The sequence below is a fragment of the Schistocerca piceifrons genome, chromosome 2 (assembly GCF_021461385.2).
Source record: "Schistocerca piceifrons isolate TAMUIC-IGC-003096 chromosome 2, iqSchPice1.1, whole genome shotgun sequence".
In the NCBI taxonomy this organism is placed as follows: Eukaryota; Metazoa; Arthropoda; class Insecta; order Orthoptera; family Acrididae; genus Schistocerca; species Schistocerca piceifrons.
Window position 1 is genome coordinate 839,207,870 of NC_060139.1, and position 576,716 is coordinate 839,784,585.

Genomic DNA, 576,716 nt, shown 5'->3' on the forward strand with positions numbered 1-576,716 from the left:
CCGGCACAGAGAAAGAGTTGTTGGAATGCTTACCAGAATAGCATTCCTAACAGGACACCCAGTCCGGCATCGAATTTACCTGTCAAACTTCAAACTGCTGCCTATGTGGGATGATCCTATTAAATATACAGCTTTTGATCCACTGCAGAGGTCAGTTTAATGTTTCATCATCCGTACTGTAGGATGATGACCCTATCCCACAGACTATACTATGACTCACAAGAGACACTCCCTGTGACCCTGTGTCGTTGTTTGAAACATTGTTTTCTAACATGCTTTGTACACTGCCATACATTTTCTTTTTCTGCCACGACTTCGAGGTCTGTCTCAGGTCCTAAACTGACATTAAGACGCTGTAATCCATGGCCTCTCACAGAAAACTAGACATCACATGGTGTAAATCATTTTGTTACTACAACTACCATAACAAGCGACACACAGTGGATAATTTTAAATAAAAGACAGTTACAACATAAGGAAACTAGAAGAGTTTGGCTGCGTTGTGGAGAGTTTCCAAACTGATGTCCAAAAGTGATTGACAAACTCTACATTTAAACTCATCTGTCACAGTGATGGAATAGATGATGGCTCTGAGTTCCCTTTCGACTGATTCCTCATACTGCACTCATGTACACGATCACTGTTTCGCTGCTAGCAACCCCCAGAAGTTGTCACCCATCGACAAAACTCATTCCCCAACTCAAACAAGCGTTGTCAGTCAATCATTATGTGGTCACCAACAGCGCACCAATGCACAAACGGGATGGAAAAGAAACCGCCCGTGTACTGTAATAATAAGCAACACAGTTGATAGTGCGATCAATTTTAGCAGTTTTACACTAGCTTCAACACCGGCCAATGATGTGGCAGCACGTTTCCCCAGTTTCAGTATCATAGCTAAACCGTCCCTTCTCCACTTTGCGAGTATCAAAATGGTTCAAATGGCTCTGAGCACTATGGGACTTAACATCTATGGTCATCAGTCCCCTAGAACTTAGAACTACTTAAACCTAACTAACCTAAGGACAGCACACAACACTCAGCCATCACGAGGCAGAGAAAATCCCTGACCCCGCCGGGAATCGAACCCGGGAACCCAGGCGTGGGAAGCGAGAACGCTACCGCACGACCACGAGATGCGGGCTGCGAGTATCATTGCGAATGTAGATAGATGACTGCTCAGTACGTCCATTCCGTTTTAATTCTCGAACACATAAATCATCAAAGTATACCAGACGGTGCTCAACATATTTCTGACACCTCGAGCATAGTGCTTAATTTACAATCTATCTCTCTGCGTATGAGAGTCACAGAGGATTCTCGCTGTCTTAGGGTAAAATTAGAGTCTAGGATCGATACCTGGAAGGTATTGGTAGGAGAGAACATAAACACACACACACCTAAGGCTACAACATTCTGCACTTAAAATGGGCTATAATGTTAGATCGCATTTCCAACCTATCAGACGTATGGAATGTAGCACTGTTAATATTCCACTGAGAGAAATATATTTCAAGTGCATGACATACATCCTTCTTCCCTGTTTCTCTACGATAAACTATGTTAGCGAACTGTAAAACGAAAAAACGACTTCCATAAAACATTTGCTCTGCATGATACGAGCACAATATAGCTTTCTGGGGATGTATAGTGTCCACCGTTCACATCCGATCACGGTTCAGAAATTATACGATGCCTGCATCAGGCCTATATAAAATGATCGTTGGTAGGAAACAGATAAACGCTTAGCAGCAGCGTCCGACATGTGAAAATTGCAAGTTATTCCGTCACTAACTCTGTAAACAGCACATCTGTCAGGCAAATGAGTACACGGAGACTGCAGTGCCTCACAATCACCTATCGCTAACTTAGTTATGACGCTGAAGTCTCGATTTTACGCCCAAGATGCGACAGGGGGGATTGAGTACACCGCACAAATCAAAGTTCGTTTAGAGGAATGTGTCAAGTTTCATCAAACATGAGATGTAAGTCCTCTGATTACCGACGGTTTACCATTAACGATCGCAAGTGGACAGTGCTTTAAACCACATACAAAACATATGGCTGTATACGAGCAGAGCGCAGGCTGTGTCACGCTACTGATGCATCCGGACAGAACAGTGGAAAAACTGACCTGCAGCAACTCCTCCTTATCTAGAATGCATCAGTCAAAAATTAAATCGTACCTCATTACAGCTCCATCTCAATCGATCACCCCGTCCATTCTCTGTTATCCTTTAACCCAGATGCAATTAAGTTTAGAGGTGAATGGTTCAAATGGCTCTGAGCACTATGGGACTTAACTGCTGTGGTCATCAGTCCCCTAGACTTAGAATTACTTAAACCTAACTAACCTAAGGACATCACACACATCCATGCCTGAGGCAGGATTCGAACCTGCGACCGTAGCGGTCGCGCGGTTCCGGACTGTAGCGCCTAGAACCGCTCGGCTACTCCGGCCGGCCTTAGAGGTGAATGGTTCTCTGTCTTCCTGAAAAGCATAAAACACAGTAATCAACTCTCGTGTATCACTGGTACCTCAGTAGACAATAGTATAATGCTGCCCTGACGGAAAAAAATTGACTGCCTCCCTCATTCCCTTCGTTTCGATGTCTACGTTTTTTCGGACTCCTCTTGTTGCCACGTACTTGTTCGCATGTACAAATTGTTCGGCGCAAACAAGAAGATACGCAAGTACTTGATCAATTACCTGCATTTCGATGTATATTCGCACAATTTATACCTATTCCCTCGTCATTTTTAGCAATTCTATCGATTTTATGTCAGATCTATCCATGCGATCATGACAGCAGAAAGGGTAACACGTGTTGAACGGGCTATAATGTTAGGTCCAAGTGGAAGACTGCATTCGATATTATTCTGCGCTATTTTCGTAAACAGATTCTGTTACGGCAAGAATTTCCATGCATACAAGCTGAGACATCAAGAAAGCGAGCGTTAACTATTTCTGGGACACTATACAATTTTCGTGAGGTCACTCGGTTCTTAATTTAACATAGTCATGTGCCATCAATATAAGATTGAGAACCTTGTTAGATGTGCTTGCGATGGTTTGTAGCTATGCGCCCACACTTTGTGGCGTTGTGTCAGTCACGCTGGGCAGTTAAGCACTGTTAGATGCATCTCTCATGTCGCGCTAGGAACAACGCACCCTGATCTACTCTGTCAGCAACGGTAAAGACACGTGCTGCCCGGAGGTGTCTCGCATATGGGAACTGCGTGAGCGCGCCTTGGAGTTCTGTGATGTCAACAGAACACTGACTGTATACCCAAAAATAGAAACAACTTTCACCTGCATCCAGCGTCGGCTAGCGGCTGTGATGGTGGACGCGCCCCTGGGGCATCTGTGCTTCCACCTGGTCGCGTCAGCGACGGTGCCCGGGTGAACACTTATATCGAGAGGAATTTCTCAGGTATCAAGTATGAAAGGGATAACGTTGCCTCATGCTTGAGGGCACCTGTGTGTAGTTTGACAGCTGACGGCTGCGTCACTTCACGGGGCTGCCTGTAGCCTCCTGTGCGGTCTACTGGACAGGGGGTGGTGGAGGGTGCTTGTGTGTGTTGACTGCGTGTCTGTTGGATTATTTTGTGAGCAGGTCTGTAGGCTGTCTATGCACTATTTTGACAGTTTACGAGTTGATTTCGTGTCTGCACATCTGTGTACTGCATTATTTAGGAGGAGTCTGCATGTCTGTACTGAACTTATTTGGGTAAGTTAGGATTTGTTCACGTGTCTGCAGAGCGGTATTTAGGGGTAGTTTACAGGTCTACAGACTGTGTATGTGACCCACAAGCATGTGTTTCGTATCAGTGTGATAAATATGCTGCACCCGTAAATAAATTGTTCCAAAATAAACAAAGTACACTCCTTCTTCTCTCCAGCAGCCCAGTGCAGGCTGAGTCCTTTTCTCACCAATCCCTAGGAAGAGGTGGCGGTTGGGTGACTTAGGTTAGTCCAAATGCCCTTTCTTTCCCACCATTTTCTTAGATTAGTAGGGAGAGCCCAAGTGACCTATCTTTAGCAAAAAAATTCAAACTTGGCGCCAGTTCCTAGGAAGAGGTGGTGGTCAGATGACTTAGGTTAGTGGAGGTAGCCAGAGTGAGGTATTTTTCCTCGATTTTCTTAACTTAGTAGAGGTAACCTTGGTGTGATGCCTTATCCTGTTGGTATTTGAACTTCCTGTCATTTTTCTGGGGGAGTGGGGGTTAGGTTAGTGGAGGTAGCCCAATTGACCTATCTTCCCGCCAAAATTCAAACGTTCCGCCAAAAGCCGCTATCTTGGATGACGTCACAGCCGCCATCTTGGATGACGTCATCGGCTCCATCTTGAATGACGTCATCGCCGCCATATTGGATAGTAGTACTTTGGCGTAGAATTACCCTTGCCCCAATACTGACGAGTACCAATGCTTCCCTGGCCTGCCCGTTCGCTTCTTGTGTCGCCTATCGAACATGTCTGGGATGTAGTTCGTCAGCCGGCCGGTGTGGCCGTGCGGTTCTAGGCGCTTCAGTCTGGAACGGCGCGACCGCTACGGTCGCTGGTTCGAATCCTGCCTCGGGCATGGATGTGTGTGATGTCCTTAGGTTACTTAGGTTTAAGTAGTTCTAAATTCTAGGGCACTGATGACCACAGATGTTAAGTCCCACAGTGCTCAGAGCCATTTGAACCATTTTTTTTTGTAGTTCGTCGACAACTTGTTCGTTCAGACCTTCCTGCATGACAGAGCGAGGTGGCGCAGTGGTTAGCAGACTGGACGCGCATTCAGGAGGACGACGGTTCAAACCCGTATCCGGCCATCTTGATTTATGTTTTCTGTGACTTCCCTAAATCGCTTCAGGCAAACGCCGGAATGATACCTTCGAAAGGACACGGCCGACTTGCTTCCCAATCCTTCCCTCATCTGATGGGACCAATGATCTCGCTGTTTGGTCCCCTCCCCCCCAGCCAATCAACAAAACTCCTGCAGCCACACTTGATGCTTAGTGGACGCGCCTACAAACCACGTGGCAGGGCATTCCCCCGGTAGCATATTCAGGCTCTCTTTGATTCCATGCCACGACGTCTAGCGGCTCTGATCGCACAACATGGTGGCGCCATTCAGCACTGAATTTCCACAGTCACAGTGCATGTACAGGCCTGCAGTGCTAATCACTTATGTAGTGTCATGTCCCAAACCAGTGGAACAAATGCCACTGAGGCCACATTTCTGGGTCTTGGTGTTTCGCTTTTCCAAACAATAGTGTATGTGAGAAGGTAATGATAGGCTGACCAGACGTCCCGGTTTTGCTGGGACAGTACCTGTTTTCACATAAACGTCTTAGTGTTCCGAGAAAATCATTCAGGATACCTAATTGTCCCGGTTTTAATCGAGAAAAAGAGCGCTTTCAATAACATTTTTCATGTAATTAAATATTTGTGAAAACAAGTTTCCTTAAAGTAGAACATTATAGAAATACGAGGATTGGAACTTAAATAGTGGCAACTATTTATTCACAACCGATACAGAGGAGTTACATGTTTGCACCTGTTAATGTCCTTCAAAGTAGTCACCAGCGTTGTGTAGAATCCGTTGCCAGCGTCGCGGAAGGCGTAGTATACCGTTAGCTGAACCTATTCTGTTGATAGTGCGAATGGAGCGGTCTACTGCCTGTAGAATCTCTGGAACAGTTCTGAAGCGAATGCCACGAAGTGGTTCCTTCATCTTCGGAATAAAATCAAGGTCACGAGGACTTAAGTCGGGGGAGTATAGTGGATGGTACAGTACTTTACAGTCCTATCGACCGAACAGAGCAGCCACAGCTTGCTCTGTATGTGCCCGCGCATTGTCGTGCAAAATCATGGGTGGGTTGCGCAGAAAGTGTCTCCGCTTCTTTCGCAAAGCTGGTCACAGATGATGTTCCAAAAACAAGCAGTATTACTGTGCATTGACGATCTGCCGTGAAGGAACGTAATGCGTTAGTATAACACAATCACAGTCGTACATGAGAATCTCCATAACTTTAGAGCGCTCCATTCGCACCATCAACAGAACAGACTCTGCTAAGTGTATACTACGCCTTCCACATCGCTGGCAACGAGTTCTACACAACGTTCGACACTACTTTGAAGGACAGTAACAGGTGCAAATATTTAACTCTTTTGTCTCGGCTGTGAATAAATAATTGCCGCTATTTAAGTTCCAACCTTCATATACAGAGTGGTCAATTGATCGTGATCGGGCCAAATATCTTACGAAATAAGCGTCAAACGAAAAAACTACAAAGTACGAAACTTGTCTAGCTCGAAGGGGGAAACCAGATGGCGCTATGGCTGGCCCGCTAGATGGCGCTGCCATAGGTCAAACGGATATCAACTGCGTTTTTTTAAAATAGAAACTCCCAGTTTTTATTACATATTGGTGTAGTACATAAATAAACATGAATGTTTTAGTTGGACAACTTTTTTCGGTTTGTGATAGATGGCGCTGTAATAGTCGCAAACGTATAAGTACGTGGTATCACGTAACATGGATGCACAGTTGCCCTAACAGTTTGAAATCTTACATTTTAGTACTAAATGCACTATTTGCATCCGATTACTGATTATTAATATTACATAGTTTTTAGGGTTCAAAAATTGTGTCTAAGTACCTAGTAAATGACTAAACATTCCAGAAAAATATATCCAGGCTAGATAAAAGTTTTCTGGGTATGGTAGCGCGTCATAATGTAAAAAAAAACTACTGCTGCTGGAGAAAAACCAACGTTACGGTCACGGTTGCAACGGCCTTCTGGGTCTGGGTCAACCTGTGGCAGTAACGTTGGTTTTTCTCCAGCAGCAGTAGTTCTTTTACATTATGACGCGGTACCATACCCAGAAAACTTTTATGTCGACTGACTCTGGCCGCGGAAGCCTACGCGTTTATATATCCGGGTTGTTGCAATAGAAAAGCAAAACTCGGTATTTTTTATTTCTCAAGAAAAGAATTTTATTTGCGTGTAATGTACCTACATTTTCCTTTCTAATTTACAAAATGGAGATGCGCTCTTGTTATCGGTTTTCTGCTGGGGCATCGTTTTAGGGCTATTGTCGATTTCAAAATATCACGGTAACTAACGTGAAAGCTAAGCGTAAGTGTAGTAATAAATAATGATGGCGTGTGACTAGGGCCTCCCGTCGGGTAGACCGCTCGCCTGGTGCAAGTCTTTCGATTTGACGCCACTTCGGCGAGTTGCGCGTCGATGGGGATGAATTGATGATGATTGGGACAACACAACACCCAGTCCCTGAGCGGAGTAAATCTCCGACCCAGCCGGGAATCGAACCCGGGGCCCTTAGGATTGACAGTCCGTCACTTTGACCACTTTTTTTTCTTATTTTGTTCGATATAGTTCGTTGAGTTTAGTCTGAGGGGACGTCACAAGACATCTGTTCAAGTTGATCGTTGATTCTTTGACTCAGTTTTTTTATCACAGAGAGCACGCAGCCCTCTGACCGAACAAGCTGAGCTACCGTGCCGGCGACCACTCAGCTACCGGTGGCGGACAGCGTAAGTGTAATGACGAAGTCAGGTATAGAGTACAAACACAAGTGTCTCGGTTTTTTACTCTCTGAAATCTGGTCAGCCGAGGTAATGTGACCAGAATGAGTATGAAAATAAATGAAACATCTTAATCTTAGCACGTAATTTTATTGCAATATTTTATTGAAATCAACAGTAATCTGCAAATTTTTGGTACATAGAGATCTCGATCTAACAAAATGGAAACATACGAATGGAAATAGGTGGTTGGGCAGTCCTGCTGTGAAGATGGCTGTCAGATGAGTGGCTGCGACGGCACGGATGACGTTTAGTGGTGGTAACCCCCGAAGCCACCGAAGCTGGAGTACCCGCCTCCGAATCCCCCGTAGCCTCCGCCGAAGCCGACGTCCTTGACGACGACGGGCACGGGCTGCTTGACGAGCACGGGGTGAGGTACGGCCACGGGCACGGCCTCGGGCACGCTCACGGGGAACGGCACCGGCTTCTCCACGGGCACGGGGTACGGCTGCGGCACGTGCACGGGGTACGGCCTGTCCACGGGCACCTTCACGGGCACGCTGACCGGGTACGGCACGCTCCTCTCCACCGGCACCGGGTACGGCTGCGGTACCGGCACCGGCACCTCCTTGGTGATGGTGACGGCCTTGACCTCCCCATAGCCGCCCCCAAAGCCGTACCCGCCACCGTAGCCGTACCCGCCCCCGTAGCCGCCTCCGTAGCCGTACCCGCCCCCGTAGCCGCCGCCGAAGCCACCATAGCCGAGCCCCAGCAGGCCTCGCTTCTCCGTCTTGGCACGCGCTTTCTCTTCCGCGGCAGAAAGGCAGCACACCGCCAGCAAAACTGCGCACACCTGCGAACAACGGCAAACGCTCAACGAGCTACTGTGTAATCGAGGTTCAAAGCACAGTGAAAGTAAGAATGGAAGACTAAGAACAAAGCCTAGGGTTTCAGACACGAAACTTCTCACTTCGCCTTGAAAGATGTGAATTTCTGCTGTGTATGTGTGGAAGTACGATCAGTCACAAATACACAACTGGCCATTAAAATTGCTACACCAAGAAGAAATGCAGATGATTCATTGGACAAATATATTATACTAGAACTGACTTGTGATTACATTTTCATCCAATTTGGGTGCATAGATCCTTAGAAATCAGTACCCAGAACAACCACCTCTCGCCATAATAACGGCCTTAATACGCCTGGTCATTGAATCAGAGCGTGGATGGCGTGTACAGGTACAGCTGCCCATGCAGCTTCAACACGATACCACAGTTCATCAAGAGTAGTGACTGGCCTGTTGTGACGAGCCAGTTGCTCGGCCACCATTGGCAAGACGTTTTCAATTGGTGACAGATCTGGAGAATGTGCTGGCCAGGGCAGCAGTCGAACATTTTCTGTATCCAGAAAGGCCCGTACAAGATCTGCAACATGCGGTCGAGCATTATTCTGCTGAAATGTAGGGTTTCGCAGGGATCGAATGAAGGGTAGAGCCGCGGGTCGTAACACGTCTGAAATGTAGCGTCCACTGTTCAACGTGCCGTCAATGCGAACAAGAAGTGACCGAGACGTGTAACCAATAGCACCCCATTCCATCACGCCGGGTGAGACGCCAGTATGGCGATGACGAATACACGATTCCATCTGCGTTCACCGTGACGTCGCCAAACACGGATGCGACCATCATGATGCTGTAAACAGAACCTGCATTCATCCGAAAAACTGACGTTTTGCCATTCGTGCACCCAGGTTCATCGTTGTGTGCACCATCGCAGGCGCTCCTGTCTGTGATGCAGCGTCAAGGGTAACCGCAGCCATGGTCTCCGAGCTGATACTCCACGCTGCTGCAAACGTCGTCGAACTGTTCGTGCAGATGGTTGTTGTCTTGCAAACGTCCCCATCTCTTGACTCAGAGATTGAGACGTGGCTGCACGATCCGTTACAGCCATGCAGATAAGATGCCTGTCATCTCGACTGCTAGTGATACGAGGTCGTTCCGTATTACGCTCCTGAACCCACCGATTCCATATTCTGCTAACAGTCATTGGATCTCGACCAACGCGAGCAGCAATGTCGCGATACGATAAACCGCAATTGCGATAGGCTCGAATCCGACCTTTATCAAAGTCGGAAACGTGATGGTACGCATTTCTTCTCCTTACACGAGGCATCACAACGTTTCACCAGGCAACGCCGGTCAACTGCTGTTTGTGTACGAGAAATCGGTTGGAAACTTTCCTCATGTCAGCACTTTGTAGGTGTCGCCACCGGCGCCAACCTTGTGTGAATGCTCTGAAAAGCTAATCATTTGCATATCACAGCATCTTCTTCCTGTCGGTTAAATTTCGCGTCTGTAGCACGTCATCTTCGTGGTGCAGCAATTTTAATGGCCAGTAGTGTATGAATTCGTTTGTTTCATAGAAGAAACATTGTCCATTCTTGACTCGGGCTCGGGTATAAACTAACTGATGATAGCAACGGAACCGTCGCTGGAGCGACAATCAGGCTTCCATGCGGCGTCGTTAATTGAAGGCGGTACGCTGCGCCCAGCTTAAAACTGTATAAAAGATTTCATCAGACCGCAAGTAATGAACTACAAAGACACTTAGCAAGTACTTGTATGTGTTACATACAGTACATTATTATTAGTGTACTTAGAAACAGTGGCTAATTGTCAAAGGAAGCAAGGACGACTGTGTGTAGTAATAATAGGAAAATTCTGTAACAGACTGGCACTCCCTAATTCCACACGATTTCAATAGCTAAGCTAGGTTAACTACAAAACTGTTATGAGAAGAGCATTCCGCTGCCTCCCCATTTGACAGTTAATCATTCTCTTGTTTTTCTTCCCCAGGAAATTTTTTTTCAGTTGTTACCATCTGATGCCTAACGGCGAGTGTACAAGCTGTATCTTCCATATTGCTGATGGCCGTGAGATGCAACAACCCATTACACGCTTCGCTAACACGTCTGACAGCTGCTCCAACCTTTTACAACAGACGGCATCCGCACTGTCAGTCAAGAAAGGTAAAACGAAATACCTTTAAAAGAATCTTTCGTCGAAGCATGAACCGAGCAACAGGCAATGCCTGTAGAAATTGATAAGAAACAACTCTATATAACTCAGATTCTCCACTCAAAAAAACAAGCCAACGAAATAATAGAGAACTTATCGAAATTTCTGGATATTCTGTAATTGCTACATATGAAAAGCAAAACATTTTCAGAAATCTGTTCCTTATGCCAAAGAACTTTCTGTAAACAAAACCAACCGATTTTCTACAGAAATCATTATGTATAACTGTTTGGAGTTTAGTAAAGAAAAAACTTCTTCGATGTACCTCAGTAACTGTGTCGTGAGGTTCAAGCCCTCTTCCGCGGTTTTTCCCTGGTTTCCCGTGAAACTCGACTAATTGGTGAGGCGTAATTAGTAATCTACGAAGAATACATCTACAGCTACGTAATTACAATATAGCTAGGTGACAATCCCTGCATTGCCCAGGCATTCGTTTTGCTAATTTTCTATGAGAAACGAAAACAAAAAACCGAACTTTGTTTATAGCATACTATCAAAAAATATCATTGACATGTATCCGTGAAAACACCCTTGAAATTACGAGGCAGTCAAACAAAGAAACGTGCATAAAGTAAAAATCTGTAAGTACAGTACCCAAACTAAGAAACGTACGAAGGTAATCCCAAAAGTAAGGTCTCCTATTTTTTTATAAGTACATACACCTGTTTATTTCTACAATGGTTTTCATCAGTTTACAGCTTGAACATTTACCTATTTTTCGACGTAATCACTATTTCTGTCGATGCATTTTTGTAGACGCTGTGGCAGTTTTTGTATGCCCGTGTCATATCTGCTCGCCGCCATGCTGTTCAGGAAGTTATGAACCTCTTCTTTCACCTCGTCGTCGGAGCTGAATCGCTGGGACCACAATTAACTACCGGAAGGTGTGCGCAAGATAAGTGCCACGCATGCTGACTGAGGACCACATGCGGCAACGAGTTGATGCTTCCCGCGTATTTCTTCACCGCCTTGCAGCCGAACAGAACAACTTTCTGGACTCAATTGTCACGTGTGACGAAACCTGGGCATACCAGTTTACGCCTGAGACCAAGCAACGATCACGCCAGTGGCGGAATCCTTCTTCGCCAAAGCCACGGAAATTCAAACAAACACAGTGTGCCGGTAAAGTCATGACAACCGTTTTTTGGGATCGGAAAGGAGTATTGTTGGTCGACTTTATGCCCACTGGGACCACAATTAACGCTGACAGGTACTGTGCGACTCTGAAAAAACTCAACGGGCAATTCAGAACCAGAGAACAGGAATGTTGAGCAAGGGCGTACACATTCTCCATGATAACGCTCGCCCACACATCGCTCGGCAAACCGTTGCTCTCCTGCAACAGTTTCAGTGGAACATAGTCACCCACCCACCCTATAGTCCTGACTTGGCGCCCAGTGACTATCACCTATTCCCTAGGTTAAAAGAACATTTGGCCGGAAAGCGATTCAGCTACGACGACGAGGTGAAAGAAGAGGTTGATAACTTTCTGAACAGCATGGCGGCGAGCTGGTATGACATGGGCATACAAAAACTGCCACAGCGTCTACAAAAATGCATCGTCAGAAATAGTGATTATGTCGAAAAATAGGTAAATGTTCAAGCTGTAAACTGATGTAAACCATTGTAGAAATAAACTGGTCTATGTACTTATAAAAAAATAGGAGAACTTACTTTTGGGATTACCCTCGTAGTGTCTGCGTACGTTACGCGCAGCTGTCTCGCGTGTCTACAACGCGATTTTGTAAACGCCTCTATAACAACAGCGCTTCATAGCTCTATAGGCGGCTACAGTTTTGCCCTACAGCCGTTTGCCCTTCGCAGTTGACAGCTGTAAAACCGCTCCCAGGTGTCACGGATTTTCTTGCGTTGACTGGGAGACAGTCATACCAGTGAAGAATAGATGTATAAAACTTCGCACATGACACAGCATTTTTCACGCATCTCGGTGTTTGTGACTTGGTAGGCAATAAAAACCCCCTAACTCCACCAGTCTGTGAAAACATGTAATTCCAGTAACTATTAACTCCATAGTCAAAGGGAGATTTGAAAGTGCATGGATTTCTCTAATCTGTCGAACTAGGTTTCAACTATACAGTTACACATGTAGCAAACTTTCTGTATTACTTTATGTTATTCTTTAAGAGACCGTTTTTGCATCACCTACAAAATTTAACAAAATAGTGTTATGAGGTTTTCATCGCCTATCATCGAATTATAATTCTGTAGCTGCATTTAGCCACATATTTGAATACTGTCAGAGAAATTTATTTCGAATGCAGTTAGTAGTACAGAAGTAATACATTTAAATTTCATGCATGAATCTGTAGTTCTTACGCATCCCATTGTTTACGACATCACATCTCCTGAAACTATGACAAGTAGGTGGTAGTTACGCCCCACAGCGATAGTGTATTTGGTTCAAATCTGTCGAGTGGTTTAGGAGGAGCTGTGGAACAAAGACACACACATATACATCCATTTTTATAATATGTATGGATTATAAAGTCCATGTAACATTTACAAACATCAGTATAGCTAAATGGTCAAACATAACATAGCAAATGATGCAGTACGTAAAAGACAAGCTCGCAGAATCTTTTTCATTTATTTTTAATTGGTACTAGCCACTAGCATCTGTAGTTGCTGAAAATCTACATCTACATTTATACTCTGCGAACCACTGTGAAGTGGATTGTAGAGATTACGCCCCACTGTACCAGTTATTAGGGCTACTTCCCGTACCACTCACATACAGAGCGCGGGAAGAATGATGGTTTGAATGCTTCTGTGCATGCTGTAATCAGTGTAACCTTGTCCTCACGTTCCTTATGAGAGCGATATATAGGGGGTTGTAGTATATTTCTAAAATTATCATTTAAAGCCGGTTGTCGAAACTCTATAAGTAGGATTCCTCGGGATAGTTTTCGTCTATCTTCAAGAGTCTGCCAATTCAGTTCTTTCAACATCTCTGTCTCACTCTCCCGCAGGTCAAACAGAACTGTGACCATTCGTGCTGCCCTTCTCTGTATACGTTCAATATCCCCTGTGAGTCCTATCTGATATTGGTCCCACACAATTGAACAATATTCTAGAATAGATCGCACGAGTTATTTGTAAACAATTTCCGTTGTAGATTAACTGCACTTCCCCAGTATTATACCAATGAACTGGACAAAGCCTGTTGCCTGCTTTGCCCGCAACTGAGCCTATGTGATCATTCTATTTCATGTCCCTATTAATGTTACACCCAGGTATTTGGATAAGTTTGCCGATTGAAGTTGTGACTCACTGACGTTATATTCATACGACGCTATGTTTATCGTTTTGTGAAGTCCTCAATTTTATATTATTGAACTTTTAAAGCAAGTTACCAATCTTTGCACCACTTTGAAATCTTATCAGGGTCTGATTGGATGTCTGTGAAGCTTCGTTAATTGTAGTTAACTGCATCACCAACTAAAATTCTGATGTTACTATTAGTATTGTCTGCAAGATCAATAACATACTACAAGAACAGCAAGGGACCCAGTATAACTCCTGCGTACAGCCGAGTTACTTCTACATCTGTCGATGACTCTGCATCCAAATTAACATGTTTTATCCTCCCTAGAAATAAATCCTTACTGTAGTCACAAGTTTCGCCAGATACCCCATACGATCGTACTTTTGATAATAAGCATAAGTGTGGTACTCAGTCAAATTCTTTTCGGAAACAGAGAAATTCTGCATCTATCCGACTGCCTTGATCCATGGCTTTCAGGATATCATGCGAGAAAAGTGCGAGCTGGGTTTCACGTGAACTATGTTTCCGCAATCCATGTTGGTTGGCGTGGAGAAGGTCGTTCTGTTCGAGATACTTTATTATGTATACGCTCAGAATATGTTCTAAGATTCTGTAACGAATGGGTGTCAAGGGTACTGGACGGTAGTTTTGTGGATCACTTCTGGTGGCCGTCTTATAGACAGGTGTAACCTGTGCTTTCTTCCAGCAACTCGGTACGGTTTTTTGTTCGGGGGATCTACGATAGATAGTAATTAATAGAGGAGCTAACTCAACCGCAGATTGGGTATAGAATGTTACAGGGATTCCGTCAGGTCTTATGGCTTCGTTCAATTTTAACGATTTCAACTTTTTTGTCAACGTCACTAACACTCATACCTTATCAGTGATGAAAGTTTCTTTGAATTGGGAACGTACTCCTGGGTTTTCCTTTGTAAAGGAACATTCGAAAACAGAGTTAACCATTCCTGGTTTTTCTTTGTTACTCTCAATTTCAGTGCTGTTTTGTCCACGAGTAAGTGGACACTAGCTTTGATGCCACAGATAGCCTCTACAAATGACAATATTTTGCAACGGTAGTTATTCAAGGTTTCATGCGTTTCTCTCTCAACAGCCAAACGCCTTTCGTTCAGCATCTCTCTATCTACAGCTCTATGCTTTGTTTTACAGCTAATTTGCTGTAGTCTCTTTTCTTTAAAAGTTTCTTTGCAGTGATTGTATACCACGGAGGATCTCTCCCGTCATGAACTGTTCTGCTGGATGCTTATCTATCCATTGCATGGTCAACTATTCCTTCGAGGTTTAGTCATTGTTCCTTTACATGGTCCTGTCTTGAACTAAAAGTTTCAGCTTCCCCACTGGCAATGACATTAGGGCTTCTTTGTCTATGGCGGCAAACCATGCAGGAAAAGCGTTTGGTGTGCTAGAATTTGATTGTTGTCAATAGGCAGTGAGTGTGCAACGATATTTCCAGACACAAGGTCAACAGTTTACAACAGCATGAAATGAAATGATCGTATTGTACTGAGACCCTGGAGACCCCACCTCGGGTAGTTCGGCCAGCGAGTTGCAAGTCTTTTCAGGTGACACTGCACTGGGCGACTTGCGTGTCGATGATGATGAGGACAACACAACACCCAGTCCCCGAGTGGAGATTCAAATGATTCAAATGGCTCTGAGCACTATGGGACTTAACATCTGAGGTCATCAGTCCCCTAGAACGTAGAACTACTTAAACCTAACTAACCTGAGGACATCACACACACCCATGCCCGACGCTGGATTCGAATCTGCGACAGTAGCGGTCGCGCGGCTCCAGACTGAAACGCCTAGAACCGCTCGGCTACAAAGGCCGGCTCCGAGTGGAGAAAATCTCCGATCCACTCGGAAATCGAATCAGGGCCCGCTGCATGGCAATCAGACGTACTTAAAACTCAACTGAGGAGGCGAACTACAAGAGCGTAGCGAGGTGGAGCAAGAAATCTGAGGACGACGTTCGGGCATACCGGGAGCGTCAGAACAGACAGTGAACCGTGTAAGGGACGTGATGTTGCGAACTCATACAAAGTCTACCTCTCGAGACCTTGTGCAGAATTGAACATTACTCAGCCAACATCGTGGAAAATCGTTCGTAAGCGATTAAGAATGAAGCCGTCCAAATTGTATTTCTTGCAAGCCACAAACCAGGACGCGAAACTGTGCCATCTGCAGATCTGCATTCATAAGCAGAACCATACTGAAAAAGACGACTTCACTACAATTCACTCTTCAATAACAAACCTACTTTTCGTATTTCGGGAAATATTATTTGACACAACATAGGCATATGGGGTAGAGAACCTACATGTAACGATCGAACAAGTCCAGGACTGTGATAAAGTAAACGTGTTCTATGTCGTATCTCATAAGGTAGTCAATGGACCCTTCTTCTTCATTAACAGAACTGTGAATGGTATCAACCATCTTGACAAGCTGCAATTGCGGCCAATTGTACAACTTCATACTGAAGACAGGGATTTCCATCTGTCAACAAGATGGCACTCCTCCACATTTCCACAACTGTGTACAACATTACTTGAAAAGACATCGCCACGTCTCTGAATGGGCCGTGTTACGGCTGCTGACCTGGCGCCACTCGAGCGGCCAGCACAGTCGCCGGACTTGACGCCTTGTGGTTTTGTCTTGTGGATTTAAATCAAGCATAGCGTTTGTGTTCCACCTCTACCACAGAACCTGGAAGACATATGACATCGCGTCGTGGAAGCTGTTCTTAGGGTCGCTCCTGACATGCTGGATCGGGCATGGACAGAGTTGGGCTATCGATCAGATATGTGTCGTGTGACAAAGGGTATACACATACAAAATTGTAAAAAAATTTGATTGTTTGTGTTTCATATGATGTATCATTTTTTACGTTATTCTTGGCCATTTATCTGTAACATTTTTTGTTGAAATGTTTCGCGTTCTTTATAATTACCATGTATAGCGAAGAAAGAATACAAACACACTATAAAAATGGAGGTACGTACACTATGATATCAAAGGTATCCGGACACCCCCCAAAACATACGGTTTTCATGTTAGGTACATAGTGCTGCCACCTACTGCCAGGTACTCCACATCAGCGACCTCAGCAGTCATTAGACATCGTGAGAGAGCAGAATGGGCCCTCTGCAGAACCCACGGACTTCGAACGTGGTCAGGTGATTGGATGTCACTTGCGTCATACGTCTGTACGCGAGATTTCCACAATCCTAAACATCCCTAGGTCCAATGTTTCCGATAGGATAGTGAAGTGGAAACGTGAAAGGTCACGTACAGCGCAAAAGCGTACAGGCCGACCTCGTCTGTTGACTGACAGAGACCACTGACAGTTGAAGAGCGTCGTAATGTGTCACAGGCAGACATCTGTCCAGACCATCACACAGGAATTACAAACTGCATGCATCAGGATCCACTGCAAGTACTATGACGGTTAGGCGGGAGGTGAGAAAACTTAGATTTCATGGTCGAGCGGCTGTTCATAAGCCACGCATCACGCCGGTAAATGCCAAACGACCTCTCACTTGGTGTAAGGAGCGTAAATATTGGACAACTGAACAGTGGAAAAACGTTGTTTGGATTGACGAATCACGGTACGCAATGTGGCGATCCGATGTCAGTGTGTGGGTTTGGCGAATTCCCGGTGAACGTCATCTGCCAGCGTGTGTAGTGCCAATAGCAAAATTCGAAGGCGGTGGTGTTATCGTGTGGTCGTGATTTTCATGGAGGGGGCTTCCACTCCTTGTTGTTTTGCGTGGCACTATCACAGCACAGGCCTTCATTGATGTTTCAAGCACCTTCTCGGTTCCCACTGTTGAAAAGCAATTCGCAGATGGCAATTGCATCTTTCAACACGATCGAGCACCTGTCCATAACGCACGGCCTGTGGCGGAGTGGTTACACGACAATAACATCATTCCTGTAATGGACTGGCCTGCACAGACTCCTGACCTGAATCCTACAGAACACCTTTGGGATGTTTTGGAACGCCGACCTCGTGCCAGGCCTGACAGACCTCTCCTCGGAGCAGTACTCCGTGAAGCATGGGCTGCCATTCCCGAAGAAACCTTCCAGCATCTGATAGAACGTATGCCTGCGAGATTGGAAGCTGACATCAAGGCTAAGGGTGGGCCAAGACCATACTGAATTCCAGCATTACCGATAGAGGGCGCCACGAACTTGTAAGTCATTTTCAGCCAGGTGTCCGGATACTTTTGATCACTTAGTGTATACATGTGTGTACGCATGTATGTTCCACATCTCTTCCTAAGTCACTGTACCAATTTCAACCAATTTTGGTACACATATTAGTTAAAATGTGGAAAGAAATACTGAGGGAGTTAAAACCACCAGCCTCCATGTGGAGTGAACGGGATAAAGTCGAGAGAAAAAAGGAAGGAGGAGATGGACAGACAGTGAGAGGAAGAAGGATATGGGGACAGATAGAGGGGGGGGGGAGCAAGAGAAGGACGCGGAAAGTGGGAGGGGTAATTGACTGAGAGAAAGAAAAGGTGAAGAAAATGTGGACAGAAAAGATGGACAGAAAAGGCAAAGAGGAGAAGATGGACACAGTCAGGTGGAGGAAGCATAGGGAGTAAAGGGGGAGCAGGAGATGAGCAGATGGAGAGGATAGCGGAAATGGGCAATGAATGGGAAGAGGAGGAGATGGACAGAGGAGAGGAGGAGATGGACAGAGGATGGAAAGAGGAGGAGATGAGCAGGAAGATGGGTAGGAGAAGAACAGAGAGATGGGGTGGGGAGTAGGAAGTGGACAGAGAGAGAGAGGCAAGAGGAGATGGACAGAGAGGAGGTGGAGGGAGAGATGGACAGAGAGAGTGGGAATGAGGAGATGGACTATTAGAAGACTGGAACAAATACATACCCGGGTAACGTCGGGTATTCATCTAGTGACAGAAATAAAATAAAGGTTTAACAGTGGGATTAAAATTCAGAGAGAAAAGCTTTCAGTTATAGTATCATGTTTTACATTGCTATCCTCAGTGAAAGGAGAAAGAAATAGAGGACTTGTCGAATGGCATGAACTGTCTAATGAACACACACTTGCATTGAGAGCAAACTGAATAAAGACGGGAGGAGTGAGGAGTATCAGAAATGAATTTAGCGATAAACTCAACATAAAAATTGGGAACCGGGAAGTTAAGGAATTCTGCTGCCTTGGAAACAAGATCGTGCATGACGTACGAAGCAAGGAGGACATAAAAAGCAGATTAGCACAGACAAAGAGAAGTCTGCTAGTATCAAACATCGGCTTTAATCTGTGAAACAATTTTTTGAGAAGGTACGTCTGGAGCATAGCATTGTATGACAGTGCGTCATGGACTGTGGAACAACCGGAAAGGAAGAAAATCGAAGCGTTTGAGACGTGGTGCTATGGAAGGAAGATAAAAAGTAGATGGACTGATAAGATAATGAATGAGGAGGTTTTCTGAAGAATCGACGAGGAGAGGAACATGTGGAATACACTGACAAGAAGAAGGGACAGGATGTTGGGACATGGATTAAGACATCAAGGAATAACTTCCATGGCACTTGAAGGTACTGTAGAGGGTAAAAACTGTGGAGATAGACAGCGATTGAAAAATATCCAACAAATAATTGAGAACGTAGGTTGCAAGTGCTATTCTGAGATGAAGAGGTTGGCACAGGAGAGGAATTTGTGGCGGGCCGCATCAATGACGATAGAGAAAATTACAGTGTCTAGCATTTGACTGAGTGCATCTCAGTGTAGCGTAAGCGTATGTGGTCGCACGACAGCATAGTATAGCTTTACCCATACTATTGCCTTCCATCAGAATTCGAATCATTTGTCTCTAGGTCTAGGACCAACGGTATAGCACGCGTCAGCGCTTTCGGCTATTGATGTGTGGAACGATAAATTAATGAAGTAATATGAGAGTGGTTGACGAGCTGATTTCAGGCTTAGAGGGTTGAAGATGACCTAAGACAATGGCGCTTCATTGAACGATCACTGGCGTCCACGCCGCGTTCACGCCCTTACAGCGTTATTGCGATATTAACAGATTGACAACACACTGTAGCCTTAGTTTCGCAGTACGCCTAACTTCTTGTGTAGTAATCATCGAACTCTTAAAAATAGAAAGTTATAGTTTATGACGATGTGGCGCCGGGTCTCCCATAAATTGTAGCGCGTGATGTTCTACATGTGCCGTTGTTATTGTTAGTTTAAAACACATCTATTGGCCATTAAATACGTTGACAGAGTCAGTAAATGTTAAGATCGGTATGACACATAAAAGATATAATTATGATGCAGCAAGGAGAAAATAGGATGGATATTCAAATGGTTCAAATGGCTCTAAGCACTATGGGACTTAACATCTGAGGTCATCAGACCCCTACACTTAGAACTACTTATACCTAACTAACCTAAGGACATCACACATACCCATGCCCGAGGCAAGATTCGAACCTGCGACCGTAGCAGCCGCGTGGTTCCGGACTGAAGCGCCTAGAACCGCTCGACCACAGCGGCCGGCGGATGGATATTACGCAGTTTAATTTACACAAATTTTTAGAGAAGTTGTGATTTTAAGAGTAGTCGTGTCGTGCACTGTTACAACTAAATGGAAAACCGACATAATATTGTTTTCAACTGCTTATCGGCAACACGTATTTATCTAGAATTGCTGAAAGTTTGGAAAGAGACTGCTTCATTTACTAAATTTAAGAAATAAGCACTGAATTCAAATGTGGTAACACTTCTCATGAGGATGAATAATGTAAAGGACATTCCAACACTCTACTCACAGATGAAAACATCGAGAGAGTGCAAAATGTGGTTTTAAACGATCGGTTATTAATGGTGTATGTAATAGCTAAATTCGTAAATATGTCAGAAGGAAGCTTTCGGTACATTTAGCATGAAGATTTAGCTACGAGGAAGCCTTATATAGAGCGAATGTCACAGTTATTGAATGCTGCCCGAAATGAAAGGCGAAAACGAATCCACTAATATTGCTTGGACCTATTTTTTTAAGTCCGGTTGATTTTGTACATCATTCTGTTACTGTAGCTGAAACAGCAATGAAAGCAACTGGATTAAATCCAATATCCCTGCACTAAAAGCGGCGCAGTCACCTGTCGGTCAGATTATGACCAGTGTTTTGTGAAGTTACAAAAGGAACCCGTGGTATTGATTATCCTCAAAAACGTGAAAATGTACAATTAAATGATAGACGGCTAAATGTCATACAGAAGAGCACTGCCGCTGTAAGAGGCTGAGTTCAGACGCATTTTAAAATAGCTGCATCTCTTTTCTGCTGTAAGGGAGTCATTCCACATCTCTTCATACGGGATTTTCGTTTATTATTCTGACGGATTTTGCACAATTAATTTAAATATAAATTTGATCTTCGGAATAATTTAATTTATACATATTTTTAATGTAGTCGTGTGGATATTTGTTGAGCTAAGACATATATTCGATGTGATCTTCATTACAGTATCCTCTGGTGAAATTCTTACTGTTTCACAACTATCCTTTAAGTGACACGGAGTTTTGTGAGTTAAACTGCTCCGTTCTCCTCCATTTTTTACTTGCAGGTAACAGGCAGGGTATTTTCACGTAGTTTCTGCCGAGCAAATCCTTGGAAGATTCTAATCCCCAAGCTAGTACAGTTTACTGCATTCCGTTTTCTTTGATCTATTGTAAGTGTATCGTTGCTTCTTTTCTAAACAAAGACTGTGGCCAGTCGTGCCTCCAAATCTTATCTTGTCCACACAGAGGCTCTCGCTGTAGCAATCTCGCGGTTATGTAAATAAATCAGCAAGGGAACGCCACCAGATTATCTCCACGAAGAAGCAACAACACTGTCTGTGAACACATCAACTCAGTACTGCTACAAAAACTTCAGATCCAACCGACAGCGGAAGTAGGAAAAAACAGACTCAGACAACCCAACGGAACTAGTAACTGTAACCACGATCACTCTAAATTCCCCAGTCGAATACCCTAAACCAGTACATATTGTCAAAGAATGCATGGAGCCTGAAAAGCAAGACAATAATCAAATGCAGCCCAACAATACTGTATGGCATCTGCATCATTTACTATTGAACTCAGATGATGAAACGGGATAAGAACAGAACTAACTAATAGGACTAAAAGAACGTAGAATAAAACATGTACCTGACTGCGGTTTAAGAGAGGTTTCCCTCAATACATAGGCTAATGACTGGGCCGATTATCGCCCTTCCCGCGTAGAGATAATTTAACAATAGAAATAGAGTACAAGGTAGAAAAAGAAGAGGACCTTTGTCTTAGACGCAAGTAAATGGAATCCAGACAGCAATAAATAAAGTAGAGCAAGGCATTAAAGGGCGCTATGCTCTTCATGCGAAAAGAAACTTCACATGTCGAGAAATCAACTGCTTTACTCGGTATTCGCATAAACCAGTACATATTCACATTCATTAGGCTTCATATTTTTTTCACCTGAGAATATTTTCTCCTAGAATTAAATGAACAATAGTTCCAGTTCTCTGGCTTCGACCAAAGTTTTCGGCAAGTTTCTCTTGGTTGTAAAGCAAAAGTCATAACTGCTAATCTCATCACAAATGTTTCTAATTGGGACTCCTTTTGCCCCACTGTCCGTTAGCTTGGTATACAGCTGAGAAGTCCCTAACCATCAAGTAGGTCATTACTCGAACCCTGAGGCGTAAGGAGCGTAAAATATTTTTAAAAATGTCCTCAAACATACTTTCCGATATTAAAAGACCGCATGGATGATGAAGCACATCCATGCACCTACCTAAGTGTACCGCTCATGGTTAGCGTGAACGAGGTGGCGTACTGGTACGTTACTGAGCTCATATTACGGAGAACGGCCTGTCAAATCCCCGACCACCCGTCCAGTTTTGTTTTTTGTCGTCGTTTCTGCAAACAGGTCAACCCACACACCGGGGAGCCCGATTGCGAGATTGTGCTAGGTCTCCAATGACCTGCTCCTCAACAGGATGTTGAGCACGAAGCTTGCTTCTATTTTTCTTCAAGCTGTAAATATGAGTGGTGAACATACAGGGTGATTCTGATTCACGAATATATGAAAATTTTGTAATATTCTATTCTACAAGTAAAACTAAAGAAAAAAGTTCATATAAACAAAGGTCCGCAAATGTTTAGTTACGGAGTTACGGCTAATAAAAGATTTTGCCTGAAATTTAGCAACTTGTCTAATATGAAGCCATCACAAAACAGTACGGGGTTAAAGTAGGCACGTTTTCCATTTGTTTTGTTGTTACTGATCTGGTGAATCTAATAAAACATGTCCCAGATGTGTATATGCAGTAGTTTTCCAGAACATCCAGAGAACCAAAGAAGAAATTTCGTAAAATTTTTAATTTATTAAACACTTGGACCAATTTGTTTTTTTAAATTCCAGACCACTGCACAAAGTTTTCAACAGAAGTTGTAGAGAATTTAATGTTAGTAAAATGACGGCAATAACGTTGATTAAAACTATATAATGTGTCAGCTAATCTGCTTCTATTAATACCACAGCACACGTGAATTCATGTTAAACCGAAAAAAAACAAAGCTCAGAAAGTTGTACAGTGTACATACAATTTGACAATACATTCATAATAAATTTTCAAAAATGTCTCCATCGACTTCAATGCATTTAGCCGCACGTGTATGAACAGATTTTGCTGCTCGTCTCATTTTCACAGGGTTGTTCGTAATTTCGTCTATTGCATTAATAATGCGAGCAAGTAATGCCTCACGTGTATTGACATTGTCCTCATAAACTATGTCTTTCATCCATCCCCATACACAAAAATTTGTTTGTGTAAAATCGGGCGATCTGGGTGGTCACGGACGTGTAGCATCACGACCAATCGATTTCTGGGGAAAATGTCCATTTAAATGTGTAGTAACGGCGTTGTTGAAATGTAGAGGCGCGCCGTCATGTTGAATATACATTTGCAATCGCGTGCAAGTGAAACATCTTCGAGCAAGCGGGGCAGTTCTTCTTGAAGGAATTGCAAGTACGTCTCGCCAGTTAGACGTCTTGGGAAAATGAATGGTCCAATAAAGTGTGTGTTGATTATACCACACCACACATTTACGCTAAATCGATGTTGGGAATTGCGTTGCACTGTTGCATGTGGGTTTGCTTCAGACCATACGTGCTCGTAATGTAAATTGTTTATACCATCTCGAGTAAACAGTGCCTTAGCGGTAGATAAAATGTATTTGTGGAACTGACGAGTAGCGTTTAACCAGTTGCACAGCTCCAAGCGAAGGGCAGGATCTCCCGGATGTAAATAATACACTTTTTGTTTATGGTAAGAATACAGATTATTGTACTTTACGCCATACCTTAGATTTTGAAATGCCTAATCGTTGAAATGCCTAATCGTTGTACTGGTACCCGGGCTAAACAGCATCCATAATATCCCCAACATCGTCTTCACGAATCGAGCGCTCGTACTGATTATGAACGCTAAGTAGAAAAACTGCCTCCTCAAGGACTACCACCTTAACTTTGGTGAGAAGATTTGTGTGTATCAGTGATCCACTGAGCTATTCTGGAGGGAGCTATGCTCCCTGAAGTGTCACCTATGCCAGACAGGTCAATTGGTGAGATTCCAGACAAAGAGTAGTCCCCCAAGGGGGCTCCTGTCTTGAGAATATGTGGGTGGCAACCACATGGGCCCTTAGCTAAATCTGACATTACTTACGCTTACTTGTGCCAGGCTTCTTCTGTTTTCTTTCCTATCGACCTCCCTTGACCAACTCTTACTCTTTCGACCCCAATGATATTAGGTTTCGAGGCCTGAGGGTGTCTTTTATTTCTCTTTTCTATTCTCCAACAATCAAAGGTTGGCAAAGGACCCTGGAGTCCGCTCAGGCTGCCGAAACTTGTTTGCAGAAACAAAACTCTGGGAAATGTCCACTGAAATTTGAGAAATCAACCAGTCCTCAAGGATTTCAATGCTGTAATTACTTTTGAATACATTATGGGAGAGGCAGTGATCAATGCCTTACAAATATTTACTATTAAAAACAGTCTTGATCACGGTTTATTTATCAAGGTGACCGGTTTCGACCACTACAATGGTCATCTTCAGACCATTGAGTAGGAACCTCTTTCTGTTGGAGGATCACTAGTGATTCTTCAACAGAAAGAGGTTCCTACTCAATGGTCTGAAGATGACCACAGTAGTGGTCGGAACCGGTCACCTTGATAAATAAATCGTGATCAAGACTGTTTTTAATAGTAAAGTTTTCAATGCAGCTCTACCAACAAACTCTACTCCCACATACTAGAAGGCATGAGCCGTGACACCCCTAGACAATGTATGACACAATGTGGATACAAGCTACAAAACCGATGGGAGAGGATGAAAGGCGAACTTATTTCCGGCGCCTTTAAATAACAGGAACATATCGGCTGAGGGAGATAACCCAGAACGAAAATCCTGGTCCTCCTAGAACGGGGTTGAGCGGATGGCTGGTAACCAACTCCCAGAATATATACACTACTCCCAGTACCCAAACAAGCCTCGGAATCAGGATGGTCTCAAAGGTAAATCAAGGCTTTGAAAAAGGACAAACGAAAATGGATAAATGGACATATCAAAGTAGCAACCTGGAATGTGAGAGGAATTTCCCAAAAGGAAGTAGAATTAGTAAATATACTAAGCGACATGAATATCGATGCTAGCAGGCCAAGTAAGGGATACAAGAATTTATAGAGGGCAAGATTTAGGATCAGATCATTTCTTACTAATCTCCAGAATAGATCTTTTTACAAAATGGAAGAAAATAACTAAACAAATAACAAACCAACAAGATCAAAGCGTTTATAAGGTAGGCCTAAACTTGCTTGAAGAGGACAACATCAGGCACCTGTACCAATGGAGATTAAATGAAGAACTAGCAAACTTACAAACTAAAGACAATATAGAAGAAGAATCACAAACTCTGAAGAATACTGTATGTAGAGTAGCAGAAAAAACTCTCGGTAAAAAGAAAAGAATACAGAAAACAAAAGGCCTAAAAATTTTGAATGAGGGTATAATGAAAGCTGTCAAAGAAAAACGGGATGCACATATAAAACACTTCAGCATCCCCACTACTGAGAACAAACAATACTATAAGGAGAAAGAAATAACGCTAAACGCGTAGTAGGGAGAGCGCATCAGGAGCACTGGGATAGGTTTATTTCTAATATCGAACATGATATCCACGGAAGACAACAAATGGCATATAAGGTTTTAAAAAGCCTTTAACACAACAGAAAGAGAGAAGATACAAATAAATAGTACTGAAGAAGAACAGTGGATAAATCATTAAAGCTATTTGCGGTATGATCATACAGCACAAGAAACTGAAATTGAACAACTAGAAGAGAAAGGATTAGACGAAATACAGTCTGACGAATTAACATCTGCACTAACATCACTTGAGAACCGAAAAGCAACAGGAAAAGACGGCATTAATGCTGAATTAATAAAATATGGTGGAATGATGCTACGCCAACAACTGCTACATTTCTTCAACGAATGTTGGAAGAAGAAGAGTGTTCCCAAAGACTGGAAAACAGCTAGAGTGATATTAATTTTTAAAAAAAGGAGATATAAGCCTGTGCAGTAATTACAGAGGAGTTCAAAAAATGGTTCAAATGGCTCTGAGCACTATGCGACTTAACTTCTGAGGTCATCAGTCGCCTAGAACTTAGAACTACTTAAACCTAACTAACCTAAGGACATCACACACATCCATGCCCGAGGCAGGATTCGAACGTGCGACCGTAGCGGACGCTCGGTTCCAGACTGTAGCGCCCAGAACGGCACGGCCACTCTGGCCGGCCAAAGAGAGGAGTAAGTTTACTGAACTCAGCCTACAAGGTGTATGCTAAGATTTTAAATGGAAGACTTGAAAACACAGCAGAAGCAGTACTGCATTAGGAACAAATGGTTTTTAGGGAAAGGCGCTCCAGAATAGATGCAGTTTTTATTCTACAGCAAATAATAGACGGAGAGATTATGATAAAGAAACGCACATTGCTTTTATTGACGTTAAAAAAAGTTTTTTGACAAGGTCAATAGACAAACACTTTGGGGAATAATGACGAATCGCGGATATCCAAAGCATCTAGTAAATGCGATAAAATGTTTATATCAAGACACAAACGTCACTCTAAATATCAATGGTAAAACAACTAATGAGGCACCAACTAACAAAGGGGTACGACAAGGCTGCTGCATGTCTCCAACTTAGTTCAACATCTACATTAATGAAATAATACGTATATGGAAACCAGAATTTCAGGAAGGTATCAACCTAGACAGGAACATACTTTTAAATAATTTACTATATGCCGATGATGCAGAGATCCTAGAGATAAGGAAGACAGCCTTCAGAAAGGAATCTACTTGCTAAAACAAATAAGTGCAAAATTTAACATGCAAATTTCAAAAGAAAAAACTATTACAATGGCGTTCATGGGGAAAGAACCAATCAGAACCAAATTAGTGATAGATCAGAAGATTTTAGAGCAGGTAAGCGATTTCAGTTACTTCGGGTGTGAAATGACATATGGCTACAGCAGAGATATTGAAATTAAGCTTAGTAAATTCAGTCGGGTATGTGGAACAAAAACAAAACCAGGAAAGACGCTCAAATTAAATTTTACAAAACTGTTGGAGTTCTCACATTGCTCTATGGAAGTGAGACATGGGTGATTACCATGAAGCAAGAAAGCCGGATTCAGGCACAAGAAATGAAATTCCTTAGAGGTGTTAAAGGTTACACACGAGAAGGCATGCTACGAAATCAAAATATTAGAAAAGAACTGCAAGTCTTTAGCCTCAATGATAAAATTCGAGATTTCAGAAGAAAATAGAATGAACATCTACAAAGAATGGAGAGTGAGAGACTTCCCTTAAAGGTAAGAAATTATAAGTGCCACGGGAGAAGAGACATAGGAAGACAGCGACAGAGATTGGTACCGTAACAGGCAATTGCTGTCTAATACCTGAAGAGAAGATGAAGGTAAAGAAACTATCTCCCGTATCATTCGAAATACTCTGCTAATGGTTCCTGCGTTTGGAAGCCTCCGAGTTGGATAAAGTACGCGATATTCGTTAATTGCAGCCGTAGCTTTACCATCACATTTGTCATAAATAAACATCATATTGATGTATTCCTCTGTCGTAAATTTGAAAGGCATCCCTATTTCATAAATAATCTACAAACTACAATAATTATTATGTGGTTTCACTTAAATACACTGTTATTATTATGTTCTTTCATTGGACAATACAGAAAACTAACGCGTTTCAAGGTTAGGAAACGACCGAAACAACTCACTAACAGCTTCCGACAATGACATAGCGTTTCTACATCCTTAATGAAAAGTAAACAAATTTACTTGCATAATAATCTTTGCTTCTTGTATGTTCTGGAAAACTACTGCAGATACACGTCTGGGACATGATTTATTAGAGTCACCAGACCAACACCAACAAAATAAATGGAAATCGTGCTTTACTTTAACCTCGTACAGTTTTGCGATGGCTTCACATTAGCGAAGTTGCTAAATTTCAGGCAAAATCTTTTATTAGCCGTAACTCCGCAACTAAACATTTACAGACCTTTGTTTATATGAACTTTTTTCTTTAGTTTTACTTGTAGAATAACATACTAAAATATTTTCATATTTTCTTGAATCACCCTGTATATTGCCGGCCGGAGTGGCCGAGCGGTTCTAGGCGCTACAGTCTGGAATCGCGCGACCGCTACGGTCGCAGGTTGGAATCCTGACTCGGGCATGGATGTGTGTGATACCCTTAGGTTAGTTAGGCTTAAGTAGTTCTAAGTTCTAGGGGACTGATGACCTCAGAAGTTAAGTCCCATAGTGCTCAGAGCCATTTGAGCCACCCTGTATATTCGGTAATGCTGATATCGATATACGTCGTAAGATTCATGAGTGAATAATGGACTCCGGAGCGATTTCAAGCCAAGCGTAGCAATGTGGATTTGCAGTCCACAACCAGTTGGCCTGTAGGAAAAGCAGATACATGAGGAGATTCATCCCAAGACTCTTAAGGAAATGTAATTCATCCACGAAAGAATAGCATACAAAATATTTGAAAGACTCATTCTTAAGTATTGCTCTTTAGGTCTGCGACCCGTACCGGATTGGCTTAATAGAGGTAAAGAAGATTCAACGAAAAGTGGAACATTTCTACACGGCGTCGTTTAGTAAGCAAGAAGCTTAATGCAGTCCCTCAATAAACTCCAGCAGCATGCGCTGCAAAAGAGATGTTGAGTTTCATGGTTAGGTTTGCTGTTGAATTTCCGCGAGAGTGGTTTTCAAGAAGAGTCGGGCAATAGATTAGTTCCTGGATCATATGTCTTGCGAAATGACCGCCACGATAAAATCTGAAAAAAAGTAGAGTTCATGCAAAAGTTTGTCGACAGTCGTTATTCTCACACATAATTCGCGAGAGGAACAGGGAAAGAGAGAGATGATATTGCTACCAGAATTACCCTCAGCCTCGCACAATAAGGTGGCTTGCAGTGTACACACGGATGTGGATATGGAACTGACTGAATGAAACTGTTGGAACGCGAATCTTCACGATCGGCGAAGATAACGGTGACGACATAATCAAGTGTATCAGTCGGAGAAAGAGACGTTTGAATTCGTCAGCGCAGAAGAGTTCAAAGTAACTGAATGAGTTGACATAGTAGGAAAACAACGGACAGTATTCGAGAGAGTCGTAATTTGACCACCTCATTCCATTTCTGTTTCTTCAAATACGTTTCTTAATTGCAACGCCACAATGAGATGTCGAGTGGATAACGACTATTTTAGTTTCGGACTGCTAGATCACTTGATAATTAAGTTCAAGGCTGAGTCATCATTTCGTCTTAGAATTTTTATTCTGGCACCTGACCTAGACTCCATCTCAGGTAACGCGTTACATTTATGAAACAAGAAGTGACTGGATGGCGCAGTTCTTATCGCTAAGTAAAATCTTAAATTGGTTATATAAAAATATGAAACAATTAATGTTTTAGGCTTCTGATTGGTTTGATGCGGCCCGCCACAAATTCCTCTCCTGTGGCAATCTCTTCATCACAGAGTAGTACTTGCAGCCCACGTCCTCAGTTATTAGCTGGATGTATTGCAGTCTCTGTTTTCCTGCACAGTTTTTATCCTCTATAAATCTCTCTGCCCCATGGAAGACTTAACAGATGTCCTACCATCCTGTCCCTTCCCCTTTCAATGATTTCCATATATTCCTTTCCTCGCCAATGCTCTGGAGAACCACCACATTCTTTACCTTATCAGTCCACCTAATTTTCAACATTTTTCTGTAGCACCACATCTCAAATGTTTCGACTCCCTTTTTTCCACAGTCCATGTTTCACTAGTATACGACGCTGTTCTTGCTCAAATTAAGGCTCATGTTTGATACTAGTAGACTTCTCTTGGCAAGGAATGCCCTTTTTGTCAGTGCTAATCTGCTTTTTATATCTTCCTTACTTACGGGAGTCAAGAAATACATGTACGATATCTACCTGATTGCCATGATCCACGGATTTCTAGATCTCACGTGAGAAAAGCGCGAGTTGGGTTTCACAAGACTGCTTGGTGGTTGATCCCTCCTAGAGGTCGCCCCCTATACGGTAAGCATGGCATAGGTTCAGGTAATGGAATGAAATGTCTGCAAGTTACAAAGAAATCATGCTCCCAGATTTGTGAGCGGAATCTGAGGAAACATTTTAATTTATGTGCCTTAGCTGGGAGTGTACACCATGGAAAGGACAAGACTCGTAACGTTCTACTGAAGTGTGCACGAAACTCTGGTCATAAGGTTTCAGAGCTAATCCTTCAGCACATGTTGCTACAAATGGGTCTGATCAGAAGACCATCCGTGTAAGGCGCTTTTTTGAGCCAACGACACCGTCATTTATCGTTCCATTGGACGTTGAAACATTTTGATTGTGACACTGTACAGTAAAATGAGTTGCTACACCAACCGAATCACGCTTCCTGACGATAGGTCACGATGCCTCCCCTTTCTAGAGTAAAAAGTTCCTGTTATAAGGGGGTGCTATGAAATCTATGCTGCAGGTTTGTATTAGGTTAATGTATAAGTTCGTAGAGTTTTTGTTTTGCATCTTGGTACTCTGGTTGATATGGATTGATTTACCGATTGTCTTTTTTTATTTGTAGTTCACTGTTGCTATTTGAGATTACATATTATCATTTTGTCATTTGAAGACAGTAAGTGGAGCTAAGGATGCTAGAAAATGCAGTGCATAGTGGAGAAATCGGTACATTTTCGTTGCGCCGTGTACGAGGATAATACCATTGGACACAGCACGACAAGAAAATGGATTTCTCGTTTTAAGGAGGATCGTTTCATCATTAGTGAATCTCCAAGTCCAGGAAGACCTTCAGAGTTTGATAAAGATCGTTTAAACGCATTAACCAATAATGATCCACGTCAGTGTACTCGAGAACTGGCAAATGTGGTGAACTGTGATCATCCCACCACCGTGCGACTTTCCGTCGAATGAGGAAGGTTCAAAAATCAGGCGTCTGGGTGCCACATACTCTAAACCAAGATCACAAAAATCAACGGGTGACCATATGTGCATCTCTACTTGCTCGTCGGCAGTTGGCCCGTGAAGAAAAACCAACCTTTACTACCATCTACCGTTACTAATGACGAGAAATGATGAGTCTCTGCTAACATAAGGAAAAGAAAGAAATGGTTGAGCCAAAACAAGCAGAAACCCCCCATACAAAGACATGCGCGCGTCGACAAAAGATAATGTTATGCATCTCCTGGAACAGCGACGGTGTGTTATACTATGAATTGCTTCCTTCAGGTGTAACCATCACTGCTGACGTTTATTGACAACAACTGAGACGTCTTGCAGACGCAATCCGAGGATAACTAGGAAGACAGCATGATGTGATCCTACTCCACGATAACGCCAGTCAGCGCTCTGCTAGAATGACAAAAAACACTTTACAGAAGTTGGGTTGGGAAGTCATTCCGCACCAACCTTATTCACCTGCTCTTGCGCCCTCAGATTTTCACTTTTTCCGCTCTCTATCGAACAGCTTTCAAGGGATATTGTAAGGTGCCTCTTACGTGAGGAAGACATTTATATCAGTTTTAATAAATTATTGTCTCTTATTGATGTATTCACGATAGTTAGGAAATGCTGTAGTCCTTAGCCGGCCATGAGTCGGAGAGCATTTCCCACGCTGGCTGGCTAGGTGACGAAGTGACCATATGTCGCGCGTAGTGGGGTGGGATCGGCGCTGGACCGTAGCAACAAGCGTCAGCCTGGGAAATATATATGACGGGAAGTACCGCCACCTTAGCACCAAAGTCACAGATTTTGTTTATTTATATTTAATTATTAAAGTCATTTATGACAACATGAATACTAGGAGGAGCCTCTGGATGTTTAAAACTATTTACCATAATTTTGCCTCGTTAAAATTCACACCCGTTCATTAACAAATGCATATCTTAGTAAGTACTAACTTGATCGGAAATCCACGAACTGTGGCGAAACTAGAAGAGATACGGACTGCGCGCCTCAGTCGGCAGTCGGCGTTAAGAGCTCTTCCTGTCTTGTTCGATGGTAGCCATGCTCTCGGCTACGAGTAGTTTGTGACATGAGTGTTTCATTATTGATCTAATAGGAATAAAAGTGACATTACGGCATTCTGAAAGTTAATTTCGAGTAAATACACTCCTGGAAATTGAAATAAGAACACCGTGAATTCATTGTCCCAGGAAGGGGAAACTTTATTGGCACATTCCTGGGGTCAGATACATCACATGATCACACGGACAGAACCACAGGCACATAGACACAGGCAACAGAGCATGCACAATGTCGGCACTAGTACAGTGTATATCCACCTTTCGCAGCAATGCAGGCTGCTATTCTCCCATGGAGACGATCGTAGAGGTGCTGGATGTAGTCCTGTGGAACGGCTTGCCATGCCATTTCCACCTGGCGCCTCAGTTGGACCAGCGTTCGTGCTGGACGTGCAGACCGCGTGAGACGACGCTTCATCCAGTCCCAAACATTCTCAATGGGGGACAGATCCGGAGATCTTGCTGGCCAGGGTAGTTGACTTACACCTTCTAGAGCACGTTGGGCAGCACGGGATACATGCGGACGTGCATTGTCCTGTTGGAACAGCAAGTTCCCTTGTCGGTCTAGGAATGGTAGAACGATGGGTTCGATGACGGTTTGGATGTACCGTGCACTATTCAGTGTCCCCTCGACGATCACCAGTGGTGTACGGCCAGTGTAGGAGATCGCTCCCCACACCATGATGCCGGGTGTTGGCCCTGTGTGCCTTGGTCGTATGCAGTCCTGATTGTGGCGCTCACCTGCACGGCGCCAAACACGCATACGACCATCATTGGCACCAAGGCAGAAGTGACTCTCATCGCTGAAGACGACACGTCTCCATTCGTCCCTCCATTCACGCCTGTCGCGACACCACTGGAGGCGGGCTGCACGATGTTGGGGCGTGAGCGGAAGACGGCCTAACGGTGTGCGGGACCGTAGCCCAGCTTCATGGAGACGGTTGCGAATGGTCCTCGCCGATACCCCAGGAGCAACAGTGTCCCTAATTTGCTGGGAAGTGGCGGTGCGGTCCCCTACGGCACTGCGTAGGATCCTACGGTCTTGGCGTGCATCCGTGCGTCGCTGCGGTCCGGTCCCAGGTCGACGGGCACGTGCACCTTCCGCCGACCACTGGCGACAACATCGATGTACTGTGGAGACCTCACGCCCCACGTGTTGAGCAATTCGGCGGTACGTCCACCCGGCCTCCCGCATGCCCACTATACGCCCTCGCTCAAAGTCCGTCAACTGCACATACGGTTCACGTCCACGCTGTCGCGGCATGCTACCAGTGTTAAAGACTGCGATAGAGCTCCGTATGCCACGGCAAACTGGCTGACACTGACGGCGGTGGTGCACAAATGCTGCGCAGCTAGCGCCATTCGACGGCTAACACCGCGGTTCCTGGTGTGTCCGCTGTGCCGTGCGTGTGATCATTGCTTGTACAGCCCTCTCGCAGTGTCCGGAGCAAGTATGGTGGGTCTGACACACCGGTGTCAATGTGTTCTTTTTTCCATTTCCAGGAGTGTAGATACCCCAAAGTTGATCGACAGCAATTTCAGATAATTAGCTCCCACCGACAGAGACATCCAATGCGCCAATGAAAAATCTGCACGGGGCGACATTTACGAGAGCTGCACCGTCCACAGGTAGGAGGAAATCCGACGACACGACCCACCAAGGCGGATCAAGAAGGTCCGACTTACACTCGCAAATTCCGGGTGGAAATGCTGACCAGTTATACTGTACGTCACATATACCACCCTCTACGGACTCGCGGCTAAGCTGAGTAATAACAGTATCAGTTTGGAAGCGAAGGGATCTTGCAATATCCTTCCCGGATGAAAATACAATCCAACAGGGCTCCACACAAAAAATGGCTCTGAGCACTATGCGACTTAACTTCTGAGGTCATCAGTCACCTAGAACTCAGAACTAATTAAACCTAACTAACCTAAGGACATCACACACATCCATGCCCGAGGCAAGATTCGAACCGGCGACCGTAGCGGTCGGTCGGCTCCAGACTGTAGCGCCTAGAACCGCACAACCACTCAGGCCGGCTGGCTCCACACATTCTTCGCCCCAAAACCACGTGATTTCTACAGTCGCGAAGTCAAGAAGTTAACACAGAATTGGTATACTGTTGTAAACGCTGAAGGAGAATATATTATTGATGACTCATGTATCTGTTATGTGTAAAAAGACGCACTGATACTTCATTCGGCGAAAGGTCACTATGTAATGCTTACTAACTTCTCCAGATTTTTCGCGTCATGGTTTAGTATTTCTGGAAGCTAAGCATAAGCTCTTTTGTTACCTGGCGTGAGAGCGATTATACATTTGTTTGAACTCATGAGGCAATTGACTTGTTCGACGCCTTCGTCTGTCTCTTCCTATATGTATGAGTCTTTCCATCTCTGCACTTCTACCAAATCGCAATCTCAATAATATTTTGTACGTTCTACTGTACCTTGGGTCATCCCCCTCTACTGTTTCTTCTAGCTCTCAGTTAACTATCCCTGAACGTCTCAGCAACAGCTTCACTCTTCTTGTGGAATTTTCCACAGACTTCTTCTGTTTTATCTTTTCCGTCTATCTTTCCAACTATTATATTATCAGTGTGGTTATCTTTTATCATCTTCCTGCTGCACATCATCTCAAATGCTTCCAGTAACATACTGTCCATTTCATATAGCAGATTACGACTAAAGGCGTTTCCAGTCGAAAACAGAGACTTCCATGAATTTCAGGTGTAACAGTTATCTTCCTTTTTCGTCATCTCCATCGAGGTGTGAACCAAATACAAGGATGGGATTTTAAAAAATACCGTTATCTCTTCTTACAATTAGGTTAACAAATCGAGCAATTTATGTTCGAGGAGTGAAGATTGTTTTACAATGCTTTACGCACGCTGGAAATGCCTTCAGAAAAGATTTCAGATCATACGTTTGTACTTAGAGGCTGCTGCTGCTAGAGGGTTTTGAGTCGGAGGGAACGCAACAGTAATTCTGGAACAAGCCTGTCGATACTTGTACAATCTGACACGGTCAAGATTCTGTCTCACATGTAAGCGGCACCCACTGCGGTGGATTCCGGCGACGAGAGCAGCATTGGCCGAAGGCGGTCAGGCGTTTCAAATCAATGTGCCAGGACGTACGCAGTCACAATGCGGCCAATCTCATCGTCCGAAAGCACAGACTGCGGACGACATTCGGTGAAACTAAAGTCAGTTTGTTTCCTCCGATAGAATCGGTTGACACACGAAATATGGACTCTGAAAAACAGATAAGTGTAGTTCAAGAAAGGAGCTCGTGGAATCCTGAGGATAAAAAATATCGTAATCGAGATATAGCTAGGAATTTACGGACTGAAATTGCAGTTTTGCTGAAAAATACAAGTAGGCAAAATCTTCATGAGAAATTTTAGGCATAAATTATAAGTTCAAAAAAATAATTTGTTGAAGTAAGAAGTGTGTCGTATTTTACCCGTAAAGTTCCTATAGTGATCCGTTTTTGGGTTGTGAAAGGTGACCAGTTCAGCTGTTACAAGATGCCACTGCTGAATCCAGAAATTGTAGTCCTAAATTCCAGCCTCAAAAAATAATCAGTTCAAGTTATGTACATGTCTAAAGTTAATGTAGTGAATATTTTTCGGTTTTATTGTAAGTGGACATTAGATGTCTACGAATTACTGTATTATTACTGCTTACTGGGATTTTTATGGCAGTAGGGTGGCGATTTTGTTATACGAGGTGATTATCAAATGTGATGTCTGGTTCTCCACTATTCAGTATTTTAGGTGTTAAGAGTACCTCATTCTAAAATTTATATTTGTACTTCAAACGCGCGCTGAATGACAGTAATTGTATATTAACTGACTTACCTCAGTTTGCTGAAGTTATTTGAAGTTGTTGCTTTCCAGTGTCCTCACGAATCATTTCGAAAATGTATATACCGGGTGATCAAAAAGTCAGTATAAATTTGAAAACTTAATAAACCATGGAATAATGTAGATAGAGAGGTACAAATTGACACACACACTTGGAATGACATGGGGTTTTATTAGAACCAAAAAAATTGCTAGACGCGTGAAAGATCTCTTGCGCGCGTCGTTTGGTGATGATCGTGCGCTCAGCCGCCACTTTCGTCATGCTTGGCCTCCCAGGTTCCCAGACCTCTGTCCGTGCGATTATTGGCTTTGGGGTTACCTGAAGTCGCAAGTGTATCGTGATCGACCGACATCTCTGAGGATGCTGAAAGACAACATCCGACGCCAATGCCTCACCATAACTCCGGACATGCTTTACAGTGCTGTTCACAACATTATTCCTCGACTACAGCTATTGTTGAGGAATGGTGGTGGACATATGGAGCATTTCCTGTAAAGAACATCATCTTGGCTTTGTCTTACTTTGTTATGATAATTATTGCTATTCTGATCAGATGAAGCGCCATCCTTCGGACATTTTGTGAACTTTTGTATTTTTTTGGTTCTAATAAAACCCCATGTCATTCCAAGCATGTGTCAATTTGTACCTCTCTATCTACATTATTCCGTGATTTATTCAGTTTTCAAATTTATACTGACTTTTTGATCACCCGGTATAACAGAACGTTTCTCCCTTTACCTTATATGCTCGCAAAACATTTCTGGTTATTTCAGTATCTAAGGAAAGCGTTTACAGTACTCGCCACGTTTGTTTCGAGACAGCTATAGCTCATTCACACGCATTCGGCGGCTTTTTAATAGCATAAGCCACAACGCAACACACGCCTCCAAGCATAGAGGCGTCGTGGTAGTCATCCCATCCTAGGAGGTCAAAACCTAACTTATTTTATACGTAGAATGGATTCTAACCTAATCTCCCTGATCCCGTCAAAAACTGACGAAGGAGATCGCACGCACTGTCATCAAACTCACGTTGACTGGCGACCGTTGTCGGTGCCGCTTGGAACGCAGCCTAAGAAGTGAACGACTTTTAAACTGAAACTGGTACTCACCGTGATCCTCATTGTTGCTCTTGCGATGGTGGTAGATGGGCAACGAATGACTGACAGAGTTCTTAGCGCAGCCGTTTCCTTATATACCATCCAGATTCTCACCAAGCGAAACGCCGCTTTTCCTCTTCCTGTCTGCTTCTGCTCTGCGGAGGAACTCGAGCACGCAGGCACGCGAACGTTTACACACATACACACCGTATCCGCCAGAGACCAATTAACAAGCAGTCTGAGAACATTGCCACTACTACGCAATTCGTTAGTCTCGAACGGGCGGCCAGCCCAAGATGGGATCGAGGACGCTGACGAGCGGAATTGCTTCCGTTGGCAGCTTGATCTCGCTACGACACAACTGGGCAACTAGCACTTGGTCCCTGCGGCGAAGCATCAATAGAAACAGCCAGCCATCTCCATGTTTTACCTTTCGCAACACAATAAAGCTGATCTAGCTTGGAAAAACACGATCACAGGTTGTTTAACCATAATCTAACAATGGTAGAGAAGAAACTAATTTTAAAATTGCGTGTATCACGACGGACAACCTGCTCAAGGATTTATTGCGTTTGAAATCGAATATACCCGTATATTATACAGGGTGAAACACAAAAACTTGGCCGGCCAGTGTGGCCGAGCGGTTCTAGGCGCTACAGTCTGGAACCGCGCGGCCTCTGCGGTCACAGGTTCGAATCCTGCCTCGGGCATGGATGTGTGTGATGTCCTTAGGTTAGTTAGGTTTAAGTAGTTCTAAGTTCTGGGGGACTGATGACCTCAGATGTTGAGTCCCATAGTGCTCAGAGCCATTTGAACCATTTTTGAACGAAAACTTGCACAGGAAATTTTGCAGTAATGGAAAGTACTGTTGATGTGAGGTTTTTACAGGATGGATTTGTTGTGTCTAGACAAGACAGCCTAGACACAATGAGAGGAAGCCGAAAGGCACGCGCTTAAACTCACGCAGGCTGGCGTGAGGTCTGAAACAGGATACGTAATGAATGCTATAAAGAAAAGTACGTAGCTTCTGGAATACTTAACTTTAATCCATAATTGTATAACATCGCTCTTGATGATACATGCTTCATATAATAAATATCAATTGAATACGGCGCCTTGCTAGGTCGTAGCAATTGACTTAGCTGAAGGCTATGCTAACTATCTTCTCGGCAAATGAGAGAATCTTCGTCAGAGTAGCATCGCTAGCAAAGTCGGCTGTACAACAGGGGCGAGTGCCAGTACGCCTCTCTAGACCTGCCGTGTGGTGGCGCTCGGTCTGCTATCACTGACAGTGGCGACACGCGGGTCCGACGTATACTAATGGACCGCGGCCGATTTAAAGGCTACCACCTAGCAAGTGTGGTGTCTGGCGGTGACACCACATTCCTCCCCCGCAAATCGGCGAACTCCTCCAACTCGGGAAAATCCCCCAGCCCTCCCTCTCCCATCACCCACCTGGAAATTGGCGGGAAAAAGACTCAGTTGATTGACTATTTGGCGGGAAATCGATTGCAGTGTATGGAATATAGTTTAAATAATTCAGGCAATGTGTGGATTATTGTTTATTTCAAAAATTTATGGAATACAAAGCTGTGCTAGGAATATAGATTATTTATTTAGTTAAAGACTTTGTCGGGAAGCTTACTGTAGTGTGTGGAATAGTGTTCATTTAAACAATTTGGGGGTGGCTAGGCAGTATGGAATATTTAAACAATTGTGCCCATTTTTATTCTGATCGTTCATGGAAACACTGAGTGGGCTTAGTTTATATTTGCTGCTGGAGTCAGGAATGTTAAGGTTCTTGTTTTTTATTTTTCTCACTTTTTGGAGCACATTGGTGTCTAAACACAAATGGGAAAACCAGAACAATTACATATCTAAAAGTTCATGACATATTTTGAAACCCACCACCATTTTCTGCAGATGGACAAATTACTAGAATCTCAGCAGCAAACCATTTTGTACAGATCGAGAAACATACAGCAGTCATATTGCACTAACAGTTAAACCCTGCAAAAATGGTCTACACATCATGAATGGAATGAAGTGCAGTACGTTAGCCACCATTTGGGCTTTTATGCACTTGTATCTATCGTTAGGGCGCCGCCATGGAGGTCAAAATCGCCCGATGTCCTAATTACAGGTTACTGAATACCACAGACCGTACATCAGCGACGTTTGAGAGCACAAACACCCTCCTCCACCACACCGTTTTCTAGCGTTAAAAGGTTTTTTGCGTTTCACATTTAACCAAATATAACATTGATGATGATAATTTATGGCAATGTTTACCGACAAGATAAAGAATGCAACCTTTAACACTAGATTGCGTACTCACGGCAGTTCTCCTCGGCCGTTTTTTGGTACGACTTGGAAAGAGAGAAAAATTAATGAATGATCGCCGATGCGTCGGTCCTCGATTGTGTTCAGGAGACGTACAGATTGATTGCGCGAAAATAGTTTCTCAAATGACCTCTTACCCGGATTGCTTTCACGCAATCAGACTCTTCAACGAAATTACCCAATGGACCTATTTGAATAATAAAAAAAAAAATTGGAAATGAATGCAAAACAGTGAAAGTTGTCGGATCGGAAATTGAACACATTAATGGTCTCCCAAATACAATCGAGACACCGTGATAAAGAGCGAACCTGTAACAAAGTTCATTTAAACATAAACATTATTTGTGGTTAATTCAAAGAAAAGAATAAGCATAGATTTTCTGTACAGTGAAGCATCAATATATTCTCAAAGAACAAAGGCGTTAAACTATAAACATTAACAAATTTACAATGAATACAAAACTTACATTTTTATGTTTTTCTCATACATGCAGCAGTCCAACAATCGCTGCTTTTGTATGTGTGATATTTTGTAAAAATTGTGTCCTGGCGTGCGCGTAAGTATTTTTTATCGTCACAAGGTTTACAAAAGCGTTTTTTTTCTCTTGGTGATAACGTGGTTTTTCACACTAAATGAAATATAACTTGTAGCGGTGCTACATAACACGTCTTAACAAGTCGGCGACCAAACATCAAAGGTAATGAAGCACATGTTAACATATCGGCGACCAGAAGTACAACTAACTGTAAAGACTCTAGAATTTTCCTAATAAATGATAAATTGTTCTTTCTTCTGTTTCACAGCTTCTTGCTGTCAAGCGCTGCGGCAATGATTTTAAATATCTGCGCCCAGCGAGTCATAGTGTTTAAAAGTACATTTTAAACGCTGGCCGCGCGTCTTGGTATAGGCGCACGTTATAAACAGATTTCGTTTCTTTACTCTCGCGTTGTCATGCTTAGTATCATTACAAACTACAGCTCGATGGCTGTCCTTTCTCATATGCAAAATGTCAGAAATCCAATAATATCACAGTTTCCACTAACCATATCTGGTGAAAAAAAAATCCTACCGATCACACAAGCTAGCGATCGTGAGGTGTGCTCCATTCACATAAGCACTTCACATAATATTCAAAAAACTGGTGATTTCTGAAACTGGGGAAAAATCCAGAATGGGGTGCCAGAAGGTTCGGTCTTGGATCCTCTGCTATTCTTAATATATATTAATGACTTGCCATTCTGTATTCACGAAGATGTAAAGCTGGTACTTTTTGCTGATGATACAAGTATAGCTATCACACCCAACAGACAAGAATTAACTGGTGAAATTGTAAACGATGTTTTTCAGAAAATCATTAAGTGGTTCTCTGAAAATTGGCTCTAATTAAACTTTGACAAAACACAGTATATACCGTTCCACACAGTAAATGGAATGACACCATTAATAAATATAGACTTCGATCAGAAATCGGTAGCTAAGGTAGAATATTCAAAATTTCTAGGTGTATGCGTTGATGAGGGATTGAACTGGAAAAAACACACTGAGGATCTGCTGAAACGTTTGAGTTCAGCTACTTATGCTATTAGGGTCATTGCAAATTTTGGCGATATACATCTCAGTAAGTTAGCTTACCACGTCTATTTTCATTCTCTGCTTTCGTATGGCATCATATTCTGGGGTAACTCATCACTGAGTAAAAGAGTGTTCATTGCACAAAAGCGCGTAATCAGGATAATTGCTGGAGCTCATCCAAGATTTTCGTGCAGACACTTATTTAAAGAGCTAGAGATCTTCACTGTAGCCTCACACACACACACACACACACACACACACACACACACACACATATATATATATATATATATATATATATACACTCCTGGAAATTGAAATAAGAACACCGTGCATTCATTGTCCCAGGAAGGGGAAACTTTATTGACACATTCCTGGGGTCAGATACATCACATGATCACACTGACAGAACCACAGGCACATAGACACAGGCAACAGAGCATGCACAATGTTGGCACTAGTACAATGTATATCCACCTTTCGCAGTAATGCAGGCTGCTATTCTCCCATGGAGACGATCGTAGAGGTGCTGGATGTAGTCCTGTGGAACGGCTCGCCATGCCATTTCCACCTGGCGCCTCAGTTGGACCAGCGTTCGTGCTGGACGTGCAGACCACGTGAGACGACGCTTCATCCAGTCCCAAACAAGCTCAATGGGGGACAGATCCGGAGATCTTGCTGGCCAGGGTAGTTGACTTACACCTTCTAGAGCACGTTGGGCAGCACGGGATACATGCGGACGTGCATTGTCCTGTTGGAACAGCAACTTCCCTTGCCGGTCTAGGAATGGTAGAACGATGGGTTCGATGACGGTTTGGATGTACCGTGCACTATTCAGTGTCCCCTCGACGACCACCAGTGGTGTACGGCCAGTGTAGGAGATCGCTCCCCACACCATGATGCCGGGTGTTGGCCCTGTGTGCCTCGGTCGTATGCAGTCCTGATTGTGGCGCTCACCTGCACGGCGCCAAACACGCATACGACCATCATTGGCACCAAGGCAGAAGCGACTCTCATCGCTGAAGACGACACGTCTCCATTCGTCCCTCCATTCACGCCTGTCGCGACACCACTGGAGGCGGGCTGCACGATGTTGGGGCGTGAGCGGAAGACGGCCTAACGGTGTGCGGGACCGTAGCCCAGCTTCATGGAGACGGTTGCGAATGGTCCTCGCCGATACCCCAGGAGCAACAGTGTCCCTAATTTGCTGGGAAGTGGCGGTGCGGTCCCCTACGGCACTGCGTAGGATCCTACGGTCTTGGCGTGCATCCGTGCGTCGCTGCGGTCCGGTCCCAGGTCGACGGGCACGTGCACCTTCCGCCGACCACTGGCGACAACATCGATGTACTGTGGAGACCTCACGCCCCACGTGTTGAGCAATTCGGCGGTACGTCCACCCGGCCTCCCGCATGCCCACTATACGCCCTCGCTCAAAGTCCGTCAACTGCACATACGGTTCACGTCCACGCTGTCGCGGCCTTCTACCAGTGTTAAAGACTGCGATGGAGCTCCGTATGCCACGGCAAACTGGCTGACACTGACGGCGGCGGTGCACAAATGCTGTGCAGCTAGTGCCATTCGACGGCCAACACCGCGGTTCCTGGTGTGTCCGCTGTGCCGTGCGTGTGATCATTGCTTGTACAGCCCTCTCGCAGTGTCCGGAGCAAGTATGGTGGGTCTGACACACCGGTGTCAATGTGTTCTTTTTTCCATTTCCAGGAGTATATATATATATATATGTGTGTGTGTATATATATATATATATATATTCACTTATGAAATTTATTATTAACAATCCAAACGAATTCGAAAGTAATAGCAGTGTACACGGCTACAACACTAGGAGAAAGGATGATCTTCACTACTCAAGGTTAAATCTAACTTTGGCTCAGAAGGGGGTAAATTATGCTGCCACAAAAGTCCTTGGTCACTTACCAAATAGCATCAAAAATCTGAGAGTATGCCACATAGTATTTAAAAGGAAATTAAAAGAATTTCTTAATGGCAACTCCTTCTACTCATTAGATGAGTTTTTGGATATAGTAAGTGGCTAATTTCCCCAACCCCCACAAAAAATATTAAGTATCATGTAATATTTGGTGTAATGTAATATCTTGTGTAGAGACCTTTTACTAACCTGGCACGTTCCATATCATTACGAAGTGTCGTATTCATGATCTATGGAACAAGTACTAATCTAATCTCTAATCACTGACTTCAGGGTAACCCCCAGCGCATCGGCCAGGAGAGACAGTCTTACGCGCGCAGGCCGTGTCTGTCCAGACCGAATGCATGCATGCTTGCAGCACAACTATCGGGCACAATAAATTGATCAGCCGCAAATTTTACGTCGCGATTGGGTTTTTAAAGCACTATAGAATTCCTAAACTGATCTTCTCCTCCACACCCGGAAGGAAGGGGAAGGGGCTACCACGTGATGGGATAGTAATAACAACAAATACCTCCGCAAGACAGAGTTTGCTGCGGTGTGTTGAGACGCACTAAACACGACACGCTGAAAACACAATCCAGTGGCAGTCATTGTCGTGGCTAGATGTTAGAGATCTCAATTAGTCGGGAATTTGACGTTATTAAGGCACTATAGAATTCCTAATTTGGTTCTCTCCACTACATTCGGAAGGAGGAAGAGTCTACGTCGTGACAGAATAGAGACAACAGCAAATACCACTGTAAGAGTCCAGTGCGTTGCATTGAGAAGCACTAAACGCGACGCACTTAAACTGCGATCGAACCCATAGCAGTAGTTGTCTTGGCTAGATATCGGAGATCACTGAAACACTCGTACATCCCACACACTCAAGTCCTGACGTGCACACGAACCACAGCTTCCGCAGCCGCAGTGGGCGCGCGTGTATGCCAGAGTGCATCACCCCTAGCCAATGAGGGTATCCATGGATGATTGGAGTGGGAGGAATTCAGATGTTATCAATAAACCCAGCGCAAACGCCTGTCATTTTGAATTTTCTCATACGCAACATGCATGTCTGCTTCCATCCCCGCCAACCCAGCACAATGGTCACTCAGCTAGCCCCCGCTGCCGTGGGCAAGATCAGACAGGTCGGCGCATTCTTTGTACCTAATCGCCCATCACAGGCTGAGCTAATCCGCAACTTCCGGTCGCCGAAGTCTAGTGACCACTGCTGCCGACAGCCGCGGTGCACGGTGAAACAACCATCGTCCACCGCCTTGCACTGCGAAACAAACAGCTGCGGCTCGGATGTATACAGTAGTTCTAATCAATTCCGTCCCGACGCAGACTTTCCAGTTCACAAAATTCTCTTTACCCAATCAGAGACAGCGATGTTCTTGGCGACATATCCCGAAATTCTCACGCAAAATGTAGATTTCTCGTTTTTATGCAAGTTATTTTCGGTCACAGAAGAAACCAGGGCATACACGCTTTTCACATCGATAAAGTATCGTTACTCGTTATGAAAATCCTATGACAATATGGCAAAGGCTACCTTTCCTCTAAGTATTCTCTCACCACATATAAAAAAATCAGTCCTAATCAGCTTAATACGAGGGTAATCCCAAAAGTTAGGTCTCCTATTTTTTTATAAGTGCAGAACTCTGTTTGTGTGGCAGTTGGTGACACTGTTATGAAGAGTACTGCACGCGCTGTGTGTAAACATGCGCACGCCGCGCTGAGGCGCTCAGTCTTGGCTTGGCAACCGTTGAGAATGGAGCTACCGTTCGATGTTACCGCCAAGTGCGAATTGCGCGCAGTTATTCGGTTTTTGAACGCAAAGGGCACTGCGCCGATTGAAATCCATCGCCAATGGACGGAAGGGTATGGTGGGTCGTGCATGGATGTCAAAAATGTCCGTAAGTGGTGTAGAGAGTTTGCAGCTGGTCGGACCGAAATTCACGTTGAACAAAGGAGCGGGAGACCGTCAATTTCTGAGGAGACAATGTTGAAGGTTGAGCAAAGCATGGGTAGAGATCGGCGGATCACCCTGGACGATCTCTGCACGTTGGTTCCTGAGGTTTCCCGATGCACCGCTCACAGAATTTTAACGGAAACATTGAACTACCGGAAGGTGTGCGCAAGTTAGGTGCCACGCATGCTGACTGAGGACCACATGCGGCAACGGGTTGATGCTTCCCGCTTATTTCTTCACCGCCTTGCAGCCGAACAGGACAACTTTCTGGACTCAATTGTCACGTGTGATGAAACCTGGCCATACCACTTTACACCTGAGACCAAGCAACGATCACGCCAGTGGCGGCATCCTTCTTCGCCAAAGCCGCGGAAATCCAAACAAAGACAGTGTGCCGGTAAAGTCATAACAACCGTTTTTTGGGATCGGAAAGGAGTATTGTTGGTCGACTTTATGCCCACTGGGACCTCAATTAACGCTGACAGGTACTGTGCGACTCTGAAAAAACTCAAACGGGCAATTCAGAACCGGAGAAGAGGAATGCTGAGCAAGGGCGTACACATTCTCCATGACAACGCACGCCCACACATCGCTGGGCAAACCGTTGTTCTCCTGCAACAGTTTCAGTGGAACATAGTCACCCACCCACCCTATACTCGGCGCCCAGTATCACCTGTTCCCTAGGTTAAAAGAACATTTGGCCGGAAAGCGATTCAGCTCCGACGACGAGGTGAAAGAAGAGGTTGATAACTTTCTGAACAGCATGGCGGCGAGCTGGTATTACATGGGCATACAAAAACTGCCACAGCGTCTACAAAAACACATCGACAGAAATGGTGATTATGTCGGAAAATTGCTAAATGTTCAAGCTGTAAAGTGATGTAAACCATTGTAGAAAAAAAAGAGGTGTATGTACTTATTAAAAAAATAGGAGACCTTACCTTTGGGATTACCCTCGTATTTGTTACGTCCTGCATCACAGGACTATAGCATTAAACTCATTTTCGCCTCATGACGGAGTGCTAAGGTCTATCCCTGTCACAGAATACCTCCTCACTTTCGAACTCCCTTGAAGTAAGTAGACGCTTCGCCACATACCGAGTCTCTTAAGGTAACAGCACAGAGAAGTTCTATATGTCAGGTTTATACTACAAATTCGGTAAGAAATCTGATTTTATTGCGATGGGCTTCTCTCCCTGTATGACCGAAAATTGAAATTTCGTTAACAGATATCGTCGTAACGAAAAAATGCTTGATTACTGCTCCCACTCCCGAATCATGTCTATGGTACCTTAGCCATTGCCTCCAGCCGCCAGGCTGTAGTCATTGATATCAAATTGATAGGCTAATTAATTAAATTGGTCATGAGAGTCACTTTGCATGGCGAATAATTTTTTTCCAGCAATCGGAGTACACTCACCACGTAGCTGAAATGGGAATCACTGGAGGGAGGACGAAATTATTTTCAGGGAACGCTATTGAGAACCGACATTTTAAACTGACCGCAGAAGGATTCTACCGCCGTCAATATATATTTCGCGTAAGGACCGCGCTGTTAAAAACACGATCACCACAATTACGTTACTGTCACCCTCTGTAAAAAGCGGTCTTGGTTGTACAGGCACTCACAAGAGTTGCTGATAGTGTTACGCTTTATGGTGGTAATGCTGCCTGCGATTTGGAATCAGATCTATCTATTGAACGACACTCTTGCGTTGGATCCTATGGGGACGTCTTTTAATGATTACAGCCAGTGGTGAATCATACGAGTGCCACTCTCCTACCGCGAAATGAGTCACCTTTTTTTTTCGAAACTCTCCGTTAACGATCCCATACGGCAAAAGTCCAGCACGGTTTTTTGGGTAGTCCCTCTGCATCTTGTAACTGTTCCTCAGTCTCTGCCCCGCCCTCCCAAAGGCTTTGACCACATGATCGTTCAAATTTAATTCGGAACCGAAGTCGGAGGCCGCTTATCTGAGACCTTCTGCATCCTGGGGAGAAACAGGATGAACTGAGTTAGTGCGACAGAACTTTTGTATGACCACGCGGTGGACATGGGAACACTTTGCCGTATTTGCACAGACCTTGTACGATTTGTAAGACCAGCGCCAAACGAAGCTTTCTTCTGCAATACGAGATAGCAGAATGACAGTACGAGCAGTTACGGCTGTGTTTCTTATCGGGAAAATGAGGAAGACTCCATATCATACAGGAAATGGAAGAAGGACGAGAATTTTGCTACTGCATTGTGGTGTGTCTCCAAACTACATACAGATACTGCTCTGCGAAGGAGATATGCATGCGTCTCCCAGGGTACATTCATGTCTGTCACCTAAACATTCTCTCTATCATCGTTATTTCGTACCAACCACAACGTTTTTTTTTCCTTTTTTTCTGTAACACATTGAAGAGGTGTATGTTGTAGCTGTGTATACTGTCATACATTTTGTTTTTCTACCATGACTTCGAGGTCTGTGTCAGCTGCTAAACTGACATTAACACGTTTCGATCCATTGGCTCTCATAGAAAAGTAGCGTTGCATGGTGTAAATTAATATGCTGTTGCTCTAACAAGACACAGGATGATTGAAATGAAAACAGAGGCTGTACTTCTTATTGACAAAAATGCGGAAAACATCACAACATATGGAAACTGGAAGAGTTTTCGGCATTGTGGAGAGATTCCAAACAACTGCCGGATAGTGATTGACGATCTCTACATTTAATCTCATCTTTCACAGCAACGGTGTAGCAGATGTCTCGGTGATCCATTTCAATTGATTCCTCATACTGCAATCATGTGCATGATCTGTTTCGGTGCTGGCCATCACCTCGAGAAGTGCTGCTTCCACCAAGATTGCCTTTCCATCTCAAGCAAGTGATGTCAGTCAATCGTTATATGATAATCAACAGCCTACCAATGGACAGGTGTGATGAAAAAGACAGCGTCGATTTGGGGCGATGTACTGTAATAAGCACCACAGTTGATAGTGCGATCAATTTTAGCGATTTTACCAGTTTTTCTGTAATTTAATTGCCGACCAATAACACGGCAGCGTGTTTCTCAGTTTCTGTATCACCGCTAAATCAGCCCTCCACTACTCTGCGAGTACCATATACTAGATTGTGAACGTTGGTAGCTAGATGCCTGTGCAGTACGTCCATTCATTGTTAATTCGAGAAAGCGTCCTATACCGATCTACATATTTCTAGCCCTTCGATCATAGCGCGTAATTTACGATTGCGGCAGCCCATCTTTCCCTAATGGATGGGAGTCACAGAGGATTCTCACATTCTTAGAATAAAGTGGAAGATTGAAAGATCTCCCCGCATTGTCTTTGACCAACGCTCCCTGCAACAGTATCACCGACTAAATTTGCAGTTGATCAGAAGTAGGAGTGTACTATATCCGCACCAATATTACTCATGGCGACCATCCAAATGCCCTAGAAGTCTCCAGATGCGCGCATGTCGAGGAGGTTAGCACCAGACGGACGTAGTTTGAAACATTTTACGTAAATCAACCGTGCTATCAGTTCTGAAGTATTGTTCTACCGTCTGGGGTCAGTACCACTGTACCATGATGGTATTGGTAAGAGAGAAATACCTGTGGAACATAAACACATGTACTCCTAAGGCTAAACGGTTTTTCACTTAAAACACGCTATAATTCTAGAGCGGTGCAGTTTCCGATCTATTAGTCGTGTGGAATGCAACGCTGTTAATATTCCAATATAAGAAATATATTTCCACCGCATGACATTCATTCTCCCTGCAAGATTCGCTAAATAAGCTATGCTGCCAAAATGTAAAGTAATATAACTACTACCTTTCACACCAAAGAATACATACAATCTTTGTAACACAAAGTTGAAACCCGATTACGGTTAGGAAATTATGATATGTTCACAACAGTCCTATGGAATGATCGTCGATAGCCGCAAATGCATACGAAGAAACAGAGACATCTTAGGAGGAAATAAACACCACGATCAGTAGCCAGAGGAGACGCAACAGTCTTACCGCAGTTTGCCACCACCTCTGGTAACCTTCCTCTCGCACACAGAAGTCATAGTTCGATGTTAGGGTATGATGCTCATTGCAGGACAGTACTGCCGGTTTGCCTTGAGACCACATCTCTAGAATGCCTCCTCTCTCCACTATTAAGGTGTGTATGTAGCATCAGTCTACTCTCCTCCTCCAGAGCATGCAGTTTCATTGATTTTGCTCAGTTCTCATTTCATGGTATTTTTCTCTAATTTTATGTATTCTCAATCAGTTTTCATAATTTTACTATGTTTTCACAATTTTACATATTTCATCGCATTTCCCTCAATTTTTACGTATCCGGCATCTTTTTTTCTGATTATACCCGGTTTCCTCAAATTTTACCGATTTCATGTCTTTTCCCCGATTTTCTCCACAGTTTTCCACATGTATATGGTCATATTGCTGGCATACTCATGTGCTGTTTGATTTTCTTCTAGAATATTTGCTCATCTTATACACTAACCTACTAAAAAATCCTAAGCCTCGCCCTCTCCCCGATAATCCACGTACATGTATTTTGGATGCGACGAACATGAAAAGTGTAGTAACAGTCGATTTGTACCTGTATAAAACTGAAGACTCGATTTTATGTCCGAGATGGGACAGAGAAACGGAGTATTTCGCATACATCTTCGTTACTCTAGAGGAGGGTGCCGAAACGGGTTTCTCATTGATGGACACGTTTCATCATCACACATGAGTTGAAAGTCTTCTGATAACTGCGGCCTGGAGAGGCTTGCTGTTAACGATCGCAGGTAAATAGTGCTCTAAGTCAAACACAGAACACGCAGTTGTATAAGAATTGATCGCAGGTTATACCACACAACTGATACACCCCGAGGGAACAACGGAAAAAATGGTTAATTGCGTGATAAAAGACCTGCACCAACGCCTCCCTCTCTCTAGAAAGCACCATAGGTCTACCATTAAATCATACCTCATTACAACCCCTCTCAATCGATCACTCCATCTACTTTCTGTCATCTTTTAACGTAGATCCATGTCAATTTAGAGGCAGATGACTCACTTTTTCAGGAAAGCATCAGAGACGGCAATCAACTTGCATGTATCACTATTACCACAATAGACATACAGTATAATGTTATTAAAAAACTATACAAGAACTGTTAGTAAGGTATTTGTGATTGGTGGAGAGTACAGAGAAGCACACTGTAAATACTGATTGTTAAGGTTTAAAACGTCTAAACAGTACCGCACACGGTCAAACACACGATCCATTCTGCAGCTGCATATTGCAGTCCTACCAGCCGGTAATACCACGCTCGTTAGCTAAGGACACTTTATAAACATGTTTAAGGCGGTTGCCAATCACTTTGGTGTCACACCAGCGCTTTTGATCCGATATATATAAATTTATTACTCTACCTTTGGTGGTCCTCGCGTTAAACATTCTATTCCAACCGTCTTATTGCTGTCGACGAAAAATGACTGTTTCCCTGGTTCTCGGTGCTTCTGTCAACTTTTTCTCGTATTGCTCTTGCTGTCTCATACTCGTCATCACATACAAGAATTTTCATGCATCAAGCAGAAAACATGCAAGTACTCTCTTAATTGCCCCGTGTTTTGGTGTATTTTCCCTCAATTTATACGTTTTTTCCGTTATTATTGGTAATTGTGTTGGTTGTGTATCACTTCTTTTCACACAATCATGACATCACTTCTCACCACGTGTTCTAGGATTGCTTTTAAATGTAGTTCAGTTGTCAACACCTACAGCAAATGCGATGTCTGTACATGTGTCGCAGATGGCCCCCATGACACAAAGCAGACCCGAGTTAGTGTTCGAGTGTGGATCCGCAACCCATCATATCCAGAGCAATGTTTGGATGCAGATCCACAATATCCCATATCCAGGATAGGGTTGGAACGTAGATCAACCACACGTTATATCCACAGTGATGTTCAGAGACAGATCAACAACACGTCTCGTCCGAGATAGGGTTCGAAGGTTCATCCACCACGCGTTACATCAGGAGATGTACGTCCAAAAGTTGGATCCACCAGCGGGAGGACTAGGTCATGGGAGTTATCTGCAACACAAGTATAGACACAGACACGCAGAACCAGAGCAAACGCTTTGTAACTGTAGAATGTGTGGAGTGACTGAATGCATTTGAGTACAGTGTTGTAGTATGCAGTCTGACCAGAAAAACTGTGCATTTGCGCTAGGTGTTGACGACTGTACTACATTTACATCTACATCTACATGATTACTCTGCAGTTCACATTTAAGGCTTGACAGAGGGTTCATCGAACCTCAGTCATAGTATCTCCCTACCATTCCACTCCCGAACAGCGCGCGGGAAAACGAACACCTAAACCTTTCTGTTCGAGCTCTGATTTCTCTTATTTTATTTTGATGATCATTCCTACCTATGTAGGTTGGGCTCAACAAAATATTTTCGCATTCGGAAGAGAAAGTTGGTAACTGAAATTTCGTAAATAGATCTCGCCGCGACGAAAAACGTCTTTGCTTTAATGACTTCCATCCCAACTCGCCTAACATATCTGCCACACTCTCTCCCCTATTACGTGATAATACAAAACGAGCTGCCCCTTTTTGCACCCTTTCGATGTCCTCCGTCAATCCCACCTGGCAAGGATCCCACACCGCGCAGCAATATTCTGAGGACGAACGAGTGTAGTGTAAGCTGTCTCTTTAGTGGACTTGTTGCATCTTCTAAGTGTCCTGCCACTGAAACGCAACATTTGGCTCGCCTTCCCCAGAATATTACCTATGTGGTCTTTCCAACTGAAGTTGTTCGTAATTTTTACACCCAGATAATTAGTTGAATTGACAGCCTTGAGAATTGTACTATTTATCGAGTAATCGAATTCCAACGTGTTTCTTTTGGAACTCATGTGGATCACCTCACACTTTTCGTTATTTAACGTCAACTGCCACCTGCCACACCATACAGCAATCTTTTCTAAATCGCTTTGCAACTGATACTGGTCTTCGGATGACCTTACTAGACGGTAAATTACAGCATCATCTGCGAACAACCTAAGAGAACTGCTCAGATTGTCACCCAGGTCATTTATATGGATCAGGAACAGCAGAGGTCCCAGAACGCTTCCCTGGGGAACACCTGATATCACTTCAAATTTACTCGATGATTTGCCGTCTATTACTACGAGCTGCGACCTTCCTGACAGGAAATCACGAATCCAGTAGCACAACTGAGACGATACACCATAGGCCCACAGCTTGATTAGAAGTCGCTTGTGAGGAACGGTGTCAAAAGCTTTCCGGAAATCTAGAAATACGGAATCAACTTGAGATCCCCTGTCGATAGCGGCCATTACTTCGTGCGAATAAAGAGCTAGCTGCGTTGCACAAGAACGATGTTTTCTGAAACCATGCTGATTACGTATCAATAGATCGTTCCCTTCGAGGTGATTCATAATGTTTGAATACAGTATATGCTCCAAAACCCTACTGCAAGCCGACGTCAATGATATAGGTCTGTAGTTCTATGGATTACTCCTACTACCCTTCTTAAACACTGTTGCGACCTGCGCAATTTTCCAGTCTGCAGGTACAGATCTATCTGTGAGCGAGCGGTTGTAAGTGATTGCTAAGTAGGGAGCTATTGTTTGCCCGTATCAAGCGATTTGAGTTGCTTCGCAACCCCTAAAGGTATCTACTTCTAAGAAACTCACGCTAGCAGCTGTTTGTGTTTCAAATTCTGGAATATTCCATTCGTCTTCCCTGGTGAAGGAATTTCGGAAAACTGCGTTCAATAACTCCGCTTTAGCGGCACAGCAATTTTCGAATACGTGACGAGAAGTGATGTGATCGTATGCGCAAATGCGACCTAAAATCGATAAACTTAAAAAAATGACGGAAAATCGTATAAACTGAAGGAAAATACGGTGAAATTGAGGGGGAATGTGGGAGTACTTGCATATCATCTGCTTGGTTGTAGGAAAATTCTTGTACGTGGGAATGAGTGCAATTTTAGAATACATGGTGGCAGAAGTGGTCACTAGACTTTGGCGACCGGAAGTTGTGGATTAGCGCAGCCCCATGACAGGTGGTTAGGAAAAAGAATGTGCCAGACTGTCTGATCCCGTCCATGGCAGTGGGAGCTAGCGGAATGACCAGTGTGCTGGGTGAACAGGGATAGAAGCAGACATGTTTGCTGAGTGAGCGAAGATTCAAAATGACGGGTGTTTGTGATGGATATATTGATAATCGCAATTTCTACCACTCCAGTTATCCCCAGAGGCTGTCCATGGCTGGGGTTGGTGCACTCTGGCACACACACATGTCTACGACTTCAGCTGCGGCCACTGCAGTCCTTTTCTCCGACTTCTGAACGTTGGCGCCGGCAGCATGCTTCGTATGGACATCAGCACATGAGTTTGTGGGATGTGCAAGTATTTCAGCTATCTCTGACATCTAACTATGACAACTACTGCTACAGACTGGATTGTGGTCTAAGTGTGTTGTGTTTAGTGTTTCTCAATAGATCGCAGTAGACTCTGTCTTGTAGAAGTATTTGTTGTCGTTACTATCCCATCATGTGGTAGACCCTTCCTCCTTTTTCCGAATGCAGCGGAAAAGGCAAGTTTAGTAATTCTATAGTCCTTTAAAAAGCCAATCACAACGTAAAATTCTCGAATGATCAATTTATTATTTCTGATAGTTATATTGCAAGCACGCATGCATCTCATCTGGGCAGGGATGGCCTGCATGGGTGTGAGTCCCTCTCCCAGGCAATGCAGATGGGGCTACCCTGTAGTTGGTGGATGGCGCGCACCTCGCGATCACTAATTTGTGTGCTCGGTAGGTCTGTTTCTTCACCAGATACGTTTAATAGAAACATTGTGGTGGCAGAGGATGTTTGTGCTCTTTAATGTCGGTGCATACAAAACCTCACATATATTGAGTGCTACGAATTATTTGTGGTGGAAATTTTGTTACATGATTTTCATAGTGTTTGCATGTGATACTCAAACATTGAAAATATGCTTTATCACAAAGACGGATCATCATAAGGTGGAGGTGAATGTTTAAGCAATCTGTTTGACTCCTGTAACTTGTTAAACAATGAATTTGATAGGATAGTGCAAATGGATTATTTCACTCTATTTTTGAATTCGAAATTGCGTCAACTCTACCTTTGTCTCCAGCATTAGCCAATAGGAACACTGTATTCTGAGGTGAGATGAAAAACTCTGTCTGCATGTTTCAAGACGTTGGTTCACATAAATAGGGAGTGATAAAGACAGACAGAGGAAGCGAGCCTGGAATTTTCCGATCAACAAATTGCCGCCACTTGATGCCTGTTTGGGTGCTGCGACATCAAAGGAGGCCGATATGTGGTCGTTGGCCGCTGGTATTTAGTATCGTGGTCTGTAATTAGGACGTCTGGTGGTTTTGGGCTTCATGGCAGCTCCCTGACAATAGACACAGGTACAGGAGAATCCCAAACAGTGGCTACTTTACCGCACTTCATTCCATTCATTATTTGTAGATCACTTTTGCAGGATTAAACAGTTAGTGCAATATGACTGCTGTATGGTTTTCAATCTGTACAAAATAGTTTGACGCTGAGATTCTAGTAATTTGACCTTCTGCGGAAAATGGTGTTCGGTTTCCAAACATGTCATGAACCTTTACATATTTAATTGTTCCGATTTTCCCATCTGTGTTTAGACACCAGTGTGCTACAAAAAGTGAGGAAGATAAAAAAATAAAAACCTTAATGTTCCTGACTCTAGCAGCAAATGTAAACTAAGCCCACACAGTGTTACCATGCATGATCGGAATAAAAATACGCCACAATTGTTTAAATAGTCCAGACTGCTTTGTCACCCACAAATTGTTTTAGTAAACAGTATCCCATACACTGCAGTCAGTTTTCCTACAAATTCTTCAACTAAATAAATAATCGAAATTTCCAACACTACCATGTATCCCATAAATTGTTTATATAAACATTAATCCACATACTGCCTAAATTGGTTAAACAATATTCTACACAATGCAATAGATTTTCCACCAAATGGCCAACTGAGTTGTTTTCCCGCCAATTTCCAGATGGGGAGGGGAGGGGGAAGGCAGTGGTTTCCATGGGGAGGAGGGCTTAATTAATTGATCGATTTAATTAATTAGTCAGTCAAATTGATATGAAAAGTATGATTGTATTGGCATCGGGAGTTCCCAGAGAGATGGGGAGGAGGCGGGGAGAGGGAGGAAGAGGGAGAGGGGGAAGGGTGTGGGTTTCTTTGAAAACCATTTATCCAAACAGTAGGTTAAGGAACTGTGAATCAAAAGGGGGTCTAAATCCTCTTAGGAGAACGATAGGTTAAGGACCTGTAAATGAAAGGAGAACAATAGCTTTGCCCCTGAATGAATACTTGCCCCTGATGTGCGCAACCTACAATGTGCACTGATGCTGTCTTTGTTCTACTACTTACACATTCTCCATCAACATATGTTCCAATCATTGTCACATCTCTCTCCATTAAGAGCTGCATGGAAACGAATATGAGAATCGTGTTGTACATGGACATTAAGACAGGATACTCCAGATGTATCACATATCTTGTTTAGTGGTGAAACCACACTTAGCAGATCTGGCCACGTAAACCGCCGAAACAAGCACTATTGGTCTGTTTACAATCCCCATTGGCTTCGTCAGGTGGAACATCAGTGTCCATGGAGTGTAAACATGTGGTGCGGGATTGTGAAGCTTGAGCTCATAGTCCCTTATTTCATAGATGGAACACTAAACATCTACGAGTATCGCAGCCTCCTAACAGACCATCTTCCACGGATGCTGGAAGACGTCCTCTGCGGACTAGGAGGAACCTGTGATTCCAGCATGATGGCTGTCCAGCCCATAGTGCACGAAGTACTGCAGTATGTCTTCATGAATTGTTTTCAAATCGTTGGATTGGACACAGAGGATCTGTAGCTTCCCAGCATGTTCCCTAGATTTGACAGCTGTAGACTTTCTTCTGTGGAGAAAGCTTGAAGACACTGTCTACAAGGACATACCAACTACGCCCGATGATATGTAACAGCATATTACTACAGCCTGCTTGGTCATCTCTACTGAAATGCAAGCACATGGTCAGCAGTTGTTCCATGCTGTACTTCAAGCTTGTGTTGCCGTTGCCAATGGTCATTTTCATCACAATCTGTGAATGTCAATTGTATCATTACTGGTCGGAATCCACATAACTAGTGTATACACTTATGTTTTTCTTTAGTGTATGCTATCACAGGTAGTGTACAAGTGCCAGTGTGGGGACTTTTCAAAATAGGATATCTCGTAAACAGCTCGTACTTGAATCCTGCAACAAATGTTTACTCAAAAAACACTAAGTATTACTACAGTCTATTGATTGGCTAACAATACGAGCCTCTCATTCTGTGAAAAACGCACATCAACAGTACTTTCCATTTTCGCAATATTTGCGGTTCACGTTTTAGGTGATTCACGCTTTACACATTAAGGATACATATCCAGTAACATCACACGAAGAAAGCGCAGATGTAGAACTGAAAACGGAAAGAGTGACAATTAAATTTCACACATGCTACTTTCAGCAGTCCTCGACAGGGATTCAAATCAATGAACTGAAACTAAGAACGTTATTCAATAGGTGTCAATAGAAACACAGTCGACTTGTATATTTCCCGACAAAAGAGTGACCTACAGAAGGAGAGAAGGCAACGATATTTCACGGGTTCAGAAGGTATGTGACGTTATTTCAGTGATTACAAATTCGAGTCAAATTTACAAAAATCTTTGCAGTATGAGAACAATTATCAGTAAGACATTGCACCCTCTCTGGCCTGTATGCATGCTGTGATTCGTTTGGGAAGGATTTCATAAAGCCATTGTATCCTTTCCTGAGGCAAGCTGTTGTAGACTTGATAGCCTGCGACGGAGTTGATGACCAAGCTGGTCCCATTCACATTATATCAGGAACAGATCTAGGAATCCTGCCCCCCATGTAAGTAATTCAACATCAAGCAGGATCTCTGTGACGTATTCTTGTTTCTTTAGAGTTCCCTCAATCACTGCCAGGCGAGAGACGAAATCAAACCCAATGGTTCCCTTGACCATGACGCAAGGAGGAACTCCGCTGTGCCACCCCAAAACTGGACGAATAAGACATCGTCCGGGACAGTTCAGTGCCTCGATTCTTTGCTGAACACAGTGCGACGCCATTTATCAGCAGTCTATATTCCTGTCATGGCTCCACTTCAAACGCATCCGTTTGTGTTAGGGTGTTAATGGCAGCCCGCACATGAGACGGTAATTTCCTAGTCCAGCTATAGTGCGTTTAAAATTAGTTGCGACTTTTGACGTTTGGCTCACCGCTGGGATCGTGATACCGTTGCCCAGGTAACACCAATGGCGAGCCGGCTTTCCCTACCACGCCGCCAACAGTTCGGTTGGTAAAGCGCCCCTGTTGTCACGCCGTGGGTAAACAGTACGACGTGGTGTCGCGCATCAGAGTCACTTACGTTCATTAGCTCTTGTTGTAAAGGATATTTTCTGGCGTTGGAGTGTTCTACATGGCGTTGGAGTGTTCTACAGTCGTCAGGTATTGTGAACGAGTGTTTCGTGGTGGTGCTGTATTAATAGTAACAGTGCTGTACATCTGAAAACACAAAGTTCACAATAAAAGTGGACGTTCAGGAAAATATTACCCCGATTTCGACAATACTGGACATTGCATCACACCACTCTGTGGTGATGGATAAAACTACAACGATGCACTGGATGAAAGTGGATATTTGGTTCTGGGTACAAAGAAATGTTCCACTGGATAAAGTTGAATGTAGCATGTGTAAGGCGAAGTTAATGGAACTTGAAGTGCTGTACAAGCCAAAAACCCCACAGTAATAGGTCAACAAACTAGCTGACGCTAAAGGACATAGTTTAATCAGCCTTCGTCCGTATCACGCTAATTTAAATGTCTGAGAATACACTCAGTGAAGCTATAATGCTGAAAGAAGAAGCTATTGGAAATGTTACACCACAGGACAGGTCTAGAGTTGTCAGCCATACCAAGAAGGTAGCTGGGGAGAGATGGATTTACAAAGGACTATAACAAGTTTTGAGTAACATGTAACTTCTCTTGTTGCCATGTTAAAATCGGTTTCTATTGCCAGAACACAGCATAGTTTACAAATACCCATCTCACTAACATTCTAATGCAGTTAAAATTGCAGCAGAATCATGAAACAGTGTTTTATTAAACTAGTTACTGAGGTCAGGTCAGATCAACAGTTTAGGAATTCTCATTTCACCACCTAGGGATGTTTCCCAAAAATCACGTTATCGCACTAAAAGAAAACTGTATTTGGTTGATTATCGCGACGGATATGAAAATTTCGCATATTAATCATATGGCAAAAGACTCTGTTCTTTGTGTGCTATCATTTGCCAAAATCTTGTTTCGGAACGGTTTATGAGATACGTTGGATTTATGACTATTTAGTTCTGGCTTTTTCGCTGGCGCGTGCTTTCATGCTGGAGTGGTTTACATACGGTACATTCCATTTTCTCGAGACAGCAGACAGATCCCTTCAAGTTCAAAGAATAATTCAGTATGTTTTCTCCATTTCATATGAAGCAACATATGACGTAACATGGTCGAAACTCAAATTCATAGTGGCTCTTATTTTTCACTGCAAACATTAAGAATTTCTTGCAGTAGTTTACTTAATATTGAAATATCACTATAACAACGAATATTAAAGAAATGCTACGCAGTTCATCATGAGACTGACGAATTAACCCATAGGATGCGCTTGAATCAGCTGATAGCTTCTTTACAATCGTTTGAGAAGGATTGCAGATCGGCCAGCTTACGCGGCATGCTGTTTCTGCAGTCGCCTGTGACTCTGGCAACTACACTTCCCTCTACTCGTTCAGCACTGAACTGTCAAAAGTCGCAACAAATTTTAAACGCACTATAATGTTTGTCACCGACCAATGGTGCGGGATGACACAGGCAGCTGTAGGGAGTCCATTACTTATTCTCGGATATGCTGTCTGACAATGAAAGTGAAGCACCCAGAAGACATGATGGGATGCCTATTAAAACGTAACCAGGTCCAGAAGCCCAGCTCCAACGTCAAATCTAACGTAACTTTTGGTAGAAGCTCCATTCACCAAATCTAAAGCAGCAATCCCATCAATTCAGATTTAACATATTGCAGCTGATCGTACCAGGTGTCACATTTTTGGGGGTGATAACTTCGCTGCAGAATGTCTTGGGTCACTACCAGACGTACACCAATTAATCTGTTCACAACACTTGTTCATTTGTCACCGGAACACAACCAGATAGTACTCCAACCGCACTCCCTCCAAGGCTGTGGACAAGGTATATTTATACATTTTTTAGCAATTACGTTCTTTGACATTATTATGTCATTTCATGTTTCAATTGCAATAAGTTAATCCAGCAAAAACTGACATTACGGAGTTTTAGTAGAAAATAAAACGAGTACAATGATAATGCATATTTCCGAAATTAACGATCTTTTACAAGTGCAATTTTGAAACATACATACAGTTAAGTTCTTATTATTCAGTCCAGAACCCTCGAATATCTTTACGTAATTTAATTAATTACGCGATTTTATGAAATAACTCTGAGCTGGTAATATTTCTACAACATCAAAATTACAGTTCAAAAGTTCAAAATGACTTCTTACAACATTTGAAGACTAAAATGCGGAATAATAACGTACATCACAAAATCTTTAAATTGTGTTACAAAAAATTAATGAATCGTTTTTCTAACATTATTTGTGATAGAAACTGTCTTTCTGAATATGGTTATGTCTCCAGTTTAAACGAATATTCTCTAGTTTTCATAATATGTGGAACATTGCACTCAACTTCCAGAAACATTAATTATATGCAATATTAATTATATGCTAAAATGCGGAATAATTACGTACATCACAAAATCTTTAAATCGTGTTACAAAAAATTAATGAATCGTTTTTCTAACATTATTTGTGATAGAAACTGTCTTTCTGAATAAGTTTACGTCTCTAGTTTAAACGAATATTCTCTAGTTTTCATAATATGTGGAACATTGCACTGAACTTCCAGAAACATTAATTATAAGTTTAATTACAGATTTTTTGTTGGTGATTTCCGTAAGAATATGTTGTTCTGACTTGCAAATATACATAAATGTTCAGCTTTTCCAAAATTAGTGGTTTACGCAGTTAATTTGCGTTATGCTAAACAACGAATTTTACAGAGTTACAGTTACAAAACTGAATGAAAAAGTTACTAACATTTATACACTGTTAACACTGATTCAAGAACTTGTTGTTTCTATTCAAAACATCCCGAAATTTATATCAAATTGATAGTGACTTATCCTAACTGTACGTTACTTTACGTGATTAAGAACATACATTAATTGGTCTGTTACAACTATTTCACACTGTTGCACTAAGTGACCTTATTCTGTAAGTGTCCTTATGCACTACCCACATCTGTTTTAGCGCGTATCGCATACAACGAAACCTGCTGTATCGGGTACTCCACATGACTCAATACAGCCTCTTTCGTTACACTAAGTAACCTAGTGCACGTACGCACCGCCCTGATTAGAAGACTAGGGAATTACCGTACCATGAGTAGGCAGCCGATAACATCACGACGAAAACGTTTGTGTTTGGAGTTGTGCCGTGAACTCGAATTGCTGTTGACTGGCGTGGCATTCTCTATGACAGACAGAACAGCCACTGGAGTTTTTCGTATTTAGTGATGTTCATAGTTGGTGTTGTTCGTATCTAGTGCCGTTATCAGAGCTGGTAGGATAATAAGGGTCGTGAATAGCGTCACATGTTGAGTGATCACTGTGAAGGACATGGAAATGTTGCGCATTCGTGTGACGCAGGGTTATCAGGACATGGTAGAGCTTGAAAGAGGCCTCATTGTGGGCCTGCATTTGATGGCTGGTCTAATCGTGTAATATCCAGATTTCTGGAGAATTTGGATGTGATAGTGGCCAAATGTTGAACCTGATGGGAACGTGAGGGTAAGGTCCGCCTAGTCAAGGTTCCGGTTGGCCAAAGCCGCCACGAGGGAAGATCGCTCTATTGTGCATCGAGCACATCTCGACTCCTTCAAACCTGCTCCTGCCATTCAGGAATCAATAACGGACTCCCTGCAAAATTCTGTTTCATTATGCAGTACCGGTCGGAAACTACACTACTGGCCATTAAAATTGCTACACCAAGAAGAAATGCAGATCATAAACGGGTATTCATTGGACAAATATATTATACAAGAACTGACATGTGATTACATTTTCACGCAGTTTGGGTGCATAGATTCTGAGAAATCACTACCCAGAACAACCATCTCTGGCCGTAATAACGGCGTTGATACGCCTGGGCATTGAGTCAAAGAGAGCTTGGATGGTGTGTACAGGTACAGCTGCCCATGCAGCTTCAACACGATACCACAGTTCATCAAGAGTAGTGACTGGCGTATTGTGACGAGCCAGTTGCTCGGCCACCACTGACCAGACGTTTTCAATTGGCCAGAGATCTGGAGAATGTGTTGGCTAGGGCAGCAGTCGAACATTTTCTGTATCCAGAAAGGCCCGTACAGGACCTGCAACATGCGGTCGTGCATCATCCTGCTGAAATGTAGGGTTTCGCAGGGATCGAATGAAGGGTAGAGCCACGGGTCGTAACAACTCTGAACTGTAACGTCCACTGTTCAACGTGCCGTCAATGCGAACAAGAGGTGACTGAGACGTGTAACCAATGGCACCCCGTACCACGACACCGGGTGATACGCCAGTATGGCGATGACGAATACACGATTCCAATGTGCATTCACCGCGATGTCGCCAAACACGGATGCGACCATCATGATGCTGTAAACAGAACCTGCATTCATCCGAAAAAATGACGTTTTGTCATTCGTGCACCCAGGTTCGTCGTTGAGTACACCATCGCAGGCGCTCCTGTCTGTGATGCAGCGTCAAGTGTAACTGCAGCCATGGTCTCCGAGCTGATAGTCCATGCTGCTGCAAACGTCGTCGAACTGTTCGTGCAGATGGTTGTTGTCTTGCAAACGTCCTCATCTGTTGACTCAGGGATCGAGACGTGGCTGCACGATCCGTTACAGCTATGCGGATAAGATGCCTGTCATCCCGACTGCTAGTGATACGAGGCCGTTGGGATCCAGCACGGCGTTCCGTATTACCCTCCTGAACCCGTCGAGTCCATATTCTGCTAAGTCATTGGATGTCGACCAACGCGAGCAGCAATGTCGCGATACGATAAACCGCAATCGCGATAGGCTACAATCCGACATTTATCAAAGTCGGAAACGCGATGGTACGCATTTTTCCTCCTTACACGAGGCATCACAACAACGTTTCACCAGGCAACGCCGGTCAACTGCTGTTTGTGTACGAGAAATCGGTTGGAAACTTTCCTCATGTCAATACGTTGTAGGTTTCGCCACCGGCGCCAACCTTGTGTGAATGGTCTGAAAAACTAATCATTTGCATATCGTAGCATCTTCTTCCTGTCGGTTAAATTTCGCGTTTGTAGCACGTCATCTTCATGGTGTAGCAATTTTAATGACCAGTAGTATAACAGCAGGCGGGATAGGGAATTACCGTCCCACGAGTAGGCTGCTGATAATATCATAACACAAACGATTGTGTTTGGAGCTGTGCAGTGACTGGAAAACAAGGACTGCTAATGATTGGCGTCGCATTGTGTTGAGCAAAGAATTGTTGCACTCCACTACCCTTGATGAGCGAGTATGGTAGCGACCTGGGGAGTGATCCCATACTTACAATGTTCTGTGGAGGCACAGCAGTGTTGCTCCCTGCGTCATGATGTGCGGAGCTATCTGATATGGTTTCAGATCACAGGTGGTAGTGATTCAGGGAACTCTGAGACACAATGGTACAATACGGTCATCCTACAGCCTCATGTTTACTTCTCATGCGACAGAAGCAAATATTGGTGGGAATCTGTCCTCTATTTTATCTGATGATGAGACGAGTTTGTTTACGGTTTTAAAGTTTTATGATGTGTCTGGACTCTGTCCTAAACTTTTAGGCTGGCGGTTTTAGTGTGTTGCAGAATGGCTGGCTCCTCCCTTTTTTTCTTGCGGTCAGCCAGCCACATATATCTGCCACGTTGTTTTAGCTCCTTATACCTCTTATAACAGTATAACTGTATATATGTGGGTGGGTGTGCAATTATCACTGTATAATTGTATATTTTTATTTTTATAATTATGTATTTCATGATTTTGGTTGGGGTGGATTTAAATATCGTGGGCTAACATGAGACATTCAATTAATTTCTACCGCGACAACACTCTTACGGACATCGGCTGCCCCGAAGTACATACGATATAATATTTTTAAACACAACGCTTCCCTCATGAACCATGGACCTTGCCGTTGGTGGGGAGGCTTGCGTGCCTCAGCGATACAGATGGCCGTACCGTAGGTGCAACCACAACGGAGGGGTATCTGTTGAGAGTCCAGACAAACATGTGGTTCCTGAAGAGGGGCAGCAGCCTTTTCAGTAGTTACAGGGGCAACAGTCTGGATGATTGACTGATCTGGCCTTGTAACATTAACCAAAACGGCCTTGCTGTGCTGGTACTGCGAACGGCTGAAAGCAAGGGGAAACTACAGCCGTAATTTTTCCCGAGGACAAGCAGCTTTACTGTATGATTAAATGATGATGGCGTCCTCTTTGGTAAAATATTCCGGAGGTAAAATAGTCCCCCATCCGGATCTCCGGGCGGGGACTACTCAAGAGGACGTCGTTATCAGGAGAAAGAAAACTGGCGTTCTACGGATCGGAGCGTGGAATGTCAGATCACTTAATCGGGCAGGTAGGTTAGAAAATTTAAAAAGGGAAATGGGTAGGTTAAAGTTAGATATAGTGGGAATTAGTGAAGTTCGGTGGCAATAAGAACAAGACTTTTGGTCAGGTGATTACAGGGTTATAAATACAAAATCAAATAGGGGTAATGCAGGAGTAGGTTTAATAATGAATAAAAAAATAGGAGTGCGGGTTAGCTACTACAAACAGCATAGTGAACGCATTATTGTGGCCAAGATAGACACAAAGCCCATGCCTACTACAGTAGTACAAGTTTATATGCCAACTAGCTCTGCAGATGATGAAGAAATAGATGAAATGTATGACGAGATAAAAGAAATTATTCAGGTAGTGAAGGGAGACGAAAATTTAATAGTCATGGGTGACTGGAATTCGTCAGTAGGAAAAGGGAGAGAAGGAAACATAGTAGGTGAATATGGATTGGGGGGAAGAAATGAAAGAGGAAGCCGTCTGGTAGAATTTTGTACAGAGCATAACTTAATCATAGCTAACACTTGGTTCAAGAATCATGAAAGAAGGTTGTATACATGGAAGAATCCTGGAGATACTAGAAGGTATCAGATAGATTATATAATGGTAAGACAGAGATTTAGGAACGAGGTTTTAAATTGTAGGACATTTCCAGGGGCAGATGTGGATTCTGACCACAATCTGTTGGTTATGTTCTAAGCAAAGAAGGGAACGCAGAAAGGTGGAAGGAGTATATAGAGGGTTTATACAAGGGCGATGTACTTGAGGACAATATTATGGAAATGGAAGAGCATGTAGATGAAGACGAAATCGGAGATAAGATACTGCGTGAAGAGTTTGACAGAGCACTGAAAGACCTGAGTCGAAACAAGGCCCCAGGAGTAGACAACATTCCATTAGAACTACTGATGGCCTTTGGAGAGCCAGTCATGACAAAACTATGCCATCTGGTGAGCAAGATGTATGAGACAGGCGAAATACCCTCAGACTTCAAGAAGAATATAATAATTCCAATCCCAAAGAAAGCAGGTGTTGACAGATGTGAAAATTACCGAACTATCAGTTTAATAAGTCACAGCTGCAAAATACTAACGCGAATTCTTTACAGACGAATGGAAAAACTGGTAGAAGCGGACCTCGGGGAAGATCAGTTTGGATCCCGTAGAAATGTTGGAACACGTGAGGCAATACTAACCTTACGACTTATCTTAGAAGAAAGATTAAGAAAAGGCAAACCTACGTTCCTAGCATTTGTAGACTTAGAGAAAGCTTTTGACAGTGTTAACTGGAATACACTCTTTCAAATTCTGAAGGTGGCAAGGGTAAAATACAGGGAGCGAAAGGCTATTTACAATTTGTACAGAAACCAGATGGCAGTTATAAGAGTCGAGGGGCATGAAAGGGAAGCAGTGGTTGGGAAAGGAGTGAGACAGGGATGTAGCCTCTCCCCGATGTTATTCAATATTCAATCTGTATATTGAGCAAGCAGTAAAGGAAACAAAAGAAAAATTCGGAGTAGGTATTAAAATTCATGGAGAAGAAGTAAAAACTTTGAGGTTCGCCGATGACATTGTAATTCTGTCAGAGACAGCAAAGGACTTGAAAGAGCAGTTGAACGGAATGGACAGTGTCTTGAAAGGAGGATATAAGATGAACATCAACAAAAGCAAAACGAGGATAATGGAATGTAGTCAAATTAAATCGGGTGATGCTGAGGGAATTAGATTAGGAAATGAGACACTTAAAGTAGTAAAGGAGTTTTGCTATTTAGGGAGTAAAATAACTGATGATGGTCGAAGTAGAGAGGATATAAAATGTAGACTGGCAATGGCAAGGAAATCGTTTCTGAAGAAGAGAAATTTGTTAACAACGGGTATAGATTTAAGTGTCAGGAAGTCGTTTCTGAAAGTATTTGTATGGAGTGTAGCCATGTATGGAAGTGAAACATGGACGATAACTAGTTTGGACAAGAAGAGAATAGAAGCCTTCGAAATGTGGTGCTACAGAAGAATGCTGAAGATAAGGTGGGTAGATCACGTAACTAATGAGGAGGTATTGAATAGGATTGGGGAGAAGAGAAGTTTGTGGCACAGCTTGACTAGAAGAAGGGATCGGTTGGTAGGACACGTTTTGAGGCATCAAGGGATCACAAATTTAGCATTGGAGGGCAGCGTGGAGGGTAAAAATCGTAGAGGGAGACCAAGAGATGAATACACTAAGCAGATTCAGAAGGATGTAGGTTGCAGTAGGTACTGGGAGATGAAGAAGCTTGCACAGGATAGAGTAGCATGGAGAGCTGCATCAAACCAGTCTCAGGACTGAAGACGACAACAACAACAACAACAACAAACACAACGCGCGACTCACCGACTTCTAATAAATAGTTTGCTTGAGCGCTGCTATTGAGAAAAGAAAATATGCGTATTTTTACGCAACTGTAATTATTAATTTGGGTCTCAGGGGCTACTGGTTATTTATGTCCAAACTACATAAAGATTAACTGAGATATAGCGGAGCTTATTGAATGTAATGATTTTCAATATTTCTTGTTCATTATTTGCAAGGCAAAACTGTAGAGAATCTCAGTTGCCTTTAAGTGGCCAAAATGAAACATACTGAACTCACTCAGTCCTGTGAATTTTGGTAAATGAAATCTATCACTACTCTCTTTAACTTTGAAATTAATGAAAGATCAAAACTGAGAAGTCTCTCGCATTTACATTTGATATCATGAAATGAAATTTTAATTAAATAATACAGACAGCGTAATGGCCGGCTACATCCTGCTAGGGGAGATGAGCTCCCTGAACTACGAAGTTCGGTAAAAATTTGGTTTATTATAATTAATGGTTGCGATCATGACAGCTAAGTCAATAATGCACACTTTCTAATAACAATTACATGTATATTTTACTAAATTACAACCAAACTTACATTAAATATTATCCAACGCTACAATGGCGGCCTACTTCTAGACGAAAAAAAAACCAGGAGAGCTGGTTTCTATCAAAGCATTGTCTCTGATCTTCATGGCTTATGTTACAAAGAGATTATACACAAAAAACTGTGTTTTGTTAATTAATCGATATCTGTGTTTTGATAATAATAACTTACGTTCTTTACTATTTGTTATACATCGCGCAGACGTACTTAGTCTTTAGAAAATTTATGTTTTACACGTCTCATAGCAAAAGCTTCTTTTCCCTTTCTCCAGACCTCCATTTATGTGACGTACCGGCACACACTTTCTTCCTGTGTCGTTAATGTTTTACTGCTGACGCAAAACTTCGTTCCGTGCGTCTGTGCGGGAACGCACGTAGTTTTCCAACTTTTGTTACCTGCATTTTACGTCGTATTTTATCTTCCTGTTTTGTGTATTATACTGACACTCGTTTCAATCTGTTTCCACGCGGCTGCTAAAGACCATGCTGTCGTGCGCCCATACAAACATTGCCATCCATCCATCCATCCATCCAGTAGTTCAAATGGCTCTGAGCACTATGGTACTTAACATCTGAGGTCATCAGTCCCCTATAACTTAGAGCTACTTAAACCTAACTAACCTAAGGACATCATACATATCCATGCCCGAGGCAGAATTTGGGCCTGCGACCGTAGTAGTCGCGCGGTTCCGGACTGAAGCGCCTAAAACCGCTCGACCACACCGGCCGGCCATCCAGTAGCGGTGCTATTTTCAACAGAAAATGCTCATCTGCAAATGGCACGTGTCTCTCTGTTATGTCTGCGTGATGTCGAGGCCTGTGGCCAGCTAAACCCCACATCTGTCCCCAGTAGAACAAATGTGGGACCAACTCGGACGTCAACTCCATCTTAGTACCAGTGTCCACGATATCAATGACCAGATTCAACGGTTGTCGTCCAGCTTTCCTCAGAAGAGAATACAACTGCCTAATGACCCTTCCCATCCACACCAGTCATGCTTCCAGTCCAGAGGAAATGCAACAGGTAAGTGGGCTCATACTGCCAAGTTCTTTGTAAATCTGACTCTATTTTGCAATCACGGAAATTACTTCACATGCCCAGTCAACAAATGAAGTTTCATTTCGTTTCTCCTTCTAATCCGTAGTAGAGTAGAGTTCGTTTTGGAGCACTTTTGATGTCAAGTTGGTGGCATATTAGTTATGAAAATTAATTAAATTGATCAATTGTTGACATCATGGATCTTCAACAGTCGGCGTGTGGGTCCCTTCCCCCATCACCCCAACCAACCCTGCCCTCCTCTCCCCTCAAAATAGCGGGAAATTTAAATTTTGGCAGGAAATTCAAAAGTTGTGGGAAATTCAAATTTATTGGCAGGAATATTAAAATTTTGTGTGTTCATCTTGAGGTTTGTAGACCAAATGATCTAGCTGACAACACTACCACCAGAGGGCACTACTAGCCCTCCCTACTCTCCTCTCCACCAATCCCCTCTCCCCCCTCTCCTCCTTCACTTGTGAGGGAGCTTCAGTCTGTGCTGAGCCGTCAGACAGACTGACGTAAGTCTTTCCTCTGTATTATGTGTTCAATGGACGAGATGTCTGTGTCACTCAAAGAGGAGTTTAACGGTTATATTAGCTGTAATTATGTAATTGAGGACTGCTTCCGTAGCTCACTACATGCTGCTTGGAAAGCAATGATACTGAATACGAGTACGCATGAAGATGTAGCAGGGAAGGGTTAAGTTACTTTTCGCAATTAATGCAGATAAATGTCTGTGCTGGAACTGTAGACCATTCGAGAAAAGCCTGGTCAGTCTTCCAAAATGCAAGAAGCAAGACTTTCACCCACTCTGGCAAACCACGCATGTGTGTCATGTGTGTGCAAAGTGTTAAATTGAGGAGATGTTGGTTGCCAACAAGAGGAATTTAATAAGTGCACTACATGCAAGCATGCATCTGAGGACTGCTCCCAAAGCCTCCTATATGAAGACTAGAAAGAAAAGATAATGGATGAGTACAGGGTGAATACTTTCTGACAAATAAAGGCGATGCTGTGGGATGGGGTGAAGATGAATTTCACAGCTCACAAAGACAGATGCCTAAGCTGGAACTGGCTACCTTTTTTGAAATTGCCAGAGGTGGTCCGGTCTCGAGTGAGTTAGTTCATAATATTACCACCAGAGGGCACCTTTGTCCACCCCCACCACATCCCTCAGGTGCCAATAGGAGTGCAGGAATGGTCGCGTGATAGTGACGTAGATGATATGAAGTAAACGCAACAGCTCGCCAGTCTCTAGAAGAAGAAGAACCATGAAGTGTCGCCAGCAGAAGTCGAGATCGTGCAGGACACTGCAGCTTCAGAATAGGAAGAACCGTAAAAGTAAGTGTACATAGATATATTTAGCTTCACTGCAATTCCTCTCTTTTTTCCTTTGTTCAACTCCAATTTCTCTGTCTGTGTGTGTGCTTATAGCTTCTTCTTCTTGGTCAGCTATGACCTCTGACGTGTACAGACCAGCAGCACCAACGACCACCGACTTATCAGGGCCTGCAGTGACCTCCAATGTGTCAGGACAAGCGTCAGCATTGGCATCATGCAGTTGCGCACCTGGTCAGGATGCTGGAGCAGGGCAATGATTTCCTGCAGGGCAATGATTTCCTGTTGTCTACACCACTCAGTGATGAATACACCCAGCCTGTCCCTGACTCGCAGAAGTGTACAGGTGGTCTTATCCTATATGGTACAGGTCAGTACTGGCTGCCATCTCAGAAGATTCTGATGCCACTGCAAGAAGAACTAGATGTAGATGTTGTAGACGAGAAGCTAGCGGTTCTACCTTGCGCTCTAATGCTTTTTGCTTCAACATACAATTTAACATCTACAGCTTCAAAACGTTTAAATATCGGTATACCGGCAGCTGTAGAAGCCAATGACTAGTGTGTGTTTTTAGAAGTTGAAAATGTATCAAAGATGGTAATGTGCAGTTTACTGAGCACAAATGGGATGAAATGAAATGTGCTAAAGCCTTTATTAGTCAGGAGATAACCACCGAGTATCCCATCAGACATTAACTGTAGTGAAACTTCCTGGCAGATTAAAACTGTGTGCCTGACCGAGACTCGAACTCGAGACCTTTGCCTTTCGCGGGCAAGTGCTCTACCATCTGAGCTACCGAAGCACGACTCACGCCCGGTACTCACAGCTTTACTTCTGCCAGTATCCCGTCTCCTACCTTCCAAACTTTACAGAAGCTCTGCTGCGAACCTGGAAACATCCCCCAGGCTGTGGCTAAGCCATGTCTCCGCTATATCCTTTCTTTCAGGAGTGCTAATTCTGCAAGGTTCGCAGGAGAGCTTCTGTAAAGTTTGGAAGGTAGGAGACGAGATACTGGCAGAAGTAAAGCTGTGAGTATGGGGCGTGAGTCGTGCTTCGGTAGCTCAGATGGTAGAGCACTTGGCCGCGAAAGGCAAAGGTCCCGAGTTCAAGTCTCGGTCGGGCACACAGTTTTAATCTGCCAGGAAGTTTCATATCAGCGCGCACTCCGCTGCAGAGTGAAAATCTCGTTCTGGATTAACTGTAGTGGTCGAACTCTCTTAATTAGAACAATGTATGGTGACCCAGCAATCCATGTGAAGTTAGGGAACACACTCATTTATTTGTGACACTCCACTGCTACAAACATATTTGGTCCAGGGATGGAATTATCCTTTGTGTTGGAAAGGCTGAACAGATGACTCCATTGTGTTACAAAGGTGTGTAAAGAGATTATAGACTATCTCTGAACAGTGTGCATGCTGATGATTTACACCTGCATATCAATACAGTGCCAAAACTAAACGACAATGGGTAACTTTGAGAGAAATTCAAGCTGAATTCCACCTATACAAGAAACCATTATATGGTAAATTCTTACTTCATAACCACCTCATTATATTGCAGCAGCTGTAGTTCAGTTGATAAGTGCTATAGTTCCTACATATATTATTATTATTATTATAAGTGTTCATTTTTTCTATAAAAGTCTATTGCACATCATGACCTGATGTAGTTGGTATCATGGCAGGGTGCGTGAAGTCAGGATTTAGTTGTAAATGACTGGTACCATGATGGCATGGAAGAAAAGTAGAATGGGATACTCCTTCCTGATAACGTAAGAGCTATAATTTAGGTGCATCCAACTGTGGCAAGACAAATGTTCCCATGTCACTACTAACACACCCAGATGGAGTCCACTTTGAGTATGTATCTGTATTTTCAAAAACACTTAAATCTAAAACAAAGATAACAAGTGCAACTATTGACTTGGACCAGAAAGGACCAATAGGATGGCTACTGGGTTCCACAAAAGGACAGGTTTTGAAGAAGGATCCTAATAAATTCTATAGATCTGACCAGTCAGTAGATATAGTCCCTGTCAGAATAAACTGTGTGGAGTGTAACGTTACAACAAACTCTTATCTCAACAACAGATTGATTCATACAATTTACGGATTCTTCCCATCAATGAGAAAGGTATAATATCATTGAGACCCCTACAAATGCTATGTAGCTCCCAGCGACAGTTCGGTCTTTGGACTATCTGGAGCTGTATATTGTGGACCAGGATAATCAATTTGTCGATTTTCTTGGCGAGGTAATCATTGTACAGCTACATCTTAAGCACAACCAGCAGTGACCCTGAACATGCTGAGACCCAGAAGTGTTGGTGACATTCAACCAGCCGGGGCCTGATGGAGGCAGAAGTGTCGACCCTGCTGGACCAGACGCGTCAGCGGCGAGCTTCAACCAGTCAGGGATCGCAGCAGTCCCAGATCGTCAAAGAAGACAGGATAGGTACAAGGTACAAAACCAAAGCGTACAATGCGTAGCAGCTACTGCAAAACTGTTCGCATTTGACGATATTGCTGTGGAAAACCAAGATCAAATTCTACGATATATATGTTTTGGCTGTCATATGGGTGTTGACATATTTTATTTCAGTCAGACATATTCCAGAATCACGAAACAGTTGGTGATGGATAATCCAAATCTCATTACAGCTTTCAAACAGGACAGTTAGAACCTAAAACACATTTACCAGGCGCATGTAGGAACCAACATGTCATTCAGTGATTTTGTAGAGATATGCGCAAATTGCTGGAATCACACACAGTACGGGTTTCTCGTTATTGATAAATCAAGAAAACTGAATGACGGAAGGTACAGATGGAATTCCCAGATGTTTCTTTATATATAGCTATGAAAAAGTAACGAGTGACTAGTATGTTAGTATACATCACATTATGGACAAATTTGCGCATTTGTCAGGCACTTAGCCCGAGAGGATAGGTGTGTATAGACAGAGAATGTGTCTGTAAATAGATGGAGAATTTCAGTCTCTCTGAGGTAAAGTTAAGGAGCTAGATACGTGTTCCCAGAGCCTTCTGAGACTGATCAGTGAATTAGATACTAGGGTTAAGGAAATAGAGATATGCAACCACATCATTCTGGGAAAGAAAATAGATGGCTTAGCTGTAAAAATTGATGGAATTGAAAAGAAAGTATGTGACTTAGTGTAAAGTTTGGGTTAAATGTATATAAGGTGAAGCCTGTGAAACAGCCCGCTTAACATGTAGCAAGATGTTGATTAAGCATAAGCCATTGCTGCATGGAAGGCTGTTCGAGAGTAGTTAAGGTTGCTAACGTTAGGACATTTGGATCGAGAAGAGGTACTGAGAGAAACATTTAAATCAGTTACTGAATCTCTTGATGAACTCTCAGCGAAATTACACAACGACGACGATGATGCTATTGCCGGTTTCATTAACCATCACAGCGATGCTAGGATGACAAAACATTTTGGTGTCAATGGTGAAAAACCACACATGTTGGGCATGCAGCCCGTAACTTTAAATGAAAAAACAATAGAGACAGGGGATAGGGAATGTCAAAGAACATCAGGTCTATTGAACCTCATTTTCCTAAAACCCTCAAAAAAGTAACGCTTTCACCAAAAAAGTGGCGCTGTATGGTAAATACTACAACTGACCAGTGTACACAGGAAAGCAGGAAACCAACGCAGTGCGAAATACAGTCATTAGAAAACCATTATTATTAGACGGTCGGTATAGCAGTGGTGATGGTATTGAAATTCAGCATTAAAGAGTCAGCAATCAGCACCCCCTCAGTATATACACTCCTGGAAATGGAAAAAAGAACACATTGACACCGGTGTGTCAGACCCACCATACTTGCCCCGGACACTGCGAGAGGGCTGTACAAGCAATGATCACACGCACGGCACAGCGGACACACCAGGAACCGCGGTGTTGGCCGTCGAATGGCGCTAGCTGCGCAGCATTTGTGCACCGCCGCCGTCAGTGTCAGCCAGTTTGCCGTGGCATACGGAGCTCCATCGCAGTCTTTAACACTGGTAGCATGCCGCGACAGCGTGGACGTGAACCGTATGTGCAGTTGACGGACTTTGAGCGAGGGCGTATAGTGGGCATGCGGGAGGCCGGGTGGACGTACCGCCGAATTGCTCAACACGTGGGGCGTGAGGTCTCCACAGTACATCGATGTTGTCGCCAGTGGTCGGCGGAAGGTGCACGTGCCCGTCGACCTGGGACCGGACCGCAGCGACGCACGGATGCACGCCAAGACCGTAGGATCCTACGCAGTGCCGTAGGGGACCGCACCGCCACTTCCCAGCAAATTAGGGACACTGTTGCTCCTGGGGTGTCGGCGAGGACCATTCGCAACCGTCTCCATGAAGCTGGGCTACGGTCCCGCACACCGTTAGGCCGTCTTCCGCTCACGCCCCAACATCGTGCAGCCCGCCTCCAGTGGTGTCGCGACAGGCGTGAATGGAGGGACGAATGGAGACGTGTCGTCTTCAGCGATGAGAGTCGCTTCTGCCTTGGTGCCAATGATGATCGTATGCGTGTTTGGCGCCGTGCAGGTGAGCGCCACAATCAGGACTGCATACGATCGAGGCACACAGGGCCAACACCCGGCATCATGGTGTGGGGAGCGATCTCCTACACTGGCCGTACACCACCGGTGATCGTCGAGGGGACACTGAATAGTGCACGGTACATCCAAACCGTCATCGAACCCATCGTTCTACCATTCCTAGACCGGCAAGGGAACTTGCTGTTCCAACAGGACAATGCACGTCCGCATGTATCCCGTGCCACCCAACGTGCTCTAGAAGGTGTAAGTCAACTATCCTGGCCAGCAAGATCTCCGGATCTGTCCCCCATTGAGCATGTTTGGGACTGGATGAAGCGTCGTCTCACGTGGTCTGCACGTCCAGCACGAACGCTGGTCCAACTGAGGCGCCAGGTGGAAATGGCATGGCAAGCCGTTCCACAGGACTACATCCAGCATCTCTACGATCGTCTCCATGGGAGAATAGCAGCCTGCATTACTGCGAAAGGTGGATATACACTGTACTAGTGCCGACATTGTGCATGCTCTGTAGCCTGTGTCTATGTGCCTGTGGTTCTGTCAGTGTGATCATGTGATGTATCTGACCCCAGGAATGTGTCAATAAAGTTTCCCCTTCCTGGGACAATGAATTCACGGTGTTCTTATTTCAATTTCCAGGAGTGTATACTATGACGAGCCCAATGAGATAATAGATGGACTACCACTGCTCATGACATCATCTTCTGCAGGCAATACTACTCATTCGAATGAAGTTGTCTCAATAATTTCAGATCTTAGAGAGAGGGGTATAATCGAATGAGTATGGAGACAGTAGTTCGATAACTGCACAAGCCAGCACGCGAAACACCCCCTCACAGGTATGTTATAATTAAAGGTTTGGAGGACTTGTGGCAGGCTGATATTGTAGATATGAGGGAATATTCACATGAGAACAATGGATTCAAATATATTTTAATCGTTATTGGTGCATACTCCAAATTTGCCTGGACGTTATCTGTTAAAACAAAAATGGATAGAAATGTCGTGGAGGTGTTTGAGAGTTTGCTGCAGACAGGGACCAATCGATGACCAGACAATCTTCAAACTGATTATGGTGGAGACTTTTACAATAGGCATTTCAAGACCGTAATGCAGCGTTATGGAATACATCATCCCACCTGAAGACGAGTATTATGGAACATTCGAACAGAATAATGAAAGGTCAAATGTGGATGTGTTTTAATCTTTATGGTTCATACAAATTGACAGTACCCTCTCAGATATAACTGTACAGTATAATTGAACCCAAATAGCACAATAAAAATGAGACCAATCGATGTTCATGATAACGGACTCATGGATACGGTGTTCTATCATATTAAAATTCTAAGTACACGTAAATGGAAATTTAACGTGGGTGATTTGGTACATATCTCGAAACAGAAGACAGCATTTGAGAAGTCATACCTCCCAAAGTGGTCGACTGAGATATTCACAGTTTCCAGAGTGCAGAGAACAAATCCCAGAACTTACATCGTGAAGTATAGCAGCGGCACCAAAATTTCGGGATGGTTTTACATCAAGGAAATGCAGAAGAGTTCAGAAACACACATGTTTCTAATACGAGGGGGGTTTGAATAGTCCGAGAGATGGCACCAATGGCGCGTGTCGAGGTCATGTTTAGTTAGTAGCCTCTTTGGAAAGAACGCACAACAAGTTTCAGCCATGTTGGTCTATTTCTATCTGTTTGGCATTCGTGTGAATCAAGGATGTCGAGTGATTGTCAAAAAATGGACGAAAAAGAATTTCGTGTGGTGGTTAAACATTACTTTACGAAAGGCAACACGTCCCAGGAGACTAAAGAGAAGATTGATAAACTTTACGGTGACTCTGCACCTTCGATCAGAACAGTTTATAAGTGGTTTCAAAATTATCGGAGTGGCCATATAAGCACAAGTGATGCTGAACGTTCTGGACGCCCTGTGGAGGTAACGGCTCCAGAAACCATTGGTACAATCCATAATATGGTGATGGATGACAGAAGAGCTAAGCTGTGTGAAACTGCTAGTGCTGTGGGCATCTCAAATGAATTGGTACATAATATTTTGTATAAACATTTGGACATGAGAAAGCTATCCGCAAGATGGGTTCCGCTATTGTTCACGCTTAACCAAAAACGGAATCGTGTGAAGTGTTGCAAGGATGGTTTGCAGCTGTTCAGGAAGAATCCGCAGGACTTTAAGCATCGTTTCGTCATTGTGAATGAAACATGGATACATTACTATACTCCTGAGACCAAACAACAATCTAAACAATGGGTTACCAAGGGAGAATCTGCACCAAAAAATGCGAAGACCATTCCTTCGGCCGGAAAGGCTGTGGCGACTGTCTTTTGGGATTCGCAAGGGATAATCCTCATAGACTATCTGAAAAAGTGTAAAACTATTACGGGTGAATATTATTCATCGTTATTGGACCGTTTGAAAACCGAGCTTCAAGAAAAAAGCCGGTGATTAGACCGCAAAAAAGTCCTTTTCAACACGATAGTGCACAAACACACCTCAGCCGTTGTGGTCGCAAAATTATTGGAAATAGGATTCCAACTCGCTTCACATCGCCCCTATTCCCCAGACTTGGCTCCCTTGGACTACTAATTGTTCCCCAATATGAAGAAATGGCTGTCGGGACAAAGATTTTATTCAAACGAGGAGGTGATTGCAGCAACTAATAGCTATTTTGTAGACTTGGACAATTCCTATTATTCGGAAGGGATCAACAAATAAGAACAGCATTAGACGAAGTGTGTAAGTCTACAAGAAGACTATGTCGAAAAATAAAAAAGATTCACCCCAAACACGTAAGTAGTTTTTATTTTTGCACGGACTTTTAAAACGCCCCTCGTAGAGCGAGTCATAAGACGCTGAGAGAATAGAGTACTAGTTAAGTGGCTTGGTTTTCCTGCAACACAAAACAGCTGGATCGACGCTGACGAATTGCTATACAGGGTGGTCCACTGATCGTGACCGAGCCAAATATCTCACGAAATAAGCGTCAAACGAAAAAACTACAAAGAAAGGAACTTGTCTAGCTAGAAGGGGGAAACCAGTCGACGCTATGGTTGGCCTGCTAGATGGCGCTGCCATAGGTCAAACGGATATCTGCTGCGCTTGTTAAAATAGGAACCTCCATTTTTTATTACGTATTCGTGTAGTACGTTAAGAAATATGAATGTTTTAGCTCCAATGTTAGGCGCGTAATGGGGCCCCTTAGGGATATGGCGGCTAAGGGGGGGGGGGGGGGGGGGGGAAGAAATCCAGTGTGCACTCCGCGTGCATTCCGGGTGGAGTCATTCCTGATGTGAAAAGGGTCCTTCCGGATGCCATAAAGAGCACAGGGTGCAGCCAGCTGCAGGTGGTGGCACATGTCGGCACTAATGACGTGTGTCGCTTTGGATGTGAGGAAATTCTCTCTGGATTCCAGCGGCTATCTGATTTGGTGAAGGCTGCCGGTCTTGCTTACGAGATGAAGGCAGAGCTCACCATCTGCAGCATCGTTGACAGAACCGACTGCGGACCTTTGGTGCAGAGTCGGGTGGAGGGTCTGAATCAGAGGCTCAGACGGTTTTGCGACCGTGTTGGCTGCAGATTCCTTGACTTGCGCCATAGAGTGGTGGGGTTTTGGGTTGCGCTGAATAGGTCAGGAGTTCACTACGCTCAGCTGGCGGCTACACGGGTAGCGGAGGCTGTGTGGCGTGGACTGGGCGGTTTTTTTAGGTTAGAAGGCCTCGGGAATGTACGGGGTGGGCTGCAATCTCAAAGGATGCATGGCAAATACAGGACGTGCTTGGATCAAGGAACAGTCGGAATTGTAGTTGTAAATTGTTGTAGTTGTGCTGGGAAAGTCCCTGAGCTACAAGCGCTAATAGAAACCACGGAAGCTGAAATCGTTATAAGTACAGAAAGCTGGCTAAGGCATGAAATAAGTTCTGCAGAAATGTTTACGAAGTCTCAGACGGTGTTCAGGAAAGATAGATTAAGCAGAATTGGTGGTGGAGTGTTTGTGTCTGTCAGTAGTGGTTTATCTTGTAGTGAAGTCGAAGTAGATACTACGTGCGAATTGGTATGGGTGGAGGTTATACTTAACAGCCGAACTATGTTAATAATTGGCTCCTTCTACCGACCCCCAGACTCCAATGATATAGTTGCTGAACAGTTCAGAGAAAATTTGAGTCTCGTAACAAATAAATGCCCCACCCATACGGTTATAGTTGGTGGGGACTTCAACCTTCCCTCAATATGTTGGCAAAAATACTTGTTCAAAACCGGTGGTAGGCAGAAAACATCTTCCGAGATTGTCCTAAATGCTTCCTCCGAAAATTATTTCGAGCAGTTAGTCCACGAACCCACGCGAATTGTAAATGGTTGCGAAAACACACTTGACCTCTTAGCCACAAACAATCCAGAGCTAATAGAGAGCATCATGACTGATACAGGGATTAGTGATCACAAGGTCGTTGTAGCTAGGCTCAATACCGTTTCTTCCAAATCCACCAGAAACAAACGCAAAATAATTTTATTTAAAAAAGCGGATGAAGTGTCACTAGAAGCCTTCCTAGGAGACAATCTCCATTCCTTCCGAACTGACTATGCAAATGTAGACGAGATGTGGCTCAAATTCAAAGATATAGTAGTAACAGCAATTGAGAGATTCATAACTCATAAATTGGTAAGAGATGGAACTGATCCCCCATGGTACACAAAACAGGTCCGAACGCTGTTGCAGAGGCAACGGAAAAAGCATGCGAAGTTCAGAAGAACGCGAAATCCCGAAGATTGGCTAAAATTTACAGATGCGCGAAATTTGGCACCAACTTCAATGCGAGATGCCTGTAATAGGTTCCACAACGAAACATTGTCTCGAAATTTGGTAGAAAATCCGAAGAAATTCTGGTCGTATGTAAAGTACACAAGCGGCAAGACGCAGTCAGTACCTTCGCTGCGCAGTGCCGACGACTGTGCCGCTAAAGTGGAGTTATTGAACGCAATTTTCCGAAATTCCTTCACCATGGAAGACGAATGGAATATTCCAGAATTTGAAACACGAACAGCTGCTAGCATGAGTTTCTTAGAAGTAGATAACTTAGGGGTTGCGAAGCAACTCAAATCGCTTGATACGGGCAAGTCTTCAGGTCCAGATTGTATACCGATTAGGTTCCTTTCAGATTACGCAGATACAATAGCTCCCTACTTAGCAATCATATACAACCGCTCGATCACCGATAGATCTGTACCTACAGATTGGAAAATTGCGCAGGTCTCACCAGTGTTTAAGAAGGGTAGTAGGAGTAATCCATCGAACTACAGACCTATATCATTGACGTCGGTTTGCAGTAGGGTTTTGGAGCATATACTGTATTCAAACATTATGAACCATCTCGAAGGGAACGATCTATTGATACGTAATCAGCATGGTTTCAGAAAACATCGTTCTTGTGCAACGCAGCTAGCTCTTTATTCGCACGAAGTAATGGCCGCTATCGACAGGGGATCTCAGGTTGATTCCGTATTTCTGGATTTCCGGAAAGCTTTTGACACCGTTCCTCACAAGCGACTTCTAATCAAGCTGCGGGCCTATGGGGCATCGTCTCAGTTGTGCTACTGGATTCGTGATTTCCTGTCAGGAAGGTCGCAGTTCGTAGTAATAGACGGCAAATCATCGAGTAAAACTGAAGTGATATCAGGTGTTCCCCAGGGAAGCGTTCTGGGACCTCTGCTGTTCCTGATCTATATAAATGACCTGGGTGACAATCTGAGCAGTTCTCTTAGGTTGTTCGCAGATGATGCTGTAATTTACCGTCTAGTAAGGTCATCCGAAGACCAGTATCAGTTGCAAAGCGATTTAGAAAAGATTGGTGTATGGTGTGGCAGGTGGCAGTTGACGCTAAATAACGGAAAGTGTGAGGTGATCCACATGAGTTCCAAAAGAAACACGTTGGAATTCGATTACTCGATAAATAGTACAATTCTGAAGGCTGTCAATTCAACTAAGTACCTGGGTGTAAAAATTACGAACAACTTCAGGCCGGCCGCGGTGGTCTAGCGGTTCTGGCGCTCAGTCCGGAACCGCGAGGCTGCTACGGTCGCAGGTTCGAATCCTGCCTCGGGCATGGATGTGTGTGATGTCCTTAGGTTAGTTAGGTTTAAGTAGTTCTAAGTTCTAGGGGACTGATGACCACAGATGTTAAGTCCCATAGTGCTCAGAGCCATTTGAACCAACAACTTCAGTTGGAAAGACCACATAGATAATATTCTGGCGAAGGCGAGCCAAATGTTGCGTTTCAGTGGCAGGACACTTAGAAGATGCAACAAGTCCACTAAAGAGACAGCTTACACTACACTCGTTCGTCCTCTGTTAGAATATTGCTGCGCGGTGTGGGATCCTTGCCAGGTGGGATTGACGGAGGACATCGAAAGGGTGCAAAAAAGGGCAGCTCGTTTTGTATTATCACGTAATAGGGGAGAGAGTGTGACAGATATGATACGCGAGTTGGGATGGAAGTCATTAAAGCAAAGACGTTTTTCGTCGCGGCGAGATCTATTTACGAAATTTCAGTCGCCAACTATCTCTTCCGAATGCGAAAATATTTTGTTGAGCCCAACCTACATAGATAGGAATGATCATCAAAATAAAATAAGAGAAATCAGAGCTCGAACAGAAAGGTTTAGGTGTTCGTTTTTCCCGCGCGCTGTTCGGGAGTGGAATGGTAGGGAGATAGTATGATTGTGGTTCGATGAACCCTCTGCCAAGCACTTAAATGTGAATTGCAGAGTAGTCATGTAGATGTAGATGTAGACCACTTTCTTCGCTTTGTGATAGATGGCGCTGTAATAGTCAGAAACATAGGGCTTACAATTTTAGACAAGCAGTTGGTAACAGGTAGGTTTTTTAAATTAAAATACAGAACGTAGGTACGTCTGAACATTTTATTTCGGTTGTTCTAATGTGATACATGTACCTTTGTGAACGTATTATTTCTGAGAACGCATGCTGTTACAGCGTGATTACCTGTAAATACGACATTAATGCAATAAATGCTCAAAATGATGTCCGTCAACCTCAATGCATTTGGCAATACGTGTAACGACATTTCTCTCAACAGCGAGTACTTCGCCTTCCGCTATGTTCGCACATACATTGACAATGCTCTGACGCATCTTGTCATAGTGCACATTATGCCGGTTTACGTTGCCGCTGTTGGTGAACGACGCTTCGTCGCTAAATAGAACGCGTGCAAAAAATCTGTCATCGTCCCGTAATTTCCCTTGTGCCCAGTGGCAGAACTGTACACGACGTTCAAAGTCGTCGCCATGCAATTCGTGGTGCATAGGAATATGGTACGGGTGCAATCGATGTTGATGTAGCATTCTCAACACCGACGTTTTTGAGATTCCCGACTCTCGCGCAATTTGTCTGCTACTGATGTGCGGATTAGCCGCGAGAGCAGCTAAAACACCTACTTGGGCATCATCATTTGTTGCAGGTCGTGGTTGACGTTTCACATGTGACTGAACACTTCCTGTTTCCTTAAATAACATAACTATCCGGCGAACGGTCCGGACACTTGGATGATGTCGTCCAGGATGCCGAACATTACACATAGCACACGCCCGTTGGGCATTTTGATCATAATAGCCATACATCAACACGATTTCGACCTTTTCCGCAATTGGTAAACGTTCCATTTCAACCCGGGTAATATATCACGAAGCAAATACCGTCCGCACTGGTGGAATGTTACGTGATACCACGTACTTATACGTTTGTGACTATTACAGCGAGTTTCGTTCTTTGTAGTTTTTTCGTTTGATGCTTATTTCGTGAGATACTTGCCCCGGTCACTATGAATGGAAAACGCTGTATAATGTGATGCACAGAGCACAACCAGCACAGTAGCATAACATGCATACTAGGAGACGCATTATAGGAGGCAGTGGTATTCTCAACAAACTTTCTGTCGAATTGCACATTCCGGGGTATAATTGCAGTGGGCCTGGTACAATGCTTCAAAATTGTTTGGCTTGTGGTGATAGGGGGTTAACCTGCTTCACGAGGCGTGTTTGGAACATGACATCGCATACGTAAAACAGAAAGATCTCCCAGGACGTCATACTACAAATAGAATTTTAGCTGACGAAGTCATGACAATATGTGCAAGAAAGGATATTGGTATAGAACAGCATTTGTATTTCATAAAACCGTGTACAGTAAAATTAAGTTTTGCTTGGGTGTGAGTTTCAAGCACATCATGTACTGAAGAAGAAGAAGAAAACGATGACGAAGAAGAAGGGGTGTATAAAAAACTGAATCCTGAGAGCAATGTATGCAGAACCGGTTAAAGCACCGAGGATTCTGCTGATACCCAAGACATCAGGTGGAATTATCAACTTCCTTATTCTTTTCCTCCGGTCGCAGGTTCGAATCCTGCCTCGGGCATGGATGTTTGTGATGTCCTTAGGTTAGTTAGGTTTAACTAGTTCTAAGTTCTAGGGGACTAATGACCTCAGCAGTTGAGTCCCATAGTGCTCAGAGCCATTTGAACCATTCTTTTCCTCGCAGGTCTCTCAGCGATGGGTTCACTGGCTGGTGGTGCTGCATCTATTGCCAGAACAGCGAAGAATGCACAGAACTTCCAGAAGCAGCCAGGAAGCAAGAAGAAAAACCACATCATGGAAGCAGCAGGCACCGGATGAGAAGTGTAGCTGAAATCGTAAAAGGTGTTTTTATGTATAAACGAAAACTATATGGGAATTCGGAGAATGTGGAATTGTGAATTTAGATGTTGCTGGGGGTCCAAGAACCCATTGGATGGCGTACTTTAAGAAAAATATAAATAGCGTCTACTATCTTGACTCATTTGGAGAGGTGCAGCCGGCCGGTGTGGCCGACCGGTTCTAGGCGCTTCATTCTGGAACCGCGCTACCGCTACGGTCGCAGGTTCGAATCCTGCCTCGGGCATGGATGTGTGTGATGTCCTTAGGTTAGCAGGTTTGAGTAGTTCTAAGTTCTAGGGGACTGATGACCTCAGATGTAAGTCCCATGGTGCTCAGAGCCACTTTGGAGACGTGCAGCCGCCAGAAGAGTTACAACGATGCTTCACCGACAGAAGACGCGTGCTCTAAAATTTTCATTGTTACCAAGACTTCTGTACTTGCTTATGCAGGCATCTGTCCATCATCTTCCTCCTAACGTTCATGAAGAAGCATACATATAAGGAGATGCATTAAGCATCCACTTGTCAGATGAGGTTCAGATGCAATGTCGTATATTCTCACTGTAAACGATCGACCATCAGTATCACCCGCGAATTATTTCTATCAACTGATTTAAGCAATGGGGACCGTTGTGTTGCGCTGACTGGACTGGAGACTTACAACAGCATTCCGAATATCACAGAGGCTAACAATAAACTTCATATGGAAATTAATCGTGGAAAAGAAATTGTGGAAATCGACCCAGATTCGTACGATATTGACGTTTTAAACGAAATTTTTAAACTGCCTGGAAAAGGATTGCGCTACATGCAAATATCAATACACTTAAATCTGAAATAAAGACAACTAGTCCAACGATTGGCTTTAACCAAAAAGGTTCAATAGGATGGCTACTGGGTTTCCTAAAGGGACAGGTTTTGAATAAGGGTCCTAATAAATTCTACAGATCCGACCATTTAGTGGATATACTTCCTGTCAGTACAATCCGTGACGAGTGTAACATTGCAACAAGCTCTTATCTCAAAACAGATTGATTCGTACAATTTAGGGATTCTTCGCATCAGTGGAAACAAGGTATAAGATCGTTAAGAACTCTACCAATGCTGTTCACTTGCCAGTAACAGTTCAGGCTTTGGATAATCTGGAACTGCGAATTGTGAACCAGGATAATCAACTTGCGGACTTTCATGGAGAGGAGATCGTTGTACAGCTACATCTGGAGCACAGCCAGCAGTGACCTCGAATGTCCAAAGACCCAGAAGCGACAATGGCCCTCAGCCATCTGGGGCCTGTTGGATGCAGAAGCGTCAATCTTTAACTTGCTGGACCGGAAGCGTCAGCAGCGAGCTTCAACCAGTCAGGGATCGCAGCACCCCCATTTTGTCAACGAAGAGAAAATGGCCGTTAGATATAACACGAAACTGCTCACCGCACAGTGCGGCAGTCCGTAAGAAAACGGCAAGCCGATAACACATGCAAACTATGAGATTCTTAAATCAGTACGTCTGAAGCCGCGCAATGACGTCGTTCGATATAACCAGCCCGGTGGAATATGAGGAGTGTATTACAGGCCAGGAATACTTCTTGCATAAACATTACGCATCAACCACATTTAACAAGATCGATGAAATTAGGATTGTCATCCAACAGTAAAATGGTTTAGCCCTCCCATGCCAGAGTTTCATATGTTTTGATGGATCATTTACGAAATGAGATGGTACTGCTATAGGAGCATAGAACCTTACACGAAATCCTTTAGCATTTCTGTTTCATGAGGTACGATATGAACTTAATGGGACGGAGATTGACAGTCCATGCAGTGTAGGCATAACATCAACTTTTAAAAAGTACATGCCGTGCGGGGTAGCTGCATGGTTCTCGGGCACCTTTCCACAGTTCACACGGCTTCCCCTGTCAGTGGTTCGAGTCCTCCCTCGGGCATAGGTGTGTGTGTTGTCCTTAGCGTAAGTTAGTTTAAGTTAGATTAAGTAGTGTGTAAGACTGGGGACCGATGACCTCAGCAGTTTGGTCCCATAGGAACTTATTTCAAATTTCCAATTTTTTAAAACGTATGTCTCTGCTTCCACTAGAATTTGAACGACTTAGAAAATGCTGGATGGTCCATAGACGAGCCAGGGGATAGAACAGTGGAAGAGTACAAGATATTTATTGCATGTCTACCTTTAACGTGAATGTGGACTGGGGGAAAGGAATGAAAGAGGAAACCACCTGGTAGAGTCTTGCACAGAGCATAATTTAGTCATTGCTGACACTTGGTTTAGAGTCATAAAAGAAGGCTGTATATGTAGAAGAGACCTGGAGACACCAGAAGATTTCATATTGGTTATATGATGGTTAGACAGGGATTTAGGAATCACATTTTAAACATTTCCTGATGCAGATGTGGACCCTGACCATAATTTATTGGTCATGAACTGTAGATTAAAACTGAAGAAATTGGAAAAAGGTAGAAGGTTAAGGAGATGGGACCTGCATAATTTGAAAGAACAAGAAATCGTTGACAACTTCAGAAGGTGCATCAGGTAACGGTTGACTAGAACAGGGGAAAATAGTACAGTAGAAGACCAATTGGTAGCATTAAAAGATAAAATAATGAAGCCAGGCAAAAAGGTAAGCCCTAGTACGAAACCTTGGATAACGCAAGAGATATTGAATTTAACTGATGAAAGTAGAAAATTTAAAATTCAGATAATGAAGCAGGCGAAAGAGAATACAAACGTCTAAAAAATGAGACTGACAGGAAGTGTCAAACTGCCAAGCAGGAATGGCTGGAGGACAAATGTAAGGATTTAGAAGCGTGTTTCATCAGGGGAAACTGCCTATAGGAAACTTAAAGAGGCCTTTGGGGAAAAAGATGCAGCTGTATGAATATCAAGAGCTCAGATGGTAAACCAGTCCTAAGCAAGGAAGGGAAAGCTGAAAGGTGAAAGAAATATATGGAGGGTCTATAAAGGGGGATGAAACTGAAAGCAATATTACAGAGAAGGAAGATGATGTAGGCCGGCCGAAGTGGCCGTGCGGTTAAAGGCGCTGCAGTCCGGAACCGCAAGACCGCTACGGTCGCAGGTTCGAATCCTGCCTCGGGCATGGATGTTTGTGATGTCCTTAGGTTAGTTAGGTTTAACTAGTTCTAAGTTCTAGGGGACTAATGACCTCAGCAGTCCCATAGTGCTCAGAGCCATTTGAACCATTTTTTTGAAGATGATGTAGATAAACAATCTGACAAAACTCTGAAGGAACTAAGTCGCTAGAAGGCTCCAGGAGTAGACGACATTCTGTCAGAACTACTGGCAGCTATAGCAAAACTCTTCCATATGGTGTGTAAGATGTATGAGACAGCCGAAATACCCTCACACTTCAAGAAGAATGTTGCAATTCCAATTCCAAAGAAAGCAGTTGCTGACAGACGTGAAAATTACCGAACTGTCAATTTAATAAGTCATGGTTCAAAGATACTAACGCAAATTCTTTCCAGAAGAACAGATAAACTGGTAGAAGCAGACCTCGGATAAGATCAGTTTTGATTTTGGAGAGATTTAGGATCACGCGAAGCAATACTGAGCCTACAGCTCATCTTAGAAGATAGGTTAAAGAAAGGCAAATATACATTTATAGCATTTGTAGACTTAGAGAAAGCTTTTGACAATGTTGGCTGGAATACACTCTTGGAAATCCTGAAGATTTCAGGGGAATATGATAGTGTCATGTATAATTTTCGTATCTGAATTTTTGGCAACTGAATCGATTGTGAGCGAGCAGCAATGTTGTAAGCTGTATCGCAGAAGTTAAGTGAGTACCTTTGAGCTGCGCAGGGGCGGAGTGGAGCAATGTTTAGCTTTGGTGGAGACAGAGTCGAAGTTCAGCTGTGTTAGTGTTACGCTGACGGTCTTAAGGAGTGTTAGTCAGGAAGCTATGGCAATGTTATGATTCAAATTTAATGTCTCAGTTTATCATTTTGTTCAATCAACATTATTATGAAACTGATTTCTGAAGGAAGAGATCCATGGAATATCAGGTAAATACAATAATGGTGTGAATTTTCTTCACTATTGGTGCGCAATCAAACCAACTTGGTTACTGTACTGAAAGTTGTTAGATATGAGAGATAGGAAAGTGTACTGTTTGGATGCTGAGAATTTCATTAAATTTAAAATCGGCCCTGAGCATTTTTTCTCAATATACAAAAAACATAGTCTTGTCATTTTTGCGCATATTCCATTTTCTTACCAACCTTTTTCTTACGATTCTTTTTAATGGCTCATCCAACGAAGTATGTTCGATAAACTGTTCGATTTGCAATTAGCAGAGAACTCATTGCATCTCTTGAGTGTCTCTGTGTAGATACAGTAATTTGCAGCTTTAGCATAGCTGCACGCAAGACAGAGCAGTACTGCAACGCGTTAATCAGATTTGCGCAGAATAGAGGTAAGGAGAAAATACTATAATTTTTTTATTTATTCAATCAGGGCCAACTTACATTATTCAGAGACATTTTTTGTGATCAAATGTAGCAAAGCCAATTACTCTAGGTTTCATGTCCAAGTTATTCAGACAGTTTATACTGTTCAAAATTCTTTCAGCCAGATTGCTAACTTCTAAAGTATGAAATACTTCCCTTTTTATTGTGACATATAATTATGATTACAGTGCAGCTTTGCTTTTGCATTACGACAGTACAAGTTTCGTTACGACAGTTCATTTATGATCCAGCTCAGGCTCACAACCAGAAACAGTACTTCAGACATATTTTTATTTATTTAGATAACTTTCACTATATTTTTATTTATTTAGGTAACTTTCACTTGGCGATGTCCTTGTACAGTACGGGCGACGTAGGAATATTTTGAGAAACAGTCAGAACTTTAATTATTATTATACTTCAGCGCAACGCTTGTTTTGCTAATACTGTCTTTTGCCTTTCAGCTCTGACATTGTTGTTCTCGACGTTGTCATTTACATCTGTGACTTGTTTTTATATTTCTCTATTACCATGCCGCGTAGTACGTCAGCAAATCACGCACTACGATGATTTGCAAAATGCGACCGACGGCAAGAATACCTTTGCTGATCATGCTGTTGCTGCTAGTACTAACCATATTTGTGACACAATAATGCAAGATGCTGTGTCTTTGCAACCGGATAGAAAAGTCATGAACATTGTAGACACTCTTGATACTGACATGACTCCGCATTCAGATAATAATGTTTGTGGTAACACTGATATTTTATTTTTTGAGAAAAGTAATATCACACATGTAAGTATGGAAGATTCACTACCTTTGCCAAAATCCGAAACCCAGCCTTTACGGAATTTTTCCGACTGAACTGTCACGCAACAGCTTCAATTGACTACAAACAATATGAATTTCTCGCAGCAAGATAAGTTCAATCGTTTGTTTCAGTTCTTAGGTGAAATGAAAAAAAAAAAGAACAGAATAATGAACTTTTGAGGAACAATCCAGTCGTTTTGCTGAACAACTTAAAGAAAACAACACACTTACGAAACGTTTTGATGAACAATCCACTCGTTTTGACGACCTTAAGAACAGTATCGAGTTCCTTACAAAGTAATTTCAAGAACTTAATGATAAATGTGCTAAAAATCATGATTCGTTTACAGAACGTTTTGAAGCACAGGCTACTAATCTGGAAGAGCTTAATTACAAATTCGAAGAGCAAAAAAAATTCTTTGGATGCGCTCCCCGACTTTTCGCACAGTATTGCGCTTGAAATGTTATTTGTTTCAGGCATGTCTTTTCACGACGTGTCGTCGTTCACAGTTCCATACGATAACATTATAAAGGTGAGCATTGTTTATTGCAGTTAAATGTTGCGTAAATGCCATTGGTGTTATGTTGTCACAGTTCTCAGTTTTCATACAGACGCGTATGCGCGACCACTCGTAGCACAGTTTATATTTTTTCGCTGGTTACACTGTTTATTTAGGCTGAGGTCTGTTTTTTTGCCCTAGGTCGTACATTGGCTGATAGAAGGCTGGTGGATTTCCATTCAACAGCATAAGTTCGTGAAGGCATGGAATCAGGACCTCGGACGGCACGTACCTCGTTTGCACCAGGTAAGACTGTCCGTCGTTTCCGAGAACATTTTGCTCTCTAAGGACCCGTCCAAAATTCCTCCGCCCGTCGAGTGGCCTTCATCGTTTTGGAGCAAAGCAACCGTAGGTCCAGTAGTGAACCAGTTCTTGCTATTCAGTGTTGCAGATATACAGAGATGCAGGGCAGTAAATGTCAATTTGCGATGTACTCAAAACTGTCAGTGCACTGCAATATGACAGTTTTTTTTCACATACTCAGTTTGTCAGGCGATATACAAATATTCGTACACAAGTCATTGTGATGTAGAACAAATGTCCGTTGACAAGTTTTTACGCAAACAATTCGTAACAAGACTTTACTTCAACAGTTTGAAAAAAAATTTCAAACATAAATAGTTCATCACGTCTATACACGTAGGAGTATATCGTGAATAGTCATTCTCAATTATGCGGCTTTGCACACTAGTTTCCTCGTAGTTATAAGTTCAGTATAGTATAGTAAACGTTTACAGATAGTTTCAGGCTATGAAATTCTCGTAACTTTTCATATATGGGCACATGCAGCAAGTACAGATAACATATACTAGTGAGCATATATTGTTTAGCTTTACCTAATTACAGATATATACATAAAAACACGTTACATATAGGTTTTTACCTAGGTACAAATACATACAAACATATTACATATTGGCTTTACATAAACATATTTACAATCATTACAAGTTTAGATCCATGTTTTGCTTTTGCAAATGATGTCACCTGAAATAGAGGAGAAGTAAGACACCAAATCCCCCACCAGCAATAAGACCAAGCGCACAACTACAAAGAAGAAAATAACAAAAGCAATGAACTAACATCAGACACAAAAAATACTCATGATACGAGTGTCAGGGTGCAGTGTAAGCATGGCCTTAGCTACGCGTAAGTGTGTTTGTGTTGGCGATAGTAGTGGGACAACCTATGTGTCACCCCACATTCCAGTGTTCCCAGATGTATCCAAGACGGCGGCGATGACGTTATCCAAGATGGTGTCATGTAGACTTGGCAACAGCACATGACGTCATCCAAATTGCACCCAAATAAATAAAGTACATTCCTTCCTCTCTCCATGAGCCTAGGGTGGGCTGAGTCCTTTTACCAGCAACCCCTGTGATGAGGTTGCGCCCTGGAGGCTTAGGTTAGTGGTGGTGAGCTTCGTTTGCAACAATTTTCTTAGGTTGGTAGCGAAGCCCAAGTGACCTTTCTTTACTGCCAGAATTCAACTCGGCGGCGGTTCCTAGGAACAGGTGACTGTCTGGACCTTGAAAAGTAGTTGAAACTAGGTAGTTGAAAGCATAGTGAACACCTTTTCTTACCTATATGAAGTCGAATGGCGTGACTAATGTAGTAGCCAATACGAGTGCAGCATTCTAGGGGTGGGGGGTGCTAAGTCATGAATGAACACCACGCTGATGTGAGAAAATGTGGAACTTCTCATTTGTTCATTGAATATCGAAGTGGTACATTAAAATTGAAATGGAATTAAGTACTTGGATAATTCAAATGATAGATGTGGGATGTGAGTGTTAGAATATTTACGAAGGGCTATGTCCAGAGCGTGTATGAAGGGAGCGCTCGGTCGCTCGCGGGTCTGTGACGTCAGGAGATGACTGAGGATCGTCAGCTTTCTCTCTTGCGCCGCGTCACGGTGGCGTCCGCTGATGGTACGGATATGAACTAAGCCAGTTGGAGTCCAGACCCAGTGGCGAACACACATGCTTGAAACTGGTTAAATAGTAAAGACAAGTCCATTTTTCCCGCCATTTTCATAGGTGTGATGCATTATCATGTTGGAATTTGAACTTCCCACCATTTTTCTGGGGGCGGGGGGCGTGGCACTTTCCCGCCAAAATCCGCCATCTTGATTGACATCACTGAGGGTGTGTCTGTGACATCATAGTAGCCATCTTGGATGACGTCACAGTAGCGCTCTCTGGTGGCAGCGATATGAAGTAGACTCTAGAACTCGTGGTAGTGAACACAGTGGGTGCAGCCACCTTGAATAACTGTACTTGCGTCATAAGCTGACGTCTCGGTGGCATCCTCTGGTGACAGCGATACGAACTAAGCCAGTTGGGCTCTGGACCTCTTGGTGAACACACTGTTTGCCGCCGACATCTTGAATAACTGTACTTGCGTCATGATCTGACATCACGGTGGCGCTCTCTCTGGTTGCAGTGATATGAACCTCCAGTTGGAGTCCAGACCAAGTGGCGAACACAGCCGCTTGAAATTAGTTAAATAATAAAGACAAGTCCTTTTTTCCCGCCATTTTCTTAGGTGTGACGCATTATCCTGTTGGAATTTGAACTTCGCGCCCATTTTTGTGGAGGGTTGGGTTAGTTGAGGTAGCCCAATTGACCTATCTTCTCGCCAAAATCCACCATCTTGAATGACGTCATCGCCGCCATCTTGGATACATCCAGCAACAATGGAATGTGGGGTTCAAAATGTACAAATGTGTGTGAAATCTTGTGGGACTTAACTGCTAAGGTCATCAGTCCCTAAGCTTACACACTACTTAACCTAAATTATCCTAAGGACAAACACACACAGCCATGCCCAAAGGAGGCCTCGAACCTCTTTAAGAAGAAATTAAAAGAATTTCTGAATGACAACTCCTTCTACTCCATAGAGGAATTTTTAGATATAAATTAAGAAAAAGAAGAAAAAAAAAACAAAAATATTAAAAAAAAATTAAAAAAAATAAAAAAATAAAAAATAAAGAAAAACAAAAAACACAAAAAATAAAGTTGTTATATTAACTTAAGTATGTTGTTAAATTAACCTAAATATGTCATGTATTGGAAAATTCGACTCGTTCCACATCATTACGAAATATCGTATTCATGATCCATGGAACTAGAATTAATCTAATCTAATCTAATCTAATCTCTAATCTTCCAGGACCAGCTGCACAGTCCATGACTGCAGCACTTCAGACCGCTCGGCTAATCCCGCGAGGCGGAATGTGGGGTGACACATAGGTTGTTCCACTACTGGGGACACGTGAACAAACATTTCCCAGGTACCGCAAATAGAGCTGCTTGTAGGACGCGAAAATTACGCGACCTGGAAATTTGCCATTGACGCTTGGATGACTTATGGGGCGTCGTAAACGGTAAATTGAGACCTACGGAATCAACTTTTGCTACTAAGGATCGGAAGGCGAAATCAAAACTAATCCTTTTGATTGATCCAGTGAATTATGTTCACATAAAAAAGACTACATCTGCAAAGGAGGTATGGACAAACTGAAAAACGCATTTGAAGGATTACTTCGTGAGCTGATAACCACAAGATTGCATAAGTATAAAAGCGTTGAAGAATATGTGAATAAAATAATTTCAATCTCCAATTGCCTGAGGAAAAATGCGGATGAATGGATTGGAACTTTATTGTTAGCTGGACTACCAGAGAAATATTCGCCAATGATTATGGGTTGGGAAAGTTCGGGAATACCCATTACAGGGGATAGTGTTAAAGTAAAGATTCTAAAGGACGTGAAGAATGAACCAGATTCTAATGCTTCAGAAAATGAAACAGCGTCGGCTTTATACTCTAGGTACGAGAAGAAGAAGCCAATAACATATTTCAGATGCCAGAAAATTGGACGTACTACTTGAAAGTGTAACGAAAAATTAAGTATAAAAGAAAAGAGGCATGTTAATTCCAGTAGTCCTGAGAGTAAGGCTACCGATAAAGGTAAGGCATTTTCTGTTTTTTACCCTTTTAATGAAGCGAGTGACGCTAATGCAGAATGGTTCCTAGATTCAGGAGCATCTGTACACATTACCAAAGGTCCGTCAGGTTTGTACGATGTTCAGTCAAGGACTGACATTGGAATTTCCATTACCAAAGCTCCGTCAGGTTTGTACGATGTTCAGTCAAGGACTGACATAGGAATTTCCACAGTTGACGGATCTAAGTTAAGGTGTGTACTCACAGGAAAAGTGGATCTTAATTTGCTTGTGAATGGGGAAAAGGAAATTGTTACTGATCATGATATACATTGTTGTTGTTGTGGTCTTCAGTCCTGAGACTGGTTTGATGCAGCTCTCCATGTTACTCTATCCTGTGCAAGCTTCTTCATCTCCCAGTACCTACTGCAACCTACATCCTTCTGAATCTGTTTAGTGTATTCATCTCTTGGTCTCCCTCTGCGATTTTTACCCTCCACGCTGCCCTCCAATGCTAAATTGGTGATCCCTTGATGCCTCAGAACATGTCCTACCAACCGATCCCTTCTTCTAATTAAGTTGTGCCTCAAACTTCTCTTAGTTGTATGATCTACCCATCTGATCTTCAGCATTCTTCTGTAGCATCACATTTTGAAAGCTTCTATTCTCTTCTTGTCCAAACTAGCTATCGTCCATGTTTCACTTCCATCAATGGCTTCCATACATTATGTAAAGAATATTGCAACTAATTTGTTGTCAGTAAGCGAAACAGTAAAGAAAGGTAATAAAGTTATCTTCGAAGTGATAGACCCTTCTGGTAATATTGTAGCTACTGCAAGTAATGTAAGAGGTATTTACAAAATGATACAGTAATACAACCAAGAATAATGTGTGACAGTGCTGAAACAGAGATGGAAACTGAAACAGAGGAAGACGATAATGAAGAGGAAGCTGACGTGCTGCCCAAGAATCAAATTGAGGAAGAAGATTCAACAGAGGAAGTCAGTTTAAGGCGGTCTTCACGTATAGCAAAACCAAAAGAATATCCAGATTATGAAATGTATGCTGCCCAAACAATCAACAATGAGCCAATTACAGTTGATGAAGCTTTAGCAAATTCAAATACTCAAGATTGGAAAAAGGTTATTGAAAAGGAGTTGCAATCTTTTGTGGATAACGATACACATGAATGGGTTGACATGCCTGAGAATAAAAAGACACTATGAAAAAGATGGGTGTTTAGTATTAAAAATCCTGAGAGTACAATACCAAAATTCAAAGCCAGACAGGTAGTTAAAGGATATTCCCAGAAAGAAGGAATAGATTACAATGGAACTTTCTCACCAGTGGTCAAGTATTCATCATTAAGATACCTTTTAGCTCTTGCAGTACAGGAAGACTTATTAATTCATCAGATGGATGTGAAAACAGCCTACCTGAATGGAAGACTGGAAGAGGAAATATATGTGATTCCACCTGATGAAGTTAAGCGACCTTATCAAGGGAAAAGGAGAATTTGGCGTTTGAAGAAAGGCACTTATGGATTAAAGCAAAGTGGGCATTGCTGGAATAAATGTTTGCATAAAATTTTGATAAAACTAGGCATGTTACAGTCAAAGGCAGATCCTAGTATATATCATAAAAGGAGCAATGAAGAAATTGCAATCATGGCCATATGGGTAGATTTTTTTTTTAATTTTAACCAATAGTGAAAGCCAGATGGACTTTTTTAAAGAACAGTTACGGTCAGAATTTAATATGCATGATTTAGAGGAAATTAATCAATACTTAGGCATTAAGATTCTACGAAGTGCCAACACACAAGAATTATGGATTGATCAATCTCTGTACACAAGGAAGATCTTAGAAAAGTTCAATATGGAAAATTGTCAACATATTTCTACTCCTATTGAAAACAATGCCAAACTGCTAATAACTGATGATGACAAGAAATGTAAGGAAAGTGTACCCTATTTGGAAGCTGTAGGAAGTCTACTGTAGTTAGCACAGACTTCCAGATCAGAGAATGCATTTGCCACAAATACAGTAAGCAAGTCTTGCAGTGATCCGAGAGAAAAGTACTGGATGGCAGTCAAGAGATTATTCAGATATTTAAATGGGACTGCTGATTACAAGTTAAAATATTCTAAAACTGGAAATGTAAATTTGTAAGGATACAGTGATGTAGACTGGGGAAATGAGCTGGAAAGTAGACACTCTATCACTGGAAGTTGTTTTATACTAATGGGAGGGTTGATATCATGGTCATGTAAGAGACAAAGAACTGTTGCTTTGAGTACTGTAGAAGATGAATATATGGCCTTGTTCTCCAGTATCCAAGAAACTCTTAGGATCCGTACCCTGATGAATGAAACAGAATCTGCTCAAACATTAAAGCCAACTCGAATTTTGTGACAATATGGGAGCTATCAAACTTGCAAAAAATAATGTCACCAGTGTAACCAAACATATTGACATAAGCCATCACTTTATAAGACATCATGTGGAAGAGGGAGATATAATCCTCAGTTATCTATGCACAGAAGAAATGTTATCTGATCTCCTAACCAAGCATCTCAATAAGGACAAATTTCAGAAGCTGGTGAAACATTATGGTTAAACCTCGGAGGTATAGTGCTGAGTATCTGAAAAATATTTGTTCAAGGGGAAAGTGTTGGGGATACGTGAACATACATTTTCCAGCGTGCGTAGTGGCGCACGAGATATGATATGCAGAGCGCATTAGACTCTGTGGAATATACATGTTCCGTGTTTGTTGATCGGGCAACATAATATAATTTGGTATTCAAATGTATTAATATGTGTTGTGCGAATAAAGCATAAGTTTATTTTGTCCCTTAAATAGTTGTTACCTGTCATTTAGCTGCGTTAATCTGCATAAACTACAACAGTTTGTTCAGTGGTGAGATGCGTATCCAATCGATTTCAAGGTGAAAGTGTAAGAGTGCAGGGAAGCCGTGAATCGAAAAATTCCGCACTTGGCTTCAATACCATGAGTTTAGGGATATTAGATGCAATGATTAAGTATTCTCGTCAATCAGTCATTAATAAAAGACTGATGGTGCAGACAGTCAATCTCGTAGGCTGAAAATATATCTCCTTCACGCCTGTATAAAAGTTAATATAAAATTTGCTTTAAAATTTTAAGTGGCCGCTGTAAGTATTCGGCGAAGACGAATCTCTTCTTTCTCCTTCTGTCACTGACAAGAACAGCTGAAATAAAACTCTTATACTACATAGCTTCTCTGTAGAAGTACTGAGGTAAGTGTATTTAAGAGTTGTGCAACTTACGCATGATCCATAGATGTGTTTACTGTTGAGCATGGTATACTCCTTCTGTTACTGACAAGAACAGCTGAAATAAAACTCTTATACTACATAGCTTCTCTGTAGAAGTACTGAGGTAAGTGTATTTAAGAGTTGTGCAACTTAAGCATGATCCATAGATGTGTTTACTGTTGAGCATGGTATACTCTAGGATCACGGTGAGCATATAGACCAATAATTCTGTTCGTTTTAGGATGTTGCAGCGTGAGTACGCAAAAGCACTAACATACCAACTTTAAATTTCTGCTTTCTCTTGACAGTGGGCGCATAAGTTTTGTTCCTAATTCTGGCTTCCACAGACAGCTTCGCACGGGCTTCCGTTACCTTTTCATCGTTTGTTGTTCGCTGAAATGAAAGTTTTGGTAACGGCGTTGTCCAATCGTTATCTTCTTTGCGATCTAACATGAGCGCATTAGGAGTGTACAGAGTTTCACAAACACTGAGGTTGTTGTGTACCTCTTCAAATAAAGACAAATAAGTTACCCAATTGGTATGTTTGGTAGAAATGTAGGTTCTCATAAATCTCACGGAAAACACGTACAGTGGGATTACACTGGGGACTATACCTCGCGATAAAAATATTCTTAATACTATTGTCTTTGAGAAATTTACGCCACTTGTACCCAGTACAGCATTGTCGGATAAAATAGCTTTTGGTTTTCCCATGTGAGGAATGTACAGTGGATGAGGCGTCACATGTTATACAAAAATGTAAATTAAAATCAGAGTGATCCAAGATGTTTGCGTTAACCAAAGCATGCTTAATACTATCAAAGTCTTTGACACTGGTCAGATCATATCAATATCTGATTCTTTTTGAGTAGGTTCCATAGATGCTGGCTGTTTAAAGGGTGGTATGGTAAAAATTGTCGAAAGAAAGAACAAAGTCCAAGGAAAGATTTCAATTGCTTTCTAGTCCGTGAACTAGGAAAATTCCTGATTGCGTCTAACTAACTGGGTCAGGTTGTATACCTTGAGCATTAATAATATGTCTAAGATACTTCATTTCACTGCAAGAGCAAATTTTGACTTCTTGAGATTTGCTGTCACTCCAGCTTGTGCGAATTTATGCAGGATCTTTTGCAAAGTATCATAGTGTTCAGTTTTACTAGCTATGAGCAGGTCGTCAATGTAGTGAGTAACTGATTCAACCAATTCATCACCAAGCACAGTACCCAATGCGGAGATAAACATGCCTGAACCGACGTTCAGACTGAAGGGAAGGACACTCTCCGAATATAAATGCAGTATACTTTCTAGAACCTGGCGTGATTGCGACCTGCCAGAACGAATTGCTCAGATCTGTCATACGAAAATACTTAGAATCTAAAAATTTCTGGAGCTGATCCTCTAAATTCTCAGGTTTCGTGTGAACAGGTAAAATAATCTCATTAATTGCACGAGCATCCAAAACAACTCTGATATTTCCGTTTGGTTTCTTTACAAGTAAACGGCTGCAGTAAGATGACGTGGAAGGTTCGATGATTTTCAACTCTTAACATTTGTTTCAACTCCCACACAGCAGGTCGTTTATATGCCAATTAGCTCCGCAGATGACGAAGAGATTGATGAAATGTGTGATGGGTTCTGTGGAAGAAAATCTAGTGAGGCTTAACTTCTATTTTATTCACAGATGTGTTGATTACACCTGGTCATTTGTTAAATACTTGTATATACTTGGACAAAACATCATAAAGTTCATCATGTGTGACATCTGTGGTTTCTGATAACTTATTACTAGTTAAAGTTCTCGTGTCCTCAAACTCGGCATCAGGTGCTTGTGGTAGTGTGTCAACATCATCGGTGTCCTGTATTAACTGAATCTTGCACCCTGTACAATATTTATCGTGAAACTTCCTGGCAGATTAAAACTGTGTGCCCGACCGAGACTCGAACTCGGGACCTTTGCCTTTCGCGGGCAAGTGCTCTACCATCTGAGCTACCGAAGCACGACTCACGCCCGGTACTCACAGCTTTACTTCTGCCAGTACCTCGTCTCCTTTCTCATTCTGGAAACATCCCCCAGGCTGTGGCTAAGCCATGTCTCCGCAATATCCTTTCTTTCAGGAGTGCTAGTTCTGCAAGGTTCGCAGGAGAGCTTCTGTAAAGTTTGGAAGGTAGGAGACGAGGTACTGGCAGAAGTAAAGCTGTGAGTACCGGGCGTGAGTCGTGCTTCGGTAGCTCAGATGATAGAGCACTTGCCCGCGAAAGGCAAAGGTCCCGAGTTCGAGTCTCGGTCGGGCACACAGTTTTAATCTGCCAGGAAGTTTCATATCAGCGCACACTCCGCTGCAGAGTGAATATCTCATTCTGGAATATTTATCGTGCTTCAGAGTCCTGGTATCCAGGTCAATTGAAATTTCTCTGTCCTTATCTCTAAATATACATTTAGGTTAGGAGAAGCCAATAGTGCTGTCCTTCTCGCACAATATGTCTAAACATAAAATACAATTAGTGACCAGGTTTTGGACGACGAGGAATGGCCACTGTGCGATTCCATTACCTACCTTGACTGTCACAAATACCTGTTTCTTGACCCTAGAAGCCTTATTTGCCTAAGGCAGATAAAATTTTGCAGTTCTGGACAGAATACTCTGGTGCGGGTTCGAACTCACACATTTTCTTGTAAAAATCATAGGACAAGTCATTAACAGCCGTTCCTGTATCCAGAATAATAGTAGTGGGAATACCACCCACAGCACCAGTAGCTGAGGCTAAAACAATTTCATTGGATGATGAACAACATTGTGTGCTCTCTTGTAACAGTTCATTAGACAAGTTTTCGTCATGATTATACCTTATGAATAATAATGGTTTGCTGTATACAACTGTCAGGTACCTGATCATTGTGCTGTTACACAGTGGATGAGTCAAATAATAAATTTAAATTGAAGTCGCTACCCCCCCCCCCCCCCCAAATCTTCTACAGCCACAGCCACAGTAGGTGCAGGCACAGACGGAGGTGGAGTACCACTAGTTACTTCGATAATATTTTCATCTGGGTATTGTTTATTCCAGTCCCCGAACTGTGGCGGTCGTTGCATTTTCATATTTTGACTCACCTACGGGTTCGTAGATGCATTCCAGCTTTGAGTCTGCATTTGTGGCGGCGGCAATTGCCACTGGCCTGTGTTATTGTTTTGCTGCGGTGGTGCCGCAGTGTTTTGATACTTAGCAGCATAGTTGTTGTTACACCACGTCTTCTGTTGCTGGTTTGGGGTGATAGATAGTTATTTTTGTTTCTCTTAACATTTTTGTTACCGTTCTGATAATTATTATTACTGTTGTAGTTGTTGGTGCACTGTCTCTTATTTGAATTGTCACCAGTAGAATAAGAAGTGTTACAATTGCTGTTTGTGCTGTGTTGAGCATGTTGGTTGTTTTGTGTATATACATTTGCTATTTGAAGCGAGTGATTCTGTTGGCTTGCGTGTCCGACAGCAGCCGGCGCACAGGAATTGGGTTGGCTACCCTGCGCATTATGCATGGCGCTGGTGTAAACATTGTAGCAATGGTTTTGGCGTAAGGAACGCTGGTCCTCGTAAAGCATATTAACAGAATCGAACACTGAGAAAATACTCTGCGTCGTTGTCTCGGATGTGCATAAGATTTTCTTTGATAATAAACGGCAGCCTTCCCTTCAATGCGCGGAGGATGTCGCGCGTTGCAACCGGCTCGCCATGGAAATTTCCCATATTAAATATTTCTCAAAATACCAGCGCAAATTGCCGTGCTTAGGATTGAATGGCTCAGGATCCACAATCTGCCTACGAAGTCGTTGCTGTACAGATTGTGACCAAAATTTAGATAAAAAGGCTATCTCAAATTGTTCGTATGTGACGCATCTGCCGGCTTCATTTACGCCCATACAGCTGCGTCGCCTTGGATACAGCCGACAACATAAAATATCCTCTTACGGTCACTCCACGTACGAGGAAATGCATATCTGAAGGCTTTAAGAAAGATGACAGGATGTACGATTCTTTTTTCAGGTATAAATGGCTGAAATTGTCTGTGTTTTATGAGGCTCTCCTCTTCCTTGGCATTAAAGTAATGTTTAGTTTCAGAATGATTGATGTAAGGTTCAACTGGCGAATGGCAAGGAAAATGTTGTTGATAATTATCACGACTGCAATGCAGTGTGTCATGCAGATGTGCGTACTGTTGTTGTAAGCAGCGTGCGGTGTGTATGCGTCATCAATGTACTTGCATTCATTGCCAAACTGTATGTTTAGGTCCCCCACATGAACCATGGACCTTGCCGTTGGTGGGAGGCTTGCGTGCCGCAGCGATACAGACAGCCGTACCGTTGGTACAACTGTGTCGGCAGTGCCGTAGTTCAGCCCTTCGTGCGTTGAACGATGACAGCAGGCTGCAGCTGTGCGTCACCGGCGGCTCCGGCTGCGCGTTTCGTCTGGCCCGGGCTTCGGAAGGACTGTCGCGAATGGGCGCGCACTTGCACCGCATGTCAGCGCGCCAAAGTCGGGAGGCACACCCACGCTCCCGTGGGCACCTTCCCGGACGCGACACGCCGATTTGCGCACGTCCACGTGGACCTCGTCGGCCCGCTTCCTCTCTCACAAGGCAAGCGGTACCTCCTAACTATGGTGGACCGCTTCACTCACTGGCCGGAAGCAACGCCCGTCGCGGACGTCACAGCCGAGACCGTCGCCACCGCATTCGTCGACACCTGGGTGGCACGCTTCGGATGTCCCAGTCACGTGACAACTGATCGCGGCCGCCAGTTTGACTGCGCGTTGTTCACGCACGTCGCCAGACTGTGTGGCACCCGGTTACACAGGACAACCAGCTACCATCCGGCGTCGAATGGCATGGTCGAACGGTTCCACAGGACTCTCAAAGCCGCTCTAACCTGCCACGACACCTCATGGCCAGAGGCGCTCCCACTGGTGCTGCTCGGCCTGCGAGTCACGCCGAAGGAGGAGATCGGCGCGTCACCTGCCGACCTCGTTTACGGGCAATCCCTGACAATCCCGGGCGATTTTGTCGAAGATGTAAGACTCCCACGCGACGCCGTGGCACCCACTCTGGCGGAACGTCTGCGCAGTCACATGGCCGGCCTCCGAGCGCACGCACCAACGCGGCACGGCACCGGGAAGATATTCGTCCACGCCGACCTGCAGCGCTGCACGCACGTCATGTTGCGTACCGACGCAGTACGGCCACCTCTCCGACCGCCCTACAGTGGACCGCACCGCGTGATTGCCCGAGGAGACAAAACGCTGGTCCTCGAGTGCAACGGAAAGCCGTCGACAGTGTCAGTCGACCGCGTCAAACCAGCCTACTTCTTGCCCGCTCCATCAGCCACGCATTTCTTCGACCCAGCAGAAGATCTGTTCACGGACGACACTCCTCTGCCAGCGGTCAGACGGAACCCGCACCCGGAGCCGCCGGTGACGCACAGCTGCAGCCTGCTGTCATCGCGCCGCCACGTGCGCCTCCCTCCACCACGCCCAGGCAGCTGGTACGGCCGCCCGGACCGCGCCCACCACAGGCGCACCGGTCGCCCCCACCACAGCCGCCAGCGGACTACAGGCCGGTTCCCACTAGAGCGCGTCGTGCGGCAACGGCAGCGGCCTGCGTTTTCCGCTTTGACGCGGCGCCTCGCGGAATTGGCGTTCCCACCTGGAAGCGGCAGACGCTAGCGGTAGCCAATGACGGACAGCCACTGAGGTACGGGGCGAGACCCACCGAAACGCGCGGTGCGTTTGATTAACTATGTCTTACACCTACCTGAAGGAAAGACGAAGTTGGGTGAAGACATACCATGTTTTCACTTTCTGTACAATGTACTCTTTCACATATTTCATTATTCATGTTTTCTCATGTCACCATAAACAGATTTGATGACTACCGTTCATGATTATTCACTATCTCCTAACACGTTGAAACAATGTACGACAAAAGAGATTATTCAGATAGTTAAGTGAGACAAAAATTTAAAATGTGACACGGTAGCAGGTACAGGAAAACAGTAAGAACACAAAGGCTTGGGGGGAAGGGATGAAAGTGGAAGCCACCAGATAGAATTTCGCACAGAGCATAATGTAATCATCGCCAGCACCTTGCTTAAGAATCATGAAAGAATAATACATATTTGGAACAAAGTTTTCGAAACCAGATTTTAAATTATAAGACATTTCCTGGTGCAGACGCAAACCTACAATAATTTATTGGTTACGAGCTGCGGTTTACAACTAAAGAAACAGTAAACGGTGGCAAATTAAGGAAATGGAACTTGAATAAGTCAAGACCCACAGTTATTCGATAATCTTAAAGTTACCGTAATGCAACGACTGACTGAAACAGAGGAAGGAATCCGCTAGAATACGAATGGATATCTTTGAGAGAAGAAGTGGTCAGTGCAGCAGAGTATGTGAACGGGAAGAAGGTACAGTAGAAATCGTTAGATAAAACGTGATATATTAAATTTGATACGAGGGAAAAATATAAAAATGCAGCAAATAAAGTAGGCCATAGGAAATAGAAATGTCTAAACATGACATTGACAGAAAGTCCAAAATTGCAACGCGATTTTGCACTTGGAAAACATAAGGGAATGAAAATGAGAAAGAACAAAGTAAACTTTGCTCAAAGGAGAAGCAACTGTCAAGAACTCATTTGGCAAGTCAGAACTAAGCAAATAAGACAAGGCTAGAAAGTGGAAGGAATATGTAGAGAGGAGAGGGGGAGGGGTTGTACAAACTAACATAAGCACGATGTTAGATTCCTGTGAGATGTCTGAACACGCAAGGCAATACTGATCCTACCACTTAGCTAAGTAGACACACTGAAGAACTGCGAAACTGTGTTTATAGCATTTGCATGTTAAGAGAAAGGTTTTGACAATCTTAATTAAAACATTCCTTGAACCTCTCGAGATGTCATCGATAAAACACAGGGCCACAAGATTATCTACAACTTGTACAGAAACCAAATTGCATTCCTAAAACTTGAGTGACTTGAAAGGGAAGCAGTAATTGAGAAGGCAGAAGTAGAGAGGATACAAAATGAAGACTGTGAATAGCAACAAAAGCGTTCTGAAAAAGAAAATTTGTTCACATCGAATATAAATTCTAATGACTGGGTACTATTTTACAAAGGTATTTATGTGGAGTGCGGTATTTGTGTGGAGTGCAGCCTTGAATGTAAGTGAAACGTGGGCGATGAACAGTTCTGTCAAGAAGACAATGGACGCTTTCAAAACGTGGTGATCAATAAGAATGCTGAAGATTAGATATGAGGATCATGTAACTAAAGAAGAGGTACGGAATTAAATAGAGGAGGAAGAGGGGTAAGTTGACAAGACATATTATGAGGCATCAAAGATTGAGGACAAAAGGGGTTGGGTGATAGTATTCTGATAATAATCATCTGTTGAAATGCTAATCTACTATTTTATCTATTAATGTAAGCAGTGAATTTACTCTTCCATGCACTACTCCACAAAACATTTAAACCAAAACTGAAATCAGCTGAACACCAAATCTTTCAACCACTGTCTGACAACTACTGCATTCACTTTCAACTTTCTATAACTATCACTGGCTAGCCACACACACATACAGATATAAGGAGAACAGAAATAAACAAACATTAGTTTTCAGCATATAATTCTTTAGGTTGGCAACATGTATATAAACAAGCCAAACAGGAAGGGACATGAAGTGAACACACTGTAGTTACGACTTCAAATCAGTGTTTTCGGTAAAATGTCTACAGCTAGTCACAGAAGAAAAAAAAAGAACATGAAAATGTGCTTATGTTCCATAATCTAAGTTTTAGTTCAACCTCCAGCATGTGACCAGGTGAGGGGAAACGCAGATGTCCGCCAAAAACTCGATTCACTGTAAGTAATCAATTATTCACGTAAAAAAAATGTGAACTGTTTTATGATCTGCAAGTATCACATATCAAAACAAAACTGAATCATTCTAGATTCCACCGAAGATGCCTTAAAATAAAAGGCGAAACGCGTCTTGAACCAATAAAGTAGACTGGATAAAGAAAAAAACGTTTGTTACTTCCAAAGGAAATAATCAATAGCTGTAGATAATTAGCAAATTACATCTTATGACATACCAGCAAATTAGTCTCGGTGTAAGTTCTCATTACACATGCTATTAAATGCTGTTTAAAAAAATCATCTATCCCTTCCGAAAAAACTGTAGTTTCTTTCATATCTTGGTAGTTAAACAGATTTTGGATATTTATCATGCAACGAAATACATGAGTTTTTACAAGTTATCGTTTGCAAAAAAACACGTTTCGATTTCTTGAACCGTTTACGAAATTTGCAGTTGATACAACCGCATGGTTTACGACGAGCAGGACGAAAGTATCGGTCGCGTAGCGAGCGACCCGCGCGCGGTCACCGCACAGCCCGTCCGCCGACATATCATCCAATATCTCGAGAACGGTGATAGCTATCGTTCTGCTCTCAGCTTTAAAAACAATTTCGATATGTTGACTAAATTTCATACGCAATAATGTGTTACCTAAAATGAACTGTACGCAAATTCCACCCAAAAAGAGGTCATCATTTAACCCTACATTTGAGCTGCATTCTTGCGGGAAAAATTACCGGTTTAGCTCACCTTGCTGTCATCTGTTCACAGTACCAGCACAGCACGTATGCTGATGTTACAAAGTCAGATCCCTCATCTAGACTGCTTCCCCTGCTGCCCTTCATCAGGAACCATATTTGTCTGGCCTCGCCACACATACTCCTCTGTTGTGGTTGCACCTATGGTATAGCTATCTGTATCATTCTTCTTACTCCTTTTAGTGTTACAAGACCCCACTGCCATTTTGAACGATGTACTTCACAAACCACCAAGCACAGGAAACAAAACTAGTTGCACGAACTATTCCCGGAGACTATGTTGCTTGTATAAAGACATGTCCACAACTAGATTGTGGTTACATAAGCTTATAAATGAGTGCCACACTCCTTTGTTGGTCGTGGAAAAGCTTTTAAGTATTAGCAGTACTAGGCTAATGGCTTGTGTTGACTCTTTTAGTGTCAGCAACAGCAAACATTTTAATCAGAATGTTTTACTCAGTATCTAACATTCCTGAGTTAAAAGCCAAAGATGGAGCCCTACTATGGACAGTGGCCCCATTTCAGCAGCAGGGAGAGTAACATCTCCCTGACGAAAGAGGTATGTATTGTGCAGTCCGAAGGCACGCGTACCTACACATTCAGGTATAAAAGCCTAGGCACTGGCGAACATAGCAAAGTAAACCTTACATGGCAGTGTCTGATACAAAGCCTATGCAATATCCAGAGTACTTATGTAAATCCAGTGGCTCGGACACTTTTTTCGAATGCCAGACATATGCGAGTTCTCAGCTGTAAAGAGTTGCTTTCCTTTTGTAAAGTAATATCTGTGATTTCTAGACAAAAACTACACTGGAAATTCATTTGGAAGGAATAATCATGACAGCAAGAAGTGGCATGGGAACTGAGTGACGAAAGGCAGTTTTCCACATGTAACAAAAGTGATGCTGCACCAAGTGGCATGACAGCTGATGCAGCACGGGCACCATGTGTATGCTCCTGTCAATACTCTAGTGACACCGTTTCCAGCACGGCATCTGCGAGTATTAATAATATGGACACTGGTGCTGTCATTCAGGTTAAGTCATTAGAAATGAGCAGTGAATACAATAAGACAAAATGAAAGAATAAATGTATTTGGGAGTGGATTTTAGGCAGAAATAACACAGTGGCATCAAACTAACTTATGAAGGAAGTAACACTCGTAAACAAAGAGCCCTTCTTGAACCACTTTTTAATAATAAATGCCAATTTCAAGTACTTGTACAGCTGACTTGAGCTCTATTAAAAAACCCTTTATGTCATAATAGGAGTATTGGTTCAAGTGAAATTAGAAGTGAAACTTCAATATTTGATATCTGGCGAGCACCTGCCATCTTTCCAATATGTACTCCGGTCCCCCACACATACAATTTCAATGTTCTTGTGTGATGGCATTTGACAGCATCCCCCCTGTCGTTTAATGACAAAAATATGAAGTTGAAGAATATTAGATCAGACTTGTGACTGCAGTTGCAACTCAGCATTTTAATCTTGAATGAACAGAATCTTCAATCTTAAATGAACAAAATTGAAAAGTCTCAAGGTAATTTCAGGAGGATCCAAAGTAAGTGTGACAGGATGGTGCTTGTTTACAATATATATAAATGATGCAGTAAAACAATGTCAAAAGCTCCATAATGATGCTTTCAGATGATGCAGTTGTCTATAAGATGAGAGCCAGAAGCCTGAAGTAAGGAGGACATGTAGAGAACTGATGAATGGTACAGGGAATGGCAGTTGACCTTGGACATAAGTAACTAACATACTGCACATGCAGAGGAGAAGAAATCCACAACTGTACAACTACACTACTGATGACTAGTTGCTCAAAACATTATCAACCATAAAATATCTAAGAGTAACCGTCCACAGCAACCTAAAATGGAATGACAACATAAAACAAATACTAGGAAAAGCAGATGCCAGACTGAGATTCATAGGAAGAACCTTATGGAAATTTAACTCATCTACAAAACAAATGATTTACAAAATACTTATTCAATTCTTGAATACTGCTATCAGTATGGTACCCTTACCAAATAGCATTAATAGAAGACCTAGATAAGATACAACAAAAGGTTTTGTCAAGGGATCGTTTAGTCAGTGCGAGACCATTATAGAGATGCTCATCACAAGCTCCAGTGGCTGATGCTACAAAAGATGTTTTGAATAGGAGAGATATTTACTACTGAATTCCAAAGAGTACATTCTGGGAAGACTCGTAGTTCCTCCCACGTATACCATGCAAAATGACAACAGTGAGAAACTTCAAGAAATTACAGTTAATGCAGTTGTTTACAATCACAAGAAATTACAGTTAATGCAGTTGTTTACAATCATTCTTCCCACGTGTCATTCATTAATGCAGGGAAAGGGGGGAGCAATTCATGATACCAGAAGTACCCTCTGCTACACATCGTTGGGTGGTTTGTGGAGTACTGATGTACATGCTATTTACGATGTGCTTAAGACTCATTTAAAAGCAAATATTTTCATTCTTGAACTTCACATCAGTTACATAAGACGATATATTAACAGTTATTCTATACGAAATTTTGGACTAATGCTTTGTGTCATTTCACAAATAGACACTGTAATTAAGTGGTTATTTCCTTTATTAAAAGCTACAGTGAAGATGAGACTATACTGCCAACAGAAACCTGATTACTTTCTTTCTCAAATCCACTGGGCAGGTGTTAACAGCTTTCATGCTGCCAGAACTACAGTCTCAATATATTGCCAGTATTGCATTAATTTTCACAATTTGTAGAAGTGAGCTGTTTAAAATTACAAGTCACCCTTCCCCAATTACTCAACAATACTTATTTACAGAAAAATCTTGTCCATGCATTGTATACTTTCGGCATGTAAATCAACCATCTCGTGTAAACCCATTAGCTACCAGCAAGCTCAAATGCAAACAGTTAATATGTTCTTCCTCTTAGAATCCACACCATATTGTCCTGGGTCAAGGCAAAAACCATTTAGAATAAGCACACACACTGTTGCTAGGGTTGCTTGGTTCTCATCATACAGAATGAAAGCATACTCCACATTCTGTTGTCATGATAGCTGTGCAGTTACCATAACAGGATAAAATGACAAAATTTTTTGTACTGGCTGAAGTACAGTAAAGGCATTATTTTTATCCAACTTTCACAACTATCTCATTTGTATCTTCAAGAAACCATGCAATTTTTTAAGACACACAAAAGGAAGTAACAAGTTTTATACTTTATTGATTTAAAACTATAGAGTTGCCACATAATTTTCAGAAATCAACCTTTTTGGCACCAGAAGGATCTGCAAATGATACACTCTTATAACTTTTCAGCATCGTTGTGTCTGTTGATGTAGGGATAGCAGATGCTTCTTGTTTGAGCTTGTGCAGTATGTACATCATAACCATGGATATTTTAATACTATGATGGTGCTTCGAAAATCAGTCATGAGACAGCAGTAGAACAGCAGTAGTGTCACTCGAGTGATGCCACAGGAATCTGAGTATTTCTACAAGCAACTTTGGTGATGCGTATCAGGTGTTGATATTGGTGACAACCAGTTGAAAGAATAAAAAGGGAAAAAGTGTGTGGGTGCCTGTGAGGAGTGTGAGAAGTAGGAGAGGAGTGTGAGAAGTAGGAGTTAGTTTGGTGTGGATTGCCCCCAAGTATCGACTGTAGTGACAAGGAAGTGTAAATGAGAAAAGAGTATGACGGCATAGGTTGGGATGTTTTCACAGTTTAAGGAAAAGTGCTAAAGAAACAGTAGTTAATTCATGGACGGGCCAAAGGCATTTTTTGTCCATATGAATTCATGAATTTTTGCGTTTCTGTAACTATCTTCCAGGATGGACCAAAGTTTCTACGGAAGTCTTAAATAACGGAGCTCCACTGAATCAACACATTCATCTTAGAAGTCAGTCTTTTTTTCCATTACATGTTTACAGATATTGTAATAATGTTCCTGTATTTCCAGTGTTCGTTGTAATCTTTATGTGGTAGATGTACATGAACGGAAAAGGGGTTCATCTAATTTTATTTGTCAAGCTTCCATCATTGAAAACATAACTTGGGTTTAGAAAATTACCACTGTCTGGTAGGGTGTACCTTCTATAGTGCAGCTGTCAACTCAGTTTCAGTTAAGAGACATTGGTGAGTTGTGTTACAGGCAGCTGAACATGAATATCAGTGTTTACGTGCCCAAATAAAGTAGTAATACATCAAAAGCAAGGAACATAGAAGGTCGGGGAGGCCAAGGCTCAAATACAATCAGCAGATTCAAATGGATGTAAGTTTAATAGTTAGATGGAGAGACTTGCACATGCTAGATTAACATGGAAAGCTGCATCAAACCCATCTTTGGACTGAAAATCACATCAAGAACAAGACCAACACAACAACAGTAGAGGATACAATATGTAACTGTTTGGCACAACAGTAGTGATTTATCCCCAGTCAGAAGCCATTTCCTTATCTATACTGACTGAACTGCTTCAAAGGCATACTTATTTGTATTAATAGAAATGAAGGAAAGCAGTTGTTACTTGCACTTTCAATTTCGTACTAAACACAGACAAGAAAAGGTTATTTGTGCAAACAAATGTCTAAGAGTGTATTTACAAAGGCCGTAATTTACAGCAATATTTCGCCGCAACTGTGCTGCAATCAATACCACCATGTCATACTGGAAGGCTATATCTATCTCTATCAATGTGTGTAAATGTTTCCTCTCACTCTCACCTTTTGTTTTCTACTTCTCTCAATATAATCTCACTTTTGTCCGAAAGTTTATGCTCATAAATACAGCCACTTCTTCAGGGAATTTCAAAAATGTGGCTTGTCTATGACCAGAACTGTGGTATGTCAAAAGTAATGTACACAAAGATTGCAGTTTCAAAAAGTACATTTGGCAAGGCGAAGCCAATGAGTCTGGAATCATGCTTGATTTTGTTGTGAGCTTTATCAAGTATGTTTCTGTGCGCTTGTGGAAAAAAAGAAAACATAAATGAATATTACAGTGATATCCCAAACTTACCTTAACAAAATCTTTCAGCAGTTCTACCAAGGCAGTGCATACTTCTGGTACTGAGAGGCTTATTTATGAACAGTTCACTTAAAAGAGGTACATAACATTTCTCTCCTAATCACCAGCAGGTAAAAGCTGAAGGGTGGTCACCAATCAGGTTGCAACTGGTATACACTTTCATATTTGTATCACTTTTATAACAACAAAAATAATCAATTACTAACAGTATAATGTAAACGGATAGATAGAAAAATCTACTCTCCAAGTGGCGGCAGGGGAACACACACATACAGAAGGGTTAACTTTCACAAACTTTCAGAGCCAGTGGTTTCTTCTTCTGGCAAAAGGGTTGAAGGGGAAGAAAGAGAGGTTATGGAAAAGGACAGGAGAGGTTTAGGGAAATGGATACGGCTCATAAAAGTCACTTAGAACCCCAGGTCAGGTGAGACTTACCAACCGGGATGTTTTTGTGTGTGTGTTTCCCGCCGCCGCTCAATGAATACATTCTTTATCTATCCACTTACACTGTATCACTTATAGCAGTTCTCGAACCAACTGTGTGTATGAGATATTCGAAATAATGATTCAACATTACGGGAAAGATGTGTAGCCAGTGACAGTTCACAGCTTGAATTTTATGCTGCATTCTGCTCACTTAAGGGACCTGCTCGTGAAGAGGTAACATTTTCACCCTATACTTTCAGAGTGCACTTCTCTTCATATATGCCAGAACTGAATGACTATGGATTAAGTAGCAATATCAATTACATATATTTATCTATAATAGTATTAATTACAACAACAATTTGTTTATATGCTGAATTTGGAAGCCAAATTTAGATTTCAGTACCATTATGGGACATCATTTGTCTAATATCAATTAACTGTGTCAGGCCTCTCTAAACATTCATAGAATTATTTTACGCCTCGAATTTTCTATTATGAAGCATGTCTGAGGAATTTCATTAATTTTTTAAAGAATGACCATCAACAATTATATGTAGTATACTCCAAACCATAAAATTCTATAGATATTGAAGAAGCCTGACACGGTCCGAGCAATATTAAACACACAAACCAGATAATGGTACCAAAAACAAAATGTGTCTTCAAAGTTCATCACATAAACAAATTATTGTAGAAACTGAACTATTATAGACAGATAAATACAATTTATACTGGTAGTTAACCTAATGTCATTCTGTGCTGGCATAAAACAACATCCTGTTTGTTACACACTCAAACTGTTGGATGTAAATGCTATCTGTTATCAAGCAGATTCCCTTAAAAAGCAACACATCCACCAAGCCCAACTTCTCTTGTTCTTTCTAACTTTACTCCCTGTAAATGTGAAGGCAATAGATTTGCACCCACTTTCAGTTCTTCATGTTCATGCATTTTGTGGCAATAATGTGGTTGTGTGAACACTTCTGGCCCAGAAATGTACTGCCATAAGTATTGCCAGACAATAGTGGCTGCTAATGCTGTATACATGTGGCTAAAATTAATGTGGCTGTAATGTTGCTGGACAACACTGTTGGATAAATAGTGGAGAAATATGGAATTTTTATGGCTCATGTAAACATACCTCTAGGCAGACAACAAAACATACTAGTTAATAGTTCATTATCTTTAAACATGGCATTTTAAGTGGAGAGATTCCTCAAATATTGCAATTTACTCAGACTGATACTAACGTAGTGGTATTCAACCATTTTTATGCTAATTACCTTACATTTAAACTGTAGAGAAGGCTCTCATACTGCCTTACTGCAACATTTTGCATAGGCTGGAGGGAGGGGTTTGTTCCACAATATCCATAGTGAATACTAGAATGGTGGGCAAAATCAGAACACTCTGTGGTAATTACTGTGGCTGGCACAACAATTTGGTTATAGAACATTATTAAAGTAATATCAACATAAACACACAACTTCATACATTTGTCTTTATTTAGCTGAATGTTTGATACAAACACTTTTAAGCAACTGAACATCACACAGATATTTCACTAAATACTTAAGATGTTCACTTTTGGAACACACAATTTCATAATCTTAACAAATATGACAATAGTTGTACACAAGGAAAAACTCACAACCAATTAGGATTTCAGCTTCATGCATTCCACAAACAACAAAATAGCATACACAAATCCTGGTTGGTGTTTTTGAGCCTATTTAAAGCTGTGATACACTATTTAACATGTATTATCACATTGAGATCTCTTAGCATTATATGCCTCTTAGCTGCCACTTACAGTACCCTATTGCAATAAAATATGTACACATAGTATCTCATCATTGCAGATCTTGTTCTATAGTCCCTAAAACATAAAATGAAACTCTACAAGTCAAGGTTACCAGTTAACACAGTACCAAGGAAGTACACATTTGTCAATCACTATTCAAACAAAACCTATAAAAATCTGTGGTCTATCACAGATAACTCATTTATATTGTGCCAACATGCCCAAGTTCCAGTATTCCTATGTACAGAAAGCATTATGTTAATCAAATATAATAATGCCAGTGCAGAGTAGTACTGCCTTACCAATTTATTTATGCAGACATGCTATCATAATTGTCAATCACGATCAACTGCCTTACTAATTCATTTATGCAGCTATGCTATCATAATTGGTAGTCACAACCCTACACATTACAGTGTACTGATTTCTATCTGCTGTATTTTACATAAGAATAAATCCAGCAAATGACAGTTCTGATGTAAAGGACTTTCACTACATTCCTATTCCAGCACCTGCAATGAAATAAATATAAGATGTATATAAAAATGGAAAAGAGATTCATTAATTAAATTTCCGAAAAAACACCAATAATAACAAATACACATGCGTGGTTGGTAATGAACATTTGTATGGAATGTATTCTTTAATTTTGCAACATCCTATCCTTTGACAAATGCAAAAACAGAACTAAAAATGCTGAACTAAACTGAATGAAAAAAATTATTAATGAGAATCAACTTTATGAGAAAGAAAGTTGCTACTCACCACATAGCGGAGATGCTGAATCGCAGATAGGCACAACAAAAAGATCTATTAATTGTGAGACACTTTTTGTTGAGCCTATTTGTGACTCAGCATTTCCACTATATGGCGAGTAGCAACTTTGCTTCTCATAATATTGTTACATTCCATCCTGGATTTTCCATTGTTTGATATTAACAAGAATTAACATCATTACTAGTTAGCATTACCGCAGTAGCAATTATGAAAGACAGGATTTTTTTTTCTAGAGAACATTAATTATTTTATATGCTTTCAGAGGTGTGATGGCCAAGTTCATTAGACAGGCTGGCCTCCATAATTGAACTAGTTAGGGGCTAGCAATATAATTTCTGCAGAAACAGGTTCACATTAAATAATTTATTCACTCTGGACACTTAACTAAGAAGGCATGGGAATTCAGTGTAGATGTCCATGTATTACAGCTAGATTTCAAACTGGTTTATCATACCTCAGTGAGTTAAAATGCACACAGACGGAACTTTATGTAGTAAAGACACTTGTAAGAGAAACAGAATATTTTAAGGTGTACGTAGGACTGAGACAAGAGGATGCCATTTCACTTACATTATTTAACCTTGTATTAGGGATTATTGATAACATAATTTAGTAAAACTAATACACAAGGGATCCAACTGAAGGGGGGTGAGCATTACTGGACTGGACTTCAAGTATTAGTAAGTGATTGAAAAACAGAATTAACCAGAATTATGCAAAATTATTACAACAGCTGTAAAAACACAGCAACACTGTCAAAATGCTAAAGAAGATAAGGCTGAACTAGGCTAGGCTGGCCATATAACAAAAGTCATGGAGAGTAGGCAACCTAGTATGGCTTTCTGCAGACTAATACAATTAGAGGAAGAGAAAGACCCAGAATTGAGAAGTGAGATAACAATGGTGAGTACACAGCTTGACTGAATATCAACATCAAACAGTGCACTTGACAGAAAGAAATGATAGAGGCTCATACAGCAAGTCTGTTGTCAATAAGGCCCTTGCCACATGTAAAGTACTACAAAATTTTTGCTTTATACACTGAAGTATGAAATTAGAAACTCGCACAAAGGCATAGCACTTCTATTTTAAATAAAAGTATCGAGTCGTTTATTAAGTTTCACACACAACTTAAGGCATGTAGTAAAGCAACAATCACACAAAACATGGAATATTGTGATACACTTACCAACTAAAAGTTTGTTTCCTTTTCTTTTGATTTCATTTGTTCTCGAACAAAGAAATGAAGTGTAAAACAAACCTAGTTCATGTCATACTCTGAAACTTTAAGCATTCTGCTAAGTCAGAGCAGTCTCCAATATTTTAAGAAACATTGCAACTGCACTCTTCCTGTATCCTCGTCCTGAAGAGGAATTAAATTTACTGTATATTCTACTAATTCGTGATTTTAACAAATATAGATGAAAATTATACTGGTCATCATTATGTAGAGGAAAAACAAATGTATGCCAAATCGATTTACTTATGTGATAAATACATAGTAGCAGGTTCTTATTTCTACTAAAGATTCAATGTTACTCTAAGTGCCATCACAGAAAATTATCAGAGTTGTAATTGTTTGTGATCATTTTTTAATTTCAATGTTATTGATACAATGTCCAACAAACCCGAAAATAGCAACTGCATGTCACACAAAACATACAGGCAAGCAAACCCTCCCAAGTGCAAATTCACACAAAAACTTGTGAGAAAAATTTCATTTCACCCATTGCTATAGAATTAGGATAATTTATCTACTTATGGGATGTCAACTAGTTTGTGGCCAGTGAAAAAACTGGTATGTAGAGACAACATGATTTTAAACTATTACCATGTTTGCACAGATATACTAAAATTAGTTTTTTGATGCTACCAGCCAAGCCTGAGTGAAACACGAGGTTAATAGTTTACTTTGGTGTGGTATGTGTATGTAGATTACACGAACAGCTTATTATAATCTAGGCATACAAACAGATTAACTTACTGATGCTGTGTAAGAAATCTACACAAAGAAGAATAAAAATGCATGTAATTCTGGCACAAAATAATAAACTGGCATATATGAATTCATCAAACTCTTCAGTTAATTCCTTCCTGTTCAGATAAGCCATACTGTTGCAGTATGCAAATGTAAAAATGGAAAATACCCACAGCAAATAATCAGGATGCATAATTAAAAACAATAAGTTGGGCAGTACTGTAGTAGTTGGCCAATGCAAATAACCACTCATAACACAAACAACTGCACCTTAAAAACTTTGAAATAACCTCACAGACACTACCCACAGCATGATCGCATATCTGTAGTAAGGAGAAAGAGCCTGCAAAACATTTATCCTTTTAAAGCAATAGATTCAAAATGATAACTGATAATTCCCAAGTAGGGTCAGACTGATTTTCAGAACCAACTCCACACCAAAAAGATGGCAATGTGTGTGCCTTATCTCACAGAATTACTGTCTTTAGTATGATAAATTACTTTTTAACTGACATCACATCCATCACAGTGTTAGAAAAACAGCTGCCAGTTGTCCATCAGTTAAGGGGTGGTCTGGCAAGGAGTTAGCTGCTTGCACATACAAAAGAGATTGTTGGTTTCTGCATTATCCACCACAGTAGCAGCCATCAGTCTTTCAAACAAGGGGATAGCCAGTTCAAATTGTAGTGGCATCAGAAATTTTCACAGTCAGTATTTTGGGCGGCAATGGGAGGACAGGTGATAGCAAAAACATTCTGACAATCAGACTTTTGTACCAAAGCCCTAGATTCAATTTTGAAACTCTCTGCTGGGTTTTAGGAAGGAAAGCATAGGACATTGTAGATGGTAATTTGCATGTTGCATAAGTACCTTTAGCACTACAGTCCCACTGGTAATAGTCGATTGGAGAAGGCTGTGCATTACTACTCTGTTATACCTTTTCCCTTCTCTTTCAGTACCTTTCATTCATTTTCATAATTATGATCATGATCACAACCACACTAAACACACACTCATCACAGTCAATTATACTCAACAATCACACTCCAGACACAACACTACTCTTGTAAAAGATAGGTGCTCAATAGGTGTGAACACAGGGAAAGCATTTTGGAATTAAACGGCTGATCCTCCAAGAGATCGTAGCCAACAATGCCATAAAAACTTTACATTTGCCTGCTGCAATTACTGGTGGTTGAATACACTGCGGAGGCAGGGCTCAATTGTCCAACAGTTACAGTTGCTTGGCCTGTCAGCTGCTGTGCATTTCCCAAACACCACAAGAAAATGCACTGCCAATGGCTGACAGTTGGTACATGGTAATGAGAATTCTAACTGGAGGAATTCAATTTCAAGATGTGAAGTATCAACCATTATCTGGCAAAGCAAATGAGAGACCCAGCCATGCAACAGGAAGGGTAAAGTAGTAACAGAATTCTTTCAAGTGGAGTGCTGCCCACTTGTGACTGTGTGCTCCTGAAATAAATGCTCACTTAGAACAAGAACAAACATAGGATGAATAGTATACCCCAAGAGTTTGACTTTCCTTCGATCTGGATCCATGTATTGTCACAAATCTTGACCTTGTCAGAGGTAAAAAAGTAAAAACCTCAGAAATTATTCTGAAACCACAACTATGAGCAGTCTGACAGAACTAGCCAGAACATTGCAAGATCCTTTGAACAATTACATTCAAACATCTGATCTCCCAGTACTAAGCAACAAAAAAGCTTCTACATACAAATAGAGGGAGGTGTGTGGTGTACATGACTACAGCCACACCAAACGCAAACAGGTGTCACAGGAGATGTTCTAGATCAGGGATTCCCAAAGTGGTCGATATCGACCCCAAGGGGTCGATATCGGTTTCCTGGGGTTCGACATAAACGAAAACTGATTTTGGGGGTCGACGAGGTCTAAAAATCGACCCCTATTAAATTAACACAAGTTCTTATTTAAAACTTTCAAGATAGGTAGGTACTGTATTGTTTATGCTGTGTTACTCCTTATTCATAATAGTCTGCTAACTTAAAGCATTGCTAATTCTCACTCTGTCTTCTTCTATTGAAGAATGGAAAATAACGCTCTGTAGCAGCTGTTTTAAGTTAGCGGACAATTATGAATAAGGGGGTTGATCTTATAAGTAGGTAATTTGGCCATGGGGGTCTGAGGTAACAGTTCATTTTGGAAAAGGGGTCACTTGTCGAAAATAGTTTGGGGATCCCTGTTTTAGATGCTTCCAAATATGGTATGCTCCAAGAAATTAACATTTGTGGACAACACAAATATGGGTCCACTCATGAGCTGACAGAAAACAGGTCTAAAGTAGTAAAGAGACAATACCCTTGTGTCACTTGTTGCCCGGTCTTGGACTGAAAACAGTATTAGCCTTGCCTTGGCATGCCACCATTGCTGACAAGATAAATTCCGAGGAATAGTGAGCCAACTTATATTAGCACGCATTCAATTAGCTGAGAGGACTTAGCCTTGATGTACAGTCTGGTGTGGTTCCATTATCATGAGTTCATTCTGACTGATTTCTACACTGCTTCCTTGAGACTGACACTAAGTTCCGTACTTTGAAATACCTTCAGTTTGCAGCCTGTAGCTGATTCTGTCCTCACTACACAGTGGAGTCTACCAATGCAACATTGCACGCTTGGCACATGTGTGGATGTGCTGTCCTGCACTGTGTGGGCTATCGATGGCCACCACTGTCTTCCTGTTAGCTGCGGCCACTACACCACTGGCAGCAAGGCCCTGTTCATTGTTTGCTACCCGTTGCTGCCATCTGTTCTTGTCTTCACTGTGAGAGCCCAGATGTCAACGCTAAAGTCATTGCTACTTAACCACAGCCATTTCCAAGCCGCCACCTAACCAAGGGTCATGCTGTCCACACTACCACAACATCCTGCCACTGTCTCCTCATGACGCTACTAATACCAGTGTAGCTAGCCACTGCTTTAGCATCCTGTCACCAATCTGACAGTGAATGTACATGCCCGCCTAGTGTAATGTAGTGTAACATATCACTTTGATGAAGATATGTGTTGCACAAGCATTTTTCAAACCAACGAATGATGATCGCCAATATAAGAAGTTTATTTTTGTAATATACAAGGTTATCCGAAAACAAGGAACACTTTAAACATTTATTGCCGCATTTAATGTCGGCAACATGTGTTACACGACAAATAGCAAAATGGCTCATTTTCTGCCACACGCGAAGCAGCTGGTCTTCCGTTACTGAAATCACAGCATCAACAATGATATGTCACAGACTCTCAAGACTGTTAGTCATACAGGGGATAAAGATGTATTCTTTTACTTAACCTCACAGTTAAGTCGCGAGGTGTGGAGACATGGGAGGTCAACGGCGATGAAGTTTCATCTTCTACTCCTCCAGAGGAGAAGCAGAAGATGAACTTCATTGCTGGTGGTCTCCCAGGTCTCCAGACGTCATGCTTTGTGACTTATCTGTGGGGGTTACATAAAAGACTGTGTTTTTATTCCCTTATGCCTGACAGCCTTGAAAGTCTGCGACATCCCATTGTTGAAGCTGTGAAATCAATTGCAAGAGACCAGCTACTTTTTTTTTATTCATGCCGTGTAACATGAGACGGATGGACACAGCTTATCTGGAAGGAAGCTGGGACAATAATGAACATAGCACCACATTTACTTTACCTGCAGGTCAAGCTGCTTTTTCTGTGTTGCCAGTTCCTGCCATGGAGGAATGATGCATGCCATAGAGGAAGAGAAGTCATGATAGTGCTTATGGTGTCATGAGGACAGGAGTAAAATCTGGATTTTTTTTTAAAAAAAAAAAAAAAAAAAAAAAAAAAAAAAAAAAAAAAAAAAAAAAAGTTTTTGCAATGTTTCACACAATGCAACAACAATGTAAAGCAAAGATATTGTAAACAAGAATACAATATGCAAATCATTGTTAATGATAAAACCACACATTTATTTTGAGGTTTGGATGCTAGATTTGTATTCTTAACCTACAGAGGTAGCTAAGATTAAGTCGCAGTGCAAAATCAATAGCTAGCACTGTGAATCAAGAAGTTTGAAGAGGTTTAATTAGTCTATGAACTATTATTAAAGCCTTCAACTGCAATTACAACAGAAGAAATTAACTAGTTCACAAGCCAGAAGATTTCGACTACAGTGGTGGCAGTAGAGTCCGTGCAGGATAAAGTGACTGATTTGTAGTGACCAATTTTCATCCAAAGCCCTGGGAGAGCATTTTTTTTTGTGTGGAAGGGGAGGTTGACAGTGTTTGCAATCTTTTGGCCAGTCGGCGATGACAGAATCAAGGCGCACGCCCAGCAATTTTTCTCAAATGATTTTACAAAAACTATTTGGTAAAAAAAAATTCATTTTTTCTTACTTATTGCTTTATATGTCAGGTTTATGATGATGTGCCCATCATTTCATTAATCGCCACAGTTATTGTAATATTTACATGAAAGTAACACACTGCATAAAATTTGAAAAAGAATGCAATGAAAAATACTGGTAGGTATGATTTTGCATTTGGTGTAAATTATTTAATATGATGCTGCATATTACATTTAGCTGACATATGGAAAATTTCTTTAGATTTGATGTAGCACGCTTATTTGCAAATGCACCATGCCAGCAATAAAGTCGGAATGAAATATCCATGACATTCCTCATATTTCATAAACGGTTTGAGATATCGAAATGAGATTTCGGCAAATGATAGGATACAAAGATGAGAAGATTTTACCACGTGGTTATTATGCAAAACTTCATTATCAACTGTATTACACCACTAAAAACAGACTTTTTCGATGAAAGAATGTAATTTCTACATACTGGTGAAATGAGAAATGCTATGGGTTTTAAAAACATGCAAATGAAGACATTACACATTTATTTTGTGCTGAGGATGTGGATTTTAATAAGCTACTGACAAATTTAATAAAGCACTGTTTCAGGATTCTCTCGCAACTGCGTCTGCACATGTTAGAGAGATGACACTGTGTAAATTACACTGTGTTTTGGCAACAGAAGCAAATTTTAACATAGCAACATGTGTAGGTTTTACTTAAAATTTGCCACTCATGATGCTTCTCTGAAAACTACAAATGGTTAACAGGCCAAGCGAAAATAAATTGCTGCACTTTCAGCAGAATTCTTTTTAGATACTAATCAAAGTGGAGGTGATAGATCTTTTGGATGGTCACCATGCACATGTGGGCATGGAGGGGCTCCACTTAATACTTACAAAAATACGAATGTAAGGCTTCAGTTCAAAGCGACACTTCCCTTCCAGCACTGGGCATTTCCCCTACAGCACCTGCCCCCCACCACTACCATTTTCTCCACATATGCCCCGCTGACTGCGCATCAACTCGTCATGGCCTATCTATGGCGCATTCACAGTCAGCTACCTACTCGCCGATCCAGCTTCCCATGCAGTGAGATCTTGGTGAGCCGTATACAACAGGAATCGACTGACTAGTTTCCTCTCTCTCTCTCTTCATAAACCGCAAGTGATTTTCAAACCAGAGTTTGTCGGTGCACTACAGCGATGTACCTAGCCTTGTTATAATATTAAGCTGAGACCAATTAGACGTGTTATCATAGACATTGCACGCCATGAATTTAGATGTCCTGGTATGGTTTAAAGCGTTTAGTGAACAAGTGGTCAATGATATAAAACCGAAATAAAAACACTACAGCAGAATTAAGAACTGAAACATGCCACTAAAAAAGCGTTTATTTTAGTCACAAAGGAAAATGCGGGAGATAGAGAATAGCACCCCCAGTTAGTTATAGACGAAACTTTCTACCTTACCGGATGAATTAAATTTGGTAATATTGAAACAGCATAATTTATTTCGAAAGGAAATAAATGAGCAGTTTAAGGAGGTGACCAAGGATTTCAAAAAATTAAAAGATTCTAATGAGCAGGAATTTAAAACAATACATGATCAAATCTCAGGCACTCAACTGAGGTCGAGAGTTGGAACAAAGCAAAGACTGAGATGTAGCCGCTATTTCAAGCTATACACTTGCTGCTTCGGAACAGTGTGTAGCTGACCTAGTCAATAATAAAGTATGAGAAAAGATTGCTTTGTCTGTAGATATACCTCATTCTAATGCAGAATCAGATGTAAAAGAGAGAGAACTACAACAAATTTGGGACTAGTTAACTAAGACTAAACAGGAATTAAATGAAAGGAAGTTGAGTGCAAACAGTGGACTGTGAGCTGAGATGATCGAGGGATGGCAGCTAGGAAATGGAACTAGCTTGTCCAAACAATTCCCTAAATTTAAGCCATATGGGGAAGTTCACCACATGTATTTTTTCATGATTGCTTACTAAATCTTTAATTGAGTTATGGAATGATTCGAGGAGGATTCATTTCGCCTTAAGTTATTCAGAGGATGAATCGGCAGTGTGGTGAACTGGTCATGCTGAAAATTTTTTGTATTGGAACAATTTTCAGGAATAATATAAAAAGGAAAAATGATCTCCTAGTATTCAAGAAAAGTTAACACTTCAGCTTCTTGATCCACTATCTTAAAATTAAAAATATATATATATATATATATATTTGTGGCTCTTAACAAGGTCTAAATATTTAGACTGTACGCAAGAAGAGTGTCATTAAGGTTACGGTGCACAGGTTACAGTGTCATATAAGGAAAAAGTTTTGTATGTGGGGGGGTTTCAACTGTTAATGAGTTGTCGGCATCTATTGACGGTTCGGATATGTTAAATAAAGAACGTGGAGATTAAACATAAGGAGAAATTCATCAAACATGAATGTAACTCGTATCCACCATGGTTCCAAAGAGAGTGAAAGCAAATACTGTAAAGTAAGGATGCAAAATACCAATACGCAAAGTAATCTTGGGAGTAACCATCTTGGGAGTCACCCCTCCACTGGAGTCAGACAACTGTCATCTCAAACAGAAGAATATGTCCGAACGTCAAGTGCAGAAATCTGAACATTTCCATTTTGTAGTATCCACAGCTTACCCATTATCTACAAACGACACTATGTAAACTCAAATAGCAACAGTGAAGTAGAAATAAAAAATGAAGCAACAGTTAACTACAAATAAAAAATGAAAATAAGTAAATAAACCCATAGCAATCGGAATACAAACATGCAAAGCAAAAACACTATGAACTTATGCACCAGCCCAATAACAATGAACTGACCTCTATCAATTATGACACATCGTTTTTGTATTTTGTCCTTACCGATGTTCATGCAATGTTCCACATGATGTAACAACTTTGTAATGCACTGTTATTGTAAACGGGAATAGAATTACGAGAAGTTGTTGACGAGAAGCCTTGCATTTATTTTGAGAGATGGATGTTGGATTTGTACTCTTAACTTCAGCACTTTGAGAAAAGGAGTTTGAGCAGAAGACGTTGGCAAATGCATTGAAATAATAATGTGAGTGAGATTAAATAACAGGAAGTCTTAGCTTCTGATCAGATTTTACTTTGCCACCTGTTATCATGGTGAACAGCATTGCACTATCAGCCAGATAGAGTAGGAATTCTCTCCTGTAGGACTTGTTTTTATTTTCTGTTTTCCTTTGATCCATTATTGCTAACTATTAGGTCCCCTTCTGCTGTAACCATGCCTCCAAAGATGCTTCCTAAGGCAGACAATGCCTCAGAGAATAACAACCATGAAATGGTTGGACCCTTGCAGCAGCAAATTCACAAACTTATTATGGGCAAAAATACTGAGTTGGAAGATCAGTATAATAAACTGCAAAACCAAGAATCCACACAGAAAGTAGATTTCAATGTTCAAGCTACGCTCATGAAGTTAAAGGAACTGAAACCAGCTCACCTGCTACACCATCTACCTTTCCAAGTAACTTTCCTGCAGTTAATTTTACCCCTTTGTTCTCGGGAAACCTTAAGAAAATGTAGATACATTTTTGCAAAATGCCCATGATGTTGTTGTTGTTGTGGTCTTCAGTCCTGAGACTGGTTTGATGCAGCTCTCCATGCTACTCTATCCTGTGCAAGCTTTTTCATCTCCCAGTACCTACTGCAACCTACATCCTTCTGAATCTGCTTAGTGTATTGATCTCTTGGTCTCCCCCTACGATTTTTACCCTCCACGCTGCCCTCCAATACTAAATTCGTGATCCCTTGATGCCTCAGAATGTGTCCTACCAACCGATCCCTTCTTCTGGTCAAGTTGTGCCACAAACTTCTCTTCTCCCCAATCCTATTCAATACTTCCTCATTAGTTATGTGATCTACCCATCTAATCTTCAGCATTCTTCTGTAGCACCACATTTCGAAAGCTTCTATTCTCTTCTTGTCCAAACTATTTATCGTCCATGTTTCACTTCCATACATGGCTACACTCCATACGAATACTTTCAGAAATGACTTCCTGACACTTAAATCAATACTGGATGTTAACAAATTTCTCTTCTTCAGAAACGATTTCCTTGCCATTGCCAGCCTACATTTTATATCCTCTCTACTTCGACCATCATCAGTTATTTTGCTCCCCAAACAGCAAAACTCCTTTACTACTTTAAGTGCCTCATTTCCTAATCTAATTCCCTCAGCATCACCCGACTTAATTAGACTACATTCCATTATCCTATGCCCATGATGTGGACCACAAATGTGCATGCCAGAAAATTTTTAGACAAACGTGGCATGTTTGAAGTTGCCTGGGGATGCACCTGCCGATGTAGTCAACTGACATTTTGAAAAATGCTGAAAGATTTTAATCGCTGACAAAAGGTTTAACGTGAGGTTTTAGTTACTACAGTGAAAAACTGTCCACCTTTAGACAGAGATCGAGGGAAGAGTTTGAATAATTTGTGGACCACATGAGAACTATGTCATACAAGACATATACCCCTGGTCAGGATATTACACAAAACTACATGCTTCTAGAAGAAGGGATGCATGTACAACTGATCTTTTATATTCACTTCATGAGGCAGTTCATTTGGCATTATTACGTGAAAGACAAATTTGTTGCAGCCCAGGCATGCAACAGTAAGTTGCACTGTGTATTTACTAGTGAGTCAGTTTGCTGCTGATGTAGGCAAGCCTGTCAGACGGCCAATAAAGCATGGCTCCTTACTGCCCTAACAGCTGGGATTTTTGGCATTTGGGATTGCACTGCCCACAGCATCATATAGGTAAACCTGTGACCACAGTGGTCAATCCTGAGCCTGGGAAAATGCACGCTTTCATCACAGAGATGTCAGGCACAGCCACCCAACGTAGCCCCTGGTAAGGAGATGGTGAATGTGAATGGAGAAATGAAAGAAAAACTGTTCCGGATTTTTAGTACATATGGGTGCCCAAGCAAGTTTATTTTTTCTTTCTCCTGGAGACAAGCGTCCATGAAGACTGCTCCACTTTCTTATTAGTGGTTTATGTAGTGAAGTGACAAATCCCACAGTTAGCTAACATCTGATGCAACTTTTTATGAGTTTGAGATGGAAGCTATAATGCAGAGAAGGGTTGAATTTAACGTCATATAGGAAATGATTTCCTGCGCTGGTTTCACGGCACAACTGATTTCCGGTCCCCCCAATGTCAAATTCGGTGAAGCAATTCATCATTTTCGCAGCAACAGAACCTCACAGGTGCGAGGAAATCTGGGGAAGGGGACACTGTGTATCTTGCCGTTAAAGGCAGCCTCTCTTGTGAAAGTAAATAGTGGCACTGGAAGAATTCTCTGGTTGACAGTCAAAATGAAGGAGTCTAAAAGGATCATATTTTTGGTTGATCCATTCTGCCAAAATGATAATACTGACAGAGTACAGGTGCACATGAGATGAGGCCTGTGTAGAGCAGAAACGTTGGGAGAAAATGTGAGAATTCTGGCATATCTAGACAATTCTGAAGTACAAAGCATAGTAGTGATACACATACTGGCCAGTATGCAAAAAGTAACCAAGTGTGAAGATTGCTTATCGGAAGAGAGAATTAAGAAAGGAGAGAAATTATAAGCAATTCGAAAACTGTACATAATCACACCACCACTTAAGCAGCAATAGCAAAACTCATCACATTTGACCAATTCCATGAAGAGTTTGCTATATCCCGTTTTAGAGGAGTATTTGTGGTTATTTGAAGAGAGGCAATACTTGCTGGCTACTGATCATGTATACCATGAAATTTTCCTACTGGAAATGCAACGTCAACTGTCCAGATATTGTATTGAATTTTGTATAAGTTACGATCTGTTGTGGAAGAAAGAATCCAACAACAACTTGATGCAGGAATTATTCAGCCATCAGCTAGCCCCTGGCTGAGACCAAATGGAATTGCACTTAAATCAATTCACAGCGAGAAGACCTATCGCCTTTATGTAGACATGGTTGCAGTAAATTCGCTTAACCCTTTGTTTCCTGACATAAGAAAAAATTCGCTTTTTAACATTATCTTTGCAGAATTTATCCTATTGTGGTCTCAAATGACGGTAGGATTTTTTGTAAAATTTTATTTTATTTTGCACAACTTTTTTCTCTCCTGGTACTCAGAAGTACCGTCAGACTCCATGGACAGAATCACAACATGCGCAGAAAAATGCTCCAATTTTTATAACTTGTACTTTATTCCACATAAATATTAAATATTTTTACATTAGAAAATTAATTAACAGAAATATGATATTTCTGAATTTTTTTTAAAATTTCGCATAAATTTATTCTAGAGCAACTTCACAATGCATAGTAACTTAGCTATACATTTTTGACAGTGTATACATATCACATATTTAGTGATACCTCATGAAATTGTAGGAAACATTTTTTTTTTTTTCATTGCAGCACAAATACACTTTACATGTACTACATTGTGAATGTGGTCTCGACTGAATTTTATTTTTCGCACACATTTCGCATCGTCCTCTTTTACAACTGAACACTACAAAATGGTTTCCTCGGTTGCCAAGACGTACATCCTTCGGAACAGAAAAGTTATCCTTCGTTCTCTTTGGGAGAGTTATTTCATCTTTACCAGAGTTTCTCTTTTTGAGATTTGGCACTTGCTGTTCATTCATTAGCCCTAGTGCCACAGCACGCCTGAATTTCAGCAGTGGCAGTGCCCCATGTAGATCACTGAAAATGACGTAAGCATTGACAAAAGCAATTTCTATTGCTTCACAGAAGAGACGGTGACACCATTTCTTTCATCGCTTGTCAAGACCATAAGTTGAACGTAATCTGTCTGCATGATCCACACCACCCATTTTTTTTATTGTAATCACATACAATAACTGGACATGGTAGAGTCATCTTAGTTCCATCTTTCTGATTTTTTGTGACTACGCTCTGTTCAGTGCCATGGAAGTTTGACGCAAAATACACTACTTTATTTTCCTTCCATTGAAATACTGTTAGGTCTAAAGATGACTCTCTGTGATTTGATTTAGACATTTTTCTTTAGGTAAATTCCCTGGCAAACCTTTCCTGTTTGTTCTAATTGTTCCACAGACAAATGTATTTACCGATTTCTGTGTGAGAAAAAGTGGACAGAACAACTAGTGAGAGGTAATGCATTGTTGCTACAATGAAGTGTTCACACAACCTGACGGTACTAATAAGTCCGCCTTATATTTTCCACTTTATCTCATTCACATGTAACGTAATTCTTCAAATTATTATAAAAAAACAAAGAAGGTAAGTACGTACAATGGAAAACTCAATGGAATTTTCAATAAATTGCGCACAAATTCAGGCAACACCATGGAAACAAGCACATACAATCTTCTGCTTTCACAGCAGCGCGCGAAAAACAATTTCAAGCTCTGACCGCCAGAGAGGTCTATGTATTGCACAATAACATCTATGAAACAGTATAGCAGAGTCACTGTTACGTACCGACAGGCTCTCAGATCACGAAACTGCACCACGAGAAAATAATGAAAGTCAAAACTTACTGGTACTTTTAAGTACCGTCAGGCAACAAAGGGTTAAGACCAGTGGCAACTATTCCTTGACAAGTACTAACGAAACATTGGACAGATTAGGCAACTGTAAGTTTTCCACTACTCTTAAGATGCGTTTGGGCTATTTTAATGTTCCAATAGCCCCTCAGGTCTAGCCAAAAACAAGCTTTCATTGTGCCATCTGGCTTGTACGAGTTTTTGCAGATGCCTTTTGGCCCTAGAAACACACTCGCCAATTTAAGAGATTTGCTGATTTACTGTTACAAGGCTTGAAACCCACAATCTGTTCGGGTTATTTAGATGACTAAGTGTTCTCCTGAATCATCAAAGGAGCACGCAGAACAACTGAAAAATGTATTGACTAGGCTATACAATGTGCAGTTAAGTTTGAAATAGGAAAAAATGCTCCTTTGCAGAGTTGCAAGTTCATTACTTGGGACACTATTATCTCCGACAGGGTAAAGCTTGACCCACAACTGACAGATGCCATAGATAATTTCCCCGCTCCTACAAACGTAAAGGAATTGCAAAGCTTCCTCAGGTAGGAAATTATTACTATTAATTTGTTAAGGATTATGTTACTGTGACTAAATCCTTACTCAGATTGTTGAAGAAAGGAGTGACTAAATCCTTACTCAGATTGTTGAAGAAAGGAGTAACTTCTAATGGTCTGCAGAAAGTGAAAATTCTATATAAAAATGTAAGTGTAGGCTTCTGCAGCCGTTGTCACTATCAATAAAATTCTTCTGGGTCTGTAATTGCATTGGTAATGTGCAAAACTTCTGACTTTTCAGCCACTGTTAGAAGTGGCCTTCCTCGAAGAAGGCCACTTTGCAATAGTGGCCAAAACATTGGAAGTTTTACACACTGACAATTCTGTGTAAAAATTAAGAGGCAATGAAAAGTTCACCATTACTTATATATCCTCACTCTGATAAGCTGTTTCTAATCTCCTGTGATGCCATGGACTTTGCCATAGGTGTCATCCTAAACCAAGAGCCCCATAGTCATGGAAGACCTAGTGGTTATGCTTCTCACCAGCTCAACAAGCTGAAATTAACTGTGGTACTACAGAAAGAGAGTTGTTGGTTTTAATGTTTGTGTCAACTACTTCAAAAGTTATTCATACGGCAAGAAATTTGCCACGGTACCAAGCCATCCTCCAGTAGCCACCTGACACAGTCGGCTTTAAAGTTAGCAAAATATGATTACAAAGTATGCCAAAAGCCTGGAAAACTGCACTAGAATGCCAATGCCCTCTAATGCTGCAAGCAGATTAAGTGTTAACATCAGAATTAAAAGACATACAGAGAGAGGACCCAGATTGCCAACAGTATGCCACGCTGCCTGAATGTGTGTCTCAAGATGGTATCTTGTACTGAAAAACTGCTTTTTGGAAATCTGTTAGAAATATCAAAGTAGCTCCAAACTCGAATCATTGCTTAATGATGCCATGGCATACAAGTTTATCATTGCACCAAACGGATTACAAATGCCCGCATTGCTATCTGCTATTGGTGGCAGGGCCAGGTCCATGACGTCAATAAGTACATATGCCCATGCTTGCCGTGCACCCAGATGTCACACCCAATGCGGTTGCAAATTCCTTTGGAGAGTTTATTGGAAGTTTCCAGAGCATTTGAACATAATGGGAGCCTTCTCCCAAACCCAGCAGAAGAATAGGTATATTCTGTCAATAACTGATCACTTTCCCGATACCTAATACAATGCCAATTGCTGATGTGAAGCAAATAATGTGTCTAAGGCATTTGTAAACCACCAGGTACTACCATTTGGCAGTCCTGATGTCATTTTAACTGATCAGAGAGAACAACTTTAATGTCATTATTTGCCAAGTGTGTAAACTGCTTGGAATTAAAAGTGGACGACTACCCCCTTCAGTCCAAACACTAATGACCGTATTGAGCGAGTTCATAAAACCATCTATCAAACACTGTATTATGTGAACAGAACACATTCTCTTCAGCCTGGCATGTCCCATTCATCCTACCTGCTGGCAATAGCAGAATTCACACATCCACTGGACAGACTCCTTGCAAGATAGTTTACAGCCTTCCCATGAGCTCCCCCTTTGAAACAAACACACTACCACTGGGCATAGACCCAAAGGAGATGCAGAGCTTGGCATACAGACTTAAAACAATCTGGTCCCAAGTACGACATAATAACATTAAAGCTACAGCCAAACAGTTGCAGAGAAGGAATAAAGAAGCAGTACTACCCCCGTATCAGCCAGGTGACTGTCTATTACTGTGCAATCTTGCAATCGAGAAGGGAAAGACAATTAAGTTTACTCCCCCTTTTTAAGGTGCTTACCAGATCATATGTTTAATCTGTCAATCAATGCAGAGTTACAACTAATCAAATACCCTGTGAGTGTTCACTTTGACAGCCTAAAATCTTATCAGGGAATGCCTCAGCCTGCTGCTCTGATAAGAGCCACCCAGAAACAAGCCATATGCTGTTACAACACAACTTAGTTTCTGTCATAGTCAAGATGTCCTCTCCATTCTCGGTACCTACAAACACTATGGTCAGAGTGGTGCCGATGGACTATTCTTAAACAGTTACAACAGTTCTTTCTATTTCACTCCCCTGTTGTAATCTATTCTACTCTCTGTCATAATCCACAGGACATTGTTTTATCAGAGGTCTCCATTGAAGTGACACAATTTCCTAATTGCTGGGGATGTAGGATAAAGCAATTTCTCTTCTTTCCTAGTAGCAATTGTTTCATCATCAGCTGCAGGTACAGGGTTATAGTTCTGATAGCCAATCTGGAGCATTTTATGCAATGTTTACTCGAACTGATCATCCTTACATAGATAAAACAAAGTCACTAGAATAATGCACACAACATTGTATACACTTTTATTTCCATTTGTCTCTTCCTTTATATTCAGTGGTGAACTGTCATTAAGAGCTTAGTCTGTAGACTCACCTACAGCCAAGAAAGCCATACTAGACAAACCTTGTGACGAGGACTGGAAACCGCGGATTCAGCTGTTGAGGTCCACTCAGATGGGTGCATTGTTGCCTACTCACTATGCTGCTACCACCATTCTACATCTGTAGCTTAGAAAAATTACTACCCTTTGCCCCACAGTAGTCATTATCCCTAGGTGTTGATCTGACAAGGTTTTTCCGCAAATGGTCGAATGAGAAACAACCATCAATAAAGTTAATAACCAGGTGCCATCCCGACTCTCCCATTTTTGAGCTGCCAATTCTAGTGACCCTACAAAATCACCCCACTGACGACCTTCTGTTGGCGCAAACTGCTGTCTATTACTTTGACAGGAATGTTTAGTTATAGTGCTGATTGATGAAGTTTCGGGATCGCAGCCGAATCATCTTGAGTTCTTGCTACTACTGTTTGGCTGGCCAAACGGAAACGCATGCATATTGGCGGCAATCACAGGAGCATCCTCTACTGAAATCCGCAACCTCTGGAAATACTGTTCTATCTGTGGCGTGCAAGAGCAAGCAAAACAGTGAAAACTACATGTCCGCCCTCTGCCTGAATGTGGGCTTGTGTCGCTAAAAACAAATGTCAGATTATGAATAAACACTCTTACAGAAATCACCGGGTCCCAAGCCTTGTCCAGTTGACCTCCACAGATTCTTCAATTACTGAATCCCAAAAAGTTCTCGCTGGGACTAAGATTTTCGTGGCAGAAAAATCCATAGTGCGTCCTGTGGTAACACAATGCTCAGCTACGTCTGACTTACTGGGCTGCAAAAGGCAAGTGTGGCGTTCATGTTCAACACACCTTTCATGCACTGTGTGTGTGTCGTCTGACACACTGGCAAGGAGTTTTGTAGATCCCAGCCTTCCACAGACCCAGATCTGTGAGAAGGGCACTTATCTTCGCCGGTGGCCAAAGATTACTTTAACTTGATGTTTTCTTAGGATCCTTCCTACTTTAGATGAAAGGTTGCCGACATATGGAAGGAACGCTCTAGACTTGAACACTCCTTATCTTCTTGATGTTGTGGATGGTCACGTTTCTTCCTTCTTAGCACTGTGCAATCTGATGAGGAGAGTAACCATTACCTCTGAACACTGACTGTAGATATTCCAACTCTTTGTAAGGCTGTCTCCATCAGAAACAACATGAGCTCAGTGCACCAAAGTTCTAAGGATGCTGGTAGTTTGTGAAGGGTGATGGCAACTCAATGCTTGCAGGTAAAGAATGCCCTAATGACCCATCCACCCTCCTTGTAACCAAGACGTCCATAAACGGCAAGCAACCATTCTTCTCTATTGCCATCGTAAACTGAATGTTCTTGTGGATTGCATTCAGATGTCGTAATAAAAGTGACAAGTTGTTCTTCACCATGGGGCCACACTACAAAAGTGTCATCTACATATCACCAGAAGACTCTCGGTTTAAGTTCTGCCGAACCAAGTGCCCTTTCTTTTTTATGGAAGACTTTGAAGAAAGTGCTTTGAACATGGAACGCCAAACTCATCTTTTGTAGCCCAGCAAGTCGGCTGTAGCTGAGCATTGTGTTACCACAGGTCATGCTATGGATTTTTCTGCCACAAAAATCTTGGTCCCAATGAGAACTTTTTGGGATTCAGTAACTGAAGAATCTGTGGGGATACGCCTAGCACAAAATCTTACAAATCGTGACGGCGGTTTTCAACTGGACAAGGCTTGGGATTCAGTGATCTCTAATTTCTTCTGAGAGAAGACAGTTCCTTCATAACGACACGTCTGGCGACATCTGACGTAAGGCCCACATGTAGTTTTCACCATTACGCATGCGCCTGCACACCACAGACAGAACAGTATTTCCAGAGGGCACGGATTTTGATAGAGGGCACTCCTGTGATTGCTGCCAGTGCGCAAGCATTCCACGCCAATTTTTTGCTATAAAGCTGACACCAGGAACTTGCAGTCTCCAGTGATGGACACTCACCTGAAGATGGCTGGATGATTGCCAGCCAAAATATTGTGGCAAGAAGTCAAAGATGATGCAGCTGATATCCCGAAACCTCATCGAACATTCAGTACACCAGGAAAGCTTCAAGAATTACATAATGCAGATTGTTTTATGCTGGTGTTATTATTGCCTTGGTTACAGATTCGGGTACAATTTACATGAATTTTCATACAGCTGAAATTCTGGATGGTGTGCCAATAAGAACTTTTACTCTCCACCCTTGAATTTCTTTTAGAGATGCACTGGCTTACATCAGCCAGCCATTTAGAGTAGCAAAAAGGGACCCGTACTTGAACTTCCTCTAAAGCATATGTAATGATGGCAGCATAATATACTATTACTTTGGACAATATAGTAACTAGTGTGATAATTATTATATGATGCATTAGGTGTTTTAATATTTTGTATGTACTGTATGATCATTCTAACGTGTGCTGTGTAACTCCCTTCCCTGTGTAACTCCCTTCCGAATACCCCATGCTACTAACTATGCTGTTCCATTAAGCCCACCCAGATATTGCCTATTCTTCTTAACCTTCTCATAAAAGAGTTGCCTGCCATTTGCAACTATGGGTTCATGCACCTGATTTTCCCATTCTGCATTTTTAGCAGTGCAAGAATTCAGCCCAGTTCACACTTCAGTGAGCATCCCCCTTGGAAGTGGATGTGTGACTCCAACTCTACTACAGGCTTAAGGAGGCTTTTTTGCTACACCGTTTTTATAACTTGACAAGGTGTTCAGACTTAATGTATATTCGCGACTCAAAGGCTAGTTTGTGGGATATATACACTTCAAATCCCCCCGCCCCCCCACTGAACTGAGTGTCAGTGTAAAAGGCTAGCACCCCTGACAACTGCCTCACACTACACACACCCCTTGCCAATGGGTGAACGAAAGGTTTGTTGACGTAATTCCGAGGGATTGGCAGAGTTGCTTAGCATTGTATACAATTATTGTTCACGTCATGTAAGAAGGTGGCCTAATTTTCAGCTGTTCAGCGCATCCCCCTCCACTAGCCACTGGTGACCAATAATATTCATTCTCTTTCCACGCGGCTAGCAGAGAGTTACAGCTAGAGCGCGAGAATCTCGCTCCTACATGCTGCACTGTTGCCGCACTTCGCAACAACCAAATAATTCATCCAACTTTCAGTTTTTTTGTTTCCCTTTTTTTTTTCTCGCCGCTGTATAGTTGTGAATGCGTATCTTGTAAATGTTTAAATGCGATTAAAAAAAAAGTCAGGTGATGGCAATAAACGTAAAGTGCTTCACAAGCAGGTGAGGCGGACTATTTACCGCATTTACAACTTTTTCAAATGTGAATTTAAAAGCAGGTCTCCTACTGTTGACATTGGAAAACACAAGAACAGACTCCAGAACCATGAGGTGTCGGCCAAGAGAACTGTAAAGAGAATTGTAGAGGAAAGTGTCAGAGCAGTAGCAACCGTAGAAACAGTTGGTTTCGTGTGGCCTGGAAAGCATTGAAATTGCAAGGAACTTGTAACACAAATGGATAGTTTTAACAACAATGTTTTAAAGTGCTCCACATGAATGATGAATACCCGACATAACAAAAATGTGTTACAGTTATGCAGGCTTCAATGGTAAGTGCTCCGCTAACGTAAAGAATTTTAAGACGTTGGTTCCAGATGTGTTAAGAAGAGATTTTTTAGTTCAAACAGGTGAGCTAGGTGCAGCATGAACTATATCCCATATAAAGATTCATGAGACAAGAGAAGGAGGTAGTTCAACAGTGTATTACCTTGATGAAACATGGGTCAATTAGAATCATTCCAAGAAGACCTGTTGCAAAATGAGTGATGATACTGGCAGTTTTAAAGTTCTCATAGGGATAGGTTCTCAGATAATTATTCTGCATGCTGACTCTTGAGAATAAACTTATATTTATGTGCAAGAAAAACAGCAGTGATTACCATTCGGCAATGAATGCTGCCATTTTCGTGACGTGATTCACAATTCTTGTCATACCTTGCTTCAAAGTCGGTCATTGCCAGTTATAATTCAGTTCTTACAGAAAAAAAAAGAAAAAAAAATTATAAACACCAGAAAAGCAGATCTCCTGCAGCTCGTTAATTTATACTGTACAAGTCACATGACAGAACGTACAAACCAGACTTCCTTGCACCTGAATGGGATCACCCAGTTTTGCACCCCCACGTGTCACTGTGATTGTAGCCTCATGAAATTAACTTGGGCAAAGGGTTTTAAAGCTACGTGGGAGAAAAAAACAAGACATTCAAGATAACATACAGTGAATCGCTTGTGCATGAGGCAATAGACAATGGGGCAACAGACAACATCCCACCTGTAGCATGGGCACAGACTGTGTGGCATGGTGAAAAGCTTCAGAGAGAAGAATTTGACAGGGAAGTGATGATGGATATAAGCCTTGAACCCATCATCGCAAATTTAAAATCATATCATTCAGAAGCAGACTCAAATAGAAATGACGATGGTATTATGATGTAGACTTTGGAACAAAGTAATAATATTTCTCAGTTTCAAAGACTGATGGTTTAAAAAATGTGCCTGTCAACATATCAGTTGCATACACAATAATGAGAACTTCCTAGCTTTTTTGATTAGGACTTTGTATCCTTTTAATTATGCAGATTATAATGTTCAGCATATTGTCCACCGAGAAGTTAAGCTTCTCCCACGATGTTGTAAACCTCTGTCATTTTCAAGGCATGAACTGGAGAAGGCCCTAAAATGACAGTAACTGTTACTTTTCGATGTTATCGGTCAGATTCCCTGGAGTTATTCCCAGATGACGGATAATTGTTTGCTGGTTCAATGGGTTAATTGTTTGCTTGTTCAATGGATTTCAAATGCAGTCTCTCACTGTAATATCGAATGTGTTAGTTTACACTCCTAATGCCCGTTAACAATGAAAAATATGACAACTTACTGACCATTTTTATGGTAGTCTTTTGCATTAATCTTTTCTACCACTAATTCTTTTTTACATGCAGTGATTAACCGGAACTATCGTCTCACACACACACACACACACACACACACGCACACACACACACACACACACACACAAATTGCAAGCAGTTTCGATGTCGTTTTGAGAAAAATTGTACTTCTCGTCTTCACAAAGCTGTGTCAACTGTTCTAGCCTCCCGACGTCACGCAGAGTAAAGCAGTGGACATGAATTAATGACATGAGTTAATATTTCTCTCACGACGATTGATCGAAATTGGTTTTAATACTTATTATTCTCCTCATAGATTTGAATGCATAATACAATGTACCGTATGCAAATGAGCCTGACTGTTATCTGCAGCAATGCAGTTTGGCAATGTGGACTTTGTTTGCTTACTCTCTGCTGCCGCGCATTCGCAGTTCTCATCCCCACACGCTTCCTTTCCACGCCACCTCTATGCGCGGAAGCACTGTCCTAGGTGACACGAGCTTTAACACTTTATCCATCCAGTCTCGTGTTTGTAATCTTCATTATTATTGTATATTACTTATATTGCTTGGTCCCTATACTGAAGACCATATCTTAAGAAATCAAAAGTGAGAAACAGTGGAACTTTTCCAACGGGTATTTGTATTAAGCATTTAGTGAATGGGCAATCATATGCCATGAATTAACTTCGGTTGGTTACTGTCATCGGCTACTACTTGGTTTTGTTTAGCATACCCATGTCTAATTCTTATTTTCCTGCTGAGCTACCCACACCATTCTCTGGCTAAAATCTTCCAGCAATACAGCTTTGCTATCTCATCCTTCCTATCCAAAATCACTGAGACATTGCATCTCCCTACCATATCCACTAGCTCCTCTCTTCCAAATTCTGTCATGAGGAGTGAATTTTCCAAATGCACCAATCCAGTATGAAGCTTACGGTATTAACCGTATTGCCAATGTTGTACCCAAGCCCTCGTTGATCTCATCTGTGTTCACGCTCACTGTCACTCAAAGAGTATCTTTTCCGAAATGATTGCATGGATAAACTACTGAACACCCTCTGACATCTGACTGAAACATGTCCACTGAATCTTCATAATGACTAAAGCTATCTCGCTTTCAGTGATGCATTATGTTGCTGCCTTGTTACTGAAGAATTGTATGCCTGCATAACAGTTCCCACAGGAACAGAATATTCTGATTCTAGTTTCACTACACACACTTGTGTCATCATAATAAGTTTTTGTTTTTAAAACTGCATTTTCAGCTACCAATCCATGCGCTTATCCCTGAGAAAATATTGAGGACTACCACTGTCACTTCCAATTTACAGTGCAGAAGTAACCACCCACTGGGTATCAAACCTTTATTCCAGTCAAAATATATAATCTGGCATTGACATAAGCATAGAGCCAAATTGGTTACCTTACTCCCCAGTCAAGTATGTGGTAGTCGTCATTCTGTAATGTACTGCCTTCCAAAACCAGTCAGTAATACTATTAATCGAACTCTACCCCATAAGCATCTGAGATTACAAATGCTGATTCTAGTTTTCTTTGAGAGCCATAGTTTGGTGCCAACACTTAAACTTTTGAGAATCCTGTGCCAGTGGTTGTTAAGCTACGACACATTTCATAAGAGCAAACAATATGAAACTTTCTGGCAGATTAAAACTGTGTGCCAGACCGTGACTCGAACTTGGGACCTTTGTCTTTCGCAGGCGAGTGCTCTAGGTGTGGCGCACAGTTTTAATCTGCCAGGAAGTTTCAATCAGTGCACACTCCGCTGCAGAGTGAAAATTGCATTCTGGAAACACTTGCCCGCAAAAGGTAAAGGTCCCAAGTTTGAGTCTCGGTCCGGCACACAGTTTTAATCTGCCATGAAGTTTCAAATCAGTGCACACTCTGCTGCGGAGTGAAAATTTCATTTCCAGATGATATGCATTTTCAACTCGTTTGTAGGATTGTAAATTTGGGTCTTCCAAGTAGTTGAGTCTACCATCATTGTTGTGATTGAACAATCTGCTTGTGGGCTTATAACCAAAATAACTGCAGACTCACCACCAAGGTGTGATCCTTGCAGAAATGAAACTGTTACTGTTTCACAATGACATAGCCAAACTGCAATGTATAACTAGAAAGCTGACGGAGTGTGAGCATGCTATAGTGAACTTCAAGCCCTGCGTTCTGTGCGAGATGTAATCAAAGTGATTAATAATGTCCGTGAACAGTTATGTGGCATCACTGATGCCATCCCACCACACCACGTAAACAAAAGCATGGTTCAATGCAGCAGTATCCACACTCAAAACTGTTTTCGGAGTACCTGACCAAGCAGATGCCCCAACCAATGGAATGCAGCTATTCAACATGCCACTTGCTTGGCAGGTAGCTATCGTGGCATTCTTGTCTGCCAACATGTGCGGCTTATGCGCTTGGAAGACAATCTGCTTTCTACTACCCAACAAAACCAAACAGTCACAACTGAATGGATACAACAATGTGAGGAATTCAAAATCGCTGTTGTCCAAGACTTACAGTCAGCGAATGGGAAATTAGCAAACCTCACTACTGCTTTGGAGGTAACCCGAACTATACAAACTATTCTCTGTAACACCCATGCAGTTCACCTGTATTTGAACACCTTATGTATTACTCTCCAGTTTGGTTTATAGCATAAGCTTGGTCCTGCCCCATGGATGTGTTAACTTCTCACCTTATGGCACCCTTACAAAAGATTTATTCAGTAATGGAATTTTACTATTAAATCACTGCTCATTTTGAGATAACTAAACTATATGTCAGTCTCATGATTCAAGTAACACTACCAATCATATGACATATATCATATGACTTCTCCTGTTGCATAGAAACCCCTGTGAAAGTACATCACTTGCCAGTCCCACAATTTTCTATCTGTTAATAAAAACACTTGCTGCTCTAACGGTTGCCAAGTCAGAATGCTGCATCTGAACAAAGAATTATTTATGCTCAGGCAACAGTTCGAACAAACGAGCCTGAATGTGAGATAACCCTTATGCTAGCTGAGTTCATTGAACTCCATGTCCATGAATTGAAACTGCATTACACTTACCTATATTCATTCCTGTTGGAAACTCTCCATACAACTGTACTCTATGCCTACACCATCAACTATTACCCTACTCTGGTATGACCATAACTGGTCCCCCAAATCTATGTATATCTTCGGCTAGTAGGGGATTGTTGTTTGATAGCTCCCAATGCAATATTACCACTCCTCCTTTCAAGCTGTCTGCGCAGCTGAAATATCATTTCAACAGAGTTTGAAACCATTTCTGCTGTATTTCTCTGACTTTACCTCTTGGAGGTGTGCTCCCATAACAGTTGCTCGCTGCTGCTTGACTTTATCAACAGTCATTTACGACAGTCATTGGATACACTCATTACTCACGAAAGGACAGACTGGTGTGGATCGCGCTATAGCGCATTGGGAATTGGCACAAGCAGAAATATATGTTAACTATGACATTGCCTAGCACCATTTCTACTTCTCTAACTCTAGTTCTGCTTGGCATTACAACATGATTTTTAAACAGAAAAGGTAACTGTATTTGCTTTTGCAAACACCTCAGTCATACCCGAGTCCAGCTAACAGGCAAAGCAGAAAAAGGAGTACCAAAAGGTATGGCATTTACTTGACATATTTCACACAGGAATGAAGGAACCAATTGAAGTAATTTTATAGCCACCTTGAGGCAGTAAAATCTTCTCACAATGAAACAGTAGTGGAAAATGTAATTACCAAAATTAGAGAATAAAATAGCAGTAACAATGGATTCCAGGGCTCATGTAGTTACACGAATAATCACTGCTGATAGGTCCATATAATGTTTTCATAAATGTGCAGAAAAGGCAGTTTAACCTCACATGTGAAAGCATTTGTCAAAATGAAGAGAGATCCAAGTACAGAACTGACTATGCAAAATTTCAGGAACCAGTTCAGCCACTGTGCTACTTAATCTTTATGAGTTGATTATATGTACTTTTAGGCTTTTACAAAATATTTTACAAATTTTTCAATAGAATGCCTATGAAATGAGTAGGCAAATGAATTTAGGGTAATAATGACCAAAACAAATTAAAATGTAATGTAGTGTTTATATTACCTGGATGTTTAAAGAAGTTGAGTCCCATTATTCCCAACATTTTTACTTGATTTTGATCTTGTGCAACTTAAGTTTGAATCCAAGCATTTCAGAAAGAACTCCTGAGAGGGCCGAAAGTATTACTACCTTTGTAATGGTATAGAGATATGGATTAGCTGATAGTCCCGATATCTTGAAAGGACTCTCCAACTCCTGTCATAATCAATACAAAATGTTTTACTATTTTTGTCTCAGTGTAAAAATTAAAGGATATACTTTATTGACTAAGTGGTACTACAAATAAGAACCTATACTATATTTAAGAAAACAGTATAATCCAATAATGTATACTATTATATCTACCTTGAGAAGATCAGCTGCTAACTTGAGAACACTGTTTGCCACCATCAGTTCTTCTTTTTTGTGTGGTTTTTGCTCTATCTGAAGATACAGATTTATCTAAGGAGGGAAAAAATAGTCTGAAAACATGCCACAGACAGAAAAAAACACTATAATCCAAAGACAGTGAATTTACATGACACAACTAGCACATGGAAAGGATGTCCACAATAATGTCAGGAAACTGTGAACACCCTATTGTTCAATAAGCAGTATGGACAATTCTGTAACTCTGCTGTGTTTCTGATATGGTCAACAGTGTGGCAGCAATCTGTATAAAAAGTGTGTACGGTATCTGATCTCTCCACTATATGCAAACTGTTTCCAATGCTAGACTGAAATGGAATTTTAACTTTGATATCCAGGCACTACTATTAGTATGTTTACATGGACTTCAAAATCCAGTTTTTGGCGAAGCAGTTTATCATTCTCTCTTCTGATTAGGCATGTAAACATTCCAGGATTGATTCTGAAAACATGTGTTTAGCTGCTGAATTTTACTTTCTACAATTGACATTCAGCCAAAAATGCTCTGCTGCATCTGATTCATGATGGGATTGTCAGGTTGCTATTTTTTTTTTTTTTTTTAAGTCGGTTAAAGTGGACAAAGTAATTGGTTTAGTGTGAATGAAAAAGGGGGGGGGGGGAGGCAACAGCCTTGCTGCATTAGTAACTACGATTTCGGTCAGATCACCGAAGTTAAGTGTTGTTGGGATAGGCTAGCATTTGGAAGGTGACCACCTGGTCTGCTGAGTGCTACTGGCAAGCGGGGTGCACTCAGCGCTTACACAGCAAACTGAGGAGCTACTTGACTGAGGAGTACCAGCTCTGATCTCATAAACTGACATACAGCCAGGAGATTAGTGTGCTGACCACATGCCCCTCCATGTCTGCATCCAGTGACACCTGTGGGCTGAGGATGACACGGCAATCAGTTGGTGCTGCTGGACCTTCACGGCCCGCTCGGGTAGAGTTTAATATAGTAGTGAAGGAAAGGGGTTTTGTACAAATCAGGAGGTTTTTAATTTTCTTTTTTTAACTGAAAAACAACTCATATATACTAAACAGATAAATATACAGAAATGCTGATATAACTGCCAAATTAGCGAATTCTATAGAGCTTCCTAGGGACAGGAAAACTTTGCGAAAACAGTCATGCAAAATTAGTGGGTTTTAGGAAAACAACACGAAATCGGCACTTTCACCATGTATTGCAACGTCTGTAACTTTGCAATATATAAAAATCTTATAAAAATAAGGATGGCAGTTTTTTTTAATGTGCATAACTCATAGTTACTGAATGTTAAAACTTCATTTTGGCTTCTAACCTCCCCCAGGCTGGGGATTTGTGTGCAATCATAAAACAACAGTTTATTTTCTGCATAACACATTTCGATTTGATAACATAAATAGCTCAGTCATTGGCAAAAAAAGCACAACTAAATTTTGCAAGAACACTACTTAATTTAGCAAAAAAACAACTCTGAATTTGGTAAAAAAGGACACCAAATTTGGGGGAAAAAAAAGACCAAATGTGGAAAAAACAACACATTTTGGACAAAAACACCACCAAAATTGGCAAAAATAACACCACCGAACTTGGCAAAAAACACAGATTCTGTCAAGAAACACAGGGCATAACAAAAAACATCAACAAATGTGGCAGAAAAACGACACCAAATTTAAAGCAAAAAATAAAACAAAATTTAGCAAAAAACACAAAATTTGCCAAAAAACCACTGAATTAGACAAAAAATAACAAAGAAGTCTGACAAAATAACAATGAAGTTTGGCAAAAAGTAACAGTCGATTTGTTCATGTAATAAAATGATTTTTTCCTGTCCCTATACATTGTTTTGCACTCAAAGCTCTTGTACACCATCAACAGCTGGTGGCAGCATGTAGGAGAATTATACTCAGATGAACAGAAATGTCTGTTCCTCATTGAGTTTCCAAAATATTTGAGTGCATTTATCCTTCAACAGTAAGCAGTCTGCAGCCCCCGTCTCCTCTTGAAAATGGGTGTCACCTGGATGGGAGTGATAAAACTATCCTGCATGCTTTAAGTGGAGATGTTTTAAACATGTGTTACAGAACCAATCTTGAACACTCTCCTCCTCCTAATTAGAAATTCACTGATATGTATAAGACACATGTACCCTTAGTCTTAATTTGGCATGGATTGGAAATCAGAACAACTGATATTCAAGACACCATTTGTGGGAAGAACCAACACAAAAATTCAATATATTCAGGCCCAATATATAAAAATGAAAGTAAAAATGGGGTTTTTCATAATCTGTTTTTGCCTTAAATGTAGTACATTATGTTGAAGTCCTATTTATATAACTGCTGCAATCAAATCCCTCATAAAAGAAGTTTGCTCTGCACTAACATTTGTTCCTAGCATGAATATTTGGCATAGCACATGTACAAACCACTCCTCCTCCCCCAACATCAGTGTGTGTGTGTGTGTAGCTAGACTGAAGAATGGTATATTGATGTTTCTTACAGTAAAACCCATAAGATGACATTTATGCAGTTACTTAGAGAGAACTTTCAGTGAATAGCATTTAACTTTCAAACATACTGGTCATAACTGGAGAAAAAGATTTTCTTTATAAGATAATACAAGGAATCTCACAAAATAAGTAGTTTTTATCCAGTATACAAAGGGAATCTTCAGTAAAATTTTGCATTTTACTTTTTTTCGAGCAAACAATACCAATAATTTACGGACAGCAATTGAATAATATTGGCATGATGCTTTTCGCCATGTAACGATATTGCACTATGCTTTCAACTATGCTTTAGTATCTTATGTCTGCATAGCCTTATTTATATTTGTTTAGCTACCTTAAACCTGGTCATATTATGGGTGAGACTGAACTGTAGTTAACACATGATAATCTGTTAGCACAAATAGTTTCAGTTCACCCATGTTCCTTGAAGAAAATAAAAACATTTAGCCAATAATGGAAAGTAGCAGCGGAAAAGTAACACTGAAATCAACAGAAGTATTAATACCAAAATAGTTCATAAAATAAAATGATTTCTCCTGTTCCTACTTATACTGAAAATTTCAGTTGGTGGAATTGCAGTATGTTTATAGTGGAGAGGTCTTTGGAATCTTGTCAGTATGTGTAGAAATGCCATGGTCTCAGTTATAATTGATAGTTATTTGCAGTCCATCATCAACTAATACTATAAAGCAGGCTACATGCATATCGCTATGAAAGAAAAACACTGTAATATTTTCAGAATGAATTTTTCACTCTGCACCAAAATGTGATTCCATTCTTATTTGCTCAACTGCAATCAATAATACTGATCGAAGAAATATAAAATGACTATCTATTAAAGTAATCCAAATAAGTAATGATCACATTGCTTATAATGAAGGCAGAAAAACTTTATACATACAAAAACTAGAAATATTACCTGCTCTGTAAGCAGAACAGAAAGATTCCGATATTTTCTGTTTGTCTTTGTCCCCAAAGTCATAAATCGTAGAAGAAAAACACCCAAAACCAGGCACCAGATTAGAGCTTCAAGGTTGTACTGTGAATGGAGCTTTGATGAATCCTAAAATTTGAAGAACAAAAAAAGTGACAATGCCAAAATCATGTTTATAATTCTGAAACTTGTGTAATTAATTACAAATTTTATTAAATATTAGTGTTGGCACCATTTCCTACTAACACACACACACAACTTTGCTTTAATTGCCATTCAGCTTTGACACATATAGCAACAAACAAAGGAAAAAGAAATGTCTTTCTAATTTATTTCAAGAATTGCACAGACCATCCAGAGATCAATAAGTTGAAACTAAGGAGATTGGAAGAACGAGGTAAGGGATGGGAGGACATAGAAGAAACATTACAGAAATTAGAAACACAGAATGCAGAAAAAGTCACAGATATAAAAGTACACAAATAAAAAATATAAAACCTGCACCTAAGCCCTAGCCAATCAGTTCTGCTAATAAACCATTGAAATTTCTGGCCTACCTCTGAGTCACAGGTGTTTTCATCCACACTGACCTTAAGAAACTCAACACTCAGGAAGGACAGCAGTAGCAGTGTTATGAGAAAAGCAGCTGATACAATCATATCAACTGATCTCTGTGGCCCTCGTTTCTGCAAAAATGAAAATACAACTGGATGTATATATTTTTGCTTTTGTGTGCCAGAAAAAGCATACACAAAACTGGCATTAATGAAGATGAAATGTTTTACTTCTTTCAAATTTTTCACCCTAACTGAAGATGACACTCCCTTTAGATTCCCGCTACTTTCTTGGGTGCAGCTTTCCAACCTAGTCTATCTTACACAAATCTTTTCATATCTGTATAACTACTGCAACCTACATCCATTTGAGCTTGCTTACTGTATTGACGTCCCCCCTTCCCTGGCCCTCTATTCCTTCCAGGATTTGAGAGGACTTTTCCTTAACATTGTATGTTTACTATTTGATAACAATTCAGAATACCAGCAGAGACTGCTTAGCAACAGTGACAGGGCATCACATATACTTGGTTTACCTAGTCAAGCAAAACTGCATTTGCACTTTTGTTTCCTATGAAGGCAGAATTATTGCACTGTGAGGATGGGAGTACAACCTTTCTTGTTTATGGTTCTCAATTTGGATTACTCTCTCAACAGATTTATAAAGCTTTACAATAACCTTTCCCAAATTCTGGACTGTTTGTGACGGACTGTTCACTTTGTAACGCATGCCACATGGAAGTGCTTGTCTGTTACACCAGTCTCCATATCAGAGTCAAGAAACTTGTAATACTCAATTTCAATACATTTTAATGCCTCCATTCACATATTCAAGTGCCTCTCTTATTAAACCAGCATTCTCTACAACTATCACAGTACCGGTTTGTTGCATGTTGTATTGTCAACACCATTAACTTTCTGTGATTCATCATACAGAGTGTCTTTCCCATATCACTTCACAGTATTCTTTCAGTCTAAAAAATATCTTTTTTAACTACTCGTGAAAAGAATGCACAGACTGTATAAATGATTGAAAAGAGATCATGTTTTGCTTATGTCTGACAATATAACAAACTATAGACAGCTGTAAGTGAAATATTACGTGTTTCAATGACTCATTTGATCTACACCATGCACTTTGACACATTTATATAACATTACACCTTTAATTGTGCACATACTGTTCTCATGATTTATCTCCTTAATGAATACATGACTGTGTTTGAAAATCAAAACACGAGAAAACAATTCCTCCATATAAACACCTTAAGTCTATGTACCACTTGGTGCAACAGCTACACATGTTACTACTGCAGCTCAATTTAAATATTTCATCTGAAAGGTCTACTAGTAGCAATATGGATAGCTCAAACATACTTCACTGTAATCATCATAACTACTATCAAACAACACTGATTCCCTTTCCTATATGGAGATGGTAAAAAGAACAAGTACCATCTCCATATAGTTAAGGTTAACGGGCCATTGACCTCCTCCTCCTGTGCGGATACACACACATTGCCTGAACTCTTACGGGATTCAGTAAGATTGCCTGCCGCGAGTAATGAGCGTAGTGGGCAGGGGCACTACAAATGTAGTGTGTGGACATTAAGTTGGGAATGTGGGTCTCACGGGAAGTGTGCAAGGGATAAATCCCTGCAGTCGCACAGTCCTCTGTGCCCTCGGTGGCTCAGATGGGTAGTGTGAGCAGCAGATCCCGGGTTCGAGTCCCAGTCAGGGCACATATTTTCAACTGTCCCCGTTCATGTATATCAACCAACACCTGTCAGCTGCTTAGGGTGTTGATTTAATTATGATTTCCTTTCCTGTGGAGGCAATGGACCTTCCATCTTTTCCATCTAGCACAGGAATGTAACAGTTGTGATTTTCACCTCATAATTTCAAATAATGAAAACTCATTTCTCGTCATCTGAGAGTCTTTGTTTTACTAATTAAACAGCAGAAGCATGAAATGTAATCTTTTAATTCATCCACTCTCCTCAAAATTCACTTGATTGCCTTTACTTTAAAATACATTTCAGCTACAAAATTTATGATTACCTATGAATGTGGTATTCTAGTACTATTAATCATCCCTAATTTACTTGGTCTAAATCTCTTTCCACTGTTAACTAACATCAGGTATTTGTGGAGGAAATGAACAGCCTGGGTTCACTTACGGGAAGTATTGTTCTTATTTCCAAAAATACTCTGAGGTTTGTTCACGAGTGGTTACATAATGTGCAAACCACTAATGATTTTCTCTCTGAATCTCAAAACTGAGCAATTCAGAAGTACTGAAGTTTCATAAGCTGAAATTCCCAAATTTGCTGTGGAAAGATACAGCCCACCTTGGACTTACAAAGTGAAGTTTCTAAAAATAAACACATGAAAACAAAAGAGTGAGCTGCATAAAAATGTTTCTTAAAACTTCAACAAATATGCAAGGAACTCATTCCAGGTGTTTCCAGTGAAAAGGAGCACCAGTGCAAAAGAATTTTTCACTGTGTTTTAATACTAAGATGATGGCAGCGATGAAGTTGATGGGGTGAGTTTTAATCAAGTTGTAGGTGAAATGAACACATACTGCTGACAAATACTTCACTCACTAATTTTCCAAAGACGCTGCATGGATATTAAAATATTTTATATGGATACTTGTGATTACATACGATTAATATCATTATTACATGAGCTCATGGCTTTCTTGGCTGTTACATCTAATAATGAAATGAAGTTGGTGCAAACGTTTCTTTACGAGAAAAAATGAAATCTGCCAACATATTAAAATAAAATTCCAGACAAGCTGAATTTGATTTGTGAAACCCTTACCTTGAGGTATGAACGCACAGATAACCATGTCTTAATATTGCGCACTTTGTTGAGACGAAAATGTGGCAACTCTGATTTCTTTGCTCTTCGGAATGACGTCAGGTGCGAGAACAATTTAGCGTACAAAAAACGTTGCTTAAATGTACGTTCTGCCACAGCCAATAAAAAGAAAAACAAGACAGAGAGCACAAATCGTTCGAAAACTGCTATCCATATAAGTATCCTCTCACTGCAAAAAAGAAAAAAAGAAAAGCTTATGGTACTACTCTGGAAACAACACTTTCATATGTAAAACAGTTGCTTTACTTTTGTAAAATTGTATAAAAACATTCTTTATACTTTAAGAGCAAATGTAATCTTACAGTACACGCAACTTCAGCATATTGCAAACTATAAAAATTTATAATGGAAAATGATCTCCAACACCTGTTGAGAACTGTACTGATAGGTCATTGAAGGATGGGTAAGTCTTCAAGGAACCACCAAGTGCTAAAATAATAATATAATTACTACATCAAAACTGAGGATGACTAATTGCTGCTACATATCAAGCTGAATGATTTTCAAAATGTTATATTTGCTTACCAAACAGGAAAGGAAAGTTCTCTTGAGAGAAATATTAAAATATAAGACATACGGCCACTACTTGCCTACAGAAATATTTAGTACACACAAAAGTTCACGGCACTACCTCAGCTTTTGGAACTATTAATTCCCTCATCAAGGAGGAAAGAGGGATAAGTTCGGGAAGGTTAAAGAGAGAGGGTAAAACACCTTGGAAAGACAAAGAGAGACAAAGATAAAAGAAGGCATAAAGTGTTGCTCCTACTTCAGTATTGTCTTCCCTGGTACAACCACAGTTGGATCCTTTTCAACCTGTCATCCGAGTGACTTTCTCCTATTTCCCAAATACCTCTCCCTTCTTTCCTCATGAAAGAAGTAAAAGTTCCAAATCCTGCGAACAATTTTTTTCTGCTTTCAATGTGTCTTATTGTAGTACTGCAATTTCGCTGGCTAGCAGTCATGTTACTTTGATGCACCCTATTGATAATGTCCACTGCACCAATTTGTACCACAGCAAGGAGCCCCCTGCACAATGGGAATCCTGAATGAATAACATAAAACCTGACTGTTCATTATCATAATACGAATAGATGTAACATACTGTTACAGAGATGAACTTACAAAGACCTGCTCCCAAATTGTAAATACGGTCAATGCCTTTTTTCTGCATTTCCATGTCTCTAAAGTCACAGATGCATTCTGTGTACTTATTCTGTAACTGCAGTAAAACTACCTGAAAAATTGTTCTTTCCTGTCATCACATGGCCTAAAACCGTACACTATTCACAAAAAATGCAGAACTTCCCAGAACAAAACAAAGACAATTTGGATTATTATGCAGGAAATGAATAATGATATTAAACTTCCTGATGACAGCAGTGCCCAAAAAGATGAATTTCAAAATAGCTGGTAAGAGGCACTGCAAGTATTTTGCAAAAAATGTTGAAGTTACACATTTTTGATGCACCGAGAACAGCTTATAACAGCTGTTTGTACAGCCCTGCCTACCTCAGCGAATTACTCACGCATCGCCGCATAGCGGAATTATCCGGAGTTCACAGACCCCAATTTTAAGTACCTAAGGCCCGGTTTACAGTGGAGTAACTGGAGGCGAACACGTGCAAATGAGCATTTGCAGAAAATTCACTACCATTTGCTTGTATATGGGTAGAATCATCTGCGCTAGAGGGAACGGAAGAGAACACGAGGTAGCAAGCATTGCCTATGAATGCTGTGTTGTTAGTTTTTGGAGCTAATATTCGGCATACTTGTTAGAGGCACAATGTGAAACTTTGCTATTCAGTGAGGATTATTATGCATGGCGAGCGCTCTGATCTTGAAAGAGTATGCAAAATGGCACAGGGGAGTAAGAATTTAAGTGTCTCAATTTGTATGGAAGTGTGACATGAATGGGGATCCTGCACTTTACACTGAATTGCATCACCATCTCTCCTTAGCACTGGTCCAAAATTTTCCTTGTGTGTCGGCTGCCATTTTACCCTGGCTTCCCATAGCCACTTAGGGGAAATTTATAAACCGAACTCTTATTACCGAAATCGAGCATCATTTCAAGAGGTGACACAGCTAGTGTTTCATCTATGCGTGTAAGGTCTAATGTTCATATCCCCCCCCCCCCCAAAAAAACAAAAATGGTCTAGCGGCAAAGCACGCGCTTCATTGAGAGCTCAGGATCAAATCCCGTTCAGACCACAAACTTTTCAATATGATTTTTAACCAAGCATTCACTTCTCACAGATGTTGGAGTGGCTACAGTAGACATGTGGTTCGGATGCCACGCTGCAGGTCTCAGTTTTCCAATTAGGTAACTGGGGAAGGTTAGGGACACACAAGTAGCTGCAGTGCTGTCCAGTTGAAAGACCTGCAAGAGGCCTACTAGGTACACCAGACAGAATTCTCTTTTGCTCATGCTTTGCTCCGGTGAAAACTTGACTTAAACTATACAAACATTTTTTTTAATAACTTCATATCGACAGTTCAATTCTTGCACTTTCAATTACAATAAAAAAGGTAGCAGAGAAAATAAAATTATGGCAGTGTTTGATGTCACAAATGACTTCTATCAATGAGGACTTGTCTTCCTCTTCTTTTCCTTCAGCATTTGTCCTGCATGCCTGCGGTGTCCATTACATGGGTCCATTGTCTCCATTTCGTTCTGTCACGGGCTGCATCTGGTTGGGTGTTCACACATTTAAGTTCTTTATGAATCGTATCAGCCCAACATTGCTTAGCTCGTCCTTCTGATCTTCTGCCGACGACTTCAAGAACGTAACCCACCTTGGCAATAGAGTCATCACCAGCTTGGCCAGTTTGTGGAGTTTAGGCACTGAAAAAGTGGATTTTTCTGCCATCTGTGATGTACACAATCTTCATCAGGCGATCATCATATCTTTGCACTTCAGTCGTATTGCCGTCAAACTTGGATGATACTATGATGCCAATCCCACTAGCTGGTCTGCGTGTGCCCTTATACATCAGCTTGTAACCGCATCCAATATTGTACGATTTGCTCCAACTACACCATCTTTCTTGAACTGCACATATGTCTATGCATATTTCTCACGCTGACCGGGCCATGCCAATGTGCGTCACCTATGGGAGACGCCCTAGCCTTTGTTCAAAAATGTTCAAATGTGTGTGGAATCTTATGGGACTAAACTGCTAAGGTCATCAGTTCCTAAGCTTACACACTACTTAACCTAAGTTATCCTGAGGAAAAACACACACAACCAAGCCCGAGGGAGGACTCGAACCTCTGCCGGGACCAGCCACATAGTCCTTGACTGCGGCACCTTAGACCGCTCGGCTGATGCCGTGCGGCCTAGCCTTTGTACCAGATTTCATTTCAACAAATTATAATCATCAATGAGCATTTGTAACTTGTTGAAATGAAACTGTCTTGTAGTACTACATTTTATAACAATTCCTGTAGGCCATTCCTTATAATAATGTTTGAATGATGTACATTTGACTATCAGTGAAACACTTGTTTGTGTATTACCTGTAGACATCACAAAAGTGAGAAGTGTCTATTGAATAACAAAAACAAACATTTTTCTTGCACCAGGCGCACTGGAGAAAGGAAAAATCGATGCAATCAGGCACTTTGTAGTAACCACTAGTTTTATTTAGACAGGTCTGGGATGGAGTCAGAAATGGTCCTGGCCATTGTTCTGCATAATGTGCTGCATACCAGGCATACTTGATCAACTTCGTAAAGCATGGCAAAGGAAACTGGTAATACACAAATGACTGCAGCTTAAGAATACTGTTCCGCTGATAAACCTGAAATGAGAGAGAGGTATCGGAAATTATGTTGCCTGATGATTTCCCGAACAATGCTTTCCACTGTCGAATAAATTCTTTATCGACAGGTTGAATCGCACTGGTAGTTCCAGGCAGACTCCACATTACATCTACATCTTTACTGATTTTGATACGTCGATTACAAGACTTTTGCAATTAAACAGTCCATTTTTTATTTTTGGTCATAATTTGCCTTGCTGTTCTTGAAGACAGATATACAGCTGCATAAACAGCAAACCAATCATACTTATCACTGGCATTATCATATATGAATATGTCATTGCACTCATTGATTGGGCAATGATGAAGTGCAGTGTGCATGCAGTTCTTTTACGAAACCTGACTGATCAGCATTATAAACAGCAGTTACAGCAATAATAGCAAGTTTAGCCTTTATGTCAGCTATGAATTTCTGTATAGCACAGTCTATCACTGGCAGCTGCTCTACATTTTTATGTGACATAAACTTGGTAACTTTATGACTTCCTACTCTGTATTTCTTGAACCTGTGTAGCCAGGTCGATGAAGCCTGGAAATCGTTATGTTCATGTCAGACGCAATTTGGAGGGCCCAGCCTTGTAGATCTCTCTTGGTAACAGTGCATAGCCTCTCACAAGCAGGCCTACATCTTCCACACAGTTTTCAGGTTTCTGTTTGGTGCATATTTCTTACTTCATGTAATTCATTCTTCTTCTTTGTCACTGAAAGCTGTTACAGTACGTGTCCTTTTTAGGCTTGGAAGGTTTTCTTCTTCAGAACTGTTACTGGCACAACTGATATCACCCAAACCACAATTCATGGAATTGTCACATTTATTTCCTATTTCTTCTAACATATCCACGATTTCAAACGAAATGTCCATATCATATGAACCAATGTCAAGGAAATCAACCAACAAATGACACATATGTACATCCTAAGGAGAAGTAGGTGATGTTGGCTGGATACCACATTCTTCATATTTCACCATTGCTAAATTGAGAACATTAACTGGATTCCACATTACTGTGAAACTGGATAAAAAAAAAAGAAGGTACTATTAGCAAGCATGCCTTACGAAAGCACAATAAATATTAATTCAGCTTTATCTGTATTGTCAATACTTACCAATACTGCAAAAAGCAACTGACAATTTGTAATAGATGTTACTTGAGTGGCTAATTCGAGAGATGGCTTTTACAAATTACGGGTTGTGTCATGTTTCCTGTCTACAAATGTACAGCCAACCTCAGCTGTGTACGTTCCTAGTTGTGCATGCGCAGTTGCTACAGCGCCAGTAGGTGTGTACATTTCTACTACTGCCTGGAGCATTACGAATTTGGGAATTTTCAGCTATTTTCTTTTTAATACTTACAATGCTTTTTATCAGCTAAAATTCTGACAGTGCATTTCTTTCGTTGTCTTCTTCCTATCTAACAAAATGTCAGGATAGGTTTCGACGAGTCTTATTGGACAATTCCCTTGTGAGTGGAAATCTGGAGTGCGGCAGGGAGATAGCAAGGTACGGGTGGAGAAAGTTAGGAGTGCTGACAGAGCATACAGAAACTAATGGAGGCATGAGAAGACTGCCAAGATGCCACATTGGGAGGCTGTGAGGTGGGGGAGGAGGGGGGAGCAGAAAAAGAGAGGAGCATGGAAGCAGAAAGGCAGATGGATGGGTTGGCAGATGGCAGCAAACAAATATAGTGAGGTGGTGATAGGACAGTAGGTTACTGCAGGTTGAGGCCAGAATGATTTCAGAAGTGGAAAATGTATTTTAAGGATAATGCCCATCTGTTCATAATAGCTGGTGATAGATTGGAGGATCCAGATGGTCTGGGTTGTACAGCAGCTACTCAAATCAAGCATGTCATGTACAGCTGCATGTTGCGCCACAGGATGGTCAACCATGTTCTTGGCCACAACTTGTCAGTGGCCATTCATCCTGGTGGACAGGTGATTGGTCGTCATGAGCTGGTATATGACATGGCTGTTTTCACAGGTGGCCTAGTCTCTGATGGGGTATGATAAACTTTTAACAGGACTGGAACAGGAAGTGCTGGGTGGGAAAGCATCACACCTGGCTGGTTGGTATTGGGACTGGCATGGGAATGTAATGGGATGTTGTGGAGGTTGGGTTGGTGATGACATATCACTTTAGGAGGGGGGGTGGGAAGGATCTTGCATATGCATATCACTTTAGTAGGGGGGTGAGGGGTTGGGAAGGATCTTTTCAACTTCACACATGGCCCAAAACCTCCCTACCAAGACTCCACTAATTCAGAGCCACAACATTCCTGAAGCACTGTTAGTAACCTTTCCACCAAACCAACCCAACAAAAGTTTCAGTTCTATCCAAAGGCTTCACTTTTAGCCCACACCCAAATTTAGCATATTGGACTTGTCAGTCACCTAAACCCATCTCCTGATCACTGCAATGGAAACACCTCTTTGCCACCAATCCTTCCAACCAAAGCCACCCTAATCCCAATGCTGACCCCTGCCTCTCATAGTTCATACCACTATTCAACCGTAACCTTCCTCCCATCCCACCTAATCACCCTCTGGTCACTTTCCAGGAAGTCCCGACCTCTAACTTTGCCTGACCATCCTTCCCTACGTCCTTCCTTAAGAACATCAAGCTTACACCAGAAGGAAGAATAGCCATACACGAGCTCAAAACAAATCCTAAACTAATCACTCTACCTGAACACAATGGTTCCATCACTATCATTATGAACTGTACTGACTACCTGGCGGAAGGCTTCTGCAATTATCTGACTATTCCACCTACAAACTCTGTGAGAGTAATCCCATCTCAGAAGTCTAACATAACCTCTGATCTCTGTTTTAACCCTTAGGCCTTCACAAAACCTCTCCCCTGAATCCAATTCTCTCCTCACCCCTGTGACAACACTCACCTTCACATGCTCCCAAAAATCCACAAACCCAACAATCCTGGATACCCCTCTGTAGCTGGTTATTGTGCCCCCACTGAAAGAATTTTGGCTGTCATTGACCAACACCTCTAATAAACTGTCCAAACTCTAGCCTCCCACATAAAAGATACCAACCACTAGCTTCACTGACTCTCAACCATCCCCATCCCATTACCTCTTGAATCCCTACTTGTCACTGATGAGGCATCTTCCTTATACACCAACATCCCTCATCCCAGTCTTGCTGCTCTTAACACTACGTTTCACAATGTTCTTCAGACTCCAAACCCACTCTCTCATATACCTTATCAAAACGTACAACTACTTATTGTTTGAAGGGAAGTTATACAAACAAATCTGCAGAGCAGCCATGGGCACCCTCATATGCCAACCTGTTTATGGGCCATCTAGAGGAAACCTTCGTAACCTCCCAAAACCCCAACCTCTGGTCTGGTTTAGGTTTACTGATAATATTTTCATGATACGGACTCTGGTCCAAGACACCCTTTGCATTCCTTCACAAACTCCACACCTTCTCTCCTATCCGCTTTGCCTGGTCCTCCTCAACCCAGCATTAACCACCTCCTCTCTGATGGCTCCATCCACTCCTCTGTCCACATTAAACCAACCAACTGACAATAGATGCCGTCCCTTCCACATCAAAAAATCCCTCCCACACAGCCTGGCTACCCAGGGACAGTGTATCTGCAGTGACAAAAACTCCCTTGCTCTGTATACTGAAGGTATCAACAAGGCCTTCACAGAGAGACACTATCTCCTAGCCTAGTCCATAAACAGATGTTCCATGCCATATCCCCCAATCCTCTCACCAATCCCAAAATTAGACCACAAAGGAGCACACTCTTCACCACCCATTACCACCACAGACTGGAAAAACTAAACCACGTCCTTTGTCAGGGCTTTGATTATCTATGATTATACCCTAAAATGAGGGACATCCTACCCAAGATACTTCCCACCCCACCGAAAGTGGTATGCCATCACCCACCTTACCTCCCAACATCCTAGTCCACCCCACACCACACCCTCTCCCAACCCCTTACTACAGGGATCACATCCCTGTGGAACACCCAAGTGCAAGATCTACCCAATTCACCCATCCAGCACTTCCTATTCCAGCCCTGTCACATGCTTACCCTGACTCATCTGAGCCCATACCACCTGTGAAAGCAGCCACATTATGTACCAGCTCTGCTGCAGTCATTGCACAGCTTTTTATACTGGCCCAGAGGTCAACCAGCTGTCCCGCAGGATGAAATGCCACTGGCAAACTGTAGCCAAGAGCATGTGGACCACCCTGTGACACAAATATGCAGCTGAACATGGCACAACATGCAGCTAAAAATAACATTTAAATGCAAACATTTTAGATTAGGCTTTACTGTGACTGTTATTGACATTAAATGAAACAACAAGTTTACTGTTACCAGTCACCGTACAAAACCACTGCTCCAGACACTTGTTGTCTTATATAGGTGTTGCCGACTACACCGCCTATTCTGCCTGCTTACGTATCTCTGTATTTGAATATGCAACCCTATACCAGTTTCTTTGGTGCTTCAGTATATTTTAAATCTCCAGTGCCAACATGTCCCTGTGAATTCAAAAAACCTCCATGGGGAAGTGCCAGAATGCTGTTCTGACCTAAATCAAGCCTGCTTCCTTAGATGGTGTCTAATTGCAACAACATGAACCACAGCCTCTTCTATAAACATTAACACAATAAAACAAACTTTGGAGTGGGCAAACACTACAAATGGCATCACTCAAAGTCTGCTCCCCTTCTTGACCTACGAAAACGAGATACCTGGACACTGGAGGACTGTTCATAAACTGTGATGATCGCTGATGACGGGAATATATTTGTAAAGAACCCAAACACAGCAGGAGAATAATGGAACAGGCTTACAATTGGTTAACATCTAAAGCCTTACCACTTAATCTTACAAACAGACTTATTCATGGAAAATGCACTTTAGGAAATTAAAAAAAATTATAAAGAAATTGAATGGCTGGCCAGTGCTCACCTTCAGGTGGTGATATTCCGAACACTGCTTATATATATATATATATATATATATATATATATATATATATATATATATATATATATATATATATATATATATATATATAAAAAAAATAGAGGGAAACATTCCACGTGGGAAAAATATATCTAAAAAGAAAGATGATGAAACTTACCAAACAAAAGCGCTGGCAGGTCGATAGACACACAAACAAACACAAACATACACACAAAATTCTAGCTTTCGCAACCAATGGTTGCCTCGTCAGGAAAGAGGGAAGGAGAAGGAAAGACAAAAGGATATGGGTTTTAAGGGAGAGGGTAAGGAGTCATTCCAATCCCGGGAGCGGAAAGACTTACCTTAGGGGGAAAAAAGGACAGGTATACACTCGCGCACACACACACATATCCATCCACACATACACAGACACAAGCAGACATTTGTAAAGGCCTAAGGTAAGTCTTTCCGCTCCCGGGATTGGAATGACTCCTTACCCTCTCCCTTAAAACCCATATCCTTTTGTCTTTCCTTCTCCTTCCCTCTTTCCTGACGAGGCAACCATTGGTTGCGAAAGCTAGAATTTTGTGTGTATGTTTGTGTGTCTATCGACCTGCCAGCGCTTTTGTTTGGTAAGTTTCATCATCTTTCTTTTTATATATATATATATATATATATATATATATATATATATATATATATATATATATATATATATATATATATATATATATGAAAGAGGTGGTTAAAAATTGTGCACTGGTAAGCACTAGGCCACCTTCAGTCCCAAGATGATAGGATGATTGTGTGGGACTTAAAAATGAATTAAGAGGGAGAGAAATCAGTAGTCCGAGGAGTGCTAAGAAGTCGAGAATGAGGCAGAGACAAACTAGAGATTGAGGGAGGTGGAGTGGGGGAGACAAGGATAAAAAAGAAAATAGGAATAAAGAAAATAACTGAGTAAATAAATAATAAAAAGAGTGTACTTCGAATTGTAAGTTAGTGGAGGATAAGTTGAGGAGGGTGGCAGAATGCAAAGATATGCTGGAAAGCGAGTTCTCATTTCTGGAGTTCAAGGAAACTAATGTTGGACGGGAGGATATAAAAAGCCCATGCAGTGTAGAAGTCATCCAGATCCCTTGAGTCATGATGTACAGTACGCTCAGCAATTCTGAAGCAGTATTTCCAAAGCACACAATTCTACTATCTTCATTCAAGAGTTCAGCCATTTTCATAGGGCTTATTTCTATACACAACACCATGCAATGGATGTGTTTTAGTTGGTAAACAATGTATATGGTTTTGCACATCAATCTGCCTTTGATGTGCCAGTGGTGGCACTGAAGAAATTGTAGCAGGTAGGTGCGCTGAATTGTTAGGGATAGTAACCTAGACATGTGACGGAGTTTTGAAAGGATGTTTTAAAGGTAAACGTGTGTGTGTGTGTGTGTGTGTGTGTGTGTGTGTGTGTGTGTGTGTGTGTGTGTGTGGGCACGTGCGCGCGTTTGTGTGTGGGTGTGCACGCTGTACTTCCGAGTGTGTTCGAAGTGGAAGCTGTATTAGTCAGAAGGTGAGATGAGCATATTGACCGGAAGATTTGTTTATGGACAAGATCTGTCAGGTAGAGGTGGCTGATGCACTTACTGAGTGATGAAGCATACACACCTGCCACAAATGTCTAGGCTGTAGGAAATGGAGAGTTTGATTTGGAAAATGTAGCAGCTGTTAAAGCATAAGTACTGCTGGTTATTGGTTATTTTACATGAATTACAGTTTGTATGTGGGTTTCAGTGATGTGCAAGTCAATGTCAAGGCAGGTGATTTTGGATAGGTCCACGTGAATTTAAATGGGAAAAGGAGGTAAGCTGTTACAGGAGATGGAAGAATTCTTCTTCACCTTGATTCCAGACCACAAAAATGCCATTGATAAATCTGTAAAAGTCAGTGACCCAGCATCTGGATCAAGAGGAATGCCTCTTCCATGTGAACTATGTAAAGGTGAGCATTCAATGGGGCCATGCTTGTTTCCATAGTGGGCCCCTCTGTGTAGATATGTTCCTCAAATCTAGAGAACTTGTGATTGAGATGAAGTCTGCTACAGTGACAACTAGGCTTTAGGGAGCCTTTCATGTTGCCTTAGTAGAGGTAGCGAGAGGCTGTATGTATGGCAATTGCTCGTGTAGAGCTAGACTGCACCAATAATGACAGCAAAGATCTCAGGTGGGAGACTGCTGGGAATGGATTTAAGACATTCCAGGAAGTGACTGGTGTCTTTTATGTAGGTAGGGTACTGTGTGATGGGATGGAGGTGCTGACATGCCAGAGCTGAGATGAGTTCAGTTAGCACTTTGAAGCCATTTATAATGGGATGGCAAAAAAAAAGTTGTTTTTGTGTAGCTTGGATAATACGTAGAAGGCATGTGTTTGGGGGGAGGGGGGGGGGGGGGGGGGGGTTGCTCACGCCCCTTGGCGGATGAGGTGTTAGAAGGCAGTTGCAAGTCCTGTAGAGAAGCCTACGACTCAGAACTTTTTGCACTTTGGTCTGCTTCAAAGAAATGAGGTCATTATGGAACAGAAACTCTTAAGGAATTTCTTACTTCCAACGTAGCCTACCAAGCCTTCATGAAAAATAACACAGAAACTCCAACCCTTAGCCAAGCTGAGTCCTCTGATCTGAAGGTAGACAGGTCCAGCATCATCTGATGTGGAGACAAAGGCTCCACTACTGTGGTACTTCAGTGTGAGGAATACACAACACTGGAAGGGCTTTTCAGCTAGTTGACATCTCAACAAACAAAAATCTTGTTTCGGAACTAGCGTCTTCAGACTAGTCCAAACAGATACATGAAACAGATTTCCATTTAGTGTACAAGCAAAGCATTAAAATTACTCACCATAATGTTCCCCCAACAGCAGCCTCAGAAATATAAATAAGAGAGTCTGAAAAATGCGACAGTAGTCCTCCAATATTCAGGGTGCTGGATGATGACGCATTGGCAAGCATAACTGTGTTGATAGGAGTTGTTGGTTGCGTCTCTGATAAAACATCAACAAAACGGCATATTGAAGGCAGCAGGGAAATCACCACGGAAACTACTACACCTGTAAAAATGAAGCAAGTACAAAATCACTTAATGAAAATATGAATCATTAGAATTTTTTTTATAATTTGAGGGCAGAAATGTAAAATGAACATAAGACACATTGACAGCCTTTCTTGAAAGGTACTGAATTATGTTGCTGTTAACACACAGTCAATTCATCACTTTTCATGCATTAAGCATTCATTATTTCAGAATCTATACAATCAATATTCTGTACAAATGTTAAATGGCCTTACTTTAAATTGGATGTATCAGCTGGAAGTGCATGTTAATATATCACTTTGTCATACAGCAGTTGTCATCATATACAGTCCAATAACAAATTTTCCGGAAGAGGAAAGGCCGTTTTAAGGAGACATTAACTTAGTTCAAAACGCATTTTAGCAGAAAAAGAACAATTTTTTAAGAAGAATCACATCTAATAGAGTAACGATGAAGCAGAAAATTAGTAGTTATATGGACAAGTTCTTGTCATTCGTTTTGGTGGTGCAGAATATCATTTATGGAGACTAACAGCCTTTTTCATCTCTAAAAGTCTATCATGTAAAAATCACATAAAACTTCTAGAAATTTAATATGTTCAGTAACTATTATCCAAAATTTCATATGTTTAATGTGTTTGACTGTTTGCACAAGAATACTTTGCTGAATAATAAATAAAACAGATAGCAAGAGGAGAGATAAAAAGACAATGTGGTAAAACAAAATATATGAAATAAAAGTGACTGTCAGATGAAAGAAGACAATGTAAATGGCAACTGATAAATATGGATAAACCAATTTCTATTACACATTGACATTTCCCATTTAATAGTTTAGGGAGGTCTGACTTGATGCAAAACGTTACATCACTCTGGCTGTAGAAATTTACTAAGCCAGTGAAAAGAAAAAAATAAATAAATTGTAAAATACTTTCTTTCAAATCTCTGTTTATATCATCCGAGGATGCGCCTAATTTGGTGTGAAACCAGTCGTGGTTTAAATAAAAACTTTCTACAGCCAGAGAAGTGTGTTTTGTCTTCTTACAAAAGGTGCACATGCCCGTAACTTTCCACTTGTGCAACTACACATGCGCATTTGTGCAAGTATAATTTCCAGGAAATGGAGGCCAAGCATAAAGTTTACTGCTACCTGCCTTTGCTGGGAATCTATGGGTGTTTTAGCAGATGACGGACAGCTTGGGTCGGTATCTGCTTGATTGTGTAGTGTGCTGTGGTTATGCTTAAAGCGATTTAAGTGCAATAATGTCTGTTGACTCCAAAGGAAGCACACTGAAGTTTATAGATAATTATAGACAAAGAAAGAAATCATATCTAACACTTGCTTCTGAAGATTATTTGAATAAAAATTCGAGATGTGTTGCCCCGATTATCAAATATTAGATGAAGTCTTCGATCATATTTCTGTGAATAATGAGATATCGTAAGTTCTGAAGTGGGAAAACTGAGAATAACAATCTAGTGAAAAGTTATATATAAAAACAAAGATGAGGTGACTTACCGAACAAAAGCGCTGGCAGGTCGATAGACACACAAACAAACACAAACATACACACGAAATTCAAGCTTTCGCAACAAACTGTTGCCTCATCAGGAAAGAGGGAAGGAGAGGGAAAGACGAAAGGAAGTGGGTTTTAAAGGAGAGGGTAAGGAGTCATTCCAATCCCGGGAGCAGAAAGACTTACCTTAGGGGGAAAAAAGGACAGGTATACACTCACACACACGCACATATCCATCCACACATACAGACACAAGCAGACATATTTAAAGACCAAACATACACACAAAATTCAAGCTTTCGCAACAAACTGTTGCCTCATCAGGAAAGAGGGAAATATGTCTGCTTGTGTCTGTATGTGTGGATGGATATGTGCGTGTGTGTGAGTGTATACCTGTCCTTTTTTCCCCCTAAGGTAAGTCTTTCCGCTCCCGATCCCCTCTCCTTCCCTCTTTCCTGATGAGGCAACAGTTTGTTGCGAAAGCTTGAATTTTGTGTGTATGTTTGTGTTTGTTTGTGTGTCTATCGACCTGCCAGCGCTTTTGTTCGGTAAGTCACCTCATCTTTGTTTTTATATATAATTTTTCCCACGTGGAATGTTTCCTTCCATTATATTGATATCATTAATCTAGTGAAAAGTGTATATGAAAACTGTGGACAAATATTCATTGTCTGGCAACTCAAAAGCACAACAACTGAACAGCCTTATATCTGGTTGGTTGGTTGGTTTGGGGAAGGAGACCAGACAGCGTGGTCATCGGTCTCATCGGAATAGGGAAGGATGGGGAGGGAAGTCGGCCGTGCCCTTTCAGAGGAACCATCCCGGCATTTGCCTGGGATGATTTAGGGAAATCACGGAAAACCTAAATCAGGATGGCCGGACGCGGGATTGAACCGTCGTCCTTCCGAATGCGAGTCCAGTGTCTAACCACTGCGCCACCTCGCTTGGTGCTTATATCTGAACAAAAGAAATGATGCGGTATGTGTAGCTCCTCAACAAACTACTAAAAATAGAAATGAAGCACACTGATGATGCAAAAAATATTCCCACAAAACCTCCATTCTAGTGGATTCTGGCTTTCACGAAATTCCCAAATTTGCCAACTCTGAGGATGTTAATCTACGAATCATATTTCATGACTAGAATATAATAGAGGCAAACATTCCACGTGGGAAAAATATATCTAAAAACACAGATGATGTGACTTACCGAACGAAAGTGCTGGCAGGTCGATAGACACACAAACAAACAAAAACATACACACGAAATTCAAGCTTTCGCAACAAACTGTTGCCTCATCAGGAAAGAGGGAAGGAGAGGGAAACACGAAAGGATGTGGGTTTTAAGGGAGAGTGTAAGGAGTCATTCCAATCCCGGGAGCAGAAAGACTTACCTTAGGGGGAAAAGAGGACAGGTATACACTCGCACACACACACATATTCATCCGCACATACACAGACACAAGCAGACATTTGTTAAGGCAAAGAGTTTGGGTAGAGATGTCAATCGAGGCGGAAGTACAGAGGCAAAGATGTTGTTGAAAGACAGTTGAGGTATGAGCGGCGGCAAATTGAAATTAGCGGAGATTGAGGCCTGGCGGATAATGATAAGAGAGGATATACTGAAGGGCAAGTTCCCATCTCCGGAGTTCTGACAGGTTGGTGTTAGTGGGAAGTATCCAGATAAACCGGACGGTGTAACACTGTGCCAAGATGTGCTGGCCGCACACCAAGGCATGTTTAGCCACAGGGTGATCCTCATTACCAACAAACACTGTCTGCCTGTGTCCATTCATGCGAATGGACAGTTTGTTGCTGGTCATTCCCACATAGAAAGCTTCACAGTGTAGGCAGGTCAGTTGGTAAATCACGTGGGTGCTTTCACACGTGGCTCAGCCTTTGATCGTGTACACCTTCCGGGTTACAGGACTGGAGTAGGTGGTGGTGGGAGGGTGCATGGGACAGGTTTTACATCAGGGGTGGTTACATCAGTCCCTATACCAGTTCCGAACTGAACAATCCATTGGCCTCACCCACCTAATCCTTCACCTACACATCAACTCAGCCAATGAACACACCCGTCAACTCCTATCCTTAATAAAAGTCCTCAATCTTTCCTCTCCCACATCCACACCGGCTGTTCAGAGCATCCTCCTACAGGCCAATCGCAAATTAGAACAGCATGCCACCCTCCACCTCAAAAACTATCCAATCTCCTGGTTTCCCACCTCCGGAAAGGCAACTCACTCACCCTTCACAACCTTTCCAGCAAACCTCAACCTCCTCTAATTGCACACAGACCCAGTCTCTCCCATCTACTCAATCTCCCGCTTCCAGCTCCACTCCCCCCCCAAAACTCAAAATTCCAATCAACACAATCTGGAACCACAACACCCTAATTCAGTAGTTAACCTTTCCTCCAAAGCTCTCTCCCAATCCGAAACCTCTGTCCTATCCAAAGGCCTCACCTTCAGCCCCACTCCCAGATTCAACCAAACAGCCCTTGTCAAAGATTTACTGTCCTACACCCGTACTCTCTGCTGGAAATATCACTTTGCCACGAAGAAAAATGATCCTAATCCTACTCCTAATGGTCCAACTCCCCAAGACACTATCCAAATTGAACCCTGCCTGGAACAGTTCCATCCTCCGTCACAGCGGGACCCACCTCCTCTTCCTCAAAATCACCCTCTCCAAACTTTCCAGGAATTTCTGACTTCCCGCCTTGCCTCTCAATCCTTCTTAAAAAAACCTTAATCCTACTCCCAACATCACCACTGCTGAAGCTCAGGCTATCCGTGATCTGAAGGCTGACTGATCCATCGTCATTCTTCCGGCGGACAAGGGTTCCACAACCGTGGTACTTGATCGTTGGGAGTATGTGGCTGAGGGATTGCGTCAGTTTTCAGACAACACTACATACAAAGTTTGCCAAGGTAATCCCATTCCTGATGTCCAGGTGGAGCTTCAAGGAATCCTCAGAACCTTAGGCCCCCTACAAAACCTTTCACCTGACTCCATCAACCTCCTGACCCCACCAACACCCCGCACCCCTACCTTCTTCCTAAAATTCACAAACCCAATTATCCTGGCCGTCCCATTGTAGCTGGCTACCAAGCCCCCACAGAACGTATCTCTGCCTATGTAGATCAACACCTTCAACCCATCACATGCAGTCTCCCATCCTTCATCAAAGACACCAACCACTTTCTCGAACGCCTGGAATCCCTACCCAGTCTGTTACCCCCCAGAAACCATCCTTGTAACCATTGATGCCACTTCCTTATACACAAATATTCCACACGTCCAGGGCCTCGCTGCGATGGAGCACTTCCTTTCACGCCGATCACCTGCCACCCTACCAAAAACCTCTTTCCTCATTACCTTAGCCAGCTTCATCCTGACCCACAACTTCTTCACTCTCGAAGGCCAGACATACCAACAATTAAAGGGAACAGCCATGGGCACCAGGACGGCCCTCTCGTACGCCAACCTATTCATGGGTCGCTTAGAGGAAGCCTTCTTGGTTACCCAGGCCTGCCAACCCAAAGTTTGGTACAAATTTATTGATGACACCTTCATGATCTGGACTCACAGTGAAGAAGAACTCCAGAATATCCTCTCCAACCTCAACTCCTTTGGTTCCATCAGATTCACCTGGTTCTACTCCAAATCCCATGCCACTTTACTTGACGTTGACCTCCACCTGTCCAATGGCCAGCTTCACACGTCCGTCCACATCAAACCCACCAACAAGCAACAGTACCTCCATTATGACAGCTGCCACCCATTCCACATCAAACGGTCCCTTCCCTACAGCCTAGGTCTTCGTGGCAAACAAATCTGCTCCAGTCCGGAATCCCTGAACCATTACACCAACAACCTGAAAACAGCTTTTGCATCCCGCAACTACCCTCCCGACCTGGTACAGAAGCAAATAACCAGAGCCACTTCCTCATCTCCTCGAACCCCGAACCTCCCACAGAAGAACCCCAAAAGTGCCCCACTTGTGACAGGATACTTTCCGGGACTGGATCAGACTCTGAATGTGGCTCTCCAGCAGGGATACGACTTCCTCAAATCCCGCCCTGAAATGAGATGCATCCTTCATGAAATCCTCCCCACTCCACCAAGAGTGTCTTTCCGCTGTCCACCTAACCTTCGTAACCTCTTAGTTCATCCCTATGAAATCCCCAAACCACCTTCCCTACCCTCTGGCTCCTACCCTTGTAACCGCCCCCGATGTAAAACCTGTCCCATGCACCCTCCCACCACCACCTACTCCAGTCCTGTAACCCGGAAGGTGTACACGATCAAAGGCTGAGCCACGTGTGAAAGCACCCACGTGATTTACCAACTGACCTGCCTACACTGTGAAGCTTTCTATGTGGGAATGACCAGCAACAAACTGTCCATTCGCATGAATGGACACAGGCAGGACAGTGTTTGTTGGTAATGAGGATCACCCTGTGGCTAAACATGCCTTGGTGCGCGGCCAGCACATCTTGGCACAGTGTTACACCGTCCGGGTTATCTGGATACTTCCCACTAACACCAACCTGTCAAAACTCCGGAGATGGGAACTTGCCCTTCAGTATATCCTCTCTTATCGTTATCCGCCAGGCCTCAATCTCCGCTAATTTCAATTTGCCGCCGCTCATACCTCACCTGTCTTTCAACAACATCTTTGCATCTGTACTTCCACCTCGACTGACATCTCTACCCAAACTCTTTGCCTTGACAAATGTCTGCTTGTGTCTGTGTATGTGCGGATGGATGTGTGTGTGTGTGTGTGTGCGCGAGAGTGTATACCTGTCCTTTTTTCCCCCTAAGGTAAGTCTTTCCGCTCCCGGGATTGGAATGACTCCTTACCCTCTCCCTTAAAACCCACATCCTTTCGTCTTTCCCTCTCCTTCCCTCTTTCCTGATGAGGCAACAGTTTGTTGCGAAAGCTTGAATTTCGTGTGTCTATCGACCTGCCAGCACTTTCGTTCGGTAAGTCACATCATCTGTGTTTTTAGATATATTTCATGACTAAATAAAAATGACACACTGAAAGTCAACTAACCTTCACATAACAGAAAAGGACCTCCCACAAGTATCTATCAGTTTCAGGAATAATCACTTTTATTTTTATTTATTTGTATTCTGTAAATAACTATGTATATGGAATGAATCATAATTATACATGAAAACAGTCCTTATAGATGCTAATAGATACGAATTGTAATACTGTGACGGCCGGAGTGGCCGAGCGGTTCTAGGCGCTACAGTCTGGAACCGCGCGACCGCTACGGTTGCAGGTTCGAATCTTGCCTTGGGCATGGATGCGTGCGATGTCCTTAGGTTAGTTAGGTTTAAGTAGTTCTAAGTTCTATGGGACTGATGACCTCAGATGTTAAGTCCCATAGTGCGCAGAGCCATTTGAACCATTTGTAATACTGTACAGAAACAAAATATGCTAACAAGCACAAGCTTAGGCATTTCCTATAGTGAAAAGAGGTATAGAACGATTAAATAATAAATGCAATTATTCCATATCACAAGTTACATTTTTGATAGCATTATTTTGAAATGAGAAATAAATAATTCAAACAAGTATATAAGTCGCCAGTTAATAGATAACGAAATTTTATTGTCAGCATTATCACTGTAGTTTCCCAAGCTGAAAATCTAAAATCTCGCGATGACCTCATCTTGAAAATTTGCAGACAAAACGTAATCACTTTGTACTTCTCATACCTCTATTGTTTAATATTTACTTATCTACAGTCGCTTTTGCGTTTTCTTTTCCTGTCACCTTTTCACTGAAATAAGCGCAACTCAAGCCCCCAAGCAAAGAAGGAGATTCAAAGCAGACTGATACTGCATTGAGGCAACTTGTGGATACGAGAATGCCCATGCATACATGCGGTCTTTCCACAGATTTTTGTCCATGCCCTTTTATTCTGCTGCGTCTGTGATTGCATACAATGAAAGGCTCATTGTGTGGACATACCTTTATCACATACCCTGTGTATCTGAGGACTGACTTTTTATCAGTGAAAAGTGCACATTTTGTTAAATCATCCCATACAGATGGATCCTCTTATTTGGAAAGCACGTGTCGCGAGGCAATTGCATATTCAGTCTAATCAGAATTTCTTCTTCCCATCTTTGAATTTAGAAAGATGGGCAACATTGCCAAATGATTGGCTTTACTGGTCACAGCTTGTTCTCATTTGCAATGACTCTTCCTCCCACAAAAAACTATTTTTCTTTTTCACTTTAGAGTGGAGAATATGCACAGAGATGGCATAATCCTACTACATACATGTAACCCCACACAAGTCTTTGGCTGCCGCATCTCTGACATCACCTCCCACACACCATGGTAACCAATACAAAAAGTGTTAGTTCCCTCAGTTTAGAATATTCAATAGAATGTCTTCAAAATTCCAATGATTCTTCCTGTGGGATACTCTAACAATATCAACTGGAGGACGACAACCTGAGCCAAGAAGAAAATTTCAGAATATCGTTACTTCTCACCAACACAAGTACCTTTTACATAGTGACATATACACCATGTATTATCAATCGTTCGTGGAAAAATAACTAGCTGGAGGCATCTATCTGTTTCAACCATCAGTACATACGTACCATTTAAAAAATTAAAATAAAAACTTGGAAGCACACTATTTCTTGTGTTTTGTAATTTTTAAAATCAGTTGGGTCTCTTATTTAGTCAGGGTGTTGGTGTTAATGAAACTTTTACGCCAAAACAAAGCACGACAGTTACCTTAAAAAAAGGGAGGTGAAGCGAACACATCAAGGCCAATATTTGACTTTTTTTTCAGTCTGCAAAAGTCTGTTACGGAAATTTTGCACATTTTGTAGCCTGCACTTTATGATCTTCAAAATGATCAATACTTTGATGTTAAAATGACATATGCAGCCTGTGCTTCGACTGTGAAACATAATGGTTATATGTGCTTTGGTCATTAATGTTACAGATTGCCATGTTAAGTTGAATTCACCTACAGGCATGTAAATTTCCCACGAAACAGCATTCTGAATTTCATACAGCAGTCTGCAAACTGCAACAAAGCAGGTGCAAAACCAGTCAGTACAGGGACTTCAGTGAGACTTCACTGTACGTCAGGAAAGCAACATGAGCCACACAATGAAATATTTCACTCCCATTTGGCATTCCTTTTTGATATCTGAACTCGATGATAAAGGTTTCGAGTAAGATAGTTCCAAACTCAATGTAAGAAGATGGGCTCCCACATGACTTGCTGGTTTCTCAGACACTGTGATGTATCTGAATAAGAATATCGAAGTGACTGACAGCTATTTCTTTGCAGTTCTGTTTGGAGCTTAGTGCATACATCTCAAAGATGGGCTACTTCAAAACTGAACAGGAGCCTGCTTAAGTCATTATGAGTGTACAAAAATTTATTCTATTTCTTGAACTGTGCATGTTAATATTCTCCTACATCTTTCAAGGAGCACAGCACAACTGATTAATTAACACTTAAAATAAATTTATAAAAAGAAACACAGTCCATCCTAATCAGTAAGAAAATGGTTCGCAAGATGCTCTCAACCTGTCTCCAATTTCCTAACGGCAAAAAAAGTTAAGAAGAGAGCATTGGGGGGGGGGGGGGGGGGGGCGATCCCCCCTCCTCCTACACACACACATACACACAACACACACACACAGAGAGAGAGAGAGAGAGAGAGAGAGAGAGAGAGAGAGAGAGAGAGAGAGAGAGAGAGAGAGATGTCTTTTTTGTGCAACCTTCTCAGCATGATTGTGGACTGAAGGTGGAAGTTGAAATATTACCTGCATAAAAATAGTCCATATTTTCAGGCATAGTTTCCACTCTGGCTATAATAGCAGAACTGATATCTAGCACAGAAAGATCAGCCTTCTTCACATCATGATTTTCCCATATTGTACAGCTGACTGAAAGAAACACAAAATAAATTTAAGGTACAAAAGTAAAGCACCGTTTTATAGTACAGACTATATCTTTATACTGTGCATTTTTGCATCATTTATACAGTGTAAATTTCTTAAAATGAAAAATATTACAAATGTTATGTACAGAATTGAACTAAATTGAAAAGACAAACCACCACTCAACCATAAGACAAGAGTTACAGGCGGTTACGTAAAGAACATACTATCACCCACAGTAAAAAGTAAGAAAGCTTGTAACAAAAAGGAAACATGTAGAACACACAACTTAGACTATGCAAACTACTCATATACTTACATCAATGTTCAAGTATACAGCAAACATCATCGAGAAAATGGTACATTTTAGAAACAATTGCAAAATTTGCTATTTGAAATTATTTTCACCTTCTACTGTATATTAATAGGAACAGTTTCCTATGGGTAGTTGATGGTAAGGGATGGGGAGAGTTTGCCAAGTATATAAGGACATACAAAGGAAATAAATGTGCAAAGTACAATCTCTTAATAAAATATGGGCAATATTATTATGCAAAAGAATATGCATGTAGTAACACTGTTCACGTTTACGTAGCACTTCACTTAGGGTAGACCGGGACCGTGTCCTTGGCATGCCCGATGTTAACTGACTGAGCATGGCCCGTGCTGCCAGAGTTGTTGTTGTTGTTATGCTGGCAGAGGTCGCATCCGAACTCCCGCGTGCCCTCTGGTGGATAGGACTCTACTTGCGGCAACTACCGTCCGTGACGCGCCGTGTCGATGTGCGCCTCCTGCAATCTTTCTGGTGGCTACTGCACTGCTCCTCCTTCGGGGGGTGAAGCCACTGTGATCCACTGCGTCGAAAGGTGGAGTGTCGGGCAGGAGTGATGACCTCCACATCCATTGGAAGGCCGGAGTCGAGGGGATCTGCCAACCCTAGAGCCGGAACCTTCGAATACGGCTGGAAGTGACCCACACGAAGAGGCCCCCGTCGTCCCACAACCGGAGCCCGGGACAGAACGGGCGACAAGCTGTCGAACTCCGGATCCTGTTCCACCTCAGGAGGGGCAAGACCCAGTGGCGGGGACGATGGGGAAGGGACGACCACAGGTGAACCAGCCTCCTGAGAAACCGGGCCTGCGAGGGGGGCCGGCTGTCACTGGGGCATCTCGAACGATGGCGATGCCGGTGCCGGAGCTACTGGAGGCTGCCAAGGCAGAGTCACAGCGGGGAGAGGCGGTAACGTCCCCTGTGAAACCAACACAGGTGCCGGCAATGGGGAAGCCGGTGTCCGAGAAGTTGGGGGGTGAGTGCCCAAACGTAGCTGATTTTGGTGACGACGTACCACCTGGTCCCCCGCCTGCAAGGTATAGAGCCGGCGGCCATTTCGGCGCAGGACCACTGTCGGTATCCAACGTGGATTGCGACCAAATCCACGGGCCCAGACCAACGTACCCAGTGGAAAGCCAGGTACTCCGTTTTGCGAAGACTGGCGAGGACCAGGTGCAGCAGAGTCCTACGTTGACGCCCATGGAGGAGCTCTGCGGGGCTGCGTTCTCCCATTGGTGTGGTCCAGTATGCCGTCAGGAAAACCGTCAATGCTTCCTCCGCAGGAAATTCGTGCACATACTTTTTCATCTGTGTCTTAAATGTGCGCACCATGCGCTTGGTTTCCCCATTCGATTGTGGATGGAAGGGGGGAGAGCAACCGTGCCGAATACCGAAGCGCCTACAAAAATCCTGGAAGGTCTGCGAAATAAACTGCGGTCCATTGTCCGAGACCAGGGTGATTGGCAGACCTTCCACAGAAAAGATTTTTGCTAGTGCCTGGATTGCAACTTCTGAAGTGGTTGGGGAGCAGCGAACCACATATGGGAATCGGGAATTAAGCATCAATGACAATGAGCCAAAAGCCATTGAGAAACGGGCCCGCAAAATCGATGTTCCCATGCTTGGGTTGCCGGCGGCCATGAAGAGAACGCTGCCCTGGGAGATGCCTGTTGGCTCGCACACTGGGAGCCAAGGTTTTAGTACGGGAAACACCCCAGTGCCCCGCATGTAATAACATGAGGACGTCCCTTCGTAAACTTGCAGGAACAACCACGCGAGGAGCTGTATCATCAGTAGCCAGAAGGAGAACTCCTTCCAAGACCGAGAGGCAGTCTTGTAGAATAAAATAATTACGAAGAGGGTCCGAGGCCCGGCCCGGAGGGCGGGATGACCATCCCTGCTGAATGAGGCGAACTACTTGCCGGAGAACCGGGCCAGCGGCCGTTTCCCGGGCGACTCGAGACCTAGTGATCGGGATGCCATTAACCGCTTGGCGGGACGCCACATCCAAATGAAAATACATAATCTCCTTTCGATCGAACGTAGGATCAGGGCCCACTGGAAGACGGGAAAGAGCGTCTGCATTGGCATGCTGTCCGGTAGGGCGAAAATGAATGTCATAATGGTACTTAGAGAGGAACAAGGCCCAGCGCTGTAGTCTGTGGGCCGCCCTATCCAGAATCTGAGAGGCGGGGCCAAATAACGATATCAACGGCTTATGGTCAGTGATTAACTGAAACTTCGAGCCATACAAGAAAGGGTGAAACTTGGTAACAGCGTAGACAATGGCCAAAGCCTCTTTTTCCACCTGGGAGTAATGGGCCTGTGTGGGACAGAGTTTTAGACGCAAACGACAGTGGTTGCTCGGAACCATCTGCGTTGCGATGGGCCAGGACTGCCCCCACCCCATACTGTGAACCATCTGTAGCCAGGACCAATGGCTTATGGGGATCAAAAGTAGCCAAACAAGGCGCTGACGTGAGGAGGCCCTTCAACGAGGTGAACGCTCGCTCGCATGCAGGCGACCAATCAAAAGGAACACCCTTGCGCAGAAGGCAATACATGGGGCGGGCTATGGTGGAAGCCCTGGGAATGAACCGGTGGTAATAGGCTATCTTGCCTAAAAAAGCTTATAACTCTTTCAGCGAAGCGGGCCGAGGAAGGTCAACGATACCTTGGACCAAACTTCCTAGTGGCTGGATGCCGTGCCGAGAGGTGGTGTAGCCCACATACTCAATGGACAGTTGGAAGAAGTTTGACTTATGCAGGTTGCAATGCAAGCCCACAGACCTGAATTTGAGAAAGAGGGTACGAAGGTTGTGCAAGTGTTCCTTCATGCTACGGCCTGTGACAATTATGTCATCCAGGTAATTAATACAATGAGGGATTGTCGACGTGACGTGCTCAAGATAACGCTGGAATATCGCCGGGGCACTGGAGATTCCGAAGGCCAACTGCTGGTATTGGTGAAGGCCAAATGGGGTGTTGACGACCGCCAGCCGTTTGGAGTCCGCATCAAGTGGTATCTGATGATAAGCCTCCGAAAGATCGATTTTCGAAAAATATTGGCCTCCCGCCACAGCGGAGAACAATTCATCAGCACGAGGCAAAGGATAGGTGTCCACCACCAATTGGGAATTAATAGTGGCCTTGAAATCGCCACAAAGACATAATTTTCCCGAGGGCTTCCTTACAATAACGAGGGGTGAAGCCCACTCACTAGAAGAAATGGGAAGAACGACTCCTAGGGCTGTCAGCCGGTCTAGCTCTTCCTTTACCTGAGGGCGGAGAGCCAAGGGAATCTGCCTCGCGCGTAGAAAACGCGGGCGAGCCGACGCCTTCAACGTTAAGCGAGCTTCAAAATCTGAAACACGCCCCAGGCCGCCCTCAAAAATATCTGGAAAGTCTGAGATCAAAGATTCCAATGATTGATAGGGAACCTCTTCGGAGACCAACTGTGTGGTGTCAGCGACAGAAAAACCGAAAGCTTGAAAGGCATCCAGGCCAAAAAGGCTAGTGGAGCTCGCATCACTGACAACAATAAAAGTAATAGGCCGAGTGACTGATTTGTAAGTCACGTCGGTAGTGAATTGACCCAGTAAGGGAATGAACTGTTTACCATAACCGCGTAGACGCCGGTAAACTGGGGCCAACGGGGGCAATCCAAGGTCGGAATAAGTTTGTGCATTCAACAACGAAACTGCCGCGCCCATATCTACTTGCAGTTGTAACCAGCGCAACCGAACCGACACCTCGATAAAGAGTTTGCGTGCCGATGCGTCGGGAGCCTGGCCCGATGAAACTTCCTGAATGTCAACGTCCATGTCCTCTGTACCTGCTTCCTTCGATTCTTTTGCGGCTGAGCGGCAAACTTTAGCAATGTAATCTTTTTCATTACATTTGCGACAAACGGCCCAACGCTGGGGGCACTCTGACCGATCATGGTGTATATAGCACGAAGCACAAGACGGCAACAGGGGCCGGCGGCCGGAATTCTGTTTACGCGCCGTGCGGGAGCGGCCGTAACGGCCGGATTGTACCGCTCGCACGCCGTCCACCCCGGACACAGTGGACGCGGCCGCGCCGCCCTGAACCGCCGCGACGTCGCACCACGCTTCCAGCTGTTGACCTGCGGCGTGAGAGACTTCATAAGATTGAGTAATGGACAGGACTTCCTCGAGGGAAGGGTCTTCTAACTGCAGAGACCGTTGCCGGACCTCCCTATCAGGGGCCGAACGAACAATGACGTCGCGTACCATAACGTGGGCATACGACTCTCGCGACTGCTCCGTGACAAAATGACACTTGCGACTAAGACCGTGCAGGGTAGCGGCCCACGCCCAGTAAGACTGATGGGGCTGTTTCTTGCATTGATAGCACTCGACCCTAGCCGTCACAACATGCGTGCGGCGGCGATAGTATGAAGACAGCAATAAACACAATGCATCAAAAGACAAGGGCGAGGGTTCCTGCAACGGCGTTAGCTGCCGCAAAACTTGATACAGCGAGGGAGATATCCAAGACAAGAAGAGAGCACGACATACCTCAGAGAGCACGACATACCTCCGCATGGGCAACATGAAACGCCTGGAAATGCTGCCGAAGGCGATGTTCATATGTGTCCCAATCCTCCGCCGTCTCGTCATACGGGGGAAAGGGAGGAGAGAACGGCGCTGGAACAGACGGCGTGGAGAGCAACGCCAGAAGCACTTGTTTCATGGTGGCCATGAGCTCCGTCTGCTGCTCAACCGGAACAACGACGCAACACGCGAAAGAACAACCCTACTCGTCGCCAACTGTGTAGTAACACTGTTCACGTTTACGTCGCACTTCACTTAGCGCAGACCGGGACTGTGTCCTAGGCATGCCCGATGTTAACTGACTGGGCACGGCCCGTGCTGCCAGAGTTGTTGTTGTTGTTGTTCTTGTTATGCCGGCAGAGGTCGCGTCCGAATTCTCGCGTGCCCTCTGGTGGATGGGACTCTACCTGCGACAACTACCGTCCGTGACGCGCCGTGTCGATGTGCGCCTCCCGCGATCTTTCTGGTGACTACTGCAATGCACACTTGCACTTTTACGTAAGAGCTGTGATGATAAACATAAGGCATGTTTAATAAGACATGCCAATAATTATTTTCAATCACATAACACCACGAAACAGTCAAATATCTGAATGATACACGAGACTGACAAAGCTTCCCAACTGCAGAGAAAATGGAAAACAAAGGCACAGTCAAAAAATCAACACCCCAAATCACACATCAAATCCTGAGCTACCAGAACTTAGAACCAATTCTGATATCAGGATATAGTGAGAAGCGATTCATTACAATGCAAAGGAGAAAATTACATATGAATAGAAGACGGTATATACAGTCACTCTTGTGCATCAGAAGGGCGCAGTGTTAGTAAGGTTAGGTTGAGCCAAGATAATGGGAATAATGACTACAAATTTTCAATGATACCATAATTAATCCAGAGAAATGGCACATTAGAAATGAGAACTAAAATCTACAGAGGTATCACAGAGGGTAAATGGAAACAACAGTTGGAGGGATAAAATCAGACAGAGGAAAAATGCAAACAGAGGTATGGGGTGGCAAACAGAGAGCTGCAAAACATAAATGAAAAGAGCTAGATAGCAATAAACTAAATGTATGTAAAATGTCAGAGGGCTATTTTTCATCTTTGGGGTTCAGAAGTGTTGCTACTGAGAGGGTAAACAGAACTTTTTTGAACAACCATGTTACAGCTCCGGTATGGCTCCAAGTGATTTGTATCTTCTCAAGGACATGAAAAATATCTCTCTTTCCTAACACTTCGACACTGATGAATTTCAACAGTCATGAACTGGTTCAGATTTTATGCTGTAGAATTTCATAAGGAGTTAAGTTGTCAAATATCTCAGAGATAATGTTTAAGCCTGATTAGTTACTATGTTCACAAACAACCCACAATGGTTTCTAATAAAAACATAATCCTCATTCTGCTCCCATTAATTTCTAACTTTACTTTCACCTGGAAAAATTCCTGCTAGCGAACAATTTTACAGGAACAAAATAGTTGATGGACAGGGTCACAAAGCTTTCACAGCTCGATTGCAAATTTCTTTACAAATAGAAAAGTTGATACCATGGTATGACAGGGGTCTCAGTTCTAGTGGTGTACACGATGGAAATGATAGGTGTATCTGCTCTAACGTGTATCCAAGCTGTTACATTTTACTATCTCAAGGAAAAATACCTTGTGAGTAACTGTCATATGTAAAAGGTCCTATTTTAATCAGTACATTAAATACTCCAGGTAACGCCTGAAATAAGTACCTGCTCATTTCCACTGAACAAACTCAGCACAAAGCTTGCTGGTGAGCATATTTGTTTTCTAGAAACCTCCTGATTCATCACTATGACATTTTCTTTCAATGAAACTCGTTTTATTTTCACTCTCCGGAAAGAGGTCAAAGGTATTCTTACAGGAACAAAGGTTTTTCTGGGGGCCCCTTTGGATGTTTTGTTGGTAATTCAGGATTTTCAGCCTCCGATTTGTTTCAAATTTTTATTTCATGGCAACAACACTATAAAAACAATCAAGGCCAAAATTAGCAGCTAGACCACTAGTTTAGTAATGTTCACATAGGTAAAAGACTTTTATAACTATTCAAATTTAATAAAAAAATTTGTACCTATCCACTTTAATGTCAGGAAACTTTGCAGAACCATGTGTGACAACATATGTGAATGCAGACACGTTTATTAGATACTCCTCTGCTTCTAACATGTATTAAAGTGATAGAGCAAGTGCATTATGAGTGAGAACTCTTGTGGTTCCCATAACTTTCCACGGAACAGCACTATAAATGATGTGGCAACTCTCTGCAAATAAATGAACTGTATACTCACTATTATGTTAGTAGCTGCACGTGTAGTACAAATGTAAAACTACAAGCACATTTAAGACTTTGTGAATATGTCATTAATCACTATTTTTTTTTGTGAAACTCTCTTACTTCAAACTGGGAATTAACTGCATCAGGTGGTAGTGCATGTTGTTATAATCATTTTTGTCATTGCACAACTTCTCATCATATGCAGTCACAGTCCCATTTATAAAATTCTGGATAAAGATAGGGAGACTTAAGCATAAGCAAAGCACTGAGAAACAAGTACTTGGAGCAATATCAATTACCAGGTGTATTTAAGGGGAGATAGATAGAGCCAATAGTGGTAAAAGAAGTGTCATTACACAAGAAGATACTAGGCACTTGTGGATCTGTGGGTCATTTTTTTCTGAGAGGATGATGTCTACATCATTCCGGCCCACAAATCTCATTTGTCATTGATTTTGGTGTATATTTTTCAATATTAAAATGACTTACCATATTTCCTATATTATTCCTTAAAAGTAATGTTTCTCTGAACACTTACTTTAACATTTGAATTTGAACATGAGCAAATACACTTTCATGGACAGATAGAATGTCAAGTATCCCTTTTGTAGCTCCCTCTATAGTTACATCCTGAACCGAAAATAATCATTTGGAAATACTAACTGCTTTTCCAGTTGCTGAAAGAAGCAAGCTTGCCACACTAGAGATGAGATTTCTGCATATGAGTTATGTTTTACATTGCAAATCTAATTCAGTTAGCACATGAATGCATATCATGCAAAATTTGTCTTTCTATGAGATGATATTACAACATAAGTATATCGTATGAGAAGAAGTTTGCCAAACAATATGCTTGACTTCTCATCTATTTACACCTTTTTGAAACACACAGACTAGTTCTAGCGTGATGTTATTTAAAACAGTCCTCCTGCACTACAAAACCAATATCTTACTCCAAATTACAGCACATCCCATACATAGCAGTGCATGAATTAAGATTCCTGCATTCTGAAATGAATGAAGTAATTCCCAAAAAAACCTGTTTGCAAAAGCTCAATCACAAGTATAATTTCTCATGGAGACATTACCAGAAACTATTAGTTTCTCTACATTCAGAGGGTGCTGATTCGGCAATTATATGTTCAATTAACAAAGTGCTGCTCCAGTTGCTAATAAGAACTTTAACTTCTGTGGACAAGTTAACTTGTCATGCTATGCCACTTCCCAGGTGTTGAAGACATGTTTCAACATAGTCTGAACTGCAACTGACGTATTTTAAGTGTCCCGTTCTGCCAACTTCTCACTGCTGCATGTAAGTTTCTTCCATACTTTGGTGAATAAAAAGTTTTGAGTATTTACCATACAATGTATGGGCCTCTTTGCATGCTATCAATTGCAGAAAACCCCATTTCAATATCTCGAACAGTTTAAGAAATATGATGATTGTTATGTCACACGATTCACTATGTGCATAGATGAAAACTAGTGCTTTTCACATGACCATTTGTCGGATGTAAGAGCCAACAACTTGTGAATGACATGAGATATTGTCTGCTCTCAATTCAAAATAAAATTTCAATACCTTGTCTACACTTCACACACTAAAATATACAAGCTAAAAATCAAACCTACACAAAGTTTATGCAATACGCTTTTACCACAGCAAAGTTTCAAAAATTTTGTGCAATGTTTTACTTAATGCAACACAGTAACTACGATGAATAATGAAAACAAATTCAGTCCTTTATCAAACGAAGATAGAAGACTGTAATACAGGCAAAAATCTAATTTTTTTCACCCAATAGTTTGCATACAATTGGATGATAGGTATGTCATGGCGGCCAGAACGCCTCTCTCAGCATCTGACGAACAGTACAGGCGTAGCAAAGTCACACTCAGCAAGGAATGCAGAGAGTAAGTACATGGCAGCAAAAGGGTTACGTCCACAACAGGTTTCCACCTTTAATTAGGTCTGTTTTCAGTGGACCCAAAAATTGTGCTATAGAGAAGCTAAGTCAAATGAACCCTTAATTACAAGGCTGCCCAATCGAAGCATACTTTAAGCTCCCTTTGTTCCACAATGACAACACAAAGTATTTAAGACAAAAAAAAAAAATGAATCTATTACTACGATGTATTTAAGCAGCCAAGTCAGACCGTACAAATACAATGTCACCCAAACTGAAAGTTTTAGGATTTACATAAAGGACTATTAAGCAACTGAAGTGTAGCATCATAAGTACCCTCTGCCACACATCACTAGGTGGCTTGCAGAAGTATGATGTAGATGTAGACTTTAAAAAAGAAGCCATTAAATTAAATATGGCAGAGTAAAAACATGAGGGGGTTGCATTTTATTCATGATACAACATTGCTGCCCTCAAATGAGGTGGAGATAACGACTGTCTCAGACTTGAAAATTGTTTTGATAGACGAAACACAAACACTTACTCCAGACAACTTATGGAGCCAACATTTAGCACGGACTTGTAGCATACATTTGTAATACAGGGTGTATATTCTTCCAAGGTGAAAATACACTTTTTCCATGATAAGCGATGGTGTACTTTCCCTCAGAGCAGTAAAAATGTCAGTCCTTTGAATGGTAAGGATTTTATTCACTAGAATAGAATTCCCCAGTTTCCGAAGCATTGAAACAGACTGCAATGTGATTTCGTATGCCAGTCATAGCTCATGTCACGTTGATCTTGCCAGCCAATGACAGCAGATATTCAAAGGATAGGACACTTGATGTAGTCAGCCAATTGCAACATCACTGTTAAGTAGCGTGAACACACAAATAGGAAAAGTTGATGGTTTAAATTAATGACATGGTTGTTACTGTTATCATCCTCATACCTAGAAAATGGAAGGAAATGATTTGGTAAAGGGCAGAACTCTATAATTTCCATTACAAACAGAAAGGTGAAATGTTGCAGAATGAACTAGCTGTTTTTCCAATACTGGAGGGCTTTAATTTCAGATTGGAAGCAAACTGCATCAGGTGGTAGTGCATGTTGTTATAATCACTTATCATTGCACACATTCTCATCATTTGCAGTTGCATTCCCATCTATACAACATAGAATAACGAATGTGATACTTAAACAAAGCAGTGAGAACATGTACACAGAACCAGATCAGTTAACAGTGAACTTACGAACTGAACAACTGCATGTATCAAAAAGTTACAATACAGACAAAGTAATAAACGTAATTAGATGAGAAGATGAATCACAGTTGGGAGTGAAAGGCTAACTGGCTGCCTTCTTCTGAGGGAAAACAATAGCTAAGTCATTACAGCCGATACAGTTTTCAAAGTTGACCAAGTTTTCTAAATTATTTTCATAAATTATAATGGATTACCAATTATATTAAACAAATACTAACAAAGAGATAGAGGGGCTGGCCAGTACTTACCTCAGCTCAGTACAGCCGATAGATACACATAAAACAGAACCGAAAATTTACGTTCCTAGCTTTCGGAACAAATGTTCCTTCATCGGGGAGAAGAGAGGGGAAAGAAAGGGAAGAAGGGAAAGGAGATTCAGTTACTCACAACCCAGGTTATGAAGCAACAGGGAAAGGAAAATAGGGAGGGTAGCAAGGATGGAGGCATGGTTGTCAGAGGAAAGCCAAAGATATTCTACTGTAAATACTGTGCCAGCTTCAAACCAAAGAGGATGCATACAGAAGTAAAGAGGTATATAGTATAAAGATAAACACAACTATGTAGGATGAAAAGATGCGTGAATGGCTAAAGAGGAAAGGGAAAGAGGAGAAGACTGAAGAGTAAATGGGATTGAGGTTGTTTAACGTAGGTTCAGTCCAGGGGGATGACGGGATGAAAGGATGTGTTGGAGTGCAAGTTCCCATCTCCGCAGTTCAGAGGGACTGGTGTTGGGTGGGAGAAGCCAAATGGCACATACGGTGTAGCAGGTTCCTAGGTCCCTAGAATTATGCTGGAGGGCATGCTCCGCTACTGGGTATTGGGCATCTTCTAGGCGGACAGTTCGTCTGTGTCCGTTCATGCGCTTAGCCAGTTTAGTTGTTGTCATGCCGATGGAAAAGGCTGTGCAGTGCAGGCATGTCAGTTGATAAATGACATGTGTAGTTTCACACGTGGCCCTGCCTTGAATTGTGTATGTTTTACCAGTAGCGGGGCTGGAGTAGGTGGTTGTGGGGGGATGCATGGGGCAGGTTTTGCAGCGGGGTCGGTTACAGGGGTAGGAACCGCTGGGTGGAGAAGGTAGTCTGGGAATATTGCAGGGTTTAACAAGGATGTTACGGAGGTTAGGGGGGCGACGAAAGGCAACTCTGGGTGGTTTGGAGAGAATTTTGTCAAGGGATGATCTCATTTCAGGGGTTGACTTGAGAGAGTCATATCCCTGGCGGAGTAATTTGTTGATGTTTTCGAGGCCAGGATAATATTGGGTGACAAGGGGGATGCTTCTGTGTGGTCTGGGGGTAGGAACATTGTTGTTGGATGGGGAGGAATGTATTGCTCGGGAAATCTGTTTGTGGACAAGGTCTGCAGGATAGTTGCGGGAGAGGAAAGCATTGGTCAAGTTATTGGTGTAATTGTTGAGGGATTCATCACTGGAGCAGATACGTTTGCCACGAATACCTAGGCTGTAGGGAAGGGAGCGTTTGATGTGGAAAGGATGGCAGCTATCAAAGTGAAGGTACTGTTGTTTGTTTGTGGGTTTGATATGGACAGAGGTGTGGATGTGAGCTTCAACAAGATGAAGGTCAACATCCAGGAAGGTGGCTTGGGTTTTGGAGAAGGACCAGGTGAAATTCAGATTTGAAAAGGAGTTGAGGTTATGGAGGAAATTAAGGAGTGTTTCTTCACCATGAGTCCAGACCACAAAGATGTCATCTATAAACCTATATCAGGCCAGGGGAAGCAGCTGTTGGGTCTTCAGGAAAGCCTCCTCCATGCGGCCCATGAAGAGGTTGGCATAGGACGGAGCCATCCTGGTTCCCATGGCCGTTCCCCTGATTTGTTTGTAGGTCTGGCCTTCAAAAGTGAAGTAATTATGGGTGAGGATGAAGTTGGTAAGGGTGATAAGGAACGAGGTTTTTGGAAGAGTTCTCTTTTTTATTTATTTATTCAACATTCCATAGTTTTAACGCTCGTTATCCGCTGTTTTCCAGCCAACAATCACTGCCAACAATCTCTTCCACACCTACCAGTGTCATCCATTTCCGTCGATTTCTTGTTGCTGCCGATATTTTTGTGCCATTGGCTATCTTTCTCTGCCACAAGAAAATTTTTTGGGACATTTCTGCGCCACCCGCGATCTCTTTTGCGGCACGCGCAATCTCTTTTGCGGCACGCGCAATCTCTTTTGCGGCACGCGCAATCTCTTTTGCGGCACGCGCAATCTCTTTTGCGGCACGCGCGATCTCTTTTGCGGCACGCGCGATCTCTTTTGCGGCACGCGCGATCTCTTTTGCGGCACGCGCGATCTCTTTTGCGGCACGCGCGATCTCTTTTGCGGCACGCGCGATCTCTTTTGCGGCACGCGCGATCTCTTTTGCGGCACGCGCGATCTCTTTTGCGGCACGCGCGATCTCTTTTGCGGCACGCGCGATCTCTTTTGCGGCACGCGCGATCTCTTTTGCGGCACGCGCGATCTTTTTTTCGCCACTCGCTAACTCTGTTTTTAAGCAACGTGTGTTCTTTTCCCCTGATCTGGACATACTTGCTTGGTCTGGTCAACTTTTTGCGTATTTTTCTTATTTAGTGGTCTTCCTTTGGTATTGAACGTTACCAACACAATTTCTTTCTTTCTCGTCCTTCCCTCCGCGTTTTATTCCTTCTTATGATTACTATTTCAACTTTAGTTATTTAATTTCCCTACCCACCAGTTACCCACTATGTACCCTAATCCTATACCACATTATTTACATTCATTCCGGAAACATGCATTCACCGTAGCCAAACTGCAATCCCACATACTTTTCCTCCGGTCCTGCTTAACCTTTGGAATTAGCCCTAAAGGACTTACCTTAAAAGTTCCCATCTCCGGGTGCAATTCCTCCTTCCACCAGTCTCTCCTGGACTTCCAGAACCTTCAATCCTTAGCCCTTACCCAACTTGTCCTGAATCTCTACACTACTTCATGTAACCACCACTCCCAACAGCTCCTATCTCTCTTCAAAGTCCTCCACCTCTCAAACCCTTGCTTGGAGACCACACTCAGGATCATCATCCTAGAAGCCAGCTGCAAACTTGAGTTCCATGCCACACATCACCTGAAAAAACTATCCACAGTGCTAGTGCAACACCTAAGAAGTGGGGTCCCTCTCCCTATCCCTCACAAACACCAACCACAACAGAACCTTCAACAAACCCCCCTCATAGCCAACAAACCTAGCCTAGCCACCCTACTCAATCTCCCCATCCCAGCACATACCCCATACAGACCAAATCTCAACTATAACCACAGTCAAATGCCACATATCACCAGTCCCAATTCAGTCCTAAACCTCTCATCCAGATCCCTCTCTCCTCCAGAAACATCTGTTCTATCAAAAGGCTTAACCTTTAGCCCCACGCCTAAATTCAACCACACTGCCCTGGTTAAAGATCTCCTCTCATTCACCCGGAACCTCAACTGGAAATATCACTTCACTACCCAAACACAGCCCCCAAATACTAGACCCAGTGTTGAACCCTGTCTAGAACAGTTCCGACTGCCTTCTCAAAGGGATCCTCCTCCCCTCCCCCAAAACCATTCCTTGCAGACATTTCAGGAATTCCTCACATCCAGTGTTGCCTCCCAGTCCTTCTTGAAGAACATCCCAACAACCCCCAACATCACCCCAGCTGAATCCCGTGCCATTAAGGAGCTGAAAATAGACCGCTCTATTGTCATCCTCCCGGCGGATAAAGGCTCCACAACTGTCGTACTTGACCGTGTGGAGTATATGGCAGAAGGACTGTGTCAACTCTCCGACACCTCAACCTACAAAGCTGTTACCCAGGATCCCATTCCCTCCATCCAGACTGAGCTGCAAAAAATCCTAAAAATCCAAGGTCCCTCACAAGGCCTCACCATGGCTTCCATAGACTTACTCACTCCACCTGAGCCACGTACCCCTACCTTCTACCTATTACCCAAAATCCACAAAGAGAACCATCCTGGCCATCCCATTGAGGCAGGCTTCAAAGCCCCAACCGAACATATCTCAGCTCTGGTAGACCAGCACCTCCAAGCTATCACCCGCAGACTCCCATCCTACATCAAAGACACAAACCACTTCCTAGAACGCCTCAAATCCATTCCCACTCCTCTCCCACCTGAAACCTTTCTTGTCACCATAGATGCTACATCCCTTTACACAAACATCCCACATACCCATGGTCTCTCTGCCCTTGAGCACTACCTCTCCCAACGCCCACCCGAAGATCTTCCAAAAACCTCATTCCTTATCACACTTACCAACTTCATCCTCACCCATAATTATTTCACTTTTGAAGGCCAGACCTACAAACAAATCAGGGGAACGGCCATGGGAACCAGGATGGCTCCGTCCTATGCCAACCTCTTCATGGGCCGCATGGAGGAGGCTTTCCTGAAGACCCAACAGCTGCTTCCCCTGGCCTGGTATAGGTTTATAGATGACATCTTTGTGGTCTGGACTCATGGTGAAGAAACACTCCTTAATTTCCTCCATAACCTCAACTCCTTTTCAAATCTGAATTTCACCTGGTCCTTCTCCAAAACCCAAGCCACCTTCCTGGATGTTGACCTTCATCTTGTTGAAGCTCACATCCACACCTCTGTCCATATCAAACCCACAAACAAACAACAGTACCTTCACTTTGATAGCTGCCATCCTTTCCACATCAAACGCTCCCTTCCCTACAGCCTAGGTATTCGTGGCAAACGTATCTGCTCCAGTGACGAATCCCTCAACAATTACACCAATAACTTGACCAATGCTTTCCTCTCCCGCAACTATCCTGCAGACCTTGTCCACAAACAGATTTCCCGAGCAATACATTCCTCCCCATCCAACAACAATGTTCCTACCCCCAGACCACACAGAAGCATCCCCCTTGTCACCCAATATTATCCTGGCCTCGAAAACATCAACAAATTACTCCGCCAGGGATATGACTTTCTCAAGTCAACCCCTGAAATGAGATCATCCCTTGACAAAATTCTCCCCAAACCACCCAGAGTTGCCTTTCGTCGCCCCCCTAACCTCCATAACATCCTTGTTAAACCCTACAATATTCCCAGACTACCTTCTCCACCCAGCGGTTCCTACCCCTGTAACCGACCCCGCTGCAAAACCTGCCCCATGCATCCCCCCACAACCACCTACTCCAGCCCCGCTACTGGTAAAACATACACAATTCAAGGCAGGGCCACGTGTGAAACTACACATGTCATTTATCAACTGACATGCCTGCACTGCACAGCCTTTTCCATCGGCATGACAACAACTAAACTGGCTAAGCGCATGAACGGACACAGACGAACTGTCCGCCTAGGAGATGCCCAATACCCAGTAGCGGAGCATGCCCTCCAGCATAATTCTAGGGACCTAGGAACCTGCTACACCGTATGTGCCATTTGGCTTCTCCCACCCAACACCAGTCCCTCTGAACTGCGGAGATGGGAACTTGCACTCCAACACATCCTTTCATCCCGTCATCCCCCTGGACTGAACCTACGTTAAACAACCTCAATCCCATTTACTCTTCAGTCTTCTCCTCTTTCCCTTTCCTCTTTAGCCATTCACGCATCTTTTCATCCTACATAGTTGTGTTTATCTTTATACTATATACCTCTTTACTTCTGTATGCATCCTCTTTGGTTTGAAGCTGGCACAGTACTTACAGTAGAATATCTTTGGCTTTCCTCTGACAACCATGCCTCCATCCTTGCTACCCTCCCTATTTTCCTTTCCCTGTTGCTTCATAACCTGGGTTGTGAGTAACTGAATCTCCTTTCCCTTCTTCCCTTTCTTTCCCCTCTCTTCTCCCCGATGAAGGAACATTTGTTCCGAAAGCTAGGAACGTAAATTTTCGGTTCTGTTTTATGTGTATCTATCGGCTGTACTGAGCTGAGGTAAGTACTGGCCAGCCCCTCTATCTCTTTGTTAGTATTTGTTTCACATCTCATATGAGATTTTCCATTAATCATTTAGATTACCAATTATATTACACTTTTTCTTAAAAGTAATGAATGCACCATACATTGTTCTAGGATAAGAGTGGGTGGAATGAATATAAGCAATCATTTTGTAACTCCACCCACAATTGACCTTTTATAACTCCAACCACACTTGACTCCCAAACTCAAAATTATCATCTCACAACATTAACTGTTCTGTTCTATTTCTTCTGGTTGTGGAAAGAGTGAGCTTGGACCGCATAATAACAAACAGCTGTGTTAAGAGCCAAAGTGGAGGGTTTAATTATTTGAATTGTAAAAATAACAGAAAAAAATCATCAAACAATTAAGTCTAATGGTTTTCCAATAGAGTTATAACAGAATGTAACTTACAGATGGTAGGATACAATCATGGGGTGGGTGTTTCATTTCCATTTCACAGAGAAGAAAGATGGGAAGGTTTGGAATACAGGCACATTTTACGCAGCTGTTTCTCTAATGCCGAAGTTGTGTAATAAAATTAAGCCTTTAACAGCTAACATTTCCTGTGTTAAAACTTCTTGGCTGAAAGAGCATGCACAGGACCAATACCTAATGTTTCACACTCATTTGCAAGCACATATTCAGAGATGAAAAATCAGCAACTATGTAGAAAAACTCAAGGTGACCAGAATTTACAGGCACATTATGAGCTTTATGAATCATTTATCATGTCTTCTGGAATGAAAAGTGCTTTATAGTACGGAGACAAAAAATAAAATTTGGGAGACTAGTGTCTTAAGCAAGACAAAACATCATGTGCACATGTATAGATACGCAACAGAAATTTATAAATGGTTGCCAACTTCACAGAGGCATTACTGATCTGTGCACGACAATGCACCATTCCAATATACTTCAAAAAGCCATGTGGGAAAATGTTATTTTTCAGGGAGGTCATATGATTATTCTGTCAATCAAAAGAGATAAAGGGTCAAGTGTTCTGCACAGCCCTTGGCCTATCAACCATTTGTATACCTACTGGAAGGATGGCATACTGTAGCTACTGGATCAAACTTTGAACACTACATACTTTCTCCAACCCAGGCAAACTGAGCAAATCGGTTGGTTCTTTTGCATTAGGTGTGGTCTAGGATGGGCCTTATGTGGTTTACAAAAGCCCTTCTGAAGTAGAATACACACACATTCGCACAAACACAAGTCTCTCTCCCTCCCTCTCTCTCTCTCTCTCTCATACACACACACACACACACACACACACACATTATCACTTTCTCTGGCCACTGTGGCCAGACTTGAGTCTGAACACAGTGGCCAGAGACAGTGGTCATCTGTGAGAGAGTTGTCTTGTGAAGTTTTCTGCTTCAGAAGCCCCTTTTAGCTGGAAGCTAAAATGATAGCAGTCTTTTGTTGTGCCTGTCTATGACTCAACTACATGGTGAGTACCAGTTTATCCTTTTAATAATATTGTTGCTAAGCTGATAATGTTAATTCACACCCGCTTTCACACTGGACAATTATAAACCTTCCACACTTTACACTTTCTGAAACAATATTCATTAAGAGGTGGTGGGAAGAGGAAATGTATATAAAGGGGGAGGGGGAGAAGAGAGAGAGAGGGGGGGGGGGGGGCATTTACACCAGAGTGAATGGAAGTGGATACTAATGAACAAGCATTCACAGACAGTTTTCAGTATCATTCATCTTTACACTGATATGTACATAATGGTGTCCCTTGTGCATGTCGCATTTATCTACGTACAGACTATGGAACAGTATTAGCCAGTATATGCCATCCCATTACACCGCCCAGGTCTACCCTTTGTCTTTGCAGTTGTCTACAGGAACGGGCCACAATCAGCACTGTGTGTGTGGGAACAGCTCACTATGAAGCAGGCTGTTCTGTGTGGATGTATGTACAGGTTCATGGCAGCAGTTTACTGTGCACTGTAATTGGTGTCACTACTGTAATCGTGATGTTAATTTACCTGTCTATCCGTTCTAGGCATTCGACATGGTATTCACAAATGAGAAAATGGTTGATGTGGTATTACAGTATGGAGAATGTCACCAAGGTGGCACATGAGCAGCACAGATGTTTGCCCAGTGGTACCCTAATAGAAGTCACGCGACCTGCCCTATCTTCATGAATATCGCAAAAAGGCTTCACATAACAGGACAGTTGTCCCCACGAATGTGAATATGGAGCAGCGGCGTAACACATGAAGCACTAGAGGTAGCTGTTCTGGCAGCTGCTGCAATAAACCCTCGTGCAAGTATTCATAAAATGAAGAGACATATGGGAATCCCTCGAACAAGCATAATGCATATTCTCCACAGTGTACTGGTAGCCCTGGGGAGAACAATATTTATTCATATGGAATTACAAACAGTGCAATGGGTATGGCTTAGGCTTTTATGCTACTTGAAAGACAGAAAAAAACATTCATTATTCAATGTAATTGTATTTGAAAACAATATCGATTTATTATGTGTATTATTCTTCAGTCTATGTTAAAAATAGTAATAACTGTGAAATAGTCGAACGATTTTATGTAATTACATACTCTGTGGTCTCGATCTTGGATGACGGATGTGAGCCACATTGTAAGTCTACCGACATTGCATTTTGGTTGAATATGTGTGTTTATTTGCTTTAAAACCATTATATATGTATCTTTAGCATCTCTGAATGTTAGGAAACTAATAACTTATTTTGTTAAGAATATCAGAAACACAACATGAACCTATGATTGACTGTTGTCAGCCATTTGCATGACTGCAACGTCTTATTTGAATATTGCCAATATAAAATGGCGCAGAGCCAGAAAAATAACTTACAAAGTTCGCATTTTAATTATATTATTTAACTACAGTGTCACTGTAATTTATTTGCAAAATTAATAGCAGTTTTCATAAAATTCTTTTGGTTGCTGCATAGCAGCTATCTTTTATCTCAGCTACGTAAATTCACAGAAATTAACTTACTCCGAAATGATCAGTGATAAATAGGCCAAACAATAATTATTTCTCTAAGCAACCCATGACATTAAAGCAATATTAATTTCAATGAAATTGCAATGCAAAAAGAACCTGTGATGGTTTGAGAACATACGAGGTAGTACTGTGCTTCACACCGCTCTTTACGTGCTACAAATTGCAGGCATTAAACCTTCAAATAATATTTCCATAAAAAAACTGCGTAATTTGCCTGTGATAAGTTGTGTTGTCAAAATACTGTGTGTGGCATCGCCTGATGTATAACTATACGTATATGTGCCAAGAAATCATTCAGTTTAATGAACTGCACTTGTACCCACAATTAAAGCACACCACCTGATGTACAGAACGGAACACAACTACATACATATTAAAAACTACACAACAGACATAGAAACAACACATACCATGTGGAGTCTACATCAAGGCCTCCATGGCAACGAAGTTCACAATCGACTAGAATACTGTCAGTGGGTTTCTGCGGCAAGGCCATGACTTTACGCATAGGGTACTGTTTAGTGACGAGGACTTGTTTACAAACCACGGGAAAGTCAAATTACACTGGTCACTAGTCAACCCACACTGAATTCGGAAGACTGAACATAGTCAGTGGAGTGTCAATGTATGATGTGGTAGAGTAGGACACCACGTCATTGGCCCAAATTTCAATAATGGCATTTGAGCGACAGTACGAGCGGTTCCTCTGGACGAATGAAAGGCCTACCCCCTTCATTTGCATCAAATAATGTGGTATCAACATGATGGATGCCCTGTGCACAATGCCATGGTGGCACGACAGGTAATAAACCAACAATTCCCACATCGATGGATTGGATGGGGCAATCCCATTCAGGGATTTCCAGCAGTCACTGGATCTCATCCCCATGGACTTTTTTCTCTGGGGGCACGTGACAAATATGGTGTATCAGCAGGTCCCAACAACAACGGCCAACATGAAAGCCCATATTACCATTGCAAGTGTTGCAATAACACCACAAACGCTGAGAGCTGTGAGTCGATCCGTGATAAGAGTGTGCACAGCAGCAAGCAAATGGCGATCTCTTCAAACATAAATTGTAGTGTTTCGGCTGACACACGTGTGATTGCACACCAGCACACACTTTGTGTATTACAGATAAGACGTATGTTTGTTTAATTGGTACTATTGTACATTTATGTTTGTGTTATACCATCTGCAACAGTTCTATTGTGATGTAGTCACTAAAGGCATTCAGTGACATGTCCTGTATGTGGCATGTACCATTGTGTAATTGATGTACAACTACATACAAATATCAAGTATCCCTCTGTATGGCTCTTTGACAGCCATTAATTTTGTTCACTCTGGTCGCTGGTTATTGGTATTTCGTTACCATTGTGTCCACTGTAGTTCTGTCAAAAAGTTCAATAAAGCATGCATGAGTAAACCATGTCCTTGTCTTTGTTGTCGGTGACCGAACATCCATATGTTTCCCAGACCATGTACCAACAGTATACATAACAATATGTAACTATAGCATTTGTCGCATATTAGTATGTCAATCACATTGTGATTATGAGCAAAATGTGGGTCATGCTTGCATCGCGGGAAGTTCAATGGCAGCGCTTTTAGTTCATTTCACGTGCCAACTTCACATTCCAATTTCTCAGGATGTAACTGATGTACTGTGATGCAACGAAAGCTATTATTATTGTGATTTCTCAAGTTATTGATTACTTTTGGAATAATATGGGGTGCCCATTTAAAACAATCTAAGTTTATGTTGAAACCAATATTTTCACATGGTTCAGAATGACTCATAGTAATGACTTTCGTGAATCCCTGCTGTACATTCACACCAGTGAAAGCGTTTGTCAATATCTATTGTGGTTCTAGAGATATTGGCGATGAAAAATTTAAATGGGACACCCTGTACCTAAATACTCACATTACCACTTTCAGCCTGACAAAATCCACTACAAAGCTGAATGACCTTTCATCAGTAACATTACCAGATGGCAAGTTTGTTTTGTTTGCCAATGTTATAAACATTGCAATAAATAGCAAATCAAGTGTAGTCTTAGAAAGATTGGCTAATAAAATATTTGTGGACATTAATCACTGGTTCACAGCCAATTCTTTGTCACTAAACTTCGAAAAAGCGTACTATATGCAGTTCAGAACTTGTAAGGGGTGTCCCACGAGTATATGCACAACATATGATGACAAGCAGGTAGAAGAAGTGGACAGTGTTAAAGTCTTGGGATTACAACTTGATAATAAATTCAACTGGGAGGAGCCCAACCCAGAACTGCTAAAGCGTCTAAATAAATCTCTATTTACAATGTGAATTCTGTCAGACATAGGGGGGATAAAAATGCAAAAGCTCGCATACTACGCTTACTTTCACGCCATAATGTCATATGGGATTATGTTTTCGGGTAATTCATCAAGCCAAGCTGAAGTTTTCCGGGCACAAAAATGTGCAATAAGGGTTATATGTGGTGCGAACTCAAGAACATCCTGCAGAGGCCTGTTTAGGGAACTCGGGATACTAACTAATGCTTCCCAATATATTTATTCCTTAATTACATTTGTTATTAAAATGCATCACTTTTTCAAACCAACAGCTCAGTTCATGGAATCAATACTAGAAATAAGAATAATCTTCACAAGGATTTATAGTCACTTACTCTTGTACAAAAAGGTGTGCATTACCCAGGAACACACATTTACAGTAACTTGCCGGCAGCATAATCAGCTTGACAACCAATTAAATTCAGTTTAAGAGAAGCCTAAAGGATTTGTTGGTGGCCAACTCCTTCTACTCCATTGATGAATTTATCAGTAGAACCAACTGATTGTGTGTGTGAACTGCATCATTTCAATGCAGTAATGTGTTCATTGTATATGAGTATTGTAATTGTTCTATTATATGTTTATTACCTTATAAACAAAAAAAAAAAAAATTTAAAATTCAGTGCATTAATGCGATCTTAGTAAACGAATATTGTAAAATGATCCTTTCACACAGCATTCATTAAAAAAAAGATGATCATTCCACTTGGGACTTGTGGAAGGTAAATTAGCTTATTTGTTTTAGTTGTAAATATTTGTCACATAATATTGTTTTTCTGACATGTTCTACATCTTGGAGGACCTCCTTATAACGGATCAATGGATGAAACTAAATCTAATCTAATACAGATATGTATCAAAAACAGTTCGGTACTTTGAACATCATGAGAAATAAGAAGAAAACACTATGACCACACTTGCCAATGCCAATATCAGCAGGAATCCAGTATCATCACACAAAGAGAAAACAGCAACGAAGTACAACAATTACACAACTACTGCCTTATTTCACGCACCATGAAGATTTTGAATTATTTCAAAATGTTCGAAAAGTAAGAAAGAAGAGATTAAGAAACTGAAAACAGAAGTAAACAGAAAATAAAATTTGTAATTGGAACCTCCAGAAGAATAGACAGAATCACGACACTGTCAGTGGACCAACCAGTACAAGGAAAACTATGAATATTGATGATGAAGCCGAGGACAGTAGCCAAATTTTATTTTTAAGACAACACAAAGCATCAGTTCAAAAGGATAATAATTTCAAATATACAACAAGTTTATCATTACCAGTTACTGTCTATTTCCACAATGCATTTCGAAGGTTTAAATAACCATCATCGGATGGACTGAAGTGGATTAAGTGATTTGTGTTATGACTTTTGAGTAACTTGTGGCGCTGTCCATTAGAAAAAAATAAAACATTATTTCAGTACATCGCTCACAGTTTTGAGGTGGTTTTTGACAGAAAGGATGAACAAAAATATAAATGTGAACTCCATTTAGGCCATATTAATCCACATATGTCCACCTGATAATGGAGGTTTATACTTTCGAAGTATAGTGCGCAAATAGATACAAAGCGATTGGTAACAGCAAACTTGGTATTTCATTCAATATCAATAGGTCATGGTAAAGCCTAACCAAAAATGTTTGCACTTAATGACATTAATTTATTTAAATGTTAGGCACATACAGTGTTATAGTTGTTTCCTTGGCCCCAGCTAACATTAATAAAAAAACATGGTAGATAATTATGGAGGTCACAGCATGCCAACTGAAATCATCATTTGAGGTGTGTTCAAAAAGTATCAGGAATTTTCATTTATTGGAAATGTCCTTTTTATTTTTGGAAACTGGAAAACATCACACGAGGCCATATCTGGCAAATATGGAGGCTGTGGTATCATGACATCATCGTTTCTCACCAAAAATTCACGAACAAGCAATAATGTGACAGCATTACTGTGGAGCAAAGCCATAAATTGTTTCGGCACAAATTATTGGAAAACTCAAACTGGCCATCTGGCACTGCAGCAGGTAATGTCCCATACCACTCAATTAAAGATAAAGCTCCAATGATGGCATTGGAAAAAGCTGACACTGCTGAATCATTAAAATATCAACATTAGTAAGTTCACGATGACGTGCATGAGACAGAGGTCATGGGACTTGTGAAACAAAATAAGCTGCAGTTTCAACAGTATGTTCAAGAGAAGGGGGTAAAGAAAGCTGTTACTGATTCTTAGGCTTCCACTATACCACTATCACTTTAATGCCACTGAAATGATTTGGGTGAAGATCAAACACTACATTGCAACAAATAATAAAACCTCGGCTGTGACAGAAATTCACAAATTGGTAGAGGAACTAAACCTGAATCATACTGATTATTGTAACAGACACAGCACAACCTGTTGCTTTTGTTGAAATATCTAAAGAACAGGAAACTGGTACATTTTATATTCAGGAGTGTGATCATTAAGTGACAAGGATATTATGATCCTGTGGCCCAAACTCAATATTTCGTGTTAACTGGGAGCATCAGAAGAATGGAACACGACAGCTGTTGCTGCTAGTCACATGGTGCGCAAACACACCTGCGAACCCCAACATCATCCCATCCACACAACGGTGCTTCACTGTCAATCACTTTTTTGTTCTCATCCAGATATACTCTTACATAGCAATTATTGCCTTCGAGATTAAAATTTGAAGGAAAATTACATTTTCTGCCTAACAGAACAGTTCCAGAACAGATTGGGGAAAAGTATAAATACTACAAAATAGTAATGGCTGAAATGCTCTTACCTTTATCAGATGTAGCACAACTTGGGCTAAGAATAACATTTGGGGACTGAAAAGAAAGAAAAACACAAGTTATCAAGTTGAAAGCACACAATATTTTTTTAAAAAAATACTATCCTCTTAAAGCATAGTGTCTCACCCCCCTCTAATCAGCTAAACAAACAAGAAAATGAACTGAAATCACTTAAGATAAAGAAGGTATAAGCATGTATGAAAGGGAACTGCTTGAATCAGGTGGTAGTGCATGTTGATTATAATCAATTTTGTCATTACACGTGTTATCATCATATACAGTTCACTTTCCCTTCATACAATTCCAGTCAAATAAAACAACAAACAAAATATATATGTGAAACTATAAAATAAATCAGGTCAAGCATTAGATAAAAGATGTGTCTGAAACAAGAATGGAATGGAAACAACACTGAAGTAAATTCACTTCCCATTTTGTGCATAATTTCTTTGTATATATTGTTTCAGAAAAATACTGAGTTAATGGACCCAATTTAGGAAATTCTCACATTAAACAAATAAGTTTTGCTGGTTCCAGAGAAACTGCCATAAAAACAATGGTACTTTCTCTCATTTTAACTTAACAGTACTTTAAGGAAAAGCCTACTTTACAAATAAATATGAAGCAATTCGCAAATTAAAAAGAATTTTTTGATAAATGTTTACAAGGACTCATCTACAAAAAGCAAACTTCCAGTATCGCCAATATAAGTGCTCAATATATAAAATATAGAAACTGGAACAACATGCTCAGTCAGGGAGGAATGAGGGATGGATTGGGGGAGACTGGATATGGTTTCTTGGTACGGGGCATGCAGGAGGCCATTCAGACCTTAATGCTTGGAAGCTACCTGTTATTAGGAGAAAGTGGGGTGAAAATGAAGGAAAAGGCTATCAGAGTTGTACATCAATGACAATACACCAGTAAGCACTATAGCAGCTTCCTCTCACAGAAAGAATATAAAAGGGACAGAGTGAGAAGAAAGAAGAGCAATGAATGAGGCAGTTAAATGGAGTGGGTCCTGGTGAGAATAGTTTCTATCTGTGGAATAATAACAGCCACAAACTTCATGAACATGAGAATACAGTACCAAAAAACTTGGTATTGAAGTTCCTGAGAGTGTGTGACAGTTCTAAGAGAAGATGTAGAGCTGTGTAGCATAACAGACTATTTCCTTAAGAGGGCTATGCCAGAATGTAATAAACAGATTTATATCAACATTTTAGTTTGCTGTTTTGTAAATGCTTAAAGCACTCCGTCTTCAGCCACGAGTGGCCTACCGGGACCATCTGACCACCATGTCATCCTCAGTGGAGGATGCCGATAGGAGGGGCGTGGGGTCAGCACACCGCTCTCCCGGTCGTTATGATGGTATTCTCGAAGCCGCTACTATTTGGTCGAGTAGCTCCTCAATTGGCATCATGAGGCTGAGTGCACCTCGATACATGGCAACAGCGCATGGCGGCCTGGATGGTCATCCACCCAAGTGCCGACCACGCCCGACTTGGGTGATCTCACGGGAACCGGTGTATCCACTGTAGCAAGGCCGTTGCCTTTGTAAATGATTAAGGCTTTTGTTATTTTATTGACAACACCAGCTACTTATTTTACTGCCACTGAATGTAGTACTGAAACCAATTGGACTGATGGAAAAAGTGTTATAGCTAAACAGAATTTGTAGAATAAGGCATTCGGATAACTAAACTTAAGAACTTAAGAAGTGATTGTTTTTCTAAAGTATATGTACACATGCAACCCCCCCCCCCCCACACACACACACACACGCACGCACTTACCAAACCTATCTCCCAAGCAAAAGGGTGATCGTTCAGCTCCGTGCTGCCATGCTGGCTGTCCGTCTCATCCAGCTCTGAGCTGTAACTACACTCCTCACTATTTGTCGTTACACCCATCCATTCCCCCGCCGAAGTAGTAATCTCAGTCAACAATGGACAACAGCTTCCACCTTCAGTGGCTTGACCTTCACTATCACAACTGCTGTTGTAGCTGCTCTCTGCTCCAGAACGTACTTTTGCAACTCTCTGTAAGTAATACAAAACTGTTAACATTAAAAACATATTGGTATCAGGAAGAGTTTGGATGATGATACAAACTAAATATATTTAAAAGAATGCAGAAAAATGTATTTATTTGTTACTATTTTCCTTACAACACACTGTTTCACATTCATATACTTTGCTGTCCACAGTTCACACAAAATTACAGATCATTTCACAATAGCCAGACAAAATTATGTACCAATGAAGAAAGTGTAAACAAAGACATGCATGTGGATGTACCTTTTTCCACAAATGTTACATTCAAATACCAAAAACACTATATCCTCAGCCCAAACAAAGTGCCCAACAAAAAGTTTACACAACTTTTAGTAGCCACTGAGAACAAGAAATATTACAAGTTCAATGCACTTTTGAAAAGTCAGGGACTACACACCAGTATGGTTGGGACAAGAAATAAGATAAAGTGTTTTCAAGAAACCATCCTCACATTTTTCCTAAACTGGGAAACAGATTTGCAATCCAAGACAGCTACGCCATTAAATCACACTGAGAAAGAAACCTCAGGGTGACTACTCAAACTTGGAAGAAAAAAAAAACAAAAAAAAAAAAAAAAAACAAAAAAAACTGAGAATTCTCGGTGCGAGGAGGAAGATGGTGTCAAGAAGCTCCTGATAAATTAATGGTGAGCAAGAGGGGGGAGGAGACAGCACACCATTTTTCTTTCCTCTCAGCTGAGCTATACACCAGTCATAAACAGCAGTTTAATCGTTTTTTAAACATCAATAATTTATATGGATATGGATTAATATTCATATAATTAACATAACGGGTGATCAAAAAGTCAGTATAAATTTGAAAACTGAATAAATCATGGAATAATGTAGATAGAGAGGTACAAATTGACACAAATGCTTAGAATGACATGGGGTTTTATCAGAACCAAAAAAATACAAAAGTTCACCAAATGTCAGACAGATGGCGCTTCATCTGATCAGAATACCAATAATTAGCATAACAAAGTAAGACAAAGCAAAGATGATGTTCTTTACAGGAAATGCTCAATATGTCCACCATCATTCCTCAACAATAGCTGTAGTCTAGGAATAATGTTGTGAACAGTACTGTAAAGCATGTCCGGAGTTATGGTGAGGCATTGGCGTCGGATGTTGTCTTTCAGCATCCCTAGAGATGTCAGTCGATCACAATGCACTTGCGACTTCAGGTAACGCACGGACTGAGGTCTGGGGACGCGAGAGGCCAACCATGACGAAAGTGGCGGCTGAGCACACGATCATCACCAAACGACGCGCGCAAGAGATCTTTCACGCATCTAGCAATTTGTTTGGTTCTAATAAAACCCCATGTCATTCCAAGCGAGTGTGTCAATTTTTACCTCTCTATCTACATTATTCCGTGGTTTGTTAAGTTTTCAAATTTATACTGACTTTTTGATCACCCAGTACTTTGAGATATCCAGTATTTTAAAATTTGTGAATATAAAACTCAATAAATTCAATTTCAGTGCTAGGTTAAAACGGCAGAATTCCCCGAGATTTTATGAAATTCTCTACTATTTCTCTGATTTTTCCACATAAAATGTAATTCTCTGAGAGTTCCGGTTTTCCGGAAGAATTGCCCCCATTACTTGAGACATAAGCAATTAACTTATTCCACTGAAACTGAACAATGCATATTTATTTTTGAATAATAATAATAATATTGACAACTACAGTTGAAAGATTATTTGTTCTTACCTGAACAGGAGTCCTTATTTCAGTATCGGAGCCATCTGTTTCATTGTCAGCATGATTACCATCAGGAACATAGCTATGACATGTGATAATCTCTGGTGACCAACTGTTCCTGAATTGTTTCTCCTTCCTCAGATCCTCTGTGCAAGTTGGGACAGCTGCTTCAGGAGTATCTGATAGATGACAGTATGACTGCCCAGGCAATGTTTCTGGTGTAATATCACAAATTGAATCCGGTGAATTTTTTTCGCTAGACACACAACTGAGTGCAGACTGTTGACTCAACTCTGTCTTTGAATCACTGTTGCTTAAGCTGCTGGCAAAACTATTTTCACCTTTTTTATTTAAACTGGGTCTTTGTTTATTTTCTTCTACATCATCACCTTCTTCAACAGCCTCTTCACCATTCTCACTTGAGCCATTACCTGTTAAGCTCTCAAAACCATCATCATCCAAAGGTGTCACTTTGCAATGGTTCTGGGCTTCCCTGTCTGTGTGTCCTTGCCTGGAATAATGACAATACCATTTGATGCATATGCACCCAAAATATAAGACAGATATATGAGAAGTGTTTGGAGGAGAGAAGCATTTTGTCTGTCTCTTATATACTGTGATGACCTGATTATACAACAATTTTTCCCCAAACTCTTAATTTAAAATTTACGCGGTCATCTTACATCCACAGACTAATCCATCACTGCGGAGGTCAACATTTTTACATTGTGTAATAGAGCAATGTACGGATCGTCTTAGATTTACAGATGAAGCTTTGGCAATTGAAGTCGCATGCAGATTTATTTTTAGATCTGGGCACGTGATACTAGTATTTGATACAATATTGAATATAATCGAACAATTACATGACATTTGAACAAGTGAATTAGACATGCGAGATACTATGAACTAGCCACAACAATAAGCAAGAATTCTGTTTAAAAATTGACACTTTCAAGAAACACCATTAAATCCCATCATTGTACAAGCTGTTGTTGTACTTGAACAACAGATTTTCAATTAGGGTTCTATACTGAACTAGCACATGTGGATATATAAACATGCTGATTTTAAGTAAAAATTATTACTAAACTCTGAACAAGGTACAATATTTTATTTTCTTATGAGAGGCTGTAATGATTTTCCAAATGAGTTACAAAGAGAGTGTTGTCCCCGTTCACATTTTATTAGGACCACATGATACAGTTTTAAACAAGAAGAAGGTAGCTTCTTTGAAGGAGTACATGACTAATTTAATATTTGGGATTTGCATCCTATTCTGTCTCGATATAGGTACTATTACTTATCCACAACACTTACATAACGAAAGATATAAATAGTAGTAGAACTGTATTTGAAAAGCCAGATGAGATGGATGTAAGTAGAGGGAAAGGTGGTGGTGGTGTTGGTGGTGGTGGTGGTGGTGGTCGTCGTCATCGTCATTGGGGTGGTTCTGACCACAACAACTATTTAGGAAGAATGTATCAAACCCTAAAGGAAGGAGGAGGCTGGAATGAAGTGGTCTGAGGGGAGGGCAGGAGAGAACATACACAGAGAGAGAGCAAAAAATTCTGGAGGAAAAATAACTGAACAGCAGAGAATAAAGCATTGAAATTGTTCTTTGCCCTAGGACAATCAACTGGGACATGAATGAATAATATTTATTTTACTTATTTGTCTTTTGAATCACTCTTGGATAGAACATGCACATAACGATGCTGGACAAGACAACTGTGAGGGTGCTCCCCCCGCCTCAGTGGTAAAATACAGCACAGCACACTTAGTATTGCTGCAGATGGTATAAACACGTAACATTTTGTACACGTATTTTACATTAGTGTTTATTTCTTTTGCAAAAATGATTCCTGCAATCAATTTTATATTTATTTACACACACATGGAGAAAAATTCAGACACAGTGTAAAATCAATGATCAAGAAAGTAGGTTTTCAAATTCCTATTAAACAGAGGATAATTTTTGTATTTATTTCTGATGGCAGACTGTTATAAAATTGAATACATTAGTTAAATGGTGAATTTTTGTAGGCAGAAGTGTGTATTCTTTGCACTTAGAGGCTCATTTTCTGCTTTGTACCGTGATCATGGAGACACACATTTTTGCTAAATTTTGTGATGATGTTTTATTCAAACTTGCACATTTCTAACACATAAAAGACTGACTTTTGGAAGAGAGGCCTGCAGCCGTCAACTGACTTTGCACTATTCATTACTCTCACAGCACTCTTCAGATTGAAGGGAATGTCTTAGATATGCGGGCAGCCTCCCCAGAGTATGACAGCATACTTTATTATATGATGAAACTGCACACAGTAAACATTGCAAACAATACCTGGGCTTGTGCAGTATACAAAGTTGCATAAAGTGTTGCAACTTGATTCAGCTTTCTGTTAGTTTTGCTGATGTGTGTTTGGCATTTTAAGTTGTCCAGGACCCACGGGCCTAAAAATCTTATTTGTGATAGAGGGGATTTTTCAGAGCCACATATTTTAATATCAGACAAATTTCTTGGTTCTCAGTTGAAAGTTCAGGAAGGTACTGGTGATAAATTCAATACAAAAGGGAAACGAAGTTAAGGTGGGACAGCATACATGTAAAAATTCAGAAAACAAATGGAATCACCTGAAGCAAAGCCAAGTGCTAAAATGTTTACAATGCATTTTCAACCATCAAGGAAATACAAAGTACAATAATAAGATGATATGATAAAGAGTGGACTCTTACTTGCAAAGAGATTCCTTATAAAATATATCACACTAAGTTCAATTCAATTGTGTTAACTAATACACACAAGTACACAGTTTAAAACCTGAGGGATTAATGTCACAGTTACCAATGCTCAGAGAACAAGAGAATGTAATACAAACCTGTTTCTGTGCTGCTGTCTCTCAGAGGGACTATTACTGTCTCCAACAGATTTTGGTTTCCCTAACAAATCAGGCTTTTTCTTTTGTTTGCATGAAATGTCCCACATAACTGTAGACCTCTTTACATCATCAGATGAAAACCTAAAATACATATATACTTTTTATACTTTTAAATAAAATATTTCTTAAGTGGACGTCTTGTAATTCATGTCCTTCATAACAAATTGAGATCACATAACACTATAATGGGAACGTACCTCCTAATTAGTGGCCGTTTTTGGTAACTGCTGAGTGTCTGGTCATCTATGTCTTCAGTCTTTTCAGATCCTGGAAGAAAAGCAAAATCTCTTATAAATGATATAAACAACACAGCTCTGGTCCAAACTGCAGGTCATGTGTGCATTGCCTGCTTGTGTATGTGTTTTTTTTATCTTTTCTGAAGAAAGCTTGGCTGAAAGCTGAATGTGTAACAGCCTTTTCGTTGGCCTGTCTGCACTCAACACACACACACACACACACACACACACACACACACACACACACACACACACACAGCTATGGTCCAAACTGCAGGTCATGTGTGCATTGTCTGCTTGTGTGTGTGTGTTTTTTATCTTTTCTGAAGAAAGCTTGGCTGAAAGCTGAATGTGTAACAGCCTTTTCGTTGGCCTGTCTGCACTCAATAGGTCATCTTTACGGTGAGTTGCAATCTATCCTTTTCCTAATACTGTTGATATTCCAACATGAACATTCCACTGTTTAACTTCAATGTTATCCACTGGAGCTGGTGTTAGCACCCTCCTTGTTACTTGCACGGAACACTGAATAAGAGCTCACTTTAACCAGAATACATGAAAAAAATAATTTGGTACCCTTCATTTTGTATAAAAACTGCTACCCATTTCCTGATCATCTTATAACCAACCATCGTATAAAATTTTTCAGTTAATCAGGCTGTTGTTTGCCAATATCAGCTTTTGATTTTAATGGGTTCATAAATGTTTGTATTAATTTTTCTTTCAAATCACACTTACTTTTGCCCCTTTAATGAGTCACATTCCTTCAAATGCTCCGTCATAATTATTTTTCACTTTAAACTTCAGTCTCAATCTTTCATATTAAAATTATACACAGATCTTGTTCTTTCTTATGAGCAGCTGACCAACATTTCTTCTTAAAGGATTAGAACACTGGTTCCATTTATTTAAGATATGTAAACAGAGTCTGGGTAACCTTCCCTCCCATTCTACCTTCACCACTTTTCTCTTTCATCTCCAAGGGAGGAACAATTACTTCTGAAAGCTGGGACGGTTTCTTCTACTTCTATGTGTATCTATTGGTAGTAGTGAGAATTTCCTTTCCTGAAGGGAAGTACTAGCTATCCATAGTATGTAATTTTATAGTTCTCTCAAGTAAACTTAGAATGCTGAAGGTAAGATGGTTCCATCACGTAACTAATGAGGAGGTACTGAATAGAAAAGAAATTTGTGACAAAACTTCGCTAAAAGAAGGTGTGTGTGTGTGTGTGTGTGTGTGTGTGTGTGGGGGGGGGGGGGGGGGAGATCAAAATTGTGGAGGGAGACTAAGAGATGAATACAGCAAGTAGGTTCAAAAGGATGTAGGTTGCAGTAGTTATTCAGAGGTGATGACACCTGCACAGTATAAGAGTAGTGTGGAAAGCTGCATCAATGAACAATGAGATTTATTACTAAATCATATTATGTGGGTATTTTGGCAAGGCAGTTACGTAAAAGCTGGTGACGGAAGGGGACTCAGTAGATATGGCCATTTTGTGGAGCGATGATATATTTAATTAATTTTGTAATTTAAACTGCTGAAAGGAGATAATATAAAAATATATATACAAAATAGGCAACAGGGAATGTAGACAAATAAAAAATGCATGCAAAGCAGATGTGTGCACAGATACAACTTATACCCAAGTTAAAGAAACCTTTGAAGAAAAGAAAAGCAGCTATAGGTACATCAGGAGTATTATTATTATTATTATTATTATTATTATTATGTATTAACTTTCATTCAGTTTCTTCTGTTTTATCATCTTATATTTTTGTCCATGTGACTCAATTCATTGTTTCTGTTCCTCATTTTGCTGGACTTACATTTTATTTATAATCTCTTGAACATGGCGTCCGGTACAGTTGTTTATAGTGAGAAAGTGAACAAAAGTTATAGTTGTGTGGTGAAAAACGGAACATACGTAAATTATAACAGTGAAATAGTGAAGCTAAATGAATGTGTATCAAGCCTGCAATTAATTGTAGATGTACTAAGACGGGACATTGCGCATTTAGAAAATGAAAATGCCGAACTGAAAAAGGCGCGTAATATCCCGATCGCCAAAGCAAGTAAAACACGGAACTGGGAGCACAGGACTAGCATGATCACGGAAGAAAGAAGCGAAAAGGTGATAAATACAACGAATGGAACGAACCGCGGCAATAAAAGCAGTTTCAGTGTCCTACCTACAATAAACGAGTACTCTGAAGTGGATACAGGCCTAAAGGCAGAAACAAAAAGGCAACATATGTTTACTATGCCAAAAAGGGTTGGTCGTGTGAAACCCAGTGACTGTAGAATTACTGTGGTAACAAAAAACCGTTCTCATGCACTAGATTCAGATATAAATGTGGAATCCACGGAAAACTGTGACGACAACAACACGCCGAATCTATATAGTGACAAGCACATGAGAAGAAACTTCTGCAATAAACGTGAAGACAAACTCAAAGTGAAAATATTCTCCGATAGCCATGGACGTGAGATCGCAAAAATACTACGTTACAGTCATTGTATACAAGCAACTAGTATTGTCAAACCAGGTGCACCCATCCAAGAACTCGTTAGAAACATAGAAACTGAAAATGATCGTCATATTGTCGTCATAGCTGGAGCCAATAATGTATATAAAAACGACCTCCACAGTGCAACACAAAACCTTAAGGTAATACTAAATTCAACAGGAGAGAAATCAGTTTTTGTAGTCGGAATTCCACATAGGCATGACCTTTCGGAATGGTCATGTGTGAACGTGGAAATCATAAAAGCAAACAGGCAATACTCAACGATTTGCAGAGCCTACCAAAATGCATATTTTATAAGTATGGACTCCTTGCAAAGAGACTGTTACACGAGACATGGCATGCACCTTAATAACAGAGGCAAGAAGATTCTGTGCCAAAACATCAGCATGATACTGAAAGCATCTGACAACCAAGAAGTAATTGCTGCTCTTCCAGTTCCTTGCTTGACGCAAGCAGAGCCTGAAGAAATGGTTACTTCTATTGCAGCAGTAGAAGTACAGGTGGAAGCAGCAATTGTACCTACACACATAACAAATGCTGCAGCAGCAGTACCTACCACACTTCATCTACAGGATTCAACAGCAGCAGAAGATGAAGCAACATCCAAATCTCCACTGTCACCAGTTGCCACAACAATGCCTACAGCAGCAGCAGCAGTACCTATCACACTTCACCAGCAAGATTCAACAGCAGCAGAAGAAGAAGCAACCACCTTATCTCCTCAGTCACCAGATGCCACAACAGTGCCTCCTGACACCATAACAGCAGTTCCATCAATTCCTCTAGTAGCAGCTTCATCTACAATATCATCACAAGGAGGGAAGAGTAGGTATACAACAGTAGATGTGCTACCACTCCAAGTGAACAATTTTTTAGTAAAAGGCAACAAGAGGCAGAAATCCAAAAGATAAGCCCTGAAAAACGTTTGAAAACCAATCACCATAGTGTTCAGTGTGTAAGCAATAAGAGCATGAATCTTAAAATATGTTACCTTAACGTTCAAGGACTGAAAGATAAAGAACTTACCATAAATGAGTTTGGTCTTGATAACCAGTTTGATATTTTTTGTCTGAGTGAACACTGGGCTAATGAGAATGAACTTGCAGTTGCCAAATTTGACAATTTTAGTATAGCAGATAGCTACTGTAGGAAAGAGCACATTAGAGGTGGTGTGGCAATTTATTCCAACCAGTCACTCAATTGTACAATAACCAAACTAGACCTAAATTCCTTGTGTGATGAACAGCACTTTGAAGTTACGGGTATAATCATCAATAGTCATAAGCTAATAGTAGTATCCATGTACAGATCACCAAAGGGAAGCATTAACATATTTTTCGAAAAAATGGACATGCTATTGAGTGAATTAAGTAATATTAAATGGCTACATTATGATATTGCAATAGGAGGTGATTTGAATGCTGATTTTGATGTTACTAAATGTAAGGGTAGTGTTGCAGATCTGGAAAACTTACTAAGACAATACAATTTACATCATGTTAATAACAGGCCCACAAGAAACAAAGCATGTTTAGATAACATCTTTGTAAACTTCAAGACCACTGAAAACACATGCGAAGTTGTAGTGTTCCCATTCTCTGACCATGACTCCGTATCTCTAAATTATGCAAGTAAAATTCCCCTCAATAGGAGCAATGCAAACAGACCTGTCCCAACAGTTGTGATTACCAGACCCACAACTGAGGATAAAATTAACACATTTCGTAATTCCCTTGCTGACAGATACTGGTTTGGCCATTGTAGTGTCGATGGACATTACACATCAAGCAATGACCTGCCAGCCAAAATAATATTTGATAGATTTTTTAATGCATTCTTGACCCTATTTAACCATAATATTCCCATAAAGAAAATCAAAATAATGGACAGCAGCCACAAATCCAGATCTCAAAACAGACAAAATATATGGTACACTAAACAGCTGACAGATCTAAAGAAACAAGTTTTGTTACTGTACAACATATACAATAGTATGAAGTCTGACTGTGCCAAATCAGCCTATGTGGAATGCAGGAATGAATACAAAAAAGCCATCCTCCAAGCCAAAAAAACCTACAATGCCAACAGTATACATAATTCCACCAATAAATGCAAAACCGCTTGGAAAGTAATTAACAGTGCTGCCAGAGATACTAAAAAAGACAAAATTAATATCCCACCACAAACACTCAATGAGTTTTTTATTAATTCAGTGGAAGAAATAGGAGACGCAATTATCAAACTAGACATTAGTCCATCAGAGTTACTCTCCCAAAATTGGGGTAGACAGTCACTAAATACAAGCATGGTAACCTTCTCCGAAGTATTGCCTAGATATGTACAAGGGGTCATAAAACAACTGAAATCATCTGATAGCTTAGATATGGCATATCATGCAACCTGCTAAAAAAAGTGTGTGACCGCATTCTCTACCCCTTAAACCATTGCATAAACAAGTGCTTACTTGAGGGATATTTTCCTGATGAGTTAAAACTGTCTAGGATCGTCCCAGTATACAAAAAGGGAGATAAAGACTCTCCATCTAGCTACAGGCCTATTTCAATAGTACCCGCATTCTCCAAGGTAATAGAATGCATCATGTACCAACAATTATCATTTCACTTTGAGAATCTAGGAATAATTAATGCTACACAATACGGGTTTAGGAAGAATGTGTCGACCATTGATGCAATCAACACGGTAGTCAGTTACACCCTCAAAGTTTTTGAGAACAAAGGCTTTCCTCAGGTCTCATTCTGTGACCTAAGCAAGGCCTTCGACTGTGTTGAACACATGCCACTACTAGAGAAACTAGAATTCTACGGCATCAAAGAAAACAGTCTCAGACTATTAAAAGCTTATCTCAACAACCGTAAACAGGTAGTTTGTGTTGGTAAGGAAATGTCAAACATAGAAAATGTTAAAGTAGGTGTGCCTCAGGGATCTGTACTGGGGCCCTTCCTGTTTCTGATAATGATCAATGACCTCCCCTCGTTTATTAGATCCACCACTGTATTGTATGCAGATGATATGACTTTTCTCCATAGCAGTAACAATCTTAATGATCTTAAAACCTGTGCTGAAAATACACTCACTCATGCAGCATATTGGTTCAGAGCAAACGCTTTCCTGCTAAATGAAAATAAAACTCAGCAGATAATCTTCACTCTAAGAGACAAGCCACTATCTGATGACCCTACTTCTGTTAAATTCCTGGGAGTTTATTTAGATGAAAAGTTATCCTGGGGCCAACATGTAAACTATATTAGTAGTAAACTATCTAGAGTAATTTATTTATTAAGACAACTCAGAAATTGTGTACCTGAAACATACATCAGATCATCTTATTTTGCATTTTTCCAGAGTATAATATCCTATGGCATTATCTTGTGGGGTAACTGTAGTCATATACATGACATCCTATTATTGCAGAAGAAAGCCATTAGGATAATTACAAATTCTTCACATAAGGCTCACTGCAAACCCTTATTTACTAAACAAAAAATTATGACTGTAATAAACCTCTATATATACAATGTCTTAATCTTTACGAAGAAGAACCTACAAGATGTGAAACGTAGAGAAAATGTACATTGTTACAACACAAGAAGCATCAAACACATATACACGCCTTACCACAGACTATCAAAATCAATAAATAGCTATGAAGTCACAGGGCACAAGCTATTTAATAAGCTGCCACATGCCATACAGGATCTTCCTGAACATACATTCAAAGAAAGACTGCATGAATGGTTTATTGCCCACCCGTTCTATGATATCAATGAATTCTTCAACTGTAAAATGCAGTAATCCAACAGATGACCCACTGTACATCTATTGTAATATAGGCTAAAATATATTATCACACTGTATTATAAATTGTAACTTCATTTGACGTTGTCAATTGCTGTAATGGCCTAAAGACAATAAAATCTTTATTATTATTATTATTATTATTTCATTTAAATCTTCATCTACTTAATTTTGTCAATAGTGGAATAAGAATTTGTGTGAAATGTTTGAATGGTGAGCACCATCCAAAAGACATCTATATATTGTAACAAAAAATACACTTTTGACACACTAGCAGTCAATATGAATAGATTATTTCATCTTTTGTTTTTTAACTAATAGATCGGCATTTCCAAATGTTCAACACATTGCAGTCTGGCCACAGGGACTGCTGCAATCCCTTAGAAGTAGTACACTTCAGCACCTTTTTTGCATGGTTCCTGACCAAAAGATAATGAAGAAAAGCAAAATCTCTTAATTGATGTTTGTATTTTCATCCTATACCTCAACATCTGTTTAAAGTTTTTTGAAAGATATCCCATATTTACAGAATCATTATATTTTGATAATTAGAAGATTCAGAGATAAGAAAAAAGTTTGTAATTGCAATAAATCAGAATTTATTAAAAAATAAATGTACAAAACTATTTCATTGAATTTATACAACTCTTTTCATTGAGCAAAATTTGTCTCTATGTGATATTGCTTGACACAATCCTGCGTTACATTCTTCACACCACCATCTGCTCTGCCTTTTCACTAGTTTGCCAGTACTGCATGTGCCCTTCTCAGAGCAAAAAATGCAGTTTCTTGATGCATACTTCTTGCTTTTTGTCAATGGTACGTGAGTGGGGAAATGCCTTGCTTTCAGCCTGTTTGCTGCTGAACCCTGCTTTTCATCACCTGATTTCTCGAGTATTTGTTTCCCCAGGTTCACCATATAAGTAAACAAGCTGGTTCAATTGTGAGAGACAGGCCAAAGTTTCTTGTACAGAATGTAAGAATTGACCACGCACGTCATAAATACATGAAAAAATACATTTTTCCAGCATTTCATTGTTCGCCATTGCAAAGCTCCAGAAGAACAAAATGGTTAGACCAGATCCAGAATACGTTACTTTAAACCAGACACAAATATTACACAAAATTAAAATGGAGAAAACGACAGACTGGACACAACTTTCACGAAGAATCCGAGAGGCCATGAAACTAGCACAAGCACCACGAACACTGAAACACCGTTGGTGGAACCACACATGTGACCAAGCTATTTACCAACGAATCAGTGCATGGAAAAAATTTAGTTGCCATAAATCCCAAGAGAATTGGATGAACTTCTTGAAAACACAGAAGCAATCAAGCAAAATCATTCGCAGTGAAAAACGACAGTATGACAAACGGCGACTGACAGAGATCGAATCAGACTTCATGAAGAACAATACAAGAAACTTCTACAGAACGTTCAGAGAAAATATGACTGGATATCAACCACCCAACTTATCCTTCAGAAGACCGGATGGAACCCTAGAAACCAATACCAAAAACAATTGTGACATTCTGGCAAAGTACTTTGAAAAACTGCTCAACACGGACCCCCCCATGGAAGAAATGATGACAGAAACGAGCACATACAATCCTGATAGTGAACCTCCAACTCTAGAAGAAGTTAAAGAAATAATAAAGTCACTCAAGAATCGTAGAGCGCCAGGAGAAGATGGCATCATCGCGGAAATCTGGAAGTTACAAGACCCAGAACTCACCAAAGACATCCACAGGATCTTGGAAGACCATGAAAATTCCTGATGACTGGAAAACTGCCCTCATACACCCACTACACAAAAAAGGTGACAAGACTAACCCGAACAACTACAGAGGAATATCCCTACTACCGGTCACATACAAGATCCTCTCTAAAGCTTTACTGAACAGACTAGAATGCCAAACCGACCACTTGATTGGGGAATACCAAGCAGGCTTCCGTAAAGGGCGGTCTCGTGCGGAACAAATTTGGAACCTGAAAATGATTTTACAACACAAACAGAACCTGATCATTACCTTTGTTGACTTCAAAAAGGCGTACGACTCTATCGACCGGAAAACTCTCTTCAAAATTCTAGCAGAATACAAAGTAGACAACAAAACACGGGCTATCATAGAGCAAACTTTAACCAACACAACCTCCAAAGTAAAGTTCTGTGGGGAACTATCAGAGCCCTTCGAAATTCGCACAGGTGTCCGACAAGGCGATGGCCTCTCACCTCTCATTTTCAATCTGGTGTTAGATAAGGTCATAAAAGAATGGGAAACATCACAACAGGGGATAACCTTAGGAAACCTACAGATTAAATGCCTGGCTTTTGGAGACGATTTGGCGATTGTCACGAAAGGTATAAAGGAAACAAAAGACGCTATTGAAAAACTGCACGAAATCGCTTCCAAAACTGGACTACAGATCTCTTACGAAAAGATACAGTTTATGAGCACAAAGAAACTCTCATCTCTGAACACAAAGTATGGCACGATTTACAAAACAGCAAACTTCAAATACCTCGGTGAAACACTACAAATGAGTGGACATAACAGAGACTCAAATGAAGAAAGAAAGACTAAACTGGACAAGGCATACAAAGTAGTGTGGAATCATTACAACAAGAAGTCTATCTCACAAAAAGCCAAATTACGCCATTACGACACGGTGGTGCTCCCCGAGGCACTATATGCAGCAGAGACCACACTAATCCGAGGGCATACACGTATCAGACAATTAGAAAAAGTAGAACGGAAAATACTTAGGAAAATATTTGGCGCAACTAACAACAATGGAATATGGATCAAGAAACCTACAGAGGAACTGTACAAACATACGGAGACAATCACAGAAAAGATTAGAAAACACAGACTACAATTCTATGGACACCTATACAGAATGCCATCACACAGGCTGACCAAACAGATCTTTGACTGGGTAACCACTAGAAACAACAAATGGGTGGCAGAGGTAGAAAACGACCTGAAGCAGCTCAACATAACAGCAGACACAATAAACGACAGAATAAAGTTCAGAAACATCATTAAGAAAAGTAAACTACACGAGATACAATGCGACAAACGAACAGGCATAAAATGGAGCGAAGAACGAAAGCAAGATCACAGCCAGAAGATAAAAGAAATATGGGCAACCAAAAAGGCAATCAAGATGAAGCCGAAGACACGAAGCCGACAAGAAGCATGGACAGAGGACCGGAAACAGAAACACAGCGAGCGAATGAGGGAAGTTTGGGCAGCAAGGAAGGCAGCAAAAGGAACTGGCCATGTAGTTTAGTCCAAATGCGCTCTTTAAGGGCAAAACACCAATAATAATAATAATAATAATAATAATAATAATATATAGTGCAGCAAGACAATTCTTTTTTGTGACTTTCCTCACAAACATTCTACAGCAAGCTAGCCGGAGCCTGAGCATCATTCATTAACAATAAATCAATATAAAAGGGGAAGTTACAATTCCCAGAGTGATGGACGGAATCAGCCGTATGTTGCGCAAACACTACGTAAAGACTATTTATAAACTGACAAAGAAGATGAAAGAGTGTATCAGATTGGCAAGGGAGGCATTGTACACTGGGGGAGGTGGAGAAATCGGCTGTGGTAGAGCACGCGCTGTGTGAGGTCAATCACATAGTAAAATTCACCGACACAAAATTTCTGGCTGCAGAGAAGAGCTATCACACCCACTTGTTCAGAGAAGCTATAGAAATACACAAACACGAGAATAGCTTCAGGAAGAAAGAAGAAAGCCTAAAGGTGAACGGATTCTGGATTACCGTGCTGCAGCGAACAACTGTTGTAAGCAGCAAGCGGAGAACCACACTGGAAATGACCAAAAAAAGCCCTTGGACGCTGGCACGCCCGGTACATATAATCTGTGGCCTTGAGCTCAGCTCCAGTCCACCACCAACAATGTCGGCCACACCTGCTGGCGAAATGTCAGAAAAATTATCAAACATCGGCCAAAGAACCCGAGAAAAGCCAACACGCAGTTTGTCACACTAAATTACCATTATAAGTTTGCGAAGCACCTAAATGGTCTATAGTGGTTTGAGGAAATGCTAATTTTTTTAAAAATTCAATATCCTCTAGCAGACTACTCAGTACATGTCAGGAGTTGCTGGAATCAATACCTTATCTCTATAGTCAATTATCTATGAACCAAACAGAAAAAAAATCACCTTTAATAAAGATATATCAGTCAGAAACTAACCGTGACTAGCGCGTGATCGTGAGCTGCTTGCATGACGTCTACGTGTCCGCTTGCTGCGACGTGGCCTTTGGCTTGATGGTTGCCTGCATGGGCCAATATGAGTTGATACTATCTGTGAGTGTATTACACTCAGGATGATCATCATGGCAACTGGTACCATCACTTCTGATGCTGTGACCCTCTGTAGACAGAAGCAAAAATTAATAAATAATGATGTTGCTTTTCTTGCTGAATACAGAAATAATGTAACAGTTTTTAGCCATGAAATTTGTGAAAGACACATAGGTAATTGCACAGTAAAGGATAAATTGTCACATTTTGTGCAAATAGGGCTATCGAGAAATCTGATTAGATTAATAAAGCTCATTGCAGAACTCAAGGAATAGGCAGAGCATTTCAAGCCCAATTGCACTACCATCAATTACTCCTAAGTGACAAGGTATTTGGTATCTAAATGTAAATTAAGAAACTTTGAAATGGTTAAGGAAATGTATAACACAATCCCATCAACATTTTGTCCAATAAGACTAAAAAGACCTTTCAGTATCCAAGGAAGTGATGTCATATGTCTGTATAATTTACAAGAACAGTATAAAAAGCATATAAAATAAAGAAGGAACAAAATAGTTGTGTGTGGCCGAAAGCAGGTATACCACAGTAATCTAAGGACAGCAACAACACACTGGAAAAAAACAAACCTGCATCATTTGGTCTGACACTACATAACCCCAGAAATGTAAGAAGGTATGGTGAAAAATTCCCAACCTGGCAGTACAAGACTGAACTTTTAGGCTCAAAAAGCACTTCCTATTCAATCCAACCCCTTTTAGATCAATGCATTTGGACCCAATATTTTTCATTGAATGGATTTCATCCTTAAAAAGCAATTCTGGGAGATTAATAACACTCCCCTGCAAAACTAGTTTCTAAATACAAATCACTTTAGATACTGATCACCTGGAAGTCAAACTCTTTCTTATTTAGTGAAGAGGATGAATTTTGTAACAATGCACACAAACCTCTCAATTTCCCACAAGTGCTTGATCATATCCCAATGTTGCCACTATAAAGTAAATAGTGGTCTGCAATCAATCCAGAAACCACATGAGTACATAAGAATATAAGGGCAGGGTGCCACACAATTACTTGGCAAAAGAAAATGTATCAAAATGAGCAGGAACTTCAATTAAACTTTCTCAATATGTGACTGCACTGTCATGTTTATCAAACATTTTTCAAATTACCTTCATCAGGTGACGTATTCACCTCATTCAGATATTTTTACCATGTAATTTCATGATGTGCACAGAATCAGTTTTCAGGAACATCACTAATTTTAATTGGATGGAAGGAGGGGGGTGGGGTGGGGCGTGTTTGGAGACTGACACCTTTCACTGATGCTAGCCTTTACTTTAATTCATATTAGCCTCCGTCAGTGAATGAAGAGCAGACAAGTACAGTGATTACGTATTTTGCTTCATTGTGCTTCCTGGCAGCTGAAACAATGTAAGTGTAATATGTACCTTTGGCTGCTATGTTTACTGCCACGCCTGATGGGCAGCCTTGCAATTACTGCCAGCTCATGGGCCAGATACTGCTGGCAGCCAACATGGTGGGAGCGTTTGGGAGTACTGTCATCAAGATTCACGTTGACAGAATGTTTCACAATTTTAATCACCTCTCGTATCTTTCTCTTAATGGTGGATGGCTGACTTGTTAGTACTGGTATACAAGCTTCTTGAAATCATATAGTTTTGCTACATTCACTGAGATGTTCTGCTACTGCTGACTTGTTATGTTGTCTGAGGGGGATTGCCTTAGATGTTCCATTATGTGATTATGTGTATGCTAATAGGATATCCCACTTCACCAATGTAAACTTTTCTGCATTCACAGCCCAATTCATAGACTTCAGGCGTATGTAACTTATTGGTTGGTTGGTTTGGAGAAGGAGACCAGACAGCGTGGTCATCGGTCTCATCGGATTAGGGAAGGAAGTCGGCCATGCCCTTTCAGAGGAACCATCCCGGCATTTGCCTGGAGCGATTTAGGGAAATCACGGAAAACCTAAATCAGGATGGCCGGACGCGGGATTGAACCGTCGTCCTCCCGAATGCGAGTCCAGTGTCTAACCACTGCGCCACCCCGCTCGGTATGTAACTTATTGACAACATCCTCTATGATATCTGTGATTTTGTTGCTACTTCAGTAGAGCGACCCAACATCAGCTCCAAGAATTTGTCCAACTTATTTACTAACAACTTGCATAAATTTGAAAGCACATTTGTTCTGTCTCCTCCTTTTAGTACTGTTGTATGTTGGCATAACGCTACATATTGTTCTGCTGTTTCAGCGAACAGTTACAAGTAGACTGCACTTTCTGCAATTCCTCCTTCAAGTGACTTGCACCACTAATTCTATGTGGGCTGTTAGTTAAAGAGTGCATTGTGGACTTCTCCACTCTAAATTACGCAATTCTCTTCTGTTTGTGACCACATGATAAATGATAATGGCGTGTTCCACGTACTGAAGCAAGCATTTGGGTCACATGGTGCAGACTGGAGCACTAATACTTTGAATGTCTTCATACAGATGTCTGCTGCAACTACAGTACCATTCAAACTAGTTGTCACTTGATATTTAAGCTCCAAAGTTGCAGCATTGTCACATCAAGCACAGTCTGCCAGCAGCCATCACAGTGCACCATTCCCTGTGGTGATAGAAAACTGTTTTAAAGTCTCTATCTTCCACAAAAATCAAGTAAAAAAAAATCTCAAATTCACATATGAAATAACTTCTACAGGGTCTCTCAGCATGTCAAAAATCTGTTCTTAATTTTAATTGGGGAAAGTTACATTAATTTTTGCTGCTTGTTAACTGCTTCAAACTTTCCACATCATATCTCAAAAATTAATACTCTCACAGCGATACTTTTTTTCCATTGATTGCTAAAATAACTCACTTGGCAACAAATCTCTTAAAATTTTCATACTCCATTGCATTTCCTACATATATGCTTCTGAAAATGGTGTTTTTATGTGTTTGTGCCAGAGTCTAACTTTGTAACAAGTATGAAGTTTAAAGTCTCTATCTCTTACAAAAATATTATAAAAATTCTGAAATGTATGTACAGTACTGCTTTAAATGGTATCTCTAAGCATGTCAAATATTTTTCTTAATTTCAATTAGGGCCGGTGTTATGTTGATTATTGACACAGGAGAAATTATCATGCCTACAAAAGTTTCCTTTCTATAATTGTGTATCTAAAAAACTATTACTATAAGGTGGTGACAGGAGGTGGCTGAACAGTTTTATTTAGTCTCGCAACAGGAAAGAGAAATTCATCGAAACAAACATAAAATTTAATGGAAGTAAGACATTCGTGAAAGTTCACTATGCACTACATACTAGTCCAACAATGTGGAGACACCACTTAATTCACAGTCCAGCGACACTATCAGTGACTTCAACACACTGTTTTAACACAGTCATTGTTCCATGCTTCCTGTAGCATTCCTTTCACATGATTCACTACCCTTTTTTTTGCCAGCCTGTTGGTGTCATTTTTTTCAACTGCCTGCTTGATAAGCTGTTATACGACAGTCGACGTATTTTTTTTATTTTCTGCAACAACATAGCATTTAACTTGTGCCTGAATCAGTTCTATTGTGTTGAAGTGCCAAAGGTAGAGAAGCAATCTGAGAACTTTATGCCCGCGTTTTTTTGCTATTTCATCCACAATGTGAACTGGGTCCTTTGGCTTGTGTTGTGACAAGTTTTATAATTCCACCCTTGTGAAGCTACTGTCAATCCGTATCTTATATTTCTCCAGTCAGCAAACATAATTTTCCTCTGTTGCCTTTGCAGGCGCCGTGTCCTGTATAATTACATGATACGGAGAGGTATCCATGACGATTATAAAGTTATTTGTTTCGTCTTGAAGCACAGTGCCTTTAAACCATTTCACAGAAGTAATGTGGTTCACCTCTTGATGGTAGTCATAAGTCTCCTTTGAAGTGAACAACGGCACACAATCAGAAATGAAACCTTCTGAATTGTCAGCATCTGATTCAATTATTCTTTTTCTTCTGCTGATCGGAGTTGCCGCACCACCACTGATGGTATCAACAGTCAGCATTTTTAATACTATGCCCCACATTCACCTATATTTCATCAAGCCAAACAATATCCCCACAATTTGTCCTACTAATTTCCTATGAAAGTGGCACCAGGCTGCAATATTGTGGTGTTTCATTAATAACTTGCTTCCAGAAATAGATTTATGGTTGAATCCTAACTGTTCACGACTTGTCATGGACAATTTACTACAGTGAGATAAATCCACTGTAACTAGGGTAGCATGTAGCTTTTTGAGTGTTGGATACTCTTTCCTTGAATAATATGTATATATTTTACAACAAATCTAACCTTCCTGGAAAGAGTCGAGATTTGTGACCCTCTTCTTGAGGCACCTCTTCTTCTAAGGTATCCCCAATTTAGATGACTCACCTGATTCTTCTTTCGTGAATTTCTCCTTGCAGATTCTTGTCAGCCATCATTTGCTGATTTGTAGTACAACTGCAATTCACTCCACCATTTTATCTACAGGAAGTAGAGGCACCACTGCATATCTCTCTCTCTCTCTCAAAATACTTCCTCTTCCTCACAGAACACATGAATTCAAATGACTGACTGCTTATAATAAAGCCATGTCTGACATTTTTTGAAAGTTTCCTTGAAGCATGCAGCCTCAGTCTGCCCTCTTTTGACTACTTTCATCACATTTTGTAAGGCTCGCAAAGCTGAAAGTCACCCAAATTTCTCGTTACAAGGGCTTGCTGCAGACTAGCTTCGCACAAACAATGCTATAGGCAGCGCTGCGCCCCAGAACAGAAGTGGCAACACAGTGGGAACCATGCAGCCTTTTACCTGTCAAATGACAACTAGTTCAAAACATATTATAGCTACAGTGGGGATCCCTTAGCTATGCCAACCATATGCTTAAAACATTTTCCTTTATTCCTGAACTAGGATGTCGAAAGATCGTGATGGACAGTTTTGCAAATTTTCACTGCCACACATTCTAGAGGAATGTTAACAGTCTCCTCCACTGCTGCACTAGTGAATAAGGGTTTGATGTTGTAGGTCATCAAATAGTCCACATTTGCACATCATTTAAAAAGTGGCCATCAACTGAAGCATCATTAAATGACAGCAAGGCACTGGAAATCGAGGAAGAAGATTTAGAACAGTAATTTACAGTGGTTTAGCATCTTCATGAACTTAAAGAGAGCTATGCATTAATCAATCTAGGCAATCAATGCTATTTCACATATTTCATGGGAAAAAAACTATGTTTTCAACAACTTGCAGTTCTATCTCATATTTGACCAGAAGCGAGAGTACAAACAAATTTAAAAAAAAATTAGTGAAGGCAATTTAAAATGAAGCCAAAAACAGCAACAAAATGATATGAATTACCAATTATATTTTTATTGCCCAGCATACGGAGGTTGCACAACTGTAGTATTTATTTTCAATAAAATAAAAACACCAGTTGCATTTTTCTTTTTATTCCAAAAAGCAACAATCAGTTTTGGCCCCCAATACCATTTCCACTGGTATACGTCAGGCAACCTGAGAGAACACGGAATGACTCAGGCTGCCTGACATACACCAACAGATAAGGCCTTGGAGGCTGAAACTAGTCGTAGTTTTTAAAATAGAACGGGAATTGCAACAGTTTCTGGCATTTTATTAAAAATTATGTGTTTATAGTTATCAAGACTAAAACGAATACCATAATTTACAATAAGGAAGAGCAGGATGGGAAAGTTTTTTTTTTTTGGTAAAAGCCTCAAAATGTGGAAACGTGAAATGATCTAATTGGCGCTACTTCAAAGCGAACAGTGTCCAGATAAAGTATTTTATGAGAGATAGTCAGAAATAATGGTTTGCTGCATGCAAATATTGAAAATGTAACTAGTTTTCATTTGTTGGGATCACTCAACATCTGGCGAAGCCCAGTTTGGAAAGATAATGTACAGCAGAACATGTTTGCAAAATAAAAAAGTGCATAAATGCAACGATGTATGAGCGCATCAATGCTCTGGTGCCATGTTATAAGTGGATAGCCAAATGGTTTATTTAAGATACAATGCTGCATAATGCAACATACAAGGGTGGGTTGAAAAGTTCTCTGAACGGAATAGGAAAAAAGTACTTACATCACAAACTTTTTTTTAATTTTTCAATGTAGTCTCCTTGTAGATTAATGCACTTGGTCCAACAATGTTCAAGTACCTTGATCCCATCTCGAAATTAAGTTTCCTCCAGGCCAGGAGAAATAGTTGTCAACTCCAACTATCAATTCTTCGTTTGAAGTGAATCTTCGTCCACCAAGAAAAATTTTGTTTTGGAAAGAGATGGAAGTCTGACGGAGCCATATCAGGTGAATAAAGTGGGTGCAGCAACAATTCATGCTTTAGTTCATGTAATTTTGCCATGACGACGGCACGTGTGCGGGTGCGCATCAATAGTTGCGGCACCCTTCTGGCAGATAATTTTTTCATTTCTAATTCTTCAGTTACGATGTGATATACCCTTCCAGATGACATCTGGCAAGCTTGAGCAATTTCACACACTTTCAATCGGTGATCCTCCATGACCATTTTGTGCACTTTTGCAATGATTTCTGGAGTAGTGACACATCTTGGCTGATCATTGCGCGGATCATCATATAAGCTCTCCCGAACAAATTTAAATTCATTTGTCCACTTGGCAACAGTTGAATATGAATGAGCACAGTCCCCCAGTGTATTATGGAAATCGGCATGAATGTCCTTTGCTTTCATACTTTTCTTTACGAAGTACTTAATCACTTACAAGATCTAGGAAACAACATAATTTTAATTAATATATTTTGGTTACTTTTGGATACTATGCCTGAGTAGTATTACACGTGTTGCATTCAATAATTACTTTTAATTTTTTTCTGCAGTGTAATTCATCTCCTGTTCACCAAATTTTAAGCAATCAAGGTTGTGAACCCTATTTTCCCACAAGTTCAACACTTTGGAAGGCTAAAATACTTGCGCTGTCTTCAGTTATCAGGATTAAAGGTAAATTTACATCATTATTATTGTGCTTTCAGTCAGTCAAAAGTTTTAGAATAGCAACAAATGTGTTGAAGCTTTCTTATTCAAGAGACTTGGTGCTCATTTCCTTGATCTTGAGTTACACAAGCTGTATTTTGTAAAAATTCACCGACACTTATCTCCAGTACAAATAAATTTCTAAGACCTCACAATAACTTTTCTGCTTCAACATAGCTCCTGTTCTCCATATTTTGCACAAATAATATAACACAAATATGTGATCATTTACTTTCTTTCTTTGTCATACTTACGAATCCACGTTCTTACGATAAACTTAAGCCTCCATAGCTGTGGTCACTAATGCATGCTTGAGCAGTAGCACTTGGCTAGTAGATAGCCAGTTCAAATCCTGGTGGTGAAAAAAATTTTTGCCTCCCAGATTAACAGCTAGAGGAGGAAGGGCAGTTGTGTCAAGATCCAGATCACCAGAAAACAAAACTATGAACCAGTTTCTTGGATCAAATTATAATCCTCACTACAGTGTTTCATGTAGTGGGGAAGCTGAAACTATTAACCTTGTTGGTCTAGTGGGCTTTCATATACGTTATGACACATATTTTGGTGCCTGACATTGGATTTGGAAACATTTTCTCCTGCTGTGTGTATACCTAGTTTTGTAATCTAAATTACACCAATGTATAGCCTGTCAGTCTGACACAAGCAACAATGATGAATTTGAAATTCTTCAACTGATGTGCGCCACACTCACAACAGAATAGTTACATTTAAAATGGTCAACTCTTCAATTCAGATAATTTAGTTCTACAAAATTTGTTGAGCAATGTATATTGTAAATGTGCAAAGTACTGCACTCCCACATACCAAAACTCAATCAAGAATGGAAATATGAAGAGGAAGCTAATGTTGACAGTTGATATGAAAGTTTTTGATGGTCACGCAATCAGCGTGTAGAGAGTATAACACAGAATCAAGGTAATGCTAATGCTGAAATTCCTTCAAATTAGGAGAAAAAGAATGAAATTTCAGGTTGTCTGATAGGAAAAATGTGTGGTAGCTAAAACAAGCATGAAAGCTCCACTTAGAAAGAAAAGGACAAGTGCATTTAATATTGTAAGAACATATCTGCCTCATGTTAGAAATTAGGCAAGAAGCAATTCTTTTCCACTCTATTGTTTCCACCTGTTTAATACTGACAATATGCTGGGGATTATGATGGGAAATACCAACAAGTATAGTGGTACTATTTCTCAAAATTACAATGAACATCATAAACATAAAATAAAAAGGACTATCTGATGTAAAAGCTTCTACAGACATTATGCACAATGCAATGATATCAAACAGATTAAATATAGACAGCCTTCTTCTAAAGCAGAAAAAAAAAACCACACACGCAAACATTCACGCAATCACAACTCACGCACATATGACCACTGTGCCTGGCCACTGATGCCGGACTCCTTTCCTAATACTGTCATCATTCCATCCTAGATTTTCTATTGTTTGATTTAGATTAAATCTAGGTGACTTATGGGCTGATACCGAGACTGGACTGGGCATATTTACATGTACAAAGACTTTCCAACAATTAGTCTGTTCTTTGGTGTCTTTCGTTCAACGGCAAATCACACAGTATACAAAGAGACAAACTGGCAGCAATTACACAGTTTTCAATCTCTCTGTTACCACATGAAAGCCATATTATTCAACTGGACAAATGGTAACCCTTGACTGAAAGTAGTAAATTAACCACGTAAGTATGGCATTAAAATTTTTGTCCTTACATTAACCAGAATCTTGTGAACACAAAATCTACGTATATATGTAGGAAAACAACCAGCGGGGCCACACAATCTCAGCAATGCCATCATTGTTGTAGCTGAGAGAACAATATCATCCATACCGGGCGCAAGGAGGATAATTACCTATATAACCGGTTAAACAGAATACCTCTAACAATTAATCTTTTGTAGGTTAGCTAACCATTCTACAAAAAATAAGGAGGAAGAGGAGGTAAATTAATCCTTACTCAAACTGAACCACAAAGGGACTTACAAATACCATCATGTTCTGCTCCCAAAAAGTACTGACAATGGGTCTTATATTTCAGAGGGAGTGTATTGCTTGTTTTGAAGATGTATAATAATGATAAAATAGACAAAATATAAGGATAGCTTAGATGCCAAAAATGATCACTGCTTGCGAGTATACCAAGACAAACGGGTGTGTGAATGAAGTGGACAAATAGTGTTCTAGTTACAAGATGTGACATAATCCCAAGAAGATGGCCTCTAACTTCATTGAATCAGGGTGGCTACTCAAATTTGGGGGAAAAAATAAAATCCCTGTCAATTCCAGGTGTGATGAGGAAGATGGTGTCACAAAGCTCCTGATAAATTAATGGCGAGTGAGGAGAGGGAGGGCAGCACACAACATTAACAACTTTTATTTCCTCTCACCTGAGCTATATAGTAATCACAATCAGGAGTTTAACTGCAGTTTCTAAACACCTATAATTTAAATGGAATGATATTCATATAATTAACACACTTGGGAGATATTCAAATGGTTCAAATGGCTCAAGCGCTATGGGACTCAACATCTGAGGTCATCAGGCCCCTAGACTTAGAATTACTTAAACCTATCTAACATAAAGAACATCATACACAGCCATGCCCGAGGCAGGATTCAAACCTGCGACCGTAGCAGCAGTGCAGTTCTGGACTGAAGTGCCTAGAACCGCTTGGCCACAGCTGTTCTTGAGTCAAAAGACAGAAAAAAAGGTTTCTGTGCAAAAAATTCTTGTGTTACAAAATGTGTGAAGCCTGCATTTCTGAAAATTACTGAGTACCACCTGAACTCTGACATTTTAGTCATAATTTTTGATATGTACTTGTATTGAGTTACAGTTTATCACAATGATGTTACCTCTAACCAAGTGTTTTATTTAGTGAAGCACAGAAATGACAGTGACGTTGGCTTGAAGCTATGCTTTTCTCCCTTTTGAACATAAAAATGACAAATTTTAATTTCACAAAAAGCATTTTTCAGTCAATGTTCAAAAAACTGTAATAGTTTCAGTTTACTCCAGTAAAACTGTAGGGGGAATATCTCCAGATTAAGCTTTCGCAAGAAAGACTTAGGGTGTCAGAAACCTCACAACACTTATGGTATCCTTTCCTTCTCCAGGCTAGCGCAAGGTTAATGGTGATTTGGTTGTTGAATGGGGATGTTCAGTTCAGCAACCCCCAGGACACTATTCCAGAGGAGGCTTGCTTTCTTCCTTCCCTTCATCCAAAAAAAAAAAAAAAAACATAACAAAATGCTACACTGCACTACACAAACACTATTCAGTCTCTCTCCCCCCACCACCGCCCTCTCTCTCTCTCTCTCTCTCTCTCTCTCTCTCTCTCTCTCTCTCTCACACACACACACACACAAAAGCACACAAAAAAATTCATAAACAGCAAGATTAAGGTAATGACAAACTATCACCACTGGGACTTCCTAAGACATCAATGCAGGATTCCCACATTTGCTTCCAACACTCACTCCCTGAGCATGGGACTGACATTGATTACAACAAAGGAGAAAATATTAATTTCCTCTGTGATAAAGAGTTCAAAATTTTACCTCAAGAGTTCCATCTTCAGTGAGTGAACAGTAGTAAAAATATGTAACTCCGCAAACTAACTGCAACACATACAGTGTTGTCAGCAATACGAAGACACGTGGTGAAGTTTGCTGAATCCACCAGTGACTGTAGGCTGGAAGCAGAACTAACCTGAGGCAAGCCAACCTCGTCACTGTTATCAGACCATGTTTTGGTTTAGCTTTTGGGAACGAAGAACCTACAACACAAATTGAGAAACAATAAGACTAAAACGGAAAGACTTGGAGAGTGAAACTATTCAATAGCTCAAGTATGCAGAACATGCACAAATGAAGTTGGAGACAGACGACTTTACTGAATGCAGTGACAATTATTCATTTATATTAACTAGAAATGAGTTTATGTCAACTTTATAAAAAGAATTCAGATAAGTCAACTATCAACTAATGCAGAGCTTAACAACTATCTGATTTTATAGTGAACACTCACAGCTGCTGATGCTTTTACTCACAAGCAGAGCAATTGTGGCGTGGCAGGGAGTTAGGGAATTGCACACACACCGTGTGGTCGCAACAACACAGAAGTGCAAACTGTTTTGACAGTGGTGCCATCTAAGAGGAGCTATGGCGAGTTGGCATTGCATAACACCAACAATATCTTCATATTTTAATTTGCAGTGTGAAGAACCTTATCTTCTTACACGAAAATGTTTAGTGTATCATCGGAATACTTGCAGTACATTCAATCTACACAGACGCTATTTGTCTTACCATGTCAAAGAATATGGAAGTGCAAAATGAGAAGGATAACGGGTGGTGATTTAATACAAAAATGCTTGGTAGTTGAACATTTATATCTTATGGTAGAACAGTTTTGTGTGGTGTCATTATCAAATCTAACAGTCATGCATAGCACACAGATTATGTCAGATGACATTCAAAACCCACTAGCAAAACCTTTGTAAAGAGTCTGTTGCATATTTTTTAGTATCCTATATGTAAATAACACAAGCACACAGCTGGATGTGACATTCTTAGCAGTGTTGATGAAAGTGTAGAAAATGTGCATCTGACACGACATATATCAGATTGCATGTCTATAGATGGGGCACGAGTTGCATTGGGAAATAAAATCAGAATTCCTAGCATAACTGAATGGAAAACTGACAAACCATCTGCTGACGATTTGTGCTGATGTACAGCTCGAAGTAAATTATCTGGAATGTGAAAGGGAGTTTCCCCTCAGGGTTGATTTCCTTGCTTACACAAGTCTTCATATGGCTTCCCATAGCCTGTGACAATGGATGGGGTACAGTACTCGCAGCTCATAGGCCTGCGCTCGCTGTCTACTCATGGAGCATGTTTGCCGTGAAGCCCTTCACTACAACTTCTGCCTGAAAAAGCAGTGAATATATACGAGGCACATCCAGAACGTAGATACTATTTTCGGAAAAAAACTCAAACATATTTCTTTCAAACAATTTTTTACAGGAAAAAGCATTTCTTAATATTTTTTTTTACGTAGTTGCCAACACTGTTAAGAAAACCAACTTTTCTGTGCCTCCTTCCGGGAAAAATGCTGCCAGTGAAGACAGAACGGTGATGTGCGTCGCCACGAAGCAACAAAAGCCCTAACTGAATATTCCATGCCTTTTGTTTTGAATTATGCATGCCAAAATTTTCTCAATGTTTCACAGTACCGTACCACATTGACAGCTATTGGAGGAATGTGCTTTGAAAGTGACAGCAATGCAGTGACAGTCTTCACTGATGGCATCTTTCTATGAAGAGGGCATAGAAAAAGTTGTTTCGCACAGCGGCAAATGTATGAACAATGGTGGCTAGCATGTAGAAAAATATTTTAAGAAATACTCTTCCTTGTAAAAATAAAATATGGTTTGAAAGAATACTTACTTTCTAGACACGCCTTATAAATAAATGCCACTCATCTAACGAGGCAAATCTCATTATGTTAGCATATATCTGTACCTACAGTGGATCACAATATTTCTACTGATTTACATGTGCAATTACAGATTATGCTGTTTTACGATGTTTGAATACGTGTGCTCGCACTATGTAACAACATCACGAATGTATTTAACTGTATTGACAACAACATACAAATGTGCCAGCTTACATTAGGTTGGCGTGGCTTAAAGCTATAATATGTAAGTAATATGCCTACATACCGTATTTACTCAAATCTAAGCTGCACCTGAAATTTGAGACTCGAAATTCAAGGGGAGAGAAAAGTTTTAGGCCGCATCTCCAAATCAAAACGAAGTTGGTCCATTGCAATATAAGACACAATTTAGGTTGAATGAATGACAATACAGCTACAGTAGTTTGGTTTGAGTCGTAAGCTTAGCAGTTAAGCTTTACCAGGTAACCATTGCTATGTGTCAGGCGCTCCGTCCGTATTTATACGGATACCCTACCTTTTTCACATGCTTCGTCTGGTTTGAATCGGTTGCTAATTTTTCTTTGATCTGATAAGTGCCGTTCTCTTTGTTATAGGTGTTTACGTCACTTTCTTTGATAATGATCAACAAGAACCAAATAATAGATTGCGTATGATAGAAGATGTTCTGAACGAGAGTTTAGCGAAAGATGATGTCCTTCAAAAAAAGTATCATAATAAACTCATCACTTCCCTCAGCAATTCCACCTATTCCATACAAGAAAAACACCACACAGGGAAACAAATAATTTAAGAACAAATTAAAAAAAAAGGTTAAGACCACAACTGTCATCCTTAGCTGACTGGTAATTGGCAACTAAGATGGCATAGCAGTACATCAACTGTGCACAGAACAGAAAGTATTACTGCACTCTTTCATGTTGGCATGCTTTAATAAAATCTCTTCGTTTTACAAGCCACATCATTTCGAATAAAACTCAAGCTTTTGATAGCTGCCTCTGCCCACATTATCAGGAGATGAAATCACTGACTGCCAGGGATGCCATGGTGTTCTGCTTTTATGGATGTAATGGTGGCATCTGGAATCCTCCAGAATAGGTCTGACTACATACGCAGAAGATAAGTTGGGGAGCTGGTGATCGGCCATGACTTTGATGATTGAACCACCCCAGCATTGTTTAGGAAAACTATGGCAAACCTACATCAGGATGGTAGGAGCAAATTGTGTGTGTTGGAATATGAGGTCAGTGTTTTAGCAACTGTGCTGTCTAGATCTACATCGATATTCAGGAAGTCACCGTATGGTGTGTGGCAGAGGGTATCCTGTACCACTATTTGTCACTTCCTCTCCTGAACTATAAGTTTAGTAAGTCAGAGTTGCAAAATACTGACGCAAATTCTTTGCAAATAAATGGAAAAACCGGCAGAAGCGAAATTCTGTGAAGATCAATTTGGATTCCGTAAACTTCGGATTCAGAGAAATGTTGGAACATGTGAGGCAATACTGACCCTATGACTTATCTTAGATGATAGGTTAAGGAAAAGCAGACCTACGTTTCTAGCATTTGTAGACTCAGAAAAAGCTTTTGACAATGTTCAATGGAAAATTCTCTTTAAAATTCTGAAGGTGGCAGGGGTAAAATACACGGAGCAAAATGCTATTTACAAATTATTTGGAAACCAGATAGCAGTTATAAGAGTTGAGGGACACGAAAGGGAAGCAATGGTTGAGAAGGGAGTGAGATAGGGTTTGTAGCCTATCCACGATGTTATTCAGCAGTAAAGGAAACAAAAGAAAAATTTGGAGGAGGTGTTAAAATCCATGGAGAAGAAACAAAAACTCTGAGGTTCACCAATGACATTGTAATTATGTCAGGGAGCAAAGGACTTGGAAGAGCAGTTGGAGGAATGGACAGTGTCTTGAAAGGAGGATATAAGGTGAAAATCAACAAAAGCAAAAAAAGAGTAGTGGAATGCAGTCGTATTAAATCAGGTGATGCTGAGGGAATTAGATTAGGAAATGAGACACTTAAAGTAGTAAATTAGTTCTGCTATTTGTGAAGCAAAGTAAGTGATGACTCTCACCGTGGGGAGGATATAAAATTTAGACTGGGCATGGCAAGAAAAGCATCTCTGAAGAATAGAAATTTGTTAACACTGAGTACAGATGTAAGTGTCTTGAAGTCTTTTCTGAAAGTATTAGTATGGAGTGTAGCAATGTTTGGAACCAAAGCATAGATGATAACTAGGTCAGACTAGAAGAGAATAGATTTCGAAATGTGGTGCTACAGAAGAATGCTGAAGATTAGATGGGTAGATCATGTAACTAATGAGGAGGCATAGGACAGAATTGAGGAGAAGAGGAATTTGTGGCACAACTTGATTAGAAGAGGAGATCAGTTGGTAGGACACGTTCTGAGGCATCAAGGGATCACCAATTTAGTACTGGAGGCAAATGTAGAGGGTAAAAATCGTAGCGGAGACCAAGAGATGAATACACTAAGCAGATTCGGAAGGAAACAGGTTGCAGCAGTTATTCAGAAATGAAGAGGCTTGCACAGGGCAGAGTAGCATGGAGAGGAGCAACAAACCAGTCTCTGGGCTGAAGACCACAACAACAATAGTAATAACAGTAATTTTCAATTACAAAGTTAATGAGTTATGATTCTTCACATTGTCATAGTATTTGCGAAGTACCCATGAACAGCGTGAGATAAAGCAGAACCTCAAGTTGCCAATTTATTAATTGTAACCATTTGGTTCTCTCTGCAAAGTGCCTATCCTTGGTGCCACAATATCAGTTCTCTAATATTGTGCCAGTGCCCAGTATTGGATTACCGTTCGTCAATACGGATGTATAGTCAAGTAAATGAAAATAATAAAGCCTTTTAATTTCACTTTCAAGAAATGCAGTTGTTTCCATGATAGGTACAACTGGTGACTGACCATGTTTTGCACGTGAATTGTCGCAAATTAATGATTACATTTGATGCCAATTTTTTTCGTGTTTCACGTGTACTTTTGTTAATTCAATTTGCTCAGCCACAATTTCCCTTCAACGATATTAGGAAGCTGCACCTACACAAAATTTCCCAACGTCTTGTAAAAAATTGCTGTAACCCTACATTACTAAAGCCTCATAAAATTTTCGATTGTAGTTTGTACTAATTCAAGGTTCCCGCCTATCCGGTGTCGTCAGTAAAGGGTATATTTTGTACTTATTTTGAATGCGACGTACCACTGGAGACCTTATAATTGTAATTACCTAGTGACTTTCATTGAATAAAATATAGAGTAGCTCAATGGTTAACTACTACAAACAGTAAACAAATTTTGAAGTTGCATCATCGACTGTAGTCGTAACACCAAATTTGGGTGGAATACAGCCGTGTTTAATAAAGTTTGTTGTTCATAAAACGAACTTATCATATATTATTTTCAAATAATATTAAAGTACAAAATACCTTTCACAGGCGAAGCTCCAAGCGAGATGAAATTAATCAAGTGTTCAGCTCCGATGGTTTCAAGGGAGATTTAAATACCGCACATGGATATTTTAGAAGGTATTCTTGCGTAATACAAGTTGATGATTTTCTACTTCTCAGCATTATTTAACTGTTTTAACCACCAGATTGCTCACTACAATAACAAATTCCGTTCCACTACTGCAGACCACGTGCTTCCTTAGTTCCAAGTCCCGCTGACCGCTTCACAAAAACATTTCGTGACGTCAGATCCTGTCCGTGTGATTTGGACTGGTTTGTTCAAGCAGCTGCCAGAAAGCTACTTTCAAACCTCCGAACTGGCATTACTGCGCATGCGTACCTCCGTTTATGTAGAAACCCTTCGTGTTTGCTCTGTTTAAACGCTCATCGTCCCATTTCTGGCTGCATTCCCGTCGCGCGTAGTGGCGGATCAATAGCTTTAGAAAATCTTAAATGTTGTAAACCAGTCTACCAAACAGTAATACAGCTATTACTACATGTAACTCAGTTTTCTTCGAATATTAAGTTATCTCCCACGGCGAGATTGTGCAGATCACGAGTTTGGAATGAAGTGACCTATGTTTTCAACTTCCCTCAAATTTAGATGGCACAACTGTTTAAAACGCTGTCTTAACCGTCCAAAACAGTGTTCAACAACACACCTGCTTTTCGAGAGTGCCATTTTTATTTATTTATTTTGTTTAGCGTATGGCTAGTACAGACTTATAATACAATTAAATCGCATACACACATATACTAACTTATACACAAGAAACTTAAGTTTGGCTTTACAACTGAATATCCAGTCCTTCAATCCAGCGCACTGCATCTGGAGCTGCTAGCAGTAAGTCCTCTCAGAACTGTGATAGGCTCGAATCCTGCATTCACTGACAATGTGGTGAATAGTCTGATATGGAGCCCCGCAGTCACAAGCTGGATAAGGCAGCTTCTTCCGCTTACAGCGAGCATCCCTGCATCGGCTATGGCCGGTACGTATTCTGTTTGAGGTTAGTACAGGTCTTTCGTTGTAGGTCGAATCCACTTGGAAGTTTAGCACCTGAGATGTTATGCAGGCGCACATCTGTCACTGCTTCCCACCGACCTTTCCATTTTTCAAGGGGTTTGAAATCCTTAGTAACCAAGTCAGCAGCATCGCACAGAGTTGGATGGCGCGATTTCAGTCTCTGACGATTTAAAAGTGGCAGGTCGCTATGCACGGGTAGAATTCTGCCTCTGAAACTTACTTCCAGTTTTACGTTCGCCAACCGATTATTTAAATGGAAGCAATACACTTCTGTTTTACTCGCACTGGGTTGGAGTCTCCAGATTTTGAAGTAATTGTCTAATACAGACAGGTCATTGGTTAGAATCTCTTCTGTTGTCTGTATTTCCTGGTGTTGTACAGCTAGAGCCAGGTCATCGGCATAGCAGGATTTTCTGGACGAAGTGTCGGGTAGGTATAGGTCGAATGGTAATGGTGAGAGAACTGATCCTTGGGGGCAATCCGTCGTTTAGCTTCTTCTCCTTACTTATGTTGCTTCCAGTGATTACCTGGAACTTACGATCGCTTAGCACGCTGTTAACCAGTCAAACCATTGTTCTGCAGAGTATGGTGCGGAGAAATTTGTACATACGGCTTTCCCTCCACACTGTCGAAGGCGGCAGTTAGATCAACAAACGTCAAAGGTGTTTCCTGCATCATGTTAAAATAACTTAGAACTCTACACAAATTCCCTGTATTTGCATACTCCTAGCATGCTGGATGTTATGAGACAGCAACTTTTATTGAATTGCGATGAAAAAAGACGGCCAAAGTTGCGAATAAAATAGACATTTATTCAGTGGGTGACCGGTTTCGAATTATTACCAATTTTCGAAGTAAACACAGCTTGCAAAGTTAAATGTACGTCCAAAATAACGGTACACAACGCCGATACATAAATGGCAGGTACACTTGGGACCGGACACACACACACACACACACACACACACATTATGTATTGTTATTTTGGACGTAAATTTAACTTTGCAAGCCTTGGCTGGTTCGAAGATTGGTATTAACTCGAAAACGGTCACTTACGGAATAAACATCTATTTTATTCGAACTCTCGTTGTCTTTTTGCATCATATGGCTTGTATTTCTAAACAGGGTTAATAAATTGCTAATTCAGGGGCAGGCATTGTCACCCAAAAGACAAAAATCCTCGCACTTTTCTTCGAGTGTTTGGTAAAGTGTTGACGTCCTGAACACTCTCCCGTCATGGACAGAGCACGGATAAACGACGAGTAAGTCCCGAATCTGTCGGTTGTGATCACAAACTATTTGTAATTGCAAGGGAATGTAGTTGTTTTCCGAGGCCAATTTGTGTCCTTTCCTCGTCAGACGGCCACTTTATGACGTCGACTTCTAAACCACAAACAAAGTCACTCTTTCTATGACATAGTGTAAGGAACCAATACAGATGTTAACTCTGTCTGCCAGGTCTCTAAAGCTTGCTGCTTCGTGGCCAGATCAGAATGTGCAGTAGTGCAAGCAGCTTCCTATTCCCCTTGCCTGATGCTTATTATAATGACTCTACCACATGACGCCGCACACGAATGTTGCAAAAATCCATGTCGCTATACTGTAGTATCACATTCTCGTAAAAGTTTCGTTTTTTGTCTTTTGGTACAATGAAACTCTTCCAACTTCTCGTCACTCGACAGAAAATCCGATTCCGATTCGCTGAACATTTTGAGCAAAAGACAGTTATAAGTTTCATGTTTCAACCAACTGCTATTCTTTTGCACTTTTAGAAAGGTGATTTTACAGGAATAAGTAAAAATGCTTTCCTTACAATTAACGATGAAGCGTAAACGTGAAATAATGGGACCCGGAAACTGGAACAGCTTCCAAAAAACTGAAGAACCCGCCACAACCAAGATACGAGTGACGTAGAGTCCACCCCCACTCTTAGTCCCCAGCTCTGTGCATGCTTGAGTCTGACAGCTAGAAACGCCTGAAACACTTTCCCGTGCAGTCTGGCTTGCAAACAATAGCTAGAATCGGAATAAGGCGCTGCTTACACGCGATTTCCGATCTACTCATGAGCGAGCCAGCTGGCACCTACCTGAATGTTAGTTCGAGAATGGTAATGTATACGCGAAATCTTATACAACATGGATAACATACATTACTCACCAAAATGCAATTCTTCGACCAATCCTCACGGATTTCTTTTCTCAACCAATTTGCTGTCCGCGGGAATCTGTCATGAGATTAACGAAACTAGGAATAATTCCTCGGATACCGAAGTCAAAGAATGTTAAAAAATCATTACGCAAAGTAATTAGGAAACTCCAAGTTAACACGTCTGGCAGGAGACTTTATGCTCAAGTTAGCATTTTCATTAATCATGAATTTTATGTCTAAGATAAAATGAGGGCTCAGAATTTGATTTGTATGTACAAGTAGTGTGAGAGTACCGCTATAAATGTTACGAAAGTTGAAATACAAGTTGGCTAGAAGGCACTGAACACGCTTTTAATATGCAAAACTGCAACATTAATACAATTATGAAACAGAACCATTTTGCCACGTCAGGTGGGATATCTATCACAGTAAAGCAGCCTCATTCTGCCAAGGGCCTTGTCAAAGAGGGCGGAGGAGCGGACAGAAGTTCAGGGCACTCTCTTGTCCTAGGGGTGGGAAATTGCCCCTGAAGGCGGAAGAATCAGCAATGATCAACGACATGAGGATGCAGAAGGCAATGGAAACCACTGCATTAAAGACACGTAACGTGTATCCACAGGACACGTGGCCTGTATTTGAAGAAGTGTCATGATGATCTCTCCATTGGCAAAAGATTCCGGAATAGTCCCCCATTCGGATCTCCGGGAGGGGACTGCCAAGGGGGAGGTTACCATGATCAAAAAAATTGAATAATCAACAAAAGGATAACGTTCTACGAGTCGTGGCGTGGTATGTCAGAAGCTTGAACGTGGTAGGGAAGCTAGAAAATTTGAAAAGGGAAATGCAAAGGCTCAATCTAGATATAGTAGGGGCCAGTGAAGTGAAGTGGAAGGAAGACAAGGATTTCTGGTCAGATGAGTATCGGGTAATATCAACAGCAGCAGAAAATGGTATAACAGGTGTAGGATTTGTTATGAATAGGAAGGTAGGGCAGAGGGTGTGTTACTGTGAACAATTCAGTGATCGGGTTGTTCTAATCAGAATCGACAGCAGACCAACACCGACAACGGTAGTTCACCTATACATGCCGACGTCGCAAGCTGAAGATGAACAGATAGAGAAAGTGTATGAGGATATTGAAAGGGTAATACAGTATGTAAAGGGGGACGAAAATCTAATAGTCATGGGCGACTGGAATGCAGTTGTAGGGGAAGGAGTAGAAGAAAAGGTTCCTTGGGACAAGGAATGAAAGAGGAGAAAGAATAATTGAGTTCTGTAACAAGTTTCAGCTAGTAATAGCGAATACCCTGTTCAAGAATCACAAGAGGAGGAGGTATACTTGGAAAAGGCCGGGAGATACGGGAAGATTTCAATTAGATTACATCATGGTCAGACACAGATTCCGAAATCAGATACTGGATTGTAAGGCGTACCCAGGAGCAGATATAGACTCAGATCACAATATAGTAGTGATGAAGAGTAGGCTGAAGTTCAAGACATTAGTCAGGAAGAATCAATACGCAACGAAGTGGGATACGGAAGTACTAAGGAATGACGAGATACGTTTGAAGTTCTCTAACGCTATAGATACAGCAATAAGGAATAGCGCAGTAGGCAGTACAGTTGAAGAGGAATGGAAATCTCTAAAAAGGGCCATCACAGAAGTTGGGAAGGAAAACATAGGTACAAAGAAGGTAGCTGCGAAGAAACCATGGGTAACAGAAGAAATACTTCAGTTGATTGATGAAAGGAGGAAGTACAAACACGTTCCGGGAAAATCAGGAATACAGAAATACAAGTCGCTCAGGAATGAAATAAATAGGAAGTGCAGGGAAGCTAAGATGAAATGGCTGCAGGAAAAATGTGAAGACATCGAAAAAGATACGATTGTCGGAATAACAGACTCAGCATACAGGAAAGTCAAAACAACCTTTGGTAACACCAAAAGCAATGGTGGTAACATTAAGAGTGCAACGGGAATTCCACTGTTAGATGCAGAGGAGAGAGCAGATAGGTGGAAAGAATACACTGAAAGCCTCTATGAGGGTGAAGATTTGTCTGATGTAATAGAAGAAGAAACAGGAGTCGATTTAGAAGAGATAGGGGATCCAGTATTAGAATCGGAATTTAAAAGAGCTTTGAAGGGCTTACGGTCAAATAAGGCAGAAGGGATAGATAACATTCCGTCAGAATTTCTAAAATCATTGGGGGAAGTGGCAACAAAATGACTATTCACATTGGTGTGTAGAATATGAGTCTGGCGACATACCATCTGACCTTCGGAAAAGCATCATCCACACAATTCCGAAGACGGCAAGAGCTGACAAGTGCGAGAATTATCGCACAATCAGCTTAACAGCTCATGCATCAAATCTGCTTACAAGAATAATATACAGATGAATGGAAAAGAAAATTGAGAATGCGCTAGGTGACGATCAGTTTGGCTTTCGGAAAAGTAAAGGGACGAGAGAGGCAATTCTGATGTTACGGCTAATAATGGAAGCAAGGCTAAAGAAAAATCAAGACACTTTCATAGGATTTGTCGACCTGGAAAAAGCGTTCAACAATATAAAATGGGGCAAGCTGTTTGAGATTCTGAAAAAAGTAGGGGTAAGCTATAGGGAGAGACGGGTCATATACAATATGTACAACAACCAAGACGGAATAATAAGAGTGGACTATCAAGAACAAAGTGCTCGTATTAAGAAGGGTGTAAGACAAGGCTGTAGCCTTTCGCCCCTACTCTTCAATCTGTACATCGAGGAAGCAATGATGGAAATAAAGGAAAGGTTCAGGAGTGGAATTAAAATACAAGGTGAAAGCATATCAATGATACGATTCGCTGATGACATTGCTATCCTGAGTGAAAGTGAAGAAGAATTAAACGATCTGCTGTACGGAATGAACAGTCTAATGAGTACACAGTATGGTTTGGGAGTAAATCGGAGAAAGACGAAGGTAGTGAGAAGTAGTAGAAATGAGAACAGCGACAAAATTTAACATCAGGATTGATGGTCACGAAGTCAATGAAGTTAAGGAATTCTGCTACCTAGGCAGTAAAATAACCAATGACGGATGGAAGCAAGGAGGACATCAAAAGCAGACTCGCTATGGCAAAAAAGGCATTTCTGGCCAAGAGAAGTCTACTAATATCAAATACTGGCCTTAATTCGAGGAAGAAATTTCTGAGGATGTACGCCTGGAGTACAGCATTGTATGGTAGTGAAACATGGACTGTGGGAAAACCGGAACAGAAGAGAATCGAGGCATTTGAGATGTGGTGCTATAGACGAATGTTGAAAATTAGGTGGACTGATAAGGTAAGGAATGAGGAGGTTCTACGCAGAATCGGAGAGGAAAGGAATATGTGGAAAACACTGATAAGGAGAAGGGACAGGATGATAGGACATCTGCTAAGACATGAGGGAATGACTTCCATGGTACTAGAGGGAGCTGTAGAGGGCAAAAACTGTAGAGGAAGACAGAGATTGGAATACGTCAAGCAAATAATTGAGGACGTAGGTTGCAAGTGCTTTTCTGAGATGAAGAGGTTAGCACAGGAAAGGAATTCGTGGCGGGCCGCATCAAACCAGTCAGTAGACTGGTGACCAAAAAAAAGCAACAAAATTATGTCTAGCAGCAGCACCATTGGCATCAATGAGGGGGGAAGGGGAGCATTTGTCCCATCCTGGAATGCGATCTACAGACATATTTTTTGCAGAATTTTGTTGTCATACATTTCTAGAAATGACCACCTGTGATTCCCCTCAATTGGATGTTTGGTCTTCATTGGCATTAAGTTGCTAAGTGGAGTCAGAAATATTGTGGTCTTCACAAATGCTACATAATTCCATTTTGTTTGGCTGTGGTTATGGTGCTGTCCAACAATGAAGACAGGCCTGAATTGCAAAATACTGCCTAGGTGAGAATGAGCGACATATATTGGCAATAACAGAACATGACCTGGAGCAGGGTGAAACAATTTACTGGTGATTTAAATTAGATGGATATTCCTTAGAATGTAGCTACTGTAGGCACCATAAGAAAGGAAATGGAATGTCACTTTTAGTCAACATGTATAAAAAAAATTATTTCTTCAATCGTACTGCAATGTAGGGTCACACATTACGGTACATCACAAAGGCTTTGTTAACAACATGATGAGGTACAACTGAATCACTATCACATTCCATATGGAATTTGTGGCTCAGTTAGTCCCTCTCTCAGCCTCAATCAAGCACAGATCTTCAAACAGAAAACAAAGCCATAGGTCATCCTCCTTGTAAGAATGATGACAGAGATCGTCCAAAAAACTACCATACAATATCCTTGACATTCATTTGTTGTCGAACCTTAGAACATATTCCAAGCTCAAACATAATAAGGTATATCTAATAGAATGACTTCTTCCATGGAAACCAGCACAGATTCCGATAACACCAATCATGTGAAACTCAATTTGCAGTTGTCTTTCATAACTTCCTGAAAGCTGTTGATCAAGGCAGTAAGATATAGATGTCCAGGTACCTACAATGGAAGTGGCTAGTGATCACCCACCCTTCTCTCCAAAGCAGGCAACAAAAGAACAATTATATTGAGAACCGGTGCCTGTAATGGCCATGGAAGTTGAAACAAGTCATGTTCATGTTCATAAAATTTGTCCTGGACACTGCGAGCTGTCTGAACAGGGTCTCTGTTGTTCTGGAACACATCATCACAAATTTCCAGTCAGTTTGAGATAAAATTTCAAAGCTGTGGAAAGACTTGCAACTTGCTTTAATTGTTCAGAAATATAAAATGGTGCACTTCACAATAGAGAATGTAGTATTGCATGACTAACTTTATCAGTGAGTTGCGATTGGAATCTGTCAACTCATAAAAATACCTGGGTGTACCACGTTTTAGGGATGTGAAATGAAATGATCACATAGGCTTAGTATAGGTAAAGCAGATGGCACACTTCAGTTTACAGGTAGAATACTAAGGAAATAATCAGGCTACAAAGAGATTTATTACAAAACACTCATGTGACGCATCCTACAATACTGCTCAAGTGTGTGGGACCCATTCCAAGTAGGACTAACAGTTGATAATGAACACCTACAGAGAAGGGCAGCTTAAATGGTCACAGGTTTTTGTAACTTGTAGGAGAGCATTTACCAGCTGACAAGGGGAATGCCACGGTTGTAATGACGCGGGATGATTATGTCCAAAAAATGGATTTACTTCTCAACGACCCGGCGTACAGAAGACTATCTAATGACCCCACAGAAAGGATCAAACGAAAGACACTTTCACTGCTGAAAAAGAGTTCGTTATCAGATGATTTACGTAAGAAACTTCATCCTGGTGCTGCCGTTCCGCCTAGGTTGTATGGTTTGCCTAAGTTGCATAAGGAAGGGGTTCCTCTACGCCCTATTGTTAGTAATTTGGGTGCACCGACCTATAACCTGGCAAAGTATTTATCATCTGCTCTCAGTCCATTTGTTGGCAAATGTGAACACCATATATCCAGTTCAGTGGATTTTATTCGACGATTGGGATCTTTGAAGTTGAGTCCTTCAGATCTGTTAGTGAGTTTCGATGTGGTATCCCCCCCTTTTTACACAAGTTCCTCTGGAAGAGTCCCTTAGTTTGATCAGTGAAAAACTGGATGAAGAGCGGGTGAAGCTTTGTCGTCATGTGCTGACCTCCACGTATTTTTTATTTAACGGTAACATTTTTGAACAGAATGACGGAGTGGCTATGGGTAGTCCTTTGTCACCCATAGTCGCCAATTTATTTATGGAGGACTTCGAGGCTATGGCACTGAGGACTTCAGCTTTGCAACCAACGTGCTTCTGGAGATACGTGGACGATACCTTCTTCGTATGGCCGCATGGACGTGATGCTCTTAACAGGTTTTTGGACCACTTCAACTGTCTTCATCCCCGTATCAAATTTACTATGGAGGTTGAAAATGATGGGATGCTTCCATTTTTAGACGTTATGGTTTATAAAAAACCAGATGGAACTTTGGGACACAGTGTTCACCGAAAGCCGACACACACAGATTTGTATCTGCACCCTAAGAGTTGTCATCCACCACACCAACGTAGTGGCGTCCTTAGGACTTTGGTACGGAGAGCATATGCCATTTCCGACGCAGACAGCTTAACCCAAGAACTTGAGCATTTGATGACTGTTTTTAAGGAAAATGGATACACCGAGAAACAGATTCGTCGGACTATGGAATTTGGACCGTCTCCGGAGGTGTCCGAAGAGGAACATAGATCTGTGGCCTTTCTTCCTTATGCTGGAGGCTTATCGTTTAAGATTGGACGAATTTTAAGGAGTTTTAACATTAAGAGTGTGTTCCGTCCACCCTCTAAGATTAGGGCTCTGCTCGGCTCTGTGAAGGATGATTTGGGACTTAAGAAACCCGAGGTGTACAAAATCCCGTGTCAATGTGGGAAAGCTTACGTTGGCCGTTCTATTCGCACAGTGAATGACAGGTGTGTGGGACATCGCCGTCACACGAGGCTACAACAGCCGGAAAAATCGGCCGTAGCAGAACACTGCCTGAATGAGAGACATAAAATGAAATTTGAGGAAACTGTTATAATTGCCAACATTTCCGGTTTTTGGAATAGTGTGTATAAAGAGGCGATCGAAATTAGGTTGGCTGATAATTTAATCAACAGGGACAATGGGTTTCCTCTTAGCAAAACGTGGAATCCTGTATTATCTCGCATCAAAACTGAACGTTCTTCGATGCGGCCTTGATTGCGATATATCGTTGCCAGCAGTGTTTCACTAAGGGCGGCGCCACCTCCCTGTTTTGGAAGTCAGAAACCGTGATGGGCGGCGCATGCGCCGTGTACTGAACGGTGGCCTATATAGGACGTCGAATTGCAATCTTGCGTCAGTTCTCAGCGGGACTCATCAGCAGAAGCAGCATTTCCTGAAGATGGCGAACAGTTGGATCGCCGAAATATCGAGTCAAGTTGATTTTAGGATCCGGCAGCAAACCCGAAAAGACTTTCAAGACTTATTACGCCGGGAAAGCCTACGTAGTCACATCCTTTGTAGACTGATTGCACTTCCCCAGTTTTCTAGCAATAAACTGAAGTCTGTCACCTGTTTTACCTATGTGATCATTCCATTTCATGACCCTAAACAGTGTTACACCCAGGTATTCATATGAGTTCGCGGATTCCAAAAGTGACTCGCTGATATTATAGTCGTAGGATACCACATTTTTTTGTTCTGTCAAGTGGAAGATTTTACATTTCTGAATATTTAGAGCAAGTTGCCAATCTCTGCACCATGTTGAAATCTTATCAAGATGTGACTGAATATTTATGCAGCTTCTTTCAGATAGTACTTCATTATAGATAGCTGCATCACCTGCAAAAAGCCTGATTTTACTATTAATATTGTTCACATGGTCATTAATATACAACATGAACAACAATGGCCCTAACACACTTCTCTGGGGCACACTCAAAGTAAATTCTACATATGCCGATGACTCTCCACCCAAGATAACACCCTGTGTCCTCTCTACCAAAAAGACCTCAATCCAGTCATAAATTTCACTTGATACCCCATATGATCGTACTTTTGACAATAAGCGTAGGTGCAGTACCGAGTCAAATGCTTTTTGAAAATCAAAAATACTGCTTTCAATATGCCACGTGAGAAAATTGCAAATTAGGTTTCATATGATCAGTGTTTTTGAAATACATGCTGATTGGCATTGAGGAGGTCATTCTGTTCAAGATACCTCATTATGTTTGGGCTCAGATCCTACAACAAATCAGTGTCAAGGATACTGGACATTAGTTTTGTGGATAACTTCTACTACTCTTCTTGTAGACAGGTGTGACCTGAGCCTTTTTCCAAGAAATGGGCAAGGTTTTTTGTTCGAGTGTCTATGATACATTATAGTTAGAAGAGGGCTAACTCAACCTCAAAGTCAGTATAGAATCTGACAGGGATTCCATCGGGGCCTTGAGTTTTGTTTAATTTTAATGATTTCAGCTGTTTCTCAACCCCACTGACACCAATACATACTTCACTCATATTTTCAGTGCTATGGGGATTAAATTGCGGCAGTTCTGTTGGTTTTCCTTTGTAAGGCAACATTTGTAAATGGAGTTAAGTGTTTCAGCTTTTGCCTTGCTACCATCACTTTCAGTTCCTGTCTCATTTGTTTCAAATTGGATGCTAAACTTGATGTCACTAACAGCTTTTACATAAGACCAGAATTTCTTTGGGTTCTGTGAAAGATCACTTGACAGTATTCTGCTATGGTAGTCATTGAATGCATCACACATTGCTCTATTGACAGCCAAATTTGTTTCATTCAGCATCTCACTATCTATAGTCTATGCTTTGTTTTACACCTACTAAGCAGTAACCTCTGTTTCTTTAGAAGTTTCTTTACAACAACTGTGTACCATAGAGGTTCCATCCTTTTATGAACTGTCTACTGGGTACATATCTATCCACTGCATGGTCAACTATTCTTTTAAACTTGGGCCAGAGTTCCTTTACATGTTCCTGCCCTGTGTTGAAAGTTTCAAGTTCCTCATTAAGATATGAAACTACCGATTTTCTATCTAGTTTACTGAACATGTGTGTATTTCTGCTTGTTTTAGTTGTCCTTTGCACTTTGATAATCATTGTTGGAACAGCTGCATCATGGTTACTGATCCAGGTTCAATGTGGTCATCCTCAAAGACGTCAAGTCTATTTCTTGTCATTAGATCCAATATATTGCCATCGTGAGTGGGGTTCCTAACTGCCTGTTCTAGTCAGTTTTCAGAGAAGGCATTTAGTAAAGTTTCACAGGATGTCTTATTATGCCCACTCCTAACAAAACTAATTTTCCCAATAATTATTGGATGATTAAAGTCTCCACTCAGTGATTACAGTGAGACTGGAGAACTTCCGTTGAAGTGGATTGAGTTTCTCTCTAAAGTTTTCAGTGACTTCAGGAGATGAGTCTGGTGGGAGAAGGATCAAATTACCATTTTATGCCCACCAGATTTGAATCTTGCTCAAAAGCTGCTGCTGTGCTTTGACCACACTCAAGACTGTGTCTCAGTCGTTGCTTTAGGCATAATCCATATCACTTCATGCAGGGGGGTTACCTTCATAGTCTCAGATGTTACTGAAATGCCCTTAATCGGGCAGGTAGGTTAGAAAATTTAAAAAGGGAAATGGATAGGTTAAGGTTAGATATAGTGGGAATTAGTGAAGTTTGGTGGCAGGATGAACAAGACTTCTGGTCAGGTGAATACAGGATTATAAATACAAAATCAAATAGGGGTAATGCAGGAGTAGGTTTAATAATGAATAAAAAAGTAGGAATGTGGGTGAACTACTACAAACACCATAGTGAACTTGTGGCTAAGATAGATACGAAGCCCATGCCTACCACAGTAGTACAAGTTTATATGCCAACTAGCTCTGCAGATGATGAAGAGATTGATGAAATGTATGATGAAATAAAAGAAATTATTCAGATAGTGAAGGGAGACAAAAATTTAATAGTCATGGGTGACTGGAAGTTGATAGTAGGAAAAGGAAGACAAAGAAACGTAGTAGCTGAATATGGAATGGGGTTAAGCAATGAAAGAGGAAGCTGCCTTACAGAATTTCGCACAGAGCATAATTTAATCATAGCTAACACTTGGTTCAAGAATCATAAAAGAAGGTTGTATACATGGAAGAAGCCTGGAGATACTGGAAGGTGTCACATAGATTATATAATGGTAAGACAGAGATTTAGGAACCAGGTTTTAAATTGTAAGACCTTACCAGGGGCAGATGTAGACTCTGGCCACAATCTATTGGTTATGAACTGTAGATTAAAACTGAAGAAACTGCAAAAAGGTGGGAATTTACGGGGATGGGACCTGGATAAATTGAAAGAACCAGAGGTTGTAGAGAGTTTCCAGGAGAGCATTAGAGAATGACTGACAAGAATGGGGGAAAGAAATACAGTAGAAGAAGAATGGGTAGCTTTGAGAGATGAAATAGTGAAAGCAGCATAGGGTCAAGTAGGTAAAAAGACGAGGGCTAATAGAAATCCTTGGGTAACAGAAGAGATATTGAACTTGATTGATGAAAGAAGAAAATCAAAAATGCAGTAAATGAAGCAGGCAAGAAGGAATACAAACGTCTCAAAAATGAGATCGACAGGAAGAGCAAAGTGGCTAAGCAGGGTTGGCTAGAGGACAAATGTAAGGATGTAGAAGCATGTATCACTAGGGGTAAGATAGATACTGCCTACAGGAAACTCAAGAGACCTTTGGAGAAAAAAGAACCACTTGCATGAATATCAAGAGCTCAGATGGAAACCCAGTTCTAAGCAAAGAAGGGAAAGCAGAAAGGTGGAAGTAGTATATAGAGGGTCTATACAAGGGCGATGTTCTTGAGGACAATATTATGGAAATGGAAGAGGAGGTAGAAGAAGATGAAATGGGAGATATGGTACTGCGTGAAGAGTTTGACAGAGCACTGAAAGACCTAAGTCGAAACAAGGCTCCGGGAGTAGACAACATTCCATAAGAACTACTGACGGCCTTGGGAGAGCCATCCCTGACAAAACTCTACCATCTGGTGAGCAAGATGTATGAGACAGGCGAAATACCCTCAGACTTCAAGAAGAATATAATAATTCTAGTCCCAAAGAAAGCAGTGCTGACAGATGTGAAAATTACCGAACTATCAGTTTAATAAGTCACAGCTGTAAAATACTAACACGAATTCTCTACAGACGAATGGAAAAACTGGTAGAAGCCGACCTCGGGGAAGATCAGCTTGGATTCCATAGAAATGTTGGAACATGTGAGGCAATACTGACCCTACGACTTATCTTAGAGAATAGATTAAGGAAAGGCAAGCCTACGTTTCTAGCATTTGTAGACTTAGAGAAAGCTTTTGACAATATTGATTGGAATACTCTCTTTCATATTCTGAAGGTGGCAGGGGTAAAATACAGGGAGCGAAAGGCTATTTACAATTTGTACAGAAACCAGAGGGCAGTCATAAGAGTCGAGGGGCATGAAAAGGAAGCAGTGGTTGGGAAGGGAGTGAGACAGGGTTGTAGCCTATCCCCGATGTTATTCAATCTGTATATTGAGGAAGCAGTAAAGGAAACAAAAGAAAAATTTGGAGCAGGAATTAAAATCCATGGAGAAGAAATAAAAACTTTGAGATTCTTCGATGACATTGTAATTCTGTCAGAGACAGCAAAGGATCTGGAAGAGCAGCTGAACGGAATGGACAGTGTCTTGAAAGGAGGATATAAGATGAAAATCAACAAAAGCACTACGAGGATAATGGAATGTAGTCGAATTAAATCAGGTGATGCTGCAGGAATTAGATTAGGAAATGAGACACTTAAAGTAGTAAATGAGTTTTGCTATTTCGGGAGCAAAATAACTCATGATGGTCAAAGTAGAGAGGATATAAAATGAAGACTGGCAATGGCAAGGAAATCGTTTCTGAAGAAGAGAAATTTGTTAACATTGAGTATAGATTTAAATGTCAGGAAGTCGTTTCTAAAAGTATTTGTATGGATGTAGCCATGTATGGAAGTGAAACGTGGACGATAAATAGTTTAGACAAGAAGAGAATAGAAGCTTTCCAAATGTGGTGCTACAGAAGAATGCTGAAGATTAGATGGGTAGATCACATAACTAATGAGGAGGTATTGAACAGAATTGGGGAGAAGAGAAATTTGTGGCACAACTTGACTAGAAGACGGGATCGGTTGGTAGGACACATTCTGAGGCATCAAGGGATCACCAATTTAGTACTGGAGGGCAGCAGGGTAAAAATCGTAGAGGTAGACCAAGAGATGAATACACTAAACAGATTCAGAAGGATGTAGGTTGCAGTAGGTACTGGGAGATGAAGAAGCTTGCACAGGATAGAGTAGCACGGAGAGCTAAATCAAACCAGTCTCAGGACAACAACAACAACAACAACAACAAAATTCAGGAGTAAGTAAGAAACACGTATTTTTTGCATCCTCCAAAAAAAATTCCTGCCCTGAGATTCAGGCACCCAAAGATGACACTGCAAACACCATTTTGAAGATGCGAATTTCGGAAAAAATCTTAAAATCCTATCTCTGTAACAGTTCTAGATATTTTGTTAGAGTTTTTTTATTTGAAAGATAATTGCTTTATGGTTACAATGGTATCCTCCATTTGGACATATCTGTCGAAGTTCTTCTATAGTCACCTTCTGAATTTTTTTTATAATTTACAGAAAAAAATTTTTTTTTCAAAAATGACAATCCAGAAAAGTTAGATTTTTCCTGTTGATTAGTACCATGTAGTGCTACATTCTCTGTAAAGGAGAGCTTCCACTTTTAGTTGGACAGGTTTTATTTAAAAAAAAAAATTTAACTTTCAAGGGTAATGTATGTCTTCACTGAAGTTGCTTCTTACTAATTTCTTTGTTACAATGTTTATTTCTATTGTCGTTGATGCAGTTAATTCTTTTGACTTTCATTGTTGCAGATATTTCTTACACTTTGTTGTAGCTTCTTGTCAGTTTCTTTGTCGTGGTTGTTCATTGCAGGTTTCTGTAATGTAGTTGTTCAGTGCTAATTTGTTTACTAAAGAGGTTTCTAAGAAATCTGAGACCATCCAGTGAGTTCTGTGTTTTCGTGAGGAATTTGCGATTAGACACAGTTGCAGTGTGCTTTGTGAATACAGATATTAAGCCTCTATTCAAGAAAGGGGATAAAGAGATACCATCAAACTACAGACCAATTTCACTTTTGCCAGCATTCTCAAAAATTTTAGAAAAAGTAATGTACAGGGAGCTTCTCAACCATCTGACCACAAATAACATATTATGAAGAACACAGTTTGGATTTCTGAAGGGTTCTGATTTTGAGAAGGCTATTTACACCTACAGTGAAAATGTACTTAATTCATTAAATAACAAATTACAAGCAGTAGGTATTTTCTGTGATTTGTCAAAGGCATTTGATTGTGTGAACCACGACATCCTTTTACATAAATTAGAATTCTACGGTGTCACGGGCAGCACTGCAAAATGGTTCAAGTCATACCTCGCTAACACGAAACAACGGGTGTCAGTGCAAGGGACCAGTGAATTAAATCATCAGTCATCATCAGAATGGGAAGAAATTACATGTAGTGTCCCACAAGGATCCATTTTAGGGCCATTGCTTTTTCTTATGTACATTAATGATCTCTCATCAGTTACACTGCCAGAAGCAGAGTTTGTTTTGTTTGCAGATGACACAAGTATTGCAATAAATAGTATGTCGAGTGTAGTTCTAGAAAGATCTGCTAATGATATTTTCACGGATATTAATAAATGGTTTAAAGTCAACTCACTGACATTAAACTTCGAAAAGACTCACTATATGCAATTCAGAAGCTGTAAGAGGTTTCCATCCAGCATGTGCATAAAGTATGAAGAAGAGCAGATAGGTGAGGTTGACAATCTTAAATTCCTGGGATTACAACTTCATAATAAATTCAGTTGGGAGGAGCACACCACAAAACTGCAGAAATGCCTTAACAAATCTGTATTTGCAATTCGAGTGTTAGCAGACATAGGCGACACAAAAATGAGAAAGCTTTCATACTTTGTCTACCTTCATTCCATAACGTCATATGGTATAATATTTTGAGGTAACTCTTCAAGTCAAACAAAAGTTTTCTGAGTCCAAAAGCGTGTAATATGTATTATTTGTTGAGTAAATTCACGGATGTCCTGTTGAAACCTCTTCAAAGAACTGGGTATACTGACTACTGCCTCGCGGTATATTTACTCCTTAATGAAATTTGTCCTAAATAATATATCTCTTTTTCCAACAAACAGCTCAGTTCATACATATAATACCAGGAACAAAAATGATAAGGACTTAAGAGCACTTACTTTAATTCAAAAAGGGGTCCATTACTCAAGAACACTCATCTTCAATAATTTGCCAGCAAACATAAAAAATTTAGTTACAAATAAAGATCAGTTTAAAAGAAGCCTGAAAGACTTACTAGTGGCCAACTCCTTCTACTCCATTGATGATTTTTTTAATAGAAACCAATGATGTATTGTATATACTCATACTATTAATATTGTTATTTTAGCTTTAAAAAAAAAAAAGGTGACATGTTCCACATCCATTCCACATTTTTCTGACAAGAGGACACTTTTCAAATTCTGACAGATATCTAATAGTATTCATAAAATAGTATTTTCTAAAATGCAGAGTCATTTTAAGGATCACAGAGTAGTTTTGTATAGAATAAGAACATTCTGTGATTACATTAATACCAACTAAGACATGTGGTCACTTTTTATATTAGAGTTATGAAAGCTTATAGACACTACCACTTTGCAGTTGCCAATAATATACAGGGTGTTACAAAAAGGTACGGCCAAACTTTCAGGAAACATTCCTCACACACAAAGAAGGAAAATATGTTATGTGGACATGTGCCCGGAAACACTTACTTTCCATGTTAGAGCTCATTTTATTACTTCTCTTCAAATCACATTAATCATGGAATGGAAACACACAGCAACAAACGTACCAGCGTGACTTCAAACAATTTGTTACAGGAAATGTTCAAAATGTCCTCCGTTAGCGAGGATACATGCGTCCACCCTCCGTCGCATGGAATCCCTGATGCGCTGATGCAGCCCTGGAGAATGGCGTATTGTATCACAGCCGTCCACAATACGAGCACGAAGAGTCTCTACATTTGGTACCGGGGTTGCGTAGACAAGAGCTTCAAATGCCCCCATAAATGAAAGGCAAGAGGGTTGAGGTCAGGAGAGTGTGGAGGTCATGGAATTGGTCCGCCTCTACCAATCCATCGGTCACCGAATCCGTTGTTGAGAAGCGTACGAACACTTTGACTGAAATGTGCAGGAGCTCCATCGTGCATGAACCACATGTTGTGTCGTACTTGTAAAGGCACATGTTCTAGCAGCACAGGTAGAGTATCCCGTATGAAATCATGATAACGTGCTCCACTGAGCGTAGGTGGACGAAACTAAAATGAGCTCTAACATGGAAATTAAGCGTTTCCGGACACATGTCCACATAACATATTTTCTTTATTTGTGTGTGAGGAATGTTTCCTGAAAGTTTGGCCGTACCTTTTTGTAACACCATGTAGAATAAGAATACCAAAAATACCAATACTTTGCCAAAATAAAACAGCACAGGGCTCACTACTGGCCCAATTTACTTGGTCGTAAGCTTATGTATACTGCGGTGTGCTATAGGTCTGGAGGGGTTAACCATATGATATTAATGTTAACTTATAAAACTCTGTACCATTCTGCAAAGAAAATTTTTAGGGTCATATACACACAGAATTTACTTCTTAAATATGTCCAATTAAACAATGGCAATAAAATGAAACTTTAAAATGCATTATGTAACAACACCTCTTTTCCAACCCAATTATTCAACATGTCATAACCCACTCAGATGTAGAGAGAGATTTTTTTTAACACAAATTGTAAAAATTACAATAGCTCAAAATCCAAAATTTTTGAAAAGAGGTCCCTTTTCACATTCTGTCTTACATATACTGAACAAATCATTTGGCTGAGCATTTTCCAAGAATAGTATACCAGCGTCAAATGAAGTTGGAAATATTACAAAAAAAAAAAGCACACATTGTGCAATAGCAAAGCCAGCAAATGTAAGCAATACCACCAACAATCTCACTAAAAATACCACAAAGCATCTATAAACACAAGAGGGCAAATAATAAATAACAGCTGTGGAAGTCAACTGATACAATATCCAAATATAGTTTGCAATATTCTCTACGAACATTTTATTTCCACAGCTGGTACCATAATTCTGGACTCAGACCCACATAGTAAGCCAGTCCACAGTTAAATGTCAGTTAGAGGCTTTGGATCTGAGGCAGTAAAAGAGCAATATATAAATAAAATAATTCTGCAGCTAAAACACACACATGTATGTCAGTGGGATGGTCTATACAGCAATGTATCATTGTAGCAGCTAAACTAATTACGTATCCCATTCACTGTGGCATCAAAAAAGACACATGTCCCAGTGCACTGGAAAGAAGTTTAGTCATACAAATAGATAAAATAAAGGTTGAATGTGGAAGTATCAGACATCCGTCTGCCAACCAACAGCAATGATTAGTAAGATCCTTGAGTCAGTGATGCTGACTAAGTTTAGTACCTTCCTCACTAAAAACAATCTTATAGCACAAACACGATGTGGATTGCAGAAAGATTGCAACACCATAACAGCTGTTGAAGAATTTTGCACAAGCTCTATAGCTTGCCAGATGAAGAACAAATATGAGTGCTGTGTGCAAATTTTTGGATATTAGAAAGGTATTTGACCAAGTCAATTATGTGTTATTCTTACAGAAATGGAGGGCAAGGAGTATTACACACACATTACTTGAACTTCTGTCTACTTATCCCCTGCTGAGTTATAATTTAACAAATTGTGTGGGAAAAATCAATGTTCAGTCCATGCCAACCTGTGAAGTAGGGCTCGCCACAAAGGTCAGTACTGGGGCCATTTCTTTTTCTCTCACATACAAATGAGATTGTACAACCTGCTAATTTCCATTTCTTGTGGTGACAACAAGACAGTAATCCATAGAAAATCAGAGGTAACTAAATATTTTAGTAAGCATGGTTTGAAAGCCAATACCACAAGCTCATATTTAACTAAGGTTCAAATTATGCAAATCATACATACTACAGATATATACATAGTATTTGTGGAATTTCATATATGTACAATGAAAACTGTAAATTCATTGGTCAGTATTTGGATGAAAATCTTTGATGGGAAAACCATATAAATTTTGTGTATATGAAAATAAAGCAGTGCATTGTAGTTACTTAACCAGTCATTGAAAGTAGTATCTACACTGAAGCGCCACTGAACCTGGTATAGGCATGAGTATTCAAATACATAGACATGTAAACAGGCAGAATGTGGCACTGCAGTCGGCAATGCCTATGTAACACAAGAAGTGTCTGGCACAGTTGTTAGATTTCTTATTGCTGCTGCAATGGCAGGTTATCAAGATTAAGTGAGTTTGAACATGGTGTTATAGTACGCACACAAATTATGGAACACAGCATATTCGAGGTAGTGATGAAGTGCAGATTTTTCTGTATGACCATTTCATGAATGTACTGTGAATATCAGGAATCTGATAAAACATCAACTCTGACATCATTGTGACCTGGAAAAAGATCCTGCAAGAAAGGGACCAACGACGACTGAAGAGAATCATTCAACATGACAGAAATGGAACCCTTCCACAAACTGCTGCAGATTTCAATGCTGGGCCATCAAAAAGTTTCAGTATGTGAACCATTCAATGAAACATCATCAATAAGGGCTTTCGGATCCGAAACCCCACTCGTGTACTCTTGAAGACTGCATGACACAAAGCTTCTCGCCTTGCTTGGGCCCATCAACACCAACATTGGCCTGTTGATGACTGGAAACATGTTGCCTGGTCGGACGAGTCATTTCAAATTATAACGAGTGGATGGATGTGTACGCGTATGGAGACAACCTCATGAATCCGTGGATCCTGAATGTCAGCAGGGGACTGTTCAAGCTGGTGGAAGCTCTGTAATGGCATGGGGCTGAGTAGTTAGAGTGATATGGGACCTCTGATACATCTAGGTACAGCTCTGACAGGTGACATGTATGTAAGTGTCCTGTCTGATCACCTGCATCCATTCATGCTCAATGTGCATTCTGATGGACTTACACAATTCCAGCAGGACAATGCAACATCCTGCATGTCCAGAACTGCTACACAGTGGTGCCAGGAACACTATTCTGTGTTTAAACACTTCCGCTGGCCTCCAAACTCCAAACATATGAACATTATTGAGCATATTTGGGGTGCCCTGCAATGTACTGTTCAGAAGAGATCTCAACCCCCTTGTATTCTTAGGGATTTATGGAAAGCCCTGCAGGATTCATGCTGTCAATCCCCTCCAGCCCTACTTCAGACATTAGTCAAATCATGCCAAGTCATGTTGCGGCACTTCTGCGTGCTTGTGAGGTTCCTACTTGATATTAGGCAGGTGTACCATTTCTTTGTCTCTTTAGGGCAGCTTTCCTATTAATAAATTATGAGACATAGGTGTGGGCCATGTTGCTAATGTGCTATTAAGCAGAATACTGGTGCTACAAAAGAGAGCTGTTAGGCAGAGATACGGTACAGGGTGCAGAGAAACCTGTCATGATGCTCATATCCAAAATAAATGTTTCCGCTATATACTACTTGACAATCTGGATATTTTTGGTGTAAACTGTCAAGCTACTACTAATCAAGGTAAACAATGTGACCAAGGATTTTAGCCCAATCAGGTTCATCACAGCAATTCTCCAAAACCACAGGTTCTTCGTTGACTTTCGAGGGAAGCACAGCCGATGGAAACTATAGAAAAACTGTCTTCCCCAACCAAGTGTGTTGGTTCCAATCCTATTCAACATGCATACAAACGACCAACCTACAGCGCCCATCACGAGGAGTTTCTTGTACACTGACGACCTTGCTCTTGCCATTCAGAACTCAGACTTTGAATCAGTGGAGAACACCCTCACAAAGACGTTTAAGATCTACCAAGATACTATAGCACAAACCAGCTTAAAGCAAACCCCTCAAAGACTCAGGTGTACGCTGTTCATTTGAGAAGTAGGGAATCTACTCATAAGTTGATGACAGTATGGTCAAGAGTTGAGCTACAACAATGCTACACTCCAAAACACCTTGGAATGACACTGGACAGATCTCTTACTTTCAAGAGATACTGCATGAATTGCAAGTTGCAAGTTTCCACCAGGAACAATCTGTTAAGAAAATTGGCTGGATCACAGTGGGGCAGTCAACCTGAAACTATATGTACCTCTGCTCTTGCATTAGCTTGTTCTGCAGCAGAGTGCACTTGCCCTGTTCGGTACAATTCATCACGTGCCAAACAGGTAGACATAGATCTCAACGACACCTGCAAAATTATAACAGGTTGTTTGAAATCTACTCCTGTCAAATGGATTTACCACCTTGTGGAATAGCACCACCTCCCATTCGAAGAGAAATTGTGATGAATAAGGAAAAAAAGAAAGCGAAACAAGAACGAACCCATCCTCTGTATGGGCATAAACCGCATTCACAGAGATTGAAGTCAAAGAAGAATTTCCTTAGAACATCAAAGGTCCTTACTATCACCACTGACAAGTCCAGGGTGCAACTTTGGAGGGATAAGACTTCCCTTACCTCTGGCTGGAAAGAGTTCCTGAAACTCTGCCTCCAGGACATGACGAGGAATGGATGAACTGGAAATCTTTGAGTAGGCTGAGATCAGGAGTGGGTGGATCAAGGTTTAACAATATTAAGTTTCATTGTGGAGAAGTCCAGACTGTCCAGCACATGCTTCAGTGTCAACTGTGTCCAGCCTCCTATATTGCAGAACACCTCCATCAACCGACAGCAAATGGACTAGACGTGGCCAAATTTTGGTCAAAGACAATATGACATGTTAACTGTGCACCTATGTACGTTTGTGACATGAGAATAATATAAAACTATTTGACAATACGAAAAAGATAGACTGCTACTCATAGTAAATATGAAATACTGAATTGCACTAAGGCACAATGGAAAGGCATCGACACAACCGCTTTCAGCCAAAGCCTTCGTCAGAAAAGGAAACACTCACACAGTCATTGAAACAAGCAAGGATAACTCATGCACACAAGACAGCTATCCACGGCAGCTTGGCCAGAATGCAACTGTCATGTAGAATGGAAGAGGCAACCTGGAGGGAGTGGGGAAAGGGAAGGGATAGCAGTGTACGGGTGGGGGGAGAGAAGAATGCTGTCTGGCAGAGTGTGCAGGCATTAGACTGCCAACAGGTGGAACATCAGGAGGCTGTGGGACAGGGAGGTGGGAAAGGGAGGGCGGTAGTGAAGGGAGTGAAAAAGGACAGGAGGGGTAAAGGGAAAGACAGGCAGTTGCGTTGTCAAGGGGTGGCACACAAAGACAGTGGGAGATGCGAAAAGGGAGGAGGTGACAGGACAGGGGGGATGGAAACTACTGGGTGGAGAGTATGGGGACAGTAGGTTATTCTATGTTGAGGCTGGGATAATTTCAAGAGTGGAGTTCTGAAAAGTTGGTGTTGGAGGGGACGATGCACATGGTTTGGGTAGTGAAGCAGCCATTGAAATCAAGCATGTTATGTTCAGCTGTAAGTTGTGCCCCACAGTGGTCTACTTTGCTCTCTGCCACAGTTTGGAAGAGGCCATTCATCCTGGTGGACAACCGGTTAGTAGACATACACATATAAAAAGCTGTGCAATGATTGCAGCATAGCTGGTATATGGCATGGCAGCTTTCACTGGTGGCCCAACCTGAGATGGGATAGTATAAGCCTGTGCAGGACTGGTATAGGAAGTGCTGGGTGGGTGGACTACGCAGGTCTTGCAACTGTGTCTTCCATAGGGATATGATCCCTGTTGCAAGCTGTTGGGATTGAGAATGGCATAGGAATGGACTAGGATGTTGGGGAGGTTGGATGGGCAATGGAATACCTCTTTAGTACGAGTGGGAATGATCTTAGATAGGATGTCCCTCATTTCAGGGCACGATGATAGATAATCAAAGCCCTGACAAAGGACGTGGTTCTGCTTAGGGTGGTATTGGGTAATGAAGGGGGCAATCCTTTGTAGCTGGTTCTTGGGATGTGAGGGGAAATGGCACAGGAGATCTGTTTACAGACAGGGTGCCTGTAAGGCCTTGGTGAGACCCTCAGCATAGTGGGCAAGGGAGTTCTTGTTACTGCAGATGCACCTTCCCTGGGTGACCAGGTTGCATGAATGGGAAGGGATGACAGCTAGCAAAATGGAGGTTCTGTTGGTGTGGTGGTTGGTGGGTTTAATGTGGACAGAGGTGTGGATGGAGCCATCAGGAGGAGGTACGCTGGGTTGAGGGGGGAACAGATGGAGCGGATCGAGAGAACATGTTGAGGTTATGAAGAAGTGAAAATACGGTGTCTTTGCCCTGAGTCCAGGTCATGAAGAAATTATCAATGAGCCTAAACCAGACTAGGGATTTGGTGTTCTGGGAAGCTGGGAAGACCTCCTCTAGATGACCTACAAATAGGTTGGCATAAGAGGGTGCAATGTGGGTGTCCATGGCTGTGACACATATTTGTTTGTGTAATTTCACTTCAAAGGAGAAGTAAACAAAGTATATTGATAAATTAAACTATCTGTGTAAGTGTAAAAAGTATAGTCTGAACAAAATCTTTCATTTCTGAAACCACAATGGACATCTGAAATTTGTTTACTGATAACAGGGATTAATACAGGGTGTTACAAAAAGGTACGGCCAAACTTTCAGGAAACATTCCTCACACACAAAGAAAGAAAATATGTTGTGTGGACATGTGTCTGGAAACGCTTACTTTCCATGTTAGAGCTCATTTTATTACTTCTCTTCAAATCACATTAATCATGGAATGGAAACACACAGCAACAGAACGTACCAGCGTGACTTCAAACATTTTGTTACAGGAAATGTTCAAAATGTCCTCCGTTAGCGAGGATACAAGCATCCACCCTCCATCGCATGGAATCCCTGATGCGCTGATGCAGCCCTGGAGAATGGCGCATTGTATCACAGCCGTCCACAATACGAGCACGAAGAGTCTCTACATTTGGTACCGGGGTTGCGTAGACAAGAGCTTCAAATGCCCCCATAAATGAAAGGCAAGAGGGTTGAGGTCAGGAGAGTGTGGAGGTCATGGAATTGGTCCGCCTCTACCAATCCATCGGTCACCGAATCTGTTGTTGAGAAGCGTACGAACACTTCGACTGAAATGTGCAGGAGCTCCATCATGCATGAACCACATGTTGTGTCGTACTTGTAAAGGCACATGTTCTAGCAGCACAGGTAGAGTATCCCATATGAAACCATGATAACGTGCTCCATTGAGCGTAGGTGGAAGAACATTGGGCCCAATCAAGACATCACCAACAATGCCTGCCTAAACGTTCACAGAAAATCTGTGTTGATGACGTGATTGTACAATTGGGTGCGGATTCTCCTCAGCCCACACATGTTGATTGTGAAAATTTACAATTTGATCACGTTGGAATGAAGCCTCATCCGTAACGAGAACATTTGCACTGAAATGAGGATTGACATATTGTTGGATGAACCATTGACAGAAGTGTACCTGTGGAGGCCAATCAGCTGCTGATAGTGCCTGCACACGCTGTACATGGTACGGAAACAACTGGTTCTCCCGTAGCACTCTCCATACAGTGACATGGTCAATGTTACCTTGTACAGCAGCAACTTCTCTGACGCTGACATTAGGGTTATCGTCAACTGCACGAAGAATTGCCTCGTCCATTGCAGGTGTCCTCGTCATTCTAGGTCTTTCCCAGTCGCGAGTCATAGGCTGGAATGTTCCATGCTCCCTAAGAAGCCGATCAATTGCTTCCTGTCAGGACACCTTCGTTCTGGAAATCTGTCTCGATACAAACGTACCACGCCACGGCTATTGCCCCGTGCTAATCCGTACATCACATCAAATGGGCATCTGCCAACTCCACATTTGTAAACATTGCACTGACTGCAAAACCACGTTCGTGATGAACACTAACCTGTTGATGCTACGTACTGATGTGCTTGATGCTAGTCCTGTAGAGCAATGAGTGGCATGTCAACACAAGCACCGAAGTCAACATTACGTTCCTTCAATTGGGCCAACTGGCGTTGAATCGAGGAAGTACAGTACATAGTGACGAAACTAAAATGAGCTCTAACATGGAAATTAAGTGTTTCTGGACACATGTCCACATAACATCTTTTCTTTATTTGTGTGTGAGGAATGTGTCCTGAAAGTTTGGCCGTACCTTTTTGTAACACCCTGTATATTATTAATTAGTTTGGTATATATTTTATAGTACGGTTTTAGAAGAGTTAATGCAATAATTAAAGAGTATTGTTCTAAGTTTAGTAGCATTTATCAGTGGACTATTCCTCGACTGGCTGAAATGCGCTTAAGTTAAACCACCATATACAAAACATGTTACATCAGTAACATTCAAACTTCTGTCCAGCTTTACTTTATGGCTGCTGACCTAAAAAGTTTAGAAACGTTAACACATAAGCACTTTCTTAGCAATGTGCCTACAATCAACGTTTGCTACAGTTTAACGTAAGTGGATAAATAAAAATTCTACTCACCAAGTGGCAGCAGGGGAACACAAACACAAAATGGTTTAACTATTACAAGCTTTCGGAGCCTGTGGCTCCTTCTTCTGGCAGAGGAGTGAAGGGGAAGAAAGGGGGTGAAGAAAACAACGGTAGAGCTTTAGGGAAAGGGGTACAGTTCAGAAAAATCATCCAAAAGCCTGAGTCAGGAGACTTGCAGGATGGGATTTCAATACGATTTTGATAGTGATATGGCTATTTAAACATGTAGTGAGAATGTACTTAATTCCATAGAGAGTAAGGTATATGCTACTAGTATATTTTGTGACATATCAAAGGCATTTGACTATATAAATCAAGGAACCCTTCTGAATAAAATAGAATATCACGGTCTTGCAGGGAGTAATGAAAAATAGTTTAAATCATATCTATCTGATAGAAAATGGAATGTGTCAATAGAAATAGTCATAATTAACTTATTAGCCTACACCATAAGTTGAACTAATTGAAAGACGTGTCCTAAGATTTCATCCTAGGGTCCTTATTTTACTTGTATATATTAATGGCTTCTTAACAGTAACATTACTACATGGTAAGCTTCTTTTGTTTACTGATGACGTAATTTTTTTGATGAATATTTCACCGACATTAATAAATGGTTCCTTGACAATTCACTATCATTCAACTTGAAAAAAATTTCTATATGCACCAGTGGTGGCTTGTACAAAATTTCAACAACATGCTTCAAAGTGGTGGCCAATAGCCTTTTGATTTACAAGGGTAGTACTAGTAACTATATTGACTACGTTAATTTTAAATGTATAAACTGAAATGTTTAAGTATATTTAAATTGTATAATTAATCATTTAACATTACAAGGAATAAAATACAAGAAAAAAATTATGGAACCAACAGGAACCAAGCCCAAGCTGCCGAATGGCATGTTTGCGAGCCCATACTATTAACCACTCACCTGCTGCTCCTGTCATACATTGGTTGCTCAAATTTTCCTCATACTCTATAAGTAAACCTTTAGAGACAATATTATGAGAAGGAAAGTTGCTACTCAACATATAGCGAAGATGCTGAGTCGCAGATGGGCACAACAAAAAGATTTTCACACTTAAAGCTTTCGGTCAAAGGCCTTTGTCAACAATAGACACACACGTGTGCGCGCGCGCGCGCACACACACACACACACACACACAAACGCAACTCACACACGACTGCAGATTCAAACAACTGAAACCACATTGCGAGCAGCAGTGCCAGTGCATGATGGGAGTGATGACTGGGTGGGGGAAAGGAGGAGGCTGGAGCAGGAAGGGGGAGGGATAGTATGGTGGGGATGGAAGAAAATGAAGTGCTGCAGGTTGGGCGGCAGGCAGGGGAGAGGTGGGGATGGGGCGAGGGGGAAGTAGCGGAAAAGGAGAGACATCGAGAGAAATAAACAAGAAATATATATTTTTTGATATATTTTTTAGTTTATTGCTCTCAATTTCACTCAATTCTCTCTTTTCCCACATATTTTTTATTTTTTTATTTATTTCTCTCTATTTCACTCTGTCTTTCCTTTCCCATTACTAAAAAAAATAAAAAATGTATCAAAATATGTATTTTTTATTTATTTCTCTCTATGACTCTCCTTATCCACTACTCCTCCCCTTCCCACCTCTCTCCTGCCTGCCGCCCAACCTGCAGCACTTCACTGTCCGCCATCCCCACCATACTATCCCTCCCCCTTTCCGCCCCAGCCTTCTATCCCCCACTCAGTCGTCACTCCCATCATGCACTGGCGTTGCTGCTCGCAGTGTGGTTTCAGTTGCCTGAGACTGCAGGTGTGTGTGTGTGTGTGTGTGTGTGTGTGTGTGTGTGTGTGTGTGTGTGTGTGTACATGGGTACATGTGTCTATTGTTGACAAAGGCCATTGGCCAAAAGCTTTAAGTGTGAAAATCTTTTTGTTGTGCCTATCTGCGACTCAGTATCTCTGCTATATGGTGAGTAGCAACTTTCCTTCTCATAATATTGTTACATTCCATCCTGGATTTTCCATTGTTTAAATATTTAGAGACAGTTTTACCTTTTCCTATGGCCAAATCAGATAAAATATTCTAGTAACTTGACAGGGACATTTACCCGCTTCTATTAACATAGCTTCAGTCAAATTGATGAGCTTCGTCCCATGTGCACCTGTTGCTAGATTTACCTTTGGAGAAGAACTACCTAACTTTTTAAAATTCACTTTGTCTTCCTAAGATCCAATGGAAAAGGATATCTTTTTACATCTATATGACAATTGCTTCCTGTCTCTACATCTACACCAATACTCTGCAATCCACCTTACACCGCATGGCGGAGGGTACCCCAAACCACTACTAGACATTTCATTTCCCTGTTCCACTCACAAATAGAACAAGGGAAAAACATGTCTCCATATGAACCACAATTTCTCATGTTTTCGTGGTCCTTGCATGCAACGTATGTTGCAGGCAACAGAATCGTTCTGCAGTCAGCTTCAAGTGCCAGTTCTCTAAATTTTTTCAATAGTGTTGCTCAAAAAGAATGTCACCTTCTCTCCAGGGTTCCCATTTGAGGTCCTGAAGCATCTCTGTAACACTTGTGTGTTGTTCAAACCTCCTAGTAATAAAGCTAGCAGCCTGCCTCTGAACTGCTTCGATGTCTTCTTTTAATCTGACCTCGTACAGATCCCAAATACTCGAGCAGTACTCAAAGATAGGTTGTAGTAGCATCCTATATGTGGTCTCCTTTACAGATGAATCACACCTGCCCAGAATTCTCCCAACAAATTGAATTTCACCATTCACCTTCCCTACCACAATCCTCAAATGCTCATTCCATTTCAAATTGCTTTGCATCGTTATGCAAAGATATTTAAAAGACTTGACTGTATCAAGCAGGACATTACTAATGCTGTATCTGAACATTAGAGGTTCGTTTTCCCTTCTCATATGCATTAACTTACATTTTTCTACAACTTGCTAACAAATTCAGTTGGAAGGAGCACGTGAAATTATTGTTTCCAATGTGGATGTCATAAACAAACGTGATGTGAAAAAGTACACAATATAAATTGTTATGGTATGAAGTCAAGAACACCTCATTCAAGGAACTGGGTGTCCTAACCACACTTCTCAGAATATGTACTCCTTCACGATAATTTTCATAAATAATGAACCTCTCTTCCACAGCTGTGTGTACGTAATCAGTACTAAGAATGAGAAGAATTGTAACAAAAACATAAAATAACTCACTTTGGTCTAGAAATATATTATCCAAGGATGCTAATTTTCAGTAACTACCTAGTATCCATAAACAGTTAAGCTACTCTCTCCATCTGAACAGGCCTCAGAAAGCCCAACGGTACTGCCAACAGTACTGGCAGGTCCGCCGACAGCTCTGGACAGACCCAGAGGGTCACCCACCCACGTGCTTGCCAAGCCCAACAGCACTTAACTTCAGTGATCTGATGGGCACCAGTGTTACCATAGTGCCAAAGCCGTTAAAAAATTTAGGCTACTAATACACTATAATTTAAGTGAAACCTCAAGGATTTATATGTGGCCAATTCCTACTATTCCACTGATAAATTGCTTAGTGAACCCAACCAATGTAGTTAATGATTTGTGTGTGTGTGTGTGTGTGTGTGTGTGTGTGTGTGTGTGTGTGGTCTAACATGACATATGTAATACCAGACTTTGGCTTAGTGCAATGCAATAATTTGGTCTTTGTGAGTAAATCTTGTAAACTATTTTTGTTTTGTTAATGCTGGGCTATAATGGTCTAGAAATTCTCTTATGCACTTTCATATTTACACATTAAGTGTTTGTAGTATACTATTTCAGTAATGTGTAAATTAAAAGTGTGTAACTTTTGTTTCTCATCTTTGAGGGTGATTTCACTTAGCGCCTATGGAAGGCTGAGGATCATTTCACCTACAGCCTATGGAAGGCACATTATCATATCAATTATTTTGAAAATATTTATTATATATTTTGTTTCTCTGGAATGTTTCAAATCATGAAAGATCTCTTCACTATGGAACAAACAGTGGGACCCCCCCCCCCCCCTCTTTCCCCTATCCCTCTGTCTCTTATAAGCTATACCCTTTGAACTCCTGTTTATCTTGTTGTGCAGTTGCTAAGTCACTTGTTGAAAGACCTACCTCATACTATTCCACTACCCCCTCCTCGTCTCATGCATCCTTCCCTATACCCTCCTTACTTCCATCTGCCCAGCCAAATGCTCTCCATAATCAATAATCAGTCTCACCACAACTGTAGAAGTACACATTTGGATGTCTGTGTGGTTTTGTGTGTGAATGTGTGCATATTTTCACCAAAGAAAGAGCAAGAGCTCTAAAGCTAGTGTGAATACTGTTTTCTGTTCTGTGTTTCTGTGTGCCATACTTCGATCTGCTACAGGTTAATGTTTGTCTTTCCTTTATTTTATGTATTGTTTTCCATCCAGGGGAATTTCCATTATTGTAATGCAATCTAAGAATAATAATTCTACAGATGTCACCTACTAGCAGCCAATCTCTCCTTATGTGAGTTTTGAGAAACTCATCCAATCAATAATCGTATATTCAACCAATCACACTTTTATAGTTCATATTAGCAGCTTTCATTGTATCTTAGTTGGAATAAAATAACATATCAAACTCATAAGAGATCCTCACTATGTGATTACAGCAGGAAGGTTCTGAATGTCTGGCTACAGCTTCCTCTTAAGGCCAATCTAATGTACAATCACATGTCATTGCAAGACATTACTGGGATACTGCAGAGGTCATAACACCAGTTGGCTACACTGCTCATGACTGGCTACCAGTTCATCAAGTCATTTTTTACCATACAGACTCTTTGGATTGGATCTTGGGTGTCATATCTTGTATATTCTGAAGTTAGTAAGGGTATGCACTTGAGAGAAACAATAATTAGCTCCAACTTGCTTAAAAAAATCAAGAACTATGACTAGATTTGCTCATACCAGCAAGATATCATCAAGGACTTTGGCTATGTTTTATATTAATACATGGTGTTCAGAAAGCCTTTTACAATATTATTAAGGCAACTATTTATACATTCTCTGAGTACACAATAAAACATTTAATTGATAAGATAATCTGTGTCTTGTCTAAAGCATTTAATTACATCACCAGAACATTCTAGTACATTACAGTTCTTATTCTATATTAATGCTCTGACATCTAACATGGATCATGAAGCACAGTTAGCTCTTATTGTAGATGATACAACCATTGTTGTCACATTACGTAATGGACACCAACAGAAGAAATAATAAATCATGTTAAAAAGTTATACACCAGTTTTATACAAATGACATTGCTTTAAATTTTTGGCAAAAAGTAAACAGTAAACAAGTTTTCACCTTTCAAAAAATAAAGGTCATTCAGGACTGTGCTGCTAAAAATAAGCATCCTCTAATTTACAGAGCTACTAACAAGAATTGGTCTTCTAGGTAGAAAGTTCTTGGATGTGCACACTCGAAAGTTGCAAACCATAATGTACTCACATTAAATGTTTGTATTCATCTACTTTTTACACAACCATTAACAACAACAAACACGACTTTGGAAATGTCATAACCTGCATATTTTCATTCGCTAGTGTTCTAAAGACAATACTTTACGGCAACTTATTGCTTAGGCAGAAACTGTTTACTGCAATGAAAAGGAATTAACTGTAACCGTGTTGGGACAACCCCCCCCCCCTGCCCCCCTCACCAAACCCACACATATATCTCGTATCTGTTTAAGCGGCTGGGAATATTAACTAGAGGACAACAGTACATTTCTTCACAAATGAGAGTTGTGAGAGATGCAAATTCAAGAAAATTCTGCAGAGACCTGTTCAAGAAAGTCCTTCAAAATTAATTTACAAAATTTGTCACAAACAATATATCTTTTTTCAAATCAACATCTCAGTTCATGGAATCAATACTAGAAACAAAAATAATCTGCATAAAGATTTAAAGTCACTTCCTTGGGCCCAAGAAGATGTTCATTATTCAGAAACATACATTTCCAAAAAGTTTCCAGCAACCACAAAAAGTTTAGCTGCCAAAAAATACAATTTAAGAAGAACGTAAAGGAACTACTTGTCACCAAAACTTTTACCAACATCGTTTACTCCACTTGGTGAGGTGTATCTACAATAGCCTAAGAATTATCTTATGTGATTTAGTTTGTACACATTTTGTGTGTTTGTGGTGAGTTTGGAATTATTTGTTCCGTATCTCTGAGGGCTACTTCACTTAGGATCTGTGGACAGAACACTAGCTTATCTCTTTTTTGTTGTATGTATAATGTAATGTTGTATGTGTAATGTATTTTTGCTTCTATGACACATTATACCTCCTCAAGAATCTCCTCTGAGGATTTACCCATTTATTAATCTGTCTGACAATTCTTTGTGTACCATAGAGGAATCAGTGAATAAAATAAGTAGTTAATAACAAACTTGTAATACGTAAAAATCTTACACAAGGTGTGTGAGAAAAGTAATGAGACTGAAAATACTGCGAGTGATCTGGCAATGCAGTGTTGTTCTACTTGTGTAGACCAGTGTGTCTATCCCTTCCATATGCTCAGCTCTGTACAGCCATCGTGCCATCAGTGAAGTTGTGTTTTTGTTGTGTGTTACAAAAATGAAACAGTGAAATTTAAAGCAATGTTATGAAATCAAGTTTTATGTTAAACTTGGGAATCCGTGAGTGTGACCTTTGAAAAGTTGAAACAAGCCTATAGGAAACATTCCTTCTCAACAGCACAAGTTTTTCACCAGCACAAATTACTTTTGGAAGACCGAGAACACGTTGAAGATGAACCTCATTCAGGGAGATCTTCAACTTCAAAAACCACAAAGATGTCAAACATGTGATTGCTCTTGTGAGACTGTTCCTCCAGGACAAACTGTCAACCAAGTGTTTTATAAAGATATCTTTGAAAGGCTCAGGAAAAAAGTGAAGTGAGTGAGATTGGACAATGTGGACACGAGGACACTGGATCATACAATAACCCAATCTCACATGGCCAGTTCCATTTACCTCAAAATGCATCCCTGTTGTTCTACAGTGGCCCTTTTTACCTGATCTGCGTCCTTATGACTTTTTTCTTTTCCTGAAATTAAAAATGTCTTAAAAGGATATCATTTTGGGACTGGGGAACACTCAAAAGAATGTGACCGAGGTGCTGAAAGCCCTACCAGTTGAAGTCTTTCTATGCTGGACTCTACTGGAGTATAGCTGCTGAAGGGAACTACTTTGAAGGGGACAATATTGTTGTTTTGAAAAAAATAAAATCTTTGGTAGATAAAAAAAATCAGTCCTTATATGTTTAGAAACTTTGCATTGCTGTTGCCCAATTTCCACAGTCCATATAGCAACATTTATTGTTGTTTTTTTTTTTCCTCTTTCTAATCTTTTGTGGAACCATCTAAGACAGAATTTTTTGGTGATCAAAATCATATATGAAAAATGTAACTAAGAAAAATACAATTGTAAGGCCAGCAAGTGTGTATGTGTGTATCTTAAAATTCTATTATTTTCAAATGTAAAATATCATCCCAAATGGTTTTTAGATTAGCACAGCAATCTACTTTATGACTCATAAAAATAGAGTCATGTTGACTGAACTTTGTAACATAAACTCTCAGAGTTTTAATATTTGCCTTATTCTCCTTATTGAGTATAAGTGAAGTTATGACTCTTTACATTCAGTCTTTTGGAATTCCTTGTAACAGTTATATCAGTTTGGTTATGACTTTATTTACATTCAATTTCTGATTCCTATATTCCTGTTTAATTTTGATGGTTGAAGTTTAAATTTTTAATTTTTGTACCACATTTACAAAAAAGTTTCTTTGGCACTGATGTGAAATAAATATTTTACAGATGTACTTCAATAATAATAATTCATACAGTCCCCTCAAGCTTTACAGTGTGATGACTACTTTAATAGAGTGTGCTTACTAGTCATTGAGTGCAGTAGTTGACTGAGTTAATAACAACACTGTCACAGAAAAATAAGAACTAGAAATGGAAAGTAACTGTACTTAATTATCATGACATAAGCATAGTAAGAATTACTGTGGGCATAGAAGTGTCCACAAATAATAAAATGAATAGGTAGGACGTACCTCTGACAAGATCCACATCTATAAGATCAGTCTTAAGTTTTGCTGTCTTCTTTGGAACATGGGTAAGCCCATGGATAATCCGCTGTTCTATTGTGTGTTCCCATTGCTGCTTATCGTAAGTTCCAATTTTCTTTTGATACCTGCATTAGTGAAGGCAAGCTTTTTTAGATTTAATAAATTATATTTCTAACTAATAATTATTCATTTAATAAATTATTCATTACATTAAGAATTAAAATACTAAAGAAACTATAACTGAAGCTTTTCTGTAACTTTACATTTACTCTTACTCCTTAAAGGCACAAAATATTTGTAGGGACAACATAAATAACTTCCTGAGCTGTCATACGTTGTGATAGGTTATCAAGATCAGTCAATATTGTCAATGGAAACAGTCACTGTGAGAGATAACAAAGCAGAGATAAGAGTGTGTCATACTCACAGCACACACACTGAACTACTTTTAACGTTGCTATGTGGAATATTAACAACAGGATTAGTAAAGGCAGCTAGTTGATGGTATAGAACAAGCACGGCATGGTACATAGCTACATGAACCACATGTCAAACATTACCACTCAGCTTTTAAAGCAGTAGTGCTCTACAGAGTACGAGACACACCCATCCTTGCAGCACGTCCAGTCAACTGTGTTTTCCTCAAGTAAGGATCCCCTCCCCCAAAAAAGTAAATCATTCATAAAGCTGACAGATGAGGGCTTAATTAGATAGAACATGCACTTATGTTATTCCATTCAGTGAGTAAGTTAATCAGGAAAAGATGACACCCAGTAACAACAACACAGAAAAGACTATTTAGCTTTCTCTATTCAACCATGAACATTAGACAGCAGTTACCCACACAGTATTATCTTTGTTTCACCTTGTTGAGAGCATTTCTATGAATTAGTGCTCTGGTTAATGCATACTTTCAGAAGTTTTTAAGAATACGGACAGGTCTGCTTCTCACTAGCTATAATAACAAGCTCATAATGATCACTTTTCACTGTAGGTTGAGATTTCATTTGCTATCATAAGGGATCTCAGGTGGCAAATGACCTGGTAAGCCACAGAAAAAGGCACAGATTCCTGTTATATGTGAGGGAGAATTGTATTTCCATAATTTTTTAATTAAATTCGATCCTAAGACTTAACATGTACTGACAATTGAAGTTTTGTGCCATACTAGGGCTAAAGCCTGCATGTAGACACCTCAACTATTAGGTTACATGAGCAAGCCTCCAGGCCTGACTCAAACTTCCATTGTCAGTTATGTTTCGATCCCCAACAATCCATTTAATTCATTTCAGGTAATTTAATTCAATTCATACAATCTTAACCATGTTTCTGACCTCCCAGTAGTGCACTAATATACGGCTCAAATAATGAGTGTGTGATACTTTTCAGAATGTACATATTACATTTATTTTACCTGTTATATTTGCTGCAAGTACACTGCTATTTACAAGCGGTATGGACAAGTAGTTTTATAGGATTGTACTAAGTTTTTCATTGACTATTTTTTTTAATCAGTTGATCATTATTGCCTACTCACTGCAAAATGCCAAAACCTTTAGGGTGCATCAGTGGCTGCTACAGTCACCAGTTGCAAATCCTACAATAGCATTCAGATACAGCCATCTAATTTTACGGTAACCAGGTGGACTCACTGTGCAACCATACTCATAATTTAATTTTGGGTTCTACTTGACCTCATAATATAAATGAACTGATCAAATGCTAATAGAATGGCAGTTGTAGGTGTTCCACTAAGCAATACGTGTTGAAAACAATAAAGCAAAAGTGAGATCAGTGATGCAGAATGACCTAGTTGCAGTAATACAATATGTTGTCTGCCTGGGTTTCAATAAAATGTTGTTGAAAAAGAGGACTCACTATGTGCCATGTAGGAACAGGATACTCAAGAGACAAAGCAGGCATTAAAATGCCCTACAAGGAGGTGGGGGGAGGGGGGGGGGGGAATACCTTGAGTGTGTTCTCCCATGACAGCATCACATTTAAAAGCACACTGTGACACTGTGTTGGAATAACAGTAATTGCACATTGATTGCAACTTTGGGTCTCTACACAATGAGGGCAGCATAACTTAAGAGAGAAATGTTATTGACAAGCACTGTCTCATGGCTTTCAACTTAATATCATCCTCACGTATGAGGTGCCTTGAGCAAGCACACACATAACAGACTATTATGTACAAAGACTGTGTACTGCTCTACACACAGTCTGAACCCACTTAAGCATGCCACTGAAGAAGGGGTCATTTACTATTAATGGTTAACTCTTGATTCTCCTGCCTCTCCTGATAGTGAGTCTTCGTCAAATGGGTGACAAGTGGATAACCCCTGCTAAATTACACAAGGCTGTGGCACATCATCTGGGCTACGTCTCTCATTCGCCACTGTCTATAAATTGGGGCTGTCAGGGCAACATCTTCATTCATTTGTGTGCCATTCTCAAGCTGCTGCTCAGATCAAACCTCAAGACAGATTCCTTCTACCACGACCCAGGTGCTTTACAGACCATCAAGTGAAGTTTCCACAGGCTTCTGGTGTTATTGCTGTATACCACTTCCTGGTTTGGAGTTGGTTGCAAAACAAAACAGGCCAGATGGTGGACCATTACTGGACACTGTGCATTAGTAGCAACCTTTGTCTTTCTGCCATTTTGTGTTTCAATGAATAGTACCATTCCAACACTATAGAAGAGGTGATATTAATTTGATGGGATGCAGTGGACATCCCTCCTAAGAGATGTCAGGCACATTTTCTCTGATTTTTCAGCAGATATTTACAATTCTACTTCCACAATGTGTAACAAAACTCAGCACAGACAAATACTGCTCATCATGTTCTTCACGTGACACCCAGTGTCGATGGTAAACATTGATTTGGTACCTGTTACAGAAAACAGGATTTTTTTAGGTGGAATTTTTCATGCCCATTCGATAGTGCACTCCCAAATTAGTCTATTGCAATATCTGTTTTATCAACATGTATTAACAGAGAGAGCAGTACGCGAATAATAGCCAGTACTCCAGCAGAGACTGAGTAGCACTGCAGCTTGGCGGTGCACCAGCGCAGGCCAGGGCAACGCTGTCACTGCTGGAGTTCTAGTTATTCTTCATGTTTTATTGTCCCTATTAATACATATTAATAAAACTAATATCACAGTAGATTAATTTGGAACTGTTCTATCCAATGGGTGTGTAAAATTTCCCTTTAAAAGTTATTTTGTTTGTAATGGGAAATAAATGGATGTTTTCCATCAACAATGGGCAACACATGAAAGATGTGATGAGCAGTAACTTTTTGGGCTGACTCCAGCTACACTGTGTGAAAATGAAATTGTCAGCATCTGCTGGAACACCAGAGAAAATGTGCCTGACGACTCTTACAAGGGGCACCCAGTATACTTTTGTTTACAGTTTTAGTTTGATATGAGAAATTTCAGTTACTATGCAATGGCACTTGTTTGGGATCAAGCATAAATTTTACCATGTGCAAGTGAACTTGCAGGCAAAACTATCTGTGTCACCTTATAAAGTTGAAGAGTGTGAAGTAATAAATGCAGGAATTAGAAAGAGTTTAAACTAATTTTTAGTCTCACAGCAAGAGCTCTTCAATCTTCTTGTTTTTCATGAAGAATGCTGTGTTGGACAAACAAGTGACAGACTTCTGAGTTATGAGATCACAGCATACATGGCTTAGGCAAAACTAAAAATTTTCCATAAAACTTATTGAGAGATTGGGACAAGACTCTTGTCATTTATAGGCAATACTCATGTCAACCAAGTCATCCATGCTCAACTCATGACCCACCTTTGCAGTTTCAGTTCTGCCAATAACTATCTCCTGCTTTTCAAACTATACCTCTCTCCTGCCTCTAAGAGATATAGAAAGTAGGGGAGAGGGATAAGCAGAACTGAAGATATGAAAGTAGATTGGCTGTCATGCCTGGTGAGCTCATTAAGAAATGTACTGTCTGAAAAAGGCAAAAGTCTGGATTTTAATCCCAATTTAGCACACAGTTCTGATCTTACTGAAAGTTTCACAACAATACACACTCAACTGCAGACTAGAAGATTTATTATTGCCACATTTTCCATGATGTACACAGCTGTTATACAATGTTACACCTTTCATTATTCATTCACACCTCTTACTTGCCAGAGTAACAACCACATTGAATGGAAATGAAACAGAGACTTATCAAATACTTTGTGGGGATAAGTGACAGGGCCGTAAAAAAAATTCTGTCTTAAGCATGTTACTGACAGTACCAACAAAAAATCTACAATGGCATCACAGTCAAAATGATGATGGTTATTACTGACCCACTACTGCTCAATATAATAAATATCTTCATCCACTCTTAATTAAATTTCCCTGAGGCCTGGAAACAGGGACGTGTTAAACCACTCCTAAAAAGGACATTGCCGTGGTATCCACTGAGTACTGATCAATTTGCACACTTCTCGCACTGTCCAAAGCCTTAGAATATATAGTCTACATCAAACTACATACTTGACGAATATCAATCAGGTTTCTGCAACTATCACAACAAATATAAAGAAACAGATGACCTTTCAAGTTTTTATTTGCCAAACACAGCAACTTAAATTTCTCTCCAGCTGCAGTGCAATGGTTTCGATCATATCTGACAACTCACCAGCAATTTGTCGTGTTCATCACTATAAAACTACGATGGATACAGGTAGTATCAGGCGTCCTCTAGAGATTGGTATTAGGTCCTACACTCTCTTCATTGTATGTCAATGATATGTTGTCAGTTTTGTCTACTGTAAATACTGCATGTGTCCTGGTGGCCTTCAGTTTTATCTAAGTGGAAAACCAATGACCTTGAATACAATTTCGAGAATTTGAATACTGACTGGTGTGCACCATCAAAATGTGCACAGAATATATGGTTAAGCTCAACCCCTTTAAAACCCAAGCAGATCTAGTTGATCACTCTAGGATGATTGGTCCGAAATATCAGGAACCCTACCACCCACTAAATGGCACAAATATCAACCTTTTCCCTCAGCACAGTCTACGCATAATAAAACTTGAAAAGCCTGAATGCATGGCTGCAATGTGCAAGAAGTCATCAACATCTCTCCATGCCTCGCAAAAATGTAAAAAGCTCTCCCCTTCTGACCAAGAAAAGAAACTTGTACAAATGCTTACATTTCCAGTTGTTGATTGGAGTGATGTTATCCTGCAAGCTCTTTCTCAGTAAAGCTCACAGCACTTGCAACTGGTGATGAATGCCTGCGATCAATATACCTATGATGTTCAACTCTTCAATCGTATTTCACCATATTATGTACAGCTATCCTGGCCAAATGCAGACAAATGAAGAGATTTCCACACACTCCAACTCCTCTACTGTTCTATCAACATACACTGTTCCTTATCTCTATCTTTGACCTATCTAAATTTCTCTTCCTCGGAACTCGTTATGTCCTAAAATATCACTTTTGTACACATGTGGAGACATTTTTTTTATCTGCCTCTATTATTATTATTATTAATAATAATAATACTATTATTATTAGTGGCAATAGCATTAGTAGTATTAAGTTTATTAGTCTTTAGTTAATACAATTTATTTTTAATGTATCTACATACATTCAAATAATTTCTAATCCTATTAACACTGTTCTGTTGTTTAAGACTGAATAACAAGTAAATGTATCTGTTCTGCACATACTATTTTATTATTGTTTGTAATTAAAATTTTTATTTCTTAGGTAATGTGTGAAACCCAGAACTGATGCAAGAGAGGATCTCAATGTAATAATCTGATCAGTTTAAATAAATATGTAATAATATCATCCTTCTGGCACTTGTAACAAGTGTAACAAAGGTGATACGGGAAGATTTCCAGCTGGATTACATTGTGGCTAGACAGAGATTCTGAAATCATATTGGATTTTAAGGAATGCCCAGGAACATATGTAGACACAGATCAGAATTTGGTACTGATGAAGAGTAGACTGAAGTTCAAGAGAATCGTCCAGAAGAATCACTGTGGAAAGAAGCGAGATACTGAAGTACCGAGGAGTTACAATGAGCACTTGGAGTTCTCTAAGGCTACAGATACTGTGACATTGAATATTGCAGTAGGGAGTTCAGCTGGTGAGGAATGGGTATGTCTAAGAAAAGTAATCACAGAAGTTGGACACATGAATAAAGGTACAAGGAAGGCAGAGAAAGTTTGGGTAACATGATAAATAACTGAACTGATTGAAAAAAAGAAAAAAGTACAAAAATGTTCAAGAAAAGACAAGAATACAGGATTATAAATCACTTATGAATGAAATAAATAGGAAGTGTAGAGAAGCCAGTGGCCAAAGGAAAAACGTGAAAAGATCAAAAATGAAATGGTCATCAGGAGGGCAGATCCAGCAATTAGAGAAGTCAAAACAACCTTAGGTGGAATTAAAATCAAGGGTATAAACATCAAGGTTGCAATGAAAATATAATTGTTGAACACAGAGGACAGAGTGGATAGATGGAAAGAGTCCACTGAAGGTCTCTATGAGGGGGGACTAGTCTGACAATGTGATAGAAAAAGAAGTGAGAGTTGATATGGATGATATACAGGATCCAGTATTAAAGTTTAACTGAGCCTTGGAAGACTTGCAATGAAAAAAGGTAAAAGGGATAGAAAATATTTCTACACAATACAAGGGATGGAAAATATTTCTACACAGTTTCTAAAACATTAGGGGAGGTGGGAACCAAATGGCTATTCAAGTTGGTGTGCAGAAACTATGAGTCTGAAGACATGCCATCAGACTTTTGCAAAAAATAGAACCTGCACAGTCATGAAGACAGCAAGAGCATATAAGTGTGAGAACTATCGCACAGTCAGCTTAATAGCTCATGTATCCAAATTGCTAACAAGAATAATGTACAAAAGAATGGATCTGTCACATGACAATCAGTTTGGCTCTTGAAAAGCTAGAGGCACCAGAGAGGCAGTTCTGATGCAACTGATAATGGAAGCAATGATTACGGTAAACCCAGACACCTTCGTAGCATTTGTTGACTTCAAAAGTGCTTGACACTGTAAAATGATACAAGATGTTCAAAAATCTGAGGAAAATAGGAGTAGGCTATAGGGAAAGACAGGTGATATTCAATATGTTCAAGAGCCAAGAGGTAACAAAAAGGCAGTAAGAGTAATCCACTAAATTACAGGCCCTAATCATTAGTTGTTTTGCAGCAGCATTTTGGAACATATATTGAGTTTGAACATTATGAGTTATCTCAAAGAGAAAGGTCTATTGATACACAGTCAGCATGGATTTAGAAAACATTGTTCTTGTGAAACACAACTAGCTCTTTAATAACATGAAGTGTTGAGTGCGAGAGACAAAGGAATTTCAAATTGATGCCATATTACTAGATTTCCAGAAGGCTTTTGACATTGTACCTCACAAGCAGCTTGTAGTCAAATTGCGTGCTTATGAAATATAGTTCAGTTATGTGATGGGATTTATGAGAGGTCACAGTTCATAGTAACTGAAGGGAAGTCATTGAGTAAAACAGAAGTGATTTCTGGCACCCCCAACATAGTGCTAAAGGCCCTCTGATGTTCCTTACCTAGATAAACGATTTGGAGACAATCTGAGCAGTTGTCTTAGGTTGTTTGCAGATGATGCTGTCATTTATCGTCCAGGAATGTCATCAGAAGATCAAAACAAATTGCAAAACAATTTAGAAGAGATATCTGTATGGTGCAAAATTGGCAGCTGACCCTAAATAATGAAAATTGTGAGGTCTTACACTTTAGTTCTAACAGGAATCCATCAAACTTTGGTTACACGACAAATCAGTCAAATCTAAAGGCTGTAAATTCAACTAAATACCTAGGAATTACAAATATGAACAACAATTGGAAAGAATGCACAGAAAATGTTTGGGGAGGTGAACCAAAGACTGTGTTTTATTGGCAGAACACTCAGAAGATGCATTAAATCCACTAAAGAGATGGCCTACACTACACTTGTCCGTTCTCTTTTGGAGTACTGCTGCATAGTGTGGGATCCTAACCAGATAGGACTAATGGAGTACATCGAGAAAATTTAAAAAAGCAGCATGTTCTGTATTATTGAGAAATAGTGGAGAGAGTGTCACTGAGATGATGCAGGATTTGGGATGGACGTCATTAAATAAAAGCGATTTTCATTGTGGCAGAATCTTCTCATGAAATATCAATCACCAACTTACTCCTCCAAATGCACAAATATTTTGTTGGTGCCGACCTACTCAGGGAGAAATTATCATCATAATAAAATAAGGGAAATCAGAGCGCACATGGTAAGAAATTATCATCATAATAAAATAAGGGAAATCAGAGCTCATGCAGAAAAACATAGGTGCTTGTTTTTTCTGAGCACTGTTCGAGACTGGAATAATAGAGAATTATTGTGAAGTGATTTGATGAACCCTCTGCCAGGCATTTAAGTGTGATTTACAGAGTATCCATGCAGATGTAGCTGTAGATGAAGTGCTCAAATTAAATATGGACACAGTCTTTGCCCTCTGCTGTTCAATATACACATCAAAGAAGAAATGCCCAAAAATAAAATTAAGGTTTGTGAGGGCATTACAATTCAGGATGCAAGGACATCAATGACAAGAATCGCTGACAACATTCCTATCCTCAGTGAATGTGAATAAGAATCACAGGATCTGTTAAATGGAAGGACAGTCTAATGAGTACAGAATACAGATTCAGAGTAAACCAAAGAAACACAAAAGTAATAAGGCATAGGAGAAATGAGATTATCTATAAGTTTTACATCAAAACAGGTGACCATGTAGTAGTAGTAGTAAAGGAATTCTACACCCTTGAAAGCAAAATAACATGATGGATATAAAAAGCAGGCTAGTGTAAATACAGAGGGCATTCCTGGAGAAAAGAAGTAAGAGCATCAAACAAAAGCTTTAACCTGAGGAAGAAATTTCTGAGACTGTACATTTGGGGCACAGCATTGTATGGTGGTGAATGATGACTGTGGGAAAACCAGAAAAGAGGGGAATTTAAGTGTTTGAGATGTGCTGCTATAGAAGGATGTTGAAAATTTGGTGGACTAAAAGACAAGAAATGGGGAAGCTCTGCAGAATCAGTGGAGGAAGGATAATGCGGAAAATACTGATAAGAAAGGAGAGGATGATAAGACTTGTTAAGACACCGGGGAATAACTTCTAAGGTACTTGAGGGAACAATAGGTGACGAAAACTGTAAGGGAAAATAGAAATTTGAATATCTGAACATATAACTGAGTGTGTAGGATGCAAGTACTACTGTGAGTTGAAGGAGATGGCACAGGAGAGGAATGCATGGCAGGCTGCATTTGAAATCAGTCAGTAGGCTAATGGCTCCAAAAAAACATTGCATTTGATATTGAAGGATAACTTATACCAATAAGACTAACAAAACAGGCATTTAATGTGGAAGTTACTCTTTCCTCTATTAATTTGTCATATGGAAATTTTTCAACATATATCATTTTTGTACATTCAGAAACTTAACAGTGGTGCATCAGATGCCTGTGCCTTTAAACATCTTCACTAAAACAGTAACTATTTCACAGTTATGCTGCTGTGGAGTGTTCTCTTACTTTTCACCAATTTAGTACATTAATGACAAGTTCATGTTTCCGCTAGGAAGATCTTACTACTCATACTCTTAAATCTGTTTAGATTTCAACAATTCCCTTTTAACTTTATAAATTTAGAAGCCATTCATCATTGCCTCTTTTCATTTCTTTATTATACTGAGCACATCTTAAGATATTAAATGGGCCTTTTCACCGAAAACAAAAATGCTTAAAAAAATCTGATTTTGTGGGCTTGCTTCCAATACTCTTATTTTTGGCAGCTGAAAGAACCTCAGGTTTTTTGACAGCAGTTCATTTTGGTAAGATGAGCAGCTGAAGATTTAACAGAACCTCACACACATCAGCAAGACTAAGGAAACTAGGCCACTACTACTCTCCCGGACACCACTGAGTTTCTTCTCGATTCTCATTCACTTATTTTCTCATTGCTCATACAGAGCTTAGATGTCATTTACAGGAATGTACTCTGCTCATGATCAAATTATTTCTGGAAACATAAGCTCATTTGAAGAGTCCCATAGTCATCTTGTTCATCTGACGGTACAAAAATTTAACTGTTTTCATTGTAAATTATAAAATCATCTGAATGTAGCTCAAAACACTATCTAAATTGCTGACACAAAAGAAAATAATGTAATTTGTGCTACAGAAGCTATTTATAAATAATAAAACAGCAGTCTTGACACCAATTTTATCACAACTCAGGCCTGGTTACATTCAAGTAGCTGTATTACGAAGAGGAAGGAAACCCTTGTGTCACACTAACCACCTGTGAAATCACAGCACAGAAAAGGAATTATGAGACTGAAACAAACTTTATTCCACTGATTATATACACAATTAATACAAATAATTGATGATACAAAAAACTGTAATTTGTGACTGAGAATTAAGTGAGGTGTGAATCACATGCTGCAATCAGAGCCTATAGAAGCCAGGGCATCAAAGAGCATATATCTGTACTCCTTGAGAATCTTCCTGTTTCTGGTTTGCACTGCAATTCCACAAAGCATCAACAAGATTAATTAATACGTTACCACCCAACCATATCCTAGACACACTCCATGGACAACAAGGTATAGAGTACCAAAAGAATGGTACTCAATCATCATTGGAAATTCTTGAACATTTCTCACCACACGTGAGTGAACATTTTGTAGTTAAAGTATGACATATAGATTTGTCTGAAGGAGAGGCAGCAGTGTGTTTGACCCTACAACCTAACTGATGTAACAGTTCCTGTCAAGTTAGTCCTTACTATGAAGGAACTGAGATCGCATGCTGTATCCAGTCACAAATTAGATGTTTATTTGCTTTGTCACTCAATAATGCAGATTCCAGATTGTGATTATCACACCGATATCTAACAGTTGTATGGCCATTACTGTATGTCAGATCATCCAGAAACATCACATACTCAATTAGCACACCAACAGAGGCATGCATGCATACACTGCAGTACAAGGACAATGTAAGTCAAAACAATAGCAGGTGTGTCATCAGTCTAGAATGCAGTGGATAATGTAAAACAGTTGATGCAGAAAGGTTCAAACCTATTGCAGTCTTCCAGCACTGAACTAATACACAGTATTAAAGTGTACGAACCAATGCAGCTACGCAGACATGCTGGTGGTTCTCTCTCATGCAGTAGTCAGATAGTATAGCCCAACAATCGATATTTGACACATTTCACCTACTCCATGTACTAGTTCCACATAAATATCATTGTCAGATGGCCTCTAAAATGTCACCATTCAATAAGCCCATCTGCCAGATATTGCTCATTTTGCCATATTCAGTCTCACTGCAGATATAGCACCCTTTATTGCTAATGAAGTGTACAGGCATTTTTTCTACTAAGTCTTCATTTAATGAGCGTAGCACAAAACTAATGTCCCTAGCCACATGAGTGATGACACTGCTATACCTGTGTGTGTGTCACTGGTAAACCTTCCCTGTACTGTGTAAAGATGAATTCTTTCAGGCTATTATTGCTGTGTGTTATAATTTTTATAAACATTAGTATTACTTTACTATCAAATGTGAAAGGGTTGTTGGACACAAAATCAATGAAAAACAAGTGGCACAGAATGTTAGAGCAGAATCAACATTTATAGAACTTGTGAGAGCTGCTGTATTAATCCCTTGTTAGCAACTGATGGTCATAAACTGTAGCAAATCCATGTACCAGAGACAAAAATAGCATTTTTGAATCCTCAACAATCTTTATCAGTTGTATTTCTAGTAATTTTCAATGGAAAGAAAGTTACTTGTTGACAAAATTTTGGTCTTCAGATCATGCACACCAGCCATGCACATGATAGGTATATTTACTCAGTCACGTATTCTTACAGGCAGAAGGAATGGAATCATATCTTGGGATGTTGTACAAAATGTAGCTGGTAGATATGTGGATATAACTTGGTCAGCACTGATTCACATCACTTCAAAGACGAATGATATAGCAATTAGTGTCGGCAGCACTGGGAGAAAGCTGGAATCACTAAAATGAAATGTTTCAGGGCCAGATGGAACCTTTGTCAGATTCTGTAAGGAATTTTCAGCTGAGTTAGCTCCCATTTTAACCACAAAATACAGTAGATCCATCAATCAAAAAATTATGCCCAGTGGTTAGGAAAAAAGTACAGACCACATCGAACTACAAGAAGATAGCAGAAGTGATCGAGGAATTTCATTGAGGTACATCTGTTGTAGCAACCTAGAATTTATTCTGAGCCCAAACATACTGATGTATTTCGCATGCGCATGCACGGATGCATGCACTCCTACAACCATGCAGCCATCCGCCCCCCCCCCCCCCCCCACGAGCGCGCGCACGCACACACACACACACACACACACACACACACACACACACACACACACAGAGAGAGAGAGAGAGAGAGAGAGAGAGAGAGAGAGAGAGAGAGAATAAATTTCCTCCTTACATTATCGATATGGGAAGAAACATTAATGTATTGCAACAGTACATATCCTCTGCCATGTACTTCACAGGTTTAGCAAAGTATGTCACTAGATGTAGAATATATTTTTCATAGTGAGAAATATATGATTTTGCTCCAGCATGTATAAAACAGAAACTGCATCACAGATTTTGTTTGTTCAGCAGAAATCTGAGATCACCTATAGTGGTCTCCTCCAGATGTGGAGTTAGTGACACATTCAGGTCCTCAGTACATAAGCGTGTCAAAGAGAAGCAGGTTAAGAATAAAGATGCTTAAGAATCCATACCCTGCAGACACTTATGCTGGGTAAAAAGAAAGTAATTAGGACTTTCTTAGCAAATAAAGAACATGTTCAGTGCCAAATCAAGGCTCAAACTCAGAACCTTGAATGTTTTCTCCAGCTCCCAATTCAGCACAGTTTTAACTTACTAGGACTTTCCATTGTTGTGTACAATACGTACTGATGATTGGTACAAGGTGCACACAGCCATGAGTTATCAGCATTGGAAGACAAACAGTAAAACAACCTCCATCTGACATTCTCTAACCCCACAATGGCTGCCACTACTCATCCCTCTGTCCCTGAAGTAAACAGCCAACTTTACTTAGCTCATAACTAAATGCACTAATGTCAATTAAAATTAAGCACATCTTCAATATTGTATTCTCTGTAAGTGTTTTTATTTTTTACAGATTGTGAGCACGAAAACTACACTCTTAAGAAGCTGTTAATGTCGGATGACATTTCTGGGTTTGGCTGTTAGTTTCCAGATGCAAAGTGTTGTAAAATATGGCCAAGAACCACAGGCATGCATACTTATTCTGACCACAGTCTGACAACGACTGCTTCAGGGGTTCTACATAGTCTCCCGCCTCCTCAGTAAAATGCACATAACTTTGAAGCACCCATGTAAAATTGACAGAAAAGTCTTTCTTTTGGATCAACATCAACTCTCGCATTGCATTCGCAGCTTCTTTGGTCTTCGCAAACCAGCAGAGACCAAGTCTGCACTTTCTCATTTTGTGTTAGTTCATATTAATTACACCAAGTCTCATCACCTGTAACAATTTTCTCCAGGAAGTAATTGCCCGCATTTGTTATTTCAATCACAGCAGGTATCCACGTGTTGTCACTTTTGTTCAGAAGTCAATATAGCTGGGAAAAAGTCTTGAACATTTTATTTAGAGATGTTCAGTATAATGCTCCATAGCAATTTGTGACACTACAATGTAGATGCACTATGGCTGAATGTCCACTACCAAGCATGGTTTGCTCACAAGTGATTGGTCAGATCAGTTGTTTATGATTGCTAGTTTAAGTTGTCGCCATAGTTACTGCACTGATGTCACTTATACACCAAGAATGAAATTAGTATTAGCACTTCTTGGACAGATGGTGTATATAAAGATGTGCAATGGGAATCGTTGGGTCTCCAATATTGGTTTAAAGTGAATACAAAATTATTTTGATAGAAAAGGTAATTGTATCCATTAATGAGACCAAAGCAATCATGAACAAAAACACTGGAGAACATCCTGTTGTTGAAAAGCCCAATACCTCAAATATAGTACAAGTGTAATGGTATGTCATGACATTATGAACCACAGATACAAAAGAACTCTAAAATGAATGTCAAAACAAATGAGTGAAAGAAGTTAAGCATATTATGCAAAGAGAGTAAAGTGTGAACTAAAGAAAACAGCTGCCTTGATATCTACATTTAACTCAGCCACACTGCCCACATACCAAAAAGTATGAGTTTCACACCATACATCCATTACTGACAATCACAAGCATGAATTCAATCACCAAACTACAACTGCATAAGGCAATCATACTACCATCCATTATTTATGACAGCACCTCCTCAGGCACAACTTGTTCACCTAATATCAAAACATTGCAAGCCATTCAAACTAGTTATTTCTGCCTAATACTTCAGGCAGCCAGATGGGATCATGTCAGGGACATGCATCAAGAGCTGAACATAGCCACACTTAAAGTCATGATCCAAGAGCTCACACAAAAACTACAAGAGAAAGTGGATACCCTGAGGCCAATGACTTGGCATCTGGATTACAAAGCCAGTGTGAACATGAACCATGGCATCGAGTAAGAGTCTCACGTCCAATCACTGAAGACCCCCATGAGAACAAATAAAGGAACCACCACGTCAACAGATTAAATTGGGCAAGAGTACATACATTTTGTCAGCAACTGACTATACGATAAAATGACAATGTGATATCACAATAAGAAGTCCAGTGGACAAAGAAGACAGTACTTCTGAGAAAAGAAATAAATAATTTTAAAAAGTGTAAGTTCACATATCTGTGGGTTCATCAGCAGGCCCATAACCTAATGCATTTATCTCAATGTCAGGTGGTATAGGCACCCATTGTCCAGCCTTGAAAAATGGGGAGTCAACGTGTGGAAAATTATTGTAGAAGCTCATAATCATGGCTCACTAGGCACATCACCACAATATTGTGACAACAGTTCAGGCAATCACCTGGTATGCCCTAAGATTTGCTCAGTTCATTCATGTGACAAAAAATTCAGGAACCTGCAAGTGAGAAAGAATTTTTACATTATTCAACCTGCAGTGCTTGCAACCTCTCTTTTTAACTTCCCTAATGAAATCGGTTGCAGTCAGAAGCCTCCATGTAAATGCTCCTTGTGGATGTTACCACAAATACATGTGTCTGTAAAAATACTGCTACTTATTAACAGCCAACCCTGGCAAGTCAGCAGTGAGCAGAGACATTATTTCACAAGTTTACCCCAAAAAACTAAGCTAAAGAAGGTACCTCCAATCCATATCACCACCATCCTCTCAACAATGGTGGAAAATTGTGGGCAAGAAAAATAGATTCAAGAAGTCAGATGTGAAATGCAGTGACCAAAAGGCTCAAAAAATGTCTGACTGGTCATTCTGTCAAAAACAGAAATATGTACCGACACACTGTCAAGTCCTCTTGTCACTCCCCCAAGATCTTTAACTTTTCTACCAGGTAGTAGATAAAGTTGAGAGTGGAACCTGATCATCAAACTGGCTCCCATCCCTTAATGAAATTTTACAAACATAGGACACAACTGAAGAAATTCATGTGGTTAATACAGGAAAATCCTATTTTCATTTACCTTCAGGAGACACACTTTACATTTCCTCAAATCTTCTGCTGCATGTACAGAACTTCTACATGAAGCATGACCTCACTGATGGATGAGCAAAGCATAGCACAGCTGTGTTCATTAGAGGAACATATCACCATTCACCTCTCTCTCTCTCTCTCACTAACGGCAAGTTGTTACACTTCCATTATAAATATGTTCCTTGTATATTAAATCACAAGTACCCCTTGAGGTTATAGAGCTTACCACATTTGTGAGACAACCCCCTCATTCATCCCTTTTACCAGGAGACATCAATGTGCATAAAATGCCATGATATTCTCCTACAATTTGTGTCACAATTTAAGTGAATGAAAATTTAGGAAGACTGGATTAGAAAGTTCCATTAGCAATTAGGTAGTTAAGAACAGAGCATAAGCTCACTTTGGAAGACGATGGGGAAGGAAATTCTCAGTCCTTTTCAAAGAACCAGACCGATATTTATCTTAAATGATTTAGAGAAACCAAGGAAAACCTAAATGTGGCTGCCAGGACAAGGATCTGAACCACCGTCCACCCAAAATGTCCACCACCTCATTTGGTCCGAGTGACTGAGCACTCCTACTTTCAGATTATGTTTGCATGCTAAATGGCATAGAGTTGAAATTTCAGCATTGCAGCAGAGTTGTTATCCACTATACATCTTTCCCTATGCTCTCCAGCCAAACACACACATTTTTCAGTTGGAAGTGCTCATCAATCTACAGTGATAACTTTCCCACCCAACTATGTCTAGAAGCCACAGCTGCACAAAAAACAATGACACTTAGATGAATAGTTAGCAGGCAGATTGGATGCAATAAAGCCAGGTGATTGATTTTCAACATTAAAATACTGGTCAAGGCTGGGAGGAACACTTCACAAATGTGGTCCATCATATCAGTATCTGCTGGTCATAACAAACTTTAAAAACTTAGAAGTAAAAGAATTCATGTTTGTACAACTGGATCACTGTTTCAAATGGCCCAATATTTCATCAAATGAGCTCACTACCATCATCAGGCACACCAGTGGATTCCCCCCCAATCTACCATCTAATTCACTTCTCCTTTCTAGTTTCATACCCACGGATCGTGCAGGAGAAATTTAGTTTGTATTGGTGCTTCACCTGCACCTGAAGTAAGTTCATTATCATTGCCACAGCACACTGACGTTGGCAGCAGGTTGCCTGAATGCACACTAAGATCGAGCAGTGAGTCACAGGAGTGGGGTGAGGGTGAGGTTGAGAGGAACATCTACATCTACATCTACATCTACATGGTCAGCAATTCACACTTAAGTGCCTGGCAGAGGGTTCATCGAACCATTTTCATACCACTTCTCTACCATTCCACTCTAGAATGGCGCATGGGAAAAAGGAACACCTAAATCTTTCCGTTCAAGCTCTGATTTCTCTTATTTTATTATGATGATTATATCTCCCTACATAGGTGGATGTCAACAAAATATTCTCGCATTCAGAAAAGAAAGTTGATGACTGAAATTTCATAAATAGATCTTGCGGCAAAGAAAACCGCCTTTGTTTCAGTGACTGCCACCCCAACTCGCGTATCTTATCAGTGACACTCTCACCCCTATTGCACAATAACATGAAATGAGCTGCCCTTCTTTGCACTTTTCCGATGTCCTCTGTCAATGCTACCTGGTAAGGATCCCACACTTCACAGTAATATTCCAGCATAGGACGGACAAATGTAATGTAGGCTGTCTCTTTGTGGGTTTCACGCATCTTCTAAGTGTTCTGCCAACAAGGCACAGTCTTTGTTTTGCCTTCCCCACAATATTATCTATGTGGTCTTTCCAATTTAAGTTGCTCGAAATCGTAATTCCTAGGTATTTAGTTGAATTGACAGCCGTTAGATTAGTGCGATTTATCTTATACCCAAAATTTATCAGATTTCTTTTAGTTCCCATGTGGATGACCTTGCACTTTTCTTTGTTTAGTGCTAAATGCCAATTTTCACACCATAAAGAAATTCTCTCTAGATCATTTTGTAATTGGAATTGATCGTCTGATGATTTTACTAGATGGTAAATTACAGCGTCATCTGCAAACAATCTAAGGGGGCTGCTCAGATTATCTCCTAGATCATTTATATAAATCAGGAACAGCAGAGGGCCTATGGCACTACCTTGTGGAACGCCAGATATCACTTCTGTTCTACTCGATGATTTACCGTCTGTCACTACGAGCTGTGACCTCTCTGAGAGGAAATCACGAATCCAGTCACACAACTGAGATGATACTCCATAGGCACACAATTTGATTAATAGTCGCTTGTGAGGAACGGTATCAAAAGCCTTCTGGGAATCTAGGAATATGGAATCGATCTGAGATCCCTTGTCGACAGCACTCATTACTTAATGAGAATAAAGAGCTAGCAGTGTTGCACAAGAACAATATTTTCTGAAAAAAAATGGTTCAAATGGCTCTGAGCACTATGGGACTCAACTGCTGTGGTAATAAGTCCCCTAGAACTTAGAACTACTTAAACCTAACTAACCTAAGGACAGCACACAACACCCAGCCATCACGAGGCAGAGAAAATCCCTGACCCCGCCGGGAATCGAACCCGGGAACCCGGGCGTGGGAAGCGAGAACGCTACCGCACGACCACGAGATGCGGGCAATATTTTCTGAATCTGTGTTGGCTATGTATCAGTAAGTCATTCTCTTCAAGGTGATTGATAATGTTCGAGTACAGTATATGCTCCAAAATCCTACTGCAAATTGAGGTCAGTGATATAGGTTTGTAATTCAATGGGTTACTCCTATTTCTGGCGTGACCTGTGCTACTTTCCAGTCTTTAGGAACAGACCTTTTGTCAAGTGTGTGGTTGTATATGATTGCTAAGAAAGGCACTATTGTGTCTGCATACTCTGAAAGGAACCTGATCAGTATACCATCTGGACCAGAAAACTTGCCTTTCTTAAGTGATTTGAGTTGTTTTGCAACACATAAGATATCTACTTTTATGTCAATCATGCTACCAGCTGTTCTGGTTTCGAATTCTGGAATATTTACTTCATCTTCTTTCAAAAACTGTATTTAGTAACTCCACTTTAGTGGCACCATCAGCGGTAACATTTCCATTTTTGCCTCTGGTGTACTTTACATAGGACCAGAATCTCTTTGGGTTTTCTACCATATTTTGAGACAATATTTCATTGTGGAAACTATTAAAAGCATCTCGCATTGACATCCACACTAAATTTTGAGCTTCTGTGAAACTTGGCCCGTCTTGGGGATTTTGGTTTCTTCTGAATTTGGCATGCTTTTTTTTGTTGCTTCTGCAACAGTGTTCTGACGTGTTTTGTGTACCATGGTGGATCAGTCCCATCTCTTATTAACTTATGTGGTATGAATCTATCTATTGCTGTCGGTACTGTAGCTTTGAATTTGAGCCATATCTGGCCTACACTTATATAATTAGCTTGGAAGGAATGGAGACTGGCCTTTAGTGAATTAGCAGTCTAGTTAAAGGTTGATTAACTCTCTTCAGTAAATTGATTCCTTAGGATGGATAGGATGTGTGACTGCTGTGTACGGACGCAGGAGGAGCTGGGCACTGTTCGCGAACAACTGAGCGTGTTGATGGCCGCGGTCAGCCGTCTTCAGGCTGCTGCCTCGGAGTGTAGCGGCAGTGGGGAGTCTGGTGCGTCGCAAGGTACACCCCAGGTGTTACATGCTTCACCCACTGTCCCTGCTGTCGAGACATCTTCGCGTGTACTGGGCGCGGTTGGGCCACCCTCTCCCCAAGGGGAGTGGCGGGTTCAGCGGCGTTCGCGGCGCACGAGGCGGAGGGTCAATGTGGAGGCTGGCCGTGTGGCATCGCCCGCTCTGCCTGTGAGTGGACATGTGGCTGCTCCTTCAGCAAGGTCCGAGCAGGCACACAGGGGGATGGGTTTATTAGTTATTGGGAGCTCCAACGTTAGGCGGGTGATGGAGGCCCTTAGGGAAATAGCGGGAAGGTCGGGGAAGAAGGCCAGTGTTCACTCTGTCTGCTTGCCGGGGGGTCTCATCCGAGATGTGGAGGAGGCCCTACCGGCGGCGATAGAGAGCACTGGGTGCACCCGACTGCAAATTGTTGCTCATGTCGGCACCAATGACTCCTGCCGTCTGGGCTCAGAGGTCATCCTCAGTTCGTACAAGCGGTTGGCGGAATTGGTGAAGGCGGAAAGCCTCGCTCGCGGGGTGAAATCAGAGCTAACTATTTGTGGTATCGTTCCCAGAACCGATCGCGGTCCTCTGGTTTGGAGCCGAGTGGAAGGCTTAAACCAGAGGCTCAGACGATTCTGCGGAGATCTGGGGTGCAAATTTCTCGACCTCCGCTATCGGGTGGAGAAATGTAGGGTCCCCCTGAATAGGTCAGGCATGCACTACACGCCGGAAGCGGCTACAAGGGTAGCGGAGTACGTGTGGAGTGCACATGGGGGTTTTTTAGGTTAGAGAATTCCCTCCCTAGGCCCGACAAGACGCTTCCTGAGACGCGGCAAGGTAGGAGTAGGCAAAATGCAACAGGGAATAACAATATTAATGTGCTAATAGTAAACTGCAGGAGCATCTATAGAAAGGTCCCAGAACTGCTCTCATTAATAAAAGGTCACAATGCCCATATAGTACTAGGGACCGAAAGTTGGCTGAAACCAGACGTAAACAGTAATGAAATCCTAAACTCGGATTGGATTGTATACCGCAGAGACAGGCTGGACAGTGAAGGGGGAGGCGTGTTTATAGCGATAAGAAGTGCAATAGTATCGACGGAAATTGACGGAGATCCGAAATGTGAAATGATTTGGGTGAAGGTCACGGTTAAAGCAGGCTCAGACATGGTAATTGGATGTCTCTATAGGCCCCCTGGCTCAGCAGCTGTTGTGGCTGAGCACCTGAAGGATAATTTGGAAAATATTTCGAGTAGATTTCCCCACCATGTTATAGTTCTGGGTGGAGATTTTAATTTGCCGGATATAGACTGGGAGACTCAGACGTTCATAACGGGTGGCAGGGACAAAGAATCCAGTGAAATTTTTTTAAGTGCTTTATCTGAAAACTACCTTGAGCAGTTAAACAGAGAACCGACTCGTGGCGATAACATATTAGACCTTCTGGTGACAAACAGACCCGAACTATTTGAAAAAGTTAACGCAGAACAGGGAATCAGCGATCATAAAGCGGTTACGGCATCGATGATTTCAGCCGTAAATAGGAATATTAAGAAGGATAGGAAAATTTTTCTGTTTAGAAAAAGTGACAAAAAGCAGATTTCAGAGTACCTGTTGGCTCAACACAAAAGTTTTGTCTCAAGTACAGATAGTGTTGAGGATCAGTGCACAAAGTTCAAAACTGTCATACATAATGCGTTAGATGAGTATGTGCCAAGCAAGATCGTAAGAGATGGAAAAGAGCCACCGTTGTACAACAACCGAGTTAGAAAACTGCTGCAGAAGCAAAGGGAACTTCACAGCAAACATAAACATAGCCAAAGCCTTGCAGACAAACAAAAATTACGCGAAGCGAAATGTAGTGTGAGGAGGGCTATGCGAGAGGCGTTCAATGAATTCGAAAGTAAAGTTCTATGTACTGACTTGGCAGAAAATCCTAAGAAATTTTGGTCTTATGTCAAAGCGGTAGGTGGATCATAACAAAATGTCCAGACACTCTGTGACCAAAATGGTACTGAAACAGACGATGACAGACTAAAGGCCGAAATACTAAATGTCTTTTTCCAAAGCTGTTTCACAGAGGAAGACTGCACTGTAGTTCCTTCTCTAGATTGTCGCATAGATGACAAAATGGTAGATATCGAAATAGACGACAGAGGGATAGAGCAACAATTAAAATCACTCAAAAGAGGAAAGGCCGCTGGGCCTGATGGAATACCAGTTCGATTTTACACAGAGTACGCGAAGGAACTTGCCCCCCCTTCTTGCAGCGGTGTACCGTAGGTCTCTAGAAGAGCGTAGCGTTCCAAAGGATTGGAAAAGGGCACAGGTCATCCCCGTTTTCAAGAAGGGACGTCGAACAGATGTGCAGAACTATAGACCTATATCTCTAACGTCGATCAGTTGTAGAATTTTGGAACACGTATTATGTTCGAGTATAATGACTTTTCTGGAGACTAGAAATCTACTCTGTAGAAATCAGCATGGGTTTCGAAAAAGACGGTGGTGTGAAACCCAGCTCGCGCTATTCGTCCACGAGAATCAGAGGGCCATAGACACGGGTTCACAGGTAGATGCCGTGTTTCTTTACTTCCACAAGGCGTTCGATACAGTTCCCCACAGTCATTTAATGAACAAAGTAAGAGCATATGAACTATCAGACCAATTGTGTGATTGGATTGAGGAGTTCCTAGATAACAGAACGCAGCATGTCATTCTCAATGGAGAGAAGTCTTCCGAAGTAAGAGTGATTTCAGGTGTGCCGCAGGGGAGTGTCATAGGACCGTTGCTATTCACAATATACATAAATGACCTGGTGGATGACATCAGAAGTTCACTGAGGCTTTTTGCAGATGATGCTGTGGTGTATCGAGAGGTTGTAACAATGGAAAATTGTACTGAAATGCAGGAGGATCTGCAGCGAATTGACGCATGGTGCAAGGGATGGCAACTGAATCTCAATGTAGACAAGTGTAATGTGCTGCGAATACATAGAAAGATAGATCCCTTATCATTTAGCTACAAAATAGCAGGTCAGCAACTGGAAGCAGTTAATTCCATAAATTATCTGGGAGTACGCATTAGGAGTGATTTAAAATGGAATGATCATATAAAGTTGATCGTCGGTAAAGCAGATGCCAGACAGATTCATTGGAAGAATCCTAAGGAAATGCAGTCCGAAAACAAAGGAAGTAGGTTACAGTACGCTTGTTCGCCCATTTCTTGAATACAGCTCAGCAGTGTGGGATCCGTACCAGATAGGGTTGATAGAAGAGATAGAGAAGATCCAACGGAGAGCAGCGCGCTTCGTTACAGGATCATTTAGTAATCGCGAAAGTGTTACGGAGATGATAGATAAACTCCAGTGGAAGACTTTGCAAGAGAGGCGCTCAGTAGCTCGGTACGGGCTTTTGTCAAAGTTTCGAGAACATACCTTCACCGAAGAGTCAAGCAGTATATTGCTCCCTCCTACGTATATCTCGCGAGGAGACCATGAGGATAAAATCAGAGAGATTAGAGCCCACACAGAGGCATACCGACAATCCTTCTTTCCACGAACAATACGAGACTGGAATAGAAGGGAGAACCGATAGAGGTACTCAAGGTACCCTCCGCCACACACCGTCAGGTGGCTTGCGGAGTATGGATGTAGATGTAGATGTAGATGTAGATGTTAGGAAGGCATCAAGCAGAATTTTTATCTGCTGTTTTAAATAGATATATTTTGCGTTTATTTTTAGTGGTTTTGGTTGAAATGGTTTTGAGACTCGCTAAAATGACCTTATGTTCACTAATCCCTGTATCCATCATGATGTTCTCTATTAGATCAGGATTATTTGTAGCTAAGAGGTCAAGTGTGTTTTCACAACCATTTGCAATTCGTGTGGGCTCATGAACTAATTGTTCAAAGTAATTCTCAGAGAAAGCATTTAGTACAATTTCGGAAGATGTTTTCTACCACCGGCTTTGAACGTGTATTTTCACCAACAAATTGAGGGTAGATTGAAGTTTCCACCAATTACAGCTGTACGAGTGGGGTACTTATTTGTGATGAGATTGAAGTTTTCTTTGAAGCGTTCAACTATTATATAATCTGAGTCGGGGGGGTCAGTAGAACGAGCCAATTATTATTTTGGTACGGCTGTTGAGTATAACCTCTAGCCATCGTAATTCGCAGGAACTATCTATTTCAACTTCACTACAAGATAAAACTACTACCAACAGACACAAACACACCACCACCTACTTTCAGTTTCAGTGATTTCTATCAGCGCTTGAAGCTCTGGTACTTTTCCAACACAGCTACGACAATTTACAACTACAATACCGACTGTTGCCTGGTCGATTCTCGTCGTTTCTTTGCCCTGCACCTTTTGAGACTGGAGCCCTTTTTGATCTTTCCAAGACTGTCTAACCTAAAAAACTGCTCAGTCCATGCCACACAGCCCCTGCTACCTGTGTACCCGAAACCCCACCAACCTATGGCGAAAGTCGAGAAATCTGCAGGCTAGACAGTCGCAGAACCGTCTGAGCCTCTGATTCAGACCCTCCACTCAGCTCTGTACCAACGGTCTGGAATCGGTCTTGTCGACAACTCAGATAGCCGCAGGAAACCAGAGACAATCTCTTCCGATCCACAGCGACACACATCATTAGTGCCGACATGAGCCACCACCTGCGGGGACTGATGGCCTCAGAGCCATTTGAACCATTTTTTGAACCACCACCTGCAGTTGGCTGCACTCTGTACCCTGCATGGCATCCGGAAGGACCCTTCCCAAATCTTGGATGACTCCCCCCCCCCCCCCCCCCCCCCCCGGTATGCACACAGAGTGCACATTGGCTATCTTCCCATCCTTACCTGCCATATCCCTAAGGGGCTCCATCACCAGCCGAACTTTGGAGCTCCCAATGACAAGCAATCCCACCTTCTGTGCTTGTTCAGACCTCTCACGGAAGACCGGCCACTGCTGCAACAGGCGAGGCCGCCCTTGCTGGCTCAGAATATGTGTGCCTATGTGCCTGCCCTGATTATGACAATATGGTTGAAGAAATACATTTTAAAATTATACTTTATTAAGTACTATTAGTTTCAAGCACAGCCAATTCCCAAGTGTATATACCAGAGATGAGGCTACATCAAACAAATTACGTGCATTTGTAGGTGTTCTTTGTGGCTATGCAATAGGAGAGCGAGCACTTTCACAGCTGTGCTATGTACTCGAGAATTAGCCATAGGCTGGAAACTAGTAGTGCTTAATAAAATATAATTTTAAAATGCAGCCTGTTGGAGCAAAGTCATCCTTCAAATTTATCGTGGGCCTGGTGCCCACGCAGAAGAAATTGACATTATGACTGTTTGTCAAAAAATTGTGTAAGATCCAGCAATAAATTCTTGACTTATTTCATCACCCAGCATACCAGGATAAACTTGAGGATTTAAACTCAAAACACAGCCTCTAGTCCACATGCAGATTTTGGTCTGTCTGGTACACGCAACACAGCAATTGCACCAAATAGGTTAAATGTTGTATGTTGCACCAACTAAGCATGTTGTTTAAGGAAGTTGTCCCATGCTTTTTCAATAGCATCTGGACAGAAAGATGCTGCTTGAATTCATGATGGGAGGCAGTCATGATACTGCTTTTAGATCCCAGGAAGGGCCATTTGCCTCTCACCGACTGTATAGCAAAGACTCATGGACAGCTGATTAACAAACACCTAGTCTGGATTCTTGAAACCAGAACATAAATTAGTTGTTTTCAGCCTGGAATCTAAAAAAAAAAAAAAAAGGTCATTTCATACTGGACAAACTCATCCAATTAGAAGTAACTATTGGAAAACATTTGTTACACTGACATTATTTTATTGGCACCATTTCAAATTTAGAGGAAACTTAATATTATCCGCCACCTACGTAGGCAGGTTTTTTGTGGGTGGCTTTTCTTATTTTTCTTATTGTTTCTAGTTTAAGAGTTCTTCCTTATGTGCCAATTACATTTCTTGACAGAATGGTGTTCCCGGGATTATTCAATTTATCGAATTGCTATCTTCTGTTCTTCTTACAATCTCACAAGCATCACGTCACCTACAGTTTACTTTTAAGAGACTGGAAGACTTGACTCATATATTAACACTCTTCACACTACTATTTTAATTAACTGGAACTTTGAATGAGGGACATCATTCTAAACTTCAAAATCTCAGTGAAGTTCCTTAGCTATGGTTATATAGTGTACAGAGAAGCTAGATCTTCATACTTAAAGATTCTAGACGAAATCTACAGGCTCGCTCTCTTAAGAGTCATCGGGCATATTTTATCTTGTGTTTTGGCAGATATTTGAAATTTTGTTTTGAAATGTGTAGCTGCTCATCATGTATTACATATGACACCCAGTGTTGATGGAAAACGTCAGTCTGTTTCCCATTACAAAAAAAATATTTTTAAAGCAGATTTTTATGTGCTCATTTGATGGGGGGTAGGGGTCTTTGATCAGTATAGCGCGATGCCTGTTTCATCAATATGTATTAAACATGGACAGTAATACATGAACAATAACCAGTACTCCAGAAGTCACAGCTCCACCTTGGCCCACGCCGAGTGCTTTCGCCAGCCATGTGGCACTACTGAGTTGCTGCTGGACAGTTGTTTATTCTTCATGTTTTACTGTCCCTGCTAATACATATCAATAAAATAATATCACACTTGACAAATCCAGGACTGCTCTATCAAATGGACATGTCAAATTCTGCTTCAATTCTGTTTGTACTGAGAAACAAACCAAAGCTTTCCTTCAATAATGGGCACTGCATGAAATAAGTGATGAGCACTATTTGTTTGAGTGACTCCAGCTACACAACACAAAAACAAAATTGCAAGTATCTGCTGAAAACCAGGGAAAATATGCCTAACAATTGTCAGGAGAGACACATTATATAATTAAGGCATCAGACAGGCCTCAGGTATGTATCAGTGTAGTCCCATACCTAGTTTTTGCAATGCAACTATTAAGTTACGGTACTTCTTACTAAATTTACACTCACGAAGTACAAAAAAATAAGCACCTTATCCAGAATTCAAAAAAATATTTTTGGCAGTTTTTCATATGAATGTCACAAGTATATAATTACATTTAGAGAAAGATATAACTATGCAGATGTGCTGTTGTTCCGCTTTCCCATTACTAACCAAGCCACTACTTACTGAATTATGCTTAAAAATGCCTTATCAGCTATTTTGTACCTGATGCAAGCATTTTGATTTGATACCACTTTGGTGGCTTCTGTTTTAATTTTGATGTTTGTTTATTCAAGTAGCTTCACATTTGGTCTCAATACGATTGATTTGACCCTGTGGCAACACTTTCCACCATAGAATAAGGTTTTCATTGGGAATCAATGTTTGATTAGAGGTGTTATATGGACTAAACAATTCAGTCATCAGTAACTTCTTCCTTTTACAATTAAAGCCTAAAGGATTCCATAAGGAAGAATGGATGGACAGCCAATTTAATCTTTCGCTGTATCATTTGACACAAAGAAGCAGGTAAGAAGCAGAGCGAAGGAAAATCAACTATAAAAAAGTAATAAAATACAGTGATGAGTGCCAGCGATGAGTAACGAGACACTCCTCTGGGGCAAATGCCAGTGCACAAGGTCAACTTCTGAACCTGACTGGCAGTCCTGTAGTTACTAGTAGAATGTTTGCATCACAGAGGGGTAAAGAGAGGTGATGAAACCATAGTAGGTAAGTAAACCACTCTGTCAGATAATATGTGAAACTAGATCCACCACTTAAATATCTTCACCTATCAACAAAGGTAATGAGTCCTCAAGCGTCTACATTTGCTGCAAAGCAGCAACGTTGGGGAACTCTAATAGGACATAGGCCACCAACATCAGGACAGCACAATGACAATGGAGTTGGTATTCTCATCTGAGGATGTGACCATCAGTCAGCCACGTTTAGGATGGTATGTTCCCTAAGAAGAGATGTGACACTGGACTACTTTATTGTTTGTAGAGGCTATGACATACCATAACACATTCAACGCCTCCTAAAGCAGAAGGCACATTGTTGACCGCAAGTTGGATTTTGAAATCTCATTTCGAAGATTCCCACCCCGTCAACCTACTCTGCTCAACTGATTGACAAGCTCATTCCCAGAATCTTGAAATAGTTGATATCCACAGGAATACAATCAGGCCCTCAGTAGGGTGGATGTCAGTAAGAAGATCATGTGATGGTTTATCCCATATTATGTTGGTGACATGCCATTCCAGAATAGCATTTGCAGGTAGGGAGTTGTCTAAAGCATGACCTATTACCCTTCTTAAAGATCCATTTTGGTGGGTGCTCTGTCGGCTAATGGTTTATGAGACACATGGTAATCATGAAATAATTAATCTAGCAGGTGTCATTGTGTACCCAAATGGATCTGTGTTTCCTGAAGGGCAATACATATTGCTGGGTTAAGTGATGGTAGGACTGAGTTTCATTGAGTGAATGATGGCTGCAAGTGTAACTAGGGGTAGTGGGAAAGAGGTGAAAAGATAGGTGACATTTCAGTTCCTCCTTGCACCCCCTATTGAGTATGTGTGACATCAACATGTTAATTCCATCAGCAGCAGAGAGAGGACATGTCTGTTGCTGCTGGGCCCCTGATCCTCTTCACCTTTGGTTTTTCCTTACATTTTTTTCTTATTTTTATCCTAACTCTCCTCAAATAATTTTATCTCTGGTTGGGAGTATCACATTATGTATTTGAAAAGGAAGATGAGTAGATTTTTCTGAGACCCACAGTTCAGGCCTCTGTCAACTACCAGTTGTGTTGGACTGTGAGGTAGTGTTAGTCTGTCAAATACGTCCAGAAGAAGGTAATCCTCTGCTAGGTGTACTTGCTGAATAGGACTCTTTCAAGGCAGGGGGGGGGGGGGGGGGTTGGGAACTGCAGGCCCCTGTGTGAGAGTAGACGAACACAAGAGGTGAGGAAATCGTCTGCCTCACAAAAAGACGTATTTACATGGCCTTCGGGACCAGACACGGATGGAGAAATGGATATCTCTATTCTAGCTATAGACAGGGGCTTGGTCACTGTGTTTGCAAAGTTTACTGTCATTAGCAAACACCAGATGAGGGTGAAACACATGGTTTACACCACTGTGGTAAACCATTATGTTTAGGTTTTCACATATGTCCCTTTCAAAAGACACAATAAAAGCACCAATGTCAACTATGTTATCTTCTCGACGTCGTTGTATACAGTCCACAAGGAGGACAGCCTGTTGTTTCAGGTTTGTACACAGTTCACTTTTTTGTGATGTGATTTCACATTAAAAAATAGCACCCTCAATCATTTTGAGGCTGTTGTGAGGAGTCATGGTGACAGGAACATCACTGCTTCCCACAGGAGATGAATACATTTGACTGAGTAAGGGCTGCCACTTTAATCACGATGGAGTTCCTTCACATTCTGATAAATGAGGTTACTTCCCTGAATTTTTCCTCAATTTGTTCAACAAAAAGCAACAATTTTGTGATCAAAAATAATTCGCCATTTCTTTAGGTTCAAACCAGGTACTGAGGGGATTATTTTTCACCTTTTCTTTTGAAACTGAATTTCTCTCATTGTGTGACGAGGGATGGGAAAATTTCCTAACTAAAATGATCCATTCTCTGTAGTGAGACACTGCAATTTGTGTGTATGAAATCTCCTATTAGAGGAAGGAATTGGAGCTGGGAGAGCTGGTATATATAATAAGCATAATGATATGCAAGATGATGCATATATAGGGTGATTTCATGATGATGTTACAAACATTCAGGGATGATGGAGAAGTGTAAATGTATCAATTTGACTTACGGGACACTAGTCCGGAAACAACCAAGCAGAAAGGTATAACTGAAGTTCTAGTCAAGTTTTGCCTTAGTCTCACATAGTACTGGAACTAAAGGTCCAACTTCCGTATTCTGATCATGACTTAACAGAATTCTGAAGACTCCGTAGTATCCTCCAATACTTTCCTTTGTCAATGCACTAGTAACAGTACATGTAACTTTATGTCAGGCAGACCAAAAATTCTAAGCCTATGGTACAAAAATAATGGTCCCCATTTACCTGCACAAGCTTCACAAGCTGTTACATTCAGAACAACTGTTGAAAATGGCATCCCCTAGTGTCAATGCATGTCAGTGCAAGGCATGGCACCATTGTACAAAGATCTTTCGTATCCATTCTAATACCCCTGTGGTGTTTGAACAGTGTCAGTCTTGAAGAAATCAAGGGGTGTGTCGGGCGAGATCAAGTAAATTTGAGGTTGCAGGTATGGACATAACTCAACCAGCAAGGATTCACAAAATATACTTCTTGTGAAACACAGCAGGCTCTTTATTCAAATCATGCGGATTGTGACACCACTCCTCACAATTGGCTACTAATTAAATTGTGTTTCTATGGATTACTGTCTCAGAGATGTGACTAGAATTGCAATTTCCCATCATAAAGGTCACAGTTTACAGTAACTCACAGAAAATCACTTAGTGCATCTGAAGATATATGTGGGGTTACGTGCAACCAGCTGTTCTTAATCTACAGAAATGATTCAGGAGACAATTGGAGTGTCCTCCTTCAACTGTTTGCAAATGATTCTGTCCTTTACTGTCCAGCAAAGTCACAAGAAGATCAAAACAAATTGCAAAAGTACTTTAACGAGGCACCCGCATGTTGGGGTAAATGGCAATTGACCTTGAACTGTTAGGTTCTCCACCTGAGTATTAAAATAATTACATTACATTTTGGTTTCATGTTAAATCATAAAAATTTAAAGATTGTCAAATAAACTAACTACCAACAGATTACAATCAAGAACACCTTAAATTGCAACCATCACACAGAAAATGTTGTAGAGATGGTGAACCAATGAATTTTTTCTATCACACAACACTTGGAACATGCAACAAATCTACTAACAAGACTGTCAACACTATACTTGTCCATCTACTGCATTACTGATGTACTGTAGGGTGCTTACAAGACAGGATTGACAGAGTACAGTGAGAAAGTCTAAGGAAGGGCAATTCATTCTGTATTATCATGAAACAGGGGAGTGAGTGTCATGGGTATGTTAAGTTGGGGTAGCAATCACTAAAATAAAGGGATTTATTTTGTGGTGAGATCTTTTGATGAAATTAAAATCACCAACTTTATCCTTCAAATGCCAAAATACTACATTGACCACACGCTACTTAGACAGAAATGAACACTGTGATGAAAATAGAGCTCACAGAGGCAGATTTAGTTGTTAATTTTTTCCCTCATTCCACAGTGAAACAGAAGATAAACAGCCTGTTAGTGGATCTTGCATCATACACTTAGGTGCGAACTGCATAGCAATCGTGTAGATGTAGACGTATATCACCAACTAGCACGCACTCTCAGTTTGCAAAAAAAGGTTATTAATAGCCAGAACACATGCAGAAGTGAAGAATAGATGTTTTACATGAAAATAACCATTTGGTAGGCAGAAAAATAGTAATGGAGGATGGAAATTGAGGAGGGGGGGGGGGGGGGGGGGGACAAAACTGGAACAGAAACACTCCTGGATTTCTTAATGTATTTCTCCCCGGGTTACATCACAGAAAAACACAGTAGAATAATGCTACAGATATATTTGATGGCTTACTACATTATTCATTCGTTACCATGAGGTAGAGATTCAAAATGCGTACTGTTGACCACATTGCACGCATGTGATTGGTCAGATAATAACACAATAGCAATAAAACAAAAGCTGATGTACAACCAATACATTAAAGGAATTAAACTTTACACTGTTACAGAAAAAGGTGTGAATTTTTTAATTTCAAAGAGCATTTCTAAAAACTCACCAAAAGCAATAAAAGACATTTGAGGTAAGACCCAGACATCAGAACATAAAAGGCAATTATTGGGCAACTGTAGATTGGTTGATTGTTGAAGTTACAAGGACCAAACTGTGAAGTCATCAGTTCATTCATCCTGTATGCAGGAATAATCCTCAAAAGGAGGATGCAAAAGGCAAATCCAGGAAACCTGATTGTAAATAAGATACAATAAGACAGAGATAAAATCAAGGATAAGTAGGAGGGGAGTGACAGGGGTAAGGTGTGCGAGCCGTCCTGCCCGGAATGCAGCTGGAGGTCCCTTCTGAAGAAATTGATGGGGTCATATGACCACCAGCAGGAGAAAGCTTCATCCACTTCATATGCAAGTCACAGTGCCACCCACTCAAACGGGGGTTCTCCCCAAGGGTACCACCCAGCCTCAGCTGGGTACCAAGCCAATAAACTGTTACTCAGAAACCCTGTGCCCCAGCCATAACAGGCATGTATTTCTGGCACATGGGGATGTATCAGCTCAGACACCAACAGGGCAATCCCTGTGTGCTCAGGGGGTTACTATCATGCAGGTACTTCATGACAAACCCCCCCCCCCCCCCTCCTCTTTCTCCAACAAAGGGATGCCTACCATGCTAGGTTTTGGGCGTACTGCATTATTCAAATATCAAAGTACAAAAGACAATTAAAACAAGTAGAAAGATTTATATATTCAGCAACCTAGACAAAAAAGCAGTAGTGTTATATCTCAACGAGGAACTTGAAATTTTAGCTCAGGAAAGGAGAATGTAGAGGAACTATAGCTTCAGTTTAAACGAACACTTGAGCATGCACAGGACAGATATTTACTCAGTAGAACAGTTCATCATGGAATAGATCCTCCATGGCGTATAGTCACTGTAAAGAAACTTCTAAAGAAACAGAGACTACTGCGTAATAGGTATAAAACAAAGCATAGGGCTATAGAGAGATGCTGAATGATTCCCTTTTGGCAGGCAGGAGAGGAATCCATAAAACCTAAAGTGACTACCATAGGAGAATAGTGTCTAAAAATCTTTCACAAAACTCCGAGAAATTCTGGTTGCATGTAACAGTTGTTTGTGGTACCAAAGTTAATATACCCAGTTCCTAGCGAACGAGACAGGAACTGAAATTGAGGGTAGCAAAGAAAAAGCAGAAATGCTTAACTCTGTCTTCAACTGATCCTTTACAAAGGAAAATCCAGGAGTATTGTCCCAATTTTATTCTCATACCAGTGAAAAGATGACTAAAATATTAGGCTGGTGCACAACTTTGCCACATTTTTGTTTTGCACGTTGCTATTGTGGTTGCTATGGGTTTATTTATCAGCTGTCACTTTTTATTTGCTGTTTGTTATTTGAGTTTGCATAGTGTCATCCTCTCATTTGATGATAGTGAGTGGAGCTGTGACGTTAGAAAATGGAACGTCAAGTGGAGAAATTGCAAAATTTCTGACCTATTCTTCTCTTTGAGTTCAATAGAGGGGTGGCAGCTGCGGATGCAACCAAAAACATTTGCTTCACGTATGGGGATACTGCCATTGGGCAGACCATGGCAAGAAAATGGTTTTCTTGTTTTAAGGAGGATGGTTCCGACATTAGTGACTCTTGAAATTCCGGAAGACCTTTGGGGTTTGATGAAGATCAATTAAACACATTAATCCACAATGATGCAGATCTGTGTACTTGAGAACTGGCAAAGTGATGAACTGTGATAATTCCACCATCATGTAACATTTGTGTGTTAGGAGAAAGGTATAAAGCTCGGATATCTGGGTACTGCGTGCTCTAAGCCATAATTACAAACATCAGCTGGTGGTCATACATGCATCTCTGCTTGCTCATGTCTTGAACACCACCACCCATTTCCATGCTGTATTATTACTGGTGACAAGAAATGGTCTCTTCACGCTAACATAAGGAACAGAAAGGAATAGTTGAGCCCAAACAAAGTAGCAACACTTCTTATAAAGACCTGCACACACCCACAAAAGATAATGTTATGCATTTGGTGGGACAGCATTGGTATGGTGTACTACAAACTACTTCCCTGAGGTGTAACCATCACTGCTGACATTTTTTGTTAGCATCTGAGATGTCGTCACATGCAGTCCATGAGAAAAAACCAGGAAAACTACATGAAGTGGTGCTACCCCATGGTAATGCCCACCTGAATTCTGTTATGCTGACAAAAAACACTTTACATGAGTTGAGTTGGGAAGTCATTCTGCACCCATGCCATTCACCTAATCTTGGACTCTCAGATATTCATCTTTTCCACCTTCTATCAAACAACCTTCACAGAACTTCCTCTCCAGATGAAACTGTGCAAGTTCTTCGCCTCAAACCCACATGATGTCTACAATCATGGAATCGAAAAGCTACCCCAATGATTGCAGACTGTCGTAAATAGTGAAGGAGAACATATTACTACCAACTGAAGTCTCTGTTATGTGTGTCTGTTGTGTTTATTAAACTTAGGGGAAAATGCTATGAATTACTGCACCAACCCAGTACGTAAAACGTGTCAGTAGCATTGACTAGCAGCTGACATTGCTGAAATTGGACAAAGCCCCAGGGACCGATAAACTTCCTGTAGACTCTACACCCAGTTTGTGGCTCAGAACAGACCCCCTGTTACTACAGTGCCACTGCCAGGGGCACAGTGGAGGAGGGGAGTCACTCAAGATTTGTTGTTGTAAGAGCGCATATGGAGTAAGTGAAATGATGAGGTATCAGATATTGACCCATGCTGAAACATCCATATTAGTATGCAGTGCAGCCTCCACGTGCAGGAATGCAGGCGGTGACCTTGGCATCCAGCTGAACGTACAGATGGTGAATAATGTCCATGATACGTTATTCTACGCCTGCTCGACCAGTTCACACAGTTCTGTAAGGTTGTTGGTTAGTGAGTCACATGAATCACATCTTGTCCCATCATATCCCACACATGCTCAATTCACATGCTCAATTGGGGACAAGTCTGGAGAATAAGCTGACCAGGGAAGTTGCTGGACGTCTTTCACAACATGCTGAGTTACACAGGTTTAACAGCAAAAGAACAGTTCTAACAACACTCTGCATGTACAGAGTGCTTGTTAGCATCCCCTCCATAAGCACCAAAGGTGAACAAGAGTTATAGCTTATTGCTTCCCATACCATAAGGGCTGAGGTGAGGCCCGTGTGTCTTTGACAAATGCACTCTATGGCACAGTGCTCACCAGGTCTCCATCATACACGCAAACGACCATCTCTTGCATCCAGGCAGAATTTGTTTTCATCACTTAAGACCATGGTGCACCATTCTATCTTTCAAGTCATCCACTGCCACTCCCAGTAGAACCATCCATGTCAATGCTGTGGCATGAGCAGAAGATGGGGTAAAGATGTGCGTGCCTGTAGCACAACTCCTAATAAGTGGTTCGCAACAGTTCGTACTGACACATCTGGGCTCACAAGACCTCTTATACACGCTGCAGTAGAAGTACAATGTCCCACTGCTGCTCTTACAATGCGACGATCCTGGGCACCTGTGTTGCGGGTTTGTCCAAACCTATTTTTAGAATGTTCACGTGATCACTGATACCAGCATCGTTGCACAACTGTTGCAGCACATCCAACTTGTGTTGCAGTTCTCCAAAAGAACCATTCCACAACTCAGAAAGTTACATTTTTATCCCTTTCAAACTCACTCAGTTGGCTGTAAGAGCACAAGTGCATCTCCGCGTCATGGTTGCCTGCTTGCATCAGATGTTTTCACCACACTGAGCCTTCTGGCTTTGAGCATTCCCTATTAAATGGTAGATACAGAAGGCGCTCTGGTAGCTAAGCCATCTAAGCTATCTGTTTGGAGACAATGTTGAAACCATTATCAATACAGCTACTACTGCCCCCCCCCCCCCCCCCAGGTGGCATCTGCAGTCACTGGATCAAAATCAACATCTTTTTCTAGGTGTACTTTTTTTTTTTTCAGCGTGTGTATAATCTACTGTACATCCTTTGAACAACATTCCTGACTAATAACTGGAAGAAAGCACAGGTCACACCTGTCTATGAGAAGGGTTGCAGATATGATACACGAAACTACCATACAATATTCTTGATGTCCATTTGTTGTATCAACATTATCATCATCGTTCTCCAACTTCAGTCTCTCGGGTGTGGTATATAAGTGCTCGCCCTTTCCTTCTGTTCCAGAACAGCTTCCCATTTGCGTCCTTTCTCCTCCACATCTGATCTTACAGTCTCTATCCAGCATTTTCTTGGCCTTCCTTGTGGTCTTCTTTCAGGTTGAAATACCTTTTGGCAGGTCTCTGGCTGTTCATTCTCATTATTTGCCCTCACTACTGAAGCTCACATGCCTTTATGACACTGGTAACAGGAACCTCAATAACAGCAACTTTTCTATTCGCCTCATTCCTGATTTTGTCCTTTCTAGTTGTTTGGTTCATAGTTCTAATGAATCTCATTGAATTCAGCTTAGGTCTTTGTTTAGTAGGGTACATGTTTCTAAACCATTTGTTAGGATTGGTATGAAATAGGTGTGGTACATGGTTGCTTTTGCTTTTCATGGCATTTTATCATCCCAGAGAAGATTTCAGATTTGACTGAAGAAACTGATCGCCTTCTGTGTCCTACTGAGTATTTCCCACTTAATGGTGTTGTCTCTCGAGATGATGCTTCCTAGGTACTTGAAATGTGGAACAGGTTCTACTTTGACTCCTTCTAGAAATATATTTGAGGTTGTTCCTCACCTGTTGATGGTTATTTCTATTGTCTCTGTCTTACTTATTTATAGTCTGAAATTTTTGAATGTGTTGATCCAGTTATTAAGTTTCTTCTGTGCTTCAGCTTCTGTCTCTCCCCATACTATCAAATCATCAGCAAAAACCAGGGCATTTGGTTCACTGTCTATTTTCTTGATTTTATGATCTTGTTCATTACTATTACAGACAGGAGTAGTGAAAGGGCACTTCCTTGTTGAAAACTTCTCTTTGTTTCACACCACTCCGATTGTCCGTTGCCTATCTGGACACACAGTAGCATTTTTTGGTATAGTATCTTGAATTTATCAATTAAGTACTTTGGCACCCTTAGGTCTTTCAAACATTCCCCTATCTTGTTTCAAGGAACACTGTCATACACTTTTTCAATATCCACAAATATAATCACAAAATTTCTTTCATAATCCCAGTACATTTTTGTCAGCATTCTTACTGCAAAAATAAGATCCATAGTACCTCAGTCTTTCCCAAATCCATGATGTTCTTCCTCAAGCAAAGGTTCTACCACTTTCTAATTCTCATTTCTATGATCTTTTCAAACAGCTTCAATGTGTATGACAGCAGTGTGATGCCTCTGATTTCCATATTTTCGTCGACTGCCCTTTTTGAACAGAGGGATGATGACTCCTTTACTCCAATCTTCTGGGATCCTATTTTCTTCCCAAACCACTGATAACACACTATAAGACTAATTTAAGCATAATATTCTAGCAGCCTTTATGATTCCTGAGCTGAGATCATCAAAGCCTGTACACTTTCCATTCCCCATGCTCTTTAATGCTGTTTCTACCTCACACCATGTTAATGGGTGTCTGTTACTTTGGGCTTCATTAATTACTCTACAGTCATTGATGGTTGTGTTGTTCCCATCTCCATTTAGCACCATGTTGAGTATTTTTTCATTCATTCCTGATCCCTTTCTCTGTTCATATTAAGTTACCATCATCTGTTTCCTACTTCCCTGACAGTCTTCCTCTATTGTTGTTGTAAATTCTTCCCAGCACTTTTTCTTGTCTTCCTGGACCAGTCTTTTTACAGCTAGTTCCTTTCTCTCGTATTACTGAGCTAGATGTTCAACTGCTAATTCGTTTTTATCTATTATCTGTTTTTCATGGTTTAATTTTCTTTTCAGTATGTTCCTATCTTTCACTGCTGTTTTTACCCAATCATTCCAACATGGTGTTTCCTTCTCTTTTGGCATGGCGCTCATTTTTCTGCAAATGTCCGTGACTTCTCTAACAAGGGTTTCTTTGAATAAAGACCATTCTTCTTCTACTCCGCTTTCCCAGTTTTGGGTAATTCGGCCGTTATTCATGCTTTATGCCTTCTATTGTTTTCCATGTCCTTCAACAGCCAAGTCTTAATCTTTGGCATTCTCTTTCGTTTAAACTTTGGCACCTGAACATCTTTAAGGTCAGCAGTTAATAGGCAGTGGTCACTATGTAGGCATTCACTGGGTATGACTTTAACATCTGTAAGATACAGACCAATTTTTCTATCAGTGATGATGAAGCCTATCACAGTCTTGCGCTTATCATCCAGCTGCATCTCATTATTTTATGACCTTCCATCTTCTGATACCTCATGTTTTGTATGGATAAGTTGTTTTGCACGTAGAGATCAATTAGATTCTCTCCTTCCGCGTTTCTGTTCCCATAACCATGAGGAGCAATGATCGTTTTCTCATCCTAGAGTTCCTGTAGCAGCTTCAACATTCAGGTCACCCATAGTGACAGTGTTCTACTCTGTTATTCGTTCTTCAAGTTTATTAAAGAAAAGCATTTTCTCCTCCATGATGTATCCTGTCTGTGGTGCATATACTTCCAAACCGTATGCTGTGTATTACCAGCCTTTAGTCTCATCTGGATGAGCCTCTCACTCTTAACCAATTCACACTTCTCACATAACATACTGAAAGCTTTGGATCAAGGCAGTCTGGTAGATGCAATATTTCTTGATTTACAAAAAGAATTTGATTCAGTACCACCCCTACATTTATCACCCAAAGTATGATGATATGGGGCACCAAGCTTAATTTGTGGCTGGACTGAGTACTTTCTCGTAGGGAGGACGCAGCATGTTATCTCGGATGGAGCATCATCGACAGACGTAGGAGTCACTTCAGGTGTATCCCATGGAAGTGTGCTGGGTCTCTTGCTATTCATTTTGTATGTTAATACCATTCAAGACAATATTAATATTAACCTCAGGCTTTTCACAGGTGGTGCAGTTATCTACAATGAAATACAGTCTGATCAAAGTTAGGCTTCGATATTATTTCAAAGTGGCATATAGATCGGCAGCTTGCTTATGCCAGTATTACACTATCAAATTTCTTTGTCCAATATCTTTGTCAAGGAAATTTGATGGTGTAATAGGCAAACTTTGTCAAATGTCATCAAATATTCGATCAAATCTAGGGCCTTGCTGTAGATTTGATCAAAGAAGTCACTTGTCCTCTGTTCACTACAATGTTACCACGTGGAGCACTAGCATCGCTGCAGTGTTCTGTCAACTATAGTGTTTTTATAAACATTGCCAGTAAATACAATTGGTGTGTACCAACAACTACAAAATTATTAGAGATGTATGAAGCTGATGAAGCAGTTTACAATGTGAGGCACCCTGAATACAAAAACTGATAAGAAGATTGGAGACCTGACCTAACCTAACCCAACTCTCTCTTGTAGCAAAGAATCTGAGTGTTCCAGTGAGCCTGTCTTCTGAAGATATAGCAGTGCTTAAGTGAGTATTGTGCTTTGTGATATGAGGATACACTTCACTGAGCACATACAGAAATGTAGGCCTATGCTCATCCATTCTTAAGTAATTGATGTACGACTTTACGTCCTCCACTATAAGCTCAGGTAACAAGTTTTGTTGAATGCTTTTATCGTGTCATTGTAAAACCCACGGCTTCGCCAGGCACGTTTCCTTTTTTTCCCCCGCTTCTCTTCTGCATGTGCACACAGTGCAATTGTGGTACTTGCAACTGCTGCAGTTGATAACAAGTTGTTGTTGTCAGCCATCTTGAACTTTGATGAAAAATATGATGACAGTATAATACCCCTTTTTAGCACCACGTCAAAGATCTTTGTTAAATATATTTGACGAATATTTGATCACATCTTTGATCAAATCTTTGACAAAGAAATTTGATGGTGTAATACTGGCCTTAAGTGCTCACATAACGACAAGACATAATACCCTATGAACAGAACACCAGTGAGTCACAACTGGAATCTGTAAATCTAACAAATACCTGGGTGTGACACTTAGTAGGGACATGAACTGGAACAATCACACAGGCTCAGCTGTGGATAAAGCAGTTGGCAGATTTTGGTTTGTTTGCAGACTACTATGGAAATGCAATCATCCTACACAGAAGATTACTAAAAATCACTTGTGCAACCCATTCTAGAATACTGCTCAAGTATGTGGAACCCATACCAAATAGCACAAAAAGTGGATTATTGAACATAGAGAACAGCAGCATAGATGGCCACAGCTTTTTTTGACGTGAAAGTGTCACGGAGATGTCAAATGAACTAGACTGAAAAGTCTACAAACAAAGTTCTAGGACTGAATTTAAATGATGACTCTAGAACTATACAACAACCCCCTACATATCGTCCCCATAGGGATCATGAGGACACGATTAAGTTAATTACAGCACACAAAAGAGGCATTTGAACAATCATTCTACCCACACCACATGCGTGAATCGCTGAGGAAAAAGTCGTAATAACTGGTCGGTGGGCTGTACCCTTTGCCACGTACTTCACAGTGGTTTGCAGCAGATTACATCTGACATTCAATACATGAAGACGAGCACATGCAAAGAATGCAACGAAAAAGTACAGCACAGGTAAATGTTTTCTCCATCACATAAAAAGTCTTTTTAGACACCCTAACAAGTAAGATATAGAGCTTAAACAGTGGAGTGTAATTAAAATGAAATTTTCCCATATTTTTCGCTGTTCTTTTACACAGGGCAGTATAAAACAGCAACCAGTCAGTCTAATTTCAGTTTTATTTATTGAAAAGATTTCAATTATCAATTATTAAATAAAATGATTATTCAAAGTAAAGAATTGCAATTCATGCAGTCCAATGAGTATTACGCTTTTATGCAGTTAAACTGTGTGACAGCAATCTTTGTATCTATACAATAAGGAAACACTGGAAATCCAGAGACAAGTATGAATACCGTAGAGAGAAATTTATAAAAACCAGAAGCAACAAAACACCTTACTAATGTTGGAAGGGTGAAAATGAAATTACTATCAGCAACAAACCAAACAAACAGCAACAGCAGCTTTTCATACATAGCTGCTTTTCTGTTATGGAAGAGTTTTGGCTACTTGGTTGGGTCATTAGCTATGCAGATGAAACTGATGTGATTAATAAAATGAACAAGTTTCAAACAATATTTACCAGAACACACAACAAAACCAGATAGCAAGACAGGGAAGGATACGAAGCTAAAATTTCGTATAGTAATTGACACCCCTGTAACAACATAAGGACGGGAATCCTGGAAACCTATTAAGAATGGCAATCAATCATCTGAAATGAAAATTAATATACAATGTAAAAAAAAGAAAAAAAAAAAAAAAAAAAAAAAAAAAAAACAGAGCATGGGTGTATAAAAAGGAAACAACACACAACATACTGGAAACTGTAATCAATTATAAACTAATAGGAAAGGAAGATAAAATGGTTGACAAAGAAACAGATGGCTTAAATAAGGGTGGGACAGACAGATAGCCTGCTCTGTAGTTACAGTCTCTTTGAGCATGTACGGAGTGCAATCAATGTCATTTATTGACAACTATGAAGCTAATGTTAATGATAGTTAACAGTCAATATGTCATACAAGTGCAGTTCACAATAAACTACTCGTTTGCTACAGCAAATTTTGGTTTTATTTCACATCTCTGAACCTGATTAGTCATGGAGGAAGAACATGTAGGCATGTGGTGATCTTTTCATGTCATGTAAAATATACAGTATCCACAATGTGGCAAATGGAAACCATATTTGGGAAATAAAGTTAAGCCTTGATTAAGATAAAACAAAAATCACTTACACAGCAGGGGAAAAGATGAAAACAGCTTAATAAATAGATGGAATGTCCAGACAGACAGGAAAATATTTATGGTTGTCAAAAGTAATAGAAAAGAAAATGCTGAGTATCTTAGTAGATAACATCAATGGATGGAAAGGGCTCGCAGTGATTCTACAGCCTCATTAAAAAAAGCAAACAGAGGTTCATCTCACATTTAAGCAAAGTCAAAGTCTTTTTGACAAACAAAAGCTGAACAACATCAAAATGTGCATGAGCAATGTAAGTGGCATTAAAGGAGTTCAAATGCAAAATGAAAACAGAAGTGAGAGACAGAGAACCTAATTGATAAATTTGGTCTCCCAGAATTGTTCCGTTGTGGGCGACTGTAATAAGGTTCCTCCTTTCGATCAGTGTAGAAACACCAAAATGGCACATGTAGAGATCAGTGATCAAGGAATAGAAAAAGCACCTAAAATTGCTTCATTGTGGAAACACATCTGGACCTGATGAGATAAACATATGAAGCAACACAGAATATACAAAAGAACTTGCTCCCTTTGTAGCAGCTGTTTACTATAGATTGCCATTTCAATGAAGGCCACCTAGCAACTGGGGGGGCAAAAAAAAAAAAAAAAAAACCACAGGTCATTCCATTTTTCAGGTAGGCTTGTCAGACAGATACACACAGCTATAGGCCTATAACACTGATATCAACCTGTTCAAGTTTAATTTCCACACATTAAAACCTTTTTGGAGAACTAATACCTCCTCTGTAACAGAGATTTCGCGAAACTCAGATGACTACCTGAGCAATGTAGACAGTGGTACCCACATTGATGCAGTTTTCCTTGGCTTTGGGAGCCATTCATTCCAGTTCTACACTGTCGGTTTAGTGAACAAAATATGAGTTTATCAAGTATACAACAAAATTTAGGTCTGGATTCAGAACTTCCTAGTGGATGGAACTCAGTATATCATTGTTAACATAATGAAATCGAGAGACATAAAAAAAAATTTGGGAGTACCCCAACAGTGTGTTAAAGGGCAGCTACTGTTTACAATATACATAAATAATGTCAGAATCTCTGACACTGTTCATAAACAACTCTTATTTTCTACTGAAATTAGCAATGCTGGAAGACTGTAGATAAATTCAAGAAGACCTGCTGAGGAGTGACAAATGGCACAGGAACTGGTGGTTGATCGATAACATAAATAAATACATTATATTTCATATGGATATGTGAAAGGTCTGTTTTTGTTCTATTTCACTAATGTTAAAAAATCACCGGAAACAATAAAAATAGGAAAATACCCATGACTAACTATCTGCAGCAATATAAAGGGCAATGACTACATTAAATTAGTTGTCAGATAACCAGATGCCAGGATAACATTCACTGGAAGAATCTGCAAAGAGCGTTGAAGTGGTTTCCAGAACACTCATACAACCAGTTTTTAAGTATTGCTAGTACGTCTGGGGCCTTTATCAAGCTTAAATAGTAATAAAGAGGATCCAACACACCCCAAGAGGGCCATTTCACTTGCTGACTGGAACGTTCATTAACATATATGTTTTTCTTTGAAAATATTGTGTATTCTTGGAAACTCTTCTCATTATAACCCTATTGGAATGAACAATACATCTAATATAATGTATCAGCAGCGAAGGGAGGACATGATAGTCTTACCTCAAGTACCCTCTGCCACACATCAAAAGATGGCTTTGGAGTACACAAGCAGATGAAAAGGAAAGAAAGCAGACTTACAGATAGAGATAAAAGTACCAATTAACCAAAACATTAGCAACATGAGTTTAATGACTAACAAAAGAAGGATTTTCTTTAAGTTAACACAAACTCTTCTGAAGTAGACCCAGAGTGACAAATTATGTATAAGTGGAAAAAAGGCAGGAATGGGTCAGAAAATAGGCGGAAGAAGATATTTTAAGTGCAGTGTAATTGAGTAGGTCTACGATGAGCTTCTCAGTAACGGTCTACACTACAAATTAGGAACACTGTTGTAGATGATTGGACTAGACGCTGAATTATACTTAGATACATACTCAATTTATCGGGTAAAATTAATTAAATTACGGTTAAAAATTGTATGGTGAAGTATGGCAAGTAACAATAATAAGGGCGTCACAGGAAATACATAAATATAAATGCCAAGACTGTGCAGAAAACATTGAAATAATGCAGGCCAATATGAAAAAAGCAAATATGTTACAAATTTTCTTGAAAAGAGAGGACATCAACTAGCTGACTAAGGATTATGTAAGTTCTACGTAATTACTTTCTTCTATTACTTGCGACAGGTAAATGCTCTCGCTGCACAGTCAATCGAACATATTACACAGTTTGCATTTGTTTCCGAATTGCATAAAACATAACGTATACGTGCCTCCATGAAATTATAAACCTAGATTACATTCCCGCTTAAAAGCGTCTGCTAAGGTACATCCAAGTAACAACAGGTCACTGACATTAACTTACCATGACATTACTTCCTGCATTCCCATGTTTTGTACGCTGACGAAAAAAACTCAGCATGTATTTCACTTGATTACAGGTGAAATAATTTATTCAAAAAATCTTTCAACTCTTCCAATACAAATATAACAGCTCTAAAAGGAGCATATGTAAATAATTACTGCTTCTTTAGGGTGAACAAAATTGAATAAATTTAGCATAACCTTGGACCACGGCCAAACATTACACAAAAATTTCAGCACAAAGCATTAGTCTCCTGCGTGTGGAATAACATGCCACTGCTTGCTTTTGTATTAAATTAATTATCTTTTAAATGATTCAATGTTTTGCCTTCTTTTTTCATGTTCCCTTTGTAACTCATGCTCGTGGACGCGGACGACCTGCCGTCCGTCAATATCATGTTATGTCGACGACACACATTATATCGCATCTGCTGAAGTTCGTGCTCACAGTTTTATTGTATCATATGATTCCCTGTTTCTTTAGGTCGGGAACGCTTCACAACGGATTTTTCATTCAAAATATGTTGTGCACCCTAGTATTTACATCATTTCCCTGTAGATATAAATTCTATTAGGAGTTCTCTGTACTAGTACTAGACTAGACAATGCTTTGATTAATCGATTTCCACTCTACCATTCTGCCAAAGATTTTCTTTATAAATATTTGTTTTAAATTTGCTGCTGTGATCTTTGAAAACACATAGCTGTGAACATAAGCGGCCGAAGCCAGGAAAGCTGTAAACAACCGTTGTTTTGTTATTGTTAGACAAGGAGTGTACGAGGAGATTCTGTTTGCGGTGAAAGATGACGGACCAAAGCTTAATGGACAAGTCTCTTCGTTCTGTTTTCGGTATGTAGTGATATAGAATCGTATTCAAAGGTATTTTTCAAAAATATGTACGAAATCACCAAATTATCTTTTCCTCTTTTTAGTGGGAAATATACCTTATGAAGTAACTGAGGAGAAATTGAAGGATATATTCAGTGAAGTTGGCCCAGTGCTTTCATTCAAGTAAGTTGTTTCGAAGAAATTCCTATTCATATAATAGACACGGCCACTGCCAATTTCACAAAAGCCCTTGTATTTCATGACTTTCGTAACAGTGTTTTTAATGTTTGAGTTTTGCTAATGCTGGCGTCGTTTTAAAACTGACAAAAATACTATAGTGGTCGTATTGACACATACACGCCCTCTTATAACATACCCGACTGCAGTTAGGGCAAGACCCACGCCTCAATACATTTCAGCTAAGTAACAATATTAGTTTGCATAATCATTCAGATGAAAAATTATGATTGAGAAGAAACTTGATTCCTTACTCACCATTAATAATCTTTAAATGGCTGGATACATTTGAAGAAACCCATGATAGAACGTCAGTCGAGCACACGCACTAGGATACGATAAATATATAGTTACAAACTTACATTAGTTACATGAGCTTATGTTTCACAGTTCATCCACATAATTGTTTGGTGAGTGGTTACCTGCAATGAATGCGTTCAGTAGGTCCTACATGTATAAATACTTAGTTCTGTGGTAATACATTAATATATGCATTCATTGATATTTTTCCTTTTATTTCTTAATCTTACCTCTTATTTGGCTTGAAATGCAGAGAGTGGTACTATACGGAGAAAAATGAAACCATTCCATTACTCTGACACTCGACTCTTTTGGTTTACTGGCATATGCTTCAAGCAGGCCCAAATGAGACTACAAGGACATTGTTAAGTCCAGAAATTTGGGAATACAACTGTGGGATGTAATGGTCAGTTGACACTTGGGCAATGTTGTTTTGGATAAGCAACTTATGACTCTTTTGACCTCTGTGTTTATTGCAAGAGTGGGGAACTGGTGTTCAATAAGTTTTTTTTTTTTAAGTGTTGGTTTCATTTGGGATTCCAATACACCACGTTATTCTCAACTATTTTGACTACAGTATCCTGTTTTTCAGCTTCATATCAATTCAGTGCAGCGGCATTACACCACCTTACTGAGGGTAGCACAGTACACTTAGGAGTTGATCATTGCACCATGTAGGAGGACATCAAACAGAATTGTGGTATCATGTATCAGTACCACCCCACAGCGTATCGAGGTTGGTTGGTAATGGAATGGTAAGTTTACATCTGATGCCAATAGTGGCCATGCGAGATCTGGCAGACCCAGTGGTGACTATCCACTGAATAGGACGCTGGTGACAGCCACTCGGACCACTTGCAGCCACTACACTATGACACCTCTATACGTGCTTCATCGTTGTTGACACTGAGATAGCTAGTCTGGATTATTTGTAGTGGGTCTTCATACATTTGGAGAAATAAAAGTAAGTCTTCTGTTTGTTGTTTAAACTTTTTCTATAATCATTTCTGTTCCTGTCTAGCTTTCCTTGATGACAGTTGCCACACAACTATTTAGCCCATCTCTCCTTACAGTTGCATACAAAGTAGTACTCAAGAAGAATAACGCCTTCAGTCCTAGAAAACCGTTGCCATGACTTTACTAGCTGAAGGTTCTACTTTGAACTTTTTCTTCAGAGTTCTGGTGGTATGGTGCCACTCCATGGATTACGATTTCTTTCCTCGTTTGAAGTGATGAATCCATGTTTAATCACTTGTAATGAAGATTTTCAGTAACACCCAAGCAGTTCTGCGCAGATGGTCCTTTGTTACCATTTATTGTTTTCTGTTAGGTGGCAAGGAATCAAGCAGGCACACTCGCTTGAATACCCAAACTGATTGATGAGTGTACCAGCACTACCACCAGAGATGTCCATCCAGTTGAGCAGTGAGGTGTCTGATTGCGATCCATCAATCATCTCGAATGAGTGTATCTGCACATACCCACATTGCAGGTGTCAAGGCTGTGGGCGACTGGCTGGCACGTGGGAGATCAGGCAGGTTTGCATGACCTTGTTGCGATGATTCCAGACACCTCATCCGTCTACTCACCGTTCTTTTGTTCACTGTCGGATCTCCAGAGACTTTCTGCAAGCAGCTTTGGCTATGTGTGCTTTTTCGCCAAATCAAACTCGGTGATAGCTCTCTGCTTGGAATGCACTTCTGTTGCAGATGCCATTTTGGAGGCTACATATAGGGCTGCCACCTATCGGAACTTCATGAAGCTCTAGTTTCTGAAGTGAGAAGATTCCACGATGTCTCACAACAAATTCAGTATTTTTCGAAAAAAACGATTAAGTAAAACGTGTTGCATTGCTTATTGAACACCCCTCATACAAATCTTTTCAACATATGAAATTCATTACATCCATTGTGGTAGAGCTCAAGAAAATAAGACACAGCACAGTTGTAAATTCTGGCCATGTAGGAAAGTGTAGCTCATCCATGAAAAAGACTATGTAGAAAACAATTGTGCAATCCATTCTTGAGTACTGCTCAAATGTTTGGAGTGCAAGTATGAAGATGACTGCATGATAAATTCTGTGCAAGAGCATGTGGACAATACTTTGGGGTTCCACCAGTGTGCTCTCTCTGTCCCACAGTACTTGCTTTGGCTGTTCTCTCCCCTGGAAACAGGGGAGTATACTCAACATAATGACACCATTCTGCTTGTGACACTCTTGAAAAGTTCATAGATTCAGAAAACTGTAGCTACCATTAATTGTCTCTTCTTATGCAGCCACCGTGTCGTGTGCCCCTCCCCCTTTCCCTTCCACAAGGAGGCCACGGTCCTTTCGTGAGTTTGTGTGTGCCACTCACAGTTCCCTGAGCTATTGTAGCCCATTCTTCCTCCCTGGTCTTCATTTCCTTCCCTGTGCCCCTCACTTCCCATCTCACCCCTTCCACTGTGTACCTTTCTCACCACCCTGCGGGCCGGGGTGCTAGAATACGCCCGAGGTATTCCTGACTGTCGCAAGAGGTGACAAGGAGTTTCACACCTTTTGACCTTTATGTAATGGTTTCCTGTAGCGTCTGACTTCCATTTTTAAAAACTTTCCCGAAAAGCGAGCCAACTAAGGAAGGGCGCCTTACGTGTTGCATCGTGTCCATCATGCGCTGAGAGCTATCGCATCCATCGTCGACTTGGATCTGCACTTCTGCTCATTCTCCAACTGTTGGGTGAGGTCACCCTCCTTGGTGCAATGTCACCCTCCTTGGTGCATTTTCTACGCTGACAGTGGTAAAGGACTAGTTCGCTTGGTAGCACCTGGTATCCAGCATGGGAGCCAGTCCATTATGGTGGGGCCGCCATGTACCTTGTTGGTTGTAGCTCCTTGAGCACACAGGGAACGCTCTGCTGATGCCTGCACCGTTAACTCCCCACGAACGCCGAGGAGTAGATGCCCGTCACCCTGGGGCATCGAGACTCCCAGCAATGGCCATCCTGCCAGGTGGCCTTTGCTGCGGCTGGGTGGCATCAGGGTGGATGACACGCGATGAAACGTAGTACATCATCTCTTGCTGGTAGTCAAACACCAGCAGTCTCTAAGTGTTCACGGGCTCAATTCAATGCACAGAATTACAACCCCAAATTGTTCACCTCCCTGGCCATACCATAGGAGGAACGTCAGGCTAATGATGGCAGCGGCTCTTATTCACCCTGGTACCTTGTATATTAAAGAGCTGATTGAGAATCTTTTATGACGATGAAGCCTCAGTTTTTTGTGGAACATTTAGAGGACAAGTTTGGGGAGGTGGAGGGCTTTTCCAAAATGAGATCTGGTTCAGTCTTGATCGAAACAGCACCCTCTGCCCAGTCATGGGCATTACTCGCTTGTGACAACCTGGGGGATGTTTCTGTAACCATCAGGCCACAAAAGAGCTTAAATATGGTCCAGGATATCATATTTCACAGGGACCTTCTTTTGCAGTCTGACGATGAGCTGCGCACCAATTTAGAACAGCAAGGTGTATATTTCGTTCGGCGTGTCCATCGGGTTCCAAGGGATAATCAGGTTGCCACCGGTGCCTTCATGATACATTACCCGAGAAGGTCAAGGTGATGGTCTACCACTGTGATGTAAAACCCTATATCCATCCCCCAATGCGGTGCTTTAAACGCTTGGAAGTACGGCCGGCCCACGCGTCTGATGCATAAAAGGTTACTGGGTAATGCGTAATTCACACCCCCGGGTTGACAGGTAGGGTTTGCATGTACCTCCTGGTACAGGCCACGACCAGGGAGGGATAATTGCCTGAGCTGTAACCTTCCCACGTTGCCCATTGGTCCCTCCATCAGGTGTTAAGGAGGTGTGACCTGAGGTGTGAACAATCACCTAAGGTGGGTGTACCCTCTTGTGAAGGGGGCCCCAAGTTGGAAAGAGCGCGCCATCGGAGACGCTGGCAATCATGGGGGATTTCCTCACAACGAGTCAATGATCCTCTCCATCGACTTCGACATAACGTACACGTAATGAGGCTACTGATTCGGAGACCCTCCCCACTGCACCGTGGTTGCTTGTGGTATCACGTACTGAGGACAGTTGGTCCTCTGCTGTGGTCAATCCGTTTATTATTCACAAAGGTGCTGATGCCATTGCTGGCCCTGTGAAATCCTGCTCTCATTTATGGAATGGCACTTGGCTTTTGGAGATGGCTTCTAAATCTCATGCACAACAACTACTTGCTGCCTCGCTTCACAACAACTACTTGCTGCCTCGCTTCACAACAACTACTTGCTGCCTCGCTTCTCCACGGCTACCCTGTTTGAGTTAAGGCAAATAGAACTTTGAATTCTTCCCGTGGTGTCATTTACACCAGGCTGCTTGACAGTCTAACCGAGGCTGAAATATAATCTTACTTCTCTGATCAGGGTGTCATTGCCATCCATTGTGTAATGAAAAAGGTCGATTCCTCCTTGGTGCCCACTAGCACTCTTTTGCTCACCTTTGATAGGGTGGTGCTGCCGTCCAAGATTAAAGGAGGCTGTGAAATTATCACAGTCCGGCAGTTCATTCCAAATCTGATGTGCTGCTGTTCAGTCACACTAGAACGTCTTATCAACACACAGCCAAATGCATAACCTTTGGCAGGGACGCACACTAGGGCAAATGTCCACCTCCTCCTCCCCGCTGTATCAACTGCAATGGCAGCCATGCCGCCTCCTGTGGTTGTCCCGTGTATCTAGATGAGCGGGCTGTTCAAGACATTTGGGTCAAGGATAAAGTGCATTACGCAGTAGGCCGCAAGTTACTGACTGGTCGCAAACCCTGTGTTCTCCTGTCTGGCACTTATAGTTCAGTTCTTGTTACCCCTCTCTCCATGAAGGACATGACTACGCAGACATGCGACCTCAAATTTGGCTCTGATGTTGTGAAGTCACCCAGTGTCAAGGTAGTATTGCCGTCTCCCCGTCCCACTGTGCAACAAACTATTAAACTCTCGCCTAAAGGGGCAAAGCTACCCACTACACAATCACAGGCAGGAAAGGACAGGAGTACTTCTGAGAAGACTTCGTCCATTCCTCCAGAGTCTTCCTCTAACCAAAAGGGCTCGAAGAAGTCCACTAAAGACAAACGGTCTTATCCTTCACCAACTCGAAGATCCTGCTCGACGGTGTCGCCACGTGGTCACTTAGCCGAGCTGGCCATCTGTTTTTCAGCATTGGACTCCACCGACCGACCGCTCAAGCATGCTGATGCTTCTGTGGACCCCATGGAGCAGGATCCTCATGCTTCTGTGCCCTGTAGTAGCGACTCTCCACTGGCAGTCCCTCAGCGGCCACCGAGTTGACACCCCTACATCTCTTCCTCCTCCTGACTGTCCTCCAATGGAACGTCTGCGGCCTTTGGTCCCACAAAGAGGATTTAAGGCTGCTTTTAGCATTGCAGCATCCCCTTGTACTCTGCCTTCAGGAAATGAAGTTACACCCTCAAGACCACTTTGAGTTTCCACCTTACTTACTGATTCGTTTTCATCTTCCTGCTGAGGTCAGCATCCCATCTCAATGGGGGCATCATGCTGCTTATACGGGATGACCTTCATATTCAACCCATCTCCCTGAATATCCACCTTCAAGCTGTTGCTGTTCGCCTTTACCTTCCCCACCCGACTTTTTCTCTCTGTACCATTTATTAGATTAGATGGGTAGATCATCTAACTAATGTTGGAGGTATTGAATAGGATTGTGGAGAAGAGAAGTTTGTGGCACAACTTGACTAGAAGGAGGGATCGGTTGATAGGACATGTTCTGACACATCAAGGGATCACCAATTTAGTGTTGGAGGGCAGTGTGGAGGGTAATAATCGTAGAGGGAGATCAAGAGATGAATACACTGAACAGATTCAGAAGGATGTAGGTTGCATTACGTACTGGGAGATGAAGAAGCTTGCACAGGATAGAGTAGCATGGAGAGCTGCATCAAACCAGTCTCAGGACTGAAGACAACAACAACAACTACGTCTAGTGGCCATTAATGGTCTAGAAGCAGCTGTAGGGCAATCCGTCTCACCTTCTCTGTATGCGGACGACTTCTGCATTTCTTACTGCTCTTCCAGCAAAGTTTAAGCCGAAGTGCTGGCAGCACCTCAGTGCCCTCCACTGCCTGAGCAACACCAACTGGGGGTCAGATCGCTCTACACTGCTGCAGCTCCACAGAGCCCTTGTTCAATCCCGCCTTGACTATGGGAGTGTGGTTTATGGTTCAGCGGCACCTTCAGCAATGCGTTTACTTTACCCAGTGTACCACTGTGGCATTCGCCGAGCGACAGGAGCTTTTAGGACTAGTCCAGTGACCAGCGTCCTGGTGGAGGCCAGAGTCCCTCCATTGCAGGTTAGGCATGCACAATTGCTCTCCATTTACATTGCGCACATTTGTAGTTCTCCTGCACATTCGAATTACTGCCTCCTTTTCCCGCCCATGGCGGTTCATCTCCCTCATCGGTGTCCTAGGTCAGGGCTTACAATTGCAGTTTGTGTGTGATCCCTTCTCTCTGACCTGGAGTCCTTGCTATTACCATCTATACTTGAGGTTCATTCACGAACACCTCCATGGTGTACAACTAGACAGCGGCTTTTCCTGGACCTTTCACATGGCCCTAAGGACTCAGTTATCCCTGCGACCCTCCACTGTCAGTTACTCTCGATTCTCGACGTGTACCGGGGCCATGAAGTGGTTTACTCTGATGGCTGATGGTCACATTGGCTTTGCCTGTGTTCGTGGAGGACATATAGAACAGCACTCATTACCAGATGGCTGCAGTGTTTACACTGCAGAGCTGGCGGCCATATCTCATGCTCTTGAGCACATCCATTCATGTCCATGCGAGTCATTTCTCCTGTATACTGACTCCTTGAGCAGCCTACAAGCTATCGACCAGTGCTACCCTCATCATCCTTTGGTAGTGACAGGACCCCAGGTCATGCCGGAATCTCAGGCAACTAACTTGCCGACACGTTGGCAAAACAGGCTACGCAGAAACCGCTTATGGAGATTGGCTTCTCTGAAACTGACCTGCATTCAGTATTACGCCGCAAGGTTTTATAGCTTTGGGTGACAGAATGGCATAACCTCAGTACACACAAGAAGCTGCATGGCATTAAGGAGACTATGAATGTGTGGAAGAACTCCGCGCATGCTTCTCGCAGGGACTCTGTAGTTCTCTGTCAGCTCCACATTGGCCATACGTGGCTGATGCATGGTTACCTCCTCCGTCACCAGGACCCACCTCGGTGCCGCTGTTGCTCATTGCCAGCACCCTACCTTCGGTGTTGGGCGACAATGCCGTAATAGCAGCTTTAGTTTTACATTTTATTCATGAGGCTGAGTTTTATCATTTGCTCTAAGTTTTAGCACATGTCCTTTGTCCCCATGTTTCCTCCACGCTAGCGATTTCAGGGTGTAGGTTTTAATGTGTTGTAGAGTGGCTGGTTTTTCCTTTTTATCCTCGTGGTCAGCCAGCGACGGTAACCTGCTTTCTTGTTTTAACCTCTTCTACTTGTTTCGTGCATCTTTGTTGTTTTCTTGTCCCCTAATGTCCATTTAAGTGTTTGTTGCTCTTCAGTCGTTGTTGTAGTTTTTCCTTTCATTCTGTTTTGTGTTGTAAGCCTCATTGTCTTATTCTCACCCTTGTGGCATTGTTTCCTTCGGAATAAGGGACCGATGACCTCATAGTTTCCTCCCACTGGCATGCTGCTCTCGCTCCCTGGCCTGAGACGTACCCCCTTCTTTGGCAGGTACTAGTGATGGGTCTCCTTCCCAGGACCGCACCCCCCTGGCATCTCTCAGGCTAGAGGCCTGCTACCGCAACTGAGCCACAGGCCACTCAGTCTGTGCACCCCAAGGTTGACTGCTCTCTTTAGTCACAGATCTTGCAGAAGCCTGCACTTCCTCCGTACGTTGCCCTGCTCGACCTGTGGAAGAGAAGAAGAAGAAATGTAAGTCCCAGGACAAGGCCCCTCCCTCGTGCCCTCAGAGGTGCTATCTCCCCCCTTGCAGACTGGGTCTGATTTGTTTTTTATAAATGTCTCCCCATCCTCATTGGTGACCAATGGTGACCCAGTGACGTGATTGACTCCATTCCTTTCGCCACCCAGTTGGATACCCGCTCTGTGCTTATTCAATGAAACAGTAGTGGGTGCTACCATCACTTCCCAGAGTTGCATTCTCTTATTTCCTTTTACTCAGCAGCTTGTATCATTCTGTTGGAATCTTACTTTACCAGTGTTCACTCACTGATCTTTTGTAGCTCCTGTCAGAATCAAATCGTCGATATGACGGTTTCTGATCGTGTTTGCACATTGGTCCATACGGATGCTGTTAGTACAAGGATCCCCCTTCGTACCACATTGGAAGCAGTTGCTATCCAGGTCCACTTGGACAGTGGTCACAGGTCAAAATCTCTATCTCCCTCCTGACAGGCCACTTACACCCGGTGCCCTCCTTCAGCATCTCCTTCTTCCTCCTTGGGAATTTTAATGTCTGTTATCCTTTGTGGGGCATTGCTTTTTCATCTAATCCAGGGCTCCTAATCATTGACCAATTTCTTGCGGGCCATGACCTATGCCTTCTTAATGATGGTTTCTGCACTCATTTTAGTGCCACATGTGGCACTCTCTGATTTGATCTTTTGCTCACTTCCCCTCCCCTTCTTCTTTCCTTACACTGTTCACCACATGACCTATGTGGTAGTGACCACTTCCTGTTGATTCTCTTGTTCCCTTCCCACCTTCTGATGACCAAGTTACCCCACTGGGCTTTCCATCGTGCTGATAGTCCTCTGTATATCTCCCAGGTCATGCTTATATCTTCTTTGTCAGGTTGTATTAATGAAGTTGTTATTGATGTGTCTGATAAGATAATCCACTCTGCTGACATTGCTGTTCCCTGCTTGATGGGCCCAATTCGCCGTCGGCCAGTTCCATGGTAGAGCATGGCCATTGCCACCACCATCCATGATCCCATCGCGGTTTGCATCATCTTAAGAGGTACCTGTCCTCTGCCCATCTTGTTACCTTTAAACATCTTCATGCAATAGCCCATTACTTAATCAAGCAGAGCAAGCAGTTGTGGGCTACATTCTGGACCCTTCAAGGTTTTCAGCGACAGTCTGCCATTCCAGTCCATGCCTCTCAGGTGGCCAATGTACAGATCCATCCGTTCTCTGTCAACACCTAATGACCCATATTCAGTGGCATTGGCATTAGCCTCCTATCCAGCCACCTTTCTCCTCCGGAAACAGCGAGCTGAAGCTTCCTGCTTATGTTTTACTCCTCGACAATTTGAATCCTACAATGAACCTTATAATGAATGGGTGCTTCTTCTGCCCCTTTCTTCTTTTCACGATTAAGTCCCTGCCCCTGATTCCATAGATAACCAACTGCTTCAACACCTCAGTCCTCCACAATGGCAATATCTCCTGCAGGTGTTTAACCGTATTTAGCTCCAAGGCATTTTCTCCTCTCAGTGGAGAGACAGTATTGAAGTGCCTGTCCTTAAGCCCAGCAAGGATCCATTGTCCCTTGGTAGTTAGCATCCAGTCGTCCTGACCAATGTTCTGCAAATTACTTGCACGGTTGGTGGCTCGTCAACTCAATTGGAGCTCTGATTCTTGGGACCTTTTATCTTCTTACCAATGCGGCTTTCAGCAGGGACAGTCTCTGATGGATCATCTGCTTTGATTGGAAATCACAGTTCGCCAGGCCTTTTCTCAGCGCTGCCATTTTGTCATGGTTTTCTTCAGTCTTCATAAGGCCTATGACACAGTGTGGCACCATTACATCCTCCTTACTGTCCATGAGTGGGGTATTTGGTACCCACTCCCGATTTTTATTTGCCAGTTCCTGTCCCACTGGTTGTTCAGAGTTTGGGTTGGCACCATTCTCAGCATTCCGCTGGCAGAGGAGAATGGTGCTCCACAGGGCTCCATATTAAGTGCCTTGCTTTTTCTCATTACAATTAATGGACTTATGGCCTCTGGCAGACGGTTGGTCACCCCTGTTCTGCATGCAGATGATTTCTGCATTTGGACTAGCTCCCACATGGTGGTCTCTGTGGAATGACAGCTACAGGCTGCCACGCTGTGTGCTTCCACATGGACATACTCACATGGTTAAGTTCTCTCCCTTAAGTCGATGGTGGTGTATTTTTGTCGCCGAAGTGTGGCCCATCTGGATCCAGAGTTCTTCCTCGATGGCCAGCACCTTAGCTTGGTTCCCCAGCTCCGTTTCTTGGATCTTCTTTTTGACGACAAGCTCAAGTTGTTGCCCCATATCCTTCATATGAAGATTTGCTGTTTTCATGAACTCAGTGTCCTTCGCTTCCTCGCCCGCACTTCATGGGTCATGCATCATTCGACCCTTCTCTGCCTTTACCGGACATTGGTTCTGTCTTTTCTGGACTACAGTTTTCACGTTTATGGATCAGCTGCCCCTTCCACACTGCTCTTCTTGGACCCAGTTCACCATCATGGCACCCGTTTAATTGATGGGATCTTTCACACTCGCCCTGTCGATAGACTTCTGGTGATGCTGGGATCCTTCCCCTTTCGGTTTGACCGTCCCAGCTTGTGCTTTCCTATGCCATTACATCCCCTTTCCCACTGCTCACCCTCTCCTGTTCTACTCTTTTTGTGACTTCGGGCTGTTATCAACCCGCTACCTGTCCTTGGGTGGGTTTATTGACGGGCACCGCTCATATCTCTCTGCAATGATTTCCATCTGCCCTCCTGGCTCTCTTCCCCACATTTTCTCCTGACTCCCCCCCCCCCCCCCCCCGGTCATCCCCCTCGCCCCAGGGGCCTCACCACTCTTTGGTGTGTTCATGCTTGGCTATCATGAGGCCCCAGCCTTTGCATCATTTGTTTTCCCTTTCGTGCTGCATGTCTGTCCTCTTGCTATCCTTTTTCCCCTCCCTTGGAGATTATGTCTGGGATGCTATTGGGAATGTTCTCAGTCTCACCTTTCCAGAATGAGATTTTCACTCTGCAAAGGAGAGCTTCTGTAAGTTTGGAAGATAGGAGAAGAGGTACTGGCAGATGTAAGGCTGTGAGGACAGGGCTTGAGTCGTGCTTGGGGAGCTCAGTTGGTAGAGCACTTGCCTGCGAAAGGCAAAGGTCCTGAGTGCGAGTCTCGGTCCGGCACACAGTGTACACCCCTGGTACAGGGAGCAACCTTCCCAAATTGCCGATTGGTCCCCCTGTCAGGTGTTTGGAAGTTGTGACCTGAGGTATGAACAGTCACCTAAGGCGGGTGCGTCCCCATGTGATGGGAGCCCCCATTTGGAAGGAGCTCGCCTTCGGAGATGCTGGCAATCATGGGGGATTTTCTCACAGTGAGTCAATCACCTTCCCAATCAACGTTTACGAAACGTAAATGTGATGAAGCTAGTGATTCAAAGATCCTTCCCGCTGCACCACGGTTCCTCGTGGTCTCATGTACTGAAGACGGTCAGGCCTTCGCCAAGGTAAATGTGTTGCCATGCTGCTCGACAGTCTGTCCAGGCCGAAATCCAATATTACCTCTCTGATCAGGGTGTCATTGCCGTCCATCGTGTAATGAAAAAGGTAGATTCCTCCTTAGTGCCTACCCGCACTCTTTTTTCCTCACCCTTGATAGAGGGGCTATGAAATTATCACAGTTCTGCCATACATTCTGAACCCAATGCGCTGCTAACAGTGTCATCGTTTCAACCACACTAGAACATCTTGTCAACACACAACAAAATGTGTAACCAGTGGTATAGATGCACACGAGGGCGATTGTCCGCCTCCTTCTCCACATTGTATCAACTCCAATGGTGGCCATGCTGCCTCCTCTCGGGATTATCCCACGTGTCTTGATGAGTGTGCTGTCCAAGAGATCAGGGTGAAGGAAAAAGTGCCTTACCCAGTCGCTCACAAATTACTGGCTAGTCACAAACCATGTGTTCACCCACCTGGCGCCTGTAGTTCGGTTATTGTTACCCATTGCTCCATGAAGGCCACCAAAGGCAAACGATCTGCTCCTTTCCCTTCTTGAAGATCCTCTTTGACGGTGTCGCCCCATGGTTCCTTAGCCCAGCCGGCCTCCATATTGCTGGATGCACCACCAACTGCTTTTCAGCAATGGACTCCACAGACCAACCACACAAGCAAGCCGATGCTTCTGTGGACCCCATGGAACAGGATCCTCCTGCTTCTGTGCCCTGTAGTGCTGACTCTACACCAGCTGTCACTCGGCAGCCGCCGTTTTGACACCCCTACATCTCTTCCTCCTCATAACTGTCCTCCAATGGAACGTATGTGGCCTTCGGTCCCACAGAGAGAATTTACAGCTGCTTTTAGCATCGCAGCATCCACTTGTACTCTGCCTTCAGGAAACGAAATTGCACCCTCATGACCACTTTGAGCTTTCACATTTCTTACCGATTCATTTTGATATTCCCCATGAGGTCGGCATTCCATCTCATGGAGATGTCATGGTTCTCATACGCGATGACATTCATAGTCAACCCAACTCCCTGAGTACCCACCTTCAAGCTGTTTCAGTTTTGCCTTTTCGTTCCTCACCTGACTTTTTCCCTCTGTACCACTTATGTCCCTCCGTCTTTCGATGTCACCAGGGGAGACTTCTTTCAGCTTACTGTGCAGCTACCTCCTCCATTTTGCTACTTGGTTACTTTAATGCGCATCGTCCCCTTTGGGGTTCTCCCAGGACCTGTCAGAGAGGTGCCCTCTTGGCTGACCTTCGTAACCAACTGGACATCTTCTGCCTTAACACTGGAGCACCCACTTTCCTTTCCAACTCCTCGTACACCTATTCCCATTTGGACCTATCCTTTTGCACTGCCCAGCCTACCCATCGTCTTGAGTGGACTGTCATTTCTGACGCCTACTCGAGGGACCATTTCCTGCTGACTCTTACCCCATCCTCGTGCATGCCCAAATGGCAGCATACAAAGGCTGACTGGCAGCTTTACTCCTCTCTGGATTCCTCTGAAGAACAAGATTTCCCCAGTTTTGACGACTAGGTGGAATATCTCACAAACGTCACCCTTGATGCTGCAGAACATTCCATTCCTCGCTCTTCCTCTTTACCACATCGTGTCCCAGTCCCTTAGTGGACTGAGGCATGCCGCAATGCATTTCGTGCATGGAGATGTGCGCTGCGCATTTTTAACCATCATCCTATGATGGCAAACTGCATACGTTATAAACAGATGAGTGCAAAGTGTCTTCGCTTTCTTTGGGATAGCAAATGAGCTAGCTGGATTTCATTCACTAGTTATTTTAACAGTTCCACCCCTTCCTCTCTTGTGTGGGCCAACCTCTGACAGCTCTCTGGAACCAAGATCCATTCCCCAATTTCTGGACTGTCAGTAGCACACGATGTTATCGTGGCCCCTGTTGCTATCTCCAACACCTTTGGCCTCCATTTTGCGGAAGTTTAGAGCTGCTATCACCCTGCTTTCCTCCATCAGATATGAGTGGAGGAAGTTCGAGTGATGCCCTTCTCTTATCTGAATTGTGAGCACTACAATGCCGCCTTTACTATGAGGGAGCTAGATCATGCTCTCAGTTCATCCCAATCCTCCGCCCCAGGGCCAGACGCCATCCATGTTCAGATGTTGGAGCACCTTTTTCTTGTGGGCAAGCACTTTCTGCTTAACATGTACAATCACGTCTGGACAGAGTTCACATTTCCCGTATGCTGGCGTGAAGCCATAGTCATAACCATACCTAAGCCCAGTAAGTACAAAAACCTACCTTCTAGCTACTGCCGCATCTCTCTTACCAGCTGTGTTTGCAAGGTGATGGAACGTAGGATTCATGCCCGGCTGGTATGCTAGCTTTAGTGCACAGTGTGGATTTCGAGCGCGGTGTTCTACAGTTGACCATCTCGTTACTTTGTCCACCCATCTCATGAATGCTTTTCTACAGCAATCCCAGACTGTGGCTGTGTTTTTCGTGTTGGAGAAGGCCTACGACACCTGCTGGAGGACTGGTATCCTCCGTACTCTTTACATGTGGGGCTTTCATGGTCACCTGCCCTGTTTCCTTCAGGCATTTTTAAAAGATTGAGTTTGCAAGGTGTGTGTGTGTGTGTGTGTGTGTGTGTGTGTGTGTGTGTGTGTGTGTGTGTGTGTGTGTGTGTGTGGGCTCTGCCATGTCGGACAGCTTTATCCAGGAAAATGGTGTGTCTCAGGATTCCGTCCTGAGTGTCATCCTCTTTGCTATCCCTTTAACCCTATAATGGCATGTCTCCCACCGGGCATATCCAGCTCCCTTATTGTTGACTTTTTGCCATCCATTGCAGTTCTCCATGGACCTGTCTCACTCAGCAGCATCTTCAGCGATGTCTTTACTCCCGAAGCATCGACAGTTGCTTTTGCTTTTCTACTGACAAAACTGTCTGTATGAATTTCTGGCGACGCAAGTGGTTTCTCCCACCGTCTTCACATCTTGGGCCTGGTGCCCTTCCGTTAGTGCGTTGACACTACGAAATTCCTGGGGCTCAAGCTCGATAGGAAACTCTCTTGGTCCTCCCATGTGTCTTGCCTGGCAGCCCGCTGTACACATTTCCTTAATGTCCTTCATGTCCTCAGTGGTACTTCTTGGGGTGCCGGTAGAAGCACCCTCCTCTGTTTGTAACAGTCCCTTAGCCATTCGAAACTCAACTATGGTCCTTTGTTTATGCATCTGTATACACCATCTCAACACTATCCACCATCAAGGCATCTGTTGTTTGGCCACAAGCCCCTTTTGCACTAGCCCAGTTGAGATTCAGTGTGCTGAAGCTGCTGAACTACCACTGTTTTAGCGCAGTGGCTTTCTACTTAGCGGGTATGCATGCAGTTTGTCTGCCGTGTGTGGCCACCCATCCTGTGCCTCCTCCTTTGATGATTCTTTTGATCGTCAGTATGGGGTGCGTCCCTCTTCTCTGTTATCTCCTCGAATCCACAACCATTGTGCCAATCTTGGTGATGCTACTTGTTCGATTGCCGTCTAGCTTGGGGGGAGGAGGGGGGGGGGGTTCAGCCACCTACATCCCATTCTCTGTGACCTCTTCAGCCTTTGCGGCCTTATGTAAAATACCTTTTCGTTCAGTCATGAACTGCGCAGTCAAGGAGACTCCCACCATATGGTGTTCCTCCCTCTGCCTCTCCCATCAGGAATCTACCATCCTCTGCCGTCTTTGTATCAACCGTACTAGGTTGACCCATGGTTTTTTACTACACAAAAAGCCCCACCCCGTAAGTTGTAGTCTTCCCCCCCCCCCCCCCCCCCCCCTCTTGCTTGGTGATCCATATTTTGCTTGACTGCCCCCACCTTTTGGTCCTTTGCACTAAATAGACCCTCCCATCCTCCTTGTCCCAGGTGTTATCAGATGACCCTTATAGGATTGTCTGTCCTTGGTTTTCTTTATGAAAGCGGTTTGCCCACTCAGGTTTAAGTTGTTGAATTTTCCTTTGGAATTTGAGTCCCTCAGTTATCGTTTACATTGGCTATGGAAGCCTTGGCCTCGCCTCTACACCGGCAGGTTTTCCCTATGTTTTGTCTTGTCTTTTGTGCAGTTTTGTTTCTCATTTCCTTGTGTCTTCTTCCCCTGGTGCTCCTGTTGTTTTGTGATCTTTGTATGGTGTGGGAATCAGGACAGGTCAGTGATGGTGCTGGAGCCCCTTTGCACACATTATTTCTGGGGAACCTCTGCTCTCCCTTTTTCCTCCAACCCTTTCCCAATTTTTCCCTCTTCCTGCTGCCCTGATGTCCCTTTTATCTACTTGTTTGCCAGTCGTCCCTCCCCCTTGTCTGGACTGTGCTGTTTGTGTTGCTCCCCTCTGCACCAGTGACCTTGCTGTTTTGTCTCCTCCCCCAACTAACCAACCAACCATCTTACCTGGCTACCTTTCACACACATAAAGGAAAAATTGAAAACATCTCCCAGTCCTTCACGCTCATCACGATTGAATTATATGAGGAATGTAATTCTACACTTTCCCAGTGATTTGTTGACATCGTGAAGTGTTGGGTATTCTCCTGGATGTCAGTGTTGTTATTGCACAACATTTCAACCATGTGACTCATTATCTTCATGTGCTGCCTGAAACTGCTCATTTAGTGAAAAGGGTCCAGTATTGTTTGAGATGTTGAAAGAAGTCCCCTGAGTTGCTGTGATGAATACATTGGCTGTTGGGTAGGTTGATACGCTAGTGTTGCTGACAGTTGGACACAATGGCATGCCTTCTTTGTGTACTTTTGGTAGTCCATATAGTCTAAGTGGAACTTGCACTCTTGTTCATAGTTGTTTAATGACTTTGTGAGGTATTCCAGTTTTCTTCAAAAGAGCTGTGATCCTGTCCACTTTGTCCATAGGGTCACATTCTAAAAATCTGTATGGTGGATCCTCTAGAAATTGACACACTTTCTCATAATGATCACAACCTACTGCAAAATGACTATAGAGTTCCTTTTGTTTGCTGCTGACACCACACTGCTGCTGTCTCCCCATAGCCTCTTAATGCAACCCTCTCATCACTTCAATTTTGGAGTTGGTGTCCTGCTGAGAACCCCGCAGGTCTCCAGGCGAATTTCTTCCTCCATCTTTCCGGGAAGTGTGTTGGCTGCTTAGTCTGTTGTGCTGATGAAACCTGAAGTGAGTGCATTTCTAGGAGTCATAGCAAAGTCGAGACCTCTGCTGAGTACCTTCAAAGTGTTGTCATCAAACTGCTTGCCACTTAGGTTAATCTCAGTCTGAGGACCATTGACCAAGCAGTTTGGTTTCCACCCCCTTAAACCAACCAACCACAGTCCGAATGTTCCCTACCTGCTGCATTTTATTACTCTTGTGATCAAACTTTGCATACTGTCACACTGAGGCATTCTTCTAGGCATAATTCATTAGAGACCCACGTACACTGTTGACCATGTCCGAATCTTCAGCTGCCTTGTATAGATGAAGGTGTAAAAGCCACATCTAGCCTGTGGTGCATATCTCAAATCATCTGTCACAAGTGCCATGCTTGCTCAACATTTTATAACGCCCATCGCTCTAGAGTTAATGTAATGGTTAATCCTGACAAAAATTAGTTCTTCATCTCCATCTTGACGTCCCAGTGGGAAAGAGAGAGAACTCAGCATTGTCCATTTCCTGTGTGAAAGTTTGTCCAGCTTGATATTTCCGTACATTTCCTCCCTGTAGAGTCTCGTAATGTGAATCTTCAGACTCTTCCGGTGATCTGTTGACATCTTGTGGAGTCAGGTATTGTGCCAAACATCAGCATTGTTCTTGCAAGCTATTTTGACAATATGACTCGTTATCTTCATCAGGCACTACCAGAGACTGCTCGGCTAGTGGAACGTGTCCCGTATTGATACCTATGCTCTTCCCCCTCCACTGTCACTACCAGGCATTATGCCTGCGGCCCGCATTGTCTAGCATTGTCCTTAGGTGTTCCCTCTTTGATCTGGAGTACCTGTCTGTAGGTCGGCATTCTGTTTTCGATCCGCTACAATTTTAGGTGTTCTCTCTGTGACCCACTAGAAACATTCTTAGGCATTTCTTCTTTGGTCCCATGTGCCAGGCTAGGTGCTGGTATTTCTCCAGTGCAAGCTCCCAGGGTCTACTGACTTGTTACCCAGTGGCATGTTGCATAGGTGTGCCATCACCTGTATTTCCGTAGATTCACTTGTAACATTGTCCCAGTATCTGGGCGCTGTTCCAGAACCCTCATTTTATCATAGTTCATGGAATGACTGAGTTCCAGACAGTGCTCAGCAATGGCAGGCAAGCACTCTGGACCAAAGTGGGTAATCCTAATGATACCGCTACTGGTAACAGACCACAGATGAAAAACTGGAACCGTTCCACTAGACATACTGTCTCAGATAGCACCTGTTGAAGATACCAGTTCATTTTTTTGAAATATCGTGCAAGAACAATGCTGGTATCCGGCAGAATACCCGACACCTCAAGATGTCATATGTAAGGAATCTTTCACTGGATGGGAACTGATTTAGACTCTTAACTTGTCACATGATATGGTCCCAGGCCCTGATTTGATCCATAATCAGATGGTCCAACTTACGAATGTTACTCAAAAACTCAATCTACTCAGGGTCTTCAAATTTGGCTAGAAGGTGTTTTCACTTCTCTGTGATGAGATAGTCTCATTGTTTCAAGTATGATGCTATGCATGGCTCTGTGCTGAGTGTTACATTATTCCCCATTGCCTTCAATAGGCTAGTGACTTCCATTGGACTACTTTTGCATTTGGTTTAGCTCTCAACCTGTAGCATTGGCTGAAGGCCAGATCCAAGGTACCACCCAAAGGGCATCTGCTTCTACCCTTCCCCTTGGCTTCCAGTTCTTTTCCTTAAAAACACTAGTAATTAATTTCTGCCGTGCCATTGTCTATCCTGATCGTGAACTCTACTTGAGTGTTGTTAGGCAGTTCCGATTTTTTTGGGAATCTGCTTTAATGAAAAGTTGACAATGCTGCCACATATTTTTCAACATGACTAGCATGTTTACAAAAGCTACATGCTCTATGCCCACACCTTTTGGTGCACAGATCACATTACTCACCTCTGTATTTACAGTGCCCTGACCTCGTCCCAGTTGGTCTATGGTTGCCAGGTTTCTGGTTCAGTGGCACCTTCAGCTTTGAAATTATTGAAGCCAGTCCATTATTGAGGAGTAAGACTGGCTAAAGATGGCTTCCAGACATGGCTCACAGAAAGTCTTCATGCCGATGGAGGATACTTCTCATCAGTTCCGACAGTACCACCTCTTACTGACTTCCTAATCATCCAACTTATCAGATACTTTTTGCATACAAGGGTCATCAACCGTCTGACATCCATCCATGGATGGGATTACCATTTGGAATGCATCTCGGGGTCCTCTTCGTGGTATGTGCTGTTCGTATTATTCTTCCCCCTCTTTGTCTCTAATATTGGTGGACAACAATGGACAGCTGAACTGGTTCTCTGTTTCTCCATGAAACTAGTTTGTTATTCGCAGCTATAACATTTTAAAGGACTTTGAGGTGGGGGCAGATTGGTTGGGGTTATGGTGTGTCTTGCCACTTGCTGGGTCTTGGGGCTCTTGACACTGTCTTTTGCCAGATGCCTTGGTCATCCCTCTTTTGGTTTATGTTAATTGCTTTTAGATGTGGTTAGCTGCTTTTTCCTGCCTTATTCTATTTTCCATGTTAGGGGTAGCACTTCAATGGATGGCCTCCATTGCATGCAGAGCCCCGAAAATGAAACATGGGTGGATGAAGGAGTGTCCTTGCCTGGTCCTTCTGACCAAATTGGCCAGATTATTTCTCTCACTTTATTTTATTATTATCAGTTGAATTGATAACCATTACATCTTTAGCTTTTTTACTCTCTGTCGTCGCCCTTAATAAGGATGATGGGGGCTAGGATGCAGGTGGTGTTTCTCCTGCCACAAGTGAGCTCTGGCAGACGCCTCATCTGCTCTGACTTGTCTTGGCCTGACCCATATACTTTTATTTCTCCAGAAATTATTTACCACCCCTGGCATCAATATTGCTTTCAGTGCCTCTGTTTTACCACTCCTATATATTTTCATAATGTATGAATTGAAATTCGCTACTCGCTTCTGTCTGAATATAGTGGTTAATCTCTGGAACTACCGTAGGGATTTTGATCTCATTTTGATAAGCAGATAAATTGAATCATCAGGAAGATTTGTATCTATAATTTATAAATATTTCGTGAAAATTGGCTGATCGGTGACAAATTTGAGTTCATCACTGGAGAACAATGGAATTGCCATCTAGCAGTACAGCCACCGCAACTTCAGACAGCAGTGAAGATTAAGCAGAACCCTAGGCAGTGGTTCAGCACATGCCTCAAACCTGAAAGGTCGCAGGATCGAATAACGGTCAGATCACAAAATTTTCAGTGTATTTTAACCTAACATTAAACCTCCCAGTGATTCACCAGAACTGAAATGTGGTTTGGATTCCATGTTAAACAATAGGTCTCTCTTACCAGAACTGAAGCAAATTGAAGTTTGGTGGTTTAGCACTAGGTCTAAAGTTCGGTGTTGATAATTAAGAACTTGCATGATCAAATCCTGGTCACATCATGTAGTTTAGTCTCTGTTTTTTTTTAAACTACCAGTCACCTCTTAATGGTGTGGAAATTTGCCACAAATGAAATGTGTAGGTCACCATTTTCTGGTTGGATAAGTGGCCACAGAGATTCAAGTTGCTGAAGTGATGTCCATTTGTAAGACTTGCACTACGATATTGAGCTACATAAAATTATTATTACCAGAATCTGTTCACCTGTACATATATTCTCCTTGTATATATGTTATAAATTAATGAAGGCTAAACTCAGGAACTACTGTGGTGTTTTTGATAATATTTTCATTAATAGATGCACTGATTCATGAGGAAGGTTTGTGTGCATGATTTATAAATATTTGGTGCATATTAGCTGAACTATGACGACTCACAGTCCCCCACAGTGTGTGTTTTTTCCTTCCTATCTGTATGTGAAGACTACTCTCAGGAACTACTGTAAGGATTTTAATACTCACTGTGCACTGGTGCCTCTAGGCAAATTATTCAGCGATAGGTACGCAGTGCTACCTCTGTGAGGCCAAGGTGGGTTGCTAGTACTTCCATAATTTGATCAAATTTTTACCAGATATCATAACTGCAGATAAACTGCCTCATGGCTGAAGAGTGATGATCTCGCTGTTTAGTCCCTTAACTCCAACCAGCCAACGACTTTGTGATTCACTGGAGCACCTACTTAGGGACCTCAATACCAATTACCAAGCCATCGTGTAACAGAGAACCCTCATCCCAGAAATCTCTGCACCAGGCAGGCCTTGGACTGCAGTTTCCAGGGCTGCCCAATCTTCCAGTTGTACCCCCACGGTGGATAACCTTTTGCAAGATTTCTGACTCTCTGAAGGAATTAAGGAGAAGGAAAAGGAAGCTTGGGGGAAGGCTGCTTTTGTGACCCTTGAGCTTCAGATTCCCCTTCCCCTCCACCCCCACCCCCCCTCTTTCACATGGTGATGTTCCATCCTGATGAATTACAATATCATCCTGAAGCATGACCTGTCCTCTTGGCCCCTTCACACATAATCAAGGTGCACTTTAATGTGATGATTCAGTGGAACAGAAACGGATATTACTGTCATCCTCCTAAACTGCAAGGACTAATATCTTCCTGTTGTGTGACCTGTATTGCTCTCCATATAACAATGCTCCAACCCTTTAAGATTACCGTATCTTCTTCTTGAACTGCATTGACCCCTGCAGTGTTTCTGGAGGGATGTGTATGTCGATTTACAAAGATGTTGTCAGTGATTGCATTACCATGCTTACCACACTAGAAGTGAAAGCAGTGCAAGTGTGAGTCAGCCCAGCGATTACCGTTTGCAATGTTTATTTGCCCCCGGGCAGGGCACTTACATACCATCTTAGTAAGAAATCTCTCACCCCTCCTTTTCTCCTACTTGAGATTTCAGTATGTACCCCCTGTTGGGGACTACCACGTCTTCTGACTGACCATCTTTTCTGATCTTTATCTGTCTCCCCTCAATGATTTTATCCCTGCCCAATTTAGTGCCACAAGTAGCACCTTTTTGGTTATCGACTTTATGATCTCTTCCCCCAGTCATGTGGCTTTGTTACAGTGTCACTAATCTTCGCCACTCTGATGGCATTTCAGTAATTCTTCCACTTCTTTGTCACCACCGCCAGACAAGTTGCTGTGTTGAGCTCTGAAGGACTAAATGGTGATTGTATAATTGTGCTATCACCTTCGTTCCCCTCTACATCAGATTGTATCCATGTGGAGGATGTAAAGTGCCATCTCCCCCCCTTTCCATCTGGACCTCTGCCCAACTCCAGCTGCACCTAGCTGCCCCGCCCTCTCATCATCACATCTCTATATGCTCCCACCGACAGCACTTTATTGTCCTCACCCATACCATGCTCTCCTCCCCCTCCCGGCCCTAGCCTCCTCCTTACTCCCTCCATATCCCAACCACCCCTTCTTCCATCATGCGCAGTTGCTCGCAGTCTGGCCCAGACAGCCAGATACAATGGTCTTGTGTGTGTTGAGGCCAAAAGCTTGTGTGTTTCATAGTCTGTTTGTTCTGCCTGTCTGCAACTCAACATCTCCTCTGTATGGTGAGTAGATCTGTCCTTTTCATAATATTGTCATTATTCCATTCTAGATTTTTCATTGTTTGTGTTAAAACTTAATTTGTAATATATTCTAATCACAGAGGAACGGGCATCACCCAATTATATTTACTCTTTAGATGCTTTGGAGCCATAAATGATGTACCCAAATGTATGCAAATTCTGTACACTTGTAGCTAAAACACAGCAGGCAGTTCTGAATCATGAAACAGCAATGGAAAATGAAGTAACATACCAGCGTAGGCTTCAGAGTCCAGTGTCCAATTCAGCAAAATTTTTCTGAGTGTATGAGCTTGTCATGATGTGGTGAAACTACACATTTTTTCTTGCAGTTACTACACGTATGTGAGGGCAAGTCTCAGGAACTATTGTGGGGGTTTTGATACAGATTTAATTAACAGATATAATGATTAATGACAGAGGATTTTGTGTATAATTTATTACAACTATGGCAGACAAGTTGTCTGGTCATAGACATTTAGTGCAGGGTGTCTACGACCCGGGACAACCGGGAGATCCGGGAAAAACCCGGGAATTTTTTCATCCGGAAGAAAACCGGGAAAAACCCGGGAATCTTTTTGAGTTCCAGGAATTTTTCATTGTTTTAGTTTTCAGTTAAATGTTTGTGATTTTGACTGGTAAGAACCAATACTCTAACAAAAAAATTTACTATATCCCGCTTCTGCAGAAAAATACTGCAGCAACAAAACTTGAACGAGATAAAAAAAATGAAAATAAAACTTAAGTCGCAAAGAAAATGCGCCATATGCAACAACAAACACAGTGCTTATACAAGCGTCTGCCAACAGCAAAGTGTGTCAAAGGCTTTAGGAAGACTGTGCAGTGCCTCTTAACAACAAATTGCCTCCAATGAGCGTGACGTGACAGTTTTTTACATTAGATTCGTTTTAATGCAAGATCTTTTAATGTTTCACACGTACAAACATGCGGGCTTCCTGTGTCATCGTAGCTGCGCAAGTGCAGTGACGCCTGTTATATGGCGCTCTCTGGCAACTGTTGAAACGTACCTTTCTAACAGGTCACGGAAAAATATTGCGAATATTGCTTTGAAAAGCGATACTTTCAAAGTAAATTTCCTTTTATGTAAGATAAACTATGTGAGAGAGTGTACGACGAATCTCTTAAATCACAGAGCGTTTGACTCTCATTTAAAAATCAACTCTTTGGGGACGACCATATGAAGAATTTCGAGCCTAGAAGATCAGACATTTACGTCGTCATTAAAAAAATTTATTGGCACATTTATGTGATGTATGACGCGCAAAAAAGATCAACAATATATGTGGAAGCTTAGTTTCTCTTGCAGCTTATTAATCTTAGAGACCAATATTATATGTGATAGCTTTGCTTTTCTTGTAGCAACTATTGTACATTAATTTAACCCATTAATTTTTCTTATTTGTGTGTTTGCACTACTTAAGGGTGATCTGACTACATGACACGTCAAATGCTGTCATCACCTGGCGAGATCTGGTGAGATGAACTGTGACTGGCTTACAAAAGTGCATCGCAATCTCTATTTTAATGCTTCGGAAAGTAACTTGCGGTGTTTGGTGGAATTCCAATTTATACGTTCGTAACACGGAAATATGCAGTGTATATGTTGCTGCACATCAAAGATCTTTCCAAAACGTGTTTTTTTCCCGTGTTTCATTTTCTAAAGTGCCGGGAAATTCTACGCTGGTGTATAAAACCATAAACGGATTGATAAGTGCCAAGAAAAAGTATACTGTCACTTAACACGGAAAAAGTGTATTTTCACCTGGGAGAAAGTGTATTTTCAACCGGGAAATCCGGGAATTATTTTTCCTTGTCCATGTAGACAAGATGTGAAGATGAAGATGAGATAGGTTAGCAGTCAACATGCAAATTAGGGAATAATTTTAATATCGGGTAGTAAACATAGCGCTACGTAGGTATCCGTGAATTTGTGTTCTATATTATCAAAGAAATTTAATGCATCGTAACTCTTCAGAAGAATCTACAATATACTTTTGAGATACTTGGAGAAAAGAAAAATATTTTTGTTTTACTGCAGATTAATGAGTGTGTTGGCTACTGGAATAAACATCTGAACAGTTAGCAACGCAAGAAGGTACTGTGTAAGTTCATATCTGAGTTGAAGGTCAATTTTTGTTTTGTTTTAATGGTAAACGGTGGGCGATAACTTCATGCTGTGAGATCATCTGTTACAAACAATTCCATTTCCAGGTTAGTTTATGATCGTGAGACCGGTAAACCAAAAGGTTATGGATTTTGTGAATATAAAGATCAAGAGACTGCTCTTTCTGCAATGCGAAATTTAAATGGCTATGAAATAGGTGGACGTACTCTGCGTGTTGACAATGCCTGCACAGAGAAGTCACGTATGGAGATGCAGAGTAAGTAGCCACACCATATCTTAATTATTATAATTATTTTATGTATAAGTGATTTCAATAGCTAAAGTCTTTCATTATGAATAATTATTTTTGAAAACATAAAGTAACTTTTAATTAATTTTCAATCTAAATCAGTACTTGATAAATGTATAAAATGAGACCTTTTCATTTGATAGAAAATATTTTCTAAGTGACAACAATCTGGTACACTGGCTGTTTTCAGTTGTATTACAAGATTAACCTGCAAATGTTTAATTTGTGTTAGGTGTTTGGTGTTATTCTCAAATTGTTGGACTCTTATCCAGGCACCAATTAATTAGTACTGTTAATTTTCTCATTTGTTATTTGTACTTCGATGCTACGAATATGAATAGTGGCACAGTTCTCTAATGTAAATGGTTATGTTGACACCAGTACCTGCCTGCTATTGTCCAGGTTGCAGCTGTTTCCGATTTCTTTATTTAGTTTTATGTCATCCACATATACGAAGAGCAAAATAAAGCTGGTCCAGAAAGTATTTCATGCTTTGTAAGGTAGGCAGGTCAGCTTACATCAACTTCACCCAGGGCATGAAGTATTTTACAGGCCAGTTTTATTTTGCCAACTCTGTGTAGTGGTCACCCCTCAGGTCAGAATTTTTAGTGGGTTTGGAGGCTGAGCAGGTGACATGGTGACACTGCAGGTGCAGGAGGCCGAGGTCAGGAGCTGCTGTACATGGTGTTGTATGCCCTAAAGCACCAGTGAAACAGCGTTGTCTGCCCTAAAGCACCAGTGAAACAGCGTTGTCTGGAAACATATTTCTTGCTTGTGATTTTATAGTAGGAGTTGTCATCTTTGGCATGTTGGAAGGCATGTCAAATCGCACACTTGAGTGCAACAAGGAATGTGGACACATTGCTTTGACGATCGTGGCCACGGTGGTCAGGATCTGACGGCAGTGTCATGCAGATAGCCGGAATGGGAGTCTGTAGGCACGAGCCTACTGTAGCTTGTCAGCAGCTTGTGCAACTCACCTCAGCGCTCTCAGAGATGGACCTTCACCTAAGCAGGTGCCAATAGCATATCACAGACAGCGGGTGTGATTAAAGCAGAAGTCTCGGACCCAAATGGCAGCACGACATACAGCCAGGGAGGCACTAATTGGGTGCCTTGCCCAACATGTAAAAAACGGTAGCTTACAGTCACTCGATATGGTCCTTCATGAAGGAAGGCTGAGGCTCGTACGCATCTTCTGTCAGTGATGGTGTTGACGAAACAGCAGTGGCAGCTAAGTTTCACTACAACCGACTGGCTGCAGTCTCGGAGGCGAAGTCTTCTCTCAGCAGCAGGCAACACATCATGATTCAGCAACCAATTTATTCTGTAACTAATGAGACCATCATTGCATCAGAATTGGACACGCAGATGGGATGACCGGATACTGACCCTGAAATGGGAGTATTTAAGTTGGACATAACATCATTGTGGCTGGCGATGCAGTCATTCACCCTCATTATCTGGAGGTGTCTGCACTCTTGGCCCCATTGTGGTGTCTCAGTTATTGTCAGTTTTGATGCCTTCGCACTTTCAGTCAGTGCTAAGACACTATGGAGAAGCTGAGCTTGGATTTTACTTGCTGTGGCTCAGTCTTGCAAGAATCACAGAATGACGCATCGAATGCTGTCAGATTGTGCCATTCGTACTCCTTGATTACTGCTCAGCTTGGTGTGAAAATGTATTTTGAGTGGCACCCAGCTTTCTGCAACAATGGCACTCTTTGCATGTCCGAGATACTGCTTCTGATGCACGGTATGAGCCAGATATGATTCTGTGTCATCTGTGCCAGGTAGTATTTTCAAAAATTTATATTTGCACCCAGGGATTGGATCTACTGTTCAACAATCCTCTCATCTCCAAACATTCATCAGGAATTTTACACTGGCATCATCCTAGAACAACTTCATTTTGCATAAATTACATTGACACTGGTTTATACAGTATAATCTCGGTTAACATCTTACAAGAGTGAGTTACGTTACTTTTTTCCACATAAATATATGTTTTATCTCTAATATGACCGATATCTTTCTTGTTCTACTTGCTATAATTTAATTCTATATATTGGCACAGTTTGTTGCAATTCCTACTTCTTAGTTACGGCATCAAGCCTTTCTGTGGGGATCTGGTGCGGAGATAGGTCAAGAGGATAGGCAGTCTTGCGTCTCAAGTGTAGGTGCAATACACAAGTTCTTCTAAAAAAGCATGGCTATGCTAGTAGAAGAAACACTTATAGTGGTGATATTCTGATGTTATATTTCCTGGAAATGTTGGATATGTTTGAAAGTCTGTTCCGTAGTAATACACCCTTTTTAGGAGGCAGTTAGTCCATCGATCAAGTGTAAGAGTTCTGGACTCAAATGTCCTGTTTTGGATAGACAGGATATTCAAAAGTTTTTTTGCCTATTATAACATGATCATGGTCATACTGATAATAGTTACAGGTAACAGATAGTTGAGCTTATGCTACATTGTAAGTCATGCCATTGATCAAGATACCATAATCTTGAAGTTCCATCCATTTCATGGCCCTAGATTTTCCATTCTCGTAACAGTTGATGATCACGATCTGTGACATAAAGACTGAGTAAATCCAGTGGGTATCTAGTTTCTGAAAATGTGGTTGAGGCTCGAGCACTTCCCTGTGACATTGTATTGTGTCAGGTTCACCTCTTAACAACTGAGCTTTGCACAACCATGCATCATTTTGGACTATAATGGTCAGACAAATGGTAACACTTCCTGTTCTGCTCTCTCGCAACTCCTGTGTCATAAGAGCATGTGCATCTCCTTGTTCCAATATCACTTCCTTCATCTGTAGTCATGGTTTTCCATTACATTGGGTATGCAGTGTTGGGTTATGGGTAATGCATCCCATGCAATGGTTCCATAGCACACTGGTTGCTATCCTACAAATGACCCACTTTGTTACATAAAGCAGAATTATTGACGGTATGCTTGTGGCTGCGGTTAATACATGTCCTATCTATATCCCCTTCATCCAAAATACACAATATGGCGATCATGAAGCCCTTTGCTAGACTTTAATTGTTCTTATCAAAATCATCGAGTGTAACTGGAACTGTACATTCACCATTCACATTACTTTTGCATGCTACTGTTCTGGTCACAAAACAGTGCATTGCGCCCAAACTTACAAGTGGCTCAACCACACACATCATCTCTTGTGGTAATTCTGTACCTGCAAAGACCTAAACTAATTCCCGTGTCCGTGACAGTACATTATCATGGGAACCCATCTGTAGTGTGCATATACTCAGTGCAGTTGGCAATAGCTTCATGATTGGTGCTCCTTGCAACATTGCCTCGCTTGCAGTGGTATCACCCAGCACAAACAGTCTCTTGAAGCTCTACTGTATACCATGAAAGATCAATTTTAGTATGATGTTTAGTGAGGAAATCAAGTGTGATAATTGCAGAATACACTTCACCAACCTGTATCAACACATCTATATGTTTGGGAAAAGCCTTAGCCCCAATGCTAAACTTGACCAGTGTTGTACCCAGTGAACTTACTTCATTATTGCCAACTTAACATAACCAGTAACGTGGAGACCCGAGTCTCTTTCTATCCAAGAGATCTCGTGCAATAATCAATAAATGTACTCCAATATCTACCAGAAACCTATGTTTCCTGGCACCAAGACAACTCCCCCCCCCATGAACCATGGACCTTGCCGTTGGTGGGGAGGCTTGCGTGCCTCAGCGATACACATAGCCGTACCGTAGGTGCAACCACAACGGAGGGGTAACTGTTGAGAGGCCAGACAAATGTGTGGTTCCTGATGAACCATGGCCCTTGCCGTTCGTGGGGAGGCTTGCGTGCCTCAGCGATACAGATAGCCGTACCGTAGGTGCAACCACAACGGAGGGGTAACTGTTGAGAGGCCAGACAAATGTGTGGTTCCTGAAGAGGGGCAGCAGCCTTTTCAGTAGTTGCAGGGGCAACAGTCTGGATGATTGATTGATCTGGCCTCGTAACACTAACCAAAACGGCCTTGCTGTGCTGGTACTGCGAACGGTTGAAAGCAAGGGGAAACTACAGCCGTAATTTTTCCTGAGGGTATGCAGCTATACTGTATGGTTAATGATGATGGCGTCCTCTTGGGTAAAATATTCCATATTCCGGAGGTAAAATTGTCCCCCATTCGGATCTCCGGGCGGGGACTGCTCTAGAGGACGTCATTATCAGGAGAAAGAAAACTAGCGTTCTACAGATCGGAGCGTGGAGTGTCAGATCCCTTAATCGGGCAGGTAGGTTAGAAAATTTAAAAAGGGGAATTGGATAGGTTAAAATTAGATATAGTGGGAATTAGTGAAGTTCGGTGCAGGAGGAATAAGACTTTTGGTCAGGCGAATACAGGGTTATAAATACAAAGTCAAATAGGGATAATGCAGGAGTAGGTTTAATAATGAATAAAAAAATAGGAATGCAGGTAAGCTACTACAAACACCATAGTGAACGCATTATTGTGGCCAAGATAGACACGAAGCCCATGCCTACTACAGTAGTACAAGTTTATATGGCAACTAGCTCTGCAGATGACGAAGAAATTGAAGAAATGTATGATGAAATAAAAGAAATTATTCAGATAGTGAAGGGAGACAAAAATTTAATAGTCATGGGTGACTGTAATTCGGTAGTAGGAAAAGGGAGAGAAGGAAACGTAGTAGGTGAATATGGATTGGGGGTAAGAAATGAAAGAGGAAGCCGCCTTGTAGAATTTTGCACAGAGCACAACTTAATCATAGTTAACACTTGGTTCAAGAAACATAAAAGAAGGTTGTATACATGGAAGAATCCTGGAGATACTAAAAGGTTTCAGATAGGTTATATAATGGTAAGGCAGAGATTTAGGAACCGGATTTTAAATTGTAAGACATTTCCAGGGGCAGATGTGGACTCTGACCACAATCTATTGGTTATGAACTGTAGATTAAAACTGAAGAAATTGCAAAAAGGTGGGAATTTAAGGAGATGGGACCTGGATAAACTGACTAAGCCAGAGGTTGTACAGAGTTTCAGGGAGAGCGTAAGGGAACAATTGACAGGAATGGGGGAAAGAAATACAGTAGAAGAAGAATGGGTAGCTTTGAGGGATGAAGTAGTGAAGGCAGCAGAGGATCAGGTAGGTAAAAAGACGAGGGCTAGTAGAAATCCTTAGGTAACAGAAGAAATATTGAATTTAATTGATGAAAGGAGAAAATATAAAAATGCAGTAAATGAAGCAGGCGAAAAGGAATACAAACGTCTCAAAAATGAGATCGACAGGAAGTGCAAAATGACTAAGCAGGGATGACTATAGGACAAATGTAAGGGTGTAGAGGCTTATCTCACTAGGGGTAAAATAGATACTGCCTACAGGAAAATTAAAGAGACCTTTGGAGAAAAGAGAACCACTTGTATGAATATCAAGAGCTCAGATGGAAACCCAGTTCTAAGCAAAGAAGGGAAAGCAGAAAGGTGGAAGGAGTATATAGAGGGTCGATACAAGGGCGATGTATTTGAGGACAATATTATGGAAATGGAAGAGAATGTAGATGAAGATGAAATGGGAGATATGATACTGCGTGAAGAGTTTGACAGAGCACTGAAAGACCTGAGTCGAAACATGGCCCCGGGAGTAGATAACATTCCATTAGAACTACTGACAGCCTTGGGAGTGCCAGTCCTGACAAAACTCTACCGTCTGTTGAGCAAGGTGTATGAGACGGGCGAAATACCCTCAGACTTCAAGAAGAATATAATAATTCCAAAGCAGGTGTTAACAGATGTGAAAATTACCGAACTATCAGTTTAATAAGTCACGGCTGCAAAATACTAATGCCAATTCTTTACAGACGAATGGAAAAACTATTTGAAGCCGACCTGGGGGAAGATCAGTTTGGATTCCGTAAAAATACTGGAACACGTGAGGCAATACTGACCCTACGACTTATCTTGGAAGCTAGACTAAGGAAAGGCAAACCTACGTTTCTAGCATTTGTAGACTTAGATAAAGCTTTTGACAATGTTGACTGGAATACTCTCTTTCAGATTCTGAAGGTGGCAGGGGTAAAATACAGGGAGCGAAAGGCTATTTACAATTTGTACAGAAACCAGATGGCAGTTATAAGAGTTGAGGGGCATGAAATGGAAGCAGTGGTTGGGAAGGGAGTGAGATAAGGTTGTAGCCTCTCCCCTATGTTATTCAATCTGTATATTGAGCAAGCATTGAAGGAAACAAAAGAAAAAATTGGAGTAGCTATTAAAATCCATAGAGAAGAAATAAAAACCTTGAGGTTCGCTGATGACGTTGTGATTCTATCAGAGACAGCAAAGGACTTGGAAGAGCAGTTGAACGGAATGGATAGCGTCTTGAAAGGAGGGTATAAGATGAACATCAACAAAAGCAAAACGAGGATAATGGAATGTAGTCAAATTAAGTCGGGAGATGCTGAGGGTATTAGATTAGGAAATGAGACACTTAAAGTAGTAAAGGAGTTCTGCTATTTGGGGAGCAAAATAACTGATGATGGTCGAAGTAGAGAGGATATAAAATGTAGACTGGCAATGGCAAGGAAAGCGTTTCTGAAGAAAAGAAATTTGTTAACATCGAATATAGATTTAAGTGTCAGGAAGTCATTCTGAAAGTATTTGTATGGAGTGTAGCCATGTATGTAAGTGAAACGTGGATGATAAATAGTTTGGAAAGGAAGAGAATAGAAGCTTTCGAAATGTGGTGCTACAGAAGAATGCTGAAGATTGGATGGGTAGGTCACGTAACTAATGAGGACGTATTGAATAGGATTGGGGAGAGGAGAAGTTTGTGGCACAACTTGACTAGAAGAAGGGATCGATTGGTAGGACATGTTCTGAGGCATCAAGGGATCACCAATTTAGCATTGGAGGGCAGCGTGGAGGGTAAAAATTGTAGAGGGAGACCAAGAGATGAATACACCAAGCAGATTCAGAAGGATGTAGGTTGCAGTAGGTAATGGGAGATGAAGAAGCTTGCACAGGATAGAGTAGCATGGAGAGCTGCATCAAACCAGTCTCAGGACTGAAGACCACAACAACAACAAGACAACTCCACAAGCAGCGTTCCATCTCTGCATCTGCATGTCCAGTACTACACTTTATTGGAAACATTTTCTGGTGGCTGACACCTTCCCATTCACATTTATTGAAGATATTTGCTGATACTGATTTTCCCGTTTTTTACTCTTACATTCTCATGCTTTGTGAGCTACTCGTCTGCACTCTTAGCATTCCAGCTGATGACAGTGTTGGAAATGGTCCTCATGCCTACATCTGTGTTATTTCATTATTGAAGAAAACACCTGGTGGTTGCCACAGTCTGTAGTTGCTATATCTGTCTCTTCCAACTGTGTGGAGATCCTGATAACTGCGGCCAAATCAGAAGGGTTCTCCATCCTAATCTGCACACAGCATTTAAGTGGGGAATGCCATGCAAAAATACATAGAGATCCTTATTCTTATTACTCATTCTGTGTTAGCACGTACATTTGGATGTTGATCTTTTGCATCCTACCTGAGAATGGTTCAATGGACTTGTTATTCTCACTAAAGAAGCAAGTACTGATCTGCCTCCTATTCTGCTGTCGTATTCCCTTCCCCCCTCCTCCCTCTTTGCAGGTAACTGTTCGAATGTTTGCACATCTCGTTAAGTCTCATGGTAAGTAACATATGCCTTAGCCTCTCCTATAAACCACAGATTGGTCATAAAAAGGCAAATTTCATCAGACCAACTGCCCAATGTGGCAGACATCATCGAGGAATATGCTTATGTCTTCTTGTTGCCTTGGCGAAAAAGGTGTTCTCAAATTTGGTTTTGCAGGATTGATAGGAGAATGTACACACGGTATAGTCTTAACTTCTCCAAGTTGTCCTAGTACCTAGTGCTTCTCAGCACACAGTACCTCTCCATGGCCCTTGCAACGTGCTACTTCCCCAGCTTTCTGTTAAAGTGCTTCTTGTAACCTAATGATGTGCTCCATCATAGCATCAACAGAACCCCTATTACTAGCACTTTGTGTTTCTGCTAGCATCTTACATATTCTGTTGTTGTCCATACAATAAAGAAATATACAATACAAAAGGAAATGAGCACTAGGTTCACACTACAGAGTACACGGTACACAAAAAGCTACTCAAGTCATTGTGGCATATCATAGCCCATATACATTCAGTACACTCTCATGTCAAAAGATCCCAACATTGACAAATGAAACATATGGCTAGTACAACTGTCGTACACGACAACTTGTACCTAGAAAGACTGCAAAGTGTGCACCTGACAGATGTTAAATATAGCTCCCGACAATTATCCTTAAAACTAGTCAGGTCAGGAGGTTTACTCTGCTGTACAAAAGTTCCCCTTAGATTAAAATAAACGTCCGTACAATCGACCGAGGCCAGTGAATTACATAATGAAAACAGCCAGTTACAAGGTAAACAGTCAGTTACAAAGTTAAAAACATGCTTCTTCACTCACTGCCCTGCATTGTGTGAATCATTGGCTGCAAGACGATCGCTGCTGCTGCAGGGATGACAGTAACACGAGAAACTGGTGTTGATCGTAGTGGTATCAATTGTAGTTTAGGCAACGTGAGGCCCACTTGTGGCCACCAGTTGTCGTCATGATTAGCCACCTGATACCATTGGCACGGTGCCCACTACTGATCGCCAGTTGTAGCGGTGTCGACATGAGGCCCACTTTTGACCACCAGTTGCAGCAGTCACTTCTCAGATCAGGGTTTTTAGTGGGTGTGGAGACTGAGCATGTCAGGTGGTGACGCTGAAGGTGCAGAAAGCTGAGCTTGGGGGCTGGTGTGAGTGGCTATCATACACCCTAAGCTCCTAGTGAAACAGCATCATTTGGAAACATGTTCATTCTGTGTGATTGTACAGTAGGGGTTATCTTCTCTAGCACAATGGAGTGTGTGCTGAATTACACACTCAAGTGCAGCAAGGAATGTGAGTACAGTGCTTTGTCCAGTTGCGGCCATGGTGTAGGTCAGGACCTAACAGTGATGTACAGATAACCAGAATAGGAATCTGTAGGCATGAGCCTACTGTGGCTCACCAGTAGTTAGTGTGGCCCACCCCACCACTCTCGAAGACAGTCATCCACTTTAACAGGTGCCTACAGCATACCACAGGTGGCAGATGTCATGAAAGTGGAAGTCCAGGAAAGTGGAAGTCCAGGACCCATATCAGCAACACATTGTACAGCCATGTAGGGAGTACTTGGGTGTCTTGCCCAACAGCTAGAAAGAGGTAGATTGCAGTCATTTGGTACAGCCCTTCACAATGGAAAGGCCAGGCTAGTCCTCATTTTCTATTAATGACCGGTGGTGGCCAAACAGCAGTGGGAGCTTGCAGTGGCTAAGTTCAGCTACAGCTCGCGCCGCTGTCTTGCAGGCAAAGTCTTCTCTAAGCAGCACACAAGTACAATAAATGTGTAACTCAGATTTTATCATCAGTTTTAATTTTTCAATATCACTTTTCCTTCATGTACAAGATTTTCATCAGTTTCTGACAAATTGGGATATGACTTCATGAACTGTACATTAGAGGGTGCCTTCAAGCTAAAAGTGGATTTTCTTAAAATTTAGAATTTTACCATAACTTCCATATTAATTTCTGTTGTCCATGTAGCAGGTATCAATTCAGTCTCTCTGCAAGCAAAATTTCCTAGGCAAGGTTTAGAGGGCATGCCGGTAGGTAAAGCGGTAAGAGATGCACCTGCTCAGTAATTCTCTCTTCCTCTAGATGTTGTTTGTAGGACACTACCGAGGAGAGAGATTGTCTTATCTCTGTTTCCTGCTGTGTATCGAGACTTTTATAAAGGTCGAACGACATAGGTCTCTGTTGCTGGTTTCTTCATTAAATTGTGTTGTGAGAGAGTAATTTTCCTTTGTGATCCCATAAATAGCTGAGTAGCAAGTGTCCGCTAAAGTGGTAGCATCAAGACTAATTGTTTTTATAGGTCAGCCAGTACCCAAGACATTATTTGTAGGTCTCTAAACTGCAATAATTCATTCTCTGGGTACAATTATTCCCACTGTAAACTGCCCACCTCCTCAGTTTATTCCTCTAGTCATGCAATTTTCTTCATACACAGATTCACATTTGTGGGGTGTTACTCTCCATAACACACAGGTGGTCTTGAACCTTGCATCTTCAGAGAGAAAAGTTTTGCATGTCTCCTCATGTTCCAGGAGTTGTGAAGGCCAGTGTCAGAACACTCCAAAATTCTCCGCTGCATATTATTATTACTATTACTATTACTGTTTCTCCAAGGAATACCAAGAACCGGAAGACAGCTGATGAGAACTGACTTTGCTTTGATTTTAGCTCTGATATTCTCAATTTATTTTCATAACTTTCCCCTTTAATTTTCTTTTAGTTTAAATATTTCTTGCATTTCTTTCACAATATGTAATCGTGCCTATAATTTGCTATTAATTAAAAAAAAACATTCTGGTCTAATCCCTGTCATACTCAATTTTTGTTTCATTAGAAGTACATTTCTGTTTTTGCTGTTACCACTACCACCACCATTACTACTACCTCCACTAATACTCTTAGTCCTACTCCTAGTCCTACTGCCACCACCACTGCTGCTGCTTATTGGAGTAACAAACTATTGGTTTGTCAGGTCTGTTACAGGGCCCTGTTGTGGAGAATCCATATGGAGAAGCAGTACAGTCAGATAAGGCCCCTGAGGCAATAAGCAAAGCTGTTGCATCTTTACCACCAGAGCAAATGTTTGAACTGATGAAACAGATGAAACTTTGTGTTCAGAATAATCCAACAGAGGCTCGCGCAATGCTGTTACAGAATCCACAACTAGCTTACGCTCTTCTCCAAGCCCAAGTGGTGATGCGCATTCTGGATCCTCACACAGCAGTTGTGAGTAAACTGTGTTTTGTTTTGTGCAAGTTACTTTATGATTACTGATTTTACTTACTCTGATGCATTTTCCTTCATCTTTGCCTTCCTTCCTCCTGATGCGTGGTGTAGCCCTATTAGTGCCTGCACCCCAAGTTTTTCAGTGTTCCACTAACAATCCTTCCTGTGTGCTTAGAGTAATATTGGAGTAATACTGTCTAGTTTTGTATGTGTCTACCAGCAGCACTGGGGCTGCATCTCCTGAAGGTAAGTACTAATCAGCTCGTCTTCTCTTTGTGGATTTAACTTTTTTTTGAAAAAGGAATATTGTGTTTTGCACAGTAAAATTAATCAATCAGTAATATAAATGTATAAATGACGCCAACAGATAATGTGATGATTACCTATTAATTCTAAATACTTTAATGATCAAATCATAAAAATACTAACTGTGCTAAGTAGAATTGTCTAACTTATCAATAGTATGATACATCAAAGTGGAAGCAAAAATTAATAACAGTACCTAGTCAAAACAGAATCTGCTTGAGCAGGCCTGAGGAATGCACAATCAGTAGCTTTTTAACTTTTTTAATTCATAAACTCGGTGCCGAATACAGGAAATTGGGATAAGAAAATGTAAAATACAAGCACACAGTACAAAAAATTAGTCACCCTCAGAAAACATAATCCTAATACTATGTAACACCACCCCTAGCGTTGATAATGACATCAGTTAAGCAGAAAATTGTGTCCAAGTTGTTTCAGGTATGCCATATGTAGCTGATACCACTAATTGAGTATTACATCCTGTAGAGCAACACAGTTGTGGGAATGTTGATTGCAATGTTTTATTCCCTCTCCTAAAAAGTCCAGCCATTTTCTAAGGAATTATGGTGGGATGATTTAGCAGGTCAGTTGAAATACTATATGGTGCCTGAATGGTCATAAAACCAGAAATGCATACCTACAGTCGTGTAAACAGTTTACTCTCAATTTGGAAGATGAGAGTGCCCACAGCATACTCATCATGAAGATGTAGAAGAAAGAGCAACAATTGGCCACTGAAAATGTTCACAGTAACCTAAATGAGTGGGCCCAAGTCGTGGTATGAAAAGCACCACCAAAGCATCAGGAAACCACCTCCAGCCTGAAGTACACTCTCCAAAGCCTGCAAGTTTAGCATCTCTTTGGAGCATCAGTACTCTTGTGGTTTTGCAATGTTTTGAAAATAAGCCGAATTTCCACTCGATCTCATCTCACTACAGGCCTCCAGTCAGCTACTGTCCTGGCTTTGTGTTGTATGCTTGTCAAAGATGTGTATCTTTACATGCCACTGTAAGCAATAGCCTCCTGTGAGGTACGTGACTTGAGATGTCCATTTCATGCAGTTCCATTTGCAATATTTTCTTTGGAAACTGCTCGAGATGGACATGCATTTACTGACAGTAGAATTCCTATTGGATTGTCATTGACAAGTCCTGACACTCAGCACTGGTCCCTGTTGGTTAGGATGTACAAGGAGGTCAGAAATTCCCTTTACAAACTTCATACTGCATACTTCATCTTCCTACCAAACATATTGGACCCATTCTTGAAATCTGTGCCATTGAATGACTGTCAGGAAATGTGCTTTCAGCATGATGGACCGCCTCATTTCTCTTGCGCTGCTCGGAGACTCTTGTGCTGTTCGGAGACATCTCAACAAATGGTACTGTGGAAGATGGATAGGCCTTGATGGTCCAGCTGCGTGGCTGCCACAGTTGCCAGATTTAACTCCTGTGGACTACTTCTTGTAGGGTCTTATGCAATGTTACTGAGCAAATTCCTTACAACTGAGTGGCACACACATACCACTTCACCACCTTAGTTCACATCAGTGGTGGATGGTTAAATAACTGCCCACTGCTAGTTGTACACCATCTACAGTTCTCCAAACTGACTATTGTGCTTTTATAATGGAATGACTAACATTATGTCTGGGGAGGTGCTTAAGGAAGGAAAAGATGCTCTAAATCCTTTAACTGGTGAGACTAAAGGATTAATGTTATTTTAAATGAATTTCAAACAATGGACAGTCTGAGATGCAATAACAATGAAGTTAGGGTGGAGTGTAAGAGACAGTTATCTATTGGAGACCATTTCCTGTTGCAAGAAGGATCAAATTCCAAGAGTTAACTGTCTACACCACTATGATTTGGTGAACCTGTTGTTAGTTTTAAATGATGTGTTTAAATTAACTGGCTGTTAATGATAGCTTTACTGTTTTATTCATATTTTATATGTCTGTTTGAGTAATAGGACAGAATGAAGCAGACTGTGGTTGTGAGACAGGAGACAGTGACAGAGGCACAAAGAGATAATGACAAGGAGTAGGGCTGAATGAATGAGTGAGTGAGAATAGACAAGTAGGATTGAATGGGTTGAGTGACTTACAGCGAGCATGGAGTATGTTAAAAATAGCATGACGAAGTTTGTGTGGCAAAATATTTGGGAAATTTTTTAAAGGTGCTGAGGAAGGCAGGCTGAAACAGCTGGTACCCCACTTTTCAGTCAGTCCTTCAAACTGGAGCATATTCACTTTTTTTGTGCTCCAGTAGGAGCATTTTTCCTCTGGCACCCATATGATGCTGTGGGTAGGAGGTGCAACACTCTTCATTTCTAGAGACCCATCATCAAATGAAAGTGTTCTCTTACTTGTTGACCAAATCATATCCACAATAACAAAGAATTAGACGAAAAATTGGGGGACTCACACACACACACACACACACACACACACACACACACACACACACACATGTCATTTGCAGCAATGTTGGCTTTGTCGATCTTGAATACCTTATTTCCCCTTGGATAGGACCTGACTGGTTTCACGTGTCAAACATGACAGTGCAACTCTTAAAAAGTGGAAAGAAGTATCAACAAAATTACTGGACCACTTAGTAAATATTCCACCACATTTCACATTTGATGACTGCTTAGCATCAGCTGAATTAAATTTTGACCAATACATGTTGACAGTTAGAGCTACACTAAAAACCCAAAATATATTTACAGAGATGTCATGGCTAATTCATTGTGCAAAAAAAGTGGTGGAATAACAACAGGCTAATATAGATTGTCAATTTATAATTTATCCAATTGCCTGTTCTGCTTATATTGTTGATTATATTTTTATAAAGCCAAACGAGGTAAGTCAAATTTACTAAGAGCAGCAGTAGAAGAGGCCAAAAGTGGACACAGTAGCATAAGCCCTGTCTCTCAGGCCATGTTATAAACTTCTGAAAGCGGAAGTTCTTGTGAACAAAGGGCACCCCAAGGAGCGAGTGGATAATTTAAAATTGTTAGTAGATTTGCAGTCCATTTAATCATCCACCAACACATTTACAAAAAAATTACTGGATCTTGTCCAAAATCAGCTATGCGACAACACATTTGATATAGTGGGTTTAGCTTATTTTGCTTCTTATTATGCATGATCAAATGAAATCTCATGTGCAACTAAATATGAAAACACTGACAATGAATGCGTTGGAATATGGATCAGGCTGTTAAATAATGATGGTTACTTGCAGCAAAGGAGGCGGTCCGGGATGCTATGTTTCCATACAATGGAGTACAATATCCTAACAATTATGCAGAGACCAGCTGACATTATACACAAACTGGAAGGATGAAATTTCTGAATTAGTCAGTGATAATATAAATCTTGAAGAGAAGTTTATCAAACTTAGTGATGAAATCTGTTCAGTCTCTTCAATTCAGTCACTTGGGGGCTCCAGATAAGTTCGAAGTACTGGTTATGTGCATTTCATAGTGTAGACAAAGATGATGCTGGTAATGTAGCAAAAGAAAAAGCTTGTCCTTTAGATGATTATGAATTGGAGACCCAAGCGGGATATTCAGATCATTGTCTGCAGTTACCTGGATAAGAAGCAAAGTTAGTAACATGAGTGATGATGTACTGAGTTTAGTTAGAATTTTGTATCACATGAAGGACACATTGTACTTCAAGAATCACCACCGCGATTTTGTTATTTTGTTAGTGGTGGAGCTGGTACAGGCAGAAGTTTATAAATTAGGGATTTGTATCAATATTTGATGCTTATTGTTAATAGCAATCTGGCTATAAATCCTGACAATGCTAAAATTTTGCTTTGTGCATACACGGAAAAAGCCCCTTTTGGAATTGGTGGTCAAATTGTACACAGTTCAACAGGACATCTCGTGCCCCAGTGTGGCCAAACAGTGGGTTGCCAGCAAGCACGACAAACACATTAGCCTGTAAATTTGCAGAAGTAGGATTAATTATTTTGGATGAAATGTCCATGCCAGTAGTAGTACTCTGAGCCAAATTAATATAAGATTACAGCAAATATTTCACACAAATACACCAATTGATGGTATATCTTTATCATTTGTGTTGATGACTTCATACAGGAGACTACTTGGTTTTTCAGCCAAATACCTGTCGAAATCCATTAGCGCCATTAGCTGGCAATCAGATGTGGAGACCTTTTCATTGCTTTACTATGACAAAAATTATGTGGCAAAGAGATGGTCTGGCATTTGCAGTAGCCTTAAACAACAAGGCTGTCAGTTGGATGACTTCTGTTGTTACACAGTTATTAAATTCTTGATGTTACTCTGCCTTCTGAAGCTCATGTAGCAGTACACTTCCGACCAACAATGAAGTAGGCAGATACAACAATCAAATATTGTGTCGAATGGACACTGAAGGGTGCTTGGTTAAAGCCATTGATGTGGTTTCAGGAGGCTGAAATCCACAAGCTGCTGGAAAAATCCTGCGATCTGTAAGTCCTTTAGCTACAGTGCAGACCTATGGTCTTCCTAAGAACTTGTTTTTATGAGTGGGTGCACGTTATATTATAAATGTGACTACTGACACTAGGGACAGCACCGTGGGAATATTGGAGGCTATAGATTGCTGCCTACACAAAGAGACGAGTGAAAAGTGCCCATCACTTATTCGGCTACTGTTCGATAAAAGTATGGGAATAATATGTCAAATATCTTCTTGGAAACATCAACAGTTTCTCAAATCATATATTGGGTGCTATTAAAAGCTGTCATACTGTCAAAAGATGGAAATCTTGAAATCTAATAGTTCACCATACTCAGTTTCCGTGGTACCAGCAGAAGGTGCAACAATTCACAAGTCCCAAGGTGCAGCCTTAGAAAAAGTTGTGGTTTATATTTCTAAAAACATAAAAATGTTGGTGTTGTATGTAGCTTCTTCTAGAGCCATGTCATTGTTGAGACTTTTTTTTTTAATAGTCCATCTGAAATCTCAGAATTGATTGCTGTGATTGTGAAAAAGGAAAGACTGGAGCAAAACAAACAAATATCACATTTTCAATTTTTCCAAGCATATGAAAATAACTTTGTTCAAATTGTGTTCCAAAACTTACAATCATTACAAGCATTAGCCAGACATCATTACAGAACCTATCATTCCTTCTTCTCATGCTGCACCATGTGTTGAAACACAGGGATGTCGTAGAGACACTTTTAAAAATGATGCTTTTGATGAGACATGCAGAGTAGACAGTCCGGCAGTAGCTAATGCAAATTCAGGTTGGTGATCTGTTGCATATGTGCATCACAATCTTATAAATGCTGTGACAGATGGATCACATAAACAGTAATGCTTAAATAATCGAGGTGCAGCAAACAGCCATTTTGACTGTGTACATTTCGAAATGTTAGAGGTCCAGTTGATTGCTGTTTTAGGTTGTTATAGCATGCATAGACACCACAATATATGATAACAGTGGCAATAATTATATTTCTTAACTGATTGTTGTAGGAGACTTCGACATAGACCAATCCCCAAAATGCAGTTGTACTATATTTCTCCTCCAAAGGCATATTACCATTAATAAACCAACGCACTGCAAGAGCTAATATAATTATTGAAAATGTTTTTTCCAGCTTTGGATACAGTATGGTACTATTCATTCTTTTGTCAGTCATCACTCACAAATCTCATTCATATTTAACACTTAAGTAATCATTTTAATTTAATTTTAGATTTTCATCCAAACTACTAAATCCATGTCTGACTGCAGTCTCACTTGACTGGGTGAAGATAACCCCGAAGATCTTGTAAATACCTAATCACTCTCACAATACAGATACGACTGTTGCAGTTCACATTTCAGGGACTTATTTTTTTGGGGGAAATATTTATTAGTGAAATATCTACTTCTAGTTTCCATGGAAATTTAAGTCCTTGGACTAAATTTCAAAATTCTATGTGGCTTGAAGTGAAGTATCAAACGTCAGTATCTATTAGTGAATTTCTATTGTAATTTAAAAACTTAAGTTATGCCTGGGCACGTAAGGTCACCGATCTTTAAACTTTGATTCAGCTGACTTGAACATTATTCAGTAACAAATTTTTAAAAAGTTTAAGAAATTTGTGTTGCTAATTGGCATAGCATTATAATGTGACTCCAGAATCAATCAAATAAGTGAAACTTACAATATCAAATGTGAAATTACACAAAATATTAATTAAAATCGAACCATTCTTGAAAGTATTGGAATTCCCGGGACCAGTATCTTGCCAGAATCTGTATCGATAACAGGCAAAAATCATTGAGAGGATTGTGATGAAAAATAACAGAAAAACAGCTGCAAAAGTGACTACAGAACTGAATGTCACACTCGTGAAGCGTGTCAGCACTAAAACAACACAAAGGGAGCTACATATGCAGGGAACTGCAGGAAAAGCTGAAATTCCAGTGATGCAAATTCCCATCACAGGAAAGCATGGCGTTGAAGGCATAAAATGTGGAATATGGAGTGTTGGAAAAATGTCTTTTCCCCCCTGCGGGTTCGGGGGTTAGAATAGGCCCGCGGTATCCCTGCCTGTCGTAAGAGGCGACTAAAAGGAGTCTCAAACATTTCGGCCTTAATGTGATGGTCCCCTAAGGGGTTTGACCACTAGATTTCAAAATTTTCTGTTAGTGCGTACCATTTGGGGAAGGACGCCTTACGTGGTGCATTCTATATCCATCTTGCCCCAAGATCTGGCACAACCGTTAGTGTCATGGAGTTGGCCTTCCACCGAGCTTCCGGCCACATCAGCTGCTGTGTGTTCCGGGTAGCATATATGCCCTCCATTCTGAACTTCCATCTTTGCCCTCCTGACACATATGGATATTAGACACCCGACATCCAGCACGGTAGCCAGTCTGTTGTGGTGGGGTCGTCATGTACACTCTTGGTGGTAGCCCCCTGACTACACAGGGATCACACTGCTGATGCCTGAGCTGCTACCTCCCCACATATGCCAAGGAATAGATGCCTATCCCTCTGGGGCATCGGGACTCCTGGCAAAGGCCATCCTCCCAGGTGGTCTTTGCTGCGGATGGGTGGCACCCGTGGGGAGAGCCCCTGGTCGGAGTGGGTGGCATTAGGGCGGATGACCCGCAATGAAGCGTGGTACATCATCTCTCGCTGGTGGGCCTCCACCAGCAGTCTCTAAGCGATCGAGGTCTAACCTCAACGGCAAGCAATCCAATCCAAGATCATTTCCCTCCCTGGCCACTCCATGGGAGGAACGCATGGCTCAAGACAGCAATGGCGATTATTCACCCCGGTACCTTGTCTGTACACGGGTCGATGGTGAATCTTTTATGCCAACCAAGCCCCAGTTTTTTGTGGAGTATTTAGAGGACAAGTTCGGGGAGGTGGAGGGCTTGTCCAAAATGCGCTATGGGTCAGTACTCTTCAAAACAGCATCCTCTGCCCAGTCACGGAGGTTGCTCGCTTGCGACAAGTTGGGGGTTGTTTCCGTCACCATCACGCCCCATAAGAGTCTCAACATGGTCCAGTGTATTATATTCCATAGGGATGTTCTTCTGCAGTCCGACGATGAACTACGCGCCAACCTCGAACGACGAGGTGTTCACTTTGTCCGGCGCGTCCATCGGGGTCCGAGGGATAATCAGGTAGCCAGTGGTGCCTTCATCTTGGCCTTCGAGGGTGATGTCTTACCCGAAAAGGTTAAGGTGATGGTTTACCGCTGCGATGTGAAGCCATATATCCCTCCTCCGATGCAGTGTTTTAAATGCTGGAAGTTCGGGCACATGTCATCCCGCTGTACTTCCAGCAACACATGTCGAGATTGTGGACGTCCTTCGCATCCCAATACTCCATGTGCTCCGCCTCCCATCTGTGTTAACTGCAGAGAACACCATTCCCCCTGCTCGCCAGATTGTAGGATATTTCATAAAGAACGAAAGATAATGGAATATAAGACCCTGGACCGCTTGACCCACACCGAGGCTGAATGAAAGTATGAGAGGCTCCATCCTGTGGCAATGACGTCGACATACGTCCTTACTGCAACAAAGGTTCTCCCATCGTCACATATCAGCTCTAAGATCGGTCAGAATCCACCGTCCCCCTTGGTTGTGGGGGGCACTTCATTCCCTGTTGCTCCTGCTCCATCTACTTCAGGAGCAACACCACCCCAACCATCGAGAACATCTGTTCCCCCTTCCCAGCCGGAGAAGAGTAAGACTTCTTCGGCTACTCTCGCCAGGAAGGGGCCCTTGGGGACCTCCCTTCGCAAGTTCCGACCAGCGGAAAAGCAGACACCTGCAAGTGGCTGAAATAACCGCCAGTCCCTGGTCGTAGGGCCTCACGGTCATCATCCATCCCTGAGACTGACCCAGTGAAACCCTCCAAGTCTGAACAACTGAAGGCACAGCGAGAGAAACAGAAGAAGAAGAAGAAAGTCCCCAAGACTAACGACATTGCGGTGGCACCTGTCCCACCGCTTCCTACAAGCTCTGTGTCTGAGGATGAGGTGGAGATTCTGGCATCCGCTGAGGACCTCGATCTCGCCGGTCCCTCAGCTACCGTGGATAGCACTAGCACAGGTGCTCAATCGGAGGCAGCAGGTGACCCAGCGGCGTAACTGCCTTCCCAGTCTCGTCACGCCTTTCTCAGACACGGACAATGCCATTCTCCAGTGGAACTGCAGCGGTTTCTTCCACCATCTAGCTGAGCTCCGCCAACTTATCAGCCTTCACCCTTTCTGCTGCATTGCTCTTCAGGAAACTTGGTTTCCAGCAATGTGAACCCCCGCCCTCCGTGGCTATCGGGGTTATTATAAGAACTGGGCAGCTTATGAAAGGGTGTCTGGTGGCGTCTGCATCTATGTCCTTAACTCTCTTCACAGCGAGTCTGTCCCTCTACAAACGGCTTTAGAGACTGTCACTGTTCGGGTGTGGACGCCACAGGCTGTTACCGTCTGCAGCCTTTACCTGCCACCGGATGGTGATGTCATGCAGAATGTCCTGGCTGCGCTGATAGCGCTGGGATAGTGCTGGGAGCGTTATGTGTCCACCATTGGCCTCCATGTCACTCCATCGCAGGTCTGGGCCAAGATTTGACGTGTCTACGGCTATCGGACCCCTGTCGGCGTCCCTGCGCTCTCACTGAATGGAGCAGTTTGTACTGACTCCGACGTCATTGAAAACTGCTTGGCAGAGCATTTTGCTATGAGTTCCGCTTCTGCGAATTACCCCCTGGCCTTCCGCTCCATTAAAGAGCAGATGGAACGTCGGAGCCTTTCGTTTCGTACCCACCATCCAGAATCGTACAATGTTCCATTCAGTGAGTGGGAATTTCGCAGTGCCCTAGCCGCTTGCCCTGATACCGATCCTGGGCCAGATGGCATCCACTGTCAGATGCTGAAACGCCTTTGAGTGGACCGCCAGCGATGGTTCCTCGACCTTTACAACCGTATTTGGGTCGAGGGTGAGTTTCTGTCGCAATGGCGGGAAGGTATTGTTATCCCCATTCTGACACCAGGCAAGAACCCTTTGGAAGTGGACAGCTACCATCCCATTAGCCTCACCAACACTCTTTGCAAGTTGCTTGAACAGATGGTGAGCCGGCGATTGAACTGGGTACTGCAGTCTCGGGGCCTTCTGGCTCCGTCTCAGGGTGGGTTCCGTAAAGGCCGCTCTGCCGCCGTCAATCATGTGAGCCTGGATTCGGCCATCCGTACTGCCTTTGCCCGCCGTCAGCACCTGGTCACTGTCTTTTTCGACATGCGGAAGGCGTACGATACGACATGGCGTCATCACATCCTTTCTACGCTTCATGGATGGGGTCTTCGGGGCCCTCTGCCGATCTTTATCCGCAATTTTCTGTCGTGTCGCACCTTCCGCATGCAAGTCGCGGCCTCCCATAGTTCCTCCCGAGTCCAGGAGAACGGGGTACCACAGGGATCTGTCCTCAGTGTCTGCCTGTTCTTAATTGCGATAAACAGTCTCGCTGCAGCGGTGTGAAATTCTGTCTCCGCTTCCCTTTATGCTGACGACTTCTGCCTTTACTATAGCTCTATTGGCATTGCAGCCGCTCAACGTCAGCTTCAGGGCGCTATCCGCAAGGTGCAGTCTTGGGCTGTAGTGCATGGCTTTCAGTTTTCGGCTGCCAAGACCCGCATTATGCATTTCTACCGGCGACGCACTGTTCACCCGGAGCCGCGGCTTTATCTTGATGGCAAACTTCTTGCTGTGGTGGAGTCACATAGGTTTTTGGGGGTGGTTTTTGATGCCCGGTTGACTTGGCTGCTTCATATTCGGCAGCTTAAACAGATGTGTTGGCGGCATCTAAATGCTCTGCATTGCCTGAGCCACACCAGGTGTGGCGCCGACCGATCTACTCTCCTACGGCTCTACCAGGCGTTAATCCAGCCTCGTCTGGATTATGGGAGCCTGGCTTATGGCTCAGCATCCCCAACTATGCTGCGGGTGCTGGACCCATTCCTCCACAGCGGGATACGACTTGCCACTGGTGCTTTCCGGACCAGCCCAGTGGACAGCATACTTGTGGGGGCGGGTGTCCCTCCACTGCGGTTACGGCGCCAACGTTTGCTGGCCGCTTATGCTGACCATGTTTTCAGCTTGCCCAGGCATCCTAACTATCGTCTACTATTCCCACAGTCGCACGTCCATCTTCCGGAACGTCGGCCCAGGTCTGGATGTACGATTGCGGTCCGCGTCATAGAGCTTCTCTCCGCGCTTGGGGGTTCACCATTTCCGCCTCCTTTCTGGGCACCTCTGCGTACACCCCCGTGGTGTGTGCCTCGCCCTTGCCTTCAGCTGGAATTGTCACAGGGCCCGAAGGACTCAGTCCCTCCGGAGGCCTTCCGCCGCCGCTTTCTTTCCATCCTCGCAACGTATCAGGGCTCTGGCATTGTTCACACTGACGGCTCGATGGTTGCTGGTCGTGTAGGTTATGCGCTAACTATAGGGGACCATGCCGAACAATGTTCATTGCCGGCTGGCTGCAGCATTTACACTGCTGAGCTGGTCGCCATCTTTCGTGCCCTAGAGTGTATCCGCTCCTGCTCAGGTGAGTCCTTCGCAATCTGTAGCGATTCCCTGAGCGGTTTACGAGCTCTCGACCAGTGTTTCCCTCATTCTCGTCTGGTGATGGCTATCCAGGAGTCCCTGCATACTCTAGCCCGTTGCGGCTGCTCTGTGGTCTTTGTGTGGACCCCCGGTCATGTCGGTATCCCGGGCAATGAACATGTTGACCGCCTGGCCAAACAGGCCACCAGTGAACCCATCCTGGACATTGGCCTCCCGGAGACTGATTTGCGAGCAGTCTTCCGCTGCAACATTTTCGCGCTATGGGACGCTGATGGCGCGGTATGACCACCCCCAACAAACTCCGTGCCGTCAAGGAGGCAACGACTGTGTGGCGGTCATCCCTGCGAGCCACCCGCAGGGACTCAGTAGTCCTTTGCCTGCTCCGCATTGGCCACACCCGCTTGACACAAGGCTTTCTACTGCGGCATGAGGACCCACCTCTATGTCGATGTGGGTCGGCGTTGACGGTGGTCCACATTTTGTTGGACTGCCCACTTTTAACCATGCTCAGGCAGACATTTGGGCTGCCTGATACGCTCCCTGCCCTTTTAACTGACGACAATGCTATGTCTAGCTTAGTTTTACGTTTTATTCAAGCAGGGGGTTTTTATCATTTAATCTGAGTGTTTGTTTTTAATGTTGATTCTGGCTTTTGGCCTCCGATTTTAAACTGAGTTTTTAATGTGTTCTCGGTGGTTGGCTTTTCCTTTTTTTTCTCTATGGTTGGCCAACCACCGTCACACTCAGTGTGATTTTCATTTGTTTTGTCTGATCTCTGTCAGAGTATTTCTTGTCCTGTGTCGTCTGCCGTCTTTCCTGTTATTCGTTTTTTTTATTCTCTGTGGGTTGTTTTAGTTTCTTTTTTTTTTAAAGGGTCCGATGACTGTAGCAGTCTGGTCCCTTTAATCCCACAAACCAACCAATCAAAAATGTCTTTTGGTTGGATGAGTCTTGTATCACACAATTTCCAACTTCTGACGAAGTTCGTCCCAAAAATGAAGCATGGTGGGAGTTCAGTGATGATTTGGGCAGACGTATTATGGTATTCAATGGGCCCTATTGTCGCTCTGCAAGGTAACATTATTGTCATGGATTGTGTGACCATTTTGGATGATCACATCCATCCTATGGTACAGTATTTGTTCCCCAATGATGGTGTCGTCTTCTAAGATGACAGGGCCCCAGTTCACGCAGCTCACATCATCCAGGACTAGTTTTGTGAGTACGAGGGTGAATTGTCACATCTCCTAATCACAGTCTTCAGATCTCAATATAATTGACTCTTTGCAGTTTATTTTGCAGAGAAAGCTGCACGATTGCTAGCCATCTCCATCATTATTACCTGTATGTGCCATTATTTTGGAGAAAGAATGGTTTGAATGACAACGGTTTTCCTACATCATATAAGGAATGGTAATATATTGTATTGCTGGTGTTCCAAAATTTTTGTCCATCCCTGAGTGTGTGTGTGTGTGTGTGTGTGTGTGTGTGTGTGTGTGTGTGTGTGTGTGTGTAATGCGCATGCAGGGGAGGAAACGGTACTGTGACACACCATTGTTCTATCTGTGTTCACTGTCAATATGACTAACAGAATCAAATTATTTAGTTTTTGTTGGAGACCTGCTGTAAATTTATGTCAATAGTTAAATTTGGGGGGCACACAGCTAGTTAATGGTCAATTTCATGTATTTGTTTATTCAGTACATGGCAATAAAAACTGGAGGATAACTAACATACGACAGCTGCATAATTTTACAAACTAAATAGAATTAAAATGCTAAATCTACAAATTAATATCTAAATTTTCAATCCATTCACGGGCTGTGTGTATCTCTTCAAAGAAATCTAGATTTCCATTGTAAACTTGTTACAATGTGTTTGATGTTTGTTGTTTATCAGTGTGTATTACAAATATATTCAAACATGTAGAAGAGTGTGGCACACAAAGGTATTAAAACTTACCCCTTTTTTTCAGAGTATGCTGCACAAGGCGAATCCTATACTTCAACCACTCATGCCATTGGATAAGCCAACAATTACGGGACCCGTACCAGTCCCTGTTCCTGTTCCCGCACCTGCAGCAACAGTTACTGCTGTACAGCCCACACTTGCAATGCCAGTTGCACCTGTACCTGCGCCACAACAACTAGTTGCCCCAGATGTCACTGTAACAGTAGCCCAACAGGGGTGGACTCCGGCACCTACCCCAGTTGCTGTGCCACGTACCACAGCACTTGCTGCTCCAGTTGTAGCTCAGCCAGCTGGAGTTCAGTTCATTCCTCCCACAGCATCCGGTGACATCGATCATCGCACTCCGGTAGTCGATCCAAGACTGACTCGCATGGGAGATCAAGACCTGCGATTGCCACCTACAGGCTTAGTTGCTGGCCCACAACCTGTTCCACCTGTGCCTATTGCAAGAGACCACAGGGAAGCTGGGTTTGTCAATAACTCTGCTGAACAGTAAGTTGATGTCTCAAAATATTTGGCTACTTATTTGTGAATCCTTATTTAAGTTACATTTGTGTTGTGCGATGTTGTTAATTACATGACCGCAGTTAGACTGTATCAGGATAAGGAAAATTCTCTTAATCTGTTGAGAGAGAAAGATCAGTATTGATATGCCAATGACAGTCATAACTTCAGATTTTCAGCTACAGAATGAGTCAAAACTGAAACAGATTTATTCATAATGCTTCTAGCCAAGCACATTTTCCTTGTATGCATATTGAAATACAACCTCTGACAACAAAGTTCGGTGAATGAAGTCAGAACGGTCGATCAGGCAACACTGGTGACTCACAATGCCACACCTGCGTAGCAGTCGGTGTAGACAACCTGCCCCCATCATAGTTCAATTGAGCATCGTGTGTGTTCTGTGTTAGATCTATTGGACAAAGTGCTTGTTTAGTGCGTTGCTTCCGAACTGAGAACAGGACAATGAACGGGCAAAGGATCAATTTAAAGTTTTGTTTTAAGCGTAGCAGGACACCGAAAGAAATGCATGCAATGCTGGTATGTGTTTATGGGGATCAAGCAGTGTCCATGAAGTGTGTGTACAAGTGCGTCACCCATTTTTAAGTAGGCCGGGAATGTGTTTCTGACAGTCCCCGTAGCAAAGACGAAAATGTGTTGCCATCTTGCGCCACATCACTTGACTGATGATCAGAAGCAGGCACGTTAAGAGGCTTCACAGAATTTTGTCAAAATGGTGGATGCAACACCCAGTTTCTTGAATCGTCTTGTCACTCAGTATGAAACCTGGTGTCTCTGGTATGACCCAGAAATGAAACGGCAAAGCATGGAATGGTGTTCTCTGACATCATCTCGTTGGAAAAAGGTCAAAGTCAAAAAATCGTGCATCAAAACGATGCTAGTCACCTTTTTGATAGTGAAGGCATTATTCACAAGGTATTTCTAACTGCGGGAACAATGATGAATGTTGAATATTGACTCATTTCATGCAACGTCTATGCAGGGTGCTTCTCCAGTATTCACAACAAGGTTCCTGGTTTCTTGTACATGACAACACTTGCCCACACACAGCCAATATTATGAAACAGTTCCTGGCAAAAAGGGGGTGGTGCAACTTGAACATCCGCCAAACTCGCCGGATCTCAATCCTCCAGACTTTTTCCTATTCCCTCGACTTAAACTCACTTTGAAAGGAAAGAGATTTGATGATATTCCTGACATCCAATGAAAGTGACATGGCTTTTGAACGCAATCTACATCTACATACATACTCCGCAATCCACCATACGGTGCGTGGCAGAGGGTACCTCGTACCACAACTAGCATCTTCTCTCCCTGTTCCACTCCCAAACAGAACGAGGGAAAAATGACTGCCTATATGCCTCTGTACGAGCCCTATTCTCTCTCATCTTATCTTTGTGGTCTTTCCGCGAAATGTAAGTTGGCGGCAGTAAAATTGTACTGCAGTCAACCTCAAATGCTGGTTCTCTAAATTTCCTCAGTAGCGATTCACAAAAAGAATGCCTCCTTTCCTCTAGAGACTCCAACCCGAGTTCCTGAAGCATTTCCGTAATACTCGCGTGATGATCAAACCTACCAGTAACAAATCTAGCAGTCCCCCTCTGAATTGCTTCTATGTCCTCCCTCAATCCGACCTGATAGGGATCCCAAACGCTCGAGCAGTACTAAAGAATAAGTTGTATGAGTGTTCCGTAAGCGGTCTCCTTTACAGATGAACCACATCTTCCCAAAATTCTACCAGTGAACCGAAGATGACTATCCACCTTCTACACAACTGCCACTACATGCTTGTCCCACTTCATATCTCTCTGCAATGTTACGCCCAAATATTTAATCGACATGACTGTGTCAAGCGCTGCACTACTAATGGAGTATTCAAAGATTACAGGATTCTTTTTCCTATTCATCTGCATTAATTTACATTTATCTATATTTGGAGTTAGCTGCCATTCTTTACACCAATCACAAATCCTGTCCAAGTCATCTTGTATCCTCCTACAGTCACTCAACGACGATACCTTCCCGTCATCAGCAAACAGCCGCACATTGCTATCCACCCTATCCAAAAGATCATTTATGTAGATAGAAAACAACAGCAGACCTACCACACTTCCCTGGGGCACTCCAGATGATACCCTCACCTCCAATGAACGCTCACCATCGAGGACAACATACTGGGTTCTATTACTTAAGAAGTCTTCGAGCCACTCACATACTTGGGAAACAATCCCATATGCTCGTACCTTAGTTAGGAGTCTGCAGTTGGGCACCGAGTCAAACGCTTTCCGGAAGTCAAGGAATATGGCATCCGTCTGATACCCTTCATTCATGGTTCGTAAGATATCATGTGAAAAAAGGGCGAGTTGCGTTTCGCAGGAGCGATGCTTTCTAAACCGGTGCTGATGCATGGACAGCAACTCCTCTGTCTCAAGGAAATTCATTATATTCGAACTGAGAATATGTTCGAGAATCCTGCAAACCGATGTTAAGGATATTGGTCTGTAATTTTGAGGATCTGTCCTTCTACCCTTCTTATATACAGGTGTCACCTGCGCTTTTTTTCCAGTCGCTCGGGACTTTACGTTGGGCAAGAGACTCGCGATAAATGCAAGCTAAGTAAGGAGCCAATGCAGTAGAGTACTCTCTGTATTGGAATCCCATCAGGACCAGGCAATTTATTTATTTTCAACCCATTCAGTTGCTTCACAACCCCAGGGATGTCTATCACTATGTCCTCCACACGGGAATCTGTACGAGACTCAAACGGCGGTATGTTTGTACGATCCTCCTGCATGAAAGATTTCTCAAATGCTAAATTTAAAATTTCAGCTTTCGCTTTGCCGTCTTCCATTGCCAGGCCAGACTGATCAGTGAGTGACTGGATAGAAGCCTTCAACCCGCTTACCGATATTACGTAAGACCAGAATTTCCTTGGGTTTTCAGGAAGATCTTTTGCTAAGTTATGACGGTGGTAGTGGTTGAATGCTTCGCTCATCGCTCTTTTTACAGCAGCACGAATCTCTACCAACTTTTGCCTGTCCTCATTCTCCCGGTCTTTCTTGTACCGCGAGTGCAACTGCCTTTGCTTCCTGAGCATTCTCCGAATTGCACTGTTAAACCACGGTGGGTCTTTTCTGTCCGTGACCCACTTTTTCGGCGCGTACTTGTCCAAAGCGTGATTTACAATGTCTTTAAAATTTGCCCATAATTCTTCCATGTCCATCGTACCGGAAGTAAATGAAATTGATTCATTTACTAAGTGGGATGCTAACAACTGCTTATCTGCTCTTTCTAGTAAGAATACTCTCCTAGCCTTCTTGGCCGACTTTTTAACTTTCGTAACCATAGTCGCAATGACATCATCATGATCACTAATCCCTGTCTCAACACTGACACCGTCAATAAGGTGTGGTCTGTTCCTGGCTACCAGGTCTAAAATATTTCCATTACGTGTTGGCTGTCGATTTAGCTGCTCAAGACAGGTTTTGGATAATGTGTTCAAAAGTAATTCACACGATGGCTTGTCTGTACCACCTGTAATGAATCCATAGACATCCCAGTCTATACTAGGTAGGTTGAAATCGCCTCCGACTAATATAGCATGATCCGGGTACTTCTGCGATACAGAATGTAGACTCCCTTTGAATGATTCTCGAACTGTCACGGTGGAACCTGGTGGCCGGTAATAACACCCCACAATTAACTTTATGTCCCCTAGCCCTGTTAAACGTGTCCAGATAACTTCACAATCTTACTCTACTTCGACCTCAGTAGACACAATATTTTTGTCAACTGCAATGAAGACACCACCTCCTACAGTGTCTAATCTGTCATACTGATACTCATTCCAACCCTCACTAAATATTTCAGAACTTTCTATCTCAGGGTTCAGCCAGGTCTTCCTGGAGGGCAGTAAATTCAGGAACTTTATTCCGAACACTCTGAAAATTTACTACTAATATCTTGATAGCTGAAGTATCTTTATACTGAGCACATACTGATTTCCCTGCCTGCACGTCAACTGGTGAGTGTTCATCAGGACACCTCGAACTACTGCCTAGCCTAAAAAAAACCCATGTGCACGCCACAAGTACTCTGCTGCCCGAGTAGCCGCTTCTTTTGTGTAGTGCACCTCTGACCTACCTAGGGGCGTCCAAAGGAGGACTTCGTGCAAAGTTTCCAGGACATGTATCGCAGGGCTTAGCGGTGCATAGTTATGGGAGGTGACTATTTCGAAGGACAGTAAGGTAACTGTAGTTCTTAGTTCATCTACGTTAAAGTTACAGGACTATTCATTGAACTTTATTGTCAGAGGTTGTATGTTAGTGCAGTTGGATTCTGTAATTTCTTTTTGGGTACATCTATGTTCTTGGAAGACACAAAGTAAATAATGGGAATCCAAATGAGTTTCATGCTGTGGAGCAGAGAAGGGGTATCCACAGTCACAGACTTGACTGTCATCTGTGAAGTAAATGGTATGATGCACCAACATGTGATTTCGTAATGATGGTACATTCTCAATTATAACCCCAGTCTCAATTTACATACAGAATGCATGGATCAAATATGTAAAGAAGGCACAACATCAGAGTCACAGGTGGAAAATTGTTTCTATCATGTGCCTATCATTCAGCATGTGCTCTGCTTCCTACCAGAGGGAACTATTGGCTAATGATTGTTCTCACGATGATGAGAAAGATTGCAATCATAATCCATTAAATAAAGCAATTTAATATCCCTGTTCGTTCCTATTCAGTTCAAACAACAGTTCTCACTCAGATTAGCCATTTACCCTTACACATCGTCTCTCAACTCTAGGTTAGTAAAATCCAGGAAATTGGTGTACTCCATTTTTTTCAGCTGAGGTATTTTTCAGTATCATATTGCGGTAGCTTCGTAGCTTTACTAGTCGTTGAGAAAGGGGAAACAAATGAGAAAAGTCTTAATGGCTCACATTTTGATTTTGAAACCTGAAGTGTTGCCAGATTTCCTTCAATTTTTATGTTAAAAATGTCCTAATATTTGTTAATAACTGGCAATAAAGCTATGCCTACCTTACACCGTGAATGTTAGGGGCCACCAGGTGGTAAAGAAATGACAATAATGAACAGAGAATTAAATCAATGATATACATACTCACAGTTATGGCATAAGCGGTACAACCCGAAGGAAAGAACCATCACGGTCCTCTTCCTTGGAAATGGTACTGGCGCCGATTGAAATTACCATCTCTTAAGTCTGTTCTTCCAGCAGTCCATGAAGCCAGCTCTCCTCAACTACCTTCTTCGTATGGCTGACAACTCAAGACCAGCTGTGTGGTAATACTTGCAGTGGCTTCTTTTGTCAGCATTTCAATGTCATTGAGCGTAAACTACCTGTTGTTTCTTACCACTCTACCTTTCACCTACACCCATATGTTCTTAATAGGATTTAAATGAGCGTGACATGGAAGAAGCCTGATTACATTATGCCCTTTATAGATAGCTAGCTTGTCACCTGACATGTGGAATTTGGGCTTGTAAAGTGCTACAAGTTCCATAAACTCTGCCATATGCATGCCCTGTTCAGCTTTATCCAATGGAACATTTCATTGCACCCAGAGCAAAATGTGTGTTTTCCTCCATTGCATTGTCGGAGCTTTATTTATCACAACAGAGTGGTATGGCACATTGTCCATTACTATTGTCATGTTTGCAATAATGTTCTGCAGCAGAACATTAGAAAAACACTCCATGAAAGCTTTGGCATTCATTTCCTCATGATAGTCGCTTTGCTTTTGGAATGGAACAGCAATAAAAAGTTTGTAATGAAACCACAAGCAGAGCCAGTATGGAGGACGATTATCCTGCCACCCTTGCCTATCATTGCTTTTGTTGTTCCTTGTGCTGTGCGAACCATCCATTAATCCATGTCTCGTCCAACCACACAATGTCTTCGAACAAAACACTCCCCATTGCACATAGACTTCAGCCTTTCCACACCACTATGTCCCTTCTCTCAATTATAAATGTCCGAGGCGACAACTTTTTGTACCGGAAACAAGCTTGTGTAAACAGTTTTGGAGTGACGACATATTCCCATTGAACAACTCTGCTGCTTTGAGGCTGAAAAGAAGAAATAAAGTAGGATATTCTTTGCACTGATAATAAGCATGCACATGTCTCCAAATTGCATCCTGTTAGAATGCGTCCATCTTTGTTACCCGTCTCTCATAACATCTGTTTTTGCCTGGAGTTTCTAATAAAGAATGACCTGGCCTTGCTTCTTCACTCACGTCTTCCTTTCTTTCCTTCTCCTTGCCAGTTCTCAGTGCCGTAGATTGATGAATGTTAAGTAGAGCAGCTGTTCTGTCCACCACTCTTGTAACATCTAAAAATAGACTGCCGTTATTGCATTCAAGTTCTAAATAACTGTACTCAGAGCATACAAATTTGCAACCTTGCCACGGATCGGAATTCCCTTTCCACAGCTCGATATCTTTGCAGCCAGTGAACATGTTCTTGGATGACCTCGTTTACTGCAAATCTCGTGTTCAGACATGTTGCACTGCTATTATCAACACAGTGCCAACACAAAAAAACTCGTTCACAACACCTGACCATTGCAGAAACTTCAATGATAGAAAATAACACTTCACAAAGAGAGCTAACAAATGCAGGTGCATCTGAAGCACGACACTATGTGGTACTGTTTATCACAAGCATGGTGACAGTGGTGCATTACCTACCGAACCGCTGGCAGTATGGTAAGGAAAGCAGGTTTGTGGTTTGTGTTACCTAGGCAGCAGTGTCACGTCCCCTCCGGTGAGCCAAACGTCAAGAACTGCAAGTAATTTTAAATGCACTGTAGTAACAAGCCATACTGTTTTGTGAGGCACATCTCATACATACTTTCTTAATGTTAATTCAGTATACATTTGGTTTCCAGTATGTTGTTTGGGGATAATTTTTCCCCCCTTCTGTTTTTTTTCCCTGTTATCTAATTCTTTTCCGATTTAAGACAGTTGATATTTACTTAATTTGTGATGCTTTTGAATGAATTTTAATTGCTTTCAAAGAGCAACTGTGAGTGCAGTATTTTATTTGTTTATCAGTGTTATTGTTCATTGCTTGCTGGCTCCTAGTCAATTGGTTAATGGTAAGATAAGTATAGTCTGCACTGGAGTTCAATAACATTTTTTCACACAAGTGTCTTATCATGTGGCACCTCCCACCCCCCCCACCCCCCACCCCACCCCCCTCTCTGACACACACACACACACACACACACACACACACACACACACACACACACACACACACACGATACGAACTGAATACAAATCTTGCATGTGGGCACATCTGGTACCCCTCTCAGCATGCCATCCCAATAAGTCGCTTGTATCACTTGTACCTTAAACTGGCTCTGACTGGAGTGCCTCTTCTATGTTAGGTCTTTCAGTATTTTTCTTCCATGAAAAATTGAATTAGAGAGCCCCTGTGTAGAAGAGAGATCAGTCCTGTCACCATATTGAATGGAATAGACATGTCACTTGACTCAGACGTTTTGAGACTTTGTACCGATTGTTGGCATAGTGGTCAGATATAGGATGGATAAGATTTAAGACATCAGTGCATTTGATCACTTAAGATCATGGGTGCTCCACACTTGGGACTCTCCATTTAGAAGGTTTACAAGCACTTGGATCTAACTCCAACCATTGTGGGTTGCAGTTGAGCAGTCATGGATGAGGATGGATCTCCCCCTCACCCCCACACCTACCCCATTCATTTTCACTACATGGTCTGTAGGGACACCTCGTTGTTGACATCCTGGCTTTCCTACAGGATATTAATTGTGGTTATGTACTTTGTTTTCCCTAGATGTTTCCTTTTTCCCCCTCCCCTCAATCATTGTGGCTAATTCGTGTGGTCCCAGCTTCCGAGTTTGAACTCAATTCTTTCAACCGCTTACAGTAGTGCTGGCCATTAGGGTAAGGTTCCCTAGTGTGACTTATATTTCACTCACTGTGTAATTCTATTTTAAGCACCTTTTGTATGCGTGGATTGAATTAAGACACCTGAAACTTAACAAAGTAGCCAGTCCATTGTGGGAAGTGGAAGGAGTTGTTAGGTAATTGCACAGTTGTAGCTGCATGACAACATAGGGAAAGCATTGTTAGTGTCAGAGATGAAAGCTCTTTATGCATTCTGAGAGCATGTGCACGTTATGTCAGAAGCACAGTTATTTCAGTCAATGGTGCTATAACAGCCAGCTGTTGTTCTGGCTTGTTCTTGCTCGTGGGGAGAATCTGCAGTCAGTGCATGAGGCATCATGACAGATTATCTGCAGTGAAGAGGATTAAACTTTCTCACTCTAATGTTGGTAAGATCCCAGCACTCGTCAGAGGAAAGACCATTTCAGTGTGGAAAGGTGTGACCTACCGTAGCCACATCATTGGAGGAAAACAGACTCAAAAGATATGATGAGAAATACCCTCCACTGTACCTAGTTTGTGTCAGAACTGATAGTAATTCCTTTTTGACCACAAAGTCATTGATTTCTCTGGAACATTTTGAGGCACTGTTATCCTGTGAGAAGCTTAATATCATTCCCTTCGAAATCACTCCTGACAAGAGCCTCATCATGGTTCTTCTCCATTTTCTATTTCTTTTGTTGCTACAGCATTGGTTTTCAATCTTGTTAATAGTAGAATTTGCGTGATTAGTGATTTAGTTTCTCCTTATTCTTTTGAGTTTAATCAAATAAAATAATTATTCTGTTTGTGAATGCGATAGAACTTTTTTTATTACAGACATATGAATGTAGTGTGCCCAGAAAGAGATGAAGGAATTCTATGGATGGGGGGAGGGGGGAGGCATTGTCACTGACTCCAAGCATATACCAGTAGACAGCCAAAGGAAGAGAGACGGTATGGGGCATCACTTTACTTGCGTTGAAATCAATTTATGCTCCATGTGGTGTTGACAGTGCCATCTTCTGGCTGCTGTATCAGACATCGAATGTTAGATGTTGTGCATCTATGAAAATAAAAACTTAGACAAGTGTAACAAAGACTTACAGGATTCGTGAAATCAAAATTGATAGTTTCCTGCTGAATGATGGTGCTTTCTGCTGATGGTACTTATCCCATACCAGTTCTCATATATAATTTGAAGTTAAACATCTAGAAGTAAAGTACTACCCTTTGCACTCGTGAGAGGATGGTAAAAAGTGTTTGGTGGCACCTGTGATGGGTCAGGAACTGCTTCATCACTCATCCAAGAGAAGTATTAATTTGCGACACATCACAATACGGCACAACAATAACTGCTTAGTTGCTATATACACAAGGTTCTGAATTAGATTGCTGAGGTTGAAAGTGGCCAGTCATAAAACATAAGCTGGTTTGAAGTCCTCCAACCCAGAACTAGACCTCATTCCTACTTTTGTGAAGGGACTACACAAACGCTCTGTCTGAGCAATATCAAAGCTCACTTTAACTAACAGTGATACATACATAATTATCTTTTTTCTCATTAGCGTTGTCTTGCATATTCAAGTAAGTAATTAGGAATGAAGTGCTCTGAGATCCACTGTGGTGCTCGGTATTGCATTGGTAGCTTTCTGTAACACCTGCTGTGACATTGGGAATTTCTGCTGTTGATTTCTGTCCCCCACACACCACCCAATGAGTACCTCAGACAAATAATAAAAGTATAAAGCAAACATATGATCATGTATAGGATGTCATCTATGTACAGATAACAGCTTTATGGACAACTTTCATCCCATATAATTATTATTAAAATTGTAATAAAATTAGTTGTACACATGGTTCCCCATTTATAGATGGCAAGGGTGCAGAGAGTTTTGTTCCTTTAATGTTTATGGGAATATTTCTAAAGTTAATTCAATCAAATTCTGAACCCACTCACTTTCCACTTGGTTTCTGGGCAAATGTCTTATGCGTTTTCAGATTAACTCATTAGGTAGACTACTATTAATTTTCATGCACTAACACGTTTCAGCAAATTTGTGGCATCATCAGTAAGTACATTTATTCAGACCTGTAAACTTTAAACACTGTTAAATAATAGTTGTTGGAAGCAATAATTAGACCTAAACCACTTTAGTCAGTTGTGACATTTTTAATCATTATTTAGCTTGTCGTCTGCAGCAGAATGATTATCATACCGGTTGGCAAGTTAACAAATCACATTCTCAGTAAATACAATTTTGTGATTACTTGTGTTATTTCTGTCTTACCTGTCCTCAGCTGCATACTCAACTGTCATAAGAATGCTCACAGAAATGTCATAAACATTTTCAATGAATGACACTTGTATGTTACAACTTTGAGAGCCTGGGATTCCTCTTCTACAGATGAGATACCATCAATTACTACTGAATTACATGTGTGTGTCTGCAGCTATTCTCAAATCAGATATTTCCTTGAACCCTCTTGTCAGGTCATCTTTGCAAGAATTACGGCAGAGAGAGTAACAGAGCACAAAATTGCAAACATTCGTGTATAATTGTCAAGGGAGAGGTGGGGTTCCTTCAAAAATACCTCTCTATTCAATATTCACAAAGGTTTATTTAGTACCTGACGGTGATCCAGATTCCCCACATTGTCCAAATGTCGACAGGGTGAACACGTCAGAGATACGACGGCCACAGTACAAGGTGCTGCAGCCACAGTAAGCACATAAGGTGACACCATCCATTGATTTGTGGGTGTGCTGCTAAGTACCGTGGCCCAGCTCACCCCCTTGCTAGTCTCTGAAGCCTTTAGTTAAGTGCTATTGAATAGTAAAGTCTTGACTTTGCCTGATTTACATTTGTGATTTGGAACACTTCCCTGACCACTGTGTGTGTTTAATATGACTTTGCTACACTCAGGGCTCATTTTGATTGTCCGTTTGCTTCATGAACTCTGCTCTCATTGGCCTCAGGAACCACCTGCTGGTTGCACCTGTCTCTGCATTACCACCAGTGTGGGTGATCATATTCTGTGTTCTACCTGCACAGAGTAGGATAGAAAAGCTGCGCTGAGAACTTTCTCACTGTGTAGCTATTCCAGTGGAGCATGGATCCTGAGATTCAAAAGCTGTGGCAGGAGTAGTTGCAGTGATAGCAGCAAGAAAAACCTGTGTGACTTGCAGCAGCAGTGACAACAGCAACAACAGCTGCAGGAACAGCAATAAAAGCAATGCAAATTGTACCAGAAACAGCAGAACTTGCTGTTAAGACTGCTGCAAAACCAACAACATTTGGCAACTGCCATTACCTCCCCTGCCCCTCCACCATTTGCTTTCTTCAGTCAGGCAAATGAGATGTCGGAGCTCTGTTTGTGTCATTTTATTCTTCACTGCAAGGCAGTCTTGAATGTCAGTGTGTGGTCTTACTGTCTTCTAGTAGTAAACTGTATGAAGTGGTACAAAAACTCTGACCCTTGTAGTTCGACTTTTTCTGATTTTTGTAGTTTGCTGACCATTGTTACATTCCTCAGCTAGGCTCAAGTTTTATCAATTTGTAAAGCAACAAAAACAATCCTATGCAGCATGGGCTGCTGATTTTCAAGACTTGCCGCATCATTGTTAATTTTCTTGTAAACATGTGGCGAGTCATATGCGGACTCCTTATCCATGGTGTTAAGATCCATCTCGTTCCCGATTAGTGGTATTAGTATGAAGGCTTTAGAGCAGGCATGAGCAACCTTTGCTGACCCACAGGCCTGAGTCACATACTCATCTGCCTCATCATGTGACGCAGCAGTAAAACCATAGCATCCTTGATGATAATGTTTATAATATAAAGCACCAATATGATGGCACACCTTTCGCAATGTGCCACACCAATAAATTTTGCCTCCAAACATTCTTTTTTGAGTGTAAGTACATTTTATGTCCAGCCCATCTTCAGGTGTTAACATTTACATACGCATAGTAACGTTGTGTCTTTACTTAAGATGTTTTACAATAACTGTCTGAAAAACTACTGTTACATAATTCTACAATGTCATGTTTGAATAAAAAATGTTCACAACACATTAGTAAATATAAACATCTGAAGACAGGATGACAAGCATCTTGAAATGCTATCATGGAATCGGGTGTAGGTAATTCACTACAAATTGCTTTCAGTTTTGATAGAAGCAGTGTTCTGACATGTCCAGAATAGACAAGAATCATTTACTAATGTTGATTTGAGAAAGATAGGGAAACAAAATTTGGCAGTGAGATTCACAATGCCAGTTGACAAGCAATTAGGACTAACTTTGCGATTTGTGGCCACAACCATGTCATTCAAGTGTTTGAAATGCGGTGTATAATTATCCACAAACACTATTATTTGTCCAAAAATACTTTTGATATCTGATTGCATAGGTATATGATGTATTTGTGACGCTAACTAAATTAGATACTCAGACTGGAAATGTGTTTCTGTTTGTTGTTCAAATCCAGTGGTGACAAAATATTCGCTGGTCTGAAAAATGACCTGCAAACTGAGGCCAAGCAGACGGTCATCAGAAATATCCAAAAAATGCGTCCTGGGTGGATTCAATGCTAACACCTCACTCTTTCTCCTATGAATTTCTTCCATAGGCTGGATTGAAACCAGTCATGGACCATATCCAACTTTTGGGCCATTGGTTGCCCACTGATGGTTTAGAGCCCTCTGACCCCACCTCGAGCGATGTCTTAAAAGTTGTCTTAGCTCACAATGTAACTGCATCAGCCCAAGATATGTTTCACAATTCCTCTGTTGTCAATATTGTTAGTAGTGTTAGTTGACAGTGTGCTCTACAATCAACTAATGACTCAGTTGTCATCCCGATCTGATTAACTGAGCACCCGTTCATCAGGTAGTCCAGTGTCATGGGCTTCAGTAGTTTGTGCAGTAATTAGCAATTCCCCCCCCCCCCCTCCCTCCCCCCCCCCCCCATTCTCATCATTGATGATCCCCCACTCTCATCATCAATGGACAAGCACAAATGGAAGTGCTTTGTTAGCCATTGTTGTGTTCCAAAGTGAACACAACTCACACAGTGTTTTCTTATCTGTCGCCAAAGGACCCCTCCAAAGTTTGCACAATCAAATAGTATACAGATTGAGGCCAATAGCGTCAATGGCGTATCTGCTCTTTCTGTGACATCGTCAGTGTTGAATGCCACAAACTGTGGCATCCTGTGAGTGTCTGCCTTAAATGGCATGCACCAACATTGATCATCAGCACACTACATGCTGTCTTACCAATGCCTGTCATGGCAGCAGCAGGCGGGATACTGCATCTCGTGTTGCAACCAGACATTAATGGGACGACTACAGATTTCCACTTGAACACAGGCAAGGCCGTGTGTCTGGTTAATGAGGACACATACCAGTCCATTGCTGCAGTCTCTTCAACACAAAGTGGTAAAGTACAATGACCAGTTAATCCCATTGTGGAGTCAGATCGTAGACCAAGCTAACAAGGGAACCTCCCCATCGCACCCCCCGCAGATTTAGTTGCAAGTTGGCACAGTGGATAGGCCTTGAAAAACTGAACTCAGATCAATCGAGAAAACAGGAAGAAGTTGTGTGGAACTATGAAAAAGGAAGCAAAATATACAAACTGAGTAGTCCATGCGCAACATATGCAAAATCAAGGATAGGCTAAGCTGAGGAGCGCCGTGGTCCCGTGGTTAGCGTGAGCAGCTGCGGATCGAGAGGTCCTTGGTTCAAATCTTCACTCGAGTGGAAACTTTATTTTTTTTTATTTTCAGCCAATCAGGCACTCACACATAATCAACTTCGCTCTCCAAAATTCCAGGACATGTTCAGATTTGCTTGGACATATGCAGGATTTGACGGTCTGCACACGGAAAAATTTGAAAACGTTAAAAGGGAAAACTGTGCGACTGTGAAACTGTTGCTTTCATTTGTTGCAGTTTATGTGAGAAACTCTTATGTTTTCATCACTTTTTTTGGGCCTGATTATCACATCCACAAGAAAACCTAAATCGGGCAAGGTAGAAGAATCTTTTTACCCATTCGCCAAGTGTACAAGTTAGGTGGGTCGACAGCAAATTCCTGTCATGTGACGCACACGCCGTCACCAATGTCGTATAGAATATATCGGACATGTATTCCTTTGGAGGAATCGGTTGACCTATGACCTTGCGATCAAATGTTTTCGGTTCCCATTGTACAGGCACATCCTTTCGTCTACTAATCGCACAGTTTTGCGGTGCGGTCGCAAAACACAGGCACTAAACTTATTACAGTGAACAGAGACGTCAATGAACGAACGGACAGATCATAACTTTGCGAAAATAAAGAAAGTAAAGTTTCCACTCGAGGGAAGACTTGAACTGAGGACGTCTCGTTCCGCAGCTGCTCACGCTAACCATGGGACCATGGCGCTTCTGAGCTCACGCTATCCTCGACGTTGCCTATCCTACGCATGGACTACTCAGTTTGTATATTTTGCTTATTTTTTCATAGTTCCACACAACTTCTTCCTGTTTTTTCGATTGATCTGTGTTCAGTTTTTCAAAGCCTATCCACTGTGCCAACTAAATCTGAGGGTGGTGCGATGGAGAGGTTCCCTTGTAAGTATAGGAATGTAGTTCGGCAACTAACCTTGCTAGTAGTTACCTCTGGGATAACTATCGACATATTATGTTTGGACACTTTTAAACAGTTTGGTTTTCAGATCCAGCAATAAATAAATCTAATTTCAAGTGTGATCCCACTCACAGAAAGCAGCTGTTTGAACCTACATTAGGCTGTGAAGTGGGGTCCCAAGCCCATATATCCTTAAAGCAATCGACAGTGCGTCAGTTCTGTAGTTTGCCTTTTAGGGTTGCAAGCGTTCCCACGATATTTCAAGGATATCTTGAGCCATCCATCCAAGGTATCTCAAACAGTGTTCATTATTTGTAACAATGAGCTGTGTTCATTATTTAGATAGCTTGTTATTTACTGGGGCCTTGCAGGAGCAGCACCTGCACGACGTTGTTTGAGCAGCTCCAAGCCCATTGTCTGTTTAGTTTTCTCGATAGGTGAAGTTTCTTTGAGCCTAGTGTCAAGTACTTGGGGCATAAATAAGTAAAGATCAGCATGCACCAACACAGGATCATGTGAAAGCAATCACTAATATCAGTTCCTAAAAACCTCAAAGATATACACTTGTTCCTCAGCCAAGTAAACTATTACCCCAAGTTTATTCCTAATGTGACCTCGGTTTCCTGCTCACTCAATCAGTTGCTTAAAAAAATTGTTGAATTCTTGTGGTCTTAGCTATGCCATGCAACTTTAAAAAATGACCCCTTGTTCCGATCTTGGCAATGATGTGCTGGACTAAAATGTTAACTTTGGTGCAGAGAAATTACTTACTAATTGAGAAAGAAGCGTTTTCCACCATATGTGGAGTCCAGAAGTTTCACAAGTATCTCTGTGGTACTAAGTTTCACCTGATCATCGACCACAAGCCCCATATTTCTCTGTTTGGTCCCCATTCTCCATTCAAAACTTCCCAGTAAAATGATGCAGCAGCTGCAACTGTGGGAATTATTCCTAAATAACTATACCTGCAAGATCCATTATTGGCCCACCACACAGTGTTCCAAAACTGATGCACATTTCCACTGGCCATGCGACCCAGATGCGGACTTTGACAAACTGAAGGGCTATGTTTTGCTTTAAACGCAAATCAACAACCCATCCTTGATGAATTCCCAATGACAGTGTGTGAAGTAGCAGGAGAAAAGGGCTGTGAACACACTCCTTTGCAGTGTGTTGTCTGCTGCATGGGGGAGGGGGGGGGGGGGGGGGCGGAGGATTGGCCGTAGCACTTCCCCAAGGACACCAAAACAGAATGGTGCACATATTTTGGTAGTTATGGAAGATTCGAAATTCCAGGTGGTAGTTTCCTCCTAGCTCTGCTCCTAACATACCGAAGCTCATCCACAAAGCACTTTGAGGAATGTGCAGAGTGAAAGCAGTGGCACGGCATAATATGTACTGGCCTGGGGTTGATGCCACCATTGCATGCAGCATCTGGAACTGCCAAGCCTGCACCCACAACCAGTTGATTCCAGCATAGCGTTTCAGCCATTGGTCATGCCCTGCCATCCCTGGCATAGAGTGCACGTTGATTTTGCTGGACTATTCGTAGTATGTATGTAGTTGCTAGTTGTCAGTGCTCCTTCTAACTTTCCATATGTGCTGTGGATGACTACTATTACCACGACAGCTACTATCAATACCCTGTCCATCACATCTGTAATAGAAGGTGCACCTTATATCCTGGTTTCCAACGGCATCCCCCAGTTTGCGGTGTTCGGAATTTTTGTCAATGCTATGGCATTAAGCAACTGATGACTTTCCCTTTCTGTCTGGCATCCAGTTTGGAAGCCGAGTGGATGGTCAGGATGCAGGTGCACAAAGTATTGATGGCAGACAACTGTGGTTATGCACTCATTAGCTTCCTCACCATCTACTGGTTCACCCCTGTAAATTGATATAGCCCAACCAAAAGTTTACTTGGGCACAGACTCCACACCCTTTTTTGACCTGCTTTTCCCAGCTCAGTGGGCCCTCTGCTCATGACACAACCATGTTACTGTGTGGGTTCCATGTCTGAGCTCATACTCTTGGCCAGAACCCTGGTTGGACCCAAGGTTTTGTTATTTCCAATAGGGGGCAACTGATGTGTTAGGTTGTGGCCAGCCATGAGCTGATGCAGATCAGAATCAGCTCAGTCAGCAACAAGACATAACACTCGCCTTTCCCTTCCATCCATGACTGGGCATGACCTCTGCAACCATACAAGGGACAAGTTAGCCCATCAGTGCGCGTCATACCACTACAACCTCTGCTCTCATGTTAGCCATTTACAGGAAGTCGGCAGTGACCAGTGATGGGAGCTAATTGAGGAACAACAACTTTCACACCATATGTTGCTTCTGGCCAGCTTGTGCCCACACAAGGCGCTGCACCCATGGCAAAAATGTAAGGTGGTGCCACCCACTGATGGGTGTGTGCTGCTAAGTAGCGTGGCCCAGCTTGCCCCAGTTACTTTATTGGCCCCAGTTACTTTATTGGTAGTCACTGAAGCTTTTTGTTTTGCTTATTGAAGAGTACTCTTAACATTACCTAATTTACATTTGTGATTTGGATTGGTTCCTGGACTGTTGTATACACTTAAGATAACTTTCCTGCACTCAGGACTTGTTTTACTTATACACTCACTTCAGGAACTCTGCTGTCATTGACCTCAGAAACCGCCTGTTGGTTCCACCGGTCTCTGCATTATAACCCGTGTGTGTGATCATAAACTGTATCCTACTTAGGCAGAGTTCCATGGAAAAGTTAAGAAGGAGTTCTTAGTTATTTGAAATGGGTCAAACAATTATGAAGCTGCACTTCACTAGCCCCAAGTGCCTAAGCCAGTGGTAGTCAAGTTAGCCCCTACTACTGAGTAGTGGGTGCTTCAGCTTTGATGGTTGGCAGTAGGTAGTAATGGTTACAAAAACATTTTTGTTAGTTTTCCATAAAACTTTGGCATAAAGCATTTGGGAAGTAGTAGTATACGCTTTATCTTGCACTGACTCTGTTTTATAAATTTTATAAAGTAATAATGTAGGCTGAAGCAATGAATTAAAATTTGTACCAGCATTGCGATTCAAATCCAGCTACTAAGCAGACACGCTAACTGCCGTACCAACTGACGCTACTGCTACCACAGCTGCAAGGATTACCCTAGTATGTCTCTCTCAATACAAATTCCAGTTCATGCCTCAGCCCATTGCTATATCCCTTCTAAACTCGCATCAGAATTGCAGAGGCTATTCAGTATTAGAATAACACCTTAACAGTGAGTGAAATGGGTTTAATGCTGCCTGTACCTCAGGCAAAGGTGATCCATTAATCAATACGGGAGAAGGTAAGTTAATACTCACCATATAATGGAGATGCTGAGCCGCGATGGACACAATAAAAAGATTCACACAATCATAGCTTTCGGCCATTAAGGCCTTTGTCAGCAGCACACACACACACACACACACTCACACACACACACACACAAGCGCAATTTGCACACACATCTGCAGTCTCAGTGAGCTGAAACTACACTGCGAGCAGCAGCACCAGTGCATGATTGGAGTGGCAACTGGATGGGGGTAAGGAGGGGGGTGGGGCGGGGAGGGGGAGGGATAGTATGGTGGGAGTGGCGGACAGTGAAGTGTTGCATTTTAGACAGAGGTTGGGAGAGAAGGTGCGGAGGGGGGAAGGGGGTAAGTAGTGGAAAGGAGAAAAATAAAAATAAAAGAAATTAAAAGACTGGGTGTGGCGGTGAAATGACGGCTGTGTAGTGCTGGAATGGGAACAGGGAGGGGGCTGGATGGGTGAGGACAGTGACTAACGAAGGTTGAGACCAGGAGGGTTACGGGAACATAGGATGAATTGCATGGAAAGTTCCCACCTGCGCAATTCAGAAAACCTGGTGTTGGTGGGAAGGACCCATATGGCACAGGCTATGAAGCAGTCATTGAGATAAGGGGTATCACATTTGGCAGCGTGTTCAGCTACAGGGTGGTCCACTTGTTTTTTGGCCACAGTTTGTCGGTGGCCGTTCATGCAGACAGACAGCTTTTTGGCTGTCATGCCTACATAGAATGCAGCACAGTGGTTGCAACTTAGCTTGTAGATAACATGACTGGTTTCACAGGTAGCCCTGCTTTGATGTGAGAGGTAATGTTAGTGACCAGACTGGAGTAGGTGGTGGTAGGAGGATGTATGGGGCAGGTCTTGCATCTAGGTCTATTACAGGGGTATGAGCCATGAGGTAAGGGACTGGGAGCAGGGGTTGTGTAAGTATGGATGAGTATATTGTGTAGGTTCGTTGGATGGCTGAATACTACGGTAGGAGGGGTGGGAAGGATAGTTGGTAGGAAATTTCTCATTTTTTTTTATTGTGCCTATCGCGGCTCAGCATCTCCCGTATTGTTACATTCCATCCTGGATTTTCCATTGTTTGATCCATTAATCATATACATCTGCTTAGTAAGCAGGAGACCCGGGTTCAAATCCTGGCACTGGTACAGATTTAATTTACCTGTTCAGTCTATTTCATTATCATAGATAAAAGTAAATAAGACTAGCATGTCTCAGGAACATCAACTGATTAATATATCACCTACACCTGAGGGGTCATGATTGGCCCCATTTTGCTCACTGCTAAGGTTCTATTCCAATATTGGAGAGCCTCTGCGGCGGCGGTGGTGTTGGTGGTGGTAGTAGTAGTAGTAGTAGTATGGTATTTGCTTTAGGGCAGGTATTGTAATGGTTTAAGCCTCTTCCACTTTTGTCTGTTGATATCCAGTCTTTTCATTTCTGAATATTTGTCTCCTTTGATATTGTCCAGCATCTGATATCTTCTTTTTACTCTTCCCCTTTTCCCCTCCACCATTCCTTCTCTTCATTCCTTCAATAAACAGTCCCTCCTCAAACGATGTCCAATCCAGTTTCGTTTTGTCTTTCTGGTGACTTTCAGCATGTTTCTTTCTTCTCCAACTCTTCTTAATACTTCTTCATTCCTTTCTCGGTCTTCCCATTTCACTTTTTCCTTTCTTCTACATATACACATCTCTAGTGCCTCCAGTCTTCTTTCATTTCCCTTCCACAATGTCCAGGTCTCAGCAACGTTCCAGATGTAACATTTGGAAAGTCTTTTCCTCAGATCTTTGTTTAGTGGTCCGCAAAGTAATTTCTGTTTCCTCTTGAATCCTTTTTTTTTTTTTTTTTTTTTTTTTTTTTTTTTTTTTTGCCATTGCAGTTCTTTTCCTAATTTCTGTTGAGCAATACATATCATCTCTTATTACACTTCCCAAGTAATTGAAGTTATTCACTTGCTCTATTTCCTCTCCCCCTATTTTCATATGGCATTTTCTCCCCTTTCCTCCAGTTACCATGCTTTTCGTTTTCTTCTTGTTAGTCTTCATTCCATATTCATCTGATTTTGTGTTTAGATCATCTAACATTTGTTCTATCTCTCTTGCACTCTCTGCCATCACAACCATGTCATCTGCAAATCTTATACACTCCACTTTCCAACCCCCCTATACAAATTCCTCTCCTTCCATCAAAATTTTCATTAGTAATTTCCTCCAGGTAGATATTGAACAGTGTTGGTGATAAACAACCACCTTGTCTTACACCTCTTCCCAGTTGAGTTTCTTCACTTATCACACCTATTCTTACTCTTGCTCTCTGGTTCAAATATAAATTTCTAATTAGCCGTCTATCCATCCAGTCAACTTCATGTTTCCTTAGGATTTCCATCAGTTTGTCCCATCTGACACAGTCAAAAGCCTTCTCAAGATTAATGAACACAACATACACCTTCCTTTTCTTTTCCATGTACCTCTCTCCTACCACTCTCAGTAACCCAATGGCATCTCTGTTTCTCACTCCTCGCCTGAAACCAAATTGTTCATCTCCTATTAGCTTTCTATATAGCCTTCTGTTGAGCGTCCTCAGCAAGACTTTGGCTGCATGCGATATTAGGCTCACTGTTCTATGTTCCTCACACTTTTTGCTGTTCCTTTTCTTTTCTATAGGTATTAAGATACTTTCTGTAATGTCCTTTGGCCATTTTCCTGTCATGTACGAGGTGTACAACTTTGCTTCTGCCATCTTTGCCCCAACATTTGAGGCTTTAATTAAACAAATTGGTTACACATGTATCATTCAAAGTATTTTCCATCACTGGCCACTACTATCTCCCATCTTTCAGGCAATGTACGAATCTCACGTCGATAAAATTGTTCATCTTTTGAAGCGATCCACGAATCGATCCAATTTGTGACTTCTTCGTGAGATCAGAAATGCTGGTCAGCCAGGCCATCCTCACAGGAGACCCAAGTTCATTCTTTCTGAATCATGCCCATAGCCTTGAGACATTTTGAAATGGCTTGCTGTGTCACTCCCACTAATTGTGCCAATTCTTCTTGAGTTTGACGCGAGTCTTCGCTCAGCAATGTCTCCAATTCTGCATCTTCGAAAATATTCTCTCTTCCACCACTATGCCGCTCTATGACGTTAAAATCATTGTTCTTGAAGCATTGAAACCACTCACGACACTTTCTTTCATTAATAGCATCCTTATCATACGTACTTGAGAACATTTGATGAGACTCCGCCGCTGTTTTCTACATATTGAAACAAAACAGTAACACCTCCCGCAAATGACAAGAATTAGGCTTGTAAACTGACATTTTTAATCAAGAATAACTTTATGATGCAGACACAAATCGACTCATGTTTGAATGAGGTTATGTTGACCGAGGTCCAAGCTAACTGCCTGACGTCTGCGATCTGTTTCTTTTGACCGCTACTTACCGTTGTTGCCACCTATCGGCAAACGGCCGAAGCAAAGTTGTACACCTTGTATGTTTGATTACACAATTCAATCCACTCCCTTTTCCCTTCTTTCTCCAACGACTTCAACAGTTCCATAGGAATCTTATCAATTCCCATTGCCTTTCCATTTTTCATCTCCTTCATAGATGCTTTAATCTCACTAGTTAGTCTTGCATTTCCTTTATCAACATTTGCAACTATTTTTTCTTCTTCTTCTACCCCAATATCTTCTTCACTTGGTCGGCTGTCTGCATCATATAACCATGCTATATGTTTTTCACATCTTCTCATTATTTCGTGGGGTTCACTCACCATTTTTCCGTTTCTTTACTTTGGCCCATTGTTGTTTCCCTTTTCCCTGAATGTCAAATCCACTGCTTCTTTGTACATCAAATTATATATTCCTTCTTTCTCTATCTTGTCACACTTTTCTGTGAGCCATTTCTCCTTTGCTTGTTCTGTCTCCCTTCTTAATTCATTATTAATGTCCTATAGTTGCGCTTCCCTTCTTCTGTGTTTACAGTTTTCCATTTCCTGCAGCCATCCATCTCGGTTATCATATCTGGTGTTACCGATTCTTTCTTTGCTTTTTTCCTCTCCTTGACTCCAAGCATATCCGTAGTTGCCTTTTTGATCCCATTTTTAAAACGATCCCATCTTCCTTCAGTGCATTCTGTTTCCTGTCCTTGCATCATGATTTCACAATATGCATTCTCTGATTTTTCATAGTTGCCTTGTCTGTCAATGTGCTCTCTCTTCTGTCCTTTCCAGGTTCTTTACAATTTAACTAGAACTTCAGCTACTACAAATATATGATCTGAATAAATATCTGCCCCTGGATAACTTTTGACACTCTTTAGGCAATTTCAGTATCTTTGTTGTATCATTATGTAATCAACTTGATATCTTTTGTTGTCAAATCGAGATATCCAAGTATACCGTCCTCTTTTGTGGTTACCAAATAGAATATTTCCAACTTCCGTGAAATTTTCATTGAAGTATTCCAACAATGTTTGCCCTCTCTCATTTCTTTCTCCCAGTCCAAATTTTCCCAGAGCTTTACCTTCTGATGCCTCACCAACTACTGGATTCCAATCACCCATTATGCATTTCTTTTCTCTCTCTCTGCTAAGTTTTCTATCTTATCATAACAATCTTCTACATCTTCGTCTGAATGATTATTTGTTGGGATATTGACCTGGATGATAACTAAGTCTTTTTGTTCCCTTTAAATCTCATCATCAATATTCTTCAACTAACATATTCAACCTTGATAACCTTATCCTTCAGTCTTTTACCTATCAAAATTCCAACCTGTACATTCCATTTTTATCTTCACCTAAATAGTACAGTCGAAAGTCAGCACTTTCTAGTTCTCCAAAACCACCCCATCTCACCTCACACATTCCAGGTACATCCAATTTGTTTCTTGTCATTGGAAGGCAGTGGGAAACCACCACTGGAATTACTTCCCTAGATGTTCATGGGATGTACCTCTTTGTACAATATTCCGGAGATAAAGCTTCCCCTCAATCGGATCTCTGGGAGGGGAATACAACAAGGACACAGAGATTAGTGCAAATGGAAAAGGAAGGGAGGAAAAGAAGAAGGAAGACTTATTGAGGATTGGAACTTGGATTGTTAGAAAAACTGTGGTGGGCTGAACCTTGAATTGGAATTTGTGTCGAGGAGGGAGATATACTACAGTAATCCATACAGTTCTGGTAGCCACAATGCCACTGTGGTGCAGCTGTTAGCAAATCTGCCTAGTAAGCAGGAGACCCGGATTCGAATCCTGGAGCTGGTACAAGTTTTAGTTCATTGCTTCAGCGTGCATCATTATTGTAGATAAAAGTGAGACTTGGTGCTTCTCAGGATCATCAACTATACGTGATTTATAGAGTTATTTCCCTACTTTCTAAAGCACTATTACTGTGGAACTGATGGGCAGTTAGAAAATTTTACTGCTAATAGGGGTACAAAAGTGAGCGGAAAGTAAAAAAGGTTGATTATCCATGGTCTAAGCACTTAAATTACTCCAAGCTGCCTTCAACTGTTGAAATTAAGTTCATTCATACACTGTTGCACAATTTCAGCCTTAAGCCATTTTCAAATACCCTTAAGATAACATTCCTACACTCAGGACTTGTTTTAGTTATCCACTCAACATGTGTTGTATCTGTATATGTGATTTGAACTTATTGTCACACTACTACAGGAATAGTTATAGTTGGAATATTTTAATTACACATATGAGGTTTGCATCCAAAAGCAATAGGCTAGCAGGAGTGCTTCATATACAACAGACACATGGGCCAGTTTGCAAAATTTGTCATGAAATTTTGATGGCCATGAATGTACACTGGTGTCGAAAGCAGCAAACTGCTATTTGCCCATCCTGTGTTTAATTCATGATATAATCATACAAACTGTCAACAGATGTTGTTACGATTGTGTTCTGCATGGAAGATGGCTTTCCGATCAATGGACAACCACACCAGCAATGAACTCAGGGCATCTGTCGAGTGGGGTAGTGTTGCAGGATAGTCCCACATCCACAGTTACTGTGTACACTGTGCAGAATGACACAGAGAAGACACCTACAGACACTCTGCTGTGGAAGGCCACAGGAAGAATGGAAGCAGGGGAATAGCAAATTAATATTGCCCGATGGCTTAACATGAATCATTCTATTGTTTCTCAGATGAGGTGACAGTTTATAAAGAGAGAAACTGTATCCCGGCGACCAGGACAGGGCCAAGCAAGTGTGACATTTCACCCTGTGGGTCTGGTGGTTAGAATATACCCAAGGTATTCCTACTTGTCATAAGAGGCGACTAAAAGGAGTCTTAACAATTTCGGCCTTCTGTGATGGTTCCAGTAGGCTTTGACCTCCATTCTTCCAAATTTTGCCGAAGCGTGAGCCAATTGGGGAAGGGCGCGTTACATGATCTTTCATGTCCATCATGCACTGAGACCTTCAGCATTCTTTGGAACGCCATGGCTTTGCAGTTCCGCTCATTCTCCATCTGGGGGGCGAGAACACCTTCCTGGGTGTGTTTTCCTCCATCCACTGTGCACTGTCATTTCTGCGCCGATGATGATCATGGACTTCTTTGCATCTCGTATCCAGCACGGTAGCCAGTCCATTGTGGTCGGCCCGCTATGTACCCTATGGCTGTCGCTCCCCCTGACTACACAGGGATCGCTCTGATGATGCCTGCACCATTAACCCCTCACATATGCTAAGGAGTAGATGCCCATCTCCCTGGGGCATAGGGACTCCCAGCAATGGCCATCCTGCCAAGTGGCCCTTGCTTAGGCTGGCAGCGCCCATGGAAAGGACCCCTGGTCGGAGTGGGTGGCATCAGGGCGGATGACATGCCATGAAGCATATTACGTTATCTCTTGCTGGTGGTCCAATGCCACTATGAAGCATATTACGTTATCTTTTGCTGGTGGTCCAATGCCAGCAGTCTCTAAATGGTCAAGGTCTAACTTTAATGTGAAGAAGTATGACCCCAAATCGTTCCCTTGCCTCAACACACCATGGGAGGAATGCCAGGCTAAGGATGGCAGTGGACCTTATTCACCCCAGTACGTCGTATGTGCAAGAGCTAATGGGCAATATTTCATGTCAATGAAGCCTCAGTTCTTTGTGGAACATTTAGAGGATATATTTGGGGAGGGGGAAGGAGTGTCCAAAATGCAGTCTGGGTCAGTCTTGATAAAAACAGCATCCTCTGCCCAGTCACAGGCATTGCTCTCCAGTGAAAAGCTGGGGGATGTTTCTGTTTCCATCACACTCCATAAGAGCTTAAATATGGTCCAGGGTATTATATTCTTCAGGGACCTTCTTTTGCAGTCTGATGACGAGCTGCACGACAACTTAGAGTAACAAGATGTTCATTTCGTCTGCCGCATCCATCGGTATCCGAGAGATAATCAGGTTGCCACGTGTGCCTTCATCTTGGCCTTCAAAGGTGGCACATTACCCAAGAAGGTCAGGGTGATGGTATACCACAGTGATGTAAAACCATGAGGCACTTTAAGTGTGGGAAGTTCGAGTGTATGTTTTCCCGCTGTACTTCCAGAGTCACCTGTCGAGATTGTGGGTGTCCTTCATATTCTAATACTCCATGTGCCCCGCCAGTATCAACTACGGAGAGCACCATTCCCCTTGCTCAACAGACTGCAGGATTCTACAGAAAGAAAGGAAAATTATGGAATTCAAGACCCTGGAACGATTGACGTACACTGAGGCTATAAGGAAATTTGAACAGCTATATCCTGTATGTGTGACATCCACTTACGCTGCTGCAATGACAACAGTTCTAGCCCCTTCAGTTCCTCCGTTTACAGTTGGTTCTCAGAGCTGTAAGACTCTACCTCCCCTTGATTGTGGGGGCACCACTTCTATCCCTGTTGCTCCTGCACCTCCTATTTCGGGGTCATCACTCCCCACTTCTCAGCCAGAGAAGCGCAAGTCTTCTTAGACTCCTCTCGCTGGGGACAGGTCCCTTGGGTCACTCCCTTGCCAGGTTCCTACCAGGGGCAAAGCAGACACCTGCCAATGGCTTAAGCACCCACAGGTAGCTGGTCTTAGGGCTTCACGGTCCTCCTCTGTCCCTGAGACTGAATTAATGAAGCCCTTCCATCCAGAAAAACCTAAGGATCAGCAAGAGAAACCTAAAAGGAAAAAGACCCCTCAAGATCCGAGACATTGTGGTGGCACCCACACCACTGCTACCTACAAGCTGTGTATCTGAAGATGAAGAGGAGGTTCTGGCATCCCCTGAGGATCTAGATCGCACAGGTACTCAATCGGTGGCAGCGGGTGACTCTGAGGTGTAAACTGCCTCCTTGAGCGATTCATGCCTTCTCAGCCTCACTATAATGTCATCCACCAGTGGAATTGCTGCGGGTTTTTCCACCACCTGGCTGAGCTACAGCAAATGTTAAGCTTTACACCTGCTTTGTGCATTGCTCTCCTGGTAACCTGGTTCCCGGCAATGCGGACCCTTGCCCTCCATGGCTATAGGGGATATTACAAGAACCATACTGAATATAATAGTGTCAGGTGGAGTTTGCGTCTATGTCCTTAACTCGATATGTAGTGAACCTATGCCTCTTCAAACTCCTCTTGAAGCTGTGGCTGTCAGGATAAGGACAACACAGGAAACCACTGCCTGCAACATGTATCTTCCTCCAGATAATGCAGTATCCCTGAACATATTGGCTGCACTGATTCATCAACTCCCTAAACCTTTCCTACTTTGGGAAATTTTGACACCCATAACCCCTTGTGGGGTCGCACCATGCATACTGGCCGAGGTAGAGATATCGAAAATTTACTGTCTCAACTGGACCTCTGCCTCCTAAATACTGGGGCCCCCACACATTTCAGTGTGGCTCATGGTACATACTCGGCCATTGATTTACCCCTCTGCAGCCCTGGACTTCTCCCATATGTCCACTGGAGAGCCCATGATGACTTGTGTGGTAGTGACCACTTTCCCATCTTCCTGTCACTCCCCCAGCATCATTCCCCCTGACGCCTACCCAGGTGGGCTTTAAACAAGGCAGGCTGAAAAGCTTTCACCTCTGCTGTCACCGTTGAATCTCCCCCACATGGTACCATCGATGTCGTGGTTGAGCGGGTCACTAGAACGATCGTTTCTGTGGCGGAAAACACGATCCCTTGTTCCTTAGGGTGGCCCCAGCGAAAGTCAGTACCTTGTGGTGGTCACCAAACATTGCTGATGCAATTAAGGTGCATTGGCAAGCTGTACAGCGACATAAGCGGCACCCTTCCCTGGAGCACCTGATAGCTTTCAGACGGCTCCATGCCTGCATTCGCCAGCTTATAAAAAGATCAAAACACGAGTGTTGGGAGAGGTATGTCTTCTCTGCTTTGGAGAATTACACTGCAGCCTTTTGCATCCTCAAACAGCAGATGGAAAGAAAACTACTCTCACTGAACATCACAGTGAACCCTATAATGCTCCATTTACTGTGTGGGACCTCATCAGCGCCCTTTCACATTGCCCCGGCACAACTCCCAGGCCAGATCGGATCCTCAGTCAGATGATTAAACATCTCTCGTCGGACTACTAGCAACATCTCTTCATCGTCTCCAACCGTATCTGCTGTGATGGTGTATTCCCATCACAATGGCGGGAGAGCACAATCATTCCAGTGCTCAAACCCAGTAAAACCCTCTTGATGGGGAGAGCTACCAACCCTTCAGCCTCACCAATGTTCTTTGTAATCTGTTAGAACGTATATTGAGTTTGCAGTTGTGTTGGCTCCTGGAGTCACAGAGCCTAATGGCTCCATGCCACGGCGGTTTCCACCAGGGTCGCTCTATCACTGATAATCTCGTGTCTCCATTTGGATGGCAGATGCCAGAACTAGGTTGCCGTCTTTTTTGATTTAAGGAAACACAATCTGGCAACATCATATCCTTACCACGTTATATGAGTGAGGTCTCTGAGGCCCGCTCTGCTCCCAGTTTTTATCCAAAACTTCCTGTCACTCTGTACTTTCCATGTCCAAGTTGGTGCCTCCCATAGTTCCCCCCATATCCAGGAGAATGGAGTCCTGCAGTGCTCTGTATTGAGTGTGTGTCTATTTTTACTGGCCATTAATGGTCTAGCAGCAGCTGTAGGGCTGTCCATCTCACCTTCTCTGTGTGCAGATGACTTTTTCAGTTCCTACTCCTCCTCCCGTTGCTGAGTGGCGCCTACAGGAAGCCATCCCAAGGCACAGTCATGGGCTCTAGCCCACGGCTTCCAGTTTTCAGCCGCAAAGTCGTGCGTCATGTACTTCTGTTGGTGTCTTACCATTCATCTGGAACCAGAACTTTAGTTTGATGGTGATACACTCACTGTAGTGGAGACATAGCAGTTCTTAGGACTAGTTTTCACCGCCTGCTTAACTTGGCTTCCTCATCTTAGTCAGCTTAAGCAGAAATGCTGGTGGCACCTCAGTGCCCTCCAGTGCCAGAGCACCACCACCTGGGGTGCAGATCGCTCTACACTGCTGCAGCTCTTCGGAGCCCTTGTTCAACCCACCTTGACTATCGGAGTCTGGTTTATGGTTTGGCGGGCGGCACCCTCAGCATTTCGGTTACTAGACCCAATGCAGCACTGCGGAGTTAGACTAGTAACATGAGCTTTTAGATTGAGTCTAGTGACCCGCATACTGGTGGAGACTAGAATCCCTCCATTGCAGATCAGGCGTGTACAACTGTTCGCCAGTTACGTTTACACATTCGTAGTTCTCCTGAGCATCCAAATTACCATCTTGTTTCCCCAACCACAGCGGTTCCTCCCCCTCATTGGCAGCCCTGGTCAGGGCTTACAATTGTGGTTCGCGTCCAGTCCCTTCTGTCTGAACTGGAGTCCTTCCCTTTACCGCCCCTACTCTAAGTCCATTCGCATACACCTCCATGGTGTAAACCTAGGCCGCAGCTTCATCTGGACCTTTCTCATGGCACTAAGGAGTCAGTTAATCCTGCGGCTCTGTGCTGTCCCTTCCTCTCGATTCTTGACTTGTCCCGGGGCTCTGAAGTAGTTTACACGAACGGTTTGATGGCTGATGGTCACCTTGGCTTTGCCTATGTTCACAGAGGACATATTGAACAGCACTCCTTGCCAGATGGCTGCAGTGTTTTCGTTGCAGAGCCGGTGGCCACATCTCGTGCACTTGAGCACATCCGTTCATGCTCTGGCAACTCGTTTCTTTTCCATACTGACTCCTTGAGCAGCCTACAAGCTATTGACCAGTGCTACCATTGCCATCATTTGGTAGTGACCATCCAGGAGTCCATCTATGCCCAGGAATGGTCTAGTCATTCAGTGGTGTTTGTCTGGGTCCCAGGACACGTCGGAATCCTAGGCAACGAACTTGCTGACAGGTTGGCCAAACAGGCTTCGCGGAAACTGCTTCAGGAAATGGGCATCTCTGAAACTGACCTGCATTTAGTATTATGCCACAAGGTTTTTAGGCTTTGGGAGATGGAATGGGGTAACCTTGGTTTGCACAACAAACTGTGTGCCATAAAGGAGACTACGAATGTGTGGAAGTTCTCTATGCAGGCCTATCGCAGGGACTCTATGGGTCTCTGCCAGCTCTGCATTGGCTACGCTTGGGCGGCCCATGACTATCTCCTGCACCGTGAAGACCCAACCGAGTGTCAGTGCAGCGCCCGGTTGACAGCGGCCCATACTCTGTTGCGCTGTCTTACTTTGTCTGCCCTGCGACAATATCTTCGGGTTACCGAACTCGTTACCATTAATTTTAGCAGACAACGCCTCATCAGCTGATGTAGTTTTATGTTGTATGCATAAGAGGGGGGAGGGGTTGTCTTTCTATCTAAGTTTTAGCGTTTGTCGTTTATCCCTCTGTGTCCTCTACCCTAGTGCTTTTAGGCTGGAGATTTTAATGTGTTGCAGAGTGGCTGGCTTCTCCTTTTTATTCTCGTGGTCAGTCAGCCACTGTCATGTGCTCTCCTGTTTTAATCTCTTCCACCTGTTTCTTGCATCTCTTTCTGGTTTTTGTGTCCTATTTTGTTTATTGTAGTGGTTATTGTCCTTCTGTCATTATTGTGGTTTTTTTCCCTTTCTCCCAGTTTTGTGCTGTGAGTGTCGTCTGTTTTATTCTTTCTCTTGTGGAATTATTAGAATAGGAACAATGGACTGATGACTTATTAGTTTGGTCCCTTCCCCCCTATTCAAACCAGCCAACCAACATGTGTATGAGAAAGAGTAGACCATTGTTTGGCAGTAAGGGCATGACGGCACTGCCTTAGTGCTGCACTGTAACTGGCATCTGAATTTGCAGTATCCCCTGGATGTGTTGCATTGAGGCAAACAGTGTACAGAAGGCTTCAGCAGAATGGCCTTTATTGTTGGGGACTTGCTGTCTGTTTACCTCAGGCATGTCTTCACAGATGGGAACATCTAATGTGGAACCGTCAACATGCCATGTGGGTGGTCAAACGGTGTACCAATGTTCTTTTCATAGATGAGTCCCAGTTTAGATTGTAGAGTGATTTTAACTGCTGTCAGGTACAGTGAGGAGATCTTATGATCTCACACACGATTGTTAGGAGTTGCTGTGGGCCCAGACTTCGTATTGATGGACGGTAATGCTTGATCTCACAGAGCACAGGTAGTAGATGTTGTTTTGGAAACAGAAGATATTGCACGCATGGTGTGGCCTGCTCACTCTCCCAATTTGAATCCCATAGAGCATGTTCGGAATGCACTAGGGAGACAGAGTGCATCACGACAGCATCCACCAACCACTCTCCAAGACTTTTGAGCATTTCTGCAGGAAGAATGGGCTTTATTGCCTCAACATAAGACTGATGATGACATCTTTCACAGCATGTCCCGTCATTGTAAGGCCTGTATTGGTGCGAGAGGTCACACCTCATCCTGAGCACATTAATCAGTTGTCAGAATGTGTGTGCAAATCCGTTTTTGAAGTTGAAAAAAACCAAGAACATTTTTGTCTACCATTATGCATATTGTAATTGATTACATTATGTATTCTTTACATTGTTCCTACTTTACTATCGCCTGTTTATACCGTTTGGTGACAAAATACATGCAGTCTTTGCAAAATTTCCATTTGCTGTTTTAATTTTGGACAACGGTGTATATGCTAATTTATTGCATACAGTGTAATATATGTTCCGTTTTATCGCTGCTTTTGACTGTGAAGTGTGTATTGATGAGGTAACTTTGTTTTTGTAAAAAAATTAACACCGTTCTTGAAAATGGTTTAAGGCTGAAATTGTATGTTAGCATATAAATAAACTAAAATTCAGTAGTTGAAGCTGGCGTGAAGTCGGATAAGAAATTCATGGCAACTGTGGACTCTGCTTCAGAGAAATATGTTTCAACCTGAAAGAATTAAAGGAAGATTGGTAAAGTGTGTTGCCCTGAGAGAAATTGCAGAGTAGAAAGCAGACGTAATCATCATTCAGATGACCACTTCCCTTTCCAGTTACATGTTCCAGACAGAAGAGACACTAAAAGAAAGTCAGCAAAATGGGCTCTCAACAGAGCAAACTTGATTTGTATATTCAGTAGCTATACATGAGCACAAGGAAGATGCCATGGACTTGGTGTAGTTTATTACAAGTGTGATCCACCAGGCTGCTGAGATGTCTATACCTCAGAGTACCATAGGAAGCAACCTATTTCCTGTTCAAATGGTGAAAGTTTTTCTGCGGCTGGCAGGTGACACTGTGAAGGTGAAACATAGCAGTCTTTACAGTTGCCAGGGCAAAAGCACAGGGAGCAATTGAAGACCATAAAAAGTCTGTACCAAGAGTTTTTCAGTTCCATGAATCATACCACACCAGCCACAAGAGCATTTGAGTTGAGTATAAGGTCTCCGATAAAGACGAATAAATACCTACTTCTGCCATAACATAGCTGCAGAAGGGACGCATTCGGACTTAAGTTCGTAGTGCCTCTCTGAACGCATTCCAGCTTTATTGCTTCTCTGGCATCTCTTCCCTCTGTATCTCATTGATGCACCCACTTCTCAGTTGGCCTTGATAAGCGTCTTTATTTTCAGGCTGGCTGAGCAACCCATTTGGCCAGCACATTACACAATCCTTCCATGAAGAACAGTTGTTCTTTCCGGATAGGAGACACGCACCTCAGCAATTTTATTCAAGAGAATGGTGTCCCTCCAGGGAGTATTTTAAGTGTCACCCCTTTCACCAAGCCTGTAAACAGTATAACTGACACAGTAATAATTCCAGTGAGGACTTTTGTAGGTGACTTTATGTATCCTGTCTTGCATCCATTACTTGTCAATTGCTGGAGGGATGGCTATGAAAGATAGGTTCAGTTTTTAACAGATAATACAATGTGTGTTCATTGTGAATGACTTCGGTCAGCATTTCAGCAAAACATAACTGCATTTTAAATACATTGTTTACCATTTTAATTAGTCAGTTTGATTCCTGATGGTTGTATTTGATCAAAGACTCACATAGGTATCACACTAGTGGAACCGTGAAGGGAGGGCACTCAGAGCATTAGAAATCTTAAAAGTGTCTCAGTGGATAGACAAGTCCTTCCTGCAGCAGTTTTGTAAAACCTTTGTCTGATACTTTCTGAACAGCAGGTGAAGCATTAATGGCTCTGCCAAAACTTCATATGTAACACTGTTGTACACAGTATACCATGAAGGCATCAGACTGACAACAGGCACTTACAGAAAAAGATCGATGTCTAGTCTGTGCGGAGGAGCTAGTGAGCCACTAATTGACTGTACATCTCTGAAGGCGGATTCATCTAGAAACTAGCAACATTTGTTTGCCTGTTGGCAAGTTGTTGCCACTTTATTCCTTAAACGTATTACTTTATATGTATTGATATTGTGCAAGAATAAGTTTGTCAGTGGGCATTGCTCTGCTTACCACTGCAGACAAAATTATTTGATGTTTAAGCAACACTTCTAAAAGTATAGTAAACATGGATGTATATGTGTGAGAGCAGTTTTCATGCAAAACGTAGTATAATACTAAATATTGATAAAAGACGTCAGTTTATTAATAAGTTAATGTGATGTAACTAGTGAAATAGTCTTTATTTTGTGTCGAGATGCATTATGATTGTTCTGTTATCTGTTACAGCACTCAAAATGTGGATGCAGTCGAGAGGTTGGTTTCGCATTTAAAGTTCATTTTGGCATGGTCCAACAAAACTCTGTAGAACAAACAGTTTCAAGTATTTTTGTAGGAGTGAGATTTTTGAGACTGTAAGAAATGTGCATGTATCTATTGATGTTTTGTTTCTAAAACTGTTGAAATATCCACAGCTTCACCCGTGACCCAAGAGTTACTGTTGCTGACAGATTTCCACGAGATCCAAGGGAACGTGTGGATCCTCGGACAGGTAATTTTTGTATCAATATTGTGTATAGCAATGGTTCCCAACCTGGGGATAATTACCCCCTGATGGGTAAAATGAAATTTTCTGTGGCTTAAAAACTAAACAAGTCAAACTAAATTATTTTAAAAACATCAGTACCATTTACCACAATTTTATAAGACTCTAATATTGATTATATAAGTTGTCAATAATTACTTTTTCTCAAGTAGTAGCATTAATGCGACACAGGTTGCAAGTTCCTCCCACAGTCCACCCGCTACACACGTGTTGTTGTTTTTCCTGTACATCGCCGATGATAAAAGTAAGACATCTGCATAACAAATGCTAAATATCTCAAGAAAATGTCTTTTCCACGTTATAGGTACGATCTGCAGTAGCCCAGAAATCGCTTCATTACTAGGTTCAAAAGAGATAAATGATTTAATTGACAGAATGACACAGCAGTAACTACATAAGGGCTACTGTAGTGCTGTACAAATTATTATCATTATTATTACTGCTGCTGCTGCATTTTAAATGGGGTTGCAGGGTGCAGGTCAAGCAAGTGCAAACGGAGAGGAGTAATGCAGGGGACATATTTTGTAGCAAGTGTCTACCCTCACTGTGGATAATTAGTTTTCAAACGTGAGAAGGAGTTGTGTGTGGAGGAGGGGGTGCTAGCAGTGTCTAGTTGCACTTCGGGGTAATGGTCTAAGAAAGGTTAGGAACCACTGGTGTATAGCATGTTGTAGTTAATCAGTTCAACTAGGTCCCAAAACATGTAAGCAGTGACACAGTTCAGAAGGAAGTAGATTGTGGTATACTATTGTTTCAAAGAATACATGAATGTCTTCTGGATATTTGGATTGTGAAAGAAAGTGGGGATAGTTCACCTTTTAGCAGTATAATGCATCTGCCGACAAAAGTGCATTTGCAGTGGGGAAAACTGAAAAGTGAGAGATTAGCAATATAAATTTTAGGAACATCCACTGTATTCAGCAGAGTAAAAATTCTCTGCCTTGCATCTGTTCTAATACTTCAAGAAATTTGTAGCTCAGAAATGTATGAACTCCAATATAGAGGTTACATAGAATGGTGCTTTGAAGACCTTCTCAAATCGTGCTTCTACGCGCTGGGTATATGTTGAACAAAATGCATTAACTTAAAAGGGGACTTCATTGAAAAATTGTGTGGTTACATAAAATACAGACTGAAAGACTGTGCTTTTACCCTCAAAGTTGCAACAACAGAGATTTTTGTCAACAGATTTAGATCTAACCACAAGCTTCATGTAATGTCATAACAGCTTCCTTGCCATGTGTCAGTGTGTACAACGAAAGCAGCATACTTGCTCTCCCCACTAGAGAAAGTATAGATGTTCTGCAGCTGGTGAAGACCACTTCTCTTACAATGTAATGTGAAAATAGGTTAGAACTTGCATAGCAGACCTATTAAGTGGACTAAATTCAACTTGCAGCAATGTTAGAAAAGCATATGCAACCCCTATTACTCTGTCTAACAACAGTCCAGTGCACAGTATAAATCTGTTTTGTTAATTTTCTATTAACTTTTTTGCAATAACTTTATTCAAAACTAAAATTTCTCCTTATACTGTAAGTCATGTTTGATTTGCCATAAAGTCACATTTAGTTGACAGTAGAAAAATCCATATAATTGGGTTAAATGTACCATAGAAAACATTTTTGCAGGTACAGCTCCGTTACCCGTTGCTGCTCCAAGGCCACCAGCACCGGTAGCTCCAGTGACAGCCCCAAGACCCGCTCCTGCTGCATCGACAGCATCTCCCAGCAGTGCACCAGGAGCAGCTTCAGATCAGGAAAAGGTAGGATTGATTATCACAGAATCAAACTGTACTCTGCAAATAATTATTTAGGTAGTAGTCTATCTCTAGTGTTGTTCAGTATGAATGATTTGCAAGCAGCAAAAGAAATCAAAGATAAATTTGGAAAGGGAGCTGTTAGGGAGAAGAAATAAAAACTTTGTTTGCCAGTGACATTATAATTCTGTGAGACGACAAATAACTTGAAAAAGCAGTTGAATGGAATGGATAATGTATAGTAAATGGGTTATAAGTTTAACATCAACAAAAATAAAAAAGTGGTAATGGTACATAGCCAAGTTAAATCAGATCATGCCAAGGAAATTAGTTTAGGAAATGAAAAACTGAAAGTAGTGGATGAGATTTGCTATTTGAGCAACAAAATAAATGATGATAGGCAAAGTAGAGAATGTATAAAGTACAGTTTGGCAATAGCATGAAAAGCATTCCGGAAAAAGGTAAATGTTTTTACATTGAATATAAATTTGTTAGGAAGTCCTTTCTGAAGGGATTTGTCTGGAGTGCAGCCTTGTACACAAGTGACAGAAGGATGATAGACATTTCAGACAAAAAGAGACTAGAGGCTTTTGAAATGTGATGCTGAAGAGTAGATGGGTAGTCATGGAGCTAATGAAGAGGTACTGAATCAAATTGGGAAGAAAAGAAATTTATGCCAAAAATTGATTAGAAGACGGGGTTGCTTGATAGGACACATCCTGGGGCATTAAGGAACTGGAAGGTAAAATTTTAGGGGGAGATTGACTTGACTGTAGTAAGCAGGAAGCAGGCTCAACTGGATTATGGTTGTGTAGTTATGCAGAGATAAAGATGACAGGATGACTAATATGGAGAGTTGCATTAAACTAGCCTTTGGACTTCAGACAACAACAGGGGAAAAAAGTTAATAGTGCAGTAAATTTTGGTTATTCGCATTTTTTTTTTATTTTTTTAAAGTTAATCTGTTCATATGCTTGTTACTCACTGAAACAGTGCACAACATGCAGGACAAAACATGAGAATTTGCTTACACAGTCTGAGGGTCAGCTTTTAATTTTTACAAATAATTATTATAAGATGCTGTTGAGATGGGCATTACTGGCTTTTTTTTTTAAAAAAAAAAAAGTGTTACTGCTGGTGGTATCTTAATTCAGTAATGTCATATAATCATTTCATTTCATTTTATGTCAACCTAATGATCATTTAAGATTGAAACTAACAAAAAAGGATACTTATTATTAATATAACTGCTTTTGGCAAATTTAAGATATCTCTTTTTGTATTGTTTAGATGCTGTGGAACAATGCCTACAGAAAGTATTTTGAACTAAAAAAAAGGTAGTGTAAATTGCATTAAGGAAACGCTAAAAAAGATTTGACAAAGGAAATACAATATTTGTCTATGTTCATTTGAGCCAGAGGCTAGTAGTAATTGACTATTTGGATGTTCCAGGACAAAAAGAAACAAAGAAAGGGGTTTTGTTTATGGATGGAGATATTGTGACCATTGTTTTAAAGGATTAATGATGAATGGGGTACAATAATTTGTTTGCCACAAATCATTGATGAAATTGGGACAACTGGAAACATCACAGTCTTCATCCTGATAATGCAGCACTCCAACAGAATAACATTGAATTGATCTGTCATTGTCCTATTCATCTGATTTATTCCGTAATGACTCCTTTGACTCCTTTATGTCAAAACAAAAAAAAAAATGTGTGGATAGCAATTTTAATCACCTCAGTGAAATGTTGGAATTCTTTCTCACCTATGTATTTGGGGGTATGAACTTCAGATTGCAAAAAATATTTCTTGAAACAGTTTGAATCCATGCAAAAGTGGTCAAATATTAATTGCAAGTAGTTTGATAAACAATAAAACAATTTATTGCAAAAAAAATTTGGAAAAACTTAGAGGGGGCTCTTGTAGCTGTGTTCAGAATGAAAGATGTTGAAGTAAGTTTTAACAGAAATAGAAATCCATTACTATAAATATTTCAGACAGCAAGCCACCCCAAAAGACTGAAAGATAGTGAGAATTTGTAAGTACAGTATACTGCCATGAATGACTGAATTGAATTTGTTGCTTTTAGTTAAGACTCTTTTTTACACACTTATTTCTGAAATAGTGTTGAAAAAAGTTGTTTATTAAGCTAACAGGTGTGCCCCTCTCATCCTGGGAGTTGAGAAAATTGCTCTTCCTTTTTGGGCCATCCACAACATGTATCTCTTTTCTGTCCATGAAAGGAGTTATTAGTTCCGAAAACTAGGATAATCACTTTGTAATGTTTTGTGTGTCGGGCAGTTCTAAGAACTTTGCCTACTGAAGGTACATAATGGCCAACGAGTTTGTCTCATGACGTTACAGTTTCCACGAGTGAATTTTCATTTTGATACAAATTTTCTGTCAGATGAAGGAACTGCTGGCTCTGAAAGCTTGAACGTTTCCATAACTTCTGTGTATGTTGACTCCTGCTGCCACTTGATAGTAGATTTTTTTATCTATCAATTACATTATATTTTCAAAAACTTATTATTTTCATTGATTTATTAGCTCTTCTGGCCATCATTCATTATTACATAATCCCTTGTCAGTCTTTGTCATCATCTGTCGTGTTCAAACTGTCATCTGTTTCCAACCTTTCATGCTATTTCACTCATTCGTTTATCGGTACATCTATTATTAACTAAAATGTTGCCCCTATATCTTTCCTAGTACTGTTTTCCATGTGCTTAGATGCATCCATTGTTATTTACAAATTTGCACATAACTCTTTGTTTGTGGTTCAGTGTACACTACAATACCACCCCCCTCCCCCTCCAATTGTCTCTTACCAGTTTATTTGCAGATTAGACACGACTTTTCTTTACTTTCATCCTTGCCACTTGCTTTGCTTCTAGGTGGTTCTTTCATGTTGTTGTGTGTGTGTTTGTCACCAAACCACATTGGTCAACTGTTACTGCCATCTTTTGCATTATTTTATTTCCCAAAAACAGTATATTACATTTTCTCCAATGACTTCCTCTCTGTTTGCTCTGTTTTGAAGCTTTTGTCTGTTTCTTGTCTTTTATTGTTGTAATTTTTTCGTATCATAATTTTTTCCTATCATGTTGTTCACTTTTCTCTCGAGAAATTCTCACCCACTCATTACCGGTTGTTAAACCCTGTCTGTTCGCATGATTTTCATTCAGTTTTTTTTTATTTAATTTTTTTACATGTTTTTATTTTTCCAATATTTTTCTTGATTTTCTTTTTTTTTCCCCCTCTCTGCTTCTGTTTCGTCACTCCCACCATCTCATAATACTCCAAATCCTCCTCTCTAGAGTTTTTCCTTCTCATCCTCTGACTTGGTCTTCTGGGAAACTTTTCTGTATCTGTGTCCATTTCCTAAACCTCGCCAGTCCTTTTGCTTCATCCCTCTTTCTTCCCTTCAGCCCTTCTGCCAGGAGATGAGCCACTGGCTCTAAGCTTGCACATTTTCATAACTTTTATATGTGTTTTCTTCTGCTACCACTTGGTGAATACATTTCCTATCTTTACAGCTATGTTATATTTTCAAAAACTGATTATTTTCATTGATATAAAAAAAAACTTTTAATGGTTAATGTGAGTGGCTAAATATTTCTTGACTGGCAGAATTCGTAATAGGTAGGTTACAGTTAATGTAGAAGTGTCATTAGTGCTTAAGCAATTGTGAAATGAAAACCTCAGGTCGTAGTAAAGAGAGACAATAGTCGTTTCTCTAGTTATTGCATATTGTCACTACAGAGGACTTCATTTTGAACTGGTTCAAAATCTGGCCTGTGATGAGTCACAATAAGGTAAGTGTGGAATATAAACATTAGTCTTATTGAGGCTGCATTAATTGGGGATAAAAAAAACTGCCCCACCTACAGGTGGGTAAATCCAAGAAAGAAACAAGGAAGCTGCCATTTTCTTATGTAGTGTCAAGTAAATTATTGTGACAGAAGTAATAGTTCGGTTGTATTATATAATGTACATTTTAACAAGCAGTGTACTTGAAATACTCACAAGGTTACCTTCCTTTTACTATTCTTTATAAATGTGATTTGTGTATGATTGTTTCAGGCTGCTCTCATCATGCAAGTGTTGCAGCTTTCAGATGAACAGATAGCTATGCTGCCCCCAGAACAGAGGCAGAGCATCCTTGTTCTTAAGGAGCAGATTGCTAAAAGCACCCAGCGTTGATTTTCCTATATTTTTATTATTGTTTTATCCACACATTTAGGAAAACAACATTCCTACTGTAAATAAAATAAATAAAAATCTATGTAATGAATATATTGTTTTGCTTTAAAGAACAAGAGATAATGGAGTTACAAAACATGAATAGTTGGAGCATACACTGTCATTTATGTTTAACAAAATGTGGAATATTGGACAGCTCTTGACTGTCACATTATGGGAAATCCTTGTTCATTTAATAAAATTAACTGTGCATTTCACCCTCCCTTCCTTCCCCTCCCTCCCTCCATCCCCTCCCCCTCCCTCCCAGAAAACAGAACAAAAGGGGCTGTGAATATGTGATTTCTCTCACTTGAGGCAAAGTAATACAGGACAACTTAATTTTGTTCATAGTGAATGAAATACAGTCATAAAATATGTATAAAACAATACATCACTCTTAAGTGACAAATGGTTTTATCATGTTTTAAATAAAAACTCACATTTGTGACTGATTATGCGTGCCGTTTCGTTTATATTTTTGATTACAGTAGAAATCATCAAAATTATTTACAGAATATCTGTGGGAGAAGACAATGCCCCAAAAGTGGAACAATACTATATTTAAATGTTTTGATTGCCAGTGTAAAATTTTTGAAATTATGAGGGTCATCTGATAAGAAAGTTTCCGTATTTCATTTCACTGCAAAATAAACTGTGCTCATGGTATGTGAGGGCTGGTGAATTCGATTGGTATGTGCTGACAACACTTACACTGGCTTACGATGCACATCGCAGTATTTTACCAGCACGCTGCCAGCTAGCATGGAGTTAACCACTACAAATTGTATCCACTTGTCAGCTGCGCTCTGTGATTTGTTTTTTCACAGGAAAACAAGTATCTGCCGTCAGTATCCATCAGGGGCTTAATTCTGTCTATGGGGACGGCAGTATGAGCGTTCTAATTGGTGGATGTTGGCGTCCACAGTTTCTGGAAGCGCAAAAAGGTGTATGTAATGAACATCACTCAAGGAGCCCCACTAAGTGACATGTTATGATGACATTATTGCAGTTCACAATATTCTGGAGGAAGATCATCATATTGCCATTTACAACATTGCAATGCAGCTACCTCCAGGGGCTGCAGTTGGATGCTCATCCATTGCGAAGATCCAGGCAGACTATCTTCACAACTGCAAAGACCGTGCAAGATGTGTGACACGTTCATGGAGCAGTGTCTACAAGCAGCAGTGGGTGGATTTGACCAGTATATTTCTGGAAATGCATCAGAGAGGTCTGCTCTTCAAATATCTCATCATTGAGTATGAGACCTGTCCATCATTCAACTCCTGAGACAAAACATCAGGGCGTAGTGTGAAAGAAACATCTCAAAAGTGCCCCAGAAATGGCGAAGGCATATATGCAGCAGGGCAGCTATGGCAACCATCTTTTGGGACTGTGAGTGAGTTTGCTCATTCAGTGCTTGCCTCGCAACACCACAATGGCTGCAGGGAGGTATTGTAATGTCTTGAGGAATCTGTGGACTGCCGTCGAAAGAAAACATCCTGGACTTTTGTCTTGCAAAGTTCTCTTCCTTCATGACAATGCTGGGCCTCATACAGCTCAAATGACCTAAGTGAACTCAAGACTAGGAAGTGTTCCTGCATCCTCCGTATTCAGCAGATCACTCTGCAAGTGACTTTCACAAGTTCCCACAACTGAAAGGTCCTCTTGGAGATGAGCATTTCAACACCAGTGATAGTCACAACAATGAGCAACAGGTTACAAGAACAGAACCTGACGTTGTACAACACTGTTGTTTTGGAAAAACTTGTGTCTAATTTCCAAAAATGCTTGGAAAAACATGGCACCTACGCAGAAAAGTAATAGAAGCATTGTTGAATGTCAATGAAATTATTTCAACATGATATGCTGCATGTAATCATTTTTGTAAAATACAGAAACTTAGCTGCTTCATCCAGTATGTCATAAAACCCCTTGTATATCCCCAACCATAATAGATACAAAGATGCCATTTGGACAGTGAATTGCAAGGACAGGGGCTACTTGAATACATCACATTTCATGTTTGTGCTATTTTTTATTACAGAGATATGAGGCCATCTTTGGTTTTTTTTTTTTTTTAAGTGGAACCCTATGTTAAATTTTAGCGTAACATGATGGTTGTAAAAAGACTGTTTCAAATATGTGTATATCATAATATTTAGGTGAATAGTTTTTGAGACACAGATATGTTCTCATTTCATATTCGTCTTTCGAAGCGGTGTTGTCCAGTGTGACCTTTCCTGTTGACCACTGAGGTACTTAACAGAGAAGGCGTTGTTTTCCTGCTTCTCGATAACGCCGCCAAGGTGATGCACAAAGTGGCTGGAGAGAAGGGTATAAATGTGCTGCTGGGGTAATGAGACATCACATTTCCATCCCAGTTTCTTGGAGCAGACATGTACACCAATGAAGAAAAGTTAGATATGCTTCTACTGTATGGTGAAAGCAGAAGAAATGCTGTTAGAGCAATAAAGCAATATGGAGAGCTGTATCCTGATCGTGAGCATCCTATGCGCCAGCTTCTTGCTCGTATTTGCAAAAAACTACTTGAATTGGGATCATGGAACGCCATACACGGGACAAGGCAGAAAACTGCAACTGGCGAGGGACATGAAGAGGCCATTCTAGCGTTGCACATAACGACCCTACTGTTTATCGCGATGTATCGCCTCGGAATGTGGTATAAGTCAGAGAAGTGTTCTACGTATATTGCGCCAGCATAGATTTCACCCGTTTTACCTTTCATTACATCAAGCACTCTCGGGTGTGGATTTCGAACAGCGCTAGGAATTTTGCTGGTTTGCTCTGCAGCGCCTACAAGATGATCCAACGTTTTTTTGGTGAGTGCTTTTTACTGATGAAGCGAATTTCACCAACCATGGTAATGTGAATTTGCATATGTGCCTCATTGGCAGGTACAGCATCAGCAACTGTGGCGTGTTAACGTGTGGTGTGGCATCATCAGAAATGTCATTGTGGGGCTGTACATCATTCCGGGTATACTAAATGGCAATAACTATGCACAGTTCCTGCGAAACGTTCTGCCCATATTGCTGGAAGAAGTACCACTAACTATGCGTAAGTGCATGTGGTTCAATCATGACGGCTGTCTTGCTGACTCTTCCCTTGTGGTTACAGAGCTGTTAAATGAAAAGTTTCCAGATTGTTGGATAGGATGACATGCTGAAGTGAAGAGGCCAGCCTGGTCTCCCGATCTGAGCCCTCTTGATTTTTTTTTTTTTTTTTTTTTTTTTTTTTTTTTTTTTTTTTTTTTTTTTTTTTTTTTTTTGTGGGGAGCAATCAAACATAAAGTATATGCTCAAATACCAACTACGCCAAACGATATGAAGCAACATATCATTGAAGCGTGCTCATATCTCATGTGACACCCTCGCAGCTGTTCACAAATCATTCGAACAGCGACTACAAATGTGCATTGCAGCAGAGGGGAAGAAATTTGAGCACATGCTTCAGTAAAGTTTTGTATTATGTAAAGTATGTATTTTGCATCTTTGTGTGTATTTGCTTCGTATTGTGATCAGTAGTAAATATTTTCAAATAAAAAACAAATACGTACGAAATAATTGTGACCAATAAGGGCCGCCTCATTTACATTCATATTTCTGTTACTTAAGATTTATTAACATTTTGTAGTATTTTAATACTGTATGTTGTCTACTATTTAGGTATCACAGTTGTCAAATAACTGAATAATATTTGCGCGACATCATCAGTTAATTTTTGCACAAACTTTCGCAGTATGTATTACTACTGTAGGGTAAATGGACGTGTTTGTATAAGGACGGACTTGCAACATTTACCATGTAATCTACACAATAGGAAAGGTCGCATTGGACAACACTGCTTCGAAGGACAAACATGATACGAGAACATCTCTGTGTCTCAAAAACTATTCCCCTAAATATTATGATATACACATATTTGAAACTGTCTTTTTAAACCCATCATATTACGCTAAAATTTAACATAGGTTTCCATTTAAAAAAAACAAAAGATGGCCTCATATATCTGTAATAAAAAATAGCACAAACATGTAATGTGATGTATTCAAGTAGCCCCTGTCCCTGCAATTCACTGTCCAAACGGCATCTTTGTATCTATTACGGTTGGGGAGATACAAGGGGTGTTATGACTTAGCTGCCTCACCCTGTATATTGGACTCCCTTCGTATACAGGTATGGAGAAATAGAAGTATGTTACATATTCAGCCAGTTGTGAAATGATATGGAAGAATATATGTAACAATGCTACATCTTCAGTTAGACTTCATCAGCATATACCTTTAGCACTGCAAGAGGGGTCAGAGGAGGAGGTCCAAATGACCAAAAACTACCCTTAATAGTATCAGGGGAAGTTTTCAGAGCTATAAAATTGGAGTACAAAAGAGGAATATGTTAATGTGACATATTACAAGTGATATGAGACCTTCAGAGAGCAAGTTTTGTGGTAGTTCCAAAACTCATTAATAACTGATATAATGAAAGGAAAATCGTAAGATTTAAAGGAAGCTGCAAAACCAGTACTGTATTTAGTGCAACTGAAAATGATGATGGGATGGACTTCAAAAGAAAAAAACAGTAGAGTAAAAACAGCCAAGAATGCTGTCTGAAATTAAAAGTGTATAATGGGATTTTATCATCATTTCTAACAAATGGTAGTAAGACATAGCCCTGTAGTGAATAAACCATTAAACCACCTATAGATGCTCAGCAGTAAATGGAAAAATCTATGTAAGGAATTACTAGGACTGATGGGAAAACAAAGAAATGTATCAGGGAACATACTGTAAGGAAAGGTGTAATCATGACTAATGAAAAAGAAGAGGAGGTGGGTGGGTGTGGAAGCTGGACCATCAAATTTCTTTGCAGAATTCAGAGAGAGAATAGAAGACATAGATGTTGGAGTATTAGAATGCGGGTGAAACACATTAGGAAAAGACTGCAAGAACATGGGCGCGTACAACTGAAGGCTTTAAGTTACAGAAAATTCTAGACATGGTCTGTATCTAGCAGTACATAATAATAATTATATTATTATTATTTTGTGTGGCTCGATGGCCTGGTGTGTCTTTCAACTGAACACCACTTCGGCGATTTGTGAGTTTCTAACCTAGCCCAGTTTTCTAGCCATGGAAAGGGGACCTACAATTTAATGTGGAATCCAAACCAGTTGTTTCAAGCAACTCATATCATTGAGAGGTGAAGGCTAGGTTAAAATGCAGACTAAAAAATCCATGGTCTTACTGGTATTTGACCCTAAACCTCTTGTTTCCAGGCAGGTGTGTGACTATCGTTAAGGCAAACTAGTTTCAGTGATGCACCTTACATGTAAATTACAGGAAGAACATGTGGTAAACTAAGTGTTGGTCTTGACTAGGGTGCAGTAGTCAGTAGTAGGCTGTGATGGTTCATCGAACCCAAGGAGTTCCAGTGCAACTCTGTTTGCTGTGAGCTTTAGCACCAAAACATCTGTTGCATCCAGTTATTTTGATTGTCCCTTGGCCAGGTGTCCATGCACTAACACCTCTTTTGATGTGGTGCTGTTTTAGTAGCTTTCTGACTACATTCACTTTCTATACATCACACTTGCTTGATGCCTAATACTGTAGAATTTTGAGAATAGTAAATGGGGGAAAAATCTAGCGTTCTCCAAGATAACAACAGGTAAGGATAAATGAATTATTTTTTAAGATGTACAGGGCCAATAGACTCAATGGCCCCTTCCCCTCCCCCCCCCCCCCTCTCCACACACACACACACACACACACAAACACACACACACAAAGGAAGGTTGCAATGAAAGACATAGCAGAGAGCTGCAAAGTTACCAGAAAGCTTCATGTAGGTTAAATAAATATTGCAAGAGAAATGTACTGTAGGCGTGTACCTACGTTACTTAAATAGAATATGTGTAGTGTATAGTGAATGAATGAAACTCTTTATTAGTTAAAATCCTCCCAAAATTATTTAACAACAAGAAGAATCAACAGACACTAAGAAATTATGTATCATGATGGCAAAGATAAAAAACAATATACACTAAAGAAACACCTCACGCACTCCGACATCACATTGCGAAAGTACACGGAACAGTAATCACTGCCACACAGGCCCCCTGACCCTTAAAAAGTGCAGAGCCCCTGGGATGCCTTGATACTTGAATTCAATCCAACAGGTGGCTCTTGTGCGTTCTTGATGTCTCGGGTGTTGTTTCCAGTGGTTCATTCTGTGTTTTGATGCACACATCAGCATCTTAGGTCGGCATTGGTAAAAACCGTGCTGGATTGACACTTTCAGTTAATACCTTCATTGAAGCACCATTGTACAGTATGTCTATGGTGTGCTTGTCTCTTCCCAGCATATGAAAAGGGCCAGTATGAGCCTGTTGTAAGGACAAGTCGGCTGAGTCTGTTTATAACATTACACGACAGCAATCATACAATTCTTCATGTAGAAACACCTTATGGGTGCCATGGCAGGTAGGCAATGATATTTGTGCAATGACGTTTTAGTTGCTTCACCCACTGCATGAAGTCCTCTGACTTTGACATGTTGGTACTAAATGGTCTGCTGGAATCTGTAGTGGTTCGGTGTAAACCATCTCGGCCACTGACACACCAATTTCAGGTTTGTGAGCTATTCGTAGGCCTAACACCACTTATGGTAACGCTTCAGTCGACCTCTCTTGACACATCAGTGCTGCTTTCAGAGTTCTGTGCCACCGTTCAGGGTGTATACGATCCGGGAAAAACCCGGGAATTTTTTAGAATTCTGGGAATTTTTCATTGTTTTAGTTTTCAGTTAAATTTTTGTGATTTTGACTGGTAAGAACCAATACTCTAACAAAGGATATTATTGTATCCCACTACTGCAGAATGATACTGCAGCAACAAAACATGAACGTGAGGGGAAAAAAAAAAAAAAAAAAAAAAAACGAAAATAAAACTTAAGTTGCACAGGAAATGCGCCGTATTCAACAACAAAAAAGTATTCATACAAGCGTCTGCCAACAGTAAAGTGTGTCAAAGGCTTTAGGAACACTATGCAATACTTTATAACAACACATTGCCTCCGATGAGCGTGACGTGACAACTGTTTAAATTAGATTCGTTTGAGCAGTTGCGGGCGGGCTCTTGCGCATGCGCAGTTGAGTCGCGTATGAGTAGTACCTTCTCCCGCTTCTGGTTTCGGAAATATCGTAGATCTGGGGCTGATGCACAGAGCAGTCCGATTTGTGGTGGGGAGGTGGGTCGTCTCCACGTGACCTGTGTTTACGTTCAGTGATTTTGTTGTTTCCTCTTCGTTTATTGCTCTCACGTTAAATGATTAAAAAAAAAACGGATTTTTGTGGCCGGGAGCTATCAAATGAATTAAAATACGTTCGCATAATTATGGCAGGCTAAAACATGTTTATAGTTCCAGATTTTATTTCCACCTTTGACAGTCAAGCATTAATCGCCTTACAGATCAATGAAGTTATTTTTGCTGGTTTGCTAAAGAGATTTGGCTTTCATTAATCCTTTCAACTGAGGCAGTCAATTTATTTGAAACACTATTGGCTGATTTCAACTGTTAGCTGCATTTCAAGTGCACGTATGGCATTATGCTATAATAAAGAACCAAACATGAGTATTGGTACTCCAAGAAAATTTACTTACAGATGTGCATTTTAAGCCGAATTACGCACTTTAGTATGGTTCGCGAATTCCCGACACTCTTGAAGTATCCTTTGGTATCTTGTTTCTTTTATGACATAAAGTAAGATCTTTTAATGTTTTACACGTACGAACATCAGGGCTTCCTGCGTCATCATAGCTGCGCAAGCGCGGTGTTGCCAGTTATCTGGCGCTTTCTTGCAATTGGTGAAACGAACCTATTTCTCACAGGTCGCGGGAAAATATTGCGAATGGTGGTTTGAAAAGCGTTACATTCAAAGCAGATTTCCTTGTACGCAAAATGAATTATGTGCGAGAATGTACGATGAATTTCTTAAATCACAAAGTGTTTGGCTCTAATTTAAAAATCAACTCTTTGAGGACGACCATTTAGAAGTATTTCGAGCCCAGAAGATGAGACATTTGCGTCATTATTAAAAATTTTACTGGCACATTTGTGTGTGTATCTTGAGTGCAACACGCGCAAAAAAGATCAACATTATATGTGGAAGCTTAGCTTCTCTTCCAACTTATTAATCTTCGAGACCAATATTATATGTGAATGCTAAACCATTAACAAAAGTTTGTGTATTCGCGCTACTTAAGAGTTATCTTGCTATTGGCTGACTACATCACGCATCCTATTGCTGTCATCAGCTGGCGAGATCACGTGAATGAGCTATGATGCTTACAAATGCGCATCGCAATCTCAATTTCAATGCTTCGGAAAGTGACATGCGTTATTTGGTGGCATTCAAATTTATACCTATGTAATACGAAAATATGCAGCGTACATGTTGCTGCACATCAAAGGTCTTTCAAAACGTGGTTTTCCCCCTGAGTTTCGGTTTCAAAAGTGCAAGGAAATTCTACATCAGTATATAAAACCATAAACATTCAGAGGGTTGATGACATTTACAGTGCCGAGGAAGAGTATACTGTCACTTTACACGAAAAAAGTGTATTTTCATACGGGAGAAAGTGTATTTTTAACCGGGAAATCCGGGAATTTTTTTTCCTTGTCCACATATACACCCTGCTGTTCCACCAAACCATTACTGGGAGAGTGATATCTGTGGCATGTGGTAGCATTGGAAACCGCACATTTTGGACAGCTCTAGGAACAGAGTGAGCTCAACCTGACGACCTTGATCAGTAGTCATGTGGAGGGGGCACCAGACATGGGCAACTCACGTACACAAAAATGTCTTTGTTGTAGTTTCGGCTGGTATATCGGCTATTGTGTATTCCTTGCGATGACACAATATGTCAAAGAAAAGTGACTTGGTTCTTGTACATGGCGCATTTATTTTTGTGTAATGCCACCCCATGGCCAAAGAGTCACTTGACACAGATGCCATTCATGCATTTGAGTATCCAGCAAGAACACCAAAATGGCACCAAGATAAGCAAAACAAAATGCCAATTTCTTTATCACCTCATCGATAAAGCATTGCTTAAGGCTGAAAAGTATAAATATAATCTCAGATAACCTGAATGGCATAATCCCTGTTGTCTTTGGAATGCCTCTTGGAGCTACTGGTATCTGGTTGTATGCTTTCTTACAGGTGAGAACGCTAAAAATTTTTCATTATTTTTGTATGGACCTGTATATAAATATTGCCATTTCTTATTCAGTCTTTTCCTGGTTGATGCTTTTGGGTGATTTCTCAATAAAATTTCTTCCCCTACATCATATGTGACTACTTTCTTCACATTTTTATCAAAACGGGTTTTTCTCAATTGTGCTTGATGCTTCAGGTTTTCGTAGACCTTCTTCACCATATCTTCTTTCTTGGTAATTTTTTGTTCTATCGCAGGTAATTTCTTCATCCATTCTGGCACAATACTTTCACCAAATACTATTTGGTTAGGTGAATAACCTGTCAATAGGTGTGGTAAGTCATTATACACTTTCTCAAATTCATAAATCCAATCCATCCATTTATAATGTTGTTTGGGTATGTACGTCCGTAAAAATCGGTTCAACTCTCGGAAGATTCTCTCAACCGGATTATCGCAAGGGTAAAATCTTGAGATGTAAATGTGCTGGATTCCTTGTTCTTTCATAGTGTCTCTCCATACTTTGCTTGTATAATAAGCAGCGTTGTCTGTCAAGACCATTATAGGTTTGCCAAGCTCAGTTATATAGTTGTTGATAAATTTGCGTAACATGGGTCGAATGTGGAGATTTTTCAAAGGATATAATTTTACATATTTTGAAAAGAGATCATAGAAAGCCAATACATAATTGAACCGTCCACGTGTCATGGGACATGGCCCACAGACATCACATGACACCAACATTAAAGGTTGTTGTGGGATGATAGGATGTAATTCTATCTTCCGACAATAGTTTGTGGGTTTCGCCTTCTGACATATTTTGCACTTCTTAAGAATATTTGTAGCTATACGTCCCAAATTTGGATGATAGCAGTATTGTGCTATTTTGGCTGTACATTTAGCGGCACCAAAATGACCCCAATTCAAGTGAGTGTACCATACTAGTGATTCTAAATATTTATTTGGAACACAAACTTTCCAAACACCTTCTTCATCCTTCCTCCGATACAATATTCCAGATTTTAATTGATACTGTTCTTGAGAGTGACTTAGCGTTTTGCTTTCAACAGCATGCCTAATGGCTTTCCACAACTTATCATCTTCTTGCAGTTGTGGAAGACTTCGACATAGCTGTGAAATCTGCCTCTCACAATATTGCCTTGATAAATTCATGACTTTAAAGTCAATAGTCTGTTCTTCACACTCGTCGTCATTCTTTCTTTTCGGTAGTCTTGAAAGAGCATCGGCTATGATGTTGTCTTTCCCTCTGATGTATTTGAGCGTAATATCATATTCTTGCAGTAGCAAGGCTCACCGGGTTAAACGTGAATGGAACATCCTTCCTGTTAAAATAAAAGATAAAGCTTTGTGGTCGCAGAATACAATGATCTTCTTTCCATATACAAAATAGCGAAACTTTCTAAGGGACCAGACCACGGCCAATACTTCCAATTCAGTAGTACAATATGCGCGTTCACAGCTAGAGATTGTTCTGCTGGCAAACCCAATTATTTTGATTAGATTAGATTAGATTTACTTTCATTCCAATTGATCCGTAGTGAGGAGGTCCTCCTGGATGTGGAACATGTCAGAAAAACAACAATACATGACAAATATTTACAACTAAAACAAATAAGCTAATGTACCATTCCACAGGTCCCAAGTGGAATGATCGTCATTTTTAATGAACACTAAGAGTCATTTTACAAATACTAATGCACTGAATTTAAAATAAAAAACGTTTTTTATTTATTTATAAGGTAATAAACATGTAATACAACTACTGTAATACTTATTTACAATGAACACATTACTGCACTGAAATGGTGCAGAAGTTAGATGGTACTGATATCTTCTGGACTGTCCATCTGGAAAAGAGTGGCACCCAATCCTGTTTCAGAAGCATCCACAGCAATATAAAAATCTCGATCAAGTCTCGGATGATGTAACAGTGGAGCATTAGTCAAAGCATTGCGGATGTTATCAAAAGCTTGCGTGCATTCGGTATTCCACTCCCACATGACATTTTTTCTTAACAGCCGTAACAAACAGTCTTGGCTTCCTAACTGATTGGGTAAAAATCGTCGAAAAAATGAAACTAAGCCGATAAATGACTTTAATTCCGTCCTATTTTTTGGATAAGCGCATCTGTTAATCGCATCCATCTTTTTAGGATTTGGTTTTATCCCTTCAGGAGTGATTATATGTCCAAGAAATTTCAATTGGTTATGAGCAAACTTGGATTTGCTCAAATTTACAGTAACTCCGTATTCCAAAAATTTCGCAAAAACTCTTCTGAATAAGTCCAAATGTTCCTCCCAAGTTTCAGAAGCAATTAGCAAATCATCCACATATAAAGTAACTTCATTCAAAAGGTCTCTGCCCAGTACGGTATCTAATGCTGATATGAAAACACCACTGCTTATTTTCAACGCAAATGGCATGACGGTAAACTGGTAACTTCGGCCCAGAAAAACGAATGCAGTATATTTTCTAGATTTTTCGATATTCTAGTTTGCCAATATGAACTACGCATATCCAAAGAAGTTAAGAAGCGGGCACCATAAAACTTTTGTACTAACTCTTCTAGGTTCTCCGGTCGCGTTTGTACAGGTATAATGATCTTATTGATCTCTCTGGCATCCAACACCAATCTGATGTCACCATTGGGTTTAATTACCGCCACAAGAGGGCTACAATATTCGGAATCTGAGGGCTCAATAATACCCCATTCTAACATTTTATTGATTTCCTTTCTGACTTCTTCTTTCTTTGTCCATGGGATAGAATAGGAAGTACGACAAAAGGGTTTGTGTGCATACGTCTTTATATGGAATTCAAAGTCTTTTATTATACCCGGATGTTTACTAAAAATCAACTGATATGCTTCCAACAAGTAGTACAGTTCGTCCCTTTGGATAACAGATAAATATTCTGATTCTAACACCTTTTCCTGCAATGACATTTTATCAATCATTTCTTCAGAACATTCAATAAGGCATATATCATACACATTTTCATCATCAATACTGACATATTTTACCATTAGATTCTTACACAACTGATTTGGAATTACTCGGCCCTTTCTCAGGGTGGCTGTCAAAACATTACCATTGGAATTAAATATACATTCACCTTTCTCTAAATTAATGATTGCACCGGTCTCACATAAAAAATCCAAACCCCTATACATGGTACTGTCATTTTAGGAACAACCAGGAATGTACTTTCTATTTGAGCCCCCCGTATTGTAACGTCGACACGTACCTGTTTCACAACTTTTTGCATTTTTGCGCTGAACACGCCGGACACGGTACATCCTGTGATAGGAAAAGTGGGCATTTTTACCCCTCGGCTTATCTGTTTTAAACAGTCCAGCGTCACGACACTAATAGTTGCTCCAGTATCAATTAATATTTCAACATCAACATTATTTATACTTGTTGGAATTATTGCCTGTAAAATTTGTCCACATTTATTAGAAACTTCAGGTTTTTCTTCAATTAATTCACTCCTTATATCCTGGTCATTATTGTACCTTAATACTCTCAGTTCAAATTGATGCCTGTCTTCCTTCTCCTTTCCAGTCATCCTAGGAAGGCATTTGGTGACTGGTATTAGTTTAATCTATCTCGTTGAGTCATCGGTGGGGGTTCATGAACTTCCACAATCTGTACAGTATGATCCGAGTTATGGTATTCACCCCGTCGCACATTGGAGGCTGCTTCGCCCATTGGTATAACTTCTTGTGCTGAATGAGGACTCGAGGCATTTGTTCCATCCTGCCGATGAACATTATGCTTCGAATTATCTTCCCAAGGTCGAATACAATTGGGTTCATCACTTGGGTATCTGTTTCTCTTATTAATATCACTACTATGCACATTCGCATCACCATATCGAGGTTTACCTCTAGCACAGTAAGTATCTCTTCTATATTTATTATAATCATTGTTTTTATTGCAACCATAGGATGAAGATTGTCCACGCTCCTGTGATGCGGGTTTGACCTGGTTTTCGGTATTATTATTATCATACGTTAAATTATTATTATAATTATTCGTATTACTATGAGCGTGAGTCGACATTTGATTACTACTCATTTGTCTTGCGTCTTCCATAATCATATCTATAGAGTCAATAACCGACAAGATCTGTTCTACATCGTGGTCAGGAACATTTATTAACTTTTCACATATATTTATGGGCAACCTTCCCTTCAAAATTCTGATCACTTCCTTGTGAGAAATTGGATCACTCCAATAACGTGTCTTATTTATGTACTTTTCAAAATATTGCCTTAAAGTACTCAGGTTGGTAAACCTCTTTTCTTAATTTCTCTTGTTTACTTGACGACCAGTATTTAGCCAAAAAAAGTTGTTCAAACTCAGCGCAAGTATGGCAACTTTCACTTACTTCGGCGGCCCATAATGCGGCTTCTCCGGTAATTTTGGATACTATAAATTGAAGTCAGTCGTGTTCTGACCAGCTACGTGGAAATATTCTTTTGAAATTATTGATAAAGATTTTCGGATGCAGGTTGTTCTTTTCAGTGGAGAATGTTGGGAATTGTCTACTTTTAAAAATGCTGTTCTCTGCCTTTAAAGAAGACAAATATCCTCACTGACCAAAAGAATCATCATCTTTACCAACCGAATCATCAATTTCCCAATGCAAATTTTCACCACAATTGTACTTCGTATTATCACATGTTCGGTTGTTTTTCGACCTATTCTCCGAACGTTCGTCCTCTGTCAGCAAATTTTGTGATGACTTTCGGTCTAACTCTGCCAATTTATGATTGGTTTCCTTTTGCCATTTAGGTAACTCATCAATTATTTTCTCTTTTATTTTCTGAATTTTGCTAGTGAAGAGCTTAATTAATTCATCATTTCTACTTAGGTGCTCATTGATATTTTCATTTGGCTGGGATCCAATAGTAGTCTTAACCTTCTTCAATTTCATTTCCTTTTATTTCTATCCATTCAGATAGATCTTCATCAAGTCTTTTAGTTTGATGTACTAAATACTAAATACTTGACAATCCCCTTACGAGCATCGGACTCAAACTCGACTATTTGTTTCGAAAGCTCTTCTATCTGTGCGCTAGCATTGAAACAGCTGCTTTCACACTTAACCATCCTATTGGACAGGCCATCATAACTCTTCGAAACTACCTCATATTTCTTTTCTACGTCGTGAAGTTTTCCCATTAAATTATTATATTGCCTTTCTGAGGTGTTAGAAAACTCTACATCTAGTTCTCCAAATTTCGCATTTAAGTGAGTCTCCCAGTCCACCTTTAATTCTTTCTTAGTATTTTCCAGTTTATAATCAAAGTTGTTCAGTTTGCTTTCCAAGGAATCCATTTTAACTTCTAATGAACCAAATTTGGCCTCAAATTTTTCATTTAACTTTTGATTGTCCTCTTTTAATTGCTTATTATCTTTTTCTAGTGAACCAAGTCTTCCATTCATTACACCCATTTGAGTATTTATTGATACCAGCACATCAAACATTTTTTGATTAATATTTCCATTTTGAGGATCAACTTGCTGATCTACTTCCGAAACCTCAAGAGCTTTATGTTCTCCCATGCTGCTTACCTTACTTATCATTGTATTTGAATCTCCTAACGGCTCTAAATCAATAACTGTATTATTATCTGTACATGTCTCCTGTCCCACATTGAGCTCATGGGATGCATCATCCCTATCCTCTTCACTTTCCTCTCTCTCTCTCTACTCCTTACTCTACTCAACTGCACATTATCATGTATTCTTTTCGATCATTTTGACATGATTATTCACTACCAAGACATACACTTATTTTCACTATGTATTTATATATATTTATCTACCGAAATCACAAGTCTCAACTTCCTTTTTTTTATAATTATACAGTTATTTTAATCATACCTGGTAGTATCGCTCACTTTTAGCGATTATTGAAGAATACCTCTTTCATTGGACAGACTCACTGGCTGCTACAGTATTTTCCAACTCTAGGGTTCGTGAATCCGGATGACACTCGACTCGATGCAGCAATCCTCCTCGATCGAGCCGCATGTTGTGGCGCCACTTCTACCGTATTTCCTTCGCGTTGTCGTTGTTACCGTGAGACACCGTTATACCAAGAGGAAAGGCGCGTCGATATTAGAGTATGAGATATGATGACCTTAAGCCATTGACAACACACAATGGTCACAGTAGCACCTGATTCCAGAATAGCTGCAGTAGTTAAGATCTACGAACTATCCCCTCTTGACCAGGTCCCCAAAACTTAACTCGTAACGAGATCCCTTCAAAGCAAATTGTCATAACGATCGTCTATAAAGGCTTCGTACAAAGAGAAGAAATGTTACGGTTTATGGAATAATAAGATATGACCAAACTGCTTTATTTAACATAACTTCGTTCATAGTTTCATTTCGCATTCACCACTCATTCACCGAAACCCTTATATGAACAGTTTTGGTTGCTTAACACCAACAGCCACTGATAATGATACAGCTTTTCTCCTTTTTATAAATTGAAGCCCGCTCTCCGTGATATAATAAAAAAAAAACCGGTCTCAATACCGCGTCCCTTGTGAGATGCGAATAGACTTATCCCGGAATTGACCGCCCTGTAGGTGTACTCAATTTAATGACCACACTTCGCTGTCCGCTATTTCGCGTAACTGAATGTCCATTTGTTAGTCTGATTATACACTGTAGCTATTTAAAATTCGCCCCTATATTTTTCACAACGCACAATTAGCACTTCGTTACTTTTTTTTTTTTTTTTTTTTAAGAGTAAACGGAAATAAGACGCCGTATCATCAGCTTAGTCGACATAAAGCAAAACACCTTAATATGCCCAATTTCACCTCTTCTTATAGGATCGGCTACCTTACTCATTAATTTACTACATATTATTTCCAATAACACTAAACACGTATCGCCGTATTCAAAAGCATGTTACTACTATTATGACCAACCAAATCGTCACAAATCGCGCGGCGTGTGTTTTTAATGATAACTTTACGCTATTCAATTTCCGTTACAGCTATCTTGACTCGTAATGTTACAGCTGGTCCTGGATCGAAGCAATCAAAGGGTAGTGGATTTGGATCTACAGTCACATCAGTAAATAATGCATTTTTTACCCTAGTATAGGTTTCAAGATTTGGATAAATGGACTGTTCCATGCCAGGCTACAGCGTAGAGTTTTCTTGTTTGGGAAAGCAAACAAAAGTGACATTAATGAATATCTTCATAGTCAGCTCCAAGCATTCACCACACAACACAAAGCTATTGAGCATCTTTGGTCAGAATTTAAAGGTATTGTCCACCACGTGCTAGAGAATTATGTGCCTAGCAAAAATATAGGGGAGGGAAACGATCCACCTTGGTACAACAAACATATTAGGAAGTTGCTGAGAAAGCAGAGAATTTTGCACTGTCATTTTAAATGTAGTCACTGCCCCGCTGACAAACAGAAATTATGTGAAATGAAAGCAGCTGTCAAAAGTTCAATGAGAGATTCTTTTAACGAATTTGAAAGCAATATTTTATCTGCAGATTCTAAAAATAACCCAAAAAATTTTGGTTGTACGTAAAATCTATCAATGCTACAAGTAATTCAATACTTTCTCTTGCTGACAGTACAGGTAATGTAATGGAGGAAGATAAACAGAAGGCTGGAATTCTAAACCTAGCTTTCAAAAACTCTACGCTAGAGGACTGCAGCACCATTAACCCTTTCAATTATTGGACAAATGCAAGGATGACTGACACGGTGTTTAGTGTATCTGGGATTGTAAAACAGTTAAGATACTTAGACGTAGGAAGGCATCTGGCCAACACGGTATCCCTGTAAGATGATATGTTGACTATGCTACAAATATAGCACCATTCTTATACATCATCTATGAGAAATCATTGGAACAGCAGAAAGTTCCATGGGACTGGAAGAAGGCCCAGGTCATAGAAATCTAGAAAAAAGGGTAGAAAATCGGATGCACATAATTACTGGCCAATTTCACTGACGTTGATTTGTTGTAGAGTCATGGAACATATTTTGTGTTCAGACATAATGACCTTTCTAGACACTGAGAAGCTCATCTGCAGAAACCTGCACGGTTTTAGGAAACAGTGGTCATGCGAGACACAGCTTGCCTTCTTTGTGCATGATACACAACAGGCTCTAGATACCGGCTCCCAGGTTGGTGCCATATTTCTGGACTTTCGAAAGGCATTCGACTCGGTTCCGCACTGTCGCTTGCTCCAAAACGTACATGCTTATGGTCTATTCGATGACATATACAATTGGATAGAAAGTTTTCTAACAGACAGTGAGCAGTATGTCGTCCTGAATGCGGTGACTTCAACAGAAACAAGCGCAACTTCAGGTGTGCCCCACTGCAATGTAATAGAGCCACTGCTTTATGGGGGGATATGACTTCGTGGCTAGTGGAGTATATATGTAGATGTAGATGTAGATGTCACCAGGAACCCGATTCTGTGTAGAACATAATTCGTGAAGTACATTTTCGCAATTACAATAATGGCGCCATTAACAGGCACCACAGCAAATACTGCATGATTAGAAACCCATATATAACACTTCTCCCCACTCCCATGAACCATGGACCATGCCGTTGGGGGGAGGCTTGCGTGCCTCAGCAATACAGATAGCCGTACCATAGGTGCAACCATAACAGAGTGGTATCTGTTGAGAGGCCAGACAAATGTGTGATTCCTGAAGAGGTGCAGCAGCCTTTTCAGTAGTTGCAGGGGCAACGTTCTGGACGATTAACTGATCTGGCCTTGTAACACTAACCAAAACAGCCTTGCTGTGTTGGTACTGCGAACAACTGAAAGCAAGGGGAAACTACAGCCATAATTTTTCCTGAGGGCATGCAGCTTATACTGTATGGTTAAATGATGATGGCGTTCTCTTGGTTAAAATATTCCAGAGGTAAAATAGCCCCTAATTCAGATCTCCAGGCGGGGACTACTCAGGACGATGTCGTTATCAGGAGAAAGAAAACGCGTTCTACAGATCGGAGCATGGAATGTCAGATCCCTTAATTGGGCAGGTCGGTTAGAAAATTTAAAAAGGGAGATGGATAGGTTAAAGTTAGATATAGTGGGAATTAGTGAAATTCGGTGGCAGGAGGAACAAGACATCTGGTCAGATGAATACAGGGGTATAAATACAAAATCAAATAGGGCTAATGCTGGAGTAGATTTAATAATGAATAAAAAAATAGGAATGCAGGTAAGCTACTACAAACAGCATAGTGAACGCATTATTGTGGCCAAGATAGACACGAAGCCCATGCCTACTACAGTAGTACAAGTTTATATGGCAACTACCTCTGCAGATGACGCAGAGATTGATGAAATGTATAATGAGATAAAAGAAATTATTCAGATAGTGAAGGGACAAGAAAATTCGATAGTAGGAAAAGGAAGAGAAGGAAATGTAGTAGGTGAATATGGAATGGGGGTAAGGAATGAAAGAGGAAGCCCTCTGGTAGAATTTTGCACAGAGCATAACTTAATCATAGCTAACACTTGGTTCAAGAATCATGAAAGAAGATTGTGGGAGAGGCCTTGAGGTACTGGAAGGTTTCAGATAGATTATATTATGGTGAGACAGAGATTTAGGATCCAGGTTTTAAATTGTAAGATATTTCCAGGGGCAGATGTGGACTCTGGCCACAATCTATTGGTTATGAACTGTAGATTAAAACTGAAGAAACTGCAAAAAGATAGGAATTAAAGGAGATGGGACCTGGATGAACTGACAGAACCAGAGCTTGTAGAGTGTTTCAGGGAGAGCATAAGAGAACGATTGACAGGAATGGAGGAAAGAAATACAGTAGATGAAGAATGGGTAGCTTTGAGGGATGAAATACTGAGGGCAATAGATGCTCAAGTAGGTAAAAAGATGAGGGTTAGTAGAAATCCTTAGGTAACAGAAGAAATATTGAATTTAATTGATGAAAGGAGATAACATAAAAATGAAGTAGCCAAAAAGGAATACAAACGTCTCAAAAATGAGATCGACAGAAAGTGCAAAATGGCTAAGCAAGGATGGCTAGAGACAAATGTAAGGATGTAGAGGCCTATATCATTAGGTGTAAGATAGATACTGCCTACAGGAAACTTAAGAGACCTTTGGAGAATAGAGAACCACTTGTATGCATATCAAGAACTCAGATGGAAACCCAGTTCTAAGCAATGAAGGGAAAGGAGAAAGGTGGAGCCGCCCGCACGGTTTGAGGAATGCGCAGCCCCTCCTACCAGAGGTTGAAGTCCTCCCTCAGGCATGACTGTGTGCGTTGCTCTTAGCATAAGTTAGTTTAAGTAGTGTGCAAGTCTAGGGACTGATGAAAGCAGTTTGCTCTCTTAGGAATTCATACACATTTGAAAATTTTGAGCAGAAAGGTGGAAGGTGTATATGGAGGGTCTATACAAGGGCAATGTACTTGAGAAGAATATTATGGAAATGGAAGAACTTGTAGGCGAAGATAAAATGGGAGATATGATACTGCGTGAAGAGTTTGACAGAGCACTGAAACACGTAAGTCGAAACAAGGCCCCGGGAGTAGACAGCATTCCATTAGAACTACTGATAACCTTGGGAGAGCCAGCCCTGGCAAAACTCTGCCATCTGGTGAGCAAGATGTATGAGACAGGCGAAATACCCTCAGACTTCAAGAAGAGTATAATTCCAATCCCAAAGAAAGCAGATGTTGACAGATGTGAAAATTACCGAACTATCAGTTTAATAAGTCACAGCTGCAAATTACTAACACAGATCCTTTACAGACGAATGGAAAACCTGATGGAAGCTGAGCTCGTGGAAGAGCAGTTTGGTTTCCATAGAAATGTTGGAACACGTGAGGCTATACTGACCCTACGACTTACCTTAGACAATAGATTAAGGAAAGGCAAACCTATGTTTCTGGCATTTGTAGTCTTAGAGAAAGGTTTTGAAAATCTCGACTGGAATACTCTCTTTCAAATTCTGAATGTGGCAGGGGTAAAATACAGGGAGCGAAAGGCTCTTTACAATTTGTACAGAAACCAGGTGGCAGTTGTAAGAGTTGAGGGGCATGAAAGGGAGGCAGTGGTTGTGAAGGGAGTGAGACAGGGTTGTACCCTGTCCACGATGTTATTCAATGTGTATATTGATCCAGCAGTAAAGGAAACAAAAAGAAAAATTCAGAGTAGGTATTAAAATCCATGGAGAAAAAACAAAAACTTTGAGGTTCGCCGATGACGTTGTAATTCTGTCAGAAACAGCAAAGGACTTGGAAGAGCCGTGGAACAGAATGGACAGTGTCTTGAAAGGAGGATATAAGATGAACATCAACAAAAGCAAAATGAGAATAATGGAATGTAGTCGAATTAAATCGGGTGATGCTGCGGGAATTAGATTAGGAAATGAGACACTTTAAGTAGTAAAGGAGTTTTGCTATTTCGGGAGCAAAGTAACTGATGATGGTCGAAGTAGAGAGGATATAAAATGTAGACTGGCAATGGGAGGAAACTGTTTCTGAAGAGGAGAAATTTACTAAAATCGAGTATAGATTTAAGTGTCAGGAAGTCTTTTCTGAAAGTATTTGTATGGAGTGTAGCCGTGTATGGAAGTGAAACATGGACGATAAATAGTTTGGGCAAGATGAGAATAGAAGCTTTCAAAATGTGGTGCTACAGAAGAATGCTGAAGATTAGATGGGTAGATCACATAATTAATGAGGACGTACTGAACAGAATGGGCGAGAAGAGAAATTAGTGGCAGAACTTGACTAGAAGAAGGGATCAGTTGGTAGGACATGTTCTGAGGCAAGAAGGGATCACCAATTTAGTATTGGAGGGTAAAAATTGTAGAGGGAGACCAAGACATGAATACACTAAGCAGATTCAGAAGGATGTAGGTTGCCTCAGGTACTGGGAGATGAAGAAGCTTGCACAGGATAGAGTAGCATGGAGACCTCCATCAAACCCGTCTCTGGACTGTAGACCACCACAACAACAACATCCCAAAATAGTATTACAACATTTCTCAACCATGTCTTTCAGTAAAGGATTGTCTTTTATACATGGAAAAATAGTTATAATTTCATTTCATGCAATATTCCTAGAAAAATTAGTAGACTGAATAGTGCTTCAATGCACAATACTTTGCTTTCATGTGTTTATGATTTCTATAAAAAGTTCATTAGAAGACTTATGTAAGTAAATGGGATGCAAGTTTAAACCTAAGATGACTCATTAGTAGGTTTACCTTATGTTTTTAGAGACCGACACAGACAAAGGGTACATTAGCATATTTTTCGGGTTTAACGCAGGATATATTTTTGAAATTACTTAAACTCAACAGTTTACTGAAACGTTGAACTCTAATTATTCAGTTTTATTTTTCACTGTACAAAACTTTTTTTCACAAATGGTTTTGTTATGGGCAGTATAACAGTTTTGTATTTTTTCGCAGACTGCAAAAGATACTGAGGAAATTTGAGCACATTCACCTGACACGTTATCGAAATTTAAAAGTTTCATTTGAATTCTCTCCTCCAGTCCAAAAGATCTTACGACAATGAGAACAAGTTTACTTCGCTTCTGTTTGAGGTATCTGTCATTACTATTGCAGAATTAATGTGTTCTAGAGAATGCAACATTTCAGAATGGTGAAATAATGGTAACAATAACTGTCTTGGTTTTGGTTCTAGCAGATATAAATTTTGGGTCATATAACTTTTTTAAGCATTTTAGATGTGTAGTCTAATGTTTTGACACTGAGTTAGTTTCTAGCTGTGTTGCATGAAAATGTAGCCTCTGTAGCAGCACACTATAGGTCACTGACTGTTATTCCCATCCTGTGTAAAAAAAATTTAAAAAAAAAAATATATAAATGGGATCTCATATCTGGTGAGGCAGTAGCATTAATAGCATTAGTATGTTAGGTGTTTTCACATGGTGTCTAAATTCTTCTGCGCACAGTGTGCAATAAACAATTTCAACAATGCTGTCATTACACACTTTAAAGCATTTGTTTTTGTTGTAGGTTATCATTCAACAAATACTATTTTTGCTCATTTCCAACAATTAGACAAAGGACTGATAGAGATAAAATGATGAAAAACATGTAAATGAGTTATTTTATACACAAAAACAATGTAAGCACATTGCCCCTGCTGTGTGGCCAAATGGCTGACAGCGGCAGAACCGGTAGCCACACCTCTTCAGTGATGTCAGAACTTCTCCGAGGTCGACTGACAGATGGAGAACTGTAAGATAATGTTTAAAAATGCATTGTCGAAGATATGGGTCAAAAATTTTTTTATAAATATTGCAAGCCATAAAATTCACACCCTGGATATTATCATGGACAGCATTAAGAAACCAGGACTGTCTGGGCTAACCCTGGATGTATGTGAAGCCTGCTCATTATGTCAGAGAAATAGCCTAATAAAACTTTTTCTGAGTGAGTTATTCAAGGAAAAAAAAAGGTCAAACACAAAATTGTAATCAACAAAAGTGTTCATACAAAATCCTGTCACCACCACATTAAAAAAGATTTTCTTTTAAATCAACTCATCACAAAATACAGGGTGTACATAAAGTCCGAGAACACTTCCAATTATTTATTGCACTAGAACCAAACATTGTACAGATATCATATGTATGTCATTTTGAAGAGAAACCCTGAAAGTTTTTTTTTTTTTCATGCATACTGACACAGTGTAGTTTGGTAATTTGCTGATAGTCAGCACTAGTCGCAAACATGGTGAGTTCAGGTGCAGAGCGAGCTTTCTGTGTGTCGGAGTCCGACAAAAACGAATGTGCTACAGCTGTTCAACAGATGTTTAGAACTAAGTATGGTAGAAAGCCACCAACAAGGAAGGCCATTAACCACAGGCACAACAAATTCATTACGATGGGTTGCTTGTGCCTGGCAAAGAGAAGCAGACATCCCAGTGTGAGTGAAGTGAATGTGGAGCATGAACGAGAGACATTCATAAGGAGTCCAAAGAAATCAGTGCATCATGCATCGCGTGAACTCAAAATGGCTCCATTGACAGTTGGAAAGTCCTGTGACAGAAGCTGTCTATGAAACCATTCAAATTGGAGCTCATGCAGAAGCTCAATGATGACCACAAAGACAAGCATTTTGAGTTTTGTTCACAGTTGCAAAAATTGAATGAGGATGGGGATGGCATTGTTGATCACTTAATTTTTAGCAATGAAGCCACTTTTCATACTAACGGTAAAGTGAACAGGCATAATTGTCGAATCTGGGGTACAAAGCATCCACACAAATGCATTGAATTTGAGCGTGATTCCCCAAAGGTAAATGTTTTTTGTGCCTTGTCACGTCGAAAACTGTACGAGCCATTCTTCTTCGCCGAGAACACTGTCACTGGATATTCCTACTTGGACATGTTGCAGCAATGGCTGATGCCTCAAATTCAATCGGACTCTCCATTCATCTTTCAGCAGTATGGGGCTCCACCCCATTTTCATCGTGAAGTTTGTGGGTACCTGAACGCAGAGCTGCCACATCGGTAGACTGGCTGTGCAACAGAAGGGGACAGCTGTTTCATGAAATGGCCTTCCTGATTGCCAGATCTCACTCCGTGTGACTTTTTTCGATGGGAACACATTAAAGATCTGGTGTATGTACCGCCTCTACCATGTGATGTAGCAGAGCTCCAGGAGAGAATATGGGAAGCGACTGCCACAGCCAACGATGCCACGCTGGGATGGGTATGGCAAGAATTTGATTACTGTACTGGTGTCTGCTGGGTCACGCATGGTTCGCATATTGAATGTTTGTAAAAAAAAAAAAAAAAAAAAAAAAAACACTTTCAGAGTTTCTCTTCAAAAAGCAATATGTATGATATCTGTACAATGTTTAGTTCTTGTGCAATAAATAATTGAAAGTGTTCCCGGACTTCATGTACACCCTTTCAAAAAAGTTTGCAGTATCTTCCTTCATTTTAATGGGATCTCATTTTCTTTTGACAAACAACTTGCTGGGGCATGCTCGGCCTAAGGAGCACAGCATATCCACAAGTGTGGTGACCAAATATGCAGGAGCCTAGCTCTGCATATAATACAGCAGGCACAGCAGAATTTGTTACAGCTTCACTCACTATATGATGTGGAACTTTCTACATCTCAAACTGCATTTAGCTTGGCATATATATATATATATATATATATATATATATATATATATATATATATATATATATATATATATAAAAAAAAACAAAGATGAGGTGACTTACCGAACAAAAGCGCTGGCAGGTCGATAGACACACAAACAAACACAAACATACACACAAAATTCAAGCTTTCGCAACAAACTGTTGCCTCATCAGGAAAGAGGGAAGGAGAGGGGAAGACGAAAGGAAGTGGGTTTTAAGGGAGAGTGTAAGGAGTCATTCCAATCCCGGGAGCGGAAAGACTTACCTTAGGGGGAAAAAAGGACAGGTATACACACGCACATATCCATCCACACATACAGACACAAGCAGGAGTCTTTTAATATGTCTGCTTGTGTCTGTATGTGTGGATGGATATGTGCGTGTGTGCGAGTGTATACCTGTCCTTTTTTCCCCCTAAGGTAAGTCTTTCCGCTCCCGGGATTGGAATGACTCCTTACCCTCTCCCTTAAAACCCACTTCCTTTCGTCTTCCCCTCTCCTTCCCTCTTTCCTGATGAGGCAACAGTTTGTTGCGAAAGCTTGAATTTTGTGTGTATGTTTGTGTTTGTTTGTGTGTCTATCGACCTGCCAGCGCTTTTGTTCGGTAAGTCACCTCATCTTTGTTTTTATATATAATTTTTCCCACGTGGAATGTTTCCTTCCATTATATATATATATATATATATATATATATATATATATATATATATAAATTTACAAAACAGTTTTACAAGTTCAGGTACAATATTAAACATTGCAAACCAACAAAAATTATTTGATTCTTGACTAACTTCAATTTTCTGTTTGAAATTTTGCAAAACATATTGTAAACAATTAGTTTCATATATCTGCCATATAAATTGTAGCCTCCCTACACTCCCCTTATTATCTTTGTTTTCCCCTTAGATCACATGATGGCAGCATAAGACTGTCAAAATTGGCCATCTTGAAGCAATAAAAGTGCCTACACTACGATCACAGTGTATGAAGTGTATTCATTCTCAACCATACTGATTGCCCCACAGTATGGCATATGTACCTTACAAAATATCTTTTGGTGTTGGTGATGATTTTTGTAATATGCAGAATATAGCTGTAGATAATCATGTTTTTAGGTTAGAAGCTATGAGTAATACCATTAATCCTAATTATGTAAATTTTTTGTTGCAAATAATATGAATGAAAGAAAATGGAACAGGCACCTGTGTTTGGTGAACCTTGGGGGGACTAAGGAGGAATCTGATTTTGATTCTAGTGATTGGATAGCCAGGGCCAAGTAGTGTCAAGTGTGGGCACCTGATGGTTGGAAGTTTAGTAAACATGAAAATGCTGGGCAAAGCAGGGAACTAAGTGAAGAGAATTGTGAATACAAGGAGGTTTCTGAACAAGTATTTAACGAGGACAAAGATTTTAAATTATGGGGGCGGGAGTATGTATTTATGATGTGGAAGGGTAGTGTGGGGAACGATAGTACTGTGGATAATAATCCAGTTAGTGGAAATAATGAGGATGATGATGATGATCAAACCTTCTTTGTATATAATGATGTACAGTATATGAGGGAGGGGGGGGGGGGGGTGGATAGTAGTGAAGTACGTACTGGATGGATGGTGATATATGAACGTATTGTGGAGTCAAAAGAATGGGTATGATTTGCAAAATTTCACCAACAATTTATAGCAGGACCATGAGAGAAATAAAAGTATAGTTTTGCCAGAGAGTTGAAGAGATTAAGTGAAGTAAATTTAGAATTTAAAGAGGCCTTTAATTTAATATTTGCGGGAGGTGATGAGATAGAACTATTTAGTGTAAATTACATATGTACTATGACAAAAGACTGTGTACATGAGGTGGAGGAAGGTCTTTCAACCAAGACTGAATTAAGAAATAACTTCAACAAAAAATTTCAGCCTATATTAAATATTAAAGTGGGAGAAATATACGAGACTGGATAGCAGAGAATTTTCATGAGCGCATTATTAAGAGTACAGTTAAATTTTGAGTCACCAAATAAGAATAAAAAGTGCCACTGAGTATTACACTAAACCAGTAAGAAAGAAAGTAGTTTTAAGTGTAAGCATTGATGGAGAATTATTAAATCAAACTTTTTTTTTTTTGGTACCTAATTTGAGCTGAAATGTGGTGCTTGGTAAAGACTTGCTGAGTAAATATGGAGCAAATGTATACTGTAAAAAATAAGCTACTTCAAATAAATGGTGGATGTGTCAGGAAGAAAGTTGAGTTTAAGGGTGATTTACCGAATTGGTTAAAAGGAGTCTGCAATGTACACCAGTACATACAGTATCTGAAGAGTTAGTTTATAATTTGCTTTAATTTTTGGAATATTATTATACATGTGTGTTTAGAGGTAAGGTTTTGAAGAAGCACTGAGTGAAAACAAAATATACCAACACCAGAGGCTTACAGTGTGGTGAATTAATGTATATGAAGGTAATAATTTTCTTATACATAGGTTCAGAGTTTTGTGGTTCATATTCTCATGTGTGTTAGGTTAATTTTGTGGGGGTCAGTTTATGGTATATGATACCTTTATTTTAAAATTCTTGAGAGGTAATTTTACTGTGGGGATGTATATTTTGTGGGTGTATTTAATGTGGAATTGTTAGATGTAAGAATTTTGGATGGCGTAACTATATGTATTTTGGTTTGAATGTGGGAGTTTGAAAATATGAGCTACAAGCCAAGGGGAGAGCAAAGCATTGTTAAATATGGTGCAACAGCTGTAATTATTGTGTGATAACTCAAAATGCTAATTTGAATATGCAAAGGAGATGAGTTGAAATGAGAATTATTGTATACTGTAGGCGGATGAGTGTTTTGGATTTGATCACACATCAAACTTCTTTTGGTGCTCCAGGATCCATCTGGTAATTGAGAAGTGTCAGCTGATGATTATGAAAATGATATAAAAGCAATATAAAGTTATGGCATAAGATTTTTGCATCACTTAAGTTTTTGAATATGTTATTATTTTGGTTTGTGGGGTTGTCTATTCTTTGTGGTTTGAATAGTTTCAATTATAGTATTGCATGTTGCTTTAATATGTTGTTTTTCTTTACATTGATATTAACCCATTAGCACCAGAATTTATTTATTTTTTGCAATTTTTATGTATTTTTGATTAATTATTTATCAAGGCTAATTAAATAAATGAAATACTGTGTGAAAATAATTACCAAGCACATATGTATAGAGTAGATGGATTATTAGATGAAGAGTATGCCATATATCTAGTGGGAATGAAACAGGATTAAACACTCACTGCATAATCCTACTTTGCAGTTTGAGCACATTGTTCTTACTATCAACTTACAGCTATTTCCAGCACTCCTTTTCTTTTTCATCTCTTCTGTGTGTTGAATAAAATGATCAGTCTGGTCGAGCCTTAAGGAATCAGACAGATGGTTAACTGTTGAAGCCTAGGATGCAGATATTCTTCCAGCTCCTTTGGAAGGACTTGGGACCTACATAACAGCACATTTGCTGTTTCCCTCCTGAATTGTAGTTGAGAAATTTTTGGTCTGCCACATTTATTATACAGAATCCAACAGTTCTGCACCAAGAATCCATATCAACAGGGGCCTACACCATTTCTTGTTACAAATTCCAATTCTGTAGCATCATAGATTTTTGTCCATTTAGTCTGTTCATCTCATGTGCATGTTATGCTTTGCACTTACTTGAGGCCTCAGGATTGCCATATTCCCCTTTGCTTTCTGAAAAAAATCACTTAACCATACCAACAGCTCATGAAGAGGAGAGTATTGTGACTACCACATTGTCCCTTCAATTAACATACAGTAGTCCAGCATTTCAGTCAATTACTGTTTCATAGTACCAACAATTTTTCTTGAAAAAATAACCTTTACTTTGAAGTGTGCAGTTTTTTGGAAGTGTGTTTCAACTGCACACACCCAGGAATTTTATAAATGAAAAAGTGCAGATCCATATATAGATTGTGCATGAAGACTGTATAATGTAACTCCCTCTTCTCTTCTGGAATTTCATCAAGTGATTCCAGTAAGGGGCTCACTGCCTTACCAAATGCTTTTCCATACTTCGTGTTTGCTTTTGGACTTTCTCCTAGTAAAGTTTAAAATTGACTGAACTGCCATTCTTAGTGCTGAGCCTCCATATTTTGTATCCAAATCATATTGCCTTACCTCCTAACAAACTGCTTGCAACTGTGGCAGTCAAAATATTTAACCATGCATTTGTCGTATACCAGATGCTCATCAAGTACAAAATTATCTTTACACCACTTCTTTAGCATTTTCATAACTGGATGGATTTTCCAAGCCTTATCGTTAGGGTCAATTTTGGTGTAATTAGCATAGTGCAAAAATGGACAGATTTGTAGCAATCTATCCTGCCTCATTGGAGTTACACACAGCCCAGTTCTTCATGCCATCGTTACTATCCCAGTAATGTTTTTTAGATAGCAAAATATTGTACCCACTAACAAACAAAATCCCAGTGAAGGATTTAATCTCATCAGCTGTTATATTTGGATGTGGACAGTTAATATATAATGCATAACATATTGTTTCATCAACCAAATGCTCAATTACCTCCTTAAGTATAAACCTTTCAAAAATCTCCAAAGCAGACACACTATTATATGTAGAATAATCAGCTTCGGGAAATGAAGTATAGGATTCAGTGTCAAAATCTGTTCCATTTATCCACTGCAGAGGACCTGCTTCTCTTTCATTGCTTCATTTCGCTATCTTTGACAATATAGGGGGTTGGTAAGTACCATTATTGGTTGAAGGTAGAATAGAATGTGGAGCTGGATCAGGCAAAGGTGAAGGTCCTGCCAATGAAGTGGCTGTGCCATAATCGATGCCCAGTCTTTTACTATTGGGAACTCTGACTTCTGCATTAATCCTTAACTGCTGAGCTGATAAATTATCAAAAAATCTGTAATGATACAGTCAAAACTGGTAAGTGAGATATAAAATGTTAATTGCGAAATCATGAATTACATGGGACATAACATACTCACTCACCCTCATTCTCATATAGTGAATCCTCATCTGTTTCTATGTTGATTTCTGGAGGCTCCATGAAAATATCTCCAGTCATATCCTCATCTGGTAATGTTTCTAAGGCTTCATCAAGTGAAAAGTATGGCCTAAAATATAAAAGGAACAATTAAAAATAATAAAGGTAGCGCAAATGCCTAGTGTTGCCTTATGGCAACAGCAGTGTTCAAACTATGACATGCTGGTCATTACGTACTCAGATTACTAAATACCATATCATCACATTCAGCAATGTATCTGTAACACCAATACATAATATGTCTAAAAAACAATTTTATATGCTCAAAATAAGCTTACTTGAAGTGCACACTCATGTTTCTTGCAGTGTCTGCTAGCAGTCTTGTTATTTGATAATAGCATAACAATAGATGGACAGAAACCAATAATGACCATACTGCTGAGTTCCACATTTCTCTCTGCATTGAAGAAAATGCTTCCCACCAATTTAGCTTGAAATTTGAATACACAGAAAATTATGTAGTAGAGTTGTGTGCAGCATTGCCATATGGCAACACGAGGCATTAATGGGTTAGCTGTTGAGATGCAATAGTCAGTTTTTGGTTTGCATCTTTAACTATTTTTCATGGATTTTTTAAAATTTAAGCTTGTGAAAAAATTAAAACAATGTGAGAAATAAACATTATTTCACCACAAATCTCCAAATTCCTGCCTGCATTATTGAATTTGTGACAATTTATTTAGAATGATGGATGCATTGGTTGGCTCCTGGGCAGTGACACAGTCAACAATCTAAAATCCAACCATGCATTAAGAAGCCCTATGAACAGGGCTTTTCTCACTTTTATTCAATTTTTTATTTGTGCTGATGTACATGTGGGCTCACTGTTGTTATTTGGTAATCTCAACAGTGTTTAGCTTCACCCTTGGTCAATTACTTACCAAAAATGGGTCAGCAAGAAGAACATTTCATGAAAATTCATTATAAGTTAACCATTTTAGCAGGAAAATTAACCAGGAGCATTGCATGCACTTTCATTAATACCTTGTATGTTATTTGTTCCTTTTCTTGGTGTCATTCAATTTACCAATTACAGACACTGCAGGTAATATATATGAAGTATTTGGTGGCAAGTAGAACAGTGTCATTATAAGGAAGAACAGGAATTTTCAGTTCATGATGGTCTGCATCACCTGAAAAGCTGTTATCTAGTTCTTCAGCTCTTGATTATTCAGTGACAATGTCGCTCTTTGATTATCATGATCTTAAAAAGTTGTCCAAAAACTGGTGATATGAAGCCAAGTAGTACTCTCCAACTTTTTTAGCCTCAGAACCTAACGAGTGAAATGATGCATTTTTATATTTAGTGTAACACCTTCTTATATTTTTTCAGTTCTCTTTAAAGTACTTACTAAAAAGAACGAAAGACAATTTATTATCTGGTGGTTGGTGTGCTTTAAAAGGTAAGGATTTTTTAAATCATTACACATCATTCGGATCTCCGGGTGGGGACTACTCAAGAGGACATCATTATCAGGAAAAAGAAAACTGGCATTCTACGGATCAGAGTGTGGAATGTCAGATCCCTTAATCGGGCAGGTAGGTTAGAAAATTTAAAAAGGGAAATGGATATGTTAAAGTTAGATATAGTGGGAATTAGTGAAGTTCGGTGGCAAGAGGAACAAGACTTCTGGTCAGGTGAATACAGGGTTATAAATACAAAATCAAATAGGGGTAATGCAGGAGTAAGTTTAGTAATGAATAAAAAAGTAGGAGTGCATGTAAGCTACTACAAACAGCATAGTGAACGTATTATAGTGGCCAAGATAGACACGAAGCCCATGCCTACTACAGTAGTACAAGTTTATATGCCAACTAGCTCTGCAGATGACAAAGAAATTGAAGAAATGTATGATGAGATAAAAGAAATTATTCAGGTAGTGCAGGGAGACAAAAATTTAATAGTCATGGGTGACTGTAATTCGAGAGTAGGAAAAGGGAGAGAAGGAAACATAGTAGGTGAATATGGATTGGGGGTAAGAAATGAAAGAGGAAGCCGTCTGGTAGAATTTTGCACAGAGCATAACATAATAATAGCTAACACTTGGTTCAAGAATCATAAAAGAGGGTTGTATACATGGAAGAATCCTGGAGATACTAAAAGGTATCAGATAGATAATGGAAATGTCGTGTGGCTAGGGCCTCCCGTCAGGTAGACCGTTCGCCTGGTGCAGGTCTTTCGATTTGACACCGCTTCAGCGAACTGCGCGTCGATGTGGATGAAATGATGATGATTAGGAAAACACAACACCCAGTCCCTGAGCGGAGAAAATCTCCGACCCAGCAGGGAATCGAACCCGGGCCCTTAGGATTGACAGTCTGTCACGCTGACCACTCAGCTACCGGGGCGGACATCAGATAGATTATGTAACAGTAAGACAGAGATTTAGGAACCGGGTTTTAAATTGTAAGACATTTCCAGGGGCAGATGTGGACTCTGACCACAATCTATTGGTTATGAACTGTAGATTAAAACTGAAGAAATTGCAAAAAGGTGGGAATTTAAGGAGATGGGACCTGGATAAACTGAAAGAACCAGGAATGGGGGAAAGAAATACAGTAGAAGAAGAATGGGTAGCTTTGAGGGATGAAGTAGTGAAGGCAGCAGAGGATCAGGTAGGTAAAAAGACGAGGGCTAGTAGAAATCTTTGGGTAACAGAAGAAATATTGAATTTAATTGATGAAAGGAGACAATATAAAAATGCACTAAATGAAGCAGGCAAAAAGGAATACAAACGTCTCAAAAATTAGATCGACAGGAAGTGCAAAATGGCTAAGCAGGTATGGCTAGAGGACAAATGTAAGGATGTAGAGGCTTATTTAGTAGGGGTAAGATAGATACTGCCTACAGGAAAATTAAAGAGACCTTTGGAGAAAAGAGAGTCATTTGTATGAATACCAAGAGCTCAGATGGAAACCCAGTTCTAAGCAAAGAAGTAAAATTGGAAAGATGGAAGGGGTATATAGAGGGTGTATACAAGGGTGATGTACTTGAGAGCAATATTATGGAAATGGAAGAGGATGTAGATGAAGATGAAATGGGAGATACGATATTGCGTGAAGAGTTTGACAGAGCACTGAAAGACCTGAGTCAAAACAAGGCCCCGGGAGTAGACAACATTCCATTAGAACTACTGACGGCCTTGGGAGAGCCAGTCCTGACAAAACTCTACCATCTGGTAAGCAAGATGTATGAGACAGGCGAAATACCCTCAGACTTCAAGAAGAATATAATAATTCCAATCCCAAAGAAAGCAGGTGTTGACAAATGTGAAAATCACCGAACTATCAGTTTAATAAGTCACAGCTGCAAAATACTAACGTGAATTATTTACAGACGAATGGAAAAACTGGTAGAAGCCGACCTCGGGGAAGATCAGTTTGGATTCCGTAGAAATGTTGGAACACGTGAGGCAATACTGACCTTACGACTTATCTTAGAAGAAATATTAAGGAAAGGCAAACCTACGTTTCTAGCATTTGTAGACTTAGATAAAGCTTTTGACAATGTTGACTGGAATACTCTCTTTCAAATTCTAAAGGTGGCAGGGGTAAAATACAGGGAGCGAAAGGCTATTTACAATTTGTACAGAAACCAGATGGCAGTTATAAGAGTTGAGGGGCATGAAAGGGAAGCTGTGGTTGGGAAGGGAGTGAGACAGGGTTGTAGCCTCTCCCCGATGTTATTCAATCTGTATATTGAGCAAGCAGTAAAGGAAACAAAAGAAAAATTCGGAGTAGGTATTAAAATCCAGGGAGAAGAAATAAAAACTTTGAGGTTCGCCGATGACATTGTAATTCTGTCAGAGACAGCAAAGGACTTGGAAGAACAGTTGAACGGAATGGACAGTGTCTTGAAAGGAGGATATAAGATGAACATCAACAAAAGCAAAATGAGGATAATAGAATGTAGTCGGATTAAGTCGGGTGATGCTGAGGGAATTGGATTAGGAAATGAGACACTTAGAGTAGTAAAGGAGTTTTGCTATTTGGGGAGCAAAATAACTGATGATGGTCGAAGTAGAGATGATATAAAATGTAGACTGGCAATGGCAAAGAAAACATTTCTGAAGAAGAGAAATTTGTTAACATCGAGTATAGATTTAAGTGTCAGGAAGTCGTCTCTGAAAGTATTTGTATGGAGTGTAGCCATGTGTGGAAGTGAAACATGGACAATAAATAATTTGGACAAGAAGAGAATAGAAGCTTTCGAACGTGGTGCTACAGAAGAATGTTGAAAATTAGGTGGGTGGATCACATAACTAATGATGAGGTATTTAATAGGATTAGGGAGAAGAGAAGTTTGTGGCACAACTTGACTAGAAGAAGGGATCGGTTGGTGGGACATGTTCTGAGGCATCAAGGGATCACAAATTTAGCATTGGAGAGCAGCGTGGAGGGTAAAAATTGTAGAGGGAGACCAAGAGACCAACACTAAGCAGATTCATAAGGATGTAGGTTGCAGTAGGTACTGGGAGATGAAGAAGCTTGCACAGGATAGAGTAGCATGGAGAGCTGCATCAAACCAGTCTCAGGACTGAAGACCACAACAACAACATGCACACTCTTAGATATATAAAACTCGACTCGACCGGCGACCGATCTTCTGTTTGATTGCTGAAGATGCGAATGTAATGGTAGCACAGATTCTATCTATTTCACTTCTGACACACCGATAACAAAATTTTATCCAGTAACCATTTTGCAGCAGATTTCTAAGACTTTGCTGGCTACCGGCAGCGGCCGTGGCGAAAGCAGCGGCATTGCACTCCTCCGTTCTTTATCTAAAGCGCCTGCTACAGCTCATCGCTTTTGATAATCTAAAACGCTTTATTATTATTAAATGTTGCTCCACAGAAAATTTCTACGATTTTCTTTCACATTCGAAAGCAACGGAGACAGACGCACTGATCAGTAGATGGGTACTGTATTACAATTATCGGCAAGAGCTGAGTATGGCCCGAAATTAATGTTATAGACTAGGACGAAATTAAACCACCTCTCTACATTCGATGAATTTATAAATGCTTCATACCTCGTTTCTTTTCCTTTCAAAGTCAGTTATTTTTGCAACTTTTGGCCAATATTCGGATGTGTTCGTTAAGCCAGAGTGAGTGTCTGTGGTGTAAAGTGTATTACAGTTTTTGTTTCATTCCTTATGGAAAGTCTATGCGATAAACTGTGTGAATACCTTGCAATGCATGGTCTGTAGCAGTGCAGGAACACTGCACATTTTGAGTTCCGTGTATAGATTCATGAAGTATTTAACGCTGATCGGAAGTGATAGTTAAGGTCATCAGATTTAAACCAGAAAAAGTTATCGTTTTTGAGGTTTCAGAGAACGGAAAGGAACTGCTAACGCCAGTTTCAGAAAACGTCTATAGTTAAATGGTACAGCATTGCAAAAATTTAGAAGAGAGGAACTATAGTCTGGAAGACGAGTCTTTGGTATTGACTGCTCGGTAGCATCTTTCCGTTGCCTAGCGACCGCAGGCAGGCAGCCAATGATGGCCTGACTTTGAGCGGGTAGCAAGGGCCACGTTGCCGCTCTGAAACCCGGTCGCGCGCGCTTATGAAACTTACCAGTGTCTCGCGTGCAGACGGTGCGGTCGTTCGTCGTTTGTCTAAAGTTGAATTCGCAGTTTATTTCGTTTTTGTTGTTTTTAGTGTTTCTTTGTTTATGTTTCGTTGTAAACAATGTCTAGTGCGGCGGGTAGTACCAGCCCAACACAAGAAGTGAAACGGAGGAAGAAAAGTGTGCTACACACCCAGGCCCGTGAATTCGTGTGCTCTGTGAGGGATTACTTTGAGAAAGAAAAGGACGAAGGTGGGCCCTTAATTCCTGTTGTTCAGGTTGTGAAGAGAACTGCAGCAGCATTGAAAATAAGTAAGAACACTGTTGTAAAGATAGGGAAAGAAGCGACCGAGAAATAAGCAGGTGACAGCTTTGGACGATTTTCAGAAAGACGCTATTCGTCGTCATATATACAGCTATTATAAGAGAAGGGAACATCCCACTCTATCTAAATTACAGGTGTCGCTTCAGAAAGACGATCTTTTTAAAGGGAGCAAATTTTCATTGCGTACAGTGTTGAAAGACATAGGCTTCAGCTATTCACTGTTTAACGGACGCAAAATATTAATGGAAAGGACAGATGTAGTTGCATGGAGGTGCAGATTTCTGCCCAGGATCATGGCTGGTCAATGCCAGCCATTCTTTACGTAGAGGCTGGAATGATGGAACGCCCGAGGGGACAATGGCAGTGCCTGTTGGCAAAGGAGGGCGTATTATTGTCTTACATGCAGGAACATCGAAAGGTTTTGTGCCAAAATGCTTGAAAATGTTTCGGTCAAAAAAGACGGGAGATTACCATGAAGAAATGAACAGTGTAGTATTTCAAGAATGGTTCGAGACATCGCTTATGACGAATCTGACAAGTCCATCAGTGATTGTTATGGACAATGCGCCTTATCATTCCGTTGTTCACGATAAGGCACCAACCTTGGCAACAAAAAAAGACGATATCATTCAGTGGTTGAAACGGCGAAAAGTAGATTTCAGAGAAGATTTAAGGAAGGCGGAACTGCTCAAAATTGTGGCACAAAAGAAACCCCAATTTCCAACATATGTAATTGACGAGATTGCTAAAAGGCACGGGCATGAAATCGTTCGGCTTCCTCCATACCACTGTCACTTCAATGCAATTGAAGGAGTGTGGGCGCAGATAAAAAATTACATTGCTGCAAACAATAAAAAATTCACGATCTCTGAAGTGGAAACTCTCCTTCCAGCAGCTATCAATAAAGTGACAAGTGAGACGTGGACTAAAATTGTAAACAGCACTGCAAGTGCCATCAGAGAGGCGGCCAAAACCGAAGGGGTTGTGGAAGAATGCATCGAAAATTTAATTATACATCTGGGAGAGAGCAGTGATAGTTCGAGTAGTGCTGAGGAAGACAATGTCAAATCAGATTCTGACAGTGATGTGAGTGGAGTTTTTCCATTACAGTAACTACAACGTATTCAGGAATGTAAGGAGGGAGTTTGCTATCGATCTACAAGTAGATCATCATATTGTGAGTACTTTCTTCAGATTATAACTCTTAATACAGTGACCAATTATTCTGTAGCTTGTAGTAGAACAAATTAATAATGCTAATACTTAACAATGGAAACCAAAACTGCTAATGTTCAACAACTTGCGAAAATAGTTTTCATTTCAGTTTTGAAGTTTCAGCATCTTAGATACTTGTACTAAATAGCTCTTATCAGTTTTCGAGTTAATATATTTCAAGCATCAACTTTAAATAAATTCACGCGTACCAATATGACTTGTATTTTGTCTCGCTTTTATTTCTGCTGCTAGAGAATGCGTGTAGCAGACAGGGCGCCGCATGCTGTGAGCCACGATCGGCAACAGCGCCGTCTGCCCGCCGGAACTGTCAGTACCAATCACTCGTCTCACGGACTATAAATCAATCAACATGTTCACTTCATAAACAACCTCCTGACATGTTAGACCTATATGACGAACAAAGCTCAAATTCGTATCGTTGACAGTCGGTTTGAATCTTTTCAGAAACTATTTTACAGTGAAGCAAGCACCTTGGCATTTGCAAGGCAGACATCCATGACATTAACACAATTTACTAAGTCGAAATTGCACGAAGATTTATGTGTAAATACATTCTTCAGATTTCGAAATAAGGAATTTTTACTAGCAGTTTGCAGCTCCATTAAGTAAAAGGTTCAGTTCAGCGGCTTTCACCGAGATTGGAACTGCCATCACATATAGCACTAGCATCGCAACGCATAAGGGAACCATTTTTTTTTTTACCACTGAGCTAACGACACATTGGCAGCAATAAGGGGTCTGTTGTTATTGTGATATTGCCTGAGCCTCAAAACGCAACATTAAATACACAGACAGGTGTTACTTATGTGAAGAACGCCGTTCTTGGAGTCCAGAAATCAAATATACTTTCTAAGTGCCTCATCTTACAGAGGATTATATCGCATGAGCCTTCGATGTGAAAAACGAATGCCAAGTGAATGTAAAGAAGTAATACCGAGCAACACCCGGAAGTAAATGCACTATCACAGTGTTGACAAATACTTGATACTACGCCGCCAATTCTCGGCGCTCTTACGATGCAGCTCTTTACCGAAATGCTTGTCGTGATTGTCCGATACGGTTCTTCAGAGGGGAGATGCGCGCGCACGTGTGGTTTCTATGCGGCGTTCTCCCCTGATAGTTTCTGACGTCTACTTATGGGCTATGTACACATTTGAGGCATTCAATTATCATTAATCCAGAATGATAAAAGTTTCAGCTTCAGGCGTGGAAGAAGGCTGTTGACGCAGACGTTATATCATTTCAACATAGGGAAAGCAAAACGGATGACTCAGTTTTGCTCATTCAGCATGAAACATGTGAGATAATTTTCCGTAACGTTCGTAATCATCTCAAAATACAAACGAAGTAAAAATACACCGAAAGCTTATTTGAATTGAATACAATGTCGATGTCAAATGTGTCCACATGCAATCTTTTGCAGTATAAATAGAGAATGTCATGATTACTGCGAGAATGAAGAAATATGTTGGTAGTGGTGGAACCAAGAAGGGACGAGTCAACAAATATTCGATTCCTCGTGGCAACATTTCATTTGAGATTTAAGAAGAGCTAAAGCGGAATATTACTTTATGCCGGACATATGGATAACGAGGAAGTCTGCGTCTTCATACGAATCCTCTTTGAAATCTGTCTGCTTTTGGTATACTAAGTAGCCTGATCATTGTTTCCATAATGTTACCTTCTTGTTTGGCCCACAAACGATGAACAGATTCCAAATGCATGTCTCTGCATGAAAGTAGTTGCTCGAACCCTTCCTGTGTTGTTTTTTGTGTTTTTGTTGCTTGGAATTCACGAAGCAGACCGCTGTACCTCCCCCCCCCTCCAGGGTTATCTCTCAAAACGAAACCGTTTTTTATCCACTGGCATAATTTATTCAGGCAGCATCAGCACAAGACTATCAAACAAAGCCTTCCATTTACAGTTGCAACACTCTAACCAGCAGCTGCCCCAAGGGTAATCCACTGGCATGGTCCGAAATTAGCAGCTCTCTGCTACTGTGGCAAAGTCCGTACACAATTTTCGATTCCGGAGCTCCAGTTTATCTGGTAACACTGTGTTAAATCAACAGAAGTAGTTGCAGAGTTGTGCCTGCATATCTGTCCTCCCATTGTCAGCTTTTTGTATCTCACTTCTCCTGTAGTGTTGATCACGAGTTGCCGAAGTAAATGAGTTTTGATTGATTTATTGATCCATTTTCATCTATAGCTGCACAATGTGCAAGAGATATTTGAATTTTTATGTTAATATTAATGGTTTTACATATAATATACCTTTGTACATAATAATATACATTAATATATCAATTAATGATGAATACTTAAATAAATGTTGTTACGCTATATACAGAGAGATAAAATACAAATGTTCTTCTGAATGATACTACATTGCGTAAACACAGAAAAATTTAGTTTTGTAGGTATTCATTTACTGTATAAAAGCAATGATCAACCAAGTACGACTTCAGTTTAGATTTGAAGTGACCAATGTTTTGTATGTGTTTAATAGTATCTGGTAAGGCATTGTATAGTTTGATACTAGGATGGATAAGGCCGTTTTGAAATAATTTTGTGTTGGCGCTTTGAACTTGTACATCCAATTTTTGTCTTGTATCATAGCTGTGTATTGTGTGATTTTGAGTGATGAGTGGTCTTTTTGTGTGTAAGTTTTGCCTTAAATACATTATATTTTCAAGTATATATATATATATATATATATGCAAGGGAGTGGCAGGATCATCCTTTTTGGAAACAATGGTCTATATGATTCGCGCCTACAAGGCGATGTCAGAAACTATCAGGGGAGAACGCTGCATAGAAACCAAACGTGCGCGCACTTCTCCCCTCTGAAGAACCGTATCGGACAATCACGACAAGCACTTCCCTAAAGAGCTGCCTCGTAAGAGCGCTGAGAATTGGCAGCGTCGTAGCAAGTATTTGTCAACACTTTGATAGTCCTTTACTTCCGGGGGTTGCCCGGCATTACCTCGCTAAATTCACTTGGCACTCGTTTTTCACATCAAAGACTCATACGATATGCTCTGTGAGATGAGACACTTAGAATGTATATTTGATTTCTGGACTCCAAGAACGGTGTTCTTCACATGAGTAACTCATGTTTGTGTGTTTAATGTTACGTTTTGAGGCTCAGGCAATATAGCAATGACTACAGACCGCTTGTTGCTGCCATTGTGTCGTTAGTTCAGTGGTCTCTTATGCGTTGCGATGCTAGTGTTAGATGTGATGGCAGTTCCAATCTTGGCGAAAGCTGCTGAACTCAACCTTTTATTTTCCATTTTAATTAATGGAGTTGCAAACTGCTAGTAAAAATTCCTTATACGAAATCTGAAGAATGCCTTAAAGGAAGAAGTTTACATTACTCCACCCACAGATGTACACGACATAATAGCTTGCATGCATGCCGCTTTGACAATAGTAAATGTAATTGTGTTCCATAGGGTCCGGCAAAGTATGATCCAGCTAGTGGCGAAGTGTTTGCAGATGCAGGGTGGTCGCTTTGAACATCTTCTCTAAAGTGAAGGAGGAGGAGGAGGAGATTAGCGTTTAACGTCCTGTCGACAACGAGGTCATTAGAGACGGAGCACAAGCTCGGATTAGGGATTGATGGGGAAGGAAATCGGCCGTGCCCTTTCGAAGGAACCATCCCGGCATTTGCCTGAAGTGATCTAGGGAAATCACGGAAAACCTAAATCAGGATGGCTGGACGCGGGATTGAACCGTCGTCCTCCCGAATGCGAGTCCAGTGTGCTAACCACTGCGCCACCTCGCTCGGTCTCTCTAAAGTGAACATTTCTTGTACATGTACATATCTGCTCATTGAAGGTAAGCCAGGACGTCACAAGTTCAGAATGGAACTGTCGTGTGTAGCATAATGTGATAGCTTATCTGTTGTGTTTGTGCTACCTCATACAGAGGATGTTACCTTATCTACTACTATTTTCTATTGGTTTTATTTATGTAATGGACGAAACAAAGTTTGGTGACTCTATGAAGTTCATGTTATGTCTTAATATTTATATGAAGACAACATTAACAAAAGAAATTTACAAGATACCGCATTGTGCAGATGCAAATCGAATACAATTTGATGCTTCAACTGAAAAAAAGTGTGTGGTGCGAAGGTGGCTGGAACATTGACGAGTCTGCATACCCTTTCACCAGGGCATTACCATGTCCCACTGAGCTACTGGGACAACCCTAACACAGCACAGAGTTCATGCGACCTGTTCTTGGCCATACTGCATGCAGTTAGAGTCTTGTCACAATATCGTCTTTTAAACTGCGTTTCTATTAAACCTATTAGCGGCACTGGGTATTGCTAGGTATATTTTTGTCTTGAACTGGCATGAGGAATTGCATGCCGATCGCCAAGTGCGGCATTTTTTCTTGATCCAGTACGTAAGTGGTGTCTCACAAAGGAGTCGTTAGACCGTATATTCTTTTGTGTTTTGGCAGATATTTGTAGCATCGCTTTTTGCAATGTTTAACTGGAGCCATTCCAAGCAAATACGGCTCATCATGTCTTTCATGCGGTACCCACTGTTGTTAGAAAGTGTCGATTTCCTTCCCATTACAAACAAAATGATTTTTAAAGTGGACTTTTACAGGCGGTCTAGAATTAGTGTACCGCCATAATCGTTTTATCGATATGTGTTAACACGAACACGAAAAAAGGTTGAAATACGATTACGCGAGCGGTGACAGTCCCGCTCTGCCTGCTACGGCCGTGCAGCAACGCTGCTCATTCGCTACTAGAGTGCTACTTATTATTTGAGTTTTACTGAGCCTGTTAATGTATAATGATAAAACGAATATCGCACTAGACCAGTTTGGAGCCGCTTTGTCGAATGGGAACGTAAAACTAAACTAAAGCCATTTAGTTTGTAACGGGAAACAAACCGATGCTTTTCGTCAACACTGGGTGTCACATGAGACATCATGGCCGGCATTTGTTTGGGATTACTCCAGCTACATATTGCAAATACAAAATTGCAAATAATTATACAAAATTGCAATAATTATGTTAATATCAAGGTTGTCCGCATTGCAAATGCCAAGGTGATTCGCTGTAAACTAGTTTCTGAAAAGATTCAAACCTACTGTGAACGATACGAATTTGAGCTTTGTTCGTTATATAGGTCTAATGCGTTAGGAGGTTGTTTATGAAGTGAATATGTTGATTAATAAAGTCCCACTCGCCTAAATTTTTGCAATACCATTTAACTGTAGATGTTTTCTGACCCCGGCATTAGCAATTCCTTTCCGTTCACTGAAACCTCAAAAATGATAACGTTTTCTGGCTGAAATCTGATGACCTTAACTATCACTTCCGATCAACGTTAAATACTTCATGAATCCATACACGGAACTCAAAATGTGCAGTGTTCCTGCACTGCTACAGAGCATGCATTGCAAGGTATTCACACAGTTTACCGCATAGACTTTCCATAAGGAATGAAACAAAAACTGTAATACACTTTACACCACAGACGCTCACTCTGGCTTAACGAACACATCCGAATATTGGCCAAAAGTTGCAAAAATAACTGACTTTGAAAGGAAAAGAAACGAGGTATGAAGCATTTATAAATTCATCGAATGTAGAGAGGTGGTTTAATTTCGTCCCAGTCTATAACATTAATTTCGAGCCATACTCAGCTCTTGCCGATAATTGTAATACAGTACCCATCTACTGATCAGTGCGTCTGTCTCCGTTGCTTTCGAACGTGAAAGAAAATCGTAGAAATTTTCTGTGGAGCAACATTTAATAATAATAAAATGTTTTACATTATCAAAAGCGATGAGCGGTAGCAGGCGATTTCGATAAAGAACGGGGCAGTGCAGCGCCACTGCTCTCGCCATAAATAAATAGTAAACAATAAACTGCCGGTAGCCAGCAAATGGGTCCTGGAGGTTTGCCGCATATGGCGTCCAGAGGAGGGCAGTCTGCTAGAAATCTGCCGCAAAATGGTTACTGGATAAAATTTTGTTATCGGTGTGTCAGAAAGTGAAATAGATAGAATCTGTGCTACCATTACATTCAAGTCTTCAGCATTCAGACAGAAGAGGCTATCAAAGTTTTTTGCGCCAGCAGGGCTCGATTCACAGACATTGTAGACACAAAAAATGCACGCTACCGCTACACCACGGACATAAACAGAATACTGTTTGTGTTTCTCTTGGATGGGACAAGACTTCCTCAAGGAAGTGCTGCAGTCTACAGTGTTGCCAGGACGTGCGTGTCGCGGGCACCTGCGTCTCGCGACCCGCTGGTCGCGATGCTGATTGGCTGACAGTTAAATTCATGACGTCATATACAGTAGCGAATCAGAAGCGCAGCATTGCGACCAGCGGGTCGCAAGACCCTAGTCGAGACGCAAGTAAATAACAGCCGCCATCTTAATGTCAAGGTTTCCGAAGTTGCTGATGTATTCGGTGTTTCTCGTATTGAAGCCTTCGATTTTGCGTATTACGAAAGTAATGATCCACCGTATTAAAGATCTCTCCAAACAGTGCCATTTTTAATTCGGTCTTTCATTTGTACATGAGGAAGCTAGTATTATTGAGTGATTACTGATAGATAAATTGTAGTTGCACATTCTACAAATGATTAAATTAATCTATTGCAAGGTTTCTAGTAACAGTATAATTCCAGTCTGACTGTATCCCTCAATAAAAGAGATTGAATATATTATAATGTCTCATAGTGTATTTGTACAAAACATAACTTCAATATCTGTAATTGAGTAACTTTAACATTAAAGATCTCACACAACTTCACATTTTGATATACCAGGCCGTATTACGTTGGTTGTATTGATAGAGAACGGTATTATTGTTTTACGTGACAGTTTGTCATATAATTTCCGAACACAGATTGTATGTGCGAGATTACTGTTATTAATAGATGAATCCCAGGCACATGTAACACAAACAAATACGATGTTTGATAAACCAACAAGAATAACGTTTACGTTTATATCTCTTTAGATTATCTTACATGATGACAGCTTGAAACAAGCAAGAAAAACAGAGTTTTACGTTACAGGACTGATAAGAATCGTACATATTTTTGGATACACATTATCAACATAATTTTCCCAGATTTATCACCACACCCAAATACTTAAATATAGCTACTTGTCTGTTGTATGTCTGTGTTCCCATATTTCTGCTGGCTTGGAACTCCATGTACATTGTGTGTGTACCAATTATGAACAAACTGTTACTACTGAAATACTGGTTTGCATTTTCTATGTTCAGAGTAAGTTTTTTCTCCAGGTCATTGTAAGTGCTATCACTAGCTACAAAATATGTATTATCTGGATTACAGAAGCGTCCGATTCGACTCGTTTGCTTTGACTCTCACTAATATGGTGGAAACAGCCATTCTCAATATCTCCAATATAGAGCCTATAACGTCATTACATAAACTTAAAAACAGATATAAAACCAACAAACACATCTTCCTCCAAAAATATAATCAAACTAACGAGACCAGTGCGGGAAATTGGGAGTTTATGGGTGGGGACAAACTAAATATAAACACATACAGGTACACACCACGATCCCAAACCACACAAAACGACTACATAAAAACACCACAAATTCCGCCACACTCACAGTATCGACAGGCATTGGTCACTTCCCTTCACTTACATAGCTCAACCGCAATTGTCGATACCACAAAATAAAAACCAACTACTCCAAAAATTATAATCACACCGCAACTATTAATACCACAAAACCAACACATGAAACAACGGGAATCACACACTTTCCTTGACCTATACAGGCCAACAGCAGCTTACGATACCAAAACAGCTATGACGACACATTGGAATCGGACACTTCCCTTGACGTACATAAGTCAACAGCACCTCACGATACCAAAACTCACATAGCTACGATGACAAATTGGAATCAGACACTTCCCATGACCTATATGGCTCAAATACAACTGACGATACCAAAAAAATTGGAATTGAGTTCTTTCCCTAAGATACATAAATCAACCACAAGTGCCAATACCAAAACATCAACTACCAACACATGCAGTAAATAACACCAGCCAAAGAACACATAAAAACTCCACCAAACATCATAACACGTGAACAATAGACCCAAAACAATGACTATTTACCCCAAAAAAGTTCCAGCACTACACACTAGGTCAGCCACCCCAATATATATATATATATATATATATACACACACACACACAAAAAAAACCAATTCCCAACCCACCTACAACTTACCAACGCCCCTCACCCAACCTTCACCCTCCCCCCAAAAACAAAAACCCACCAACAGTCCCTGGTCAGAGATGCCAGAACTCTGGATAATCACATATTCAGCTTGCATACGCCACATTTCACTATCTCCACCACAAGCCCAAAAAGTTGCAGAATCTTAATAAAGGACAATATGTCATCCCCCATTTTAGGCCGCAGACGCACACTATTAAACCTAGAAGTCATATCCATACCTAACAATAGAAGCCACAAATAATCATAAACACAACAGAAACTTAATTCTTAACTCACTGAAATCAATTTTCGTTCCTCTATAGAAGTCACGACTGATAAAAGCACACTTCTACATCGAGTCCCAAACGAACCCAGTGTACACCACATAACATGCGGACCATACACACACCACCAACCACAACAAGACAGCATCTACAAATAAAACACACTCATAAACTAAACTCTGCACCATAATATGTCATACACCACAACACCTTTACGTCATGGGCCAAAGCTGACGGGTGGGATTGGCCACCTCCATTGGCCCATATCATCATCAAATATAATGACATTTGGACCCTTTAGTGTACTCATATTGTTTATATAGAGCATGAAAAGCAGTTGACCCAATACTGTGTTGGCTTTGAGGCTCAGGGATTCTTCCCTACACTTGTTTATTAGAAACGTCAGTGGCTCCACTGGAAACTCTGGACAATAATTAACTGCTCTTGTACATATGTCATCGGGTCCTATAGCATTTTTTTTCTTTATTTTCATTTTGCAGATTATTTTTTATATTTACAGATCATTTGTGAGAAACAGAAATAAACACTGTTACATTTACAATGCTTAAAGAAATATATTATTCTTTTTGTTTTGTTTTGTGGGATTTTGTCATACGAGATTGTCTATCACAGTTACAATTGTGTTCATAGAAAATGAAATCGATGAAATGTGGGTCCAAAAATTCATTTCCTTCTTTTTTTAGGTATTATGTTTTCATTATTGTTGGCACGTATTTCTTTTCTGTCTGTGCTAATCAAAGTCCAGACAGTCTTTGCCATATTAAGTGGGTAATTGATTTCTTGAAGAACATTGTCTTCATTTCTTTTAGCACTCTGCGGTAATCTCTCTCTCTCTCTCTCTCTCTCTCTCTCTCTCTCTCTCTCTCTCTCTCTCTCTCTCTCTCTGTTCGTGCAGTCTTCATTACTGGTTTGATTTTGTGCCTCTCATATGGATGTTTCAGGTCCCCTCCTCCCCATGGAATGACTGGTGTGATCCATTTCTTTCTCATTATATTTTTGCTTTTCTTACAGCATGCAATATTTCTGCTGTAGCTTAGAGATGAATAGAAAGTTTCTCAATGTTTATCCATGGATTTTCTATAACCATGTTACTCTTATGCTATATTCTGGACTGTACTAAACTGGTAAATCAGAAATGTATAAAGAATTGTATGGTAGAGCTAAGTGTAAGTATAAGCAGGCAATCAATGAAGCAAAGAAACTATATGATATACTAAACATTGAAAAGTAAAATAATAATAATAATAAATAAATAAAATAATAACAGAAAAAATGCAAAGAAGTCGGAAATGAAATTAACTCTATTGTCTACCCTAACCAAAAAGATGATATTGCCATAACCCCAGATAAATGTACGAAATTTTGTATCCATTCCATTGAAGAAATTGTTGTTGTGGTCTTCAGTCCAGAGACTGGTTTGATGCAGCTCTTCCTGATACTCTATCCTGTGCAAACTTCTTCATCTCCCAGCACCTACTGCGACCTACATCCTTCTGAATCTGCTCAGTGTATTCATGCCTTGGTCTCTCTCTATGATTTTTACCCTCCACGCTGCCCTCTAATACTAAATTGGTGATCCCCTGATGCCTCAGAACATGTCCTACAAACCAATCCATTCTTCCAGTCAAGTTGTGCCACAAATTCCTCTTCTCCCCAACTCTATTCAGTACCTCCTGATTAGTTACATGATCTATGTAACTAATCTTCAGGATTCTTCTGTAACACCACTGTTTGAAACTTTGTATTCTCATCTTGTCTAAACTATTTATCGGCCATGTTTCACATCCACACATGGCTGCACTCCATACAAATACTTTCATGAAATCATGACACGTAAACCTATACTCAATGTTAACAAATTTCTCTTCTTCAGAAACGTTTCCCTTGCTATAGCCAGTCTATGTTTTATATTCTATCTACTTCAACCATCATCATTTATTTTGCTCCCCCAATAGCAACACTCATCTACTACTTTAAGTGTCTATTTCCTAATCTAATTCCCTCAGTATCACCTGATTTAATTCGACTACATTCCATTATCCTCATTTCACTATTGTAGATGTTCATCTTATATTCTCCATTCAAGACACTGTCCATTCTGTTCAATAGCTCTTCCAAGTCCTTTGCTGTCCCTGATAGAATTATAATGTCATTGGCATATGTCAAAGTTTTTATTTCTTCCCCATTGATTTTAATACCTACTCCGAATTTTTCTTTTGTTTCCTTTACTGCTTGCTCAATACACAGATTGAATAACATTGGGGAGGGGCTACAACCCTGTCTCACTCCCTTCCCAACCACTGCTCCCTTTCATGTCCCTCAACTCTTATAACTGCCATCTGGTTTCTGTACAAATTGTAAATAGCCTTTTGCTCCCTGTATTTTACCCCTGCCACCTTCAGAATTTGAAAGAGAGTATTCCAGTCAACATTGTCAAATGCTTTCTCTAAGTCTACCAATGCTAGAAACATAGTTTGCCTTTCCTTAATCTAACTTCTAAGATAAGTCGTAGGGTCAGTATTGCCTCATGTGTTCCTACATTTCTACAGAATCCAAACTGATCTCCCCCAAGGTTGGGTTCTTCCAGTTTTTCCATTCATCTGTAAAGATTTCGTGTGAGTATTTTACAGCCATGACTTATTAAACTGTTAGTTCAGTAATTGTCACACGTGTCAACACCTGCTTTCTTTGGGATTGGAATTACTATATTCTTCCTGAAATCTGAGGGCATTTCGTCTGTCTCATACATCTTGCTCACCAGATGGTAGAGTTTTGTCCTGGCCCTGGCTCTTCCTAGGCTACCAGTAGTCCTAATGGAATGTTGTCTACTTCTGGGGCCTTTCACCGCTGTGTCAAATTCTTCACGCAGTATCATATCTCCCTTTCATTTTCATCTATATCCTCTTCCATTTCCATAATATTGCCCACAAGTACATCACCCTAGTATAGACTCTCTATATGCCCCTTCCACCTTTCTGCTTTCCCTTCTTTGCTTAGAACTGGTTTTCTATCTGAGCAATTGATAATCATACAGGTTGTTCTCTTTTATCCAAAGGTCTCTCTAATTTTCCTGTGGGCAGTATCTATCTTATCCCTGGTGATATAAGCCTCTACATCCTTACATTTGTCCTCTAGCCATCTATGCGTAGCCATTTTACACTTCCTGTCGATCTCATTTTTGAGACGTTTGTATTCCTTTTCGCCTGCTTCATTTACCGCATTTTTATATTTTCTCCTTTCATCAGTTAAATTCAGTATCTTTTCTGTTACCCAAGGATTTCTTCTAGCCCTAGTCTTTTTACCTACTTGATCCTCTGCTGCCTTCACTATTTCATCTCTCAAACCCACCCATTCTTCTTCTACCATATTTCTTTCACCCATTCTTGTCAATTGTTCCCTAACGCTTTCTCAGAAACTCTCTACAACCTCAGGTTCTTTCAGTTTATCCAGGTCCCACCTCCTTAAATTCCCACCTTTTTGCAGTTTCTTCAGTTTTAATCTACAGTTCATGACCAATAAGTTGTGGTCAGAGTCCACATTTGTCCCTGAAAATGTCTTACAATGTAAAACCTGACTCCTAAATCTCTGTCTTACCACTGTATAACATATCTGAAATCTTCCAGTGTCTTGACGCCTCCCCACATATACAACCTTCTTTCACGATTCTTAAACGAATTGTCAGCTGTGATTAAGCTATGCTCCATGCATTATTCTACCGGGCAGCTTCCTCTCTCATTCCTTACCCCCCATTCCATATTTACCTACTACTTTTCTTTCTCTTTATTTTCCTACTATCAAATTCCAGTCCTCCATGACTATAAAATTTTCAGCTCCCTTCACTATGTGAATAATTTTTTTAACGTCATACATTTCTTCAATCTCTTCGTCATCTGTGGAGCTAGTTGGCATATAAACTTGTAATACTGTGGTAGGCCTGGGCTTCATGTCTACCTTGGCTACAATAATGCGTTCACTATGCTATTCGTAGTAGCTTATCCGTGCTCCTGTTTTTTATTTGTTATTAAACCTACTCCTGCATGACCCCTGCTTGATTTTCTATTTATAATGCTGTGTTCACCTGACCAGAAGTCTTGTTCCCACTGCTACCGAACCTCACTAATTCACTATATCTAGCTTTAACCTGACCATTTCCCTTTTTAAATTTTCTAACCTACCTCCACTTTGACATTCCAAGCTCCAACCCATAGAACACTAGTTTTCTTGAAGAAATTAGTAGTTAATAAATGACCTCCCGAAAGTGCAGTTAGTATCAGCGACAACTGCTTTGAAAAGCCTTTCCCAAGCACTTTCACAGGAGTGTGTCCAAGTACGATCCTGAAAATAGGTAAAAGTTTCAAACCTTCAGCTAGTGTTGATTACTATGATTTGTCATGTAATTTGTTTAAAGATGCTATTGACTGTGTAATTTATCCTTTAACTTATTGTGTAAATAAATCTCTAGATGAAAATAAGTTCAATGAGAAACTAAAAATTTCTAAAGTTGTGTCCATATATAAAAAAGTTGAAAAGAACTGTCCCACTAGCTATAGGCTCATATCCATAACTCCTTTTTTTTCTAAAATTTTTGAAACAATAATGTATAAAAAAGTTAGTGTTTATTTCGGCAAATCAATGATAAACAATTTGGATTCAGGAAAGGTAAATGCACAACTGACTCAATGGATTCACAAGTAAAATTTGTCCTAGTTGTGTTCGACACTAGGAACTATGCTCCGGCTATGTTTTGTGACCTGAGCAGAGCTTTTGATTGTGTAGAGCAGGGCTTCCCAACAAAATTTTCTCAAGGACCCCATCATCGAACATGATTGGTACCTTGTCATATCACAGTATCAAGTACCTAAAAAGCCAAATTAAGAGTCTTCTTATAAGTTTTCTATTTCTGGTACTTAGAAAAAACATCGACATATTCATTATTGAAAAAATATTGAGCTTAAAAGTTTTTCAATTTAGCCATCATTGTTATTGTTAAATTTTTTATTATTGCTCAAAATCTTTGCCTTCAAATCTGGGTGTTTAGCATAACAAAGTCCTTAAAAAAAATTGAGTATGAACTGAAAATGACAGGAAAAAATTTAAACTGAGTGTATTGGTCTTTCAAGTGTACTACACTTGAGATTGCATTGAGTAGACGTGTGAAAAATAAGAAAACACTAATTTCATACAAGGTATTATTTATTTGAAAAAATACAGTTACAACAGAGTACTCCATCAGTATACAATTAGTTTTAATTTTCAATTCTTAATGAGATGAATTCAATCTGACCTCTGAGTCCCTTATTTCTGAAATATTAGGTTCCAAACTTGAAACTTTCACTCTGAAATCCGACCGCACGCCGAGCCGATTCCTATATTTTGTTTTTCATGAACCACATGGAAGAAAATGCTTGCTCACACCAATATGTGATTGCAAATGGAAGGATTTTTTTCATTGCCCTATCTCCAAGTTTCTTGTAGTCCTTGTGTGCTGTTGCCCAGAAGTCTGTAATTTTATCACCAATGAAAATGTTTATCATCATACCACAGCTGGACAGATCCACAAGCTGACCTTGCTCTTCTTCAGTGAGGCCTTGGATTTTGTCTATTTCTTCACAGCTGAAGGGATTTTGAATCCATCTGTCATCAGGTTCAGGGAAATACTCTCTAAAAGTGGTGGCTAGGCTGCGTAGATGCTCGGCTACATTGATCTTGATCTGGTCAGGCAAACTCTCCTCTGATGACTCCAAGAATTGTTTTAAAGTAGAAAGTTAGTTAGTGACTCGTTTTCTATCCTTGACACCCAGATCTGACACTTTTTGACCATAGCACTAATCTTATCCTCAACTTTGAACATGTCTACATTTTTCCTTGTAAACTCAAGTTTAACACATTTAAGTGTTCAAATACATCAGCTAAGTACACAACTGAGCAAAGCCAAGAGAAGTTAGTGAGAAAATCCACGTACTTTGTGTCAAGAAGGAAGACACGAAGCTCATCTCTAAATTCAAAAACTTTTGACAAGATCCTACCTCGAGAAAGCCATCTTACTTCCGTATGAATAAGAAGTTGCTCATGCTCACTGCCAATATCTTTACACAACAAACGAAATAATCTGGATAGCAGATGTCGAGTTTTAATGTAGTTGATGATTTGAACTACTCCGTTAAGTATCTTTTGCAAAGGTTCAGGCAATCTTTTGGCTACTAAGCCTTCACGATGGATACAACAGTAAGTCCATTTCACCTCAGGGGCTACTGCTTTGATATGAGGTAGAAGTCCTGTTTTTTTGCCAGCCATTGTCTTTGCTCCATCCGTCGACAGGCCTACACTTTTTTCCAGGTGTCATCATATTCATTGAGATAATTATTTAATGCAGTAAAAATATTGCCTGCTGTTGTATGCAGTAGTTCGCATGAAAAAAGAAAATCTTCGAACACTTGGCCCTCCCATAAGAATCATGCGAAAACCAACATTATGCCTTTTTTTGATATGTCTGTGCTTTCATCCAATTGTAGAGCGTACATGTCACTCATGCAAAGTCTAGCCAGCAATGTTTCTTCCACGTTAACTGCCATATCAGTAATTTGTCTTTGAACAGTATTATTTGAGAGTGGGACAGTTCCTGTTATCTTAGCAGCTGCATCACCTAACATTCTCTTGCAAAGTATTATTGCTGATGGCAGTATAAGTTCCTCAGCAATTGTGTGGTTTTTCCCACATTTAGCAACAAGCTGAGCCACCTCGTAAGACGCAAGGGTTGCATTTTCATTTATATTTGCACCACAGTGTTTGGTAATTGTTTTATGAGATATTTTCAACTCTCTTAATTTATTTTTGAAAAAATCTAATGACTTACTTTTGTACTCTGCGTGCTTTGTTTCAAGATGGCACCAGAGATTTGCTGGTTTCATACATTCATTCGAAAGGCTCTCATAGCAAATTACACATTGAGGTTTAGGCTGTTGCTCAGGTCAAGTGAAAGTAAAACCGATTTCCCAGTAATCAGAGTTATATTTTCTAATTTTTCCAGTAAGCTTAACACTGATCTTGGAAGGGTTAGGTTTAAGGGATGCCGACAATTTAGGTTCAATGGACACTGACAACTTTGGTTCGAGAGTCACTCACTTACTTGCTGGAACATCAGATGCATTATCTTGCTCTTCATCTGTAGGCTTTTCTCGTTTTAATGAACAACTTTTTAACCAATGGTCTGTTTTTAACTACGCGAACCGTAGCTTCCATGAAAAACAATGCTCTACAAACACTACTGTTTTAATACAGAATATTGAATATGTAAACAACGTGGTCTGTGAAAGCTCTGGCAATAAATTAACAATGGCTGATTGTCATCTGAAATGCGAGTTTCTCTGTAAAGTGACTGTCAGTTGTCAGCTGCAAAGAGGCAGCGCACACTGTCTTAACAGCATACAACAGAACTATTTGCCTCTAGTTAATTCTAGTTGTGCACTAAGTGTGCTAGTGTCAGTTGGCTCTAGGAAGATGCTAGACGCAGAAGTTAGCATTCGCTAAAGCTCTGTTCATGCAGGAAGCGGCCAAAACAAAAAATCAGTTATCATATGAAATATATTTTTTATTTTAATAGCATCTTGCGGACCCCTCTGGCCTAGCTCGCGGACACCGGGGGTTCTGCAGACCCCCTGTTAGGAACCACTGGTGTAGAGCATAATACTTTGTTGAATAAGGTACTCTATTATGGTTTTGATGGCAACAGTATAATCATGTTTAAATCTTTCCTAGAGAACTGCCAACAAGTTGTGTGCATTGGTAGAGAGAAGTAAAATTTGGTTTATATTAGATCTGGAATTCTACAAGTGTCAGTGCTCGGATCTTTATTGTTTCTGTTAATGATTAATGATACCCTCTCAGGGGACACCACCTTATCGTAGGCACCTACAGCACTGGGTGTGAGGCTTTGTGTGCTGTGATGAGGTTGAGAGCTGTACCGGTGGTAGTGTAGCTACGGGCAGGGTCACCCAAGCCAGAGTGGCCTCGACTGAGGAGCTAGACGAAGTGTGTCCCACACCATAGGGTAGGGGGGACTCTATAGGTTGTCAACCCCTCTAGGGGAGCTAACCCCGAAATGAAAGCCTGGTCCTCCAGGTTGGGAGTTGAGCACAGGGTTTGTGTGCCTTGTAAAAAATCTATTATTGCGAATAATTCAACAAGGATAGCCACACTGCCCCTTCGTAGACAAACTGCTAGGAAACGGGAATATGGATTTATGAATGCTTATATTTGGATCATGGAACGTGCGCACACTGTTGCAAACAGGAGTGATGAATAGTGTTGCAGAAGAGGTGCTAAGGTATGGAATGGGAGATTTTGCACCGCATGAAATCAGGTGAAAGGGAAGAGGAGAGATTTATAAGCAGACATTCTTGATGTACTTTTGAGGAAAAGATGAAAGACTAGGGGAGTATGGAGTTGGGTTTATAGTCTCCAAGGATATGCGTAAATCAGTTATCACCTTTACCCCATATAATGAAAGATATGTACTCTGGATATGAAAGGCATATTCCACAGTGTGACCTTTGTTAATGTATATGCACCAACAGAAGAATCAGATGAAGATACTGTAGACATCTTCTATGATAAACTACAGGAAGTGCGCGACAGAATACCCAGATATGATCCCAAAATAGTTTTGGCGACTATAATGGAAAACTGGTATGGGAATGGGATGTGTATAGAGGTATACTGAACAAACTTTTCCACAAATGTCTGCACATAAGTATATATATTTACTGTAGTCGGACACATGTACATGACACGAGATAGAAATGCAGACTGAATGAATTAATATCGCGGCTCGGAAGAGCGATCTAAGGTCAAAGATGAAGTTGTTCATTGTCGATATGACCTATGAACGCCACACTGGGAAAGGAAGAGGCACTCGGAAGTGTGTTTGGTAAGGAAAGTCTGCATGATGAAAGTGATAATAATGGTATGAGGGTTGCCCAGTTTGCTTCTGCAAACAAGTTGAAGGCAGTAAGTACCTGTTTTCCAAGGAAAAATATCTACAAAGGGACATGGAAAATACCAGAAACAAATGAAGCAAACCAAATAGACCATATATTTATATCAAAGATGTGAGCGTGTGATATGCAAAATGAGCGCACTTTCCAAGGAGATAACCTACTTAGATTTCCGGAAGGCTTTTGATACCGTTCCTCCCAAGTAACTATTAATCAAATTGCTTGCATATGGAGTATCGTCTCAGTTGTGTGACTGGATTCGTGATTTCCTCTCAGAAAGGTCACAGTTCATAGTGATAGATGGTAAATCATTGAGTAGAACAGAAGTGATATCTGGCGTTTCGCAAGGTAGTGTCATAGGCCCTCTGCTGTTCCTGACTTGCATAAACGTTCTAGGTGGTAATCAGAGCAGCCCCTTACATTGTTTGCAGATGACACTGTAATTTACTGTCTAGTAAAATCATCAGATGATCGATTCCAATTTCAAAATGATTCAAAAATTCTGTATGGTGCGAAAAGTGGCAATTGGCACTAAACAAAGAAAAATGCGAGGTCATCCACATGGGTACTAAAAGAAATCCAATAAATTTTGGGTGTGTGATAAATCACAAAAATCTAAGGGCTGTCAATTTGACTAAATACCTAGGAATTACAATTACGAGCAACATAGATTGGAAATACCACATAGATAATATTGTGGGGAAGGCAAAACAAAGACTGTGCTTTGTTGGCAGAACACTTAGAAGATGCAAAAAACCCACTAAAGAGACAGCCTACATTACACTTGTCCATACTCTGCTGGAATATTGCTGCATGGTATGGGATGTTTACCGGGTAGGATTGATGGAAGACATCGAAAAAGTGCAAAGAAGGGCAGCTCGTTTCATGTTATCGCACAATAGGGGTGAGGGTGTCACTGACATTATACGCAAGTTGGGGTGGCTGTCACTGAAACAAAGGCGGTTTTCTTTGCGGCAAGATCTATTTACAAAATTTCAATCACCAACTTTCTCTTCCGAACGCAATACTCACCTAAGGAGGGAGAAATTATCATCATAATAAAATAAGAGAAATTAGAGCTCAAATGGAAAGATTTAGGTGTTCCTTTTTCCCACACGCAATTTGAGAGTGGAATGGTAGTATGAAAATGGTTCGATGAACCCTCTGCCAGGCACTTAAAGCATGAATGGCAGAGTTGCCAAGTAGATGTAGAGCCAAAGTGAGACAGAAACTTGGCATGGCTGCCAGAGGAAGTAGTACCAGAGTAAAGAAATGGAATATAGAACAACTGAAAGATAGGTCTACTGTTCAGGAGTACCCAGACAGATTGAGACAGAAGTTACAAACAAAAGATGGTGGAGATGATATAGACAAAGAATAGAGCTCTATTAAAGATGTCATTAGGACAACAGCGGATGAAATACTCGGAGAAGTGAGGAGACTTAGGAATGAAGACTGGTATGATGAATGTAGACAGGCAGTGGAACAGAAAATGGAAGTAAGGCTGAAATGCTTTCAGCAGAATACTAGATCAAATCAGGCATTATATAATGAAAAGAGAATAGAGGCAGCAAGGGTATGCAGGAGGAGAAAAGGGAAGCCATGAAGAGAGAAGAGATGGAAAAGCAGTACAAAAGGAATGAAAGCAGAAAATACTACAAAAAAGGAACTCGAGAACATAGACCAAAAATAACAGCTTGTAAGGACAAAGAGGGAAATTTGCTGATAGATAAACAAGATGTTTTGAATAGATAGAGAGTAATACAAGGGAATTTTGGAGGGCAATCCTACGAGGAATGGGCAGCCACTCTATTATACCGTAGATCCAGAAAGAGAGGAACCACATTAGAGGAAGTACGGAAGGTAGTGCATTGTTTAAAAAATTATATAGCACCAGGAACCAATGAAATAATTGCAGAACTGCTAAAAATGGGGGAACTGGTCTTCATAAGCAAATCCACAAACTTATTTAGTTGAAACAGAATCAGAAAAGAATGCCAGAAGAATGGACCTTGGGTGTAATCCAACCAATACACAAAAAGGGAGACAAGACCTGCTGTTCAAATTACCTTGCTGAATGTAACCTATCAGATCTTCTCTAGTATTATCTACAACAGGTTAGCACCATATTCAAAAGATATTTTGGGGAAGTATCAGTATGGATTTCAGCCTAATAGATCAACAACAGACCAGATATTTGTGTTTAGGTAAATACATGAAAATGCATATGAGTATAACATTGAGCTTCATAACCTCTGTGTAGACTTCAAGCAGGTCTTTGATAGTCTAGATGGGGCACAAATGTTAAATGATTTGCTGCTACTTGGTATACCATCGAAGTATGTCTCACTTATTCATGCAATATTGGCTGGTTCCAAGGCTGCAGTGTGAGTGGATGGAGAACTGACCAATTGGTTTAGCATTAGTAAAGGCGTCAGACACGGGGACGCACTCTCTACAATGCTTTTCAATCTGACTCTTGAAGCAGCCACGCGGAAGCTTCAGATATCTGGTTACATAGGCACAAAGTTGACTCAGATATGTGCTTATGCCAATGATCTAACAATTATTAGTAGAAGAAAGGTATCACTAGAGAGGACAATATGTGAGATGAAAGAAGCGACAGGACCTAGAGGCCTTTCTGTAAATGAAACAAAGACTAAGTACATGAATTTCACCAGGAAGGAAAATAATAACTTGGATAGATTATTAGCAGACGGTTTCAATTTTGAAAATGTGCAGAACTTTGACTATTTGGGCTCTAATATTAACAGCATAAATTCCATGTTAACTGAAATAACACTGCACATCCTAAGTTGTAATAGATGCTCCCGTCTTTAAGAAGTTGCTGGCCTCTAGATTATTAAATAGGCAGCTGAAACTGCAACTATATAAGGTCATGATCAGGCCAGCTGTAATCTATGGATGCGAAACATGGACGCTAACCAGTGTTGATGAGCAACAGCTCAGAATATTTGATCTACCTTTATTCACAAACTCTCACACAATACTGTATGCTGATGATACAACTTTTCGAAATAAAAGCACAGATCTAGCCATACTGAAAACATTGACCAAAAATACCCTTACTTAATCTTCATTACGGTTCAGAGCAAATGGTTTCTTGGTAAAAGTAAAACCCAGGAACTTCTCATTAGCTTGGTGATCCGTAAGCACCATGAACTAGAAACTGTTGAAATTTTAGGTGTTACAACTGATAATAAATTGAAATATATCAGGTAGACTTTCAAGAGTTATTTATTTAATTAGGAATTTAAAAAGATATGTTCCAGATAACTATGTAAGATCAGTATATTTTACTTTCTTCCAAGCATTTTATCCTGTGGAATTTTATTGTGGGGTAGTAATTGTCACATACATGATATTTTGCTTTTGCAGAAGAAAGTATTGAGAATAATTACTGATTCCAGTAAATCAGAACACTGTGAACCTATGTTTGTTAAATTGCATGGTGTAACAGTAGTAAAACTATTCATTTATAATGTTCTGTTGTACATTAGAAACGATGTTTCAAAATTTGTATTGAGAAGTGATATTCATACCTGTAATACTAGAAACAGAACATGTGTAGACATGCCATGTCATAGACTATGTAAATCACAGAACTCCTACCTAGTCCTTGGACTAAGTACATTTAACAGACTAAACAAAGATTTTAAAGATTTACCTGTAAATGTTTTTAAAGCCAAATTGTATAAGCTACTAGTAATTGATCCTTTTTACACTGTTGTTGAATTTTTTAAGAGGAAATTACTGCTTGATAACATGTGGTTTCTACTTCTGTCCATTTCACACAAACTAAAATACACACGGAAATGTATTTTCTTGACTTTGTCTATTGCTTTAACAAGCTGAATGACAATAAAATTTTATTATTATTACTCCATTTTTCTGAGCTAAATGTAACATATTTATTTATTTTTACTGTCTTACATCCATAAATGTAAATGCATTGTGTTTTGATTTGTCAATTATTTCTATCAACAAGTTTCAATGGTCTGAAATTAATATTTAATACATGAACTTTTTGTATAGACTGATGACATGATTTACCAGTGTTGCTAATGGTGGAACAGCAGCATGCCACCTTCTGTCAATGTAGGTTGTGAAGATCTGATTAGATCATATAAGTCTCTTGAATGAGAACTGCCTTCTAGTGTTTTTATACTATCCTATCACCTACTACTATTATTTAAGGGAATTCTCTGGTATCCTTTTCTAGTAGTACATGCAGTTACTTGAGAAAATGTCTTACCTGACAACTTGGAGATCAGTACTGCCCTAGTATTAAGCTCTTCTTCCTTTCTCTGTATAGCCACTGCTTCAAGACAATTTCTGTATGTTTCTGTCTGTCCACAAAGTGGTATCCTTTACCTTTCTGTTTAAATATATAGCAACTCTGCCTCCCTTATGTCCCTGTCCACTGAAACATTGCAAGTCTCTTGTATCCAAAAATGTGGCTGGAATATTTACATTGTTTTGTGTATTATAAAAGCTATGTCTTGGTTTGTCTCAGTCTTTGACATCAATGCCATCTGGTGCAAGTTAAAAACAATACAGTCAAGTCCGCTGTCTTCAGTCTGACATGCAGCTCCCAGATAATATCTTCTGTTCCAAATGTTGCCTACCAGCTATTGCGTACGAGACGGTGTGTTTTTCTTGTATTGCTAACTCATATGAACCTGCCTAAGCATATTGTAGGTACTTGTACCCAATATGTATTTTCATTCCTGATGTTACTTTTGCCTCATAATTATTATGTATTAGCTTTCATAAGTTGTCTTTAGTGTAAATTTGCCACAATTATCTGGTGACTCAAAACCCATAAGTTTTTAGCAATTAAAGCATTTCCATGGAATTACTACATGGAAAGTCTGAATGGTCACATACCTTACAAATAGAAGAAAGTTGTGCATCTTGATTACATTTTCTTCCAGTCCACTTTCACACAATTTCTGGTGTCTCAGAATCAATTATTACTTCTATTGCTCTCAATATCCTAGCAGCATAGTGTCCATTTTGAAGTAAAACTCTTACATTTGAAACATATGTTGAGAAATATGTGTAGCTAAAAAAAAGGAAGAAAGTGACCAGCATAGCAAATGCAAATTCCACTTTCACTCTGAAAAATGTTCTAAAACTGCAAAAACAGGAATGAGGTGTTCTCATCAGTGAAGTGTGAAGAAAAAAACAGGTGAAACATCTTTACTGTAAGTACAGTTACTGCAGCTCAGACACATTTATTGTCTATTAAAAAAAAGCCACTGACAACTTGTAAAGAATATTCAGTGAAATAAAGCGCACAATTAAGACCCAGGAAAATAGGATTACCTTTATGCAGTAATGATGAAATTCTTCTCTACATTACTGTAAAGTCTCTTAAAGGCCAACTTATAACAACTGCTGTACTGACTAGAAATAACCAGTTACAGCATTTTCTGTACCAATAAAAATTGGGCGAATGACTCCAAAATAGTTTAAAGTTTTCCTCTTTGCTATCTACATAAAAACTCCTATTCTGAAAGGTACTGAAGACAAGTAAAGGTATATAAATTTAAAAATATAATTGCTAGATGTAAAGCACATGAGACTACAAACTCTAAAAATTTACCACAAATTTCCCTGGTCAATTACTGTAGGAATGCACATACAAAATTTTTCAGGAAGTTGCTACATTCAGAGCCTTTAAATAAATATAAGGGAGCATCAGATACTTAGCTCAAGTGCACTGAATTTTATTCTGTTGAACTCTTAGTAATGAACCAAATTGAAATGTGGTTCAGAAGTGAAAAATATCTTTTTAATTTTTATGCAAGCAATTTTATTTTGCAATGTATTGTTACAACAGACTTCAGTACATCATGTGATAAGAGGCTTCAAATTCATGTCACACAAGCTCTGCAGACGTCAATTTTCTCCACTAGTTACACAGCAATTCATTTTAATGTAATCAAGTAGTATTTCAAATAAAGGCTTTAATTGCACATGCAAATAAAAGGATAAACGTATCAATTGAAAGACAACACTGCAAAAGTTTTTATTTTCTTTATTAATATCACTTGGGTTTCCACATCACCAACAGGGGTACTAAGCACAATGCGTTACTCTTTTGTTTTACATGGCGAGTTTCCCCAGTAGGCCTACAAACCATGGAATGTACAGAAGCACATACACATCTAAAACTTAGTACCGACACTAATTATGGTCAGAATCTACATGAACATTTAATATCTCACTTTCAGGCTGCCTCAGTGCCGAAACAATATTTGCTTTTTCAGCAAGAGTTGGTTTCTTCAAACTGCCCTTTGGCTGTTTGTTACATTTACCAGGTCTTCGTTGCACTTTTACCTTCTTGTTGCTGGGGCGTAGTGGAACTTCCCTGCAGTCTGATTGAAAAAGTGACAGCGAATGAGCTGCATCCTTCTGCAGCGACTTCAGGATTTCTGTGGAAACTTTACCTGAACCGACATGGTTAATCAAAATTTGGTATGTGGACACTAGTTCTCGGGCCAGAGATGTGTTCTCGTAATCATCAGTATTTGTTTGCAGTGAACACAAAATGGCAGAAGCCTCTTCTGTCACCGTTGCTTCACTTGGTGTAAATGTGGCACTTGAATGTAATGCATACATCATTGACACTGCATGAATGTGCTTGCATATGTTCAAATGAATTAAACTGTCCGCCCAAGAACAACTGAAAGCATGTATACATATATTACACTTGGAGCACTTCAACTTGCACTCCAATTTACATTCAATGTTATTTATTTGTCACGCACCAATTTCATCAACACAAAAAGTAGTCTGTCAAGTCTATTGTTTGTTTTTCCCTCTAGATAACAATATTTTAGAACTCTATGCATTGCTTCAAGGTGCATATTTGTATTTATACCCAGATTGCGACGGTGACAGTATGCCCACTGCTGAGGCCGGAATAAGTAATTTGACGAGAAATATACACCAAAGTCTCTTGTACCTTCATCTGCTTGAAGCTGCCCGACGAACGATTCCAGCAGCTCATTAAAATTGTCTATATCCGCTTCTTCAAGCAATGTATGAAGAGCTCTGTACACAAGTGCTTTCTTTTCTTCATTGCCATGGACTTTCTTCAAATTATTCCGCCAGCTGCGGTCTATGTGCCAAGCACACAGTAGATTATTTTCTGCAGGTCCCATGACTCGTGACCATGCACCACAGAAAGTATTAGTGTCGTCGGACATGAATACAGATGTTTTTAAGACGCCAGCTCTTTCACAGCAATAAAGAAATGAGTCATTATGGAAGTAGTCTCCAGATTTGAAACACAGAATGCTACTGGCATACCTGAACCAAAATCATCTACCACTAACAATGTGGTCACCAACAGTTTGTAAACATTTGTACAATGTGTGGAGTCTACACATACAATATTTTGTCCAAATCTCTGTAATAACTGCTTCTGGTAGTCAGTCATTAACACTGTCACCGAGTCAGTCCTATCAACATCTTCCCTGGCCTCGCCTTCTTTCTTATAGAGGAGAACACAGTCTTTCATTTTCTCCAGCCACATACTAACACTGACTTCATCAATGTTATGCTGCTGATCATCACCAATGGCGAAGTCTCTCTTAATGTTATGAAGGTCATGCCGAGTCAGGAGATGCAGCCTCTCCATTCCGCTGGAATGAACTGAGTCCCGCACATCATCCAGAATTCTCTGGAAAGTGACCCCCTCAGCAATTTTACCTGCAACATTTTAAAATTACTCCAACCACAACGAGGCTAATTCTGAGTATGTACATGAAAACACTATTCAGAAACGACACTGTAGTTAACCACCCCCAATAAAATAAATTCATGCAATATAACAGTTGCTAAGTACTTATAAATTAGATATTTGAACAAATGGCTTAACAGTATATTCAGTGTACCCTTCCAACAGTACTGAAGATACTATTAACACACTGGGGATGGGAGAATAAACAGGCCTGATTAAAGCACCTGTTGCAATGTGATATTTCCCAGTTTCACCTACCAAGGCTATTTTCAAATGGTTACAAGGTCTACAAGTACATGTCAGAGAATTGTAACTGGTGTTTTTGTCTAGTCTCAAATCCATTATTGTAGTTGCAAATGCCCTGATCCACCATGTTTAACATGCTGGACAAGAAACAATAAATGTACTGCCTTTAGTCTATTAGATGCATTAATGATCTATTCTTAAATAGATTACTATGACACAAGCAATAACACAGGGCAACACATGAGTATTTCAGAACTTATTTCCACACTTGCGTTACTGTAATGCATTACACCTGCTCACACACACCTAAGTACATGGCATTACAGTCACCACTATTGTGGTCAACATGGATCACAACATCTGGTCTTTTACAACTGCTTTCATGCTAACATCACAAATTGTATTCATATGAACTGCCAATCAATATATTCACACCTTTTACTCCAGATCACATATCCATAACAATATTAATTTCTCAGCAGTAAAAAACAATGCTCCTTCACTGCAAAAATAATAAAAGTCAACTACATATAACTAAAAGCAAGCCTGACAATGGATTCTGAAACTTTCAACACCATATTTACTTGGGGATCACTGAAAGGCCAGCAAAATTCTACAATTAAGGTAATACTCACCAGCGATGGCTTCTCTATCCGAACCACTGAGATGCAGAAAAGCAATGTTCTGGTTGTGGCCGAAATGTGTTCTGTAGTAAATGACACTACAGATTCCACTTTCTTCTTCGTGAAGCTCTATGGCAGCAACGCAATGGTTTCCCATCTTGCAAGTGCCCTGGGACTTACACAACCTTTTGCCACCTGACTTCGAAGAAAATGTGCCACTTCTGTGGCATACAAAGGTGGTTTTTGCAGTGCCATCCTTTAAACGCTTAGTGCCATAACTAGAGACAAAACTACTTTTTGTTTTTCTCTCCTCCTCAGACTTCCACTTCATAAAGTCTAAAACAAAAGCATCAATGAAAGACAATTGCATTCAGATTCAACAAGTGCAAAGTACACAGCAGGAGTAAAAAAAACCTGCACTGTTAGATACCCTCACGAGTTACTGGTGTGATTTTAATCATTTAAATTTGCAACAATTTAACTTATACTTAATGTAGCAGACAGTAAGTTCACAGTTAATGTGAAGTGCGTCTTTTCAGGCTTTCAAATAGGCACATGTTCTATTGACCAACAAAAAGAAGATCTAATGGCCACGGGTCAGACAAGTATGTAATAATGGACGATATTAATTTAAGTAGGCAGTGTACACTTTACTTACTGTCCTTTGTTTGAAATTCACTAATTTCTTTTACCATCTCAACCATGTGCTCCTGCTCCACATGTAGGCGCAACTTAGCCAAAAAACTGCATTTAAAGCTGCAGTCACTTTTTGAGCACTTTATCATACCTTCTTCACCTGGCTGAATTTTATGCACATTTCTCAAATGAACATTCAAATGCTTCCTTGCTGAATATTCTCGATCACATACATAACAAGCAACAGAACCAGCCATTCCAACGAAATAACTCATTCTCACACGGTGCAAGGATATTCGCTCACATCAACTAACGAGAATGGAGAATGTGTGTAGCAAAGTTGTTGCATTCGCTCAGATGTCACCTATGCTTCTGATTGGCTACTGTATATGACGTCATGAATTTAACTGCCAGCCAATCAGCATCGCGACCAGCGGGTCGCGAGACGCAAGTCTCGCGGCCCCCCGAGGAATCGCTTCATGACGTCATCAGAAAGGCTGAAAGGGTGACAGCGCTGCCTGGTGACTAGACCTGTAAACAACTCTGTTGACACAAGTGACGTCACATGTTGGCTACAGCATTTATACAGACCTTCGAGTCTAGTGTAGCAGGGGATACAACATGGGATACAACCACCACCACCTAGTGGTGGTGATACAACCCGTCGGCTTTGAACAATGACGTCACAAGTCGCCAGAGAGCACGTATTACAAAGATGAAAGAGCTGAGGAGAATGTTGAGCAACAAAGGAATGCGAGAGAGATAAACATTGATCTTGTCAAAAGCCGAGAAGCGATTCTTCTTAGTGTTGTAGCTCCCTTCAGTAGCTGATAAGTGTTTTTTGGCTTTTAAAAAAAAAAAATCTCACGAGATAGAATAAACTGACCCTACTTCATTAAGCAATCAATAAAACAACTAAACTAAAACATAACAGCAAAAGCTGTTATGGGTTAGTTTAGTTTTTTTATTGATTGCTTAATAAAGTAGGATCAGTTTATTCTATCTCGTGAGATTTTTTTTTAATAAGCCAAAAAACACTTATCAGCTACTGAAGCATATTGGTGGAATAAGAAAGTGAAATATGGTAAAATAGTGAAATATAGATAAACGATCGCTTTTAGATTCACATTCAATTATTTTAATGATAGCGCTTATTAGAACACAGAACTGCTTTGTTATCTATGCCTCGAAGTGAAGACATTACTATCTATGACTAAGGAATGACGTCATTGTTCAAAGCCGACCTGCCTTCAGCTGTTGGGGTCTAGTGCAGCAGGGGATACAACCCGCTGGCTTTGAACAATGACGTCATTCCTTAGTCATAGATCGTAATGTCTTCACTTCGAGGCATAGATAATATAACAGTTCTGTGTTCTAATAAGCACTATCATTAAAATAATTGAATGTTAATCTAAAAGCAATCGCTTGATATTCGGTACATCATTAAACGTGTGATTTAATTAACTTAATTGTTTGTTTTTTATTTGGCTGGTACTTAATATTTTTTGTAATGATATTGAGGTAATGTGGATTGTGCTTTTTGGCTTTTTTTTAAAAAAAATCTCACGAGATAGAATAAACTGATCCTACTTTATTAAGCAATCAATAAAAAAACTAAACTAAAACATAACAGCTTTTGCTGTTATGTTTCAATTTCGTTTTTTTTTTTACTGATTGCTTAATAAAGTAGGATCAGTTTATTCTATCTCGTGAGATTTTTTTTTTTTAAAAAGCCAAAAAACACTTATCAGCTACTGAAGGCAGCTACAACACTACGAAGAATCGCTTCTCGGCTTTTGACAAGATATTGCTTAATAAAGTAGGATCAGTTTATTCTATCTCGTGAGATTTTTTTTTTAAAAGCCAAAAAACACTTATTAGCTACTGAAGGGAGCTACAACACTAAGAAGAATCGCTTCTCGGCTTTTGACAAGATCAATGTTTATCTCTCTCGCATTCCTTTGTTTCTCAACATTCTCCTCAGCTCTTTCATCTTTGTAATACATGGTCTCTGGCGATTTGTGACGTCATTGTTCAAAGCCGACGCCCCGACGGGTTGTATCCCCTACTGCACTAGACCCAGCTGTTGTTTTGGAATGTGAAAGCTATCCAGATTGTTTGAATGAAGCTTCCGTTAACAGAATAAAATGTAGAAAGAAGGTTTAAATGCGAGTAATCTGGGTTATGGTGACATGATAAATCCGCAGCGTAGTCAAAGTTACATATTAGAGTCGTACGTAATTGATTGAAGCCAACTGATTACAAATTATTGGTCGAAAGGCAGAATGATTTATAGCATACAAAGGTGGTTTTTGCAGTGCCATCCTTTAAACGCTCGCTTACAGTTTGAAACTACTGGTAACCTATCTAGCATCCAGCCTCTGAGTTGCTTCAATGTGTTGCTTAAATCTGACCTGGATCTCAAATTTTTGGAGCAGTACTCATGAATGTGTCACGTAAGTGTTCTATACGGGTAGTCTAAGTGATCTTCCCCTCATTTCCAGTCACAAAACATATTCATCTTCCCAGAGGAAGGAAGTAATGACCCTGAAAGCTAGAAATGGTTTTTTATTCAAGTGCTGTTTTTCTCTCATACTTCGTACAAAGCATTTCAGAATTTTACAATGAGTACTGACAGCCCGACATATAATGGTAACATTAAAACACTGTTAATTTGAACCTTAGTGTTAACTAGAATATGCATCCTTGAGGAGAGGCTAATAAAATAATTATTTTACTCTGTATTTTTTTAATATCTTAGGATTTTCAGTTTTCTGCCTGATGTGTAGCAGCAACCTGTTAAAGACTTTTGATCAGAATTTGAAATTCCATTCTGAATCGTAGGCAGGGATGTATAGTCTACATGGACGTTGTTTTTCCTTCCAGTATTTTGCCAGTTCATTTCACTGAACAGAGTAAAATTACCCCTATTTATGAACAACAAATACTATTAGGGAGTAAATATGTTGACATGTAAATGAAAGACTCCGAAGGCCCTGAAGAGACTTCTGTAAGAAGCTGCACTATCGATTTTACACAATAATTTTACTCACATGGATCAAAAGTTCTGTTAACTTGCCATATCAGATTTGAATGATATCGCTAGCTTTTCATAACAGCCTCCATCACCGTCACCAGTAATGGTACTGGTATGTAATGGTATGGTGTACTGTAGCAGCCCATTAAAAGTGTTTCAATTGAATTGATTCTGCATTATTTCTCTTCCCCATGTCCTTGTCATTAATGCTACCAAATTATGTTCTTGTACGGTAATTAGTTTCCATGTTATAACATGTTAAATATAGAAAGTTAAACTGTAACCAAGCAGTAGTTTTCTTTGATGACAATATCAGTTCCAGTGCACAACTGAATTTCAAAATCTCTCTTGTGGGGTGAAAATCTGTTACTGCTGCTATCTTGTGCTGACAATTTCATAGAAATACTGAATTATTTCTAATACAGTTTCATAGTTTTTGTAGTTGCTCATGATCTTTACACTTGCATGCAATGCGTGTAGCATCAGCATACAGAACGATCCTTGAATTTGAGGAGCAGTATTTTGTCATTTACACAAATCAACAAAAGAAATTATCCCAGTACAAAGTCCTGGGTACCCTGTATTACCTATCAGTAATGTTGGATCTATGAAGAAATTGATGCACTGGATGTGAAGTGCACAGTTTAGTCTACCCAGCAGGTGTTCCAGAGGATGGCCCTGCACTGTTCTATACCATCATGAACATACCTATACATTAGTGATATATTAATCACTGACAGAAAATTGAATAATCACATTTTTGCTTCAAGTTTCTGAAATGGCAGTTGATGAGATCATATCTGAAGAGACAGCTATCAACCCACACTTTCAGCATGAGGTAGGACTAGCAATTACCAGAATTCTGAAATGTGGATCTTGTAAACCTAGAGCTGCTCTAGGAAAACAAGTAAGATGTGACACGTGTTCCAGATCAAAGATGAGAAAATAAAAGGTTACTGTATTAGATATAGCACACAAATATGCAGTGAATAAGAAGTGTGAAATGACTGCGTTCGCCGGCCGGTGTGGCCGAGCAGTTCTAGGCGCTACAGTCTGGAACCGCGCTACCACTACGATTGCAGGTTCGAATCCCGCCTTGGGCATGTATGTGTGTGATGTCCTTAGGTTAGTTAGGTTTACGTAGTTCTAAGTTCTAGGGGACTGATGACCTCAGAAGTTAAATCCCATAGTGCACAGAGCCATTTGAACCAACCATTTTTTGACTGTGTTCAAAGCTATGTAGACTTGTTTAATTCCTGGTTTAAGTAATTCACATTATTTCATTGCTGTGTTTCCCACTGCCATCCATTAATGCCAGAATGTCAACAACTACTTTGTTACTTTAAAATCTTCATCATGTTCACTGTGGCTGACACAAAGGTCAATAAGAGCTACTAGCCATGAGCTTTTAAGTGTCAGCTGCAGTGAATGTGCAAAACAAGAAAATTTTTGCAATTTAATTTAAAGTCCTATTCAGCTTCCTTTTTCAGGCTTGTTTATTTTTAAATATTAAAACTGATGACAGTTTCATTACAAGACCCCTAACTTTGAAATCTGGATGACATCATCCCAGAACTGCAACAAAATGTGCACCATACACAACAGGTTCAATGCAATCTCGCCTCTCCACAAATTTGCACCTCAGATGTGTTATATGTCATATATATGTTATACGTCATATAATACTACAGTTAATTTTTCATATATCTGAGCAAAACGAGTTATTGTGTGTCCATGTTTATCTCATCTAGGCATTGCATCTTTCCCTTAACTTTAGTGTGCTTGACAATAAAATTTGTATGAAAAGTTTTCTGTGTAAATTACCTATTCTACACCTACAACTAATGCTTGTGTAACCCAGTGTGCCGTTCAGGTGGATTTACTTGTGTGTCAATATAATTGTCAGGTTTGGTTTGAAAGGTTTTCTTGAGATATATTCCCACAAAAATTTTTAAGTATCTATTCTCGGTTGCAAAATATATTACACACTGTCAGTGCCATTTCAATGCAAAAATTTTAAATCATGCTGGGGAATATACCAATAACACAGTTCCAGCATACCTCAGAAATTTAATTTTAGTTGCTTCAACCAATGACAATTACGGACCAAGTCTTGCACTGCCCTGTTTTGTGTATTAACCTGTTGGCTGGCATGATGGTGCTGGTGGTCACAGCAGATTGCTCTGCTGGGGCCAGCAGTGATCTCATGGTAACAACCAGGTATCAGCAATTTTACACTTTAATCTTAGTGAGGAAAAACATTTACTTGTATTTGATATCCCTTACCATTTCCAGACGATTTTTCGATTTGCGGTATTTTTATTTAAATATCTTACAAAACCAAATGATTAAATGACTATAAAGTTATTCATGAATTTAGTTTTAGATACATATTTAACATAAGATATTTAACTGTGTAAGGGATAATTCCTGAAACAGTAATTAGCATTCTAGCTGTATCTTTATAGCCAAGACTGTACAGATGCATATACTTCACACTAGTTCTTAAATGACTACTTAACACATTGACTACCATGCTGCTGACAGCAGAGCAGCACACTTAATGCTGTATGCCAGACCTGGTGGTGAAACATCCATTACTAATCATGTCAGGGCCAAGAAATGCAGAAGATAATCTCTCAGAGAGTACTATAATCTAATAATGTAAAATTATAACTACAAAGGCCATTTCCAGTTATGCCTACCAAGCAAATTATGCTTTGAGTCAGTGATTTCTTTTGCCATAACTGACTAGTGAACACGCATGCCAGAGGATGGTGAATATTTATACTTTGCCTGTGAGAAGCAGCTATGCACATAGTCCAATTTATGTTGAAATTATCACCTGGGTATTTTAATTAAATTTGCTCTACTATAAGCAACATGATAAAGGAATCAAAAGAAAGACACACACAGAATTAATTTCTTTATTAACAATGCTCGGATTTCCACATCACCATGGAGGTACCAAGCTGGATGCGTTACTCGTTTTTTTACATGGTGAGTTTCCCCAGTAGGCCTATAAACCATGAAACAGACAAAAAAGCTACTTCTCTTTGTCTTCTCTTCCTTGGACTTTCACTTCAGAAACTCTGAAACATCCATTACAAAAACACATTACACCACTCACAAATCTGGATTCAGTCACTGCAATTCATATCTATTTTACTGTCAAAAATACTGACTATGATCAATGATTAATTGTGAACATTCAAAAGTTTTCAAATGTGCAGGTTACTGTTAGAATACAGTTACTACACAATTTTTGATTAGGAAAAAGTTACGATGATTGCAACTTAAATACCGAAGCCATTTGTTATGAGAATACGCCGTCACCACAAATAAGTCCAAGGAAGAGAAGACAACGAGAAGTAGCTTTTTTGTCTGTTTCATGGTTTATAGGCCTACTGGGGAAACTCACAATGTAAAAAAACGAGTAACGCATCCAGCTTGGTACCTCTATGGTGATGTGGAAATCCGAGCATTGTTAATAAAGAAATTAATTCTGTGTGTGTCTTTCTTTTGATTCCTTTATCATGTTGCTTATAGTAGAGCAAATTTAATTAAAATACCCAGGTGATAATTTCAACATAAATTGGACTATGTGCATAGCTGCTTCTCACAGGCAAAGTATAAATATTCACCATCCTCTGGCATGCGTGTTCACTAGTCAGTTATGGCAAAAGAAATCACTGACTCAAAGCATAATTTGCTTGGTAGACATAATTGGAAATGGCCTTTTTAGTTATAAGTTTACAGTCTAAGATTATAGTACTCCCTGAGAGATTATCTTTTGCAATTCTTGGCCCTGACATGATTAGGTCTGGAATACAGCATTAAGTGTGCTGCTCTGCTGTCAGCAGCATGGTAGTCAATGTGTTAAGCAGTCGTTTAGGAACTAGTGTGAAGCATATGCATCTGTACAGCCTTGGCTAAAAAGATACAGCTAGAACACTAATTACTGTTTCAGGAATTATCCTTTACACAGTTAAATATATTATGTTAAATATGTATCTAAAACTAAATTCATGAATAACTTTCTAGTCATTTAAATAAAAATACCGCAAACAGAAAAATCATCTTGAAATAGTAAGGGATATCAAATATAAGTAAATATTTTTCCTCGGTAAGATTAAAGTGTAAAATTGCTGATACCTGGTTGTTACCATGAGATCAGTGCTGGCCCCAGCAGAGCAATCTGCTGTGACCACCGGCACCTTCATGCCAGCCAACGGGTTAATACACAAAACAGGGCAGTGCAAGACTTGGTCCGTAATTGTCATTGGTTGAAGCAACTAAAATTAAATTTCTGAGGTATGCTGGAACTGTGTTATTGGCATATTCCCCAGCATGATTTAAATCTTTGCATTGAAATGGCACTGACAGTGTGTAATATATTTTGCAACCGAGAATAGATACTTAAAAATTTTTGTGGGAATATATCTCAAGAAAACCTTTCAAACCAAACCTGACAATTATATTGACACACCAGTAAATCCACCTGAATGGCACACTGGGTTACACAAGCATTAGCTGTAGGTGTAGAATAGGTAATTTTCACAGATAACTTTTCAAACAAATTTTATTGTATAGCACACTGAAGTTAAGGGAAAGATGCAATGCCTACATGAGATAAACATGGACACACAATAACTCGTTTTGCTCAGATATATAGAAAATTAACTGTAGTATTATATGATGTATAACATATATATGACATATAACACATCTGAGGTGCAAATTTGTGGAGAGGAGAGATTGCATTGAACCTGTTGTGTATGGTGCATATTTTGTTGCAGTGCTGGGATGATGTCATCCAGATTTCAAAGTTAGGGGTCTTGTAATGAAACTGTCATCAGTTTTAATATTTAAAAATAAACAAGCCTGAAAAAGGAAGCTGAATAAGACTTTAAATTAAATTGCAAAAATTTTCTTGTTTTGCAAATTCACTGCAGCTGACACTTAAAAGCTCATGGCTAGTAGCTCTTATTGACCTTTGTGTCAGCCACAGTGAACATGTTGAAGATTTTGAAGTAACAAAGTAGTTGTTGACATTCTGGTATTAATGGATGGCAGCAGGAAACACAGCAATGAAATAATGTGAATTACTTAAACCAGGAATTAAACAAGTCTACATAGCTTTGAACACTAAACAGTGCACTTCACATCCAGTGCATCAATTTCACACTTCTTAGTCACTGTGTGTGCTATAACTAATACAGCAACCTTTCATTTTCTCATCTTTGATCTGGGACACATGTCACATCTTACTTATTTTCCTAGAGCAACTCTAGGTTTACTAGATCCACATTTCAGAATTCTGGTAATTGTAGTCCTACTTCATGCTGAAAGTGTGGGTTGATAGCTGTCTCTTCAGATATGATCTCATCAACTGCCATTTCAGAAACTTGAAGCAAAAATGTGATTATTAAATTTTCTGTCAGTGATGAATATATCACTAATGTATATACCACACAAATATTCATGATGCTATAAAATAGTGCAGGGCCATCTTCTGGAACACCTGCTGGGTAGACTAAACAGTGCACTTTCACATCCAGTGCATCAATTTCTTCATAGGTAGTATCATAGTACACTACTATCTCAGGCTTGATTGTTGCGATGCTCAATGAAACAGCATTTTGCCTTGAAGACACTAAACTAACAGCCTTCTTAAGTTTTTTAATGAAGGATATAAGTAAGTAATATATCCAAAAACAATTAAGTTTTACATTTTGCTGTAAGAAACTCGTTTGTAATCTTTCCTTTTATTATTATTTTGTACATGTGTGACTTTTTTGTGTCCTCTTCCCAGTTTGACAAGTACATCTGTTTTACTTAATGAGGATATTTATGGTTACAAACAAAAAAGAAAAAACATGTGGTGACAATGCAACCTGCGAACAAAGATCATCCTCCAAAACTTTACGAGCCTAGGAAGTAAGCACAATGATTTGGACATAATAGCATGTTTTAATAAACCAGATGTTTCAGTTATTACTGAGCACTGGTATACCAAAAAAGAACCTTATTATGCACCAATTAACAAAAAATTTCTGCTCGTCTTTCAGTAGGTATAATAAACCTTATGGTGATGTTGCAAAAAGTGCCAATAGTTGGGGCTCAATTCCTTACGTGTTGAAGGTGTTACTGAACTTTCTGCGATAAGCTATAGATGGGAAAGCTAATCTCTATCAATTGCTTGTAGAGAGAGATAGTAAATACTCTGGGAAAACAGCTGGGTAATAATGCTGATAATTATTCACAGTTTAATAAAACCTTATCTAACACAAATCAGTTTTCACTCTTAAGAATGGCGAGTGGCACACACTGATCTAACATTACTGATATGTAATACAGGGTACCCACGACTTAGTACTGGGATACTTTCTTTTGTCGATTTATGTAAATGACAAAATACTGCTCCCCAAATTCAAATACAAGGATAGTTCTGTATGCTGATGCTACATCGATTGCATGCTTGTGTAAAGGTCATGAGCAACTACAAAAACTATGAAACTGTATTACAAATGAAATAATTCAGTATTTCTATGAAAGTCATCTCATTGTCAGCACAGGATAGCAACAGTAATGGATTTTCACCCCACAAGACAGATTTTGAAATTCAGTTGTGCACTGGAACTGATATTGTCATCAAAGAAAACTACTACTTGGTTACAGTTAAACTTTCTATATTTAACATGTTATAACATGGAAACTAATTACTGTACAAGAACACAACTTGGTAGCATTAATGTCAAGGACATGAGGAAGAGAAATAATGCAGAATCAATTCAATTGAAACACTTTTAACGTTTCCAGAATGAGAAACATCCCCCAGGCTGTGGCTAAGCCATGTCTCCGCTATATCCTTTCTTTCAGGAGTGCTAGTTCTGCAAGGTTCGCAGGAGAGCTTCTGTAAAGTTTGGAAGGTAGGAGACGAGATACTGGCAGAAGTAAAGCTGTGAGTACCGAGCGTGAGCCGTGCTTCGGTAGCTCAGATGGTAGAGCACTTGCTCGCGAAAGGCAAAGGTCCCGAGTTCGAGTCTCGGTCGAGCACACAGTTTTAATCTGCCAGGAAGTTTCACTTTTAATGTGCTGCTACAGTACACCACACCAGTACCATTACTGGTGACAGTGATGGAGGCTGCTATTAAAAGTTTGCGATTTTATTCAAATCTGATGTGGCAAGATAACAAAACTATTTATCCATGTGAGTAAAATTATTGTGTAAAATTGATAGCGCAGCGAGTCTTTTCAGGGTCCTTCGGAGTCTTTCACTTACATGTCAACATATTTACTCCCTAATAGTATTTGTTGTTCATAATAGGGGTAATTTTACTCTGTTCAGTGAAATGAACTTGCAAAATACTGGAAGTAAAAACAATGTCCATGTAGACTATACATCCCTGCCTACGATTCAGAATGGAATATCACATTCTGATCGAAAGTCTTTAACAGGTTGCTGCTAGACATCAGGCAGAAAACTGAAAATCCTAAGGTAATAAAAAAATACAAAGTAAAAAAAATATTTTATTAGCTTCTCCTTCTATAATTATAATTAAACATAATGTTTCAACTCACGAATGCAATTGCTAGTTAATGTTAACACTAAGGTTCAAATTGACAGGATTTTAATGTTACTATTATATGTACAGCTGACAGTACTCATTGTAAAATTATGAAATGACTTGTACAAAGTATTAGAGAAAAACAGCACTTGAATTAAAAAAACACAACCTTTCTAGCTTTCAGGGTTGTTACTTCCTTCCTCTGGGAAGATGAATATAGTTTGTGACTGGAAATGAGGGGAAGATCACTTACACCACCCGTATAGAACAATTATGTGACATATTCATGAGTACTGCTCCAGTGTTTGAGATCCAGGTCACATTTAAGCAATACATTGAAGCAACTCAGAGTCTGGATGCTATATAGGTTACCAGTAGTTTCAAAATATGAGCGAGTATAATGAAGATGCTTGGCAAACACATGTGAGAATCCCTGGAGGGAAAATAATGTTCTTTTTGTACAACACTATTGAGAAAATTTAGAAGGCATGAGAAATCTGGGCTCGGATGGTAGATAGCCTTTCTTCCCTCTCTCTGTTTGCGAGTGGAACAGGAAAGAAAATGATTTGTAGTGGTACAAGGTACCCTCCACCAGGTACCATTTGGTTGCTTGTGTAGTATGTATGTACATCAAAATACGGAAGAAAATTGTGACTGCCTACTACATTAAGAAGTAATAGTTGAACTAGCCTAAGCTTTGTGATTTACTTCAAATGTTTTGTCCCACCGATACACTCTGACAATCAGTGACTTGCATCTATAGCAGTCTTACAATTTGGAGATGTCAGTAGGCTTACTGCTTAGATCTATTAATATTCCCTCATTGAGCTCTTTTTATCTTAAGATCACATAAACTGGATTTTTGAGAAACTACATACAGGGAGATGTGATTGGCATATAGCTGTTTGTTTACAGAAAAACAGCGATCAAAATTTAAGCATATCGGTAACACACACTGGGCAAGAGCACATATCTGGGCTAGAGCAATATACTGGATTTCGCCCCCTTCCCCCCCTTTCCCTAGAAACCTTGGCTGGAGTAATACCTATTTGTAGCATATTCTGAGGTCTACATTAGGTTGAAAAGCGGTAATTTCATCGACAGTTGTGGAACACAGCGAATGAGAAATAACGGTTGTGATAACAGACAGACGTGTGGCTTTGCCTAATATTTGTTTGCGGCGTATTTAAATGCACTTTCCCACATTTAATGCATTTCTCATAATAAAAAAATAAAACTACTGGGTCATCCCCAAAAACATATATTAGAAAATGAACAATCATCCGACGTGTTTTGAAGCATATTACTTACAGATATCGTACACAAACTGGAAAAATGCAATGGGCGTTCCACTACGTATCCTTTACCATATTTGATTTGTTTTTCCGCATTTGCTACTGCTGGTATGGGTTCAAAGACAAATTCGTGCTGCAAACGTCTCAGCGGTAGTTAGCCTACATTGGTAAGCTGCAGTTAATGCGTGAAAAACGTTTATACACATTGTCCTCAATGTGTAATATGTGTTATGCTATAAATCACTTTGCCTTTCGACCAATAATTTGTTATCATATCAGTCAACTCAAACATATCAGTCAACTCAAAAAAGATAACAAAGATGAACACTTCACAGATTATGTTAAGACATACAAGAAAATTTACAGGAAGGTGATCAAAAAAGCCAAGACAATGCACAATGACAGTGTAATTGCTGGGTCAGCAAACAAATCAAAAGCTATATGGAATGTAGTAAAAAAAGAAATAGGCACAAGCAAAAATATTAGAAATCCAGAGGACTTTGTTTTAAAAGATGATCAAGGTGTGCTAGTCAGAAATCGTACTCTAGCAAATTACATTAATGACTACTTCATAAATAGTCCCATCAATCTGCATAAAAATTGTTCTAAGATTAGTAGAACATCAATCCCAGGAGAACAAAGTGTTAATTCATTATTGTTACCTCCCACAAACAAATTGGAAGTTAATCGAATAATAAAAACAATGAAGAATAAAATGTCCTCAGGGATTGACGAGATACCTTGCTCAGTCATGATGAGATGTGCTAGTGTCATATCAGACCCACTCTCACACATCATAAACATATCATTTTCAGAAGGTGTCTTTCCACAACGATTAAAAATTGCAAAAGTAAAACCATTGTATAAAAAGGGCAATACACATGAAGTGGGAAACTATAGACCAATAGCTTTATTATCGGTATTTTCAAAAGTAATAGAGACAGTCATGAAAAACAGAATTACAAATTACCTCGAGAAATTCAATCTATTGTCTGTAAACCAACACGGCTTTCGCAGAGGAATGAGTACAGAGTCAGCCATCACCCAATTCATTGAAAATATTGTAACGGGGGTAGATAAGAACAACAGTACAATAGGAATAAATTTGGACCTCTCAAAGGCATTCGATACTGTCCAACATCATATCCTGCTAGACAAATTAGAATATGTCGGTATACGAGGAGTAGCTAAAAAGTGGTTTCAGTCATATCTCCATAATAGGAAACAGGTAGTAGAAATTGCAACAACAAACAGTAAAAACCAAAGTATTGTTTACAGATCGGATATTCAGACTGTGCCAATAGGGGTACCACAGGGGAGTGTTCTAGGACCTCTCCTATTTCTTCTTTACATAAATGATATCAAGATTCCAGTAAATGGTACTCATATAACCCTGTTTGCGGATGACACAAACATTGTAGTAACTGACATAAACCGGGTATTGCCAACATCTGCAACCAGAGTTATAGAATATTTGCAAAATTGGTTTGAAGTGAACAAATTAACCATAAATATCTCTAAAACTAATTATATCCATTACAGGAAAGCAAAGTAACACTCTGATCTAGGTCTTAGAATACAAAATAAGGAAATTGAGAGAGTTGCTACCACAAAATTCTTAGGTGTACATATAGATGAAAATTTAGACTGGAAATCCCATATCCTGTATCTCTCGCATAAGTTAAGCTCTGCTTGCTTTGCTTTACGCGTTATTAGCTTTGTATGTAGTAGGGAATGTAGCAGAGCTGTTTACTTTGCTTATATACATTCTGCTATTACCTATGGCCTCATCTTCTGGGGTCATAGTAAGAAAAATCTCAAAACCATCTTCACTCTACAAAAACGAGCTGTTAGAATAATTACCAACAGTTCAAGGCTAACTCCTTCAAAGCAATTATTTAAACAGCTGAATATTCTACCCCTACCATGTCTCTATATACAGAAAAGCGTAATTAATGTAAAACGAAATATTAACAATTTCCAATCCAACTCGGATCTACATACTTACAACACAAGAAAGTGCAATGACATTCATATAAAACAAGTTAACAAGGCTTTGGCGCAGAAACAAACAAACATACAAGGAAGCAGATTGTATAACAAACTACCGGTAAAGATAAAAGAAATAAAAAAATTGTCTTCATTTAAAGAAGCAGTATTCATATTTTTAATGACCAACTGCTATTATAGTGTATAAGAATACCTGGAATAGCTTCATACTAAACAATTATAGTGATGTACTCTGTGCCAATAGTAATTTTTATCTGACTGTTGCTATGATCTAAATAAATAATATGTACAAAAGTGCTAGAATTGTATGTGTTATATCTAAATGTCAACTGTGTATTCCATGTAAAAAGTCTTTCTCATACATCAATGTAAATAATCAAAGTTGTACATGCTATTTCAATGTGGTCTGATGTTATGTAGTCCACTATGCACATCTGTATTTTGTATACTATTGTTCACCCTATATGTGTGTATATATATACTATGTATTTTTTGACGAAATCTATGCAATGTAAATTGTCTCTGGATGAATAAACTACTACTACTACTACTACTACTACTACAATAGCTGATGGCAAGTCTCTATAAACGCTGTGGCCAACGTGTAACGTCACTTACGTCAACAAGAGTTGTTTACAGGTCTAGTCACCAGGCAGCGCTGTAACGCTTTCAGCCTTACTGATGATGTCATGAGCGATTCCTCGGGGCCCGCGAGACGCACGTGTTTATTTGTCCCATGTCGTTATTGGCGCGGACTTGGCCTCTGCAATGGCCGGCCGCCGGTTGAGTTTTATGTCAAAGAGTGTACATTATTAATAATGAAATATTTTGGCTCGCCTGTTTTGTCTAGTTTTGCATTTTGATCCTTCAGATTAAAGAAAATAGCAGCATTCCTCTTGTACAGGGTGTCGATAAAATCCCTTTACAACTTCAAAATTTTATTATTGTATTTTAACAACATTTCTTTTATTGTAATCAGTGTTTATAAAAGTTTTTATGACAGTGTTTAATAGACCTCTATAGGGGCGCCTTTAGTTGCACGAAGCACATCAAGACAGTACTCGATTTCTTGCTATGTTCTCTGTAGCATAGCAGCATCAGTGGTGGCAATGGCATTACAAATCCTTTGCTTCAAGTCAGCAATGTCCCACATCTGTGTTTGATACACGATATCTTTTACATACCCCCATAAAAATCCAAGGGAGTGATATCTGGCGAATGTGGTGGGCAAGGAATTGGCTCATCCCTCGCAATCCATTTGCCTGGAAATGTTTCATTCAGGAACCGATGAACATGCGGTCCCCAGTGTGGCGGTGCACGATCTTGCTGGAAAATGATAGTTGGTTGTAAGTCAATCAGTTGTGGTGCTACATATTCGGTCAGAAGGTCGAGGTAAACATCTGCAGTAATTGTTGACTCGTTGAAGAAAAATGGACCAATTATTAGGTTGCTCATGATTCCACACCACACATTCGTATTTCTTTATTGGTCCTGTAAATCATGTTTAGGTACATATTTTGTACAAACGATGTAGGACAAGTCAGGTTGGTACAGTATATACAATATCATAGACATTGTTATTTTGAAAGGATAAATAATTAAAAATTATTCATGTTGAATATTGATGACAAATTTAATATAATGAAATAAAATGATAGACTTATTAAGAATATTTGAGCAGTTACACTACACTTTTCTGGTACTCTAAAAACTCGGAAACAGAATAGAAGCAGTGGTCAAGCAGAAACTCTTTCAGTTTCACTTTTAACTTTTGTAAATTTTGCATCTGTTTCAAATAGGGTGGCATGTGATTGTACAGCATTATACCAGTATGATACACCCCTCTCTTACAAATGTTTGTACTTACTGCATTGACATGCAAGTAATGCTTCTGCCTAGTATCATGAAAGTGGTAATCACAGTTATACTTGAGGATATTTCCGTCTTTTAAAATACTTCCTTTTGCGAAATTTATTATTTCATACATATGTAAGCAAGGAAGAGGCAGTATACTGAGATTTTTAAGTATTGGTCTACAGGAGTCTCTGTACTCAGCATGGTTTATTATTCTAACAATCTTTTTCTGTAGCCTAAATGTTTTGTTTGTACCTAAGGAATTCCCCCAAAAGATAATGCCGTACATCAGCAGTGACTGAATACTGCCATGGTACATTGTGATCACAGATGCACGGCTTGTATTTTGTGCGAGGAGTCTTACTGCGTACTTAAGTGTGTTTAGCTTTTTATTTACATGGTTAAGATGTGTCTCCCATTTTAAGTTTTGCTGAATATGTATACCTAAAAATTTTGTGTCGCTCACAGATGAGACAGTTTTTCCATCGATTTTAAAAATTGGTCTTGCAGGATGTAGTTTCTGTGAATGTGGAAATTGGCTGTCACTGTTTTTTCATTATTTATTATTAGCTTGTTTGTTCTGAACCATTGTGTCAAATTTTGTATTATACCTGTAGCTGTTTTTGTAGGCTTTCTTCATCACATGATTTGATTAGGATATTTGTGTCATCTGCAAAAAGTACTGTTGTCCCTTTAGTTATTTTTTCTAAAGAATCATTACATAAAGAATGAAAAGAAATGGCCCAAGGACTGACCCTCGAGGAACTCCACATGTAATGTTTTGTGCATTACTGTAAAAATTACAATTTTTTTGTGTTTTTATGTCTTTGTATTTTATTTGAGTGATCTGTTGACAGTCATGAAGGTAGGAATGTATCCACTTGTTTGGCAGGCCTCGTATTCCATAATTACCTAGCTTCTGCAACAGAATATTATGATCAATTACATCGAAGGCTTCACTAAGGTCAAGAAATATGCTAGACACATGTTGCTTATTATCTACTGCAGTTAGAATTTCATTTAAGAAGATATAAATAGCTGACTGTGTTGTTCGGCCAGTTCTGAATCCGTGTTGCGCATCACTTATTATGTTTTCTTTATTTAGAAAGGCTGTCAACCTTCTAAGAAATAGTTTTTCAAGAATTTTACCAAAGTCTGACAATACTGATACAGGTCTATAGTTTGCAGCTTCTTGTTTGTCCCCTTTCTTGTACAGTGGTGTCACTTTTGCCATTTTCAGATTTTTCGTGAATGATGAATTGAAAATATCCATTAATGGTTCTACGATAGATGTTACATTGCTTTGGTGATAATATCTGGTATTTCATCAGTACCTGCTGAATACTTATTGGGTAACCTTTTTATAATGACAGATAATTCCTCTGGTGTTGTTGGAGACATAAATAGGGTTCTTGTAAGAATTTTTGTATCTGACTGGAGTGTATTGCTGTCTGGTTGTGAGTTGTAATGTTTGGTAATTAGGTGGTGTTCTGCCTCAGAAAAAGTAGCTGTTAAATTTATTAGCCACTACTGTGCAATTGATTATTTTATTGTTGTTTTCATGAAGTTCTATATTTTTGTGGGCTAATGATGTAGTACCTGTTTCTCTTCTTATGATACTCCAGGTTGCTTTAGTCTTATTCCTGGAATTTTTTATTTGTTTGTCATTTTCCATTTTCGTTTATTTTGTTATAACTTGTCTAAGTATTTGTTTACATTGTTTAAAGTAGTTGATAAATACAGGATTTGTGGTTTGCTTAGAGTATTCATATAGATTCCTTTTATTCTGGCATGATATTTTTATTCCTGTTGTGATCCATTTATTTGGTTTGTGCACAGAATTTATAAGTGATGTTTGTTTAGGAGGACTGTAAACATCAGTCCAGATTTCTCTTCTCAAGAGAGAACAGAAGTAATCTATGTTTTCATTATTAAATGTCCTCACAATAGCTCTAGTTTTCTGGGCTTTCGTGTTTCCTGGAATAGCGATTGTTAGTATTTGGGCATTGTAATCACTAAACCCAGTGTTTGCAGTCTGTGTGTTGCAGATATATTTATCTGTATTTACAAACACCTGATCTATGGTTGTTGCAGAAGTAGTGGTTATATGAGTTGGGTTGGTCACAGTTGGTTTTAGGTTAAAGGAGTTCACTAAGTCTTTGATTTCTTCTTTAAATTTACTGGGTTTGTAGAAATCAACATTGAAATCTCCACATATGATGATATTTTTTAAGGGTGTTGAAGTCCTCTAACAGCTCTTCCATATGATAATAAAAAACTTTATCACCATCTGGTGACCTATATTACAGAATTGCTAGTTGGCAGTTCTACTATTGAGAGTTCTGTGTCTCTTTCTTTAGATAAGCTGTCAAATTTGGTTATGTTAGTTAAGTCTATATCTTCTCGAACATATATGCAGCTACCACCATGCCTGAGTACTTCTCTACAAAATGTGGCAGCTAATTTAAACTGAGGTAGGTGTGCTAATTCTATCATGTCTTTATTTAGCCAGTGCTCAGTAAAGCATAAAACAGAAATATCACTCATATCATTTAACAAGATTTGTATTTCATTCAGTTTATTGGAAAGAGACTGAACATTCTGATGGAACAATTTAAAGTATGAAGCAGGGACTATATTGTGTCTTGCTTGACTACTTATCTCTTTTTTGCATCTAGTATTGTTAGCTGTAAAAAATCCTCCTTGATTTGAGGTATGGGTGGTGTCTTCTTGCTAGCTGGTTACCTGGATTCTGGGCCCTGCCTTTTGTGTGCTGTGGTGCCTCTAATGGTAATCCACTTGTCAAGAAGCATTTGTTTCATTTTAGGCATTTGTATTGCACTGGTTTTCACATTGTATTTATTTTGGTGAAACACTGATTTCTTCAGGTAGACTGGTCGATTCAGAGATACATGCATCTGGTTTGTATGATTGTTAATTTTAATTAACGAAGGCAGTCTATTGCATACTTGCTCTTTCCCCTGTCTGTTCAAGTGGAATCCGTGACGTGTGAATTTATTACGAGACAGTTTTTCCAATTCAAAGTTTATGGATATTCTACTTTTGCTGCAAGATTTTGAACAGTTCACTGTTTGCACTAAATGATGATTAACCATTTCAATTTTTTCGTTTATATATTCTTTGTCGAATCTTTGCAGAATTGGATGCGAAATGATATTTGTCTTGTTACTAAGTTGGAGAACACTTGGTAACACGTTATCAATGCTTTCCACAATGTTGTTGTAGGAGTCTTCAGTATCGTCCGACCCAGCCATTAGGATAAGAGTATCACTTGCGTTCAAGTCTTCTGCTAATTTGTCAATTCGATTAAAAACTTCACGGAGAGGAGCATTTGGTTTAATAAAACTTTGAAAGTCATATTTTGTGTCTAGTTTTGTCTCCAGAATGTTTCTGCAGTACCTGCCTTGGCTGTCACTCACTATTAAAACTTTCGGATTCTGTACTGCATTCCTTAACTTGTAACTTTGTTTCATATGTTCAGGTGCTTTATCTTCTGGAACACTATTGGTATCATTCATTACAGTTTCATTTTCGTTGATTGCCGTGTAAACACTACCTTCAGTTACAATTACACATTCCATTGGCTCTTTACCAGCTGACATCAGAACAGTTTCTTTATCCGAAGGTGCACTTACTTGTTTAGATGCACTTTTTGTGGATACCGTTGGCATTGCAGATACATTATAACACGAGTGCATTTTTAGTTGCGATTTTAAATTGTGTGTGTTCGATGCACTTTTTACGGTACACCACTTTTCACTGCTTACATATTTGCTTAGTTCTACATCTACATCCATAATCCGCAAGCCACCTGACTGTGTGTGGCGGAGGGTACCTTGAGTACCTCTATCGGTTCTCCCTTCTATTCCAGTCTCATATTGTTCGTGGAAAGAAGAATTGTCGGTATGCTTCTGTGTGGGTTCTAATCTCTCTGATTTTATCCTCATGGTCTCTTTGTGAGATATACGTAGGAGGGAGCAATATACTGCTTGACTCTTCGGTGAAGGTATGTTCTCGAAACTTTAACAAAAGCCCGTACCGAGCTGCTGAGCCTCTCTTAGTTCTTGTTCTGACTCACTGATTCTCGCTAACAGAACGTTTCTATCCTCTTGCAATGCTTTAATTATTTCATCTTTCGATGCTGAGTCTGTTACGAGTTTGTGATCGCCATGTGGCACCGAAACACAGTTCTTCGTTTTTGATCGTGTGAACATACCTTTACAGTTATTTACTTTTACAGCGCATGAGTAGCACAGTTTGTCCTTATCGCCACCATTTTTTACACATTTCGCACATAATAGTCTCGTATTTATATCAGTTTTTTGTGAGCTTTGAATATGTTACTCTTTTACTCTGCGCCATCAAGAAACACTTTATTTCCACTTTATGCAATTCCAGAAAATGCATAGTTTCTCATTATTCTACAAGCTTCATAGCAAAGAGTATTGTTCATTCACTTTTGGACTATCCCGATGAAGCTCCCTAGTCACATGGGGGTGTTTAGATCCCCAGATTCTCACACTGTGTATGTTTAATGTCCCAGGAACATAAAAAATTTCCTTGTCACTGAAACAAACTCGCCTGAGGAATGCTTCATCCTCCGAAAGGTGTTCCAGCATGTTGAGTCCAAATTCTATCCATTTTGGCTTGTCCTTTGGCTCAAGTGTCTGTTGAGGACCTTATGAATGAGGTAGTTGCAACTGTCTGGCTGCAGTTGCGGATGGACTTCATAGGTGAACGAGTGAAGATGTTTAAAACGTGATTGATGTTTCTCTTGTACGTTATTGGTTGTCGGCTCCTCATTTTATCCAACACTGTCCCTGTCTCCATAAATTTGTTGTGCCATGCACGGATTGAAGGGCAGAATAGTGGATCTCTTCCATACTTCATTCTGAAGTTTGTTGAGTCTGAACATCCAATTTTGTCTCAATAAACCAGGACACACATTGTGCCTTCTCTTGAGGAGTTGCCATTTTATAGAGGTTCAGTTCCTTCCATCAACAGAGTATATGAAACACAAAATTTTAGTGTATATAAAAACTTTAGTAAACAGTAATTACAATAAAAGAAATTTTGTTAAAATATTTCAACAACTTCCATTGCAATAAAATTTTGGAATTGTAAAGTGACTTTATGGACACCCTGTATGTCTCTGCTACATGTCACTTTGGTGTGCCACTTGTGGCTACTAATGGACATGGAATGGAACACAAAGTACTGAGTTGTCAACACACTGTCTCTGTGTGCATTGCTTAATTTGTTAATGTGGAGGTGGCTTGAAACAGCACCATGTCCAAGCTAGACATCGCACCATGCCACTTCTGTGTGTGTTGCATCTAAGTCTTTGTCTTCAGGCATGTAGCATGAAAATGTAAGATAACTTTCTCTTTTTGGGTCTTTGGTTTGTGTGGAATCAAGTGGTGGCTGGCATGGTGAGTAGGATTGCAGCTGGAGCGCTGGATAAGATAATAAGATTGTCAGAAGTAAAATATAGTCCTAATGCTAAGCAGATAAGAATATGATCAAATAAGAAGAAATGCGTAAGTGTGTATGAATTATTTTGTATTTAGAGTGTCAATGATTTTGAAGCTAAGATGTCAACCAAAATGTTGTTATTGTTGTAAGTTAAGACAGTAACCGCAGTGCTAAACAAAGGAGGAGAAAATATATATTTTCATATTCATTTGTGATGATGAATAAGTTTCTCTGAAATAAATAGGTTTCATTTAACTGTGGTTTTTGCAGGGTATGTTACTCAAATGTACAACGTAATGAATGATTTGATATATGAATATTTGCTATTTTCTCCCCTGCACTGATACCTTACACAACTTTTTAAATTTGTATGGCTAATCATTTACAAAAAAAAAGCGAATTTCTTCACAAATAGACCCTAATTTTGCCAAAAATAGGAATTCCTAAACCTAATCTTGTGAAAAAGTAAGCATTTGAAATAATTATGTAATCAGTAACAAATTTTAAGTTATCTAGAAGTAATTGTTTACAAGTTGAATTTTGCAAAATTTGAAACAGAAAACAAACTTTATTCAAGTGCTTGCTGTTTTGCAAAGCTTAATATTGTACCTGAAGTTCTGTGAACGTTAATTATAAGTTTATTTATGTAAAAATGTTTTAATAATGCTTTGTAAATTTATATAGTTACATCTTTATATAAACAGGTGCCAAGGTAGTTGCAGTTCAGGCTGTAAAGCATTTTAGATCATGTACACAGAAATACTGTGCCCATCTGGTCTGTCTATTGAGTGAAATTTAAGTTCAATTTTTGTTTGATATGATTTAATGTTGTACCATACTTTGATGTGAACGACAGTGTTATTGAACAATAATTACAATAAACTCAATTGTAATAATATGCAGCCCACACACCAGGAAAAAATAAATACTTTAAAAAATAGTGTGTACAAGAGCACCTGATGCACTTCACAGATTCCAGTACATAGTACAAGAGCTGTTCAGTAAAGAATGATCATAATTTTTTTTGACAACATACCTTTACTCATCCTCATAATTTTGATGGCCCTTCACAAAGTAGTCTCCCATAAATGTGATGAATTTGTCCCAGCGATTCTGCCAGCCTTCAGATACATGCTGGAAACCATTTTTTGAGAGGTCTTCCAAATCGGGAATAGGGAATAGAAAAAATCACATGGGGCTAAATATGGACTATAGGGAGAGTGAGGATGCACTTCACATTGATTTCTGCATGATATTCAGCAACAACATTGGCAATATGTGGCCGTGCACTATCGTGATGCAGCATCCAGCCTGCTTCATGGAAATGTGGTCTGTTGCACCTGATATGGACTTGCAATGTTTTCAGGACATCCCTGTAGTATTGTCCTGTTACTGATGTGTGTGCAGGTACAACAGGCTGATAAACCATTCCATGAATATCAAAGAATGAGATACCATAACTTTCCCAGTAGAAGCAACCACTTTTGCTTTTTGGGGGGTTGGTGGTGAAGGAGATTTCCACACTGAGCTTTGCTATTTGCTCTCAGGTCAAAATGATGTAGCCAAGTTTAATCAGCAATGATTGCATGATCTTCCTCTAACATCAACTTTAACTGCATGCAGACCTGCACGTGAATGTCCTTTTGTTCAGGAATCACCAGTCTTGGAATCCACCATGCACAAACATGTGTCATGTGTAATTTTTCTGTCACCAACATGTGGGCAGCACCCAATGAAATGTTCAGTATTTCAGAAAGTGATCTTAAGATAATTCGTCGATCCTCTCTCACAATTACAGCTGCAGTCTTGATGTTTTCTTCTGTAAGAGCAGTAACTGGAGCAGTGGGTCCACCTTCCTTTGAAATTGATTGTCTCCCCTCTTTAAACATTTTAAACCACCTTTGAGCTGTGATGTAGGGAAGAACAGACTCTCCATAGGCCTCCTGTAGCACTGTATAGGTCTCAGCTGAAGATTTGTTGAGATGAAAGCAGAATTTCAAAGCCACATTGTTCCTCGCGTATTACCTCCATTGCAGCGGTAGGCGATACTGAACATGTCTGACCTTGCCTGCCTCTCGCAGGTGGGAACCAGAAGTCCCAACAATGAAACTACTACAGTGTGTTTGTTGCACATTAAGCTAACAGAATATTATAAGATTAAATTTTAGGATGAGAAGTTATGACCTTAAAAAAATTATGATAATTCTTTATTGAACAGCCCTCATAGAATAATTTGTAGTTTCCGATATGCAATTAGCTGAATATTCTTAATCTATTGTTTCTTGTTATTCTTATCGCCAGAACTGCACATTCAGAATTTTTTGTGCCTATTAATCTTCAATAGAAGGGTCACTACAGAATCAAACATATCTCTGGTACACAGATGGTTTTAAATTCTCAAATATGACATCTACTCGACAAATGTTTAATCCAAGTAAAAATCATGGTGACATCTGTCAGTGACTAATAATTCAATGCAAAACCTCAACAGTTTTTGTCACTTCAAAATTCATTAGTATTGACTAAAGATCAATGTACGAGTACTTTATTAGCCCGTAGTCAGAGCACCTGAACGAGTTTGGATTACACTTTGTATTTCATTAATCTCTGTTGTGAAATGTAAAGAATTTGAAATTACTTTTCTATAAACACTATACCTTGTTAAATCCAATGTCTTCTTGTAGTAACCTGATTATTTTTCATAATCTAATATTAAGCACCTTAAATACAAAAAAATGCTCAGTTTCTGTGAATCAAAATTATCTCTGTGCTTTTTGTTTATGTCAGTGACATTAATAGTATATTTTGCTATTGCAGTTTATTTATACCAATAATATCTCTGAAATCTGTGTATGTATTGCAAAAAAATGAGATCATTGAATTTATTTCCTTATTCTGAATTAATTACTGTAGAAAGTCTTGTTCAGTTACTTCTCAAAATATTTGGTTTCCTACATGTGAGCCTGTTAGTCATAACTAAGGAATCTCACAAATTTCTTTGTAGTGTGTCACTCTACAATGAACACACTTGAAAGATATCACTGTAACGTTCTTAAAACTTATAGATTGAAATAAGAAATACTGATTTGAAATTTTTCATTTCCAAAAGACCTTATTTTTGGTTTGTACTTCATTTTTGTCAATTAAGATCAGTATTTTGCAACTTTTAAAAAAGGTACAGACCAAGTGCCAGTAAATCAATTTCGTTCCCTCTAATGGAACCCTAAGAACAACAAAAATAAAACAAAACCCTAGGTGTCACCACCACTTTACACTAGCCTTAGAACAATTCACCGACAAAGCTAAACCTCTTCAGGCATTGACAGATCATCAATCCCACTAATTAATTTAGGATTAAAAATGCTCACTCATCACTTTATCAATCATCAAACTACAGCATAGACACATGCAGTTTGCAAATATGGTTCCAAATTTCTAGGGAAATTTATTACCACTGCTAGGGAAGATCACCACTGTACCACTGTTCAGTGCTTTCTGCAGTCTTTCATCATCAAAGTGTCCTGATTTACTCATTGCTAGGGATTGTTATATCAAATTCAATAACCGCTTACACACCTTGTTCGAGTACCAACAAACGCTAAAGAAAAGTGCACACTCAATTTCCTTGTGTGGGCCAACAGATCCAGTAGCTTTGCTTTAAAGGGAACAAATCAGATCCTTTTTCTGACCAATCAAAATTCTAAAAACAACAAAAATTAGTAAGAACTTCAGAAGCTAAACTTTTTGTATTAATCTGCTTATTTGTGTCAACTCTTAAAAAGAACTTCCTAGCTGTAGCATGAGCTATTGTGCATCAACATTCCTGATCATTAATAAAAGGAACATGTTCTCTTGGAGTCAGAGAAAATTTACGATAGGCAAATTCATGCCTAGCATACTAACCACAACCTTCATACAAGTAGTTAGGCTTACCACTCCTGAATTTTTCTTGACCCATATCCCCTTCTCAGGAAGATCTGCAGTGTGTAATGGTCAAGATGAACTAAGTATCTCTTAATGTAGATTATGTTAAGGGCCGTACACTTACACAAACATGTGTTGATATTGCAGCTTTACAATAATCACTCATTGTATTGGGTGGCTGTTGGTCAGTCTTGTGGTGGCCAGATCGCAGTGCCAGTAGATGATCTCTGGACTTCGCAGTTACCATCTCACATGCTCTCTCCTTTGTTGCATCATTTTTGTAATAGTAGCCATCATTGTACTGGACTTCTATAATAGATTTCAGTACAAATGTATAAACAATTATCCACATATAATTTTGAATTAATTTAATTTATAATGTATGATTATTTACATAACTTTGCAAACATGTGAAGATGACAATACTGCCACACTGTATGAAAGCCTTTGCAGACACAATAAATGTATATGAGAATGAAGTTTTTCATGATGACATTCTCGTATAAAGCTGCTGCTCCTGGTTAACAACAGTCTTAGGGCCAGAGTCTCTGGCATTTATAATATCCATTGTGAGTGTGGAAGCAACTGCATTGGTCAGTCCAATTCTAAATTTATGATCACTATGCAGAACATCAACAGCACATTAAAAATCAGGAACTTGAGAAATCTGCAGTTGCTGAGGACAGCATCACAAATAAATGCACAATATTTTCCCAGACTTCTACATACTGAGCTTCTGTTATAAAGTTGTTGTATAAATTAGAATGTGCAAGAACAACTTCAGTTGGGACAATGGATATAATCTTAGCAATGCAGGAAAGCATGTTCTTAATGCTGAGGAGAAACAGAGAGTTCTGGTGCTACCAGCACATATATTGACACTATGTATGGCAGAATTATATAATGAAGATGCATACTGACCAATCAGAAGCCATCTATGGGCCAAATAAGGCCACCACAGCAACAGCTACGACAGATAAGATAATTGTTGAATGCTTGAGATTTTACCCAGATTTTACATGTCAAGTCTGCCTGCTTAGCTGAGTGGTAACATGCTTGCCTACTATGCAGCAGGCCTGGGTTCAGTCCCGGCCAGGTTGGTGATTTTCTCCGCCTGTGGATTGGGTGTTGTGTTGTCCTCATCATCACTGACACGCAAGTCGTCCAGTGTGGTCTCAACAAAAATATGCAACAGTTCATTGAAGCATGGTAAGAATGGCTGCAGGAACACAGTTACTTAATGACAAGCATTTAAAGTGGCTTCAGACAAGAAAGAGTTAAACCTGAAACTTTTCCTTGAAGTTCCCACATGTAGAGAGGCCTCAGTGACTGTTTCATCCATCCCTTACGAGGAAAGTGTGCTTCATTACTGGATTAATAATAAATTCAATCAAAAATTCATACAGAAGGGGAAATTACAGATATGATGACCACAATTACAGGTTGATTGCATCATTCTTTAATATACTGACCAGCCAGGATAGTATGGCCACCTACCTAAAAGCAGATATGTCCACTTTTGGTGTGGATAACAGTAGCAATGTGTTGTGGCATGGAGGCAATGAGGCCTTGGTAGGTCGCTGGAGGGAATTAGCACCACATCTGCACACACAAGCCATCTAATTCCTGTAAATTCTGGGGGCTGGGTGATGAGCTCTGATGCCTAATTCAATCACATCCCAGATTGAAACTTCCTGGCAGATTAAAACTGTGTGCCAGACCGAGACTCGAACTCGGGACCTTTGCCTTTCGCGAGCAAGTGCTCTACCAACTGAGCTACCCAAGCACGACTCACGCCCTGCCCTCACAGCTCTACTCCTACCTTCCAAACTTTACAGAAGCTCTGCTGCGAACCTGGTTCGCAGGAGAGCTTCTGTAAAGTTTGGAAGGTAGGAGACGAGGTATTGGCAGAAATAGAGCTGTGAGGGCGGGGCGTGTGTCGTGCTTGGGTAGCTCAGTTGGTAGAGCGCTTGCCCGCGAAAGGCAAAGGTCCCGAGTTCGAGTCTCGGTCCGGCACACAGTTTTAATCTGCCAGAAAGTTTCATATCAACGCACACTCCGCTGCAGAGTGAAAATCTCATTCTGGACACATCCCAGATTGTTTGATAGGGTTTAGATCTGGTGAGTTGGGGTGTCAGTACATCAATTAGAACTCGGCACTGTGTTACTGAAATCACTCAATTACACTCGTGGTCTTGTGACATGGTGTATTAACTTGCTGAAAAATCCTACTGCCCTCAGGAAACATGACCGTCATGAAAGTGTGTACATGGTCTACAACCAGTGTACAGTTCTCCTTGGTCATCATGGTGCCTTGGATGAGCTGCACTGGACCCATGGATGCCCAAGTGAATGTTCCACAGAACATAATGTAGCCACTGCCAGCTTGTCCCCAACCTGCAGTACAGGTGTCAAGGAGCTGTTCCCCTGGAAGAGGACAGATTCTCACTCTCCCATTGGCATTATGAACAAGGTACTGGGATTTGTCAGACCATGCAACATTCTGCCATTGTCCAGTGCTAGTGGTCACGTACTGATTTCAGTCATAGCTGCTGATATCGTGTTAACATTGACACATGTATGGGTCATTGGCTATGGAGGCTCAACATTAGGAGTGTTCAGACCACTGTGTGTTCAGACACACTTGTACTCTGCCCAGCATTAAAGTCTAATGTTAGTTCCACCACAGTTTGCTGCCTGTCTTGTTTTACCAATCTACCCAGCCTACAACATCTGACACCTGTAATGAGAAGTGGCTGCCCAACCCCATGATGTCTGAACGTGGTTTCACCATTTGTTGAAGACACTCACCACAGCACTTACCTGACAAGTCATGCCATTTTTGAAATGCTTATGCTGAGCCTCCAAGCCATCACAATCTGCTCTCAGTCAAACTCAGATTGTGCACCTTCCATAGTCCACACACAGACAGCATGCTCACCGATACTACATGCACTCTGCATGTATCTGGCTAGCAGTCATTCCTTGCCAGGTGATACTGCTCTTGCCTGGATGGGTTTATATCAATAGTAGGTCAGTGATCGTAATGTCCTAGCTGATCAGTGTAAACTGGACAGCTTAACATGCACATTTCCAATATAATATAAATTTTCTTCAGTGTTGTGAACCCACTGATATGTTGCTTAGGGACAGGACCATCAGGCTGTGAGATCAAAGTAATTTTGATACCTGCTGAGTGCATTGTCTGAGAAAGTTCCAAAATGGTGTAAAGCACTGAAACAAAAAGTTTTTTATTCAAATTGGTTTGACAGACACTCTGTGAATAGGGAAGCCTTTTTTTAGTGGGGGTATCCAAGTGGGTCTCTGTTCTATGTCTCTAAAAACAGCCACAAGACAAGTCATTCTTCTTTGGCAATAAAAGTAATGGAGGCACACTCTTAATACCACACTGAAGTAATTTCTAATTGGTGCAGTTTGACTTCAATATCACTGATCAGAATTAATGTGGAAGTTGCTGCCATCTTTGCTTAGCATGTACTGATCTCCACTACTTTGGAGTTAATTGGTCCTGGGGTAACATTGGTAGGAACCCACTTGTGACACAAGCGGATGCATCACGATATTTGAATACAAGAGTGTCTGCAGCATGCTCTGTGAGCTGACTGGACACTGCACACCAAACACCATCGTTTCTTGGGAAAAGAGATGCTGCCATTTGCACTCAAATCTCAATTCCCTCGTGGTCAACAATTCCTCCAGATTCCTTACCACAGTGTCTTCCCATGTTTCACTAATTGTAACTCCATAGAACCATGCTTGATAATTTTCCCTTATAAATTATTGCTCTCATGGTGGACTGGCAGTGTGGTGGATAATCCAGAAGTGTCAATTGGTGTCATCCCAGTCTGCAAGGGCTGCCTCACATTCTTTTGTGTATTGTGGTATAAAATGTATGTATATATGTGTTACACATGTCCTCCAAAACCACCAGATCAGTTTCAGCCAAACTTGGTACCCATAACACTTTCCGTCTGGAAATAAATACTGTGGCAGGTAAGAACCACCTAGCCCCCACTTTGTAGATGGTGGCATACGAAGTTGACAGAGAGACGGGGAAGAGGATATTGCTAGACAGATCAGGTGGAGTAGGAGGTGGACAGGGGAAAGGCGACAAGGGGAAGGAGTGAAAGGGATGGACAGAAAAAAAGGGAGGAGGAAATGAATAGTGTGGCGGTAAGATGAGATGGAGAGGGGCAGGAGGAGATGGATGGTTGGAGGGGCAAGGCAAAGATGGACCGAGGGTGGGGGGTGGAGAGGATGGACAGGCAGAGGAGGAGGAGAAAGTGGACAGTGAAAAGGGGGCAGGGAGAAGGAGGAGTCTGTGGATGAGGAGGAGGAGTACAAAGAAGGTGGAAGATTATTTATGACCTCCCCCTGTCCCTTATTTTGCAACATTATATGCCGTAGGTCCAATCTCTGATGCTGCCATAACCAAAGAGACAGAAGATCTTCAGATAGGCTATGTTTTGTCTGGAGACAGGTGAAGCAGTAGCAGTTAGGGCAGCAGGTTCAATTAATTCATCATTTAATTTGGTTATCTCTTTCAAGGTATACTACTGAGGCTCACTACTCTCTAATTAAATATTCATTCTTATAAGTAATGTAATAAACAATCCCAAGCTACAAACTTTGCTTCACAGTGAGAGGAACATAATTTCCACAAAAATAGCTGCACTCTGCCTGGTTTTCACAACCTTGTAGATACCCCAGTCCAACATTACATTCACATGACAACTTAGTGAGCATGTGATAGGAAGTGACAAGTTCCTTCTAAAACTAGTACAGTGAAGCAAACCAGTTTGTGAACCACTGCAAATAGCAGGAAATCAACACACCTGCCCTGCCATTAGCCAAGCATGGCCAAGCCACCAGTGGTAAAAATTAAAAAAACTGTTTCCCATTAGCTCAAGTCTTGTCGCTGGTGGCAACCATTTTTTCATCCTCCCAAAGAGGGAGAGTGAATATTTTTCTTTTGCTGCACTTTGCAAACACCTGGCAGTGAGAGAGATAATGAAGCAAAGTGACAGCTGACAAGGAGCTCAATGGAAAGGACACCTTCTGCCCCTCCACTCTCAACATCAATGCCTGTGGGATGGGTGACACTGCTGATGCACTTGCCCTTGTCACCACTGGGGCAATGACTCAAGCTGTGCAGCAGCCTACAGCCCATGGCACATTGGACGATGACAGCTCACCAGCAGCCCCCACTACGGACACCAAGAGTGTTCTGCCCAGCTGTTCGGTGCCCAGCTAAGCCATTGATACACCCAACAGTGGCAATGCTGGTGGTGTAAATCAGTGCTGTAATGACAAGGGTATCAATGTCCAGTCCTTAACACCGTCAGTCTGTGAAGCGAGTCGTCAAAAGGCACGTGTCACTTCAAAACTAGATGTTGCTGTTCAAGCATTGCAAACAATATTTGCTCATCTGATGGATGCTACACAAATGCACAGCACTAATTTAGAGGCTCAAGGTGCTTAATTAGAGGCCCAAGGTATCAGATCAGGCACAATGTTAGCTGAAAAGTTAGATATTCATGATTCCAAATTTGCTGAAAAATGAAATGCACGTGATGCAGAGTTAAAATTGGACCTGCAAATGCATGCTTTATGAGCAGTAAAAGCTTCATTTGCAGAAGCCCTTCAGGCTCAAGGGTTGAAGATGAAGAGAGACCTAATAGATCAGGGGCTAATAGGCAACAAGAAGGCTTTAATTAGTATTGACTAAAGATTAAGAACAGTCACACAACCAAATCAGAGTTGTTATATTCTGCAGAAAATAGACTTGAACAAATAAAAGGACAATTGGAAGATTAGAAAATAGTTAACCAGAAAGGGTGAGGTCCATTATAGCAAATAAAAGAAAAAATTAACAGATGAGTTAAGTCTAAGATTCTGAGTGTCATGACAGACTAGCAAGTCTTTCAAACTGGTACAGTTCACCTTTATTAGTAATTTCTGCAGAGCTGGAGGAGTGATCGTTAATGTTGGTAACAGAGGAGAGCTGAGTATGCTGTGCTGGCTGCCTGGCAAGTTGCCACCATGGCAGAACCAGCCAGCTACTTGGGTAATTTATGGGCAGTGGCAAAAAGATGACCATTATGTGAAAAACTTCCTGGCAGCTTAAAACTGTGTGTCAGACCAAGACTCAAACTTGGGACCTTTGCCTTTTGCGGGCAAGTGCTCTACTGACTGAGCTCCCCAAAGACAATTCACAACCCATCCTCACAGCTTTACTTCTGCTAGTACCTCGTTTACCTTCCAAACTTCATAAGAGCTCTCCAGTGCAACTTGCAGAACTAGCATTCCGGGAAGAAAGGATGTTATGAAGACATGGCTTAGCCACAGCCTGGGGGATGTTTCCAGAACGAAATTTTCACTCTGCAATGGAGTAGGAGAAGAGACAAAGTACTGGCAGAAGTAAAGCTGTGAGGATAAGTTCTGAGTTGTGTTTGGGTAGCTCAGTCAATGGAGCACTTGCCTGTGAAAGGAAAAGCTCCAGAATCTGAGTCCTGGTCCAGAACACAGTTTTAATCTACCAGAAAGTTTCATATCAGTGTAGACTCTGCTGCAGAGTGAAAATATTACTTTGGAAACATTGCCCAGGCTGTGGATAAGCAGTGTCTCCGCAATATCCTTTCTTCCAGGAGTCCTAGTACTACAAATTTTGCAGGACAGCTTCTGTGAAGTTTGGAAGGTAGGTGACAAGGTACTGGCAGAAGTAAGGCCATGAGGATGGGTTGTGAGTCATGCTGGGGTAGCTCAGTTGGTAGAGCACTTGCCTGCAAAAGGTATGGTCCCGAGCTCAAGTTTCGGTCTGGCACACATTTTTAATCTGCCAGAAGTTTCATGTCAGTGCGCACTTCATTGCAGAGTGAAAATTTCATTCTGGGACCTTTAATGTAATTTTGTTCCCCCGCTACAGCCAGAATTGAAGAGAGATCATTTACTTCCACAGGAAGGGTGATGAGATTCCAGAAAACTTGACTCAGTACGTTCTAGCTGAGAGGAAATGTTGCACTTGCATGTAGTAAATGACCTCCCGTTCTGGCAATCACACCTAAACATTTCTTCATCTTCTTGGCAAAAGTCCAATGGAATTAATTCTGAGATCTGCCAATAAATTTTCTCCAAAATTTTAGCATTTGATGTGAAACAATTCACATCATTCCTCGCCAACAAATAAATAACTTCAGTCACTATTGAACATGTGAAGCAAGTCTATGGTGGCAGATTACAGGCAAGTATTGCCAAGATTTCCTAACAAATGGGCAGATAGTTTTTGGCACAGTACAGGAACTGAGCATATCAGCAGAGGGTTAGACACTCTTTAATGACAGGCCCAGAGTACAGTCCTAGTGCTGTAAGTCTCGTGGAGCTCTTCTTTTGTGAGATGTTTGCCTTATGCCACATAGTCCAACTGACGGTTCCAGAAGAGATGATTCCATTGATCTATCAAAAAATGTCAGAATGGGCAAGAATGGAGCTGCTCTGGCTGTACCAAAAGTAAGTGTTGAGCAGTCATTCGAAATTCTGTCTGCATAAGATAGCTTCCAAGGGGAGTTCATGCAATGGACTATCACTAAAGATGGGTAAACGTGCCCAAACAATAAATCACAAACCTTGCATGGTCAGTCCAAGCACAGCTTCAGTGGGTTGAATAATGAGATGATAAGGAGTAACAATGGCAATTATCATCCGAAAAACTGGTCAGAGTGCAATGTAATGTTGGTGGAATTTGAGAATGCAAGAGGCAAGAAACATAAATGTCACCACTGGTGACATGCACTGCTATAAAATAGAGTGGAGTCTGTGCTACCTGCAGCCACAACTGCTGTTTCAAGTGTGAATGAGGAAAACTGATAAACACAGTTGAGCTACTTCTACTGGCTGTGTCCAATGATGCAGGAAGTGGCCACAACACCTGTTAGAAGTCTTGTGTATAGAAGAGTGTCATCAGCTGTAACTACCCTGGATACTACAGATAAGGTTCTTCTTGATTTGCACACAACTATCTCCATGGTCTCAGAATAATTTTATGATATCATGAAAGACAGAGTAACAATTGCAGTTAGAACCAAGGGCACAACTGGCAGAAAGTCACCAGTTAACAAAAAAGTATTGCTGGAACTGCCCATACAAGGAGTTGCTTAGTACCACCAGCCCTTGTATTGTCCCAGCTATGAGCAGGGACCCATATTGTTAGGTGCTGTATGTCCACTCAGAGAATGAATGTCACTTAAGATGCTCATTTTACAACTAGCTTCACTCATAGTTGGGGCCAAGAAACAGATTTACTGACAGGAAGGGAGCAATCAGATGCACAAGAGACAGATGCATTTGTCCTCACACTTAGAAAGAAAAATCTGTGGGGGCAGCTCCTCAAGTCCAGAGCAGCAGTTGCATCAAAAGATACATCTGCATGTATCAGTTTTTCGTGGCAAATCCAGGATACTGTCAAAATATTCTTATCATCTTTGACTAATAGAAATGGAACAATTTTATTCACCCCCTACCCCATCCCAGTGTCAAAGGAGGAGGCCGTGGAGAAGCTACTAGAGAAAATGGTTGAGTAGAGTATAATAAAAAGCATGAGAGAGCAAGGCTATGTGCACTTATTATAAATTGCAGAACAGAGTACTGTATGTTCAAAACCATTGAAACTGTGAGCTATGGAGTCTCTTATATACTGCAGCAAATTCAGGCTGATCTTATCAACTGGATCCACCTGGTTTTTGGACAATGTTGTTGTTATTCTTGTGTTCTTCTGTCCAAAGAGTGGTCTGATGCACCTCTCCATGCAACTATGTCCTGTGCAGGGCTCTTCATCTCCAAATAACTACTACAACTTACATCATTCTCAATCTGCTTGCTCTATTCATCTCTTGGTCTCCCTCTAGGATTTTTTTATCCTCCCATCCCCCCCCCCCCCCCACACACACACACACACTCCTCCAATACAAAATTGGTGATCCCTTGATATCTCAGAATGTGCCCTATCAACCAATCCCTTCTACACAGGTTGTACCACAAACTTTTTTCTCCCTCATTCGTTACAATGTTACATGGTATACCCATCTAGACTTGGGCATTCTTCTTTAACACCACATTTCAAAAGCCTCTATTAAACTGTTTATTGTCCAAGTTTCACTTCCGTATGTGGCTAACACTTGAAACAATATTCAGTGTCAACAAATTTCTCTTCTTCAGAAATACTTTCCTTGCCATTGCATTTTACATCCTCTCTACTTCAGCGATCATTAGCAATTTTGTTGCCCAAATACTAAACCTGATTGACTGCTTTCAGAATCTTATTCCTAATCTAATTTCATCAGCATTGTCTGATTTAATTAGACTACATTCCATTATCCTTCTTTTGCTTTTGTTAATGTTCATCTTGCATCCTCCTTTCAAAACACTGCCCATTCCATTCAACTGTTCTTCCAAGTCCTTTGCAGACCCTGGCAGAATTACAATGTCATCAGTAAAGCTCAAAGTTTTTATTTCCTCTCCCTGAACTTTAATTCACACTCCACATTATTCTTTGGTTTCCCCTACTGCTTGTTCAGTGTAGAGCTTGATAATACATAACTTCAGTACTAGGCTATAACCCTGTCTCATTCACTTCTCAACCACTGCTTTCCTTTCATGTCCCTCAACTTTTGTAACCGCCATTTGGCTTCTGTACAACTGGTCAATAGTCTTTTGCTCCCTGTATTTTACCCCTGTCACCCTCAGAATTTGAAAGACAATATTCCAGTCAATGCTGTCAAAAGCTTTCTCTAAGTCTACAAATGCTATAAATGTAGGTTAACTCCTCTTCAGTCATACTGTCAGTATTACCTCGCGTGTTCCTACATTTCTCTATAAAACAAACTGATCTTCCCCAAGGTCAGCTTCTACAATTTTTTCCATTCTTCTGTAAAGAATCCATGTTGGTATTTTGCAACCATTAAACAGATAGTTTGGTAATACTCTCACCTGTCAGCACGTTCTTTCATTGGAATTGGAATTATTACAATCATATTGAATTCTGAGGGTATTTTGCCTGTCTCATACATCATGCTCACCAGATGGAAGAATTTTGTCATGGCTGGCTCTCCCAAGGCTATCAGCAGTATTGATGGAATGTCATGTACTCTTGGGGTCTTGTTTCAGGTTAGTTCTTTCAGTGCTCTGTCAAATTCTTCTAGCAGTATCATATCTCCCACCTCCTCTTCATCTATACCCTCTTCCATTTCTATAATACTGTCTTCAGGCTCATCTCCTTTTCAACTTGGGAATAATGGTTCTGAGCAGAATTGAGCCTTTTTGATGTGTAAGCGTTCAGATGTTTGGAACCATCCTCATATTTATGAGTGAGAGAGGCCCCAAATTGTAAAGAATCATATTATTTTTTCCCTCTCGTTATATATAAAAAAATAATAATTTTGTACCATGGATAATATTGGCACACACACAAAATAAGGAGAGATATGCTCGTCAATTGATTAATCTTCACGTGTTTGTCTGTATAAGTGACTCATAGTGACTCGTTTTTCGAGTTCCACTGAGTTAAAAGAAAAAAGAAAAAAAGAAAAAAAAAAATGTATTCCAACTGTACATTAAAGAAGTGTTATAGAAAGTTATTACGAATTGTTCATTCACATTCTATTCATCATTCTGCCTGCACTGAGAATCCTGCATCAAGAGCATCGAAGCAAACAACAAGAATTTGCGCGAGCAGATGAGGGGGTCCAGTACCAGTATTGTCATACCAATCTTCATACACAGTAGCAGTAACAGGAAAGGATGTACATAAATTTACAAATGTTAATCTAATAACGTATTGAATATTGAAGGTCTGTTGATATTAATGCCAGCTCAAGTTCACTCATTATATGAGTACTTTCCAATTTCTTTCAATTATTCTTTCAAAATGTTTTTCTTTTAATTATTTAAGCAGCAATTTTTAATCAGTTTTCATTATATATTATATTTTATGCACCTCCCCCTATTCTCTCAGACACTATTCACTGGCAACTGTTCAAAGGACAGTGCTGAAAGGAATATGAACAGACCTCTCAATTGTTGAGATAAATTTTTTTTGAGATAAATGATCCATTTTATCATTACAAGAAACTAATGAGGCCTTTGTTGCATTTGTTACATATCCATGAGATTGGGACAAATAAAAACTTGAAGGAGAAAATTAAAATTAAATTCTGCCTTCAAATGAGACACGCCGGGAATGCTGATTTCAGCGGTGTAGGAAGCTGTTACGCTTTATGCTTTAATGGCTGTGCTTAGCGCCGTCTCTCTTGCAGTAAATTATCTCTTTTCCTTCCACTTAATATCCTTCATGGAAAGTGCATTTCTATCAGAAAGACAAAAATTTGTGTAAAGTCAACATTAAAGTGCAAAATAATTAATTCAAATTCTGTAAGACCATATCAGAGAGTAATCAGATTCATTAATGAAAATGCATATAAAACTGCTTTAATTGAAAAGTACCAATACAAACAAAATTTCGTTTTTGAAAATTATTTTTCTTTATAATTTTGTTAAACACTGTTCACAATAGAGTCAAAGAAAATGGACATTGTTGAAAACTTTTTACAAAATGCAGTATGCCAAGATGTCAGAAATCCAAGCTTGGCAACAGTTGAAAGTAACGCGCCAACTCATGAACTGCTCGATGGTTATCAAAACGGCCAGGTTAGCATCACAATATTAAAAAATGATGACACTGGTACTATAACTAATCATGATGTCACTTTTATGATGCTCGATGAGACAATTTCTCAGATCTCACCAGGAAACATTTTTTCAAATAGTGAAATTGAAGCACGCAACAGTGAAAATTCCTTTGATTATTTGCACATGATGTTGCGGACACAAGAACAGGAAACAGTTCACTAAAGCAATGCAATTACTAGTGAGACACACAATTTGACACAGTTCATGCAAATAATAACAACAGTTTGCACGGCAAAATAAGGCATTTAACGATTTCAGGAATAGTATTAGTCAACAGTTCAGTGAGGTGAGCAAAACTATACACGCTGAATTATCTGACGAATTATCGAGGAAGTTCACAGAAGTTGGTAAACAGCTAAAACAAGAAATAATTACTGAGATGTCCCACAATATAAATACATTAACAGAAAAAGTAACATTCATAGACTATAAACAGGAACAACTTGCAGGTGAGTTACAAAACCTTTGTGAAGCATATTCTCAAATTCAGGAGATGCAATCTGAAGTGGATGCATTGGTAAAAAATGTGACGAACGCAGTCAGCAAGCTGCAAGACATATACAAAAACCTACCTACAGAAATACACAAATTGAGTCTAAGAGTAGATCAGATAAGTTTAGAGACAGAATTTGCCAAAAAACAGAGAGATAAGTTATGTACAGATGTAAAGGAAATAACTGAAAAAGCTGAAGCTGGGATGCTAGATGAGGGCAGCACCCTTGCTGAAAAGGTAGCGTCAGAATGCAAAATTTATGTAAGTACTATAGAAGAAGCTCTGAAAGAGAAAGAAAATCAACTTCTAGCTAACATAGTTTCGGGTTTAAAGGAAGCAGAGGAAGGGTTACAATGCAGCGTTGCTAAAATTACTGACTTTACAAAACAACATATGACAGAAAACAAACCTATGCTTTTAGAGAAGTTAGACACCTTCACTGCCTACCCACAATGTGGGGTTAGCCCGTCAAAGGAAAATAGCGAAGATTGCACAATGCAACAACACTTGCCAGCAGTTGCACCTGTCAAGCAAGCGCAGTTGCCATGCACTATACCACAAGCGAGCATAAAAATGCCTGTCACTGACAGCACCACAAGTTTGCCAGCATTAATTGCAGATGAGGGATTACTTAGGCATAAATAATTTCCAATATTTATTTCTGAAGGGAAAAGAACACAGGCTGTGGCCTTTATCAGAGCATTTTGAAATGTTTTATCTCATACCTGGACCGAAGCCCTGAAAATTAGATTTGTTGTTGGGTATACACAAGGTGATGTTCTGCAATGGGCTATGGACATGGCAGAAAGTTGCCACTATTATGAACAGTTTGCGAGAACATTTGTGGATAAGTATTCATCTGAGGCTGTACAAGAGAGGCTCATTGTGAAGTATTCAACCCAGCTCCCTTCAGTAGCAAGTATGAAAGCTTAAGGGGCTATTTTGAAAAATATTTGAATAAAAACAGATACTGGATGAACCCGGTATCTCAGGTAGATGTGCTGAAAATTTTAAAGAGCTGTCGTCTTGCCCACATTAGGGAAAAACACATTACCATCCTGGGACATGACACCGAATACTTCCTATTTGTACTAGACTCAATAGATTTGATATACGAAGAGTGACCAGTACAACCAAAGCCTTTCAATACACTGATAGCAACACAGAGATTTACGGACCAACAAGTAAACAACGGATTCATAGCACAACACAGATGGCAACCTTACCCCACAAAGAACTATGGCAATGGTAACAGTAATCACAACGGCAATGGAAAAAGTCATAAATTCAAAGGTGTACGTAAAGAAATGGGCAAAGAATTAGCAAAAACAACTACAATAGGTGAGTGGTGTATGACCATCCTGTACAACATGTACAGACACAAGCTACCAGCAATAATAAGCTGATCGCTTGGCAAACGCAGAACAATAACAAACTGAATAACACACAGACAGCTTCATCAGAAACCATCATGGTAATGATGTAAGAGATGATCTGTATCAACGTAATGAGGTTATGCATTAAAACTGGGCAGAGGAGAAGGTATAAGCTACCATTAAAGCCAAAATATTTGACTTTGATGTACCCATTGTGCATGACACAGGGGCTACGACTAATTTAATGTCACACGGATTCTTTCAAGAATTGAAGAAATGTGGATGTATACCTACACTACCAGCATAAAATTGCAAGGTACAAACTGCCACTGGCCAGAAACTGAAAGGAGTCAAGATACAAGCCTTAATTCTCATACACTTAGGACAGTTTTCTGTATGGTGCAATTTTTTTATAGTAGAGAAAATAATAGTTGATTGCTTAATCAGTATGGAAATATTTAGAACTTACCAATTACAAATTGATATAGGAAAAGGCCAATGTCATTTCACTGTAAATAACCAATTATTTCTAATAGACCTAATCGGGGGAAATACTAATAGATGTAAAACTGAAGTTACTCATGACTTTGGAGTTCAATTGGTAAATCCCATAGTTCTGTTTGTTGGCACATACAATAACGAACAGTCGTCAGTAGAAGAAGTAAACATCAACACAATAAGCACAAAGGTAGGTGAATGAAAGTGCTTGTCTCAAGAACAGCAAGCAGAATTTAGGGAACTGATACTTGTTAATATACATGTATTTGAAAAAAGACCAGGTATTATTAATGATTTCGTGTACAAAATGGAAGCATATCCTCACAAAACTTTTTGTTCTACCTCATACGCTATACCATGGACAAAGAGAGAAGCAGTGAGAAAAGAGATTAACAGGATTCTTGAATGGGACATAATACAACCATGATTTTCCCCTTATTGTAGTCGTACCTTGGCTGTGAGTAAGCCAGATGGCAAGGTGCGCTTGGTCCTTGATGCATGTAACGTTAATAAGATTATTGTACCAGTCCGAACACATCCAGAAAATTTAGAGGAACAGCTTATGAAGTTCCATAATGCTAAATTTCTTACTATAATTGACCTCCAGCCTTCATATTGGCAAATAAAACTACATGAAGAAAGTCAGAAGTACACCGACTTTTTATGTTGGGGCAGGAGCTACGAATTTCAAGTATTACCATTGCAGTGCCTCAAGAATTTTGGGGTAAATTGTAGAGACCCTCATACTTCCACTGTCTCAAACACACGTTATTTTAGAGATGAGTGTGGTAAAGTAGAACTGTGTCTACTGCCCCACAATTATGTGTGTGCAGGACATACATGTATCGGAGGGATGATCGGTGTGGGCAGGTAGTCACCAAGCCCGCCTAAGAAGTTACACATCCAGCTCAAGGAATAAACGCACCTTACTCCATGCGACCTCAAACATTATTGTGTGAACATTTGAATGTTGTTGAAAGAAGAGAAGAGACAATTACTCATTCATTCAGTCTCACTTTCATAAGGTCCAGACAGTTTTCATGTTAAACTTGAGATGATTTTGAAACTGTATTTATTGGAAAAGTAATTAATTGTTTCCCGACATTAAGAAGATGTACAGGAACTTACTAAATGTCAATATTCATGTGCCAAAGGATTGAGAGAATCTCAGTGCATATAGTTGCTTTGACCACTTGAAGCGTACAATAGCTGTTGCGTAATTGATCGATTAACAACTAAAGTAAATTGCCACATTGAAACCGCCAGAATGTGGCAACCAAAGTGAGCAGGACAAGAAAAGGAGGAATTTTTTTGAAGAAGATTGAGATGAGAAAAATTTGACAGTTGCCATAGCAACATATAATAATGAGATGATAAAATTGATCTGCAAGATTCCATTAAGAAGATTTGGCTGTGGGGAGGAAGCAATCCTCACACAAGCAGTAACCAGCCGATGCCGACGCAGTAACCAGCTGATGCCAATGCCATAACAAGCTGACACCGACACAGTAACCAGCTGATGCTGACGCAGTCGCAGTAACCCACCATTGTTGCTCATTGCTGTTTGAGTTGCTGACTTTACGCCCGCCACCGCCAATGCTGCGACCAATATTTGAGGCTGCCAGTGCCCGTGCCTATGCGATTCACTGGTGCCGTTTCTACGCCTTACCGACGCAGCCTAAAATCCTATGTCGGGTGAGCTAAAGATAATAACTATTTGAATGTAAACTAGGGTTGTCATTATTTACAGAGGTGACTTTTTTTAATGCTCACAAGATCAAAAAAATTAGGACTATGGAGGAGGAACAACAACCTACAGAAAGTGTAGAACCAGCCATGGCGATGACAGTGACTAAGGTCACGCCAGACTGGACTGAAGTAGCAAATTTAATCAAGGGACTAAGTTTGAAGTTATACTTAGTGAATACTAAGTTAAATACCAAATTAGATTCTCAGAATGCTTTGTTAAGTGAAAAATAGATGGGCAAAGTGTAGCCACCACTGCTCAAATTTCCTCTTTGAGGAACAAAATAAATACTAAGTTAGATATACGGAGACAAGAACTAAGTGGCCAAAATGTTCCTTCAAATGAAAAACTAGAAGCACAGGGTGAAGCTTTAAATTCTAAATTTGAGGTGTTATGTGATAAAGTGGAAAATTTAGGAGTAGAGTTAAAGAATGAATTAAGTAACTCTTTATCTCTACAAATGAATCAAATATTTATGGACTTTAACCAAAAGCAGGATGATCAATTTCAAAAGTTGACCCAGAAATTAGAATTTGATATTGGAGACAAGTGTACCAATATAGAGTCTGAATTTAATGAGAAGTTAGGGTCATTTCATAGTGTGTGTAATGTTACATTTGACTCAGTGAAACAGAGATTACATACCTTGAAAGATACCATTGAAAGACAAGACAAACTGATCTCTATTGTCCAATCACAAATTGCAGGGGTCAACACTCATGCAGACACGGTAGAGAGAAATTTTAATGAAAAGCTAGCAACCTCAGACACTAAATATATAAGCAGTCTGGAGGAACAGGTAGAGGAATTAATTGACCGGAAAGTTGCTGAGAGGGTGAAAACAGACAATGTTCCATCACATTTAGTGTTGGAACTTTATGATACTAAAAAAGGCATAGTTGATTTGTGGAAGGAATATAAATTTATCCAGAATAAGATAGAGAAGGGGGTAACTTCACAGAATACAGTGTTGACTAGCAAAGGAGTAATTGTTTTGTTGAGGGGAGATTTTCACACAAAATGTAATGAGAAGTGCTGGTCTGCACTTGCTCAAGTGAGGTTAAGAGCAGATCCATGGGATCCAGGTGGTATCACATTACATCCCAGGGATGTTAACATTCTGTGTTAAGGGGTGGAGTGACGACCGTCAGTTCCTGAGTTGGGTTCAGTGTTACTTCCAGATTAGTTTTCCTACAACGAATTCCCTTCAAATCTTTGACTATTCTATAATCCATTCACAACCTCTTAAACTATCTTATCATATTAGTATTTAAGTGACCTAACATGACTACACTATTGTGGCTAATTTAGGGAATCATGAATAACCACTGATCTCTAGACATAATATGGATCAAGCAGAATAATAATCTGGTGGTAAGCAGAGTGCTATCTTCATGACATAAAATGAATAAGAGCAGTATACTTAAGAACGATATAGTTGCAACTTCACTCGGGCTTCTACACAACCTTTTATCATGACTCGTCCGCAAAAGGGGTTCAGTTGTACACAGTTGCATTCGCGCCCTATATTGAGTAAATAGCCAGCTTAAGTACAGCAGTGAATGAATTCAAGTATTTGTCTAAATCACGATCATTCACAAATGATTTACACCAACAACAGTTTAGAATGAAAACGTTTTTATTTTACTAAATCACATCCACAAAACAAACTGATGGCCATGTCGGTGCAGCTCTTAGCCGCACTGACCTTACCGAACTGACGGACCACGATCAAAAGACCACGACCTTTGTCCCTTATCCTGTGTCCAGTCATGTGACACTAAATCAGTCAAATATATTATTTCTAAACATGGCCATCATGCATTTACAACGTTAGAATATTAAAATATGAAAAACTAAATACCTTATATTATTTTGCAGACAATCATCAGATTGTTTACATATTTAAGGGCACTCCACTTTTTGGCAGTTTCACCCCTCTTCTTTTGTTTAATCACATCTTTGCCTAAAAGGTGTGGCATACAAATACTCATTTTGGTCTACATAGATCGAAAACTGAACAGTACCTTCACAATAAAAGACAATAACTTATTATGCAGAGGTTCTCAAACATCATTACAACTTAATTTTTATATAAAACATGTTCTTTAATGTCCAAAATATTATCCCTGCTACTTTGCTTTAAATCTGAGTTTTGAACTATTTTGAAGAGCTCTTATGTTTATGGAGTACTCCTATTTCAGTGATCAGATACCCAGCAAATCCAATGATTAGCAAGACAAGCACACCTTACATTATTAACATATGTACCAAGTTATGCACTGAGACATAGGCAATTATGCAACTAAGTAATTCAATGTGAAACTGTTATATGCTGTCTCCTCTCTTTATCAAGAAGGTGACTCCATAAATATATTGACTTGTGATTGCTACATCCCAACTGTTCTTCCACAGTAAACATTACCACATACAGCAAATTAGTTATACTATTACAGTATCCCTTGTAACCTCACATAGTGTGAACCTTTTGGTGAGATATCATATGAATGGGGAGGGTTTGTATCAATTTTGAAAGGGGTGGGTAGTGTAGGTACACAAGGTTAACACTACACACACACCACATCTTTCACACAACCCTCGCAGACAAGTGTAACTGATTCTTCACCATTTGCTGTTCAATAGGAGTTGCTAAGATCTTTCTTCAGGGACTTCAAAGGTGAAGGTGAGAATCTCCATTCTGCACGAGACATTTAACATCATACCTCCTCTGGCTTCTCACTCAAGTACCGGAGAAGTGGGGATCCTGGGGAAGGGGGTTGGGAAGGGTTTCCTATCTTTGGGGCTATCTTATTTCTCTTTTTCGATCTCAGCAACCATTTCTACTTTTTCCTTTTTTACTTCTCTTTTGAGTACCAGTCTATCTTTTCCTCTGTTCATATGCATACACTTCTATCACTGAAGTCCTTCTCAATTTCCATGGTTTTCTATAACCTTCAACTTATTTTCCATAAGCTGGTGGAAGAATCAGGCTACATGACTACCCATATGCATACACGAAATGAAAGACAAAGACACAAACAGGTAGGGTACAGTTTAAGATAATGTTATAAGCGTCATGTGTGGGAGGCAGAAAAGTGTGCACATAGTGGTAGGCATGCACACCTGGTTATGTGAGGTGACAGTTCCACATCATGTAAAGATATGTACAGAGATATATTTATATATGTAAGAGCTAAGAGTATTTATGGTTATCATGAGTAGGAAAAAATTATATACCATAAATACTCTTAGCTCTTACATACACTCCTGGAAATGGAAAAAAGAACACATTGACACCGGTGTGTCAGACCCACCATACTTGCTCCGGACACTGCGGGAGGGCTGTACAAGCAATGATCACACGCACGGCACAGCGAACACACCAGGAACCGCGGTGTTGGCCGTCGAATGGCGCTAGCTGTGCAGCATTTGTGCACCGCTGCCGTCAGTGTCAGCCAGTTTGCCGTGGCATACGGAGCTCCATTGCAGTCTTTAACACTGGTAGCATGCCGCGACAGCGTGGACGTGAACCGTATGTGCAGTTGACGGACTTTGAGCGAGGGCGTATAGTGGGCATGCAGGAGGCCGGGTGGACGTACCGCCGAATTGCTCAACACGTGGGGCGTGAGGTCTCCACAGTACATCGATGTTGTCACCAGTGGTCGGCGGAAGGTGCACGTGCCTGTCGACCTGGCACCGGACCGCAGCGACGCACGGATGCACGCCAAGACCGTAGGATCCTACGCAGTGCCGTAGGGGACCGCACCGCCACTTCCCAGCAAATTAGGGACACTTGCTCCCGGGGTATTGGCGAGGACCATTCGCAAACGTCTCCATGAAGCTGGGCTACGGTCCCGCACACCGTTAGGCCATCTTCCACTCACGCCCCAACATCGTGGAGCCCGCCTCCAGTGGTGTCGCGACAGGCGTGAATGGAGAGACGAATGGAGACGTGTCGTCTTCAGCGATGAGAGTCGCTTCTGCCTTGGTGCCAATGATGGTCGTATGCGTGTTTGGCGCCGTGCAGGTGAGCGCCACAATCAGGACTGCATACGACCGAGGCACACAGGGCCAACACCCGGCATCATGGTGTGGGGAGCGATCTCCTACACTGGCCGTACACCACTGGTGATCGTCGAGGGGACACTGAATAGTGCACGGTACATCCAAACCGTCATCAAACCCATCGTTCTACCATTCCTAGACCGGCAAGGGAACTAGCTGTTCCAACAGGACAATGCACGTCCGCATGTATCCCGTGCCACCCAACGTGCTCTAGAAGGTGTAAGTCAACTACGCTGGCCAGCAAGATCTCCGGATCTGTCCCCCATTGAGCATGTTTGGGACTGGATGAAGCGTCGTCTCACGCGGTCAGCACGTCCAGCACGAACGCTGGTCCAACTGAGGCGCCAGGTGGAAATGGCATGGCAAGCCGTTCCACAGGACTACATCCAGCATCTCTACGATCGTCTCCATGGGAGAATAGCAGCCTGCATTGCTGCGAAAGGTGGATATACACAGTACTAGTGCCGACATTGTGCATGCTCTGTTGCCTGTGTCTATGTGCCTGTGGTTCTGTCATTGTGATCATGTGATGTATCTGACCCCAGGAATGTGTCAATAAAGTTTCCCCTTCCTGGGACAAAGAATTCACGGTGTTCTTATTTCAATTTCCAGGAGTGTATATAAATATTTCCCTGTACATACCTCTATGTGATGTGAAACCTAGGAAGAGTAATGGAGGACTCTAAAGGGTTAAAGAAAATATTGAGAAGTGAGTGTAAGGAGTGAAGTAGGGTGTTAAATTTCTCTAAGAGATATTCGAATTCTAGGGTACATAAAGATGTATGCTAGGGCAATGGACTATGAAGCCTACTCAGGAAGGAGAAGGAGGGCGCACCCAGCATTGATTGGATGGAAAAGGGCAGATAGGCAGACCATAGAAAAGCTGACCTATACTGTGTGGGCAAGGGCACCAAAAAGGGGATTGACCTGTACCATAGTATATTAGAAATTTGTTTAAAGGGGTGTACTTACCAAAACAGAAGGAGGAAGTGCTTTCATAGTATCAAACTGTATGTGAGGTACAGGTACGGTTCCTATAGGAAAAGGACAGAATCGTGACAAAAATCACACATTTTGTAGTGATTATTCTGGTAAGTTTGAATTTGCTTTTCCACTCGCATTGCTATGTTTGTTTGAAGTTACACATGTTGAAAAGCACACCTTTATTTACCCAGAGTTTTTTCAGATTATAAAAGGTATTGAATAAATCCATACTTAGAAAAAGTAGTACACGAAGTGATAGCAAACAACAGCATACACTTGGGTAATGCACACTTGGAATTTGTGAGTGGAAAGGGAACAGAAAGATTCTTGACCTTACAAAGTTTACATTGATCAAAAGATCCATGATTATAATGGTATTAACATGGAAAAGGAAAGAGAGCTATATATGAAGTACTCAATGGCTAGAAAAATGTTATATAAATTGATGGAAGGTAAAGTAATATTGTATGAATACAATATTGATGTACATAATGAACATGTATAAAATATCATGTGTTCGAGCTAAGGGGAGGGATATGTAATGCCTCGAGAACTTCGGGGTAAATTCTAGAGACACTCATATTTCCACGTGGTAAAGTGGAACGGTGTCTACTGCCCCACAATTATGTGTGTGCAGGACGTAATTGCATCGGATGTATGACTGGCATGGGCAGGGAGTCGCTAAAATATAACAGTCTAATTGAAATTAATTTAAACACGTAAATTTTAGCCATGAAGAGTAATTTCTGACATAAAGGTGTATGAAAATATGTCCTTGTGAAAAAGTTGCGAAGAAACTAATTATGGAATCTTATTACACTAATGTGTAGAAGTTTGTTAATTGGTAGGAGCATTTTATATGATATGAATCTTCTGTGATTAGTAAGTATAACAAGTGTATTGTTAACATTTAACACCTAACTATTTATACACTATACAATTAGAATATAGACTAGGATTCACTCATGTGTTTAATATATAAGAATCTAGATAATCATTGAAATGTGTAATTTGTTTTAGGATGAGAGTTTTAATTGTTAATTAAAGAAATTATAATTTTAAACAATGCTGAGGATTGTTTGGGATTTTTAAGAAAGTATAAATACTAACTGCCATGTTGGCACAGTCAGTCAGTCAGTCTGGTTTTTGTTTTTCAGGAGTGAGCATGTAGTTGCTCCTTTTGTATTGTAAGTATTGTTTGCCTTTGTATTAATATTTTTATTTTGTTTTGAAAGTATAATAAGTGTATTTAAAACATAATACAAGATTAATTTTAAATTTAACTTTTCCAAAGTTAAATGTTACAGTGACCGTAAATGTACTCGGGACCACGACTGCAGCAGATAAAGAGTAACTACGATCAATCCCATCCCAGGAAAGGGAAGGGGAAACTGGCTGGGGTAATAGCAGGAAATTTAAGGGGGGGGAGGCACTGCCATGAATGGTAAAATACCAGTGGTTACAGGTGTTGGAGCAGCACCTTTTTTAGGATAGGTAAGACAGAAAGATGTCAAGTTCTACGAGAGGTCAGGATTGAAACAAATCTTCAGTTTAGGAAAGAAATTAAACAGCACAATTCTAGCACATTGGATCACCAATCACAGCTACCAATTATAAATTTTCACCAATCACCAGAAATTTTATCTCCACCAAGTTGTATCTCAGTCCTAGGTAATTGCATTGATGAATTAAAGTCACCCAACCCAGTTGACATAATCTGCCTCTCTGAACATCATGTGACCACTGGTATAGGAACTAGGCCTAAGCACAATGAGAAACTCAGACAGGAGAGTACTGCAAATGTCAGAATAAGGAAAGGTTCTCATAAAAGTATAATTAAAAATAATGTAAGTATATTTCATCAAAATATTGGGAGTTTAAAGAATAAAGTAGATGAGCTTCTGGTTTGTTTAGAAGATTTAGAAGCTGAGAATGAAATAGATATACTATGCCTGTCTGAGCATCACATTGTTACTGATATGGATAAGGTAAATGTAAGTGGTTATAAGCTCTCTGCACATGTAATGAGAGAAAATATGGAGAAAGGAGGAGTTGCCATATATGTCAAAAGTTATCATTGTGCAAAAAGTATAGAAACAAAAAAGTTTTGTGTAGAGAAAGATATAGAAGCATGTGCCTGTGAGCTTAAATTAAATAAAGGCACATTTATAATTGTAACTGTATATAGGTCCCCATCAGGAAATTTTCATCTATTTCTGAAAAATTTGGACTCCTTGTTGTGCTATCTGTCAGACAGGGGGAAGAAAATTATTATTTGTGGGGACTTCAATGTAGATTCTCTGAAAGAGGGTAATAGGAAAAATGACCTTGAAGTATTACTCGGTTCTTTCAATTTGACACCCGTTATTGATTTTCCTACTCGGGTGGTAAAGGATAGCAGCTCACTGATAGATAACTTCTTTATAGACCAAGATAAGTTTAACCAGATAAATGCTCAGCCTGTTGAGAATGGTCTTTCTGATCATGGTGCACAGCTAGTTACAATATATGACATAGCTCCATTCAGCAACACTAAACAGTCCTCCAAAGTAGTACGTTCAGTCAACGATTTAACAATTGCAAATTTCAGGGAAAGCCTACAGCAGTTAGACTGGGATGAGGTGTACTGTGAACCTGATGCCAATCTAAAATATAATTTATTTCATGACATTTTTGTAAATGCATTTCAAAACTGCTTCCCCAAGAAAATAGTTAAATATACTCGTAAGAAACCTTGTAACAAACCATGGCTTACTAAGGGTATAAAAATATCTTGTAACCGGAAAAGGGAACTGTATCTGACAGCAAGAAAGAGTAGTGACCCAGAAACTATCAAAAATTATAAAAACTACTGTGTTATATTAAGAAAAGTTATTAAAAAATCCAGGAGTATGTGTATCATGTCTGAAATCAGCAACTCTGACAATAAAATTAAAACAATTTGGAATATTATTAAAAGAGAAACAGGCCAACCAAGAGCAGAGGAAGACAGTATTACCATCAAATTGAATGAAAGCTTTACGAACAAAAAGTCAGAAGTTGAAAATATTTTTAATAATCATTTTCTAAATGTTGTGGATATAGTAGGATCCAGGTGTTCATTAGAAGATGCTAGGCTGTTAATGGAAGAGGCCATACCTATGGAATTTGATACAATTGAAATCTCACCCACTTCTCCCTCTGAAATTAGGAAAATAATAAACTTGCTTAAAAGCAAAAACTCACATGGAATTGATGGCATTTCCAGCAAAATACTAAAAGCTTGTTCTCAACAGATAAGTAAGATTCTCAGCCACCTGTGTAATAGCTCTCTGGAACAGGGCATTTTCCCTGATAGACTGAAATATGCTATTGTTATACCTTTGCATAAAAAGGGGGATAGATCTGATGTCAACAATTACCGTCCAATCTCCCTTCTAACAGCTTTATCCAAAATTTTTGAGAAAGTAATGTATTCAAGAGTAGCTTCACATATCTGTAAAAATGAAGTACTAACAAAATGTCAGTTTGGTTTCCAGAAAGGTTTTTCAACAGAAAATGCCATATATGCTTTCACCAGTCAAATTTTGAATGATCTGAATAACCGAACACCACCCATTGGGATTTTTTGTGATCTCTCAAAGGCTTTTGATTGTGTAAATCATGAAATTCTGCTAGACAAGCTCGAGTATTGTGGCATGAGTGGGACAGTGCACAAATGGTTTAATTCGTACCTAACTGGAAGAGTGCAGAAAGTTGAAATAAGTAGTTCTCGTAACATGCAAAGATCAGCACATTCCTCAAACTGGGGAACTATCAAGAATGGGGTTCCACAAGGGTCAGTCTTGGGTCCTTTGTTGTTCTTATTATATATTAATGACTTGCCATTCTATATTCATGAAGAGGCAAAGTTAGTTCTCTTTGCTGATGATACAAGTATAGTAATCACACCTGAGAAACAAGAATTAACTGATGAAATTGTCAATACTGTCTTTCAGAAAATTACTAAGTGGTTCCTTGTAAACGGACTCTCACTGAATTTTGATAAGACACAGTACATACAGTTCCGTACAGTGAATGGTATGACGCCATTAATAAATATAGACCTTAATCAGAAGCATATAGCTAAGGTAGAATATTCCAAATTTTTAGGTATGTCCATTGATGAGAGATTAAATTGGAAGAAACACATTGATGATCTGCTGAAACGTTTGAGTTCAGCTACTTATGCAATAAGGGTCATTGCAAATTTTGGTGATAAACATCTTAGTAAATTAGCTTACTATGCCTATTTTCACTCATTGCTTTCATATGGCATCATATTTTGGGGTAATTCATCACTGAGGAATAAAGTATTTATTGCACAAAAGCGTGTAATCAGAATAATAGTTGGAGTCCACCCAAGATCATCCTGCAGACATTTATTTAAGGATCTAGGGATATTCACAGTAGCTTCTCAGTATATATACTCTCTTATGAAATTTGTTATTAACAACCAAACCCAATTCAAAAGCAATAGCAGTGTGCATAACTACAATACTAGGAGAAAGGACGATCTTCACTATTCAAGTTTAACTCTAACTTTGGCACAGAAAGGGGTGAATTATACTGGCACTAAAGTCTTTGGTCACTTACCAAATAGTATCAAAAGTCTGACAGATAACCAACAAGTATTTAAGAAGAAATTAAAAGAATTTCTGAACGACAACTCCTTCTACTCCATAGATATATAAAAAAACAAAGATGAGGTGACTTACCGAACAAAAGCGCTGGCAGGTCGATAGACACACAAACAAACACAAACATACACACAAAATTCAAGCTTTCGCAACAAACTGTTGCCTCATCAGGAAAGAGGGAAGGAGAGGGGAAGACGAAAGGAAGTGGGTTTTAAGGGAGAGGGTAAGGAGTCATTCCAATCCCGGGAGCGGAAAGACTTACCTTAGGGGGAAAAAAGGACAGGTATACACTCGCACACACGCACATATCCATCCACACATACAGACACAAGGAGACATATTTAAAGACAAAGAGTTTGGGCAGAGATGTCCTCCCCACTCCGCCAAGAGTGTCTTTCCGCCGTCCACCTAACCTTCGTAACCTGTTAGTTCATCCCTATGAAATCCCCAAACCACCTTCCCTACCCTCTGGCTCCTATCCTTGTAACCGCCCCCGATGCAAAACCTGTCCCATGCACCCTCCCACCACCACCTACTCCAGTCCTGTAACCCGGAAGGTGTACACGATCAGAGGCAGAGCCACGTGTGAAAGCACCCACGTGATTTACCAACTGACCTGCCTACACTGTGATGCATTCTATGTGGGAATGACCAGCAACAAACTGTCCATTCGCATGAATGGACACAGGCAGACAGTGTTTGTTGGTAATGAGGATCACCCTGTGGCTAAACATGCCTTGGTGCACAGCCAGCACATCTTGGCTCAGTGTTACACCGTCCGGGTTATCTGGATACTTCCCACCAACACCAACCTATCCAAACTCCGGAGATGGGAACTTGCCCTTCAGTATATCCTCTCTTCTCGTCATCCGCCAGGCCTCAATCTCCGCTAATTTCAAGTTGCCACCACTCATACCTCACCTGTCTTTCAACAACTTCTTTGCCTCTACACTTCTGCCTCGACTGACATCTCTGCCCAAACTCTTTGTCTTTAAATATGTCTCCTTGTGTCTGTATGTGTGGATGGATATGTGCGTGTGTGCGAGTGTATACCTGTCCTTTTTTCCCCCTAAGGTAAGTCTTTCCGCTCCCGGGATTGGAATGACTCCTTACCCTCTCCCTTAAAACCCACTTCCTTTCGTCTTCCCCTCTCCTTCCCTCTTTCCTGATGAGGCAACAGTTTGTTGCGAAAGCTTGAATTTTGTGTGTATGTTTGTGTTTGTTTGTGTGTCTATCGACCTGCCAGCGCTTTTGTTCGGTAAGTCACCTCATCTTTGTTTTTATATATAATTTTTCCCACGTGGAATGTTTCCTTCCATTATATATATATATATATATATATATATATATATATATATATATATATAAAAATTAAAAAAAAATTTAAAGTTGTTATATCAACTTAAGTATGTTGTTAAATTAACCTGATTATGTCATGTATTGGAAAATTCGACTCGTTCCACATCATTATGAAATATCGTATTCATGATCCATGGAACTAGTATTAATCTAATCTAATCTAATCTAGTTAGAGAAAAGTTATATCGCCAAGCCTGCCTAAGAAGTTACACATCCAGCTCAAGGCATAAAGGCACTGTACTCTGTACGATGTCAAACATTATTGTGTGAACATTTGAATGTTGCCTGCCTGCTTAGCTGTGTGGTAACGTTCTCGCCTCCCATGCAAATAAGACTTGCACTTGGCGACCAAACATTCCCGAATAGGGGCCTCGTGGCCAACAATGCCACATGCTCATTTTCATTTGAATGTTGTTGAAAGAAGAGAAGAGACAATTATTCATTCATTCTCTTACTTTTGTAAGTCTGGACAGTTGTCTTGCTAAACTTGGAGACATTTGTACACTGTATTTATGTAAAAATAAATGTGTTTCTGACAGACCGAAGTGTGTCAAGCTTACAAAAAATATTTTACTCGTAAGAAAACTGTTATGTGTGATGAAAATACAATGAGATTGTGTTCAGAGTATTCTCGAGTGTACGGCGTTATTTTAAAAGTATAGAAAATTCTTATCTTCAGAGTAGAAGTTGTGCAGGACATCCCATCCAGTTATCCTGAAAGGAAATCGGTGAAGCAACTCCAAGTAATTTCGATAACCAAGGGGGAGTGTGAGTCTTGCACGCCAGTACCACACTGCCACCCTTAATCACCGGAAACCACCAGACCGTTTGGACTGAACGTAAGTGCGGGTGTATTTATCTCTGCTCTTGGCAGAGTGCTAGGGCCCAAACTTTTGTGTAAGGCAACAGTATATGTGGATGACCTTTAGGTCACTACACCCTCTTGGGTAGAACATTTAAGATTAATTGAACAAATATTGAGCCATTTCTCCGAATACGCAGTAACAGCAAATGTCAAGAAATATAATTTCGGACAAGAAAAGTAGGATTTTCAGGACACATAATCTCTTCGCGAGGCATACTGCCAGATCCTAAAAAATGTGATGCCATTAGGAACTGTCTTGTTCCTCAAAACCAGAGGCAATTAGAGGCATAATTAAGCCTAGTGTCATTTTTCAGGAAATTCATCCCTAACCAACTTACGAACAGTGATGTTTTACTCAATCTTTTCCAAAAAAAAAAAACAGACCTTGTTTATGGGACAAGCAATGTCAAACCAATTTCAAAAACATCAAGCAAGCCTTATTTAATGTCAAGATTTTATCTCAACCAGACACGAAGAAAGATTTTTGTTTATGCACCAATGTGTCTTCTGACGATCTGGGTGCATGCCTTTTTTCAAATGGTAAAAGAAGAGGAAAATCCCATCCCTAAAGTAATTAGCTTTGCCAGTTGCACCTTATCCAAAGCTGAACATTCATGTTCAGTCACAGAGTTGGAGGGTTTGCCTGTAATTTGGTCCTTTAAAAAGTTTGAATATTTCCTTTGGGGTAAACACACAAAAGTGTACTGTGACCATCAGTTCCTGTCATTTTTATTAACTTGTAAATTGCTACACCGACGGATTAGCCAGGTGGTGTATGTATCTTCAAGAATTCAATTTTGAAATAGTATACATAAAAAGAAATCAAAACACAATAGCTGTTGCTCTTTCTTAACTACCACAAGGCTTAGAGGAATTCAATGATCTTTTAGAGCAGGAACGTGAAATAAGAGCTATGTTGATGGTGGACAAAACACTCCGACCATACTATGTCCACATGTGTGAACATATGGAGCAATTACAGCAGGAAGACACATGCTGGAGTAAGATAAGAGCAAAACTTACACATAACATCGAAGAAAAATTAAAAAGGTTTTACACTATTCACAAAAGGTTCTGTTCCATAGGAACCCTCCTGAACTAGAACAATGGCTTGTGTGTTTGCCAGAGAAATATGTGGATAATTTTATGTTATACACACACAATACTTGGGGCCATTAAGGCATTGCAAAATTCACTGATAAACTAGCTAAATATTGTTATTTCCCCAACCTTAGATGAAGAGTACTACAGGTGGTAAGAGAAAGTGTATTGTTTGCGAGAAAGCAAAACATTCTAAGATCTCCAAACAAATAGAACTACATCCCATGGCGGCTAAGAAGCTTCTAGAAAAGGTATCGTTAGATGTGGCTGGACCCTATTCCAGAGGTAAAGGGGGAGTAAAATATATAGCAGGCCTGTATGATATCTTCACAAAATACATAAAACTGTGTGCTGTACAGAAAGTTACAGCCAGTTCAATTATAGAATGAATTAAAGAGGATTATTTTGCAAGAGTAGGAAAACCAGAAGTCATGTTAACAGATAATGCCTCATGTTTTGTGGGATGTAAGTGTAAAGAGTTTGTAGATTTCAACTGAATTAAACACATTTTAGTATCCAAATTTCTTCCTGAAGTGTCCCCCATAGAAAGGGTTTTTAAGGAATCCAACAGGTTTGTGAGCACCTATATACCTCATAAACATGTCAAGTGGACTGAATATGTCACTCCTTTCTTACAAGTTGTTAACAACCTTCCCCATACATTAACTGGATTTACACCAAATGAGATGATGTTCAATTGCAAACAAGTAGACGAATGGGAAAAACCTTCGCCCACGATACCAATACTGGAATTATCACTGGATGGTAAAATACTACAAGCAGTAATCAACTTTGCAACCTGGGCTAAATGTAGGAAAGGGATTTATGACAGAAAGCTGAATCATACAACACAGTTTTACATAGAACAAAAGGCGTTACTTAGAACACATCCCAAATCCACAAAAATTGGAAAACTGAACCATAAGTGGCAATTACTATACACCAGACCATACATAATTACTAAAATCCCCTACCCGGGAGCATACGGATTGGCATACACGAACATGGGTAAAGACAAGCCCCTTTACTCACACAAAGACTTGGGGAGAACGTTTACCTTTTGAAGAAGGGCTGTATACCCTCTAAGTTGTATATATGTATAATAGTATTAGATTCAGGATGCTGGAAAATCACATTCCAGAATATATGCTGTTAGTTGATAAAGGAAAATTTTTGTTTGTGTTTTTTCTTATACATCAGATGTGTAAATGATAAGGTGAGTGGATGTAACAAGAAAGAATTTTACTTTTATGTGTTTATATATGATGATACTTTAAAAACAATGCTTCACCTTGCATGTAGCCCAGTTGTAAATGAATAAATGAACTTGTGAAATGCTTGGTAGTGTTCACTGCAATATACAACTCGCCATGACGTTAGTGGTAACAGAGTGACGCAGCGCCTGCGTGTGGGGGAGAAAGCTAGTCAACAAACTACAAGCACGTGCAAGCCAGATAGACACAGCTGAAAGTGTTGGAGCACACAAAATGGACAAACCCTATGAGCTACAGCCTGCAATAGCATTTTTAAAGCCTATTGCATAAAAAGTGACATAGGAGATTAAGGGAGAGTCTATACTACAACTACGACTATCTACACAATACACACAAACAAAGATAAGCTAAGGAATTATATACATGGAAACTGATCCTAAACTATGAAATATTTACTGAGGTTATGCTACTATGTACATTATATCTATACATTTACAAATTTAAGGATTGAAAGTAAATGCACTAATTATAATTGAGGAACCAGAAAACTCTTGCTGCAGGTAAACAAGCGTGTACAATGCAAGTGGCAAACTAAATACAAGGTTGCACCATGCTTGTAATACACTTTATCTTTCAGATTTATAAGGTAAGTAGAGATGCACACATGACATTAAATGAGTTTGTGATAATATGACTGCACACTGAAGTAAATGAATACATGGATGAATACATGAAAGAGGTATTAGTGACCATCAAGCCACTGTACACTTATCTATCAAGATTTAGTTTTAAGTTAGTATTAAGTTTTTTTTTTCTTCCAGGAAATAATGCATGGATGCATCCTAAAGTGAAGAAAGATAAATGTTTGTCAAGTTTTATGTACCATATAAACACAAGAAAGGACTGTACCGCAAATAAATGAAGTTGTAAGTTTATGATATGTATGAGTGTGATACTGTGAAAACATGTGAAGAAGAAAACAGTTGCAGTATGTCACATATCATGATACTGAACTAAGGTGGAGCACTACCAAATTATCAAGGGGTCAAAACCTAACTACTGTGAGTGTCGACTACCCATGAAAGTGTCAAACACCTGATTTATGTTGAAATTTTTATACACGTTTGCTACTTATATAAACACTATTTTACACTCATTTCACATAACATATAGTATTCATGATACAACTCTGCATACCTCAGCATATGAAATGGTTATCCTTTATACAATGAACATAACAAGTAAATATTGAGCTGCACTTTAAACACTGAATAAGTATTCGATACAACTGGTATCGACAGGTTTGTGTTATGTTTATAAACAACAAACTATTTTGTTCTTCGGATCACAATTAAGTTTAATAATGAGACATAACTGAGCACATACATGCCTTTCCATGAAATTTCCTCAACCCTGTACTGTGTAGATCCATTTGAGCAGTGCGTAGAATCTGTTGTAGCAACCATTGTTTACTTCTTTAATTATTTGAAATTGATAAATATCCTTCAACAAAAAGTCACTGTGAATTGAAATGAAATTTATGTCAATTTATGCCACAAATAAAATAAAAAAGAATCTATTATTGTGTGAACTGTTACGTAAAGAATGTAAAACCAAACGAGAGTAAAGAGTGTACTCATATAATTGGAACCCAACAATATTATGAAATCATAATTTAATAAAATATACTGAAATGAAATGAGATGGTTCTGAGCACTATGGGACTCAGAAACGAAATGACAATCAGACTATAATGTATATAAACAACAATAATGGCATGTCAGCAAATAAATAGGATAAGTTTATTTTTGCAATTGTATTTTATCTTATTTTTTTGTTATGTGTATAGTATGTGGAACGGTCACTACAGAAATTTTGTGTGATGCGACGGTATGAAAGACGCCTAAAAACAAAGTGCAAAAACATATGAAACCTGCCTGCAAAGTGTTAAGTGTGCGCGTGAGATTTGTGGGTGTGCACATGATGAACTAAAAAATGACAAAACTTCATGTAACATGAATTTTCTGTGCTTGACAACATCATAAAAACATGAATTTCCTGTGCTCGACAACATCATAGAAGCGGCAAGGAACTTACCTTGTCTGCAGATGGCAGATGTAGGCTTGTGTCCCCACTGAATAAGTGCGAGCAACGAGTTGAAATACATTCCTCGGGCCACTGATATGGAAACCAGTTGTCACCACATCAAAGATTTCACAAAGGATCACACTGCTGAACATGAGCTTCACGGATTTGTGCAGTGAAGGCTAGGTGAACACACGACACGGGTGCTCTGACTTTGTATTAAACATGTAAAAGTGAGCTAGGATGGTAATGGATGTTGAGCTGAATGCGCATGCTTCACAAGCTAAACACTGGGCAGATACTGACTGACAATAATGGGAGTACGCGATTAGAGCAAGCACATTTTATGAAGGGAAACTTATGTATGTATGTGTTAAGGGAGCTGACATGCCTATATAAATTGATACCCGTATAGGATAATGACAATGGCTGAAAAATAAAAGCTATGCCCATACCGGCCAGAGTTATCAACCCATAAATAGAGAAATAAGCTCAGACACTGTGCACCTCTGTATAACGTCAGTGCAAAGTGGGGAGAAATTGTAAAGAATCATATTATTTTTTTTCCTCATTCTTTTCTTTTTCTTTTTACACACACACACACACATTATATATTTTTTCAATTGATTAATCTTCACCTGTTTGTCTCTATAAGTGATAGCGGGCAGACATATTTCGAGTTCTGCTGAGTTAATATTGTTGAAAAAAAGTGTATTCCAACCATATATTAAAAAAGTGTTATAGAAAGTTATTAGGAAAGCAAAATTTATTTGTACATTTATATTCTGGTCATCATTCCGCCCATGCTGAGAATCCTGCATCAAGAGGATCGAAGCAAACAAGAAGAATTTGCATGAGCAGTGGAGGGGCGATCTGGAACCAGTATTGTCATACCAATCTTCATGCACAATAGCAGTAGCAGGAAAAGGATGTATGAACATTTACAAATGTTAATCTAATAATGTATTGAATATTGAAGGTCTGTTGATATTAATGTCAGCTAAAGTTCATTTAGTATATAAGTACTTTCCAATTTCTTTCAATTATTCATTCAAATTTTTTTTCTTTTGATTATTTAAGCAGCAATTTTTAATCAGTTTTCATTATACATTATATTTTATTCACACCCTCCTATTCTCTGAGACACTATTCAAAGTCCACACTGAGAGGTATCTGTAGCCAAAACCAGATGGTGGCATTCTTTCCTTCTCATCCTGTCCAGTAAGTCTCCCCTGACCCGGGGTTCTGGGTGGCTTTTCTGATCTGTATCCCTTTCTGTAAACCTCTCCATTCCTTTTCCTTTGCCCATCTTCCTTCCCCTTCAACTCTTCTTCCAGATGGAGGAGCCACTGGCCCTGAAAGCTTGTAAAAGTCAAATGCTTTTTTGTGTGTGTGTTCCCCTGCTGCTGCTTGGTGAGTAGATTTTTATCTATCCACTTACATTATATTATCAATAATTGATTGTTTTTGCTGTTATATTCACTAAATATTGAGTAACTGGAGACACTGCTGGAGATCCCAGACCCACAGAAGTTTGTCAGTTCAGTAATGTCACAGCTGCGTCCATGTCCACTTGTAGACTGAGCACTTTGTCTATCACTCATACTTTGATAAACAGTACGTTATGATTCACAAGCACAGGAGACACACAATTAACATCCAATTTTATGTTCACAGGAGGAACTAAGAGAAACACACAGATGCTATATGTCATTTTTTAATGCATGCAGCCCTGTCATGTTGCACAAAATGGGATGGATAAGATGGGTGCGTGGAATGCTGTCATTTCCGTGGTTGTTGTTGTTGTTTGGCAAGTTGTTGTCCTGTACGGTGTGGAGGTCATATTTGTATGACTGCCACATTGTCATCCCCCTGAGAACTGACTGATGCCCGATGACCATGAACAGCAGCCACCACAGCAATGTCACACCAAGCCTCAATTTGATCACCAGCAGCACAAGATACTTTGAAAGATTGAGCAATATTTAACACTTCAGCCAAAGATGAATTCTCGCACTGTAGTGCACAATGCCTTGTCAGGAGCCAACTGAATCATGGTGTCATAGACCACAGAATCAACTTAGGAATCATAAGAGCTTCAGTAACAAACTGATATTTGTGAGTGAAGTCATGGAATTCGACCACCCAAGCCCCTTCAGCTGCCCAAGCCTGTTAGGGGAGGCTGTTTATGACAACAATATAATTCTACGTGCTCTACAATGACATGCATCTTTTTATTATGATAATTTGACAACAACGTACAAATTTCACTGAATACAAGTGATGCATGTTCCTGGGGTGGGGCTAACTGACACAAGAAGTGGTAGACATAAGAAGAAATCCAAGAAAGGAATAAAGCCTTACCAAAGCCATTTCTCGTGGCCCTCAGTCTTTGGCTGCATTGCCATAAGCAGGAAAGAGTGGTGAGTGTGTTGATGGTGTGGAAGCTTGTGTAGTCAGTGCAGCTGACAAGTTCATGATAACAATTGTAAGAACCTCCTGCTGCTTGAGGAGAGATTGGAGCGCTGCCTCCATGGACAGAAGAACCACAGGGACAATCGAATATCCTCAGTGCACAAAAGTGAACATCACTCTGATTGCCATTTGTTTCATACTATAAGACACAAACAACAGAATGGCCACAATGAACCAAATTTTATTTTTCTTCCACATACAAGTCCGCAGCTTGTGGTCATGCAGTAGCGTTCTTGCTTCCCGCGCACAGGGTCTCGGGTTCAATTTCCAACGGGATCAGGGATTTTTCCTGCCTCGAGATGACTGGGTATTGTTGTGTTGTATTCATCATCATCATTCATCCCCATTATGGTCAGAGGAAAGCAATGGCAAACCACCTCTGCTAGGACCCTGTCTAGTATGGCAGTGCGGGTCTCCTACAAGGTCCCCTACGCTCCTCGGAGTATGGGACCTCATCATCACATACAAGTGAACAACAGTTGAGAATATAGACGTAGACACAGAAACAATGTAGGTACTACTAGAAGCAGTTGCTGACAATAAGTAGGAACTCAATATGAGGGTGAGTGCTCTCACAGAAAGAGGAACAATGGAGAACGTACACATGGGGAGAGATATAGGAGAGAAATAACTGAATCACAGTCATGAGAACTGTTTTGCTTCTCGCCAACAGTACAGTCAGTTATACAACAAAAGGTAAGGAAAGATAGCATGTTTTGAAGGCACCTTGTGTTGCAAGGCATCTTACCTAATAGCAAGGTGATGCACTTGAGTAGTTTTAAAATAAGACAAATAGAGACCCTTAGTTTCCTTCAGCTCCACCAAAGTAATTTTGAATAGGGTCATTAAATGTTAGATATTAAAGATAAGAAAAAGGGAAGTGTATCTGTTTCTTTATGTTTATTATTGATTTCATGAAGTAATTTGTATGCTCAAGACACTCAAGAAGTACTGGCTGATGCCACTCCTGTAGAAAGGTCATCATAGAGTGTTAGTGATTAAGAGAATTTTTAATTGTATATGTAGTATTAGTGATAAGATATTTTATAGTATTACAGATGAATAAACACAATGGCAATACTATGAAAATCTGGGAGAAAATAATAAAACAACAGCTCCAACAAGAGCAGCAATTAGAGTTGAAAAGTTTGAATTCATGCCAGAGAAAGAAACAATGGATACGATCTTATAGAAAAACAATGTGAGAAAAAGAAGGTATTCCATATGGTTTTACAGACCTACAAAAAAAAGGCTTATGGCAGAATGGGATGGCAAGAAATCTGGAAGTGTACGAGAGAGATGGAAGTGCCACAGAAATATGTATCTCTTATTCAGGAAATATGTAATGGGGCCATAATGTAGGTTAGAAGCTCTGTAGGGCTAGCAGACCGGATATTAGCTAAAGTGGGTTGCACCAAGGACCTGCAATGAACCCATATATTTTCAACCTGTTCATAGATGTATTGTCTGAAAGTATTAGAGAACAAGCTCCTTGGTTAACGATGTTCGCAGATGATATAGTGTTATGTTGTTGTTGTGTAGCACTGACAAATAAGAGCTGGAAATGAGACTGGAAACTTGGAGAAAAGCCTTGGAAGACACAGTGATCAGAATTGATAGGAATAAAATAGGAGTCAAGGGGAAGAAACAATTCAGTTGGATGGACAAACACTGACAAACACTTAACTATTTAGGATTTAAAGTTACTAGTGATGGCAACTGTTTGTAGAGTGCAGATTGGGTGAATGAACTGAGAAAGGTAGTCAGGTGTGTTGTGATAGAATAATAAATGTCAAGATTAAAAGAATGGTGTACAACTCAGCAGTAAGAACTGCAATGCTCTATGGAGTAGGGACATGATCATGGACAAGGCACACTGCAATGCAGTGGATGTAGCTGAAATGAGAATGTTAAGTTGAATCTGTCACCAGAGCTGATAGGATCAGAAATGAGAGAATATCTGGCAGTGTTAAAGAGGTTGAGGTATCAAAGAAAGTTCAAGAGAGAAGACTCCAATTGTATGGGCATGTCGTGATAAGGAATGACACCTATGTTGGCAACGGATGGTAGGAGGGGTAGGGGAAGTTGACAGAGGAAGACAAAACAGATGACTGTATAAACGAAAGGACTTGAGGTGAAAACATCTGAGAGAAAGGGAAGTGTGGGTCCAAGGAGAAGAAATGATAAGATGTTTTGCAGAAATCAAATATGGAGATTGAGAGAGGTCTGCACAAAGCAGAGTCATCTTTGCTAGCATCTATTCAGCAAATCAAATTAAGAGCACCCATACATGGAAGTCAGTCTTCATTAGTGTAAAATAGCTGACAACCACAGATTTGCTCAATGCGGCAACAACTGGGTGTGAGATAGATTCCTCTCAGGCTCTGGGGAGAGGAGGTGGGGACAGAAAACTATTCACTTACTTGAAATGTGTTGTTTCAAATCAGTTGTGCTTGCAGCTCAAAAGGAGTCAGCAGCAAACACTCCTTTTCCTTAGGGCATGTAAGTAAAGCTGAGATACGCCACCATCAGCCTCTCCTGACGATAGGATCTGGCGTGGCACATGGTCAGACAGCCCATCCAACAAGCCCACCACAGGTGTAACACAGCTGTCCATCTGCTATGTGTAACCCTTCCTCCCCCTCCCCCCCCCCCCCCCCCCCCCTGCCACCACCACCACTACCACCACCCGGCAGATGTGAAACCAGTAAGAAAGATCAGGCAGAAATGGGAAATGCTGTGTACTTACATCCCCTTCCCCCACTGGTTCTTCCTCAACACACTGTAAATTCCATTACTTTTTATATGTACACCCATTCTAGTGACATAAGCCATCTAAGAATGAGAAAAGCAGTGGAATTTTGTAAGGAAAAGTGTATTGAAAATTTTATTAATTTCATTTGTTTTGGGTAGCTGTTTGATTGGGATGGATTTCTTGAGGATTGATTAACCTTGCAAAAATGGGCATACATGCAATTTTTTTACATCCGTATGTATTTAAAGCAATCGGTTTCTGAAAAAAAAGTGATTGGATAGATAAAAAATCTACTCAGCAAGCGATGGCAGGAGAACATACATATAAAATGCACTACTTATGAAAGCTTTCAGAGCCAGTGGATCCTTCTTCTGGCAAAAGGGTTGAAAAAAGGGGGGGGGGGGGGGGGGAGAGGGGTGAAGGTAAAGGACTGGTGAGATTTAGGAAAAGGAATAGAGTTCAGGAAAATCACCCAGAATGCCAGGTCAAGGGGACTTACCAGATGGGATGAGAAGAAAAGACTGACTGGTGGGGAATGCACCAAACAAGATTTGAAAACCTGTGAGCTTAAAGGTGAAGATAGGGTAATACGCAAGACAGAGATTACTGTTAATATATCATGCAGAAGTTGATAAGAGCAGTCCATTTTCTGACAAGTCTATTTTTTATCGTCTCCCTCCCATTTCTATTGTATAGAACACACTTAGCTTTTTGATCTTATTAACTCATGTATGATGTTTTAGTAGTAAGCTCTGTCTTTCATATTACCCTATCTTCCACCTTTAAGCTCTTATGTTTTCAAATCTTGTCTAGTGCAGTCCTCAACAGTCAGTCTTTCCTTCTCATCCTATCTGGTAAGTCTCCCCTGACTCGGCATTCTGGGTGACTTTTCTGAACTCTATCCCTTTTCCTGAACCTCACCAGTCCTTTTCCTTCACCCCTCTTCCTTCCTCTTCTACCCTTTGCTAGAAGAAGGAGCCACTGGCTCCAAAACTTGGACGTGAGATTCCTTTTATATGTGTCTTCTCCTGCCACCATTTGGTGAGTAGATTTTTTATCTAGCCAGTTACATTATATCTATTTAAAGTGTTTTATTTCTTTTTCCAGTTGTTGAATTCGTGTCACACTGGCCATGTATCTAATCTGCCCAAAGGAAAAAATTACCTTGCTTGTAATTAGTTTAGGAATTTTCAATATTGTGACTGAGATACCATGAAAGGGAGCAGAATTCTCTTTTCTCTCAATGTAATTAACTTTGTATTTTTGTGCGCAGTTGTATAGTGTATTAGTCTGTTGTTGCTACCTTCTTGTCTCCTCTGAGATCCTTGTGGGAACAGCTGTAAACCTGAGACTTTCCTTTGATATTTACAGCACACATGGCTAGACCTCAGTGACTATTTTATCTAGCCTTTACACATAAAGTGTACTTAATTATTTGATTAATAAAAGCAATAATAATAATAATAATAGTACAGTCACAGATTTTTACAGGGGGAAATTACAAATCTGATGGCCACAATCATGAGGTGACTGAATGAATATTTAATGTCTCAGCATGCTGGATCAACCAGTGTATTGCTTAGGTACATGATGATTGGATGATGAGGTCAAAGTAATTTTCATATTAGTCAAGCATACTGTTTAAGAAATTCCCAAGGTGGCATAAATCATTGAGGAAAAGAGCCATTTTGTTCAATTCGGCTTTTCAGCCACACTGTAGTGGAAGTAGATCTTTTTCTTGCTAGGGTGTCCAAGTGACGCCATTCCATAAGGACCAACCTAAGTCCAAGAAGTCCTCACTACCCAACCACCTAAAAAGCCTTCCAGGTAAATTTGGCTGTGGGAACTGTTTTTAACCAGTGGAGACATTCTACCATGTCTCCACCAAGGCAATAAAACTGATACAGATGTGCTCTCTATCCCACTCCGAAGCAGTTTCTCGTTATTTATTTTGCTTTTGAGATTGCTCATAAGAAAGAGTGTAGAAGTTACTGCCTTCCTTGTTTTGAATGTACTGGCCTCTTTTACTTTGGAGTCATTTGTTTGTAGAGTCACACTAGTGGGTTTCTGATTGTGCAACAGGAGGATGCATGTGATTACTGTGATTGCCAAAAATGCATGCATCAGCAGTCTGCTCTGTGAGCTGACTGTACGCCACACACCAATGCTGCTTAGATAAAGATGCTGCCCTTTGCATTTGAATCTTTTTTTCTCTCATGGTCAACAATACCTCTATTTTCCCTCTCAAAATGTTTTCCCACTCAAAATGTTTTCCCACATTTTACTAATCAGAGCTTCATAAAGGGTTAGGGAACATTTATTTTACCTGTGATGATTTTCTGTTTCAAATGCTTATTCTTGTGGAGGACTGGCAATACAGTGTATAATCTAGAATTGTGAACTGGTATATCCCATTCTATAAAGTCTGCTCGCATTCTCTTGTGTTTAAAATCTAAACACACACACACACACACACACACACACAGTAATACATATACCAAAGAAGAAAAAGCATGGAATTTTTTTTACAACACTCTCTGCTTGGAACGTCTGCTATGGATGGATCTCCGATGTTGCCACAGTGAAGGAGACTGAAGATCTTCAAGTAAACTATCTGGAGACAGGGTAAGCAGTAGAACTTAAGGCAGAAGCCTCAATTGATTCATCATTTAATTTGGTTATCTCTTTTAAGGTATAATACTGAGACTCACTACTCTTCATTAAGCATTCATTTTATAAGGGACCTAATAATCAACATCCCAAACCACAAACTTTGCTTCACTATAAGAGGAACATAATCACCATAAACCTTGCTATACCATGACAGTATTTCAGAATGTTGTGGAGACATCTGCACAGCATTAAGTACATGCCACAAGGGGATCACATTAAAAATCACAAAATATTAATGACAGGACATCTTGGCTTTGGTGCAGTTTCATCATCATAGTCTTCTTTGATACTGCAGTTCATTTGACAATGTGCAAGTCAGTATAATAAGACTTAAGCTTAACCCTCTTAGAATATGACATAACAGGTAAGATCCACACACAGTTTCACATTAATTGAGCACACATTTCATTGAGCAATTAGATCGTGGGTCCATTAACAGTATTGCAAGGTCTCCCTATGGAGAGCTTGTACTCACCAGTGGACCCCTAACTTCCTGAGACCATTTTTCACATAATCAAATTATGTGTTAACAAAATTTAAAAACATTAACTCTCCAGTTTTCAGAGTACCTAATCATAAACAATAATTAACATTAAAAAAATAAAACACAAGTATTTATATAGGTTTTCTTCCTAAATCAACAATTAATGGATCAATGACATGGCTCATTTTGCTTATTTCTAATAATTGTTTTTTTTATATTTGGTTTGGTGTCAATCCAATCACATCACAGGAAATGAAAGTGAAATTATTAAGAGTTCTTCTGACAGTAGTGTACGTCACTACCTGAAAAGAGCACTTTATTTACTGACAAAAGCTATCAAGAAGTCCACATTGTGTTTCAAACTACAGAATGAAAAACACCATTCTGCATGTCATATACATGTATAACCACTCATTGTTTAAAGAAAACATTGTGAAAATTTAATGTAATCTGTTGGTGGTTGATAAAGATCTGCCACATCACAGAAGGCATGATGTAATAAGAGTGAAAAACACAAATACTTCATGTAATAGTTTTAATAACTATTTCACTGCTTTCAAAGCACAGGTTGAGACTGCATGTCACCTCATTCAGTACATCAAGTTTGAATTTATGGAGGTGAATGAGCAGGATTTATGCAAGCTAACGAACATGCTAAAGAAAAAAGAATCATCTAGATGGGATGGCATATACAGTGCCATTAAGGTGTGCTTAAAAGGCAGCTCAAAACATCTTACTACCTATATGCCACAAGCACCTGTCTCCAACTCTCAAGCAAAGGAAAAAATATAGTGAAGTCAGGAGTTTTTCTTGCAGTAAAACGATTTAAAAGTCAATGTTAAGCAGGTTTTTTCAGGGTCAGAACTGGAATTTTTTTATGGGTTCTTACAAGTTGCCATTGGTCTTATAAAATATTAAAAATACTCCATACCTCCAGGTCTTGGCCCCCGCCTCCTACAAACTGTCATATGGATGCTGTTATAACTGCAGCAATAGAGAAAACACATATCCAACTGTTCCAAAACTAGCAATGTGAAATCAACGTATAAAGAAGGAAATAAGGGAGATAGTGCCAACTTTAAATCAACATTTTAAATTTCCACCTTTAGTTAGACATTCAACAGTATTATTCTGGCCCAACAAATACTGCTTATAGATTCTCAGCATGGCTTTAAAAAATGAGCTAGGCATGACTACAGCAGCTACACTGTACCATGAAGCATGTCATCTGCTGGGCCAGATGATGCAGACTGCAGGTACACTTTTGGACTTGACAAAAGCTTTCAACACATAAAATGATAGTTTGTTCCTTAAAAAATTGAAATCGGAGATCCAACAATGCATTTTATAGTCACATATTCATTGAATCACAAGAAAGTACTAAACTGACATACAAATTAGACTATAAAATTATAAACTTTCAATCCAGCTGTGAAACAGTAACATAAGGTGTACTACTGAGCTCAATGCTGGCCCTCCTTCTCCTCCTTTTATATATTAATGGTACTGCACAACCCATTATCTCCCATATAGTAAGCTAGGCAGATGACACCTAACTCTTATTCTGTAGTAGAGAATGTAAGGAACTAGGACCTTTTGATATCAGTGGTGTAACAGAATTAATTAAATATTTCAACAGCCAGAGCCTCAAGGTGAATGTAAAACAAAACTCAATTACTGGCATTTACAATAAGTAAGTCTCAATATACCAGTATAAATGATGTATATGTCATCTCAGCAGCAGAAACTGACAGTTATAAATTTCTGTGTGTGTATGTACGTATGTACATGAAAATTTGTGGTGGGTAAGCCAGATTAATTTGTAATGCGGAAAAGTCAGTAGCAGTTTATGTATCTTCTTAGCCAGCTTGCAAAAGCTAGTTCCTAGCCAAACATTAAAAATATTATATTGTGCAACAATTCACCCCTTTGTTAAATGTGGTAGTGAATTATAGCGTTATGTAGTTGACTACACTTAAAAAGAATATTGATGTTACAGAAAGAAGCAATGAGACTTACACATGGGATAGACCATAGAGAATTATGTCATGAAATGTTTGTGCAGCACAAACACTTAATAACACTGTCATTATGAACTGCAGTGACTACCTGGCAGAAGGCCTATGCCAATTGCCTGACTCCTCCACCTACAAACCCTGCCGGAGTTATATTATCCTAAAGTCCAACATAACCTCCATCCCTGCTTAAAGCCTTTGCCCCTACTAAAACCTGTCCCCGGAATCCATTTTGTTCCTTGCACCCACCTTCTCGATGCTCCCCAAAATCCACAAACTGAACAATCCTAGACGCCCCATTGTAGCTGGTTGCATGCCTTCACTGAAAGAATTTCAGCCCTCATTGACCAAGACCTGCAACCCACTGCCCAAAATCGGCTTCCCACATAAAAGATACCATCCATTTCCTTCACCAACTCTCCATCATCCACCCCTCTTTGTCCTGGATCCCTACTCATCACTGTTGACACCACAACCCTCTACACCAACATCCCTCATATCCATTGTCTTGCCACTGTTGAACACTATCTCTCCCAACATCCCTCATATCCATTGTCTTGCCACTGTTGAACACTATCTCTCCCAACATCCTCCAGACTCCAAACCTACTACCAACATTCCTCACACACCTTACTAACTTTATCCTAACATGCAAATACTTCTCCTTTAAAAGAAAGGTTTACAAACAAATCTGTGGCACAACCATGGGCACACCTGCATGGTACCCTCTTATACCAACCTGTTTAGGAACCATCTAGAGGAAACCTTCCTAGCCTCCCAAATCACCAAATCCCTGGTCTGGTTTAGGTTCATTGATGATGTCTTCATGATCTGGACTCAGGGCCAAGACACACTATCCACATTCTTGCACAACCGCAACACCTTCTCTCCCATCTGCTTCACCTGGTCCTCCTCAGCTCAGCATGCCACTTTCCTAGATGTTTGATCTCCTTCTCCCTGATGGCTTTATCCACATCTCTGTCCACATTAAACCCACCAACCACCAACAACACCGGCATTTGGACAGCTGCCACCCCTTCCACACTAAAAATCTCTCCCATACAGTTTGGCTACCTGGGGATGGCATATCTGCAGCAGGCAGAACTGAAGGTCTCATAAGGCCATTCACAGACAGACACCATCTCTGAGACCTAGTCCGCAAACAAATTTCCTGTGCCATATCCCCCCCCCTCCCAAATCCTCTCACCACCCCCAACCAAGGGCCAGCTACAAAGAAGCACCCATTTGTCACCCAAAACCACCCCATATCAGAACAACTGAACCACAACCTTCCTCAGGGCTTTGATTATCTGTCATCATGTTGTAAAATGAGGGACATTCCACACAAGATCCTTTCCGCTACTCCTAAAGTGGTGTTCTGCCATCCACTCAACCTCCACAATATTCTATTCTAGTCCACCCCCATGCCGCTTACAGTCCCAATCCTGCCCACCCCCCTCCCCCCCTCACACACACACACACACCAACCACTTGCCACAGGGATCATATCCCCTGTTATATACTAGCTCCACTGCAATCATTTCACATCCTTCACAGCCTTTTATATTGGTATGACTGCCAACTAGCTGTTCAGCAGGATTAATGAAAACCACAGAACTGTGGCCAATGGAATGTGGACCACCCTGTGGCACACATGCAGCTGATCATAACATGCTTGATTTCAATGACTGCTTCACAACCGGGCCATCTGGATCCTCCCCTCCACCACCAGCATTTCTGAACTATGCAGATGGGTGTTACCCTTATGACACATTCTTCACTCCTGTAATTATCCCAGTCTCAACCTAAGATAATCTATTGTCTCCATACACTCAACCCAACAGTTTCTGCTCCCTCTATCCTGTCATCTCCTCCCAATTCACGTATCCCACCCTCAATGTTTTGCTGCTCTTTGCCATCGCACCCACCAGCATTTTCCCCTCTCTGCTCATCTCCTTTTCCTCCTCTCTTCCCCCTTTCCACCAGACTCCCAACATTTCACCAGACAGTCTTGTCCTGCTGCCTTCTAGTCTCTGTATGCTTTGGCAGACAGTGCTCTTCTGTCCCCCCCCTCCCCTCTCCCCCCCCCCTCCCCCCCCGCCCATACCCTGCTATTCCTCCTGCTTCCATGACCCACTGCAGAATGCTGCTTTTGTTCAGCTTAACAGACGCAGTCTGGTCCGAGTGGCCAGAGATAGCAGTCATGTATGCATGAAGTGTGTCAGCCCGTGTGAATGTGTGTGTTTTCCCTTCTGTTCTGAAGAAGACTTTGGTCAAAAGCTTAGTGTGTAACAGTCTTTTCATTGTGCCTGTCTGCAACACAAGTGTGTCATCTTTATGGTGAATAGCAATCTACCCTTCATAACTGTTGATATTCCAACCTGGAATGGTTGATTTAACAGCATATTCTTTATACATATTTATATTAATTTGATTTGGCATAGGTGTCTATAAAGAGGTAGCAGGCTTAAAAACAAATAAAACTTTTCTTTTTACTTTTTATTGTGGTGTAAGTGCAGCATGAACGAGCAAGGTTTCAACCAACCCATTAATCATCTAATGTGTCATGGAAAGAAGATACATAGACAAAGTTCATGCATTACATTGTACAAAAATATGGAAAAGTAGATAAGCCACAGGCAATAGCTGCTAAATAAGAACAACAAAGCTTAAACAACAACAGAAACTAAAGAACACTGTATATTTTCATAACTATACATAACGGAAACATTGTACCATAATGTGCATCAAATTAGAGCCCTCCCTCATAATTGCAAGTTGTAGGAAGTTTAGGTGAGATTGGTCTTCTAGCTCAACTGTAAATTTATCATAAACCTACAACAATGGATTTAATTATTGGTGTACACTCAAATCACCCTGATATTCACCAATGAAGCTTACTTTTCATCCATGTTCAACAGGCTTGCCAAGCTACAACTTTAAGAGTATGCTGTAAGGAAAGAAACTGACACCAACCTTCAGGTTACACTGACCAATGGATACACTGAAAGAACCATTCATGCAATGGGCAATACAGTTCTCAACAACAAAGAAAGAAAAAGTACTTGCTTTAACTCCTATTGAAGAAATTAAATTTCCTTCCCTCACTTATTTCAGGTCCTTGTGTGACAAAATAGGCTATATTCTTTGAGGTTTCAGGATTGTAGCTGGATAATGTTGACTTCTTGCCACAATATTTCAGCTGGAAACCATTCAGCCATCTTCAAGTGAGTGTCTGCCACTGGAGACTGCTACTTCATGAGCCCATAGTATCGACATTATAGAAAAAATTGGCACAGAGATGCATGCACATTGACGGCCGACACGGGCAAGCAGTCTATCAAAATCCATATCCTCTGCAAATACTGTTCCATCTGTGGTGTGTAAGTGCATGCTTAAAGGTGAAACTATGTCACAGAATGCATGCTCACAAGGCTAAGAACAAACATCAGATGTTTACAGAGGCGTCACTATGAATAAAATGTTTTTCCCAGAAGAAATTAAAGAGATCACCGGGCCCAAAACCATGTCCAGTTAAATGCCGCCATCATGATTTACAAGATCTAGTGCTAGACATATTTCCACGGAGTCTTTAATTACTGAATCCCAAAAGGACCTTGCTGTGGCCAAGATTTTTGTGGCAGAATAATCTGTAAAGCGTCCTGTGGCAATGAAATGCTCAGCTATGGCTGACTTCCTGGGCTGCAAAAAAGCAAGTGTTGTACTCATGTTCAAAATGGCTCTGAGCACTATGGGACTTAACATCTATGGTCATCAGTCCCCTAGAACTTAGAACTACTTAAACCTAACTAACCTAAGGACAGCACACAACACCCAGCCATCACGAGGCAGAGAAAATCCCTGACCCCGCCGGGAATCAAACCCGGGTACTCATGTTCAATACACCTTTCATGTGTATTGTATGACCTGTGTAAGCTTTGCCTCACTGGCAAGGAATTCTGTAGATTTCTGCCTTCCACAATACCAGATCGTCCTTTACCAAACCAAGAGTAGCACTAATCTTCACCAGTGGCCGGAAGATTACTTTAACTTGATGTTTCTTTAGGAGCCAAACCTACCTTAGACAAAAGGTTGCTGGTGTATGGAATGTTTGCCCTGGATGTGAACAGCTGCTTATCTTCTTGATGTTGTGTGTGGTCACATTTCTTCCTCATTAGCACTATACTAATCTGATGTGGAGAGTAACCCTCACTTTTAACACTGAGTGTAGGTGTTCTAGCTTCTTTGTACCATAAGACTGTCATAATCAGAAACAACATGTGCCTGGTGCACCAATATTCTGCAGAGACCGGTAATCTGTGAAGGATGATGGTAGGTCAGTGGGCTTATGGTAGACGAAAGACCCTAATGACCCATCCACTTTCCTACTGACCAAGAGGTCCAAAAATGGTAAGCAACCATCCTTCTTATTTCCACCATAAATACGATGTTTTTGTGGATTGAATTCAGATGTTGCAAGAAATGTGACAGTTCTTCTTCACCATGGGGCCACACTACAAAATTGTCACCTACACATCGCCGGAAGACTCTCGGTTAACTTCTGCTGAATCAAGTGCCCTTTCCTCAAAGTCTTCCACACACACACACACACACACACACACACACACACACACACACAAATTGCTACCGGAGGGGAGAGAGTATGCCCATGGCAACACTGTCTGTTTGCTCAAAACATGCATTGTAACATAAAAAGTAGGTTGAGGAAAGGACAAGATGAAAAAGTGGTCTTATAACAGCCATGAATTTATTGCTGATGAGTGACAAGGAGTCCAAGTAGGAACCCTAGTCTAAAGTGAGATGACATGAAAACTCACTAATAAGTCACTTTCACTGAGTTGAAGTGATTTCAGTCTATTGATAAAGTCAGCAGAGTTGCGAACATGATGGATGCAATTCCCCACAAAAGGTCTCAGTAGTGAGGCAAGGCATATAGTCATACCATATGTGGGGGGCGTCGATGTTACTGATGATGAGCGATAATGGAACCTCATTTTTAAGAATCTTCAGAGGACCTTATAACCTAGGTGGTACATAACTATGAGGTCTTAATCTTTTAGCCACTTCTTGCAGAATGGAAGAAGAATTCAAAAGCACTGACATTTTCCTTTCCACTTTTCCTGTGGGGGTTTTGTTAATCTCCTGATACATTGGTTCACTCAACAAGTCATAAATCTTCTGTTCATAAACCTCATGTGGTAACAGCATGGCGGCATTTTCATAATCCACTGGTAAGACCATCGTGCGAGGATCTTCTCGTAGCTTTCACAGTGCAGGCCTTTCCATGATAGAAGTGTTGCTTTTCTAAGGCGGAGCTTCCATGAGTGTACGACATGTTTCAAGTCTTATCTTCTGCAGCATCATTGGGATAATCTCATAAAGCTTCTTCAAAAGCACTAATAAAATCAGTTAGAGACAGGGTTCTTGGTGTAGGGGCAAAGGTCAAGCTTTTCCCAAGCATGATAATGATCTGCCTGAAATCCCAGAACCTCATAGAATCACAGGTGCCCCAACTCCATGGGGCCTGAGGGACCCCATTCATTTGGGGCGGGGGGGGGGGGGGGGGGGGGGGGGACCCCCAGTAAAGTAAGAAAATTAGAAAATTAAAGTTATATTATGCTTTGTAAAATCACAAAATTATGTTGGAATTTTTTATTTCCTTGTTTGATGATAGTTACCTTTTAAAATACATTCAGTAATGAGTTATAACAATTATTAGAGTAGTAAGCAGATTAACTGAAAATGAGTGGTGTGAATCATGATAGTGTTATGGTGCTGCAGGCATACTTAGAATTTGTCCCAGTGCGCGAACCTTCAGGTAAAGTCTGGCGCCGGCAGGCCAACATTGCAGCTGCAGCGACATCAAAAGGACTGGAGCAGAAGCACCTGGAACCTTCTGCCTCATGTTGCCTTGACGCTTCGAGAAATTACAACGCCGTGGCTATATAAAGCCTGCACTGCTGTCACTATCATTCACTGTGGATAGTTTCTTTCAGTGCATGCTGCAGATATGTCTAGTGTTCCAACATTAGTGTCTAGTGGACTATTTCATACGACTATATTTTATTCGTTTACTTTAGTCTCTTAGTCTATTGTGAATTAAGTTTGCAATAGATAAATTTGTTACCAAAATGGTGCACTTGGAAGTTGATGATACTGCATGTTAACCTCCAACAATTATTGTGTCATCAATTGCTTCATCATCTTCAGGCGAGAACTGTTCACAGATGAAACCTGGACAATCTGGTAAGGGAAGATCGCTTCAGAAGTCTTGGTTGATCAAATATACATGGCTAGAAATGAAGCATCTACCAAAAAAGTTTTTTGCAAAACCTGCAAAGAGGCAGATGCTAAAAATTTATTAAAATTTTCTTCAAGAAAAAAGAAGGTGCATTTACTTCCATAGGGTTTTCAAATTGGAAAAAGGCTTCGGAAAAATTCTGTCTTCATGAAAATACGTTTACACATAAAGAAGGTGTTCTGAAACTATGTTCTATCACTAACTGAAGTGTGGCCTCCCAGTTTAATGAACAGCTAGACAGTGATATGAAGAAAGGCTGTTTAGCTCTTGAGACAATTTTTATTAAAGTGCAATTTCTATGCTGACAAGGACTAGCAATTAGAGAGCATGAAGATGTAGACTCAAATTTTTTTCAATTGTTGGAAATCCAAAAGAATGTCATACCCGAGTTTAAATATTGATTAGAACGTTTGGGGTATAAGTGGACATCCCACGATATTCAGAACATGATCATTGATCTACTAGGAAAGTCTGTGTTGAGAAAGGTATTGGCTTCAATCAAGAAGACTGAAGATTTTTCTATTATGGTTGATGAAACAAGTGATTCTTCAATTCATGAACAAGTGTCATTGCGTATTCGTACTGTTGATGATTCCTTAATCATCAATGAAGTCTTTATTGGCTTATACTAGACCCCTAAAACTGAATCACAAACTCTGTTTAGTATTTTAAAAGACGTTTTTGCTCGTCTTGATTTGTCAATGGATAACTTAAGAGGACAGTGCTATGATGGTGCCTCAAATATGAGAGGTAAGTTCAAAGACCTAAAAAAAGTTAGTTTTGGACACAAAACTAAAAGCATGTCATGTGCACTGCACTGCTCACAGTTTAGACTTGGCAGTTGTAGACAGTCTCTGCCATCTTATGTCTATGAGGGATATTATGGCTTTAGCCAAGGACTTAATAAAAACCATAAGGGAATCCAACAAAAGGATGGGACTTTTCAGAAGCATATGCTGTGAGAGGGCCAATGAGCAAGCTGGTCTATGACCCCTTTGCCCGACTCGATGGTCTATGTGAGCTTCTAGTATCTTGAGAATATTGAAAAACTTTGAAGAACTTCTAGAGTTTTTGAAACATTTTCTGCAGAGGACAAAACATAGGCACGTTATAAATGTGCAGGCTACCTTGAATCAATGTTACAATTCAAGACTTATTTCTTTTTATGTCTTTATTGCCATGCAATGAACCTAGTAGAGGATGTCAATGAAAAAATTCAATGCCCTCATCTAAGTGTTACTGATCTGGAAAAAATATATGAGGGCTTGATTTGTATGAGGGTATGTCAATTATTATCCGCAAAGTAGTTATAAAATTTTATTGTAATCAAATAGGAAACTTACAAGAACATAATTTTTCGATTTAGTGTCCTTGTGTTACAATGCACTTGGTCCATTGTTATACAAGCTTCCTGATGCCCTCATAAAAGAAGGTTCTCAGTTGAGCTGCAAGCCAGGAATGCACCACTTCTTTCACTGCTTCATCTGAGGCAAATCGACAGCTCCTTAATCCCTATTTGAGTGGACCAAACAAGTGATAGAAGGGGCAAGATCAGGACTATATGAAGGATGAGCCAGTAATTCAAATTTGAGTTTCTGGAGCATTTCAGCAGTGTGGGCAGCAGTATGTGGATGAGCATTATCGTGCAACAACACAACACCTTTTGACAGCAAACCTCAGCATTTGCTTCGAATTGCAGGCTTCAGTCTGGCAGTAAGCATCTCACTGTAATGTACACTGTTTATTGTTGTACCCCTTTCTCCATATGTTCCAGTACTGGACCTTGTGCAACCCAAAAAACTGTAAGCATCAGTCTGTGGACAGTTGGGTCTTGAACTTTAACTCGTACGGTTAATTTGGATGTTTCCATTCCATACTCTGTTGTTTACTCTCTGGCTCGTAATGATGAATCCATATTTTGTCACCAGTAATGACCCTGGCCAAGAAGTTGTCCCCTTCATTAGCATAGCAATCCAAATATTCTTTGTAGATGTCCAAGTGTGTTTGTTTATGCAACAGTGTGAGTTGTTTTGGGACTCATCTTGCACAAACTTTATGAAACCCAAGTCTGTTGTGGATGATTTCATAGGCAGAACTGTGACTGATTTGCAGATGATATGCCACTTCATCAATAGTTAATTGTCTGTCTAAGAGAATTATTTCACGTGTGAACACTCAATGGTTTCTTCATTTGTGGTGGTAAACAGTCATCTGGCTCCTTCATTGTGCGTAACACTTGTGCGACAATTCCAGAATTTTTCAATCCATTCGTAGACACTCCGTTGTGGCAAATTACTGTTCTCATACTGTACCGAAAGTCTTCAATGAATTTCAGCACTGATACGCCTTCCGACCACAAAAAATGGATCACTGAACATTGCTCTTCATTGGTGCAAATAGACAGCGGAGCAGCCATGATTAACAGCACTGCAGTGATAACGAAACTAACCTAGCAGCTTGAAAATTGCAAACATATAACAACAAATAAACAAAGCATGTGTCATCAACATAAAATGACAGTGCTACATCTACATCTACATCTACGTCTACATCTACATTTATACTCCGCAAGCCACCCAACAGTGTGTGGCGGAGGGCACTTTACATGCCACTGTCATTACCTCCCTTTCCTGTTCCAGTCGCGTATGGTTTGCGGGAAGAACGACTGTCTGAAAGCCTCCGTGCGCACTCGAATCTCTCTAATTTTACATTCGTGATCTCCTCGGGAGGTATAAGTAGGGGGCAGCAATATATTCGATACCTCATCCAGAAACGCACCCTCTCGAAACCTGGCGAGCAAGCTACACCGCGATGCAGAGCGCCTCTCTTGCAGAGTCTGCCACTTGAGTTTGCTAAAATCTCCGTAACGCTATCACGGTTACCAAATAACCCTGTGACGAAACGCGCTGCTCTTCTTTGGATCTTCTCTATCTCCTCCGTCAACCCGATCTGGTACGGATCCCACACTGATGAGCAATACTCGAGTATAGGTCGAATGGGTGTTTTGTAAGCCACCTCCTTTGTTGACCAATATAAACAAAAATATAACTAAATTGCAGATAATAATCGACTTACCCTCATATATTGAATGGAAGGCATGATAGTTTTGAACACTTTAGGGAATTGTGTTTAAAAGAAAAACCTTCCTTTGCTTCCTCGGAATCAAAGTATACCAAAGAAATATGAAAACAATGAAGCCAGCTCACTGCACACTTTCAAAACCCCAAAGGAATATTACAATGCTATTTACATGGAAGTTTGTGAAATGGTGCAATCTTGCATTACTGAATGGTTTGCTTCAGCTGGACTCACACAGATCATTACAGCTGAACAAGAGTTCTTGCTTTTAGTATGGAAAAATCAACTGAGCTTTTCAAAAATAGCCTAGACATTGAGAGACTGCATTTACACTTGAATATGTTAGTCTATATTGCTAATTAAAAAAAAACAACTGGTCTTAAAAAACATGCGTGATGTAAGAAAGTACATTACACAAGAGCCTGCTGTTGGGGACATATTATGTGAAGTAGTGACGTGCATTAAGCTTCTCCAAGTAGTTCCAATCATGACAGAAACAGCAGAATGGTCATTTAGTGCCCTTGGACATCTGAAGTCATATCTCCGATCGACAATGGGACAGAAGTGATTGTGAGAAGTGATTGAACAACTTGGCTGCTCTTCATGCCCACCAAGATGTTTTGAATAAATTGGATATCCGACCAGTCATCAACGACTTCATGTTCAGTAATCCAGTCAGATGGTCAATATTTGCACCTTTCTAAAGACACTCTAGCCCTAATAATGGCATTTAGAGCAATATTAAAAATCTTTATAAAACAGAGAATTAAATACATACATAATGTTAAATTTTCAGTTTCGAAATAGCAGTACTAGGTTAGTAGTGTATTACTATAGACTGTATTAGTTATTTTCATATACTTAAGTATTTTTAGGGTGTAAGACCCAATCAAAACCTGCTATTTACATACTTTGTGACTGTAAGTATTAGGGATACTGTATTAACTTTATTAGCTGTATTAAAGCATTAACTTTGAGATACTGTTTTTATTTAATGAACTCTGAGCCTTATTCAAACCAAGCTTAAATTAGCTATTTCACTTATTAATCAAAGTGTTATTACTGTGCGACAGCAATATTTTATGTTTTATTCTTTTAATGATAGTTTAGGATTTATTTAAATATAATTTCAGTGGTTTCAGAGCTATATATTCACTTATCTGTAATAGTCTATAAGCATGGTTATTACTGTAAAGTAAATTAGCTTTTTATGAAAATACCATGCATGTTTATGTTTTCTTTCTTTTCTCAAAGCCAAAAAAGTGTCAGGCTTGTTGAGTTTCCTGGAGTGTCGAGTTATCGAGAGTCCAGTTTTTGGGGCTCTAATGTTGATCATATGACTCTAAAATTCTTAAAAACACTTTAAAACTCACTATTTTTCATTTAAAATTTGGAAAATTTCCTGGGGCAAGACCCCCAGTATGTCTCCCTTCCCCCCCCCCCCCCCCCCCCCCCCCAATATTTTTTATAAGCTAGCGCCCTGCATAGAATATTCAGTACACAACAAAAATTTCAAGAATCACAAAATAGTGCTTTCGAAAAGGCAAACATAAAAATAGGCTTTCAACCCCATAATAAAGTAAAACTATTATCATACTATTACACACACAGCAAGAATAACAAATTAGTAAGTCCGGGGATTTGCAAAATTAATTGCATATCATGTGATTGTATCTATATAGGGCAGACTGGTAGAGACTTCGCCACATTTTTCAGGGAACATACTGACAAGAGCAATAGTGCCCTTGGTTCACATCTAAAAATGATGATAATGTATAAAAATTATTCTATAGTGCTTAGGGTGAATGGAGATGTCAGTTTCTTTCCTGACAGCAATGTCTTTAAGTTATAACTCGGCAAATCTACTGAACATGGACAAAAGGTAAGCTTGCTTGTGAGCATTAGGATGGTTTGAATCCACACCAATAGTTTTTCAGATTATTTGGCACCTCTTGATTGCTTAGATTAACATTAGTTTGCTCTTGGTCTCTATCTATGTTCACCTGCCTGTTTTCCAAACTTACTTTTTTATGCATTTTACAAAATGGGCACATACCTGTAGTGTGACTAAGCATCACATCTTCCAGACATGAATTATTTGAGGGGAATAATTTTCTTTGCTCACATGATACAAGAAAAAAAGAAATTTTGTGCCTCCCAGCTCCTGCCTCAAAATGTATGCCCAGGGACCTCAGTGCAAAGGAATGTGAATTCATGCGGGATGAATTGGAACTATGAGCTGGATAAAACATGTCACATACCCCAAGAAATATCATTTTAGTGTTATATTATTATTATTTATTTGTGTCAAAAGATGAAAGAAAGAAAGAAAGCCATGAGTGAGAAAATGAAGGTCTCATGGAAAAAGTGCAAGAAAGACTGTAGAAGCTTCAAGCGATCCACAAAGGGTCTATTACCTGTATAATAAATAACAATATTAGTGTCAAAATCATTGTAACTGTATTATAAATTTTTGAAATAATATGTCTATATAGATTTCTCCCCACATCAATTTCACCAACATTGGGGGTTGCTGGTCCTGCTCATGGCAATAGGGCATGCATTGTGGTTTGGGAAGAGCTTTTAAGCAGCACACAAGTGCGAAACTGGGTCTTGCCTGTGGAGACTGAGTGGAGCAAACAGTGGACAGCAGGAGGAAGGTGGTGCTCTAGGTCACACAGCTGGTGTACATGCCTGAGACTGACAGGCATCTGTACTGGCAGTTTTAGATTTGAGACCATCCAGAAGATACACAAGGGGCTGGGGGGCAAGAGAGAGAGAGCGAGCTAGATAGATAGAGATAGAGAGAGGAGGGGGGGGGGGGGGCGGGAGATATGAACTCTTACATTCACTTGATGGTTATTCTGTCAGGTGTCATTAACAAATGACAGGCCGTTAATTTGAACCTCTGATTAAAGCTTGGTCTTGCATGGTGCACTCAGCAAAGACATATGTTCCAGCTTGTGCTCTGACAGTATTAAACTGTATACTGTTTGTATGTGGAGCTGTTATTGCCCAATGTTGTCATCATTTGTTTAACTGTTTCTTTTTTTTGTTAGACTGTCAGTTGCAGCCATTTGCTCGGCTGGGCGGGGTGGTAGTGTAAATCCTTGCATAATTAACTAGCTTTATTATATGTGAAATAATTGTGCCCATCTCTGCAGAAAGACTGTCTAGTGTTTGTGAAGCATTTAATTAATTTGGCATGGTGCGTGAGATACTGTTAGATGACACAAGTGGTTGTCAAAATTTGTTCTTCAGCCTGATGTGACAGAGTGTATGTCAGTTTATTGCACATGTGCCCCAGAATGGTTATTAGTACAGCTGGGGTAAAGTGCCATGATGGATGTTAAGCCAGCAAAGGATTGTATTTTAAATGTTGTTATTATTCTGTATATTGTTTTTTTTAAATTAATACTGTTTAATACCAGTGCTTTGGGTGAAGACTCAATCTGTTAACTGGCAAAACTTGCTCCAATGGCGGAAACTAAAGCTTGGGTGTGTGCCATATATTATTGCTCTAAGTTTTTACTGAGTGGTGTATTTATTTAAAAACTTGTGTTTTGATTACAAGTACTGAATGCTGCTTGAGGTGCTATTTAAATTACTGAACACCAGTTAATGTAACTAAGAGCTTTCTGATTGTATGCCTGATGTTTTGAGTTTTTTTATTAATACATTTTACTGGTTGTTTACATTCATAACTGTTAAGGCTAGAGCCCAGTGGGCCATCTTCATACATTTTTTACAGGTTGTGCAGAACTGTTAATTTATCAACAGCTTGATGCCATAAGCCCATCAGCCTGTTGGTGGGTTTGTTTTGAATATCCATTGGGACAGTTGTTCAAGTGCCAATGTATGCGAAGGAAAATTTTAACATTGTGTGTTTGCCACAATAAATCTTTAATGCAAGAACTTAGTGGCTTTCTGCTCAAGGGTCCCTGTATCCAAGCCAACCTGCTCCACTGTTAATCAATGCTTATCCTTAATGTATGGTACCTCATTTCAAGTGGTAGCAGTGAGTGGTGTTGTTGCTGGGTGAAGGCATATCTTGGTAATGACCAATTAATATATTTTAGGGTTTGTGGTTAGAGGAATTTAATTTGTTGTGTGCTTTTATACTTGTTATTGTTGCTCATTTGGAAACCCCTTGAATTGTGGCAGTGAGAAGAGCTTTGGGGCTGAAGGATCCACGGAAGGAACATCCGCATTACGAATTATGTATTCCTAGTGAGTTGGAGGAGGGCAGCATACCTGAGTTATGCCAGCAGCTACAGGACACACTGGACAGGCCCATATTCATCACTACACAAACAGTCAGGAAACTGAATACCACTTGTGCTGAATGCCAGTCAGTGCTCAGTGCGATTCAAAAAGGTATTGCCTTATTAGAAGGCATACGCAAATGTTGTGATTGCATACTTTGATAGACCATGTTGCTAACAGTGTTATTCAGTTAACTAACAAAGAGCCTAAGTTTGCTTCTGGTGTACAAGCCTTGCAGGACAAAATTATTTCTACACAACAATGCATTGCTTTTCTTAAATGGCAGGAAGGGAGTGAAGTAGGTGAATTAGAGAATACAGAGAAGTTAAGTAAGCAAGTAGACATGTGGGGTCAGTTTAGTAAACTCTTTAATCCCCTCATCCCTATCATTCATAGTGTTTGAATTTCATTGGTTAATGATATCAGTTGCATCAGGGAGATGTTGTGGTTGACAGTCAGGCAGCAAAACCAAGCTGAAGTGTTACAGATCCCTTGTGGGACATGTCAAGCAATTCATCCTTAGCCTGGGGGATACAAACAGATTAACAGTGAGATCTCGTGGAATGGTTGTCATGTTTATCATGTGCAAGCAGTGAATGAGACATTACCAGATTATGGTGGTTGGATATTGGTGGCTATGTTAGCTCTGCATTTAGATATTTTGGAAAATAAGGCAGTTCTGAGCATTTTAGAAGCGATGTGGCCACAAGACCGATCAACCGATCACATGTGTTGTTCATAGATAAGCCACACTCATTTTCTGACCTAGGTAGGATAGTAGTTACTGTTGCAAATATCAAAGATGGGGATGAGAACCTGAAAATTGAAGGTGTTATCATGAAAGATAGTTTGAATTGTAAGAGGGAGGTTGCTGGACCAAGAGAATGCTGCCAGACTCAGCATGCGTGTTTGTAATGTAGGAGTGAGAAGTATTTGGCAAAGGATTGCAAGCAGCCACACAAACAGTTTCCAAACAGCTGATGCCAACAGTCAGCACAGGGGTGGGTATCCATTGGCCGCCATGCAGTTGCCACAAGAAGTGCGCTATCAGCACTACACACTTGTTATTTGTGTGTGCTACCTTGGGGGGGAGGGGAGGAGGTTGTGGGTTAATCAATTTGGGTAGTAGTGCAGCCTTGATTGATTATGCTTTGTACAGTTAGCATAAACGAACTGCAGAGTTGACGCAACTACAGCTAGTAAGGGAGACCTGCCATTCGGTTTCTGTCAAACAATTAAGGATTGTCAGGCAGTTTCACTGAAAACTCAGGACTGAAAGTTTTACTGGGCTGTTTAAGTTTTTAGTGGTTACTATGAAGGTGGTTTTGGGTTGTGATGTTTCGATGACAACTTGCTTTGTGTTAGATTACTCTGGGAAGGAATTGTATTTTAAATTTTGTCCCAGAAAGAGACACAAACTCTGCATTCATCAGGCTCTGTTTAATGTGTGTATTATTCAGACTGAGAGGTCAGGGTTCAATGTGAGGAATTTTCCTGAACTTGATGCCAAACAATTGCTGGAATTATTAAAAGAGTTCTCAGAGGTTTTGACAGATAGACTGGGGGGTCACCAATAAAATTCAGTATTGTATCAGGTTGATTGACCAAGTTCCAGTTTGGCAGGCACCCTATCAGCTTTATCTGTCCACAATGAGGGAGCTGCAGAGGGTAGTAGACCATTAACAAATTGGGTAATTAGGCCATCTGTGTCCCTGTACACAGCTCCCATCTTCTTACTGTTTAAACTCACTAATTCTGGGTATAGGCTGTTGGTTGATTACCATGTGCTAAACCAAAATATTGTGCTAGAGTTGGTTCCCTTTCTGGACTTGCACAACTGTTTTTTCTGGTTTACAGGGGTGCATGTTGTCACCATACTAGACCTAAATCAGGCACATTACCAGACACCACTTACAGGGAATTCCAAACCATTCACTGCTTTCTGCACTGACTATAATCAGTTTAGAGTGCCTTTTGGGCTGTCTGCTGGAGCAGTGGTCTTATCCCGCCTGTTGGACCCAGTACTGGGAGAATTGAAATTCAAGTATGTGCACCACTGTCTTGCTGATGTGGTCATTTAAAGTGCCGATTTTGAGGGACACCTGAGGCAGGTGTTAAAGCATATGGAAGAGGTGTGCTTGACAGTCAAGCCAACTGAAGTGACACTTGTTCAGAGTGAAATAACATTCCTGGGACATACTGTGTCAGCAAGAGGGGTCAGCACTGATCATTCTAGGACCTGAATTATTTATGATTTTCCTTAACTCCAGAATAGAAGGGACATAGCACATTTTATTGGGATGGTGAAGCTTTTTAGAAAGTTTGTGGCCAACTTTGCACAGCTAGTGGCTCCACTTAACCAGCTGCAGCAGAATAGGGACAAATTTAGGGGGCCTAATTCCCAACAAGCCATGTTCAATTCCCTTAAAAATGCACTTAGTAACACATCAGTTTTAATCTGCCTTTCATGGATCAGACACATGCCACTAATTTGGGCATTACAGTTGTTTTGTTCCAAGAACAGTCAGGTGGGCATCGGCATTCAGACTAAGCTTTCAAGGGCACTGTCAGGACCTGACATTCATTATTCTGTATATGAGCTTGAAGCTCAGGCTGCATTATTCACACTAGAGAGATGGCCTTAAGTTGGGTAAAACAGGCAGGCCAGCCCTCTGGGCAGTTCGTATTTCAGCCTTTTTACATACAAAGGAGTCACAGAACCAAGTGACTGATGCACTGAGTCAGATTTTCAGTCAGGAAGGAGAGAACACATTGAGAAGTAGTCAAAACGCGTTAATAACTGTGGCTGGTGCAGAGATGCCAGAATCCTAATTGGTCACCAATGTCCTGGTCAAGATTCTGTCCTTGTTTTGTGATCTTGAGGAAGAACAGAGAAAGGATGAATAACTAAGGGGTACATGATGGGAGTTGGAAGAAAGATGCCAGGTGAGTGGGTATTCTTTGGAAAGGGGCATTATATGTCAGATAACTAGGTATTATGGGAAGTTGAAATTCTGATTTCCCAGGAGTCTGGTGCCAGCCTTTTCTAGTTACTTCCGTCAATCATTGTGCAGCAGGCACTTGCGGCTCCACAAAACCAAATGAAAATTAGAGAACCCTTAATGTGGAAGGGGATGGGTACCAAAATATGGAAACTAATGGGTACGTGCCAGACCAGGGTGTTGGTGAGAGGCAATGTACCTGTGTTTGTTTTGGAGGTTTCTTTTTGACAATGGTATTGGGCACATAATAACAACATTTAATTACCCACAACCTTCCCTTGTGGAATGCATAAATAGGAACTTAAAGTCTGCCCTGATAATCTGTCATTCCAGATCCCAAAAAAAGTGAGATGGCTCTCTGAACTGGCTTGTTTGGCATTCAACACCAATTGCCATGAAGCACACAGGACAACCACAGATGAGATGATGCTTGTGTTTGAGAGTAATTCCCCATTAAGGAAACTCTGGTCACTTAATGACTTGCTAGTGGAGCATGTTGACCTGAGGATCTGAGTGGGAAGCAGCAAGGAAAACAATTATTCTGATGCCAGAGAGAAACACAGAATTAAAACTGGGGACAACATGCAGTGTCAGTGGCAGTGGGTGACATAGTTTGAGCCACAGTAAGGGTGCATAAGTACCACTGGAAGATGCTTTGACGTTTTGTGGGTCCATGCTGAGTTGTTAAGCTCCTGTCCCCAGTAAATGTTTTTGGCTGACGACCTGCAAAATCACATGAAGATTTGAATCTATCTATGTCAAATTAAGTTGGGAGATCTTTGGGAATGGCCCATAAATAATGCAGTGAAGCTGGGCATAAACGTGAAACTGGGTCTTGCCTTTGGAGAGCAAGCAGAGTGTACACTGAACGAGAGGAGGAAGCCAGTGCTCAGGGTCACATGTTGGTGTTCACGACCGTCAGGCATCCGGACCAGCAGTTTTAGACTTGTTGCCATGATGCCATGATGAGGATACACAAGGAGGGGAGTAGGGTGGAGTGGAGGGAGGGAAGATGTGTGTGTGTGTTTTTGTGTGTGGAGGTTTGGGGGGGGGGGGGAAGAGAGAGAGAGAGAGAGAGAGAGAGAGAGAGAGAGAGAGTAGTTTGTTGGTGGACCAACTGCCTGTGGTGCAGGATGTGCAGTCTAGACTGCACTGAAAGCTGAAGTTTCACTCTCATCCTTGACATCTGATCAACAGAAGGAGTTTGCTGGACTCTCCAGCCAAGTTAAGTTTCTTTAAGTTTACTGAATTCTTAAATTCAGTTGGTGATTATTCCGTCAGTTATCAGTGACAACTGACATGCTGTTATTCTGTAACTCTGGTTGAAGCTCAGTCTTGCACATTGGATTCAGTGAAGTCTTATGTCCCAGTGTAAGCTCTGTCAGCATTAAACTATATTCAATTTGTCTGTTGAGCTGTTATCCAACGTGCTCATGATTTGTTTTACTGTTTTCTTATTACACTGTCAGTTACAGCCATTTGCTTGGCTGGGCAGGCCAGTAGTGTTAATCTTTACCTAATTAACTTGCTTTGTTATATGTGAATGAATTGTGCCCATCGCCCTGTTGTAGACACTGCCCAATATTTATGAAGCATTTAATTAAATTGGCATGGGGTGTGAGACATGAGTGTCGAAAGTTGTACGTAGAGCAGATATCAGTTTCCTGAACATGTTCCCCAGAATGATTATTTGTACAGCAGGGGTAAAGCACCATGATGGACATCAAGTCAGCAATAAATTGTATTTTTAAATATTGTTATCATTAAATATATTATTTTTTAATTACTACTGTTTAATACCAGATCTTTGGGTTAGTATTTAATCTGTCAGCTGGCAATATGAGCTTCAATAGAAGAAAGTAAAGCTTGGCTGTGTGTCGTATATTATTACTCTAAGTTTCTACTGAGTGGTGTGTTTATTTAAAAACCATTGTTTTGATTACAAATACTGAACACTGCATGAGGTGCTATTTAAATTATTGACCCTTATGTAATATGGCTACGAGCTCTCTGACTGTATTTCTGATGCATTGAGATTTTGTTTTAATGCAGACTGCTAGTTGTTTAAATTTTTGACTGTTAAGGGCTCAAGCCTGGTGGGCCCTCTCATAGTTGTTTTAATCATTGTACACAACCATTAACTTATTAAATGATTGATGGCTGTAATCTCATTACTTTGTTGGTGGTTTTGTTTTGAATGTCCAGTGGGATGGCTACTGAAGTACCAATGCATGCAAAGGAAAATTTTAACATTGTGTGTTTGCCAAAATTGATGTTTAATAAAAGTGCTCAGTGGCTTTCCGCACAAGGATCCTGGTATCCAAGTCAACCTATTCCATGGATAACCCATGCACTATGGTATCACATTTCAAAATTTATGCAGGACAAACTGGAACCATGGGCTGGGTAAAACATGTTACAGATCCCAAGAAATAACAATTTATTATTATATTATTATTTATAAATCTAAAAATAATTGTAACTGTGTTGCAAATTTTTGACATGTCTTCTGTACACAAACTAAATGGATTGCCAAGATGTGTCATGAGATGAATGAACCACAATTACACTCACCTTATAACAACAGTCATGCTACCCTGTATTCCGACATATCAGTGGAAAACTTGAACTGTTGATGCCTTAGAGGGTGATTTAAAATCGGTGAATCTACTAAAGCTTGTTTGACATTTTGACAAGCTTTCACTGCTCCTTCATCTTATACCCATTTTGTCCTTTGTTTTAACAGGGATAATAAATATGGGTCATTCACTGATCGACCTCTTATAAACCATTGATAGAATCCAGCTAGATCTAAAAATGAGCATAACTGTTTCACATTATGTGGTTTTGGGCAATCTTTTATTGCTCTTATATGTTCTGGATTTACACCCTGCATACCGGCCATATGACCTAAAAATTTATGTTTATCCCTCCGTCTCTTTAATGTAATCCCTATAAAATCTTACTTAACAATGCACATTGCTCTTCGCAGGTCTTCGAGACTAATAATATCTCATCAAAATATATAATTAACTCCTGCACTAAATTATCTCCTAAAGCTTTGTTTAAAGCTCGTCTGCACAAAACTACAGAGACATTTAATCCAAAATAAAGCACTTGGAAATGGCAAGACATACCTTCAGGCCGAAATGCAATGTTTGGGCCTGAGTCCTCATTTAAAGGCTCTTGCCAGTATGATGCCCTAAAATCCAATGAACTGATGAATTGGGCTTGTTAAAATCTGGACAACAGTTCTTCAGTACCGACCAGCCTGTCTCTCTCAGTCTCTAAATGTTTATTGAGAGTCCGAGCATCAAGAATGACGTATACATCTCTGATTGGTTTCCTTAGACTAATAATTGATTATTGTGCAATCTTATGCTACGTTCTATACTCCTATTTTCAATCATTTTTTGGACTTATCTATGCACTGCCCACCATAAACTCATAGGTACAGGATTAGGCTTACAAAATAACGGTGTGGTATCCTTTATCTTAAATTTACATATGCACTCACATATAATTCCCGTTTTTTTAGAAAATACTTCTTTGTATCTAACTAAAATATTGTGTAACCATTATTTTTGTTAAGGTGTTTAGACATTAGACTCCAAAGAATGTAACTGTATTTGTTCATAAGATCACTGGCCTCTCCTGTTGTATGATGGAAGATCACTACCTTAGCCACAGCTAGTAAGTGAATTTGCAAATTCTGTTTAAATGTTACTGAGTTGATTTTAAATGGTACTTCATGTACAGCCTCCAGTATATTCTCTTGGTTTTGAAATTCAGCAATACCCATCAGGCTGTAACGAATTTAAATGAAGTAGTAGCTCCAAGTTTATATTTGGTACTACCAATAAAGACTCCACGAACGTACAATTACTTATTATAGGTTACCTAGTTTCCTCCTTTATAAGCTTCCCTTTGCCCCCAGTTATTTCTGTCACATAGAAACCAGTCACTGGCAGTACTGGACAAATATCTGCAGCATGCTAGAATTCAATAAAAAATACATTTCAATTGTATACATAGCAAATTTCATTCTGTAGTTTCATTTTCACACAGCTCAATGTTTATGGTGTCATACCTCCTGAACTACATGTTGTAAAGTGATATCATTTTGAATGAACATTCAGTGGTCTATGTAGCTGTTGTTGTTGTTGTGGTCTTCAGTCCTAGAGACTGGTTTGATGCAGCTCTCCATGCTACTCTATCCTGTGCAAGCTTCTTCATCTCCCAGTACCTACTGCAACCTACATCCTTCTGAATCTGCTTCGTGTATTGATCTCTTGGTCTCCCTCTACGATTTTTACCCTCTATGCTGCCCTCCAATACTAAATTGGTGATCCCTTGATGCCTCAGAACATGTCCTACCAACCAATCCCTTCTTCTAGCCAAGTTGTGCCACAAACTTCTCTTCTCCCCAATCCTATTCAACACCTCCTCATTAGTTATGTGATCTACCCATCTAATCTTCAGCATTCTTCTGTAGCACCACATTTCGAAAGCTTCTATTCTCTTCTTGTCTAAACTATTTATCGTCCACATTTCACTTCCATACATGACTACACTCCATACAAATACTTTCAGAAACGACTTCCTGACACTTAAATCTATACTAGATGTTAACAAATTTCTCTTCTTCAGAAACGCTTTCCTTGCCATTGCCAGTCTACATTTTATATCCTCTCTACTTCGACCATCATTGGTTATTTAGCTCCCCAAATAGCAAAACTCCTTTACTACTTTAAGTGTCTCATTTCCTAATCTAATTCCCTCAGCAGCTACCATCTGCAAAATCCACTGTGAATTGAGTAAGTCATAAAGAAGTAATAAATTAAAACATCATGCATGATGTGGCAGTTTTTCTTGCATCTCATAGTTTATGAGATCATATCTCCTGCACTATGTGTTGTACAATGATATATTTTTGTAGGTACATTCAGTGATATATGTGAATACTGTAAATGGGTTGCGAATAGATGTAGCAGTAAAGAAGTAATAAATTAAGATGTCGTACATAATTTTATAATTTTGCTGGTACATTCAGCGGTATATGTGAATACTGTTTGCAAAATGTGTCACAAATACAGTTACTATACAGAAGTAATAAATTAAAACATAATCCATGTTGTGGCAGTTTTTCATCGCATTTCAGTGTTTATGACCTCCCACACCACTTTGATTAGTGTTGTTTATAAGGTTATGTATGTAAGACTGGGTTTCTTAGTTCCTCCAATTCTTAAAACGATTCCCGTAAAGTACCCTCCATTCTTTGGTTACTACTAGTGTTCAACAACAAAATTCATTAACTTAACAGCATCAGTTAAGTGCTAATCAATGATGTGCTCAAAAGCCACATAAAACCTAAGGTAAAACTCTGGTCAGCTAAATTGCTTTTGTCTTGCCTACACTACACATCACCACAACTAACACATTGAACACACACAAAAGTATTAACTTTGTGTTTACACAGCCCACACAACTTTGCTCTCAGCTCATAACATCGCACTGTTGTAAGCCGGACCCATGGAAGCTGGCCCAATGAGTGAAGTGAACTGCGTTGCCACTGCCATCATAGCTGCTGTAGCATTGGGTCATGAATAAAGCAGTGGTCGCTTGTAGTGGTTGTGCACACCAATCTTTAGATTTGCAGATTAAATATCATCTTCTTGAAAGTACTTTTAGTTTGAAGGCTTCATTAATAACTCCTCAATGATTTATTACCTCATAGACTTTTGTAATAGCAATGTGCTTTATAGCAGTTGCACTACTGTGAACAAAGCTGTCATCCGGTTGTTAAGGACTGCCGTGCCATAATTCTGATGAAAATTTTGTTTTATCAGTATATTATTTTCTTCTTAACTCAGTATTATCTTTTGATTCTCAATGTAATATCCTTGTGGAGCTGGTACAAACGCATTCAGGTAGCCTAGTCAAAGGGCACCCGAATGGAGTGTAAAGTGTTGTAGGCAATGTTATGGTCCGATTTGAGGTTAGCAATTATGGAATATCTTGTGGTCATCGTTGTTGCAGAATGTAGACTGCTTGCTTTGTAATAGCCACTTGAATGACTGAACAGGATCTTCATCCTTAAGACTACGTCGTTGAAGCTGCTTTGCTTGTACCAACTGAAAAGTAATCTAGGCATTCCAGCTACTGCTTAATGAACAAGATCCAGCTTTTTCTTGAACACACATATATTGTCCCTCTATTACAATGGTTCATTCCATATTACATGCAACTCAGAATTAGATATTACAATCAATCTCATTACAGTTACATCCATTTCATCTGCTAGCAATCTGATACCCGAACTGAAATTATTTCTCTCCCTTGACGTCAGTGGAATTGTGACAGATGCAAGGCTTTGGGGTCTACAGTGAATCTCCTAGGTGGAACAATGTGGCACAGAATGACTGCTTAAACAGCAAGTGTCCCAGTGGGAAATTGGTTCGTCATCTGTTGTCCCATCTTGCAGATGTGGTGGTTTCAGCCCTGTTCATGTCACACACACAAGAAAACAGAGAATTTCCTGGCCAATATGTGGCTCAATACTGACCACTTAACTACTAATAAATAAAAACATCTACTATAAGTCACAAACATTCTTCATTGGTTGGAAAGACAGAGAAGTAACATTTCATTTTCTCCAAAATAATCAGTTAAATTTTCAGTGTTATATATCACTTCAGTCACGTGATGTGCAACCCAACACTTACTCAGTCATCAAATGATGTTCATGATTGTTAAATCACACAATAGTCTAGTAGTTAAGAATACAAAACCGCTTATAGGTTTTCTAATTATCTGTGCTGCATGTAACGAGTGTATAGAGGGCCACCAAGCATGTATACGGTGAGACAGCAATTGCAGAATCATTGCAAGTTGTGGCATCTATATGGGGTTCCTGTATTATCCTGGAGTTGTCCTCATCTCTGGTTGGCGTAGCATGGTGCACCTTCGAGTAAATGCACACAATCTAACAATAAGGTTGGATGTCTACATCTGCATCTACATCTATACTCTGCAAACCACTAACTGCATGGCAGAGGGTAGGTCCCAATGTACCAATTATTGGGGATTTTTCCCATTCCATTCATGTACAGAGTTCAGGAAAAATGATTGCTTAAATTTGAAACAAATACCTCAATATGTTGCTGGTACAGGTGATTTGGGTGTAGGTTACTGTCCAAATATTAGTAGTGGAACTTTAAAGTGCTATAGTAATGCAGACTTTCCTAGTGGATGTAATGTGACTGATTACTAAAAATCAGGTGTTGTAATCACTCACAAAGACGAAGCCATTTCATAACTAAGTAAAAGATTAATTATCATTGTCACATATTCCACTGAGGCAGAGCTTTTTGCTGCAAAAAATGTCAACACTCCACTACACGCATTAAAATTAAGTATTTCTTTAATTGAGAAAATGTGATGGAAGAACTTTGTGTTTAGTATATTTCAACACAGGATCATTTCCCTGACATAATGGCATAACCTCTGACAAAGCTGAGATCTATATAAAAAATTTAATCTCAGTGTCATTAAATTAAGGGTAAGTGTTTCGCTATACAGGCTTTATGTTTAGTTTATCCCTTCATTCACTAATAATTCTTTGCATGTGCTATTACATCATAATTTCTAAAGTCAGTAGATGTAGTGCAAGTCTTCCACGTAGTTCTAAAAAATAAATTGGTACATGAATTGGTGTCAGTGCAGCAATTTTTGTGTAAATGTAATAGTTTTAAGAAACTCTAACAAATATGAATTTGCTTTGAGCAGATGGGGCTGCTCCCAAAAATTTTATTTCTCACACTGAAGATGATTCAGGCCAAAGTCCATTTTTTTTCATAACTATAGATCAGATTAATCATCACTACCACGTATTCCACTGAGGCACAGGCTTATTGTTGCAAATGATGTGCTAATGAAAACTGTATGGCGGAGTCACTTATTCAGATGAATAGGGAAGGTAAAGCAAGTATCTGTTCTCCACGTTATGGTAACATGCGTTAGAATGGTTTTCTCATCTCGCAAATATGTGCGTCAAACTGTCTCTTAGTAAGGAATGAGCTGTGTCAATATGAGAAATAAAAGTTTATTGCACCTCCACACTAATATGAGTGGGCAAATAACCAACACCATTACTATGAGGGACATTCAATAACTAATACAACACATTTTTTGTCTCTGCAAATTCCAGTTGGAAAAAATTGAATTTTTTTTTTTGGGACATCATGTGATATTCCTGCTTCAGCCTCTACAGTTTCATAAAGTTCTGATAGGTGACAGCACTATATGCAGACTTCGAAATGGTGTCTGTAACGCAGTTGGCACTCCAAGCAGAGAGCTGTCATTTGGTTTCTTTTGGTGAAAGACTAGAGTATTGCTTGCAGAATCTCTACGGAGACCTGGCCGTAAACAAAAGAATGGTGACTCATCGAGTGAGGCCTCTGTCATTATTGCAACAAGGCCTGATCTCTGAGAGCCAGCCGACCACACACAGCCATGACTCCTGCAATGGTGGAATGTGCACACACTTTTATTTGAGATGATTGACAGATCACAATCAAACATCTCTCTGCACAACCAGATGTCTCTGTTAGTAGTACTAACAAACTCCTCCACCAGTTGGGATGTTCAAAGGCATGTGCCCACTAGGTTTCTCGCCACCTAACGGAAGACCATGAAGAGTAACAAAGGACCAACTGTACATAATTAATTACACATTATGAGGTTGATCATGACAATTTTTTGTCGATCATCATCACGGGCAAGGAAACATGGATTCATCACTTCGAACCAGAAACAAAACAGCAATCTGTGGACTGGCATCACACCACCTCTCCTCCTCTGCAGAAATTCAAGGTCTCACCCTCAGCTGGTAAAGTCAAGGCAACTGTCTTTTGGGTCTCTAATGGAGTTATTCTGTTTGATGTACTGTCTGTTTGACACTGCCCAACTGTATTTCATGCCATAATAAGGCAATCTGATGAATAAAATATCTTTCCCTCTGGGGGGATCACACAATTAGTGTGTGACACAGACACTAGGACATATGATAGATAGGATGTGGCCATGACATGTGCTTGGATAGCTGCCGTAGTTAAAGCAAATGCACGCATAAGGCACAAAATTTGGGTTTGAGTCCCGATACAGCACAAATTTCCATATGTTACTAGTAAATCATATAGCTGTTGTATATTTTCATTCACAATTTGCGAATACATTTCATAATACATCTGTCAATTTTCAGCAGTGTCCGAAATGAAATTTTCACTCTGCAGTGTCATGCACGCTGGTATGAAAGTTCCTGGCAGACTAAAACTGTTTGCTGGACTGGGAAGCAAAATCCTTTCTACTTATACCTTGAATTTTTAAATTCCAGTTTAGAATAGACGTATGTTTTGATTTGTACACAGTTATGAAAAACTTCTCTTCTTTATTACTATTTGTAACTTAAAATGCTTTGGTTCCAGGGAAGTCAAGGATAAGAAGTAATGTCAACTTTAATACACACAACAAATAAACGGCAATACAAAACATTTATTTCTATATCACGAAATAGCACACAAAAGACACAATAAACTGCTGAAATAATTTTAGCTAAATAAGAAACTGGAATGTCACTTAAAAATAAAAATACTGTTTTCACACTGGAAAGTCAAATAAAAAATGAACAAAGTAATACCCTTAAAAATGCAACAAAATAATATTTAAGTCTTTTCATGATATCTGTATGGTCTGAAATAAATAAGACAAAGTGAAAAACCTATCCTTTCAGTGACTAACAAAGACAATCACCCAAATCATTAACACACATATCAGTCTTTATTTTCAAAGTTTAAAGTTATTGTTTTTGAATCGCTGCCAGTTCTTTTCAAAAGTCCAGTCTCTAATAATTTTTCATATATTAGTTTTCCGTCGTCTATTGTTTGTAGTTCTACAATCAATGTGGGATGGCGTTCCTATAAAGAAAATAAAATTACATGAAAAAATGTTGTACCATACTATAATTAAAAAAAAATTGTAAATACTTTTCAAGTAAAGCTTTAATATTACTGTCTGCTACACATGGTATATCACACCAATCAATATTCTGTAGTAATCAGGAAATAAACTGGTTAACTGACACAACAGAAATGCCTTTGATTTCTATTTATATGGAAAGCTACTCATACGAGTTATGATTAGTTTCTTAACTGCTTCCTTACTCGACTAATAAATGTAATTCTATGTTGCCAATCAGGTTAGTAACAATGATACAATGTGCTGAGGACCATAAGGGCTACAATACATCATCACAGATTGTGAAATTGTAGCATTTATTCATGTTCCTGATATCTGTTGATCTTATGGTCTGTCTTATCAGTTTCTCTAATATTCACTTATATGTGGGCTCAAAAACCATCTGCTTTAGGCCCTTATGGTTCTCAGCACCTCATATGTATATATCTCCATGTGTGGGTGCTAATGTGCGTTCTAAATTGTCCCTCTTACTTTTAGTATGAGGAGGTAGTGATCTGAGTCCATTTTTGACCTCAGAAACAGCAGCAATCCAGTACATCAGAGCCTTGTCTAATATCTATTAACATATGATCAATTTGTTCCAAGTATTGTTATCTGATGACACCAAAGCCATTTTACACATGTTCTTATGTTGGAACCACATGTTGGACACTGCCTTGTTAAGTTACACTGCAAAATTTATCAGGTGTTACTACTCTCTTTATGCAGGCTGTGTTTACTACAGGTAGGGGGAAAGACCCACTCCTGCCCTAACTTAGCATTCGGATCTCTTGTCACCATTTATATTTGTATTTTGGACACTGTTGGTAAGCTTGCTCCAGTGTTCAAGCTAAAGGAGAAACACAAAGGAAGTATAATATCTCAGAACTTACGGACCCAGGGAAGGCTGTGAATAATTTGGAAAATAGATTAACAGGAATCCTTCACAACTATACTCATATCATCCATGGCCAATGGTACGAAATCAGGAACGAAATATAGACTGCTGCAGAGGAAGTGATTCATATAGAACAACAGACCAGAAGAAACCAATGTTATGATTAAGAGTGCGAGAAAAGTGAAACCTTAAAGTAAAAGAAAGAAGCTTTTTTGAAAGGCAGTTGCAGGATACTGAATAATGTTAATAAAACAAGAAATTCTACAGAAAGGTCAATAGCCTTAGAAGCAGCCATCAACCAAAAACAAGATGTAGAAGGAAAAATGGAGAATTAATAGCTTTACAGGAGGGATTGTTACAATGTCGGACAGAGTATTTTAAGGAATTGCTACACTCAAGAGAATTCTGAAGCACAGAAACTAACTGTAAACCAACTGTTGGAAAAAGAAGAAAATTGGATGCCCTCAATCTAAGAAATTCAACAAGCAATTAAGAAACTAGCTGACAATAAGTCACCTGGCAATGGCAACCTGTCAGCTGAGCATATTAAATGTGGTGGAGATCATCTATGGGGGCATTTTAGAAAACAACTTCCATATAGTTGTAAATGAAAAGGTTGCAAGGGAGGTGGGGTGTATATATACATCTTGAAACTACAGCTTTATCTCTATTCCAACACAGTCACCATTGAAATTTAAGCATATGTCATGGAGTTCACTAATTTATAAATTTCTTCTTCATAAAATTTAGATGCCTGGGAGCATAGGCAGTCTTTCACAGTGTTTTGAAATTTGTTGTCATCATCAAAGTGCTGCGATGCAAGCCACTTCTTCTTGTGAGTGAAGAGATGAAATCCGTTTCCTTCCATGTCACAGAATGAAAGGAAATCTAGGGCAGAGCCCATTTGTTTGGTTCTGTGGACCTCAGTGAGCAATTTCAGTACTCACCAAGCACACAACTTTGGTAGTCTCTGTTATTACTAATGACTTTGAACAAAACTGTAAATGAAATATGCATGAAGTGTTCAGGAAGTTCAGAGATCAAGAATCTTTGATTTTCATGAACTGTTTCATTAATTTTCTTGACAAAATCTTTACTCTCTTTACCATGAATGTTTATTCTACCACTTGTAAAAAATTGAACCCATTGTCACACAACACCTTCACTTATTACACTTGCATCACACACAGCAAACACTGATGAATGTCTGCTGCTAAAATGTTCTGCAGTGAAAGAAATCTTATTTCTGCACACATTTCGTGGTCTTTTTTATTGCAGTACTCTTGTTTCCAGGTTGGGACCAGCGTATGTGTGGAAGAAAGAGGTTCATTTTTTTGCAACTGGAAGCTTACTGACTCAGAGAAACAGTGAATGTGGAAATGGCAGCACTCTGTGCACCAATACAAATGCCATGCTAGAATGGCAGTTACTTTCCATATCACCCTCACAGTTAAATAACTGTATACACTGATCTCAGATATCTGGACACAAAAAGTCATCCCAAATGATTGGAAAATGGGAGTAATACGTGATGTATATAATAAAGCGGACATCTTGGAATGCAAAAACTATCGAAGAATTACTTTATTAAGCTTAATGTACAAAATATCCTCCTTCCTGCTTTGTACCCATGTAAAACCTGCTGCAAGAAAAGTAATCTGGAGACACCAAGCAGGCTTTAGCTCTTGCAAATCAACTATTGACCAAATACCCACGGTGAGGCAAATACGGGAAGGAAGGAGAGGATACAATATTGAAACACATCACGTACTTGCAGATTTTGCAGCATCATATTATACCATAAAAAGAAAATGCTTATTGAAACCATGAATGAACCTGGCACGCCAAAACAGTTAATACACCCCATTAAGTCAAACTATGAAAACAGTAGAATATAAAGTGCAAATACAATGAAATTTAATGGCAACTTTTTAGGCTAACTGTTGACTGGGGCAGTGGAATGCACTCTCATGTGTGCTTTTTAATACCGTTCTAAAGAAAATAATAAGATTGACTCAAATCAACATTGCTGTTGTTGTTGTTGTTGTTGTTGTGGTCTTCAGTCCTGAGACAGGTTTGATGCAGCTCTCCATGCTACTCTATCCTGTGCAAGCTGCTTCATCTCCCAGTACCTAATGCAAACTACATCCTTCTGAATCTGCTTCGTGTATTCTTCTCTTTGTCTCCCTCTACAATTTTTACCTTCCATGCTGCCCTCCAATACTAAATTGGTAATCCCTTGATGCCTCAGAACATGTACTACCAACCAATCCCTTCTTCTAGTCAAGTTGTGCCACAAACACCTCTTCTCCCCAACCCTATTCAATACCTCCTCATTAGTTATGTGATCTACCCACCTAATCTTCAGCATTCTTCTGTAGCAACACATTTCGAAAGCTTCTATTCTCTTCTTGTCCAAATTATTTATCGTCCATGTTTCACTTCCGTACATGGCTACACTCCATACAAATACTTTCAGAAACGACTTCCTAACACTTAAACCTATACTCGATGTTAACAAATTTCTCTTCTTCAGAAATGTTTTCTTTGCCATTGCCAGTCTACATTTTATATCATCTCTACTTCGACCATCATCAGTTATTTTGCTCCCCAAATAGCAAAACTCCTTTACTACTCTAAGTGTCTCATTTCCTAATCCAATTCCCTCAGCATCACCCGACTTAATCCGACTACATTCTATTATCCTCATTTTGCTTTTGTTGATGTTCATCTTACATCCTCCTTTTAAGACACTGTACATTCTGTTGAACTGCTCTTCCAAGTCCTTTTCTGTCTCTGACAGAATTACAATGTCATCAGCAAACCTCAAAGTTTTTATTTCTTCTCCATGGATTTTAATACCTACTCTGAATTTTACTTTTGTTTACTTTACTGCTTACTCAATATACAGACTGAATAACACCGTGGATAGGCTACAACCCTGTCTCACTCCCTTCCCAACCACTGCTTCCCTTTCATGTCCCTCAACTCTTATAACTGCCATCTGGTTTCTGTACAAATTGTAAATAGCCTTTTGCTCCCTGTATTTGACCCCTGTCACCTTCAGAATTTGAAAAAGAGTATTCCAGACAACATTGTCAAAAGCTTTCTCTAAGTCTACAAATGCTAGAAACGTAGGTTTGCCTTTCCTTAATCTATTTTCTAAGATATGTCGTAGGGTCAGTATTGCCTCCCGTGTTCCAACATCTCTATGGAATCCAAACTGATCTTCCCCGAGGTCGGCTTCTACCAGTTTTTCCATTAATCTGTAAAGAATACACGTTAGTATTTTCCAACCATGACTTATTCAACTGATAGTTCGGTAATTTTCACATCTGTCAACACCTGCTTTCTTTGGGATGGGAATTATTATATTCTTCTTGAAGACTGAGGGTATTTCGCCTGTCTCATACATCTTGCTCACTAGATGGTAGAGTTTTGTTAGGCCTGGCTCTCCCAAGCTGTCAGTAGTTCTAATGGAATGTTGTCTACTCCTGGGGCATTGTTTCGACTTCTGTCTTTCAGTGCTCTATCACGCAGTATCATATCTCCCATATCATCTTCATCTACATCCTCTACCATTTCCATAATGTTGTGTCTAGACAAGACAGCCTAGACACAATGAGAGGAAGCCGAAAGGCACGCGCTTAAACTCGTGCAGGCTGGCGTGAGGTCTGAAACAGGATACGTAATGAATGCTATAAAGAAAAGTACATAGCTTCTGGAATACTTAACTTTAATCCACAATTGGTGAACACTGGTCTTGTTGATACAGTATTATCATCTCAATATAACTTGGTGATGGCGCCTTGCTAGGTCGTAGCAATTGACTTAGTGGAAGGCTATGCTAACTATCGTCTCGGCAAATGAGAGCGTATTTGTCAGTGTGGCGTCGCTAGCAACGTCGGCTGTACAACTGGGGCGAGTGCTAGTAAGTCTCTCTAGACCTGCCGTGTGGCGGCGCTCGGTCTGCAATTACTGAGAGTGGCGACACGCGGGTCTGACGTATACTAGCGGACCGCGGCCGATTTAAAGGCTACCACCTAGTAAGTGTGGTGTCTGGCGGTGACACCACACATAATATTGTCCTCAAGAGCATCACCCTTGTATAGACCCTCTATATACTCCTTCCACCTTTCTGCTTTCCCTTCTTTGCTTAGAAGTGGGTTTCCATCTGAGCTCTCGATATTCATACAAGTGGTTGTCTTTTCTCCAAAGGCCTCCTTACCCCTAGTGAAATCAGCCTTGACATCCTTACATTTGTCCTCTAGCCACTCCAGCTTAGCCATTCTGCACTTCCTGTCGGTATCATTTTTGAGACGTTTGTATTCCTTTTTGCCTGCTTCATTTACTGCATTTTTATTTTTTCTCCTTTCATCAATTAAGTTCAACACTACTTCTGTTACCCAAGGATTTCTGCTAGCTCTCGTCTTTTTACCTACTTGATCCTCTGCTGCCTTCACTATTTCATCCCTCAAAGCTACACATTCTTCCTCTACTGTATTTCTTTCCCCCATTCCTGTCAATTGTTCCTTTATGCTCTCCCTGAAACTCTGTACAACCTCTGGTTTAGTCAGTTTATCCAGGTCCCATCTCCTTAAATTCCCACCTTTTTGCAGTTCCTTCAGTTTTAATCTGAAGTTCATAACCAATAGATTGTGGTCAGGGTCCACATCTGCCCCTGGAAATGTCTTACAATTTAAAACCTGGTACCTAAATCTCTGTCTTACCATTATATAATCTATCTGATACCTCCTAGTATCTCCAGGCTTCTTCCATGTATACAACCTTCTTTTATGATTCTTAAACCAACTGTTAGCTATAATTAAGTTATGCTCTGTGCAAAATTCTACCAGGTGGCTTCCTCTTCCATTTCTCACCCCCAATCCATATTCACCCACTACGTTTCCTTCTCTCCCTTTTCCTACTATCGAATTCCACTCACCCATGACTATTAAGTTTTCATCTCCCTTCACTATCTGAATAATTTCTTTTATCTCATCATACATTTCATCAATTTCTTCGTCATCTGCAGAGCTAGTTGGCATATAAACTTGTACCACTGTAGTAGGCGTGGGCTTTGTGTCTATCTTGGCCACAATAATGTGTTCACTATGCTGTTTGTAGTAGTGTACTCACATTCCTTTCTTTTTATTCATTATTAAACCTACTCCTGCATTATCCCTATTTGATTTTGTATTTATAACCCTGTATTCACCTGACCAAAAGTCTTGTTCCTCCTGCCACCGAACTTCACTAATTCCCACTATACCTAACTTTAACCTATCCATTTCCCTTTTTAAATTTTCTAACCTACCTGCCCGATTAAGGGATCTGACATTCCATGCTCCGATCCATAGAATCCCAGTTTTCTTTCTCCTGATAACGACGTCCTCTTGAGTAGTCCCCGCCCGAAGATCCATTCTCCTGATAACGACGTCCTCTTGAGTAGTCCCCGCCCGGAGATCCGAATGGGGGACTATTTTACCTCTGGAATATTTTATCCAAGAGGACGCCATCATCATTTAACCATACAGTAAAGCTGCAAACCCTCGGGAAAAGTTATGGGTGTAGTTTCCCCTTGCTTTCAACCGCTCGTAGTACCAGCACAGCAAAGCCATTTTGGTTGGTGTTACAATGCCAGATCAGTCAATCATCCAGACTTTTGCCCCTCCAACTACTGAAAACGCTGCTGCCCCTCTTCAGGAACCACACGTTTGTCTGGCCTCTCAACAGATACCCCTCCGTTGTGGTTGCACCTACGGTACGACTATCTGTATCGCCGAGACACGCAAGCCTCCCCACCAAAGGCAAGGTCCATGGTTCATGGAGGGGGGTGAGGAGGGGGGGGGGGGGGGGGGGCAAATCAACATTACAGCAATATATTCAATGGATTGGTGCAGGTATTGACCTACTGTATTTACTCGAATCTAAGTCGCACTTATCCAAAAACCGCCTGCGGCTTAGAATCGAGTGCAAAGCGGAGGTTCTGAAAAATGTTGGTAGGTGCCACCACAACTAACTTCTGTCGTCGAATATATGTAGCGCTTCGCAGGCACAAAGATAAATACTGGCACCAAAACCTCTGCGTCAGTAAATAAATTAAAAAAAAAAAGGTGGAAGACGAGCTTTCTTCCTCCGCCCTGAGTTTCGACCACTGCCTTTTCATACATTATCCAATGAAGTAAATACAAATTCCGTATTGTTCATCTTCGAATGTAGCAGCATTTCAATGTTCTACGAAAATTCGACTGACAAGACTGTTTGGGATGTTTGTCAGTACGGCCAACTCTGCGTTCTGAATTTTTTCCTACCTGTGAGAAGAGATGGTTGCTAATAGGAACTTGTATGAATTGTGAATCACATGCAGTATTCTCTTCACCATAATAATAATACGAATATAAACATTTTGCCATGTATTCTTTCACGTTTGCTGCTATCTCATTTAAACCCTGTCTGCCTAGTAAACTACGAAACTAGAGTGCAGCAGTAGCAAACGCGGAAGAATATACATATCATGTCATGTTTATATTCGTATTATTCTTGTGCCGAATAGTGATACAGTCAGAAATGAAGCACAGCAATTGATTACATTTTTAAATCTAAGATGACTAATTTCTGTGCAGAATGTAATGTTCTAAATAGGCGTCTGCAAAGATTATCAAACGGAGAAAATTTATCGCTAAACTCTCGTTCAGATCATCTTCTATCATACGCAGTCCATTATTTGGTTCTTGTTGATTATTATCAAAGAAAGCAGTAGTGTAAGTAACAACAAATAGCAGTCTCTTGACATTGTTTCGCAAGTGAGCCGATTCCTCTCTCTCTCTCTCTCTCTTTTTTTAAAAAAAATTGTAAGCGGTGGTAGGGCGCACAAAAGCAAGCCATGCTGCGAGCGGCGACAGGTCGTAAACACTCATTATCAGAATGCGACAAACAATGCATGACACAGTACAGTAATGCATTTTCAGCTTTGAGTGACGTAAACACCTATAACAAAGAGAATGGCACTTATCAGATCAAAGAAAAATAAGCAATCAATTCAAATCAGACGAAGCATGTGAAAAAGGAAGGGTACCCGTATAAATACAGACGGAGCGCCTGACGCATAGCAGCGGCTACCTGGTAAAGTTTAACTGCTAAGCCTACGACTCGAACCAAACTACTATAGCTGTATCGTCATTCATTCGACCTAAATTGTGTCTCATATTACAATGGACCAACTTTGTTTCGATTTGGAGGTGCTGCCTAAACTTTTCTCTCCCCTTGAATTTCGAGTCTCAGATTTAAGGTGCGGCTTAGATCCGGGAAAATTTTTTTTTCCTCGATTTCAAGTCTCATTTTTCAGGTGCGGCTTAGATCTGAGTGCGGCTTAAATTCGAGTAAATATGGTATGCAGATGACGTGGATATTACTGCAAGAACGGAAGTAGCTGCTAAAGAAAATACGGGGGCATTGGTAGCAGCAGCAACAGAAATGAGACGAAGTGAACATCAATAAAATCAAACAGTACAATGACAACTAAATATGAAGTAGAAATTGACCAGGCACAAATAGAATCAGTTAGTGTGCATTTCTCTAGGAATACTGTTAGCATCACAGAACCGTATAAATGAGGAAATATAGCAACACATCCACTTAGCTAATAAATGTTATTATGGACTGGCAACAGAACCGAAGTCCATGAATCTGTCCAGGAGAACAAAGTGTCAACTATATAAAACATACATACAGTATTAAAATATACTTCTTAAAAACCTGGACATTGATGCAACAATGTGAAGAGCTTTTATATTGTTTTGACTGGAAAGTTTTACATAAAATCTATGGGGGTGACTAGTGAAGACAGAGAGTGATATGGACAGCATAGTTTTGAACACAAAAATCTTGAAATAATAAAGTTCATTAAAATAAACTGCTTGAAATGGGTCACACAATATTTTTTGTATGAAACATGAGAAACCCCCCCCCCCCCCCCCCCCCCAAAACCCCAAAAAGTGCTGCTACAATCCTACGGGGACAAAGAAGCAGGGGATAACAAACACTTTGATTCATCGATAATGTACAATAAGGTCTAAAAATTATTGGTGTCAGAGGATGAAGATGCAAGACGCTAGGCAGGGTTGAATGGAATGATGTCTTAGAGCAGGCCAGTGCCCATAACTGACAGTGCAGCTAGGAAGGGGAAGGAGGAGGAGGAGGAAGAGGAGGAGGAGCTAATGAGAAATCAAATCTATCACTGTGGAAAAGCACACATGTCGAAGAGCTGGTAGTCTTATGTGTGATTCTTCCAATCCTACATATATTGTTCAGTTTTTAACGAACATGAAGGATGGTTAACCAAAAAAATTCTACCACTCCTACAAACCTAAGGCTAGTAAAGAAATAATTCAATGACAGTGTACTATGTAGCTCTATCACATTATCTGTTTTAAAGGTAAATCATTCACCCAGCTGGGAAACCTTTAATGTTATCTTGTGGAAATGAGTATACTGACTGTACATTACATATTGAGTAGTGACTGTGTGCCATTGTATGATCACAGAATCTTGGCTAAAACTTACCTTCCAAGAGGCAAAATGTATATTGTATTGTATTGTATTTGTTGGCCTTACTGTGTAAACAAGCATCTTTTGCATAATACACTGGACAAGTCACGTTATAAGTATATCTCCAAAAATGATTTCTAGACATACTTATTTAAGGCTGCAATAAAACACTTCACACATTAATTATTTATATAACACGTTTCATAAATTTAAATATTCTTCAATGTAGTAAAAGTAGTGGTGCTGTAAATATGACTAGATATTTTCCAAAGGTTTTGACCTCAGTAATAACTGTTACGTTTTCACACTGGGTAGCAGAGGCAGCAGAGGCTCAAGTACATAAAAAGACGAGGGCTAGTAGAAATCCTTGGGTAACAGAAAAGAATTGTACTTAACAGATGAAAGCAGAAAATATAAAAATGCAGTAAATGAAGCAGGAAAAAGGAATACAAACGTCTCAAAAATGAGATTGACAGGAAGTGCAAAATGGCTAAGCAGGGATGGCTAGAGGTCAAATATAAGAATGTATCACTATGGGTAAGATAGACACTGCCTACAGGACAATTAAAGAGACCTTTGGAGGAAAGAGAACCACATGTATGAATATCAAGAGCTCAGATGGAAAACCAGTCCTAAGCGCAGAAGGGAAAGCAGAAAGAGGGAAGGAGTATACAGAGGGTCTATACAAGGTCAACATACTTGAGGGCAATATTATGGAAATGGAAGAGGACATAGATGAAGATGAAATGGGAGATATGATAATGCATGAAGAATTTGACAGAGCACTGAAAGACCTAAATCAAAAAAATGCCCCAGGAGTAGACAACATTCCATTAGAACTACTGATAGCCTTGGGAGAGCCAGGCCTAATAAAAATTACCATCTAGTGAGCAAGATGTATGAGACAGGCGAAATACCCTCAGACTTCAAGCCGAATATAATAATTCCAATCCCAAAGAACGTAGGTGTTGACAGATGTGAAAATTACCGAACTATGAGTTTAATAAGTGCCGGTTGGAAAATACTAACGTGTATTCTTTACAGATGAATGGAAAAACTGGTAGAAGCCGACCTCGGGGAAGATCAGTTTGGATTCCATAGAAATGTTGAAATATTTGAGGCAATACTGACCCTACGACTTATCTTACAAGATAGGGTAAGGAAAGGCAAACCTACATTTCAAGGATTTGTAGACTTAGAGACAGCTTTTGACAATGTTGACTGGATTGCTCTCTTTCAAATTCTGAAGGTGGCAGGGGTAAAATACAGGGAGTGAAAGGTTATTTACAATTTGTACAGAAACCGGATGGCAGTTATAGGAGTTGAGGGACACAAAAAGTGGTTGAGAAGGGATTGAGACAGGGTCGTAGCCTATCCCCGATGTTATTCATCCGTATATTGAGCAACCAGCAATAAAAAATTTAAAAAAAAATATGAACATCAACAAACACAAAATGAGGATAATGGAATGTAGTTGAATTAAATCAGGTAATGCTGAGGGAATTAGATTAGGGAATGAGACATTTAAAGTAGTAAATGAGTTTTATTGTTTGGGAAGCAAAATAACTGATGATTGTCAAAGTAGGGAGGGTATAAAATGTAGACTGGCTATGGAAAGGTAAGTGTTTCTGAAGAAGAGAAATTTGTTAACATCAAGTATAGATTTCAGTGCCGAGAAGTCTTTTCTGACAATATTTGTTTGGAGTGTAGCCTTGTATGGAAGTTAAACATGGACGATAAATAGTTTAGACAAGAAGAGAATAGAAGCTTTCGAAATGTGGTGATACAGAAGAATGTGGAAGATTAGATGGGTAGATTACATAACTAATGAGGTGGTACTGAATAGAATTGGGCATAACTTGACTAGATAAAGGGATCAGTTGGTAGGACACATTCTGAGTCATCAAGGGATGACCAGTTTAGTAGTGGGGGGGGGGGGGGTGGAGGTGGGAGGGGGGGGGGGGGGGGAAGGAGATTAAAAATCATAGAGAGAGACCAAGACATGAATACACTAAGCAGATTCAGAAGGATGTAGGCTGCAGTAATTATTCGGAGATGAAGATACTTACACAGGATACAGTAGCATGGACAGCTGCATCAAAAAGAGTCTGTGGACTGAAGACCAAAACAACAAGGTTTCCATAATGTGTACACACGGTAACGGAGGAATACCAGATATATTAAACAGAGGTTCGCAAGAGTCTCTAGGTTCGCATCCTAACAGATTCTAATGGCCCTTTTCTGTGGTTTGAAAGTGCTATTAGCTGTTTTAGATTTTTTCCAGAAAGTGACTCCATATTTAAGGCAAGAATGGAAGTAGACATGATATGCATTCATTACTGTTTTCTCACTACAGCACAATTTTTGTGAGCAAAGAAGGTAAAATGTCATGCTCTGTTCTGCATTAAGGTATTTAATATGCTTATTCCATTTTACATAGCTCTGCAGCTAAAGCCCTAGGAATTTGCTTTCAGTACTGTTACAACTAGTTTGTCTAGATAGTGACCAATGGGATAAATATGACCTTGTTTGGAGCATTGTGGAATTTTAGTGCTATGTTTTTTTTTACTGTTTATTACAAATTGATTATTCAGTGCCCAGCTGCTAAGTTGTTTTGTGACAGTGTTTACTGGTTGCTGTAATTGATCTTTGCTGTCTCCTTTTAGTAGAATTGTTGCAAATATGATTATTTTATGTACATCCACATTTAAGCTGTGATCATTAATATACAGAAGGAACACAAGAGGTCCCATTAGTGATCCTTGGCGTACACAATATTTAATTTGTTTATAGTCTGATAAGTGTTCAGATACAATTTTGAGATGGATATTTGTGTGCTTGATGCACACTGCCTGCATACAATTGCTCAGGAAGGAATTGATCCAGTTGTTGGACAGACCTCAGCTATTATATTTTCAAGCTTTGACGGCAGAATTTTATAGCCCACCTCATCAAAAGCTTATGACGAGTCAATAAATACTACTATCGACTTCTTTTTCTTGTTCATTAGGCTTAATATGGAATTGATGAACTCATGAATAGCAGTTGTCTTGACCTCTTATTTCTGAATCCATGTTGTTCATTACATAGGATGTTGTTTTTATTTACAAATTTCATAAGATTGCCTTACATCACTTTTTCTATCACTTTTGAAATGAAGGAGGAAATTTTGATGGGTTTGTAGTTATTTACATTATCTTTATCACGTTTTTCATACACTCGAGTGACTTTACATGATTTCAGTACATCTAGGAAAGTACCTGCCTGAAGTAAGCAGTCGCATAAGTGCAACTATCTCAGTTAGGTTTGATGCACTCTTCTTTAAAATTCATGCACGGACACCATCAATGCCTGCGGAGTTGGAATTTTTTAGTCCTTTAATTGCATTAGCTACTTCATGTTGTGAGATGGAACTGATGTACACTGACCCTCTACAAGCACTTATTTTGTATTCATTGTCTTGGGTGCTGTTTTGTAAGCTAGATTGTATGATATTATCAACAACACCTGTGGAAAAAAAACTGTTAAAACTGTTGGTACTTGTAAGGGGATTGTTAGTTTTTTATTTTTTGGCGATAGTGTTATATTGTTGCAGGATAACCTGTATTCACCAGATTCTTTTTCTATAACACTCCACATAGCCTTGTCTTTATTATCTGAATTAGAAATGTATTTTAGTTATGCTTAATTTTTGTTGCTCTTACTACATTTCTTAGTATTTTGGAGTATGTTTTGTAGAACACATGTATTTCAATTGAGAATTTTCTGATTTACACACTTCGTGAAGTAGTTTTTCCTTCTGGCAAGAAACCCTTATTCCCCTTGTGATCCAGCTGTTTGTACTAGAATTCCCCCTTATGGTTACAGTTTTCAGCAGGAAAGCAATTTGAAAGAAATGGGTTAATGTATCAATGAAAGTGTTGAATTTTTCATTGATATCATTAATTTTGTAAACCTGTGACTACATTTTTCTTTTTGTAATCAAATAAAGGAACACTTCTTGATGTTCTGCAAAATTATATTTATTTGGTCGAGAATCAGCTTTCAGCTTCTTAGGCCATCTTCAGGTGACAATTGAACGTCGCAAACACAGATAAAATGATTTGCCATTTACACGGAAAATACAACTGAGTTTGGTAATTTTATACTAACCTAGTACTCTGTGTCAATATTATGAGAAGGAAAGATGCTACTCAACATATAGTGGAGATGCTGAGTCGCAGATAGGCACAACAAGAAGACTGACTCTCTCTCTCTCTCTCTCTCTCTCTCTCTCTCTCACACACACACACACACACACACACACACACACACACACACACACACACAAACGCAACTCGCTCACATGACTGCAGTCTCAGGCAACTGAACCCACACTAGTGTTCTGTGCCTTAAGTTGGTTGATTTCCTTTCCAGTAGGGTCACCTTTCTGCTTTTTTTAAGGACATAAAATCTTCATATTCTACATTATACGAGTGGTAAGATTGAATCTTTCTTTCTTAATCTCCAGCTTTTCTCATGTTCAGATAATCTGATTGGCATGGCTAAGGCTGACTGACAAATATATACTTTTCCACACTGCTTGCACATGATTTTACATACACCGCTCTGTGCCATAGGGATATAGGTTGTCATTTCTCTTGAATAAAATTTTTGATATGCTGTGGTATTATAAAATGCAGGTCTGTAATTGAGTGACTGTAACCTTTTTGCAAAGTTAACTGAAATTTTGCTGGTATGTGACATGGGACTACAGTTTTTGTAACTGCTGGCTGGTTCCTGTAGGCCAGTGTACAGAAGTAGTGAATTTCACACATTTTCTCTTTTCATAGTGTATTATCAATCAGGGCAGAGCCGTAGCCATTGATACTCTGAAGTTCTGTTTAAAAGCAGATTTAGGTAATCGAACAGACATGAGGTGATGCACCATCAAATGGTAAGCTGCGGGTTTTGTGGCTTTGTGGGTGGTGGGAGCTTGCAGGAATTTCTGGATGCACAGCTACGATTTTTCTATAAATGTTAAATAATTATCTCCTTATGCTTTTGTTTCTTCTGTGTAAATAATATCTATGTAAGTCAAACTACTACTACTTTCTTCCTTTAAGAATAAGTTAAAAGCGATTATATGTTAAGCCCAATCAACGGAAGGAAATAGAGCTAAAACCAAGGACTTCCCTTGGAGAAAGACCCAGAAAATACATTGTACACAGCCGAGATCCCCAACTGAAGATTAAATGTCCTTCACCACATTGCTATGACGGATAAAAGCAAAACACCCCGATAACTCAGATGCCACACACACACTGGAATGCAAGAGATTAAAAAAGGGCACTGGGTCAGGAAATGAACCATCAGAGGTTGATGAAAATGAGCACAAAGTGGTGGGGCTCACCATGTAAAAAATGACTATGGCTAAAATGGCAGTACTGAATATGCACCTTGCTAAATGATCTCTTCCTGATGAGAGGGCCGAGAGGAGGTTGACCAATCCATTGGGAGAGCTTTAATTCCCCAAAGCTTGTTCACATGAAGAGAAGACCAGCTGTGATGCCAAAATGGCACCACGATAATCCGAAGGAATAAAAGAGCTAGCAGGCCAAGGTAGGAGGACTGCAGCCTTGGTAGCAGTGTCAGCAGCCTCATTTCCCATTGGACCAAGGTGCCCAGGATCCCACGTGAACTCATGGTGGCTCCTCAAAAGCAAGCAAGTGGAAGCTTTCTTGGACATGTTGCACTAAGAGATGGACTGTGTACGGCACACAGAGAACCTGAAGGGCTCTGAGAGACTCGGAACATATGACACAATTAAAAAGCTTGTGTCGCCAGGTGTATTGGATTGTCTGATACAGGGTGAAGAGCTCTGCTATGAAAATCTAGCAGTGGTTCGGAAGCTGATACTGAGAATGGTTGGTGCCTACGACAAAGGCACACCCGACACCATGGTCGGTCTTATAGAGCCATCAGTGTACATAAATGTGCTATAGCTAAGTTTTGTGTGAAGGTCATGAAACATACAGCAATAGAATGAATTCCGAGTAGTGTACTCAGGAAGCAAATGAAATACAAGATGAACACAGGCTGCCGCAAGAAGCCAAGGCGGTGAAGGGTTTACTCCCATTAGGAACGTAGCATGAGGTTAAGCTGCTGGAGCAATAGCTGATAAGTGAACTCCAGGAAGTAACAGATAAGAAGAGAGCATCCCATACTGGCAATTAAGGGAATCATTGAAAAAAGGGTGCAAGTGACGGGTGGCTGGGCTTAGCAGGCAAATGGCATGCTTACGCGCTTAGGAGCATATCACATTGATATTACAGTAGTAGTTCAGCAGCTTCTGCATAGACTCGACCAGGCTTGCGTAAACGGCGACAATGGTCAAACATATTCCATGGCAATGGATTGTGCTAAGACAGCTTGAGCTGGAAAGTTGTGCAGAAGAATACACAAAACATCCATAGTCCAGTTTCGATCAGACAAAAGTTCGGTATAAACGAAGGCAGGTACTCCGATTATCTCCCCAGGAAATATCACTCAGGACAAGTAGGACAGTGATGGATTTGATAAAGCGTGCGGCCAGCTAGGACACATGGCAGGACCACAAAAGTTTCCAATCAAGCATTAGCAACAGGAATTTCGTAGTGTCAGTGAATGGAAGAGCAACAGGCCCAAGATGTAAAGATGGTGGAAGAAACCCACTGCATTGCCAGAAATTCATACAAACAGTTTTGTCAGTGGAAAAATTGAAAGCCACTGTTGACGCTCCACAAATAAAGACAACTGACACATCGCTAAAGACACCACTCTAGGAGACAAGTCCATGGAGAACAAGTCCATGGAGAACTGCAATAGATCGCAAAGTCATTAACAAAAAGAAAGCTGGAGATGTCTGATGGGAGACAGTCCATAATAGGGTTAATGGCTGTAGCGAAGTGGACAATGCTCAGGATGGAGCCTTGAGTAACCCCGTTCTCCTGGACAAAGTTGTCTGACAAGGTCAAACCAACATTTACCTTGTAAACTTGGTCTTTAAAAATTCCCGATGGAAATGGCAGCCTCGAAGCCTGACGTATATAGAGTACGGAAGATACCAGTACTCCAGCAGGAGTCATAGGCTTTCTCCAAATCAAAGACCACACCCACTGTCTGCTATTTCCCCAGAAAACCATTCATGACGTGTGGTGACAAAGTAACGAGATGGTCAACTTCAGAACTACGTGCTCTAAATCCACATTGTGCAGTGGTTAGTAGATTGCGAGATTTGCGTGCCTCCATACCAGCTGGCCTTGAATCTGCGTTCCATCAAGTTGTAAACACAGCTGATGAGAGAAATGGGGAGTTAGCTAGAAGGAAGGTGTTTTTCCTTACTGGGCTTAGGTATGGATACGACAGTGGCTTCACATCAACATTGGGGAAATATGCCATCTGCCCAAATGTGATTTATGTATGAAGGAGAAAGTGATTGCCTGCAAGCGAAAGGTGCTGCAACATCTGAATGTGAACACTGTCCAGGCCTGGGAGGTGTGTGTGTGTGTGTGTGTGTGTGTGTGTGTGTGTGTGTGTGTGTGTGTGTGTGTGTGTGGGGAGGGGGGGGGGATCAGAGATCAGGAGGTGGTGAGAGGATGGTCAAGTTCCCTCACAGTAAAGGTGGCATTGTAGAGGAGGAGGATATCACCTGAGCCCCCTCCACTCGCTTCCATGGGAGGAAGGTGGCATAATAGTAGGTGGATCTCAAAATCTCCACTAAATATTGGCCCAAGGCGTTGGAGATAGCAATAGGGTTCACAATGACATCATATGCTAGGGACAGGCTGGAAATTGGGCAATGAACCTTGGTCCCAGACAGCTGACGCAGGTTGTCCCACACAATGGAAGAGGGAGTGAAACTGTTAAAAGAACCAGTACAGGAAATCCAGCTAGCTTTTTTGCTATCCAGAAGATTGCGACAACAATGCACACAGCTATTTATAACAAATACAGCTGCCATTGTAGGATGATGGTTAAAAAACATGGAGAGCACGTCTCCACATGTGAATCGGGTCGCAGCATTCCTCGGTCCACCAGGGAACCAGGAGACACAGTGTGGTAAAGAAGAAGTGCAAGGTATGGAACATTCTGCGGTGATAAGGTAATGTTTGTAAGGTACTCTACCTGGTCATCACAAATTGGAAAATGTTGTTCATCAAAGGTCATCAGGCAGGAGTAAAGCTTCCAGTTGGCCTTAGAAAGCTGCCAATTGGGTTTACACACAGGTGGGGTAGAAGTCAGCAAACAGATAGTGCACAGGAAATGGTGACTTCAGTACGAATCAGAGAGAAAGGACCACTCGAGATGAAGAGCAAGATGGGCACTGCAGAATGAGAGGCCCAAAGAGGTCCAAATGGGAATAGGTGTGTGTGGAGTCATAAAGGAACGTGGATGCTCCAGTGTTAAGTCAGATGAGGTTGAGATGACTGAGAAGGTCAGCCAAGGCAGAAACTCTCGGACAGGTTCTCAAGGGAGTCGCCAAGCAGCAAAAAGAGGCGAGCAAGCTGACGAATAAGCTGTAGTAAGTCTGCCCTGGTGACAGTGAGTGACCTAGGGGTGTTGACACTACAAAGAGAAAAGGTGAAACGAGGAAGAAAAATGCAAACTGCAACAGCTTGCAGCCTGCTGTTCAATGGGACAGTTTGGCTGTGGACTTAATCTTGAATGAGAAGCATGCCCCTCCATGAGATGGAACGTCATCCTCAGAGTGGGAGAAAGGAGGACAGAAGGGTCAAAGTAGACAGGAAGGACATGCAAAGTGGACAGGAAGGAAAAGTGAGTGGTCAAAGCAGTCGCGAGGATGCAACTTTGTTTCTTGGAGGCAGAAAAAAACCAGACGCTGTGACTCCAAAAGCAGCTGTAATTCCTCCTAGTTAGATTTAATGCCATGAATGTTCCACTGCAGAAGAGTCATAATGGGGAATGGGGAGGAAGAAGAAAACAAAGAGCAGGCACCTCCTTGGAGTGACCTGCAGACCCAAGGGCAGCAAAACTGTAGGCGCTGGTGAAATGGAGGTCAGCCAGTTGAGGGTATCATGCGACAACACCTTTGAAGAGGATCTCCGAGTCGGGAAAGCAGAAGACCGTTTGCCTTTGTTTGATTTCTTGGAGCTTTTACAGCTGGCAGACAAAGACTCCGACGTTTGTTGGCTGAATGGATGTAAAAAGTTTTTGAGAGAGTGTTCCTTTTGTCCTTTCCAGCCTGCTGGTTGTGTAGCACTTGATTTCGCTGTCAGTGTCGAAGATCTGGTAGCTTGATGCGCAGCTGTAGGAGAACGAGACAGGGATGCTATGATGATACTGGGCAATTTCACAACTGTAGTACTGGACTGAAAGTCGCAAGTCTGCTTGGTCATGTCCTTTGTAAAGCAAGGCATAGCAAGAATGATACTACTAGTGCTGGATGGTAAAACACAGGGCTTTTGACTTGGCATTAACTTTTGTGTGACAGGCTAGAGTACTTTTTCCTTCACCTGGATCTCCTGGGTGGCCTGCTCATAAAGATACATGGGACTCTCACGGAATGTGGCAGCGTGTTCACCATTACAACTGATACAGCAGGGACGAGGAGGCAAGTAAGCATCCTCAAGAACACCTCTACCACAAGTTACATATTTGTCTGTGTTTTGACAGGACACAAGAGTGTGGTTATAATGTTGACACTGGTAGCAACACATTGTGTTTGGAATGTATGGTTGGACAGTGATGACTTTATAGCCTGCCTTAATCTTCAATGCAAGAAATGTGAGAAAAAGAATGTGTGGAGGCACTAAGTTTGCATCAACCTTTTACATCACCCAATGGACCTCAGTGACGCCTGATCAGAGAGAGAATGCTGGATTTCCCCCTCAGCCAGGCAATCATGTAGCAGAGTGCAAATAACATCAGATGAAGAATTCAGCATACGATGGGCCTCTACACGAACAGGATAACTGTGCTTGAAAATCACAATTTGTCTCTAAAAGTACAGTTCCATTGTGTAGGCAAGAACAGGACTTCACAGAGCCTGCAATTGAATCAACACCTTCCTGAATAATAAATGGATTAAACATAGCAAATGACAGATGTCCTGCAGTATGTGACACCATGAGGAACCGAAATGCATCTGGGAGAATAGTTGAATCCTTAGCCTCTTTGCATTTACGTTAAATAGATGTTTGGCTCATTGAAAGCCCCTCGCCCCACGAAAATCCCCCTTGATTGCCAGCGTATCTGATGGCGTACTCCTTCCGACTGTGGGCCCCCTTAGAGGGGGCTCACTAATCTTAGATGACTGTTCACACCTCAGGTCACACCTCTCAAACTCCAAACAGAGGGTCCATTTGGCAATTGGGAAGGTAATAGCTCAGGCAATCACACCTCCCCGGGCCTGGCCTGTACCAGGGGGTACATGTGAAACCTATCTATAAAATCAGGGTTGAACTACGCATTATCCAGTCACCTGTTAAGCATCAAACATGTGGGCTGACTTTCAGGAGTGCACAGGGAGGGAGCAGGAAAAAAGAGAAACATCAAATGCTGAAGCAGAGAGTGAGGTGGTGATGGAGAATGAACGAAAACGGAAAAAAACAGACAATGGACTGTTCCGATGACGTTCTATTGAATCTTCTGGCTGCATTCCCCAAAATTGCCCAAGACATGTTCTACAAGGGAGGCGAAAAAGAATAGCAGGGGACAGACATACAGCATGGAAATGGATCAAGTGCTGCAAAGGCTGTGGCCGGGTGGTAGCCAAGGACCAACTCACCAAAGAGTGGTGAGCCCCCTGGAGAGGTCATTATATCTGTGTTTGCAACAGTTAGTTGCCACCTGAAGATGAGCTAAGAAACCAAAAGCTGTTTTGTGACCAAATAAATATAACTTTTAAAATGACTTCATACTTGACATGTGAACTCCAACCATGAGAAGTTAATCAGATAAATATAACTTCATAAAACAACAGGAAGTGATTAACTTTTCATGGTTGGGATTCACAGTCATATAGTATTTCTTAAAAGACATCATAGTCGCCGTTGACTGTATAAAATATTTATAATAAATATTTTATACAGTCAATTGTGACTATGATGTCTTTTAAGAAACATTAGGAAGTGTTTCCTTATTTAATATTATTGTCATGTTCTGCCGAGAGATGTACATAATAGAAAAAGTGAGATACTTTTTAGCTTTTGCAACTAATAGTTCCTTCCTCAGGGAATGGGTTGGGGAAGGGCAGGTCACTCAGACCCCAAGATGAGAGTGACCCATCTTTAATTAGGGCAAGCGTAAACAAAGATGAAGGGAGAAGCGCCAGAGAGAGTTGGTCTCAGGTGGTACATTAGTGATTACTGTGCCAGCTTCAGTCCAACGATGATATGGATTGTGTTTGCGTGTGCTAAAATCATTATGTTGCTCTATTTTCTTTCATTATTTTTAATTGCATTATTCATTTCTCTTCCCCCAATCTATCTTTACTTCTCATTCCGCTCTTATCTCTGGAACAGGTGAAGCAATCAGAAATACTGTGCTTTTACACAGTGAGTGTTGTCAACATGAACAGCATCTAGTTCATTCAGTTGAATGTGAACAGCACCATTACAGTCGAGTTGAACTATTGATAAGGTCCTCATAAAGAACTCATAATTGTTCCATAGAGGTACTGGCTTGACTCCAAGACATTTTGCTTGCTGCCAATTGGGCTCAATGGGAATGAAGATTTTCAGCCAAACAAACTGAATAATCAATAATGGCACCAACATAAAACAGAAAAAGGTCAAAAGAAATGGTTATATCATCAAATAACAGTCTGGTTGATGTGGGTTCCATATGTCCACTAATGCTGATTTCTGTTCAGATTGCAAGTCCACTACCACAATAGTGGGACATCTCGCTCACAATTGTAGGATGGTTTTGAATTTCTCCAGATGCAAATGTGCCTCTAGTTGTTTGAGAAGTGTAATTTCATGGGCTGACATTCAGGCATGCTAAAGGAAGTTGTTGTCGCAGAGGAAGAAAGGTTAGGAGATGAACATCTTTTCAAGAAAGTCGTTAGAGAGAGTATTTGCTTGGACTGGCTGAGATCTAGTAAAACCTAAATTAGGACACCAGGACAAGGATTTGAAAATTGCTACTCATCAATGTTAATGCCAGAGTCTTAAGAACTTTGCCATCTTTCTCTGCACTTGCAATCTCAAATTATGGATGATCAGCTTTTCCGCTTAAAATGGCTTGCCGTATCATGTTGCCTGTGCAATCTTTGCTAATATGAAAGTAAAAATTAGCTACTAATGGCTATGATTCATTGAGTTCCAACATTTGTGCACTGCTGAACTTAATGAGTCACATGCTTCCCAGTAAACAGAATATAACAATATTATAAAAAGAAAAGTTGCTACTCGCCATATAGCGAAGATGCTGAGTCGCAGATAGGCACAACAAAAAGACTGTCATTTGTGACAGCCTTGTGCCTATCTGTGACTCAGCATTTCTGCTATATGGTGAGTAGCAACTTTCCTTTTCATAATATTGTTCCATTCCATCCTGGGTTTCCCATCGTCTGATTCAAGTAAACAGACTGTTAGTCTTCCTGAGGTAATACTGACAAGTTTTTCTCCATATTGTGTCAGACATCATGAAAATCATAATGCAACATTTGGAATCATTTAAATAAAAGTTGCTGGGAACCACATTACCTTTATTAAGGCCTTTAGATTTTGCTGCAATATGCATTGTGAAATACAATCCAATGCTTCACTCATATCTGCAGTTTCAGACACCTCTAAGTTCCAAAGTTTGCATCTTAGCACCTGAATGGGAATTAGTAACCACTCTTCTTTCATCTCATGAACTCTGAAACAGAAGACAATATACTGTACATGTGTAGATTGTAAGAAGGGGCCACACTATAAGGAGTAAGAATTCCCAAGTATTTCAGTAGCTCTCTTAGAGTAAAATCAGCTAACATTATGTAATACATGGAAGGCAAATGATAATTGAGAGGAGGTAAAAGTGTGAAGAAGGAGGAGGAGAAGAAGAAGAAGAATAAGAAGGCGAAAGGCAGTTGTTTAACAAAGCATTATCAAACATATGCAGGCCATACCAAGCCCACAAAAGAATTTCAAAATGGGACAGCAACATTTAAACTGGAGATCCAATAATGCTACAGCCTATCTGATGGGAGATACAAAAGTGAAGTAACAGTTATGTAAGGCTCATGAAGAGGTGATCAAGTTAATAACGATCCAGCTCAGCATCTTAAAAATAAGGGACTAATTAAGGTGAAGAATTATTTACATTTAAGGAAGGAATATTGTTTGCATAAGGTTTCTTACATAGTGAAAACAGCTCATACAGAATAGCAGTAATGACAGCTTAACTATAATTAAAAGTTAATACTTGCCTATCTTTAGCAACAGTTTCAATATTTCCATAGTCGACATACTGTATCTGGACTTGATTACCTTGCACACTTACTATAATAGCACGATACCATCTTTTATCAGTGTATTCTGCACAGCAAGGCATACCTACAATAAAAGAAAGAAATTAATATTCATGAACTACATAATCCCACTGTGTGTGGACTACATTCAAGGAACAAGAAATGCCATATGGCTACTAAAGTGCGCGTCATATATCTTGGCGGCCGAGTTTAGGTTCGTTCTGCGCATCTGACGTCACAAAACACAGTCAGCCAATGAACAGAGAACGACGTTGCCACATCTCGACAGCAGTGCAGATCATGGACGAGTGTCTTCTGTTTTAGAAACGTTCAGTCATAAATAAAGTAATAGAACAAAAGCAATGTCTTGATAGCAGACTTTCTTTTATAGAAAGTTTGGAAAAAGCATTCTTTATACCAATTGTTTCATTTTCTATTAATTAAACCAAACAAGCAATAAGACTCCTAATTCAGGCGATAGCAAGGAAAGGTGTTTGTTTCAATCTCACGAACTGCTTTTTCGCAATAAACAACAGCGGTAATTGTTTATTTCCTATCGTACTTCGATGAAGCGTGAGTAATTCATAGTCATACCAACAGTGTTTATAAGTAGTTGCGTGAGGTGTTAGACTCCTTATGGAGTTACACTGTCTGATGAGGTGAGATAGTGGAACGGTTAAGGTGTTGGGCTGCCAAGTGAGAGGTTGTGAGTTCAAACCTTGTGCGGTGCTTAATATTTTCTTTATTTAAAAGCAATATTGGAATGGCTTACTTCACGAATTTTATTCGTTTGCACGAAATTTCTAGTGCTTTGCCTCTTCATTAACTTTTTCGCTGCTGCAGACACGTGCTCCCCGCATTCCGCGCTGTGCGCGATTTTGTCATCACTGCACTTCTCGCCTGTGCAGACACATGGTGTTCCCACTGCTTTGACACACTTATCATTCAATTTCCAAAAACTATTTGGCCAAAAAATTTTATTTTTACACGTCTTCTTGACTGATACCTTCCCCCCATAAATGACTTAATTTTGTTTTGATGTACAGCATTAAATGTAGTAAACCATTGCACGAAATTTTGAAGAGTTTGCAGAGGTAAAAGTCCATAGCGTATACTTTCCGCATGGTCGATTTTAGTTGCCACAATGTTGAGAATGAAATGTGGACAAGATACCTAAATTTCAAATAATATTTACTGTATAACAATATCTCATTTAATTTAAGTACCACATAGGTGTCGTATGTAATATTGAGAAATATTCCGTCTTTCGCGACTGTAATAAAAGTTTTATTTACACACGGCGCGTTTGGCTTTATTTTAAAGCACTTCCATCGGTGAAAGGTATGGCACATACACAATGGTATTCATGTTCTATTTCTTGTTTTTGTTCCACAGTCGCAGTTTTACCAATGGTATTGAAATATATCCCTCTTCTGCAACTGTAATAAGCGACTTATTTAGAGCAGACGAGTTTCTCTCTTTTGAAGCATCATGTATTTTGTGTCCTCCATTGCCAAGTCACCTTTCGTAGTTTTGTGCTGCGGTAGCACAATATTCAACGTTTGTGTTGGCTCATCAGTGTTTTAGCAAATAAATGCTGTTTGTATG

General features: G+C 40.6%; 5 protein-coding genes and 1 non-coding gene across 13 annotated transcripts in view; 2 read left to right on the top strand and 4 right to left on the bottom strand.

Moving 5' to 3' along the window:
- Positions 1-7,687: 7,687 nt before the first annotated feature.
- Positions 7,688-37,738, bottom strand: LOC124777512 (cuticle protein 79-like). Its single transcript, XM_047252959.1, has 2 exons — positions 37,626-37,738; positions 7,688-8,395 (listed from the first exon to the last, which is right to left on the bottom strand). The coding sequence occupies exons 1-2, from the start codon at positions 37,713-37,715 to the stop codon at positions 7,853-7,855; spliced, it is 633 nt and encodes a 210-aa protein (XP_047108915.1). The 5' UTR covers positions 37,716-37,738; the 3' UTR covers positions 7,688-7,852.
- A 74,001-nt stretch (positions 37,739-111,739) lies between these two features.
- LOC124776907 (protein phtf) lies at positions 111,740-304,574 on the bottom strand. Of its 4 annotated transcripts, XR_007015666.1 has the most exons (18): positions 303,959-304,574; positions 260,246-260,385; positions 220,248-220,465; positions 209,496-209,676; positions 198,872-198,941; positions 198,615-198,755; positions 195,739-196,240; positions 193,760-194,005; positions 191,954-191,999; positions 167,332-167,454; positions 157,794-158,001; positions 146,049-146,277; positions 143,220-143,348; positions 142,648-142,791; positions 139,171-139,266; positions 138,829-139,020; positions 114,023-114,196; positions 111,740-112,568 (listed from the first exon to the last, which is right to left on the bottom strand). XR_007015666.1 is itself a non-coding variant. In XM_047252114.1 (17 exons), exons 1-16 carry the CDS (start codon positions 303,982-303,984, stop codon positions 138,871-138,873), a joined length of 2,616 nt encoding a protein of 871 aa, XP_047108070.1. In that variant the 5' UTR covers positions 303,985-304,574; the 3' UTR covers positions 111,740-112,568; positions 138,829-138,870. The 4 variants fall into 4 exon arrangements, 3 of the variants coding, with proteins under 3 accessions (XP_047108070.1, XP_047108069.1, XP_047108071.1); XM_047252114.1 differs by lacking the exon at positions 114,023-114,196 and having other exon boundaries at positions 143,253-143,348; XM_047252113.1 differs by lacking the exon at positions 114,023-114,196.
- A 67-nt stretch (positions 304,575-304,641) lies between these two features.
- Positions 304,642-394,266, top strand: LOC124776908 (cleavage stimulation factor subunit 2 tau variant). 2 transcript variants are annotated; one of them, XM_047252116.1, is made up of 9 exons: positions 304,642-304,807; positions 304,891-304,969; positions 329,778-329,947; positions 340,672-340,925; positions 354,306-354,793; positions 387,890-387,916; positions 388,075-388,151; positions 389,837-389,970; positions 394,056-394,266. In XM_047252116.1, the coding sequence occupies exons 1-9, from the start codon at positions 304,762-304,764 to the stop codon at positions 394,173-394,175; spliced, it is 1,395 nt and encodes a 464-aa protein (XP_047108072.1). In that variant the 5' UTR covers positions 304,642-304,761; the 3' UTR covers positions 394,176-394,266. The 2 variants fall into 2 exon arrangements, with proteins under 2 accessions (XP_047108072.1, XP_047108073.1); XM_047252117.1 differs by lacking the exon at positions 387,890-387,916 and having other exon boundaries at positions 304,643-304,807.
- A 61,379-nt stretch (positions 394,267-455,645) lies between these two features.
- LOC124775914 lies at positions 455,646-458,000 on the bottom strand. Its single transcript, XM_047250756.1, has 3 exons — positions 457,766-458,000; positions 457,120-457,443; positions 455,646-456,207 (listed from the first exon to the last, which is right to left on the bottom strand). The coding sequence occupies exons 1-3, from the start codon at positions 457,998-458,000 to the stop codon at positions 455,717-455,719; spliced, it is 1,050 nt and encodes a 349-aa protein (XP_047106712.1). The 3' UTR covers positions 455,646-455,716.
- A 26,872-nt stretch (positions 458,001-484,872) lies between these two features.
- On the top strand, positions 484,873-484,947 carry Trnas-cga. The gene has a single exon. It is a non-coding gene; the product is annotated as a tRNA-Ser (tRNA).
- A 66,845-nt stretch (positions 484,948-551,792) lies between these two features.
- LOC124776868 (RING finger protein 17) overlaps positions 551,793-576,716 on the bottom strand; it is a 529,150-nt gene continuing 504,226 nt past the window's right edge. For 2 of the 4 annotated variants that reach the window (XM_047252048.1, XM_047252046.1), the window contains exons 30-32: positions 575,067-575,193; positions 574,360-574,516; positions 551,794-552,179 (exon numbers count right to left, since the gene is read on the bottom strand). In XM_047252048.1, coding sequence (XP_047108004.1) covers positions 552,036-552,179; positions 574,360-574,516; positions 575,067-575,193 — 428 coding nt within the window. In that variant the 3' untranslated portion in view covers positions 551,794-552,035. Of the gene's footprint in view, positions 552,180-574,359; positions 574,517-575,066; positions 575,194-576,716 lie in introns of all 4 variants that reach the window. The other 2 variants (XM_047252047.1, XM_047252049.1) reach the window with 2 other exon arrangements.

Coding starts and splice junctions, on each gene's coding strand:
- LOC124777512 (XM_047252959.1), bottom strand. CDS start 37,715: ATGGTATATAAGGAAACGGCTGCGCTAAGAACTCTGTCAGTCATTCGT. Junction 8,396..37,625: donor GAGCAACAATGAGGATCACG/GTGAGTACCAGT, acceptor CGTTGTTCGCAG/GTGTGCGCAGTTTTGCTGGC.
- LOC124776908 (XM_047252116.1), top strand. CDS start 304,762: ATGACGGACCAAAGCTTAATGGACAAGTCTCTTCGTTCTGTTTTCG. Junction 329,948..340,671: donor GTCACGTATGGAGATGCAGA/GTAAGTAGCCAC, acceptor TTGGTTTGTCAG/GTCTGTTACAGGGCCCTGTT. Junction 388,152..389,836: donor ACGTGTGGATCCTCGGACAG/GTAATTTTTGTA, acceptor ACATTTTTGCAG/GTACAGCTCCGTTACCCGTT.
- LOC124776907 (XM_047252113.1), bottom strand. CDS start 303,984: ATGGGAATGCAGGAAGTAATGTCATG. Junction 198,756..198,871: donor AAACGGCCACTAATTAGGAG/GTACGTTCCCAT, acceptor TATGTATTTTAG/GTTTTCATCTGATGATGTAA. Junction 142,792..143,219: donor AAAACACCTGTGACTCAGAG/GTAGGCCAGAAA, acceptor TTCAAATTTTAG/GATTCATCAAAGCTCCATTC.
- LOC124775914 (XM_047250756.1), bottom strand. CDS start 458,000: ATGGCTGGTTCTGTTGCTTGTTATGTATGTGATCGAGAATATTCAGCA. Junction 457,444..457,765: donor TGAATTTCAAACAAAGGACA/GTAAGTAAAGTG, acceptor CTTTTGTTTTAG/ACTTTATGAAGTGGAAGTCT. Junction 456,208..457,119: donor GGATAGAGAAGCCATCGCTG/GTGAGTATTACC, acceptor AAAATGTTGCAG/GTAAAATTGCTGAGGGGGTC.